A 412,310-nucleotide genomic window follows, 5' to 3' on the forward strand; every position below is an offset into this window, starting at 1 on the left:
ATGTTCCCTTAAGCACCTCTGAGGCATGACTGTGTCCTTCTCTTGGACATCAAACTGTGAAAAATCATTGTACTGTCCAATAATCTCACCAAACAAAGGCATTTCCTGCTGAATAGGTCAAGCTAGGCCTATCTAAGAACAGCATTTTGGCTAATGGGCATAATGTCATGATGGAAAAGGATTTGGGCAGAGGCTCAGAAGTGCCGTTTAGTAGATTTGCCTTGTTTACTAGGCCCAATTTATTGCTAGGGAAAGGTGCTCAAAATCAGTTGCTTAGGGAAATAGGTAGGCAAAAGAGGATATAGAGTATGATCATATTCCGGTAAAAGAATAGAAAGTGTCCATTTGAGTTATTTGTTTATAGCCACAGAAATTCACTCTGGCTCACAAGAGAAAGAATTTATTGGACAGATGTGGAAGTTCATGGAAGTATCAGCTATTGCTACATAACAAACCACCCCAAATGCAGTGGCTTAAAAAAATCAATTTATTCATCTCAGTAGTATAGACTGTTCCACACCATATATCATATATCTCAGGGCAGCCAGTTGACTGAGGCCTTGGGCTCTCCTCCAAATGTTTTATTATCCTCCAGCAGCATAGGCCCTTCTTGTCCTTATAGGGGAGTCAGGGTTCTGGGAGAGAGAGTGAAAGAGCGCACAAGGTCCCTGGAAACCTAAGCTCTGAGTTGGCACACTCGCCTCCCCTGCATTCAAGCCAAATCAAATCACAAGGCATCCCAGATCTGAGGGGTGTGGAACTAGATTCCCCCTCTTCATAGGATTCCACCTCTGGAATGGGCATGAGTAAGAAGGCCACCAATTGGGACCATCAATGCAATCAATTTACCATAAGAGAATTGAGGGCAAAGCTGAAGATTAGTTCTCAGAAGGCCCAGGACCCAGGGATGTACTATATGTTTGAGTGATGGGAACTAATGGGTGATCTCTTCACTGTTCTCCTTTCAGGAGGAAGGAAGGTGAGTATTTTCAGTCTGTGAGGCTCATTTAGTTGGAGATGGAAATATCACCCTAGCCACCTGCCTACTGCTTAGTCAGCAGAGGTCATGACATCCAGATTGGCAAGCCCACTAGAAATGATAGTCTATTGATTGAGGGGCCATCCGCGGAGCAAAATATGGTGTGTCTCCCTAAAGAAGGCAGAATGAAGGCTGGGCCATCCGTACCAATATGTTCTCTTCATACACTAAAATAGTAACAATAGTAATCCATGTGTGTGGGGTTTATAGAAGAGAGTTTTCTTTTTGTTTGCATGTATTTCTGAAATTTCTCCAAGGAATATGTATTAGTTACATAATATTTTAATTTTTTTTTAAGTTTAAGCTGCACAATGTGTTTATTTGATGTGATGACCACCATTAGCTTACACTCCAACCACTTAATTTTTCATTTATTTATTTTTTATTGGAGTTCAATTTGCCAACATCTAGCATATCACCCAGTGCTCATCCCATCAAGTGCCCCCCTCAGTGCCCATCATCCAGTCACCCCAACCCCCTGCCCAGCTCCCTTTCCACTACCCATTGTTCGTTGCTCAGACTCCAACCACTTAGTTACCATTTCTTTTTGTGTGGTGAGAACACTGAAGATCTACTCTCTTGGCAACTTTCAAGTGTATAATACAGTATTGTTAACTATAATCACAATATTGTACATTGGATCCCTAGAACTTATTCATCTTCTAACTGGAAGTTTGTACTCTTTGATGAACATCTCATCTTCTGTACCCCAAAGACCATGTAACCACCACTCTACTTCTGTGAATTTAGCTTTTTCAGATTCCACATAGGAACGATATCATATGATATTTGCCTTCCTCTAACATATTTCACTTAGCATAATGCCTTCAAGGTGTAGCCATGTTGTTACAAGTGGGAAGATTTCATTTTTTAGTTACATAGTAGTTTTAAAGTTATAGAAAAGCTATAGAAATGCACAAACTTGTAGCAGGACAGGTGCAGCAGGAAGGTATTTAGATGTCAGGTAGTTTTGCCTCAATTCTCCTCCTCTTCCTCTCCCTCCTCCTCCTTCTCTTCCCTGTTCTGCAACTCCTCCTTCTTCTCCTCTTCTCTTTCCTCCTCCTCCTCCTCTCCTGCCTTGTTCCACTACCACTCCTACCACTACACACATGCATATACACACATAGACACACACCCCTTCCATCTCATTCCAGAAAGGAATGTTCTTTGAGTCTCTGTCTTCTCATCTGTAACATGGCAGGAGAGGAGATGGCCTCCAAAATCATTTCCATTTGTGACTAATGAATACATACACAATTCTAATGTATCAGATAAATTGTTTTATATCTTGGTTGGTACTTTTTCTTTGTTCTAAAATACTGTATTTTATTTTAAAGATCCTATCTATCTATCTATCTATCTGAGAGAGAGAGATGGAGAGAGAGCGCACAAGCAGGGGAAACAGCAGAGGGAGAAGGAGAAGCAGGCTCCCGGCAGGGCAGGGAGCCTGACATGGGACTCCATCCCCTTACCCCAGGATCATGACCTGAGCTGAAGACAGATGCTTAACCTCCTGAGCCCCAGTATACTATATTTTAACTCTAAAACCTCAAACTTGCCCTAAAAGCACATGAGAGAAGATTTTTCTTCTGCTTCCCCTTCTTTGGTCCCCGTCACTAGATGCAAATATGACAGTCAGCTGAAGATAATAGAGCTCTAACAGATGCTACTTCATCCCTGGGGAATTTCAAGACTCAGGCCTCACGCATCAGGAATCAATCCCTGTGGGAAATACCTCCCCTCATCCTCTCTGCAATATCTAGACACTAATAAGGCGGGTGGCTGAAAGGGGACAAGGAAAAGTGTGTGGGAGCACTGGCGTGCTCTGTATGTGCTTACTGGGGCCACTGATGCATGGCTTTGACCTTGAGGGTTGGAATTAGGGTAGCCCCAAAACCCAAAACCGAAATAAAACCAGAGCATGCTGTTAAATCTGAGTTTCAGATGAACAAGAAGTCATGTGTCGGCACAGGTCTGTCCCGTGTTACAGATAGTACCGATCTGAATGGCACAGACATATACTAAAAATGTATTCATTTTTACCTGAGATTCAAATCCTCTTTGCTGAATCTGGCAACGGTAGGTAGTACAGATGTCTAATGTCATTTGTTCCTCTACACCGTCTCAGCCTCAGGCGCAGACAGAGTATATGACCCGAGCCAGACTTTGGCCAAAGAATGACCTAAAACTTCTGACTGTTTTTGAAGCATCTGAAAGAAATCAGGAGGGGAAGCGTTTTATGGAAGGATATTCCTCATTTCCTTGCGGTCATGACAGTCTGGAATAGGAATTAGAGTCTGGTTCTAAATTCAGAGCAAAAGGAGTGTTTTTTTTTTTTCTTGTTTTGTTTTCCTTCATAAAAATACCATATATATATATGTATATATTTAAAAGAAGCAAAATCTATAATCAGTCACAGACAGTAGTACGTGGAGGCCAAGTGAGATGTCTCCTTAGTACCTAAAAAAAGACACAAGGTCGACTCTTTAAGTGTTGAATTAATGAAATTGACTCATAATATCCTTGAAACTTCCCAGAACAGCCATATGACTAGGAAAATGTACAATATTAGCTCATGCATGAAGGGAAGGTAGGATAAGAAAGGGAGTAAATTAACTACTGGGCTTGAGAAAGCTGGCTTGAAGAGGAAGGTTGGGGCCATGCTGGCTTGTACTGCCAGGTGGTGGGGGGTCCAGCTATGGAAAGGAACAGCAAGAGAATGGGAGGAGCACTCAGACTCAGAAAAGATCCCATTCAAGAATAATTTATATATTGTTGATAAGGTCCAACATATTGAGAACTCCAGCTCTCTGAAACATCCCATCTGCCTCGTGCACAAACATTGATGATACATCACGGGAGAGAATGGCAAAGAAGTGTGTTCCCCTTGTGTGTCTCAGATAAACCTACTGACGCTTCATGTAAATGAAGCAATGTCAACAACTAGGCCTAGCTAGTGTTTCTTCCTGTGACATTGTGTCTTTGAACAGGATACAGTGTAGCAACCATTTAATTGTTTGTGTCCTCCCCGCAGTAATGAGGATGGCCTATTTTAGCCTCTATTGACATGGAGGAAATGGCAGGCAGGCAGGTGTCCAGAGCACTAATCTATAAAAGGACAATTTCCTCCATGTTTGCAATGGGTGGGAAGCTTCAGCTGATAAAACTCTATTCTTTGGTTATGTTTCCTAAACAGAGCCCAGTTGGATTCTCAAATTTCCCAAGCAGATCCACTCAGATAGTTCTTGTTTATATTCTTTTCTCTGACCATTCTAGTCTGAAATCATGTAGTGAAGGTCAAGTTATTCTATTTATCATTTGCCTAATGCTTATGTAGCACACGTTATGCATCAGGCACTGTTTTAAAATAATAACAAATCAAAACTACAATGAGCTATCACCTCACACCTGTCAGAATGGCTAAAATTAACAACACAAGAAACAGCAGGTGTTGGCGAGGATGCAGGAAAAGGGGAACCCTCTTCACGCTGTTGGTGGAACTGCAAACTGGTGCAGCTATTCTGGAAAACAGTAGGGAGGTTCCTCAAAGAGTTAAAAATAGAACTATCCTAAGATCCAGCAATTACACTGCTAGTTATTTACCCAAAGGACACAAAAATACTAATTCAGTGATACATGCCCCCTGATGTTCATAGCAGCATTATTAACGATAGCCAAATTATGGAAAGAGACCAAAAGTCCATCTAGTGATGCATAGATAAAGAAGATGTGGTATTTATACACAATGGGATATTACTCAGCCATAGAAAGGAATGAAATCATGCTGTTTGCAATGATAGGGATGGAAACAGAAAGCTAGAAAGTATTATCCTAAGCAAAATATGTCAGAGAAAGACAAATACCATATGATTTCACTCATATGTAGACTTTAAGAAACAAATGAACATAGGGGGGAAAGAAAGAAGAGAGAGGCAAACCATCAAAGACTCTCCATCAACAAACTGATGGTTACCAGAGGGGAGGTGGGGGGGGAGGAATGCATGAAATAGGTGATAGGGATTAAGGAGAGAGCACTGGTTGTGATGAACACCGGGTGTTGTAAGTAATGAATCACTAAATTCTACACCTGAAACTAATATTGTACTGCATATTAACTAGCCAGAATTTAAATAAAAACTTGAAAGACAAAAAAAACCCACCTCATTTAAACCTCCTGCCAGCTGTATGAAGTAGGACCACTGTCAACCTCATTTTACAGATGGTGAAGCTAAGGCACAGAGTAGTTAAGAAACCTGCCCGAGTTAAGTGGCCGAGTCCATGCTCTGGATCGCTCTGTTACGTGCTCTTGTCTTAGGTGTAGGCTGGCGTCACGTGCATCTCTTGGCTATACCACTGTTAATGCTCCTGATTCCAGGGGGAATACATTTTCCTGGGTGGAGAGGTGGGGATGGAGCATCAAGCAAATGCTTCTTGCTAAGTGGGCTGGGAAAGCTAACCAGGTAAAATCAGTTATCTCATGGAATCTAGTTCTTGGCTCCCCAGAATAAAGTTGGGGGGAGAGAGGGACCATTTCAAAGGTGGTTATGTAACCTCAGAGAGGAAAAGCCATGCTAGCAGCCATCTCATTTCCTGTAATTTGGCACCTATGAATCTGAAAGGTTTGCAAATGCATTGGATGTTGTTGCTGAAGCCAGGGAGAAATTTCTTCTTTAATGTTAAGAACACTTCTCTATGTGAAGGAGGTGTTATTACTATGATACGTGGTAAGTGGGGTGACCATATATCTCCTCATCCAAACCATAGGCCTTTTAAGAGTAAGGAGGACAGGGACACCTGGGTGACTCAAACGGTTGAGTGCCTGCCTTCGGCCCAGGGCATGATCCCGGGGTCCTGGGATCCAGTCCCACATCGGGCTCCCTGCAGGGAGCCTTCTTCTCCCTCTGCCTGTGTCTCTGCCTCTCTCTCTCTCTCTCTCTGTCTCATGAATAAATAAAACCTTAAAAAAAAAAAGAGTAAAGAGGACATTATCAATCATATGCAAGGATGAATCGGCATTAAGCCAGGACTCAACTGGGCAACAGAAGGCGTGGTCACTGCAATGATAAATGAACACAGAGCTAGCAGCTTCAGGCTCTGACACAGGTTTCATTCTGGATAAGTGAGACCAGGATATCATGTGACACCTCTGTTGTTCTTGTCCTGGCTTTGCATTGATAAGTCAGCCAGGTTTTATAAGTGCTGTAGGAGCTTGGGGTGGTATTGATAACAGGGGCCCGGCTTTTGTCCATCACTGATGCATCTCTCAATAGAGCACTGAGACCCCACAAAGTTAGGCCAAGTTAGTGGATGAACGCAGGGAACCACAGGCTTGCTAACTTTCAACAGATGACCAACTGCCATTTGACTTCCGAATGAATTTCTCTCTGTGCCCACTTGATCTGCTTTAGCTCAGTGGAGGGTGACAGGATGTCAGGGAGACTTGAAACCTTGTCAACTGCACAACAGCCGAAGGAAATGGGAATACACAGTTTGGAGAAGAGAAACATGAGGTCCCCAAGGGGTGGCATCACATAGCTGACTTGCTGCCATGTGCAAGAAGGAAAAGGCTTATTTTGAGTTGCCCAAAGTGTGGTACAAAAATGCAAACTCCAGGCAATCAGATTTTAGCTCAATGTAAGCGATTTCTCTTTTGTGTTGTCTTTTAAAAATTTGAGAAACGTGTTATAATGATAAAAATAGCACATGCTCCTTGTTAAAAAATATTTAAACAATAACAAAACATATAAGGTGGAAAGTAAAAGCTTTCCTTTCTCCTTTGCCCATGCCCACTCCCCTGGAATGCCCTACTTATCCTCCCCACATCTTACCTCTGCACGTGCAAACATGCTATCTGAACACATACATATGCATATGCGTATGGTATGTGTACATATAATTTTGTTTTGCCTGTGTTTTATTAAAAAATACACTCATAAAATGGACATGTCTCAGAAGGTGACGAAAAAGCACCGATACATAAATTTCTCTTATTTCTGAATGATGTTAATCAGAGATGCCTCGCTGAAGGATCTGAAATACACAGTCACCAGGACTTGAATTATTGACTATAAGTCAATTTTAGTTAACCTGTTTTGACATTTTTTTTCATTAAAAATTGTTTACTAGGTGCCTTGACAGATTGAAGTAGACATTTTGTCCTGATGCTTCTTTTTAAGACAAATGATGTTCTAGTGACTTAAGCTTTTTGAAAATGGAGGGGCTGTCTGGGGATTTCAGCCCACTGGCTATGACTGTGCTTGGTAGATCGCTTGGTTGGGATGCTGTAGAGGAGATTGAAGCCACAGATGGGCAGGAGGGAGATGGCCTGGGTGCCTTCCAAGATGCATTTCAGAGCTCTGATTCCCTAACTTCCTGCACCAGCTCACCTGAGCAGCGAGAAAGATCCAGGAAAAGACCCCACCACCCCTACCTCCATCCCACCCCCACCATCCCACCAGCTCCCAGCAGGAACAGCCGGTGCTGCACAGCCTGCCTGGTTCCAGAGCCTGCCGTGGCCACGTGACTGGTGGACACGGATGCCTGCTGGCAGCAGCACATGCTCCAGCTGCTCTTTGGACCTTGGGAGCTCTCAGTTGAGGTGCCTTGATTTAAAAGAAAACAAATTCCTCTCTAAACACTGCAGGTTCTAAATTGACAGCAAATACTGTACATTCTTAAGAGCCTGGCAGTGCAGGAAATTACTCCTTCACCTGTTTTCTATTTTGACATTTCATCAAGATGGAATTTGGTGGCTATAAAAGATAATATTATTTTGTATTTGACTTTAAAAAAAGACACACTGGTTAGATTTCTGTGTTTGGAATCCCCTCTACTTGTGTATGGGTTGGATAGATGTATTTCCTTTTTATCTTGAAAAAAAAGTAAGCCATAGAAACATTGCAAAAAGAGTACATGGAACATTATATACTCTTAATTCAACAGTTATTAATATTTTACCATTCTTGGTTTATCTCTCTATATACATTTGTTGTTGTTGTTATTATTATTATTAATATTATATGTATTTATTTGAGACAGAGCAAGAGAACACAAGGCAGGGAAGAGCAGAGGGGCAGGCAGAAGCAGACTCTGCACTGAGCAGGGAGCCCAACATGGGGCTCAATCATGGGACCCTGAGATTATGACCTGAGCCGAAGGCATAAGCTTAACCAACTGAGCCACCCAGGGGTCCCGCATATTAATATTGTCAGAGACTGCTGCATATTAATATTGTCAGAGGCTGAATATTTGTGCCCCACTCCCCAATTTATATGTTGAAATTTGAACCTCTAGTGGGATGTTCTGAGGAGGTGAGGCCTTTGTGAAGTATTAGGTGATGAAGACAGATGATGATGAGGGGTAGTTCCTTTATGAAAGAGACCCCCAGAGAACTCCCCAGCCCTTCCGCCACATAAGAATGTAAGAAGTCTGCTCCCTGGAAGAGGGACCTCACCCAACCATGTTGGCACAATGATCCTGGACTTCCACCCTCTAGAACTATGAGAAACAAATTTCTATTGTTTATAAGTCACCCCTGATCTATGGTATTTTGTTACAGTAGCCTGCATGGATTGAGACAGGAGATGTTTGAGGTAAATTGCAGACACCCTGACCCTTTCCATGTAAACTTGTGGACAAGCGTCTCCTAAGAACAAATGCACACTATAATGATCCGAGTGAGGACATTCGACATTAATGTAATACTATTACTAAACACAACCATATTCAAATTTCACCAGTCTGATATTTTCCTTTATAACATGTTTTCCCAATCTAGAAATACTTATTTACACTTTGCTGTCATGTTTCTTTAGTCTCTTTTATTCCAGAAAAGTTTCTCAACCTTTGTTTTTCATCGTACTGATATTCTTGAAGAGTATAGACTTGTGGTTTTCTAGCATGTCTGTTGAATTTGGTTTATGTGGTATTTCCTTTGGACAGGTTCAAATTATGCATCTGCCAGGTCCTTCTCAGCACATCACATTGGGAGGGACCTGTTGTCAGTTTGTCCTACTATTGATAACATTAACTTTGATCATGGGCTTAAAGTAGTATCCAGATGATTTACTTGTGAGAAATCCTTCCCTTTTTATAATTAATAAATAATCTGTGGATGGACATTGGTGGTGTCAGTAGGTTTCTTCACTCTAAAGGTAACTATTTCCTTTTGTCATAATAAATCTATATAGAGATACTTTTAGACTGTGTAGATAATTTGTTTACAAACTGGTTTTAGCATCCATTGATGACTCTTGCCTGAGTTCATTACAGTATTACAACAGTGGATGCTTTTGGAAAAAGGAATATTGAAATAGAGGTTTCCTCCTTGCACTCCTTCTCCATTATTCCTTCTCTAAGACCAAAAGGGATACCCAGGACAAATCATTTGGGCCAATAGGACTAAAAATCCTTGACAGCACCTTCTTCCCACCATTCCAGAGTTTGATCTCTGTCTGGAGGATGAGGCAGCCAAGCACAGCACAAAGAGCTTGGATCTAGAGTCAGATGAATAGGCGACCTGGCATTCCCTACCTGGCTATTCTATTGGTTCCTCTATAAGAACATGTCCTAAATTGAACTCTGAGGTGGTCCCTGCCTGAAATCTGGATCTCCCCCAGAGTTCTAATTTCATTGAATACTGCCACCATCTACCCACATGCCCAAGGCAAAAATCTGGGCAGCATTCTCTACTCCTGACTCTTTCTTACTCTCTACATATAATTAAGAGCCAAGTCTTTCATGATGCTACCTTCCAAACATCTCCAGGAATTCATCCTCTCCTCTTCAGCCCTGTTACACCACCTGGCCCAGACTATAATAATCTCAAACCCGCCCTTCTGCAATTTTTTCCCAAATGTCCTCTGGCCTCCAAGATTTTGTGCACTACTATCCATTCTTCTCACTTCAGCCAGAGCGACCTTTCTGCAGTATAAATTTGATCATGCCCCTTCCTCCTTCCCATTCATTAAACCTTTCAGTATCTCCTCATTGTCATAAGGATCATTTGATTAAAGTGTTATGTCTCAACTCCCTATCATGGTATACAAAGCCTCCACAGCCCACTTTGCCAGGGATATTTGTCATATGGTGCCACTTCTTACTTACTGGCTGCACTTCTGACCAGACAGATCAAGACAGGTACAAGGTGACATATATATGAAAGTAAAATGAATGTTGTTGAAAAACACTACTACTACTACTACTACTACTACTACTACTACTACTACTACTCATCAATGCACCCACAAGGCTATCTTCCCTTAGAAAATCATGGAAACAGATTTGACCGAGCCATTTTCAGGACTTTGACTATAGAAAGCAGCTCCCAAACTATAGATACTCCTTCTTTGTTGAAGAGAAAAGTACTCACCAGGAGGTAGTTCCTTCAAGTTTGCTCATCTGGGCGGGCAAAGCCATTGAAAAACCATTGAAAAGATGGACCACCAGAGGGCGCAACATGACCCCACAACAAGCTTGAGGAGAGCTGGGTTCCACGTTTACCTTGAAGATATTGGAAACATATCAGATATATTTATTTATGCTTTCTGACTACCACATGCATCTCAAATCCCAGGGCAGCCACATTCTTTTATTTTTATTCTGTATCCATGGTTTCAGGACAAACAGGCTAAGAAAAACCTTTCCCATCACTGAATGAAAAAGGAAATATGAAAGCTCGGGTCTTTTTTTTTTTTTCCTCCAGAAAGACAACATTTTAAATAGTCTCCCCTTAGGCAAGAACTCTAGATTCATTGAAGAAATTTCTAAATCTTCATATGGCATATTACTCATAAATATTTGAAAATTCTCAAGAATTTTGAGGATTAGGCAAAAATGATAATAAAATATGATAAATAGCTCTCACTAAGCATTTACAATGTTCCAAATGCTGTACCAAGAGTTCGATGTATTATAAGTACGTAAGTATATTTTTCTTACATTATACACTTTGAGATTAAGATTTGTTCCTATTTCTCAAACAAGAGAACCAAGACTCCAAGCATTTCAGCAATTTGATAAGACCACAGATTTAGGATTTGAATTCAGGACTATGAGATGTCGAAATCCACGGTCCTACTCAGTCTGCTATGTGTCTTGGCACCCTCTCATCTTTCTCTCAGGAGCCCAGGGGCTCTATTTCAGAACTTTCCCCCTTTCATCCCTTTGTCTCAGGAATACTTTTAGTGCTAACTGGGACGCCACCAGCCATCCTCCATACTCTCCATTCCAACTGCCCTGTCATTCTCTTGACTTTACCTTCTACTCCCCATCAAAAGGTGGGTATCCTATGTGTCATTCCTTCAGAACCACTGTTTTCTTGCTAGAGCACCTTTTAGTGCCTGGTAATTAGGCAGTCAACAAATACTGATTGGACATCTCTGTGCTAGACCAGTATGATTCCTGCACACAAGGGGTTCAATAAATTATTATTGATGAATGAATAATGAATGAATGAATATTAATACCTAGTAACAATGGAGGAAATTTCAGGTAGAGGACAAAATATGAGTCTGGAATAAGAAAGATTTTGATCCTAACTCCAACATTTGGGTGGTACCTAGTACTATTTACTAAATATTTCTGAGTATGGTCATTTCAGGCTCTCAGTAGTTCTATCTCCCACTGCTTAGTACTTCCAGATTCCTAAGAGGCATCAGTCTTTGAGATTTGGGAATAAAAAATGGGAATTCCCAGGAATTCTGAAATCATAAATTATACTGTATTTTTCATGACATTTAATTAATAATGTGCAACTATAATGGCCACCAGGTCATTCTTCTGTAATAGGAGCAAACTGCTGGAGGTTTTCACTAAAAAATAATAATAAATGCATGATTCATTATTATTATGAATAATTTTCTAATGATAAGATTATATATATTTCAATAACATGTAAAAACAGTCTTTCCTTAGATAGACATTTGACAATAGAACATATTAAAAGAAAGGAAAAGAGACATAGGATAAACGTCAAATGAAAATTGTTATAAAAATGGAATGTAGTGCAACAAATATTTCTATAAGGTATTATTATTAAAATGAAAATTTTAAACTCACAAGGCATTAACTGCCTGACCAATTTCCTTTTTTGCCTTGACATTTGGTCAACTGTTAGGAGTGCATCCAAAAGCACCTTTGAGTTGAGCTTTAGAGTACATATGGCTTCATATACATTTATTTCCTTTTTTAATGATGAATATTAAAAATATTTATTTTTCTTGTCTTCTTGCCCTGGCTTTGATTTTGCTGTTGAAAATGATACTGCTTTTACTCATTTAGATTTTTGTTCAGTTTCTAATTTCCTGTCAGAGTATTCCACAATATTTACATCATCTGCTCTTTGCATTTCTTCCATTAAATGTTTACAAAGACCTGTGGCCTGGAGGGAACATTCAAACACTGGGAAACACCAGTGAATGTTAGTGAGTTGTGTTCCAGTAACATAACATTCAGATCTCCTACCAAAGTTAACAGCACTAAATAGAAGCATGTGTTGAAATTGCCAATTTAAGGGTATATTTTGTTTCCAAAACTGATTTCTTCAAACATAACTCATAGGACTTGCATGAAGTATATTATGCATAGCTTACTGATATTCATTTTATTTCTTTTTTTTTTCTGATATTCATTTTATTTCTAAGAATGACTCACTTAACAGACAGGGCCATGAAAACACATAACACAGCCAAAGCAGCTAGTAGGACTCATGCTCTTGGCTTCTGGGGTGGGTGGCCCTGTTCTGGTTCCTGGAAAAGTCACTTTAACCTTGATTCTGTGCATTAACATTTCTTGGTCTTGCTTTCAACTTCTGAACTAGTGATTTCTCTGAACTAGTAACATCTCTATGTTGCTTCTTCCATTTTAAATCTTGCAGAAGAATCACAACTTTTTCCCATTTTTCCAATTTCTTGGCTAACTATTACTGGGACTTGGGATTTGGGGGGGAAAAAAGTGCACTTCTGGAAAAATGCCAGGAAGGAATTCTCCCATGGAAATACTTCCACTGCCTTTGAAAGTAAGGTATAGCATGTGACAGCCTTTGGCCAATGGAACATGTTACTTCTAGGCAGAAACTGTGAGAACCATTATGAGATTTGTCATTTCCCTTCCTGTAGTGCAATTGATCCTGCAAGCACATATTTAGTTAGAGCTTCTGGAGCTGGGGTCCATGAGTGACCGTGAGAAGCAGAGCCCACTGACAATCATGTAGGACACGTGATAGAGACAGAAGAAATTTCTTTGAGATTTTGCAGTTGGCACTACAGCATAGGTTACTATGATAGGCTCCATGTTTTGGGTAATTCACTTACCTTCTCTGAGTCTCAGTTACCTTATTTGAAAAGAGAAAAAGTAATTTCTATTTCAGGTTTGGTTGTTTATCTTTGGTGAGGACTGAACAAGGTTAGTGCATGTAAAGCTTCTAATAAAATGTCCAATCTCTAGTAGATGCTCAATATGTTCTTCCCCTGCAAAGGGATAAGGAGAACATCCCTAGAAATAGGTTGTATAAAAAAAATTAGAAGGCCAGGGTGGCATCAGATTTTCCCAATGTGAACCTGGGAAGACAGATGACAAAGGAGCAGTGCCTTCACGATTCTCAAGGAAAACCCTATACCCAGCCAAACTATCAACTAAGTATGAGGGTAGAATGCAGCCATTTTCACAAAAATTTTTACCTCTTATACACTGCTTCTCTGAAAGTACTCCACCAAAATGACTAAGTTATTCATCCAGGAAAAATACATGGGGTTAGGAAACAGGGGACCCCAATACAAGACAGAGGATTTTCTGTGAAGGGCAGTGCCAGCTTGATGTCTGGGCAGAGCCTAAGGAGCTCCTGGCTACCTGGGAGTAGGAAGATGGGGCTCCAGGCAAGATCCGGCCAGGAATAAGATTTAACTGGAAGGAAACATGATGTGTGTGGGAAATAGGGCTGGTGGGAAAGTGCAGAATTCACGACAGTACCAGGATAAATAAGGAAATTTTAAAATATAAGGTGCTGGGATGCCTGGATGGCTCAGTGGTTGAGCATCTGCCTTTAGCTCAAGACATGATCCAGGGGTCCTGGGATTAAGTCCCGTATCTGGCTCCTAGCATGCAGCCTGCTTCTCCCTCTGCCTCTCTCTCTGTGTCTCTCATGAATAAATAAATAAAATCTTTTAAAAAAATACATAAAGTGACAATTAGCTCTAAGAACAAGAAAAGTTGGAAATAGAAAGGAAATAAAATCATGTTACTTGACTCAGCAGGAAAAAATATTCACATGATTGTAATGATTTACTTGCTGATTCTCAGTTTAATCAGAAATTTTATTTTTTAAAAGATTTTATTTATTTATTCTTGAGAGATACAGAGAGAGAGGCAGAGACATAGACAGAGGGAGAAGCAGGCTCCCTGTGAGGAGCCTGATGCGGGACTTAATCCCAGGATCCCAGGATCACACCCTGAGCCACCCGGGCATCCCTAATCAGAAATTTAAAAATAAATGCCAAATATAGGTGGGATGGGATGAGGGGGTAGAAGTGCTAAACCTTCATCTTGCAAATTCAGAAATCAGTAGATTATGCCTTCAGTTGGTAACTCAAGAAATTTGGTGTTAGGGGTACATGGAGTGGTTCAGTCAGTTGAGCATCCAACTCTTGACTTCTGTTCAGGTCATGGTCTCAGGGCAATGGGATCAAGCCCTGCTTGGGGCTCCATGCCCAGCGGGGAGTCTGCTTGAGATTCTCTCTCTCTCCCTCTGCCCCTCCCTCTGCTCATACACTCAATCTATATAAGTAAATAACTTATTTTTTAAAAAAGAAATGTGACATTAGCAGATTATTTTTAAACATGGAGACACAAATCAGAGGAAGCAGGTGACAGGTTAGGAGGTAGCTCTTTCTGAGGAGCTGCATTCAAAGATTAGGGACCACTGTTTCCAGTTGTATATTGGGTAGTGCTACTGGGATCTTTAAAGTATGGACATGTATTATCATGAAATAAAGATTAGTTACTATTGGGGGGGGGCAGGGGAGAAGATATTTGCAAATAACATATCTAATAAAGAAATTCTTTTTCTTATGATCTAGTATAAACTAGTCAATGCACACATAAATCCATCAATATTTGCATACAACCCTGGGCTCCAGTCCTGGGTCAACCACCAGCAACTTTTGTGACCCTGGATAAACGCTTTCACCTCTGAGTCTCAGTTCCCAGGTACGTTTAAAATCACTAGCTGTATGATCTCTGAAATCTCAAATGCACTATTATCAAAATGCAAATGTGGAAAATATATTTATTTTACAAATATACTCTTTTTCTTAGATGAAATACAGAAACACAGCAAAACATTTTAGGTGAAAAAAAGGAAGGAGTCCACAGGCTCTGACTTTTGTCATGGAGTGTTTTTTGGTAGGCTGGTGAACTCTGTTGTAGGAGACCCACTTTCACTTCATGCAATGTGGGTAAATAAACATGACATTGAGAGTTCTCATCTTCACATGTCCCATGTTACCCTCCCCCCAATTCAGGACAATTTCAATGGCTATTGAACCAGAATTCATGTCCAAATAGGCAACCAAGACTACTCTACCCACAGAAGAGATCCCCTTATTTCTACTGCAGGACTGACGGGGTCTTATGTAGACTGAGTGAAGCACTTTGATAGTCCAGAAATGTTCATTGGAGAGAATTTATTCTCCACCTCACCTCAAGCTCCTATGAGCTGTTCCCTCACCCTGGGAAGAGCAAAGAATTCAATGTTTCCAAAGCTGCAGCTTCTCCTAGACAGAGGAATCCCTCCAGTGTCTGGCTCTGGTTGCTTTCTCTTTCTTCTCTTGTCCTATCTATCCCTCCCACTGCCCACAGAATCCTTCTGAATGGCAGTGCCCTTCAACTTACTTTCTTCTTTCATCCCCTGGGGCACAATTTGTCTTCCCCCAGAGCCAGAGCTCACTTCCCTGGCAGTAGATGGTCCAGCTGTGAGCAGGTGAAGTTAGCTGGGTATAATTGTCAAAGAACCTTTTTTTTTTTTTTTTTTTTTGGCAAGAGCAAGCCCTTGCAATCTGCCTCTATTAAAACCTCGATTCAGAAAAGTGACTCTGATGGCTCCAGAGCACTTAATTAATCTGGGTGCTCAGAGCCCAAGGTGAAGAGGGACCCTTCTGGTATTGTCACTCAGGAAGAGCCGACGTTTGCCCCACCTTGCATGAGCTAGCTCATTCAATGTCTTAAGTAGCCTTATCCCCATTTTACAAGTGAAGAAACAGGCACTAGGAGGTGGGAGAGCATGCCCAAAATTTCAAAGCTAGGAGTTGGCGGAGTCAATAGGTACTGAGATCTGGGTTACTCTAGAGCTGGTGGGTTTGGTTTCCATTGGAGTCACTTCTCTCATCTCCCCCAGTGTTGGGATGGATGCAGAAGGCCAGAATTGGTTGGGTTTGAGAGAGAAGCTCAGAGGTCTGGTGACTAAATGTATACTGTCAGAGTATATCTTGGCTGTTGAATGCCTTTTCTCCAGTATTGGCCAACTCTGGCCATTCTGGGTCTCCTTCATCCCTCTGAGTCCCAGGTATGGACTGAGAAGTGACCACACGTGATGCATGAGGTACAGCAGGATACAACTCCAGCCTGACATGGCCACGACATGTTATATGCTTCTGTGCCAAGTTACTACAAGGGTGCTGTGGGGGCACAGAGTGACCTTGATGCTTTTTATCTTTTTTTTCATGCCTTCCATTTCCATTCTTCCAGCCCTATCTTTTTGCTTGTGGTGTAGCCAAGGGTCCCTGGGTAACCCCTTTTCCTAGTCTGGTCTACAGTAATTCCTCTGTCTGCAAACTCTGAGAACAGGCTTAGAATCTGGTTTGTGCTGCCCTGACCTCTTTCTCTTCCCTTTGAGAAGAGAACTGATGGGTCACAGTCTTCTAAGTAGCAGGGGTAGCCTCCTCAGGTAGACCTGCTGGCATCACTGTGGGGCCCCTGGGTCCTCGTGATGCATGTGGGTGCAAGAGGCCCCAGCCTTGGAGGCTGCACCAGATTCCATCCTCACCTGAATGCCCTTGGTTTAAACTTCCATAAGAGTAAAACATTTTTGCTCTTAGTATTTACTTTTCAAAAAGCCCTGGTAAGAGCTGTAAATATTTTAAGATAACATTTCTTGAGGGTTTTTGTTCTTGTTCAAATTCATTACATATTCATCACAGAAAATTTGAGGGACAAAAGGAAAAACAGATATAAGAAAAACAAATACTCTCTGTAATTCTGCCAACTGGAGATAACATTTAAAAATGTATAGCATTTCACTCTTTCTTCTGGAGCCTATCTACATTCATTTTTATTTCTAAAAATGGAATTATATCACATTGACTGTTTGTGTTAGCTGGCGTTAGCCTAGCTAATAGCCATTTCTCTCCTTTTTGCTTTGCCAGCCAACCCTGATTTTTTATTCAGATATAGGCCAGCCTTGTGCCGGAGGGAAGGCTGGGATTTTCTCCAGCCTCAGGGAATAAAACTTAATTGGTCTAAGCCATTCCAGATAATTCCCCTGGTCTTGTCAGTGATTCGCTTGGGAATAAGCATGTGACATTATTTTGGCCAAAGAGACCTGAGGGAAGTCTGTCAGAAGCTTCTGGAAAATGTTCTTGTGTTCTTAAAAACAAAAACCAAAAACCTGACCTGCAAAAAGAAGCTTCTTCTCACGCAGGAGGTGTCGGAAACGAGGGCAGCCATTTTGCAGGCTGGCGAGGCGAAGGAGCGAGCCTGAGAGGATCAGCCAGTAAAGGAAAGATTGGCAGAACCAGCACTGCTTTTCCTTGCCAAGCTTCTGAGTGCACCAACCTCGCAACCATCCCTAAACTGGGCATCTTGTCACATGGTAAGATAAAAAGCTTTGCAATTCCTGCTGTTCAAAATCTCCTGCTACTTGTAACCAAAAGCATCCTATCTGACAGACTTTTTCTTGTCATTAGGTATTCTTCCACAGCATTATTTGAACCAGACCTACTCTATTCTGACTGGCATCCCATAACCCATGTGACTACTTCCCTCTAGACACTGAGTTCATTCAGTGTTTTGCTATTTCTAGCTCTGTGGCAATGGCACCCCTGAGCCCATTTCCTATTTCCTTAGTTTAAATTCCGAGTTGAGTGTTATCAACAGTTTTAAGGTTCTTTTTTTTTTTTTTTTTTTAATTTTTTTTTTCATTTATTTATGATAGTCACAGAGAGAGAGAGAGAGAGAGGCAGAGACATAGGCAGAGGGAGAAGCAGGCTCCATGCACCGGGAGCCTGACGTGGGATTCGATCCCGGGTCTCCAGGATCACGCCCTGGGCCAAAGGCAGGCGCTAAACCGCTGCGCCACCCAGGGATCCCAGTTTTAAGGTTCTTAATACATATTGTAAATTGCCCCGGAGTCATTATTAATGTGTTTTGTACCAATCTTTAAAAATTCTTCATGGAAGGTTGAGCTATCAGAAGAATCATTAGCAAAAAATATTATTCCTGCAAGTACAAATTTATTTTCCAGAATGAGTTCCATTTAAGCAAAGTACATCTTCTAATGAACTTTAATACTTTATATTCTTTAGCTATGTTACGCTGGACTCAAGTTATTAGGAACAAAGGATATTAGATCCCAGGGCTAACTAAGGTCATATGTTTGGGCTGACGACTCTCAACTCCTCTACCCATATTCTTGGAATCACCTAGGGACCTTAAATAAAACCCCACCTAACCTTTACTGAGGTATAATTGATGTACAATAAATTGCATATGAGAAAAATGAACAATTTGGTGAGTTTTACTATATATATACATCCATGGAGCCATCACCAAAATTAAGATAATAAATACTTTATCACCCTCCAATTGCAGGGATAACCATCCTTGGTTGCCTGATGGCCAATGACATGAAACCTATTATATCATGTATTTTGTCTGTTTTTTTAGCTGTCTTAGGTGGGAAGGAAAAACCCACTCCCCGTTACTCCATCTTGGAGAGAAGCAGATACTCCCCATGTGAAGAGCTTTTATAAAACAATCACTGTGCTCCATCATGGAACAAATGAACTGTAATATTTTGGGGAAGGACTTGTATACCATAGTTATTTTTTGAGGAAGGTATAATTTACATGCAATAAAATTCATCCTTTTCTGTGTACAATTTTGTGGGTTTGGGCCAATGAATACAATCATGAAACTATCACCATACTCATGATACAGAATAATTCCATTCCCTCTTCCAAATTTTCTTCTGCTCCACCCCTTTGTAGTCAACCCCCACCTCCACTTCTAGCAACCCCTAGCTCCTGGCAACCACTGATTCCCCCCCACTCCCCATAGTGTTAGGGTACATGGACCAGAGTAGATGTTTGAGCAAGGGAGATTGGCAGATGGAGGGTCTAGAGTCAAAAACACGCATTTGCTCCCTTGAAGAAACACAGGAGCAAGTACACTTGGCCAAAGCTGTAGTTTATCCCTTAGCCTGATGAACAGCTCTGATCTTCATCTATATTTCTTGGGCACAGAACATATAGGGCCAGAAGGACCATCATCACTGGGGTTAATTTAAGGCCTCAAGAATACTGATTCTATCATGATTAGTAGATGTCTCTTGGTCCTTGTATTTTTCTCTATGTTCAGCATTCACCTGCTCTATATACTCTATTGTGTCCCTAGGTGACCAACTTATGTAGCCATACATCCCATTTGTTTTTGTCTTCTAACACAGGATTGATTTTTCTCTAATAATATACAAATACACATTATGTTGTAGTATGCATAAATGCCATCTTTCAGGTGTAGACACAGGAAGGTGAGGAGAGACATCACTCACAGGATTTGAGAGAAAGGGATTGGATCAGTGAAGGCAAATGTACAGCAACATCATAATTGTATGAAATCATAACAGTTATTTAAAGTTCCCTTGTCTGGGTCTCATAAAAGCCCTACAAATGGGATACTCTTATTTCCATCTTCCAGATGAGGACATAAGCACGTAGAAGGTAGTCTGGAACAAAGATTTCAAAGTAACAACCTGGTTCAGACTTATGGAGTTTTCAGCCATAGACCTGCATGGGGGATTGCATAGAAGCTTCTATCCACTTTGGAGTTCAGCCTCCTTCATTCTCTTCTCCTCTGTGTGTGTGTTGCACCTGTAAGTGGAGTCATTAGTTCTCTAAGTGTGGTCCCTGGACCAGCTGTCTCACTATCACCTAGGAAATTTTAAAAATTGAGCTAAAATTCACATCACTTCCAAGTGGCCATGTTAGTGGTAAATGGTACAATTCATTCTCACTTAGTTATACTGTTGAGTGTTGTGCAACTGTCTCCTCTATCTGGCTGCTAACCATTTTCGTCACCGAAAGGAAATCCTGTACCCACTGAGCAGTCGCTCCTCATCCCCCACTCCCCCCGCCTCCCCCCTGCACCAGCCCCTGGCAACCACAGATCTTCTGTCTCTACAGAATCATACAATATGTGGCCATTTGTGTCTGGCTCCTTTCACATACCATACTGTTTTTGAGGCTCACCCAAGCTGTAACAAGTATCAGGACTTCATTCCTGCCTATTATTCTAGGAACTTTTTAGAAATGTCAATACCTTGCCTCATTTGGACCAAGTGAATCAGAAACTCTGAATGTGGGGTCCAGCCATTTGTGTCCTTCTGGTTATTCGGATGCGTGCCAGAGTCTAAGAGCCACTGATTTAGGAGATGTCAGCCTATGCTGTTTAACCCAGAACGAAGATGTTGGGTTCCTAAATTCAGAATTGTGATATTCTGCCAAAAAGCCACAGTCGGTATAGATGTTTTAAAAACTAAATGTTTTTTGCCTTTTTCTTGAGTGGTAGCAGAGGGCTGTCAGGATCTGCCAGATTCATTTCTTGTCTTAGAAAACATATTGAAAAACTAGAGCATGGTCTTTCAAAATAATCCCAGACTATTTTTAATATCTCTCTGTTAACTTCAACCTTTTCCATTTCATTTCCATTCTATTTCTAGAATGTCTAATTGCTTCTCAAACATCTCCAGATGTGCCTTCCATTACCCAGGCTTTGTAGGTGGCTGCAAACAGGACCATCCCAGCAGACTCTTTTCTTCCTTCCCCTGTGGTACAGTACAGATTTGTCCTGTACACACGCACACCTAAACTCAAGAGCCTGCTTGGAAGGCCGTCAGCTGCAATGAACCTAAAGGAATTTCTGTAATTTGACACCCCAATCCCGTATTTCTTCTCTGGTATTTCCCCCTCGCGGTGGCTTGGACAACCCACCTGACCCTCTGCTAGTAGTTTGTAGACTTAGGAAGAATTGTTTAGGATGGAATGGGAACCTGTAGTAGTCCCTATAAGCAACCAGCTGTCAAATAATTTGGGTTCAAGTGCTGACTTGATTCATGCTCGTTTGTTCAACAAATACAGTATTCATTGAAAACCATATAAACTATCTATAGGGTGAGGAGACAGCAGTGAACAAGAAAGACACTGCCCCCCCCATCCCCATTCTGGGGGGCTTAAAGTCTAGTGGGAGGTCAAAATAAGGAAAGAGGTGGTTTTAGCACTGTGTGAGGATGTCACAGGGGGAAGTTGCTATAAAATAGCAATGTATACTGGAGAGGCACATATTCCCGCAGAGATGGAGGTGGGGATGACAACTCTGAGGAGAAAGAGATGGGTAAATTTAGACATGAAGGATGAATAGAATTAGTTATCAAAATTTAGAGTTGGGTGGGGTGGGTGTGTTTTTATTGAGGAAAGCATTCCAAAAAGGAAATGGCATGGGCAGAGGTTGAGGGGAGAGAAGAGGCATGTATGATACTAGGAACGAAAAGGATCTCCAGCAATTGCACTACTAGGTATTTATCCTAAGTATATAAAAAAGTTGATTTGAAGGGTCACATGTACCCCAATGCTTATAGCAGCACTATCAACAATAGTCAAATTATGGAAAGAACGCAAATGTCTGTTGACTGATGAATGGATAAAGATGTGATACAGGGGCACCTGGTGGCTCAGTCAGTTGGGCATCTGCCTTTGGCTCAGGTCATGATCCCAGGGTCCTGGGATCAAGCCCCACATCAGGCTCCCTGCTCAGCAGGGAGTCTATTTCTCCCTCTGCCCCTGCCCCCACTCATGCTTTCTCGATCACTCTCTCAAACAAATAAAATCTTTTTTTAAAAAAGGAAGATGTGTATATACAATGGAATATTATTACTCAGTGATCAAAATCAAGAAATTCAGGAATAAAATCTTGCCATTTGCAACAATGTGGATGGAACTAAACTGCATTATATTAAGCAAAATAAGTCAGAAAAAGAAATATATGATTTTACTCATATATGGAATTTAAGAAACAAGACAAATGGACATAGGGGAAGGGAAGGAAAAATAAGAGAAAAACAGAGAGGAGGCAAACCATAAGAGACTTTAAACTATAGAGAACAGGGATCCCTGGGTGGTGCAGCGGTTTGGCGCCTGCCTTTGGCCCAGGGCGCGATCCTGGAGACCTAGGATCGAATCCCACGTCGGGCTCCCGGTGCATGGAGCCTGCTTCTCCCTCTGCCTGTGTCTCGGCCTCTCTCTCTCTCTCTGTGAGACTATCATAAATAAATAAAAATTAAAAAAAAAACTATAGAGAACAAACAGGGTTGCTGGGTGTGGGGGAAGGGGATGGGGTAACTGGGTGATGGGCATTAAGGAGGGTACTTGAGCACTGAGTGTTGTATATAAATGATGAATCACTAAATTCTACTCCTGAAACCAATAATATCCTATATGTTAACTAACTTGCATTTAAATAAATTAATTAAAATAAAATAAAAGGATCATTGAAGTTGCTGGATTGTAACATGGTGGTGGTGGTGGTGGATCCGATATGACATAGGGCTAACAAGAGAACTAAGAGCCAGGTAAGCCATGTGATCTTGTCAGGAAGCACAACTGAAATCCACCGAACGGTTTTGAGTGGAGCTGTGACTTGATCTATACTGTGTTTTAGGGGTCACTTGGACTATGTAGAGGAGTGAGTTGGAGGGATTCAGAGAGGAGATTGGGAGCCCAGTTAAGGCTTTCTTGCATTGGGACCTCTCACATGCTACTAGTGAGGCTGTGAGTCAGATAAATGCTTTGGATACCAATTTGGGAATATCTAGTAAGTGGAAGTTGTGTATGCTCTGGGATCCAGAAAGTCTGTTCACAAGAAAGAACAAGATGCTCATAACTGTATTTTTTGAAATAAAAAAACTGGACGCAATCTAAATTTCCCATCAATTGGAGATTGGGTAACAGGGACACATAGAACTTGCCTTATATATACAAGCGAATTTTATATAGCAGTTACGGTGAATGAATGGGGGATACATTTATCAGATTAAAAAATTTCAGAAACATAATGTTGAGCAAACAAGCATGGTTAGCAGAAATATAGGTGCAACGGGACACCCTGTACCTAAAGTTGATAAGATATACCATTATTTTGTGTACCGTTAAGACAAAAAATGCTGAGAATTAAACTGGAAAATGCCTTCTTGTCTCATAATTTGATAAGGTTATATCTGAGTAGAGGGTTTTTTTTAAACCATCTATTATTTTGCGTATGCAATAAAAAAGGAAAATGTAAGTGGAATAAATCAGTTAAGGAATTCCTCATTTAATTTCCACATTTAAACTCTTCTCTGGGCAGCCCGGGTGGCTCAGCAGTTTAGCGCTGCCTTCAGCCCAGGGTGTGATCCTGGAGACCGGGGATTGAGTCCCACGTCGGGTTCCCTGCGTGGAGCCTGCTTCTCCCTCTGCCTGTGTCTCTGCCTCTCTCTCTCTCTCTCTCGGTCTCTGATGAATAAATAAACAAAATCTTTAAAAAAAATAAACTCTTATCTCAGTCTTTTGACTTAATGTCACTGATACCTGTGTTTTCCCATCCTTCATCCAACCAGAGGATTGGTGATAATATTTCTGAAAAAAAAAACAAAACAAAACAAAACATAAAAGAACTAACAGTCATTGGCACTGAGTTCTTAAACTATTTTTGCAACTAGGTATAACTAATTTTTAGATTATCCTGGAACATTGCTAAACATTTCTGATTTACCACTTCGCCCACTCTCTCCTCACAACCATTTTGTTCCTAAGGGTAAACCAAGTGCCCTCCTACTGTCTCCGCAATTTTCTGCAAGCATTTTCCTGACACCTTTGATGTTAGTGGATGTGCAGGCAGTATGGCTCTGACACAGCTGCCACCTGGCTGACAGCTGTTATAAGACTTCATTAATTATAAAAGCATCCTGATTTCAGAGATACTGAAATGTGAAAAAAAAAGTGCCTTAGAAACAATAAAAAATGGTAGATACTATTTCTGAATAAAAATATATTTATAGGGGCACCTGAGTGGCTCAGTGGTTGAGCATCTGCCTTTGGGTCAGGTCGTGATCCTGGGGTCCTGGGATCGAGTCCCACATCAGACTCTCCACAGGGAGCCTGCTTCTTCTTCTGCCTATGTCTCTGCCTCTCTGTCTCTCATGAATAAATACATAAAATTTTAAGTATATACATATATATTCATAAAATGGGAGAAGTATGCACAGGAATGATAAACACCAAATTTGAGATGAACATTATTCCAGACAGACCATGGTTATGTAGAAATGAGGGGTACAGGGCTGGGCTGTGAGGCAAAGGGGGCTTAGGAGGAATGTCTGACATTCCAGTCTTCAAACTAGGTAGTAGTCACATGGGTTGGTGTTTCTATTATTCTCCATGCTTTTTGTGGGACAAATATTTCATAATAAAAAGAGGCAACAGTCCTAATAGTGCAATTCTGTTAATAACTGGTTGTGAGTCAGGAGAACCTGTATAACTGCAGCTTTCTAGTCTATGCTATGAAGATGATAATTCTTCTCCTTCTTGCGTCAGAGGAATTTTGCATTGCTGTGAACATCAAAACAGCAAATGGTCTTGAATACTTTTGTTGGACTATAAAGCACAACAGAGAGAGGTTATCGAGACTGTCATCTCACAAGTTCACCAAACCTCTTACTAGGGCTGTGAGTTCAACAGCCTACTGGCCTCCAATGGATCGGGCCTCCCTATGTCTACACTTTTTTGGCAATATGGCTGTGCCACTCCCCCTATCAAGTGGTGGGGTCTAATTCCCCACTCCTTGGATCTGGACTGGTCTTATGATCTTTAGAATATGACGAAAGTGATACTGGAAGTTGCAAAGCCTAGACCTTGAGGGTGATATAGCTTTGACTAACTCTCTTAGATACCCTGCCTGACTTAGTTGGGGGGGGGGTGCAAAGCCATGTACAGAAGAACCAAGAAGCTTAGCCAGCAGCCAGCACCAACCAATAGGCTAGAATGAGGCCATCTTGGACCTTCAAGCCTCACTGACCCTCCAACTGAATTCTGTAGACCAACAGAATTCCCCAGTCAAACCACACAACCATGAGAAATAATGAATCATTATTTTTAGGCCACCATGTATTAGGGTAGGGTTTTGTAGCAAGGTCTAACTGAAACAGGATACCTTTGAAAGTGACACACACTGACCCATAGCTCGCAGATTGGTATAATCTATTGGCAGACCACAAGACCCTGCTTTTGCCAATTTGTATTCTATGTCAAGCAGTAAGTAATTAATAACCCTCGACTGTGTGTACGTTACTGGCTGGGTGCTATGAAGACTACAAAAAGGCACAGGAGGTAGGTAGCTCAACCATAGCACCTAAAGTAATGCCAACAAGAAGACATTGACTGTAGAAAGTTAAACTAAAATATATGAAATTGAAAAATGTGTGCTATCCAGAGAAAAATGAACATTTATAAAGCTCTTAATATGTAGCAGGAACTAAGATCTAATTCATTTCATCCTTACTACCATCTGATGAGTTAGGTATGACAGGCTGTTCCCATTTTGTAGATGAAGACACTGAGGAAGCTGCTGTCAAGTCCATGACTCAGAGTCACGGAGCCTGCAGGTGGTCAAGCCACCCCCAGGACCAAGCAGCCTGGCTGTCAAGCCTGGGTGCTTACACACACGGTGTGCCAGGCAACATGAACCCTAGTGAGAGCCAATGCTGTGCCATGGATGCTCTGGCAGTGGGAATGGTCGAGAAGAGCCCTAGGGGAGGGAGATCTTAGCTGGCCTTGAAGGATGGACAGGAGTTGGAATGGTATTAAGGTAGGGGGCTCCAGGCAGGGGTCATGGCATGTAAACTGGTGGAAAGACGGGCACAGCAGGTGGAGTATTGGAGGAGGTGTGAGCAGCTAACCTCAGCTGGAGCAGAAGCTGCCTCCCTCCAACCCGGAATGTTGGGGACTGTTCTTACTGACCACTTCCATCCTAGAGAGACCCCCCCACACTGCCCGACTGAGGGGAGGCCCTAGAGAGGTAGGCTGGGATGAGCTGGGAAAATGAAGCCAGTGGTATTACTACTGGTCAGGCTGTGGGATAGAGCCAGAAAACAAGGATGGGAAGTCCCCCGGGGCCAGGGCCACTTGAACTTCTGTCGGTTGGTCTGGGGAGTCTGCAGGGACCTGGCTTCCAAATGCCCCATAGAGACCCATGTCCATGGGCCAGGACAGCAGCAGGCCAGGTGTGTGTTCCATCATGGGCCTGGAGGGTGGAGCTGCTCAATCATGGCCCTGCGTGTGACAGTGCCCAGACCATCTTGTCCCACTGTCCTACATTGGCAGCGATGACCATCTTTCCTTCTCCATAAATATACTCGTTGGCCTCCTTTAAGACGGCTGTTTATTATTTCATGTTGAAGAACGTCTTGAACCTTCTCCAATCTCCCACTGCTATTTGTATAAAACCCTTAAGTGTATCCATTCAAGCGATGTGTTCTTAGCCACATGTACAAAGAGGGCACTTGAAAAATAAATCCCAGAGTAATCATTATTGTCATTATGTTAATAACCACAGAGCCCTTTTCAATGCACACCCCAATGGAACATTCTGCAGTCTTCCAAAGGAGTCTTTAGGTGGTGCTATTAGTTGGTACACTTCCTTCAGAACATAGGTGACTCGCGGGCGAGCGTGTGGGCAATTTCTGTTCATACCTGCCCCCTCTTGGTGCCTCTATTCTGGGTTCATACAATTCCCTCAAAACGGAAATGACAAGTATCAGGTATTTTGCAGTTGTTTGTGATCAACACGAATTCCTGAACTGGGGCAAACTTTAATGGATTTAATATAGCCCGCAAATGCTCCAGACGGACGGAGCAGAAGAAAATGCCTTTTCTACCTGGGGCCTCCAGCAAAGTTACCTGCTGATATCAGACCAGGCCTGTTGAGCTGGAAATGAGGTGTCCTGATGGTTCGCAGAGCACGGTTTTCTTTGGCACCATCCACTCACGATCAAGTGTATCTCTTGGATGAAAGTGTCTTTAAAATGATGGCCTTAAAACCAACACAAATTTGAATCCCCCAGAAACATGAAGCATAAGGGCCTCCCTGCTTCCCTCTAGTGGTCACGTCCTGTCTTATCCTGTCGCCCTGGGTGCTGGTTGAGACCTGTCCTGGGAAACCCAGCGCTCTCTTGTGGAGGGCAGGAGGCAGAGATTGAGCTGTAGGGAAGAATCTAGGACAAAGGCAAAGGTGACCTGAAGGAGCGATAAAAACTGAGTCACGTCCACCAGAGTTTGTGGGATTTATCCCCCTCAGAGATTGCTTCTGTGCATCATCGAATTATTTCTCATTCTTTTGGAATGATGGAATTTTACATCCTTTTGATGTAACTTTTATTACTGTTCTATTTATCCTGTTAGGAACATCCTCTAGAAATTAGCTGGTTTAAGAAACAATGTTGCCCCATTTTTCAGACATGGTCTGTGGCTAGAGGGACCGCTCCAGAGGGCTGATGGTGTAACTCCTGAGCCACTAACCCGTTTGTGGGGCCCTGCATGCAGAGGACAGTGATCACAGGCATGGGCTATGACCAGACAGAGCTGGTTCCAGGCCTGGTTGTGCCACATGCCAACAGTGTGGCAGATGGGCACTGGACTTAGCCCCTCAAAGCCTCACTTTCCTCCTCTGTAAAATGAGGATGATCATAGTTTGGACTTCGCAGAGTTATCCCAATGGTTAAAGGAGAATATGAAAGTTACATTAGCATAGTCTCAGCCTCACACTACTTAGCAAATGTTCACTATTACTATCTAACCAGGAGGATAAACATTTTAAAAAGGTGCATTACACTCTTTACTGCCACCTTAGAGTACAATGACTTACATTAACAGTTTGCTTTGGGATTCCCATTTTTCCCTGAAAAAATCAGATCTGTGACCATAAATATGAGCAATCAAGTGCTGGGAAGCAGCCGAAATCTGAGTACAGTTCTCCTACTTTTTCTCCACGACAGAACCGGTGGTCTATGTGTGAGCTGCCTGCAGCCTGCAACCTTCCTGAGATCTTTCTATTCTCATTTCACCTGTTGGCTCACTATTTCACTGCCCATCCCTACCGCCACTGCTCCTACCCACCTTCTTTCTCATCTGCTGTGGAATCAGAAATGAGGTAACACAGCTTGTTAGAATTGGGGGGGGGGCGGTTAGAATTCTGCTTTATGCAAGCAATTAAATTCCATTCAAACTCCTGAACTATTCCCCTTTGCCAAACACCTAATCTCTCTAAACACTTGCATTCCTTTTGGTGCCTTATAATCCCTACCCAGTGGGTGGGAATGAGTTAAAAGAAAGGAAGTGTTAAAGGACTTTTCTTGGGGTGGGCAGCTGATCAAGTGAGGCTGGAGCTTTGGAAGCAGCCCTGGTTTCATTCTTGCCTTCTTGGGGTGGGGGGTGGGGTTGCTGGATTCTGCTCCCTGGGTGAGAAACACTGCTCCCTGCCAGTGGGGAGGGCAAAGTCCTGCTTATGGTGGTGGTTTCCCAGGAAAAGGCTCCCCAAAGTGAAAAAGGAGAGTACACTGGATAATACCTAGAACAACACAACTAGAGGAGAATAGGAACCGGAGACAAGGTGGGGGCACAGACCACAGAGAGGAGAGGCAAGGTAGGTCTATCATCTAGACTACAAATAACAGGGTGAGAAGTGTTCATAGGTTCAATACCAGTGATTCAGGATGAAGGCAGCAGATGCTTCTATAGCAGTCTTAGTTGATGCAGGGTTTCTTGCATCAAAGAGAATAGACCCTATGACTTCAATATCTTGGACAGAGGCAGTGGGAAGTAGGATATTTGAAACAGGGAAATTCCACAGGCAAGAAGATGCTGTGTTTCTTAAGGGATTATTTTCAAATAGCGCTCACATCTAGTGCTTCCCCAACAGCATCTACAAGCCACCAGTGTTCCATGAGTTGTCATCCGGTGATCCATAAAAATGGTTTCCTATGTTCAAATCATTCTTGACAATGACACATCATTAAGCACTGAAAAGCTTATTCATTTACAGCCAGGCCCCCTACTTGCCTCTTTTCCCTGGACTCGCTTGTATGTGGTCCCAGGGACTGGCTCTGTCTCTTGACCAATGGCCACAGTTCCCGTCAGGCAGCCTTTTGTCCCTGGAGGGAGTAATGCTAGCTGCTATTACCTGCTCTGGGACAGTGTGTTGTTCCTGGTCATATCCCTACACCCTGTCCATGCTTTATCAGCAGTCCTTTTATACAACTGTCATTAAATTACTCAAATTGGGTATATCATCTCTTTCCTTCTAGAACCCTGACTGGCACACCATTTATTTTAGTAGAGATCCAGGATGCCTAATAATATCCAAAAACCTATTTACCTTATTTGTTAATTTCTTCACTGTGGTCATTTCCATGAGAATCTAATCATAGTGTCTGGCACCAAAAAAAAAAAAAAAAAAAAAAAAGTCACACATGGGGCTTTCTTAGAAGCAGACCCTGAATCAAAAATGTAAATGCACATGATTTATTAAGGATCAGTTCCTGGAAGAAATTGCCCAGAAAGTAGGGAGTCCAGAGAAAACAAAGAAACCATGATGCCCGGAGAAAGTTTCAGTCATCCCTGGGTCCACTGGGGGAGCAAGAGAGCATAAACTGCTCAGCAGAGTTTGTTCTTGAGGGAAAGCAGTTGGTATTTTCAATCGTCCCTCCCACAGCCATCAGTCAGTCACTGGGTAGCAGAGGTCAGGGAGGGGACAGTAGGTCATCAGCTCCCAGGCGCTTCAAAGCTCTAGATGGGCAATGTAACGTCAGCGGTCACGGTCTAAGCTCAGAGAAGGAGCCACGCTGGGAATGACAGGCAGGCAGCGAAGCACACAGTCTGGGCGATGGCACACAGAGCCCAGGGCCTGTGGGGATCTGGGGAGGTTATCAGTGGTGCCCCCTGGAGTTCTCATCAAATATGTGGCAAATCCGTCCATCTGTGAATGAGTGAAGCTCCCCCTGCCCCCGCGAAGTCCCTCTGTACAGACATGCAGAGCATCATTTTTTTTATTAAATGTATTTATATTTCAATTACCTAGTGTTCTGTGGATTCGATTTTGCAAAGAAACATGGCTCAGTGAGAGAGCTGTTTTTCTTTATGCAGGACAATGGGGTTAGGGCAATAGAGCTCCTCAGGGCTGAGACAGCAGGACGGAGTCCTGTGCCGGGGTCAGCCCTTCTAAAGGACTGGAATAACCAGTACATGGCAAATGTAACTGGAGAAAAAAGTGTGACCAATGAAGTCATGAACATAGCATCAAAATAGACAGGATGGGGGATGTCTGGGTGGCTCAGTGGTTGAGCATCTGCCTTTGGCTCAGGTTGTGATCCCAGGGTCCTGGGATCGAGTCCCACATCTGGCACCCAGTGGAGGGTCTGCTTCTCCCTCTGCCTGTGTCTCTGCCTCTCTCTGTGTGTCTCTCATGAATAAATAAATAAAATCTTTAAAAAAATGGACGGGATGGAGTCTAAGATGACCCTGGGCATGTCACTAATTAGGTAGGTGACCAAAGAGAAAATGGGATGCTGGAAATCATACAAAGGGCAGCATGAGAAGGTGTTATCAGGTCATCATGGAGAGAGAGAGAGAAAGATCGATAAAAATATCCTGTGGAGGAGCAGGCACGTCAGCAGCAGTAATAAAAATAATCTTTATGGCAATAATTTTATGAAATCATTTTTAATGGCAATAAGTCTCTTGCATGATGATGAAGAGAACATATGGACATAGGAAAACCCCCAAACCCAAAATAAGATGGCGGCTCATGAACAGAGAGAGAGAGAGAGAGAGACATCGTTACCTCCTACGCCACAGGAAGGAATAAAGATTAAAGCCAGAATGATTCCACATTCTTGATCTTTATTTTTGTTGAAATGTCTAAAGTTATTTAGTAGAAATTTTATGTTTGCCTATAGTGAGGTGGTTATGTTCAAATAAAGATACTCTTCTTTCTTATGTCCCTTCAAGGACCCCCCACACCCCACCCCCCCACACCCGGCGGCAGGGTGGCAGGCGTATGTGAATTGGAGGGATGAGCACATATAGCTCCTGTGTCGTCCAGTCCAGAAGACTGGCATAAATTGCTGTAGCTCTCATCCCCCCAATAAGATCCTTGTTACTCAAGTCTTGTGTGTTTTAGGGCCTTACAACAAACAAGGAAACAGAAAATAGTACATCCTGCTTCTAGCTAAGTTCCCAGGAGCTGAGGGTACAAGATAGTGGCTCTGGAAGCATGAGGAGCTACGGTGTTTGAAGGTCCAGCAGGAAACCCAGGCCATTTGCCTTCCACCATATTTGAAGGTGTCTGTGTCACGTGCTCTTTCAATGTGGACAGGTACATACCCATTTACAGGATTAAGACAAGAGCTGGTCTCACCCTTGTAATGCCCTTGAAAGGAAGCAGAAACAGAAGGGCTGACCGCAAACCCGAGCTGGCTTTTGCAGTTTGAAAAGGGACAGCCAATCCACACAACTCTTACTTCTCAGCTTTAATTCAGAGGTAATGTGCTATCACCAAGGGAACTTTGAGATTTTGTGGCCCTACCTGTAAGTAAAAAGAACAGAACTGAAAGTGACCCAGGCCCATCAACCACTCCTTGCCGCCCCCAGCATCCCTGCTCTGCATCTGGGAGGGCGCTGCTGGAGCAGGGGTGGCGGGCTCTGCTCCCAGGTGAATTAAGGCAAGGATCTGTGGTAGAAACGCTGGGTTAAAAATGAATTAGTACCATTCTCTGTGTTGAGAGTTTATGATAAAAGGTGTTAGTAGGTTCCCAGAAAGAGATTATCTACATATTCAGAAATACTGCAGTGGGTAGGAAAACCACAAACACCGGAGTCCACCCACACCTTCTGATTTTCTGCAAGGAAGTGAAGGCCCTGCCCCTGACCTTGGGAAATAGTTCTCATTGCCAACAAAGGCTGCTGGAGGAGGCCGGAAGCAACAACATTTTTGAGATCGTTGCTCAGACCCAACTCAGCGTACCAACCAGGGTCCAAAGACAGGTTTCCTTGGGGCGAGTTCCTCCTGTCTATCGTCACCTAGCACCCTGGCCCTATGAGTGTTTTTAAAATTGATCCATCCTATGAGAACTCCTCCCCCTTGGGAATGGCCTGTCATGGAGTTGGGGCTGGAGCCCTACTCTAGTCACAAAAATGTGGCAATAAGGTAGAAACGCAGAGGAACGAGGAGTCATATTTTCAAATAGATTATCTGCACATTTCTTTTTTTTTCTTTTTTTTTTTTTTTTAATTTTTATTTATTCATGATAGGCACACAGTGAGAGAGAGAGAGGCAGAGACACAGGCAGAGGGAGAAGCAGGCTCCATGCACCGGGAGCCCGACGTGGGATTCGATCCCGGATCTCCAGGATCGCGCCCTGGGCCAAAGGCAGGCGCCAAACCGCTGCGCCACCCAGGGATCCCTATCTGCACATTTCTGATCCTCCTCTTGCCATCCTCCATCTCAAACCTCCTCACCTTTACACCCACGTCTTCACTCTCCCAACCCACCATTATTCCCACTGCTCTTCTCTATACTGGTCTCAGGAGACCAGAAGCTGCCAAACCAAATACCTACACAAGTCATACAAGCAACAAAAATCATAAAGGCCTGCTGTCAGGCCTCCTGAAAAGGCATTCAAATTTACGGCCTTTGTTTGTTTGCTTGCTTTTTGTTTTAACATTGTGTTTGCCAAGCAAAATACATCTGCAGTCCAAATTCTAACCACAGGCCACCAGGATACACCCTGGGATGCAGATTAGCCTTTTTTTTTTTTGTGGACAGCTTTTAAAGTAAATATGTACTGTTGAGGTCCTAACGGAGTGATTCTCAATCTTAGTTGTACAGTTTAATCACCTGGGGAGTTTCAAAAATGTACCCATAAATTAGTTCCCAATTTTCCCTATGGACTGATTCTTCTAGAACCTCTGGGGCTAGGGACTGGGCATCAGTATTTTTCAACAGTTTCCCTAAAGAGTCTACTGTTCAGTGGGGTGGAGGATCACCAGGCTGCTTACTGCTGCTCTTCTGAACCCAAAGAAGTAGAGGCAGCCCTGAGAAACAAGCCTATAGGAAGTTCCCTCAAATATGCTTTGTGGGAGGCCCAATTTGGAGAAGGTACATCCATGGGTGTTACTGGTAGGCCTTTAGATTTCTCCAAACCTGCCTCCTTTCCTGGGACCCGGCTGGTGCCAATCTTAGACACTGCCTTGAGAACTCCATCTAGACATTTCTTTGTAACCTTTTGCCTCATTGAACTACCCACCTTCCAACAGTTCTATCTACCACCAAACCCAAATGATAAGAATTAGACCTTGACCTCCAGCAAGGCAGGACTCCAGCCCCCTCCGGACTCCAGGAGATGTGGTGGTTAAATAGAGCAAACAAAGGATTAGAGCCAGAAGAAATGACATATAAGGAAAGAGTAGAAGGATGAGAAGCCTGGCTAAGTGGCAGCTAAGGCCCTGGCCCAGCCACAACTCCCACTCAGACCTTAAAAGTACCACATGTTCATGCCCAAACATGGTCACAATGAACTGTGTATGACTGTCAAATTATTAATGCCACTTTATCAAAATAGAACATACTATCAGCTTAAGCCTCAAGTGAGTTACTTCTTAAAATGGTATATCCAGGGATCCCTGGGTGGCGCAGTGGTTTGGCGCCTGCCTTTGGCCCAGGGCGCGATCCTGGAGACCCGAGATCGAATCCCACATCGCGCTCCCGGTGCATGGAGCCTGCTTCTCCCTCTGCCTGTGTCTCTGCCTCTCTCTCTCTCTCTGTGACTATCATGAATAAATAAATAAAAAAATCTTTTAAAAAAATGGTATATCCAGGGTCCTTTTTGTACCAGACTGTACAAGATGTAACTCAGATATGAATCTGCGATAGAAAAAAATACTCTGCATCTTATGTAGAAAAAGTACTCCCCACACTTAAAATTTGAATGTAAAGCTGAGAGGAAGAATAACCCAACTTCCGTTTTTCAAATATGAAGAAGCTGGGGTCTAGGAAGGTGAAATTACTTGTTCAAGGTCATAAAACTACCTCGTGGCAAAGCTAGAAGTGGTATCAAGGTCCACAAGCAACATGCACAGCTTATCAATCAAGACATTCATGTTTGCCAGTTCTTGACACAGCTGTGGAATCCTGCACGGTGGAGATTTCTGTAAAGCCAGCTAGTCTACAGATCAGAGTCGGTACCTGAAACCTGTTTTCATCTCTGCTCTAGGGTATACATTGATGAGAAAGGGTGACCCTAAAATATACATTCTACTATACCCCATATCTGCACACGTAGAGTCCATGAGAGCATTCCTGTCATTGCTTAGACTATGTGGGTGGCTCAGAGTACTCTCTTGGGGGAGGAGTCTGGACACTAAATATCTGGAAGACAATGGCAAATTTCACTCATCCAAAATTTTAAATGTAGACAAATAACTGTATAATTGACTTAATAGCAACAACAAAAATGATCCACAATTGAATACTCTATCCACCAACTGCTGTAATTAAAGGATAAAAACCATTCTCATCCCAGCTCATCATTAACAATCAAGATAAAAAAGTAGAAGGCATTTTAATTCCCTCCTCCTATTTCTGGACACTCAGTCCCAATCCCTAACCTGTTTATTGTCCATCTAGAGGTTTAACTCTCCACCAAATGCTTCTGTCTCTCTCTTTCTCTCTCTCTCACACACACTCTCTCAAGCTTGGACACCACATTGTTCCTTAGGCTTTGTAGTGGTTTTTTTCCTTTTGTTCTCCTATAGATTCTCTTTGGCCCAAGTGAAATAGAAAATCGAGAAGCCGTAGATAGGATCTCGGTCCCAGGAGAATATTCTCTGCTCCTTCCTGCTATTCCCAATCTTTGCTTGGCTAATCCGAGCAACACCACTGCCTTGATGAGTCCCTCACTGCTCTATCCCCTCTCGTTGGGTCAATCCCTCATTTTCTCAGAATCATCTTTTCCCCCCCTCAAATAGGTTTCTCTACCGCATATTTTAGTAATTATTTATCCATCTGTCTTACCGAGCCAAATATGTACTTCCTGAGGACAGATTCGATGCTTCTGTCATTTTGTACTTTCTGGCATCCAGTAAGTGGTGTGGTCCATGAGTCATTACACAGATGGATGAAAGAAGGAAATAAAAGCAAAAATGGGAAAAAAAAACCCAGCTTTACTATCTTTGTTTATGTGGATAATTCTTTCCCTAAGGGAACTAGATGTTTTGTCCAACTGGGTATATAAAAGCACAATTAGAAAAGAAACATTTCAAAACATGGTTTTTCCAGGGTTTCTTCTTGCTGCTTATGCTCTAAACAAGAGCCTAAAGAACCTAAAGTTAACAATGATTTTAGATAGCATTTGACTGTTGGAGGTAGAATTAATTCACTGAGACTTGGCCCTAATGAGAATAGTGGTAAAAGAAAGTGCAAAATGCCCCAAATATCTCCTCTGCTGCTTTATTGCAGAGCCCTAAAGCTGCTGGCATCAGGAGACATTCTTTAAATTTTAGAAAACATTGATAATACAACAATCATACATTAAATACCTAGGAGTCATTAGATCTGGGCATTTTCCCCAGGATGTTTCTCACTTACGGACATAGAACATGGACTGGTTGATTCAGCAGCATGGAGTTGTTTACTTCATTAAGCAAAAGGAAACCCTCATCTCTTGGCAAAGATCAGGGGTCTTGGGGAAACAGGCAGGTGAGTTTTACTGGCCAGTGTCTTTCAGTTGGAAGCATTTACTTTGACACTGTCTTTTTTAGGTGATGCCTTCTATTGTCAGAGAAGATTTGCACAAGATTTTCACTTTCTTTAAGTGAATGGTACATTTTCGTAACAGAACAAGTCAGCCTTGTCATGTGCTGCTTAGCGAGTAAATATCCTGAACCATGGTGGTTGGTATTTCTGCATGTCTGTTAGGACTCTTGGGAAGGTGATACCATCTACACATTCCTCGAGGGGCATCTCTCATAGGATATCAAATAAGCATTTGCAACTCATTAAATAACTACTTGGATTTTTAAAAAGCTTAGTACAGAGAGTACATTTTTCTCATTCTCCCTAGATAGTATATGGCTAGGCTATATAACTTCTACTTTTCCCACTATGGAATCTTTGACTTCTTCTCAAACTCCAGAAGAGCCTTATGAAAAATCCCTTACCTTCTGATTCTATTACCAGAACATTTATCCTTAAGCAAGTTACATATTTCTACCCTGCCAAGTTTCTCACTCTAAAATGATTGTGGATTCTGGCTCTACTTTCTAAACAATCTCTAAGTAATATATGTACATAAAAATACATATCCATAATCAAACTCACATCGGAAGGGGCTTTATTCTATTAATAAGTTATAAATACAGACTCAATTCTCTTTGATCTAAAATCCAAGTAGGGATCCCTGGGTGGCGCAGCGGTTTGGCGCCTGCCTTTGGCCCAGGGCGCGATCCGGGTCTCCAGGATCGAGTCCCACGTCGGGCCCCCGGGGAATGGAGCCTGCTTCTCCCTCTGCCTATGTCTCTGCCTCTCTTTCTCTCTCTCTCTCTCTCTCTGTGTGACTATCATAAATTTAAAAAAATAAAATAAAATCCAAGTAGTTTGTTTGTTTGTTTATTTATTTATTTATTTATTTATTTATTTATTTATTTAAATCCAAGTAGTTTAAATGACAGATTTGGCACTTTAAGCCCATGTAATAACAAGAAATTATTTACCTTCTCTGAAATTCATTGCTCTATCTATAAAATGGAAAGAAAACCAAAACGCCTTACACAGTCATTGTAAAGATAACATTAGATGACCCATAAAAACACACTTGGCATACGTTCTGGTACACTGAGTTTTTAAAATATTGGTTTTCTTTTTAAGTCCTGTTTATTATTTTTAAAAAATTTATATTTGTAGCTGTTGGGACATAATGTGAAAAAGGTATCATAAAACATAAAACTTACCAACATTGAATCAGGAAGATATAGGAAATATGAACAGGACAATTACTAATACAGAGATTGAATCAGACATTAAGAATTTACCACCAGGGGATCCCTGGGTGGCTCAGCAGTTTAGCGCCTGCCTTAGGCCCAGGGCATGATCCTGGAGTCCCAGGATCAGGTCCACATCGGGCTCCCTGCATGGGGCCTGCTTCTCCCTCTGCCTGTGTATCTGCCTCTCTCTCTCTCTCTCTCTCTCTCTCTCTGTCTCTCTCTCTGTCTCTCATGAATAAATAAAGAAAATCTTTAAAAAAAAAATCTACCACCAAAGAAAAGCTCTGGATGAAATGGTTTTACAGGTGAATTTTACAAAACATTTAAATAACAATTAATGTCAATAATTACCAGATTCTTACTCAAAAAATTAGAAGAGTAGGGAACACTCTCAAATTCATTTTAAGATGCTAGCACTTCCCTAATACCAAAGCCAAGTAAGGTGACTACCAGAAAAGACAACCACAGGACAATATCGCTGATGTAGATTTTTACATCTACATACTATATGTTGTCAAATTGAATTTAAATTAAAAAAATTTTTATATCTACAAACTATCAAATCAAATATAGCAGCACAATACAAGATCATTTACCATGACCTAGCGGGATTTATCCCTAGGATGCAAGGATGGTTCAATATACACAAATATATCTGCTACATCACATTCATAGAATAAAAGAAAATAATTATATAATCATCTCAATAGATGCAGAAAAAGTGTTTGACAAAATTCCACTTCTGTTCATGATAAGAACTCTTAACAAATTAGGTACAGAACAGATGTACCTCAATATAGTAAAGGCCATGTACAGTAAGCCCACAGCTAGCATCATTCTCAATGGTGAAAGTTTGAAAGCTTTTCCTCTAAGATCAAAACAAGACAAGGGCACCTACTTTCACACTCCTATGCTACATAGTTCTAGAAGTTCTAGCTAGAACAACCAGGCAAGAAATAAAAGGCATCAGAACTTAAAAAAAGAAATAAAATGGTCTCTATTAGCAGATGACATGAATATCTATCCAACCATCTATCTATATATCTACATAGACCTGAGGGCTATCAAAAAAGTGTTAGACCTAATCAAATTCAGCAAAGTTGCAGAATATAAAATTAACATGCAAAACTCGGTATCAATTCTTCACACTAACAATGAATTATTTGAAAAATAAAGAAAATTATATCACTTATGATAGCATCAAAAACAATAAAATACTTAGGAATAAATTTAACCAAGGGGGTGAAAGATATCTACACTGAAAACTGTAAGATAACAATCAAAGAAATCTAAGAAGACATAAGAAGATGGAAAGGTATTCCATATTAATGTATAGGAAGAATTAATAGTTTAAATGTCCACATTACCCAAAGCTATCTATAGCTTCAACGCAATTCCTATCAAAATTCCAGTTTCATTTATTACAGAAGTAAAAAAAGGTCCTAAGATTTATATGGAATTACCAAAGACCCCAAATAGCTAAAGCAATCCTGAGAAAGAACAACAAAGCAGGAGGTATCAACTTACAGACTTCAAGCTGTATTATCCAACTATAGTCATCAAAACAATATGGCACTGGCATAAAAATAGATACACAGACCAACAGAACAGAATCAAGAGCCCAGAAATAAACCCATGCATAGACATTCAACTAATATTTAACAAGGGAACCAAGGATACTCAGTAGGGAAAAGATGATCTCTTCAGCAAACGATGCTGGGAAAACGGGATATTCATATGCAAAAGATTGGGACTAGTCCACTCTCTCACAGGACTCACGAAAATTAACTTGAAATGGATTAAAGGTTTAAATGCAAGACAGGACTGGAAACCACAAAACTCCTAGAAGGAAGCAAAGGAAGAAAGTTCCTTGATATGGTCTTGGCAATGACTTTTTGGATAGGACACATAAAGCACACCAACAAAATAAAAAATAAACAAATAGGACCAGATCAAACTAAAAAGCTTCTGCACAGCAAAAGGAGTGATCAACAAAGTGGAAAGCAACCTATGGAATGGGAAAAAATATTTGCTAACCATATATCCAAAAAGGGGTTAACATACAAAAAATACAAAGAACATGGGACATCTGGGTGGCTCAGTGGTTGAGTGTCTGCCTTCAGCCTTGGGTGTGATCCTGGGGTCCCAGGATCTGGTCCCACATTGGGCTCCCTGTGTGGAGCCTGCTTCTCCGCCTCTCTCTCTCGGTGCCTCTCATGAATAAAAAAAAAAATCTAAAAAAAAAAATAAAGAACTCCTAGAACTCAGTAACAGAAAAACTCCAATAATCCAATCTAGAAAATGGGCAAAGGACCTGAATAGACATTTTTCCAAAGAAGATATATGAATGGCCAACAGATACATGAAAAGGTACTCTACATCACTAATTATTAGATCAAAATCACAATGAGGTATTATTCAACACTTGTTAGAATGACCATCATCAAAAAGACAAGAGATAGGGGCACTTCACTGACTCAGTCGGTTAAGCATCTGCCTTTGGCTTAGGTCATGATCCCAGGGTCCTGGGATCGAGCCCCTCACTGGGCTCCCTGCTCAGCGGGGATCCTGCTTCTCCCTCTCACTCTGCCTTTCCCCAACCGTGCTCTCTTTGTCAAAAATAAATAAATAAATAAACAAACAAACAAACAAACCTTAAAAGATGAGAGAACAATTGCTGGTGAGGATGTGGAGACAAGGGAACTGTTGTGCACTGTTGGTGGGAATGTAAACTTATATAGCTACTTGGAGAACAGTATGGAGGCTCTTCAAAATAATTAATACTATTATATGGTCTGACAATTCCACTTCTGGGAATATAACCAAAGGAAATGAAAACACTGTGTCAAAGAGATTTCTGTACCTCTATGCTCTTAGTAGCATGATCTACAAAAACCACATCAGGGAAACAACCTAAGTGTCCAACAACGATGAATGGATAAAGAAGTTGTGGTAAATGTATACAATGGATTATTATTTAGCCACAAAAAGAAGAATTCCTGCCACTTGTGACAACAAGAATGGACCTTGAGGGCATTATGGTAAGTGAAGTAAATCAGAGAAAGACAAATATTGTCTCATCACACTTATATGTGGAATCTTAAGAAAAAAAGAAATCAAATTCATAGGAAAGCGGATCAAACTTGTTCCTGGAGGCAGAGGGTGGAGCAAGGGAGTCGGAGGAAGGTAGTAAAAAGGCACCAACTTCCAGTTATAACATAAGTAAGTCCTAAGGAGATAGTATACAACATGATGACTTAGAGCTGGCATTGCTGTATAGTATATTTGAAAATTGTTAAAAGAGTGGATACTAAGAATTTTTTATCACAAAGAAAGAAAACATTTTTCTCTTTGTATCTATATGGGACAATAGATGTTAACAAAACTTATTGTATTAACCATTTCACAATACAGATGAGTCATTATATTTTCCTCCTTAGACTTATGCAGTGTTATATCTCAATTAAACCAGGGAAAAAAGTATCTTAGAAGTTGGGTGGTCAAGGGTATTTCCTAGGCCACCTACTCCAACCACCTCATTTTACAAATGAGGACAATGAGTGTTAGCATGAACCCAAGGTTACAAACTCATTAGTAGCCAAACTCAAACTCAGTTTACTGGATCCCAAGTTCAGAGCTCTTGTGATTATATTGCCATAAAAGCTATATTGATAAATTCTCATGCCTCACTTATCAGAAATGTGTCATTTCTGGGCTCCGTATCATAAAACAGGATGTGCAACAGTACTTCACATGCTGGATTTGGGACCTAAAGTTACGGAGAAAGGAGTTGCTAAATGTCAAAGTCAATTCTAAGGGGAGAGAGCTGCAGGGGTGGATAGTACAAGGAGGGGGCCTGCAAAACTTTACCTATAACTGATGGCTGGGATTGTTGGGAGGAGACGACATGGGGTCAACATTACAAGGGGAGTTTTGAGAATGGTCAGTTTCCCAAAAGATTATCTTGCCTGTAGGGGAGGAATAAAATCCCAAAATATATTAGGTTGTGTCCTTTGTTCATTTGTTGTCTCCTTTTTGCTGAGGTGTTGTGAGACAGAGATTTTTGACGTTTATGAATAAACATACATAAATACCATCTAAATTCCATAGCCTGTAAATCCCAGGAAATGATTATTAAACTTCCTTCTCCCTCCCTACACACAAATTCTAAATACAGGTCAGATTTTGTTTTAAAACACTGAGAAACTGCCCCAAATTCTGCCTTTTACAGCTCTTCCCCCCCAACCTCCTCCTCTTTTTTTTACAGACTTTTAAAAAATATATATTTTATTTATTTATTCATGAGAGACAGAGAGAGAGGCAGAGACACAGGCAGAGGGAGAAGCAGGCTTCCTGCAGGGAGCCCGATGCAGAACTCGATCCTGGATCCTGGGATCACACCCTGGGCTGAAGGTGGAAGCTCAACCGCTGAGCCACCGAGGCATCCCTCTTTACAGACTTCTGTCTGAAATAAATGGATCATCTAGGCTTTATAATTTCAGCTATTTATTATGACTTAATGTCATATTAACTAAGAAGAAACCTCCCTAAAAGGACTACTTCACAGAGATATACGCAGACTTTAATAGCCCAAAGAGATGTTTTCCAGGGTTCCTTCTATGGAAGTTTATCCCTTGCTCTATGTACATAGTCATGGGCAGCCTGTTTTACGATGGCTGGTAACTGACCCTGACTACAGAAATAATTGTTGGTAACCACGAAACCTATTGCAAGACTAAGGCTCCACTTGCAAGCAAACACACACACACATGCTTTGAAGCTGGGAATACTGCACTTTGCAGTTTGTAAACCCTGAATCACTTACTTAAAGGGAGAAATGTGAATTTTACATGGTTGATGTTTTCATCTGTCACTTCAAAGTTTAACAGTCTTATTCAACTGCTTTCTAGAAAGGGGAGATTCAACTCAAACTCTCATCCTCTCAAAATTCTAATAAACCACTTTGGTGACCATAATTTATACAATAATTAAGCTTCTCTATAATGATTTATGTGTATTTCCGTAAGATCTCTTTTATATGAGTATGAGCAGAAAAATTAGAACAGCTTCAGAGGGATTAAGTACACAGAAATGAATACATTCCAGGCAACAATTTGGAAAGTTCTATTTGAATCTTTATGAAAACACGAAGTCCTAGAACTTATGTTAGCCTATAGAGTCCCTTCATATGAACCAATTCAGTGGGCTGCTGAAAAACTCAACAATGATTTTTTTATGTCATGATCAACCCTAGAAACCCTGAGCTACACCTTCCAAGTTTTCCCAAGTTCTCTCCTTTTATGAGAAAAAGAGCAAGTACTTAAAACAATTCCCTATCAAGTGGTCTCCCACAGGACAGTGGTTCTCAAACTTGGGTGAATCCCAGAAATACCCTGGCAGGCTGTTAAGGTTGCCACCCCAGGATTTCTGGTTTAGCAATTCTGGGGTAAATTCCAGGAATTTGCATGTCTAACTAGTACTCATCAGGTGATTTTGGTTCCCGGGAACCACACTTTAAGGATAACTAACATGTGTACATGTATAATTATATATGTGTATATGTGAGATTGTAAACAGGGAATGTGTGTGAGCACATGTGGCAAAGTGTGAATAATTGTTGAATCTGATAACGAGTGGTGGGGAATTATTTACTCTCAACACAACTTTTCTCTAAGTTTGAAATTACTTCAAACTAAGAATAAAAAAAAATTATACCATGAAACTAAAATTATTTTATATCTGGGGGAAAACAAGAAACCCAGAATGAATAAAGTCTCCTTGGGAACTTGTCTCGGGTTTGCGTCACACCCACCACTTAATAGCCAACTTCCTTCCTTCTTGACTCATAATTATCAACAAATTATCAACAATTATCAATACAAGACTCAGAGTCTGAACACATGTATGAATTTCTGAAGCAGATGCTTGCATAAGCGATTAGACCATGGGCTTTGGATCCTGATAGTCCTGGTGTGATTCCTGAATCTGCCATCTACCAGCTTTGTGAGGCTGGGAGTCACCAACCACAGAAGGTAGAGTGAATGACCTTCCATGCAGCTGTGCGAACCTGGGGCTCTGATTCAACCACTGTGAATCTTAATTTCCATACCTGAAGCATGGGGGAATAATGATACCCAGAGGGATCATGGAGATTAAATGGCAGTGCTGGTAAAGAGCTTAGACCAGTTGCTGGGTCCATAGTAAGTGCTCAAGATGTGGCAGCAGCACTGAAGATGGTGAAGAAGATGATGATGACTGAAATTGGAAACCATAGATTCTCCTGAAGGAGAAATCATCTCCACGGTCTCTTCGAGTACCAATGCTATCACCTGGAGCCTGTTCCATTTAACAAAGACAACATAGGCCTTTCTCCATTATTTTTTCTCCTGGAAGATCTGATGAATTTAGTTATTTAACTTCTGTCAGAGAGAGGGTTTATGATTGACATATGATTATGTCCCATTCCATGAACAAAAAGTGCTTTCTTTGAAGTGGATCACACGGAGTACCATTTTTTGGAGATATCAAGACCTAGAACCTTGCTAGTATGCTTCTGCGGCTTTATTTGTCCCAGAAGCATACATAAGCACTGGGAATTTTCAGGAAATAAACACGATTTATCTGCCTGAAGAGCAATGAGGATATTGTTGGAAAAATCTTTACTAGGCAGCAAATGCCACTGGCCAGATGAAAATAAAATCAGAGAAGACATTAGTAGACAAAAGAATGGATTTCAGGAAGGGGACTGAGAAAATATTTCAGAACTCTAAGTGGCAGATGTGCATTAACGTATTTCCAGCCTAAAAGATCAACGAGAGAGGATTAGGTTGGGGATTCCGAGAACTGTTCTACTCTTGGCCACACCTGAGTATCTCCTGAGCTCTTAGCAAATCACTTACCTTTCTGGCTTTCTATGTCCTCAAGTCTAAAATGAGGTAGCTGGACTATATCAGGAGTTTCTTGGATTATTTGTTAAAACCAATTTTTATGAGAATCCTCAGGTAACAACCAAATAAATATAGGGGTGTTCTGGGAAAGTGGGGTAGGTGGGTCTTGGGATGATTACACTCACCTCTTCCCTCTGGCAGCTCCAGAGGGAAATCAGAGGGAATCCAGGGGTTCCTTGGAGCACAGATTGAAATGCATCAACCTGAATGAAGTACCTTCCAATGCATACACTTCAGCCTCTAGCTTTGCTCTATCTCCTCCGAGGAGTGACCATATTTGACAGTTACATAAAGTTTTATTTCTCAAAGTCTTTCATCGGCTCCTTTATCTTCTGACAGCTCTGTGTTATTAGCTAGCTTTGTTCATGGGAAATGTTACAGCAATTAGGCCGAGGCTTTTGAGGGAGAGGAGGTCAAGGCCAAGATTTAAAAGCAGCTAACCCTGACTCCAGTACACAGACTGAAATAATGTGCACATCTGTGCCAATTCTTAGTAGTGTAATTTGTGTTGATTTTCTTTCATAGTTTTTCCTGCCCTTCCAAATAACTAGGTTTCTAGAGCTAGTAGCCATATATGGTGAATCAACCATGAAAAATTTTGTACGATTTATTAGCTTCAGAGAAGTTGCTGGAAAGCCTAGAGGGGCAGCAGATGGTTTAAAAATATACATTTTCCTGGTGAATTTGGGGCTCTTTCCTATGAGAAATTACAAATTATTTTCCTTGCTATACATTTAGTCAAACAGATGGCACAAGACGGAGAACAAGGATTCTAGAGAGTTTCCATGGCAATGGCTGAAGAGTCTTGGCCAATTTGTAATGACGCGTAGCACAGTATGGGGGGTGGAGGTGAAATTGCAAGGACTTGCTCTGCGACACCCACTGATTTTAAGCTATTTAAATGGCATTTATTGAGCCCGCATTGTATAAAAAGCAACTTCTTCATTATTGGGGGCAAAGGAGAGGGATGTTAGTGACAACAAATAATTGGCTTTTCCTTCTAGAAGTTTCCAGTATTGAGGGAATATGTATGGATTCCCCTTGCACTAATGAAACCAGAGAATGTGTTATTAATATAGGGTTTCCTTAAAACATGTCCTGAAGCAGTGGCAAGAATACAACCCTTGTACACTGGGTTCATCATCAGCTCTTTTATTTGTATACCGTGTAAGAGGCATCGTAGCCCTGTGGCTAAGTGTACACAAAGCCTGGGTTCTGAGCCACAAAGCCCGGGTTCAAGTTCAAGCATCACTATTTCTTAGTGGGTTGAATTTGAATCAGTTAAGTGTGCTGCTACTCAGCTTCTTCATCTACAAAAATGGGAATAACAATGGTATTTAGCTCACAGAGGGGGTAAGAGGATGCTATGAGTTAATGCATAAAAAAAGACAAGAGACATACCTTGAGACAAGGTAGGTGTTAAATATTAGCAAGAGGTATGAGTCCTTGATGCAACATTGTACACTAATTTTCTTTTTTTTTTTTTTTTAAGATTTTGAGAGAGAGAGAGAGAGAGAGAGAGAGAGAGAGAGAATCCTCAAGCAGATCCCCCATTGATTGTGGAGCCCAGGACCCTGAGATCATGACCTGAGCTAAAACCAAGAGTTAGATGCTTAAGCCACCCAGGTGCCCCTATACACTAATTCTCAAAAGGCAAAACTCATCTGACCTGAAGTAGGACAAGAGTAGACTGGTTAAGACCCAGTTATCTGGTTCTATAACCTCTAGCAAGCAGTTTCATCTCTGAGGCTCCACATTCTCATCTGCAAAACAGAGAGTGGTATATCCACCCCTTACCCAAAATTCGGTTTGGATATTGAGACTGATGATGCCACACAGATGCCCTGAGGCTCTAAAAAGGTTTATTAGTCACAGAACTTCTGGGGCTTTCTGGAGAGTGTAAGGGCGGGGGGTGGGGGGGTGGGTAGCCAAGCAAGTATAAGAACATTTTAGGGGAACAGAGAAAGGACAGTGGTTTGAGTTTGGTGGGGGGGATTTCCCCTTGCAACTGGAGTTTACCTGATTTAAACTTCCAACCAGAGCCAAAGGAGGGAACACCCAAGGTTTTTGTTTGTTTTGTTTTTTATAAGCTTGTCAAGATAGGAGGCAGAAGGGTGGACCTTCAAAGCTGTCAGCAGCTAAGCATCATAAATGGGCTCAGATTCTTTATTATGCATCTCAGAGGGTTATTGCGAAGACTGAGATTAAACACATACAGATTTAATTCAGTGGCCAATGAACAGTAAATAATGTCACCTTTTGAAATAAACATTGTTTCACAAAAAAAAAAAAAATCACTTGATTAAAAAAAAAACCTCATCCCAAAATACAAGCAACATCTGCTTTTTCCTTGTTCTATTTGTTTATTCTAAATGCAATTTTTAAAAAACTTCAGTGTAATCTCTACATGTGAAGAAACAGTTACCAGCAGTTTTGCAGCAATGGAAAGGCTGGGATCTAAATATTCTTGAAATCCGTTGTCACTCGGAATACTTTTTCCCATAGAGATAATGTTATAAATAGAGTTAAGTTCCCAGAGGAATGCTCCAATTCTTCAACTGTAGTACAGCTGAGACAGTCCTTGATAGACCAGGGAATTCTGAGCCCTAGAAGAGCCCCTGGACCTGTTGGACCCCAGGTGAGACTGGCCTAAGAGTTTGGGAATCTTTGTTGAGAAACAGCTGGCTAAATAGCTGAAGGGTCTCCGGTCACGTGGAAAACGCTGGGACCAAGTCATGAGCCTACGTGGAAACCAACCCTAAGCCGGTATGCACCTGTGTGGGAGCGGGAAGGCCCCCTCTGTATGCTCTCTCCCTGGTCTATGCCTCTATGTGGAATGCCAGGGCTCAGCTCTCCTGGGCTACGGGTGAAGGGGGGCAGCGGGGAGATGCTCAGGGACACAAGGTGGTGGCCCTCAGCGCAGAAGAACAGTGTGAGGCTGCTGAGGGAGCAAAGGAAGCAAAGCCGGGCTGATGTGCAGGACAGAGCACAGTTAGTCCCTACACAGCACCTCCTGTGCATTAGAGACCACGCTCAGCACTTTATTAGCACACTCAAACCTCCCACCACCCTCTGATGCACTGTTACTAGGCCCCCCTCCCTTTACAGGTGGGGAAAATGAGGCATGCACAGGTAACTGGCTCAACACTAGACAGCTAGGAAGCAGCAGAGCCAGAAACTGAACCCGAGCAGCTTAGCTACGAAGCCCGGGCCCCTAACCACGACCAACCACTAGAGAACTTTGTTCTCACCCACACGCAAGCGTTTGCCAGGCACAGCCCCAGCAATACGTGGAAAGGGGAACACAGCGAGAGGCCGGATCTCCTGCTAGGAAGCAGAATGGGGGGCCAATTCTGAGTCCAAGTGCCTTTAAGTTCTTGTGTGATGAGAACATCCTGACTTCATGCACTTATTCCTTCAGTACAGGTGCATCAGAGGTTACGGTGGATGCCTGAGATAAAGAAACGGGATTTGGTCCTGCCCTCAAGACGTCCTCAGTCTTGTAAGGGAAACGATGAAGCAACCAAAAGAGCCATTAGGCAGGGTCTGCGCAGCCAGAAACCCAGGGCACATCTTTGACTCCCCGTGGACTCAAAAACATCTCTCAGTGGGCTCTGTGCCTCCCAGCCACTCTCTTCCTCTCTGCCTGGTGGACACAGAACGTCCACCATCTGGGACTCACTCAAAGCCCCCCTTCTTCTCAGAGCCATCCTGGACTCCCCTGACTCCGTGAAAGTCCGTGACAGGCTCATGAATTTCCTTCCCTCTTGTCACAACTCTGAATACTTGAGATTTACGTGTCCGGGATCGGTCTTCCCACTGGACAATTAACTGCCCTGTCTCTTGTTTGCTGCTGTGTCCCCAGCACCCGGGACAGTACAGATGCCGTATAATCATCTGCCAACTTAATGGAGAACTGAAATTAGTTTAGCATAGCAAACTCTAGATGTAGAAGGTATGAGAAACAGTAAGAACCCCTGGAGAAAGCTGAAACTTTCTCAAAAACTTGACATTTATGAGTACTGTTGTGATACAGGCACAGTTGGCTGGAATATCTATCTATATGTATATTTTTAATCTCTTTATGGAAATTTTTACAGAAGAATATGTATGTATGTTTAGCTGTAAGGTGTTCTTTGGTAATCACCATCTGGCTGGAATTTTCAACTAAACTCATGTCAATTGGGTAGTCTTGTTTTTTTTATTAAGTCATTTTTGAGAATTTATAGTATTTTCACTGTTAATATTCTCCTGACAACACACCATGAAACATCTGATGTTTCTTCTAAGATCATTTTTTTAAACTTATTTTTCATATAAACAGCACCAAAAACTATTATTCCATTAAGTACAATAGGTAGCCAGCTCTAAGTGGGGAGGTGACTTGCCTACACATTAGTAGCCATGCTGAAATGCAACATCCCAGGCCATGAGTTCTGCCTTTGCTCACTCCCAAGGCCTGTACCCTGAAAAGTCGAGGTCTTAAGAATGACCCTGGGAAAAATGAGAGCTGGTCTAAGAACAGAAGCTCACCAACTACTTCCTTGGTGAAGTCTAAGTGAGCTGATGGTGACACAGCCTGGCAGGTGGTAATCAATCATTAATTGATATCCTTTTTCTTTTACTGTATTGTTATCATCATTCTTTTTAGCAGCTTTTATGTCCAGCATGGAACTCAATGCAGGGCTTGAACTCGTGACCCTAAGGATCAAGACTGGAGCAGAGATCAAGAGCTGGACACTCAACCAAATGAGCCACCCAGACACCCCCAACTGATATTAGATCATTAAGTAGCTATTACTAATATTCCCTCTGGAGCCAGTTGCTATCTGCTCCATGTGGATAGGGATTTCTGTCTACTGTAAAATCACAAGTGTCCCCAAATAGTACCTGGCACATAATTGGAACTTAATACTTATTGAATATTAGTTTTTTTTTAAGATTTATTTATTTATGATAGAGAGAGAGAAGCAGACTCCATGCCAGGAGCCCAATGTGGGACTCGATCCCGGGACTCCAGGATCACACCCTGGGCCAAAGGCAACACTAAACCGCCGAGCCACCCGGGGATCCCCTTGAATATTAGTTAACATAACTTTAAACCACCCTAATTTGCTTATATATAATTTATGGACTCTTGGACTCTCCTTACTCATTTTCTTCCCTTTCCTTTCTTACATGATCCCATGTAAGTTCGGTTCTGCCCAACTCCTGACCCCTGACTGCCAAACTTTTTTCCACACTTACCTAGATTTCCTTGGATAAACCAAGATGCTGTACAGGGAGTGTCAGCCTCTGGCTCTTTCCCACCTCATTGTCTAAAGGGGAAACATCCTGCCCTACCTTTCACTTTTTTAATACACTCTACCACCAGCCCCACTGATACTTTCAAGTATTTATCACCTCTGAGGTAGGTAGTATTCCAGGCCTGAAGACACCATGGTGAGGAAGAAAGGCAGGCTCCCTTTCCTTTGTGGGATTAAGCTAAAATCACCATGGTATCTGTTCTCTTAATGGATTGAGACCCAGAGATGAGAAGAGACAGACTAAATTTTATCCCATGAATTTTAGATCTTTTTAGCAGAGCCATAAAGATCTAAAACCATGGCTAAGCTGAGTAGGCACCCAGCCCTGGGCTCTTTGGAACACCCTTGTGAAAGCAAGGGAACCCCCGCGACACATTTCACCCTACCCCCACCAGCAACACATAGACACTCTCTGCTTCCCTTCTAGCGTGTCCCCCCTTGCCCATGCCAGGGTCTAGCTCTGTCTAGGAGATAATCAAGGAGCACCATTTTCTGAGGTAATCCTCTTCTGTGTCAGATCCTACATCTTAAGTTGCTAAAATAACAATCACAATGTTCTTATTCTTTACTTTCTGTGAGTCAAGCCCTGGGTTCTAGAACACTGTGGTTGCCCTAGAGAATTCAGTCAGGGTGGCAAAGTTGTCCTCTTCTAGTCTAGAAGAGGATTGTATTTATTTTCTTCAGCATGCAAAGGGAAGAGGTAAGGAGGAACTACTGCTCATTCTGTGTGTACTTATGTCTACGGTCAGCATGTGGCAGATTTTCAGACAGATGTGAGGTGTAAAATGGAAACTGCCTTTCCTTTGAACTGGTGGTTCCATTGACATTAGAGTATGCATCAGAATCACTTAGAAGGCTTGTTAAAACATAAGCTGGACCTTGTGTGGGACTTTGCTGGGACCTCTCCCCTGAGGTCCTGATTCAGTTGTTCTGGGGTGGGGCCTGGCAACCTGTCTTCCTGGGGAATGTGACTATGCTGGTCAGGAGACCATGCTGTCCTAAGTAATTCTACTGTTTCCAATTATTCCCTAATAGAAACACCAAGCCAACTGACTCTGTATGCTGGTCTTTTTGGAAAGCTGATACCATAAGTACCATGGAGTATGCTCCTTTACTTTTTAGGCTGAGGATCTAACTGTTGCTCTGACTATCAAGTATTCACACCTGAGCACCCAGGTAAGCTTCATTTCATTCTCCCGCGACCATCACCCCACAGGCTTTCACCTCTGAAATTACAGGCCACTTGTTGAAATTTCTGCTGAAATTCCATGATAACACTAAAATAGGTCCCAGGAGCTCTTTTGTTTTTTTAAAAGATTTTATTTATTTATTCATGAGAGACACACACACACACACAGAGGCAGAGACACAGGCAGAGGGAAAAGCAGGCTCCATGCAGGGAACCCGATGTAGAACTCGATCCCGGGACCCCAGGATCACGCCCTGGGCTGAAGGCAGGCGCTAAACCACTGAGCCACCCAGGGATCCCCCAGGAGCTCTTTTTAAAAGGTTCACCCCTACACATAAATTCCAGTTTGTATTTCCAGATGTTTGCGTGTTCTAGAAGACACCAAAGTTTTACCACACGTCATCATGCCCCATGTGAATAAAATACGTGCCCTACAAGTCCCTGGACTTTTCTTAATAAGCTTTCTGCTTGGTAAATGATTACTGAAGCAGGCTCCAACATTTGACTGCTATTCTCAATGTCCTGTGGGTGTGTGGAGGAGGCAGCAGGGGATGCATGTTAAAAATAAAGTACTTCAAAGGCTCTAAGCTCCTTATAGTAATAAACACAATTTGAATATTAAAGAAGAAAAATTGCATGGTAATAAGCAAAACTACAGTAAAATTTCCCCCCAAACTCTGCGATTTTACAGAGCAGTGGGAAACGAGGCACAGCTTTTTCCCCCAGTAAGTGTGCATTTGAAAGTTAGATGTGCCTGGTTGTCATGACTTGCCCAGCATGCCTCTCCTCAGGAGACCCACAGGAAGCAAATGACAATCTGCTCTACATGTCATGCATCTGCATCACAAGGATGCTGTCTAAATGTTCAGAAAGGTTATCTAAGGTCATACCCTCAGGATATTTGCTACAACCAAGTACCACCTCAGTGATGAGGTACTCAAGTTTTGTTTTTGTTTTTGTTTTTTTTAAACCTGATGCAGGGTTTTGTTATTGTTGCTTTTGGTTTTAAGTAGGCTCCATGCCCAGTGTGGAGCTTGGGTGCAAGACTGAAATCAAGACCAGAGCTGAGGTCAAGAGTCAGACGCTTAAAAATGGGGCCCCTTATGCAGCTTTTAAAGTTTATTTTATAAGGAAACCATGTCTCTAACTGTAAATGGAAAATCTGTACATAGGAGGTAACTATGAAAACGTATACAGCAAAGGCAAAATGATGTCACTAATTTCCTGCATGATTCTCTTGCCTGCCAAAGTCAAAGATTTGCTCTCTCTCTGTGAAGAGGAAGTGGGGAGGGAAGAGAAGCAGGTATTATAGAGGTGTTAAAAAGTTACGTCAAAACCAGCATACAAAGACAAAACAAAGAACAAAAATAAAATATGCAATAGTGCCAGAGTGAGACTTCCTCAACATAATCCTGATGAATGAAAAGATTTTCAATATCATTTTCTTATGTGTTTTTTTTTAAGATTTTATTTAAAAAAATAAAGATTTCATTTATTTATGAGAGAGAGAGAGGCAGAGACACAGGCAGAGGGAGAAGCAGGCTCCATGCAGGGAGCCTGACGTGGGTCTCGATCCCGGGTCTCCAGGATCACACCCTGGGCTGAAGGCGGCGCTAAACCGCTGCGCCACCCAGGCTGCCCTTATGCTGTGCTTTGGATTCCAAATCCCACTTTGTCCCTTTCTTGCCCTGGGTCATCCGAGGGCCGTGAGGCTCGGTTTTGTATCTCAAAATGAGAACCAACCTCCAAGATTTAGTTAGAATGTACAGGAAGCCTGGCGCACAGTGGGTACTCAAGTCATTATGGTCAATGGTCACTTCTTGGGAGCAGAAAAAAGTCACACCTTGATATACCTTAGTTCTGTGCCTGATGTAAAGCACACATAGAGGCTCTCCCGTGTTCTTGCTTCAGCCGAGGACAGGCTGGGCGTCGGGTGACAAATCCTACGCAGCAGTGACAAGGTAAAGACACTTGGAGGGCTGATAGGAGGAAACTGCTCATCCATTAGGGGTCCTAAGTAGGTGGTAAGAAGAGAAGGAAACCTCAGATTTGAATATCTGAAGACTGTAGGAAAATAAGAGATCATAGAATCCATTGCCCCTTCGGTAGTGCCAGGTCAGAACTCTGAGCCTCGGGTGGCAGGACCCTGGCCATGGCCCACAAGCAGGGACGGGCAGCCCAACCCAGGCCCCTGCAGCCACACTGTGCTCTTCCCACCCCGTGCCCTCAGCCTCCTCCTCTACCAGCCAACCCAGGCCCTCAAGGTTGCAAGGCATGGACAACCTAGGACCCTTAGCTCCCTTCTCTGGGCTCCAGGATCTAATTTCCAAAATAAGTATTGGCTTCAGTGTTCTCTACTAATTTGTTAGGACAGTTGTGGCCTTTCTTAAAGGCCACAAAAATTTGACTTGTTTTGCCAAACCCCGATTACATCAATTCTCCCTCCCCCCATGCGCACCTCCCCCCAAATCCATATCAAGGGAAAATAGCCCCACTTAGTGCTTTGGTCTATCTCAGGGAATCAAAATTCCCTTGAGACAGCACTTGCTGGGCTGCCTGTGATGGAAAACAGCCTGACCTTCGCAGCCCCCTCCGCGTAGGAGAAAGAGGGGAACAAAACAGGAGCATGAGTGACAGGTTAGAATCCCAGGGCAGAGTGGTGCACGTAAATTCCAGAAAAATCAGGACTGGAAAACCCTCACACGTCTCTCATCAAGAGGGGCCTGGTGAGGGTGCCTGTGGACTGGGCGGGGAGACAGAGGAGAAATTTCGTTCCAGGCCAACAACACGAGGTGGTACTGGAGCCAATTAAAGTTTTCAGCATTAAATCTCATGCTCATTTCAGGATCAGTCTCAAAAAAGAAGCTAAATGAAGGAGACACTGGCCAGGTGGGGATCGGGGTCATGGAAGGCACCTGTCCTTTTTTTAAAAAGGTGGTGGAGGTGCGTCTCCTTGGTTGGTACTGTTCCCACCTGTGGATGCCATTGCCAGATGTGCCCCTTATTAAGACCTTATCTCCGCTTCTGGTGTTGCTCGGTGGTGTTGGGCGGGTCTCCTCTGTACCACCTTCCTGTTGGGTTCTGCCAGGAGGGGGCACCAGAGGGCACAGGGTGGCAGGAGGTGGGGCTCACGGCCTCCACTGGCTCCTTGGAACCACCAGCCTCACCCCAACAGACCCCTTCACCCCAGCGGCAACAGCTGACATCAAATCTCAGCTCCCCTGTCCCCTGCAGACCCAGCCTGGCTGCCCCTGCAAAAGTGCCAACAGCTCCCAGGGCCGCCTTCTCAGGGGCTCCTGCTCCACAGACCCCATCTTTGAGCCTCTGGGTTTTGATAACCAGCTCCCCCTACTAGTCCCTCATGGGGGACCATCCAGCTCGGCCTGCAGGGTTGTCCAGATCCAGGGCTCCCTGCAGGCTTGGCTGAGGCCTCTGGGTAGAGAAGAGACAAGCCCTCGTGGGTCAGCTTCTCCCCCCGCCACTGCCGCCACCTGCGCTTCCCTCCAGGATACTCCTGAGACCTGCTCTGTGCAGCTTTCCATCTGAGTCTGTTCTTAGGGACCCCAACGTAAATAAGCCAAGGCCACTCTAGTTTGATATATAGAGCCCGGCGCTCCTACAGGCAGCATGTGAAGAAATAGAAATGCTATCCCACCAAAAAATACAGGAACAAGGGAGGAGAGACAGGAGAGCCGAAGAGTAAGGACCAAATAAAGAGAGGGAGAGTAAGTGAGGAAACCATGTGAAATACTAAGTGGAGGAAAGTAAATAGCACCCAGATGCAAAGTGGTCCTTAAGAGCTAGAGGATTTCCCTGGGAAGCAGGGCAAGGATGACCCGGCAGCCGCCTCAGGCTTTTGTTTCCCCAAAACTTACATGCACAGAGCAAGGACAATACCGCTGGGCACTTGATTGGAATACAATTTGAACTTGCTTTACCAAGAGGTCCCCCCATGGCCTCATTCAGGACTGAGGCTTTATTTTGCATTTACCTCCGGCAGGAGGTGGAATAAGAGCACAAGGGCCTGTGCTCCCTCTTTTTGAGCTGGGGCTTCAGGTTCAGAGATGCTTACAGAGTCTCAGCTCATGGTGGGGGGTGGTGAGGGGATGCCGGACTTCACCCCGTTCTTACACCTTGACAAAGTCTCAGCTCATGGTGGGAATGGGGAGTGAAAGGATGCCAGACGACCTCACCCCTTCCTGACACCCTGACAGCCTAGTTAGGAAGGAACCTTCACGGGACCAAGTCCATACCAGCCCTGATTACTGCATTGGCTGGAGAAGAGACCATGGGCCCTCAGGAGGTCTGGCCTTTGTAGTTTCTACAGGATGTAGTAGGTGAACCTCCAGCACCTGTCCCAAGCATTTGGGAACACAAAACTGCTTTTTTAATTAAAGTATAACATGTCCCCTTTCCTGCTACCTCCTCCTGCAGCTGGGCCACGTTTGTCGGGTCAGTAGGCCGGTCAGCACAAGGCAGATCACGTCAAAGGGGAGATGTAGGGGGGACAGGGGTCAACCTAACTGTAATATTTAACTATATTACTTAAAAGCAACTGGAGAAAACTCATTTTAACTTTCAACTTCAAAGAAAGGCCAAGGCGGTCATTGTGGCATCCCCTGGAGACCCAGTGAGGTATTGCATGTTGGACGGCATGACTAAGTGAAGCCTCGCTTATCAGAAGTCAGGAGCCTGACTTGTGTGCAGGCTTGGCACTGATGGCAGGGGGATGGGGGGGCAGAAGGGACAGGAAAAATGACAAATGGCCATGTAAGCGAGAAAGAATCACACTACTCCAGAGGTCACTAAGTCACATCTTTGAATGAGCTCAGGCTAATAAAGATAGGTCAACTTGAGAGTGAACCATTGTAGGAATTGGATTAGCCTGGACCTTTCGGTCAGATAAGTAACAAAGACTCCCTATAAATATATATGCTTCTGTGAGATACGGGACCTTCAGTAGGGGGTGGACAGCCCCTATTCGGAACATTCAACAGGTCCAAACCTCCCAGAGCATTTCAATTGTTAACATCCCACTCTCAGGCAATCAGTTCTTTAAAAAAAATGGAACATCACAAGTGGTCCTCATGATTAATCAGAGAAGTGTCTTAAACACCTCTTTCATCTATTTGAACAACAAACTACTGTTGTATGCCAGCCCCTGGGTTTGGTGCTGTGGTTCCAGGGTAAGGAGACAAAGCAGATGCGGTCCTTGCTTGAATGAAGCTTATAGCCTCAGGGTGGAAAAGACCTTAGAACAAGTAAATAATTCTATTATGGTGTGCTTTATGCTGGAAGGACCTAACCTTACCCAGGAGCCAAGGAAGTCCTTGCTAAGGAGTTAATAGCCTTCTGAGACTTCAATAGGGGAGGTTTGATGAATTAAGAGATGAGGGGAGAAGAGAGTTCTGGAAGAACAAGGAACTCCAGGGTCCCAAATATGAGGCAATACTGTATGTATAAAAGGTTGAGGGCAGGGATCCCTGGGTGGCGCAGCGGTTTGGCGCCTGCCTTTGGCCCAGGGCGCGATCCTGAAGACCCAGGATCGAATCCCACATTGGGCTCCCGGTGCATGGAGCCTGCTTCTCCCTTTGCCTGTGTCTCTGCCTCTCTTTCTCTATCATAAATAAATAAAAATTAAAAAAAAAAAAAAAAAAAGGTTGAGGGCAGACCCAAATGGGAAGTATGAGGACCAGGCAGGAGAGATGGTTAGGGACCAGTTCTGGAGTTCCTTCCAGCCAGGCTATTGATTACTGGCTCCAACCTTCAATTTAATAGGAAAATGACATGGTTAATAGGTTCCTCTGGCTGCAGAGAATGGATTAGAAAGGGCTAAAACGAGGCACCTGGGTGGCTTAGTGGTTGAGCGTCTGCCTTTGGCTCAGGGCATAATCCCGGGATCAAGTCCCACATCAGGCTCCCCGCAGGGAGCCTGCCTATGTCTGTCTCTCTCATGAATAAGTATTTTTTTAAAAGGGCGGGGCTAAGAGAAGCTGTGGAGAGGCGGTTAGGTAGGGAGAGGACAGTGCTTTGGATCAGAACGGTAGCACTAACGGGGGAGTAGAAAAGGTACTTAAAAGATGCCTGTTTGTAAGAGACATAGGAGTGAAATAAGCTAAGTTCAAAGACAAAGTTGGGTGTGAAGGGCCAAGAATGATTCCCAAGGTTCAGTCGGCCTATGCAGGGGTGGGAGTGATAGTGCCCTTTCCCAACGCAAGAAACGAGGAGGAAGGGGCGGCTTGGAGTGGGTGGTGGGTGAGCATGGGGCAGGCTCAGAAAGCATGACGGCAAGTGTGGCTTTAATTGTGGAGTGCTGAGCTTTCAGAGTGCCCATGTTGAGTAGGCAGGGAAAGGTAGAGCTTTAAAACCGATAAAGATCTGCAGGTAGAGGTGGAGAAGTTTGAGAATCACAGAAAAAAATGAGAGTACAGAACCCTGTGGCTCTCAAACTTCACTGGTGAGGACCTACAATGAGAAATACATCTTATAGCACACATACCCCTGACCATTACTTCTGCCACGTGACATTCAGACACTCTTGCCAGCGCAGCTCACAGCCTTCTGTGTGACTTAATGACCTGACAGTGGGTTCCCGCCCACAGTTTGAAAGCCATAGTTAAGAGAATGCCTGATGAGAAAAAAAGAGGATCCCAAACAGAGCCCGCTAAGATTCTAACAGTTCAAGGCTGAACTAGAGTAGGTGATGCCTACAAAAAAGATAGGATCCTATGGAGAGGTAGGTGGAAGGGGCCAGAGAGATCCCTTGCTACGCTTAGAAGATGAATACAGCAGCTCCAAGAACCCCACCCTCACCAGGTAATCTCCCAAGCCAGGAAGGGGCAAATTTCCACCTTGGATTGCTCTACCAGAGCAGGAAAACCCCATCTGAACATTTCTTCCCCTGACCCGCAGCCTTCTCTTTTATCTCATTGACCAGGGTGGGTCACATGACTCACCCCAAGCCAATCACTCACTGGCTTAGGGAGCACAATTACCATCATGGACTTAGGGCTGATTAACGCGCTCCTGTTCAAGCCATGAGGCTGGGGAGGGGTTACTCTCCCTGAACACAGATGGGGAAACACCTGACATTTAAGGATCTACCAAGGTGAAGGCTAGGTGAAGCAGTTGCCCAGACTCCTTGCTACTTAAAGTGTGGTTCAGGGACCAGCAACATTGGCATCACCTGGGAGCCTGCAGAGCTACTGAGTTGCAAGCGCCACCCCAGACCCGATGAACCAGAATCTGCATGTTCTCGAGATTCTCAAGTGACTCGCATGGACTGGCCCTTTGAGAAGCACCGGCTGGGGCATCAGTAGGCCCTCAGCATCTACCATATTGCCTGCTGTTGTCCCGTTCTCTGTCCATTCCTTCTCTCACTCATTCTGCTGTCACGAGTCCCAGACCGCCACATATGCTTTGCAAGGTTTTGCTTCATTGACTCAACAGATCCTCTTTTTATTTTCTGCATAAGGAAGCAGAGCAGCATTTTAGCATAAACACAGAAAGCTTCCAGCTGTGACCCACTCAAGCCATTAACATTACTCCTCAGGTCACCCTGTTCTGTTCCCATGAGGTGTAAAATCCTAGCCCAGGGCTGACATGTCACTTGGCTGCTGGAGAGTTCTGTATTATTTTACAGCCTTAGGCAGGTTGAGGGTTTTGTTGCTTTTTAAATTTGGTCTGTTTCCTAGTATAGCATCTTTTACCAAATCTACAGGATTGCGGGCTTGAGATGAAAACTCCTACACACAGGCAGTGAGTGTAACCCAGCAGATCTGAAGTGCTGGGGGACGTTCTCAGTGAGTACTGTCCAGAATTGGAGGCTCTGAGAAAAGACAATTTTGGTTAAAGAACTGGAGGACTGAACCTAAAAGGAAATGTTAGAAGAATTAATGTACCATAGGCTGGAGAAAGGTAGACAGAGAAGGCATTAAAGACGTAGAAGTGAATGACACTTTACTAAGGTTTCAAGTGAGCAGCTCTCTTCAGGAACTTTTATTTCTTGGTTAAAAAAATTAGGTATCAGGATGCCTGGGTGGCTCAATTAGTTGAGCGTCTGACTCTTGATCTCAGGGTCATGAGTTCCAGAGCCCCTCACCTAGTAGAGCCTACTTAAAAAAAATCGATATGGATCCTCAAAATTTGATTATCAAAGGATTAATGTATAACACCTTTATCAAATTTGTTTCTATTCCTTCATTCCTCCATTTTTATCGATTGCCTTTTTTGTGTCAGGTACTCTGCTCTGACAGTGTTATTTTACTCTATATATATTATATATATAATATATATTTATGCTAAGTGGCATGAATTTATATATTTTATAAATATAAAGATGTATTTTATATATACATATATTTTTATACATGTGTCAAGATGGTGATTCATTTGTGACAATATTGATTTATCTGAGAGTCTCCAAGACAGTTCTGATAATATGTAGCAACCTCAATATAAAGGCAGATTTCCTTGTGTGGTGCAGACACTTCAACCATCTGCCTCCAAGTGGCTTTCCTGTCTCTGATTCCATTGCTCATCTTACCCACCTGCCTCTCCTTTCCCACCACTATACCCATGTCTGCTTGAATGTGTTAACCCCTTTCACACAGTTCCCTTAATAGGAATAGCTTTCTCCCTAAAATATTTTTCGATGCTGTGAAATTCTTTGAGCTTTTAAAGCTCATCTGTATTCTCTGCAGAGGCTTCTTGCCATTTAAAATTAACAGTGAATCAAATCAATTAAAAATTAACTCTTTCCTCTGTATTCCTCTCACATGATGCTTATATTAGTCTGGCACTTATTCTTCTTTGAATCAGTTGCTTTTTTTTCCTGTCTCAACAGTAAGCTTTCTAAGAACAAAGGCCATGTCTTTTCTTTGTATTCCTCCCAGCACCTAGCTGGATACGTGTTTATAAAGTTAGTGCTGCTCACCAAATATTTCTATTACAGTCTTCTAGGCATAGTAGGTTTGCACTTCTTGGACTCCTGTGGTTGGTTAGGGACATGTGGTCCATAATCATCAATCAGTTGTATGTAAAGTGGTGCATGACACCTTGGGCCAAAATTCTAATCAGCAACGTAAGATCCTTCAGCGTCGTCTTTTCTCTTAGCTCCTGTGACTATAAATGTTCTGGAGAGTAGCTCCTCTCTCAGCTGAGATAATGTCAACTTATAGCAGAGCCCCAGCTGACCCATGATAAACATGTTGAGTGAACAAGAAATAAACTTTTGTTATTTAAACTCCCTGATATCTAGGGTTGTTTGCAAAGCCTAGCTCATCCTGAGTGATATAAATGGTAGGTGATCAAAAAATAATAATAAAATAAAATAAAATAAAAAATAAAAAATAAATGGTAGGTGATCAATAAATACTGCAAGTCCATAATTTTAAAAAAAAATCCATTAGAGATAGCGATTAATAATTTTATCAATTGTAACCTAACAAGTAAAATTACCAGCCTTAAAGTCAGCTGTCAAGAGAGGCGTTGTAAGGTAAGATGAAGAGTGTAGGATATGCAGCCAGGTAGCTGTTGGTTTGCAGACTGGCTCTAAATGACCTTGGTTGCTGGTCCTCTGCAGAATCGGCATCCTCCAAACCCAGTTGGAGCTTAGATTTATCTTGCAATGTTGTGAGAATTAAAGAGAGTAAATGAATGGTACCTGGCCCATGGTGGGACTCAATACATTACAATGACAATTGTTTTAGATATAGATATATTTTTCATGTCCAGCCATGTGAAAAGTGAGAGATATGAGAAACTAAGCATATTTCAATTTAAGCGAAGTTATTCCCTTCCTGTAGATCAGTGGCACATTGTCTCTTCCAGCCTTCTTTCACTCATCTTTCAAAAAATAAACAAATTTGGGCCCTTATTGATTTTTTTGAAAAGTGTAGGAGGCTACTGTATGAGTTGAGATAGTAATTTGTGACTAAATCTCAGTTTCTCATTGAAAAAATAGAGCTGTTTTTAATGAATTATTCATTTTTTCCCTTCGTACTAGACACTGGTGACTCAAATAAATAGATGTATTGAAAAAAAAAAAAGAGAAAAAATAAGACCCTGGATTTGTTTTTCAGTTTTTGTGGATAGAAAATGGGAATCATTTGCTTCTGAATCTCAGTTATATTTATAAAATTTGAAAAATTATCCTGGGTTTGATGATAAATCTGCCCTGTGAATACAGTGTTGTCTTTTGCCTTTTTGTCTGGATTTCCAACACGTGCTCAAATGTACTGAACTCTTCATCCCAATACACCTAAACAAAGGCTTCTAACACTTCCTGTCATAATCCCATGAGAGCTTACAGTTACTGTCCTGGCATTTTCACAACTTGATTACACTCCCGGCTGTGAGCAGATATAACTTCAGTCCCTCAGTGTAAACAGAGAATGACTCATCCTTCTGAGGCAGTAAATAGCAACTTGGGTAGATGAACACCATCTTTAGACTTGTTAATACACCTGTAAAGTAGAAACACATCTCCTCCGAAATACTTTATACATACTTTGATATGTGCTGAAAGAAACATTGTATTCTAAAGATAGGTTCCAATTTCTAGGGCTTTAATAAGAGGAAGGAAAATCTGAATATCCTTATTTTCCAACCCAACTAAGGACTGACTTCTGTGATTGCACCAAAAAGTAGGAGAGGGAAAATCAAGCCAGAAGATAGGAATGCCTGTATTAGTCTTCTCTGCTCCCAAACTAACCTTCTTTCCTGTGACTCCCTTCATCTCCTATCCCCAGTCTCTGCCTTGGTTCTGACCTATTCAAATGAAAGAAAAAAAAATCAAATTGAGTCAGGAGCACTTACAGATCTACTACATGGCAGACATTTCAGTTAGTCTTTAGGATAACATTTTTCTCTGTCTCCAAGGACCTAATTATTCAGTGCTGAAGAAATAAAAGAAAATTAATTATACTCCAGCCTGATGAACTGTGAAGGCTCATTCAAAACATGTAATCATGATGGGGCACCTGGGTGGTTCAGTTGGTTAAGCATCCAACTCTTGATTTCGGTTCAGGTCATGATCTCAGAGTTGTGGGATCTAGCCCAGTGTCAGGCTCTGCACTCAGCGTGTAATGTGCTTGTGATTCTCTCTCTCTCTCATTCTTTCTCTGCTCCTTTCCCTGCTCAAGAACTCTTGCACTCTCTAAATAAATAAATAAAATCTTTAAAAAACAAAACAAAAACATGCAACATAAAAACACATGTTGTTCTAATGAAAAAAGTAAAATACACAGTTACATATATAGTCCGGTCCTAATTTTGTAAATAATATCCACTCACATCCTTAAACACTCAGAAAAAAATTGGGGATCAGATTGGCAGACTGAGCACACCCATCTACTTTTCCTCCCTCCCTGAATTCCGCTGAAATGCCAAACAAGAAAAGTTACAACTAAAGATCAGAAAATTTGAAAATTTCCTGAAAAATGGAACAAAGAGAATTGGATTGATAGAGCAATAAAAGTTTTCTTTTTTTTTAAAAGCCAGAAAAAGGATATTGCCAAGTAAGAGTTATTTGTACACTAACTAGAGGGACTTCAAGCTCAGGGTTAACCAGTACATTGCAGGGAGGGGCCTTGTCAATCATTATCTGGTCCATAAATTAAAAGACTGCATTATGAACTCCTGAGCTGGTCATGATCTTCCCATGCCCTTCATAGCGGAAGTTCTGGCGACAGTGGTGTTTGCTTCCATATTAAAGCCTCATAACTGTTTTAGACAGTGAACCGAGGGGCTGTTCTATCAGAAGGGCTGACTCTGGACAGAGAAGTAGAGCTAAACTTGATAACTCAAGGAATCAGGGTGTGAAGAGGTGACAAGAAAAAGAAACCAAGAGATGCTTCTGATATGAGTTTCCCAGATCTCATATGCTGGGGAGAGAAATCTCCCAAACCAAGATTATCTACCTGTACACCTGCAAGATTCTACTCAACACACCTGAAAAGTTGGCTCCTATTATCAGAACTTTCATTTGCTGGGACGATTATTGCAGCCATAAAACAGAAAAGCAGCCATCTGAAAGAAACACTCAGGCTTCTAGATTATTAAAAATATAATCACCATTCCTTAAAAATTGAGCTGAATAACAAAATGGGCAGAGATGAATATTAAATTAATGAGCTGGAACATTTGGCTAAGGGACTTTCCCAAAACACAGTGCAGAGATAAAGAAATTTCCAGAAGCTTTCACTTCCATCTAAAAAGTTGATAAAGGAGGGAACAAAGGGAATATATAGAAGGACGTTTTAAAAATTGGAGATGACTATTCTTTCGTGCTGAAGAGATATTATGCAAAAAATGAAGAGATATTATGGACTTGTGGATTTTTATGTATTTTATTTGTTTAAATTTATTTCAGTATCTGAACTTTTGGTGCTTAGGTTGTCCCATCTTGGGCTACTGCAGTGGTCCTCAACCAAGGGCAATTTTGATCCCCAGGAGACATCTAGAAATGTCAATAGACATTATTGATTTCCATGAGTAGGTAGCTAGTAGGTAGATGGAAGCCAGGGTTGCTACTCAACACTGCACAATTCACAAGACAGTCCCTATTGCACAGGATTATTTGGCTCAAAATGTGAATAGTGCTGAGGATAAGAAACCCTGGAGACCCCTTCAGGGTGGCTCCTCCACCTCTTAGGCATAGCTCCTGGAATGTTCGTTCACTTCCTTGCTTTCCAGTTCAACATTACATCTCTCAGGTCTTCTGCTTGAGCCCTAGAATCAGCCACTTCCACAAAGATATTTGGGTTTTTCAGTGGGATGGTAGATAGAGACAATAATTCTAGCACCACAGATGCTCATTGCTGCTGAGTTGTCATCGTTCTCAGAAGAAGTTCAATATTAAATAGAATTTCATGAGGTGGGACACAGAATCCATATCATATTTACAAGTCATTGACCACCATGCCAACTAGTGTAAAAGCAGGTCATCAGATTCTGCTCTGCCTTAAGCTTCTGCTCTGATCCGAAGTGGCTCTGGTCTCTTTTCAGTTTTCCAGAGATCTGCCAAGAAATGAAATCTTTTCTGGCTTATTTGTGGATTAAGTTGGAAGCAGAGCTCCAAGAATTTGTCTTCTTGCTTGGTCCACAGACATGACTCAATTTCCTCAGCAAAACTTCCCTTATAGAAACAGGTGGCCAGCCCATGAGCCATAGTTTGCCAATGTGATTTTCTAAAACATATTGTTCAAAAATATGATTTATTTTGATTACTAAGTGTTTTGGCACCCCATAAGTTTTATACTCAGAGTACCTCACAGGCCTCACCAGTCCTAGCCTTGCGTGGCTTTCTCTTTCCTAGAAACACACTACGTTCTTTCCAAGGTGAGTATGAGCCTTGTGTGCTGGTCTAATATCACTTCACCACGTCATGCCACTCCTTTCCTGAGAAGCTGTTTATTCTCTGCCAACCTTAAAATGCCTTCGTGTAAATCTTCCTGAGTGAGTGAGGGGAAAAAGAGAGGTGGGGGGAAAAGTTCAAAAGCAAAGAAAACAAGGAGAAGGAAGTGACCAGTGCTCAGTGAACCCACACGTGTGAAAGGCTAATCCAGAAATCACTCAGTAATCACCACGAGGGTGACATGGCTGGCTACGCATATGCTCACCTTCCCCACCTCCCACAAGGCCTCACTTCCTAAACCAAAGTAACCTTCTGAAATCTGACCGCTCTCCCTCAACTCTTGACCTCTCCTATGCAACTGCTTCTACACACCATTAGCTTCCTTCCAAAGTCCCCATTGACTTCTCATCCAAAGCAATACGATGTTCCTGTTTTTAAGAGAAGGGTACTGGCCCATTTGCCCAGTAAACAAAGGCTGGAGTGCAGTTAGAAGCTTCAAGGCGTATTACGCAGAAGAGTCCAAAAGGAGGGTGAGGTGTCGGGGGGCTCTGACGTGAAACCAAAACAGTGCTTGGAACTGGCTGCACTCAATGTTCAGAAGTGCTCATGGGTCAGTCATGCTCAAAGGAACAGTGTTGAAAGAATGATTATGTTTTAAAATAGTTTGGCTGTTAACCAAATAACATGCTACTACTGCTTGTTGCCAGGTCAGGCACTTTTGCTGATTGGTGAATTTTTAAGAATTATAATAATGACTAAATAAACTGGTTTAAAAGCAAGACATTTCCCAGGTGGATATCTTGATGGGGAATTGGGACAAGGACTATGGCTTGGCTTCTACTGGGTCCCAGAACATCTCTCTATTGAAGGTGGGCCTCTGTCCATACTCCTCCAGGACATTCTCTTTCCCATCAGTCCCAAGATGTTTGTATGAACTTAGGTGACTCAGAAATCCCTCTCGCAGTTAGTTACTCCACCTTTAAATGAAGTCAATATAATTGGCCCCCCTCATTCTCACACTCAGTGCTGGGAGTGGTGAGGTGGACAGGAATAGGAACATTGGCCTGGGGGTTAAGGCAAATCTAGAAGGCAGGGCAGAGCTTAAGGAAGCCCAGCCAAAGGCTCAAAGCTCACTTGAAACTAACTCTTTAAGGTGAGGTTTTGGTGTGGGACTGGCTTTTTATTGGATTCTTTTCATTTTTCCCCAAACCTGAGGAGTTGACCTGCTTTTCTCTTCTGTTGTTACAACTGCCCTCTGCTTGGGGTTCTGTTCCTTCCAGACTGATGAAGTCCAGGGTGCTTTCTCTCCATGTTTGTTCTATGTCACTATCACCATATTTGAGGCATCAAAGGGGAATAATGTTCAGGGAGGCATAATGCATGTGCTTCAGGACGGAAGCAGAGTCACAGTAAAACATACGTAATTATTTAGTAATTTAAATATTTCATAATAATAAGCACAAACAGGCAAAAATAACTTCGACATTAATTTTTCATTAGGATGTCTCAACCATCATGAAGAAGACATGTGATTCCAAGCAATATTTCATATTTCCATACTGATTCTTTTCCTTTCTCATCCACTTTCTTCATAAACTACAGATCCTCCTGTACTTTCTCCCCAATGCCAAACCCCACCCCAGATAAACATCTCCACTGTTCTGAGCCCAGGATCTTGCTCTTTATTTTATATAAAGTATTGAAATCCTTCTATCTTCCTGTTATCTCCTGGATCTTGCTCTTTCCTACCCAATGTCTCACCAAAACAAACAAAAACCCACCACCAATAACAAATACACTGCTCTGAAACAACAGGGGACTCCATAAAAGGTACTGGAGGGGGAGAACCTACCTAACAAACTGTATGGCACTAGTTACCCTTCACTGGAATTGGAGGAGGGAAAGAACAGGGATACTTACTTCCTCAAACACTTGTGTGATCACAGGAAGTAGACCTGACCTGTCATAATGCCCAGTCTAGTTCATCTTTCAGTTTTGGTTTAAAACAAAGAAGCCCAACCCTATGGGTGGGCAGTCCTCCTCAAGAGTGCTACCCTCCTTACTCTACTATGTAGGGGTCGCTCTGGGGCTCCACCACTTACCTGCTCTTGGGACTCAACTCCCAAGAGTTTCCGACCTTTCAGTTGGAAATGCTGGTCTTTCTCAGCTCTTTGGAACTACAGCATTAATGACAATAACAATAATGGTGGGCATGACTATAGCTAACCTTCATAGGGCGAGTTCTATGGGCTAGATACTAGGCAAACACCTAACCTTGATTGTCCCCTTTGGATTCCAAGTCCCAAGGAGCTGTTTTAGTTATCTCTCACTGCCTAAAAATTGCCACAAAACATAGCAACTTAGAACAACACACACCCGCCTCTCAAAGTTTTTGTGGGGCAGGAATCTGGGTATGATATAGCTAGGTCCTTGACTTTGAGGTCTCTCAAGCAAGGTGTTGCTTAGGGTATAGTCATCCCAAGGCTCAACTGAGCGAGCATTTGATTTCAGGTTCCCATGATCATTGGCAGGATGTAGTTTCTCACTGGCTGATGGACTAAGGTCCTCAGTTCTTCACGGACTGTTGGGCACAAGCCACACTCAGTTCCTTGTCATATGGGCCTCTCCAACGTGGCAGCTTCCTTCTTCAAAGGTATAAGCCATCAATAGAAAGGACAATAGAAAGAGTGCTAGCAAGACAAAGTTACAATCTTTTGCAACCTAATCACAGAAGTGACATCCCACAATATTCTATTGGTTCGAATCAAGTCACTGTGTCCAGCCTACACTATGTCCAGCTCACATTCTGGGGGATACAGATACCAGAAGGCAAAAATCATCAGGGGCATCTTAGAAATCTGAAAACCTCACGACCAGTTGGAAAAGGAGGGAGAAAGGGTTGTTTTCAGATTGCAGGGATAGTATCAAGAGGAGAAGATGAAAGTAGATCAGGGTAAGTATTGAAGCTAATAAAGGTAGAGGTTAGGAGGTGAAATAGGGAAGTACCTTATATTATTTTTGATCCAGTGTCTTTGTCTCACTCTGACCCCATAACATGAGTTGGTAGGGATAAGGCTAAAGGGTGTACATAGCACCACTGGGGCACTACACAAAGAATTCCTTTTTCCACCGGGAAAGTAAATGGAATAAAAGTAATGGAGTAGTGGGGTAGAGGAGTGGCAAAGGACTGAAGATAATCTCCCTGCACAAAAGTGACCCAGAATCCCTGTGGGCAGGAGAATTTTGGCAGGGACATGCCCAAAGATCACATAAAAAAGGAAGGAATCAGGGCATGAATCAGATCTAGAATAGGGTGTCTATAACCAAAGACAGTCAAGATGGAGGAAACAAATTCCAGACAGGAAACAGAAGGCTGGTTCTGTAAAGATTTTTTGAGGCAATGCTACAGGGAAGCAGATGGTGCAGGGGAGAGGACAGGGAACATTTTTTTTAGCAGCATCTACCAAAACAAATTTTACTTCATATGTGTTTTATGAGGGGAAAAAGACTGTAGGACTTTTCAGAGTTTTTAATATACTAGTGTGCCTAGTGAAACTCTAAGCTGTGTGTATTAGGGAGGGTGGGGATTGAACAGGCAGCACTTTGCACATGTGTTTATTTTGCTTGGAGGTGGAAACATGCTACACATTTTAGGGAACACTCTTTTATTAAATACCTGTGGCTTTTCTTGAGAGTAGGAAAGGTAAGCCAAGAATGCTTGCCAGCAGTTGAGTAACAAGCAAAAATTTTTATCAAACACCTATGTGTTAGCCAGAAATGACCCCAGGACCCCAACATTTGGGCCCAACAATGGGAAAGATATAAAACCAGTATCAGGGACACCTGGGTGGCTCAGTGGTTGAGCGTCTGCCTTTGGCTCAGGGTGTGATCCCGGGGTCCTGGGATGGAGCCCCACATCGGGCTCCCCACAGACAGCCTGCATCTCCCTCTGCCTGTGTCTCTGCCTCTCTCTCTGTGTCTTTCATGAATACATAAATAAAATCTTAAAAAAAAAAAAAACAGGATAGAGAAGTCACCAGATCATCACCTCTTCTTTTTTAAAGAAGATTTTTACCTATTTATTTGAGGTAGAGAGAGCACAGGCTGGAAGGAGGGGCAGGGAGAGAAACAGACTCCCCGCTGAGCAGGGAGCCCAATGGGAAGGAGGGGCAGGGAGAGAAACAGACTCCCCGCTGAGCAGGGAGCCCAATGGGGGACTCAATCCCAGGATCCCGAGATCATGACCTGAGCCAAAGGCAGATGCGTAACTGAGCCTTCCAGGTGCCCCCAGATCATCGCCTTTTACGACCATCCCCAGAAACTTTTCCCCCAAATTCCCAAAGTGCTATTACAACCCTTCTCTCCAGAATTCTCTTTCCTTCTCCTGTGGATGCTCATTTTCTTAACAGAGAAGGGAGTTAACACCATGGGTATTTCTCTTGGGATTTTTCCAGTAGCATAGGGTGAAGGCCATAAAGGAAGTTTCATTGAGAAAAGAAAGATGAACTTAAGAGTTTAAAAATGTCTTCTTAGTACAGAGAAAGAAGAAATCAAGAAAGGATCCCCTGCCAAAGCACAAAGAAAATAGTTCATCAAAAAACAAACGTTAATTTCTCTAGCATTAGCAGGGAATTACCCACCATGGGGATTAATCAAAAGATGAGAGACTTCCCCTCAAATACCCGAGGTTGGCTAAGGGTCCTACCCAGCTCAGAAGAGCAAGCCTGCAAAGAGAAGCCACTCCTCCCTGCCTTACACAATGCTGTGTTTTTAGGTTAATCCTCCAAGGATATTACGGTAACTTTCAGTGGTTAATGAATAGCTTCTAAGTGCCTGCTTCACTTAATTGTCCAAAGGCCAGTTGGTCCCAGAGCATATAAAGCTCCAAGCTGGCTAATGAGAGCATTGTCTCTGAGCAAGGAAGCAGGGGAGTGGAAACGTTCCAAAGGAGCTGGGATGCAAAACAGAATGGGTTTAGTTTTCTGTGCCTTTGCCCTCTTGATGGGCTTCCTGATGATCTGCCTGGGGGCCTTCTTCATTTCCTCAGGATCAATATTCAACTGTCGAGGGAACCTGATCCTGGCCTATATGCTTCTGCCACTGGGGTTTGTGATCCTCCTGAGTGGAATTTTCTGGAGCACCTACCGCCAGGCAAGTAAAAGCAAAGGAGTGTTCACCCATGTGCTCAGAAGACATCTTTCTCATGGGGCACTGCCCCTGGCCACTGTCGACAGGTATGTGCTGAGAGGCCAGAGGATGGAGGAGGGTTGCAATGGGACTGAATTCTGGAAAAGCAGAATGAACCTAACCCCACTGTGGAGCAAGATGTGGAGCAATATGTGGAGCACGTCCTGCAGGGGGCTGTAGGTCTAGAACTGAAGCTTTCCTGTCGGGAAATTACTCTGGAGTTAGTCCTTAGGAAGAATGGTGCTGGGGAAAACCATGAACTGAGAGGGGATTTCTACCTGAAAAACAACATCTCCCTCCATTGAAAACCTACCTAAGCCAATAGAAGAGGCCCAACTCAGGTTCTCTTGTTGTATCGTGGAAGCTGTCTTTAGAAGCAGGTGGTGGCAAGTTATTTCCCATAACCCGGCTACCAGGTTATATGGAAAGCAAGTTCCAGACCAGGTTCTGGCCCACAACAAATGAACAAGCAGGTATTGCATTAGTCCTGCAATCTCTCCATGAACTCAGTGAGGTCCCAGCTTACCACCTTTCTAGCTGTTCTCATCACACCTTGCCTGAGAGATTTATTTAACGCAAGACAAGTCATATTCCAGAGGTAATTCAGTTAACCTGACCACCTCATACCCATTATGATGGCTCTTACTTAAAAAAAAAACAACCCCACAGAAACAGCAAGTGTTAGCAAGAATACACAAAATCCAAAACCTTGTGCGCTGCTGGTGAGAATGGAAAATAGTGCAATCATTTTATGGAAAATGGTATGGAGGTTAAATATAGAATTGCCATTTGATCTAGCAATTCTACTCCTGGGTAAGTGGACAAAAGAATTAAAAGTAGGAACTTATACAGATCTTTGTACACCAGTGTTCATAGCAATATTCTTCATGATAGCCAAAAGGTGTAAACAACCCATGGGTCGTCCAGTGGATGAATGGATAAACAAAGTGTGGTCTACCCATATGATGAAATATTATTTGGCCATGAGAAGGAAGGACATTCTGACACATGCTACAGCATGGGTGACCCCTGAAAACATTATACTGAGCAAAAGAAGCCAGACACAAAAAGACAAATACTGCATGATTCCACTTATAGGAGATAGCTAGAGTAGTGAAATTCAGAGCCAGAAAGCAAACCAGTTATTGGGGGCAGTGGGGAGGAGAGAATGGGAACTTATTGTTTACTGAGAGTTTCAATTTGGGGTAATGGAAAAGTTTTGGAGAGGGAGAATGGTGAAGGTTGCTTATCAGTGTGGATGTACTGAATGCTACTGATCTGTACCTTTAAAATGGCTACAGCAGTAAATCTAATGTCACACATATTTCATTACAATAAAACAAAATTCAGTTCACCTTATGGTCAGTATCAGACAACTGAAACCCTCCTAATTCTTGGCTGACCCAAGACATTTAGGGATAAAACTTCAGGCATCATCTTCCAGGTACAGGCTGCAGGACTCCTAAATTCTTTTGCCCTCTTCATCTAAAATATCTTAGCTACTCCATGTATCTTGAATGTAAATAATTTTACCCATGACAGTTGATTTTTGACATTATTATGCTCATTAATAAGATACTAATTACAATAACTAAACCCCATTTCCAATACTTACTATACTAACTAGCAAGATCTTTGGGTTTGATAAAAGATTAAGATGACTAAGGTGATTATGGATGATGCTTCTTGAGTGATTATTTTTTTTTCTTAAATGTTAAGATGATTGCCTTTAGAGTGTGAATTCCTGCTAAGAGTAGCTGATTGCCTCCTATAGGAGGAAGTTATTAAATTTACTAACACATGCATAGCCTCACACCGTGCTGAATTATTTCAAAGGGATCTGTGATATGGACATCTTCCTGCTGCATCTAGTAGATGCCTGGCCTACACAGAATGACCAGGAAGTCAGTTAGGGAAGAGTTGCATTTCTCAGAAACATTTGCATTCAAGATGGGAACCCACATTGAGGTATCAGAGCCAATGAGTCTGCAATGGTGGAACTCGGGCACTGAGAATATGAACTGGCATGTGCCAATGGGACTGGGAGAGCTGGATGGGATTTAGGGGCAGGCGGCAGTCACCCTGGAGCCTCTCAAGTCGCTCCAGGGAACAGCTCACCTTTCTGTCTTTAATGTCTTTACATGTGTGTCCCATGACACTGTCTTAGCTATTCTGAGGGAAGGCTGAGATTTATGCCGTACAGTAGACGGTTCCTTCAGCTATCTGGCTTTGCGCCTGGTAATATTTGGGATGGAGCTGTGGCTACAAGTGGCAGGCTCTGTTCTGTTGTGGTTACACACCACAAACACTCCCTGCGGGCACTAAGGAATTCACTCTATAAATACACAACTCCATCAAGCTCACCCTCTTTCTTCCTCATCTCACACCACCCCTGTCCCATTCATGACGGAGAGGCCAGAAGGATTTAGCAATTAGCAACATGGGGCAAGATGACCAGTGAATACATCACCTTTGGCACGAATGGCTCCTTTCATCATTGGCCTATTGGCCTGCAAAGAGCTGCAAGTGAAATCTATGTGAAGTTGTTGGTTGAAATGGTTTGAGAAATGAGTATGTTTTTTTGGAAACCAGTTGCTGAGACTTGAAAGAGTGAGAAGAAAGAGAGAAGCAGCTGATACATTTGAGGAGATAGCCCAGAGCTGGATTTTTGAGTAAATGTTTTATCGGTGTAGCTGACGCACAACATACATTAGGCTCAGGTATACACAGTGATTTTGACAAGCTTATACATTGGTTTTCATTCATTATTTTATTGGCTTGGAGGATATGAGACAGCACAACTGAGTCGAAAATGAGGTGCGTGTGAATGGGGTCATGGATGCGAATGGACTAACTGGGTGGAAGGAGGTTGCACAGCCTAGGCGCCCCCCGTGTCTCTCCCCCTGATAACGATCTCATGCTGAAAGTCCCTGGTTCCCATGAGTGAGAGAGAGGCAAGAGCTTGGAATAACCCACTGGGAAAAATAGGACGAGAGAGGCACATATCCAATGGCTGATAAGGAAGGTTTTGCTGGAAGAGCAGCACATTTAAAAAAAAAAAAAAAACTGGTGATGCCAGGGAAGAAGTACATCTGTTTCAAAATCAATGTTTCTTAACAGTTTCACTTCACACAATGTGATTTGAGAGAGGCAGGCATATGCCTCTTTGGCATTAACCACTTAAATAACACATGTATGTTTGTGGCATTTTGATCTCCAGGCCAGATTTCTACCCTCCTGCATATGAAGAGAGTCTTGATGCTGAGAAGCAACCCTGTCCTACAGAGGGAGAAGTCTCAGATATTCCTCCACCACTGTACACAGAGCCGGGCCTGGAATTTGAGGACGCAGCTGATGCCCACCCAGAGGCTCCCCCTTCCTATGAGGAGTCTGTAGCAGGTGGGGTGCCGGCAGCCACACCATTACAGGATGCTGAGAGGCAAAGCCGAGGATGCTGAAGCAGGGGACACTTCCTTGCGCTCGTGATGCACCCTCATGGGTTAGACTTGATAATAATAAATGCAGGCACCAGACTATGGGAGGGAAAGTGTCTTCCATGACCCCCAGGAGCACTTGCCGAGGAGATGCTGTGGATGTCATGCAGTTCCACAGATGTGCTAGGCCCATGGGGACCCCAGAAGGAGCCGGCGGCAGCCAACAACATTTCAACGGATTTGCGCTAATCCCAGCCCAGGTGGGCTTCGGGGACCAATTTTGTAGCTCTGCTCCAAGAGGCCTTTGACTTTCAACCCCCTCCCATCACCTCAGCCCCCATTGGGGAGGAACAGGTGCTGCTCTTGAGGCAGCCAGCCGTGCGTCTTCAGGTACCACATCACCCAACAATCACAAACGGAGAGTGTGCTGGAAACGAAGGATCAGTGTGGTTTAATTTGCAGCTTTTGTTGGCTGGTTTCATAGTTCTCTCCAGATTTACCAGAGTGACACTGTAGTTCGCGTTGTGGGAGATGTGCTCTTGGAAGCCATGAATATTACTTGTATTACTTTTTAAGTTATGTGTATTTTATTTCTATGTGGAAAACAACTGTAATATTTCCTTTCAAAATGGCTCGAACACAAAGTTTTCAATGAATATCTTAAAAACGGGATGGTTGTACAAGCAGAGATGATGAGATTTCTTAGAGACTCAAGTTGAACAGATAGAATACTTAAAAATTCATAAAAACACAGAATTTAGGGAGGGAAACTGTACTAGCCATAGGTGGCATTAATATAGATTTTGACATAAATCTTGAAAGACATTAAAATATATATGAAATGTATATTTCAAAAAATCCCCCACTGCAGATCTTTAGAAAGGAGACTGTATTGTAGTACTTTGATCCTTAACAGAAAATTCTTTGTGTCTCAAGATACAGACCCACACATTTGTAGACTTGGGACATTTATCTTAAGACCCACTGACTCTTCAGCTTTGTTATACTTTATTACATGTTTTAACACGAGAGGACATGTCAGGTAGAAACGTGGTGGGAAGAGATGCATTAGAGCTTGGACAAAAATCTTCACCTCTCTGAGCCTCAGTTTCTTCCTCAATCAAGTGAGGAATTTGTGCTGGGATTATTATTTAATAGCTATGGAATGTCTCTTATATGATGGGTTCTGTGCCATGAACCTTTTATGCTTTTTATTTAGCCCTCATCGTACCCTTCAGAAATAAGTGCAATGGTTATTCCCCTTTTACAGATGTATAAACTGAGACTTTGAGGTGTTAAGAAGAAACTTTGCCCATAGCATATGGTTGTTGCCAGTAGGGTGAAGCAGCATCTACAGAAGGGCATGAGAGGATGTATTTACTTCAAACATTTGTGCTAGATTAACCCTGTCTTCCCTCCCTTCTCCCACGGAGCAGTTTGGTCTTCTCTCCAGCTTCAGAAAGTGGACCCTAACAGGAAGAGGAGCCCCAGCACTGTGCAATACCTTACAGCCCTTGGGGAAGCCAGAGATCTTCCTTTAAGATTCTCTTTTTATTTTTTCTTAATATAAAAAAAGGTTTTAAACTTTTTCATTAAGGTATAGTTGACATAGAATAGGGTTCTCTTTTAAAATGTAAATACTCCCTCCATGTTTTCTGCCTAGGAGCTTGGCCCTCACCTCTCTGCGGTTTCATTCTCTCTGATCATTCCATCTAAGATGAAAGGTGGCTCCTATTGGTAACAGGCAGCCCTCAGGGAAGGGGCAGAGGGGGGTTTGGACAGTGATGGCAAGGATGAAGAGCTTTCAGGGAGGAAGAAAGTTGTCGAGATGGAATGAGACCTCCATGGCCTCCTCTTCCCATTTTTGCTGAGCACACAGATTACTCATATCCTGGCAAATACACAGGAAGCCACACAAAAGGAAGTCCTGGTCCCTTTATATGAAACATACATTTGGGCACCCATGATTTGAATCCTTGACATCAAAGGTATAATTGGATATGAAGGTCACTCATGGTTGTCCAATGGGAAGGTGATCATTTATTAGCAGTGCAATATATTATTTCTCTCTTGAACTCTCTTTCTATCCCTCTACCAAGACTGTTATCCTGAGATCTCTGGGGTCTCAGCACATCCACGGGCCAGAACAAATTCTGTCATTGGGCTTTCATCCAGAGTTTGCATTTGTAATAGGTGGTTTTTCCAACTTCTGGTAGTCATATAAGACATGTTAATTTTGGTTTACATACGAAAATTGTTTTGATCTTTTTACTGCAATAAATTTTGTACATAAACTTTCTTCTCTTTCATCTCTGTTTTGTATCAGAAAAAAAAATCAATAGGGGAACATAAGTCAAGGTTTGATTCTCCATGTGGAACTAACACAGCATCCAGATGAGTTAATCTTTTTGAAAACCCAAACATTACTGAGCATCAACTATTGATTCAGAAGATAAGCCAGGTGCTTTTTGAAAAGAAGTACTACTCCCAGACAGCTATTGCTTTTTAAAAAAACAGATGTACCCTGAAGCAAGCATCAAGGACGGGAGTGTCACTCCAAACAAATCCTACTTTTGAGAGGCCTAGCAATTAAAACCCGCTGGGCAAGTCAGAACAAAAGCATTCTGCTGTGCTTAATTCATTGGTCAGCCCCAGGGGACTTACTCCAGGAGGTAGACGTTGTATCCCATCTTCCTCCTTAAATTTATGGTAAAATTAGGGGTGAGGGACAGAGAACCATGATTCCCTGAATGGCAAGGAGAACACATCAATTACAAGTGAGTGGAGAAGAGGCAAACATTCACTACAGTCCTTGCTCATTCCCTTTTCTCAAATGGGATTGGTAGGCTCACCTGTCAATGATGAAGGGAAATTCTCAGAGATGACGGCCCTCCAGGATTTTAATCTTATAACATCTCTCTGACAGGCAGCTTTAAGTACTCCTTCCAACCCCCAGAAGGTGAGCAGGACAAGGTTAGTTATAAAATACATAATGCTGCATCCTTTGCATATCCAAGATGTAGCATGTGTATTTTTTACCTCTCTGCTCCGAAACTCACAAGTATTTTTTCTGGCAACTCTACTCATCCCTCAAGATCCTACTTAAACGCACAGTCTTTGATGAGGAATCTCCCCAGCTCACCTATATTGCAGGTCACGTACTAGGTGCTAAAAGACATGAAAAGATGATAAAGACTTGAGTTTATAATGCATATCTTCACCAGGTTCTATAATTTTCCATGACAGGTCAGACTGATTCACATACCAAATGGGCTGTCAACTGCATGAGCCATTTCCACCGATAAGGACTCCAGCTGGTTGGAGTGGAACAGGCATCTGCTAAGCTCTGCTGCCTCTGATAATCTCTTGCTGTTTGTAACCGTTGAAAGGCCAAACACTGATTTACTGGCAGTTACATCATTTCAAAAGGTACACGATTTCTCAGGCCCTTCTGCACTCAAGAAAGGACATTCCTCAAGGCAGGTGTCTGGGATGTCAGTGTGCACATGTTTCAAGAGTACCCAGTGCGTGATCAAGCAATAAAATGGAGTCACCTGTTATGTCACTATCAGTTCCCATAGGTGCTTTACAAATTCCCTCACATCTGCCATGGCTAGTGGATATTACTGCCGAAGTAAATCCCATGCCTTGCAATGACCCACAGCTGACCAATCAGAAGTCACCACACCACCATCCCTATCATTGACTGTATGATCTGCAGAGAACACAGGCTCAGCACAGCCAACTGTCAGCCCAATGTGCCACCGTGGGGCTGGTCATCAATCTGAGGTTTCCTGTGTGGAAAGCCTTCGGGTCATGTCCAAGCCCTTCAGTCTGAGATGCCACACAAAAACTATTTGTTCTGTAAATACTGTGGATATAGGCTGCACCTTGGATTAGTAAGACCTGATAAATGATCTCATTTTAATAATGGCTGCCTGCCATTTTCAAGTCAGTTAATAAACCCAAGAATCATGAATGAGCAAAACAATTTTTCATTCTAAGGGACTGGCTCACCTGGTAGGATATTTAGAATCCGTGGTCCCCTCCCTTAAATGCCTCTCTGGCATGTATACACACACATTTCTGAACACCCCCTGGGTGGGTAGAGGTGCTGCGCTGGTTAGAACCACTGGCCTATACATACTGTTGCTTGTCACCATCCTGGGGGCACATGGTATAGCGAATGAACCCTTCAATACTAGTCGATCACAAAAGTGGCTCTGACGATTGCCACATTCCATCCACGGTCTCCTCTATGATTGTCTCCTGTGGTCCCCACAAAATTCTCAGATCGTTCCAGTCATTTAAGAAACTCTGGTGGCTGGAGCTTCATCTTTAAGACATAAAGACCATTACATGCAGAAGAGTGACTTCCTGTCTTTCAACTCTCTTGAGAAGGCCAGAGGACATGCATGTATAGCTCAGCAAGAGAAGCTTGGATTTTACATAAAGCAGAAATAATACCTTGGCAATGTGCATTTGAGCAGGTTCCAGAGAGAAAGGCTGGATTCTAGAGCCACAACAGGACCTTCCCCTTGGCAACCTCGCTGAGAAAAAGCTCTGTAAAAATAGGTGGCCGTGCAGCTGCTTCTTTCCATAGCTGGACCCAAACATGTGCTCTGCTTGATATTTATAACACTGTGGCTTCTCCAACCTCTCATCCATGCCACCCTCTCACTAGACCCAGTGCAAGCCTCATCTCCAGCCATCCTACCTCTCAATTCCTAGTCTTTGGTCTGGCTACATTGACCCCTGGTAAAATAATGTAAATGATTACAAGTCCCAGGAAACTCCACTTGTTGGGAAACCCATCAAGTGCCTAGTGTCCTGCCATCTCAGAGTCAATACCTCTGTGTGTTCCCATAATATGTTGTTCATGCCTCTACAGTAACATTCATGTCCTCCTGCTTCTTTGAGTATGTTATAGCCTCCTGTTCCCAAATTACAAACTCCTAGGAGCAGGAATAGTGTTTTATACATCTCCTCGCTACACCAAAAACAGGACTCTGCATAGAGTAGTTGTTAAATCAGTGTTTGTTAAATGCATGCATGCATGCATGAATGAATGAATGAATGAAGGTATACTCGGGCTGCTGGATGCACATGCTGGAAATAAAAAACAGAGTTTTTAAATGAGGATTACCTTATATTTGACCTTTGAAGTTAGAGGTGATTAAAAGTTCAGCAATTTAAGAAAAAAAATTCATATTTTCTGACTGAGAGCTAAGCCTGATAACGCATCCAGCTGTGTGGACCCACATAGAACCGAGTAGTGAAGGGATGGCTATCACAGACCACCACTTAAAGGTGTTGAGAACCAAAGCTTTAAGGAAAATTACATTCGTTGCTGATAAATTCCATGACTTTAGAATCTCTGCTCAAAGCCACCCTCTATGATTAGGAAACAAAGATACTTACGATCAAAGACCAGATGCCAATTTAGTTTCTGCTGACTCTCAAAGGCAGTTGTGAGTAATCTGCCTTTTCTGGTTCCATTTATATAATAAATTCCCAGGTCCTAACAACGAAAGCCAGCCCTTGCAAGTGTTCTGAAAGACAGACTTATCAAAATGTGACCACTAATGGCAAAACAATCAAACAAAAATCCACAGTCCATGCGTAGGGTTGAAATCAGGAATTTCTTTTTTATTGGCTACTACATATCCTAGTAAGTTTCTGACAGAAGCAGAGATAGAGAGTGGACACAGATTCCTTCCTGGGAACATCTCCCTGCTTGCGCTCATCCTGACTACAGCAGTACCACCTTGCTTCACAAAGAGCACCACGTCATCTGTGCTAACAACAGGGTAAGTGAGAGTGTCGTTCCCAAGGAAGCAAAACATACACAAACAGGTCCCACACCGAGTGTCCCGGCTGAGTGCAGATAAAGGCTGCTAGAGCTGCAGTATCCTTCTCCTGGGCAAAGAAAGCCAGTTGTGACCTTCTAGTTTCTCACAGGGGTCCCACCCTCCCTTCCCTCTTATCAAGCCCTTAACTACCACCAATAAGGTCTTCTTCCAACAAGTACTCTATTTTTCCAGCATTTCATCATCTCCTTCTACAGCCACTGCTATTAAGATCTGAACTGTGTCCAAATGATTACTTTAAACTTGGCCCTTACTGGGAGATAAGAGAGTGGAGAGAAAGTCAGAGAGACAGCAGATATGGTGGTATTTTGTCTTCGAGGGAGGAATTAATATAAACCCCTGTATCACCCTCCATGATGTCGTCAAGGGAGGGCTGCTGAAATGGGAGGCATTCATCTGCAGAGTCCTGCCAAGAAACTGCTTCCCACCTGTGCCCTGAATGGCTGAATCTGAAGGAATGCAGCCAGCTTAAGAGCTAAAATAATATTATTTACAAAATAAGAGAGGAAAACACCCTTTGATATGTTTCATTGAAAGTGTGCCATGGTGATCTGCAGAATGCTTCCAAAGATGTGAGGGAAGGTGGCACGGGGACTCCCAAGAGGTCAGAAGGTGGGGGAGTGGGCCCTCCAGTGGCTAGCAGCCATGAGGTGCGCCCTTAGGAGTTGCACAGCCTTCCCCCCCGGGACACCTGACCCAGGATGAAAAGCTAGGTCCTCCACCATGCCGAGGAGGACAGTCTTCCTTGGTCTGCCCAGCAGCACCCGTGGCTTGGGGTAAGCTTAATTCTGGTGCTGCGCTCTGTGCGTGAGTTCAGAACCTTTCTCACCTAATGCCAGCGATGCGCAGATGCCATGATGGACATGTTCCTGGCCTACTTACTCTTTCTCAAAAGGTGAGGTTCCATTGTGTGATAGAATATAGATACCAAATGATAGTGCAGCTTTAACAGGCAACTGAACACCCTGTTGCATTTGGAGGAATTGACCCAAACCTAAGAAAACAGATTTTTTTGTTCTCTTCCCTCCCCCCACCCACCACCAGCAAATTATCGTGTGTGTGTGTGTGTGTGTATGTGTGTGTGTGTGTGTGTGTGTTTCAAAGTCATAAAAGGCACAAAAAGGTAGCAAGAAGGCATGGGTGAAGTGTCTCCCGCCAAGCGCTCTCTTTTGGCCCTGGTGACTGATCTTTCCTCCATTCAAGTGATGACGGTGGGGCCCCTCCGGCCAGTTCTCTCATGAATCTGGGATATTTTCAGCGCGATGGCAATAAGAGGACTCAGCACAGCCTGGAAAAGGAAGGGAAAAGTCTGTGAACAACTCACATCAGTCACAGGAGGGCCACTGGGATTGGTTTCTGTTGCAGGCATCTGGATTCAACTCCAATTTGCAGCTGAAAGGCAGAGTTACTGCTGGTGAGACACCTGTTCCCTAGACCCTGGTTCCTCATCCATAAAAGGAGAGAGAAATGGGTAGGGTGGGGTGGGGGGTGGTTAGGGGAGGAGATGGTCTCTGGAGGTTGTCCAGCAACCCCAAAACACTGATCTCAGATAGGAATCTAGCAACCCCGGCTGCCAGAGCATCGGGGCATTTCATGAACAAAGCTTTATGAACTAAGGAAGTCCAGAGAACCCCACAGGCTTCCTCTGCTACTCTACCCCCACAGTATGTACACCCCACCCACACATGTATATGCACAAGAACTTAAGGAAACACACTCATTCTCCAGCCTAGGACCAGAGGCCTGCAGAACCTACTATCTTGACTTTCAGAGAAAACAGACCAACCCATTGGCTAATGCTCAGAAATATCTACTCATTTCTTCCCATCAAATAACATTAGTGTTCCCCAGAAGGAGGGCAGTTTAGAGGCCTAAGGAGTAGATTCTCAAAAAAGCAAAGGACATGGAAAGAATAATTTCTTGCCCTCCAGTTGCTTCTCATTTCATGAGAGTAAAGCATTGTTTTTCAAAGTGTGGAACACATACACATACAAATTAATGATACAGGAGATTATTTTAGATGGTTCATGGACCTGGCATTACCTACAAAAGAATGAGAACGTCACCCCATTTTCCATTCTTCTTTCACCCTCCTAATTTCATCAAGGAGAAACTCTGTTGGTGGCCAATCTTTAACACATGAACCGGGGATCCCTGGGTGGCGCAGCGGTTTAGCGCCTGCCTTTGGCCCAGGGCGCGATCCTGGAGACCCGGGATTGAATCCCACGTCGGGCTCCCGGTGCATGGAGCCTGCTTCTCCCTCTGCCTATGTCTCTGCCTCTCTCTCTCTCTGTGACTATCATAAATAAATAAAAATTAAAAAAAAATAAATAACACATGAACCAACACAGAGCATGCCACAGGCAAGCATCACCTAGCTAGAAGGTAATATCATTGTATATCTTATTGAATTCATTTTTTGTCGTGAGCTTTTATTTATCAAGGGATATCACGGTTTTTTTTTTCATGTACGTGCAGGCTTTCTATAATAAATAAATAGATTTAAGTGAAAACAATGTAAGTCCATTTAAAGACAAGGATACTGATGGAAGAGAAGTTTGGGAAATATAGCATAAGGGAAGAAACAAAGATATCATGTTGAGGAAAAGAAAGCCTGTTATTTTTGGAAGGGAGGGCGGGAGTGGAGTGTAGATACACGGCAGTCCTGAGTAATAAGTGAGCAAGCCTTGTCTGGAGAGATAGAAATGCCAGTGCAAAGCGTAAGGATTTAACTCATTAGGCAAGGAGAGATGCTGGAGTTTTCAGAGTTAAAAGGTGACACTGTGAGACCTGTGCTTTGGATAGATTGTTCTAGAGGCAAGCCCAGTAGTTTCACACATTAATGGCTAAATGTATGAAATCATCTTACTCTATGAAGATGACTAGATGGAGGAACTTGAATATAATCTTGGAAGCTAGAAGGGAGATGAGAATCTTGAGCCATTTCATTACAAGTGCACAAGCAAACTGTATTTCCCTCTGGTTCTGCATCCATGAACAGTATATACAGAAACAGAAAGTTTTATTTTCTTTTAATAACCCTCCTGGTGCCCAGAAAAATTTCCTATACACATTTTGCAAGGCCATATTCCATGTGATGCCTACATAGGGGCATCTGGATTCTTTAGGAGCCAAGCACTCATTGGGTGTGGAAATCAGATTATTGGCTTTCGTTCCCCATCCTCTCTTCTCTTCACCACCCCTGCCCCAGCTTTTGGGGGAGCTATATAACTCTTCATTAACATCTATAAAAGAGGTTAAATGAGGATGGAGAATGAGAATGAAGTTAAAAACCAATCACTTTAACTGAAGTTCTGGAGGGCAAATAAAAAGATGAACTTTATCCCATCTATTTAAGAAAATGCAATGAAATCGAACTTGAAACTTCAAGAACTGAAAATTAAGACACAATTTGTTTCACATCATTGTGTGTTTCAAGATCAAAGACTTTAAGTGGCGGTATCCATTGGCAAGAGGGTAAGGAAGCACAGTTTTTTTTTTTTTTTAAAGATTTTATTTATTTATTTATGAGAGAGAGAGAGAGAGAGAGAGAGGCAGAGACACAGGCAGAGGGAGAAGCAGGCTCCATGCCAGGAGCCTAATGCGGGACTCAATCCCAGGACTTCAGAATCATGCCCTGGGCCAAAGGCAGGTGCTAAACCGCTGAGCCACCCAGGGATCCCCCTGGAAGCACAGTTAGTTAGTTAGTTAGTTAATTATTTACTTACTTACTTACTTACTTACTTATTTATTTATTTATTTATATTTTTTGGAAGCACAGTTTTAAACAATGTTGTAAACCCTGCAGAAGTTCTCTTAAAGGATTTCCACTGAACTTGGTAGATAAACCTCTGCTTTTCATTTCTTCTGTAAAACATCCTGATTGATGTCCACAGCACAGGAGCTGTCTGTGAACCAGTACATCACTTTCTAATACGCTCACCTACTTTTGCCTCCAGCAGTTATGTGCTTTCCAGGAGTCAGTTAAGTTTGTGCCTAAATATGTTAACACCTGTTACACTAGTTATTCAGAATATGTAATTAAATGATACATAAACCAATGAGATGTGAGTATACATAGGAAGAGTTCTTTCTATGGAAATTAAGTCGAATGTTCTGAAAAGAATCTAGATAATGGCAATTAGCTAATCCTGTGAAATTAATGTGAGATACAGTGAAATATTGAGGAGGAATAAAAAAATGTCTAGAAAATTCTTTCTTCAGATGACTTCCCAAATGTCTTTAAATTCCCACTCACTATAAAGACATTAAAGGTGAACATGACTGATGAAATATGAGTGGGAATCTATTCAAGAAAGACAATCACAATACCAAATAGTGTGCTCATATTCAAAGAAAAGGTCTTGGGTCAACATTAAAAGACTGACAAATAAGTATACATTTATATATGTTTTGTGCTGAAAATACAATGATCAAAATAGGCACTTAGTTACCTCTTTTAACTCTTTCTGGATTCATGAATCAAGCACTTGTCCTTTGCCCTGATCATGTCAGAGAAAAAGGTTTGGGTGGGACTTACGTCCATATGAGAAAGACTGAACATGGAACTTCTACTCTGAGCACAGAGCTCCAGGCCAACACAGCACAGAAGCTGTGGTGCCATCTGCCCTCCAGGGACCATGAGGGATTGAGAAGAAGGACATCATTGATGATCACCATGGAATGAACACTAGTGAGGTCTTTTCACCATTATCCAGCAACCTAGAAAGTCTTCAGATATTTGTTTGACCCTAAGGAGTTCTGGGACAGGTCCCTAAAAATGCCCAAGATTAAAATTTTCATCAGCCTTGTGGAATGGAAACTTCGAGTTAGAATTAAGTTAAGGATCATTAATCAATGTCTTTTTTTTTTCTTGCCTGAGTATATAAAGTAAATACTAGAATATTTGCAAATGTATATAAATGCTAGAGTAAGTGGTTATGCCACCAGGGCAGGAATTTTGTTTAATTCAGGCCTTAGAAAGGTGCCTGCTACTTAGGAGGTATTCAATGGATATTGGTTGAATAAACGAATGCTATTTCAGCTTGGTAAAAAGAAGCTGAGGAGGCAGACAGAGACTTCTGTGACCATGCATGCAGGGTGTGCTGGGCAAGTGGAAGGGTCACTGGATTTTTGCTGTCCTGTTTTTCTTTAGAAATCACAGCTTTGGGGATCCCTGGGTGGCGCAGTGGTTTGGCGCCTGCCTTTGGCCCAGGGTGCGATCCTGGAGACCCGGGATCGAATCCCACGTCGGGCTCCCGGTGCATGGAGCCTGCTTCTCCCTCTGCCTGTGTGTCTCTGCCTGTCTCTCTCTCTCTCTCTGTGTGACTATCATAAATAAATAATATAAAAAAAATAAAATCTTAAAAAAAAAAAAGAAATCACAGCTTTGGGGGCACCTGGGTGGTTCAGTGGTTGAGCATCTGCCTTTGGCTCAGGTCATGATCCCAGGGTCCTGGGACTGAGTCCCACATTGGGCTCCCAGCAGGGAGCCTGCTTCTCCCTCTGCCTATGTCTCTACCTCTCTCTCTCTCTGTGTCTCTCATGAATAAATAAATAAAATCTTAAAAAAAGAAATCACAGCTTTGAGTACACGTGAATCCCAGATGCTCCTTTCCTATCATTCACTACGCACCATGGAAAAAAGTGAGAGGAGATTAATTTCCCTGAAACAACTGGAAAGGCCCTCAGAATCCGGAGTGAGATGAGGAGCTAAAAATTAGAAACCCGTGGAAGTGAGCTTTCTGAGGTGGAACCGGAAGCACAGATCTTGAGAAGCAGAGAGGAGCATGGGATGATCTAGTTTTGAGTTCTTCTTGTCACAGATGAGGAAACCGAAGCACCAAGAGTCATGATGAGCCCAGGACCACACGTCTGCTTGGCAGCTGAGCTCAGAACACACTATTACCTCCTCTACTGCTCTTTCCATCCCACAATCCTGAACTCGAGGAATGTCAGGACAAACAGAGTGGATAAAAGGAGCCAAGGAGGAGAAATGACAGAACAGTGGGATTGTCACCTGGGACACCAGGCAGGTCCCACCTCAGACAAGGGGTTAGACAGGACTGATTAAGAACAGAAGGACAGGAGGAAGGAGTGCATTCCTGGTTATGTGAATGTATTAGAAGTCCCAAGATGATTCTTCACAAATTAGGAGAATACACTAATAGAGACTTTAATCAATTAGGAATATAGCATCTTTTTTCTAGGAAGTACTTGACCTAGTTTTTCTACACTCAAGAGTAGGAAACAGTGAGCACCCCTCTTGGGGCAAACTGAGTTGGCAACGTATCCATCTGGCACTGTGCCTCTGATGTCCTTCCTCTGTCTTGGAGAGTCGGGTGGATATTTATTGTCATTTCAACTTAACAAGCCTAGCAGTCTGAATGAAGAGGGAATTGGAGAGCAAGATGGCGGAAGAGTAGGGTCCCCAAATCACCTGTCTCCACCAAACTACCTAGAAAACCTTCAAATTATCCTGAAAATCTATGAATTCGGCCTGAGATTTAAAGAGAGACCAGCTGGAATGCAACAGTGAGAAGAGTTCGCGCTTCTATCAAGGTAGGAAGACGGGGAAAAAGAAGTAAAGAAACAAAGGCCTCCAAGGGGGAGGGGCCCCGCGAGGAGCCGGGCTGAGGCCGGGGCGAGTGTCCCCAGGACAGGAGAGCCCCGTCCCGGAGGAGCAGGAGCTGCACCGACCTTCCCGGGCGGAAAGGGGCTCGCGGGGAGTTGGAGCAGGACCCAGGAGGGCGGGGATGCCCTCGGGCTCCCTGGGACAGTAACAGAGCAACTGCGCGCCCAGGAGAGTGCGCCGAGCTCCCTGAGGGCTGCAGCGCGCACGGCGGGACCCGGCGGGACCGGAGCAGCCAGGAGGGGCTCGGGCGGCGGCTCCGCGGAGGGGGCTGCGCGGCCCCGGGAGCAGCTCGGAGGGGCTCGGGCAGAGGAAGAGGCTCCGTGCGGAGGGGGCTGCGCGGTTCCAGGAGCAGCTCGGAGAGACTTGGGCGGCGGCTCCGCGGAGGGGGCTGCGCGGCCCGGGAGCGCGAATCCAACAGCGCAGGCTCCGGAGCACAGGGCGCCGGGACACAGCCCAGGATCCCGCCTCCCCCGGGACAGGCAGAGGCCGGGAGGGCCCAGGACAGCAAGGACGCTCCTGCCCCAGCTGAGCAGATCAGCGGCCCCGCCCCGGAGCCTCCAGGCCCTGCAGACGGAGAGCTCCGGAGCTGAATCCAGGTTTCCAGAGCTGCCCCGCCACTGGGGCTGTTCCTCCTGCGGCCTCACGGGGTAAACAACCCCCACTGAGCCCTGCACCAGGCAGGGGCACAGCAGCTCCCCCAACTGCTAACACCTGAAAATCAGCACAACAGGCCCCTCCCCCAGAAGATCAGCTAGACTGACAACTTCCAGGAGAAGCCAAGGGACCTAAAGAACACAGAATCAGAAGATACTCCCCTGTGGTTCTTTTTTTTTTTTTTTTTTGTTTTTGTTTTTGTTGTGTTTGGCTTTTTGATTTGTTTCCTTCCCCCACCCCCTTTTTTTCTCCTTTCTTTTTCTTTCTCTTTTTCTTCTTTTTTTTTTTTCTCGTTTTTTTTTCTTTTCTTCCCTTTTTTTTTCTCTTTCACTTTTCTTTCCTTCTTTCTCTCCTCTCTTTTTCTCTTTTTCCCAATACAATTTGCTTTTGGCCACTCTGCACTGAGCAAAATGACTAGAAGGAAAACCTCACCTCAAAAGAAAGAATCAGAAACAGTCCTCTCTCCCACAGAGTTACAAAATCTGGATTACAATTCAATGTCAGAAAGCCAATTCAGAAGCACTATTATACAGCTACTGGTGGCTCTAGAAAAAAGTATAAAGGACTCAAGAGACTTCATGACTGCAGAATTTAGAGCTAATCAGGCAGAAATTAAAAATCAATTGAATGAGATGCAATCCAAACTAGAAGTCCTAACGACGAGGGTTAACGAGGTGGAAGAACGAGTGAGTGACATAGAAGACAAGTTGATAGCAAAGAGGGAAACTGAGGAAAAAAGAGACAAACAATTAAAAGACCATGAAGATAGATTAAGGGAAATAAACGACAGCCTGAGGAAGAAAAACCTACGTTTAATTGGGGTTCCCGAGGGCGCCGAAAGGGACAGAGGGCCAGAATATGTATTTGAACAAATTCTAGCTGAAAACTTTCCTAATCTGGGAAGGGAAACAGGCATTCAGATCCAGGAAATAGAGAGATCCCCCCCTAAAATCAATAAAAACCGTTCAACACCTCGACATTTAATTGTGAAGCTTGCAAATTCCAAAGATAAGGAGAAGATCCTTAAAGCAGCAAGAGACAAGAAATCCCTGACTTTTATGGGGAGGAGTATTAGGGTAACAGCAGACCTCTCCACAGAGACCTGGCAGGCCAGAAAGGGCTGGCAGGATATATTCAGGGTCCTAAATGAGAAGAACATGCAACCAAGAATACTTTATCCAGCAAGGCTCTCATTCAAAATGGAAGGAGAGATAAAGAGCTTCCAAGACAGGCAGCAACTAAAGGAATATGTGACCTCCAAACCAGCTCTGCAAGAAATTTTAAGGGGGACTCTTAAAATTCCCCTTTAAGAAGAAGTTCAGTGGAACAGTCCACAAAAACAAAGACTAATAGATATCATGATGACACTAAACTCATATCTCTCAATAGTAACTCTGAATGTGAACGGGCTTAATGACCCCATCAAAAGGCGCAGGGTTTCAGACTGGATAAAAAAGCAGGACCCATCTATTTGCTGTCTACAAGAGACTCATTTTAGACAGAAGGACACCTACAGCCTGAAAATAAAAGGGTGGAGAACCATTTACCATTCGAATGGTCCTCAAAAGAAAGCAGGGGTAGCCATCCTTATATCAGATAAACTAAAATTTACCCCAAAGACTGTAGTGAGAGATGAAGAGGGACACTATATCATACTTAAAGGATCTATTCAACAAGAGGACTTAACAATCCTCAATATATATGCTCCGAATGTGGGAGCTGCCAAATATATAAATCAATTATTAACCAAAGTGAAGAAATACTTAGATAATAATACACTTATACTTGGTGACTTCAATCTAGCTCTTTCTATACTCGATAGGTCTTCTAAGCAAAACATCTCCAAAGAAACGAGAGCTTTAAATGATACACTGGACCAGATGGATTTCACAGATATCTACAGAACTTTACATCCAAACTCAACCGAATACACATTCTTCTCAAGCGCACATGGAACTTTCTCCAGAATAGACCACATATTGGGTCACAAATCGGGTCTGAACCGATACCAAAAGATTGGGATTGTCCCCTGCATATTCTCGGACCATAATGCCTTGAAATTAGAACTAAATCACAACAAGAAGTTTGGAAGGACCTCAAACACATGGAGGTTAAGGACCATCCTGCTAAAAGATAAAAGGGTCAACCAGGAAATTAAGGAAGAATTAAAAAGATTCATGGAAACTAATGAGAATGAAGATACAACCGTTCAAAATCTTTGGGATGCAGCAAAAGCAGTCCTAAGGGGGAAATACATCGCAATACAAGCATCCATTCAAAAACTGGAAAGAACTCAAATACAAAAGCTAACCTTACACATAAAGGAGCTAGAGAAAAAACAGCAAATAGATCCTACACCCAAGAGAAGAAGGGAGTTAATAAAGATTCGAGCAGAACTCAACGAAATCGAGACCAGAAGAACTGTGGAACAGATCAACAGAACCAGGAGTTGGTTCTTTGAAAGAATTAATAAGATAGATAAACCATTAGCCAGCCTTATTAAAAAGAAGAGAGAGAAGACTCAAATTAATAAAATCATGAATGAGAAAGGAGAGATCACTACCAACACCAAGGAAATACAAACGATTTTAAAAACATATTATGAACAGCTATACGCCAATAAATTAAGCAATCTAGAAGAAATGGACGCATTCCTGGAAAGCCACAAACTACCAAAACTGGAACAGGAAGAAATAGAAAACCTGAACAGGCCAATAACCAGGGAGGAAATTGAAGCAGTCATCAAAAACCTCCCAAGACACAAGAGTCCAGGGCCAGATGGCTTCCCAGGAGAATTTTATCAAACGTTTAAAGAAGAAATCATACCTATTCTCCTAAAGCTGTTTGGAAAGATAGAAAGAGATGGAGTACTTCCAAATTCGTTCTATGAAGCCAGCATCACCTTAATTCCAAAGCCAGGCAAAGACCCCACCAAAAAGGAGAATTACAGACCAATATCCCTGATGAACATGGATGCAAAAATTCTCAACAAGATACTGGCCAATAGGATCCAACAGTACATTAAGAAAATTATTCACCATGACCAAGTAGGATTTATCCCTGGGACACAAGGCTGGTTCAACACCCGTAAAACAATCAATGTGATTCATCATATCAGCAAGAGAAAAACCAAGAACCATATGATCCTCTCATTGGATGCAGAGAAAGCATTTGACAAAATACAGCATCCATTCCTGATCAAAACTCTTCAGAGTGTAGGGATAGAGGGAACATTCCTCGACATCTTAAAAGCCATCTATGAAAAGCCCACAGCAAATATCATTCTCAATGGGGAAGCACTGGGAGCCTTTCCCCTAAGATCAGGAACAAGACAGGGATGTCCACTCTCACCACTGCTATTCAACATAGTACTGGAAGTCCTAGCCTCAGCAATCAGACAACAAAAAGACATTAAAGGCATTCAAATTGGCAAAGAAGAAGTCAAACTCTCCCTCTTCGCCGATGACATGATACTGTACATAGAAAACCCAAAAGTCTCCACCCCAAGATTGCTAGAACTCATACAGCAATTCGGTAGCGTGGCAGGATACAAAATCAATGCCCAGAAGTCAGTGGCATTTCTATACACTAACAATGAGACTGAAGAAAGAGAAATTAAGGAATCAATCCCATTTACAATTGCACCCAAAAGCATAAGATACCTAGGAATAAACCTCACCAAAGATGTAAAGGATCTATACCCTCAAAACTATAGAACACTTCTGAAAGAAATTGAGGAAGACACAAAGAGATGGAAAAATATTCCATGCTCATGGATTGGCAGAATTAATATTGTGAAAATGTCAATGTTACCCAGGGCAATATACACGTTTAATGCAATCCCTATCAAAATACCATGGACTTTCTTCAGAGAGTTAGAACAAATTATTTTAAGATTTGTGTGGAATCAGAAAAGACCCCGAATAGCCAGGGGAATTTTAAAAAAGAAAACCATATCTGGGGGCATCACAATGCCAGATTTCAGGTTGTACTACAAAGCTGTGGTCATCAAGACAGTGTGGTACTGGCACAAAAACAGACACATAGATCAGTGGAACAGAATAGAGAATCCAGAAGTGGACCCTGAACTTTATGGGCAACTAATATTCGATAAAGGAGGAAAGACTATCCATTGGAAGAAAGACAGTCTCTTCAATAAATGGTGCTGGGAAAATTGGACATCCACATGCAGAAGAATGAAACTAGACCACTCTCTTTCACCATACACAAAGATAAACTCAAAATGGATGAAAGATCTAAATGTGAGACAAGATTCCATCAAAATCCTAGAGAAGAACACAGGCAACACCCTTTTTGAACTCGGCCATAGTAACTTCTTGCAAGATACATCCATGAAGGCAAAAGAAACAAAAGCAAAAATGAACTATTGGGACTTCATCAAGATAAGAAGCTTTTGCACAGCAAAGGATACAGTCAACAAAACTCAAAGACAACCTACAGAATGGGAGAAGATATTTGCAAATGACATATCAGATAAAGGGCTAGTTTCCAAGATCTATAAAGAACTTATTAAACTCAACACCAAAGAAACAAACAATCCAATCATGAAATGGGCAAAAGACATGAACAGAAATCTCACAGAGGAAGACATAGACATGGCCAACATGCATATGAGAAAATGCTCTGCATCACTTGCCATCAGGGAAATACAAATGAAAACTACAATGAGATACCACCTCACACCAGTGAGAATGGGGAAAATTAACAAGGCAGGAAACAACAAATGTTGGAGAGGATGCGGAGAAAAGGGAACCCTCTTACACTGTTGGTGGGAATGTGAACTGGTGCAGCCACTCTGGAAAACTGTGTGGAGGTTCCTCAAACAGTTAAAAATAGACCTGCCCTACGACCCAGCAATTGCACTGTTGGGGATTTACCCCAAAGATACAAATGCAATGAAACGCCGGGACACCTGCACCCCGATGTTTCTAGCAGCAATGGCCACGATAGCCAAACTGTGGAAGGAGCCTCGGTGTCCAACGAAAGATGAATGGATAAAGAAGATGTGGTTTATGTATACAATGGAATATTACTCAGCTATTAGAAATGACAAATACCCACCATTTGCTTCAACGTGGATGGAACTGGAGGGTATTATGCTGAGTGAAGTAAGTCAGTCAGAGAAGGACAAACATTATATGTTCTCATTCATTTGGGGAATATAAATAATAGTGAAAGGGAAAATAAGGGACGGGAGAAGAAATGTGTGGGAAATATCAGAAAGGGAGACAGAACATAAAGACTGCTAACTCTGGGAAACGAACTAGGGGTGGTAGAAGGGGAGGAGGGTGGGGGGTGGGAGTGAATGGGTGACGGGCACTGGGTGTTATTCTGTATGTTAGTAAATTGAACACCAATAAAAAAATAAATTAAAAAAAAAATTGAAACCAAAAAAAAAAAAAAAAAAAAAAAAAAAGAAGAGGGAATTGGAGCCTGCCTCTGTTTAAAATTTGGATACTTTGTTTATCATAGCTTTTAATTGTATGGATTTTGATTTTGATTTTATTTTAGTTTTTAAAGATTCTATTCATTCGAGAGAGAGAGAGAGAGAGAGAGAGAGAGAGAGAGGCAGAGACACAGGCAGAGGGAGAAGCAGGCTCCATGCAGGGAGCCCGATGTGGGACTCGATCCCGGGACTCCAGGATCACGCCCTGGGCCGAAGGCGACACTAAACCGCTGAACCACCCAGGCATCCCTGGATTTTGATTTTTTAATGGCAATACTTGTTTTGATTGCTGAGATTTTTTTTGGTGCCTCATTAAATTTTGTACCTAGCTGACCTCACCCTAAGCTCTGTCCTGTATTAGGTTTTAACCTGTTCCTGCTCCCTGGAAGGACAGAAAGAGTTCTTCCTTTCACTTTTTCTCCCATCTCCTCATACTTTATGTTGCTGTGGTGGTGGTTTTGATGCATGTGCATGTAAATTAGGGCCATAAAAACAAACTCCTAACCAACTGAACTTCTTCCCCTAATGGGCAATAGACAAGAGAGGTGTAAATGATCTGAATGTCACAAGACTCAAAGTCAATAGTTAACTGATTTTTTTTTTTTTTTGAGAAAAACAAAACCCTAACTGGAAACACAAAACACAATCACTTATTAAGCCAGATTTGTCAGAATTCGTGGAGGGAGCCCAGGGCTGGGCTGGTCTTGAGGAAGGATGACCATTTGGACAATCAAGGAAGTAAGGGTGTGGGGAGGCGGGCATGGGGATAACAGCACTTATCCCAGTTCCTTGTTTGGGGTAGGTAATACAAGCGAAGAGAATGCAGATCATTCACCAATAGAAGACATGAATCTCCTAGTATCAATAAAATAGGAATTTATAACAAATGCCACTTTCTTTAGATTCTTAGGGGCAGCTGGCATCAACACCCTTACAGAATGGGCTGACCTCCTCTAATGATTTCACTCCAACATTTGGTTTTAGTCCCTGTGCTATTTGCTTAGTTTAAGGCAATGGTTCTTGAACTTGAATGTGCATCAGAATCACTAGGAGGGTCTGTGAAAACCCAGACTGCTGGTCCCCTCCTCAAGTTCCTGATCCAAGAGGTCTGAGGTCGGGGCCCCAAAATGTGCATTTCTAACAAGTTGCAGGTGATGCTGTGTTGGGGGTATTGGGAACACACTTCGCAAACCCTGCTCTAAGGTGTGCTGATTCTTGTACCTGTCAAGCCCTTTGCTCCAGCTCAAGGCTTGGTTTTCTTGCTTGCATCACACACCCCCTTGCCCCTGCTGACTGGACCAGAAGTGGGTTCCTGACCTTCAGGCAGCCATCAAAGTCTGGCCAGCAACCTGCCAGACAGCCTGGGACAAAACCTGAACCAGCTGATCAGATTCTTTCCCTCAGGGATTAAACTGATAGGTAATGAAAGAACGAGCCAGTTAGCAGTGGGAAATTAACCACAAGGTTATAATTAATTAACCATGAGGGTATAAGGGGCCACGGTAATCCAGGGGTTGTAAGAAAGATCACAAAAAGTTACAAGAAACTATGAAAAATAAAAAATAAAGAGACCAGAGGGAAATAATAAAGAGTTGGTAGAGAGAAAAGAATGATGTGAATCCCAATAATCTCTCAAGTAACTATTCACTCACTCCTGCCAGGGGGGCCTGAATCTATAACTCTGCTCAAGGTCTGGTCTCTAGGACCTGGCCCTAAGACAGGACCCTCCCTTGGATTTCTTGAGCTAACCCCAGTCTCTTTGTGCTCTAAAATAAATCAAAATTTTAAAACAAATCAAGACAAAATTACATTAATCCAATAAACTTAGCCCAAATGATGTTTTTCTTGGACCATTTTGAGGGACTATGGCTCAGCTTTTACCACCAGTGAGAAAAAGCATCTTTCCTTATAAAACAAAACTTCTTGTGAACTAAAATTAATTTCCTCACCAACTCAGCTCACAGCTGCACCAGCACATCCTACTAATCTCTCCAATGGCTGGGCCAGAAGTGCTCTTCGGTGAGTCTTTCTGTCTCTCCCCCACATTCAAGCAGTGGCCAAACCCATCGGTCATATTTCCACAGTGGCTCCCCATCCATTCACTGCTCCTCTTCTCGTTGCTCCCTCCTTAACACAGTCACCTGCCATCTCTGACTAGCAGGAGACTCCTACCTGTTCCCAGTCTCACTACACTAAGCTTTTCAGACCAGACTCATTCATCTGGTGCCCTGATGTAAAAGTCTCAGAAGATTGTGATGCCTGGGTTGCTTGGTGGTTGAGTGTCTGCCTTTGGCTCAGCGCATGATCCTGGGGTCCGGATATCGAGTCCCACATCGGGCTCCCTGCATGGAACCTGCTTCTCCCTCTGCCTGTGTCTCTGCCTTTCTCTGTGTGTCTCTCATGAATAAATAAAATCTTAAAAAAAAAAAAAGTCCCAGAAGATCCCTCCAAGGCTATTCTCAGGCCCTCTTGGCATGGCTGTCAGACTCTTGATGGTTGGGTCTCCCTCTCTGTGGTGGGCAAAATAACAGCCCCCCAAGATGTCAGGCCTTAGTTCCTGGAGTCTATACATGTGACCTTTGAGGGAAAAGAAAAGGTTCTTTGCAGATGTGATTAAGTTAAAGATCTTGAGATGAGATTTTCCTGGATTCTCCAGCTGGACCCTAAGTGCAATCACAGCTGTCCTCTTAAGAGAGTGCAAGATCACATACCCACACACAAGAGGATCAGAGAGAAGAGGAGCCAGAGGTGGGAGTAACACAACCACAAACCAGACAGTGTCAGCAGCTGCCAGAAAATGGAAGAGGCAAGAAGGTGTTCTCTCCTAGGGCCTTCAGAGGGAGTGTGGGTTGCCAGCACCGGGATTTCAGAACGCTAGCCCCCCAAACCAAGAGAGAGCCGTTGCTACTGTTGGAAGCCACCTGGTGTGTGGGACTGTTAGAGAAGCCACAGGAAATGATGACACCCTTCCCTCCCTCCTGAATCTGCTCTCTGCTCCTGTCTCACACTGCTGCACCCCTGAAACTGTGACGCCTTGGCCTGAGGCAGCCCACCTACCTCTCTTCTCCACTTGCACATGTGTTGTTCTATCAGTTTAGAACCATGTTGCAATCTCACCCATCTCTTGAGGCTTCCTTCCTGAGATCTTCTGACCATCCCACCTGCCCAGGTAGGCTCTTTCCAGTCTCCAGACACTCACTTGCTTCTTTGATGATTCCTTTTATCTTGATTTACAGGAATTTGTAGACTTTGTTTCCCCCTCTCTCTTTCTCTCCACACTTCCACTAAACTCTAAGCTCTTTACAAGAAGGCAAAGCTTTTCTTACATATGTCTGTTTCCTCCACAATATGTATTTTGCTCATAAGAGTTGCTGAAGAAAATAGCAGGTTTGGGAAATTAGGTAGTCAGGTGAGTTGTCCAGTGTTTAATGCAGTGAGTGATTACTGAGAAACCACCTCATGCTTTGTGTCCCCTTCATTAGGAAGATTCACCAGGAAAAAATGAGACTGTCCATCTATCCCCCCACCTGCCTCCTCCTCAACCCAAAGAAGAGTCCAGGCTTCATGTTTCTTAGGCTGGGAACCCCTCCCCATTTGGGAAGGGTTACTAGGTTCTTGGGGGATTCTAATTAGCACTAAGTACTAATGTAGAGCAAGGGCTGGGGTGACGGCATCATCATCCAGAGTTGAAAGGAAAGGAAAGCTGTCCAATCCAGGGAATGGCCTCTGTATTCTGAAAATGGTGGGAACCTAAATCTTGGATGCAGCAATGCTGAGGAGGGAGGGAGGCCTGTGGGCAGTGGCAAGGACCATCAAGGAAAAGAACCTGTGCCCCTGACCAGAGCAGTGCCCCAGATAGATGGCAGGAACAACACACAGACATGGTGCACAGAGCAGCAGAGGTACGGCCAACCACACAAATCTGCATTCCCCCCAGGATAGCATGCACCTCTCCATGCCTCTGTCCCTCCTGTGTGGTCTTTGATGCTCAGGAAAAGGGAGGGAGCTCCAAATAGGCACTATGGAGCTTTCTGGCAACTCAGGCTGAGATGACCAACTTAAAGATAGCCTGATCCATGCAATACAGAAATGCAACATTTCTTATGCATCCCAGGAGTCATAGAGCAACCCATACCTGTCAGGATTATAAACTCAGAGTCATCCTCTGACTTTGTTTCCAATATGTCTGGGCATTGGAGACAGTATCTGATTACAGTGCCCTTCAAATCCTGAACATGCACACAATGAACAGAGAGAGTTAAGTCAAGGACAAGGACCTGTCGCCCTCAAGTCCACTTTATAAGGGCTCCTGCCCAAAGCGGTGAGGGGAGTGGAAACCCATTCCAAGCCCATCTCAGAAGATGGCAAGGGGTGGCATCTTCCTAGAAGAAGGGGTGCCTGGTCTTCCCACAAAGATGCTGTCCACCAGCCTCATCATCCTGCCCATTCCCCAGACACTTTTTCCAGTTCTCACAAGGGTGCCCTATAGGCTAGATGCCACTCTGGTTACCATAAGCCACATTTTAGGTAAGAAGGATGACTGACTATTTTAAACGCATTTGGGAAGCATCTAGAATAGGAATTATTACTGAAAACAAAGTCAAATACTTTTTTGCTAATAAAAATTAAGTGAAAATGCTAAACGCTGCAGGATTCTACTCTTTATTACAATCCATACAACCACAGCCTTGACTTTTAAGTCCCTTTTCATGTGACACATATACCTGTCTTGACCTACAATATAACTAAAATTAGACAAAATGGAGACTATGAAAAATGACCACATAAATCTGAATTTTGAGCCCGCACTGAGGGAACCATCCATCTTGTCACTATCAGAAGCCCGGCCTCCAGAAAAGCTCTCTTCTGAGGGGTGGAGAGCCATCCCAATATATAAGCTGATGAAACGCTTCCAAAGAAGCTCAATCAAAACAAAAACTACTCCCAAAAACTTTGGGATGACAGCGACAAGCCTATTAAAAACCACACTGACCAGACAGGCCAGGCCCAGTTCTCCACCACCCTCCCCACTCCTGCCATTGACCAGGGACTTTAGGAGGTGAAAGGTAGTCCCTAGATTGCAAGTGCAAGATAGAACAGAAGTGTCATGAAGCCAATTTTCCTATTTGTTCAAATGTGAGCTCCTTTTGGGTCCACACTCAAAAATATCCTGGAAAGATGGGGAAGGGGACAGAGCAACTCCACTGGCCAGCACCTGCGGGCACCACTGATGGGCATCGGGCAGAGTCCCAGTGCCCTGTCATTGTCCTGTGGTGCAAACACAGACCAACCTGCAAGATGTGACAGCTTACTTTCATAGAACTGCCCCCTGGTCACTCTTTCCCTCCTCCTCTTCCCTCTCCTGTTCCTTTCTGGCCTTCCTTCTGTTGTCAAAAACATTGTAACAGGATGGGCAATGACTAGCTGGGTTCAGATCACCATAATTTCCGCCCACCCTCCTCAAATGTCCCTACTGTGTCTTCCACATTTCTCTTCATGGGTAGATTCACAGCAAACTTCAGAAGTTTCCTTGATGTGGAACACATCTGCCAATTCAGAGGGAAAGTATGGTCACCCACCCCGCTACCACCACTCGCAGAATTGTTAGCAGAAATACAACTGCACAATTGAAAGCAGAGGCTACAAAAAAGGACCACTGTCCAGGTGGTGTGGCTCAAAGGACTCTCCTTGAAAACATTGACCTCCTGTCTTTTTCCCTCTGTTCCAACCACTTCCAAAAGCCATGGTCTAGGGAATCAGTTACTTTTTAAAAACATGTTTCCTAGAGTTGGAACAATAATGAGATTCAGTTTGGCTTTCTGCATGTGGATCCCAGGAAACCTTGCTTCTTAAAAACAGGTTAAAAGCTTCAAAAGAACAATAGCCAAAACTGTGGAAGGAGCTTTGGTGTCCATCGAAAGATGAATGGATAAAGAAGATGTGGTTTATGTATACAATGGAATATTACTCAGCCATTAGAAACGACAAATACCCACCATTTGCTTCAACGTGGATGGAACTGGAGGGTATTATGCTGAGTGAAGTAAGTCAATTGGAGAAGGACAAACATTATATGTTCTCATTCATTTGGGGAATATAAATAATAGTGAAAGGGAATATAAGGGAAGGGGGAAGAAATGTGTGGGAAATATCAGAAAGGGAGACAGAACGTAAAGACTCCTAACTCTGGGAAACGAACTAGGGGTGGTGGAAGGGGAGGAGGGCGGGGGGTGGGGGTGAATGGGTGACGGGCACTGAGGGGGGCACTTGACGGGATGAGCACTGGGTGGTATTCTGTATGTTGGCAAATTGAACACCAATAAAAAATAAATTTATTATTAAAAAAATAATAAGATTTGAAAAAAAAAAAAAAGCTCCAAAAGAAATTTCCGAAAGGGTGGTCAGAAGACTGCTACCCTAAGGTTGAGGGAAGAATCGAAGGATGTGACTGCAGGCTCCTGTCATGGTGATGCCGTTTCGGTGAATCTGGGGGAGCAGTCAGGGAGGGGATAGCCCTGACAAGCTCCCAGAGTGATTCTGATCCAGTTCAGGTCTGAGAATCACACTTGCAAAGTACCATGCTACTTATTCTAGAAGCAGTGGTTCTAGAAGAGTAGTTACAAGCTTGGACTCTGAAGCTAAACTGCCAGGCCCTGTCCCTTGTGAGCTGTGTAAGCTTGGGTAAGCCACCTACCCTCCATGAGCCTTAATGCTCCCTACACAAAATAGGGGGACCTGACCTCATAGAGCCCCTGTGAGGATGAAATGAACTAACGAACAGGAAACATTCACAACATGCATGGCACACAGTGGGGGTGGGGGTGTGCAAGCACAGCTGTCATCCTACAAACCAGGAACTGAATGGAATTAACACTGAAGCACCTTCAATGCCTCTCACAAGGCTATATTGGGGTATGCAAAGTGGAGATCCATGGCCACCCAATCTACTCTGTCATCGCCTATTTTTGCTGGCACAGAATTTATTTATGTATTTTAAGGATTTTATGTATTTATTCATGAGAGACACAGAGAGAGAGAGAGGCACAGACATAGGTAGAGGGAGAAGCAGGTTCCATGCAGGGAGCCCGACATGGGACTTGATCCAGGGTCTCCAGGATCACACCCTGGGCTGAAGGCGGAGCTAAACCACTGAGCCACTGGGGCTGCCCACTGGCACAGAATTTAGATAGATAGATAGATAGATAGATAGATAGATAGATAGATAGATAGATAGAAAGAATAGATAATTTTATTAAAAAAATATGAATTGAATGCCTTTAGATGGCACATCAGTTCTAATCAACAACTTCTGTTTTTGTTTTTATTTTTTAAGATTTTATTTGAGAGAGAGACAGAGACAGAGAAAGCACAAGCAGGGGGAGGGACAGAGGGAGATAGAGAAGGAGACTTCCTGCTGAGCAGGGAGTCTGATGTGGGGTTCAATCCCAAGACCCTGAGATCATGACCTGAACTGAAGGCAGACACTTTGAGCTATCCAGGTGCCCCAACTTCCCTCTGTTTTATGACTGGCTGTCCATTCACCTTGGTGAATGATTTGCCTGTCATTTGAATTTCTGACTCCAGGGTTCTTCTTTGCCATGGGGTGCATGCTCTGCAGTCATCTATGTTTTGTCACAGGAAGCTGGCTGCTATAAGTGATGTGGTGGGTGGTTGGTAGGTGTGTAGGTGTGAGGGTGAGGCACACCCACAAGGCTGCTTCTGAGCCTGGCTTTTGTTCCAGAGTGTGTCTTTACATGGAGAAGAGACCTATGGGTGCAAAAAAATTTACTTTTTTTGCAGAAAGCTTCCAACTGTGCTTCAAGGTACACTCCACCCAGATCTTATACCCTCTCCACCCTGCGTTTTATGGCTATACAACCTAAGGCCCAATATGGAACCTCTACCAGGACTATGAGAGTCTCCCTGAAAACCAGTGATTTCCTAGGGAAAGGCAGTCATGGGTTTTTCCTCAAGGTGCACTTTAGGATCATGAAAACCCAGCCAGCTGGGAACCCCACCTGGCCTCCCCACATCTCTTCAAATGTGTGGTGTTCGGTGGACTTTCAAATTTGGTTTATATAATAGAATCTGAACACATTCACATACTGGTTCATATTCATCCAAACTAGCTCACATTTATATGCTTCAAAAAGATTAGTTAACAAATATTTGGTTTCAAAGTCTTCACAGGTCTAGGCTCAGAAAAATTATTCAAAATAACAAATGTAAGCTCTTTTTCTTTCATGGCATTAATCAGACTTTGGTAGCCATTAATGCCACACACTAGTTCCTAGCATTCTTCTCCTCCCTGACCAGAAGGCTGAGCTTCCAGGTCCTTCTATGGCCAGGTGGGGCCTTTTGACAATTTCCAGTCATTGGGTTAAAAGTGGAGAAGATGTGGTCACTTTCAGCCAAAGCTCTTCTGATTGGAGTAACCAGCAATGTTCCAGATGCCTGGACACTAGAGGACAAGCAACATGGAGGAGAGCACCCAGCCAAGGTGTGGCACATATATAATGTGAATAAGAAATGAACCTTAGGGTTTTAAGACACTGAGATTTTCAAGTTACTGGTTATCATGACATTATCTAGCCCATTCTGACTGATAAAAACACTAGTCACTAATACGAAGTGGGGAACGCATTTCAAAAACAATTTCCAAATTAGAAGGTAGGAAGAAGCTGAGTGAAGTAAGTCAATCGGAGAAGGACAAACATTATATGTTCTCATTCATTTGGGGAATATAAATAATAGTGAAAGGGAATAGAAGGGAAGGGAGAAGAAATGTGTGGGAAATATCAGAAAGGGAGACAGAACGTAAAGACTGCTAACTCTGGGAAACGAACTAGGGGTGGTAGAAGGGGAGGAGGGCGGGGGGTGGGAGTGAATGGGTGACGGGCACTGGGGGTTATTCTGTATGTTGGTAAATTGAATACCAATAAAAATAAATTAAAAAAAAAGAGTGAGTGCTGAAGAATAAAAAAAAAAAAAAGAAGGTAGGAAGAAAAATAATATGCCTTGGAAACTCTATGCTGCTGAACCATCTTTAGCTTTTAGGTGTGAGGCCATCTTCATTATATCTGATATCCTGAAGCCAATTAGGGTAAGAATGAGGTAGTGGTTTTAAACTATGACTGCAAATCCTTTGAAATTCTCTCCATTAATAGGTGGCAGGGTGGGGGCAGGGGGTCTAGTCCCTCTTCCCTTGAAACTTTGGCAGCCTTGTTCAGCCAATAGAATTTGCAGAAGGGCTAGTATGTGACTTCTGTGCGTGGATCACAGAAAGCCCTGCAGCTTTCCCGTACTGCCAGGAGTAACCCTATGTACAAGAAGTCTGACTCTTGTGGCCAAAAGGTGAAGAGGCCTCTAAAAGATTCCAGATCCCAGATATCTGTGTTCCTCTCAATCCTTCTAGCCTTCCCACGGAAGACCCCAGACATCACGGAGCAGGGGTAAGCATCCCACTATGCCATGTCCAAATTGCTGACCTATAGGGACTGTGAATGGGCTGAAATCAGTGTTGTAGGGTGCTGCTAAGTTTGGAGGTCATTTGTTTTTTTTTGTTTTTTTAATTTTTATTTACTTATGATAGTCACACACAGAGAGAGAGAGGCAGAGACACAGGCAGAGGGAGAAGCAGGCTCCATGCACCGGGAGCCCGATGTGGGATTTGATCCCAGGTCTCCAGGATCGCGCCCTGGGCCAAAGGCAGGCGCTAAACCGCTGCGCCACCCAGGGATCCCTGGAGGTCATTTGTTAAGCAATAACAGGTGACCAGAGCAAAAAGGGAACAGCCTAAACAGTGCTTCAGGCTGATTCGTTGCTTGACTATTCATTAAGTGGGGAAAGAAGCTCAGGTGTAAGTGAAAGGAGGCCCCACACAGCATGCGGGTTGGATGCATGAATATCAGGCTTGGGTTTAGTCCATTTCTGGCACTTACTAGACAAGGTTCTTTGTCTCTCTGTGCCTCCTGTTGGACATTGAGATGCTAATACCAATTCCTGATCCACAGGGTTGTAAGTAACCATGGAAGAGGATACCACACGGCCCTCGGCAGCATCCTCAGCCCTGCCTTCACAGCTCTGTCACCAAGGGTGGCCATGAGACCTCGCCTGCAAAGTACGCAGCTTGTACATGGGAACATCAAATCCATGCCTGCTCTTGCTTCAGCAGTCTTGGAAGCCAGAAAATCTTATGTTTCCCAGCTGGGTTTAGGTCACAGGCAATAGAATTGGCTGGACAGCCAGATGGAGAATTGAGTCAGTGGCTTTGCCTAAATCTTGGGAAGAGGAAATGTCTCCTTTTGCCTGCATCTATCTATAGTTTGTGTCTTGGGTTCTAAAGTTTTGATTCTTCTTCAGCAATTTTTTTTTTTTTTTTTTTTTTTTTGGTAAGTAGGCTTCATGCCCAGCCTGGAGCCCCACACGGGGCTGAGGACCCTGAGATCATGACCTGAGCTGAGATCAAGAGTTGGACATTTAGCCAACTGAGCCATCAAGGCACCCCTAAGAGATTTTTCATAGCTGGCACTGAGTACCCACTACGTGCCGACCACGACTCCAATTCATGTTTTGAGTTAATTTTCTTTAAAGTCTATGAGGTAAGTGGTATGATCCCCATTTTACAGATGAGGAAACAGAGGCTCAGAGGCATTACATAATGTGCTCGAAGTCACAGAGCAGACAAGGGGCAGAGCTGAGATCTGAACCAAGTCAGTGCCTTGATTTTAACTGCAAAGGTGTGCTGTATCTCACTACCCTAGACTGAGCTTCTCATTTTCAAAACAATTTGTCTTTATGCCTTTAAAGTTTTCTCTTTACAGGTACACTATCTGAAAACTGCCTTTCTAAATCTTTGTTTTTTTTTTTTTTAAGATTTTATTTATTTATTCATGAGAGACACACACAGAGAGAGGCAGAGACACAGGCAGAGGGAGAAGCAGGCTCCATGCAGGGAGCCTGATGTAGGATTCAATCCTGATCCCGACCTAAGCCAAAGGCAGATGCTCAACCACTGAGCCACCTTGGTGTCCCTGGAAACGGCCTTTTTAAAGAACAATGAAACATAACAGTCACAGGGAAGCACACACACAAATTATATGTAAAGCTAATGCTTGTATTTCTGGTGCCACAGCCTCTCTGAGCTCTAAGTGAATTCATCAAATTCACCATGCTTAGCGCACCTCCAAGATTTTTCTTTAGTTAAAGGACTCTCTCTGGATTCCTCTCTGCAAAATTTTTATCATGAATAGATGATTTAAAAGTGCATACTGGGATCCCTGGGTGGCGCAGCGGTTTGGCGCCTGCCTTTGGCCCAGGGCGCGATCCTGGAGACCCGGGATCGAGTCCCACATCAGACTCCCGGTGCATGGAGCCTGCTTCTCCCTCTGCCTGTGTCTCTGCCTCTCTCTCTCTCTCTCTCTCTCTCTCTCTCTGTGACTATCATAAATAAATAAAAATTTAAAAAAAAAAAAAAAAAATAAAAGTGCATACTACCAAATGCCTTCTGCTATTTGAATTTTTTCCTGCTTTCTCATTTTAATTGCCCTTGTGATAGCACTCTGTATTATTTCATTCCTAGGCATATAGCTAATTTTTAGATGTGTTCTGCGGCATGCAAAAAATGTATGTGGTGATGCTGTTTGGTGTAGTATCTACATATGCCCATTAAGTTTGTAAACTATGCTGTCCAAATAGTCTATAGTTTTACCAATTTTTTTTAACCTACTTGTTCAGTAATGGCTAAGAGGAGTGTTAAAAATATTCCAGAGTGATTGTAGATTTCTCTATTTCTTCTTATGGTTTTGTTAATTTTTTGCTTTGGATTTTAAGATTGTAAGGTCTAACTGGGAGAATTAAATCTGGGTCATTATAACGAGTCCTTCTTTATCTTTATTTATTTATTTTTTTACGTTCTTTATCTTTAGCAATACTTTTGACCTTTATCAGGAACAAACAAAGCTAAGTTTTTGGTTATCATGCGTATATGCCTTATATTAAAGCACGGGGACAGGACCCATGGGCAGAAAGAGCTGCCCATTTGTATGTATCTTTTAACATGTTTTTGAACTTTCAAATTTTCTATTTTTTTAAGATGCATCTCTTATAATGAGCTTTTAGTTGTCTTTTTAAAAAATCCACACCCCATTTTTTTCCCTTGGGCATTTATTTCCTCTACATTTAAAGAAATAATTAATATAAAATCATTTAAATCTACCATCTTACATGCCTTTTGGGCCACCTGGTTTTCTTTCTTCTCTTGGACTGATTTTTTTTTACTGTTTTTTTTTTTGTGATTTCCTCTCTTAGGTTGGAAGTTAAGCCCTTCTCTTTTTATATTTTATGGATGGTTACCTAGAAATTGCAAGATGAATCCTTGACTTATCAAAGTCTAATGATCATCTGTGCCTTCACTTCCTCCCAGATAAGCAAATCCTCAACCAGGATTACTTCCATGATGCTTATAGCTATTCTGGTTCTATATTTTACTTCTCTATAATAGAACATGATAAATATTTTCAGCACCAGAAGGCATTATTATTAATGTTTTCTACAGCCAATGTTTATACAAATCAACCCGTCTATACAAATCAATTCAATCTTTTAAGATTGAATATTTGGACAACCCTATATGAACCCTTCTTTTGTATAAATCCTGTTTATACAATCAGCCTCTCTTTGCTTTTCACTCTTCCAACTGAAGGGTGTCCTTGAGAACTTGCTTTTGTGTGGGCCCGCTGGCAATTTTCTCAATTTTTCTTTGTCTGAGTGTCTTTATTTTGCTCTCACGTTAGAAAGACCATTTCTAATTGTCAGCTCTATCTTCTGATTTTCAGTGTTGCTGTTGAAAAATTAGTTGTCATACAACTGTGTCTTTGATTTTTCTACAGTTTTAGTCTGACATGTCTAGATGTGAATTGACATCTATTCATCCAGCTTGGGCTTCTAGAACCAGTGGGTTGATTTCTTTAACTGGTTCTGGAAATCTTTAGCCATGATCTTTTCCAGTTTTACCAACATCCCAGTCTCTCCTCTCTTTTTGAGCTTCCTTACCACATCCTTCAGGTGGCTTACCCTCTCTTCTGAATTTTCTATTGATTCTAGCACACATCACTTTGTCTCTTCAAGTGCCTAGTTGTCTGGCCATTTTGTTCAAACAATTACTTCTAGAAATAACGTGAAACTTAGAATAGCTTCCTTCATCTTCTGAGGGAGGTAGTAGTTCAGAGTTGTGGATTTATAACCCTCTGGACTGTGGTCTGCACGCTATGTACGGTTTTGGAATGATTCCTTTTGAGTTTGCAATGTAAAACAGGGCTTGGTGTGCTGGGATCTCTGCCATTGGTGAGTTTTTAACACTAACCATTTTTCCTTTAGCCACATGAATCTGCCACACGGGTGTGCCTCTTAGCTGGTTAAGTCCTTTGTGCAGAAGAGGCAGGTGGCAATAGACCAGGTTTTCCACCCGAACCTGAGGCCTGTCACCCACACCTTATCTAATTTGCCAAAAGCAGCTGTTCTTAGCACTTCTCCTAGATAGACAAATACCTTAGCATAGAAAGTGCTCTGGCTCATTTCCCAGAGCTCCAACCTCTTCTCTGTTCGTCTTACTAATTTATTAGGTCATTGGTCACTGATGCTTTTCACAAAATGCTTTTATCTATTTCTTTCAGCATCTTTTTTTTCTACCCCAGAGGGAGGGTAAGATTGAATCACCTAGCTCACAAGTACTAGGAGCCCTTCACACAGGGTTTTTTGTTTTGTAATCATTTTCCTGCCAGTACTTAAAAGTCAAATTTCATCTGAAAACCCAGACTTCTAAAAATCCAGAAAATCTGGCCACCCCAGACTTATATATTAATAAGGCAATACCCAGAGAGAGCAGAGCATCATCAAAGTTCCTACTGTGCTCTGAGGTCTTAAACTAGCCCTAAACTAAGATTTGCTGCCTATTCTGGTAGCATCTGAATTTGCTACCCCTGAACAAGCAATAATGGAGCAGAAGCAGTGAAACTATTTTGATATCCATGAGTATACGTTTTACCTGGATAGTTACATATCCAGGAATCTAGAACATTCTAATTTAAATTTTCTCTTTTTCTGAAATAGAGATTCTCATGGTGAGGAGCTTGAAGATGGTGAGGGAAGGCTGGCAGATTTGCACGAGAAGCCCAGGAAACTTATGGGGAGTGAAGGGGCTGAGGTCCCCTCACCACCACTCCTCCTTACTCCTTGAGACTAGGTTATTCAAATTCTCAGCATGGACTGTACTGATCAGGGCTAAGATGAAGGAACTGTCTATAATCTAGGAACTGTCTCCTCTCAAGCCAGTCCTCACAGGCTACCCCAGGGCCTGGCAAAGCAGCCGTGTGAAGGAAGCTACAGAGCAGAGCCGCTGAGACGCCAGGCTGATTTGGGCAGGAAGAACTCCCAGATGAGGGAGCCTGGAAAGGATGAGTTCTTGTCCTCTCCCTGCTGGGGAGCCGCCATGGCCTAGGAAGCTAGATGGTGGAGCCCAGTGCCACCCCAACTTCCAGGCCCACCCATGCCCACAGTGAGGCCCACCCTGAGGTGATGATACTGTTTCTCCTGGGAAAAGTGAAAGTCTCTCTGCACTTTCCATAGCTGCCACTGCACACCCCACTGGATGAAACTGGTTCCAGGTATTCCTTAGCTTCTAGAAGGTAAGCCTTCTAAGAGAGGACTAGCCCCTTGGAAAGGATTTGGGGACATTATACGGGATAGGAAGTCGGAAAGAGAGACCAGACTTCCCACTACTCTGGAGCTGTGAGACTCAAGGATTGCATTTGAGAACTCTCAGAGGACACACTGGGCCGGGGGGTGGGGTGGGGTGGGCAGGGACATTGAGGGTATGCCAGACCAAGGATGGGTGCCCTGGTTACTCTATTTTACATAGATTGGTGTGCATCCCCAAAGTTTTGGACAGCACATAGTATAGCACCCCAGTGAAGACTGTGGTCTCGGGGGACAGAGTCTAGGTTCAAATACCAGCCATACTCCTTAGAAATAGTAGGTTATTCAAATTCTCGGGGCTAAAGTCTTCTCATTTGTAAGACATGGATGAATGAGTACCCATCACATTGGATTATGGTGAGAATAAGACATCAGATACACCAATACATACCTTTCTACCTAACCTTTGTATGTGATACACGGGATACATATAATGAGTGCTATTATTATTTCTGAAGCAGGAAGCCTGGCTTGCTAGAACAAGATGGAAGTGAGTGAGTGGACCAGCATCTAGCCCCAACAGGTTGACCTCTGGTAGGAAGACAATCATCTCTCTGACTTCTGCTTCCTTGCCCATAAAATGAAATTCATATTATCTTTCCTGATGGAAGATCAGATTAAAAACAAAGGATTAAGAATATCAGAAGTGTCCTCAGCTCTTTGAAAGAAAGGCACCCAAAGTCACTCCAGTCAGAAGTAATATTTCTCTGCCTTAGGGAGCCAGCCCAGCCCCAGGAAAGCTTGCCTTGCCTGTGTTTGTGTCCTCCATGGCCCCATCTATGCAGCCAGGGGGAAGGCAATCAGCCTGCAGTTGGACAAGATGATGCTGAAAGCAGAAGGAACAGACGTCACTGTGCTTGGAACATACTCCTCAAGGGTGTATTGGTTTCCAAAGCAGCTAGTTTGCAAGGACTGCCACACTGAGCGTGAACAGCAGAAGTAAAGTGGAAAGAAAATTTCTATGAGGCTGCCTGAGTCATATAGTAGAGGCAGTATAGAAGAAAAACCAATGCCAAGCACTAAAAAACTAGGAATGACCCTCTAGAGACACCTGGGTGGCTCAGTGGGTTAAGCGTCTGTCTTTAGCTCAGGTCATGATCACAAGGTCCTGGTATCGAGCCCCACATCAGGCTCCCTGCTCAGCAGGGAACCTACTTCTCTCTCTGCCCCTCCCCCTGTTCATGCTCTCTCTCTTGCTCTCAAATAACTAAATAAAATCATTAAAAAAAAAGACCCACTAACTTAAGATTCTTTTTCGTGTTATAAAGACTTCTCAGTGGAATTTATGGACAGCTAATATACATTTTATGAGCTCAGTGACTGAGCATTTCTTCTACTTTTGACAAAAGAACATGTTCTTTTGGACTTTGCCTGCAAGACATAGCTGCCATATAACCCTTAAGTATTTTAAGTACATTATTGACCTTTACCTAGTAATTGAAATGGTGCTAGACTGTCTACCCACACTTTTAGCAAGTCTCCCTATCTTGGTAAAATCAAATTAGAACTTTCTTTAGTTCAGCCCTGGGTTATTTTGAATCGTTCAGTTCCACTGGTATAACTGTGTGAAGAAAACATAGTCTAACACTGTGGAGTTGATACTGAGGCAGTGTTTCTATGGAGATGCAAAGCGAAACTGATTTTCTTAGTTCTCTTTTTTGTTAATTATCTGAGGAGCAGAAACAGGTCTTCAAAGGTCTTGGGATATTTATCTGAGTTCTATTCTGTACTTTTTGTAACTTTCTAGAAGGAGGAGAGAAAAGCAGAGGTGAGTCACTCTGCTTCCTAGTAGTTCGGCATGAGGGATCTTTCTGCTCTAGCAGAGGTGGAAATAAGCATCATGAAGGTCTTCCTAGCAGGACTTCTAAAACTTGACTGTGCACCGGATTACCTGGGAAGCTTGTTAAAATGCAGAACCAGATTCAGCAGGTGTGGCGGAGGGTAGAGGGTGGGCAGTGAGTCTGCATTTTAAGAAGCAACCAAGTGATACTGATGCGGCTGGTCCTTTGGGTAGCAAGAGTTTGAAATGCTGATAGAAACAGTCTACATTATAGCTGCTTTTAAGCTTTTTATCAAATCTTGTCCATTAAAAGGATGATGACTGCAAATTCTGAGCAATATCGGAATGAAACATACCATGTGACTGTAAGTCGAAATTGGGGGTTTGGATTCACCAATATCAAAATGCCCACATGGCTAAACATAGTATAAAATATACAGTTGGAAAATCGTAGTAAATCATCCAAGCATCTTAAGTTTTGTTGAACACCCATACCTGCCATCCTAAATGTAATTTCTAGAGATGTAACTAACAGCAAACAAAGAATAAAAAGTAACAATAGACTGGTTGCTTCCTATGGGATGTGGGACTTCTTTGGAGAGTGGATTGGAGGATCACTGATAAAGCACCTCAAGTGCAAGAGCACCTCTGACCAACTCCTGGAAGCCCGTTCAGCCCCAGGATACAAAGTCCAAGCTCTCCTGGCTTTGTGCACCTGTGGAAATGCTTCTCGTATGTTCCAGCTATTCACCAGGGCTCTCTCTTGTGCTTTTCTTTTTTATCCCATTTCTCCACAAGTTCTTCCTTTATATTTTTCCTTTTTCTTCCAAAATATAATGCTGCTCATCTGAAAATCATTTGTAAGCAACTGCTTTTAATAGGAAAAAGAAACTTCCTTCAAAAAAATCAAAATCCTAAAAAAAAGGAATTTAATTTCATGAACACAAACATGTTCTAAGTAAGACATTTTCCTCTCATGTTTCACTGCAACCAAAAGCCAGGGAGTTCAATCTCAGTACGTCAAATTGGGGGATTTCCAGAGATACTTGATACTTTTTCTGAAAACTTGAAAATTCATCTCCACATATGAGCAAACACACACAGGAATATAAATGTAACTTTACTTTTTACAACATGTATTGTTTAGCCAAACTCATTTTGATGTATGCTTCACTGAATGTAATCAGAAATCATGCGTAATGTTTTAAAACCTCTAAGGCAAGGGTCAGCAAACTATCGTCCTTGTCTGGCCCATGACCTGTTTTTTTTCAGCCTGTGAACATGAATGGTTTTTGTGTTTTTAAACAGTTGGAAAATATCAGAATATTTTGTGACATGTGAAAGTTACATGAAATTCAAATTTCAGTTTATGAATAAATTTACTAAATGATTTACACATTGTCTAGGCTGCTTTTGTGCTACAATGGCAGTTGAGAAATTGCAACACCGACTAATATATTATGACTAATGTTATGAGTTTGTGACCCCCTCTCAAAATTCATATGTTGGAGTCCTGAATCCCCCAGTCCCTCAGTAAGTGATCTTCTTTGGAGATAGGGTCTTTACAAAGGCAATCAGGTTAAAATAAGGTCATCGGTGTGCACCCTAATCCAATATGACTGGTGTCCTTCTAAGAAGGAATAGTTCGGACACAGACATGTATGGAGGGAAGATGATGTGAAGAGATAGAGTAGATGGCCATCCACAAACCAAGAAGCAAAGTCACAGATCTTTCTCTCTCAGCTCGCAGAAGGAATCAACTCTGCTCACACCTGGTTCTTGGACTTCTAGCCTCCAGAACTGGAAGAGAGTCACTTTCTATTGATTAAGCCACCCAGTCTTTGATACTTTGTAATGTCAGCCCTAGCAAACACATAAAACGGGGAAACTTAAAAGTACTTACTACCTAGCCTCTGATAGAAAAAAGCTTGTTAACACCTCTTCCATAGGACTAATGTTTCTCATTTAATACCTTGAAGCCAATAAGCACCTCATAACCAGCAACAGAGATTCCAGAATCTTCTCTCCAATAAGCCTACACTTTGTCTCACACTTGTTCTTGTCTTTAAATCATTTCTCTCTGGAAAATGAGCTGGGAACAGCCAGCCAGTTGTATACCATCTTGGATAAAATAGGATTAATAAATAACTCCAACTCAGTATCTTGTTTCAAACCAGGAGGACAGCAAATTTTTTCCATGAGCCCCATCAGGGTAGGGATTCTAAAGAATGGGAGGAGTAAGAGGAGGGATTAGAAAGACAGGTAGAGAATCTCAACTTCATTTTTTAACCTTTCTAGAAAGTATGGCATATCTAAAATACCATGTCATAAGGGCCTGGGAACCCTCTTATAAGACCAAGTCTTTAGAAGCTGACATTTCTCTTAAGACATCATCTCCCAGCAATACAGGTGGCCTTCAGAGAATTTAATGGGAAAAGATAGGACAAGACAGGTTAATTCCATTATAAAACAAGTTACTAATTAGTCTGAGACTTTTTGATCCTCAGGTGATTAGAAAATTGGTCTACACTGCGAGTAATAAAAATAATGACAAGAACAATGGTATTAATAACAACTAACATTGAGCACTTTGTATGTGCCAGGCGTTGTCCAAAACACTTTGTATGAATGATCTCATTTAATCATCACAACGATTCTATGAAATAAAAAGTATTTTGATCTCCATATAATTGGAGAGTAACTGAAACTTACAGAAGTTGTCCAAGATCACAGAATACCTAGGGCCCAAGACCAAGGATGTAGGATACCAAAGCCTAACCTTTGAACAATTGGACATCGTGCCAAAATCTTGGAGCAATTTTATCCACCTGAGAAAGTGACTACAGTTTTCTTTTTTCCTCTCCATATTATGCATGTCTTTTATTGTGATGCTTTGACATCTTAGGGCCTTGCTGATACTGCAAGGAACTGCCCTGTCCAGAGTTAGCTAATTTCTAGAGATAGCAAATAAGTACCCTAGGAACATGCCTTTCATGTGCAGACCAACCAATCCAAAGTCCAATCTCCAACCATCTCCCCATGGGGCCCTCACATTCTAGGCCACTCTCCACCATCCCTAATCACTCATGGGCCAGGTATCAGATAACCAGGGACAGCCTCTCTGCCCCAGAGCCTGCTGAAATTATTCAAACTAATTAATCCTAAACCTAATTACACTGTCTCATGTGTTCCTCTCTATATAAACCACAATAAAATCTCTTGCCCACATTTCCCCCCACTCTTCCAGCCTCAAAACTAATCACAGTGTTTCCCATGTGGCCCTGCATAGAGTGGCATGCCTCTCCTCTTGGGAACAGTGACTAACAAGCTATCCTTTCAAGCCCAATCGTCTCCTGTTCTGTTGGCCTCACCATACCTGAATAATAACAAAACCTACGTATTAAAATACTCCCATGGCCTCCTTACGTCCCATACCGCTATGATTAAGTCTAGAAACACAGGCCCCAACCAACAAATATCTCACATGATGATTTCTTTCTTTTTTCATTTTAAGATTTTATTTATTTGAGACAGAGAGACAAAACAGGAGAAGAGAGAACACAGAGGGAGAGGCAGACTCCCTGCTGAGCCGGGAGTCAGACATGCGGCTCAATCCCAGGATCCTGGAATCATGACCTGAGCCAAAGGCAGACAGACACCTAATAAACTTAGCCACCCAGGTGCCCCTCAATATGATGATTTATATGAACCAAAATGTTTGGAAATAAAACCCAAGGCAAAAACAAACAAACAAAAACCCATAAAGCAATTTCATAAAATCTTTCACTGTTTTTTCTCCTGCCTAAGATCTAAGCATTCTGTACTGAAATGCTGCCCTTCTGGAGGTTGCCATACCTCCTAGCTTTCCTGGAAGGCAAAAAACAAAGGAACGGGGAACTCCCTCACCTGCGTCTGAAACAGGGTTTCTCTTCCTGGGGTCAGGAAGTCAAACTTAGGGACACCTGGGTGGCTCAGCAGTTGAGTGTCTGTCTTTAGCTCAGGGCATGGTCTAAGAGTCCTGGGATCGAGTCCCACATGGGACTCCCCTTGAGGAGCCTGCTTCTCCCTCTGCCTGTGTCTCTGCCTCTCTCTCCATGTCTCTCAAGAATAAATAAAATCTTTTTTTTAAAAAAGGGATGTCAAAATTATCCAAGAACAGACAGGAAAGCTAAAACAGCCACATTCCTTCCCTCAACCACCCAGATCGTATGTTCCCCAGGAAAAATGCATGAACCATGGTGGCCAGCCTAGGCAGTGTCTCCTCCTGATGCTGCTTGAGTGCATGGTCTAGTCTAGAGCCTTCTCCTGAAGGTCACAGCCAGTCTCCATCTTCACCATCAGTATTCATTTACCAAGATACACTCTTATTTATGAGCAAAGGAAATGATTTACTCTCCACCAGAGAAGGGCACTGCTTCAAAGGAAGCCTGAATCACCGCCAGCTGATGAGCTTTGAGGAGCTTTCTGCTGAAGGGCATGGAAACGTGGTCGGGCTGTGTTTCTGGGGTGGAACAAAGAGGATGCTGGGAAAGCCAGACTGTGCTTGCCACAGTTGTCAAACCCATTCATCTGGTGAGAGGAGTTATGGCCAGTGACCCTCTGTACTTGTGTGACCAAGGCAAATTCATTCATGCTCCCTTTTCAGGCTGAGTAAACAAGATCCAGCAAGACTCTGTGATTTGTGGACATAAACAGTGCCAGGTTAACCAGTAGCTGGTTAGGCATGTGCTTTGGGCACAGCAAAATAAACAGCATCATAAGGAAAAAAACAAGAATTGTGTTGGATTTCTTTACCTTTATTAACAAAGTTAATTTTGTTTTTTTGGGGGGCACCTGGGTGGCTCAGTCGGTTGAGCTGTCTGCCTTCAGCTGGGGTCATGATCCCTGGTCCTGGGATTGAGTCCCATGAGGCTCCCTGCTCAGTGGGGAGCCTGCTTCTCTGTCTCCCTCTGCTGTTCCCCAGCTTGTGTTCTCTGTGTGTGTTGTGTGTGTGAAATAAATAAAATCTTTTTTAAGTTTTTGTTTATATTTTTAATTATGTATAGGGAAGTAGGGAGGGGAAATATACATTTTTTCAGAGTTTGGGGTCTCTAAACCTTAATTTAAAATTTACTCAAAGCCAGGATCAAGGCACAACTTTTAGTTCTTCTGCTTCTTAGGGCCACCAGCTTCTTGGGATAAATTGGTAATGTCAGATAGCCTTAAAATATTTGGAGTAAGGGTCTCTTTTGTGCTTACTGCCAAAAAGAGGGATTTGAACTAAACTCTATGGGTTCAACATGAGTGGTTTATAGCAGCAGTCAGATCTCATCAGGCACACACTTTCCCACAAATGCTAGAACACCCACTCAGGACCGTGAAGGGAGTTCTGATCCCAGCAGAGGCAGGGAAAGGCCCATTGTCATCAAAACCCTAATCATCCCTGTACCATGACAGACACTAGCCCCTGCGAAACACCTGCCAAACTTCCAGTCCAAGGGAGTTTTTTCACACACCAACAGATGATCATCCCCAGTTCTCAGTTCCAAGGAAAACAATCCATAGTAATAGACCGTGAGTCCAGATTGCAATAGCTAAGGGAGAAAAAGAAGAATTGTTCTGCTCACCCTTTTTAGGAGGCTAGTCACCTAGGTGAGCAGAAATAAAGAAAATCCCTACATCTTTGCTTCTTTCTCAAGTTTCATCCCGCTCCAAGTGACACTGATTTGTGAACACACAGCTGTACTAAATTCCTTTCTACGCCACTAGAGGGAAATCTAACCCACCTGACCAGACCTGTTCTGTTTGCACAGAACCCAATTTTAAGATTCTAGAAAATGTTGAGACATTACCTTGTTCCATTCTTTCCATGCCTGCCTATATTTAAAAATTATTTGAATCTATGTGATCATAGAGACTTGTAGAAAAGCACAGACCAGCCATCTTAATTGGGCAGGCGCCCTCACAGTTGAGAAATTGTCCTAACAGTCAATCTGAATCCCTTCCAGTTCAGCTTGAGTTTATTTCATCAAATTACATATTCATTAGTTATGGAGAACAGCTGGTCATCTTTCTCAGCATATTATTCTTTAAATTCCTCAAGACCTCCAGGTCATGCCTCTCTTACAAGCAAAATGAGCCAGCTCTTTAACTTGTCCAGAGAGTGTACATCCCAACCTTTTAACCACGTGTTTCTTTTCTAAATTCTCTCTACATCACTCCACCCTCCGCCATGTTTTAAAATTACAGCAAATACAGACTAAACTCTGAGGCGAAAAAAAATGAACTATTTCCTCATCTTTTTGTGTATGGCTATTAATAAAATCTCTGTGCAGATTTTCTTTTTAAATAACAGCATAATGTTTTATATATATATTTAGTATGAATCCAAAATCATGTGTGTATATACATATGTGTGTATATACAGACACATGTACATATGTAAGTATATGTAAGTATATATATATACATATATACATTTTCATCTGGTCATGAGAATTGAATACCTGAGTATCCAGTTATGTGTCATTTTTGAATTCCATTATTTCTAGCTCTTCTCCATTACATATATGATTTCAATTTCTAATTTTATTCTCCTAGTTAACTACTAACTTTAGAATCCCTGTTGAGTATAAATCCTAATAAGTATGTATTTAGAAAATTGTTTTTAAAATAACTTTTAAAACCCATTCACTGTTAAGGGAGAGAGAAATAGTTATTTTCAAAGCACTCACATGTATCTACATCCGTAAGTGTGCTCTAAAAAAACCTATATATTTTTGGTCTTTCTGTCTGGTTCCAGGCACAGAGCTCCCCAAATCCTTTGAACTTCCTAAGTGATAGGAGTGGATTCATTCATCATAAGTCCCTTTCAACCACACCTGATTTTATGCTGATGAGGTGACTCTTGTGAACCTCTAGTGGCTTCAAAATGAGGGCTGTAGCCTGAGGAACCAATCAGGGGATTGGAGGGCTGGAAATCCCCACTTCCCAGGAAGGGAGAAGGTCTGGAGGTTGGGTTCAATCACCAATGCCCAGTGATTGAATCAATCATAGCTATGCGCTGAAACCTCAAAAGAAAACTCCTAAATGGGGTTCAGAGAGCTTCTGAGTTGGTGAAGACTTTAACATGCTGGAAGGGTGGCTGGCATGCCAGGAGAAGCCATGGGAGCCCTGAGCGCTCTTCCCTCTATACTTTGTGCTATGAATCTCTTCCATTTGGCCATTCTTGAATAGTATCTTTTATAATAAACTACCAATAATAAGGAAAGTACTTTCCTGGGTTCTTTAAGTCATTCCAGCTAATTACCAAACCTGAGGAGATCATGGGAACCCCTAAATTTGTATTCTAATGGGTAGAAATGTGGGGAGCCTGGACGCTCCATCTTCCACTGGTATCTTCTTTATTTTTTTTTTTAAGATTTTTAAAAATTTATTTATTCATGAGACACACACAGAGAGAGAGAGAGAGAGAGAGAGAGAGGCAGAGACACAGGTGGAGGGAGAAGCAGGCTCCTGCAGGGAGCCCGACATGGGACTCGATCCTGGGTCTCCAGGATCAGTGCCTGGGCTGAAGGCAGCGCTAAACCACTGAGCCACCCGGGCTGCCCCTTTTTTTATTTTCTTTATTTTTAATTCCACTAGTATCTTAGGTGGGAGTAGTCTTGTGGGACTGAGCCCTTCATCTGTGGGGCCTGTGCTAACGCCAGGTAGTTAGTGTCAGAACCGAATTTAACTGTTTGTTATCCAGTGGTATATAGAATGAGGAAGTTGGTTGATGTGAGAAAATATATATCTCAATAAGTAAACACTGAACTAAGGCTCCAGGGTTCAAGCACAGGTAAGAGGAAATCCTCTCTCCTTGGACCTCAAGGATTAGCAGGTTTTATTAAGACCTAATTTGACTCTCCAATCTAGAAATTACCTGCTCTCTGAGTATTAATGGCTCCCCAAATCAGTTTACTCACCTGCCAAAGCAGGATGGTAAACCTACTGGATGGGGGGTGGTATTAGAATGATAAGCACAATAATGATGCATCAAAAAGAATCTAGAATGGTGCCTGGCACAGAACCTTACAAATGACAACAGATTTTATTCAAACTCTCAAGCATAGGAGAAAACCCAATAGTAACCAAGGTTCATACTGAGTACAGAATATTTCAGTCTCCCATGTGATATAATCAGTCTGAGATATTCCAAAGTAATTAACACTGAATATTTTACTCATTTGGCAAAATTATATTGGGCATTTACCATCTGCCAGGTAGTACTGTATGTACTAGGGATACAGTGAAAAATACTAAGAAAGTCCTAGCCTCCTGGTGTTTACATTCTACTGGGAGAGACACAATAAAACAAGTAAATATATGTGTGAGGCAGGGATAAGCACTATGGGGAAAGTAAACCTGGGTGAGAAAGATAAGTGCTACTTGAGTGTCAGGGTTATTTTATGCAGGGTGAAAAGGGGAGTCCTCACTGAGAAGTGGGAGGGCAAGCCATGCAGATATTGCAGGGAAAGGCATTCCGGGCAGGGGAAATAGACATTGTAAGTGTCCTGAGGCAGAGTGTTCTTGGCACATACACAGAACAATGGCTGAAGCACAGAAATAGGACAAGAGATAGGAGATGTGGTCAGAAAGAGAAGGGGGCCATTTCCAGTTGGGGGCTTGATACCACGGTAAGAGTTCTGGCTCTTCTCTGAGTGAGCTGGGGAGCCACTAAAGGATTTTAGCAGAGCAATGAAGGGAATCTATCTTTTTTTAAAAAAAAGAATCATTCCGGTTGCTGTGCTAAGACTAGGGTATGGGCAGGGAGTGGGCAAGGGTGGAAGGAGAGAAACCAGGTAGGACACCAAGGCAATAATCTGGAGGCCAGAACACTAGCTTGGCCCTGGATAAAAACAGTAGGGGTGGCAAGGTGGGGCCAGGCTCTGGTCGTGCTTTGAAGGTCATGTTGGTAGGCTTTGCGGTTGGGGGTGGGATGTGAGATAAGGGAAAAAAAAAAAAAAGAATAATGATGATTCTTAGCTTTTCAGCCACTTACTGAGTTGAGGATGCTGAAAGAGGCAGGGGTCTTCTGGAGGGAGTAGGAACAAGGGGGAGGCTGACAGGTGATCACTTTTACACAAGTCAAGTTGGGTGAGCTACCAGAGAGAGATCCAGAGGATAGAGGCCCATGCACGCAAGGGCTCTAAATACAGGTGTTGCTTTTACAATTTTAGATTAATTCAATGACGTGTCATTAGGGGTTAGCAATTCATCTAACTCTTTGCTATTCCAAGTATGGCTCCAAGGAGTCTATTAGAAATGCAGACTCCTCTGGCCTTCCCCAGTCAGAATCTGCATTTTTTAGCAAGATCCCCAGGCAAAGTAAATAAACACTAAAGTTTATGAGCACTCACCTAATTAGAATCATCTGGGAAGCTGTTCAAAAATGCAGTCCCTACCCCAGAATAATTAAGGTAGACTCTGGGAGTGAGGCCCAGGCCCAGATATCTTTACCAAAGCCCCCAAGTGGTCCTGGTATGTAGCCTGGGTTAGAACCACAGATCCAACTCTTCATTCCTGGCATTCCCTCTGTACTACTAGACTTATACTACTAGTGCTCTCGGAAGCCCATCTCTAAAGAAATGGGAAGATCTAGCATAGCATGAGGTATGTAAGTAGAATAACCCAATGTTCTGGTTTACTGGGGACAGTCTCAACATAATTATTATTGGTGCCCCCCTTTCACTCTCAGATGTATCCTGGTTTAGGTGAGAAATTATGTTCTCCCAGCATAACACAAAATGGCTCTGTACTTAACATTTCTGGATTATAAAGTCATAATAAGAACAAGTAGAGCAAGATGGCCACCAGCCCTTGGTTGGATAGATGAATTCCATATATGACTCTCGGTGCTGAGATATTGGTCCTTAAAGTATTCTATATACAGCTTATCAGAAATACATAAATTCCCTCAACTGTAAGGAGGGTTGGGGAAAACTGGTCTCCTTCCAAAGCTTGGGGTGAGATAGGGTGTGGCTTTATTCTGCAATTAAAGTACCAAAGCCAACTGTTGATTAGCCATGAGCTGATTATCAGGCTGTGATTATCCAGCCCTTAACAAAACTTCTCCTTCCTTTTCCTTTTGGATCTTTTATTGTTCATTAGCTACTCCACCCTCAGGTTCAAAAGGAAAAGGAGACAAGGTAAATAAAAAGTTAATTGAGCAGTCCTGCTAATAAGCTTGGTGGGAAAGAAAGTTGAAAACAAATAGACTATTTCTGGTCACCGGTGAACTTAAATCCTTTGGCTCATCCCTTTTTCCAAATTATTACCAGCTGGTTTGAGGGCTGTTGAAGGAAGGCCTACTGATTGCCAGTAAAATTAAAGTAATCTTGTATTTTCAAAACTATGTGATCCTCCTGAAACAGGCCTTGAAGGCTTTCCTTCCTGATTAACCAAGGACCAGAGCAAGGGCAAGGCAAGTACCTTCTCCCCTGTCTAGGGCCCCCATCTTCTTCCTCCCCTCACCACCCAGTCCTAGGTCTAGATGGATAGAATTCTTAAAAAACATTTTTGATGTAATTAAGAAATTATTTTACATCATTTAAAACAAATAGCATAGTAAATATTGTAAAAATGGACTCAAATCCACAGGCAGGAGCAGGGATTTTTATGGATATGGATTATACTACAGGTTTTCCTAGGTACATCCCTAGGATGGTTACAAATGCTTTTACAAAGCTACCACAGTATTAATGCTTAAAATATGTTCACATATCTTTAAAATGTCTGGACAAGGGATGCCTGGGTAGCTAAGCGGTTGAGCGGCTGCCTTTGGCTCAGGTTGTGATCTCAGGTCTGGGGGATCAAGTCCCACATCGGGCTTCCTGCATGGAGCCTGCTTCTCCCTCTGCCTACGTCTCTGCCTCCCTCTTCCTGTGTATCTCATGAATAAATAAATAAAACATTTTTAAAATGTTAGGACAAAAGTGTCCATCAATTGATGAATGGATAAAGAAGATGTGGTGTATATATAGACACACCGAACACTACTCAGCCATCAAAAATAATGAAATCTTGCCATTTGCAATGACTGGATGGAGCTAGTGAGTATCATGCTAAGTGAAATAAGTCAGGGAAAGACAAATACCGTATGATTTCACTCATATGAATTTAAGAAATAAAGCAGCAAAGGGATAAAAGAAAGAGAGAGGAGAGGCGAACCAAGAAACAGGCTCTTAACTATAAATAACAAATTGATGATCACCAGAAGAGAGAGAGGGGGGAGGGGGGGAGGGGGGAATAGGTGATGGGGATTAAGGGGAGGACTTGGATGAACCCCAGGTGATGTATGGATTTGTTGAATCACTATATTGCTTAATCACTATATATTTGTTGAATCACTAATATAACACTCCATGTTAACTAACTAGAACTTAAATAAAAACTTTTAAAAAGATATATAGACAAGGAACTACCCATCCAAAGTAAAATAGCCAGATGCTGAGAAGCCAGTTGAAGAGAACTCTCTACTCCTCTTGCTATTAACTGGAATGCAGTGGGTCTCAAGTTAAGGCAAGTTAAACATTAATATCTGTTGAATTGGATAAATTTATCAATGGAATCTCTAGACATTCGAGAAGTACTTGACTGGGTGTCTGAGTGTGTGGGGTCGGGGGAGATGGGTATTTGTTCTGCTTTCTGGGCTGCAAATCAGAACAAGCTAGAATGGAGGAAGAGGTCTCTGCAGCTGAGGAAGCAACATAGCTGGTCTTTTGCCATCAGGCCCCGGATTATTAATACCCTGAGGAGCAAGCATGCCTTATCTTTGATCTCTGTTAACAGTTGGCCAAAGGCTTTTTCTTCCAGAGCTCTTCAAAGGCAGAAGCTGGGGTCCTGGGAAGCAAGGCAATAAGGAGGCCCCAACAGTCAAACTTAAGTTCCTAGGAATGATTCAGCAGTATTGAGACAGGTGAGCCTGCTGAGCATCTTCTTCTTCCTTAGGGGTATAGATGTCTTTTATTTTTATTTATTTATTTTTTTTTAATTTTTATTTATTTATGATAGTCACAGAGAGAGAGAGAGAGAGAGGCAGAGACACAGGCAGAGGGAGAAGCAGGCTCCATGCACCGGGAGCCCGACGTGGGATTCGATCCCGGGTCTCCAGGATCGCGCCCTGGGCCAAAGGCAGGCGCCAAACCGCTGCGCCACCCAGGGATCCCTTTTTTTTTTTTTTTTTTTTTTTTGGGGTATAGATGTCTTTTAAAACCTCATTCTAAATGATACCTTGACTTAAATGTATTATGCAATAGGCTGTCAGTTGGTGAGTCAATGATACAAGCTATTTCAATGAAGAGTTCTATTTTAATGTAACATTATGAGCTGGATCATGAGCTAAATATGGCAAGGCCCACCCAGCCAGGTTTGGGAAGACCCTCGCTCATGATTAAAAATGGAGGGCCAATTACTGATCAGAAGAACAAGATCAATGAAAGGATTCCCCAACCATTCAAAATGGCAAATTCTTTAAGCCAACAGGATGGAAAATACCCCGTATGGGCCGCTGAAACAAGCATTACTTATGTTTTCTTCACCCACAGATTGAAGTATATACTTAACACACAATCCTCTAGCAGGAGGCCTATGGAGGTTTTCAGCTTCAAAGGAAGCTTTGGGGGAAAAAAAAAGTGGCACCACTTGGCTTTTGCGGAACATAGATCGTTTTCATACGTGTCTAAAGGCCTGGACATCATATGCCTGCAGTCAGTGTGGAAGGTAAATAAAAATAAGCAAATAATCATAACCACTTACCCTGTGCAAATAGGGAAAAGAATGTTGAGAAAAAATAGCCTCAAGTCAGAGTGAGTCAGAGTTGGTGAGGCCAGGAATATCATTCCTCACCCTGTATGTAGCTCTGGACTTTTAGGCTCTTGCTTCAATCTGGTTTCCCAACATGAGAAGTAGAAGGGTTTTTATATGGAAAGAGAGGGTAAGCCTCCAATTCTTACATGATTTGGTACTATCTTGGGTGAAATGTACTCACTGACAAATTATGTTGGCAGAGCATGGCCCGTCCTTGCATGGAAAGCCTGTGATTCTGATGGGGAAGGGCTGAGGACTTTATACTAGCCTCATGCTCTGCTGCTTCATGCTCTTGGTGACACTGACAATAGCTCTCAGCCTCCCAGGCCTCTCCTTCTGCATCTAAGATGATGTGACTTCAAATGGATCTTCTGGTTACAGCATCAGCTGTAAGGATCAATGGCACCCTATCTGTCAAGTTCTTTGCGATGCTCCCAAGAAAGATACCATTTTAAGAAAAACACACTAAACCACTGACAAAGAAAACCCTTACTTATATCATTCTAGGGCACAAGGATGGCAGATTATTATTGGAACTCTAAAATGAGCAGCAGCGAGTTTTTCTTTGCTTCTCTACTTCTCCACAAAAGAAGCATTGCATATAGAACTACTGGTTTCACCTCAAGAAATCACTTCATCAAGGACTGTGCTTCAAACCCCAGGGTGAAGTAGAGACCAGGGGGCCAGGGTCAGCCAGCAGTGTAGTTTGGTGGGTCCTTTCTGCTATTAATTAACGTTGCCTGCAGCTTTAATGAATGTGAGAGTGGGGATGCTTACGGTTGAGCTATTTATAATTTTTTTCTGAGTTCTTAATTAGCTCTATTGTTGACAACATAAGGGGCTTTGCCAAACACAAGGCAGCCCGGCCTTGGCTGGTCTACCTCAGCCTCCCTTAAATTTAAATACAGACCAGCCGTCGCCCCTCAAGAGAAGCTGGGCTCTGCAGTGATCTCAGACAGGAGGCCCATCCACGTTCACACCTCAAGGTCATGATCCAACTCAGAGTCTGCCAAACACCTGGAGATTCATTATCTACAAGCGCAGAGTCAAGGCTCTGAGGAATTGGACCAGCTTGGCTCTCACCAGAAATTTCTTTATCTGTACAAGGTGCTTTTTCTTGATGTCACCCCGATTAACAAACTGCAAAACCATCAAGAAGGGAAAGTCATTTGGGAAATGCTGGTCTACACTCATCAAAGAATCCAGAGCCGAACTTTTCTGTTCCAAACACTGTAATGAATGAATGAATACAATCTGCCTGGAGTTACTGCAAGCTTGTCCTTCAGCTGGATCTATCAGTACAGAACTTACTTTCCAGAACTTAACTACGAGCTCACAAGAGCTCCCTAAATTTTCCAGAAGTGATAGGACACACAGGGCTGAAGATACCTGGGGCTCCTGGTCATGACCGCTGGGGTCCCTCTCATAGCTCTCTGCATACAGTCTGATGGTGGCCCGCATGCCGCTGGAGGAGCTGAGCCGGAAGATGAGCCGTGATGCGTCCGAGAAAATGATCCTCAGGCCCTGGAACACCCAGAATGGATCAGTGAGCCAATGAACACATAGGGAGTCACAATGAATACCTACTTGTGGTTAATGCTGGGGGAGACCTAGGGGCCAAACTATGAGCAGGTGCTCAAGTTTCTTTGGTCTGGAGATGTGGGAGCCAGAAAGAGGTGGAGGGACAAGGAGGAGATGATATTTAATAAATGTCCCTTAGAAGCCTACTGGATGCAATGGGAGTAGGCAGTTTCTCTATTACAGTAAAGCAAATTACCTGTGATAAGCTTACCCCCATGTGACCTTAGGCTTAGCAAAGTTAAGTTCATCTGTTCTGATTCACCTGACGCCCACATTCAACTGAAGCCTACAATGAAAGGCTCAGGTCTGGAGCCTCAGCTGGGTTCTGGGGTTCCTGGGTACAACCTCATCCCCTTGGCTCTGTCCTTCCTTCTTGCTCTATGACCTGGCCACCAGGGTGGCATGGGGGCAGAGCTGTGGCAGCATTAATTTGCTTTTGGCTCACAGTATCTCCATTCTCTACGGATCTGTTTTCATCAGTGGTGGGGATATTTGAAAAATAAAACGACCATAAGATCATATTGTAACATTTGTTGAAGGAAATGTGTTTTCTTAAGTCAACTGATAAAGCCCTTGTTATAGATAAGCATACTGGCAGGGGCCAGAGGAAAGAAGAGGAGGAAACAAAATAATTAAGCCTGGCCACTTATTTCTGAAAAAGGAGAAGTCTCAGGCAGCTCTGACATCAGACATTTTCCCTAAGAAATTTGCCCTTGAAACTTGTCTGGCCTTAAATCTTGGTTGTTAAGAATAAGCCATGATTAAAAATATACCTGCCATATAAATCTGACTGCCAGTCCCTTACCCTACTCCCATATCTGCTGGGGTGGGGTGGGGGCCACTGTGATTCTATCTGAATGGTTTTCTGCTTTTTACATCTTGTAGACATATTTTGTTCCAATCCCAAAACAATAGCCTTAGTCTCTTTTGGAGTGATTCAATGTCTGCCATGATTTGTGTAACAAAAAAAGGAGCCAGCTCCCTTCCTGGCAGCTCCTCTCTCTAGGATACTAGCTTTGCAAACAGGATGATACTGACCAGGATTCATTCACTGGGCAAACATTTTAGAGCAGCCCCTGGGGATTGGGTCCTGGGTTAAGCCCTGGGGATAGGGAGATAAAGACACAGTCCTTGCTCTCCATAAGCCTGGACTAGTCATTGCAATATATTACAAGCAGCAACCATTTTCCTAACCACTTCCTGCTGCTGGAGGAGTGAACAGTTAGGAAATTCCAAATGGAGTAAATGCCCCAATTCCCTACTACTCAGGAAGGGTTCTAGACCAAATTATGTTCAGACGACGAGGTCCCAAAGGTTCCACAACTATACCCACAGTCATGTTTTTGCAAACTCTTTCGAAGCTGTGTCTTCTTAATAAGCTTCCACTCACCTTGTCACCATATATGGGACACATGAGTAGGTAATTGGTCGCTCAGGACTATGGTTTATGCATAAGTTGGTTAAAGCAATATTGAAGGCTAAAGTCCTGAGCCACCTGTTCTTGTAGATTCCAAACCACTTGAGGCCCCCTTTTTCTGATGACCTCTCAAACTCAACCCTTTCCTGTAGCTCCCATGACACTATTAATGTAATTAACCAAGAATTAATTAATAATCCCAGATTTGTATACACCCAGTGGGAGGTATTCCAGAATTCAGGCCATAACAAACTGTCAACATGTATTATTAGGGACACCTGGGTGGCTCAGTCATTAAAGGGTCTGCCTTTGGCTCAGGTCATGATCCCAGGGTCCTGGGATTGAGCCCCACATTGGGCTCCCTGTTCTACTTTTCCCTCTTCCTCTGTTACTCCCTCTGCTTGTGCTCTCCCTCTGGTGTGCACTCTCTCTCAAATAAATAAACAATATGTATTATAAGCTCACAACTAAGCTTTTTTATACAGCAAAATCATGTTATTTTTTTCCCTTGTGGGTCACCATATCTTTGGCTGTACTTCTAGAAGACTAGTTGGAATCTACATGTAGTAGCCTGGAACAGATTTTGCGCTTGAACAGCCGATAAAGGCACACACGAGGTGCTGCTGATAATTCCACCTCTCCCCTTCTTAAGAAACCACCCCTAAGATCTTACCAGAGAAATCCTGTTGCTTTGTGAGACCTCCACGTGAGAACCACCCCATGTCTCCTCCACATGAGAGGACAAAAGTTCTAGACTCAGTTCTGTGCTGCAGAACTGTGCCCCAGATCCATGCCTGTTGAGTGTCACTCTGATGTATGAAGTTGTATTGGATTGCTTTGGCATCTGCATGTTTCTTCAATGAATTTAATGAACTTCAATGAACTACAATTAATACGTACCCTGAAAGGGAGCCATATTCTTGCCAGCGTGCATAATCACCTACTTTCAATTAAATTACGAGGTCAGAGTCACCACTGGCCAAGACCTGCCAAGTTTCTCAATGTTCTGTGATTCCAACAAAAGCATCCCAAGAATCCATTTTGCTTTTTTTTAGTTTTCAGGTTAAATCAGGGGTTGGCAATATAGTTTGTCAGCCAAATTTGACCTGCCACCTATTTTTATAAATCAGGTGTTACCAGAACCCAGCCAGCCCTGTTCACTTATGTTTTCTCCACGTCTGCTTTTGTGTTATAACCGAAGAGCTGAATCATTAGGACAAAGACAGTCTGGCTCATAGGGGCTAAAATATTTACTATTTATTATCTTTTATGGGAAATGTTAGCTAACCCCTGTAATAAACCATTACATTATCCACAACACAAAATACTTACCCTTCAACTCTACCCCAGGAAAATATTTTATCTATGTGACTTACCAAAATCCCAATTAGAGAAAAATAATGAAGAGTATCCAATCCATGCACTTCTCTGGGTATTTTAGCCATAGATTCATCTGGACCTATATGTGACCTGATTCAACTTACTTCTGACCAACCACTCATGACAAAAAATAGATTTATTAAATTGCATTTTCATTTCACATCCTCCCTTTCCTTGTAGGGCCTACAAGGTACTGCCTTATAAAACCTGTTTTTGCAGTCACTGTAGGAATATTATTGGAGATTGTATAAAATTCCACATGAGACATTTCCTTAAGAGCCAAGTGTTAGGAAAGCCTTTCCTTCCCTGAGGAGCTGGCATTTTTTGTCTTTCTGACAATAATAATTAACCATAGTTCCCCTTCCAATATGGCTGCCAGAACACTTAATGCCAAATTTGAGGTTCAGCCCAAGCGGATCCTTATGATTTGCATAACTATGAATTTTTCTTCTGTTCTTGACTTTCTACTCTTATTTATATTTTCTCTAGTCTTGATTTCTGTTTCTTATTTACATCCTAACAACTTCATTATGTGTGTTTTTGCTGCCACAAATCCTCCTCAAGAAACAAGGCCCAGTTAAAAATGAATAAAATAAGTTCCCATCTCAGCCTTAACCCTAAAGTGTTGGAATTGCTGAAATATGTCTTTGGGTCCTTCATTAGCTGATAAGCTCTGGTAGGGCAAAGCCTTCTGTTCCTTGTTCACCATTTATCCCCACAGCCCAGGAAAATGCCTGGCACACAATAGGCCCCCTGCAAACACTTGAGTGAATGTCACTGTGTGTTTACAACTGGAGTGAGCATTCACTGGAATGAATGCCTCCTTCCACATTTAAGGAGGGGCCACAGGCCAAATGAAAACATACTTATGTTCTCTGTCTGTGAACTGGGGTAAACATATTACCCTGAAGTGTAGTCATGAATGATGCTGTATCTACTCATCCTTCATTTTTAAGGCAAGGGTTAGTTTTGGCTAAAAACAATGGAGTTTAACCATTGTAGGTTCCTGTCCCCACTTGTGTGATGTTAGATAAATCATAAGCCCATTAGTTGCAAAAGGTGCAATGCACTGGAATCAGCTGGGGTCTTTAAAAAATATTGCTATCTGACTCTTAGCCCCAACACTGTAATTTAATTTGAATAGGTTATGACTTGGGCACTGGGATCGTAAAAGCTCTCCAGGTGATTCTACTGTGTAGCCATATGTGGACACCCTAGTAGTAGCCACTTTTGTCTGGGTCATCTGCCTCATGTATCAAGTGACTGACTATAGTACATGTCAGTCTTAAGGAAGATCCCTTTGAGATTTAAGGTTTCACCCATATACTCCCAATGGACTGGAACCTCAGGAGAGCCATAACACAGTGAGGGGGTGCCAATAAAACACCTTGCTGCTGTGTCCTGAAAGCCTCCTCCTACCACCTTGCCAATAGCAGAACTATTACAAGAATCTCCTCTTGAACCATTTGACACTAAGAACCTTTAGCACAGTCTCCTAGGGAATTCCTAAAGCAACTGTAAAGGAATCCATGGCACCTCTGTAGTCACTGCAGCAAGAGTGGCCTGAATGTCCAGGATGACACAACAGCCACAAACCCAAAGAAGGGCTTCGAAGAGATGCCCTCTTCTGTGCTAAGATAATGTTAATCACAGAGTAGGGTATCAAAGGGGCACTTTCAGTTCCAGCCTAGCATTTTCTTCCCATTGGGTGCCTGTTGTTGTATGCCTCAAAGATAAGAGCTCTGTTTTGCTCACCCTAGCCTTGTCCCAGTGCTGTTAAAAGGCCACATTTTTTGCAGGTATCTCCACCCCAAAATCCACCAATGTGCTTCCATTTATCACTAGATCTTTTCTTTTTATCCCCACATTTGCCCCTCTTTGCTTTGGACATGATAAAAGGATAACAACTGGAGAACCCCGGGCTGGCGTTCTGGCTCAACTAATCAGGAGGGGTCTTGAGCAAGTCACTTTGAGCTCTATAAGTCTTAGTTTCCTAAAAAGGGATGAAAAACAATGCAGCCTGGCTTACTTGGTTGTTGTGAGCATCAGATCAGAGAATATATGTGAAAAGTGCTTTGAAAATAATAAATCAGGGCAGCCCCCGTGGCGCAGCGGTTTAGCACCACCTGCAGCGCAGGGTGTGATCCTGGAGACCCTGGATCAAGTCCCACATCAGGCTCTCTGTATGATGTCTGCTTCTCCCTCTGCCTGTGTCTCTGCCTCTCTCTCTCTGTCTCTATGAATAAATAAATAAAATCTTAAAAAAAAAGAAAATCATAAATCAGTCTATAAATACTATTCGTATGTTAAGCTTTTAATGAAAATGGTACTATGCTCTAAGGCATCCAGCCTTCCAGATTTTTCAGAAGACTGCCAAAGAAAGCCTAAATGGTGATGGTTTATGGCATATTTATTTTTAAATTAGGTGGAATTAAGATTAACTTTATTTTAAGGACTATGCCACGTTCTCTGAAATCACTACTAAACTCACAGATCTGTTACCATTTATCTTCTCCACGACTCCCACTGAACTGGCTTCTTTGACCATGAAATGTCCCTTCTAATTTGGTCTATTTAGACCATTAGGTCCTGAATGAAGGACCTCAGAGTCATCCTGGCCACTTTCTCCCTTTGCTGGAAAGAAAGGGAAGAGTTAAAAACCACTTAAGGTAATAGCTGGTCACAAGAGGAGCCAGAACTTTAGGTCTTCTGACCCCAGGTTTGTAATTTTAGGTTCAACCATATGAGACTGCTGATTGTCACACACTGCTTCTCATGAACTCTTTAAACAATATCTCATATGCCTTGTATGGTGCCCCAAATGGGTACAGGGCCTTTTGTACAGCAGGTATTTGATAAATGTTGGATAAATACATGTTGGGTTATTTTTTTAAGCCCTTGTGTAAATCGATGCAGGGAAATCTGCAAGTTGCTAAATACACACAGAGCTGCCAGATGTTCATTTGGAGATTATAGGACATGTTGCAGCCAGGCGGGGAAGGAGGAACTGTACATTACCAACAGTTATTTGGCAGCACCCAATCCAGTCAAATAAGAACTTAGGATGAATTCCAGGGGGAAAACGGCATGTGGCCCCAAAATCTAGTAGAATGTCACATATACAGTCAGTTGGCCACACCAGGTATGTGAACCTAGAGACAAGATAGGCACGGAAGAGAGAGACTCGAAGCCTAACTCACAACTTATCTCCCATAGGAGATCCCAATGATTTATGGAAAGCTTCAAGGTGAAAATACTGCTGTGTAACATCTGAACCATATTTTGTGGAAGAAAGCATGCAGCATATAAAGCAGAGGATTTGGATTGGACAGACATCTCTCTCCATAAAAAAAAATTAACTAGAATTACCCATTTTTCTTTGTTTAAGTCATAGAGTTAGCTGCAAGCATGAGTTCAAAAGAGGTTGAGCAGGGCAGCAGCTAACTAGTCCATACTGTGCCCTTATAGAGATTACGAGCAGGAAGACAAATTAGAGAAAAGTATCTTTTCTCTTGGCTAGCCTGGACTTGAGTTTCTCCTCCCCCATTAGGCCGGGTGCCTTTGTGCAGTGCACTGACTGCACAGCCACGACTGCCTTACTTTGGGGAGCAAATTCTCGTCTAGTCTTTTTCACAACCAACCCAGCTCGCTTGGAGACCAATAACTGCAAATAATTATTTGGGGGGAATCAAGATCCAATGGCTTCCTAAGTGCTCTTTTAAAAACACATATCCAGCAAAAGCCACATTAGGTGTTGAGAGCGCTGCTTAGAGAGTGAAGGCTTAAAAATTATCCGGATTCCAACTATCAAATTTGGAACAATGGAACTAGGTCACACATGTTCCATTTTCCCTCATCTTTGGCCAAAATGGCTGTTGATCCCCATTCACTCAACACCAGCCCCAGTTCTGGGATATTTTGGAATCAGACACACTTTACCCAGACAACAGGGGTGGCTTCCTCCCTCAGTTCCTGTGATAGTCCACAGTTTTTTCCTTTAATATTTATTTTTCCTGGTGACGGTCACCCTCCTGACTATACACAGACATTAGTAGTTCAGTAGGAAGTACCTGTGATGTCATTCATTCCAGAATGCTTAGATTCTTATCACACATCTTAGCAGGATTCAACTACCAGCATTTTAGAAAATAGTCCCAAAGCCTTCATATGATGCCTCCAGAAACAAGGGCTAAGGATACTTCTATCTGTTGACCAGGAGTTAGTAGCACTGCAGTATATATTAAAGCATTAATTTCAAGATTGCCAATTTACTTGCTTCATTATTTCTGAATACTGAAATTAAAAAGGTCAGACACCTTCCTATATATTAAAACAACAACTCCAAAAGCTAATTGACTTTGCAATCAGTCTTCAAAGTGTGCTTTTTCTCTGAACTAATTTCAAATGGTTCTTTTTTCCAGGTTGAGGACAACATCAAAATGTTTCCACACAGCCTGCATAACTTGAAGAGGTATTAATAAGCTCAGAGTTAGCCTGACATAATCAAATTGGATTTGGTTTTCCACATCAGCTAACTGGTATGCTTTTATTTACATCAGGTTTTTTAATATCAGCTGAACTGTTACTGGCAAATGACTTCAGCACTGGTGGAATTTCACGATTTTTTATCCTGTTAAATAGAAATACAGGCATGGGACGAATCATGAGGAGAGACTCAGTTCCTTAAATTTTGCTCCTGGTGTCAAGATTTCATTCATTTGAGAAATATAAAAAATAGTGAAAGGGAATAAAGGGGAAAGGAGAAAAAATGAGTGGGAAATATCAGAAAGGGAGACAGAATGTGAGAGACTCCTAACTCTGGGAAACAAACAAGTGGTGGTAGAAAGGGAGGTGGGTGGGGCATGGGGGTGACTGGGCGATGGGCACTGAGGGGGGCACTTGGTGGGATGAGCACTGGGTGTTATTCTATATGTTGGCAAATTGAACACCAATAAAAAATAAATTTAAAAAAAAGAAAGCTAATTTTCAAAATACAAGTCATGGTTCTGGATCGATGCCCATCCTAGTGGCAATATGCCATCCCTTGATGCTGGTACCATCTGTCATATCATCCTTCTTTCACACCACCAGGATTGGAGTATTCCTTCTATCAGAGCTGGGAGAGTCTCATAATCAAGGTGTACTGACTCCAGGAGATTTGGGCTACAAGGAGATGGGGACGATAATGCTAAGGGGTAATCTGGTGCTGATGATGTTCCTTGGGATGCTAATGGTTAAGGAAGAGACAGAGCACCTAGCACCATGGAAAATCTTCATGTTTGTACAAGGAACTCGTCCTTGAGAAAGAGTGGTCCACCAAGTGAAGCCTTAAGGAACTGCCTACCTTTCCCTCATCTTTCCCATATCCTTGCAAGGCATAAAGTGAGAACATCTTAAATTAGTCAGCAACTGGATCAAACTGCTTCCTACTCTCAGAGGAGCTACTGGCTTATTTTTCCCACTCATATTTGAAGAAGCCATCATCATTCATTCATGTGACTAGACTTTTACCTGAAAATAACAGTGACATACCCTCATGGGACAAGGATGAGAGGATGAACTGCAATTGTTGAACTGTGCCTCACTAAATTGGTATTTCTAAATCAGAGTTTCTCTTAGGTCCTGTTTAACAGAAGACACACATCAACTTTTCTCTTGGTACCTGACACCACAAAAGTATCAGCCACTTGGAGGCAGCCACAGTAAATTCCATGAGACCTGGACAGGCATGGGAAGGCCAGTGAGGTCCTTGGGAATTCACGTCAGGGACTGAATACTTCAGGGTCCTTAAATGACCTTCACAGGGTCTCACAGGCAGGACCGACTTTGCTGAACACTTCCACAGCCGTGAAGGGGATGGGGGTGGGGTTTATCACCAGAATAGGATTTTAATTTCATTTTGGATGGACGAGCATTTCTTCTTTATCTCTAGAGATATATGTGAAACTGCTTTTTTTTTTTTTTTCCTGTCTGTTTCCTGACTCTGACCCCAAATCAAGGACAAAAAAGGAGATGGAGTTGCCTTAAAAAACCTTTTCCTTTCTGAAGCAAAGTGGGATGGAAGAGATGGGGGAGGAGGAGACTTAGGGAAGGCAGAGAAATGTGACTTTGAATCAACTCAGGAACTGAAGAGGCCTTCCTGTGTCTCCACATGACACCCTGCAAAGTTGTATGCCATTCAGCATTGTGTTCCTTGCTTTTCTCATCATATAGAGTTCGTTAAATGTCAAAATCCTTCTTTCCAAAGGATGCTCTTTTAACATAACTTCTTTTAGCTAACCATTTATTAGTGGTTATTACATGTCAGGATTTTATGTGTAAGTGAATTCTCCCAATAGCTGTATGAGGTTGCCACAATGATTATTCCTATTTTCACAGATAAGGAAAGCCACAGGGAAGTTGAGTAACTTCCTAAGATCACCCATCAATGAGAGAGTAATGCTGATTCAAACTCAAGACTTTCTGGTCTCAAGCCTGTACACTTGAACACCACTCACACCGTTTCCTCAAACTGATATGCAGTCAGGTTGAGGATTCTGGTAAGGGAGAAACAACTGATATTTCTTGAATATCAGATGGATACCAGCCATTGTGCCTGACACTTTATAGGACTTTCTCCTCAAACCTCTGTAACCCTACATGATGATTATTACCAACATGCCACCTGCCTGACCCAACAAGTTGAGAAAAGAGGAGTTAAGTAATATGCCCAAAGTCACAAATCTAGGCAGTGACAAAGCCAGCCTTCAAATCTATGTCTGCTTGACTCCAACATAATACAACACTTAAGAGGCCATAGCAATCTGCTTCCCACAGCAAACAGAGACGTTGCCTTGTTATGTTTCCTTTGGGTTTTGCTAGGCAAGGCGTACTTTGTTTGTCCTTATAGATCAAATCTCTTCCATCTTAATTTTAAAATGACACATAATTTAGTAGATTATTTTAAATTACAGTGTTCTCTAACCAAAAAGACAGATAATAACAAAGGTTGGCAAAAGTGTGCAGAAATTGGAACCCTCCTACACTGCCGGTGGGAATGCAAAACAGTGCAATTGCTTTTGAAGACCATGTGGCCATTTCTTTAAAGATTAAACCTAGAGTTACCATTTGACCTAGCAACCCCTCGCCTAGCTATACACCCAAGATAACTGGAAATCTATGTCTGTAAAAAAAAACTTTATGTGAATATGCACAGCAGCGCTGTTCATAATAATCAAAGACTGGAAACAGCATGAGGCTCCTGGGTGGCTCAGTTGGCCAGAGGCTCCTCAGTTGGTTAATTGGCCAACTCTTGATTTCTGCTCAGGTCATGATCTCAGGGTCCTGTGATGGAGCCCTGCATCAGGCTCCCTGCTCAGTGGAGAGGTCTACTTTAGGATTCTCTCTCTCCCTTTCCCTCTGCCCTTCCCTCTACTCATGCACACTCTCTTTCTCTAAAGATATATATATATCTTTTTTTTTTTTAAGTAGAAACAGTGCAAATGTCCACCAACTGAAGAATGGATAAACAAAATGTGGTCTAGCCACTGATGAGACATTATTCATCAGTAAGAAAGAAAGAAATATCGATATGTGGTATCACATGGATGAACTCTAAAAACACTCTGCTTAGTGAAAGAAGCCAGTCACAAAAGACAACATAGTGTATGGTTCCATTTATGTGAAATACCCAGAATAGGCAAATCCTGTGAAATACCCAGAATAGGCAAATCCAGAGACACAGAAAGTAGGTCAGGGATTGCTGGGAAATGGAGATTATAGCTAACAAGTACAAGTTGCTTTTGGGGGGTGACAAAAATGTTTTGCAATTGATTGTGGTAATGATGGCACAACTTTATAAATATACTACAAACCATTGAATTGTACACTTGACATGGTGAATTATATGGTGTGTGAATGATATCTTGGTAAAGCTGTTATACATTTATATTTGAAAACTGTTCCAGGGCACCTGGGTGGCTCAATCAGTTAATTTCAGCTCAGGTTGTGATCTCAGGGTCATGAGATCGAGCCCCATGTCGGGCCCATGCTGGGAATGGAGACTGCTTAAGATTCTCTCCCTCAGCCCCTGACCCCCCTTCTCCCTCTCAAAAAACAAACAAAACTTCATGACAAAAACCAATTACACATTTGGCATGCTCTTCAGAAATATCTGTTGAGGGACACCTGGGTGGCTCAGTGGTTGAGCTTCTGCCTTTGGCTCAGGTTGTGATCCCGGGATCCTGGGATTGAGTACTGTACCAGGCTCCTCACAGGGAGCCCACTTCTCCTTCTGCCTATGTCTCTGTCTCTCTCTGTGTGTCTTTCATGAATAAATAAGTAAAAATCTTTAAAAAAGAAATATCTATTGAATGAAGTGCCAAAGTACTTTATGGCTATTTAAAAATAATACATGTTCATTTAAATTCAAATATATCTTTCAGGAGTAGATGGTGCTTGCTTTGCAACAGTATCACATGAAATGTGCCCAGACTCAACCATCCCTGGAACAGAATGCTGATGACTACTGACTTCATAGGAGTGCTGAGATGTGGGCCTCGGTGGTGGAAGTTTACCAGCAGCCCCACGATGCAGGAACTCCCTACTCTGCACTGACAGGGCCAATGGTAGTACAAAAACCATCCATGACTCGCTGACAATGTGGATGCCACTGAATGTCAACTGTCTCCCCAAACCCTCAGTGAGCCAAACCGAGTGTATGGAAAAGTTCTGGGGTGACTCAGGACCACCAGCTAATAAACTGTCACTTGGGTCCTGGGATCTGGGAAGATGAATGACAACCTTCCTTTCTTTCTAGAGAAGCTCCCCAGAACAGCTTCTGGCAGCATTTACTATTTATGGCCACATTGGAGCTAATATGAAAGAATATGGAAAGAAAAAAATAATAAGTTCCAGAGTAAAAATGGAAACCAATATTCAGGGTTGCAGGGGAGTGGACATGGAATAAATAGATGTCTGAACTTGAGATCTAGCTGAGGAATTAGCCTGATGTGAACTATTAAAAGAGCCAAGAAAAAGGGATACAAATGGTGAATGCTTTGGGGAAGAAACAAGGTAAGGTATTAGTGGATTTAACAGCAAAACAAATTAGCTCAACAGACAAGCTTCTTTTGAGCAAATAAAGTCCAGAACCTAGCATCGACTAGATAATCTTTTCAGGGAATGGTTTTCAAGCCTTCCCCACCAGGGAACAAAAACCTCCCAAGAATAATTTAGAAAGCACATATTTTATAAACCTTGGATTTGCAAAATGTTTGTTCTGCGGTTCCTTTGCAAAATGGAAGTAGGAATATGGGACACAATTGGAAAAGATTCATCTAAGGCCCTGAGGCTCTAAGATGCCATGTGCTGAGCTACCGACTTCATATCTCCGGAGATCACTAGTGTAATTTTGGAAAGGATTCAATCTCATCTACCAAAAAAAAAAAAAAAAAAAAAAAAAAAAAAAAATCCTCATGTGAAACAAAACACAACTACCAAAAACGTAGTGTATACTCTCTGTGTAAAGGATAGCTGGGCTTCTGTATCTTTTATTTCATTGCCTTTCTAAAACAGTTCTGTGAAAAAAATTAAAAATAAAAATAAATAAAACAGTTCTGTGAGATTTTTACAAACAAGGAAGAAATCAGGCAACTTTCCTGAAGTCATATAACTGGCAAGTGGGACAGGGAGAGGATTTGATTCTGGGTCTTCAAAATTATTTTTAACTTTTAAAAAAAATATTTATTTGAGAGAGAGAAAGCATGAGCAGGGGGAAGGGGAGAGGCAGAGGGAGAAGAAGAATCTCTGCTGAGCAGGGAGCCCAACATGGGCCTCGATCCCAGGACCCCAAGATCATGACCTGAGCTGAAGGCAGACCCTTCACTGACTGAGCTACCCAGACACCCTTGCATCTTTATTTATTTTTTTTTAATTTTTTTTTTACCCTTGCATCTTTAAACTTCTTAACCACTCTTATCTCCAGTACCCCACATCTTCCCAAAGTAAAACAGTAATCAATTTGTCCAGCCATAGAAGGCGTTCTATAATGAAAGAATAATGACATTTTGACAGAGATTCCAGATCACCATGAAACTCAGCAGACAAGGAGAATACTAAGAAAATAATAGGGCTTCAGGCTTTGGAACATCTGCAAGTCAGGGACCCTAGGATAAGGACAGTGTGTGAAATATTAGTCAAAATAAAAATATCAGTAACTACCACTATATCTAGTCTACCAAACCCTATAGCTTATGATTTATTTTGTTGTCTGTTCTTGGTGAAGAATGTGTATGAAGGGGGATCCCTGGGTGGCGCGGCAGTTTGGCGCCTGCCTTTGGCCCAGGGCGCAATCCTGGAGACCCGGGATCGAATCCCACGTTGGGCTCCCGGTGCATGGAGCCTGTTTCTCCCTCTGCCTATGTCTCTGCCTCTCTCTCTCTCTGTGACTATCATAAACAAATAAAAAATTTTTAAAAATGTGTATGAAGATAAGAATTTGGGTATTTTAGAATGGAACTTTTCTTAATATTACTCAGTGTCTTATTTGAACTATAAATGTTGAATTGTGCTCCTAGAGTGGTCAATTTTTGCCATAGTCAATAAATATACAAAATCAAAAAGATAAATGAATGTAATAGGTTCCAACCTCTCTTGCACAATTCACAAAGATGAGACTGTGATAGAAATTGTTAAACTTGTCACTTACCTTTTGTAATAATTCTCAACCATAAATCTTCCTTTTGGGTTTTGTGGGACATATTTTCTAACTGTTTTTTCCCCCATAACCCATCTGGTTAAGCTCCTATCATTCTCAATTACATAAGGTAAGAAAAGGTGAAACATGCCTGCACCTGAGGGGGGTGCCAAGGAAAAGGGATATTTTGCCCTTGGAACCTTTTCTGAATCTGTAATGACCACCATGCAGAGGGCCTGCAGGTTGCAAACATTTCAGAAGGAAATACTGGTTTATATGTAGTATTGGCCTGTCAGTTACAAGTATAAAGAATGCTGGACAGACAGTCAGGGCCCTGTGTTCAAATGCATCCTCTACCATTAGTTAACTAGGTAGGCAACCTTCACCAAGGGCTTTCTTCTCTCCTGGCTGCAAGGCTCTCATCTGTATGATGAAGCCCTCAGAGTAGATCATCCCTAAAGACCTCTCCAACTGCTGGATACTTCAGCCCCTGGCTTTGCCTGTTCTGGTGATTTCCTAGCCAAGTACCTGTTTCTTGGTCACTGTGCCATCCACAGGGTCCACATACTCAAAGCAGTCTGTCTTTGCCACACTGTAGACATGGTTTCCCACGGCGAACTGCTGGCCGATGAAGGACTTGTCTGTAACCAGGGCCTCCAGGTCCCTCATGATGTAATATGTTGTCTTGGGCTCTAGTCCTTCGTAGTCAAACCTGGGGAGGGAAGGCAGGACACAGGGTGAAGACAAACCTAATCAGAGAGCCAGTAACTGGGTGCCCCCTCAAGATCATCGAATCATCGGTTTGGTTTTCATGGAAGAACTGCACAGAAAAGCACTGGTCCCTACTCTCTCCTACCTGGCCCATATAAGCCAGGTCCTGCACAGGAGCCAGATTGAACTTGTAAAAATCGTATCAAATCATATACTTTCTTTTAAATCCCTCCCCAAGGGCCCATCACATTGAGAACAAGACTCTAGACCCAGGCCATAAGGCACCATGGGATCCGGCCCCACCCACCCCCTCAACTTTGTCCCTCTCTCACCCTTATTCCCTATGCTCCAGCCACATGGGCCTCCTGTCCAGTCCTCAAAGACAGTTTGCCCTGTCCTGCCTCTGAGCCTTTGCCATTGCTGTCTCTACCCTCAACCTGGGATACTCTTCCCTCTGACTACTCAATACCTGGCACAGTCTCTTCCATCACCTTTCAAACTTAGTGTCACCTCCAGAAAGTGCTCTTCTCTGACCATCCATTCAAGATACTTCCCTCTGTCTGCCCCTCTCTCACACCACTCTTAATATTTTGTTTGTGTATTTGTTTACTTATTTCTTATCTGCCTTTGTCCACAAGAACCATGAGCTCCAGGAGGGCAGAGACCTTATCTGTTTTGTTCTCTGCTGCTTCTAGTAAGTGATTTCTAAGCAGAGGGATGAAAGATGGGAGGAAGGAAGGAGAGAGAGGAATCAAGGGAGGTGAAGAGAGAAGGAGGAAGGGAACTCAGTGTATCATAAATCTCTCTTGGAAACTTGGAAGAAATACCACCATTGTTCCATTTTAAAAAGGTCCTTCCAGCCAAGATCATCAAATGTAACAATGGGGCTGGGAGGTGATTAGAAAAAAAAAGACTAAAAATAACACCTATCTCATTTGTTGTTGTAGGGTTAAAACACCATAATGCATATCAAGTAGTCAGTCCAGTTCCAGACACCGTTGCTTAAACCTATTAATTGATTTTATTCTTAGTCACAACCACAAAGAAATTGTAGAGTCTTTCCCAATGTCAGAGAGTCTTGACCAAGACCTAATAGCACACTTGGGCAGGGTGGGGTGCTCCTCGAGAAGGAAGATACCCTCAAGGGGTATCTGTGCCCAAATGGCTACAGTGGGATCTCACACTGGGCTCCATGTAACCCAAGGACAAGATGTGGGTTCCCAGCAAACTGGAAGAAGGAAGACTTGCATCATTGTTACTACTTTCTCTTCACCCAAGATCTCTTAAGACTTTTAGTAAACATCAGGGTGTTAGCCAAAATGGGAAACATGGAATGATGCCATTTCTAGCAGTGGGTCCCCTGTCTCTGTATCGTTTAACCTCTCCCTCCTACCCAGATGTGCCCTCTTCAGCCTCAGGAACAAAATAACCAAGAATTCTCTCAGAACATTCTCCACAGTGGATGTGTTCTGAGCCTAAATTCTCTTTAACACTAGTCTTTTGGGGGAAGATAAAGACCCAACCAAGCCAAGAGGGGGAGGAGGCTAGGATAAGAGGATTTATTAGGATACAGAGAGATCCTGAAAGAGAATAAGAAGTTGAGGAAATCCACTAACGTGACAGATCACATTTGGTCTCTGGCTGATGGTCATCAGACCAGCCTGCCCAAATGCTCATCTTCATATACAAGCAGACTCGGGCATTTCTACCCCTTTCCTACCATGAACCACATCCCCTGACCCACCACCACAATACACTTTCAAGAAATCTTTCAATGGAGCGTTCCTTCTGGGGTCCACTCATACAAGGAAAATCATCTGGGTTCCCAGCTATGACTTTAGGCTCAGAAATAGTTAAACCAAAACTGTTTTATTATCTCTTCCTCCCCACTCCCAAAAAAACTGGATAGGAGGCATTTTATTTCACAAGGATCTCTCAACTTGTATCTGCTGGAGACTGAAAAAAAGTATTTACCTTTCATTCTACCTATTCCCTCCTCCCTTTTTATCTCTGTGATCTTTTTGGACAGAAATCTGAAACATTAGTCAATGTTCTACAAGAATTTAAATCTCCATTGCATTATATTCTCTAATATGGTATTTGTTATGAACAAAGTAATTATCATGTAAGCTCTTGGCCACAAAAAAAATGAACTATATTATAAATACACTTATCATAACACCATGTCTTCAAAACACTGGCAGAAAGCTAGATAATCATTGCACACATTATGAGGAACACATCCCTAACTCAAAGTGATCTCACTAAGCCAGAGATTGGCAATCATAACATATTTTATCAGGTTGGACTTTTTTGGAACTGCTTTGTGCAATAGAAAGGTTTGTTGTGCCAATTAGTTCCCTGGTATGCCAAAAAGGCCCACAAGAATCAGGATTTTTTTGGCACTTGTTAGAAATACTAGTACGTAAAACAAATTCCCACCTGCCTTGAGAGTATTTTATGATACAAGGAATAAGTTGAGGTGGTTTTCAGGCTATTACAACCTTTGTCTTCTTGACAAATGAGGAACAAAGAACATGATGGCACTGTCAGCATTTCCTAGAGTACTGCAAACTGTTTTGAGCCCTATCACAGGCTTTCTTATTCTCTGATATTTATCTAAGTAAATGAGTTTTTTTAAGAGAAGAAACAATCACCTTATAAGGGAAGTCTAAAACATTCTTTCTGTGTCTTAAGCTCTTGAAATATAACCAAACATCCAAAGTAGTTAGCTGTTCATAAACAAAAGGAGGCACAATTTCTGTTTTCAATATGTAGAGAGTCTCTGAGAATACTCAAGAATTCCTTTGTCCCATAGCTATTTTCTCTACAGTTGACATCCTTTCCTACTATTGCTTCCCTCACAATCGTGGCTTGGTACTAGGAACACAAACCTAGCATATCTAGGTATATGTTTCTAGCAGGCAACCATGCCCCCCTCCCTTACTTCAAAAACAGGAAAGTGATATAAACCCCCAACGTTGAGCTCTTAGCCAATAAGCTTTTCCCTTCCTCCCTCCCAGGATAACAATTCCTTTTTCTAGTCTCCTTTCACAGGGACAAATCTTTAGCAAAATCTGGGGCTCTTGAACCATGTGGCCCCTTCAGAGGGCACCTTAGACATTGCTGGGCCATTAGTGGGAAAGTAAAACAGAGGTAAGGAGAGGATGACAAAAGCAGACCGACCTGTCACAGCTTTGTCTCTGCCTCTCTTCCTTGATAATTATGGGTGCAGAACTAATAAGCAAAGCCTCTGGTTGGACTATACAACTCTCAGGGGCACCAAAGGGCTTTTAAGGTTCTTCAGTTCAGATTCCCTCTTGGAATGGCTGCCCACCTTACAGTCACTGATGAAAATATTACAGAGGAATGTCGCTAGGGGAGGGGAAATTGATGCCTTCTGGTTTGGACGTCCTTCACAGGACCCCCAACCACATCTCAGGGGTTCCAGCCTCTCTGTTCCTCAGATCGTTCTGAATGATGCCTCCTTCTGAAGGTTCTAGTCTGCCAGTTTTCTCTAAGAGCAGTTCCCCAGGGTCCTCACCCTTCTCACCTGCAATAATAGTGGCGGCCAAATTTGGCCCAGTGATCTCGGACGATTTCCTCCACACTCTGCTTCCGGGCAGCCAGAATGGAAAGCCAGACCAAGACAGCCCAGAGGCCATCTTTTTCACGAAGGTGATCAGAGCCTAAGAAAGAAAAAAAGTATTCTTGTATTCTTCTGAGGATCTGTTTTCTGGGTGAAAAGTAAAAGCTAAATGAACTATGAAGATCAGTTAGCAATTGAATGTTGAAATGGTTGGATATATTTATCCGTTGTGATAAATATATGTCCCATAATATGCTTGCATTTCCAAAAATTTCCAACTAAAATTCAAATAACATAAAATTACATCAAAAAATAAAATCCTGGAGGTTGTTGAAAGTACCAAAGAGCCAAGCTGACATCACATTTGCCCAGTGGTATCATTCATTCAGTCAGTATTTGGGGATCCTTAAAATATTCCAAGTGTTGGTCTAGGTGCTAGGAATACAGCACAGTGAACAAGATAGCTCTTTATTTGTAAAGCTTGAATGCAAGTAGGTAGGGATAGGCAACAGAAAAGTACACAAGAGGAAAAGATGCATTAAATAATAACAAAGGCTGTGAAAAAAAATAAACTAGGTGATAGTGTCACAGAGTATGACAGCAGCAAAAACTATTACCTAGAGTAGTGTAGTTTATCTACAGCAGGGCTGGTGGTGGCTTTCCCAAAAGACATGTTCACCCACAACCTGTGAATGTGACCTTTTTTGGAGAAATAGTCTTGTAGATATAATTAAGGATCTTGAGATGAGATCATCCTGGATTATCAAGGTGGACCTTAAATCCAATGACAAGTGTTCCCCAAAGGATAAGAGAAGACACAGAGAAGAGAAATACAAAGGATTGGCTTATGTAAAGACAGAGATGAAGATTGGAATTATGCTGCCACTAGCCAGGGAACGTATGCAGCCACCAGAAGTTGAAAGAGGCAAGTAGGTCTTCTCCCCTAGAGTTTTTAGAGGAAGAATGACCCCACCAACACCTTACTTTTGGATTTCTAGCCTCTAGAACTATGGGAGAATAAATTTCTGTTGTTTTAAGCCACCCAGTTTATGGTAATTTGCTATGGTAGCCTTAGGAAATGAATACAGGTAGTCGTGGTCAGCTCCACTGTGATGATGACATCTGAGCTGACAAGTGAGAGTCAGCCATGCTGAGATGTAGGGACAAAGCATTCCAAGCCAAGGAACAGCAACTGCAAAGTCCTTGATGCAGGTAAAATTGGGAAACTTAATCCTACAGCTACTCTATAGAAAGAGAGGCAGTTTATATTGTGACATTCAAACGAATGATGAGTGCCAGCTGGACAGGTAGGTTTCTGTGCAAAAAGAACCAGAAGAAAGTATGGGAGGCCCACTTAAGCACCTGTCTGTTGGCCAACTCTAAGCTCTCTTAGAAGTGAAGAAGGCCCTGAATACAAGGCACTTGCAGCAGTGTGGGGAATATGGTGCAATGGGAAAGCATGGGAAGGCTTTGGAACGAGGGTTTGAAACCAAGCTCTGCTACTTCCCACCTGTGTGAGAAGTTGTTGCAAAGTTATTAACCTTTCTGAGCCTCGACTTCTCATCTGTAAAATGAGGATATGATCAACATCTTGTGGAGTTGTCCTACCAATTTAACCCAGTTCAGAGGGCAGGCTCGTGAGTCAGTTTGCTTATGTTCAAGTTCTAGCTCAACTACTTCCCTTTGTGTGACTTTTGCCATTCTCATTAGCAACACAGAGACGATGATGGCTCCTACCCCACAGAGTCACTGTCTGGATGAAGAGATAAAACATGATTATGTATTTAGAACACTGACTGGGTTGTCACGAGTGGTTGTTGTTGCTGTTAATCTTCTCTTTGGTAATTCACACAATAGGCCAACATGGTGCTGATTCCTTAATGCACACTGTAAAGCAGATTATTCTCCGTTATTCATATAATTTTATCCTGTGACACTAGCAATAACCATTAACATGAGAAAGGGGACTGGGACCAGGCGGTGGACCATCTCTTCTTGCAATAGAGCAATGAGAATGGACAAGAGCACTCTTCAGCTTCGGGGCTATGAAACACATATAGAAAATCAAAACGGGAGATGTGATGTCACAAAGCTGTTTAAACCTTGGAAATGGGATGAAATAACACATTCGTTAAGTTAAACATTTTTGACAACCACTCAGTGAAGCTATGAACCACTTACTCCTCTTGTAACATTGACAGTATTAAATGTTAAATGTTTTTCCTTGAAAACGAAAACACATACAACCTTGACAGGGCAGTGAAGATATTTAAAAGGAAAAATGATCAGTTTTTTGGTTCTTCCTATATGCTGATCAATGGTCTGCTGACGACACTTTTAGATGTCTGGTTGCAGCTGCCTCTAGGTTGAGAGGACCCTAGGCATTAATCATCACACCATGGGGTGACTCTCATCTTATCCAGCGAACTTTTCACACTGCTACAAAAATGGAAGAAGTTTGGAAGATGCTAGGTTGGCTCCATGGCTAAGTGCCAAAAAAACAAGTCTAGGAAACCCTGCCCAGTGGGATAATTTCAAAACCTTTTGTCCTTTTATAGCTAAAAAATCACTTTTATTTACTGGCTAGAGAAAAATACTCTTTTGTTTCAAAACATGGGCTTCACATACCTTGCATTTCCAGCTGGATTACATTACCTGGAGATAGAACCATTAGGTGCTATTAACTCTGTGAGATAAGATGTCATAATTCAGTGGTAGAAGAGACATAAAGTTCTTTTAGCAGGATTTAAAAAAATCTCAACCATTTGTAGCCAACTTCATAGTAGATTTGTGAGTTGGCTTGGATATACTTGCCTACAAGTTAAACATTTGCCAAAATTCATAAGGACCAATGGTCTAATAAAATGAATTGTGAAAAAGAAAAAGAAAAATAAATAAAATGAATTGTGCTCTTCACAGCTCTTGGAGGTAAGGATAGAAACACTGAGGATATAGCATTTAGATACATTTCCATCAGATGCTTATAGTATGTTGTAGAGAGAGTTTGGAGGATACAACCTTCCTTTCAATAATTCTTTAAAGCAAATGAACTATAATGCTATATCAGTGACAGGTAAATTAAATAAGAAATGCAGAAAACACAAAGGTATCAAATGAATAAACCTCACCATAAACAGAGTAAAAACAGAGGGGAGAGATGTTCACATTATATATTACAGGCTAATATATTTCATATTTACAAATATTTTATGAGCCAATAAGAAAAAGAGACACCCCCATAGAAAATCGTGGAAGGGCACAAATGGATAATTTTCAAGAGAAAAATATTAATAATTAAAAACATGAACAAATCTTCAGTCTGTGGTCAAAATTCATAAAATGGGGTAATATTTAGAGACTGCCAAATTAGCAAAGATCAGTTAGGAGAAGGGGAATACCTAGTACCAGTAAAGTATTAGTATAATTGTGTAGAATTTGATAACATAATTTGGCAGTAATAATCAATAGTCTTTAAAATGCCACTCAGCTTTGGTCCGAGCTCTTCTATTTTTTTAACCTTTTAGCCATAAAGACTGAAGTAGCTAAGGGAAGAGAGGAAAATTGGAAAAATAAAGGCTAATCGTTAAACATCAGGATAATTGTGGAAAATCCATCCAAAATCTTGTTTAGATGCTCATCCAATTTTCACAAATGGAATAAATCAGTTTTCCAAGGAGGAATTTTCAGTATGTTTTTGTAGCAAAATATATGTAGGTATGTCTATCTGTATGTGCACAGGTGAACAAGAGGAGGACCACCTAACCACTACCAATAGTTATCTCTGAAATGATAGAATCACAGGAGTTTTCTTCTTCTTCTGATCTATTTCCAGAAGACACATGTATTTTTTCACTATAAGACAAAAAGTTGGAGATCCTTGGGTGGCTCAGCGGTTTAGTACCTGCCTTCAGCCCAGAGCGTGATCCTGGAGACCTGGGATCGAGTCCTGCATCGGGCTCCCTGCATGGAGCCTGCTTCTCCCTCTGCCTGTGTCTCTGCCTCTCTCTCTCTCTCTCTCTCTTTGTCTCTCTCTCTCTCTCTGTCTCTCATGAATAAATAAATAAAATCTTTAAAAAAAAGACAAAAAGTTTTCAGTGGTGGGTAGAAGTTCCCATTTGAGGCCATTCAATTCCATTTATCAAAGAGCTAGTTGGGATATTAAAAGGATCGCTACCACTTATAAACAGGTGATGAACTTTGAATCTATCAATCATCTCATTTCTTCCACTGAGTAATAGCTTTTTAGAGCATAGAGACTGAATATGACCCCCATCCTTGTGGGTCTCACAGGACTTGCGATTAGGATCAGGAATGTCCTGTAAGGTTTTAGTAACTAACAAAAGGTGAGAAAAGGAAGAAGATGTGCAGCTGAACTGTCAACTTTGGCCTTGGGGGAAGCTTATTTTGTAGCCTACCTTTAGCTTCACAGAAAAATGGAATGAAAAGTATGGGGAGTCCCTGATACTCCGTGTCGTCACACAAATACAACTTCCCCCACCATCAACATTCCCCACTGGAGTGGGACATTTGTTATAACTGCTGAACCTACACTGACGCATGATTAATTCCTGAAGTCCATAGTTTATGCTAGGGTTCGCTCTTGGTGTACATGCAATGATTTTGACAAACATGACAAACTACTCTACTTTTTCCATCTTCATAGTTATGCCTTTTCCAAATTATTATATAGTTGGACTCACACAGTATGGAGCCTTTGCAGTCTGGCATCTTTCACTTAGTAATACGCATTCGAGTTTCTTCCATGAATTTTCATGGCTTGATAGCTTATTTATTTTTAGCACTGAGTAATACCAGTACAATTTTTGAAGCTTGTTCCTCTGGAAACCTGGCCACCTGGTTGAGGACCTCACCAGGAGCTTTTAGCCATATTCCCAAAGCTCAGAAGTACCACTCTCCTTGCCTTCCTCCATCCAGGCCAGCCCAGCCCAAAGATTGGAGAAGTTGCCATCCCCACCCAGATACTAGAAAGAGGGCACTCAGGTCTATTTTTTTCTCATCAGAAATATCCCTATCCTCTCCTCCACTCCACTCAAATTCAACTTTGAATTTTCTCATTTTAAAACCATACTACTACTTTCAGGTAGGCAGACACCAGTAAGACTAGTGGCTTCATGAAAGACAAGGGGGAACTAAAGAGCATACTCAGTCTTAAAGGGATTGTCTTTGAATGGAAATCCCAGCATAGGCAAATCAACTCAATAAAACGTCACACAAGTTCCTAACAGATTAAGTCATCTCAGCTGAGACTCAGATCAGGAACGTCCAAACTTGTCAATTAGGAAAATAGATATCATTTGCAATTTGCTGCAGGCCCCAAGCTAAAACGGCTGTTATGATTCTTAATCCAGGCTGCAAATTAGAATCACCTAACGAACTTAAAAAAAAAAAAAAAAAACCAAGTACCAATGCACAGGCGTCGTTCCTGACCACTAAAATGAGAATTTTTGGCAATGGGACCCAGGCATCAGTATTTTTTTTAAAGTTCCTCAAGTGATTCTCATGGGTGGCTGGGATTGAGAGCCACTATTTTAGGAGAAGAATAGTCAAAATAGGACCATGTTAGGGGCAGATTGCTTAGGGGTAGTGGATTAGGCCTCTTCCTCTATTTGTTCAAATTTGGTCCTAAATGAAAGTGACCACTGGTCTGTAGTTTGGCGGGTACCACAGGCCTTGCTCGGGTGGGTGGCTCTTGCTGAAGCATGTCAGGGATTTTCGTTTCTCCCTGCCCTTTTTGTCTGGAAAACATGTGAGGGTTTTGCCAATTTTGGGGTAACCAACTCGTCCCAGTTTGCCCAAGATCTTTTATAGCAGTAAATGTCCCACTCCCCAGAAAACCTCTCAGTCCCAGGCACGCCAGGATGGGTGGTCATCTCCTAAGAAGGGCCACTCACTTAAATAGGTCCCTGATGGTTTTTAGGATTTGTGCAGGTTCAGTACATGCACCGTTCCCGGAATCATAAATGACAGGAGGTATATGCCCTTGCTCTTGAAGGAGGATTATGAAGCACGATAAATTCCAAAATGGAATAGCAGCAAGGCACCAGACACTACTAAGTATCTCACACATCTATCATCCAATTTTCACAACTGCATAACTCCTTTTATACAAATAAGAGATGGTAGTTAGACCATTTGTATGAGGTCACACAGCAACTAGTGGCCAACCCTGTGCAGTTTGACTCTGACACTGATGGACTTCGCTACAATCAGCAAGCCCAGGTACGATGGTGGTTCTCAGGGCTGCAGTACGCCAGAGAAAACACCCCATGTGGCCAAACTCAGGCAACCATCCTGAGGATGTGGGTCATGAATGTGCACTTCCTCCTTCTCACACAGTCAGGAAAAGTTGCCAATTTCCCTTTGCTTCTTTTCTCAGATCAATTCATCCTTCCCATTTACAAACAAAGTTTCCACTAGTTTGCCATGAAATTCTTCCCATCCTCTTTTCAGCCACTCAAGACAAGGATTTGTCTTTTTTTTTTTTTTTAAATAGTGGAGTTATAAGGGAAAATTGGGAGACACTGCCTAAAGGTGAATCTGAGATTTGAAAACCTGCTGTTGAATTGTGATGGGTTGGTTTTGGGGTTTTGCTTTTCTTCATGTCTCAAATCGCTTACTTTCAGCTTTTTAAATCTTGCCCAAAAGCAAGTCTCATGGAAAAATATCACTTTCCAATGCTTAAAAAATAAATGCTTTCAAAAAACAAATGCTCTAAAATTTTCACCAGGTGGAGAACAAAATAATTCTGTATATAAGCAGGCCAGGATATGTATATCCAGTAACAGGCCAGCTGTCCGCTCAAAAATGTAGGATGGCAGTAACTGACCAGTATAGCTCATCTTGTGCTGTGGCCAACATAGATCCCAATGACTAATACTATGTGGCAATAAATTGGATGATGATGATGATGGTGGTGGTGGTGGTGGTGATGACAACAATGACAGTCTTTGACACAAATATACTGCAGGGCATTTGACTAATACCCTAACCATGGCAATACTCAATAAGCTCCATGAGGGAAAAGACTGTGTCTGAAATTATTCATCATTCTCTCCTTGCCCTGGCTCATAGAAGGCATCCGATAAATATCCGCTGAATGAACAAATCAATGACTGAGTGAAACTCTAGTATGTAGCTAGATCTAATTCATCAGATTCACTTCTCACTAAAAGTAGCTAGCTAACTAGAAGCAACCTGGAAGGTTATATTGGGAAAAAAAAGTGACAGATCATCTGACTGAACACTCATGTTATAAATGAGGAAACTGAGGTCCAGAAAAGTTAAACAATCTAAGGTGGCTCAACCACATATAGAGGAGGTCAAGGTTGGAGCTAGGCTTGTCAAGTCCTAGGATTGTGCTGTTCACATGACACCATTCTCCCAAGTTCCTCGGTATTCATCCCATTCCCATCTAAAAGAATAACCTCAGGGGAGTAAATGATCCCTCTGCCTGTCTTCAAACAGGGGTAGCAGGGTCTGTGGAGCCAGTGAGATTGGGCTTGAATCCTGACTTTGTTACCTTGATCATTGGCTTGATCTTCTTCCCTAAGCCTCAGTAAGCTTTTCTGGAAAATGAAAGACCATAATGGTCCTTACTTCACTGTTGAGAAGTCTCCATGGAATAATATATAGGAGGGGTATCTATCACTTGGGAGGTGCTCAATAAATCATACATACCAGCAATATTTCATTAACATGTGCCCCCAGGGCAATCAAGCCATTCATCCGGACAAGGTGAAAGTGTAAACAATATGGTGGCCAGCCAGCTGACACAACTCCCTCACATGAGCACACCAGCACTGGAAGGTAAGGGACAATGGGACCTCCTAACTCATACATCCCACCTGTTTTTTTGTCACCGGCGCTGATGAAAACAACATGACTCCCTGAGAACTGCTCCTTGACAGGTCATAAGTTGAACCAGAAATCTCTCCAGTGGATTTAAGGTTGGCACCATATCACTCCAGGTGAGTGAGGACCTGTCACTCCAGAGTCATTACACTTTGTTTCCGTGGGGTTACCTAGTAACTAGGAGATAGCAGTTGGGGAAGCCTCCAAACACAAGTCTAAGAATTGCATCTTAAATGCCAACGGATGGGCCCCCTTGTAAGAAGTCCTTTGTAGACCTTGTGGACAAAGAAACTTGGAGTCTGTCTGTGATCCTTCATCTGTGGCTAAGTACCAGGATTTCCCAGGATTCTCGGTCTCAAAGTGCCCTCGTTTAAGCATGGACACAGCCTCCGAGGCCCACTCTGCAGACTCAGGCATCACACGCACCCTCTCTCACCACTTTTCAACAGCTTGGAGGATGAATTGAAGGGTCAGTGCAACTAAAACTGAGGAGGCCCCAAGAAAAGGATTTTATGTGCTGGAGACATTCTTCCCACTCTAGGTGGAGCTCTGTTTTTCCAGCACAGGGATAAGATAGTTTGTGGAGGGCCCAGAAGGGAATCTCAGTTTTCAGACTTTATGAGGAGGCTCTTGGGGATGCCAATCATGGCACCTCTGCACTCTGGCCTAGCCTAGATTGAATTGCACATGTGCACATAGCCTGTCTCAACTAGCTGGGCAGAGAAACTGCTCTCCCAGCACTGATAATGCTGTCACCACAGCCTTCTCACATCACATCTGCTACCCAGACAAATTTACACAAATTGGCCATGAATAGGAGAAAGAAATGTGATAGAACCTCAATAATCTGCAATTCACATGTCCATGGGCCTCTTTCTCTGCCCTAGAGAACAAATGTAGAGTTAGTGATCATCTAGATAGGGAATTGGCTAAAGTTTTCCTTTATTTCATCTTTTTAAAAATATACAATATTTAGTGAAATCATTATATAAAAAAGGGACAGTTAAATCTATTCAATATTTGCTCAACAGCAGTCCTGTGAACCCAATCTTGAGTTAGGAGGTACGTGGGTCACATGTAAAATATAAACAAAGGAAAAAGCATGGCTGTGAAAAATGTTATAAATTATATAACTATTAGGGGAAATAAAATGTCCTTTCATAAAGCAACTGGAGAATAAGTCAATAATATAAAACATAAGACTATACAGCAGAGAATGCCTATGTTGAAGGCTGTACGAATTTAGTACACACAAAAGATCCCTAAAGCTAGAACCTGGCCCACTATTGAACATGTGGCTCTTTACAGGTAATTGTCAGAAACTACACACACAGGAAATGAACAGGTAAATAAAACAAATTACAAATCCTTAACAGTACTTAAAATTTAAAATCTGCTCATTAACACAGACTTTGGGAAGGAATCTTCCTAGAAGCACTTTGTTAGCTATTTTTTTAATATTTTATCTATTTATTCATGAGAGATACACAGAGAGACAGGCAGAGACATAGGCAGAGGGAGAAGCAGGCCTCCTGTGGGGAGCCTGATGCGGGACTGGATCCCAGGACCCCAGGATTGTGACCTGAGCCAAAGTCAGATGCTCAACCACTGAACCACTCAGGTGCCCCAACTTTGTCAGCTATTAATTTTTTTTTGTTAGCTATTAGTTTGAGCTAGTAACTGCATGATGACTGAAAATATTAAAACTTTAGTTTAAATTTTATGTAACTCTGATTTTACTATAATTCATAACATCCCTCCTCACTCCCTTCCAATTGGTCTATATTTGTGTGGGTGGGTTTGTCTTTATAAATCCTCCCAAATCCTGGGATAGAAATATCCAGATCTCCAGAAATATATCGACTCAAAAATGCCAAAAATATAACTACTAATAATGCAAAGAAGAAATAGCAAAATGGAAATTCTTTGTTTCTTCCTTACTTTCCTTCTATCCATCCACTTTCCATCTTTCCAGCCTTCCTTCATTTCCTCTTCTACCTTAACTTACCTCCATTCTACCATCCCTCCCTCTCTCCTTCCATCTATCCAGCAAATAGTTACTCAAGACCTGCCATATATCAAAGAAACAAAGCTGAACAAAATAGTCATGGCTCTTGTCCTCAGGGCATTGATGATTTCTGCACAGCAAGCAGAAAGATCTAACCAATCTCAAAAATTTGAAATTTCTTGTGACATGGAATGCATGCATACACTTGGTCTCTCCCTTTTGTACTAGAGACTGGGCAGATGTAAAAATAGCCAGCTTCAAGAGTACCAGGCTGTGCTCCAAAGTTGACAGTGGAAAAAGTTGGTGTGACAATGATGGACAAGTCATGTTGGTGCCAGGAGACGTGGATTCAATTCCAAATCTTCAGAGAGAGATGGACATATACAGAAGGTTTAGCAATGCCCTGGCACATACTAAGTACTCATTCAAAGAGATTATTATTGTGAAAAACTCAGCAGGGAGTACTTTCTTGTCATGTTGCTTGATTTTATTCAACACATTTGTATGGCTATTAACATGAGCTTTTTAAGAATACGTGATAAAAGTAATAGTAATACTCAAGGTGATGGTCAAGCTTAGAGTTCATCCAGGCTTTCACAAACACACCAATTCTTCAGTGTTGCCTGTAAAGGAAGACTCTTTGGGCTGTGACAATTCATACAGTCCCAAAATGGTATGACTTAGAAAACTGATGTCAATAATGGAAACCAGAAGAGCGTCATCCACCAATGTCAAACTGCCTCCCCCCCACCCCCCCCAAAAAAGGAACTTCAACATTTTTGGTTTATAGATCTAAGGTTTAGCTGTTTCATATATCCTCTTTTGTGTATGGGAACAAGTCCAGATCCCTTCAAATTTGGAACCTTAGAAAAGTAGCCAGAATGCCATTTAGATGACCAGTTTTCTTCTTTTTATATCTGAGAATTTATAAAACCTTCTTCTTTCTCTCTGTAAGGTAGTTTTCCAAGGCTCTTCCCAGGAAGTAGGTGAATACCTGGTCCTAGCACAAAAGATGATCTGGCTTCTTAAGTGATTTTGGTTCTTTGACAGAACCATAAATACAGGTTTCCTATTGTTCAGGATCTGAACCTTTCCTAGGAGAGAAGTCTGAACTCTGATCCTATAACTGGCTTATTACCTTGGAAAGTTCTAGGAGCTCAAGAAGCTGGCAAGGGAAACTTCCACTCAGGATATATCTTGCCTGTCTTGGAAAAAAAGCTTGACATTTTTAGGCCTGAGTCAGATCCATATTTTCAAGCTTTCTTGGCACTCAACAATGCATTCCTAGTTGGTACACAGCTTCATGCCCTAGGGATGCGGGAAAAGGCCTCCACTCAAGAAGCTTGGGTACATTTTAGGAGCACTTCCCCAGTTTCAGATCTAAAACCTTCCTATCTGTCCTTTCCACTTTCTCTTCCCTTAGTGAGCTCACTTGCCTCTGAAAATCATATTTCAAGATAGATAGGGAGCTCCTATAATCAGCTGACTTTTACAGATTGGAACTGGGGGTCACAGAGGTCATGAGGCTTGACCTTGAAGCTGGCAGTTAAGAATTTTGTACATACTCATCAGCCTCACGTTTCTAGGCCTCTGGACTTCCCATACCATATCCCATGGCACCTCAAGGATACTCTCTTTACCACTTTCTTTTTTTTTTTTTTATTTCTTAAAGATTTTATCTATTTATTCATGAGAGACACACAGAGAGAGGCAGAGACACGGACAGATGGAGAAGAAGGCTCCCTGCAGGGAGCCCAATGTGGGACTTGATCCCAGGACCCCAGGATCACACCCTGAGCCAAAGGCAGACACTCAACCACTGAGCCCAGGTGCCCCTCTCTACCACTCTCAATGAAAAAAAATTAGAAATGACAAATACCCACCATTTGCTTCAACGTGGATGGAACTGGAGGGTATTATGCTGAGTGAAGTAAGTCAGTCGGAGAAGGACAAACATTATATGTTCTCATTCATTTGGGGAATATAAATAATAGTGAAAGGGAAAATAAGGGAAGGGAGAAGAAATGTGTGGGAAATATCAGAAAGGGAGACAGAACGTAAAGACTGCTAACTCTGGGAAACGAACTAGGGGTGGTAGAAGGGGAGGAGGGCGGGGGGTGGGAGTGAATGGGTGACGGGCACTGGGTGTTATACTGTATGTTAGTAAATTGAACACCAATAAAAAAAAATGAATATAAAAAAAAAAATACCTGGTTTTCACCAGAGCAATATTTCCTACTTCTGAATGCACATCAAAATCACACAGGGGGACCCTGGGTAGCACAATCGGTTGAGTGTCTGAATCTTGGTTTTGGCTTGGGTTGTGATCTGAGTCATGAGATCAAGCCCTGCATGGGGCTCCAAGCTCAGTGAGGAGTCTGCTAAAGTTTCTCTCTCCCTCTCCCTCTGCCCCTTTTTGTGCTTGCTCACACTTTCTCTCAAATAAATAAATAAATAAATAAATAAATAAATAAATAAATAAATAAATAAATAAATTTTTTTTTAAAAAAATCACACAATCCTTATATAAAATGCAGATTTTTCAGGCTGGGCCCTTCCAGAGATTCCAAGTAAGGATAGGATAGAAAACATGTATATTTTTAGCAAGTTTCCCAGGCGATTCTGACACACCAGCTCAGCACTACTCAGGAACTGGCACTAAAGCCCAGAATAAGAGCAGGATGAAGCTACTTTTCTCTTTGCAAGACTGAGTGGTCCAGCTTTGCTGGCCTTCTAACAGTCCCTTACTATTGAATGTCTGAAAGATGGAGTTAATCACTTCTTTCATTGGAAAAGACTGATGATCAGCATGGTGGAAAAACAGCACACAGTGTAAGGCAGGAGACCAGTCTTTAAGTTCAATGGTAAGGTAATTCAAGTGGGGACCTTTGCTAAGCCGTGAGGCCCTGCGTGAGTCACTCAACTACTTCTTGGGCTCAGGAGCTTCATCTGTCAAATCAGGCTAATAAAGCAAATGTTACCTGAACCAGAAGAACAGTGAAAGACATTACCTGGTACTCCTTTAAAGGAAAATGATAAACAAGTAAAAATGGTGAGACTTAAAATTTCCACCTAGGCCAACCTACAAGTTGCCATTAGCATCACTGTCTGAGAGCAAAGTTTGCTGAAAGGTGTTTGCGAGCAGACCTCCCTCCAGTGCAGACTATGGTCCCCTAGGTCCCCGTGAATCATATACCCATGTCAAAGCTAGACAGGTGAAGGGCTTCACAAACTGTCCCCTGCTCACTTATATCTCTGGCACTGCTTCTTGATAATCCCTCCTCTAACTTACCCTATATGTTAGTAAACTTTGGCCCATGGACCAAATTTGGACTTAGGTTTATTTTTGTAAATAAATTTTTATTGAGGGACTCCTGGGTGGCTCCGTGGTTAAGCATCTGCCTTTGGCTCAGGTCATAATCCCAGGGTCCTGGGATTGAGTCCCACATCAGGCTCCCATCTGGGAGCCTGCTCCTCCCTATGCCCATGTCTCTGCCTCTCTCTGTGTGTGTCTCTCATATATCAATTAAACAATCAATATTTTTAAAAATAAAAATAAATTTTTATTCAAACACTGCCATTCTCATTCACTGACATATTATCTATGGCTGCATTTGTGCTACAGTGGCAGAGCTGAGTGTGAAGGAGACAGTACATATTCTCTTGGTCTGCAAAACCCAAAGTATTTATTATCCAACCCTTTACAGAAAAAGTTTGCTGACCTCTGTCTGCTTTTTCAGACATTTTTGGCCATCACCCACAATAAACACACTTGACAATGAGACCTAGTACACACATAGATACTTGTGTGCACATTTATATGTACATATTTCTCAGAAACATTACCTTTACTAAACACAATGCATTCTAAGAGGTTTCCGGTCTAATCAATTTGTTTTTCAAAAGTTGCTCATGACATTTAATTAATCTCATGACTCCAGAGGAGTCTTGATTTAGAAAATACTGCTTTAGACAAACTGAACAACTGGCTACTTGCAACACATGTCCCCTGCTCTCCAACCTCTATTTCTTTCTTGGCATTGTTCCCTCCATCTGGCATGGTCCAGTCCTTTCATCTCTTATGAGATGTTTTATGTTTATGTGTCATAAAACACATAAACATTTTTTTCTTTTCTTTTCTTTATGTTTCTGTGTCATAAAACAGTCATCTATGCATCTTTCTAATGATGTATCCAGAGATCTTGAGTTCCTTAAGAGTACATCATAGCATTTTGTATTCTAAGTATCATGCAGTATAATATCCTGTACTCTGTAAATACTGAATAAGTGTTTATTAAATTGAAGTAAGCAAATATTTGTTACTAATGGTATAATATGGTTTATGCATGTAATATTTTATCCTGCAATGTTAAAGCCTATAAATATATGACATATTGTAATGCTCAATAAATGCTTCTAAAGACAAAGAGAGAGGGAGGGATAACCTGAGCTCACCACTTTCCATTCCACTTGTTAGATCTGTGTTATTTTAATAACCAGAAGAATTACTATAAATTAAATATAATCCCTGATTTTTTGAGTCACAGTCACTGGTTTAGACATGTAGAATACCAAAAAGGCAAGAGCCTGTTGTATGTGTTAGGGCCTCAACAGGAAGAAGGTATCACACTGGACTGACTCTGGACTGACCTTAGCACAACTACCAGCCATACATTCTGAGTCTAAACAGTAGCACTTGAGAGAGCTTGATATGGTCTCTCCTTTCCCAAGGAAACAAAAATACACACCATCTACCCACTAGAGGGAGTAAGGAAGAAAATTCTCCAGAATGAAATTTCTTCAGGAATCCTGAAATATCTCGAAATGCTATCTTATAACCAGTTAAAGTGGTTTTACTATATTCTGTTTAAGCATAGCCAAACAGGACTCATTTTCAGGAATTCAAGGATGGTTTGATATCAGCAAATCAATCATATTTCATTACATTCATAATAAAAGAGAAAAAAAGACTACCATATCACCTGATTCTGAAAGGACACCTGATAAATCCAGCAATGGTTTCTAACAAGGTTCTGAGTAAAATGAAAATAGGAAAAAAATACATAGACCTGATAAAGATTTCACCAACAGTAAAAAGCAATCACCGGGGCGCCTGGTTAGCTCAGTGGGTTGAGTGTCTGTCTGACTCTTTCTCAATTTCTCTCAGGTCATGATCGCAGTGTCATGAGATCAAGCCCAGGATAGGGCTCCTTATTCAGCATGGAATCTGCTTGAAATTCCCTCTCCTTTTACCCCTCTCCCTCCCAAATGAATAAAATATTTTTAAAATTTTTTGAAAAGCAATCACCAAAACAGACAGTAAAATATTAAGTCCATTTCCATTAAAATCATGAATTATAACAATTATTGTTATACCTAATGCAATAAGAATATGACATAAAGGGTGTAAATATTAGAAAAGGAAACATAAAAAATCTTTTAGTCACAAATCATATGACCATTTACCTTTTAAAAATCACAAGAGATTATAATTTTTAAAAAAGAAAATGCTGTAATTAATACTAGAATGTGCTAAGGTGGTTGCAAAGAAGAGAAAAGGCATATTAATCAATAGCTTCACCTGATGTAAGCACCAAATATTTTAGAAAGAAAAATGGAAATATCAACATTAAAATCAAAGCTTTATAGGACATATGACCCAATTTCCTTAGTTAATAAATTAGAAAAAGAACATGTAAAAGGGAGATTTGCAGGTAAAAAGATACTTAGGAGACATCAACCAGTTATAAAGTAAAATCTTTTGGATCCCAAATGGAAAAAAACTATCAAGGATGGAGTGAGAATAGGAGAAATTATTTAAAAATTACTCTTGGAATTCTACTTCTGCATTTCTCTTTAGGGTATGGAAATCTATAAGAGAATACCATTCCTTTCCCAGTAATAAGCAAAGGCCAGGAAACTTACAAAATCATAGCTTTTCTTGAACTCATTAGAAATATGAAGTCATAAGGCAATAAAGTAAGTAAATTCCAAAAAGTGACAGGCCTCTTCAAGGAGAAACAGGACACAAAACCATCTCCCCTTTGGTAGATCAGAGAAAAAGAGGATGCTTCCATACAAGTAAAAAATAAGTTGCTTAAAAGTTTCAAAAATTGTTAAAGGCCAAGTATAGCTTATCATATTAGTCTAAAATTGCTTAGAGTCCTGAATATAAGGAACACATTTCCAAGTTATTTCCCACAAACCTTCACTGGGTGCTTATAGAAAAGATCGGAAAACAGAGAAGGAGACTTTCTGGTGCTGGCATGCAGGCAATGATCAGTTGCTGAAAGACAAGCATGAAGCCCTTCCAGCTCCCCAAATCCTTCTTTGATAGAAAACAAAAGGCTTAAACTTTTGGATGTATGACTTGCAAACTTTCTCATCCTAAGAGCCCATGCAAAAATCCATTGCTAATGAAATAGGGATTGAAGTAAAAACCCTCTGCCCTTGGAAATAGCATAGGTAGCAAACACCAATACTAAGCAGATGTCTGCTGCCATTGGAGAAGGGTCAAGCACCTGACCATAGAGGTCTATCTTGTATCACAGACATGCAGTAACTTTGAAAGCTGCAGATGAAACAGACACACTGAAAAATCTCTTCTAGCACCCTTTGCTTTTGGCACACAGTAAAAATATACCACTTCTGGAAGAATTTGAACCCTATGCAACACTAAAAATTATAATAGAAACAATAAAATCCAAGCCCAGTTCAACTTCTAACTACATTAATTTAACCTTGCACAGTAGTGGCCTGATAAAAGAGGTGTGCCCATTTCTGTGTATAAATATTGCTTACCTGAGTCTCTACTATTCTTATATACATACTGTCCAGCATTCAATGAAAAATCGTGAGATGCACAAAAAGCAAGAAAGAGTAAGCCACTGCTTTATCAAGAAATAAAACAATCAAGAGAACCAGAATCAGAGATAAACCAGATTTTAGAAATAACAGGGAGGGAGTTTGGAATAACTATGTTTGAATGTTAAAATGATCCAATAGAAAAGATAAGCAACATATATAAACATATGGAGAATTTTTTCACCAAGATAAAAATTATAGGAAGAGTTAAAGAGAAATGCTAGAAATAAAAAAGAATATCAGAGATGAAGAATTCCTTCATTAGGCTCACCAGAAGATTGAACATAGCTAAGGAAAGAATGATTTAAAGACAATGACAATAGACACTATCTAAACTGAAACACAAAAGAAAAAGGAAAACAAAACAAACAGAACGTGTAAAGAGCTCTGAGACAGCCTATGGTCACAAATCAACTAACGTGTATAATCAAAACCCCAGAAGAAGAGAGAGACAATGGGGAAGGAGAAATATTTAAAAAGGTAATGGTTGAGAATTTTCTAAAATTAATGAAAGACAATAAGCAATATATCCAAGAATCCCTAAAACCCCAAGCAAGGTTAAAAAAAAAAAAAAAAAAACTAGATATATTATCATTAAACTGTTGAAAACAAAACATAAAAAGAAAATATTGAAGGCAGCTGGAGGTAGAGGTTGGGAAGAGTTTAAACATAGAGGAACAAGGACATGAACTGAAGCATCCTTCTTGGAAAATATGCAAGCCAGAAGACAATGAAATAACATCTTTAAAATACTGAAAAAAGAATAATTCTTAACATCTTAGGTGTGACAATGGTAATGTGGTATTATATATTTTTTTCTCAATAGCTTGTATACTTAATGATTCACACTAGGGCTTGTTTCACACACTAGAGAGGGGCACTCACCTTGCAGATGAAGGTAAAGATAAAGTAAGACTGATCATGAGTTGATGAAGATTGAAACTAGGTGATAGGCCCATGGGAATTCAATATGATATAGTCTCTACTATCATAACATTTTTTTAAGGGGCACCTGTGTGGTTCAGTGGTTGAGCGTCTGTCTTCAACTCAGGGCATTATCCTGGGGTCCTGGGATCGAGTCCTGCATTGGGCTCCCTGCACAGAGCCTTCTTCTCCCTCTGCCTATGCCTCTGCCTCTCTCGTTGTATCTCTCATAAATAAATACCTCTCTCGTTGTATCTCTCATAAATAAATAAATAAAATCTTAGAAGAAAAAAATTTTTAATTGCCATAATAGATAAAGAAATGGAAACTTTAAAATATTTTTTATTTGAGTACAGTTGACACACAATGTTACATTAGTTGCAGGTATACAACATAGTGATTCAACTTCTCTATACATAATGTAATGCTCACCACAAGTGTAGCTACTATCTGTCACCATATAACACTAGCACAATACCATTGACTACATTCCCTGTGCTATGCCTTTCATTCCCATGACTTATTCATTCCATAACTAGAAACTTGGATCTCCTACTCCTCTTCACTTATTTTGCCTATCTCTCCCCCGACCCCCATTGGCAACCATCAGTTTTTTTCTTTGTATTTAAGAGCCGATTTTTGTTTGTCTCTTTTTTCTTTGTTCATTTTGTTGTTGTTGTTCCTTAAATTCCACATATGAGTGAAATCATATATTACCTGTTCTTCTCTACTGATCTATTTGACTTAATGCTCTACCCTCTGGGTCCATCCATATTGCTGCAAATGGCGAGATCTCATTCTTATTATGGCTGAGTAATATTCCACTGTGTATATATACCACATTTTAATTTTAAAAAAATTTTTTATTGGAGTTCAATTTGCCAACATATAGCATAACACCCAGTGCTCATCCCGCCAAGTGCTCCCCTCAGTGCCAATCACCCAGTGACCCCCATCCCCCACCCACCTCCCTTTCCACTACCTCTTGTTCGTTTCCCAGAGTTAGGTATCTCTCGTGTTTTGTCACCTTCACTGATATTTTCACTCATTTTCTCTCATTTCCCCTTTATTCCCTTTCACTAATTCTTATATTCCCCAAATGAATGAGACCATATAATGTTTGTCCTTCTCCGATTGACTTATTTCACTCAGCATAATACCCTCCAGTTCCATCCACGTCGAAGCAAATGGTGGGTATTTGTCGTTTCTAATGGCTGAGTAATATTCCATTGTATACATAGACCACATCTTCTTTATCCATTCATCTTTCGATGGACACCGAGGCTCCTTCCACAGTTTGGCTATTGTGGACATTGCTGCTATAAACATCGGGGTGCAGGTATCCCGGTGTTTCACTGCATCTGTATCTTTGGGGTAAATCCCCAGCAGTGCAATTGCTGGGTCATAGAGAAGTTCTATTTTTAACTCTTTGAGGAACCTCCACACCGTTTTCCAGAGTGGCTGCACCAGTTCACATTCCCACCACCAACAGCGCAAGAGGGTTCCCCTTTCTCCACACCCTCCACACCTTTATTGAAGAGACTGTGGATAGTCTTTCCTGCTTTGTCTAATATTAGTTGACCATAAAGTTGAGGGTTCACTTCTGGATTCTCTATTCTGTTCCAGTGGATAGGCTTTCCTGCTTTGTCTAATATTAGTTGACCATAAAGTTGAGGGTCCATTTCTGGATTCTCTATTCTGTTCCATTGATCTATGTGTCTGTTTTTGTGCCAGTACCACACTGTCTTGATGACCACAACTTTGTAGTACAACCTGAAATCTGGCATTGTGATGCCCCCGGCTCTGGTTTTCTTCTTTATTTTATTTTATTTTTTTTAATATTTTTTTTTCAATTTTTATTTATTTATGATAGTCACAGAGAGAGAGAGAGAGAGGCAGAGACACAGGCAGAGTGAGAAGCAGGCTCCATGCACCGGGAGCCCGATGTGGGATTCGATCCTGGGTCTCCAGGATCGCGCCCTGGGCCAAAGGCAGGCACCAAACCGCTGCGCCACCCAGGGATCCCTGGTTTTCTTCTTTAATATTCCCTTGGCTATTTGGGGTCTTTTCTGATTCCACACAAATCTTAAGATGATTTGTTCCAACTCTCTGAAGAAAATCCATGGTATTTTGATAGGGATTGCATGAAATGTGTAAATTGCCCTGGGTAGCATTGATATTTCACAATATTAATTCTTTCAGTCCATAAGCATGGAGTATTTTTCCATCTCTTTGTGTCTTCCTCTATTTCTTTCAGAAGTGTTCTGTAGTTTTTAGAGTATAGGTCCTTTACCTCTTTGGTTAGGTTTATTCCTAGGTATCTTATGCTTTTGGGTGCAATTGTAAATGGGATTAACTCCTTAATTTCTCTTTCTTCAGTCTCATTGTTAGTGTATAGAAATGTCACTGATTTCTGGGCATTGATTTTGTATCCTGCCACACTGCCGAATTGCTGTGTGAGTTCTAGCAATCTTGGGGTGGAGTTTTTTGGGTTTTCTATGTACAGTATCATGTCATCTGGGAAGAGGGAGAGTTTGACTTCTTCTTCGCCAGTTTGAATGCCTTTTATTTCTTTTTGTTGCCTGATTGCTAAGGCTAGGACTCTAAGGACCTCTAGTACTATGTTGAATAGCAGTGTATACCACATTTTCTTTATCCATTCATCTATGGATAGATGTTTGGGTGATTTTGCTTTTTGTCTATTCATTTGTTTTTTATATTCTACATATGAATTAAATCATATTTATTTATGTTTCTCAGTCTGACATTTCACTTAGCATAATGCTCTTTAATTCTGTCCATGTTGTTGCACATAGAATAATTTCATCCTTTTTATGGCTGTGTAATATTCCAACACACACACACACACACACACACACACACACACACACACACCTGATATCTTCCTTATCCATTCATCTGTCAATGGTCACTTAGTTGCTTCCATATCTTAGCTATTGTAAATAATGCTGCAATGAACATAGAGGTGCATATATCTTTTCAAATTAGCATTTTCATCTTCTTAGGGTAAATACCCACCATGGACAAAAATAAACTTCAAATGGATTAAAGAACTGAAACCATAAAAATGTGACATTGGCTACAGCAACATTTTTCTAGATATGTCTCCTAATGCAAGGGAAACAAACACAAAAATAAGCTATTGAGGCTACATAAAAATAAAAAGTGTTTGCACAGGAAAGGAAACCATGAACAAAATGAAAAAGGCAACCTACTGAATGGGAGAAGATATTTGCAAATAATATGTCTAATAAGGGGTTAATATCCAAAATATATAAAGAACTTACGCAACTCAACACCAAAAAACCCCCAAACAATCTGATTTTAAAATGGGCAGAGGACCTAAATAGACATTTTCCAAAGAAGTACAGATGGCCAACAGACACATGAAAGAATACTCAACATCACCAATCATCAGGGAAATGCAAATCAAAACCACAATGAGATACCACCTCACACCAGTCAGAATGACTAAAATCAACAACATTCAAAAAAACAGGTGTTGGTGAAGATGTGGAGAAAGGGGAACCCTTGTGCAATGTTGGTAGAAATGTAAACTGGTAGAGTCATTATGGAAAATAGTGTAGAGGTTCAACAAAAAATTCAAAACAGAATTACCATATGATCCAAAACTGGAATTTTTTTTAAAAAAAGAAAAAAATGGACATAAGAGATAAATGTATGATAGCACATATCCCACCAGGTTTCTCTGATTTTTCCTCTAATTATCTCTTCCTGTAGCCTTTGATTCACGGTGGGGTCATAGGCCTCCAAACTGGGGCCACTCAGTGCTGCAGCCACAGCCACCCTCTCCAGTGACATCACCCCAGCAAAACCTACCAGTGCCAAAACTCTCTTCTCCACACAGAGAGCATCGTCCCGAGTCCATCAGATTTGAGAAAAATCTCCATCCCGCTGGGGTCTCATATACAGGGACCTTCATTGATTTGGCCACTCTGAAAAATTAAATTCAAAGCAACAGTCAACTCATGTATCTCTTTTCCTTTCTTTTATCAGCACAGAAGGAAATCTTTAGAACTTAATAACTCCATAACTAGATTTCAGAACATTCTGGACAGTGTTGACATTTTTCAGGATGTTAAGCCATAGGCAGAAAATGGTATATAGTCTATTCCAGTGGTTCTTAATTTTGCTCTCCCCATAATATAGAAAATATTAAGTTAATATATAGGATATTCTCACATATCTGTTTCCCTTCTATTAATGTTCCTTTATCTTCATGGTAAGATCCTACTTGGGGATCTCAGAATCTTTTTTTTTTTAAGATTTTATTTATTTATTCATGAGAGACACACAGAGAGTGAGAGAGAGAGAGAGAGAGAGAGAGAGAGAGGCAGAGACACAGGCAGAGGGAGAAGCAGGCCCCATGCAGGGAGCCTGACGCAGGACTTGATCCTGGGACTCCAGGATCACTCCCTGGGCCGAGAGCAGGTGCTAAACCACTGAGCCACCCAGAGATCCCCTCTCAGAATCTAAATTAAGAGGGAGTTTGGGTACAAACGCTTTGGAATATTGTTTGACAATATCTATTAAAGATGAATATGCACATATCTCATGAATCAGCAATTCACCTCCTAGAAATTACTATTAACATGTAGTAGACACTGAGGTGCACATCTCTGCTTCACTGTCAACACGCACACACACAGTAGGACTTTTAGGATTGGAATACTCATTCTACCAGTTCCTAGAAATGTTGATGGCTAACAGTTCACAGATGTGGCCTGCACTCTCTGCCAAAGAGAGATGTCATACTCAAAATCATGCTTTCTTTCCTGGGTCAATCCACATCCAATGACTGGTAAATGAAGGGTGTATAAAGGTCTAGCTTCCTTGCCCCTATTTGGCACAACTCTGTGGGACCATTTCAGCTCTAAAGCTCCCTACAGGTTGGCTGAGTCCTTTGCTGTGACTGGACTGCAGTTCAATTTCTCTCTGTGTGTCCAATTCCTCCTTTGCGTCCATATAGGTGCTGCTCTTGAGGACAACTTCGGCCTTGATGGCAAAAAAGGAACAAATTTCTTGCAAACAAAATCTCTCTGACGGCTGATACCTGGGAACCCAGTGTGTGACATTACTCAACAGAGAATGTACACAAGATTTTACAAAAATGATCATAGCATCACAATTCATAAGAACTGAACAAAGCAAACATCCACTGAGTAGAAAAGACAGATGATTTGTGACATACAATGCACTCTCATAAATTTTATTGAACAAACTATTGCTACATGCAACAACTTGGATGAATCTCACAAACATTATAGCAAGTAAAAGAAAGTGGGAACAAGAAAATATACACTGTAGGGGCACCTGGATGGTTCAGCTGGTTAAACATCTGCCTTTGGCAGGTCATGATCCCAGAGTCCTGGGACAGAGCCCCACATCAGGCTCCCTGCTCAGTGGGGAGTCTGCTTCTCCCTCTCCATCTGCCTCTTCCCCACTCATGCTTTCTCTTTCTCTCTCTCTGTCTCTCTCAAATAAATAAATAAATAAAATCTTAAAGAAAATAAATACTGCATTGTGCCACTGAGATAAACTTCAGGAACAGCTAAAACTAATCAGTGCTGTCTCCTTTCAGGCTCAGAGGATCAGAGAGGTCAAGTGTTCCGTTTACGGTTTCACAGAGGTAAGAGGCAAAGCTAGAATTTGGACACAAATCTGCTTAATTGCTGCTCATGTTCCACTCCACTATACCATGTTGTCTCCCCAAACGTTGTAAGAGGTATGTAGATCTCAGGGAGTATGTTGGGGAACAATCTAGTACTGTACCATTGACCTAAAGAGCTTCCTCTTCTCCACATGCAAGCAGCCAAAACGCAAAACACCAAATGCCTGCCACCAGCAAAATTTAGTTTTTCCAAGGCTGTAAGTGCAGCTGATGGCCAGGGAGAGGAACCAATGAGGGTATCTTGGTGAAGAAGAGGAAAAAAAGTATACAGAGGACAAAGGACACAATGAAATAATGATTTCTTTAGGTTTGCTTTGTGGCCAGCTAGAGAAAAAAAAAATACCAAGAAACTCTTGCCACAGGAAAGCGAACACCTTCCTTTCCATAATATCCAAATATAGCCAATGTGTTCAGGACTTTGAAAAATTATATACTAAATCTCTTTCAAGTTTGCTTTGAAAAGAAGCACTTTTTAGATATTCGGATATTATATCAAAGGCTTTGTTGTTGTTGTTGTTTAATGGTCTAAGAAATATATGCAATCATACTTATATCCTGGTAGGAACAATGAAAGAAATCCTTCCCAAATTTTAGATCAAAGGTGCATTTTCATAGCCATCAATTTCATAGTCAGAAGCTGAGGGAAAGAGGATTAATTCACACAGAAACTTCCAGAGTCAGCAGATAGTGAAGCCTAGGTCAAAACTAATTTAGCAAATATGAATGCATATTATTAGAATGTGCAACATGGAGCAGATGTAAGGGTAAGAAAAAGGGTAGAGAGTGTGGGGACACATATTTTCTGGCTAAAACATTCTTGTAGGTTCAAAGCCAAGTTGGCAGATCTGAAGGGAGGGGAAAGGATTTCCCTCGCTCCCACCCTTCTCCATTAATCACTGTCAGGAGGTCACTGGGCTGAGGGTTGAGGCTGGATTTTAAAGGACCGGATACTTCTATAACTATAAGCCACAGTTGCAGCTATGCAAGCTAAGAAAACAATGTGGGTAATTAAGTTCAGGGATCCTGAGCATGAGTCGATTGTGCCCTAGAGTCAGAAAGGAATTCCCCTCCCTCCTCCCTCTACTGAACTTGGGATCCATCCCAAACACAGCACTCAGCAGATACCATGCTCTAGACTGGTTTTTGGCAGGAGATCCCCTGGAGAGTTTCTGAAAGCTTAAAATGAAGCTGCTCATGCTGAGGGTCTTCACCTCTCTTAACCACTGCCACCATGTGCTGGAGACAAACAGAAACTCACTTTCTAGGGAAGACTAGAGTATAAAGAAAAAGAAAGAAAACAAGTCTCAACAACCATTTTCCAGCAAGTGGGGGGTTGAGATCTGGAGTTAAAAAAAGAAAAAAGAACAGGGATGCCTGGACAGTACCCTCATTAAGTCTCCAAATTTTGGTTTCAGCTTAGGTGTCAGGGTCTGCACACAGCATGGAGTCTGCTTAAGACTCTCCCTTGGCAGGATCCCTGGGTGGTGCAGCGGTGTGGCGCCTGCCTTTGGCCCAGGGTGCGATCCTGGAGACCCGGGATCGAATCCCACATCGGGCTCCCGGTGCATGGAGCCTGCTTCTCCCTCTGCCTATGTCTCTGCCTCTCTCTCTCTGTGACTATCATAAATAAATAAAAATTTGAAAAAAAAAAAAAAGACTCTCCCTTGGCCCCTCTCCTTATGTGCACATGCACATGCACACTCTCTCTCACACATAAACAAATCTTTAAAAAAGAAACAAAAAAACCCCATAGTGGATGTAAGCTTCTCAGTTTGATTTTTAAAACCTCTAAAAATGTGCTTCAGGTTGGAAACAGCCTCAACCTATCTTTCCAACAATTTCTCTCATGAAAGTCACTATAAGTTCCTAATATCTGGACCATCTCTTATTTTCCAAATTTGCTCTTTCATTTTTGCTGTTGTTGACTGCTCCTGAGTCCTTCTTCATGCTTTTCATTTTACCTGGATTAATCCTTTCCAATCTCTGTCAAAATACTTCATGTTGTTTCAAGACCTTTCTTTCTTTCTTCTTTCTTTCTTTCTTTTTTCTTTTGTTTTCTTTTGTTTTCTTTTCTTTCCTTCCTTCCTTCCTTCCTTCCTTCCTTTCTTTCTTTTAGATTTTATTTATTTATTTGAGAGAGAGAGACTGTGTGTGTGTGTGTGTGTGTATGTGTGTGTGTGTGTATGAGAGAGAGAGAGAGAAAGAGAGCACAAGCACGGGGAGGGGCAGAGGAAGAGGGAGAAGCAGGCTCCCTGGGGAGCATGGAGCCTGACATGGGGCTCAATCCCAGGACCCTGGGATCATGACCTGAGCCAAAGACAGATGCTTAACTGACTGAGCTGCCCAGGAGCCCTGTTTAGACCTATCTCAAATGCCCTGCCACCATGAAGCCTGTGGCAAAGGCTGCTAGGTGACCAACAAATCCATCTCTTCTCCTGGACACACGGTGGACTACACTTCCCACCCTCCCTCCCAGTCAGCTATGGCCACATGGTGGAGTTCCAGCCAGTGGAACTTGAGTGGAAATGACATATACCCTTTTTAGATCTGGCTATGAAAACTTCCCATCCCCCATGTTCTTTCTTCTTCTGCCAGCTTCAAGTGGACAAGCCCAGCAAACCTGGAAGCTATACACTGAAGACAGCAGACTCACAATGTGGAAGAATCTAGGTCTCTAAATTGCCAGTTGGAGCAGAATCAACCATCAATCAGGAACACCTATTTTTAACTTTTGATGACTGAGAATATTGTATTGTAGTAGCAGCTCTATTTTCTTAATCAATATGACCCTTCCTCATTATTACAATCAAACCAAAGTAACCCTTCCTGCTATTATGTTTCCTTTCACTTAGCATAGGTCTTTATGTTCATGTTGTCATTGATGTTGTCACATCCTTAACACTTTTCTTCTACACACAGATGCACACTACCATCACTACCAATGTATTAGACGTTCTTTGATGCAGAAACTAAATCTTACATACTTTTATAGCTCTTCAGTGTTTAAAATAATATAACAGCTTATCAGATCTGCCCTTAATAAATTCTGTATGATTTCAGTTGACTAATTCCTATTATTTAATGGCTGTTATTGGATAGCAGGGAATAAAGTATCTCTATTTTATGGTCTTTTTATCTTGTAGTTTCCTAAAAATAAAAATATAAAAAAATGTCATTTCTGCATGTTTCATTTATTTTAAAAGATTATTTATTTATTTATTTATTTATTTATTTATTTATTTATTTTTCAGAGAGAGTGTGAGAAGGGGAAGGGGCAGAGAGAGAGGGAGAGAGAATTCCAAGCAGACTCTGTGCTGAGTGCAGAGCCCCACGTGAGGCTCAATCTCATAACCCTGAGATCATGACCTGAACCAAAATCAAGAGTCAGAGACTCACCAACTGAGCCACTCTAGGTGCCCCATTGCATGTTTTATTTAAAGTAATCATTTTAAGAAAGAGAATTTCACAAGATATTAATTAGTAGGGTTATCAAGATGAGACAAAGGCATTTCTTAGAAATAAAGATCTCATATAATTAAGGCAGTGACTGACTGAAAACCAAAGGTTTGAGGATCAGGAGAATATCTTTTTCTATTTCATCTGGTCATCACCCTACCCACATATGATCAAACAAGATAACAGATACAAAAGCATCCTAACAGTGCCCTACAAGCTCACCAAATTAAGTGGTGCTGACATATCCATCTTTGTGTCTCCAACACAGTGCATGGCCAGAGTAGTTATTCAAATATCTATTAACTCAATTATACAGTATTACATCATTATGTGTGATATACTCTACTGGAATATCAATGATTAATGACTCCCTTTTAGCACGTGAGAGAACAGCCAAATAAACAATGATTGATTATATCAAGCATATGAAGCATATTCAGCTGCTCTTAGAATTCTACTTCAAGAAAGCTACAGTAGACTTAAAGAGAACAAGATCCAGATTCCTCTTCCTTCGATTTCCCTTCAAATGTTCACTTTCTTGAGAGCCTAGTAGGGCTCATGATCCTATTTTCTACACTCTGAATTCTCAGCTCCCTTTTTAAAAGCCCCCAACAGCATGGAGTAGAAGATATTTGCCTTCCATATATCCAACAAAAGGCTTACATGCAGTTTACATTTTATTTTATTATTTTTATTTTTTAAATATTTTATTTATTTATCCACAAGAGACACAGAGAGAGGCAGAGACATAGACAGAGGGAGGAGAAGCAGGCTTCATGCAGGGAGCCCAATGTGGGACTTGATCCCTTGACTCCAGGATCAGGCGATGTTCAGTCACTCTGCCACCTAGGCATCCCTGCAGTTTACATTTTAAAACTCTAAACCAAAATGAGATACCACCTCACACCAGTGAGAATGGGGGAAAATTAACAAGGCAGGAAACCACAATTGTTGGAGAGGATGCGGAGAAAAGGGAACCCTCTTACACTGTTGGTGGGAATGTGAACTGGTGCAGCCACTCTGGAAAACTGTGTGGAGGTTCCTCAAAGAGTTAAAAATAGAACTGCCTTACAACCCAGCAGTTGCACTGCTGGGGATTTACCCCAAAGATACAGATGCAATGAAACGCCGGGACACCTGCACCCCAATGTTTCTAGCAGCAATGTCCACAATAGCCAAACTGTGGAAGGAGCCTCGGTGTCCATCGAAAGATGAATGGATAAAGAAGCTGTGGTCTATGTATACAATGGAATATTACTCAGCCATTAGAAACGACAAATACCCACCATTTGCTTCAACATGGATGGAACTGGAGGGTATTATGCTGAGTGAAATAAGTCAATCGGAGAAGGACAAACATTATATGGTCTCATTCATTTAGGGAATATAAAAATTAGTGAAAGGGAATAAAGGGGAAAGGAGAAAAAAATAAGTGGGAAATATCAGAAAGGGAGACAGAACATGAAAGACTCCTAACTCTGGGAAACGAACTAGGGGTGGTGGAAGGGGAGGTGGGCAGGGGTGGGGGGGTGACTGGGTGGCGGGCACTGAGGTGGGCACTTGATGGGATGAGCACTGGGTGTTATTCTACATGTTGACAAATTGAACACCAATAAAAAATAAATTTATTTAAAAAAAACTCATACAAAAAAAAAAACTCATACATCAGTTAAAAAGGCAGATAACCTTTTTAAAAGTCTTGAGCAAAAATTTTGAACAAGCACTTTATAAAAAAGGATATCCAATTGACCAATTAGCATATGAAAGGATGTTCAGGATCAGTAGAGATGTTTAACTGCAAATTAAAAACACAATGAGATAATACTACACACCCATAAGATTAGCTGAAAAGAGTGGTATTGCCAAGTGCTGGTGAAGATAGGGAATTCATGTATTGCTAAAGGAATGCAAATCAGTACTGACAATGGTATATTTATTTATGTGACATATTTCCACAAAACAGAAGCATAGAAAAGAGAAAATGAACAAACTATCACTACACAGAAAAATATGAATGCATCACATAAATATAACATTGAGTTAAAAAAGTCAGCATAGATGAATATATACTGTATGATTCAATTTTACATGTAGTTCAAAATAGACAAAACTAACCATTGATATTGGTCTAGGCAATTTTTTTAATATAACACTAAAAGTACAGGCAACAAAACCCAAAATAAACAAGTGGGACTACATAAACCAAAGAGTTACTGCACAGCAAAGGAAACTACCAACAAAATGAAAAGACAACCTCAGAACAGGAGAAAATATTCACACACCCTATATCCAATGAAGGATTAATATTCAAAATACATAAGGAACTCTTACAACTCAACAACTAGAAAACAAACAATCCAATAAAAAAAAATATGTGAAGGATCTAAATAGACATTTTTCTGAAGAACACATACAAATGGCCAACAGATATACTGAAAGATACTCAATATTACTAATTATCTGGGAAATGCAAATGAAAACCACAATGAGATATCACCTCACATCTGTTAGAATGGCTATTATTAAAAAAGACAATAGACACTGGGGGTTATTCTGTATGTTAGTAAATTGAACACCAATAAAAAATAAATTAAAAAAAAAAAGACAATAGATAAGAGCTGGCAAGGAGGTAGAGAGAAGGGAATCCTTGTGCACTGTTGATGGGAATGTAAATTGGTACAGCCCCCATGGAAAATAGTATGAAAGTTCCTCAAAAAATTAAAAAATAGTTAACTACCATATGATCTATCAATCTGACTTCTGGGTATATACCCAAAAGCAATGAAAATAGGATCTCAAAAAGATATCTGCATGTCCATGTTCATTACACGATTGTTTACAACAGTCAAAATATGGAAACAACCTACATGTCTGTCAATGGATAAACGGATAAAGAAGATGCAGTATATATGAATATGTATATATACAATGAATATTATTCGGCCACAAATAAAAGGAAATCCTGCCATTTGTGACAACATACATGAACCTAGAGGGCATTCTGCTAAGTGAAATAAGCCAGGCAGAAAACAAAAACTCCCTTATACATGGAGTCTAAAAAAAAAGCAGACTGATAGAGAATAGATTAGTGGTTGCCAGGGCCTAGGGGATGGGGATAATGGGAAGACATTGGCCAAAGGGCACAAATTTTCAGTCAAGATGAGTAAGTTCTGAGGATCTAAGGTACAGCACGGTGATTATAGTTAGGAATACATACGGTATACTGGAAATCTGCTGACAGTAGCATTCTCATAAAAATAAAAAGCAATTATGTGCTGTGGTGAATGAGTTAATTAACTATGGTAATGTTTGTGATCATCATGGGTGACAGAAGTCAGGATAGCAGTTGTCTCTGGGGAGGGAGGGAGGAAGTAGTACTTGACACAGAAAACAGGCTTCAGGAGGGCTGCTCGGCTACTTGATCTAGATATGAGTTACGTGGGAATGTTCCCTTTGTGAAAAGTCCTTGGGTGACTTAAAAGCTGTCCTTTTCTTTATATACATTTATACTTCAACAAACATTTATTTAAAAGAAAAAGCCCGCTGTAGTAGTTATGACTAAATACATGTTTGAGTCAGCCATGTTTACACAATCCCAAGAAATAAACTACTGAAGATGGAGTTTAATAGCATTCTGGATACCTTGGGTAACGTCTAGCAGACATTTAACAAAACTGCCCTAGAATTAGCCCTTTAGTATTTTCACATCGATGAGTTCACTCCCAGATCCCTTCTTTGATGTCTGGCACTGCTGGCTGGAGCTGCTCTGAGGTAAAAAGCTTATGTGAATTTGCATTTTAAAAGCATTTCTATTTCATGATTGGACAAACAATCCAATCATGAAATGGGCAAAAGACATGAACAGAAATCTCACAGAGAAAGACATAGACATGGCCAACATGCACATGAGAAAATGCTCCACATCATTTGCCTTCAGGGAAATACACATCAAAACCACAATGAGATATCACCTCACACCAGTGAGAATGGGGAAAATTAACAAGGCAGGAAACAACAAATGCTGGAGAGGATGTGGAGAAAGGGGAACCCTCTTGCACTGTTGGTGGGAATGTGAACTGGTGCAGCCACTCTGGAAAACTGTGTGGAGGTTCCTCAAAGAGTTAAAAATAGATCTGCCCTATGACCCAGCAATTGCACTGCTGAGGATTTACCCCAAAGATACAGATGCAATGAAATGCCGAGACACCTGCACCCCAATGTTTCTAGCAGCAATGTCCACAATAGCCAAACTGTGGAAGGAGCCTCGGTGTCCATCGAAAGATGAATGGATAAAGAAGATGTGGTTTATGTATACGATGGAATATTACTCAGCCATTAGAAACGACAAATACCCACCATTTGCTTCAACATGGATGGAACTGGAGGGTATTATGCTGAGTGAAATAAGTCAATCGGAGAAGGACAAACATTATATGGTCTCATTCATTTAGGGAATATAAAAATTAGTGAAAGGGAATAAAGGGGAGAGGAGGAAAAAAATGAGTGGGAAATATCAGAAAGGGAGACAGAACATGAAAGACTCCTAACTCTGGGAAACGAACAAGAGGTGGTGGAAAGGGAGGTGGGCGGGGGGTGGGGGTGACTGGGTGATGGGCACTGAGGGGGGCACTTGATGGGATGAGCAATGGGTGTTATGCTATATGTTGGCAAATTGAACTCCAATTAAAAAAATATGTTTAAAAAAAAGGCATTTCTAAGGCAGCCTACTCAACTCACAAATACGAATTAGTCAGAATTCAGCTAGGCCTGGTTTTCTAATAACCATCTTAAAGTCTACACTTTTTTTTTGTTGTCTGTTTAGTAAATCTTGATTGATTGTTCTTAAGCTACTATGCCAAGCCCTAGGGACAGAGTGATAAGTCAAACACGCGTGGCCCCTGCCTTATGTGGCTTATGGTCAAAGACTAACCAATGTATATAAAGTTGTTATTGGAATGTTCTATGAAGGAAAGGCTCTCACCAAGTGAAATGGAAGGAGAACTTTCCATAGTTAGGAATTCCTAAGAAGTGACATTTGACCTGAGATCTAGAGAATGAGGACTAGCAGTCTAGGTGTCTTAGATGGGAATTCCTTAGAGGCGGCTCTGAGACACAGATTCCTCTACTAGAGATTTAACAAGGAGAGATGGGTAAGGGCTAGGAGGGTAGCATGGAGAAGGGGAGGAAGCCAAGCCATGGTGTGATCTCAGGCTCCACTGTGCAGACAGTAGTTGCAGCCAGACCCTTCCCTGGGACTTTGGATTATAATCCTTGCCTCAGAGTTGTCCTGATCTATGACAAGTTTGCTGGTCTTTCAAATTCTCACTTAGAGCTATTGGTTAAAAGCCCCTGTGGGAGAAGAGCTGAAACTCATGGGCATTAAAGTCTACTCTTAAACTCATCTTTTGGATGGAGCAACTCACACTTTCAGGTAAAATAAATATTAAGTGGGAGGCTGTCATAGTAAGAGGACCATAAAAAGGTTTCCGACTATATATAAACTTGAGCAAAATGCTGCTTGTCCCTGAGCCCTGCAATTTCTCAGCCTGGTCTAAACCCCAAAACTCACTTATTAAATAACACCTTTCTTGCTTATCCTATGAGGGAGGTTGTAAAGATCAAATAAGATGGTCAATGATGAAAAGAAGGGGCTCTAACAACCAAAAAATGCCCTACAGAGCTACCACATGATCACTGTTCTTCATATGGGATCTTTCATTTAATTCAAAGGGAAATGGACGTTTCATTTAAAGAATATTTATAGGGAAAAAAACCCAAAAGATATCTACATGTCTCATGTTCCCTTTAAACTTCTAGATTTTGGCCAACTATAAAACAAACAAAGGTGGAACCCAAACCCAAGGGCCTTTGCTGCTTTATCTAGAAGCTTCTGCACTTTGATTTTAGGTTAAATGTTACAGTGGAAGAATAGACTCTTAATTAGATTTTAAATTTTGTTAAGAAACATAAGGCAGGCATATTTCTGAGGATCTTGACATCGTTTAAAAGAAAAAATTTTGGCTTTGAGAAATTGACCAAAGATCCAAGAGAAAAATATGTAAAACTGAAAAAATCATAGGTTCACTCTCCTAAGCTAGGAAATTATCTGGAACCCTATGTCTGGGAATTAACAAGTGTCTGTTTACAATCTTGATGCTTGAGCACTTTGATGTAAACTGCTTCTGGTTCTAATTATTTTCAAAGAAGAAAAATTGTTGAAAGGCAAGGGCTGGTGAATTTTAAGCCCCAAGAGTTCCAGCTAAGCTGAGGGATAAAGAGACAATTGTCAGCAGTCCTTCAGATTCCCATGAGATTGTTCCCCGAACACCAAAAAGTGAATTATCTCGTCTTTTTGTTTTGCTTTGAATTTTTGGTTATGTAGACACCTTCCTGAAGCGTTTTAAAATGTCTATATAATACACTTGGAAGATTTAGAATCAATCCACTCACTCCTATAGATAAACAGTAATAAGAAATGATGTGACAGCTCAAACGCAGGAGATAACATATCTCAGTAAACAAAACTTGTTCTCTTTCTCAAAGCCTTTTCTTTCTTTTCTCTTCTGGATTCAACTAGTATCTTTTCCTGGAGGATATTATACAAATCTTATCGATCCCATGTCATAAAACAGGAGAGAAGAGATATCTGGATTTTGGACATTAAATAAATACACAGTGACTGTAAATGGATAGTCATTCCAATGGGAGACCAAAACCTAGAGTAAACTAGTATTTGTACAATGCTGCATCACCATTCTGTGGATAATGCCATGAGCACAGGTAAACACTGAAATAGGAAGGCATTATCAGTTTTCTCAAAGCAAACAACCTATTCCTTGCTCTGGTATTTCATGCTGGATTCACTTTCAGCAACACCACTGGGACCTCAGTGCTTGTCCCCAGTGTCCTATGAGCCTATTTTGACCCTAAGATGGTTAATTTAAACCTTTTCAGTCTAACTTTGACAGAAGAGTTTTGGCAATCTATCCCCATAGGTAATATCCCCATTCTTCATAAGAATGAGCAGAATATTCCATGTGTTGGGGCTAAATACAAGGAAAAGATTAATAAACTTAATTGCATTAAAATCCATAAAAATTTCTATTAGTCAAGGACACCAAAAAAAGGAGGCAAGCCTTAGACTGAGATAAGATATTCGCAATACATAACACTGAAAGATCAGTAGCCAACCTAAATAAAGAAGTCGTGTAAACCAATATGAAAAACTCAACTGACCTAAGCCATTCACAGAAAAGGAAGATTAATTGGCCAGTATGAAAATATACAGTAGGTACGCCTGGGTGGCTCCACGGTTGAGCATCTGCCTTTGGCTTAGGGTGTGATCCCGGGGTCCTAAGATCGAGTCTCGCATCAGGTTCCCTGCAGAGGATCCTGCTTCTCCCTCTGCCTATGTCTCTGCCTCTCTCTTTCTGTGTTTCTAACGAATGAATAAATAAAACCTTTTAAAAGAAAGAAAATACACAGCAGGGAAATGAAAATTTTAAAACAGCCAGACATAAAATCAAGCTCATTGTGTAAAAAAAGAAAAAGATCTTATAATACCAAGTGTTGGTGGGAATGTTACAGGAAAATGGAAACCTACACATTGATGGCAGAATTATAAATTAGTACACTCACTTTATAGGGGAATTGAGATATCCTAGTGGGAGTTAATCATACTCCAAGACCCAGCAAGCCCATCTCTTGGTATCTATTTTAGAGAAACTGGTATAAGTACGCACAAGGAGACATGGTTCAAGGATGTCTATCACAGCACTGTTGGTGAGAGAGAAAAAGAGCAAAACCGGAAGCTACTCAGTGGTCCATCAGTAGGGGACTTGACAAGCTGTGGCTTGTTTATACAGCAGCAAATAAACAGCTGTGATTCAAGGGTCCCAATGCATAGGTTGCAAAAACATCACAAAGTAGGAATTAAATGTGTATTTCTGCCTTGCAATATTATCTTGGATCCCTAGTATTCCAATTACTATTTCTCCCTCACTAGTTCTAATTGAAAACCTAATGGGATAGCATTCCTACTTCTAATAATAGGTTTCAGATATTTGTAACCAGGAAGAATGAATGGAACTGAATTACTAAATGAAGAGCCCCTACATCATCGGGTTCAGAGAATCATCCAGAACCTGCCAATGCTACCAGAGCACGGCATAACTAGGAAGATCTTCCTTGACCCATAACTATGCCTCTGAAGGCAGAGAGCAAGTCCACATACACCAGCAGCAGCCTGCCATAATTAAGTGGCTTGCACATTTCCCAAGATTCTTATTCAGAGCTTTCCACTTGCGTGGATAGAACACAGAACCAAGCCAACTTCCTTTCTCCCTCCTTTTTTTTCTTCCTTTTTAATTAAGAGATGGGGCTTATATTCTGTGTAGTATAAGCATTTCCCCCTCCCTTTTCGCTTGCTAACCCATCCATCAACATCACAGAGAAGATTCTACTGGTTCTGCATGTGTTTCTTAATAGAGATTGCCATTTTCAGCTCCCTGTAGGGACTTAGTTCTTGGTTCTTTGACAGAAGGAAGACAAAGAACCTTCTGGACCACAGCACTCAAAGTTCCAAGAGGCAATGCCTGCTCTGAAACACAAAGACCTTTAGATTTGGTGGGTTTCCCTTTGGGAATGTGAGCTGCAGCTGCCCATGCTGGTTTTAAAATATAATAGACCACACAAGACATTCCTCTGGTGTGTTAGCCCATGGGGAACTCTGACCTGTGGATAATGGATGACCCAGGTTGAAGTTTCCTGGGAAGCCAGAACAAGTCATGGGACAGCCCTCTCTAAATGGGCTCTGAGAAAATAAGCACTCATCAAAGGACACATAGGCAGCCACCCACCTAACGAGTACCCCGTATTGGAGACTGTGCTTATCCTTCCAGCATTTCCATCCTTTCCTCAGGACTGAGTTTAATTTTGCCAATAAGTATAAGGCAAGTCCATGCCATGTTCATTCTGCTCTAACACTAATTTGTCCTTAAAAATGTTTTTGGCTTAATGAGAAATGGTCATGAGGAAAGAAATGACTGAAAAAGTTCCTTTTGTGGGAAATAAGTTTCATGGCATGGGGTAAAACTGAGTAGACATGAAAGGTAGGCAAACACGTGCTGCCTATGTGATCAAGTCCAAACACCTTCCCAGGGATGAGAGGTGGGCTCTGAGTTGTGACTGCCTGGGTCCCCACCCAGCTCCATCCTTCTTGGCCCTGTGACCATGGCCAACTTACCATAATTCCACAAGCCCAGCTCTTTCACCTATGAAATGGAGTAACAGTAAAACTCCTTACTTAGAGAGGCCTGAATGGGGTGATGTTTGGGAAGCCCCAAACATCCAAAGGAGTGCATGGACATCAGCAACAGCTTCTAGCCTTGTAAGCTCTACAGCTGCTGCTTCTCCCTCCCCCCTCATCTTCCTGCCATACCAAACTAGTATTCTGCTAGTGCCTCCCAAAAATACCTTGCAGCTTTGGATCCTTGCATACATCCCTCACTTGGGTGCAGATACTCTTTGTATCAGTCAGAGTCCCAACAGGAACAGATGACCCACTCACGTGGCATACAGGAACTATTTACACAGGTGTGGGAAGTGGAGAGGGGGAACATAATGAACAGTACAGCACCCCCAGGGCAAGTAACACAGCATTGCCCCACCCTCAGATCCATTCCTGGAATCCAGACCCAGAGACAGAGCTGGATGGACAGGACTGCTTGACAGGAGCCATGACCTTCAGAAGAGGCACGTTGCCAGCACACAGACTCCTTGTGCACTCTCTTACTCTCTCTCTCTCTCTCTCTCTGTCAAACAAATAATAAATTTTTAAGAAGGTTCGGGATAAGATTAAGTCATAGTGGATGAATTTCCAAAGGGAATTGCATATGGAGGGTTGGCTGAAAAGACTGATTATCTTACTTCTAATCAAATGTCTGTTAGTTTAGCAAGTCCAAAGCTTTAAGTGTACTGTGAACAGGTAGGAGATTATAGTAAAAGTGGCCAGTCTTTCCTTTTGTGGGATTTCTCAGAACTAAAGCCTTATTTTACTGTGACACTTCAAAGAGGGAGTAGGATACCCATTTCTCATGTTTACAAGGAGCACCTCATGGGGCTGATGTCTCATTTAGCATCTGTTGGAAAACACTAGTTGAGATGAACCAAGAAATATATTCCTTACATGACGGTCACAGGGCTGTCTTTCAAAAGCATATACTCCCACTGAACACTTTTGAAGAGCAAAGGAGAAGGAACATGTCAAACGGCCTTGAGTCATGTCAAGGATCCGCAGCAAGATGCCTTTCCCAAAGAAGCCTGAGAGATGAGAAGTTGGAGAGGCATCCAGGGAAGCAGAGACACTGGTTCTCTAGGTCTTGGATTACAAAAAGCTTGGAGCTGGGCAGAGAGAGGTAGCCCAGGGGCATGGCTAGTGCATGTGGTTGACAGCAGGGATCATGGGGATCTCAGGGAGTCCTGGGCTCATCCCCTGAGCAGTCAGTCCCAGGGAGCCAGTGGGGGAAGAGGAAGGAGGAAGGAAAAGCAGCTGTTAGCATTCAGGGTGTCCCATGCAGTGCCGGCTGTAGCTGAGATGAACTCTCCCCTCAGAGAGTTGTCTCTAGGGGGCAGAGACCAAAATAGGTTGGCGAGAACACACAGTTCCTGAAATTAATTGGAAAAGCAGAGACTACCCCAGGGAAACAAGGAGGCCACTCAACTTCTCCCGAAGGGGGGCCTTGTCCCCGCCACTTCTCTGAGTTCAAGTCGCGGGCATATTTACTGTTTATGTGTGTGGATCCGTTCTGTATGAAGGCCCCTGCTGGGCCTACCTGGGGGCTTCGAAACTTCATCACAGAGGAAGGGCAGGGTCAAGAGAAGACAGGATGGCTTCTGGGCACTGAAACCACTGCAGGGGCACAATCTTGTGGGAGAGGAACAGTTCTCTTCGGGTCAAGATCCCACAACCTACGGCAAAGGGATGACAAAGATGAATGGAGCAGTAGGAGCACCACTCTCTGTGTCAGCCCAGAGCCATAGCCCAAGAAGTGCCCTTGTGCTAAAAACACACCCCCTTAAAAATACAATCATTTCCAGCTGTCAAAAGTGTTGTAGTACACTGCTTTTCTTAGAAAAGAGCACTTTAGGGATCCCTGGGTGGCGCAGCGGTTTGGCGCCTGCCTTTGGCCCAGGGCGTGATCCTGGAGACCCGGGATCGAATCCCACGTCGGGCTCCCGGTGCGTGGAGCCTGCTTCTCCCTCTGCCTGTGTCTCTGCCTCTCTCTCTCTCTCTCTCTCTGTGCAAATATCATAAATAAAAATTAAAAAAAAAGAGCACTTTAATGCCATCTGCTGAAACACTGTCATAACATATATTCAAAAGGAGGTATCCTCAATATGAACACTGCTGCCTCGGACTGTGGAGTCCTTACACAGTGCACATCTTGTGCAACTGTATGCAGCAGCTGTCCATCAACCTCACCTGAATTTAGGCAGAGTAGAAGCAACTGTTATTAAGTCCCTTAAACCACGTTCCTGGTGTAGCAGGAGGGCGAGGAGTACATCATACCCTGATCAATGGTCATATGACTGGGAGTAGACCTAAAAGCCTTTCACAGTCTTGGCATAGTTGAAGACACAGCTTTGAATGGCACATTTTATTTGTCTCCAACCATATGGCCTGCCCAATAGCATTTGATGTGAGGAACTCTGGGAATGTATATGTGTGTATGAGGCCTCACTCCATATAATACCAAACATATTAACATACACCCACATCTCATATAAAAATCTTTTTGCTCCGAAAGAATCTTGAAAGGATTTTTCTAATTCTGTTTTTGAAATGATGAGGCAACAAGTCACTCATTTAATTAGCTATTGACAATCCTTTCTCATTGATCATGCACATTCAGGAATCCTTTCAAAAGGAGAAGATACACTCTACAAATGATTCTTCAAGCATTAGGATGATTTCTTGGATACTGAGTTTGATGACAAAGTGACAATATGTCGCATTTTCTACACGTTACACTAGGCAGTTAATCATGTTGATGCAGCAGTTTTCTTGATTTTGGAGCTAATAATTGCTTTCAGGTCTGTAACTTTAGGCTCACAAAGGCTGAAGGCCTGAGGACTGGGACTGGGACTGAGAATGCTGGGACTGAGAATGCTGAAGAGGGATGACATGACCCTGGGGTACGTGGGCATGTGTGTGTATGTGAGCGTGTATAGGCATGTATACTGTGTGTATGTGTGCAAGTGTGTATGAGTGTGTGTATGCATACATGTGCGTATGTGTGTATGCATGTGTGTGTGTGTGTATGTGTGTGTGTTAGGAGTAAGGGATCTGGAAAACTGTGTGGAGGTTCCTCAAAGAGTTAAAAATAGATCTGCCCTATGACCCAGCAGTTGCACTGCTGGGGATTTACCCCAAAGATACAGATGCAGTGAAACACCGGGACACCTGCACCCCGATGTTTCTAGCAGCAATGTCCACAATAGCCAAACTGTGGAAGGAGCCTCGGTGTCCATCAAAAGATGAATGGATAAAGAAGATGTGGTTTATGTATACAATGGAATATTACTCAGCCATTAGAAACGACAAATACCCACCATCTGCTTTGACGTGGATGGAACTGGAGGGTATTATGCTGAGTGAAATAAGTCAATCAGACTTATTACAATTATATGGTCTCATTCATTTGGGGAATATAAAAAGTAGTGAAAGGGAATAAAGGGGAAAAGATAAAAAATGAGTGGGAAATATCAGAGAGGGAGACAGAACATGAGAGACTTCTAACTCTGGGAAATGAACTAGGGGTGGTGGAAGGGGAGGTGGGTGGGGGGTTGGGTGACTGGGTGATGGGCACTGAGGGGGGCACTTGATGAGATGAGCACTGGGTGTTATTCTATATGTTGGAAAATTGAACACCAATAAAAAATAAATGTATAAAAAAAAGAATAAAAAAATAGGAGTAAGGGAGGGCACTGTAACTTATCAGAACCATAGGTAGTTTCCTGCATAATAAGGTTTCAAGAACAATCCTTCATCTTGTCTTCCACTCAACCCCTACAACAGTCTGTAACCCCAAGGGTCCCAGCCAGTTGCCTCCTAATTGTCCTTCAAGTCTCAGCTCCTGGGAAACACCTGCATGGCCCCTGGAGGAGGAAAGTCCCCTCCTGAGGCTCCTTAAGGGCAGCATGAGCACCCACCATGGAAGTCCTCTTGTGCTCTCCCATCCTGCCAGGTAACCCCTCCCTCACAGCCCTCTCCACAAAGTGGTCTGTGTCTGTTTCCTCCATGGACAAGGGCTGTGTCTTTCTCTGAATTTCGACTCCTAGCATAAGACCACATATGATTATCAGAAACTCAGGGGAACCTGGGTGGCTCAGTGGTTGAGTATCTGCCTTTGCCTCAGGTCGTGATCCTGGGGTCCTGGGATGGAGTTCCACATCAGACTCCCCAGAGGAAACCTGCTTCTCCCTCTGCCTATGACTCTGCCTCTCTCTCTCTGTGTCTCTCATGAATAAATAAATAAAATCTTTTTTTAAAAAAGGAAACTCCGAAGTGGGGAGATTCTAATATGCAGACCCCCACCTGCTTTGAGAATCCCTGCAGGTAGCAGCAGATGTTCCTCATGGAGAGGGCTATGCCTATGAACAGGAAAACACTTTGAGAACCCATGACCTTACCAAGACAAAGAGGGAAGTCCCAACCGACACAGGTGTCTTAATGAAATCACTGGGAGGCTCCTGGGTGCCAGGTGGAAACCGTGAGTGAGACCAGGGCTCTACCTGAAGGTGTGGGGACCTGGAGGAAGGTCACATACAAACTTCCCTAAGGGTCTCCCCCAAGTCTTCTTGGCCTAGAGGATTCAGCAGCACGGCTGCTGCTGGACCTGCCAGAACAGAAGGACAGGACTCATTCTGACCTGTCGTGCAGGACTTTTGTCTTGTTCACTGGGAAATAAAGCTCAAGAAGGTGGAATTCAAAGAAGGGAGTGAGTATAGGATAAGAAGTCACTAGAGGAGACAACCTCCGTACCTATAGGGAGAAGCCCCTTCACCCTTCGAAGCCTTTCCTTTTCCCTCTTCCCCAGCTCAGCTGTCCCTCTCCCTTTGGATTTTAACCCAGAATTGACAACAATGCTCTCTTTCTGCTCCCCCTTTCTGGTGCTATAGCTCTAGGAGGGGATATTCACTCTCAAGGAAGGGAGAAGAGAAGGAACATGACTCAGGTTTGGTGAGCATCTACCTAGTGCCAGGCACGGGCTGGGTGTGTTCCCACATTGATGCATGCATGGACACGTCCCGGCCAGGCCCCCAGGTCAGCTTTACTATAATCCTCCTGGGGCTCTATTCCTGTTGCCCAGCCCAGGGAAGTACCCCTGCCCAGAGGCCCCACGACAGGGAAGGATCTGAAGGCTAGATGGGGGTGTCCTCCAGGGAAACTGAGCCATACCAGACCTGAGAGAGCACAAGGGCTGCTATGTCACTCATGGATGGCACTGAGCAGCCTTAGAACCACAGGTCATGTCCATGGACCCTCTACAGGTTTGCAATAAACCCTTTGTTTGCCTTTGCTCTAACGTGATTCATTTCCACCCCTGGCAACCAAAATGCCTGGTTTTACTTTATTTTGTTAATATTTAATTTATTTGAGAGAGAGAGAGAGCACAAGTAGGCAGAATGGCAGACAGAGGAAGAGGGAGAAGCAGACTCCCCACTGAGCAGGGAGCCTGACATAGGGCTCGATTCCAGGATCCTGAGATCATGACCTAAGCCGAAGGCAGACGCTGAACGAACTGAGCCACCCAAAATGCCTGGTTTTAAACAGCCATTATCACCAGACTACAGACTACAAAACTGAGGTACCAACAGATTAAGCAGTTCATCCAAAATGCCGTAAACTGATAAATGGCCAGTCAGGGATTCAGGCCCCGACTTGCCTGATTCCAGAACCCATTCTCTATACAATGAATTGTGCCAAGACATTCTTCGGGGCCTTCTGGATGTGTTTTGCCTATTGAAGAAAATCTGTTCATAAAGCCTACTGGATTCAGAGCAGCGGGAATCATTGAAATGCCGCAAAGAGCAAAAGTATAGCGCTCTTCTGACAGTAACAGTAATGATCGCAACAGCTAACATTTAGTAAGTGTTTACTATGTGCCAAGTACTGTGCTAAACACTTTAAGGTGGATTTGATCCCACTGATGTTGCCTGTTTTTGGATGAAGACATTGGGGCTCTGAGAGGCTATGTCACTTGTCCAAGATCTCAAAGCTAGGAAGAGAAAGCCCTGTGGTTCCAAGCCAGCTCTCTCCAGACTCGAGACCTCCCACAGTACCAAGCCAAATGCTACAGCCAGACAAGACTCATCTGAAAACTTCAGGAGGCCGTGGTCACCTCGCTGCAGCCATCGTAAGTATTTATAACCAGGAGGGGGGCTAGGCAGGTGAACACCAAGGTGCTTTAGTGGTGAAGTTCTCATTATAAGTCTGCAGGCCAAGCTGTGAGATGGGCTTTTAGGGAAAACAAAGATGCCAACAGCTCTAGGCAGCAAGCATGGTCGTCTGAGGCTTCCTCCCTCAAGCTCGGTGCCAGCAACCCCCTGTGATTTATGCTTCCCAGTGACACGCAGCTTGCAGGCACCGAGTCTGCAGTAGCAGAGAAAATGGATGGGCTGCCTGGGGATGTTTTCACTGCACGCACCATGTTCCCTTAAAAGGCCTGGAGTGTATATACAGTTCTGATATGCGGGCAAAACCACATAACGGCGGGGCCTCTCTTCCCCTTATATGGTCAAGTATTACAATGGCACCCTCCCTGCTAATTTATGAAGCACAAGAGTGGAGGAATGTCGATCAGGAGATGTGGGGATGTTTCAGCAGGGAGTAAAATCTAAAGCTCATCTCACTGGCAAAAGACTTACAAGAGCAAGTGGAATAGAATGCATACTTGCTGAGGGTTTTTTGTTTTTTGTTTTTTAACTCTGAAGAATAAACATTTTTGTTCCTCTCTCAAATATCAACACGTTTTGAAGCCAAGAGTATGCAGAGCCCTACCGCCCCCCCTCCAAGTATTGGAGAAAGAGAAAAAGAAAGCAAGAATAAAAACATGTAGAATTTATCCTTCATACATTTGCCCTCTCTCCTGGCCTAGGCTTTGTTTCCCCAGTACACACACACACACACACACACATACACCCATACTGCATATACACAACCAGTTGAGCATCTGAGAAGAAAGGACAATTTCGTTTGAAATATAATGTAGAAATAGGACAGAGGACCAGTCAGCTATGATGAGTTCCTATCTCCTATCTATAAAAGGACTTAGCCATGTTGTTAGAAGCCACAGATCAGTTTTTCCCATCAGGCCTCTGTCCTGAGCCTGGAACCAGCAAGGACAAGAGGGTGTATCAGATTAGAATGTACAGGAAAATGCTTTGTACATTATAAATCATACGTTTACAGTTAAACACTATGGTAATGTCCTCTTAGACTGGTTGTTTTTAAGTTACATTTTTTAATTTATTTATTACACGGGTAAGTTTCTTGGATATATCCAAGTATAAGTTATATCACTACTTAAACTATGTTCACCCTTGCTATAATTCACTTCATTGGGTCAGGACTGTGAATTTATCCAAAGTGCATGCTGGTCCAAATGACCGAATTCCTCTATCCAGCCTCAGAATGCCAAGGAATGCTTGAGTGGCCACTATGGTTTTTATTTTTTTTTTATTTTTAAAGATTTATTTATTTATGATAGACAGAGAGAGAGAGAGAAGCAGAGACACAGGAGGAGGGAGAAGCAGGCTCCATGTCGGGAGCCTGACGTGGGACTCGATCCCGGGACTCCAGGATCACGCCCTGGGCCAAAGGCAGGCGCCAAACCGCCAAGCCACCCAGAGATCCCCACCACTATGGTTTTTAATGGCACATTATACAAGCTAGTAGAGAAAGATTCAGGCTCATCATGCAAGCACGTAGACCTTCACGATTTACAAAATGCACATGTGCATGGAGATCCCTGAGTGAAACGAAATACTTTAAAAAAGCAGTAAGATGAATCAGGAAGGGAAACAAACCATAGGAGACTCTTAACTCCAGAAAACACTGAGGGTTGCTAGAGGGGACAGGGGTGGGGAAATGGGGTAACTGAGTGATGGGCATTAAGGAGGGACATGATGTGATGAGCACTGGGTGTTGTATGCAACTGATGAATCACTGAACTCTACTTCTGAAACTAATAATACACTGTATGTTAATAAATTGAATTTAAGCTTTGCGCAGTGGCAGTATCGTAGCCAATGAGGTTTATCCGAGGCACGATTATTGCTAATAAATTCAATTTAAATTAAAAAAAGAAAAACACTTGGAGATCCCAGACAGAAAGTGCAGTACAAATAACACTCCAGAAAACAGTGGACCACACTTCCTTCAACATAACTCCCCAGATGAGATGTATTTAATGTGAAAGTGTAGCCCAGAGGTTCAACTTCTTGAAACCAGAAATTTAGAAACCACACCCTACTGATACCAAGTATGTGTACTCACCTGAAAAGGTTCTATTTAAGATCCTCATGTAGCTCACATAATAAAGGAAAGCTGTCAAGGTACACATGGCAGTCTCTCTACCCCACAGCTTTGTCACATGGCCACATTTGAGGCAGAAAGAGTAAGCAGAGATGAGGAGAAAATGCAAGAGTCCTGGGGTGTTGTGTCTTTGTGTGTGTGTGTGTGTGTGTCTTAATACATGGGCAAACAAGCACCTGGCTACCATAGCGTCCAGTGTCTCCCTAGCATCTCCACATTGCCTATGGGGCTGAAGCGGGAGCTTTTAGAAGCATGCGGATTACCCAACTTTACACATTTCTAAGTACCTGTGGCTTCCACTGAAGAAGTTCCCTTCAGAGATTGAGAACCAAACAGGTAAGCAAGTCTGTAGGCTTGACCACCTGCAGCAGAATTACCTGGCCATTTTGTTTGAAATGCAGATTCTTGGGCTCCCTTTAGCCTAACTAAATCCAAATCTGGGGATGATGCCATGGAATCTGCATTTTAACAAGGACCTCTCTACCCACCCAACCCCCATAAGATTCCTATGCACATTTGAGAACCAATGCTATAAAAACTCAAAAAATAAAATAAAATAAAATCCTGATGTCCTGAACACTACCTTATACCCAAGTAAAAAATATAATCCCAAAGTATACTTCTCCTAACGTTTGTAACAAAAGGGGATCTTAGGCAACAGTTAGTACAACTTCATTCTTTAAAAAAAGCAAGCAGAGCTCCTGGAAGAGTAACTGACTTGCCCTGGGGTCTCAATACCAGCTGATGGCAGGGCCCTCAGGGACCTCCTGTCCAGGCTCTGCCGTCACACCCAACATCTTTCTCCACCTCTCCCTGCATCACACCCATACCCACCCACACATTCTCCAGGGGTGATCTGGAAACTGCTGTTTCTACCCGTCCAATATCCAGCCCCTTTTCAAGGAAACAGAACTTTGCTTTTGCAGAACCACCCCCTTCTCCACTGCATGGTCACTCAAGGTGATAGATCCCCACTTCCCTGGCCAAAGAGCAAGCATGTGACTGAACAAAGAATGAGCACAGGCTGAATCTTACTAATGTGAAAATGGGGACAATGGATTGAGTTTCTTCCTTAATCCAGAGAGAAATTCTCTGAAAGAGATTGCCCATACATAATTCCCACCACCCAGGTTCCTATTATTTTTAAGACTAGTTCTTCCTCGGATTCTGATAATTACCCCTTATCCTTCCAGGGCATTCTTTTTCAGTAACCTAAAATTGGTTTTTTTACTTATATGCCAAGAACCCTTCTTGACCTCTGCTTCCTTAACCCCAAACCTTGCATGTGTAAGCATTTGATTCAATTTGATAGAAAGGGAAGCTGGGGTTAAGTATCTCCTTTTCGGGAGCAGAGAATTTGTTTGACTTTGCAGTTGGATGCGTGGGGATACGTTTCCAAAAACCCGGTCTCCATCAATACCCACCACTCTACTCGTTCCAAAAAGCCAAGTATTTTGCTTTTGATCCCCAAACACCTCATCCCCAAACTAAAAGGCTTAAGATACTATCTGTGCAGCTGAAAACAGAAATAGTCATGAACCCACAACAGCAAAGTAATCCAAACGACGCTTCTAAGTAGTGTACGCAATCTCAAGATCCAGTGCCAAGAAGTTATTGGGCTCACCCCCTCTGCACAAGTAGACAGATTCGCCTCCTTGTCAGTCTGGGTTTTATCTTTAATGTCCTCTCCCCTAGGCAGCACTGTGGTCCCTGACATGCAGTACATCTGTGTGCAATTTCCACATAATAGAAGCAAGGCTCAGTTATTTTAAAGCCACAAGTGCCATTAAGAGGTCTTTCTGCCAAAACACATATGGCTCTTTTGTTACAAAGCTATACAAATATTTGTGTTTTCTATTTGACTTGGCAGCCATGCAACATTTAAGACCCTTTACTTCTCTTGCTTTGAAACCATTGCCTATCTCCTGCTGCAAGTTATTTACTCCTTATTGTGATTCTTCAAAATAAGTTCTTTTTGGAGGGGTGTTCCAGAACTCTGTTCCTTAAGAGGCCTACCATTGGGTAGTTGCTGCAGAGATGTGGTATGCAGCCCAGACAGCACCTTAATGGTAAGGGTGAAATTTTAAAATGTGTTTTAATGTTCTAAAAACTTACAGTAAAATGGGACGTTTTTGGTATGTTCTGTTCTATGAATTTTAATTTATGTATAAATTCATGTAAACTAGCTTCACAATCAGGAGACAAACATTTCCATCACTCTCAAGAAACTCACACAGACACACTTAATACACGGGCAAATCAGCACCTGGCCACCGAGGCATCCACGTAGTCCCCCACTCCCAGCCCTGAGTAGCCACTGCTCTGGTTTCATCTCTAGACTTTTGTCTTTTTGAGTACCGTATAAATGGAGTCACACAGTTATATGACATTTTGAGGCAGGCACCTTTCACTCAGAATAATCCCTTGAGATTCATGCAAGTTGTGTATAGTAGGGGTTCCATTTTATTGTCAAGTAGTATTTCATTGTAGAGGTATATCACACTTTGTTTATCCATTCACCTGTTGAAGGACTTTGGGGTGTTTCCTGTTTGGTCAATATTATGAATAGAGCTGCTATAAATATCTGTGTCCAGGTTTTTGTGTGAACCTAAGGTTTCATTCTCTAGGGTAAATACATAGCAGTGGGATTATAGAATCATATGCTAATAATCTCTTTAATAAGCAACTTACAAACTGTTTTCCAGAGTGGCAGTACGTCCCATTTTGCATTCCCACCAGCAGTATATGAGATGCTGCTCCAAATGATGTACATCTTCATCAGCACTTGGTATTTGCAGTATGTTTTATTTTAGCCATTCATTCAAATTATTATGTAGTTATAGCTCATTCTGGTTTCAGTTGGCAGCTCCGAAAAGCTAATGATGTTGAATATCATTTCATGTCCTTATCTGACATCCATATATCCTCTTTGGATCCAATTTTTAATTGTATTCACAGTTCCGACTCTTCTAATACATTGAAAATATTATTGTTTCTCCTAGGAGTTACTCAGCACTTTGGTCAAAAATCAACTGGTCATATTTATTCAGTTCTATTTCTGGACTCTCTATTCTGTTTCATTCATCTATATGTCTATCCCTTTGCCAATACCTACTGCTTTCTGCTAATCAAAAAATGTGACTCCTCCTGCTTTATCTTCTTTTTCAAAATTGTTTTACTTGCTCTAGTTCCTTTGCCTTTCCATATAAATTCTAGACTTCATCTGTCTGCATCTACCAAAATCTTATGGGAATGTTTATTGGAATTGCATTACATCTGTGGATCAACCATAATCAGAAGATGACACTTTTGCTACATTGAGTCTTCCAAACCATGGACATGGTATATCCCTTCATTTTGGTGTTTTGTTTTGTTTTTTTAACAATGTTTAGTAGTTTTCAGAATATAGATCCTATGTTTAGTTAGGTTTATAGCCAAGCTTTTCACTTTCTTTGAGCAATTGTAAATAGTATTGCTTTTTCTCATTTCAGGTCTCATTTCAACTAAATATTGATAGCATACAGAAATACAATTGGTGGGGTGCTTAGGTAGCTCAGTCAGTTATATGTCTGCCTTCAGCTCAGGTCATGATCTGAGTCCTGGGATCGAGCCCTGCATAAGGCTCCCTGCTTAGCGGGGTGTCATCTTCACTCCTCAACCCCTATCCCCATTCTGTGTTCTCTCTCTCAAATAACAACAAAAAAAAAACCTTATCCTTAAAAAAATAAAAAAAGAAGTATAATTGGCTTTTGAGTGTTCACTTTGTATCTTCTGATTTTCCTTTACTAGTTTTAGGACTTTTGGGGGGATTCCTCAGGATTTTCTATGTAGACAATCATATCAACTGTGAATAAAAATTGCCTTATTTCTTCCTTTCCACTCTGTATATGCCTTTTAACTCCTTTTCATGCCTTGTCATATTGGCTGTTACTTCCAGTATAATGTTAGATAGTAGTGATGAGAGTGGACAAACTTCTTTTGTTCCTGATCATAAGGGGGAAGCATTGAGTGTTTCACCATGAAAAATAATTTTAGCTGTACGGTTTTTTTGTAAATGCCCTTTAGTAGATTGAAGAACTAGTTGAAATGATTTTGTCTCAATTCATATATGAGTGTGTGGTTTTTCTTCTTTAAATTGCTAAGATAGTGGATTGCCTTGGTTGGTTTGTGAATATTAAACCAGTCTCATATTCTTAGATAAACCCCAGATTTTTTATTTTATATATTGCTGGATTTGTTAATATTTTGTTAAGGATTTTTACACATGTTTATAAAGGATATTGATCTATATATTTCTCTTCTTATACCATATTTGTCTGCTTTTAGTGTCAGAATAATGCTGGCTTCATGAAAGAAGTTTGGAGTATTTCACCCTTTTCTGTTTTCTGGAAGAGATTGTGTAGAATTTATTTTAATATTTGGAAAATTCACCAGTGTATCTGTCTGCACTTACAAGTTTATTTTGGGGGAGGTTTTAAATTATAGATTCAATTTATTTAGTGGCCATAAAAATGTCCAAATTATCTACTTCATTTTGGATATTGACAATGTGTATTTTTTGAGAAATCAGTCATTTCATCTAAGTTGTTGAATTTATTTACGAAGAGTAATTTGTAGCACTTCCTTTTCATCCTTTAATGTCTAAAATCTCTGTAGTGATTTTTCTTCCTGATACTCATAATTTGTATATTCTCTTTTTCTCTTTGTCAATCTTGCTGTATTATCAATTTTATTCATCTTTTCATATAACTAACTTTGGGGTTATTTAATTTTTCTTATTGTTTTACTGTTTTCAATATCATTGATTTCTGCTGTGATCTTTTTACCCCTTACCTTTGTATTTATTTTGCTGTCTTTTTTCTAGTGGAAAAATGTGGAAGTATAGATTACCGATTTAAAAATTGTCTTCTTGAAATGGGTAGGAAGTATCAGAAAGGGAGACAGAACATGAAGACTCCTAACTCTGGGAAACAAACTAGGGGTGGTGGAAGGGGAGGAGGGCGGGGGGTGGGGGTGAATGGGTGACGGGCACTGAGGGGGGCACTTGGGATGAGCACTGGGTGTTATTCTGTATGTTGGCAAATTGAACACCAGTAAAAAATAAATTTATTATTAAAAAATAATAATAATAAATAAATAAATGCAAATAAAATAAAATAAAAATTGTCTTCTTTTTCAATGTAAACATTTGTTGCTATAATTTCCCCCCCTCAGTACTGCTATATCTGCATCCCACAAATTTTTATGAGTTGTATTTTCACTCTCATTTAGTCCAAAATATTTTCTAATTTTCCTTGAAAGTTTCTTTTTGACTCACAGATTGCTGAGAAGCATGTTGTTTAATTTCCACATGTTTAGAGATTTTTGTTATTTTTCTCATCAATATTTAGTCTAATTCCTTTACAGTATGGGAACATATTTTGCATGACTTCAGTTCTTTTACATTTTGTTATTTTTGTTTGTTTTAATGACCAACTCGGGATATGATTTACCTTGGTAAATGTTCCATGCACTTGAAAAGAATACATATTCTGCTGATGATTAGAGTGTTCTATAAATGTCGATTAGATCCAGTTGATAATGTTGTTCAGTATTTCCATACCCTTGCTGATTTTCTATCTAACATATCTGTCTTTGTCTGTTTTATAGGTTTCTGAGAGATCACTAATATCTCCAACTATAATTCTAGATTCTCTATTTCTTCCTCCTGTTCTCTCCATTGTTGCTTCATGTACTTTGAAGTTCTGTTATTAGGAGCATATACATTTAGGAATGTTATATCTTCTTAGTAAATTAACCCAATATAATTTTGGTTTTCAAAGACTTTACAGTAGAGTTCTCAAAGTCTATATATACAATTTAGGGTCAGATCCATGCATGCTCAGCTAAGGAATAAGCCCAGTAGTTCATAAATAACTTTCATAATTTCCCCTGATTCCACCCTCTCTTTTGATACTTTCCAGCTTCCCTGGGGTTCTTTTTGGTTCTCTGACATGAAAGTTGGGGCTTTATTTGCTCTATTCTGTCATACACTTCCCATACCTGCCCCTTTCTGTGAGGATGGAGAGTCAAGTAGTGGGAAGACGGGGGAGGGTGGGGGGAAGCAATGATGTTTTTCCCGACTGTCTCACAGCCACTTCAAGTTTGGGGTTCCTGCCAGCCATCTTACCCCTACTGCTACTACTACCCCAGGACTGCTTGAGATCTATGGCACAACAGATGGAAAAAAAGAAAGGGGAAAAAATGGGAAATCTCCTGACATATTCTCTCTAGGAACTACAGAACTTCTCCTGGAGTTCTATCCATGCTGGTGTTGACTTTTAGGTTTCAGATCACACTGACGTCAAGCTGGAAGATGGCAGACACACATATAAGGTGAACTCACCACTAGTTTGATGGTACTTTAAGTCCTGGATTTCTTCCCCTATCTGCTACTATTTGTTCTTCAAAATCTCAAAATCCTCAAACAGCTACTCCATGTGTCCTGTCCAGGTTTTATAGCTGCATTCAGCAGAAAGCAGAGGGGATGAGGTGGGCTTTTTCCATCTTACTCAAAACCAAGGGGAACCAAGAGGGTTGTTTTTTAAACATTCAGATTCCCTGGCTCCACACCAGACTTACTGGATCTACCCCCAGTTGGGGAGCTGGGAAGTAGGAGACCAAATGTAGATTTGGGGGAAGCACCCCAGGAGATATTAGATGCACATCTGCAGTTGGGAGAAATTTCTCAGAATAAAATCAAGCAGCTGAAGATTACCCGCAGCTGCTCAGATTCTATCCTAGATCACTCTGATAATGGCCAACACTGAAGAACTCTGGGTTCTTATAAATCAAAACCACAACGAGATAACACCTCATCCCAGTGAGAATGGTGAAAATTAACAAGACAGGAAACAAATGTTGCAGAGGATGTGGAGAAAGGGGAGCCCTCTTACACTGTTGGTGGGAACGCAAACTGGTGCAGCCACTCTGGAAAACTGTGTGGAGGTTCCTCAGGAAGTTAAAAATAGACCTACTCTACAACCCAGCAATTGCACTACTGGGTATTTTACCCCAAAGATACTGATGTAGTGAAACACCACGATACCTGCACCCCAATGTTCGTAGCAGCAATGTCCACAATAGCTAAACTGTGAAAGGAGCCATGATGTCCTTTGATAGATTAATGGATAAGGAAGATGGGGTATGTAGATACTATGGAATATTATTCAACCATCACAAGAGATGAATACCCACCATTTGCTTCAACGTGGATGGAACTGGAGGGTATTATGCTGAGTGAAATAAGTCAATCGAAGGACAATCATCATATAGTTTCACTCATACATGGAATATAAGAAATAGTGAAAGGGGTTATAAGGGAGAGGAGGGGAACTGACTAGGAAATATTAGAGAGGAAGACAAACCATGAGAGACTCTTAACTCTGGGAAACAAACTGAGGGTTGCTGAAGGGGAGGGAGGGGATAAGCAACTGGGAGTGTTACACTATATGATGGCAAATTGAATTTAAATTTTAAAAATGTAAAAAAGAAAAAAAAGAAGTCTGGGTTCTTAATCAGAGATTACAAACTCAAATGCCTCCACTGGCCACATATGTAATGTATATGTTAAGCATCAGTTGGACCTATGACACCAGGAAATGATGGGGACAGTGGTGAGCTAGAGAGTCTATGTTTGTTGGAGGCAGCCTCCACTATGCTCCAAACAACTATTCCTATAGGAGAATACAAGCCCAGTAGCGCCAGATGGCAATTTTTCAATAAAACATTAACAATATCTTTTTTAATATAAAGTCTCTCAATTTCTAAATGTCAGAAAAATAATTCAAAAATAAAACTGCAGGACACCATTTTGCTATTTTTGGTCTGGAGAAAAACTGGTAGCCCTTCTAGAATTTGGTTGTGCACATATAGTATACACATTCATGTGTAGAAAAGCCTCTTCTTTCAACAAGAACCAGAGTAAATGAAACAAGAGAAGGAAATTAGTAAAAGAGAGATAAATCTCAAAATTTATGATTAATTTCTGTTGCCAAGAATTTTTAACTTGCAAGTTACTGAAGAGTATGTGACATGTCTCATTTGATTTTAATTTCAAAGTGATCTGACCTCATGGGGATAATGAAATGAATGCTGTAAACATTTCATATACAAACCAGTTCTTAATTATTATCAATAATAGGAAATCATAAGTTAGTTATGCATATATACAATACCATATTTTAATTTTAGTGAAGAAATTCATTAATACAGATGGAATATCATTTAATTTACACTTAGTTCCAAAGTAGTTCACTTAACTGGTGAGAGCGTATTGCTGTCAAAGTTAAACACCTGAATGTGTCTGAAAATATATCATGTATGCCACAGAGTTAAAAAGTTTGGGCCTTTGAGTCATATAAACACAGACTTGAATTCCAGCCCCTTAAGCAACTAGAATATGACCTTAAGCCTTGGTTTCTTCACAGTTAATAATGTAAGTTTTTAACTTAGCTTTTCCAGTTGCAAGGAACAAAGTCTTGACTCAAGTTACCTCAAATAATAAGGTAGGATTTTGCAGGATGAAGTAGCTTGTAAGAATACACTTGAGAATGAGAACACAGAAATTTCAACCATGAGGCCAAGGCCTAACAGAAATCTAGGGAAATACTGACCACCTAGACTTCAGGAACTTGTGTTGTTCAGAATCCAAGGAGGGTATACAGCTAGTCATGACTCGTCACCACCCTAACCCAGCCTCTCCTTCTCACTGACTTCCTCATCTTCTATTCTATATGCATATTTAAATTTTACCTTTGTAGGTTCTGTTTTCTCATTATTCTGGCTTACTTGCAACTTCCACTCACTTATGACCATCATTACTCCACTAGATTCCTTCTATCTCAGAACCTACAAACTGTTCCTGCTCAAGGAAGATTCTTATCTGGTTCTCACATATTGAAATGACGAAACTCAAGATCATTAAAAAAAAATCTGATAGTGTTGGTAATTCCCTGCTTGCGAAGAGCTTTTTGCTCTATTTCGAAGGATAATGACTAGTCTGTGAATAGGCCACATTGAACTGGTTGTCCATCCTTTAGCTAATCTATTAGGCCTCAAGTTCATTTATAAAAATCAAATTACTACCACTCTTTGGCACAGAAGTAGTAATAACTTATTTGTGATGCGTACTCACCCTGATTAGGATGTGATATCACAGAGGGATCAAAATATAACACCAGGTTTTGTACATTGGCTAATAGCACAAATTATTTATATAATCTTTTGTATAGTTGACCTAAAAGTAATCTGCCAATGCATATTCTAAACCATTCTTGTATTGGTTTGAATAGATTTCAGATTTGCACTTTGATATTTACTGTATTGAACCAGGATTGTTTTCTTAAGAGACTCTTAAGAGCTGGTAAATACTATATTTTACAGAGAATGGTTCCAGACATCTACAGACCTGTTCAGCTACGCAAGTAAATAGTAAAATCCCTATTGCTCTATGTTTCTCCTTTTGAGTAAGCAGAGGTTGAAAGAAACCAAAACAAGTTCTTTCCCAATCTCTTCATTTTATTTATATATTTGATTTTCCCAAGGTTCAGTAAGGAAAACGTAGACTTTAAATGAAAGAGCACTATCACATGAATGCTATATCTTACTTGGAACCTGATTAAACCAAATCTGTTAATTGGCCAACAGGTCAAATGTACCCTATCCAAATACTGGGGAATGTTTAAGTGCACACGTAAACATGCAGCCATCAAATTGATGTGAACTGGACACATAAACAAAATCTGGTCAAATTGAAGTTTGTTCAGTAGTGTCTTTCAGCTTTCAAAAAATCCTACAAGAAAATTTTATAGGGGGTGTCTATGTGGCTCCATTGGTTAAGTGGCTGCCTTTGGCTCAGGTCATGATCTTGGGGTCTTGAGATTGAGCCCCACCTCTGGCTCTCTGCTCCGTGGGGAGTCTGCTTCTGCCTCCCTCTCTGTCTCCCCCCGCCCCTCCCCCTGCTCAAATGTGCATGTGCTCTCTCCCTCTCTCTCAAATAAATAAATACAATCGTTAAAAAAAGGAAAAAAAAGAAAAGAAATTACAGCTTAAATGTCTCAAAAGAATCTTCCATGGGTCAATGGATTGTCCATTAATCAAACTCAATCAGGACAACTTAAATCAGTTTGTTGCTAGTAATCTTTTGAAGAGCAGATTTTTATATTGGTTTGGAACAGCCCTAAATCTCTGAAACTGGGCAACATCAATTTGTCAATGTAAGATTCATGGTCCATTGGAACTCAGAAATCATCATCTGTTCCACTTTCCTCACTTCACAGGGTATTCACTGCACCATTATTTGTAAAATGAAAAGTTGGAAGTAACCTACATATCCAACAATAGGGGAATTATTGAGTACAAGATTCTACAATCATGCAATGAAATAAACAGTTGTTAAAAGGAATTCAGTATACTTAAATATTCTGACATGGATATTCACGACAACTATAAAATGAAAGCAAAGAAATTTTCAAGTCTAAGAGTGGGTATGATCTCATTTTTTGTTTGTTTAAAACACAAATTAAACCTCTGTGTATGTTTGAAAGGCCACAGACCACTCTTAATAGTGCTTATATAGAGAGAAAGGGATTTTTAAAAACAAAAGCATCACAACAAAAAGACTCCCTCAAGGATAATAAAATAACCCATGCAGTATGCCAATAACCTGAGGCACAATGCATGCAAGAAAGGTTCTTGGGCTGCAAACAGCTCATACATGAGCAATGGGAGTTCCCAGGGGTGCACTAGATGGGGAGGCTCTGGCGTTCTGTGGACCTCCAGCAGCCACCACCACCCCTCTACTCTTTGATGTGGAAAATGTTTTTCTCTCCATCTTCCATAAAGTGCTGTTCAAACCCAATTTTCATTCTCCCTAGCACTTCCTTTCCAACCAGCTGCCTCTTTTAGCTATTCCTAGAGGGAAATTCTGGAAAACCACAGCAACATCCTGGAAAATCCACTCTCCTCATGAAGTAGAATAGACTCAGACTCTTCATTGTGCATTTTGTCCCTATATCTGTTATAATTGTAGAAGAATATTCTAAGTGTATTATCTGAGTTTTCTCCAAGCTCACATTCCAATGCCATGGGCTTGAGAACTATGGACAGGTTGCCTCCTTTGAAAAGCTTACACTAAGTTAAATAAAGCAAAAAAGAACTTTAACAACTGCATTAAACTGTCATGTTCTTTTTTAAAATGCTTTTGAGATACATGCAAAATGTATTATTATTTGAGTATTTTTAGTCTCACTTGAACACTTGAGGTCTCTGCTCCCCAATAAAAATAATATTGGCCCTGCCTGCTTGGTGTCTCCTCTTTGCCCCCCCTCCAAGGGATCTTTTTTCTCTTGCCAAATTAATTGCTGGGTTCCTATGATGCAGAATCAAGACTAGAAGGACTGAACCCAACAGGTGAAAAAGGAATGGAGAACAGTGGGAAGTAGTGGAAGAGAGAAAGTGGAGAAGAAAAGCTCCTTATTCCCCAGCAATAAGGAAGTAGTAGGGCAATAAGAATCTTACGCAAGATGGCTACGATCTGTTTACTGATCCCTTTTAATGTGTTCTGAGAACTGCAAGCAAAATTTAGAACCCCCACTTTTCATTTGCTTTTTGTTATTTCTTTGAATGTCACACTGCCCTAACACTTGGTCATATAAGGACAAAATTTATTCAGGCTCTAATACATTCTAGGAGAATAGGCAGGTATGATACTCACAAAACTGTCTTTAAAAGAGCCAAGGTAAGGATCAGTATGAAAACAGCACATTTGAACACAACTGTAGACCAAATGGACCTCACAGATATATATAGAACATCTGATCTAACAGCAGTAGAATACATAGTCTTTTAAAGCACACACAGAACACTTTCTAGGACAGATCGTGTTAGGCCACAAAACAAGTCACAATAAATTTAAGAAGATAGAAATCATATCAAGTATATTTTCCACAGTCACATGGAATTCTAATGAATAAAATAAGGAAAGCTGGAAAATCCATAAATACAAGGAAATTAAACATACTTTTGAACAACCACTAGATCAAAGAATAAATCAAAAGAAAAACTTAAAAATGTCTTGAGACAAACAAAAATAGAAACAACACATAACAAAATTTATGGGAAGCAAAAAGAGCATTTCTAAGAGGTAAGTTTATAGTTATAAATGTACACAACTAAGGAAGAAGAAAGCTCTCAAATAAAAAACTTAACATTATGCCTCAAGGAACTAGAAAAAGAAGAGCAAAGAAGCCCAAAGTTAGCAGAAGGAAGGAAATAATAAAAATTAAAGCAGAAATACCTGAAATAGAGAATAGGAAAACAATGGAGAAGATGAACAAAACTAAGAGTTGCTTCTTTGAAAAGATAAACAAAATTGACAAACCTTTAGCTAGACTCACTAAGAAAACAAGAAAGAGGACTCAAAGTCCGAAATGAAAGAAGTGTGGGAAATTGAGTGGGAAATATCAGAGAGGGTGACAGAACACGAGAGACTCCTAACTCTGGGAAATGAACAAGGGGTAGTGGAAAGGGAGGTAGGTGGGGGGATTCGGTAACTGGGTGACGGGCACTGAGGGGGGCACTTGACGGGATGAGCACTGGGTGTTATACTATATGTTGGCAAATCAAACTCCAATAAAAAAAAATTTTAATACCAAAAAAATGAAATGAAAAGAGAGACATAACACCTGATACCATAGAAATACAAAGGATCCTAAAAGACTACTGTGAATAATTTTTTTTAAGATTTTGTTTATTTATTCATTAGAGGCACACACAGAGAGAGAGGCAGAGACACAGGCAGAGACACAGGCAGAGAGAGAAGCAGGCCCCATGCAGGGAGCCTGATGTGGGACTCGATCCTGGGTCTCCAGGATCAGGTCCTGGGCTGAAGGCAGGTGTTTAACCGCTGAGCCACCCAGGCTGCCCTACTGTGAATAATTTTATGCCAGCAAATTGGACCACTTAGAAGAAACTCCTAGAAACATACAACCTACTGAGACTGATCCATGAAGTCATAAAAAAATGTGAACAGACCAACAAGTAAGGAGATTGACTCAGTAATCAAAAGCCTTCCAACAAAGAAAGCCTAGGATCAGATGATTTCACTGGTGAATTCCATCAAACATTTAAAGAAGAATTAATACTAATCCTTCTTAAAGTCTTCCAAAAAACTAAAGAAATGGGAATACTTCCAAATTCATTTTATGACGCAAGCAGTGCCCTGATGCCAAAGATGGAAAAGGACACTACGAGAAATAAAACCTCAAAGAGCCCCTATTAAAACAGATATAAAAATTTTCAACAAAATGTTAGCAACCCAAAATCAACAGCACATTGAAAGGATCTACACCTTGATCAACTGGGATTCATCCCTGGGATGCAAATGCAAATCAATCAATATGATACATCACACTTAAATAACGAAAGATAAAAAATAATGTGAACGTCTCAATAGATACAGAAAAAGCATTTGGCAAAATTCAACATCCTTTCATGATAAAAAAAACTCTTAACAAGTTGAGTATAGAAGAAATATAGTTCAACATAATACAAATAAAAAAGGAAGAAATAACATTGTCTCTACAAATAACATGATCTTATATATCTAGGAAACTCTGAAGAGTCAAAAAACTATTAATCAAAAAAACTACTAGAACTAATCAATGAGTTCCGTAGAACTGCAAGATACAAGATTAACATGCAAAACTCAGTTGTGTTTCTACATATTAACAACAAATTATCTGAAAAATAAAGAAAACAATTTGTTTATAATAGCATCAAAAGGAATAAAATTCTTAGAAACAAAATTTTAACCCGGCAAGTAAAAACTATAAACGAGTACACTGAAAACTATTAAACAATGATGAAAAAATTGAAGAAGATACAAAAAGAAAGATATTCCATGATCATAGATCTGGAGAATTAGTATTGTTAAAATATCCATACAACCCAAAGCCATCTGTCGACTCAGTGAAATCCCTGTCAAAATTCCAATAGAATTTTTCAAAGGAATAGAAAAAACAATCATAAAATTCTTTAAAAAAAAAAAAAAAACACACACAAAATACCCTGAGGAGCCAAATAATCTTGAGGGGGGAAAAAATCCACAAAGATGGATGCAGCACACTTTTTGATTTCAAACTATATTACAAAGCTATAGTAATCAAAACAGTATGGTCCTGGCATAAAAACAGACACATTAGATCAAAGGAACAGAAGCAAGAGCCTAGAAGCCCAGAAATAAACCCATGCATATATGGCCAACTAATATTGGACAAGAGAGCCAAAAATACTCAATGTGAAAAAGACAATCCCTTCAATAAAAGTACTGGGAAAATTAGAAATTTACATGCAAAAGAATGAAACTGGACACCTATTGTAAAACACTCACAAAAATACACTTGAAATAGAAGACATGAAACCAAAAGGGAGACAGAACATGGAAGACTCCTAACTCTGGGAACGAACTAGGGGTGGTGGGAGGGGCGGGGGGTGGGGGTGACTGGGTGGCACGCACTGAGGTGGGCACTTGACGGGATGAGCACTGGGTGTTATTCTGTATGTTGGCAAATTGAACACCAATAAAAAATAAATTTATTAAAAAAAAGAATAAAAAAGAAGACATGAAACCATAAAATTCCTAGAATAAAACACAAGGAAAATGTTCCTTTACATTGGTCTTGGCAATGATTTTTTTTTTTAACTATGACACCAAGAGCATAAACAACACAAGCAAAAATAAACAAATGAGAATACAGCAAATCAAACCATTTCTGCACAGCAAAAAACAAACAAAAAACCCATGAACAAACTGGAAAGGGAACCTATGGAATAAAAGAAAATGCTTGCAAACTATGTATCTGATACTGTGTTAATATCCAAAATATGTAAGGCTCTCATAAACTTTGATAGCAAGAGAGAAAATAGCCCCATTAAAAACTGGGTAGAGGCGCTGAATAGACATTTTTCCCAAGAAGATATACAAATGCCAACAGGTACATGAAAAGTTGCTTGACAGATACCACTAATCATCAAGAAAATGCAAATCAAAACTACAGTGAGATATTACCTCATACTTGGTAGAACTGCTGTTATCAAAAAGACCATAGATAACAGGTGCTGGGAAGAATGTGGAGAAAAGGGAACCCCTGTACTCTACTGGTGGGAAGGTTAACTGGTATGTCTACTATGGAAAACAGAATGGAGTTTCCTCAAAAAAATAAAAATAGAAATACCATCTGATCTAGCAATTCCACTTCTGGGTATTAATTGGAAGGAAATGGAATCACTATCTTGAAGAGATATCTGCACTCCTATGTTCATGGCAGCACAACACATGGGAACAATCTAAGGGTCTAATGACAGATACATGGATCGAGAAAATACACACACATGCAATGGAATATTATTCAATCATAAAAAAGTAGGAAACCCTGCCAGTTGCAGTAAGATGTATAAAACTTGAGGATGTTATGCTGAGTGAAGTAAGTCAGAGAAAGATAAATATTGTATGATCTGACTTATACGTGGAATCTAAAAAAACTGATCTCATAGAAACAGAGATAGATTGGTAATTGCCAGGGGTGGGAGGGGTGAGGAGGTGGGATGGGTGAAGGTGGTCAAAGGGTACAAACATTCCAGTTATAAGATGCATAAGAGGGATCCCTGGGTGGCGCAGCGGTTTGGCGCCTGCCTTTGGCCCAGGGCGCGATCCTGGAGACCCGGGATCGAATCCCACATCGGGCTCCCTGCATGGAGCCTGCTTCTCCCTCTGCCTGTGTCTCTGCCTCTCTCTCTCTGTGTGTGTGACTATCATGAATAAATAAATAAAATCTTTAAAAAAAAAAAAGATGCATAAGATCTGAGGATATAATGTACAGCGTGGTGACAATGGTTACCAATACTCTGTTATATATTTGAAAGTTGCTAAGTGAACAGATCTTAAAAGTTCTCACCACATACACAAAAAGTGGAAAGTATGTGAGGTCATAGATGTGTTAACCTTATTGTGGTCATCATTTCTCTATATATATGGATATCAAATCATCACTCTGTATACCTTAAGCTTACACAATATTACATGTCAATTATATCCCTATAAAACTGGAGGAAAAAAAGAGCCACTGTATAAAATTTATTGCAAAAAAACAATATAATGAGCAGGTTTAAATTTTTGATGCATACATGCAAATTAAGGTTGACTACTCTAATTTCAATTAGCAATAATCATGCCTCAAATAAACCTCATTGGGGCAGCCCAGGTGGCTCAGCGGTTTAGCGCTGCCTTCAGCCCAGGGCCTAATCCTGGAGACCCGGGATCAAGTCCCACGGCAGGCTTCCTGCATGGAGTCTGCTTCTCCCTCTGCCTGTGTCTCTGTCTCTCTTTCTCTCTCTGTGTCTTTCATGAATAAATAAATAAAAATGTTCTTTAAAAAATAAAAATAAACCTCATTGGTTATGATGCTACCTCTGTGCCAAGCTGAATACTCTTAAGTTCAAAAGACAAATTCAAAGAAAAAATTAAGTGAGAAAGTAATCTTCTGATTAGAAATTGCCTAAAAGTTTTCAAACTTTCTGGCTGTCTTTGCTTCTGATCATAAAGAAGAACCCAAGTACATACACTTCTAGATATAGGAAAGGAAATCTGAGAATTCCTTTATAAAAAGAAAATTGGGGCACCAAACTGGGTGGCTCAGTTGGTTAAGCATCTGACTCTTGATTTTGGCTCAGGTCATGATCTCAGGATAATGAGATGGAACCATATCAGGCTCTGCACTGGGCATGAAGCCTGTTTAAGATTCTCTCTCTCTCCCTCTCCCTCTGCTTCTCCTCCCTTTCTCTCTCTTTCTCTCTCTCTCTCTCTCTCCCCCTAACTAAAAAAAAGAGAGAGAGAGATAATAACAGAAGTTTTTCAGTTGGGTTTTGTCTTTCAAGTAAAGCCCAAAGGTATTAGGAGAATAAAACCAACAATAACCAACCCAGATACTGTTCATCCTCCCAGCAACACAAATACTGAGTGGCAGTCTAGATCACTGGCATTCTTTGTGTGACAGGATTATGAGGTTCACGTCCATACTGGGCTCTTATCCATAGGATGAGTGGAAAATAGGATAAAAGGAAACTGTCTTAAATTGCAACAACACAGATTATCTGTAAGAAAGATTTTAAGCAGGGACAGCTATTAAACTCTGGGAGAAAAAAATAAAAAAATAAACTCTGGGAGAGAGGCCTGAAAAAAACTGTGGCCTGTTCTTCTCCAGATGTAGGGACAACCAGAATGAGTGCTCTTTAATATAAGACAGTGTAACTCATAGGAACCAATGAAAATTGTACATGGAGGCCATTTTTCACCACATTGTATATTATTCATTCCAAGATACACTTGTTTCTTTTAACTTTAAAAAATACTATCAAAAACCGTTGTCAGGGATCCCTGGGTGGCGCAGCGGTTTGGCGCCTGCCTTTGGCCCAGGGCGCGATCCTGGGGACCCGGGATCGAATCCCACGTCGGGCTCCCTGCATGGAGCCTGCTTCTCCCTCTGCCTGTGTCTCTGCCTCTCTCTCTCTCTCTCTCTGTGTGTGACTATCATAAATAATAAATAAAAATTTAAAAAAAAAACCGTTGTCAGGCACTGAGTTTTGCCTTTTGTGGGATATAAGAGCAACAGATACTTCTTCAAGAGAGAATATTAACTGGAAGTTTGGATCAACTCCCTGAAATAAGTTTGTGTTTTATGAATTTTGTGTTTGCTTTAGAACCTGAATTGATATTTTGGTTGGTTGATTGGTTATTTGATTGGTTGGCTGTTTTTGACATGCAATTGTATTTACTGCTCTAGAAATGAAAACAAAACAAAACTTCACACAGTGGGCATGCATTTAGCTTAATTAGAGCTCAGTCTCCTATCAGAGGCAGAGAATTAATATTTTCTTGAGATTCTTAAGGTAATAATGGTAAATAATGCACATTAGAAGCTTGCTATGTGCAAGGAACTGTTCAAAAAGCTTTAGAGTATTAACTTCACAAAAAACTTATAACAAGGCTGCTATAATCCTTATAATAGTACAATTACTAGAGCAGACACTGAAATATTGCACCCATATGCCCTTGGATCACTGGAAGAACTGAAACCAAGACAATTTTCATCCTCATTTTACATATGAGGAAAGCAAAAGACAGAAAGGTTAGATTTGCCCAAGATCACCCAACCAGTATTTAACAGAGTTGGCATCTGAACCCAGCCCTGTACCATGGACGCCACCTTCCCAGTAATGCAGCAATGATTTTATGGGGAGCACTCCCCAAAACACAAAGACTCATAGAAATTCCATAAGTTTCAATGGATGCATGTGCATATGAGATTGTAGAAGGTGAAAAGATAGAGAAAGCAACTTCCAGAGGAACCTGGGTCTCTTGCAGTTGATTTGAATGAACATTAAGAGCCAACATTTAAACATGAGAAGCATGGAGCAGAGTTTCCTCTCTCAGGCGCTCTTAGAAATCCTGATTCTGTGCAGAATCACAAACTCCAGATATATATTTCCATACTCCTGACAGGTTATTAGCTTGCAGCTGAAACAGAAGACATGATCTTGGCTCAGGGGAAATGGGAATTAGCGTGCCTGCCTAAAAGCCAGTCGACAGAGGCAAAGTAAAAATTACACCCAGGCACTTTTTAAAGAGGAGCTGAAATGGAAAAATTTGAAAGAATTTGGTCTTCAATATAAATTTGGGATAATGAAACCAGCTATGGGTGGCCAAAAATAAATCAAACACTTACCAAAACTCTAACTATATGTGCGCATGTGGAATTATGACCAATAACCCATGCAACACAACTGTGCTAGATCCATCTCCTGGTTGACATTTAAAACTTGTGGATCATTCACACTGTGTCTGAAATAGAAAAATTCCTTAGTCCCCGAGATGATTCACTGGTCAAGTGGCCATGGTGGGCAGATAATATTTTTATGATCAAATAAGAACAATTAGGGCAGCCCGGGTGGCTCAGCGGCTTAGCGCCGCCTTCAGCCCGGAGTGGGGGTGGGGGTTGTGATCCTGGAGACCTGGGATCTAGTCCCACATCAGGCTCCCTGCATGGAAGCCTGCTTCTCCCTCTGCCTGTGTCTGTACCTCTCTCTGTGTCTTTCATGAATACATAAATAAAATCTTTAAAAAAAATAAGAACAATTAATAAATGCTAACAAATTGAGTTTCATCTCTTGGTAGGTTCAAGTGCATTTATTTTTACTAAACTATGCAGATAGGTTCAAGTCCATTTATTTTTACTGCAATGCACACCAAAAAGTGTGTAGATTTTTAGCCAAATGTGGGGAACTCTTTAACAAACCATTGTAAAAGGAAAGCCACAGCGTTCTAACTCATAGAGCAAACTCCAAGTCATTGCTCAATAGCGCAATGGCCAACATAAAACAATCTGGGATCTGAAAAACTTGTCAGGGTTCTCTGAGAATTTCTACAGAAAACAACAGTAATTAGAATTTTGGATCAGAGCTGCCCTATTTGACAATCTCTTCTCTCAGACTTCAAGCTTAGCCAACACTACAAGAGGCTTCATAGTAGAACCAAGATTGGCTTTCAGTCAACCTTCAATAAATTACATAGACTCCCAAGGAATCAGTTGCAAAACAACCCAGAGTTTGAGGCCAAGGAAAACTTTTCAGAACTATTTGCTCAGTTTCTGTTCCCCTTATCAAAGTTGTGCAGCAAGAGGCAAGGAGGATACATAGAGTGTTTAGACATGGATTCATTCATATGCAAGTCAAAACCTCAGAACTCAGATCTTTCCTGAATTGGCCAGTGGCCCCTAGCATCCATGCCCACAGCAGGTGGCCTCATGATGCTCAATAGGATCAAACAGGGATTTTCTGCTCCAGAGGGGATTTGGAAACCCTCCCTACCCCTGTTGTGTCAAGGAACTCTGTTTTCACATCCTGGCTCTTACAACACAGTCTGGAGTTTTTTGACATGGGATATAGTTATCCAACAACATAGCAGAGACCCCTTCTGTCATCCCAGCCTCTGTTACATGATCTTGGTTACAGAATGACAGATATTCCAGGGTGGATGATAAAAATATTTGACCAAAGGGAGAGCCTTCCCTGAAATCACATTACATGAGTCAAGCCAGCTCCACCCTTTAACTCCAGATTGAAGACCAAATTGAAGAGCAAAGTCTTGTACTCCCACTGGGGACTCAGCTCTTAGGGCAATGAGACCACCTATGCTCCATCTGCCTCTTTGTCTCCAGTTTCTAAGACCAGGGCCTAGCATGTTTAATAACTCTTTGATGAATGAAGGTTTCAGTGAGTCAGGTGACTATAAGGAGACTATCCTGTACTAGCCATCTGTTCAGATTATCTGCACTGAACAACCACTCATTGAGATCTTATGACAGGCCAGACCACAGGAAGATGCAAAGGTGACTGGTAGTCTTGACCCAGAGGACCATGCAGTCTAAAGGGAGGCCTCGTGGTTTGTTAGAGCTTGAAGATGGAAATATGGCCACCAAATGCAGATGCTGAATCTTGCTGGATGCCTTCAAGAAGGCATTTAAGCATTCTGTGACAGTCTAGGAAAGTTACCAAAGGGAAGGGTTTTTGGATGAAGGGGAAAGCTCAAAAACCAGGATAGATAAAAAATGTTCATTCACTTTGACTGCATAATCTCTCTTCTGGAACTCGTCCCAGAGAAATTGGTCCAAAAAAAAAACAAAGGCCTAAATGTACAAAGACATTTTTCAATGTATTATTATAATAGGGAACAACTGTAAACCATTTAAATGTCCATCAATAGGGGGAAGGCTGGTAAATTATAGCATAGCCATAATGTCAGATGGAAAAAGTAGAACACAAATTTGAATGAGGTACTGTGATTGGAACCATATATATGTGAACAAAGATCAGAAAGGAGCGAAAAATAATTGCATGTATGTGTAAGGAATCTGAAGGTTATGAGTTTCTTTCACATATTTTCTTACTGGATACTTATAACCACCCTGGGAAATAAGTATGATAGTATGACAGTGAAGGCACATTTTTTTTTATACATGAGGAATGGAGATTCAGGAGAATAAGTGACTTGTTCAAGGGCAGTAGAAAATGTAAACCCAAGAAAGACATTTGATCTCAAATTCTTTCTTTCCATCATACTACTCTGCTTCTGGAGAATGAAAATAGTTTGGGGCTAGTGCAGATGAAACTTTTCCTGTTTTTTGAGTTTTTAAAAAATATTTTATGTATTTATTTGACAGAGAGAAAGAGCACAAGCAAGGGCAACAGAAAGCAGAGGGAGAGGAAGAAGCAGGCTCCCCACCAACAAAGGAGACCGACTTGGGGCTCAATTCCAGAACCCTGGGATTATGACCTGAGCCAAAGGTAAACACTTAATCGACTGAGCCACCCAGGTGCCCCACGTTTCCTAGTTTTTAAACATCAATATGCTTCTTTAAATATTTTAAAATGCTTTCACCAATTTTTTTAAAATATAGCTTGAGTAGGACAGAGAGGTTTACACAGCAAACATAAAAATAACCTTTGCTGCGAACCAAGTGTTATTTTTTGTTTGTGTGTATGTTTATCTAAAACAGAAAATCAAGAAAATGTGAATCTTAGTCTGTTTGCAATGCAAATTCATTTTGATCTCAGCTATAGAAAGCCTATTAGACATCCCTTGTCACTTTTTGTGAACTAATTTTACTCACAGAAGTCAAAACTTTTAGTTTATTAATCAAAAAGGTGTTATCGTACTGCTTGACCTTTGAACACAATTGCTTCAAGATGGTTTGCCTCGTACATGCCAAGCAAACAAGCATTTAATCAGAATGTTCAGCACTGAGCTGTTCCAGATTAAAGATACTGCTAAAATTTAGGTATCATAACTCCAAAATAGGACCATGCTTAGGACAGTATTTGATCCAACCCCAACATTCCCTGAGAGTTCTCTCTTGATTTGCTTTCTCTCCACGATGCATATTAAGAAATACAATAGCAAACGTATATTTGCAAAATGCCAAGGTTACTTCCTCCAAGATAGCTAAACAACAGAAAGCCGCCACAACTCTCCATTTATCAGTAATAAAACCCTGAAATCTCCATTACTCTAAAATGTACCCCTCTCTCCCCTTTTCATAGTGGATTGGACTGTTACATTCTCACCAACCAGATGGGACACTTTGGCCATGAGCCTTGCTGGCCATTATTTGAAAACAATTCTGCTACTTGGGTGTCAGCAGGCAGGGGTTGGGGGGAGTGCCTCCTTTGCCTTCTTCTTGTTCTCTTTTTTTCCCACTACTATGGAAGTTTTGATAATTCCTGCTTGTTACTGAACCTGTCGTTTTGCCTGCCAAAGGACAGAAAACAAGGCTGAGGTTACTTACACTAGAAGGCGCATAAAGAAAAATTCTCAGGAAAGATCCATTATAATTCTTAAATTATTTCTTTTGAATAAGAAACTTCACTTTTTTAATGAACAGCAAATGAATAGCTAGAGACTTATATAAAATTGGCCTTGCTAGAAATGTATTTAATCACATAATTATATTAATTTCAGATAAGAGGGAAGAAAGTCAATTTTGAACATCATAAGACAGGTCTGAGCAGGGATTGTAACTCGAAATAGTATCAGATTTGGAAGAGATCTTTAAAATCAAATAACTTCAACCTCCTTCCTAATATAAAATCCCTTCTGTAAAATCTATAACAATGGAGCTGACTGGCTTCTCTGGGCTTCTGAGCTTCCTTTTCAAGGATGCCCATTTAATCCCTTTGCAGAGCAGCATTAATAGTTAAAGTTTCTCTTATATTGAATCAAATTTTCTCTCTCTGTCTCTGTCTCTCTCTCTCTCTCAAACTTCTACCAGCATGCACCCTCTAATTAAATACAGAATAAACCCATTGTTTTTCTGTTTGATGGCTTAGGTTAAGATTTGGTTCCCAAGGAACCCTAGTGCTCTAGGAGATGTTAGGAGGTGCACCTGGGTTGGGGTTCTTTGTTCATGCAAGTATGAGAAAGACTTCATTCAATAGCCCTCAACTGGAGAATCACAGTTCAAGGTTGTGAAAAGTTTTAAAGGAAAACGATCTTTATTTCATCCCTCTTCAAATGTATTTTGTCTATGGGACCCCTGTGCCTTGTTTTAGAACATATTAACATTTCTTTTTTAAAAGATTTTTATTTATTTGTTTGTTTATTTATTTATTCATGAGAGACACAGAGAGAGAGGCAGAGACACAGGCAGAGGGAGAAGCAGGCTTCCAATAGGGAGGACTTGATCCCAGGACCCCAGGATCATGCTCTGAGTCCAAGGTAGATGCTCAACCACTAAGCCACCCAGGTGTCCCATCCATTAACAGTTCTCAACAACAGCATTCTGAGAAACACTTTGTGGGAAATGCAACACTGATTTTTTTTTTCTAGCCTCAACCTCTCAGGTATTGTCAACAGCTCTGCACAGGAAAAATTTTCAGGCACTTCCCCATCCCTGTTCATCATGAGGTCAGGAGTGGCTGAAGGGTGAGCCTGGGAGAGCAGACAGGAGAAGAAGAGCTCTGAAATGAAGTGAGAAGAAAATGGCCACAGATTGTGTCTGCTTCTTATTTTGTCAAGGGACATGACATCTGCATGGGTTCGAAAGGAAAGCTCAGCTCCTGAAATTCAGCCAAGGCTTCTCCTTCGAGGCTAATTCTGGGTCCCTAAGGCTATCCTGTTTCCCTACTGGGTCCCTGTTTCTCCCATGCCCGGGGAGAAGAAGGAGAAGAAGGAGTGATGTATATGCACCTGCACTCCTCCCACTCAGACTGTGAGGTGGTATTGCAGGCTGTCTCTTCGTTTTCATGGAATGCTCAGGAGTCTTTAAGGACCTCAGCCTCCAAAGAGCAGAGAGAGAGAAGTGGCCCGCCTGAAACTGCTGTCATTTCCCTGACTGTCCCCACTACAAACAGAGACTGTGCAGAGCTTCTGGATCCTGTGCCTTCCAGCTGTCTCCCTTCACGGCGGCTCCTCCAGCCTAGGACGTTTACTCTTTGAAATTCAGATTACTGTGTGCTCTTCTATATTTTTGCCTTTGCAAAATGCTTTTATCCTGCTATTTATTTTCCTGTGAGTGTGCCAATTTATTTTATTTCCCTTCATTATCTCATCTACATGTTTGCTTTTCTCTTCTTTTCTAAATGGGACAGAGGGAGCATGGGGAGAACCTTGAGGATCAGTGGTGTAACCAAGAGGAAGGAGGTGGAGGCCTGTAGCCCCACTCATCACCGGCTTCAATCTCTCCCCACAAACTGAACCAAACATAGAAACTGAGTCCCTGCTACACAAACACGGTTTCAAGACAATTCCTCTAGACCACCTCCAAAAAGATTATGATGCCTAAAACCCCCCTAACAAAAACACTTTGGAACCAATTAATGTTATTAAATATCTCATCAAATCCTCAAATCATTATTTTATTGTTGTTGGGGATTTTTCCTCTTACTTGCTCTGTCAAAAGTTAGGAGAATTGCAGTAAGTTCTTTCAATACTATAGAGTTTCTTTTAAAAAAATGAATTATTTCTTTATATATTTTGATACTGTTATTTGATACAGAAATATCCATGAGTTATAAGAATTAATTAAGATTATCTTCCTGGATTTATCTGACATTTTCTCACCTTGATTTTGCTTTTTTATTTTTGCTCGTAAGTTTTCTGTTTCCTTGCCTGATTTTTTTTTATATTTATTTATTTATGATAGACATAGAGAGAGAAAGAGGCAGAGATACAGGAGGAGGAAGAAGCAGGTTCCATGCCAGGAGCCCAACGTGGGACTCGATCCCAGGACTCCAGGATCGTGCCCTGGGCCAAAGGCAGACGCTAAACTGCTGAGCCACCCAGGGATCCCCTCCCCCTTTTTTTTTTTACTTTTAATCATTTAAACTCCATTCTGAGAGCCTTTGCTTTTACTGAAATATTTTAATTCATTTATGTTTTTAATATATGAACACAAATCAGGGACTTTTTTCTGTCATTTTACTCTGTACTTCCTGTACTTTATACTTCCTTGCTAATTCTGCCTCTTGCTATAGTGTCTTAGTTTTATTGTTTTTATTTTCTTCGGTGACTTAGAACAAATGCATACAATTCTTATTCTACTTATGGTTCATTCATTCAGTACATATTTGTTTAGTGCTTAGCAAATGCAGGTATTGGACAACTCACTTTGAACTCCAAACAAATTATCAGAGTGTGATGTTTTATATACCGCTAAGAATAATTTTGCTTACACACTAACATTTTAAAAGGTTGGTGTTTTGCTCACTTAATCAACGGCCTTTTATTGTTTGTTTCCATCCTTAATATAGATAGTGCAAACTAAGTTAAAGCTCATCACTTGACTCTCATACTCATTCTGAACCTCAATACAGATGTTTCTAAGTCTTTCCACAGATGTAACGGAAATGTTAAGATCTGATGGACAAATAGGCAAATGGAACTTTGACATCTCCAATCCTTTGACTAACTTTCTAAGATCCAAAGAATTCTTAACATGAAATTACAACTGCCTTTTGGAACTGGAAAGCCCTTTGTTTACCTAATACAATGCAGTCATTTAAAATCACCCCTGACCTTCCATGATTGAGAATTTAGGAAATTATATCCTACCCTTAATTTTATCAAGACAAACAATGACTCAAATAAGATAACACACATAGGAGAACTCAGAATTAATCACATGGAAATGTAATAGCAATGAACCCAGATTTAGATTCCAGCCTCTCTCCATATGCTTTCTGTAAAAGCAAGCTTGCGTTTCTTTCATTCATGTTTATTGCATGATGATAATGATCTTATCCCATTTTATATGCCAGGACCTGGCAAACTCAGACACTATAAAACATCTGGTTGGTTACTCTAAGATTTAAAAAAGGATTTTAGGAAGAAAAAGCTTTTGTTAAACAAACTTTTTAAAAATTTTCCTTCAGAATATTAGATCTCAAACTTTACTGAACTGCTTATTTTTTTTTAAGATTTATTTATTTAAAAAAAGATTTATTTATTTATCCGAGAGAGAGAGAGAGAGAGAGAGACCAAGCATATGTGAACAGGGTGAGGGGGTGGGGGCGAGGGGAAGGGCAGAGAGAGAGGAAGAGAAGCAGACTCCCTACTGAGACCAGAACCTCACATGGGACTCAATCTGATGAATCTGAGATCATGCCCTGAGCTGAAATTAAGAGTCAGATGCTTAAATGACTGAGCCACCCTTGCACTGCTCATTTTAAGTGCTCAAGTAGATTCAGTGTACACTCAAAATATAGCTACTTTGTTTTAAAATAAAGTAACCAAATTTACAGGCCTTTAAGTTTGCTCAACATTTGTTTAAAATTCTCTATCATCTGGCAGCCCAGGTGGCTCAGCAGTTTAGCGCCACCTTCAGCTCAGGGCCTGATCCTGGAGACCGGGGATCAAGTCCCACGTCAGGCTCCCTGAATAGAGCCTGCTCTCCCTCTGCCTATGTCTCTGCGTCTCTCTGTCTCTGTCTCTCTCTCTCTCTCATGAATAAATAAAAATCTTTTTAAAAAAATTCTCTATCATCTTTTATCTCTATAAATTGCTGGTAGCCATGTCTCCATCTAATACCTACCTATGAAGTAAACATCTTGTATCAGCCTGGGTCCAGTGAAGAAAGCAGGATCAATTCTAGGTATTTCAAACAGAAGGAATTTAATGCAGAATTTAACGTAGAATCAGTTCTCCAGGAGACAGAAGAGTAAGCAGCCAAACAGAAGAGGTGAGACCACAAAGAGATTTGCAAAGTCAGGAAATGGTCAGAACCTCCAGAGCTGCAGGGACAAGAGAAGCCCAGATGCCTGTACCATCTGATGGAAAGTAGTTCCACATCTCTGGGGTAAGTGACAAAGCTGGCAGGAGACAGGGACGTGGGAGGGGGTGATGCTCTCTGAGACAAAGGGCAGGGAAAAAGTAAGGCAGAGACAATCTAAATGCAAAAGAAAATGACCATAACACATCTAACATCACACATGTCACACTATGCACCCCAACGTGGGCACTGGTGCTCCCACCTGAGCACATTGTTCATTCAGCTACCTTTCCTTACCCTCGCCTTCCAGAGAAGAAGCTACCTGTGACCAAAGCATGGATCCCAAGTTCATATTACTTCTTTCAGAATGTTTATGTCATCATCATACCTTATGCTTTTATAACAGTGTACTGTTTCACAGCACATTCAAAACCATTCATGCATTTTTATGTTAGTGTCACAACCACCACACAGAGGGAATCCATGTATGAGTGTCCTCGTTTTACAAATAAGGACATTCAGAGAGATTGAGGCACCCAATGCATGTATCACAGAGTCAGGTCCAAAGTTTCAAAGACTCTTCAGGCACCAAGACCAGACCTGTTCTGTCCTGCCTACTGGCGAATGCCTGAAGGTCACAGCTGTGCAGACTAATCCCTCAAGGCTTTAAGTCGCCACATCTGGCCATAGACTAATAAATGAGGCAACACTAAATTAATCACGGGCAATAGTCTCTCAATCAGCTTTGTGGCTTCAAGTTACCCATTTAAAAAACAATTCATCACAGCAATAATGCGTATAGTGCATGATGGCTTACAAAGTGCCTCCCTTCCCCCCATTTGATCTAATTATATTCCTGAAATACATCATAATAACAACCAGGTATCCAACTTAACCGCACTGTGAGTGACTAAGCTCAAGGTCAGTGGGGTCCCTTTTTCATTCCTCATCGATAATATGAACCTGGAGGCCCGTGGCATGAGTTCAAAGGAGTCTGTTACCCTCATTTGTGTTCAGGATCACAACTGGAGGACTCTTCTCCAAATGTGACCTATTTCTCTTTGCCCAACCACAAAATCACAGACAGCAAAGTAGCTCTGACTCTACATTTGGAGCATGGCACACTTCAGAGGTTTGCTGCTGAGAATCACACAGTTCCAGGGCTCCTAGAGTTCTGAGCTATGCCTGCCCCCAGTACAGAGGGAACAGCCAATTCCTATTAAATAGCTGGGATTCCTCTAGGGGTACTTTTGCATAAAGAGCTTGATGGTCACTTGATTTGGCCTGCAAGTAGTGACAGCTCCAAACGCTGGGGTCAAGGCACTTTCCCCACATTTGGCAACTGTCTTTAACTGGGACTACAGATCAAAGACAGCCAGGCCCTTCAGGATGGAGCATCACAGCCTAACTGGAATTTGACTGCAACCATCATCCAGCAGAGATGGTGCTCAGAAGAATGAATAGGATTTCTCAACAATGACAGGCGTTCACAGAATTCTCACGAGGGGGGAAAGGCATCTCCAAAGAGACATAAAGCCTGCCCTAGGAGTGACACTAAAAATGCTCTCCTTTCTACCACGAGAATGTTTCTGTTTTGGCTCAGAGAATATGCATATGGGTGATGACCTCTCTAGACTGGGAACATTTAAATGGGAATTTCGAAAACCAATAGAGACTAGTTCCCATGAAATGCTTCTAAGGAAAGCTAAGTGTGCAGGAGAAGGATGTGCAGAAGAGCTTAGGGACATTGTCTCTGGTCCCACCCTCATCCCCTCACATACAGCTTTTCTTCCCCCACAGCTTCAAAATGCCCAGCTGCATCCGAAGCAACAGCCCCCTCTGGCCACGGCCAGGTCTCCCCAGGAGCATCTGTGCCTACCACCTGCTCTTCCCAAACAGGATCCCCTTCTCTTTCTAGACATCTGGCTGGTGGTGGAAAGGGAGAAAAAGGAGCAAACAGGTCTTGGAGCTAATCATTAAGCCTATTTGTATTTGCTGTTTTGTCTATAAAATGTCCAGTAATGGGCACTCTATGAATTTACTGAAAATTACCAGCAACCACATAAATTTAAAACTTAGAAAAAAAAACCTCACAGGGGCACCTGTGAGTCTGCCTTCAGCTCAGGGTATGATCCCAGAGTCCTGGGATGGAGTCCTGCATCACGTTCCCCGCAGGGAGCCTGCTTCTCCCTCTGCCTATGTCTCTGCCTCTCTCTGTGTGTCTCTCAGGAATAAATAAAAATAAAATCTTAAAAAAAAAAACTTAAAAAAACACAAAACTCAAAACATATTACCTTCTATTTACCTTCTCCCTCAGACAACTGAATGTTCATGCCCCAGCATCTGTATCTCCCACTTAATGCAATAATAATAATAAGCTATGGGATTGAGATCCATGGTGTTTTATTAAATCAAATTGATTTCATAAGACTTCTTTAATCTGACTTTTCCATCAAAATTCCAAAGTGCAAGGTCATTCCTACACATACATAGGGGTGGAGGAGGAACTTGGAAAAGTATTAAAAGCAGAAGTTACAACCATATAAAAGAGGCCACCTGTTCCTTACCATGTTCTCTTTTTTTCGATTGACCCTAAAGCTCCCATAAGCCTGGTTCCCCACACAGTATTGATTTCCCCCCTGAACTTTATCCCAACACCTCCTTCCTCCCTTCCATGCTGACACCCAAGCACAGATGCTCTGGGGCCGTAGGAGGAGTTCAGATGGGTGCCAGCAGGAGGGTGCTGGGGGAGCAGCGGGGGACCTGCCAGGGTGCAGGGTCATATCAGAGGCCCAGGCTCATATCAACTCCCAGGGCTCAGCAGGGGTTAGTGAGGTGCCAGCAAAGGCGCAGGCCCTCACGGGCTAGGTGAGGCATCTGGACAGAGTGGAGGCAAGGTGAGAACACAGAAGCCTGCCACAAGAACCCAGGGCCTGAGTTTTCTTCTTTCCTGGATACAAAGCATCCTTTCTCCTCTTGTCCTTTTGGTCTAGGATGAGCTATCAGTGACGGGGTCTGATTTCCAAAGAGCTTCTCTCTCACACCCTCAATGCGGCAGGATGTGAGCGGAAAGGTCTGCAAGCTAAAAATAACAGCGCTTGTGTGTACTTGGGCAGAGTCAGGTGCAGGATGCCTCTGCGTGAGCCCCAGCACAGAGGGAGGCGACAGAGAGCCCCCCCTGACCTCGGGCAAATTCTCAGGGGACTCCTTCCTGCCAGTTCACAGAGGTAAATACAAAAGCATTCCAATTCTTTGGCCCAGGGAAATAGGGGCACTTGGACTGAGCAGACGCCTTTGGTCAAACCCAATAAACGAAATACAGGATCCTACAAGCAGGAGAGTGTGAGAAAACTGTAACATGGGGATATAAGGGGAAAAGGACAACGTGGACAGAAAGGCCCTCGGTGACCCCCTAGAAGAGCTCTGGCTCTTGTCAGGATACAAACAGCAAAAAGGAGACTGAAGGCAGGAAAATGAAGTTGCCTGCTCCCTGGTGGTACCAGATGGGGCTGTGGCAACCGTGTGTCCCAAGTGACGTGTGAGCCAGGCAGGGACAGCTACTGCCAGAGGCTTCCAAAACACAAACATGAAACTGAAGTATCCCAAGAGGCCAGCAACAGGGAAGAGACCTGGTCCAACTGAGGCAGAGCTAAGAGGCTTTTCTTGGCTTCCTCCCAGGTCTGGAGCGGGCCACTGAGCCAGGGAAGATGTGGGCGGCCACACAGTAGAAAAGTCTTTCCTGACAGCCAGGAAAGGTAAAGAGTCTGAGGTGAATAGGTTTTGAAGACAGGTGTTGGCCCAAAATCTGGCAGCCTTTACATGCTGTCTGGCTTCTTCCTGCTTGACCAGGTGTAAAATGTTCTTCTTTCCAGCATTAATTTCTCTTCCTCATACAATTGTGTGCTCAAAGAGGTCTGTCGTATAGTTTGGATATTGTCATGAATGATGGAACTGAGAGGACGTGTCTCTCAGTGTCCCATGAAATGGATCACGCAGGGCACGTGAGCCAACGTTTTCACAAGTGGAGACACAGCACAAGCATTTCACTCTGTCCTCAGGGCTCCCTGTTCTCTGACTCTCAATACTGCTCTCTGAAGGTCCCTTGGGTTTGGCAAGGGTCTAGGGGAGAGAGAAGAGGAGTTTCATGGGGCCTTACCACTTGTGCTTCTCAGCATGATTCGTCTAAAAGCTGAAAGCACAAACCACTTTCAATCAAGGAACCGCCAAATAGAATCCTGTCACTATCTCTCACTTTTTATTTTGGCCAAGAAAACTGTATTGCATGGGACCTTCTGCTAGCCCTAATTTAATGAAGCTGAACCTCCATCAGCCAGCTTTGCTGCAGACACTCTAAAGATACCCAGCAGACCCGTATCCATCAAGAGGGTGGCTGCCTTATCAGGCTGAAGAACTTAGCAAAGGAATGGTGTCCTCATTGGATCTGAGCTTGCCTGGTCTTCACACTTCCTGCTGGTATTTGCTCTTGGCTTTCCAGCCAATCTGCTAAACCCCACGAGGACAGAAAGAATCTGTCAACATTCAGAGCTGAGGAGGAAACAGCATTTTTGAGATAAAATTCCCTTTGTGGCAGATGTTTACTTAGCCTTATCAAGTGTCTTGCCCCAACAGGGTTGCACTGCAGATTTCATAAAATAACAAAATCACACATAATCGTGAAAGCTAGAAACACCTCCTTTCAGATTTCCTGCTTAGAGGGGCCCAAGATAATGCCGTAAAGCTGGACACATTTTTGGACACGCATGTAAAGTTTCTCTGCGTGCCTTAATTTTCTTATTACCTACTTTTCATAAGCCAGGCACAAATAATTGGATCTGCATGTTACGGGGAAATTGTTGGGGCCTTAAAATATATCCACACCAAATGAGAAGAAAGAGAATAAATGTACTGGATGGCTTAGTTTGGTTTCCCTAAAAACAGACAGAATCTGCTTGACAAGGAGTCAGGTGCACATGGTTGGGTCTGTGGGGAAAAGAAGGAAGAGGAAGGAGCCTAAGTAGGGGAGAAAGAAAGGAAGACAAGGTAGGGGAGAAAGCTAATAAAGGCCAAGCTCTCAAGCCAGTTACCACTGTAGGTGACTGAAACTTAATCCTGCACAGATACTGGGAGACTGTGAAAACACATGCCCTCAGGATCCTACGGAGATGCAAGGGAGCTGGGGTACTTATGCAACACTTCTCCTCAGGCACTCACGTAGGAATCCCAATAGAGTTATCCATAACTCCTTGGGACTCAAAGCATTTCACCTAATATTTCATTTTCTTTTATTATTTCAGGGTTTTTTTGCATGTGTGATAGGAGGGCATCACTGGTTAGCCAGTAATCAGATAGGCAGAGCATTTGTGAAAGGAATTCTCCAGATCCTGCATCTCCCCATAAGCATGGACAATTTACTTCTGCTCTGATAGCAGTTCCACTCACTTTGGGTGTGGACACCATTCAATGCACACCAGCCCACATCTGCATCTGCCAATGCTATGACCTGAATGTTTGTGTCTACTCCAAACTTATATACTGAAATCTCAATGCCCAATGTGATGGTATTAGGAATTGGGGCCTTTGAGAGGTGCATCAGTCATGAGGGTGGAACCTTCATGAATGGGATTATTGCTCTTATAAGAGACCCAGTGAGCTCCTTAGCCCTTTTCCCCAGGCGAGGACACAGTGAGAAGTCCACACTCTGGAAGGGGGCCCTCACCTGACCATGCTAGCACCCTGCTCTCAGACTTCCAGCCTCCAGAACTGTGAGAAATAAATTTCTGTTGCTCAGGGTGCCTGGATGGCTCAGTTAGTTAATTGTTCGCCTTCAGCTCAGGTCATGATCCTGGGGTCCAGGGATCGAGTCCCGCATCATCGGGCTCCCTGCTCAGCGAGGAGTCTGCTTCTCCCTATCCCTCTGCCTGCAGCTCCCCCTGCTTGTGCTCTCTCTGTGTCAAATAAATAAATAAATAAATAAATAAATAAATAAATAAATAAATAAATAAATAAAATCTTTAAAACAAATTTTGTTGTTCATAAGCCACCCAGTGTGTATATTTTGTTATAGCAGACTGAATGGAATAAGGCAATCAGTCATTTTAAGGTCTTAGCAACAATACTGACTTCTTCTGTAATCACTTCTAGGTACCAGAAAACACAATTTCTATTCAGAAAGATGAGGGGGCAACAAAAGTGTATCTATGTATTTATGTATTCTCTGTCCAAAATACTATTTAAAGCATAATAGAAATAAAGTTGAAAAAAACATATTCCCTGACTTAACAAATTTATAATCAAGAGTTGACTCAGAAATGTACAGAAATACTGTGAAACAAGGCATGACAAAATTACTTCAACGCATAAATAGAGGGGCACCTTGGTGGCTCAGTTAAGAATCTGCCTTCAGCTTAGGTCGTGATCTCAGGGTTCTCGGACTGAGCCCCATATTGGGCTTCCTGCTTAGTGGGAAGCCTGTTTCTCTCTCTTTCCCTCTGCCCCTCCTCCCTGCTTGTTCTCTCTCTCAAATAAATAAATAATGTCTTTAAAAAAAAAAAAAAAGCACAAATAGAATGTTCTATACCACCAAGGAGGAAGCAATAAATTCCAACTGGGTGGAAATGAAGGAAATGTTCTGGAAAAATTAATATGAGTCATGTGTAAGCCAAGTTGTTTCCTGCATCTAACAACGACCTCTCTGCCTGTGGTCTAGGGCATGGCCTCAGAGGCCCACATTCATGTGGCTCAGAGGATTCCTCCAGGTTCTAGACTGTGCTCTGAATGCCCCAACTCTGGCCAAGTGAGTCTAGTTCCAATCCTAAAGCTCTTACCTGAATTCCCTTGAAGGACTTTATCCAGTTGGATACCTACCTGCTAGTCTTTGGGTTCAGTGTCTCGCTTACCACTACCTCTTGGAACAAGCACCTCAGTTGCTCTCCCTGAGGGCTGTCACACATCCCACACTTCCCAGAGGTCAGCCTGGGTCCCTAGGTCTTCACATTTGATTTGGCCCATGGTTTTCCATTCAGGCCCCAGGTTTTGCATGTGAGGAGTAACTGGATACTAGACAGTGGTAGGTCTTGAATAACCAGCAAATAAGTGGACAAGAAGCCAGACAGACTTCATAAGGAACATAAGAAGGTCCAGAGAACTGTTTCTCCACTACAGAATGAGGCCCCAGCACACAAGATAGTGGCCTTTCCTTATCCAGACCTTTGGCTACATTTCCAGCATTATTCTTTACCATTGGTTTATTTCTGCATACCTCCCTGAGTCCTGCAACAAATGCTCCAGAAACATCGTGCTTATCAGTCTCCTCATGTGTCTTGATTATTTATGCCTCACACCCTTTTACTGATTGCTGTCCACTGTCTGGAATGTCCTTCCAATTCTCCTTCCTTCCTGTCCACCAGACAAACTCCTGTTCTCCAAACCTTCTATTCAACCTTCAAAACACTCTCCAAGCACCTCTGCCTCTCTGAAGACCTCTTCCCAGCATCCTCCAGTCTCAAGCAAAGTTGATTCATCACTTCTTTGTGTCATCAATGTGCCTTGTACCGCTCATTTCCATGATTATTAGTTTAGTCATCTGTATCTCCTCTCAGGCTTTGCGATTCTTTAAGGCAGAGAATGTGTCTTATCATTTCCTTGGGGACTTCCCCTCCATGCTATACACAGTACCTGACACAGAGCAGTGCAGACACCGGCCTGGCCAGGGAATAAGATGCTGGAAAGAGAAAGGAAGTGAATCCGTCCACATGGGATGGGACCAACATCTGGAATACATATACCATCAGATCATCAGGTAGAAAATAGGAGAGAGATAGAAGAGAAAGTAACCAACCACAGATCTTTTCATTGACCTTCATTTGGGCCCACTGCCAGAGTCAACAAAAAAGAACTTGGAAGCTCCTGGATTTATTACAACTGGTGGTGTGAGTGGGCTCTAGCAATATCTTTGATTAATCAACACCAGAATGGGTATAAAAGGACCTTGATTATATCTGAATGTAACTGAGGCTTTGTTGTTATTGTTGTTGTCGTTGTTGTTGTTGTTACAAAGATTATCAACACTAATGTTCCTTTATTAGTTGTTCACAATGCCTAGGACTTTATGGCAGTAGAATTTTAAAAATAATCATGGAGAAAATGTGGGCTCAGCTCTATGAATCCACACTCCACATCTTATTACCAGTGCAATAATTTTTTGAGTATTAGTATTACAGCTGCACTGATACAAGAAGTGTACTTTGAATTCCCTGAATTCTCCAGAGGCAAATTTTAGGTGTCAGGTACCACCTTTACTCTTTCAAAAAATGAAAAATGAGGGGCACCTAGGTGGTCCAGTCAGTTAAGCATCTGACTCTTGATTTCAGCTCAGGTCATGATCTTGGGGTCATGGGGTTGAGCCCCGAGCTCTGGAGTCAGAGTCAGGCTCCATGCTCAGCAGGGAGTCTGCTAGAGATTCTCTCTCCCTCTGCCCCTCCCCACACGTGCATGCACTCTCTCAAATAAGTAAAATAAATCTAAAAAATGAAAGAAAGAAAAGAAAAATGAGGCAGGTTTCTCTACAAACCAATTCTATAATGCTAATGTAACAGAATCTTTCATTAATTCTAGGTAGTGACTCTGGAGGTAGGGAGAGGAGGAAGATAGGCCTTCAGGATTAGATGACAATCTCTAAGGTTTTGTGAGTGTGAGTGTGTGAGAATCTGCATGTTTGCACACTTGTTTCCCAGATATTCTGATACCCGTGGGGAGAATCATCCTCCACAGGAAGCTATTCTCACTCATGGGAGAGGATGCAGTGATAGAGTTAAGGTTGAGAAGTGTTCACTCATAATTGAAATCCAGAATGGAAATGTGCCAAGAGAGAGAAAACATAAAGGAAAAGAGATAGAGAGACAGGTTTGGAAGGAAAATAATTCCCTCTATATAGAGAAATAGCCCCAGGATACTCTCAAATAATGCTGCCTGTTATGTCCATATTTTGACAAATGGGACCATATTGTGTTGCCTGTCCAAACAGCCCTGATCTCAGGCACAGCTCTGGCTGGAGAAATGGAACCCACACAGTAACAACAGGCTTCCTACCACATCGATCGTGTTGATGTTGGAGCAAATTAAAGCAGATGTTTCCTGTCTGAATCTCTCCCCAAAGAACACATCAGCATCCTCAATCTCTTCAAGCCACACATAAGACCAGGGGCCTCCATGAGACTGGATTTCTCCCTAACCTCACAGTTCCATTTGTTAGGTCAGTTATCCCAAAATAACTTCACGTGCTCTGGAATATTGTGTTCTTCTCATAAATGGAACATGGCATATAGTTTTATAAAAGGAAGAAACTATTAAGAAAATGGTCCCTCAAGCCAATTAGAGGAAATATCACCTCTGACATGCGGCTGCTATGACTGTCAGGATACCTCACATCACTTGTTGAAGGGAGACTCCAGAATGCGAGCCCTGAGAAGACCTAGAAGTTCCCATGTATGCGGGTCCCATCAACACAGGGTGACTCATCAATTAAGGAAAACCCAGCCAGCCACTTGTAAAGAAAATTTGGCAACGCTTCAACAGTGCACCCTTTCCTATTTTAGGAAGTAGAGAACACAGAGTAAACGGAATGTAGGAAATACTAACATGTGAGATTCGTCAGAATCAGACTATAAATGTCTGTTAACTCTAAGATTCTCAACCAAGACACCATGAAGTATCATCTGTGTGAGGTTCACTTTGAGTTGCCAGAGACTCTGTGACTTAGAGAAAGCACTTTCTTCAACAAACAACTTCATAAAATTGAAGTTTAGGGGCGCCTGGGTGGCTCAGTCTGTTAAGTGTCCAACTTTTGGTTTTGGCTTAGGTCACCCTTTCAGGGTCCTGGGATCAAACCCTGCACTGGGCTCCATACTCAGTGAGAAGCCTGCTTGTGCCTCTCCCTCTGCTCCACCCCCCCCCCCCAGCTCTCTCTCTCTCTCAAATAAAATATTTTTTAAAATTTGAAGATTGAGAAAAGGGAGGGGAAAATTAGGTAGACTATAAAATAGCTAATATCCATTGAATGCTTATTCTGTGCTGATCGCTTGACCAGTTGCATGACAACCTGATGAGGTTAAGAACTCTAATTTTCATTTAACAGATGAGAAAACAGACACAGAGAGGTTAGATAACTTCCCTACATTTGCACAGCTACATAACAGCAGATCTCACACTTGAACTCAGGTCTTTGTGAATCCAAAACTCACGGTCTTTTCCACCACACTGGAGCACTTTCTTGCACACAATGGGTAGTTTTTCCAGAATGTTTTCTCTTTTCCTGACCTGACTCATCCTCCTTACCACACTGAACCACTGTGATTAAGCATTATATTCAGTTTAAAACAACAGAGGTATGGGCAGCCTGGGTGGCTCAGTGGTTTAGCACCGCCTTTGGCCCAGGGCCTGATCCTGGAGACCTGGGATAGAGTCCCACGTTGGGCTCCCTGCATGGAGCCTGCTTCTCCCTCTTCCTGTGTCTCTGCCTCTCTCTCTCTATGTGTCTCTCATGAATAAATAAATAAAATCTTTTTAAAAAAAATAACAACAACAGAGGTAAAGAATAAAAGGTGCCCCTGTTCTCAAGGAGCTCATTCAAAGGCTTCCCATGAGCAACACTTATAACCCAAAAGAATAAAAATTCTATTAAAGCCACAAGTCCTGATCCCAATCCAGATCAATGTAAATGCTTCCCTCTCAGCACCTTCATGGCCCCTATTACTGCATTCCTCACACTGTATCATAAGTGTAGCTCAGGATATTGGTCTTTCTCACTAAACCATAAAATTTTTTTGAGGGTAAGCATGAACTGTATTCCATAAATGTTTGTTGATGAGTAAGAGAAAAACTCACTGACGTCAAAGACAATGGCATCTTCAGGGAAACATCCATAATTCTAGAATGTTCTTTAATGGTGGGCAATAATTTAGGGAACCCTGGGTGGCGCAGCGGTTTGGCGCCTGCCTTTGGCCCAGGGCACGATCCTGGAGACCCGGGATCGAGTCCCACATCGGGCTCCCTGCATGGAGCCTGCTTCTCCCTCTGCCTGTGTCTCTGCCTCTCTCTCTCTCTCTCTCTCTGTGTGTGACTATCATGAATAAATAAAAATTTTTTAAAAATGGTGGGCAATAATTTAAATGAATTAGCAGGTACTGACAGTTGCCCACTCGAAGTCATTCACACTGATTTCCTCATTAACAGAACCATGACTTCATTACTCATCATCAGTGAAGGTGAACTTGAGTATTGTACTGGACAGCTTCACAGAAAAGATTTTTTTTTACCTCAAAAAGGCACATAAATAAAAGACTCCCTTTTTTGCAGTTTTGTCTTGCAGTTAGGCATATAATTTAAGTTCTGGCCAGTAGGATATAAGCAAAAGTATCAGGTGTCTGCTTCATGAACCTCTTTCAAAGATAGAGGGTATATCTATCTTTGCTCTTCTCTTTACCCTTCTTCTATATCCTTTGCTCCAGTAGCTGCCTAACATGTAAACACGGTGGCTGGAGCTCTTACTATCCTAAAACATGAAGGCAAGGGCTATCCCCAAAGGAGGCACAACAATGACCTAGGAGGAATGTGGGCCCCTGAAAGCTCTGTGGGGATGAGCCACTATCCCAGCCCTGACCATTTCCTTTCTAGATGGGGCAAGCCAGGCTTTGAAAAGTAACAAGACTCATGGGTAAAGTCAGATGTACCAGACCCTCAGACATTTACATTTCCTTTTTTGTTCTTTTTCTTCCATGAGCTATCTCTCTCTAGTCAGCCACACCCTGGCTCAATGTCAAGCTGACCCAGAGCCACAACCCAGTCTGCCTCTGAAAGTGGTCCTCAGATGGAAGTTTCCTCTACAAATCCAATGACCTTGTCCAAATCAACTCTCATTCTAAAATTTCTCCTGGCAGCTATCAGCTTTGGTAAAATTCATGTAAACAAACCTCATTTGGGGAAGAATATCTGCCCTTCCTCCTCCTAAGTCTCTCCCTAGATACCAGAGAAATTAGTGGCTTTGCAAATAAAGGGACTACAGAGGAGTTAATGATTTTTTAAAAATGATTTTACCTATTTATTTGCAAGAGAAAGAGTGAAAGCATGCATTGGAGAGAGAGCATGAGCCAGGGAGAGGAGAGGGCAGAGAGAGAGGGAGAAGCAGCCTCCCCACTGAGCAGGGAGCCCAAGTCGGGGCTCAGGACTTGACCCCAAACTCTGGGATCATTACCTGAACTGAAGTCAGATGCTTAACCAACTGAGCCACCCAGAAGTCCTAGAGCTTATGACTTTTTAAAAAGTCACTATAAAAGCTTGAAAAGACCATGACAACAGTAAATCAGGATTGAATACTATTTGAAAAGGAAATGGCTGATGTTACATTAATTTTAAAATAGCCATTTTTTGTGAATCTCTCTTCTGTCCTCTCATCCCCATGCATGGGTATATCACAGGACAATTCATTTGGTAATGGTGGCTTTTTTTATTTTACCTTTTTAGCTTTTGGCTGAACTACTGAATAGATTATGGAATGGACAAGCACTTACAATATGCACAGAAATCACATTATATGCTTTAATGGGATGTGTATACAATGCAAAGTCAAAATCCTATCATCAGAATTAGTGGCAGAGAAAAAAACTTGAGCTGTGTATGGGGATTTAATGGTTTGGGCCAGGATACAGAGTCACAGGTGTGTTTTCAAAGAAGAAAAAGAAACTCTATGTTTTCCCAAAAGGACAATTTTTCTAAAGAAATAAGGCTTCTGGGGGATCCCTGGGTGGCTTAGCGGTTTAGCACCTGCCTTCAGCCCAGGGCATGATCCTGGAGTCCCAGGATCGAGTCCCACATCGGGCTCCCTGCATGGAGCCTGCTTCTCTCTGCCTGTGTCTCTGCCTCTCTCTCTCTCTCTCTTCCTCTCTCTCTGTCTCTGATGAATAAATAAATAAAATCTTAAAAAAAAAAAAAAAAGAAAGAAGGCTTCTAGGGTCCAATATGTATTCTAGAGAAGCACTTGAGAGCGTGAACAAAGATCTTCCAATTTTTAACAGCTTTAAAGGATCTTAATAAGCTGCCTATAAGAGACTCACTTTAGACCTGAAAACACACACAAACTGAAAGTGAAAGGATGGAAAAAGGATATTCCATGCCAAAAGAAGTGGACAAAGGCCACAGCTGCAATATTTACATCAGACAATATTGACTTTAAAATAAAGACTGGGGGGCAGCCCTGGTGGCGCAGCGGTTTGGCGCCGCCTGCGGCCTGGGGTGTGATCCTGGAGACCTGGGATCAAGTCCCACATCAGGCTCCCTATGTGGAGCCTGCTTCTCCCTCTGCCTGTGTCTCTGCCTCTCTCTCTCTGTGTCTATGAATAAATAAATAAAATATTTTTAAAATAAAATAAAATAAAATAAAATAAAATAAAAAATAAAATAAAATAAAATAAAATAAAATAAAATAAAATAAAATAAAATAAAATAAAATAAAGACTGGGGCAGCCTGGGTGGCTCAGCAGTTTAATGCCGCCTTCAGCCCAGGGCATGATCCTGGCGACCTGGGATCGAGTCCCAAGTCAGGCTCCCTGCATGGAGCCTGCTTCCCTCTGCCTGTGTCTCTGCCTCTCTTTCTCTCTGTGTCTCTCATTAATAAATAAATAAAATCTTTAAAAAATAAAATAAAATAAAATAAAATAAAGACTGTCAGAAGAGACAAAGAAGGGCACTGCATTATGATAAAAGAGTCAATCCAACAAGAGTATATAACAATTGTAAATACCTATGCACTCAACATTAGGCCACCTAAATAAATACATAAAGCAAATATCAACAGACACAGAGGGAGAAATTGAGAGTAAGACAATAATATTAGGAGACCTTAACACCTTATTTACAACAATAGATAGATCTATGCAGAAAATCAATAACAAAACCATATCTTTGAATAACACATTAGACCAGATGGACTTAACTAATATATATATATATATATATACACATATATATATATATATATGCAGAATATTCCATCCAAAAACAACAGAACACACACATTTTTTTCAAGTGCACATGGAAAATTCTCCAGGATAGATCACATGATAAGCCACAAAACAAATTTCAATAAGTTTAAGAAAACTGAAATCATAATGGTATTTCATCTTTTAAGACCACAATGTTGGGCAGCCCCGGTGGCTCAGCAGTTTAGCGCCTGCCTTTGGCCCAGGGCCTGATCCTGGAGACCCAGGATCGAGTCCCGCATCGGGCTCCCTGCGTGGAGCCTGCTTCTCTCTCTGCCTGTGTCTCTGCCTCTCTCTCTCTCTCTCTCTCTCTGTCTCTCATGAATAAATAAATAAATAAATAAATCTTTAAAGAAAATAAGACCACAATGATATGAAACTAGAAATCAATCATAAGAAAAAACTGGAAAAATACAAACAAATGGAGGCTAAACAACATGCTACTAAACAGCCAGTGGGTCAGTGAAGAAATCAAAGAGGAAATAAAGGATGCTAATACAAAGGCAAAAAATCAAAAGCAATGGGTCTAATCCTGGATACCTACTTAAAAGTTTCCATATACACATAAGAAAGACCTAAAGAAAGTTAACAATCATTAGGGGCACCTGCTGGCTCAGTTGGTGGAGCATGAGACTGTTGATTTCAGGATTATAAATTCAAGCCCCATGTTGGGTGCAGAGATTACTTAAAATCTTTCTTAGAAAAAGAAAATTAACAACCATTACTTAGAAAATATTCTGAAAAACACCAAATACACATACTTAAAGCTCATAGAGCAGTCTTCTAAAAGCTTTGTTGTACTGGGAAATGTGAGGTACCCACAACAAGGAGCACCACCTAATCACTGTTACTTGATGAGTCAGATAGGATCTAAGTGTAGCCACTGATTAAGTCCTACCCTCTTAGTAGAAGAACTGGAGACTGATCATTAGAATCCACTGTTCATTCTTGAGTTTGTTATCTATAAAACTCCACCATTGTGTTAATAATAGCTAACATTCATTGAGCTCCTACTGTAGACTGGCACTGCTCTAAGCACTACCCATATATTATCTCATTTAATCCTTAATAAGAGAGATGTTCTTATATTCTCATTTAGTGATGAGACCCTGATCAGGGAACCAGCCCAAGGTCACAGCCAGAGTAAAGGAGTCAGAATTCAAAGTTGGATAAGTCTGAACATAGAGGCCAATCAAAGTCAGAAAGTACCATGTTCCATTTTGTGCATGAGCTCATTTAAGTATGCTGGCAGGCATACATGTTTGCACTCCTTAACTTATGTTCTCTCTCTCCTTCCTACTCCAAAATATAGGTAGTAGAATCTATGTAAGGCAATCTGCAGGATATGTCATCATCAATTATTTAAAGACTCTCCAAATCTACCATAACATCAGATTAAAGTCATGAATTTCTCTAAATCCAGCAGAATACTTTACACGGAGAATTTTTATAAATTTTGTTGACAATGAAGTTTGACAGAAAAAGAATGGAGGCAGAAGAGAAGGTGAACTCCATTAGTTATATCCAGAACCCAGCAGTGTGCCTGGCATACAGCCGGTACTAAAAAATGTTGTTTGAAAAATGGCAAAATAGAAGGCAGGTGAAGAGAAAGGGAGGGGCAGTCAGAAATAAAAGAAAGAGGGAGAGGTCAAAAGAAATGGAGAAAAGAAGGGAGGAAGAGGGAGAGAAGAAGAGGAGAAAGAAGGAAGGAAGGAAGGAAGGAAAGAAGGAAGGAAGGAGGAAGGGAGGGAGGGAGGGAGGATGGATGGGAGAGAAGGGCAGATGAATCCATGAGTATATTATACAAGGATCATAGGCAAGCACTGCCGTTCTAATTCCAATACCATTGTCAGTTACTGGCAGGGGATTGGCAGGGGCATGAGGGATAACAAGAAGGGCACCTTGAGTTCTTAGCTGGGTCCTGAGTTCTCCTTCCAGAACTGTACCCCAATGCCCTCACCTAGCTTCCATCATTCTGTATCATGAATGGGGTCCCAAATGGCTGCATTTACTACCCCCTTTTGGAAGGAGAAAAGAAACATCCTGCTTTTGAGAACAACTACATCCATTCTTGGTCATTTGGTTTGGGAAAGAATGACGGTCCTCCCAGCTCCACCTGATAAGGAGGAAGGGGCTTAAGACCGTCAGCCTATCCTACCAGTCATGGGCTGGTGAGTCAATGGGTCAGAGGTAGTACAAATCCCAAACAAAGTCAAGACTCCAGGAGATGTTTTTGGTTGTTTCTTTCTCAAAAAGCTTTGTCTCCTGGACAGGAAAGAAAAGAAACAAAGAAAGAAAAAGAAATAGAGAGAGAGAGTGGGAGAGAGAGGAGGGGAGAGGAAAGAAGGAAATCCTTCTCCTCATAGACAAGATTGTATAAGAGTGAGAAGTCTAGAATCCTGCAGGTATTTGCTCCCCAATAGGGAAAGCCTGGAGAGCCAGAGGCAGGGAGCCTGAGGATGAGAGTGATACCTTCTCTCTCTGACAGTTAACAGCGATATCCAGGTCAAGTGGAGGTATCATTTGAGCTGCTGGAGAGAGGTTCACCTGTGGCCACCTCTACTTATGTGGGCCAACACATTCCCTTTATTATTTAGGCCCTACTTCAGCTAGTTTTCTCTCATTTGCAGCACAAAGATCCTGACTGATAGAATTTCTCTGTGAGTCCTGGATAGAGATCTTGCATTCTTAAACACAAGCAACAGCTCACCAAAGAGTTTTCCTGCATGCTAGAATATAAAACCACTGATGCAACTGAGAACTCTAAGAGAATTTCGAATTCCAAATGACAACTTTAAACCTCATGCAGAAACCTGATCAGAGGCAAGATGAACAGATACTCAGATCTAGATTCCACCCTCACCTGTATAGGGCACACAGGGGCTGACAAGATTTCTTGTCTTGTTTTTTCTTCTAAGCACTGACATCATATACCCAACCCCTGACACATTATTTACTAAAAGAACCCATTTTACCTAGTTGGTATATTTTATGTCTCTGGTCATCGGTGTTTTCTGTCTGAGATCAAAAACTCTTAGAGAATTGTTATCTGCTTAACCCACTTTATCGAGAATGTGATAGAGGAAAGCTGTTGAAACCTGATAAATGTTTTTTCATGTAGCCACTGCTGATCTTACTACTTCAAGCAGATCCTGAGGCTATAAAATTCAAACCTTACTTTGAATGCCAGTCAACATTTTCCTGGAAGTCTTAAGTTAAAGCCAGGGACTGCTTCTTCCAGAGCTTTCCTAAACAGTAGTGATGTTCAAGGTTAAAATCAAGAGACAACTTGGGGTTGACATTAATTATGCTTATCTGATGTCATCTACCACTTTTTGAGCAACAAAGATTCTCTCACACACACCCCAACCTGCACAAATGATTTTCACTCAAGATACAATCAGAATGGGGCACCTGGGTGACTCAGCAGTTGAGCATCTGCCTTCAGCTCAGATTGTGATCCTGGGGTCCTGGGATCGAGTCCCGCACTGGGCTCCCTGCAGGGAGCCTGCTTCTCCCTCTGCTTATGTCTCTGCCTCTCTATGTGGGTCTCTCATGAATAAATAAATAAAATCTATTTTTTTTAAAGATACAATCAGAACACCTTCCTGTTCTCAACAATTAGGATTAGTAAAAAATGATTAGATTTAGAATTAGACAATCTGGTACCAGTATTCACTGCTTCTTTCTTGATGGGTGACCTTGGGCAAATTGCTTAACCTTTCAATGTGATACCTCCCTCAAAAATAAAATGTCAATAATAGCACCTGACAAATACTTCTGAGGATTTGGCAAAAATTGAACAAGATATTTTAATAAATTACATTGTAAATAAAAATGCATTTATCCTTTTACTCTATGCTGAGCTGGCAAAACTTTTGAGTAGCTTCTTGATTCACCCTGTGCATCTTTCTTAGATACTATTGTTCCTTTAGCTCAATGGGTAAAGTAAAATTGGTGATATTTAACAATCCATGTAAGCAGTATTCCAACAGGGCCAGCTTAACACTACCCTATGAGGTTGGGGTTTAAAATCCATTTTAAAACTTTTTGGCTTTTTTGGTTAGAGCTCAAAATCTATTTCAAAATATAAAGCACATAAAAAAGTACACAGCTTTTTCCTTCAACAGAATCTTCAGGTCTAGGACAATTGATCATTATGCCCCTTCATTTAAAATCATTGTTAAGTGCCAAACCTCTCTGACAGCTTGGCAAAGCATATGGCTCAGAATTATGGTGGGCTATCCTATCTTTCTTATACCTTTTATGTCAATAAATTTGACCAATGACCTTGAAATCTAAGAACCTCCAACTCCAAATATAAGTTGAGTCTTTTCCAAAGCAGACAACAATTGCGGGTAGTATATTGACATTCTGGCTTGCCAGAGAAAAGAGCAATGGGCAGAGATTCCAAAGGCCACTTGAGTCACCTGAATCTGGCCAATCTATGAAATGCCAGCCTCAATGCTGAGAGCAAGAGTTGATTTCTGACCCCAATGGTAAGTAAAGACCCAAGAGAGGTGCTTTGTTTTGTTTTTTTAAATAAATAGGGTTTGATTATTTTTATCAATTTTATCAGGTATAATTTACATAAAATAAAATTTATCAATTGTACAGATCCAAGAGTCTCGACATATACATAGTGTTTAATGATGTATGTATAACTACCACCATAATTAAGATATAGAGTCACCTCATGCCTCTCTGTAGAAATGAATGGGACAAGGGGCACTTGGGTGTCTCAGTCGTTAAGCATTTGACTCCTGATTTCGGCTCAGGTCATGATCGCAGGATTCTGGGACTGAGCTCTGTGTTAGACTCCACACTCAGCAGGGAGTCTGCTTGAGTCTTCTCTCTCCTTCTTCCTTTGCCCCTCCCCCGGCTCATGCTTTATTTCAAAATAAATAAATAAATATTTTTTTAAAAAAGAAATGAATGGGACTGATTTTAAAATCATATTAATATTTTAAGTCACAAAGGAGAAAAATGGAAGGAGGTTATTTAACCACACAAGCCCTCCAAAACCAAAACTGAGATTATAAATAAAGGCAGGCCATGAAGTCAATGTTCCCATTGCAAAGCAACTGCATGCCACTTAGTTACATGCTCCAGACCAGATGGAATTGAAATCCCTGCTTAAAATGGTCTTTAATCCCCAAATACCCAGGGTGGTGTTAAGGGGCTTCTTTCAGTACTGGATGGGTCCACCAGTGGTCAAAGTGACTAGCCAAAGGCCAAAGAGGGCCAAGAAGTGGAAGGGCTGAGGATAAGATGCTGGACACCCTTGGCAATGACCATGCCTTTCTAGAGATGATGCCAAAGAATGGCAAAGAGTCCTTGCAAATGTAGCAGGCAAGAGAGAGCCGACTTCTAAATATGGCTTGTCTTCCAGTTCACAAGGGAGGGTAATGATGACTATATATTTTGGAACTCAGGTCACTTAATGCTTATCCAAAATTGTTTTTCTGACCAACTCTAACAGCAAAAACTAAAGATGGCTCTGAACAACTGAACAAAAGATAGTTTATCCAACATCTCCAAAGCTCTTGCAGCTTCTAGTCTTAAAATGTTAACAATTTATTCCTTTCTCCTTAGCCAATTAATTCATAAATGCCCTTTACTAAATGTACATGTTATTGTGTGTTTATCAGGCATTAACACTTAGAAACACAAAAATGGGCTTGAATCATTGTCTGCCTCCTTTCCAGTAAGTGAACACAAAAACCATACAGGGGGGTAATACTAGGCATCTTCTAAATTCCTAGGGGAAAAAAAATCCATTCCTCATCCTACTCACTAGGGCAAGAAATAAATAAATAATACTGAGCTTTTGTTCAGGCTGTAGTGAGTTTTTAATTATTGAGTAGGAAATAACTACTACGTGATTGCTTCCTTTTTTTTTTTTTAATTTTTATTTATTTATGATAGTCACAGAGAGAGAGAGGCAGAGACACAGGCAGAGGGAGAAGCAGGCTCCATGCACCGGGAGCCCGACGTGGGATTCGATCCCGGGTCTCCAGGATCGCGCCCTGGGCCAAAGGCAGGCGCTAAACCGCTGCGCCACCCAGGGATCCCTGATTGCTTCCTTTTATCTCACCTTGATGAAGTTGTAATCAATACCTCTGTATCATTATTAAAAATCTGACTCACTACAAATTTACCTAGATGCAAATGAAAACCATAAATCAGGCACAGTTTTATTATACTCAAAGACCTCTGTGTAATTATACATCATTTATTTGCTCCTTATCATTCAGATACACTTCCTCATGCCACCAGGTGATAGCATCAACAAGCTTACGTTGTACAAAAGTCAAAAGAAATGTGTTGGTAGTTCAGTCCTTAACTTTGAGAACTCTGTGATTAGATCTGTGGAGTTCTAGTTATTTTTTTTTCTTTCAAACAAAAGGTATCAAGGGAAAAAAATCCCATTCATTTAAGAAGTGTTTATTAAGAACTATTCTGTGCCAGGCACTGGATAAAAACGTTGCCCCTCAGGGGGCTCATTGGACATTAGGAAACAGACAAGTATATGTTTTCAATGCCTGTGACATTTGTGATAAAGCGATCTATGAAGAACAAGTTCCATACGCTGCTTCGGGGTGGCAAGAACACAACACCAAAGGAGGACTTATCAAGGAGGTGATACTTGACTTAAGCCTTAAAAAATAAGGAAGGATGGGGTGGAACAAAGGGAACATGTAAAAACATGGATTCAAGGAAAGACAGTAGCATGTGCAAAGATCCAGCAGTGTAAGAGGCCACTGAATTTGGGGGATTGTAAGCAACAGGACATACCTAGGAGGCAGAGTAAAAAATGGAGGCAGGAGCAAAATATTCATAATCAGGAAATTATGCACACTTTAGAATCCAGAAATGAGATATCATTGGGCAGGCATTTGATGCTAACAACAGATTTTAAGCAAGGCAGGGAGAAGCATGGCTTTCTTCATGGGGTGGTCCAGAATATGAATGTAGAAGAAGAGGTCTGGAGGCAGGGAGACCAGTTCATCTACTGAACTATTGCAATAGTTCAAGCAAAAGATTATGGGAACCTGAACTAGGAAAGTAAAAGCAAGTATGGAGAAGAAAGAATAGTTCAGGAGACATTTAAGTACCTTTTCTGACAGAACTCTGTTCTGACAGAACTCAGTGACTAATGGTACCTTGGGAATAAGGAGGAAGTAGAAGTCTAGGATTATTCCAAGATGTATAATTTGGGTGATAGATGATTCACACAGATAGTATCCATAAAAAAAAACAAGAGCAATTTTCAGGGAAAATCAGAAAAGTTGCTATTGATACATATGAAATTTGAGTTGTCCACATAGAGCTGTTTATTAACAGCAAATCTGGGTATAGAGCTCAGTAGTATAATTTTCTGTGAAGGAAAAAAAGTGAAAATTAGAAGTGCTTAAAGTTGACAAGGGTCTAATATCTCAATATGTAATGATCTCCTATAAATCCATAAAAAAAGAGGAACCCAAAATATAAAGATGAGCAAAGGACAGGAATGGGCAATTAATAAAAATACCCCCCAAATCTCTTAAGCATTTGAAGAAATGCTCAAATTCATTGCTAATATGAGATATGAAAAATTAAAACACCAGTAGGATATTTGACTATACAGTGGAAGGGGCAAACCAACAATAACCAGCATAACCAGTACACTGGCCAGTCATTTTAGTAATCTCTACTTGCTTAAATACCAGTCTCATCCTCTCCCCTCTTTCTATGCCTCAACTGAGGCATAGAGTTGAATTAATCATATTCACCCTCGAAATATCTTTTAAAAATTTGTCCACTGGAAGACCCATTTCATTCCATGGCGATCTTTGCCCTACTCTCTTCCTGTGGAGGCTAAACATCACAGATTTGCACTCCTGCTTCCAGTTGGGTTTCATCAAGAGGAATCATCAGCAGGAGATAGGAGGGAGAAAAAAGAGAGAAGTTGGGGTATTATACCTACGTGACAGGTTCAGTTCCTGTCCAACAGCCCACCTTCCACAACTCCAGATCTCATAAGAGGCTTATGGTTACTTAATCCCTCCCCCTTTGACACTTCAGTCCTGGAGGAACTAACAACTTTCTATTATTCTGAGTCATGGGTACTTCTCCATCTCTTCATTGTTTTGCTTTCCTTAACTTTGTCCATAATTTTGTATTAAGTTACTATTATTAAGTTCTCTTTAGTAAATCTCTTTTGAGGGTGCCATCCCTTTTCTGCCTTAACTCTGACTAAATCAGCTATGGAGAGTTTCAGGGAATAACTCCTATGATAAAGAGCTTGCCCCCCCTCCCCATTTTTTCCTTTAATTTTAATACAGGATGCACTTGAATATATTTATCTGCTGAAGCAAAATAATTCCCATTATTCTGTAGCAGAAACAATGTATGGGAGACTGAGTAATTAGACACTAGCTCAGATCACTATCTCTCCCACTACTCTGATCCATCATGACTGATCTTAGAGATAAAAGAGCACAGATCCAAAGGATGCAGTAAAAACCAATGTCATTGTAGATCAGTAGATACTTGCATACTTATAGGATTAACACTGTCTGGATTCCAACAAGCAGCTGAATATGTTCAAGATAAAGCTACAGTCCATATTTCAGATTGGGGATTGGCAACAAATAGCTATGGACTACATTCTGAAAAATAAGCATTTTCACATGTATCATGGGTCATTTCTAATCCTAGCATCATAGCCAGGTCCAGCTGAATGTTTCTGATCTTTGGTCCTACCCATAACCTCCTCGGGGAGTCCTTGCCTGGCTATACCATCTAAGCAGCATGCTCCATACCCACCAATTATTACTGAGCCAAGTTCATTTCCCATGAGCATGTGCTACAATTTGTATTTCTATTTTTCCCTTTACTTCCTGTTGTTTGTTTTCTCCATGAGATTGAAGTTCCCTCAGGGCAAGGGACCCTGTCTAGGACACAAAAGGCCCTTAATAAATATTCTTGAGTAAGTAAATAGTGAACAACAGGGGTGGCACAAATAGCCCATAGAAGGTAGAAAAGGATTGATTCCCTTCCCTACCACATTTATGGGTGGTGCGCCTCACATGGCCTCCCTTGTAGTCAAAACATACTTTTCAGATCTGGATCCCTTGCAGTGCACTCAAGGATGCTGCTAGCATTGGGTGAGGCTGTAAATATCTCTAACGAGAAGGGCTCAAGTCTGCGTGTGTTTGCCTTCTTTTGCACAGCACTCGGCACACTCCCAAGTGCAGATGGGCTCTTCATAAATATTATTAAAGGATGATGACACAGAGGATTATTTAATACTTCTGCATGGGGTGGAGACAGACCTCGGGCCACAAATCTACTTTGAATGTGCTTTACTTCTCAAATCATTTGAACTAAAATGATTTCAGCAACACCGACTTCTCTGCAACTACAAATCAGGCACATTCAGAGTGACAAAGCTTAAAAAGAATGCCATTTTCAAGGCTGAAACTGTATTATTCTGAAGTAAATGGAATCCTTGTTTCAGTGACACTGTAAGAGTAGAAATTAAAGAAACTGAAAGTCTTCCCTCAGGGAGCAATGATTATCTGCAAACAATGAAATTTTGCCTGAATAATTCATCAGTTTCAAGGGTGCAGGCCCCTCACACCCACCTCTGATTCGGAATCCCAAGAGTTTACGCAAGTGCACCATTTAATGCATCTCAACTACTGAGTTGTCATTCTTCTGGGTCCTGGCACTAAAGGGCACATTCCAATAATTTTTTTCATAAAAAAAATAAAACTTATATGGCAAACCATGGTTAAGATAAAAGTTTGAAGCTGTATTTATTTTACCAAAGAAAAAAGAAGCTCATAAAGTGTCCATCATGAGAATCCACCTGGGAACTACACAACAGATCAAATACCCAAAACAAATCACCACGTCAGAGCCCCACAGGATTCTGGATCCCAACCAGCAAGCATGAATAATCCTTTTAAATGGTCACTTACATATCAGAACAAGCTCTTTGTGAAATTTCTAAGCAAGGACTCCGGTTTCCGACTGAAACAGAGTTTTATTGGGAGGGAGGGGACAAAGTGAAATCAAGAACCACCAGGAAATGTCCGGGAGAAAAGAGGACAAATGGTTTTTGTTGTCAGAATGAAACCTGCCTCTCCTGGCCAGCGTTTGGAAAGTTGCTGGCTATCCCCCAGGAGAGTTGGGCAATATTCTCCACTAGTTTCTCAGGGATCATCTTGATCTAGTGGTAGTTACTGGGCAGATGCAATTGTAAACTAGAAGACCTAGTTTCAAATCCTGGGTCACTTTCTGATTAGCTGTATAACTTTGTACAAGTCACTTAGCCTCTCTGATACTTGATTCAATATCTTTAAGATGGTGAGAATAAAAAATTAAAAAAAAAGATGATGAGAATAATGCCTCCCCAATTACCCACTAAATTCGTGCAAAGATCAAGTGAAATCAGATGTACCCAACTTCTTTCTACATTTTAATATCCTGTGTAAGTAAGGGAAAAGTATTATTAAATACATTCCCATAATATTAAGTAGCCTACATAGTAATCAGGTTTCTGTATGACCCTGAGTCCTCAATGTCTAAAGATGGCTCAATTTTGCACTGTTCACAGTTTTACTGAATCCTTTTTTTTTCTTTTTTTTTAAGGAAGGTTATGAGCAAAGGCAAATGGAAAAAAATTTCATTTTTTCAATGTGGGATTGAGTCCCATGTTGGGCTCCCTGCATGGAGCCTGTTTCTCCCTCCGCCTGTGTCTCTGCCTCTCTGTGTGTGTGTGTGTGTGTGTGTGTGTGTGTGTGTGTGTGTGTGTGTCTCATGAATAAATAAATAAAATCTTAAAAAAAGAAAAGAAAATTCTTTTCAATGAACAAGGTTGGAACAATTAGATTTAGGAAGAGGTAAACCTTTCTCCCTGCTTTCACCATATACAAAAATTAATTGCAATAATATACCCTACTCTTTGGTGCTGCCCTGCACTGAGGTTGGATCATCACCATAAGCCTAAGGGAGAGAAGTAAAGTGGGGTCATCCAAAAGACTCTTCCTGGTCGAAGAATCCAAGGTCAAGTTACAGAAACCAGTTGTATTTTCAACTGTTAGCAGCACACAACTGGAAATTAAACTTATAAAACTATTCCATTTATCATAGCATCAGAAACATAAAAAATACTCAGAAATAAATTCAATAAAAAATGTGTGCGACCTCTACAGCAAACCACAAAATATACATAAGAGAAATTATACTACAAAGTATGTAAGGGAAACTGAAGAAAACTAAAATGAAGAGATAAACCACATTCATGAACTGGAGAGCTCAGTATTATTGAAATGCAATTCTTCTCAAATTATTCTATAATTCCACCCAATTCCAATCAAAACTGTAACAACTGGTAGATATTGACAAGCTGATTTGAAATGTGTATAGAAATACAAAAGACCAAGGATGTATCATCTTTTTAAATTTGGCCAAGAAGAAAAAAACACTTGGGGGATCTGATTTCAGTACGACTTTAAAAGTTTAATAATCAAGTCAGTGTAATATTGGCATAAGGATAGGAAAAAAGATCAATGAAAGAAAATAGAGAATCCTGAAATAGACCCAAACACATACGGCCAACTTATTTTTAACAAAGGTACCAAGGGGAAAGAAAAGTCTTCTCATGGGCAGCCCGGGTGGCTCAGCAGTTTAGCACCGCCTTCAGCCCAGGGCATGATCCTGGGGACCTAGGATCGAGTCCCACATCAGACTCCCTGCATGGAGCCTGCTTCTCCCTCTGCCTGTGTCTCTGCCTCTCTCTGTGTGTGTGTGTGTGTGTGTGTGTGTGTGTGTGTCTCATGAATAAATAAATAAAATCTTAAAAAAAAAAAAGAAAAGAAAATTCTTTTCAATGAACAAGGTTGGAACAATTGGATTTAGGAAGAAGTAAACCTTTCTCTCTGCCTTTCACCATACACAAAAATTAATTCAAAATCATCATAGACTGAAATGTGAAAATTAAAATTATAACAATTCTAGGGAACACATGTTTCTGACTTTTGGGTAAGCAGAGACTTCTTGCAGAGAACAAAAAGTACACACTAACTATACAAGAAAATATTAATAAACTAAACTTCATCAAAATGTAAAACATCTGGTCATCAAAAGGCACCACTAACAATATGAAAAGACAAGCAAGAAGCCAGGAGAAAATATTCGCAATACATATATCAGACAAAAGACATTATCCAGAATATATAAAGAACTTCTATAAGTCAATAACAAAAGACAACCTAATTTTTTAATTGAGCAAATGCATTATGAATAGCTATATAACAAAAAAAGTTACACAAATGGAGAATAAGCATATGAAAATGAGTTCAACATCACTAGCTATTACAATGATGCAAATCTCAGCCAAAAGAAAAGAGAAAATTTCAACACAAGTTTCGCTTGGCAGGAGCCTCCCAAGATATGTGTGCATTTGGGGTGTTTGTTTTAAGGACTACAGTATCTTTTTTACTTTTGAGGCCTGTGCAAAGCGCTTTTCCCCTTACCTTCATCAAAATGGAACCACAAACAGCCAGCCACTGCTTAGAGTGGATATCAAAGACTCAAGGAATCTCAGAGTGAGGTTCAAGAGATGCCTCTCCAGCCCATCCCATCAGATTTTGCATTATTTCCCTCTTCCGAAAGGTCTCCTTCTCAACAAGCTGCTGACACCCAGGGTCTTAACACACTGGCTGCATTCAGAGTCAAAGTGTACAAAGATTGCCAGGATATAAGCAATACGGGACTGGTTTCTCTAGATGATCCTGAACCACAGAGTGATTAGACTGTGTCCACAATGCCCCTTCAACTCAGCTAGTGTCAACACCCAAATGCCACTTGCATTATAGAGAGAGGCCAGCAAAAGCATGTAAATGTCAAATTGATACCAAGGGAATTTGAGTATAAGCATGCCAAAGGATGGGCTCTACTTGTTAAAAATGGGTAAGAAGCTTGAAGTGGAGCTCCAGTTTCAGCCTTAATCCCTGAGAATCTTTAGGAGAAAGATGAAGTTCCACTAAAAAAAAAAAAAAAAAAAAATCAAGATCGATTAAATCTATATGAGGTGGCGAGAGAAACCTGTACATCACAACACCTCCTAGGAGGAGCAGCACCCCTAGTCACAGAAGCCAAAGGTTGAGGAGCAGGCCTGGGAAGCCCTGGAGAGCTCCTGAGGACTCCTGAGGTGTTGGCTGAGAACAGAGGTTCTCAGAGGGCAACAGACAAGTGCACACCCTTTATTCAACTGCCTGAAGCATCTGCCCCAACTTCTCTGGCTCCTCCTGTCTGGACAACCTCATGCTCCTCTTTTGTCTTCTCTCCTGAGGCCTGGAGCAGAATGGCCTAGAGCCCATGCCCTGCTCCACTGCCTGAGAAGCTTCATTTGCACTCCACCCCCAGGGGAAGGCTTGGCCAGTGGTCAGCCCACTAGCCCACAGGCAGGCAAAAAGAGGAATGGATCCCTTGTCCTGCCTTCTCATTCTTCCCATGAAGGCTCCACTTCCTGGTGTGGAGACTGTGCTGTGGGCCCCTCTACTCATCCTTGTCCAGTCTCATCTCCTCCCTCCTGAAGATGGGACCAAGGACAACATGAAACAAGAGGGAGGACTTGAGGTTTGAGGGCTTGGCCAGCATAGGCTCCCCCAGCCTATGCAGGAGCTGTCACCTGGAGACCTGGGCAGCTGGGGTGCCACAGCTGAGAGAAAAAGGAACCCTCACACACTGCTGATAGGAATGGAGATCGATGCAGCCACTGTGGAAAACAGTATGGAGGTTCCTCAAAAAAATTGAAAATGCAATTGCCATATGATCCAGTAATTCCACTATTGTGTGTTTACTCCAAGAAAATGAAAACACTAATTTGAAAAGATACATGCACCTATTTATTTATTTAGAAGATTTTATTTATTTATTCATGAGAGACACACACAGAGAGAGAGGCAGAGACACAGGCAGAGGGATAAGCAGGCTCCATGCAGGGAGCCCGACATGGAACTTGATTCTGGGTCCCCAGGATCATGCCCTAGGCTGAAGGTAGCACCAAACCGCTGAACTACCAGGGCTGCCCAACACCTCTATATTTATTGTAGCATTATTTATAAGAGCCAAGATATGGAAGCAACCCAAGTGTCCATCCACAAATGAGTGGATAAAGAAGAAGTGGTATACATATAAATGGAGTGTTACTCAGCTATTAAATATAATACGATATAATGCCAAGTGAAGTAAGTCGATCAAAGAAAATCAAGTGCCATATGATTTCACTCATATGTGGAATTTAAGAAATAAAACAAGAAAATCATCACTTTTGCCCTTACTTATATTACTATAATAAATTATAATAATGGGTTTCTTAATATTGAATTATTTTTGTATTACTAGAGTAAATCTCATTTGAGCACATGTTTTGGATTCTGTTTGCTTTTATTAAGGATTTTTGCATTAAAATTCCTAAGTAAGAAAAAAAAAGAAATACTGGAAATATATATAGCAAAATTGATTACCACTGCATATTATAACTTGTTTTCTACTTTTTGTTTATCTGTGATTTCTAATTTTAATAATGCATATATATTTTTACCATTTAATGAAAAATGTTAAGAAACTACTGATATGCTTCGATTGAATTAAATAATCATTTTAGATTGTTTTTAGAAAGAAAGAAAGAAAGAAAGAAAGAAAGAAAGAAAGAAAGAAAGAAAGAAAAAGAAAACAAACAAGAGACAAACAGAAAGCCGACTCTTAAAAGCAGAGAACAAAGTGATGGTTACCAGAGGGAAGGTTGGTGGGGTGATGGGTGGGAAAGGTGAAGGGGGCAGCCCAGGTGGCTCAGTGGTTTAGCACTGCCTTCACCCCAGGGTGTGACCCTGAAGACCCAGGATTGAGTCCCAAGTCAGGCTCCCTGCATGGATCCTGCTTCTCCCTCTGCCTGTGTCTCTGCTTCTCTCTGTCTCTGCGTAGCTTGTGACATAAAATGAAAGAAAGAAAGAAGAAAGAAAGAAAGAAAGAAAGAAAGAAAGAAAGAAAGAAAGAAAGAAAGAAAGAAAGAAAGAAAGAAAGAAAGAGAGAGAAAGAAAGAGAGAAAGAAAGAAAGGGTGAAGGGAATCAAAAAGCACACTCATCATGATGAGCACCGAGTAATGTACAGATGTTGAAATCACATTGTACACCTGACACTAACAGAACACTATATGTTAATGACACTTCCATTTTTTAAAAAGGAAATAATATTTTGCACACACTAGCATTGCTAAAATTAAAAAGACTGGCAAAAAAAGAATGAGGCTCAGAGATCAAATAAGTCTCTCGAGTTCCCACAGCTAAGAGGCAGAACCAAGAATGGAGTTCAGGCCGCCAGATTCTCCATGCTCCATACCAAGTGCACTATACATGCCTCTAAGTTCTCATACTTCCAACCATTCCCACCGGAGGAGGGGAGAATGAGCTACAGCTAATGACAAAGGAGACACTGATGTCAGAAACCTACCACACAGTTTTTCACGGTGATATCATTGCTTACCTGTCCAGGGCCATGCTGGTGGGCATACTCCTCCCAAACCCTCGGACCCCCATCTGACGGAAATATGGAATGCAAGGGAGGTTGGCAGCAATGATGGCCAGGGAGTCGGAAGGGCTCACAAAGAAGCCATTTCGGCCTAGGATCATATAACGGTCCTGTCAGAAGGAAAGCGTGAAAATGATCGGACAGAGGCATGTGCTGCTGGCAATGCCATTCCCATAATCATCACAAGCTACTTTACTGCCATTCTGTATTTCAACAATCTAAAACAACTTGAATGAAGCCAAAGAGGACATGGGAAGCCTTATTTTAAATTCCTGAGTATAGTGGTGCTCAGCAGTTGTTGGCTCAGTTGGTTAAGCGTCTGCTTTCGGCTCAGGTCATGATCCCAGTCCTAGGATCGAGTCCTACATCGGGCTCTCTGCTCAGTAGGGAGCCTGCTTCTCCCTCTCCCCCAGCCTGCCACTCCACCTACTTGTATTTGCTCTCTCTTTCTCTCAATCAAATAAACAAAATCTTTTTTTTAACTAACTAAATAAATAAGTTCATTCCTGAGTACTGTAGGGCCCAGGACCTTGACACTGTTAAGAATGTATCCCACCTGTTGAAAGGTGGATGACTACCTCAGGCTTCAGTAGTCTCCATATACTTATCTCATACTTTCCCCAAAATATAATAGAGAACAAGAATTATTGTTGAACTACCTACCTAACCTAGCTCCTTAATGCAGTTTTAACAAAACCAACTATAAATAAAGATTTATTGCATGAGTATTTTTTAAAAGAAATAACCTTTTAATAACATAATGCACTCTGGAACTAAGAAACATAAAGGCTGTTTAATTGCAGTACAGGAGAGCCAGTAAAAAGAAGAGCAGATGCGGAGCCAATTAGGGTTCAAATGCTGCATACATGTCAGCCAGCCCCATGAATTCTCTGGCTTCCAATGCTTGGCTTATGATATGGTAAAAGGGTTAGAAGGCAGGAAACATTCCTACTTACCCCATCAGCATCAAATGCAGCTCCAAATCCATATTCTCCTCCTTTCATTGCTTCCAGAAGGGTTGTTGCATATGTCAGGTTTGGGTCAGGATGCTGCCCTCCAAAATCTTCCAGGGGGACACAGTTTATTGCAGAATTGGCTGGAGCTCCCAGCTCATCACACAAGACTTTTCTCACGTAGGGTCCCATAACTGAAAAGAAATATGCAGCAATATGAAATCTTTGCAGAAACCCACAAGTGTGTTCTGTTCTGGTTAGAACAAGAAAGGCCATTTAATAGCAGAGAGAAAAAAAATTCTACAAGCCCTTTCAAGACACAACACAGAGTAACACTTACTTCAACTACTATCCATTGAGTATCTAGCATGCCTGACAGGCAAAATCAAAAGATGTTCACTGTTTGAGGGTTGTGTTGTATCAGTGAAAATTAAATGGAAAGCGATGCTTTACATATATTTCAGCCAACAGGATTACATAGTGGTCCCTAAATGTGCTGTAAGTTCTACCTCAGGCTCCATTCCCTTGTCTATAATGTCCTTTCCATTTGGGTGGCATCTCTACTCCCCATCTCTATCTAATTTATATTCTTTCTAAGAAATGCAGATCCTCCAGAAATGCTACCTCCTTCTTGAAACTTTACCTGTGGTAGTTTCTTCTTGTAAGCCATTGGACCTAATTATTTCATAAATATACATTACATAGCACCAGTCTTACCATCACTCACTCACTCACTCACCTATAGATTTGACTCATGCTGCTATTGTATTAAGAGCCCAATAATGCAGAAACTATGTGCTTTGCATCCCTTGATTATGATGTTTTTGTTCCTAACATATGATGATTCTGTTCCTAACACAGGAATTTATTTAGGCGCTCCATAAATGTGTGTTGAACTGGAAAATACCACTCCTTAGCACTTATTTTGTAAAACATGCTTAGTTTTATATACTTCAGTGGTTTACAGCATCTAATTATATAGTTGGTAGAGTTAAAATGATTGCAGACACAAAGAACATTGCTGTCCAGCACTTATTTCCCCTTCCTCTAGTAGCAATACTTTGGGTTTCCTCTAGAGAATAAATTCCTTCCCCATCTTAGTTCTTATCAGGTGGATATGGCTAAATCCCACTTGCCCCAAGGCTGAGAAGGTGACCTAAGTCTGCCCAATCAACATCTTCCATCCCTCAGCCAGAGTGATTGATTGGAGGATGGATATACAGTACAAACAAGGCAGTGAGGCTCAAAACCAGATATACTGCTCAAACTGTTAAAAAAGAGAAGCTGTCTTCCCTCTAGGCCAGATAATGCTAGGGCAAGAACCTGAAAGATCCTTTTCTGGGGAATATGATTGGGGCAATAAGAAAGAACAAAACTGCCCAACCAGATGACCTTAGAGTAAAGCCATGGAGGATGAGTGCTACACATGGGCTCAGACCTCCTAACAAAATTTTCAGTGCCCCATTCTCAAACATGCCAGACAGCCAAGGATTGCCAAACTTTTGAAAAATTCAGTCAATGTGAGACCAAAACAAAAAGAATAAAGAGCAACCTGGAAGAAACAGAAACTATACAGGGAGGGGACACCTGGGTGGCTCAGCGGTTGAACATCTGCCTTTGGCTCAGGGCATGATCCCGGGATCTGGGATCGAGTCCCGCATCAGGGTCCCCATACAGAGCCCGCTTTTCCCTCTGCCTGTGTCTCTGCCTCTCTCTGTGTGTCTCTTATGAATAAATACATAAATCTTAAAAAAAAAAAAACCATATAGGGTGAAGAAAACTTTTAAAATATACATTAATAGGGGCACCTCGGTGGCTCAGTCAGTTAAGCATCTCCTTCAGCTCAGGTCAGGATCCCAGGGTCCCCGGATCGAGTCCCTCATTGAGCTCCCTGCTCAGTGGAGAGCCTGCTTCTCCCTCTCTCTCTGCTCCTTCCCCAACTTGTGCATGCTCTCTCTCTCAAATAAATAAAATCTTTAAAAAAATAAAATATACATCGGTAATATTTTAATAGAAATCAACAAGATATGGTAGAATGGCTAAAATTAAAAAGACTGACAATGCCAAGTGTTGGTGAGGACATGGAAAAACTGAAGCCCTCATACACTATTAGCAGTGCAAATGGTACAGCCAATTTGGACAAGAGCTTGGCAGTTTCTTTTAAAGTGAAATGTGGACTTGACCTATGGTTCAGCAATCCCAGTCCTAGGTATTTATCTAAGACAAACAAAATCATGTAGCCTATAAAGACTTATTCACAAATGTTTATGACAACTTTGTTTGTAGTAGTCAAACCCTAGAAATAACCATAATTATTTCAACTGATGAATAGATAAACAACTGTAGTACATCCATTCCATGAAATACTCAGTGGTAACAAGAAATCACTATTGATATGGTCAACACCATGAACCCATCTCTAAAACTTTATGTGAGTGAAAGTAGCCTGAAGAAGAGGGCTACATATTTATGCTTTGATTTAGGTAGTTTTACAGAAAATGGCAAAATTATGCAGGCAAAAGCAGAAGAGTGATTGCCAGGAGCTAGGGGTTAAGATGTGGGGTATGATTACAAAGGGCCACAAGGAACTTGAAAGAGAGCAATATTCTATATCTACATTGTCAATAGTCATTACATGTATATATATGCTTATCAAACCTCATCAAACTGCATGCCTAAAAGATGTCAGTTTTACTGCATATAAATTATATCTCAGTAAACCTGACTTATTTTTTAAAATATGGCATTCATGAAACATGAATATTTTAAAAAGTGATTATTTGGGGGTGCCTAGGTAGTTCAATCAGTTAAACATCCAACTTTTTATTTCAGCTCAGGTTATGATCTCAGGATCCTGTGATTGATTTCCATGTCAGGCTCCAGCTGGCCATGGAGCCTGCTTAAGATTCTCTCTCTCCCTCTCCCACCACCCCTCTCCCCAACTCCCATGCATGCTTGTATAACCTCTAAAAAAGAGAGAGAGAGATTATTTGGAAAAGAAAAAAGTTTTAGGAAATTAGAAATATGATATGGAACTGAAAAACATAATGGAAGGACCTGGAGATAAAGTTGAGGAAATCTCAGAACACAGCACAAAACAAAGAAAAGGAAAATGGGTGGTGAGGGCAGAGGAGAGAATAGGGATAACTAAGGAATTAATCCAGTACGTTCAATACTTAAGCAATAACCATTCTGGAAAGAAAAAGAGACAATAAAAAAAAAAAAAGGAAAAGAGACAATAATAGAGGAAATAACTCAAGAAGTAATACAAGAAAATTTCCCAGGATTTAAGGATGCAAGTTTCCAGATTAAGAGGATCCCCCAAGTTCCCAGCATAATAGAGGAAAATAGCCCCACAGTAAGACTCATCTTTCCAAAAGGAAGAAACACTGATAATAAACCAAAGGCCCTAAAGTCTCCAGAGAAGAAAAAAGAAAGATTTCATACCATGGACTAAAATCAGAATAGCATCAGACTTCTCAAGTTCAATATGATGGCTATAAGGCAATGTGGCAATGCCCTCAAACTTCTAAAGAAAAATAATATTCATCTTAGATTTCTGTATCCAGATAAATATCAGTTAAGAGCAAGGAGAAAAAAAAGGCATTTTCAGATATGCAATAACTAAACACATTTACTTCCCATCAATTTTCTCTCAGAGCTCCTGGAGAATGGGTTCCTCCAAAACACAGGAGTAAATCACAAAAATGGAAGACAAAGGATCCAGAAATAAGGATAGCCAACACCAGAAATTGTACAGAGAATATCTAGAATGATGATAAGAGCAACTCAGAGAACAACCAGTGCAGAGCAGAACAGAGCAGATCAGAGATTTCCAGGAACACAAGGCAGGAGGACTTAGACCCCTAGAGAGTATGGGGGCTAATACTGGTAAATCCATCTAATGAAAACTAAGCAATGAGAAAACAAGATGAAGAAAATTAAAATTTTCTGTGAGAAAATATAACTATAGTATGTTGCACGGCTTAGCAGGGATCTGATAATATAGACACTGCATACTGATCTCACCAAAATCAGAATATAATTAGTTGAGAGAAGTGTGCTTGGATTTAGTGAATGGAGAGGGTGAAAAAAAGCTATGACCTCATCTTCCATCGTCAAGTCAGTAAGACCCAAACTGAAACTCAGTACATTCATAGTATTTAGTAATAGGGAGATATATACTTCCCCCCAAAAAAGTTAAAACTGTTATTTAAAAAAAAGTTCCCTTTGTAGAAAATTGGGGGGAACAGAGGGGTAGACTTTTTTATAATGAACTTTTAACTACTTGACTATTTAAATTATATGCATGTACACTGATCAAAATATACTTTTTTATCAAAATAGATTTTTTTAGTTTTCTTTTTATTTTAATTTTTTTTTAACTTACTTATGATAGTCACAGAGAGAGAGAGAGAGAGGCAGAGACATAGGCAGAGGGAGAAGCAGGCTCCATGTACCGGGAGCCTGACGTGGTATTCGATCCCGGGTCTCCAGGATCGCGCCCTAGGCCAAAGGCAGGCGCCAAACCGCTGCGCCACCCAGGGATCCCAAAATAGATTTTTTTAAATGATTACAGTTAACTATCCTTCCCAAATAGGCTCCAACTCATTTGTTCACCACTATTTTCATTTGCATCAAGAGAGAAAGTGCCAGAGGGAGAGGGATCAAGGGGATGGGCAAAATGGAGGAAGGAGAGTGGGAGATCCAGGATTCCAGTTACAGATGAACAAGTAATGGGGACGAAAGATACAGGATAGGAAATAGAGTCAATAGTATTATAATAGCATTGTATGGTGACAGATGGTAGCTACTAGACTCATGGTGCACAGAGCATAACATGTAGAGCTGTCAAATCACTATGTTGCACACCTTAAATTATTATAACATTGCATGTCAACTACACTTCAATTAAAAAATGATATACATTTTTTTAAAAAACTAAGTAAGAAAAAAAGAGAGAAGAACTCTGAAATTTTCCAGAACATTCCAAATATCTGAACATCCACACATTGTGTGAATATCTATGAATCCAATCTTCCTCATAATCCAGAAACCCACCATGGGTAGAGCTCTCCTTAATATTTCTTTTTTTTTTTAAGATTTTATTTATTTATTCATGAAAGACCAGATTAAGAGAGAGGCAGAAACACAGGCAGAGGGAGAAGCAGGCTCTATGCAGAGAGTCTGACATGGGACTTGATCCCAGATCTCCAGGATCATGCCCTGGGCTGAAGGCAGTGCTAAATCGCTGAGCCACCCAGGCTGCCCTCCTTAACATTTCCTGTCCACCAACTGGGAGAAGACCACAAACTTACCTCCGTGCATCGCGTCAACCCGGATCTTCAGTTGGCCAGGCCCTGTCAGCAAACTCTTGATGGCATTAAAGTCAAAGATGGTCCGAAGAAGGTTGAGATAGATATCTACTGGGTCCACTATCTCCACTAAGGATATGAAAGCAAAAGGAAACATCATTGACCATATCCATGAAGTCTATCTGGAAGTATAAAATGAATCACCACCCTCATAGGGTGACGTTCTGTTCACAATCCCATCATAACCCTACACATCATGCAGGAAGCCAAGTATCCATTTGTAGGCTAAGTCACAAATTAAGGCACAATCAAGATCCCACAGACTTTTCCAGTCATCTGTAGGTGTACTTAATACAAGTTATACATTCCTCTTAGCAAATGAAGAATCAACCACAGAATAAAGGTGTTAAAACTGTACCCTTTTATCCCACCTTTCTTCCACCACCTCTCTCCCAAAAAATGCACACACCTCAATGTCAAGAGGCATCTTGACACACTCATTCACTGTGGGGGTTAGACAAAGAACCACTCAGTGAGCTTGAAACAAATCAAGGAGTGACCTCAGTAGTGACCCTTATTTTCTAAACACCATTGGGGTCCACCAAATCTAGGGTTAGAATTGGTGATGAAGAATATAATCCTGAGTTTGTATGAAGTCTCTGGTGTGCCCAATCCAGTACAGATTTCAGGGTGAATGCCAGATATTTACAAATCTTCATTAAACACAAATGTTCTTCAGTGTCTGGCACCACCCAGTGACCAGGAATCCAAAACTAGTCTGTCTTTTCCAGTTATCTGACATACACAAAACCCAAAAGACATTACATTTTTTAAACTTCACCATCAGCATATAATACTAAGAAAGTATTTTCCTAGAATAGTAAATATTTGACTCTTTAGACACTAAAATTTGTTCATAAGCCCTGCTTTTAAATTCATAGTTAAGTTTCGAAGCATATGTATGTTGTTTTTCAAATTTTTCAAATACCTACTACTTGGGAATTCTGAAATACTTAAACCTGCACTAAAGATATTACCAATCCACCTTTAATAATTTTCAGTAAATCCAGGTATAATAGTTAACAGATGGAATTTTAATATGTTATATGAAACTATCCCTTTGGTCAAATACACATCTAAAAATATTCTTCTTTACACCTAAATCAGTGTAGTATGTGTACTCATTCAAATATAATGCAACTATTTTTTGATGAACACAAATCATTTTTAATCCTTTGGCTTAAAAAAAAATCCTTTGGCCTGAGGGAGATATTGATTTATACAATAAATTAGGAATTAATCTACATGAAATGTATACCTAAAAATGGTTAAAATGTTCAATTTTATGTTATATACATTATACCACAGTAAAAAATAACCTATAAAATAAAAGATTATATCCTGAATATGTTAGAAGACTTACTCACTCTACAATATAGGATAATTTTGGCAATTTCATTCTGGTTCTTCAGCCCTTGAACCATTTGCCTAAATGTACTTAGTATTCATAGAAGATAATACATAGTAAACAGAAATGTAAAAAACAAGGAAGCAAGTAGAATTCAGTGAAAATTGAAAGTTCACATCAAATAGTTCATGGTCTTGACCCTGTAAAGTGAAATGCCAAGGAATGATGTGTGTCCAGTTAACTCAAACCTTGCTCAACATTTAAAACAGCAAGAACATAGAATATAAACTATCCCCAGTGATTATTTCCAAATTCTTCTTAGGAACCAGGGAATTCTTCTAGCCGCTTCCTGGTATCCATAGCATTTTAGAAAACTCATCAAACTAGCAATGTGCCTGCAGAAAGAGCCTTAATCTGAACTCACCAAAGATGTGGGTCTCTTAGACAAGTATAAAAATTGTGAAAATGACCAAAAGTAAATAAGGCACTCATAACTTCTTCCTCATAGTAATGCCTAATTTTTCCCAGTCATCTTATTGTCCAATTTTTCCAAAATATGTAAATAAGCATATTTAAATACATTTGTTTCGTATAATATATCCCTTGTTTATAGTTGTCAAACCACTGTGTGTACATGTGTGCGCATGCTTGCAACTAGATTAATAAAAGGAGGCACCATCGTTTCCAGTATCACATGGCTTTCAATTAGTTTCTGCTGATTAAACAAGCAATTGACTCAAAATTCTTCAAGAAAATGGTAGTAGTGTTGGCTTCATAGTGTGACCCCTCAACAATCCATTTCAGGCTCTTCCCTGTCCCTCAAATAGCATGTGGCTGTGAGCCTGGTACTTAATCTTTTTAGCTAAATTCATTGTCAAATAAGGATAACATCTTAACACCAATTGTATTTAAGCTAATAGGGAACTAACAGAGTAAAAAGTTGGTTTATGGCTAATTGTATACATTCTAGGAAAAAGCAATAAGACAAAAGAGAGGGGGAAATAACATGCATGATATTAATGATGTTATATGGTTCAATATTAATCTGTAAAGTTAAAGGTTATAATCTGAGTACTTTAAAGTTTCAGTCACTCTATAGTAAAGGCTAGTTGGGGGCAATTTCATTCTGTTCTTTGCCTAAATCCATTTGGTATGTACTGGAATCCTAGGAAAATCTCCTAACATAGTGCTTGGTATAGAAGAGGTGATCATTGGCACACTGAATCAAGTTGAACAGCGCTTTAGTGGCTTGGGAAAAAAAATGCCTACATTCCATGGGAAATTTTAATGATTCCATTATCTTGTTGGTTCTCTTCTTAATTGTATAAGATATTCCAGCTTTTTCACCTTAGTTAATTAAAAAAGTGAAGACATATCCTGGCGATTCACAATCTATTCTTGGAATGGAGTCAGCTATGACATTTTTCCTATGTTGAAAATGATCCTGGGCTTGGGAAGTCATTTTTGAAAGTTGCCAGTTCTGAGTATCTTGGCTTCTCTCACCTTCCTTTGCACTACAGTCATACTACATCTGTTTATGAAGTCACTCCCAAAATAGATAATCCAATCACTTTAATGTGCGCTCTCCCCTGCGGAAAGCAGTCGCTCCCACCCACGGAGTTATTCCAACTTCTTCAAAATATAATCTATTACCTCTAAATGGTTTGAATTTGTTCTCCAGGTCAAATTCTTGTCTTCCAAGCCGAGATAGGTCGATTCGAAGATCAGGGCATATGGCGTATTCCTCGATTGTTTTGCTGATCTGATAGATTTTGTCTGAGACCACATCTGGTGCAGGACCTGCATTTGGAAGTAGCATACCACCAAAAATAAGTTTTTTAAAAAGTGCCTGCAACTTCAATCAAGGGAATGTTACCTCCTTCACCACCAAGCAAAAGAATGATTCATTCGTCTTCCAAACAATGGACAACAGTTGACAGTTCAATTAGCTTCCATTTTCCTTGTGCTGTATTCATCCAGTATGGAAGAAATTTGGTCAGCCTCACCTGTTTTATGTAGGCTAATAACCCACATGTTTGTTTGTCTGAATCCACTTCTGAGCAATGATACATCTTCCCTAAAAATAGTTTCACACCTGCTGGGGAGACCCGATTATGTAATCAGCTTTATTCAGGATATGAGACACCAACAGGATATGCACTTGACAGAAGTAAGGGATTCCAGATTTAAACTGCAGCCTCCCAAGTGCACCTAGAGAAAGAAAATACAACTTCTACTCCCTGATCGGCTGCCTTGTGGAGGCAGGAGCTTACCAGGGTAAACTATTTTCCCCAACTCACTCTCTCGAGTGACTTCCAAGGTTTTAAAATGAGGTTTAGCCAAAAATATTTGATGTGTTCCCTCACAAGGTCAAGAGGATAATTGTGCTGAGAGAGACTTTAAATGAACATAAAATCAACAGTTGTCCTCCTTTCACTTTCTTTTTAATTTTTATATCTTACTGCAAATCACTTTTGATTTTTTGCAACAAGTTTGGGAATCAAATGAATACACTGAAAGATCTGAAATATAAATGTTAGCCAATAGGTGGGTTTTGTATGAATTATACTCACCAACTCTATTGTAACTTTCAACTAAAAAGAAATCAAGAAATAATTTCTTTTCTATCCCAATCCTTCAAGTTCCCTATAGCCAGTACAGTAGTCATTGGCTATATGCAGCTATTGAGCACTTGATATTGGCTAGTGAAATTGAGAAGTATTGTAATTGCAAAATATACATCAAATTTTGAACAGTTCCTAGAAAAAAAAACATAATAGATTGTACTTAATTTTTACAGTAACATGCGGAAATGATAGTATTTTCAGTATACTAGGTTCAAAATGGCATTGTTCATTTCATCTTTTTTTTTTTTTTACTTTTTCATGTAGCTACTAGAAAGTTGAAAATCATCTCCAACTCACAATATATTTCTATTAGACCTGTGCCTTGAAGCACAGCATGGTTTTTGTATCCCAATAAATGCTCATGGAATGTATAAAAAAAGGAACAGCACCCAAACACATTAAACTGCACATATTAAATATGTGCAGATCTTTTGTATATAAATTAAACCTCAAGAAAGCTATTTTAAAAATAAAGGAATAGCAATAGCCCCACTCTAGTGCATAAGAAAGAAGCCTAGTAGATTTTACCCATATTTCCTTGTCCTATAGGAAAACCAAAGACCGAAAAAAAAAATGACCCTCCTCCTCCACTCCTTAACATTTTTTGAACTTTTGCAAAACTTAAAGCAGTAAGTAGTCTTGTTCATGTCCGATTAGAGAATGCATGACTATCTCCCTGCTCCCTTACGGGCCACCCTACGTTCTTTGGCTGTGTCCCTCACTTTTAAAAAGTCTGATTTCATGACCACATACACTGATTTCTAAATGTTAAACAACTTTAGCATGGTAGTTTTCTAGGATGCCACTCAACCACTCATGTTGTTAACTTCACAGTTCATCAACAGCCTCTGCATCCATTGACAACTTCTAAGTTCTTTGACATCTTCCACTCCCATGACTTTCCTCTCCATTTTAGTCAGGGGCTGGTAGAGTCATATCTTAAGTATTACTGTCTCTTGCAATCCTTTCAAAAATGTCAAATTTGAGTGCCTTCAACCCACAAATTCCTTACCTGCCAGCTACCCTCTTTCATACCTCTGCTGAACCTGCTCATTCCTAGACTGATGCTCATCATCACTTGATTAATCCCAGGCTATCAGCCTATTCTAGTTTCACTGGTCTCCTATCCCAGGCAGGACGCTATGGTCCACCATTTGAGCCATTCCCTTGTTAGCATCATCACATGAGCCTATAATTATTGAAATTTACATATACCACATTTCACACTTTACTTGGTGTTCAACACTCACAAAAAGCAGATGAAGTAGGAATTAATATTACCCTCATTTTCCAAATGGGGAAACTGAAATTTGAGGAGGTGGAGATCCTTAACCAAAGTCCCCTCACTGGTGACAGACAGAGGCTGGATTCTGAATCCTAACTGTCTGAAGTCAGTCCAGACACCCAAAAAAAGCACAAGCCTCCTTGAGGCTGTGCCATGCCCACCCTGGGACATTGCCATCATCAGCCCCCATTGCTGCCATTTCTAGACTCCATCATATTGCTGGAGATAGTCACAAAATTACACCCCTTGGCTCCCCCTAAGAATGAATCTGCTTATTAGCTTTACAATGTGTTAGGCATGAATCCTCAACACATTTCCCAGTGTACCTCTTACAAAACATGTCCCAAGTCCCTCCTCTATCCTTGTCAAATTATCTCAGCAGACAACCTATCTTTTTACTTTCTTTTTGAACAGACACAGCAACTATTTCCCCAAACTTTCAATCCGCACCCCTTAGAGTTTCTTCTTTCCCCATCTTCACCTTCTTATTCAGAAGTTCTGCCCTCTTGCCAGAATCTGGGCTCTAATTTAGCTTCCACAGCTTACTCATTCTGCAACACTGGTCAAATTTTCTAAACCAAAAAAAAAAAAAAAAAAAAAAAAAAAACCAAATTTTCTAAACCATTTTATTCCTCAGTGACTTCATCAGATTGGGATAAGGATTAAATGAGATAATACATGTAAAGTTCTGAGTATAGTGCAAGCACATTGTAAGATTCTGGAAAATCCAGTATTTTTATTATGAATTCCATGTCCCCTCTAGCATCTTCCCCTCTACTTAAAAAACATGCTCAGAATGGTCCTGTCCTCTAAATCCCTTTTAAAAACAACATAGTTCCAGATATGTTCCATATCCCTGAATGTGCCTACTAATTCTGTAGACACTTAGCCTTTTGCTTTTTTTTTTAAAGATTTATTTATTTGAGAGAGAAAGCATGAGTGGGGTGAGGGGCAGAGGAAGAGAGAGAGAGAGAGAAAGAGGTAAAACCCTCTGCTGAGTGCAGAGCCTGATGTGGGGTTGACGTGGGGCTCAATCCCATGACCCCAAGATCACAAGCTGAGCTGAAATCAAGAGTTTGATGCCCAAACGACTGAGTCACCCAGGCACCCCAAGATACTTGGCCTTTTAATTCATTACAAAATGTATCTATATGACACACAATAAAAGAGAGGAATACCTCTTCAGGAAAAGAAATTATGATAAAGATTTATTCTACTTTCAGTAGGAAGAAACCAAGTGAATCTTTCTAGGCTATTAAGAATGTTAGCTTCATGAAGAATGCTGAGACATGCAAATATGAAGAATTAAGCACAAGAAAGGGACTTTCAAAACAGTTAAAGGCCAAATGATAAATTCAATGCCCCACTCTATGGCTGAATAGGTCTCATTTCCTCCTTTAATTTGGTCTACAAAATGGGTATTTAAATAATATCTTCTCTCCTTATGCTTCACAGGATATCATAGAGATGACTGAGATGTTCTCATAAGATATGAAATCAAATATAAATTCCAAATGCTTACTTGAAATCCATTGTTTAACTTGGCAACTTTTATATCCCATTTCTCTACAAATTCCCATTTTCTGAGCCCATTCGGTTTCTTGTGTTAACAGCATATAGAATACCTGAATATTGCCAATTTTTTCCTAAAATCCTCAGTAGCAAGACTAGACATGGGTCCTAAGTGTGCTTTTTAATGAAGCAGAACATCTCTAAGTATGGGACACTTCATAAGGTGTTTTTCTTTTTTAAACAGTTGACATGAGTGAAGTTCATTTGTTTGGATAGTGTCCAAAATGACTGCAAGGAGAAGGAAATAATGAATATTCTGGCCCAGGCCAGAAATAATTCATAAAGGTAACTGTTAATGGTTAAAATTTGCTCCTACCCACATATAAATGCAGACTCAGTGTTCTAGATTAAGATTAAGATTAAGAGAATTAACAACCAAATGTAATGCATAGTTCTGGGATGAATCCTGGTTTAAATAAAACATTTATAAATAACATGTTGGAGGCAACTGGAAAAATCTGAGTATGGATTAGGTTTTAGATGATATTAGAGAATTAGGTGTGATAATGTAGTTATGTTGGAATATGTCTTCCTTTTTAAGAGATGTATTCAGAAAGATTTGTGTAAAATGTCTTCATGCTGTAATTTATCTTAAAATCCTTTAGGAAAATAAAGTGCAAAATGGAAAACCAAGATGATGGACACAGGCTACCCATTTATTTTCCCCCTTAACTTTATGTAGGTTTAAAAATTTGTTCATTTCACCCCTATACACATCTCCCACCCCACAAAGACCTCCAAACTATACATTTCTGTAACTGTAAGGAAAAGTGAAATAATTCTAAGCATGTCAGTGAGAGAAAGTCAACACTATAGGAAAGAGGGATGTCTACAAGTTATGCTAAAAAATCATCTGTCTGGCCTTGGGCAGCCATGTGAACTTGAGCAAATAACAGCCTCTTGGGGATTTGATTTCTTCATCTATACAATGACAGGAAGGGTCTAAATATTTTAGGGGGCATGTTCCAACTTTAAAATCCAAAGTCTTTCCAGGTCAGAGAAGCATCAATTATTCAACTATTTCACTGTGCTAAGGAGGGAAGAGGACCAAGAGACCAAATGGTTTCAAGATCCCATCAGGCCACTCCTTTGTCATGTCACCTCAAGGGTTGTGATGGTTAATTTTATATGTCAACCTGACCGGGCCACGGGGTGCCCAGACATTTGGTGAAACCTTATTCCCATGTGTCTGTAGGGCTGTTTCTGGATAAGATTAGCATTTGAATCAGTAGACTGAGTGAAGGAGAGTGTTCTCTCCAGTGTGATAGCCTCATCCAACCCACTGAAAGCCTGGACAGAATAAGGGGCTGAATAAAGGAGAATTCACACTCTCTGCATGGCTTCAAACTAAGACACTGGTCCTCTCCTGCCTTCAAAGCTGGACTCACAGTGGAACTTACACCACCAGCTCTGCTGTTTCTCAGGCCTTGGGACTCAGAACAGAAATCTGCCATCAACTTTCCTGGGTCTATAGGTCTCAGGACTTTTCAGCCTCCATCATCACCCAAGCCAACTCCCTCTCTGGGCCCCAGTGCAGACAAGGAGGCTGTGTGTGGGCCCTTTAAAAGCCATCCCTCAGATCACCACAGCCCTGTGGGTCAAGGGTATGAACCAGTTGGTCTTCAAAGCAAATGTTTTGGGGGCTCACATCTCAGATGCCAGTCTTAAAAGCTGGAGTACTCAATGTAGAAGACGAACCCTCTCTTCCTCGGAGAGTAGCTCAGGGTTTTTACATTCTCTCCAAATAGTGAATTATTTCACCAGCAGTGAGGTTTATGGTAAGGTTGTATCCCAGCCTCTCCTACCCACTTGGACATTTTCCTCTCATGTGCCCTTTCTCTGTGTAAAGGGGCTGCTCTGCTAGTTTCTAGAGTTTTTTCAGAGGAAATTAATCCATATATCTGTAGATTCGGTGTGCCCATGAGGAGGTGAGTTCTGATATTCCTACATCACCATCTGGAACCAGAACCCAGCCAATTCCTTATTTTTTTTTTTCAGCCAATTCCTTATTTTAAAAATCTCTTTGTAAGCCTACTGGCTCTGTTCCTCTGAAGAAACCTGTCTAATACAGCACCTCACTGGAACTTTCTGAGCCATTTCCCCTCCACTTTGCTTGTCTATATATCGGAGGATCATTGTAAGACTATAATAATAGGGCCACATGGGTGGCACAGTCAGTTAAGTGTCAGACTCTTGGTTTCGGCTCAGATCGTGATCTCAGGGTCATGAGATGGAGCCCCACATCAGGCTCCATGCTCAACCCAAGTCTGTTCAAGATTCTCCCTCTCCTCCCTCTGCCCCTTCTCTTGCTCTTGTGTTCTTGCTTCTCTCTCTCTCTCTCTCTCTAAATATTTTTTAAAAAAAAAGACTATGATAACATAAGAGAACAGAAATTATTATGATTAAGGTATATTCTAAGCTACATACCTCCATTGGCAACATTGAACTTCACTCCAAATTCTCCCCCTGGTCCTCCAGGGCAGTGGCTGGCTGTTAGGATGATCCCACCAGCTGCCTTGATCTTCCTGATAATGCAGGAAACAGCAGGTGTTGACAAGATGCCATTCTGTCCAATTATCAGGCGTCCAATCTAGATTGGCCAAGGGAAAAAAAAATCAATCCAGTCACATGGGATCGAAGCCTCTGTTAATACAAGTAAATCACTTGGCAAAAGGAACTGAGTGGGCTTTGGCTTAGGGGGTAAAGGAGAGCTCTGGCATTGTCTCTCCTGTCCTGTATCTCCAACACCATTGGGGCACCCACATCTAGCAGTCAATTATCAAGTTGTAAATTGGATCTGCTTCACTGATTTTTAGTCATTTGAAACATCCATGTTTGATGACCAAAGGGGTAGCTTGAACTACACAAGAAGTTCTTAATTTGTTACTGGCTTAGAAACTCTACACTCGAACATGCTAGAAATTATAAGAAAAAAGAAATGGAGGCTTCTTTGTTTCACCCACTTCTCTCTTCCTCAGCACGAGCTCATACAGGAGGGACATGGCTTACTGAGCCTCAGCAGCAGCAGGTGTATTTAACCACACTCGGAATGACCACTCTTAAAAGGCAAGAATTTTATTTCTGCCACTGGTAACATGTGTTGGGGATACAGGGAAAACCATCCAGCCATGGTAAGCAGAGACCTGGAAGTCATCCATGGGTGTGGCCAGAGTCTTTCTATAGCTACAAAACTGACTTTTAAAAAAGAAAGCCACATAGCCCTGCAGAGTATTACCCAGGATGCTTTATCTTAAAATAGAGACCAATGTCATCCAGTCCAATGGTTCTCGAATGTTACTACAATTCAGAATCCTAATGAAGCCTTAAAATTACCAATATTCAGACTAATTATACTGGAATATCTCGGGGTAAAATCAAGGCTTTGTGGTCTTTAAAGCCCTATGGGTGATTTCAAATTTGGTGATCAAATCTCCTTGTTTCACAAAGAATTACAGCAGCATGGGCATCACTAAAGAGCATGGCAGAAATGCAGAACCTCAAGGTCCACTCAGGACCCACTGAGGAAGAATCAGTAAGTACCTTAACAAGACCCTCTCCCCCCCTTCCAGCTAATTCATTTATCCATTAAAATTTGAGAAGTACTGCTGTAGCCCATAAGCCAAGGCGAGCTCTAGCATCCAGCCCAAACAAAAATTACCCTGGCACCAACTAGAGCATTGCTAGAAGTAGGTAACTGACCAAACATGACAATGAGGGAACATACAGGAAAAAATGTACAAAAAGCAAACACAAGAGCTCCAAGAATAAAGCCGTCCTGGGATGATTTAGTATGGAAAGACCCAGAACATCCCCAGAGTATACATTTTCAAGTGATGGAGGCAGACTATAAACAAATAAGCCTAATAATAATATTTACTAGTTAGATACATATTAGGAAGGAGATGAGCAGGGTTCTGTGAAATAGAATAATGAAGTGTCAATTTTAATAATAAAACAAACAATAATAATAATAACAAAGCAAGCTTGGATTTTATCCTAAACACAATGGGAATTCATGGAAGAGCTTGAAGTAGTGGAAATGACCGGAGAGCATTTACATTCTAAAAGATCACAGAATGAGCAGTCCAAATGATCTGTTCAGAAAGCAAGTCATATCACATCAGCAAAATATATGTCAACAACAAAGCCAAAGTAAAGCCAAAGTCATCATTGTCCTAATCTACAAGGCCCCAACATGACCTAACCCCATGACCTGACATCTTCCACATCCCTCCTTCCTCTGCTCCAGCTGCACTGGTTGGTTTACTGTTCCTCAAACCTGTCAAGCATGATGAGGGACCTTTGCATTTTCTCTTTCCTCTGCTTCAGATACATTTACCCAGATATTTATATGCCTGCCTCCTCCTATCCTTTGGGTTTCTGTCCCAAAGTCAACTAATCAGAGAGAGCACCACTGACTGACCTGTATAACACAGCACCCACACATCCCTAGGAATAGGAAGTTTCCTATTTCCTGTTTTAATCATCCCTACTATACATATTACCATCTAACATTTTCCATATTTGTTTATTTCCCAACTATGTAGAAGCTCTAACGGCTTTGTTTTATCAACCACTATATTTCAAGAACCTAGAACAAACCTGGTACATGGTAAGACCACAGTATTGAACTGATTCATTGAGAAAAATGAATCAGTGGTTAGTTTGTGAGAAATGTGTTAGAGAGACAAGAGCCAAAAGAGGAAGATCAGATGGAAGGCTAGCAGAGCTGAGTGTGGACGGTGTCTTGGATGAGGCTAGAGACAAGAGAAATGAAGAGAAGGGATTCTATTTGGGGTGGTTTTTTTTTTTTTTTTTTTGAAGGAGAATGAAAAGAATACATAGTTAGAATGAAATGTGGAAGAAAGAAACTCTGGTAGCCTGCCTTCAAGATGGCCCCCGATGATCCTTGCCTTCTGGCATTTGTGCATTCCCGCCGTTCCCACCCACACTGAACAAGGCAGGACGAGGTGATTAGTAGAACACTGTACAACAGAGAGGGTGTCACTTCCAAGGTGAAGCCATAAGTGACACTGTTGCTTCTGCATTGCTGTCCTGGATGGTTGACTCTGAAGGAGACCAAGCCACTCTGTCAGGAAAACACACAAGGAGCCCTACGTAGGTACCCAAAGGGAGAGGAACTGAGGCCTCCAACAGCCCACAGCAACTTTTTAGCTGTGTGAGTGGGCCATCTCCTGATGGATCCTCCAGCCCCCACCAAACCTTCATATGACAAAGCCCCCACCAACCCGCGACTGTGACCTCATGAGAGTCTCCAGGTCAGAACAACCTATCCCCTTGAGTAAAACAAATTTTTGTTGTCATGTTTGGCCATAAGTTTTGTCTTAATTTCCTGCACAGTAATGAACAACTAATACAAGGGCAGTGAGGAAAAGAATCTACTCCCAGATTTCCACCTTTAATATCTTAATGGATGATGGTGTCATTTATCAAGATGGGAAAGGCATAGGACAATAATTACACTCATATTGTTTTCCATAGCCATAATAAATTATGTTTCACATGCTCTTGTTAAAATTTATTTACTCATTCAACTCATTTTATTGAGTATTACCATGAAACAGGTATGTCAAAGACCCTGCAGATATAGTAATGAAGATGGTTTAGTCAATGCCCTCAGAGAATAGGTTTGTAGGTTCATGAATCTGAAAAAAATATTTGTAACTTTCAGTGATATTTTTCTGTATTTCCCATTTTTTACAATTGCTTGTAGAGAAACAGGCACCTAGGTGGCTCATCCACCTAGGCATCCAGCTCTTGGTTTTGGCTCAGGTCATGATCCCAGTGTCCCGGGATCAAACCTCACATCGGGCTTGTCCCTCTCCCTCTGCTCCTTCCCTCTCTTTCTCTCTCTCTGGAATAAATAAATAAAACCTTTAAAAAAAATAAAGGGGGAAGAGGTATGTGTGTGTAGATCATTCCTACAGCAGTATTCATTAAAAGTGAAAAATCCAAAGCAATCTTTATAAATAAGGAACAATAATAGAAAGACCTGTTACATGGAGTGTGATGTACCAACTTATAGAATACTCCTCAGCCATTTTATTTTTTAAAAAATGTTATTTGTTTATTCATGATAGAGAGAGAGAGAGGCAGAGACACAGGCAGAGGGAGAAGCAGGCTCCATGCTGGGAGCCTGACATGGGACTCGATCCCGGGACTCCAGGATCATGCCCTGGGCCGAAGGCAGGCACTGAGCCGCTGAGCCACCCAGGGATCCCTCCTCAGTCATTTTAAAGGATACTTAAGAAAATGATTTGGGGACCTGGATCCAGTCCCACATCGGGCTCCCTGCATGGAGCTTGCTTCTCCCTCTGCCTGTGTCTCTGCTTCTCTCTGTGTCTCTCATGAATAAATAAATAAATAAAATCTCTAAAAAAAAAAAAAAGAAAAAGAAAAGAATGCACCTGTGGCACACTTGGTTCAAAGTCCACAAAGAGCACTGATCCCCCCCCCCTTCCAAGTGCAGACTTCTCATTGAGGAGCAACCTCTAGCCCCCAACCAGAGGCCACATTTCCCAGCCCACCCTTGCATCTAGTGGGGCCGCATGACTAATTTCACAACAGATGATGAACGTGAGAATGCGGACAGAAATACTGCATGTAAGAAGCAGATGTGCCTCCTCTACACTGTGTATTTCCTCTTCCACAAACTCAGTACAGGGCAAATCACTTCACTTTTCTGAGACTTTGTGTCTTCATTGGCAAAGCCAAGAATCTTAAGACGAGATCCCATAAATAAAAACCCTTTGTGAAATTAAGCATGACATAAGTTATGTTACTGCTCCCCAAATTCCATCACTCTCCTCAAACATTTGAAATTCATTTTTTAAAAAGATTTATTTCTCTATTTTGAGAAAGATAGAGCAAGCATCTGGGGGGTGAGCAGGAGGAGGGGTGGGGGAGAGGGAGAGAGAATCTCAAGCAGACTCCCCACTAAATGCAGATCCTGGAGTGGTGCTCCATCTGATGACCCTGAGATCACAACCTGAGCCAAAATCAAGAGTCAAACGCTTAACTGCGTCACCCAGATTCCCCTAAATTCCCTTTTTAGACAATAGTTTATCCCTTAAACTACCATTTCACTCTCCGAAAAAGTCTCAGAAGTACTACCCCTTGCCTATGTAGCAGACTGCTACCTTGCAAGGAGAAGATGGTCTACTTGCACAATCAGTGTGGGTCTTGGTTAGGGCATTGCAGCAGGCAGCCTCTGCCTTTCATTCCTGAGTGAACCCCAGGCTGAGACCCAGGGGGGCCCAGGGCAAGGCACCCTGTGACCTCCTCCCTGACCCTCCCACGGGGCCACCAGAGGAATTGCCGTTCCTTTCCCATTCAGTCCGGCTTTGGCTGTTGGAAGGGGAAACAGGGTGGCCTTCACCACCACTGAGGAACATTGTCATTCCGTTCCCACTCGTGGAGAGGGGTTAGGTGGCCCCTAGTGCCCTGTTACTACACACACAGTAGGTGGTATACAAGTACGGATCCACAGGTAGCCACATAAAAACTATCACACAGGCACCTGCAGACACCCGCAAGGCCGACACTTTCCCAGACCCACAGATACGCCGACAGACCCAGCTTGAGCTTGTTCTTCCCTGGTCAGCACTTGTACACACTTGGGAAAGAGTGGACATAGCAGGGGCCAGTGTGCAATTAGGCACATTTTGCAGGGTGCCATCACTTAATCGATCCTCTGTGTCTGGTCTAATTTGATGTTGGTACCTCCCATCGACTCTTAAACCTCACCTGGATTGCATCATTACTGCTTGACCCCTAAATGGGCATAGCAGGTGCGAGGGAATCAGTGTGCCCCTCCACATGCCACACACCAGTGTCCTGAGAAGAGAACATTTTATTTCGTAAAGCTTTCTCCCAGCCCTGCCATTTCTTTACATTGCGTACCAATAAAGCTAATTTTTAAAATGATTTTCTTTCTCAGGGCACGGGGGTGGCTCAGTCTGACTCTTGATTTTGGCTGACTCTTGATTTTGCATCTGACTCTTGATTTTGGCTCAGGTCATGATCTCAGGATCTTGAGATTGAGCCCCACATTGGGCTTTGTGTTCAGTGGAGAATCTTCTTGAGATTCTCTCTCTCTTTCTCCCTCTGCTCCCCCCTCAAAATAAATAAATAAAATTTTTAAAAAGTAATAATTTGGGCAGCTTGGGTGGCTCAGTGGTTTAGTGCCACCTTCAGCCCAGGGCCTGGTCCTGGAGTTCAGGGATCAAGTCCCACGTCGGGCTCCATGCATGGGGCCTGCTTCTCCCTCTGCCTGTGTCTCTGCCTCTCTCTCTCTCTCTGTCTCTCATGAATAAATAAAATCTTTTTTTTAAAGTAATAATTTTCTTTTTCATGGCTCCCTCTCTTCAGAACACTAACAACTATTCTTCTAAATTAGATTTAGCAGTGAGTTCGGTTTCTAACTAGCTCAAAGCCCTACAGACCAGTGACGTGCAGTTTAAACCCCCAGGCTAGGGTCTCAGAGGAGAGGCAGATATTTTACTCCAACTGAGTTCTTCCCAGTAACATAACACTAATGAACCAGGATTGTTTTCATCTGTGAACTCCCTTAAATATGACTCCCCCTCCCCCACCCCCACCGATGATTTCCTTTTGGCTTTAAATAAGTCTTTTTTTTTTTTTTTAAAGAGTCCCAAAGAGCTAGAAAAAGTAAGCCTGGCATTCCCCAATATCCTCCACTCACTGTATCCTATCCCTGTAATTCCCAAAGTGGATCAGAAAGAAAAGAGAGCAATAAACAGAAGCTTCCTTGATCGTTCCCAGAAAGAGTGTTCTGCAGGACCACACAGCCACCACCATGGCCATCTCCAAAGTGCACAGAAAGCCATATACACAAAGATGCCTGTTTCCTGTCTTCTCAATTAAACAAAAACCCAAACCCACAAGGAAATCCCAAAGCCAAGCTGCCATGATGGGAGGGACTCAATCTCTCAGCCCCCACTGTCAGGGAGACATCCCAGGCTTTGCACATTGCGGCTCATGAGTAAGCAGGAGATGGCTAAGTGGAATTTTGAGAAATCACAAACTCAAGTCATGGATGTGGTTATCCAAACATCAAGGGACTTCTCCATTTGCACATAGATAATGATGAGATTGGTTATAGGCTTTGTTATGTGGAGACCAGATGGGAGCAAGTGAGCCCATCCTCAGCTTCATGTCCCCCTGGAAGTCTCTGTGCACACATTTCGGGGCTGGAAGGAGAGATGGGAGTGCACTAGAATCCAACCAGGATGGATTTCACATTCAGTCCCTGATGTCTGAGCAGGTGCAGAAACGTCACAGGCATGCAGAAGTTTGGCCTAAGTTCTATTCCTCAACCAGCTCACCAATTCTCAAGATCTCATTGAGAATCAGGCAGTCTAGCTCTCCTCGAGTACAAAATGGGAGTGGTGATATTAGAACCGTGTCCCTCCTGGTAATTAGGTAATTCAGCACTTGGAAAATCCTGAAATCTTTGAGGTTCAGAACTTGGCACACTGAAACAAGAAAGGGCCTGTCTGCTGCTATTTTATGAGGTGCTCAACCCAACTGAAGACGCTAATAGGAAACACTGGATCTACCTGGGTCAAGAAAGCAGTTGAGTGCCCTGAGATAAAAGCTGAAATTCCAGGGATGGCTGGGTGGCTCAGTGGTTGAGTGTTTGCCCTTGGCTCAGGTTGAGATCTTGGGGTCCTGAGATTGAGTCCCACATCAGTCTCCCCACAGGGAGCCTGCTTCTCCCTCTGCCTATGTCTCTGCCTCTCTCTCTGTGTCTCTCATGAGTAAATAAATAAAATCTTAATTTAAAAAAAAAGCTGATATTCTGGTATCTAATGGGCAAGGATATAGAAACTGACTTTGCCACCTACTGGCTATGTGACTTCAGGCAAGATCCCTCTGTGTCTCAGTTTTGTTATCTAAAAGATGGAAGGTAAGAGGAGGTAATGTAAGCAAGCTGTAGTTCAGTGTCTGGCACCAAATAAATACTCAAGGAGCTTCCTTTGCCTTTCTTCCTCTTCCCCCAGGCCATTTCTTAATTCTTAAATATGAGTTCCATAATTCATAGTAATTGAATGAATCTTTTGTTGTTTGCTAACCTACAGTGGTTTTTCTATCTACAAATATATATATGTGTGTGTGTGTGTTCCTCTTTTGAATATTTAGGGAGTACACATAAACAAGAAGAAAATAAGAGTCATCTCTAAAACTGAAAATGAGCACTGTTCACATTACTGTGTGTAAACTTTGTGTCTTGGTATCTCTGTTTCTCTGTCTCTGTCACTCATTTACATACGTCCATATTTTTACAAAAGGGATTGTTGTGTCACCTATGTCTTTCACTTAATATATCCAGGCCTTCCCTGGTGTCTACATTTCTATGTCACTGAATATCCTTCCACAACATGATTCTAGTATGTGTATAGTCTTCCCTTATTTAAATGTACCATCATTCACTGATCAATATAAAAGAGTTCTTTTGGGGAACTTGGGTGGTACAGTCAATTGAGTGTCAGACTCTTAATTTTGGCTCAGGTCATGATCTCAGGGTCATGAGATTGAGCCTGCATCTGGCTCTGTGCTTACCACAGAGTCTGCTTGCGAGTCTCTCTCTCTCTCCTCCCTGCCTGCCCCCATTTGCATACATACATTCATGCTCTCTTTCTCTCACTCTCTCTCTTTAAAATAAATAAATTTTTTTAAAGTGTCCTTTTACTCAAAGTGAAACTAAAAACTGAGGACTAAACACAAGCTATCAAATAAATTAAACTGAATATAGTTTGGCAGCAATGAAATAGCAAATTGGTTTTAACATGCCTACATAAAAACAATGTCTTCTTCCTTCTTTAACCAAGCCTGTTCACTGAGAACCACTGAAGTCCATGGTAAGGAGTGACAGGATCACATCTGTACCCTCGTCTTGACCTGGATCATTTCATTTTCATATCCATGCCTCTGATCTGTACTATCTGTTGGTATGTGCTATGCCGACCTGCTGACTTACCCATGTTGTTGAGCTCACTGCAGAGAGCTGTCCTTGCAAGACAGACTCCTGCCTAGAACAGTATGATTTCTTCTACTTATATTTCTTAATATCAGCCCATCCAACTCCAACACAATTCTATTTATTACCATAGAAACATAGGTCACTGGGGAACATTTAGCCACCTCCTTTGGTTCTACGTAGCCTTCAAACATTTCTGACATCTGGTCTACTCTTCTTTTGACTATGTCCAGGAAGAAGATATATATTTGGGGGAGGGAGTATCCTGTGCATATGTGTGCATAAATATGTTACTTGATAAACTCTCTAAATGCTTAAAAACACTTTCCATCTGGCACCTTTATAGGTAGACAGAAAAAAAAAGTTATATATAAAAATATATACACACACACATAAACAAAGCTATATATATATATAAACTCAGTATCTTTGGAATCTTTATAGATAGAATATATATATATAGCAGCCCGGTTTAGTGCCGCCTTCGGCCCAGGGCCTGATCCTGGAGATCTGGGATTGAGTCCCGCGTCAGGCTCCCTGCATGGAGCCTGCTTCTCCCTCTGCCTGTGTCTCTGCCTCTCTGTGTCTCTCATGAGTCAATAAATAAAATCTTAAAAAAAAAAAAAAAAAAACAGGGCAGGCCCAGTGGCTCAGCGGTTTAGCACTGCCTTCAGCCCAGGGCGTGATCCTGGAGATCTGGGATCGAGTCCCACGTCAGGCTCCCTGCATGGAGCCTGCTTCTCCCTCTGCCTGCCTGTCTCTCTCTCTCTCTAATAAATAAATAAAATCTTAAAAAATATATATATACTTATACACACGTATTTATGTGTATGCCTATATATTCCCCCCAAAAAAAACTCAGTCTCTACAGCCATGTGTTTTTTCCTGAGTAGTTGTCGCAATCAATTAAAATGCATTTACGTGGCTTTTTAAATAAATTCCATTAGGCCCATTCCTGTCTGGTGGGGAAATAATCACTGCCCATTTGCAAAGTGCCCCCACTCCTTAGACTGTGTTCCACTGAACTAAAGACCTCTGGCAATAATAGATTTACAACTCAGCAAGATTAAACAATTTACCATTATTTATGACAGTAAGGCTGGGTCTTCTGTATTATATTCCACATTAGCATCTGTCACTTTACATTTGGGAGATCCTGTCCAAAAAAAGATTATGCCTCCGAACCAAACATTCAGCAAGGCTGCAGGAACAGGCACCCTGACAAACATCCTGACAAAATACTTTAATGCATTTCCAGTGCTTGCAGCTGTGCATTTTCAGACGACTCAGCAGATTAGTGTGGAGTCTCTTAGCCTCTGCTGGTCTGTTCCTCCCAGTAATCTCTCACATGGCCCAGTCCATTAGGCTTGAAAATCCTCGTGAAATGAGCAGATTAAGATCTGGCTTCAGAAGGTGGGGGGGAGCTGCTTAGACAGCCGGAGCTGCAGAAAGGTTTAAGGTGGAAAAGCATGGCATTGACTCAGCTCATTCGTACCAGGGAATAATGCATAGACCGTGCAGAAAAGTCCTTTGAGTTAAAGTGTATGTCAGAACAGCTGTTGCCCCTCAAGTACCATGGCAGGGTGTGTGCGCATGAGTGAGAGTGTGTGTGCGTGTGTGTGTGCCTGTGGAAATGACAAGACAAACCTCAGAAAGCCAGGTGACGACTCCATGCTCACACATGTTGCAAATGGTAGAATCATAATTCACATCCAGAGCTTGGATCCTGGTGTGCTTAATCATCAAAGCAATGTGTATGTGTGTATGAATATTTAATAAAGAGAAGTATATGAAGTAGAAAGGGAAAGGATTCTCCTTCCCCACCATACATACAACAGACGTATTCACTGTTGACTAGAGTATGTTCTTCCAACACTATGGCTACATTATAGATTTGTTTAATGTGTCCAGAGGCCCAGAGGACATTTTTAACTAAGCTGCTTTATTAAATCTTGTGATACAGCACAACAATGTTTACAGAAAAGACAGACACACATCAGCAACATTATGTGTGAAACCTGCCCTAAGAATTTTCTATAAAACATCTGTTCCCTTTGAGCCCTTCATGAACTCTGGAAGTTTGATCGTTTCTCTTCAGACTTGAGGGATAGAAATTGGAACCATATTCTTATTCTATTAATTGCTTTGTTTCACTGAACAACCTATCATTCACATCTTTTTCATGTACCATATAGATCCACCTCCTCTGTTTATGGGTTTTGATGCATCGGCGGTATGGTTGTGTCATAAGTTAGGTACCCGTTCACCACTGAACATATACACTATTTCAACATTTTTCTTTTGCAAATGCTGTGGCAAGTATTCTTGTACACAGACGTTTCCACATTTGTCTTAGGAAATTTACAAGACAGATTCTTGGATTAAGGGATTCCTGGATTATTGGACAGGTACTTCATTAACTTCAATACACACTGCCGAACTGCCTGGACAAAAGGTTATATCAATTTAACTTCCAATAACATGACAATTTTCAAACATTCACACCAACTCTGAGTACTTTAGAGTTTTTTCAAACTGATGGATTTTGTTTATATTTCTTCAGTTATTACTGAGGATGATCTCCAGTTCATGTGTTTGTTATTGTAATTGACAATATTTCTTTTTAATTTTTTACTAATTTGGAAAAGGTTTTCATATATTGCAGATATTAACTATTCGTTATAAAACTCTTCCCTGTATTCCATGGCATCTTTTGTCAAATAGAATAAACTCTGGTCTTCTGGTTTCAACTTCTTTTCTCTTTCTGTTAGAAAGCCCTGAATACGAAACTAGATACCCCTAGCTACAAAAGAGGACTCTTATCAGAGGAAAACAAAACAAAACAAAAGGCAATAGTTAAATGTAACATTAAAAACACCTAGAAGTAGCAACTTGGAAAGGGAAAGAAAAATTTCTGTGACTTGGTGTCAAGAAGAATTTCTTTGAATCTCCTGAACATTTTCTCTTCATACAAATACAATGCAACCCTCCAAAATATGACGTCACTAAAAATATAGGAGATGAAAGATAAAGATTCAGAAAATGTGGATTTTAACAAGTCTTGTGTATATGCTAGATATCCTCTTATTCATAACTAATGAGAGTCAAGTCAGATGAAAGGACCTAAAATTTCTCTCTTGGCTCCCCCAGTATAAACATTAAGGGCATACTGGCCAAATCTCAAGTGTTTGCAAGTAACTGTCAAAGCTGTAGGCTAACAAGAGACATTGAGTTTTCTACCTTCAACTTAAAAATCGTGGGAAATTCAGACCTTCCTCTCTACCCCACCTATTATTTTTAAATAATCCCATCCAAAACCTATCACAGTATTTGTTTACATTACTCTTGTCTAACATAAGAGTGGTTAGAGCCCAAAACATGAAGGTTAAGGTCAGCGAAGCCATTACCTATGCTTAGATTCCTCAAAAATAGGTTCCAACTTCTACCCCTCAAGTCTGTACAGAAACGATCAAACTTCCAGAGTTCACAAAGGACTCAAAGGGAACAGATGTTTTATAGAAAATTCTTAGGGCAAGTTTCACATATAACGTTGCTGATGTGTGTCTGTCTTTTCCATAAACATCGTTATGCTTTATCACAAGATTTAATAAAGCAGCTTAGTTAAAAATGTCATCTGGGTCTCTGGACACATTAAACAAAGCTTAAAATAACCCACCCCAGCAACTGGGAGGGCCCAGCTGTTCCTAAAACCTCTCCCATTCCTTTTCCTTCCCCATAAAAACAGTGAATGACAACGTGAGGCTAAAAGTTTCAAGAATGAACTGACCGGACAGAGAGACAGAACCACGGGGAACCTAAACTTTGCTGTTGCTCATGTAATGGATTTCCCATTTCCACAGTTCAGGGATGGGGATTTGTGAAGGGAAGCAAGACAAAGTTATGGCAGGCTCTCTAGGGCTTTTTTGTGTATTACAAACGTGCCCTTCCTAATGTCTGGGCCATAGAACTCATTCCATTCACCTATTCTGTAGTGAACACCAGTAGAAAATACAGAACAATCACCACCCAGTTCTTTTTCCCTTTTAGAGATGAGACCTGAAGTCAGCCAATCCCAGACTTCCAGATCCATCCCAGAAAAGAAGCCTTATGTGTTCAAACACAGGCTAGCCTCCTTCTTCTTCCCTATGTTCCACACCCCACCATATCCCACTCTGCCTCCCTTCCAAACCTGTTCCTTCTCTTTGGGATCACATCAAAATTTGATCCCCAGATAGCTCTAGTAAATGTCAAGCCAAGTGCACTCCCATTCTTTGGAACAACCACCTCTGCATGGCCCATTGGAATCAGACAAAACTGGTACAAGCATCCGTCTGGAAGGCGCACCCAAGTCCCTTGCTGACTCAGCCTTCTTCATACCATTGCCCTTTGACCTCTATCTCCAGAAGACTTCATAAGGCATTGAGGAGTTCTTGTAAGCTGAACTGATTCTGTAAGCTGAACTGTATGTTAATAATATTATTACCACTGCTGATCATCATATGGCCAGTAGAGTGTGTGGCTCATCAGCAAATGGATTTTCTCTTGGCTAAAACTTGCAACAGAGTTATAAGTTGTTTTATTCAATACATGCAGCCAAATAATTATTTTATGATACATAATCAGTTGACCATAATAATATTCCTTTACATTTCTTAATGGTATGGATGTTACATAATGCTTTCATCTGATTGCCAGGATAATTCAGCCATGCTGTCATACCCAATTTATAGGTGAGGAAACAAGTGGTTTTTAGGTATTTCAAGAGGCGAAGCATTTGCTCTGTGGCTTATGTGGCAGAGCTAGGAAAAGAAAGCAAGCCTTCCAGCTGCTGAGAGATGCAGTGCTTTTTCTACCATACCTCACTGTCTCTTGGGCTGAAGTCAAAAGAGAGTGTGGTTATCACATGAAGAAATCTGGTTTGCCTTTGCCAAATATGCATTTGTAGTGTTTGGTGATTTACTTTTATTTAACTTATAATTGCTTTTGGTTGAACAATCTGGCCCCATAAAAAAAAAAATTCTACTTTTTAAATGCTAAATTATAGAGCTGTGTTATCCAGTATGGTAGCTATTAATCACTTGTAACTATTTAAATGTAAATTTTAATTAATTAAAATTAAATAAAATATAGGATTCAGTTCTTCAGTCACATTTTGTACATTTCAAGAACGTTTCAGGAGTTTGATAATCACATGTGGCTAGTGGCCAGGGTAGATTACAGAACCTTTCCATCATCTCAAAAAGTTCTATTGGACACTGATAGTATATAGTGTCATCTCCAGAGATAAAAAAGACTTTGGAAAAAGTCAACTTCAGGCAGACACAGTGCTGCCATCTGCCCAATATTAAAGGTATTTTAGGAAAAAATAAAAACAAAAAAGACTAGAACAAAGAGGAGTAAGAGAGAGATACCCTTAGTCACAGATAGATCCACCCAGAAGAAAGCAAAGGCATTTTTTCATAATGTAGCCATTATTTGCATTGAGACCCTGAAATCTTTAAGAGATTAAAATAAATGTATACGTAGAGAATCTAAACCTCTGGAAAGGATCTGAAGCAGATGTGGAAAAAACAGGATAAAAAATCACTTAGTTACAAACTAAGTTTAAATTAGTAACAAATCACATTTCACAATTCATTTAAACCATGCTATTTACTCTCCTACTTAGTAGTTTTCTTTTGCTCTATATGGGATGATACAGTTTGTATCTTTAAAGAAGCATTAAAATACTTCTGGGGACTTTTTAGATAAGTTCACACAGCTATATAAACATCACAAAAACAGGTAAAAATATCTTCTCATTTATTTATGAATCCACTCAAACTTATTATATAAATATTCAAGATTCCACAGTGATACACAAAAGAGCATAAGCAAAGCAAAACAAAACTCATGTGTCAGCGGTGGACGTGGCTATTTCACCAAATCCTTACTTTGAAAATTGATAATTTAAAAAGAGAGAAATAAACATATTTTCTTCTATATTCTGCTAATATAGAAGAAACTATACTCCAAGATAGCCCAATAGTGAGGGAAATGCCCAATCTTTAGAAAAATGCTAGCTGAAGCATGTAGATGGAACTAAAGAATCCAAAAATCATCTGAAACCCCTAACGAAATAATCCATTCAAGCCAGGATCACTAATGGATGCTAAAACAACTGAAGAAAGGTTGACAGGAACTGAATATTCACATGGTACAAAGCTCACCCCACAGGCTACTGACCAGTTCCAAGGGAGAAAATACTGGAAGACAGAGGCAATCACCACAACAGCCCTATAATCCTCTCAGCATCACGAACAATGGATCACCCAGAGATTGTTCTCTAACATGATACAACATGAATATACACCATCACCTGTGAAATAGTCTTGCAAAAATAAAAAATAAATAAATAAGTTGAGCCTGAATCTGATTAAGCCTCTAGAACTAATTCCTAGTACATACATATATACACAGAAAATTTAGCGAAAAGTTAAATGACACCATAAAAAGAAAATCAGAAAATTTCAGAAAGGCAAGTAGAGGGGGAGCATTCATTCTATAGGACAGCCAATCAACCTAGTCTCTTCAACGAGTCGATTTCATTAACAAAAAATAAAAATAAAGAGGAAGAGATTTTCTAGGTTAAAGGAGACTTAAGACAACCAAATCCAATGTGTGCTCCTTGATCAGAAGAAACTGGTTTGAAAAAACAGCTATAAAAGACATTTCAGAATAACTGAGGAAATCTGAATGTGGACTGGGTAATAGATGTATGAAGAAATCCTTTTTTATTTTGTTTGGGATGATAATGATATAACTATCAAGAAAGTTGTTCTTAGTTTTTAGAGATCCATACTGAATTTAGGGATAAAATGTCACTTTTAATATATTTCAAAATACTTTAGAACTCAAAGAGGAAACAAATACAGAAAAAAATGTTAAGTCTAAAGTACGGGCACATGGATGCCATTTATCTATTCTCTCCACTTTTTTGGAAGTTTGAAATTTTCATAATTTTACAATAAAAAAATTTTTTGCCCAAATTGTACAGGTATATATCTGAGAATCTATTTCAAACTCTATGACATATTAGAACATAAGTAGCGCAGTTCATCATTTTGGAAATTCCAAACTTCTGTTCTCCTCCAGCAATTATATAATCAAAGAGCAGCTACAGTTTTCTTTTATATTAAACTGCTTAGTAAAATCAACTTTTTCTATCACAACACAACCAAGATTTTTCAGATATAGAGATGCAGCCCACCCAGATTCAAGTCAGTTTGAAGAGCATAATTCTATTTTTCTCCCATTTTTCTAGCCTGTTTATGAATATCCAGTGGGAAGTCAAAAGAGGCAAAGTTTTTGGAATAAAGCAGTTTCTCACTCCTGAGTATAACTCCACAGGTTAAGTGAGAAGAAAAGTGCATTCCTATCAATTTACCATCATTCAAGACCAATTTTGCTCATGGTAAAACCACCTGTCTCCTGAAGCCAGCCTTCTGATTATCCATGTGCTTTAGCAAAAGCCCTCAAGAAGACAAATGAAATGAGGAAAATATTGGTTAAAATTGGCTGCCTGAAACTTTGGTAGATGTTGACCATTCCCTTCACCCATACCCACCCATTTTAGAAATAATACTTTCAGATTATTTAAGAGATGGTGCCTCCCTGTGGATTGTAACTTGTCATTCTGTCTCTTGCAACAACTGTGAGGTTAAGCGTGATTCTACTTTAACCATTTGTTAACATATGCTATTTCCCAAAATAAAGTCCACCCTTAAAGTTAATAAAATGTGTTTATCAAAGAAGATCCACTGAAGTAAGAAGTTGATGGTAACGGGTGCCAAGAAATAAGTAAACATAATAATACCTTGACCATGCAAATCGACAACTGGAGCTTCAAAAATATCCTCACCCACAAAAAAATAAGTGGATGTTTCTCTCACTCCCTGGAAAAACTGGCCCAGGAAGGAGTACGAGAGCTGCCATAGCCTCCCAAGGCCCATTATTCTCCATCAGTCCATGGGAACAGCTTTGTCAGACAAGAGTAAAAGACCATTTGTCAACCTCTCTCCAACTCTCCAATTCAAGCCAGTTTTTATCAATCTCAAATAAGGAGCCAGAGAGAAACACAAGTCTTGTATCTCCAGCAGCATTGTCTGCAGGGGTTGGAAATCACAGCTCCACCACCACCAAAGTCAGCCCTCGGCTCTTTTTTCCCAATTGCTTTTGGGTTATTTTATTTGGGGGGAAAAAAAAAACAAAAAACAAAAAAAAAATATCCACTTTCCCCATCCCTAAAACACTGAGAGAGGGGAATCAGAATACACAATTATAGAGCATGGACAACTCTAAAGATTAAAAAAAAAAAAAAAAAAAGGAAGGAAGGGAGAAAATTAAAAGAAGGGGATTGGGAAGGAGAAAGGGAATCCGTATGCCAGACAGTTGATCAGTTTCACTTTTTTTAAATGTTCACACTTATTTACACATATGCAGAGATTTTGCTTAAATGTGCTACATGTGTGAATCTGACTGTCCGCACAAGGCTGAAATGACTCTTTTAGACGCTTCCCACCAAGACCACTGAGGTGAGGTGTCCTGCTTGCAGAAGTCCTTGAGAGGCTGGGGGATTTGGGAAGGAGGGCCCTGGGGTACAGGGTGATGCCAGAAGGGGTTTCTAGTTGTAGGACAGAAACAAAAGAGGTAGAAAGAGGAAAAACCCAAAGTCTGGGTAGAAAGAGGAAAAACCCAAAGTCTGAGGAAATGAGGATGAAAAGTGAAAGGGAGAAGAGGCACAAAATGCTGTCAACCACCAGCCTCCTGCAGAGAAGTTAGGAATTGCTTTAAGAAAGGCATGGCAAGGGGGATCCCTGGGTGGCTCAGCGATTTAGCACCTGCCTTTGGCCCAGGGCGCCATCCTGGGGTCCTGGGATCGAGTCCCACATCAGGCTGGAGCCTGCTTCTCCCTCTGCCTGTGTCTCTGCCCACCCCCCTCTCTCTATGTCTAACATGAATAAATAAAATCTTAAAAAAAAAAAAAAAAAGAGGAAAGGCATGGCAAGTCTCATTCCAGATCATGGAGGGATAACCCCTCCAGGGCCCCCCACAAGGAGACCCCAGGCTGTGTGGCATCAGATTGATCTCCACCCCACCCCTACCTGAATCAAATTAATAGTAAAGTAATTCCACTGGGTTAAGGAATCACCTTATATTAAAAATCTTTAGGGGCCACTTTGCCAAACGTGCCAAGGATCAACAGCGGAGCCTCGTGAGTGTGTGTGTGTGTGTGTGTGTGTGTACAGGGTGGGATGCACGCCCGTGCTGGAGACAACACTACCGTTAAGTCTGGCCAAGCCCAAATCTAGGGGGGGAAGAAGAGGAGTACAAGTAGGACACGGGAGAAAAGGGGGGGGCCCCACGATGTTGGTAGCCTAGGAAAGAAGGGTGGGGGGCAGTGAACGGGGTCAGGACAGACGGTTCTGAGGGCTGGGGAGGAGAAGGCCCGGAAGGAAGGCGGGCAGGTGCGGCCGGGGAGCTGGGGAGCGCTCGGGGCGCCGGGGCGGGCTCCCGGGAGGGGGCGGCCCCCGGGGGGGGGGCGGGGACGGGGGTGGGGGCGGCCCCCGGGGGCGGCAGGCCCGAGGCGCCCGGGCGGGGGCGGCGGGGGCGGCGGGGGCGGCGGGCACTCACCCCGTTGGCCGCGGCCATCTGCACCACGATCTCGGTGGCCGTCCTGCTGAAGTACCTGCCGTCGCTGCCCACCACCATGGTGCAGCCCTGGCGGTCGCGCAGGTCGATGGACGACAGCACGCTCTGGATGAAGTTGGGCAGGTAGTTGCGCTGGCCCTCGAAGAGCCCGGTGGGCCGCCGCAGCCCCCCGCCGCCGGCCGGCCGCTGGTCCTCGTAGGGCACCGTGGGCACCGTCAGCACCGGGATGGGGCTCCCCTCCATGGCGCCTGCTGGCCGGTCCTGCGCGGCTCCCGCGAGCCCAGGGGATCCGCGGCCGCCGGGCCCCCTCCCCGCCCCCCGGCCGGCCCCGCCCCGGCCCCCGGCGCCCTGCGCCCGCCCCGCCCCGCCCCGCCCCGCGCCGCCGCCGCCCGCCCGAGCCCGGCCTCTACCTTCCCAGAAACTTAGCTCCGCCCGACTCCCTCCGCCGCGCGACCGCCCGAGGCGCCGGCAGTCCCGCGCCCCAGCTGGGCTCCCTCGGGGTGAGCCCCGAACCCCGCTCCCGCGGCCGGGAGCCCGACCCCGGCCACCCCGGCGCCCCCCGCGCGCGCCCGCCCGAGCCTCCCCCGCGCCCGCGGCGCCCCGGAGCGCACCCTCGGCTCCGAATCAGACCCCCGAGTCCCCGGCCCTCCCGCCGCAGCCCCGCGCCCCGCGCCCCGCGCCCCGCAAGTGAGCGCTTTAGGAGCCCGAGTTTTCTTCTGGAGGAGGAGGAGGAGGAGGAGGAGGAGGAGGAGGAGGAGGAGGAGGAGGAGGAGGAGGAGGGAGGGGGGACGGGGCTGAACCCTTGGCCGCCGGCGAACAGCCCCGGCCAAAAATAACCCTGGAGCGGCGAACTGCGAATCGTCCCCCCCGCGGGGCCGCCACTGGAGGCCGAGCGTCGCCTGCGCCCGCCCGCGCCCCCGCCCCCACCCCCACCCCCACCCCCACCGCTTGCTGCCCCGAGTCACGCGCCGCCCGGCCCTCCCGCGGCCGCCCCCGCCCCCGCCCCCGACCCCGCCCCCGCCCGGCCCCGCGCAGCGCCGAGAGGTCCTTTCCCCTGGTCTTGCAACAACAGCAACGTAGACGACGCGTGTTTCTTTATCCTTCCTCCTCCTCTCCTCCCCCAAGCCCAGTCCATGCTTCCGACGGGCTGGTCCCACACGGTGTTTGTCCACACTGCTGAGCTCCTACTCGGGTTGATCACTTTCAGAGGAGAAGGGCAGAGCCCTCTCCAATATCCCACCAGGAATGAATGAATGAATGAATGAACGAACGAACGAACCCAAACAAGAGCAGGGTACCAGGACCCGTTCTGGGTCCTTTCCCTGCAACTTCTCGTTCTGCCCTGTGTCTCGATAAAGCCCATCTAAAATCCCAAACCAAGAAATCCCCCCCCCCCCATAGAAAACAGAACTGAAGAGACAATGGACCAAAAGGATAAAACCCAAAGAAAGAAGGGACTATTTTTTTTTTTCATCTATCACCTTTCACCTTCCAAGCATTTTTTAACACCCTCTAAGGCTCCTGGCCTGAAATCTCCTCCTCCGTCTTCTCCTCCCCCAAATACTGTCCACTTGCTGGGACTGAGTTTGACCTCCTGCAGGGTTTTAAAGTGTTTGATCCCAGTAAGAGGACTGTGAAACTTGCATGCTGTTCTGCAGTTGACAAAAGGCTTTGCATCTGTTTTCTCTGTGGAGGCTCAAAACGAAAGAAGGAGGAACGACATTCATATCATTCTGATTTTACAGATGAGGAAAGGGAAGCTTTCTGTGAGATTCAAGAATGGCTAAGGTGGCATTTGCAGTAGGTCTGAATTCTTGTATGGCCCCTCCTGTTTTTATTAATATCACTGAAGTGTGATGGGGAAACCACTGAAGCCATCAACTGAATCCTGTTGGACATTTTAGTTATTCTCTTAAACACCAAAGTTAGGTTATTGTTGTATCTTTTTAAAAATAGTTCTGTCTTTGTTTCTCCTTGGGCCCCCAAGAGCCCATTCCCCTGTAGCACCCAACAGACAGAACCTCAACACATCTAAGGATCTGTGTATATCCCTATAGTGTAGGTTTTTTAAATCACTGTCTAGGCTTCCTTTCCAACTAGGGTCCAGCAGAATGGCTCCCGCAAAGAAGGGTGGCGAGAAGAAGAAGGGCCGTTCTGCCATCAACGAGGTAGTGACCAGAGAATACACCATCAACATTCACAAATGTATCCATGGAGTGGGTTTCCAGAAGCGTGCCCCTCGGGCACTCAAAGAGATCCGGAAATTTGCCATGAAGGAGATGGGAACTCCAGATGTGCGCATGGACACCAGGCTCAACAAAGCTGTCTGGGCCAAAGGAATAAGGAATGTTCCATACCGTATCCGTGTGCGGTTGTCCAGAAAACACAACGAGGATGAAGATTCACCAAACAAGCTCTACATGCTGGTTACCTACGTACCTGTCACCACTTTCAAAAATCTACAGACTGTTAATGTGGATGAGAACTAATCGCTGATTGTCAAATAAAGATATAAAACTGGAAAAAAAAAAATCACTGTCTAGTAACTTTTCTTTTTTTTTTTTTTTGCAAGGAAGAACAGTGTCATTCCCAGAAGAAGAGAGGGTAGTAAATTCTCTGCCCCAATAAAGAGGAGGACTCAGCCTCCAAGCCTCAGAGTTAACCAGAAGATCTACTACTCCATCTCTCCACCTCCAACACCGATTCTCCTACCAAAGCCTAGCTCTTCCGCAGGGCTGCGGAAAAGGCATGAACATCTCAGAAAAGCTTCTACAGTTTTACCAGCCAAGGGGAAAAACCTCTTCCCTTGCTTCTTCTTCTTTTTTTTTTTTTTAAGATTTTATCTATTTATTCATGAGAGACAGAGACAGACAGAGACACGGGCAGAGGGAGAAGCAGGCTCCATGCAGGGAGCCCGACGTGGGACTCGATCCCAGGTCTCCAGGATCAGGCCCTGGGCCGAAGGCGGCACTAAACCGCTGAGCCACCCGGTGGCCCTCTTCCCTTGCTTCTAATCGCCAAATTCCCAAAGACTCCAACTGGTCCAGCTTAACGCAATGTGCCCACCCACGGAGCCAGACCCCACAGTGAAACGCAAAAGAGTTCCTCCAAAGGAAGGGGGTGTTGTTCCCCAGAGGGAAGAGAGACCGGTGACCAACCATAATTGTCCACCACATAATTGATCAAGTCTTTCAAAACTTATTTTTCTTTTCACTAAATTCATACAGCACTTTGCATCACTCATAAGGAATGCTTCATGTGCTGCTACAACTTTCTATGTACATCTTCTCTCCTCCAGCTGTGTATGACCTTGGAATAATTCCTTAACCTCTCCTCACCTGGTTATCCTCAGCGCAAAATAAGAATTATTATAATCCTCACCTCATCAATTGTTGGGAGGATTAAAATACCTGGTATAGTGCCTGACAAACAGAAAGGCCTTCGATAAATGTTAGGTGTTCATGGTATCACCATCAATATCGTATTTATCATGATTATCGATGTCCTCTTTGGCAAGAACTATTTTATATCTTTGTAGACCACCACTCTACATAAAGGGTCTTTGGACATAGGTGATATTCCATATATGTTGTTGGTTGAATTCATCTGCGTTTTTTGACAATGGAAATTCAAGATATATATAGAGAGATTTCCCCTTGAACAAAAAAAGCAAAAAAAAAAAAGTTTATGAACTAAAGAAATCTCTCCAAAGCTGCCCTCAAAGTTGGTCAAGTTAGTTCCAATAAATGTGTTACAGTGATGGAGAAAGAAACCCGAGAGGGCCCCACAAGAAATGCCTTGTCCTTAGCTGCTCACTGGTAAAATGAGAAGGTTGGATTAGATCAGTGTTTCCCAAAGGGCTTTCCTCAGAACATGAGTGCCTCCCACATGCCACACAAAGCAAGAGCTGCATGGTCAAGCAACTTTAAAAATCCTGCACACGCTACCTCATTCTTGGAGCTTTATGGTGCACATTTTCGTATGAAAAGCTCTGAGAGCTTTCAAACTGGTGCTTCTCAACCTAAACTCAGGTGCCCAGTTTGTCTAGGGAAAGACTCAGATCAGCTTTGTGACTGTAGCCTGGAGACAGCCCCCTTCCACCTTTATATGTCCCCCGTGGGCTGGGTCAGAGATAAAGACGCTCTCCTGATTTTAAGAGGCTGGTCACCCCTTTGTGCTGGGTTCACACTTCTCTGCGGTGTGGCTCACAGTGAAGGGGAGGAGCCCCATTTGCCGGGGTGTCTTTCAGCTTTCACTGAGAATTCCTGCCCTGTAACAGGAACACCCCATCTATCCTTCCTTTACCTTGGGACTTCCTTGCCCTCAAAAAGGTGTCCACTACCATCTTCATAGATTGCAAGAGCTGCCTCAGCTAGACCTGCATTTCCCACAAAAGGAATTTGGGGTGGGGGGGGTCAAATGAGTGTTGAAACACTTTACACTCTATCTTGTAGATTCACAAAGCACGTTACCATATTAAAGACCATAGAGGTCCACAGGAAAGAAACCTATTTAACTTTAAATTTCCAAATTTTGCCTGACCACGGTAAAGTAAGGTCTTTTGCAAGGACATGAAGAGCCCACGAAGCACTTTAGATCTCTGGGGTCCCTTCCAGCTACATCATTCTATAATTTGCATTTTTGCTTGTGAGGCATTAAAAGATTAATTTCTATCAGGCTTCTATGTTTGGACTTATCAGAATATGCAAAGGGGAACAGGTAAAATTGCCCAATTAAAAAAACATACCCTTGAGTGATTTTGAGACTTAAAATGAATTAAATATACTCATAGATAATTTTATTTTATATGTCCTATTCCTCTATATGCCCCCCCCCACACACACACATCCACATACCACCACCCCTGCCCCTGACCCCTGCTGGCAGGAAAAACTGGCACACATCTTTGACCCCTGGTAATTACACACTCCTGTTCAGTCAGAGGACTTCTGGCACATAGGGAGTGCTAAAAACATGCCGTTGGCTCACTAACGCTAAGAGTAGAAGAAATACCAATAGTACAAGACAAGAGGCAGAAAAGCAGGTAGAAAATCTCATGAGTGGACATCTCAGAAGCATGAATACTCTTTTTCATCTGACCAAAAAGCTCTGGTCATGGGGAAGTCAATTATATATTTCTCCTAAAACACACCACCTTCCACTGAGCCTTCTGTCCCCCAGCAAATGAAATCACACAGAATAATTCCAACAGAACTTGCTGCTTCTCCACATCTTTCACTAGAAGGCCACTAAGTGAGTGTTCAAGTGATGGAAAGGTGAAAGGTACTTGTAGCACGTGTGTCTTGCAAATGTTTGTGCGCAGCAGATCTCTATGTACTTGTATCTCAGGTTTCAAAACTGTTTCCTACCTTCATGGATGACTGCCTGTATGGCCTTGGACAAGTTGCTTACCCTCTTTAAAGCTCAGTTTCTGCATCTATAAAATGGGCATAATGCTACCACCTACCTCCCAGGGTTGATGATCATATTCAGAGAGCAAATATGTACAAATTGCTTAGCATGGCAATTTTTTCGTGTTATGTAATTATTATTATTAAATTATTATAAGTAATTATTACTAATTATTAAAATGGTATTAACATAATTCCTATTACTATAATAATAATGATTCTGAATCTTCAGCCAGTATTATCCTTGATGGCAGCAATTATGTCTAATTAACCTTTTCAGCACAATATCCAGCATGACATCACTTGCAAATTAGTGAACTCGTATTAAGGGTGAAAAAAAATTAATTTTTTGTCCTAAATTTTTATCTTATTTTAAGTTCATTTAATTCACATATAGTGTATCATTAGTTTCCAATGAAGAGTTCAGTTATTATTCATCAATTGCATATAACGCCTAGTGCTCATAACATCAAGTGCCCTCCTTATTGTCCATCACAATCTACCCCATACGCTACCTACCTGCCCTCCAGCAACCCTCCCTTTCCTAGAGTTAAGAGTCTCTTATCCTTTGCCTCCCTCTCTGATTATGTCTTATTGTAACCCTTAAATACTTTGTAAACAATTGTGCAAAAAGAGCCATCAGCCTAATACATGAAAGCTCCAGTTCCACTGGAGTTTGTTTGTTGTTTTGGGTTTTTTTTCAAAGACTTTATTTATTTATTCATGAGAAACACAGAGAGAGGCAGAGACATAGGCAGAGGGAAAAGCAGACTCCCTGATATGGGACTTGATCCCAGGACCCCAGATCATGACCTCAGCCAAAGGCAGGCCTTCAACCACTGAGCCACTCAGGTGCCCCTGGGGTTTGCTTTTGGTGGTAGCCACGGGAAGCTTCGAAGCTATTAGGAATACTGAAGTGCTATTAGGAATCCCCTGAGGCCAGCAGGAGAAGTTGATGGAAAACTCTTGCAGGTGTGGTTTCCTGACTACTGCAGTGCTCTGGCCCCAACTCTGAGAAGTATTTAATGTTAATTGACTAACTTGTAAAAATTGTGGTTCTGGGAAAGCAAAAGGTTTCATCTTAATTCAGTTTTATGTAAAAATAATAGGCCACTGATCTGCCAAAAATGAATATTCCATTTCCAGGAGTCCCCCACAGCATCTAGAAGCATCAATGATACACCAATAACAGAATATTGACAGGCTTATAAGCAATCTTATAAAAGTCCTTTATTTCATAAAATGCAAAAGGTTGTAAAGCTATCTCTACACTTTTTTAATAGTTGAAATTTGTTTTTAAGGCTTCAAAAAGAAACACAATCTAAGTCTTTATTATAAAGGAAATGTATTTTCCATATTTCATTAAACTTACATTTGCAATCATAGCCTACATGGAATTTTTCTTGGGTGGTTTTTATGTCTTGGGTTTTAGGATCCCCTTCCCCCAATATATGGCCAATCTCTGAATAAATATTTAGCATTTCTATGTAATGTCATTTTTTTAAAGCTATTTATATCCATCTACATCATGGAGCTAAATACCAAGTATGTCATACTAGCAAGTATTCCTGCCTTATGAGTGGATTTTTTTAGCCATAAAGGCTGGGTCAATTTGCATGACTCATAGTGAAATACTGTCTTACAATAGCCAAGATATGGAAACAATGAAATGTCCATCACTGGATGAATGGACAAAGAAGATGTGATATATATGGATATATCCATATATATATATATCACCTATATATTGCAATACACACACACACACACACACACACACACGAGAATATTATTCAGCCATAAAAATGACATCTCACTATTTGTGACAACATGGATGATCTAAACAGTATAATGCTAAGTGAAATAAGTCAGCCAGATATATATGATTTCAACCATATGTGGAATAAATAAAACAAAGAAAAAAAGAGACAAACAAACAAAAAACAGACTCTTAAAAAGAGAGAACAAACCAGTGGTTACTAGAAGGGGGATGGTTGAGATAAAGAGGATTAAAAGTACACTGAGCAATGAACAGAATTGTTGAAACATTAGATCCTACACCTGAAACTAATATAACACTCTATGTTAATTATACTTAAATTAAAAAAAAATGCTAAGGCCCCAGGGTGTCTCAGTCAGTTGAGGGGCCAACTCTTGATTTCAGCTCACATCTTAGGATCCTGGGATCAAGCCCGAATCCAGCTCCACACTCAGCAGGGAGTCTGCTTGCAGATTCTCCCTCTCCCTCTGTCCCTTCCCCTGCTCATTCTCTCTCTCTCTCAATAAATGAGTAAACCTTTAAAAAAAAAAAAAAAAAGGAAGAATAAATACTATGTCATCAGGACCAATCCCTTCTAGGTCTGGGAGCCGATGACATTGTCAGCCCCTCTAGGCCAGCCCAGGCCCAGCTCAGCTCTTACTTGTACATGTGTCAGGAACCACTGTCCCCAACAATTCTACATGCCTTGCCCATGCAGATGAGTTTCTCCCCAAGATTCCCTCTCGATTATTCCCTGGGAGCACGCCTACAAAGGGCGCACTGATTTGAAAATTAACTCAAGCAAATAGAGAAACAATACACACAACTGCCTTCTAACCTGGGGTTTTCTGAACACAATGTTTTAACCCCAAAGTGATGCTGATGATCAGGGTTTCTCGGTTAATTAAAATATAGCCATCAACTTCAACAGGAAGCCTATGGGCACCTTCATTGGTTAGCATTTTTCTCCTTCTTTGTTTCTAATGTTTCCTTGGAAGCCAGAAAAAGGTCATCTCATTTCTCATGGAATTGATTTTTCCAAGTTTCAGCAGGAGCTGAAATCAACCAGGTTTTTACCCAGTAGCAGTTGTCTCCATGTATCTTAGTGCCCCAAGGAGTGGGGACATCATTAGTGAGAGCAGCTCAGAGATAAATAACCTGCCACCATTAACCCTGCCAGGTATCCAATATAGGATGCTAGTCCCTTACGCTGCATCCAAACTTTTGATGGATATTAATAATAGTACTCAAGAATGAGGAAATGGAATTTCTGAGAATTCTCAGGGATTCCAGAATTCATGTTATTCCACAGGTTTCATAACACTTTATTTAGATGCTTTTGAAAAATAAGTAGTCACAGAGCGCCTGAGTGGCTCGGTCAGTTAAGGAGCTGACTCTTGATTTTGGCTCAGGTCATGATCTCAGGGTCGTGAGATCAAGCCCTGCATCTGGCTCCATGCTCAGCCAGGAGTCTGCTTGGGATTCTCTTTCTCTCTCTCCCTCTGCCCCTGCCCCCACTTGTATGTATGCAGTCTCTCTCAAATAAATAAATCTTAAAAAGAATAATAATAATAATAAGCAGAGAACTATTTTTTCTATAGTAGGATTATATGAAAAGTTTCTGTGGTCCTCTTTTTATTTTTTTTTTTTAAGATTTATTTATTTATTCATTCAGAGAGAATGAATAGCGCTGCAGGCGGCGCTAAACTGCTACACCACCAGGGCTGCCCTCTGTGGTCCTCTTTTTAAAAAAAGATATAATAGCAAATGCATGGCTTATTATTATGAACCTATATGTTATGACAAGATTATAAAATCCAGTAATATAAAAATGGTCTCTACCTAATACAGGTGCAGGATAATAGAAAACATTCAAAAGAAATGAACATTCACACAAAATAAATGCTAAATAAAAACTGTTTAAAAATTGGAAAGTAGGGATACCTGGGTGGCTCAGTGGTTGAGCATCTGCCTTCGGCTCAGGGTGTGATCCCAGGGTCCTGGGATCAAGTCCCACATTGGGCTCCCCGCAGGGAGCCTGCTTCTCCCTCTGCCTATGTCTCTGCCTCTCTCTGTCTCTCATGAATAAATAAATAACATCTTTTTTAAAAATTGGAAAGTGATACCAAAATAGTTCAATGTTATCCTTTTCTTTAAATGAAATTTTTAGCACCACAAAGCATCAACTGTTCTCTCCAGTAGAATTCAAATAATTTAATATTCTGGATCTACTGGTAAGGTTAGAGCACTTCAGAGAGGCAAATGTCAGAATAGTTGACTTAAGGACATATTCTGCTTCCAAAAGCTGGTGTTTCTTAGCACAACATGCATGTAAAAAGTACTAGCCCATGAACTTATTAATGTTTATCTCTAAGACTGACTCACTATCAGCAAAGCCCTGAATGTCCACTTAGAGCAACAGATACAAGAAAGTCCCACTGATGCTTCTCTTCTACGGCTCCTGTCCTCAGCCCCAGAAATGTCAACCTTGACCTTTGATTCCATGCATCAATGTTTTCTGCTTTTGCTTTCAACTTGAGGTCAGTGGATTTCTTCAAACCAGTAAGGTCTCTATATGGACTATTAAGCTTTCATTCTCTCAGGAGAATTATAACACTTCTTCCAATTTTCCTGACTTCTCAATTGACTTTTCTCAGAATCCAGAATTCGAGAGTCCATGTAAATTTCCCAAGGAGTTCCAGGAAGGAATTCCCAAATGGAAACCCTTTCTTTGTTCTTTTTCAGAAGAAATCATCAACACAGAGCTTTCCTTCTCATCTCCACATTTTCTCTGCTCACTTATGATTATCACCTCTCTAGGTGCCCAGCTCACAATTTCCCCTCTGCAGGGAATAGCCCCAGCACTGTGGGATGGGTTCTCTGTGGTTATGGACTTACTACATAATCCTGCATTCCTGACCAAATATAGGGGGTTGGCCCAGGGAGGGCTATCTAGCCCAACTGGATTCTCTCACTGTCTCTGGAATTTGACTCCTGGAATCCAGACAGAGAGAGATTGGGGGTCACTGTGACTTGGCCATGTTGATAATGTGTGAGGGAAGGATTGAACCCATTGCTACCTGGTGCTCATGTCCCAAAGAGCTGCCCTGAACCTCCTGTTTTCCAGTCATGGATAGATAATTAAGATGCCTCAATATTCATCATTAAATCCTCCTCTGGTTTAAGCCAGCTAGAAGTAGTTTCTGTTGCTTTCCATCAAAAGAACCTTAGCTAATACATCATCATTCCCTGGTCGAGTTCCTTCAATTTTCCAGGAACAAGAGGGGAAAAAAATGCCTTACTGATTTAGGGATTTCATTTAAGTAACATTTAGAAACACATAATGGAATACTCTGTACAGTTTATGACATACACCCATGGAGTCCACGCACAGATCATGAACAGGTGTACATTTACATCAAGATGGTGGCTCCCTTGAGGGGCACGGGTAACATGGACCAGGAAGAAAGGCCCAAGTGGGGACTTCAACAGTCATGGTAACACTTAATTTCCAACTGACCCTCCAACCTAGTTTACCTGGGGCTGTTGAGTTTACATTTGCTACTCCAGCGTGATCCTCACCAGTATCTCAGTTTGGATAATAAATTCTATAGCCACCCCTAAGAGCATTTTATTTTATTTTTTTTTCCTAAGAGCATTTTAAATAATTATAGACAAAGACTTTTATTTTCCCATATGTTTGAAATGCTGTGTAACAAAAACGCTTTTAAAAGTTACTACATAGGAAAAAAAATTAAAAATAAAAAATTAAGTTATTACATAGGGATGCCTGGGTGGCTCAATGGTTGAATGTCTGCCTTTGGCTCAGGGTGTGATTCTGGAGTCCTGGGATTGAGTCCCCCAACGGACTCCCCGCAGGGAGCCTGCTTCTCTCTCTGCCTATATCATTGCCTCTCTCTGTGTGTCTCTTATGAATAAATAAGATCTTAAAAAATAATAAAAACAAAGTTATTACATATATATAAGATAGCTGCCAAACCATCACAGTCTGATATCCCAACTATGAATCCCTCCAGAGCATCTTCTTCACATTAATACTCATCAGGATCAAGTGAAGTAAGTTCTAAAAAGCACTCATCAGTGGCCTGCACTGAGTAAGAGAGCTGCTAGCAAAGTGACATGTCTTTATGTGAACCAAATTCCTAGTAAGTTATTTAGGAATGTTTTAATTTTAATATTTTATGTGCCTTACACATTTGTGTGGTCCAAAATTCCAAAAATAGGGAAGAGAATAACAATGAAAAGTTTTCCATCCCTATGCCTGCTTAACTCCCTGGAGGCAATCAAATGTTTCCAGATTTTTTTATTATCTTTAAAGAATATCCTATGTACATAAGAACAAGGGGATTGTGTGTGTGTGTGTGTGTGTGTGTGTGTGTTACCCATTTGAAGCTCACAAAAACTCTTTCAAAAGACTCTGAAAAGGGGCACCTGGGTGATTCAGTCAGCTAGGAGCAAGCTCTGATTTTGGCTCAGGTCATGATCTCAGGGTCCTGGGATGGAGTCCCCCATTGGCTCCAAGCTCAGCAGGGAGTCTGTTAGAGGATTCTCTCTCTCTCCTTCTGCCCCACCCCTTCCACTCGCACACATGTGTATGCTCTCTCTCTAAAAAACTAAATCTTAAAAAAAAGACTCTTTGAAAAGATATCATTATTACTTCTATTTTACAGAATGAAATTGAGGTTTGGAGAGATTAAATGACTTGCCCAAGGTCACACAGCTAGTAAACAGCAAAACTCTGATTCCATTCTAACCACTACATATCTTGTTCCAGATACTGGAGAAAGTGGGAGAAGAATTAATCCAGTAAACTGAAAGCATATTTGAAGCACTGAAGAAGTGGTCATTCACATGTCAGGCTCACTTGGAAAGCTAAGTTGCCCAAAACTATCTCTCCCTGTCATATGAAATTCCACCGTTTCAAATTTTTGACTTAGGATCTTAGAATGGTCTGCTCTTACTGAAGAACTCCCTAATTAAAATAAAAACAGAACTCTTGGAAGGTTAAGCATATGCCAACAACTAAGAAACTTGCCAGCCACCCCTCTTCCTAAAGGCAAGGCACTGAAATAGAGGGTCAGAGTGAGCAGGGCCACCCTTGAACCATGGGGACAAGAAACCGAAAGGCCAGACAGGATGTGACAAAGAAAACCTACCTGGTGCCTTTCCCTTGAACCTCCCTAACTTTGTTCCACTAGGTTCAGCCACTGATTGGCCATCAGAAGACCAGTCCATCGAACTTCAATTAAAAAATAAATAAATAAATAAATAAATAAATAAATAAATAAATAAAAATAAAATAAGAAGATCAACCCATCTGTTTTTAATATGATGATGACTATTGATTTGGTTTCTTCATCCAACATGCGTCTAGCCCTTCTTTGGACACACATTGCCAGTCAGATGGTGGGTGGTTTTTTTCTCCCACGTGGGAACCTGAAAGTTCTGAGTTTCCCAGGATCAACCCACATTAACACCTGCCAGCTTGTATCCCAAGTCCTGGGCAGTCCTGCCCTGCCCCCCATGCCTCCAGCTCTTGGTATAACCTAGCCCTTAATACAACAACATCCAAGAAAGTCCCCAGTATCAGTATCCACAGGCAAGAAAACCCATGTGTGAACCCAGAAACAATGAGCCAAACTGTGTTTCCTGTCTAAAAAGGGTGTGAAGAACCTTGTTCAGGTTATATCAGAGCCAATCCACAGAACCAACAGGAAGTGGATTCCAACAAACAGAAATTACAAATGAATGGAGGGAAAAGAAAGGTCAGGCCTTACTTTGGAAAGGGCTGGTGATTGGCTCAATATGGTATAAAATATTTGTTTCAGAGACAAATATTTGCCTGATAATTTGGATATTGCCTGGACAACCAGAAAAATCAGTTATCAGTCAGGCGGGGAGAAATGCATTGCTGTGTGAGACTCAGCACGAAGCCATCTATAATTGCAAGGGAAGGCAACATTTTCATCCAGAGCGAGTGCCTTTGTCTTGGCTGGTTATAATAAAACAAACAGCTTTTAATAAAGTGGTGAGGTCCATAACCACCTCTTTCTGCATCTTTCCCATCCTCCCATAGGGTTTCCACTGCACAAAATCCACCATTAACAACCCTTTCTGCTAAAACCTGCCTCCCTGATGGAGAATATCCAGAAAGAGAAGACCCAGCTCAGGGAGGCTTTTCCTACTAAAAGTGCTTTAACTTGAAAAAGCTCACAACCAGCTCCTAATGAAAAACATCTGAACCCCCAGGTCTTCCCACAAGCAAGACAATGCTTACGCTCCCTGCTCGCTCCATTCTGCATGCAACCCACAGCTCACTTGCAAGAAACAGAGCCCGCCAGGAGAGCAACATTCCACCAGACCCCCAATTTAGCAAGACATTTCCATATCATACCCCCAGCCAGCTGGAAATCCTCCACTGCTTTTGTGCAAAGATCTAACTCATCTCGCTCAAGTTCCTGATTTAAAAGTCTAATTCATTTCACCAAAAGTGCGACAGAAGGAAACCAAGTGTACCAGCCCTCTCCTGCCAGACTGCCCCAGATCAAAACTCCTGCATTTTCATTCCGTTTTAAAAAAAAGGTACCGATGATACATTATGCAGGAGGTGCCAGTCCAGTGGTCACCCCCTTCCTAGGCCCACAGAACGTCTACTGATGGCACAAAGGAAAAACAACCTTATCAGTTACATCCACCACTGAGCTCCCTCCTCTTCGGAAAAAATAAAATAACAAGTCTAATGTCTCATGGTCTCATGAAATAAGTGCCACAGAATACTAAGTTTAAAAACGTGACACACACACACAAAAAAAAAAATTTAAAAAAAAAAAACCGTGACACACTTTCTCTAAGAGGCGAGCTACTTAGAGATCCAATGTTTACATGGCATAACCCTCCCTGAGCCAGGGTCATGAAGCTCAGCTGTCCTCTGGCATTCTGGAAAGAGGGAGAAGGTAACTAGGGCTGCCAGGGGTCAGTGACTTGGGGAAGGAGCCGCTGAGAGAGAAGGAAGTAAATCCATTTGCTGATTATAAAAGTAATACATACCTGCAGCTATTCTAAAATACGTGCATACCTACAAATGTTTTTTAAGTAAAAAAGCTTTAAAAATTGGACACATGGACTCAGCCCATAATGGTCTCTCTGGCTCATCATCAAAGCAAATCTTTTTTCCTTTTCGTGCACTTTTCTGGGCTCCATCCCTTTATCCCCCCTCTTTTTCTTCTTTTTTTTTTACATTTTTTATTCAAATTCAATTTGCCAACATATAATATCCAGAGCTCATCCCATCAAGTGCCCTCCTCATTGCCCGTCACCCTCTTACTTCTTTTATATAAAAATGATCATTCACTTTTTGCCATGTGTGATCCCCTCCCACACTTCTACACTGTCTGGTTACATCACCGGCTGCCGCTGCTGCCAGGGAAGCCTCAAAACCTTCCACTACCCTCTCAGTTTCCACTAGACAGGCATGTCCAGAAGGCACCACTACATCACCCAACCTGCTTTATTTAATTTTTTTAATCACAACAGGGTTGCAAGCTAAGAGGAGTCAGAGCTGCCTCCACGTAGGCTCAAAGTATCATAGGAAGAAAGTTCCTTTTAGTCATGAAGACTAGGCCTTTTGATAGCAAATCAGACTCTGAAGGCGGTGAGGGTACCGATGGCAAGTGCACACGAGGAAGGTGGTCCAACAGCTCCACTTACAGTGGAGAGATGTTAAGTGCAACGGAGCCCGTCTGCGTTAGCAGAGAAATGCAAGCTGGGGACCCGGCTCATTGGAAAGACTGACTCCTCCCTTCCCCCTGTCACCCTCCACCCCATCTCTGCAGGAAGATTGTGCTGGTGACAGGAAGCCAGTGCAATTAGTTTGTCATCACTTGAAGGGAACGCACGGATGCCAGCAAATCCTGGGGAGGAAATGGTAATATCAGGTTCTGCCCAACACGGAAAGACTCCTAATTGAGACGACTGATTCTCATCAAGAGGTTCCTGGTGCCTGGAAAGACGGAGCAGGGACCCCTGCATTCCATCTGGCATATATAAATAAAGCATTTCTTCTTTTCTAATCAAGGCCCTCCCCAAAACGCAAACAAATCCAGACCTGAGGAACTGCCTCTTCCAGCTTGTGACTGAACTGCTTTCAGGGTTTCCAGGTCAGAAAGAAATATAGCACAAAGACACTTTCCCCTTCGGGATCAGACACAAATTCACCCCGTCTGTTTCTCCTCCACACGGAGCAACAGAGCCAGCAGACTTCCAGCCTCCCTTTGGCTCCTCCTTGGTGCAAGTGAGATAAATCTCAGACCCCTGTCTCCAGATGGCAGGTTAGAGACGCGGGAGGCTTGGCAAGGGAGGCTGGCCTGACAGGGTCCTCTCCCTGCCTCTGGGTCTGAGCAAGCCACAATCGAGGGGCGAGAGGCGAGAGGCGCAAGCAAGGATGGCTGCATTCCAGTTCCCCAATCCCTACAATTAAAAATGGAGAATTTTTCTCCGTCCCTTTCTACACATATGTTGATAAAAGGGAGGGGGCTTATGTCACTCTTTTTATTGGCTACTTATTTAAACTCATCAGGTGGGGATCCCTGGGTGGCTGAGCGGTTTAGCGCCTGCCTTCAACCCAGGGTATGATCCTGGAGACCCGGGATCAAGTCCCACCTCAGCTCCCTGCATGGAGCCTGCTCCTCCCTCTGCCTGTGTCTCTGCCTCTCTCTCTCTCTCTCTCTCTCTCTCTCTCATAAATAAATAAAATCTTAAGAAAAAAAAACTCATCAGGCATTGACTCCACCTTCACTTTCCCTAGATAGACCCAATTCAGGGCATGTTTTCAAAGCTTTCACACCCTCAGATTAAAGAGAAAAATCAGCATTATGAAGAAGTTCAAATAAAGTTGAGTTTTACCTCATTTTTATTTATTTTTGTAATCAATGGTTTTAGGAGATTAGCTTTTTAAAAAAATGTTATTTATTTATTCATGAGAGACACACAGAGAGAGGCAGAGACACAGGCAGAGGGAGAAGCAGGCTCCCTGCGGGGAGGGAGGGAGCCTGATCAGGGAGCCTGATGTGGGGCTCTATCCCAGGGCCCTGGAATCACAACCTGAGCCAAAGGAAGACGCTCAACCCTGAGTCACCCAGGTGCCCCCTCATTTTTATTTTTAACACACTCATTCCTCCAGGCACTATAATCAGGTAGGATCAGAAACCAGGGATCCCTGGGTGGCTCAGCGGTTTGGTGCCTGCCTTTGGCCCGGGCGCAATCCTGGAGTCTCAGGATCGAGTCCTGCATCGGGCTCCCTGCATGGGGCCTGCTTCTCCTTCTGCCTGTGTCTTTGCCTCTGTCTCTCTCTATGTCTATCATGAATAAATAAATAAATAAATAAATAAATAAATAAATAAATAAATCTTAAAAAAAAAAAGAAACCTCGATTGGACAAAGACATTATTAGAAAATGCTATTCTTACAATTCATCGTCTAACTAAACCTTTCATAAGCCCTTGACTCCTCCCCTGTGTATTCTCCATTAGATATCCCTCCTCAAATGTAAAATCATAGATACCAAAATGTTATGTCTAAAGAGAACCTGGTGACTGTCCAATCCTGTCATTTCATGGGTGAGGACATTGAAACCCAGAGGAGGTTAAGTCATTTGTTCCCAAAGTGTTAAACAAATAAAACAGGAAATGACCTGTGGAAAATCCCCACACATGCTCAGGGGCAGAGGCCAAGGACCACAGGTATGGGTCAAATCATACTAGATTCCTTCCTGCCTCCTTATTTAGGAATCTTAGAAATTCTTATTTTGAGTCAGAGCCAGTGACTAGATTCATGGAGCTCTGTCCTCATGGGCTGTCACAAGGCATCCTTATAACATAACTACACAAAGACCATTGAGTTAGTTCAAGAAATCAGCCTGGCTCCTTTCCCTACATCTGGTAAACATGGCCAATCCATTAGAATTTGTCAGAATTAAAAAAAAAAAAAGAATTTGTCAGAATTGAGACTTTTGACTTTTCCTGATTTTGATTTGTACATGAATGAATTATTATGTTAGGGCAACTTTCCTAGCTGTTAGTGAGCAAGACTTTTTTTTTTCATATGAAATATTAAATTAAAAAGAACATATTGGTTTATTTCATGACCTCTTATCCTCCTATAATTTCCTTGTAGACAGAGATGATTTGTTGTCTCTCTCCCCAGTGACCAAAAGAGTGAGTATCCAGTGCAAAGCAAGCACTCAATAAATATTTTTTGAATAATGAGTCCATCACCCCTGAGTGCAACATGAGTGTTGCAGAATGCCTATTCCATAAATGATCTAACATATAATCAAAATCAAGAGTTTTTTTGTTTTTTAGCTCTCATAGTTCTATATCTGCTTTCTCAGCATTTCCCAAACTTGACTCATTCCCATCCTGTCTTTATTTTGCTCTGTCAATGACCTCTACTATTATTTATTTAAATGGCCACACTTTCTAAGGGCAGATACATGTCTTTTAAAAGGTAGTTTTAGGGCCACTATATACTGAAGGCCATTATCACTGGTAAAGTGATAAGTAAAGTACTCTAAGTACTAATACTTTAGTACTCTAAGTACTCATAACAATAAACTCACAACTATTAAAAAATATTAAATGTTTCTCCACACACTCTCTAAATTCATGGGGTACGTGCACACACTTGGGAAACAATTCTGTGTTAGTCATTCAGTGTTCTCAACATCCCTATGAGATAGATAAGGAAGACAAACGTTGGCCCAGAGAACTGAAGTGGCAGTCCAAGCTGGATGACAGCCAGATAAAAGTAAACATGACCAGGAAGCCAGGTATAGGAGTGTCGACAGTATCAACCCCATCTTTGGCCTGCCGTCTTGGTTATGTGCTCTCTCGGAGCTACTTGTTCTGGGCCCCTTAGTGATAAATATATGTATCTTAGAAATGCCCACCAAGGGCAGCCCGGGTGGCTCAGGGTTTAGCACCGCCTTCAGCCCAGGGCCTGATCCTGGAGACCAGGGATCGAGTCCCACATCAGGCTCCCTGTATGGAGCCTGCCTCTCTCTCTGCCTATGTCTCTGCCTCTCTGCCTCTCTCTTTCTCTCTCTCTCTGTCTCTCATGAATAAATAAACAAAACCTTTAAAAAGAAAGAAAGAAAGAAAGAAATGCCCACCAAGGCTGGGATTGGGGGAGTCTCGCTTTGGCCTGCTATAAATTTGTTTAAAATGACATGGTGTTTCTTCTTCTTGACACAGAGACTGTGCCACAAGATCTAATGAAAGATTAACTGTCAATTAGGTGCACATGAACCCTTTGATCTCACTACAACACCCTTCTGCATGTCCCATTGCTCTATAACATCTGTGGACTAAGGTTCAGACTTTTTGAGAATAGCTGCATAGCTCTGGGTTGTCGCCCACATGATTCCCTCATCAGTAACTTACTCATTCAGTAAGTTATCCTGAATAAAACTACTCTACATATCCTGTAGGGAGTCGTCAGCTTTGTTTTCTGGTCTCAAAGTGCCTTCTCATTGAGAAGACTATCCCTCCTCTCCCACCTCCTAACACCAGATCTACTAACCCTCAGTTAATGCTCTTTCCTCTGCACACCAGATCCTTGTTTCTCCAAATGTGGTTGGCAATCCAGAAGTGGTGGTGTGCCCTGGAGACTTGTAAAAAATGCAGTAGCTCAGACCCCATCCCAGGCCTACCCACTCACAACTTGTAACATGACTTCCGTTGATTCAAATGGACAGTAAGGTTTGAGAAGGCCTGGTCCAGATCATTGGTTCTCTAACTTGGCAGCACATTAGAACCATCTGGAGAAATAAAAAATACTGATGTCTGGGCCCTACCTCCTAGATTCCAATGTAGTCCAATGCGGGACTTGATCCCAGGACCCCGGGATCACACCTGAACCACTGAAAAGGCAGATGCTCAACTGCTGAGCCATCCAGGCATCCTGGCCTGGGAGTTTTTAAAAACCCCTCAAGCTTATAAAAAGCTGGCAGGTTACTATGAGGAAAGTCTATACAGCCAAGTTTAAGACTTAGGGATCTAGATCAATGGTTCTAATGCTTTAACTGCCTCAGAACCACCTGGAGGGCTAGTGAAACCACAGGTGGTCTGGCCCCATCCCCAGAGTCTGTGGTTCAAGACATCCCCAAGGGGCCTTGGAATTTGCATTTCTAACAAGTTCCATGCTGGTGCTCCGAGGTCCAGGGACTGCATATTGAGAATCCCTGCTAGCAAGATGGACCATACAAGATCACACTTGATCTTAGCCAAAAGGCCGAGAAGCGATGACCATACAAGATCAAAGCTCAAACTCATTCCAAGAACTCTTCTAGGCCAATATACATGCTGAAGCTGAAGCAAGCAGACTAAGAGTGGGGGGAAAAAAGTCATAAAATATTTAAGGTATTCCATCTGTGCTCTCCTATATTCCTATTTCTCTCAATGTAAAAATGCCACGACGTAGTTCCCAGCTTGCTTGTTTTCATCCTTATCATTTCCACCAGAGCAGGGTCTAAGGGAAAGTTGTAAAGATATCCTGGGAGACAGCCCCCGAAAAAGCAGTAGGACCCAGGATTGCAGCCCAGGTGGGCCGGGGGCAGCCGTGTCCGCCCGTGTGAGGAGCGCCCCCTGAAGGCCAGACGCAGGTGGTGCCCTGCTTCTGACACTAGGCTGAAACCGAAGTTCTTTGGTTTTACCCTCTGGAAGCCAACCCAACACGATCTCAGGAATCCCTTGAACCCCTTGAACCCCGTCACCCTTAGGACAGCATGTTTGCCTGAAATTTCTTTGCCTTTGCATCAGACTGACTATACAGCCAGAAGGAGAAGACCAATGGCTACAAGATTTCCATTTTTTTTTTTTTTTTAATCACAGTTAAGGGGCACCTGGGGATTCAGTTGGTTAAGCATCTGCCTTTCGGCTCAGGTGATGATCCCAGCGTCCTGGCATCAAGCCCCAGGTCAGGCTCTCTGCTCAGTGGGGGGTCTGCTTCTCCTTTTCCCCCTGCTTGTGCTCTCTGTCAAATAAAATCTTCAAAAAACTAAAATCATAGTTAGTTCATGGCTCTTTATAATTATCAATCTGTGCAAAGCCCTTCTCTTATTTTTTTCTTCCCCTCTTAACTCTGATCCTCACATACCTCTCCCCTACCTGTTAGGCAACCTCTCCAATATGTCAGATACATGTCCTTAAATGCATGCATCTCTGTAGAAGTTGGTAGGGCTATTGTCTATGCACATGTGGCTTTAAATTACATAATAGCATTAAATCAAGTCTTTTTTTTAATACCATTGCACTCACCATCATGTTTTTAAGACCTACTGATGTGCTTTATGTCCACCTAAGATGCACCCAACACACTTTGCTTATTGAGAAGTCATCTTCACACATCCATTTCTAACGCTGAAATCAGCGTGCTTTTGAGTTGGAGCATTTGGGACGAAGCAAGTCTGTTTGCTAGAGTTAATCTGACACCAGATGCATTTATCCCTCTTTTAGGGCTGTAACTAATCCCTTTCCGCCCCATGTGGCCGTGCTCACTGGCTGGCGTCACAGGTGTCTTCTTTAAAAAGAAAAAGATTTTGTCCCTTGGTTTCCTGACCATACCCCCACCCCACCTCCATTTTTTAGCTCTTTTTTTTTAAATGAAGTTTGCTCAAAAAAGCATAGCAATGGAGTACTTCAAGAGAAAAGTCTATCATCTGTGATTTACCCTTGCTTAAACATCATTCCAGCCTACCAAAAGAGTTTTCTTTTAATAAATAAAAATAGTTACCCCAATCTTGAATTACAGATCAAAATGAAAAACAAAACAAAACAAAACAAAAAACACCAAGCAGGGAATCCCTGGGTGACTCAGCAGTTTAGCACCTGCCTTTGGCCCAGGGTGTGATCCTGGAGACCCGGGATCGAGTCCCGCGTCGGGCTCCCTGCATGGAGCCTGCTTCTTCCTCTGCCTGTGTCTCTGCCTCTCTCTCTCTGTCTCTGTCTCTTGTGAATAAATAAATAAAATATTAAAAAAAAAACACCAAGCAGCCAAATTGCTTATCAGAGTGTCCTGTTCTTGCTCTTCCTTACTCCTTTTGCAGATGTAAGTAATAAGTCCAAAACCAAATTCTCCCTCCCGAAAGGGAAACTCCCACCAACACCCATGAGGATGGAAGTTGGCTCATATAATAGCACTTAATTAAAATGTATAATTTCCACATGTACATGAGAGATTAAAAAAAATAATGCTTCTCTGGGCCTGTTTCCAGACCAATCTTTCAAAATATGTGAAATCTTATTTATTTATTTATCAACTTTACCCCCATAAAGTATTAACTATAAGATACCAAGATTTAAAATGTAAGCAATATTTTCCTCAAAATTCTGGAATGAGTCCTTCACAAATCTGTAGCGATAAAATATTTAAAATAACTACCACGTGTTATGTGTTTATAATGTTCCAGGCATCGTACTAAGCATTATTTGTGCATTTTACCCATTTAATCCTCATAAACCTATGACAAATTCTTTCTAATCCCTGCTTTAAAGATGATAAGAAGGAAGCCTCAGAGATGAAAGCAAAAGAAAACTTTAATCCCATTATGCAAGATTAGCTCATTCCCCCAAACCAAACAAGACTCCCTCCTAAAGACATACTCTGACTTGTCTCCCCTTCCAGGGTCCAGCCTCCCTCTCCTCCCAGACTCTGGCCAACATCTGGAATTATCCTCTGTGCCCTCTGGCTCCACGTTGTCTCCTCCCCTTCTTGTCCCTGCTCTGCAGCCGTGACCATCACCAACTCAAACTCTGGGGGGATCCCTGGGTGGCTCAGCGGTAAAGTGCCTGCCTTTGGCCCAGGGCTAGTCCTAGGATCAAGTCCCACGTTGGGCTCCCTGCATGGAGCCTGCTTCTCTGCCTGTGTCTCTGCCTCTCTCTCTCTCTCTCTGTCTCTCATGAATAAATAAATAAAATAAAATCTTTAAAAAAAAAAAAACTCTGAAACTCCTTGAGCCCCCCTTTAAATCCTCTCCTGCCTTGGCTTCTCTGGCACCAGATGCTCTCACCCTCTACTGTCTCTTTTCTCACCTTCCTGGCTGCTCTGCTAATTCCTCTTCCTTTGTCACCTTCACACATCCAGGCAGAGCACAGCTCCTGCCTCAGTTTCTTTCCTTCATTCCAGTGGGTATCCCATGAGCTCCCTGGCCCCCAGACTGGAGCCTGTGTCCGGGGTAGTTCCCTTCCCCATCCATAGATCCCTAGCTCCTGCCACCAGTGGTTATCACAGGTGCCTGCCCGGTCCTCAGATCTGTCCCTCACATGATTTCCCAACATTGGCCATTTGTTACCTGTGTGAACCTGAGCTTCAGTTTCCTCCTGTATAAAGCCAGGAGCATGAACCAGATTTCTCTCTAGGGTCGCCTCCAGGTGTGCCATGCTTGTGCTTAGAAACCTTTCCCCTCCCATTGCACGTGAGTGCTCTATCACAGCACTTGTGATGGTCTTCGGAGTGGCAGGGTCTGGTGGGTGTGTGCGTGCCCAGGCCACTTACCTGGGACACACTGAAGGCACTCACCTTTCAGAACATGTCATCTTTCAGCCACTGTAGCCTGGTCCAGATGTTCCTGAAGTCAAGAACACAATCCCATGCAAGCCTGTGACACTGGCATATCTGCTGAGAGAGAAACACACAAATAATTAGAGTCAGAGCAGGACCAGGAGAGACTCCTAAGGCCTATGGAAAACCGTAGAAGATTGAACACAGCTCTTTGTGTCAACTTTGTTCCAAAACCATGAAGGGGAGATTTGATTTGATTTTTGTATTGTTTTATTTTATTTTATTTTATTTTATTAAGATTTTATTTGGGCAGCCCAGGTGGCTCAGCGGTTTAGCATCGCCTTCAGCCCAGGGCCTGATCCTGGAGACCCTGGATCGAGTCCCAGGTAGGGCTCCCTGCATGGAGCCTGCTTCTCCCTCTGCCTGTGTCTCTGTCTCTGTCTCTCTCTCTCTCTCTCTGTGTTCTACCGAATGTCTTGAGGTCATCAAGACATCTGACTGTCGTCTTCTGATTCCGTATCTCACAGTGGTGGTATTCCAGGATGTCTGAGGTACTCTAGACCCTCATAACCTCCAGGGACCTGCTCCCAAAGTCACCCCAAATAAATACATGAAGGGGGTGAAAATGGTGCACCTGCTACACAGACACAGCTCTGAGACTACTCCCCAACCCTCCAGCCCTCCACACGAAATCACAGCTGTAAGCCCCTCTCCCTCCTGCATAAAGTCTGAAGTGACCACTGGGGTCACAGCTACTGATTCTTACTCCTTATTATTCTGCCTCAAGTTAGAATGAGAGCATCCTTCCCTTCTTTGAAAATCATTCTCATGCCCACTCTGAGGAATCATGCCCCTCGACGTTGTTAAAAGCTATCCCTCAGGCCCCCTGTCTCAGCCCTTCGTGGTACTTGCCATGGGAAGAGTACCTGGTGATACCATTTAAGGCCTCCTCTCGATTCAAGTGGAGGGCATCATTGTTAACATTTATTCTTGGGAAGGCTTTTCTAGAGTTGTATCTGACGTAACTTCATCAGAGATATGCCTTCTGAGGCTGTTGCAGCCTAGTCGGGGCTTAGGGAAACTGGAAGCCTAGAAGGTTAATACATCTATCAGACTGTCTCTCTCAGAAGTGTGGTGGCCGAGGGCTTGATTGCCGTCAGAGGGCCCCAAATGCTCCCGGAAGTGCTGCTGAGTAAATAGGAAGCCATGAACATTGTGCTAGGAAATGCAAACCTCAGAACTTAGATTTTGGTGGGAAAGTTTTGACTCCAAATTGTGCTAAGTTGCAGTGAGCTTATGCTGCATGATATGATAAAAAGAGCAAGAATTTTTTAAAATTTCTGGATAGGTCTTTGAAGCCCAAGTCTGCAAATTACAACCTGTGTGATTTGCTTAGCCTTCCCGGATTATAGTTTCCTTGGCTGCAAAGCCACAGGCAATAAAAGTACCAGCCTTGCAAGCTTGTGCCAAGAGTCAAGAGTTAAGGGGCGCCTGGGTGGCCCAGTCAATTGGGGGGCCAACACTTGGTTTCCGCTCAGGTCATGATCTCAGGGTCATTAGATCAAGCCCCACATTGGGCTCCATGCTTAGCAGGGAGGCTGCTTGAGATTCTCACTCCTTCTCCTTCTGCCCCTCCTAATATTAGTGCGCACACACTCATGCTCTCTTTCTCTCTAAATAAGTTCTTTTAAAAAAGAATCAATGGGGTGCCTGGGTGGCTCAGTCGGTTAGGTGTCTGCCTTCAGCTCAGGTCATGATCCCAGAGTCCTGGGATTGGGCCCCATGTCGGCCTCTTTGCTCAGCAGAGAGTCTGCTTCTTCCTCTCCCTCTGCTGTTCCCTCTCCTTGTGCTCTCTCTCACTCTCTCTCTCTCTCTGTCAAATAAATACATAAAATCTTTTAAAAAAAGAATCAAAAGTTATCATCATAAGAAAAAAATGCTAACTATGTATGGTGGTGGCTGTTAACAGGACATATTGTGGTGATCATCTCACAGTATATACAAATTGAATCATTACACTGTATACCTGAAACTAATGCAATGCTATTGTATTACCTTGACATGACATTTTTAATAAGTTAAAAATAGAAAATATATATGGGTCTTAGGAAAATAAATTTCCAGATTTAATAGCAAGGTAAAAACAAAACAAAACAAAAAAAAACCAAAAAAAACAAAAAAACAAAAACAAAAACAAAAACCTTTCTCCTACTTTATATAAACTTCCAAATGAATTATCACACTGATAATGGATGAAGACTGGATTGAAAAAAAAAAAAAAAAAAGAATGTTAGGTACGCCTAGGTGGCTCAGTGGTTTAGCACCTGCTTTCAGCCCAGGGCGTGATCCTAAGGTCCTGGGATTGAGTCCCATACCAGGCTCCCTGCATGGAGCCTGCTTCTCCCTCTGCCTGTGTCTCTGCCTCTCTCTGTGTGTGTCTCTCATGAAAAAAATAAATAAATAAAATCTTTAAAAAATAAATAAAGTTTTAAAAAAGAATGTTAAATATTATATGCAAAAGTGTTCAGTCCAATATGCATTGCACAGTAACTGCTCAGTGATGGTTTTTGTTTGTTTGTTTGTTTAGGGAACAGGGAGAGAGAATGTCAATCAGGCTCCATACCCAGCCCAGAGCCCAATGCGGGGCTCCATCTCACTACCCTGAGATCATGACCTGAGCCAAAAATTAAGAATCAGATGCTTAATCGACTGAGCCATCCAGGTACCCCACTACTGTTTTTATGCTCACTTGGCAAGTAAGCTTCAAGAGCACTTCCAGCAAAGTCAAAATTTTCACCAAAAAAATAGCTTAAAATCTTCTCATGCAGTTGAATGAATTTTGTTTCTACTGAGGTCCCTATAGTTCTAGTTCGTAGCACAGAGAAAGGCAAAAAGTTAAAGGATCGGGAGTAGTCATCACTTGCCTTATCAAAACAGAGTCTCTGATTTCTTTCTTTCTTTTTTTTTTTTAAGATTTTATTTATTCATGAGAGACAGAGAGGGAGAAGCAGACTCCCTTCAGGGAGCCTGATGCGGGACTCAATCCCAGGACTCCAGGATCACGCCCTAGGTCGAAGGCAGGTGCTGAACCACTGAGCCACCCAGGGATCTCCGAGTCTCCAATTTCTAAGGAGACTGATACCAACCAGGATGAGTTCTGTGCAAATGACTTTCAATCTTGGCTGCACCTAGAAAATACAAACAATTAATTTAGTATCGCTTGAAATGGAACCCAGCATCAGAGTACTTTTAAGAGCTCTTCTGTGACTCTAGTGCAGCCAGGATAGAATCCCACCAATCTTTTATTTTTTTTTTAAAGATTTTGTTTATTTATTCATGAGAGAGAGAGAGAGAGGCAGAGAAGCAGGCTCCATGCCAGGAGCCTGACACGGGACCTGATCCCAGGACTCCAGGATCACGCCCTGGGCCAAAGGCAGGCGCTGAACCGCTGAGCCACCCAGGGATCCCCCCCACCAATCTTTAAAAAAAAAAATGACCTACGATGAAAACTAAGAATTTACTCCTCTAGGGGCACCTGGATGGCTCAGCTGGTTAAGTGTCTGCCTTTGGCTCAGGTCATGGTCCCAGGGTCCTGGGATGGAGTTCCACATCAGGCTCCCTGCAGAGTCTGCTTCTCCCTCTCCTTCTGCCCCTCCCTCCTGCTCATTCTCTCTCTTTCTCTCTCTCTCTCTCTCTCTCCAATAAATAAATAAAATCTTTAAAAAAAAGAATTTACTCCTTTAAATATTTGAAATTTCCTCCAAATCACCTGAGTCTCAGAGTATTTGCCGTTAAATCACTTTCTGAAAAGTGGCCAACAACCTGGAACCAACAAACTCGTCCTTCAGTTGGGTGAGTGGATAAACTTCAGTCCATCCAGGCAATGGAATATGATTCAGCACTATAAAGAAACAAGCTGCCAAGCCATGAAAAGACAAGGAAGCACTCTAGATGCATATTACTGTGCTCACTTTGGCCCCACATATTCTAGATGCATATTACTAAGTGGAAGAAGCCCACATGAAAAGGCTGTATACTGGATGATTCCAATGTTCCAATGTCATACTATATGACATTCTTTAAAAAGGCAAAACTATGGAAGCAATACAAAGACCAGTTGTCGCCAGGGGCCGGGGCAGGGAGAGGTAAATAGAGCACAGAGGATTTTCAGGGCAGTGAAACTATTCTCTGTGATACTATAAAGGTGGATACATATCCTTACATATTTGCCAAAACAATCTATAACACCAAGAGTGGACCCTCCTGTAATCTATGAACTTTGGGTGATGATGATGTGTCAGGGGAGGTTCACTGGAACAGAGGTCGACAGAAAAATCTGGAAGTAGAGCAGAGGCCAGTCTGACAGCAAGGCCTGAAGAGGGGGAGTAAGGAGGCCCAGCTGATGCCCCTGCTGCTCAGCATCAGCGGCCCGAGCACTGCGGCCCGAGCACTGCCGCGGAGCAGACGACACCATGAACTTTAGTTTTAACTGCTAAGTGGTGGTTGTCTCTCTCCCAGGCACACAACAAACATGCACTTCCTTGCTTCCTCTGAAATGAGGCATGGGCGTGTGATTTGATTGGGCCGATAAACCATGGATGAGAGTGATGTGGCCACTTTCAGCAGAAGCTTTCAAAGCCATCACATGCTTCACCACCCTGGGCCGCCAATGATGCCCCATGTTGAGAGCAAAAACTAAACTTGTTGTGACATCACAGGTCTCCAGATGCTTTATTACTGTGGCACAACTGGTATCTGCTGACTAATATGCTACTCTATTGAGACTAGACCTCTTTGGTCTCAGGGTTTCCCAAGCTCAGGACGAGTGACACCTGGGGTTGGGTGACACTGTGTGGTGGGAGTTGTTCTGTGCGTTGTAGGAGGTTGAGGGGCACCCTTGGCCCGCATGCCCTGGGGGCCCGCAGCACCCCCTCCCCAGCTGTGACTGTCATCACACAGTGTGTTCACTTGTGTGAGGGGCCTAGAGAAGTCCAATTCACAGAGGCACAGAAAGAAGAATGCGGGTTCCCAGAGGCTGGAGGGAGGAAAGAACGGAGAGTTACCTCTGATCATGTAGAGTTTCAGTTTTATGAAGATGTAAAGGGGTCTGGAGATGGACAGCGGTGATGGATGCACCACAGTGTGAATGCTCTTAGGCCACAGAGCCAACCACCAAAATGCGGTCAGAACGCTAAATTTTATATTATCTGTCGTCTGCCATGATTTTCAAAAATAGAAGGGGTGAAATATTCTCTGGACATTGCCAAATGTCCCTTGGGGGGACAGCATTTGCCCCTGATTGGGAATCATGGTTCTAGCTGTAGAGGCAGCTTGTTGAAATCCATGTGTGAAAACACAGGGCCAGGGCTCAGCTGCTTTACACCACCAAGGATTAGGACTTCAACTCCCCTAAAATGGTTTTCATCTGCTCAGATTTAAGGCCAGAGTTTCCACAACAATTAAAGAGCATGATCCAGAAAAGGCTCCTTCCTATGGACCCAAAACTTGATGCAGTGGGAATAAGCTCTGTGAAAACCCTTACCCTGTTTCCAATTTTTCCCTGCACTTGATAAACACAACACATTTGGGATTTCCTTCGGAATAATTATTCCTCAAGCCTCCTGGCTCCTCTCACAGACTCTGAGATGAAGGAGCCAAGGGAGGTGGGGGTTGAAGCAAAAGAGAGATTGCAGGGCTCCCAGGTGTGGGATCCTGGCCTGTGACAGGTGTTCGTGAATTTCACGTCCGGAGCTGGTCCTGGGGACTGTCCCCTAAGGCTGCTGGTGGCTCTGCTCTCCGGGAACTGAAGGCCAGGCTGTCCTGGGGGCTGCACACAGCCTGTCCCACCGCTGCCAGCCCCTCCCGACCTGAGCTGTCTCACATCCCAGCCCTGGGGCTCCGTCCCGCCCCCCCCCCCCATTCTTTGCCATAAGGACACCTCCAGATCGCCAAACCCGGGAGGGACCTTTAGGACGGGGAAGGCAGCAAGAGCAGGGGGTGGAGACTTGTCTTCGAGCCCCGGGCTGGCACCTCGATGGCAGGGCCTCTCCCCTCCCGCGTCCACGCACATTTTCCCAGTTGACGCCAAAGCTGTTCCCCTAAACCTGTGTAATAGGCACGAACAGACTCCCCTCCTCTTCTGGGTTCCCATGGCCAGAATCCTTAACTAATCCTCTCCCCACAGAGTAGGCCCAGTTTCTCAAGCTGTTGTTTCAGCTGCTCGCTTCAACATCTGCTCTTGATTTGCTGAACGAAGCCACCCCAACAGGCCGCGTGGTCACGCTGCACCCGCCCCGCTGGGTCCTCTCGGCCCCAAACGTGTCCCCATCTGGCTGCGGCACCTCGCCCCCCTCCTGCCCCTGCCTGCCCACCCTGGACTTACCTCCTGGGCTCCAGCCCCAGCCCCAGGGCCTTGCATCACCCATGACTTGCTCTCAGCTGCGAATCCTTGACCTCCCATCCTCAGGCTCCTTCGGTTATTCAACACAGTAGCATGTTGAAGACTCTCCTTTTGGGGAAAGAAAAGAATAATCTTCCCCTTATTCCTGTCTTTCTCCAACTTTTTTTTTTTAAGATCTTATTTATATATTAATGAGAGACACGCAGAGAGAGGCAGAGACACAGGCAGAGGGAGAAGCAGGCTCATGCAGGGAGCCCGAGGTGGGACTCGATCCCGGGTCTCCAGGATCACGCCCTGGGCTGAAGGCGGCGCTAAACCGCTGAGCCACCCGGGCTGCCCTCTCTCCAACTTCTTGAAGCAAAGTCCACACTCTTTTCCTTGATACTTGAAGATCAAGGAACTGCTCCAACTCCCCCAACACACAATTTATGTTTTTCCCGGGAACCTCAGAGCGTGACCTTATTTGAAAATAGGGTTTTGCAGATATAATTAGTTAAGTTAGTAAATTAATGAAGACACTGGTCCAACATGACCAGTGTCTTTTTTTTTTTTTAAGATTTGATTTATTTATTCATGAGAGACACAGAGAGAGGCAGAGACCTAGGCAGAGAAGCAGGCTCCCCGTGGGAAGCCCGGTGCGGGACTCCATCTCACCACCCCGGGATCAGGCTCTGAGGTGAAGGCAGACGCTCCACCACTGAGCCACCCAGGCATCCCAGACCAGTGTCTGTCTTTCTTTCTTTCTTTCTCTTTCTTCCTTCCTTCCTTCCTTCCTTCCTTCCTTCCTTCCTTTCTTTCTTTCTTTTTCTTTCTTTCTTTCTCTTTCTTTCTTTCTTTCTTTCTTTCTTTCTTTCTTTCTTTCTTTCTTTCTTTCTTTCTCTTTCTTTCTTTCTTTCTTTCTTTCTTTCTTTCTTTCTTTCTTTCTTTCTCTCTTACATTTTTTAAAATTTAAATTCAATTTGCCAACATATAGTATAACACCCAGTGCTCATCCTGTCAAGTGCCCTCCTCAGTGCCTGTCACCCAGTCACCCTATCCCCCCACCCCCCTCCCCTTCCACAACCCTTTGTTTCCCAGAGTTCGGGATCTCTGCTGGTTTGTCTCCCTCTCTAATTGTTCCCCAGTCAGACCAGTGTCTTTCTAAGAAGAGGCCAGGAGTCGCACACAGCACTCAGGGAGAATGTCTCATGACGATGAAGGCATAGATTGGGACATGGTGTCCACAAACCAAGGAACCCCAAGGATTGCTGGCAGCACCAGAAACTAAAACAAAGGCATGGAAGAGACCTTTCTTAGAGCATTAAGAGGCCCTTTGGGCACCTTGACTTCAGACTTCTAGCCTCCGGGACTCAGAGAGAGGAAATGGCTTTGGTTTTAAGCCACCTGGCTTGAGGTGCTTTGTGGTGGCAGCCCCAAGAAACTGAGACACCCTATATGTCACGCTTATCTTCCTCTGGCTCCGAGAGTCTTCTGCATGTGACCTGCTAGTGCCAAATCCAGTGAACAGACTTCAAGACTTGGCTCCTGGGGATGCCTGGGTGGCTCCATGGTTGGGCATCTGCCTTTGGCTCAAGTTGTGATCCCGGGGTCCTGGGATCCAGTCCCATATCGGGCTCCCCGCACGTAGCCTGCTTCTCCCTCTGCCTGTGTCTCTGCCTCTCTCTGTGTGCCTCTCATGAATAAATAAATAAAATCTTAAAAAATAATAATAATAAACCTGTAAACCACCATGGAAGTGACAGCCACAGATGCAGACCATGGCAGGAGGTGTTACACCATGAATTTTGATTCAAATACCATATGTGGTTTTTTTTCTGGGGTGGGACTGTCTGGTATATTTCGGGATGTTCACTAACCCTAAATATCACCCAGGGGCACCTGGATGGATCAGTCATTTAAGCATCTGACTCCTGATTTTGGCTCAGGTGAGGATCTCAGTGTTGTGAGATGGAGCCCTGCATTAGGCTTGGTGCTGGATGTGAAGCCTGCTTGAGATTCTCTCTCTCCCCCCTCTCTGCCCCTCCCCACTCATGCTCTCTCTCTCTCTCAAAAAAAAAAAAAAAGAAGACCTAAATATCACCTCCCAAAATTTTAGTAATGCCTCCCAATCACTGTGCCCAAAAAACAAAAATCACTCCATGAGTGAGGTTCCACTTCTTTGATAACCATTGGTCTGGAAAAGACCAGGGGCAGCAAACTCTATGGTCTGCCATGGGTTGCCTTGGTATGGCCTATGAGCCAAGAATGGCTTCCCCTTTTAAAAGGGTTGTGAAGAGGTGGAGAAGAAAGAGGAGGGAGAGGAAGAGGAGAGGAGAGGAGAGGAGAGGGGAGGGGAGGGGAGGGGAGGGGAGGGGAGGGGAGGAGAGGAGAGGAGAGGAGAGGAGAGGAGAGGAGAGGAGAGGAGAGGAGAGGAGAGGAAAGAGGAGAGAAGAAAAGGAAAAGTGGCAGATTACACATGACCCACGATGCTGGAGACAGGATTTTGCTGACCCCTGGTCTAGGCTCCAGAGGAGAAATGATGCCATATGGTCCATTTCCACCAGCAGTTTATAACCTAACGGGGAGTGCATCGCCTGGATTCAGAGAAGCAGAACCCCTGTAAGGGATTTATGATAGTGGCCAGGCCTTATACAATTATGAGAGCTGGTGACGAAGTCCACAGTAGGCAGATGCCTTAGCGTCTGGTGGTGGCTGGAAGTTCCTGCAGGGTGACGAGCCATCAGTCAGGGAGCAAAGCTGCACTTGAAGCGTGGGGTGGGGGGGTGCAGAATGAATCCACCAGAACCAACTGGACCTGATGAAGATAAACCAGAACCCATGTCTCTCACCACCTCCAATCTCAGCGGGGAGAGTGACCTGCGCCCTCTGCCACAGGGCTGCACACATGCCCTCAACCCGTCTCCGTGTTCTCACAATACCCAGCATAGCATGGTCACCTGTGTCCTGGTCTGTGACCTCGGCCGGACACAGAGGCCCGAGGCTTCATCTGTCTTGCTCATCCCCGCATCCCGTGCTCCAAGCAAAACACTTCACACAGTCACTGCTCAATCAATATTTGAGGAATTATTGGGGAAAAAAATCCAGGAAAATATTGGGAAAAAAATCTTCCTATGCAGTGCCAGTGAGTCTGGGCAGAAATGAGGCAGATGATTCACTCAAGAGAAGGATGCCTCTGTCACTTCACGTGTGCTAATTCTAATTCTAGAGGTTGTGTACTTCACGTGACCATGCCAGGCTTGAGTGGTAGACAGGAGCAACTCCCTAGGCCAACAGGGACAGCCCGCCCAAGGGGTGTCCTGGACTCTGCTCTCCTCGGGAAGTGGTGGCACACATGCTGGGTCCTCACACAGGAAGGCTGACCTCACCTGGCAGGAGCCTTGCGCTGGGCACCTTCTGGAAGGGAAGTAACAGGTGCACCACCCCTGTACGGCTGCAAATAAAGGATGCCCGCCCGTGTGAAGAGTGACCGGCACACAAAGAAAACGTCAGGCAAAATTCCACCAGGACTTTGGGACACATCATAGTTATTATCATCACTAAAGAACAGCTGACTTTTCTAGAGCATTTTATGCACCACTCTGCTAAGTGCTCCAGGTGCATTATTTCAGGTAAGCCTCGCAATGAAATCTACAATTATCACCACTGTACAGATGGGGACATTGAGGCTTTGAGAGGTTAGGTTGTTTGCCCAAGATCATAGAGCTAGAAGGAGGTAGAGCTGGAATGCAAACCAACGTATGCTTCGTCCAGAGACTGCAGACCTGGCTGCCACCTAGCCTCAGTCGCTGAGAAAACAGGAGCCTGGTGTTTTGGGGTTTTGTTTTTTGTTTTTAAGAAATAAAAACTGTTTTCTTGCAGTGGGTATGTAAACAGTTTTAGTAAACATTGGAAATCTATTCCAGGATTAAAGTTCCAAAGCTACTAAATATACACATCTAATATACACAAATATACACATCTAATAAACACATACACGTATATAATATACATATATTATATCATATCATATTAAGTGACAAATGCAGTGAATCAGGAAATTCAAGCAAACAAAAAATACCCAACCACATCATATAGAGCATCAACTGCTTACCAAACAGATATTGAATGGTCTGGAAATGTGACTTATTAGTTAAGGTCTTATACAGATCCAGCCTTATCTAAAATCCCTATGTGGGGATCCCTGGGTGGCGCAGCGGTTTGGCGCCTGCCTTTGGCCCAGGGCGCGATCCTGGGGACCCGGGATCGAGTCCCACGTCGGGCCCCCCGGGCATGGAGCCTGCTTCTCCCTCTGCCTATGTCTCTGCCTCTCTCTCTTTCTGTGACTATCATAAATAAAAATAAAATAAATTTAAAAAAATAAATAAAATCCCTATCTGTTCTGGATGAATAATAATTTTCAAACACTGTTGGTAATTTGAATATTTAGATCCACCTAAGCTCAAATCAGAGCCCAATACTTCTGAACACTTATCAATATTATAGATACAACTGATTTAGATTAATTTAACATGTGTTTTTGACAATGTGCTGGGAATTGTTTGAAATATAAAGATCAATAAGACTCATAGGGATTTCAGAGAATGTATAACATAGAAACATCTGCAAAGAACTGCAGAATGAGACAAATGGGTAATAGAAGTCCAATACCCAATATCTTCTTCTTTTCCAGAAGAATGGAAATGGAAATTTTATTTAGTGTGTATACCTGTGAAAGTAAAAGAAACTCCCAAAAAGTTGGTTAGGTTCCTTTTTTTATGGATTTATTTACTTACTTGTAAGAGAGAGTGGGGGAGGGGCAGAGGGAAAGAGAGAGAGAGAGGATCTCAAGCAGACTCCCCACTGAGTGCAGGGGTGGGGGTTCGAACCAAGGACCCTGAGATCATGACCTGAGCCCAAACCAAGAGTCAGAAATTCAACCAACTATGCCTTTCAGGCGCCCAGTTATTTTCCATTTTTATTAAACTTTTTATTCATTTTTTCCTGTCCAATCTAATTTCTTTCACACCCTGAGTCCCTTCAATTTAGAATTATCCTAAAATGAATTTTCTTCTCGTGAGCACAAAATTTATGTTCCATAGTATCCTACCTGGGGCCTCATTGATTGTTACTACTTCTCATTCTAAAATACAAAACAATATAAAACAAAGTTTTGACACAAAGTGTCTTTGGGACTTGAAGGCATAAAGAGATTCATTCATGCCAGAAGAAGACCTGATTCTAACTTATTAGGTTAAAATTTTAGATTTAGAAATATTTGATTGGTAATTTTATATTTCTGTAAGTACATGGGAAATAATCTCTCTTATTTAACATTTTTAAAAGATTTTATTTATGAAAGAGACAGCACACACACGCATGTGTATGTGTGCACACGTGCACAGGTGAGTGGGGGCAGAAGGAGAGGAAGGACAAGTAGATCCCCACTGAGCCATTGAGCTTGGAATCCAACCCATGGCTGGATCCCAGGACACTTAGATCATGACCTGAGCCACCCAGGTGCCCCTGGGTTTTACTTATTTTTTATTTTTTATTTTTTATTTATTTTTATTTTTTAGTGATCTCCAAGACTTTATTTTTATTTATTTTTAAGTAATCTCTAAGATTTTATTTTTTAAGTAATCTCTATATCCAACGTGGGATTTGAACTCACAGCCCCAAGATCAAGAATCCTATGATCTATCGACCCAGCCAGCTAGACATCCTGGAATATAATCTCTTTTTAAAAATTATACATTTGGGAAAATTTAATATAAGCCGCCCCAGACCCATGCTTCCCCTAACAAAAATGTATTCTCTCAACAGCTGACTCTTCGAGGTATCTTGACGACTCCCTGCCCCTCTACAAACAGTACTATTATCTGCAAATATTCAAAAGTCTAAATAAATAACCTTGTACTTGAGAATATCTTACCAGAAACACGTTGCCTGTAACCACAAGATCCAGAATGTCAAATTCTTTAGGAGAAACAGTCCGGTTTCTGCAACAATGAAAATGCAGCACAATATAGGGGATGGAAGCCTCCTCACCGACACAGAAGAGATGGTATCAACCATGTATATGCAGCCCTTGTGTGTGTCCTAATCCAAACCAACCAACTATACAAAAAGTTTTGAGATTATTCAGAATATGTAAATACTGCCTGGAGAAGTCGACACCATTAGTGAGTTACTCAGGTGTGCTAATGGTATCCCGGTTACATGCCACCATATGGAATTCTTATCTTTTTGAGAAATGTTCAAAAATATTTATGGGTGAAATGACAGGATATCCAGGATTTGATTTAAAATAATCCAGTGGGGCAGAGAACTGTCAGAGGGTAAAGATGAAACCTGGTTAGCCTTGGGGAGGGGCGCGTGCAGGTTAATTATACTAATCTCCCTAACTTTGTGGATGTTTGAAAGTTTCCATTATATATATTTCAAAAAGACTTGAAATTTAAGGGAAAAATAGTCAGTGCTTGAAATATGGCACAATATCTTATAAAAGATGTTTCAGATCACACAGTACTAGTCATGCTAATTTTAAAAACTGTTGGTCAGGGGATCCCCGGGTTGCTCAGCGGTTTAGTGCCGCTTTCAGCCCAGGGCGTGATCCTGGAGACTCGGGATCCAGTCCCACATCGGGCTCCCTGCATGGAGCCTGCTTCTCCCTCTGCCTGTGTCTCTGCCTCTCTCTGTCTTTCATGAGTAAATAAATAAAATTTAAAAAATAAATAAAAACTGTTGGTCATAAATTTGACTTTAAATATAGACATAGCTATTCATAGCAAAATTATCTGGGAAAAAAAAGGATATCTCTTATGCTTAATTTAATCTCATTATTCTCTTTGCCTGTATTTTGGGAATAGAAACCCCTTCACTGGCTAAATAAGGTATAACTATCCCAAAATGTTCTTGACTACTGGTTTCAATAAACATACTCCTGCATCCCAAGAACAGATAATAAAATGAGGTCTATCTCCAGATACTTCTTTTATAAGCACCCATTTTGACATATAAACCTTGATTATGTTAAAGTAGTTGAGCAACAGGGAACTGATGTTGAACCGAATTTCAGGCAGGATTCTCAAACCCTTTTGCTTCTCCTACACCTATTTCTACGTGGTGGTTTTTTTTTGGGGTGGTGGTGGTGGTGGCAGATTTGGACATTACTAACTATCATCTATTGAAGTTCTTCGAATGGTGCATATGGAATCAATGGATCCATGAAACACACTTAAATTATTTCAGTGCTGATAATCAGGACAAAACAGCCATCAAGCCTAACCCATTTTTGTAGGAATTACAGGTAGTCTGGGTAAGATTACATACAGTTCGGGCTCGAGTCAGAGGTTCCTGGGGAAGACGTTCTGCTTTCTTCCTAAACGCTGGGGGGAAGGAGAGCCGAGGCCCCCCACCCCCCACCCCAGGCTTTCAGTGAAATGTGGAGGATCGGGGCAAAATCTCAAAGGATGAAATTCGCGTCGTCTCGTTCCCAGTCGTGTTCTTTTTTTTTTTTTTTCGTGTTAGTTCTTATTCCCGTTTTGCCCATATTCGCTTTCTCTCTTACTCGTTTCTGCTGTTTCTCTAGATTTTCTGTGCTCGTGGCTTCCACGGCCCAGGGACGGAGCAGGGGCGTCTGGTTCAGGCGACTGGAGACGACAGGCTCCTGACTCGCCATCCGTTCCCCCCGACGTTTCTGCGACCTTGGGCGCCCCAAGCATGCGGGAGCAGGACGCGAGCACCGGCACCCCGCCCCCAGCACCTGCCCGGGGTCCCCCGACGCCCCGCTCCGGGCCCGCGGGGGCTCCCACCCCACCGCCGCGCCGGCGCCCGCGCCTTCCGACCGCAGGGCGGGTTGAGCGCCCGCAGTCCCAGCGCGGCCTCGCAGCCCTCCCGGCTCCCCACCGCGGGCGCCCGGCTCCCCCGACCCGCCGCGAACCCAGAGCCCCGCGCGGGTCCAGATTCCCGGGGCTGCGGCCCAGGGCGCTGCAGGCACCGGGCGGCGCGCGCAGGTGCACCGGGCTGCCTGGGTGCTCGGGCTCACCCGAGAGGGAGGACGGGGACCCCAGTGCCGAGCGGAACGCACTCTCCGACTGCTCTGCGTCCCCGCTGCCCGAGGACGGACCCTCGGGCGTAGCCGGGTGAGGCCCCAGCGCACACGCGGGGGGCGCACGGCCCGGCGCACACGCGGGGGGCGCACGGCCCCGGCACACGCGCGGGGGGCGCACGGCCCCGGCACACACACGGGGGGAGGCGCACGGCCCGGCACACACACGGGGGCGCACGGCCCCGGCACACACGCGGGGAGCGCACGGCCCAGCACACACGCGGGGGGCGCACGGCCCCAGCACACGCACCGGGGGCGCACGGCCCCAGCACACACGCGGGGGGCTCACGGCCCCGGCACACACGCGGGGGGCGCACGGCCCGGCACACGCACCGGGGGCGCACGGCGCGGGGACAGATGCGCTTTCCCGCACGCCCGGCCTGGGGCAGGGGGCAGGGGGCCGGGGGCCGGGGCCGGGGCTTGGGGAACCCGCTCGGTCTCCGCCACCCACCCGGGGCCCAGGCAGGAGAAGGTCGCGGGCATCCTTAGGGTTAGTGGAAACCAAATGGGGCCCCGAGGCCACAGCCTAAGAGTCTCGGGGCGAGCGTCTCGCTTTCCCTAAGTCGCAAACTCCTAATCTGTGCGACGGGGATTCCAGGGTGTCTTCCCCCTGGGTGCTGGAGGGTGCTAAACCTGGCACACAGGGGGCAGTGGAGGACGGGGAGCCACTGTGGTTACTGTCATGGGACCCGACGGTGGAGTCGCTTTCCCCGGCCTCCGTCGCCCCAGCCGCCCTGCAAGCGTCCAGGGGGCCCGGCCTCAGAGGACGAGCGGGAGGAGGAGGCGACCCCGTCTCTCCGTGGCTCTGCCCACCTGGCAAGCGCTGTGCCCTGCGCGCCGGTGTGGCCCTGTCGGCAGCGGGGACCCGGGGGGGGGGGGCGCAGGACCCCCGATCCCCCTGACGCCCCCGTCACCACCACCGCCCACCCCTACCCCGCGCGCCCCACCGCGGGCTGGGAGGGCCTGGCCAGGGCCAGTCCTGGGCCGGGAGGGGCACCCCGCGAGCCCCATGTGAGGCCAGACCTGTCCCGCTGCGGCCAAGTTCGACTGGAGCCCAAGGTTTAATGTACCCTTCCACCCAATGGAGGCCTTTCTTGAAAATTCACGTTCGTATGGTTTCACTCATACGTGAAATATAAGAAACAGTGAAAGGGACTATAAGGGAAAGGAGGGGAACTGAGTAGGAACAATTAGGGAGACAAACCATGAGAGACCCTAACTCTGGGAAACAAACCAAGGGTTGTGGAAGGGGAGGTGGGGGGGGGGGGTCGGGGTTGGGGTAACTGGGTGATGGGCACGGAGGTTGAAGGGTTGAGCACTTGAGGTTATACTATATGTTGGCAAATTGAATTGAAATAAAAAATGAATTAAGAAGAAGAAAAAATTCATGTTGGGTATGGTTTCATCAGTAGGAGCAGGGCGGGTGGCTTGGGCCAGTTTCTGCCCCTCAGACACCCGAACGGGGGAGCTGGGGGTTCTGGACCCTAAAAGGGATTGTACTTGGCAGGAAACAAGCTCTCTTTATTAAGGCTTGTAGCCAAACAAAGGTAGCCCCAGATCTGCAGAACATGCTACATGGATCTGGATCTTAAAGCTGGGTGCGGAGGGTCTGGCAAAGTGAGAAGGGAAGGTGGCTGGATGGGGGGGGGCGGGTGGGAGGGTAGAGGGGCTTTTGGGTCTCCCACAGTCAGAGCACAGGGGCCCTTGCAGGAAACTGGAGGAGGGAGAATGTAAGTTCAGTCTAGGTGGCCGTCGAGGGTTGGGCTTGAAAACTTTCCAGAAGGTCCTCAGAACTGCACTACTGCAAGCCTGGAGAAGGTGAGGATTGCAGCCAGGACTTGGGAAGAAGTTGCTTTTTTTTTTTTTTTTTTTTTTAAGATTTTACTTATTTATTCATGAGAGACACACAGAGAGAGGCAGAGACACAGGCAGAGGGAGAGGCAGGCTCCCTGTGGGGAGCCCAATGCGGAACTCGATCTCAGGACCTACAGTGGGATGATGCCCTGAGCCAAAGGCAGACGCTCAACAGCTGAGCCACCCAGGTGCCCTTGGGAAGCTCTAAGTGATGGGGAGGAGGGGAGACACGGGGGTAAAGGTGGACCAAATAAACAGCTATAAAAATGTGTTTGTCTTCTGTCCCGCCTGTAACTAGAAATGCACAGCTGGAACAGCTGTGGATGAAGGGGAAGGACCTTCTCACACTTACCAAGTGACTTTTCCTAAAGTGGCAGGGATGCAATTCTTTTGAAACACAATCCAGAGTATGGCAGAGTCTCTAGAAACTTGCTTTCTCTTGGGAGTATTTCCTGTTGGGCATCTTCCTCTGGTTTCCTTCCCATCTGGTCACCTGAAGCCCAATGACAGTGAAACTTTTCTGATTGCAAAGTTCTTTCAGAAATTCTTTTTGAGGGATCCCTGGGTGGCGCAGCGGTTTGGCGCCTGCCTTTGGCCCAGGGCGCGATCCTGGAGACCCGGGATCGAATCCCACGTCGGGCTCCCGGTGCATGGGGCCTGCTTCTCCCTCTGCCTATGTCTCTGCCTCTCTCTCTTTCTCTCTCTGTGACTATCATAAATAAATAAAAATTTAAAAAAAATTAAAAAAAAAAGAAATTCTTTTTGAAATAACAACAGCGAAGTTCTTTCTGTTCTAAACAAAGGGACAATAAGCCCTTAGATGGCAACCATCTGGGGATAAAACTGATTTAATTGTAAATGTCCAGAACACAAATGCTTCATTTGATGCTTCCTTTTTAACCTGGCTTTTAAAATTCTAATGCTTTTTAAAAATTGCCTTTTATTTTCTCCTAGTAAATGTTGCCCACTACATTCTAAATTGATCTCAAATGATGCTCCACTTTATTCATATGAAAAACCAACGTATTTAGAAAAGTGAAGAACAGGGGATCCCTGGGTGGCTCAGTAGTTTAGCGCCTGCCTCCGGCCCAGGAGTCCTGGAGTCCCTGGATGGAGTCCTGCATAGGGCTCCCGGCATGGAGCCTGCTTCTCCTGCCTGTGTCTCTGCCTCTGTCTCTCTATGTCTATCATGAATAAATAAATAAAAGCTTTAAAAAAAATGAAGAACAAATGGAGAATATATTTATGTTCCCCGCCAATTCTTTTTCTTCTGTAGGTTTCATTAAATACTGAATCTCATGTTTTAAAACCCAGGACTTTTTCAACTTCAACTATTTGGAAGGGTCCCCCCCCCCCCAACTATCTGGAAGTTTTGAAAGCCATTTTGAACAGTTTCTGATACCTTTAAAGAACATGAACTGTAAAACTACATTATTTAACTGGGAGGAAAGAACTATGTTTTAAAAGAAGTTCCATTTTGACACCTGGGTGGCTCAGTGGTTGAGCATCTGCCTTCAGCTCAAGGGTGTGAGTATTGAGTCCCATATTGGGCTCCCTGGAGGAGCCTGCTTCTCCCTCTGCCTAGGTCTCTGCCTCTCTCTCTCTCTCTCTCTTTTACATTTATATACAGACTTTATTAGAGATCTAATGCATCACTGAGGCATTGCATCGACACCAGATTCATATTAAGCCGGATATAGAAAATAAGTTAATGCCAGATTAAGACCACCTAGCAGGGCAACTTGCAATTGCCATAAATGTTACAGCAAGTTTATAGCACTCTAGTCAATTAGTATTTAGTCCAAAATACAGGCTTTGCATTCTGTTTGCAAAGCCAGGTTATATTCAGTAATAAATAAGCTTTCTTAAAACTCTAGAAATTGAACAAGTTACAAAAGAATGTCCTCATAATGTTGTAGTTCATAGATCTGGGGGAACCAGAGGGGAGAGGGTGGGGTGTGGGGAGGGGACCGGCAAGGAGGAGAAGGAATAAAGAAATAAATCTTTAAAAATAAATAAAAGAAGTTCTATTTAGAGAGAAATCGAGAAGTGATATGAAACAATGTTACCGTAGTGATCTAGCATTTTATTTAGTCTATATAGCTAGCTTTAATTTTAACATCTTTCCACGGAAGATGGCACATCAAACACACAGATGGGAAACAAATGTCTTGCAATTAAAGTTCTATATTACACGCCGATTTCAGGAAAACATAAAGAACGTGAGTATTTTGCACTTGACTTGGGACCAGTATTTACGATTGCTAGGGAGCCAACAAGGGGAAACAAGTTGTGCATCATCGGACATTGTCTATGTATTTTTGACCAGAACGAAATGCCCCACTCACGTTCCTCAGCCTCTGGACCCGTGTCCCGGGAAAGGTGCTGGAAGCCACACCCGGAGGCTGGCAAAGAAAGGGCGAGAGTGGGCGCGATCCGGGGTGCACGTTCCGGTGGTCCGAGCCCGCTCCAGCTGCAGCCTTGTAGATACTTCGCGGCGACCCAAACGGCGGTTGGGGTAGTGGCGGTTCCGAGGGTTCCGCGTCGCCGCGTCCGCGCAGGGCCCCTGGGGACTCCCCGCCCGTCTGCGCTGCGGCTTGGCCGGTCACGCCCGGCGCAGGTGCGCTCCTCAGGATGAGGCTGGCAAGGTGCGGTCCCCGCCGGCAAGGCTGGCCGCGGCGGGGGCTCCGGGCTGGCACCCCAGCAGCGCCGCGGGGCCGGGCAGGTGTTGGCCCAGCACAGCGCGGGTGCCGTCCCGGGGCGGCGGGGGCGGCTGCTCTAACCGCGTCCGGGCGGCGGCGGCGGCGGCGGCGGACACCTGCAGCAGGTGGCAGTAGCCCCACGGGGGCGGGGGCGGGGGCGGGGGCGGGGGCGGGGGCGGGCTCTGCGCGGCCCCGGGGGCCCCTCCGCGGACGCCGTGCATGATGCTGTCGATGCTGAAGGGGCTGCGTGGGTCTCCCGGCCCCCGGCCCTCCTGGCGAGGCCGGGCGCGCAGAGGGGGCTGCAGCTGGACGGCCGGCGCTGTCCGGGGCGCCTCGGCGGCGGCCGGGGCCGACAGCAGCAGGTAGCGCAGCGGGAGCGGGTGCAGCAGCGGCCCCGGGACGGGCTGCGGCGGGGCCGGGGGCCCGAGCAGCAGGCCGGGGAGCGCGCCGTGCAGGGCGGCGGGCGCGGCGGGCGCGGCGGGCGGCGGGAGCGCGGCGTGCAGGGGCGCCCCCGGGGGCGGCGGGGGGCGCTTGAAGCGCTTCCTGCGCCGGAGGAAGCTGCCGTTGTCAAACATGTCCTGGGAGGCGGGGTCCAGGCTCCAGTAGTTGCCCTTGCCCGGGTGGCCCGGCTCGCGGGGGATCTTGACGAAGCAGTCGTTGAGCGACAGGTTGTGGCGGATGCTGTTCTGCCAGGCGGGGAACTTGCGGCGGTAGTAGGGGAAGCGGCCGCGGATGAAGGCGCAGATGCCGCTGAGCGTGAGGCGCTTGTGCGGGCTCTGCAGGATGGCCATGGTGATGAGCGCGATGTACGAGTAGGGCGGCTTGGCGGGCGGCGGGGCCCCCGAGGCCGGCGCGGCCCCGAGCCTGGGGAGCCGCGGGCCCCCCTCCTCCCCCGGGGCGTCGGCCCGGCCGCCTCCGGGGTCCGCGCGCCCGAGGCCGTCGGGCTGGGGCAAGTTCATGGAGGCCCCGCTGCTCCTCTCTGCCGGCGCCTCGGTGTCCAACAGTGTCCAGCGAAGATGCGCGTCGCCTGTTACCGCGGCTTCCTCGCGCCCTCCTCCCCTTTATACCCCTTCTCCCCTACCTCCAGACTCCCACTTCCCCCCGACGCAGTCCAATGAAGAGGGTCCTCGGCGCGTTCCCGACAGGGCCAGAACCTTCCGCCGCCTCCTCCTCCTCCTCCTCCTCCTCCTCACGCCCACCCGCCCCCAGGGAAGATGCGCCCCTAAAGCGCTTCGAAAACGTGCGAAGGAAGAAGAGGTAGGAAGATACGGGACCCAACCACCTGCGGCCACCTTGACACCCAGGCCTCCCCCCTGGAGGATAGAAATGGGGGAGGGGGGTCCTATAATCTACGGTGTTTGACTCTGAAAGAATGTTTAAATGTTTTAGTGTGTCATAGCTGGTGATTCACTCATTTTCACTGGTGGATTCCATCCTCATCCGGAATGAATGAAATATTCTTAATGTTCTTGGGGGTGGGGGGTGGGAGCGAGGCTGGCATGGTCCCATCTACTCCCTACCTTAGCTCCCCCAAATGTTCTCCTGCTCAGCTTTTCAGAAAAGGACGAAATGTCCTTGGCGTGAAGTTATGGAAGTTCAGGGTGAAAGGAAAGCAGGAGAGCTAAGGAGAAGTCCCCTTGCATCACTGATTCTCCAACTTCTTTGAACATTTGACATTAAATGTAGGATGTATATTTTACATCACTATTTTAGATAGACTTTGGTAACTAAAATAGATTTCATAAAACAAGTGACCACTGTTTTGCTTTTTTATTTTTAATATCCACAACCAACTACACTGATTTTTCCACATCCTAACCAGTACAGAGCCAGTGTGAAAAATCCTGTTTTCAGAAAAATAGCCTCACAACACCAAGGGATGCACCAGTCTGACGGTCAATCTCTCACACATGTATTCTCTCCCTCCTCCTCCCTCCCTTTTCAAAATCCAACATTAAGCACTTTTACTATAATAATAAATACTAAAGTTGAAACCTTAAATAAGGCAAAGGGGAGGTGCGGTTCTGGAGGAGTGACAGGGCAGACAAAGCTGTTTAACTCATCTGATGTCCTTGAAAGTCAAGGATTTTTAAATGGGGTTCATTTAAATCTGCTCAGAGACTAGAGTGGTGGGACATAGTATGTGTTATCTAAGGGGATCTTATGGTGAAATGCTGAGCAACAGCGCATATTCATAATTTAATATCCACCCACTAGTGAAAAGAATTTGAGAAGGCATCTAATAAAAACACAGTGTGAGGTGGAAGGGGAGAAGGGCGGGGGGTGGGAGTGAATGGGTGACGGGCACTGGGGGTTATTCTGTATGTTAGTAAATTGAACACCAATAAAAAATAAATTAAAAAAAAAACACAGTGTGAAAATATTGTATCATGCCACTGATTGTCACTGAGTGAATCTTTCATTTGTGCTTGTAAATGATAATGAATTTTCAGCAAGAAATCAGAGGTCAGCTAAAAGGGCAAAATATGACAAAAAAAAAAAAAAAGTAGCTCGAAGTAGCTAGTCCTTTCAGGATAAAATTTTGAAAACCGCTTCCTCTCGTGTCTTTTAAAAGCTTATCCTGTACTCCTGAGGTTCTCACCCTCAGGCCTCTCAGTCAAATGTAGCCTAACCTGGGACAAATGACCCAAGCTTCTGAGCCTAACAGATTTGTGTTTGAATCCCAGATTCACCAATTACTACTAGTGTGATCTACTAAACTAAGCTCCAGGAGGGCTGACAGGTGTTGCATTCAAATTCAGACTCCCAGCTGCCTCCCCGTCAACCCCCTGCAGGTAAGGCACAGTTTGGCCAGCAGCAGAGGAATCTGAAGACCTGGAAAGGGAGTATTGTTAGTTTTCCTAGAGTCAACTTCTGTGGGGATTTGCGTTATTTAAAAATGAAAGGAGGAAAGGAAAGACAGGCAAAAACAAAACAACTGAAACCACCCCCATTGGTGGAGGTGTGTCAAAGGGGGCACAGGAGACAAAGAGCCCGTCCCCCACCCCAACCTCCGTGGCCCCAGCTTGGACAATTTGAGGAAGGAGTATTAGATTATAACTCAAAGTATAAGGTAAATATTCATGTGTCCATACTGATAAAAATGAAATGATCAAGTAAATTAATAAATGGGGGAAAGAGGGATACCTGGGTGGCTCAGCCAGTAGAGCATGTGACTCTTGATCTCAGGGTCCTGAGTTCAAGACCCACACTGGGCACTGGGCATAGAGCTCATTTAAACAAAACAACCCCCCCCCAAAAAAAAAATAAATTAACAAAACAAAACCCAAAAAAATAAGCAGAGGAAAAGAAGCAAATCGCCCATGAAGAAGAATTCCAAATAATGTAGATACTCCTCAGGGAGGAAGAGCATATTTCCTTACTCCTTTACTGTGGTGGGCAGTGCTGAGTGGCTTCCTTCCAAAGAGTACAGTCTGGGGCAGGGGAGGGAAGGGGAATAATCTTACAAGTGGAGAAACTGGACAAACACTTCAGCCAGGTCATCAGGTGACCACTGTTAACATTAATAGTCATAAACCATGTTAATAGCATCTTGAGATGTGATAAAAATAGCACCCTGTGATCTCGCTCCCCAAAACCCATCTAAATCAGGAGAAAAACAGACAAATTCCAATAGAGGAGCATCTTATGTACCTAAGCAAAACCATTCTCAAACTATCAAGGTAACCAAAACAAGGGAAGTCTAAGAAACTGTCATAGCCAAGAAGAGTCTACAAAGACATGACAACTAACTTGTCTATCCAATTATCTTGCATGGCATTCTGGAAAAGATAAAGGAAACTATGTAAAAATTAAGGATATCTGAATAAACTATGGACTTTGGTTAATAATGTATCAATATTGGTTCACTAATTTTAACAAATGTGCCATACTATTTAACACCTTAAGTGTGTGTGTGTTGTGGGGGGGTGGTAGGTGATATGGGAACTTGTACCATCTGTACTTGTATCTTGTACGATCTGCTCAATTTTCCTGTAAATCTAAAACTGTTCTGAAAATTACATTCTATTAGTTTAAAAAATTAAACATGGGAAAAAAGGCCCGATAGCCAAAAAGTAGAAACTCAAAATGTCCATCGGCTGATGAACGAACAAAATGTGGTATATAGATTTTTGTTCAGGAACAAAAAGATACGAAGGGTTGATACATACATACTACACCACAAGGATGAATCTTGAAAACATTATGGTGGTGAAAGAGTCCGAGTAGACCAGTTATAGAAACAGAAAGTAGATCAGCAGTTGCTGGGGGCTAGGAGCAGGGACTAACTGCTGATCTGATGGATGGATAGTTTCTTTGCGGAGTGAGGAAAATGTTCTGGAATGAGATAGCAGTGCTAGTACTTGCTGCTACTTGTGGATATACTAAAGCCATGAATTGTACACTTTAAGAAGGTTAAGTTTAGGGATGCTTGGGTGTCTGCCTTTGGCTCAGGTCCTGATCCCAGGGTCACAAGGATAGAGCTCCGCATTGGGCTCCCTGCTCACGGGGAGGAGGGGTCAGCTTCTCCCTCTCCCTCTGCCATTCCCACCCTTCACTTGTGCTCTCTCAAATAATTAAAATCTAAAAAAATAAAAATAAAAATAACATAAAATATAGTACAAAATATAAATTAAAACAGTGAGATGCCATTCCACCCAGACCGGCAAAGATGAAGTGTGTTAACTAGGTTTGGAAAAATGGGTACTTTCATACCCTGCTGTATAAACGCAAAAAGTTGCAGCCATTTGGAAGAGCAGTTTATCAGTTCTATTAAGCATTTCACATGTGCACATGCCGGATGCTAGTGATTCCGCCTGAACCTTTTTTTTTTTTTTTAAGATTTTTATTTATTTATTCATGAGAGTCACACACAGAGAGAGGCAGAGACACAGGCAGAGGGAGAAGCAGGTTCCATGCAGGGAGCCCGATGAGGGACTCGATCCCCAGACTCCAGGATCATGGCCTGGGCCAAAGGCAGGCGCTAAACCACTGAGCCACCCAGGGATCCCTGAATCTCTGTATTCTAGAGAAACATTACATTCTCACCTGACAACAGAGAGACACACTAGACAATGATGTTCACTGCAGCACTGTTTGTAGTTTTGAAGGCAGGAAAGGACTGGTTCATCTGCCACAAGATCACAAACCACAGGACTTCTCCAGCTACAACCCTTCAGCCACTTCCCAGGGCATTCAGAATAAAGCACATGTTGGCTGCTCCACAGGGAGCAATGAGGCTGGCCCTAGCTCACAAGTCCAATTGCACCTCATACCCTGGCTTTCCACCCTCTATGGCCCTGGCCTCCCGCCTGGTCTTGCGTGGCGCTCCGTGGACTCCCACCTCAGAGGCCGTTCTACTGCTTGCTCTCTCTGTGTGGAACGTTCTTCCCTTCCAATGTACATCTCCTTTCAGCTCCATTCTCAACTCAGAAACCATCTCTTCTCTGGGAAGCTTTTCAACCACGCCCAGTCCTTTTATCAGCCTACTTATTTTCCTCATATTTTCTAATTTATTTATATCCTTCCACCAAAATGTAAACAGTGTAAGAACCTGGCCCTCATCTGTCCTGTGCAGCATCAGTCTAGCACTCACATGTGGGTGACTGGAAGCCTCAATAAATGATTTTTTAAATGAATGTATTCTATGCTATACAATTAATTTCTGTGCAGCAATTACAGAATAAGACATATTATATGCACTGCCATAGAAAAATCTAACACTAATAATTGAGTTTAGAAAAAGAAAAAAAAAAAGAAAAGCCAAGCTGCAGGGGTGCTTGGTGGCTCAGCTGGTTGAGTGGCTGGCTCTTGATTTCAGCTCAGGTCATGACATCATGGTCCAGGGATCAAACCCTGCGTAAGGCTCTGCCCTGAGTTTGGAGTCTGCTTCTCCCTCTCCCTCTGTTCCTCCCCTCTCTCCCAGGTGCACATGCACTCACACTCTCACTCTCTCCGTAAAATAAATAAAAATTTTAAAAGCAAACTGCATTATAATATATAAAGAATGATATTTTATCTAAAACACACACATTATAAAAATAAGACCCTTCCTTGAGGATATATTTATGGCAAGCTCCTCAATCTCCTGAAGCAGCAGCTTAAATTATGACTCTAATCACTGAAAATAATTCACTTTGGACGATAGTATAAGCCATGTGTGTGTAAGTGAAAAGAAACACCTAAAAGGGCAGACATGAAGCTGACAACATTGCTTACCCCCAAGGAGTGACAGTGACAGAAGGAGAAAGGTCAGGGGAGACTTCATCTGCAACATTTGCATTTTTACAACACAAATGTATTCAGTCAATACTTACATAATAAAAAATATTTAAAGATTAATACATTTTAAAGAAAAGACAAGTATTTGTGAGTTTGATAAAGACAGACAGTTTGATAAAGAGTATAGATTAATATTACTTCAGGCTTTTCTCCCACAACAAGACAAATAAAGTAAGCTTTTTTCATGGCCTAGAACAGATGAATCTAGATTCTTATTATTTGCCAAAGAACATTATGGAGTATTAGTGTAGCAACATTAACTATAAACAAATCAATTTAAATTGTTAGAAATAAGAAAAAATTTATTCAGGCTCTGCTGTGTGCCAGGGGCTGAGCTGGGTGTGTTAGAAACCTATTCAATCCTCACAACAACCTTGAATGATTGATATTATCACCGCCCACCTTATAAATACAGAAACCAATCTCAAGAAAACACTTTGCCCAAGATTACTCAGCCAAGAAGCAAAAGAACTGCAATTAAAAGCCCAGATCAGACTCAAAAATCAGCTGAGTTTCTATTGGGCAATCTGCTGCCACCTTAAGTAAGCTTATTCTCTCAACCATGAATTTAAGAGAATGGATTCAGGAGGCAAATGGATAAATATAGAGAACTTTTATAAAAAAGGGACAGAGTGCAGGGAAAGAGACAGATAATCTTTTTATTTTTAAAGATTATATTTATTCATTGAGAGAGAGAGAGGGAGAGAGCATGAGTGGGAGGAGCAGAGGGGGAGAGAGAAGCAGACTCCCCACTGAGCATAGAGCCCAACATGGGCCTCCATCCCAGGACCCTGGGGTCATGACCTGAGCCAAAGGCAGAGGCTAAACCACTGAGCCACCCAGGTGCCCTGAAAGACAAATAATCTAATCAGTCGGCCTGTCTCCAAACAATGGAACCATTCAAGGTACAGAGATAGAACTCTTAAAATTCTGGGGAAAAAATATTCCAAAACATTTCGATAGCCTGATATTTAATGATCATTAGTTTGGGAAAGTTCTTCTTTAAATCCCATCTCATGCTTTTCTCTTACAATCTGAATACAGTTACAGTGACCTGAGCTTTAGCAGGAATAGGAAGTAAGTAAGCCACACTTATACACCAACGACTGATACAAAGATGGTTAAATATTCCTAAATTATTTGCAGTTATATCTGAAATTTTGCACCTCATCTTTTTGCTTATGTTGAAAATTAAAAGTTCAAAGAAATCAAGATGAATATGTTATCAACAGCAAATTCTACTTAACGTTAAAAGCTCTCAAATTGGAATCATCTAAATATATTACCAAGTAAATGGCTGATGTTCCATTAATCTACCAGCTTAGAATTGACTAAGAATAAGAGATAGCTTTAATTTTTTAACTCAGATTTCTTTCACTTTTAAGTCTCTAGCCACAAGACTTCAAATTCATTTAACAAAAAGAGTGATGGTATTTGTTTTTAAATAGTTTTTGTTGGGCAGCCCTGGTGACTCAGCGGTTTAGCGCCTGCCTTCAGCCCAGGGTGTGATCCTGGAGACCCGGGATCGAGTCCCACATCGGGCTCCCTGCATGGAGCCTGCTTCTCCCTCTGCCTGTGTTTCTGCCTCTCTGTCTCTCTCTGTGTCTCTAATAGATAAATAAGTAAAATCTTAAAAAAAAAAAGTTTTTGTTAATAACAGTAAAAAAATCATACCTATATCATCAGTGTAAGTGTTGTTCTAAGGGAAAAAGTTACAGTGTGAAAGTAAGTTTTATCATCAAGATTATAGGGATGCCTGGGTGGCTCAGTGGTTGAGCATCTGCCTTTAGCTCAGGGCCTAATCCTGGAGTCCCAGGATTGAGTCCCACATCAGGCTCTCTGCATAGAGCCTGCTTCTCCTCTGCCTACGTCTCTGTCTCTCTCTTTCTGTGTCTCTCATGAATAAATAAATAAAAATGTTAAAAAAAAAAAAAGATTATAAATAACTTCCATGGGTGAAAAGTTTAGCATATGGAAGTCCCAAAGTAATTCTGACAAATATTTTGTGAAATATCTATTAAAAAAAACAAAAACAAAAACAAAACTCTGGGTGTCTGGGGTGGCTCAGTGGGTTGAGTGTCTGTCTCTTGATTCTGGCTCAGGTCATGATCTCAGGGTTGTGGGATCAAGCCCTAGGTCAGGCTCTGTGTGAAGCATGGAGCCTGCTTAGGATTCTCTCCTTCCCCCACATGCACACCTCCCACATACTCTCAAACAAACAAACAAACAAACAACAACAACAACAAAAAACAAAATAAAAAGCAATTCAGAAGACATTAATTTTATTGTATGAATGTCAAATGTTTGAAGTACTTACTACATCTTATGTGTTCCATAAAATAAACACTATTTTAAAGTACACTGGAATCCACAGCAGAAGAAATACATAGAAGAAATGCTTGAAATACACTCAGTAGGAAACTTACTCCTGATTTATCACCTAATTTCTGTGATGCTTCTAATGTTATAGGCAAACTTGATCTTCTTTGAAATGTGTTGTCCACCGCTTCTCTGCTTCAGTCACAGTAGCTACAAACAGTTGCCTTAGGATCTCCTTATCTAAATTCCTGCCTGCAAACAGAATAAAACATGGTGTGATTATATTATGCTTATTAAAGATGACAGTTTGCCTATCAATTCCAAATCATTAACGGCTTGATAATCTTCAGAAATTTACACAAGCTAAATAATTAGTGATTCTTTCCCTTAACTTCCTACTTCTAGGTAAGTCCCTAGAACCAAATTGGCATTTTAATTACTTTCCTAAATTTGAAGAAGAACAAAACCTCTAACAAGTTCTTATGAATATTATCACATCATGAAGACAAATACATTCACCACAGGCTTAGTTAGGTTGACAAAGGGGTTGAGATTGGTTAATACTGGTTAAGTAGCATATTATATCACTTTCAAATATACATTTTACTTTCCTTTAGAAATTTAACTGTCACTTACCAATAAGAACCAATCGATTTGTTCTCTCGGTGTCATCTTTCCAGCTCAGTGGAGTCTCCTCCAGATCATAGAGCTCATGGACACCCTGGACAATCACCTGCTTTGCTTTGTCTTTGATCGACACCAGCCCCTGCTCAGAGGAGAGGGATCAATCAGCCTCAGTTCAAATTTAAAGCAGAAACTGAGCATCAGTGTTATGGATTATTCCTATTCCATTTTAAAGACAAACCCATGAAGATGCTGTTAAAATTACTTGAATCCAGTTATTTGTGCATTATAGAAAGAGTTTCTTAAAGCTTCTTTTATTTTTTATTGATTTATCTGAGAAAGTGAGAGGGAGTGAGAGAAAGAGCATGAGCAGGGGGAGCAGCAGAGGGAGGGGGAGAAGCAGACTCCCCACCAACCAGGGAGCCCAATGCAGGGCTCCATCCCAGGACCCTGAGATCATGACCTGAGCTGGAGGCAGCCGCTTAACAAACTCAGCCACCCAGGTGCTCCTAAAACCTCCAATTTTGTAAAAAAAAAAAAAAAAAAAAAAGTGTGCAAAAGTCCCTTTTTCTAATGATAAAATTAATATGTTAGGCTGTCCTTTCAGCATTACAATAAAAAAACTGAAACAACCAAATGATAAAATATGCATTTAATTCCTTTTTTTTTTTAAAGATTTTATTTATTTATTCATGAGAGACATAGAGAGAGAGAAAGAGAGAGAGGCAGAGACACAGGCAGAGGGAGAAGCAGGCTCCTTATAGGGAGCACCACATGGGACTCGATCCCAGGTCTCCAGGATCACGCCCTGGGCTGAAAGCAGCGCTAAACCGCTGAGCCACCAGGGGTGCCCAAATATGAATCTAATTCTATTGATGTTTCTAAGGATTTTATCCTTGTTTCACAGTTTTAGTGGGAAAATTTGAGGTATTAAAGAAAGGACTCCGGTGATAATTTTGACTGGGTTGCAATGAGCAGTGCAGGGAATGACGGTATAAAGGAAAGGAAACAATCTGGATAAAGTTCATTTTTTTAATTGATATGCCAAAATGAGAAATGAATTATCTCATAAACTGGTCCCTCAGAGGAGAAAATTTCTCTAAAATAATGTTTATCATATTTGTTATAACAAATATAATATAATATATATAGAGGGAATATAATATATATAGACGGAATATAATATATATAGAGGGAATAATATAGAGGGAATCCCTGGGTGGCTCAGCGGTTTGGCGCCTGCCTTCAGCCCACGGTGTGATCCTAGAGTCCCAGGATTGAGTCACGCATCGGGCTCCCTGCTTCTTCCACTGCCTGTGTCTCTGCCTCTCTCCCTGTGTCTGTCCTGAATAAATAAATAAATAAAATTAAAAAAAATTAATATAGACATTGCAAAAACAATAAGAGACAAATGACTCATAGTCACGCCTGCACATAACCATGTATTTTAGGTATATGTTCTTCCTGTTTTCCTTTGCCCACTTCTGTTTTCTTTTTTTTTTTCTAGTTTTACTGATAAAATTGACATACAGCATTGTATTAGAGTGTACAGTATGATTTGATTTCTGCTTTTAAAATCTGAATATGTAATAACTCCTCAGAAAGAATGATCTAAACATCAATTTTCTATTACTTGTATAAAGACTTGGAAGTGTTAGCTATTACCTGAGTGAACATTTTAAACATGTTTATCATTAGCACACTAACATTTTGTAGCCAGAAAAGAAGGAAGTCTATGAAGGTGAAGGCTGTGTTGCCCCAGATCTCCCAGTGTTGTTGTGATAGAGGAAGGCCAAGGGAAGAACCAAGGAGGACAGACGACTGCAGACAAACTGTCACGCTGGGATGGTGCAGGAGGAACCACTGAACTCTGTGTGGAGGACTTCGTTGTAGCATTCATATAAATGCCCAATGGGCTGCTTTTGTACTGAGTACCCCATTCAATAGCAGGAGATAAAAGCAGTTACAGAATGAAATACAATCTCTCAGTTTAGGATCATGGGATATGGATGGTGCTCCAGTCATTAAAGCAGCAGTAGGATCACGCTTAGTTCCTCTGGGTGGGAATGACCTGTGAACAGACTGAGTGTCACCCACGTTGCTCTGAACAGGATCCCAGGCAGAGCCAGCACAGGAAGTAAAGAAATCTAAACCTGGATGGCTTCTCGACAGTCACTTTGTCATTCTATGACCCCCGTGAGTTAGCTAACTGGAAAATCCCGTTACTAATAGTAATAACAACAAATAGTAAGAATAAAAACTTCATGCATACTTCTGGAAACGAGAGTAGACAAATGACTACTGATCGGTTAAGCACACAACTAGAACCATTGCCCCCTCAGAAAAACTTTCCGTGACATAAATACCCAAACACCAAGTAACACGAGTGGGTTTCCAAACACAGAGCAAGAATTCCAGTCTTCTCTAACTCTTTATAGTATGATAACTGTTTAGTGTCTGCTAAATGCACCAAGCAACACAGATTTAGCTGCAGCAAGATTTCTGATGTTATTTCTCTGTTAATGAAGCTCTCTTGGAAAATTAAATGAAAAAAATATTCAAAGGGCGCCTGGGTGGCTCAGTTGGTTAAGTGTCTGACTCTTGATTTCAGCTCAGGTCATGATCTCAGGGTCGTGAGACTGAGCCCCACATGGGGCTCACACTGGGGACAGAACCTGCTTAAAATTCTGTCTCCTTCCCAATCTCTCCCTCCCCACTGTTCCCTAACAACAACAACAAAGATGTTCATTCAGTTTTCTCTAACTGACCATGCTACGTGCCAAGGAAAGGAGTTCCAGCAAGTCAAGCTCATCAGCCACATAGCTGCTCAGAACACTTGGGAGGAGAAAACAGGAGGTGATGTTTCAAAGCACACAGGTTGTTTTAGCTGCAACACTAAATGAAGCTATGCAAATAAACCACGCTTTACACAGTGATTTTCAAAGCTTCTTTTCAGCAATGGAAATAAGAAAAATGAAAACAAACAAAAGTTATTTGTTCTAAAACCAGTGCTTGTGTTTAAATACAGTTTAACAGTCAGGAAAGGAAAGGGCCTTTGTCCAAAAGTATAAAGGTAGAGACTGAACACTGTACCTTTAGCCGTATGACCTCCATGCAGTCATCATCCTTGTTTCTTATATTCTTCTCCCACAGAAGATTCTGCATCAAGTGACATATTTTAATAAGACTAACCATTGCTGCCAGCAACCACCATGTAACACAACAGGTGGCAAATCATTATCAGTTAAATACTGCATTCACCTGAATAAATACATTCAGACTTTCTTCCTTTGCATTTCCTGGTACTTCAAATGTCACCGTAATAATGCTCTAGAAATCAAGAGATAATCAATCATGTTTTTTTTTAATAGTAATGTTGACATATTTTATAGCAATGTTGGTACATTTTTAAGACAAAAGTAAGGAATACATTCATGAACATGTATGCTGCCTAACAACTATAGTGGGTCTATCTTTTTCACTATCTCGCTGAGTTCTAGTGGCAGTAATTCCATTTTTAGTATTCTGCAGAGGTGATCAGTGGGTTCATATTTAAACAGAAACTTTTATGAAAGGATATTCATGGTTTAATTCATTCCTTCCAGGACTCTCAGCACTAAGTGGGAAGGTAGTATCTACAGTGTACTTGACTATCTACCAAGCCAGGTACTATTGCCTGGGTCACTTCATCTTTTCATTTACTCTGTGACAACAATCCTATGGAATAAAGAGAATTACTTTCCTTTTATAAATTGGGGGGGAATAAGGCTCAGAAAAATTAAACTACTTAGAGCTGGGAAACTCAAAAACAAAAGTATAATTCTGTTCTCTGGAAAAAATACAAAGGAAAAATTCAGCTTATCTCTGACCAAGCATGTGCCAAAGGGAAAAAGAGTATCTGGAGATGAGAATAAGAGTAGAATGTCACCTTTGGTTTGAGAAGGTTGACATCATTTAGAATGTTAACGCTGAGATTTATTTTTCCTCCTGCTCCTGATAAATATCTCACTGTCCACTCTAAGGAACCAGAAGCTCAAAATTTTCTGTAGCTGGTCACATAACTAAAATCCAAAGCTCCATTTGTTCCTGTAACCAAAATTTCAACTTAATGATGAAAATACACAAGGGCTAAACATAAGATGATGATAACAGAACCCCCCCCCCTTGAATAATTAGGATAAGATGCTCAAGCCAAGCTTTAGAACAGGAAGGAGAAACATAGTAAAGCAGTAAAGCACGGCTTTCAATAATTTCCTAAAACTTCATATATTAACGGCAATTTTATTCACAAACAGAAAAGCACAAGGCTTTTTTTTTTTTTTTTTTTTTAAGATTTCATTTATTTATTCATGAGAGACACACAGAGAGAGGCAGAGACATAGGCAGAGGGAGAAGCAGGCTCCCTGCAGGGAGCCTGATGCAGGACTCAATCCCAGGACCCTGGGCTCATGCCCTGAGCCAAAGGCAGATGCTCAACTGCTGAGCCACTCAGGTGCCCCAGCAGACAGGCTTATAGCAGAGAATATGAAAAGACCAAGTTGTTTTTTATCCAAACATATAGGACTGCAAAAGGTCAGTACTAAAGACCAATCTAAGGACAAAATATACTGACATTTAGTCTCCACTGTTGCTAGCAACAGGAAAAGCAGAAAGCACTTTCTTGTGAGACATGAAAGCCAACTAAAATCGACTTTAAAATGTCAGCTTTTTTTTTGGGATCCCTGGGTGGCGCAGCGGTTTGGCACCTGCCTTTGGCCCAGGGCGCGATCCTGGAGACCCGGGATCGAATCCCACGTCGGGCTCCCGGTGCATGGAGCCTGCTTCTCCCTCTGCCTATGTCTCTGCCTCTCTCTCTCTCTGTGACTATCATAAATAAATAAAAATTAAAAAAAATAAATAAATAAATAAAATGTCAGCTTTTTAAAAGTACTTATTTTGTCACCATAGCCAAGAGATGGAAACAGTATAACACTAACAGACGGATAAAGACAATGTAGTATAATAGTTTGGTACTAACATGTGGCATATTAGTGAACCATTATTCATCTTAAAGAAAAGGAAATTCTGCCCATGTGCTACAAACATGGATGAGCCTTGAGGACACCATGCTAAGTGATGTAAGCCAGTCACAGAAGGACAAATACTGCATGATTCCACTTAAGCGAGGTATCTACATGGTCAAACTTACAGAAGTAAAAAGTAGAAGGGTGGTTGCCAGGGTTAGGTGGTGAGGGAAATGGGGAGCTGCTGTCCAATGAACACAGTTTCAGTCATGCAAGATGAAAAAGTCCTAGAGATCTGCTGTACAAGACTACGCAGAGAGTATCAGCTAATGATACCGTACTTAAACATTTATCAAGAGCAGGGATCCCGGGCAGCCCAGGTGGCTCAGCGGTTTAGCGCTGCCTTCAGTCCAGGGCATGATCCTGGAGACCCGGGATCGAGTCCCACGTCGGGCTCCCTGCATGGAGCCTACTTCTCCCTCTGCCTGTGTCTCTGCTTCTCTCTCTCTCTATATATATGTGTCTCTCATGAATAAATAAAATCTTAAAAAAAAAATTTATCAAGAGGGTAGGTCACATGTGTTTGCCATAATCTTTTTTTTTTTTTTTGCCATAATCTTTTTTTAAAAGATTTATTTATTAGAGACAGAGAGAGAGAGAGAGAGGCAGAGACACAGGCAGAGGGAGAAGCAGGCTCCGTGCAGGAAGCCCGACGTGGGACTCGATCCCAGGTCTCCAGGATCACGCCCTGGGCTGAAGGTGGCACTAAACCACTAAGCCACGGGGGCTGGCCGCCATAATTTTTTTAAAGCACTTATTTTTAAATCTAAATAAACACACTCTGCTTTTAAACTATTTGTTTTATAAGTTTAATAGTATGCATTTAAATAGTTTTCTTTCCCTCTTAAAACAATCACTACAAATACCTAAAAGTCCACATCAAAATGTACAGCAATTATATAACATATCAAAATATATAGTAAAACACCCATAATTTGTCATTTTCAAAAGACCGTAGCAATTCAACCTTTCAAACTGCTTAAAATGGGCAACCTAGGTGGCTTAGTGGTTTAGCGACACCTTCGGCCTGGGGCGTGATCCTGGGGACCTGGGATCGAGTCCCATGTCAGGCTCCCTGCATGGGGCCTGCTTCTCCCTCTGCCTGTGTCTGTGCCTCTCTCTGTGTGTCTCTCATGAATAAAAAAATAAAACCTTAAAAAAAAACTGCTTAAAATGTATTTTATTCAGTTGGATAACTTGGGTTTTAATATTGGAAAGGTCTCAACATGGAACTCAATACTGCTTTATCCTAGCTTAAAGAATTCTTACTGGGAATGACATTGCTTTTGGCAGGTTAGAGATATGACAATATTTCTAAGGGGTACAATTAACTCCAGTATGAGATTAAATGGGTTTTAAAAATTATGACAATGTATCAGGGGGCTCAAGGAGTGAGATACACATTTTAGAACTAGATGTTTTTCTGCACCAATACACTCTTCACACAGTAGACAAACCTTAAAGATGAAATCTGCAAACTCCCAGTGCAGAAGATGAGGGTCACAACTCATAATTCTTAATTTAATAAACTATGCACAGACTGCCATTTGAGTTTTTTCACCTTCTCACCCTACAACCCTGGGTCCTCCTTATAGGGAGGAAAACAAGGAGTCCATGAAAGCTAGAGAGCTGCATTACAGAGGATTCAGGAATAAAACCTTAATAACATACGTACTATATCTTAGGTATTACCCATATCAGACTTTTTCCCAGTTGTTTTTTTTTTTCTTTTTTTCCCAGTTGTTTTGAATCTAAAATTAACTCTCCTTTCCCCAGACACAGGAAGAAGCAAAATACCAAAGCAATCAGTCAGAAAAAAATAAAAATAAAATAAGGTACTACCCCTAAAATAAAATTTAGGAATAACTCCAAACTTTTAGTTTTCTTGTCTGTTTTTTTTTTTTTTTTAATCTCCCAGGATATTTCCCTTGGTGTCCTACTCTTTGGCAAACAATATCTAACATGCAACAACTTCTGCCTATTTTCTTTCTCTGGAAGTAACATGTTCAACCCCAAATGTGAAACTCTACATGGGTCATTTCTACTGTGATACTCTGCCACCAAGTATGAAGCTGAAAGTCTGGTATCCTTCTCCAAATCAATGTGCCTTCCAGGTTTCTCTAGGCCTCAGCCTCTCCAGCCAAGCAGGCTTGTTTCCCAGCACTTCTCCCATCTTTCTGCCCCAGCATCAGTCAGTAAGGCTATTCAGGCAAGTCTACCTGTGAATCAGCCCTCGATTTATCCCATTTCTATTCCCCCTGTGACCCACACAGTGCAGGCTCTTGTCACAGGGCATCCTCCTGCTTGGTCTCCTGATGTCAGCTCCAATCCTGCTTACCTGACGCTGTGGGACAGCACAGCATGAATTCTGCTTGCCCCGCACATCAGCACATCAAAGACCAACACCTGAGTTCAGGATTCAAATACTAAACATCCACCAAGATTTCTACACAAGGGTCCTCTTCTAGAGTATTCTCACTTTTCCAATTTCAAAAATTTGGATTTCTCTTTCCTTTCTTCCAAACAAAAACCTCCTGGTCTAAGGCTATGTTTTGATGTTTTACTCAGAATAGCAGTTGCATCTTTGCAAAGAGTGCTGCTAATTGGAAAGAGACACAAGAGAACTCCCTTAACAATTGTGGAAATCTGTATCTCCATCTAAGAGGGAATTACAGAGATAGGTGTTCATGTGTGCAGATGGACCGATACACAGGCACAAATATATGTAAAGACACGCTGACTTGTATGCTAAAAACTTGTAAGCTTTACTGTACTTTAAAAATAAATAAATAAAACCAACTATCTTTCATAAAGTCTCAGACCCACTAAACCAAAGAAGACCATCATTCCCCTGAAACCCACAGTCCTTTGTCTGCAGTATTATATTCCACACTTTCTTATTGATCTAAAGCAGGTGAGTGCATCGGAATCTCCTGCAGAGTCTTTAAAAAAAAAAAAAAAAAAAAAGGCCTTCCCTACTTACTGGTGAAATAACACACTGTCTGGGGTTTGTTTTAATACACTCCAGCAAGGGCAAGGGCACTTGCAGTTTTATTATACTATTCTACTTTTATGTATATTTGAAATTTTCTGTTTAAAAAATACTCCACCAGAAGAAATGTGGAGCAGAGGAAATAAAATCAGCAAAAAGCCGACAGCCACCGCAACTAGGTTCCTTTTGCTATTCTCTGTACTTTTGTATATCTTTGGAAATTTCTGTAATAAAATGTTAAAAATGTACATACATTTTAATTTGCACATACCCAGGCCCCACTCCAGCATATATGACAGGTGGGGACTACTGAGAGCATCCAATATATATTTTTTTAAAGTTCCACAAGTGACTCTGATGTTCCCCATTTGAGAATCACAGCTTTTCATTCTTAGAACAAATATTCACTGAGCAGCACCACACACCATGCCCTGTGCTAAGCACTGAGGAATCCACATTTAAGGAGTACACAGATTACTACAAGGAAAAAAGCATTTCAACCCAAACTACAAGGCATTATCAATGCCATGACAGGGTATGTGCAAGATACCACAGATATGGACACTAGCAGTTATAAAGATTCTTGAAAGAGACTACTACATTCTTCATCTTTTACACCTATGACTCCTAGTGTGATGTCCCTCACCTGGAAAGTCCATAAGAATACGTTTCTGGTTCATCTTTAGGACTACTGCTGAGTAAACAGTTGGTTTTTCCCAAAAATTCTATCACCAGAGAATTGTATTTCTCTCATTCACTCATTTTAAGAATTCCAAAGATGAATATTTTATTAAGTTTCTGAGAGGAAGAGTGGCACAAACACGGTAGTATAGGTCCTTATAAATACGAGCCAGAATGAAGACAAACAAAAAAGTGGCCCCATCATAAAAAGTAATCCTTCAAAGACTGAGTGGTGGTTTCCAGAGGAGGGAAGACCAGACACCACTCACTCACAGGCCCCCTTGCTCTCACCATGTTTAAATAGAACAAAGAAAGTACCTGAAACCTCCACCGTCTATGACTTGCTTAAAAGAAAGATGAGTACAGTGAAAACATGGTTTTTTTTGTTTGTTCCTAGTAGCTTCAATATTTACCTCAGGGAGTACAGTTTGAGAGCTCCTAAATAAAGGACACCTGAGGGAGTCAGGTTTTCAGCGCTAGCTGCAGGTGAAACTCAAAGTCAATTTTTATTTAAGCAGTAGATGCTTTTACCAGACTTTCCCTTAATCTGTTAGTTCAACATAGTTAAAAATAGGCTGCATATAGAACTCCCAGACTGCTTTTAAGTGGTGATTTCTCACAAGAACTGATAAACTCTGCTGAATGACCTGTTGAATGGAGAAGCTAGCAAGGATGATTTCTTAAGATTCTAAAAAACTCTGGTTTGATGAATTCCTGTTAGACTTTAAGAAGCTAAATGAGATTACCTCAAAAGCACTCATATTCTAAAAATTAGCAACACAGTTCAAAAATATTTTTTAGCAAGTCTCAAATAAAACAATGCTAAAAGAACCAATTTATTTTTTTAAATGCTTAAAATTCTTTAAAGATGTTTTTTACCTGATCAAGGTGAGGCTGTGTTGCTGGCACATGCTGAAGTTTTTTCTGCAAACTAAAAACAACTGATTATAAATTCAGAGATCAATATACTTCCGATTTAACCTTCTACGTTACTTAGAATACAGAACTACATAAAAGAAGAGAGTTTCCACAACTCAATTATACAGTTCCAATTTTACATACTGTTTAACGTATTCTATAGCAAAAAACTAGCAGATTGTTTAAAGATTTTTCCTGATGATGTGTACACATTTAACAAACACGCAAGAATATTGGTGGTTGCCAGAGGGGAGGGGGATGGGGCATGGGAGAAGTGAAGGGGACTAAGATGTACAAACTTCCAGTTACAAAATAAATAATTCAAAGGTGAAAAGCAGAAAATATAGTCAATAATAGTGTAGTAACATTGTATGGTGACCACATTTACGAAAGTGAGCACTAAGTAAGATACAGAATTCTCAATTCACTATTTTGTACATCTGAAAATAAAACATTGTTTGTTACACTTCAATAAAAAATGTACATATGTTCACATGCATAATATACGCACAATACAGAAAAAACTAATCTTCAGCAACATGATTTTGTGTGGTTAAATATGTCAGCACATTTCTTTTCAATTCCAACAGATCTATTACTGGTCTAGAAAAATACACATACAAATTTCCTCAACATGCCCCATGCTTCCTAATGTGAAAATAATGCTAGTACCCAAAGAAAGTTAGAAGAGTGTATTTTTTCCTTTATCGATGTTTTCCCTTAAACATATCTACTTATTAGGAAATAAGTAGTATCCACAAATATAAGTTTCGGGTCAGGTGCCAGTGAGCGAAAACAAAAAGAATCTTAAAAATGTACTGTTTTGATATGAAAAAGAACAAGAAGATCAATATGGCACAAGTTATACCCTTAACAACTGTAGCACACATTTGGACACTGATGGTGGTAAAGGCTGAGAGGAGGAAAAGGACTTAAAACCTTGCAGATGTTTTGCTTTGCAGAACAGTGAGGGGTAAATTAGTAACAGGGAGTTTAGAAAAGAGAAGAGGATTGTAGGAACTGCTGGAGGGAAATGAGCCTCACTGGAGGGGGTCTTAGTAGAGAAAGTGTCAAATTAAATCCTTCCCAGCTGGTTGCTCAGGAAAGGATTCTCCATTTTAGCAACTGAGCACAATGAAAAGTTATGCACAGGCCTGAGCCAGAGAGGGCATCACATAAGTAGATACTTCTTTAAGTGTCACCAATGCATTATCACTGTTTTTAAGCAAGTGTGGGATGAGATTATCTTAGAAAATGTTTGAAAAATCACACTCTCTCATGTTCAATATTTAATGTTGTTAAAAATAACTGCCAACAACTTGTGCAAGGAAGGAAAAGTTTTCTTCAACCCTCTTAGATGGCTGGCTGGGTGTGAAAATTAGAACGATTAACAGGAGAAAAGTGTACAAGTTTATTAATTTAAGTTTTTTAAAAAATATATTATTTTAGAGAGAGAAAGAGAGAACGTGCAGGGGAGAGGAGCAAAGGGAGAGGGAGAGAGAATCCCAAGTGGACTCTCGGCTGAGTGCCAAGCATGGAGCCCAACACAGGGCTGAATCCCAGGACCCTGAGGTCATGATCTGGGCCAAAACAAGAGTCAGACACTTAACCGACTGAGGCAGTCAGATACCCCTATTAATGTAAATTTTATGTCACAAAGAAGCCTTCATAAAGAAATGAAAAACCAAAGAAATGGTTAAACCTGAGTGTTTTTATGCTACATTTGATGAAGAGTGGAAGGCTGAGGAAAGATGCAAGGGGGCAGAGTATGAAACAAGTGTTAAACTGGGGGATATTCAGAGAGACCAGTATTTTCAGATTCCTCCGTGAGTACTTTAGTCTTTAGAGGTAAGGATGTTCCTTTCCTCTGGGCATAGTGAGGGTACTCTCACGTGAGGCTTTTGTGTCAACTACTTCAGAAGAAATGGGAGAAAATATTTCCAAATCACATATCTGGTAAGGTGTAATACCTAGAATATATATATATATAAAACTCCTCCAGCTCGGCCCAAAACAACAAACCACCTGATTAAAAAATGGATACAGTATTTGCATAGACATTTCTCCAAAGATGATGATCTACAAATGGCCACTAAGCATATGAAAAGATGTTCGTGATCTCTAACCATTAGAAAAATGCAAAGCATAACCACAATGAGCTGCCACCTCACACTCAGGAGGATGGCTACTACCAAAACCAACTGGAGTGTTGGCCAGGCCGTGGAAAAACTGGAATCCTGTACGCTGCTGGTGGCAAGTTCAAATGGTGCAGCTGTTGTGAATAATAGTATGGCATGCTTCAAATATTAAAAATACATGAAAGCAGAAATCTCAAAGAGACATTTGCACACCCACGTCACAGCAACATTGTTCACAACAGCCAAGAGGTGGAAGCAACCCAAATGTTCACCAACGGATGGATGGATAAAGAAAATGTGGTACGTACATACGATGGGATATTATTTAGCATTAAAGGAAAGAAATCCTGTCACATGCTCCAACATGAACCTTGAGGATTAAGTGAAATAAGCCAGTTACAATATAACAAATGCCATAACTTTCACTGGTATAAGGAATCTAGATTCTTTTTTTTTTTTTTAATTCTTTATTTGACAAAGAGAGCAAGAGAGAACACAAGTGGTGGGGAGGGGCAGAGGGAGAAGGAGAAGCAGACTCCCTGCTGAAAGGGGAGCCCAACACAGGGTTTGATCCCAGAACCCCAAGTTCATGACCTGAGTTGAAGGCAGCTGCTTGACTGAGCCACCCAGACACCCCTAAAGTAGTCAAATTCTTAAAAACAGATAATAGAGGGCAGCCCGGGTGGCTCAGCGGTTTAGCGCCACCTTCAGCCCAGGGCCTGATCCTGGAGGCCTGGGATTGAGTCCCACTTCAGGCTCCCTGCATGGGGCCTGGTTCTCCCTCTGCCTGTGTCTCTGCCTCTCTCTCTCTCTCTCTCTCTGTGTCTCTCATGAATAAGTAAAATCTTTAAAAAAAAGAAAAAAAAACAGATAATAGATTGGTGGTTGCCAGGTGCTGAACATGGAGAGCTGTCATTCAACAGTTACAGAGTTTCACGTCGGCAAGATGAGAAGTTCTGTAGAACTATTGCACAACAATGTGAACTACTTACACTACTACTACTATTGCACAACTAATGTGAACTACTTACACTACTGAGTTGTACACTTAAAAATAAGATGATTATTAAAAACAACAACAACAACAAAAAGATACTGATGTCCAGGGAAGAAACACATTCCTGTCCCTTATCAAAAAGATTTCCTCCAGGGAAAGAAACAGGAAAGTGATACATCACTTAGGAGAAAAAAGAAGTCTGTAGGAATACCTCAAGCCAAAAATTTTTTATGTATTTCATGCATTTTCTTATAAAGTATTACACACAGTGGTTGGTGTAGACATATTAATTAATCCTTAACATTAACTACCATTTATACTACGATTTCTATAGGAAAATGTATTATGATTTCTAAACATCAAATTAATAAGTTTCAAGAACATAATCATTAGGAATGATCTACAGGAATGATAAGACATTTAAATAAAATGTGTAACTGTATAAACCATTCCTGTAACTTCTATAACTATGGAATAAAAAGTACATTACAATAAAAGTGAGCAAAATACAGAAAACATACCTTATTCCAGAAAGGCTGTCAAAGGCATGAAGATCTAATACATTAGAGAGGTCAACTCTAAAAGGAAGAAATCCAGTGTTAACAATGGGAAATTCTGTGAAAAATATTCAATTAATCAAGGAAAAAAATCTAAGACTTTTGCCAAAAATGTAGACCTAAAGTTTAATCAATATATCATATTGCGAAACACATAAAAATGACAAGCAAGGAACAAAAAGCTTTTTGTCAAACTTTGTAATAGAATTTCTTCATAAAATTAAAAAAAAACAGTAAACAGTATAAAGTCAAGGCAGAAAATTACTTGATCATTGCTTTAGTAAGCTATTTATATTTATATTTTTACTTTATTTTTTTAAATTAATTAATTTATTTATGATAGTCACACAGAGAGAGAGAGAGAGAGGCAGAGACACAGGCAGAGGGAGAAGCAGGCTCCATGCACCGGGAGCCTGATGTGGGATTCGATCCCGGGTCTCCAGGATCGCGCCCTGGGCCAAAGGCAGGCGCCAAACCGCTGCGCCACCCAGGGATCCCATATATTTTTACTTTAAATTCTCTTTTCAATCCTCTAAATTTATAAGCTTGATTTCAAATACATTTTTACACCTCCCCCCAAAAAAATCAGTTATAGAAATGGAATTTTGCAAAGCAGCAGCTTATTGCTCAAAAGATGAAATGGAGGAAGTAAAGCAAATTGAACTAGTGTGGCAATACAGTACCACCTTTCTTTGGGAATGTCTGTATTTCTTTTACTTCACCTCCCCCCTTCCATGATATAACAGGTAATATTTTAAGAATATGAGGAGTCAGGGAACTAATGTATAAATGTTCACTCTATGACTCTAATCTACATCCTAAGAATGTGGTTTATTTCCTTCAGGCCAGAGTTGCAGAGACTGCAACATCCCAGTTAGTTCTCTATCTGAATAAATATTATTTCCATGGGAATTATTTAGAGGTAATTATGGCTTTATTAGGAAAGCAGTGATTCAAATCAGAGGAGAATATCCTATCACAGACAGAACTTTACTTTTGATTTAAGTACAAAGACTAGTAAGTTCCAATATTTACATGAGCCTGTAAAACAGCAGAGGACAGTGATCCTTAGCCTTTATAATCAAAGTTTACGACGAAGGAATATTTCAAGAAAGTGAGAGCAGTATGAATCTCCAAAGTAGACTCCGAGAATTTGCCATTTTTCTGTCACAAGGAAAATAAAACTTAATCAAATTCAAGATTTTTAAAAATATGCCAACATGTAAGCCAAACCACCTCCTGTAACTTAGGAGTGACCAGCTCTGCCTGTTTTGCTGATTCTCAGCAGTCTGCCATATATTCATGCCTGCAGCAACAATACTGTTTGATCATGAATACTTATCCTGGCATGAGGCAGACATATTCCCATCTTACTAAAAGAGTAACACTCCAAAGTTATATGTTAATAAACTATAACACCACTTCAAATTCAGGACATTCTAGATGAAAAGAATCAGGAAAATCATCAAAGAAGTAAATGTTCCATGAAGACATTTTTAAATACCAACTTACATAAGAGATCAAAGCCTTAACATGAAACATATTTCCATTTTCACCATGACAGTTGAGTAAATGTTTATACTGATACATGCAAATGAATGAACTTCTCCCCCAAGTTTATCACCTTTACCTTAGGAAATAGCTAGTTTAAAATGTACACCTGCCAATCATCTGGATATCGAAATTCAGGCCAACTGTATGAATACTGAAAGTCAGTTTTGAAACACACATTTCTTAAATAAACAGTTTCACTCTGACAGTGTTCTTAAGAATCTATGTCTCAAGTTTAGAAATAATTCTGCTTGATACTCAGAATCTTTTGATATTTCCAAAACACACAGGATCAACACTAGATCTGTATCTGTTAAAATTTAGAGAATAAGCCTCCACTGAAGCTGCCTCAAAGTAGCCACTGCCCTTGCTCCTGTGGCAGAGCTGGGATGCTAGGGGTGCCAGGGTCCATGCCTCTCTTTTCTGTACACATGGGGAAAGAGCTGGAATAGGGCTGGGGGAGCTCTGCTCCCACCTGGACCAGACTGGAGCTCTCCACTGTGAGGACCACTGGGGGATGGGGAGTGCTAGAGCAGTGTTGGAGGGGAGGGGCAAAAAAATCTACAGAGAATATATGTGCTGCCAAAGCGAGCACATACAGAGAATAAAATAATACCAATCTCTCACTGTATCTCACCAGATTGAAATGGAGAGGAAAACAGGAAAAGCCTAAAGTTCCAGATTAGAGTTAACATGGACCTGCCCAAAATCTAGTACCATGAAAAGTAAATTCCTTCATTCATCCAATTAAAAACTAATTCCTATGGCATGAAATATATTTAATTTCCTTCATTAGAGATAAAAATATCAGATATTTCCAGAACAGTAATACAAAAAAATAAAAACGAAAAGATGATTACCATCAGTTTTTATGTGGTGCAGAGGGGAGGTCAGCTGCTACTCTGAGATTAGTTTTCCAAAGTTCAATGAGTCTCCTAAACAGGGGCCACCAGCCAATCCCAGATTTACAAATTGTCATACCCATCCAATAGCTAACTCCTGAACTCCAGAACCAGATTTCCGAAGACCTTCCCCAGTGGCACCTCAAACTCACTATCTACAAAACTCAACTAACCACCTTTTACCAAATCCTTGCTATCACTACCTCATGGAAGCTGCTCCTGCTTTAGGTGGAGAATTGTATCATATTCAATCCTTCTCCAGGACTCATTCTGCTTTTAAAATCTTTCACTAAACTCCTTGTTGCCCACAGGAAAAAAAAATCCAAAGTATATATTATGGCGTTCAAGATCTTTTGTGGAAAGTTCTCCATCTCTTCAGTCTTTTTCTCTCTGCCACATACCATGTGCTATAGTCATTCTAAAATACTTACAGGTCCCTGGAATACAAAATCTTCCTTATGCCTAAAAAGCATCACTACTCTTATTCATTGGGAAAATCCTATTCATTCTTCAAGACTCAGGTCAATAATCACCTTCTCAAAATGTCCTGAATCTTTATCAAGAAGACCTGGGTAGTTGTTGCTTTATCTCCCGGTTCTTATAGGACCCTACACAATTAATACTGATGTTATATTAATTATATTTAATATATTGAGTTTATTTACTTCTGTCTCCCCCAAATGACTCATCACCTACTCCAAAGGCAGTTTTTGCTTTACCCATTGCTTAAATCCTCAACAAGCCAAGAAATGCCTAACAACTAAGAGAAAGCCCAGTAAGTAGTTTGTTGAATTAATATTACTGAACAACTGGATTTTGGTTTTCCTCTGTTCAGTCCTCTGAAATATCTAAGATTAAAAAAGAGTCAGGAAGAGGTAAGAATGGCCCTTCTTGGGACCCCTGGGTGGCTCAGTGGTTGAGCATCTGGCTTCGGCTCAGCGCATGATCCCAGGATTCGGGATCCAGTCCCACATTTGGCGGGCTCCTTGCAAGAAGCCTGCTTCTCCCTCTGCCTGAGTCTCCGCCTCTCTCTGTCTCTCAAGAATAATAAATAAATGTTAAAAAAAAAAAAAAAAAGAATGGCCCTTCTTCTGATCTTCCAGCTGCCACTGTTACTGCCTTCCCCTTCTTAAGTCTATGTGGTCCATTAGAACTTCCATTTGCTTCAAAGTCAACTTAAGTCTTACCAATAAGACTCTTATTCCTCAACTTAAATATTCAAGGTAAGCCTTTTCTATATATGCTTACAGCAGTCTTATTATTGTCAGTTTCACTATCAGTGTTTGTCAACCACAAAATGCTTGAGGCATTAAAATTTAAAAACAAAAAACCAAACACAATAAAACAAAACTTCCATCATTGACCTCAAACATTATTGTTAAAAACAAGATCTCTAGTTTCTAAACTGGGAAGCTCAAGTTGCTCTGCCTCAAGGAACTGAGGGAAATATTTAATGTAAGATTCATGACCAGGGTAAGAATTCTACCATGGAGGTCTGCTCTTCACTGAAAAAGATCTTAATTCAACTTCAGTTCTCACAGCAAGGAAGCACTATTTCAGAAAGTTCCTAGATTCTCAGATACAATGGCAAACACAAGACACTGAAGATAAGAGAGGATCCCTGGGTGGCTCAGCGGTTTAGCGCCATCTTCAGCCCAGGGCGTAATCTGGAGACCGGGATCGAGTCCCATGTCGGGTTCCCTGCGTGGAGCCTGCTTCTCCCTCTGCCTGTGTCTCTGCCTCTCTCTCTCTCTCTCTCATGAATAAATAAATCTTAAAAAATTTATTTTTTTAATTTCGTCTATGTGTCCCTTTGTAATGAAGATAAAGTTTAAGGAGAAAGAAAATGGTAAAATGCAATAGAAAAAGACCAATAACTGAGGAATGGCTCTGGTAGGAGTTAGAGATTTTCTACAATTGGAATCTGAAATGCAGGGAGCACATTTGGTGTATGCTTGTAGAAGACTTACACTAAGGGCATTCTTCTGCTACCTCTGCCAGCAGATGAGTGGCTTCTGAGAATGCATACCAAATTAATTCCCCAGCTGTTCACATGCACACAAGCAGCTGCCACTGTTACTGCCTAACACTTAGGGTAGTCTGTCAGCACCTCTCATCTCTGCCATAGCAGACAAGCCTCTCGGCTAAGACCTCTGCTGCACTTCCAAGGAAAGAATCTCTGAATTAAGGACTGGGTTGGCACTAGACTGCCAGCTGTGAGCCTTAGAGATGCGACTGCATGTTGCTGGGTCTATCAGCTGCTGAACCATTCTTATTAAAAAATGAGCTTAACGACAAATTCCCTTAAGAAAGTTTCTGAAATCATAATAGCATTCGTTGGAAAACAGAATTCACAGAAATACACTTCACAGATGTTTCAAGAATATGTCTATTTTGCAAAGTAATGCACATCTGTATGAACAGAATAAAAAGATAGAAGAACCTACAGGAAATGGAAATCAAAATGTAAAAGGATGTGTTAGGAACTTAAAGGTTGCATCTATTTTTACATAACAGATTTTTCCAACTATAGAAAAAACTAAGATTTTTTTTTTAAATATTAGAAAGCCATTTAAGTACTTCAAGCTAAGATAAGATTCCTAATAATATACTTTTAGAGATTTCTATACTAGTTACTTTTTTGAGTGGATGAAAAGTCCTAGGTCATCTTCCTCATGAAGCAAAAGCGCAGTTACCCAGTCTTACCATGGCTCTGTAGTCTTAGCTACAAGAAGAAGCAAAAGTTTATTTGGTTTATTTATTGACCAAATAAACCAAACTTATTTATTTATTTATTTATTTATTTAAGATTGGAATTTTTTTTTTTAGATTTATTTATTCATGAGAGAGAGAGAAAGAGAGAAAGAGAGAGAGAGAGAGAGACAGAGGCAGAGGCAGAGGGAGAAGCAGGCTCCATGCAGGGAGTCTAACGTGGGACTCAATCCCGGGTCTCCAGGATCAGACTCTGGACTGAAGGCAGCGCTAAACGGCTGAGCCATCTGGGCTGCCCAACCAAACTAATTTATAAAGAACATTTAAAACATTTTGGGGGCCCCATTTTTTAAAAATGCACATGTATTTTTCTTATAGTAGAATCAAGTATATTTATCAATTACTTAATAATTATTATTAACTAAAATTATTTGTAAATATTCATAACGGCTTTTAAAAGTACCTTGATCTTTGTGTTTCTAAAATTTTTCCCAGTCCATTTATTGATCTGAAATAAAGATAAAAATGAGGAAGAAAGGATAAAAATTGTTAAATTTTTAAAAAATCATAAGGCATGTTATTCTAAAACAGGAAATAAGCATATACAAATATATCTGGATAAAAAATTAAAACAAATTTATATTTTTTATAATATATATTTTTAAATAAAACTTATATTTTTTATAATTTTTTTTTTCTAATCATAAATCAGGTATATTCTACTTCAGACATGATAGGCAAAAATCCACTGCACAACTGACAAACTAGGGGCTACTCTGAATTATAGAGATCCTTCACTTAAGGAAAAATGATTCATGAACAGCTGGTAATTCTAATGTTTTCAAAATGAGTAGATAAATCAAGATTCTTACTGAGACTCATTTTCCACAAGCACACATTGTGGACATGGCCATACACAGCCTAGAAGTAAAAACCTAGTTGTGAGTGGCTTTGACCCCAGATGGTCCTGAGTATTCACAGTAACACTAAGTCAAGCATCCAAGTTCTTTCACATAATTACCTTTTGGTTCCCTAACGAGAGTTTTTGCCAGTCCTTCCCTTTCTGATACTATTAATATAATGAAACAGGACTCCCTCTGTATGGCACCAAAAATACTAGCTACATTCTTTGCCACATACTATATACCACAACTATTTATCTTTATACCAGCAATCCCACTGCCTTCAGTGCTACATGCTTCTATATGTGCCTTTCATTGAAGCTTGGGTTCTGTGGCAAGTCTCTCTACCATTTCAAAAGTTCTTAATTTTCTCAACTGAATATACTGTATGGCCTGATGGCCACTTCTCTCAGATATGTTCATCTTCTTCCAATTCCTCAAATCAAACACCCAGTCAGTTACAAGTCTGATGTACAATGGAGGACCCAAAACCAAAGGGTCTGTCGTTTATCAAAGTGCTTTGTCCAAATTCTTTACTGGGATTGCTGTACAGAGTAGCCTGGCAACAAGGTGGATAACAGTCAATATTACTGATGTTACAGACCCAGCTTAAACAGTCAATATGGCAATGGATAAGTCCAGTAGCAATAATCCTTTCTTTCATGCCAAAAATGTTTGCTACATGGATTTATGTCCTCCTTTCCAGCAATCACAATGATGTAGAGGATTTTGGAAAGAGAAACAAAATTTAGGAGACCAGTGTCAAAAGGGGTAAAAGAAGTAATCTCCATTCACTGCTTTCATCTTTCTAGACTTTTCAAATATATCAAACATTTTTCTATTTCTTTCCTGTTTTTATTCATTGCAGCTTGAAAATACTATGTAAACCATGATAAAAAAAATCTATACTCTAATAATTTTAACAGTAGCTAACAGAGCACTTACTATGTCTCAGGCACTGTGCAAAGTTTGCCAACACTGTCTCATGAACACTTAAATCGAACTTAACGAAGTACATATTATTTCCCATTTTAGAGAGGAGAATTAAAAAGAACACAGCATCACCTTAATTCCAAAACCAGACAAAGACGCCACCAAAAAGGAGAATTATAGACCAATATCCCTGATGAACACAGATGCAAAAATTCTCAACAAGATACTAGCCAATAGTATCCAACAGTACATTAAGAAGATTAGGGCAGCCTAGGTGGCTCAGCAGTTTAGCACCGCCTTGGGCCCAGGGCGTGATCCTGGAGACCCAGGATCGAGTCCCATGTCGGGCTCCCTGCATGGAGCCTGCTTCTCCCTCTGCCTGTGTCTCTGCCTCTCTATCTCTCTGTGTCTCTCATTAATAAATAAATAAAATCTTTTTTTTAAAAAAAGAATTTTTTTGTTTTATTCTTTAAAAAGATTCACCATGACCAAGTGGGATTTATCCCCGGGATGCAAGGCTGGTTCAACACTCGTAAAAGCCATCAATGTGATAAACCATATCAAGAAGAGAAAAAACAAGAACCATATGATCCTCTCAATAGATACAGAGAAAGCATTTGACAAAATACAGCATCCATTCCTGATCAAAACTCTTCAGAGTGTAGGGATAGAGGGAACATTCCTCATCATCTTAAAAGCTATCTACGAAAAGTCCACAGCAAATATCATTCTCAATGGGGAAACACTGGGAGCCTTTCCTCTAAGATCAGGACCACAACAGGGACGGCCACTTTCACCACTGCTATTCAACATAGTACTAGAAGTCCTAGCCTCAGCAATCAGGCAACTAAAAGAAATAAAAGGCACTCAAATTGGCAAAGAAGTCAAACTCTCCCTCTTTGCAGATGACATGATACTGTACATAGAAAACCCAAAAGACTCCACTCCAAGATTGCTGGAACTCCTACAGCAATTCCACAGTGTGGCAGGATACAAAATCAGTGCCCAGAAATCAGTGGCATTTCGATACACTAACAATGAGACTGAAGAAAGAGAAATTAAGGAGTCAATCCCATTTATAATTGCACCCAAAAGCATAAGATACCTAGGAATAAACCTAACCAAAGAGATAAAGGATCTATACCCTAAAAAACTACAGAACACTTCTGAAAGAAATTGAGGAAGACACAAAGAGATGGAAAAATATTCCATGCTCATGGATTGCAAGAATTAATATTGTGAAAATGTCAATGCTACCCAGGGCAATTTACACATTTAATGCAATCCCTATCAAAATACCATGGACTTTCTTCAGAGAGTTGGAACAAATCATCTTAAGATTTGTGTGGAATCAGAAAAGACCCCGAATAGCCAGGGGAATATTATAAAAGAAAACCAGAGTCGGGGGTACCACAATGCCGGATTTCAAGCTGTACAACAAACTGTGATCATCAAGACAGTATGGTACTGGCACAAAAACAGACACATAAATCAATGGAACAGAATAGAGAATCCAGAAATGGACCCTCAACTCTATGGTCAACTAATATTCGACAAAGCAGGAAAGGCTATCCACTGGAAAAAGGACAGTCACTTCAATAAATGGTGCTGGGAAAACTGGACAGCCATGTGGAAAAGAATGAACCATTCTCTTACACCATACACAAAGATAAACTCAAAATGGATGAAAGATCTAAATGTGAGACAAGATTCCATCAAAATCCTAGAGGAAAACAAGGCAACACCCTTTTTGAACTTGGCCACAGCAACTTCTTGCAAGATACATCTATGAAGGCAAGGGAAACAAAAGCAAAAATGAATTATTGGGATTTAATCAAGATAAAAAGCTTCTGCACAGCAAAGGATACAGTCAACAAAACTAAAAGACAACCTACAGAATGGGAGAAGATATTTGCAAATGACATATCACATAAAGGGCTAGTATCCAAGGTGTATAAAGAACTTATTAAACTCAACAGCAAAGAAACAAACAATCCAATCATGAAATGGGCAAAAGACATGAACAGAAATTTCACAAAGGAAGACATAGACATGGCTAACAAGCACATGAGAAAATGCTCCGCATCCCTTGCCATCAGGGAGATACAAATCAAAACCACAATGAGATACCACCTCACACCAGTGAGAATGGGGAAAATTAACAAGACAGGAAACAACATGGGTATCCCTGGGTGGCTCAGCGGTTTAGCGCCTGCCTTTGGCCCAGGGCGTGATCCTGGAGTCCCGGGATTGAGTCCCACGTCGGGCTCCCTGCATGGAGCCTGCTACTCCCTCTGCCTGTGTCTCTTGCCTCTCTCTCTCTCTCTCTCTCATAAATAAATAAATATTAAAAAAAAAAAAAGACAGGAAACAACAAATGTTGGACAGGATGTGGAGAAAGGGGAACCCTCTTGCACTGTTGGTGGGAATGTGAACTGGTACAGCCACTCTGGAAAACGGTGTGAAGGTTCCTCACAGAGTTAAAAATAGAACTACCCTACAAACCAGCAATTGCACTGCTGGGGATTTACCCCAAAAATACAGATGCAGTGAAACGCCGGGACACCTGCACTCCAATGTTTATAGCAGCAATGTCCACAATAGCCACACTGCAGAAGGAGCCTCGGTGTCCATCGAAAGATGAATGGATAAAGAAGCTGTGGTCTATGTATACAATGGAATATTACTCAGCCATTAGAAACGACAAATATCCACCATTTGCTTCACCGTGGATGGAACTGGAGGGTATTATGCTAAGTGAAATAAGTCAATCAGAAAAGGACAAACTTTATACAGTCTCATTCATTTGGGGAATATAAAAAATAGTATAAGGGAATAAAGGGGAAAGGAGAGAAAATGAGTGGGAAATATCAGTGAGGGTGACAGAACATGAGAGACACCTAACTCTGGGAAACGAACAATGGATAGCGTAAAGGGAGGTGGGCGGGGGATTGGGGTGACTGGGTGACAGGCACTGAGGGGGGCACTTGATGGGATGAGCACTAGGTGATATGCTGTATGTTGGCAAATTGAACTCCAATAAAAAAATAATTAAAAAAAAAAAGAACACAGCAAAAAAACAGACAAAAAGTAGAACCCAACCAAATTCCAAAGTTCATCTTCTTAAACACTATGCAGTGGGCAGCCTGGGTGGCTCAGCGGTTTAGTGCCACCTTTAGCCCAGGGCATGATCCTGGAGACCCAGGATCAAGTCCCGTGTTGGGCTCCCTGCATGGAGCCTGCTTCTCCCTCTGCCTGTGTCTCTCATGAATAAAATAAGATCTTCCAGAAACAAAAAAACAAAAAAACAAAAAACAAAACCCACTATGCAGCACTACCTGCCCTCCACATGGAGACAGTATTACAGTTTTTCATAGTAAAGACTCAAAGGATATTATTATTAAGATAAAACAAATATACAGACAAATAGGAAATTTACTTCTTCAATCATCAATCACTGTAGGCAATCTTCTTATAAGCCTTATCTTTACTGATTCAATTTATAACACGCTATATAAACAGAATCAAAATCTGATGTCAGCAGATAACACCCATTAGAAATGATTAATAATAAAAGCTACTGACTGTCTCTTTGAAGATGACATTTATTAACTTAGGTCTTAAAAAATAATTCAAAGTCCTGGAACTCAAATGCCATTTGAAAAATCCAAATGACTGTTGGGTCATTTAGCACATCTGAGTGAGTACCATTCATCTTGTCCTACATTGACCAATCTTGGCCACAGACACTGAAGACATCAAACCAAAGCTGAAAGACAGGCATGTTTAGTTGACAGTCAGGGAAGACAAATCAGTGAGGGCTCAGGGAAAGGAGACCACCTGAGTCAGGGGAGACTTCACAGAGGAGTGAGGGAGGGGGCATTGGGAGGACTCTAGAGAATGCATAAAATTGCTTATGAAAAACAAAAAAAGAAAGCAAAGAAAAACAGAGACAATGAAGGAATTCAAGGATTGGCAGAGTGAGAGCACGTAAGAGTAAATAAAGGATCTGGCAAGACACATCCATGGGAAAGTAAGTCACCCTGAGTAAAGTTAGAGAGCTTCCTGTAGGGAGAGAGTCAAAGAGAAGACCAGAAAAGGAGGATGGAGTCAGAAGATCCTGAATATTAGTCTATGTTCTAACTCCATTTTGTGAGAAATGGGGAATAATTCTATATATTGCCATTTACATAATAGCCAATCAGACATCAACAATAAATGATTCCCAAATGATACTTGATGCAGGTCAACCTTGAACTTAAGTTTCTACAGGATAATATACTAGTATTTTGTATAGTACACTTCGGATCTGTAGGTAATTAACACTTAAAATTTCATACCTAATGGCTGCTCTTAATTTGCTTAAATCCTCTTCTGAAACCAAGTCTGTTTTATTAATGATGATGATATCTGCCAAAGCGACTTGCCTAAATTAGCAAAGAACAGATGTCAAGAGAGAGTTAAGAAATTAAAAATAGCAACACCTCCTTCAGATCAAATAGCATTAAGAACTATATAGTACTCTATACAGTAAGTGAATTTACTATTTATTATGCTTCAAACAGTAAGAATAAATTGCATCCATCACTATTAAATTCAGATTTCACATGTATTCGTTCAAAAGATATTTCCAAAGTGCTCTCACTTGTTACTCTGAAACTACAACATATTCCCAAATGTTTACAATCAAGGATTATTTTCAACTCATAATTTTGTAAAGAAATGCAAAAAAGTCAGATATTCAATATGGTCAAACATGGATAGTCTACTGATTAAAATATTCCATGTTATTACCTAGAATTTTCAAGGAAATAAAACAAATTAACATGAACACCAAACCATTTTTTTTAAACTACACTTCAAAAGATACATTGAGATCTTGGACAAATGTCTTTTTCATCACTATAAATATGTATTTTCTCTGTAAAATAGATACACAGACATTCAAGTTAAAGAATCCCATTGACAGAATGCTAGATAACAAAATAGCTTACTATAAATAGAAGTTCTTTTTCTATTAACAGAAGTAGAGAACTGAGATTCTTTAAATGTTCCTGAATTCCTCAGGAAATTTTAATCACTAGGCTATTTATCCCTAATTCTAGTTTTATGCTACTTGAAGATATCGTCATTTGTTTCAAAGAACATAGCCAAATTCTCAAAAATAAATGAACTTTAATTCATTGAAAAACCAAGTATTGAAATATATACCAAGTATTAAAGTATATACATCGCAATCCCGTTTTTGTTTAAGTGTTCTATGAATAAAGATTTAATGTGGACATCTCAAAATATAAACAGTTGCTATATTTAAACTGGAAGCCTTCTATGTTTTACTTTATTTTGGCTTTTTAAAAAGGTTTATTTAGTTGAAAGAGAGAGCACAAGTGGAGGGAAGGGGCAGAGGGAAAAGGAGAGAAACAGACTCCCTGCTGAGCACAGAGCCCAACACAGGCTAGATCTCTCATACCCTAAGACCTTGACCTGAGCTGAAATCAAGTCACTTAAACTGAATGAGCCACCCAGGTGCCTCATCTTCATTGTGGCTTTTATGACACTTCACTATTTTCTATTTGGCTTATTTATTTATATTACATTTTCTATAATGAATATATTTTAATAAATAAGCTTACAAAAATGTTTAAGTTCAGTTTAATCTGAATTATACCTATATACCCAATGCAGTGTTCAGGCAGGATTACAGCACCACAGAGCACCACACTCCAAAATGAGAGGGAGCCAACTGCTTGCTGGCAATCTATTATTAATGTCTGGATCATCCTTAGCAAACGTCAGAGAGCCTCCCCCCTTCACCCCAGCAGCAGACTTAGCAACTGTGCTGTGTGGCAAAGCTTTTTCCTCCATTAGCAAGAATGCTTAGGGTAGGCACACTAAGTTAAATATTTCTAAGTCTAAAGACAACCCAATTAGGAACATAAAGGTATCTAAACAAAAAAATGTTCTAAATGCAAATTAAAACTATTTCCATATTTGTCCCTCTGTTGTTCTAAATAACAGTGAATATGTGAATTAAATGAATTACTGTTGAAGAAGGCAGTAAATGAACCAATTCTTTTCTTTATAATCCTCTTCAATCCCAATGAAATTACATAAGAACAAAAAATTAGTTTTAAATATTCCACTGTTCCCAAGCTCCTCTCAGAGAACTGCTGCACCCAACACTTATTTTATGCTATATAGTAAAAGTTTTAAATAAAATTCAGTCATCAGACCATTATAAACAGCAATAATTCAATTACCGGGGAAAAAAGATAACAAATTTTCCTTGACTATGTTTTTGTATTTCTCACTTTGGCTTGGGATTTCATAATAATTTCTTCTTTCCAATTCGCTAGTAATCAATATATACTTTATTTTTTTTTTAACACTTTATTTATGTGACAAAGAGAGAATGAGAGGAGTACAAGCAGGGGGCAGAGGGAGAAGGAGAAGCAAGTAGCCCAACATGGTGATTGATCCAGGACCCTGGGAGCATGATATGCTGAACCACCCACACAGGTGCCCCCAGTAATCAGTATGTACTTTAAATATGAATACCTGGAAGCTTCATTGATAAGGCCATCAGGTTTTTCTTCTTCTAAATGCTAAACAAAAAACAAAGTTTGGAAAAAAAAAAAAAAAAGTTTGAAAAAAGTTACTGTGGGAAAACATAAATGCTAATATCAACACAATGAATTTTACTTTGGAGACTCCTTTCTTGCTTCTTTTTTTTTTATTTTTTATTTATTTATGATAGTCACAGAGAGAGAGAGAGAGAGAGAGAGAGAGAGAGGCAGAGACAGAGAAACAGGCAGAGGGAGAAGCAGGCTCCATGCACTGGGAGCCCGACGTGGGATTCGATCCCAGGTCTCCAGGATCGTGCCCTGGGCCAAAGGCAGGCGCCAAACCGCTGCGCCACCCAGGGATCCCCCTTTCTTGCTTCTAATATAGATTTCAACAAGTTCTATCACTGAACATGCAAATGCAGAACTAATTTTTCTAACTTAAAGCATTTTAATCCCCATTTGTAATTGTTTTCCTATAGTGAACCTGTTGGGTTTTTGAGAGGAGAGGGCAGGACTGAAATTGTTCCCCTGCTATCTCCTTTTTGTTAAAAGGAAAACCCTCTAGGTTTAAATAATGTCAATAAAAACAAAAAGCAATAGGCTTTTGTCAAAGTATAGGCCTTTTTCTTTTCTTAAAACTGTTTTTCTTCTAAATATTCATTATTTTATTTTTTGAAAAAAGAGATAACCACTAAAATTAGACTTCCTTAAAATCTAATACACTTCTGTCCATTCCAGTCCCACATCCCACTTCCCATCCTAGCATTACATACAATATGGATTCAGTGCTGAGCCCTTCATATGCCCTCGAAACAAGGGAAGGCCACAGCCCCAATTCTAGCCTAAAAGCAGTTTATCACTTAGAGAAATCCACACTTTAGTGACATGGCCTCTCAGGGCAACTGTTGACTTTGCTGACCCTCTCCAGAGGTCAAAAAAATACTACTAGCTCCAAAAAAATACTATGACACTAATTTAGGGGCCTACAAGGAAGCTTTTATCTCTCCAGAAGCAGTTATTATTTGTCCACAATCCTATTTAAATCCCTAAAGGCATCAATGCCATAAGGCTCATCTCTGCAAAACGTTTCACCTTCATTACTCCAACCCTCACAATAAAAAGCTGTTTACTGAGGTTAAAGGCAATTTGATTATATTAACATTCTTTGTATTTGAAATCAAACTTCATAAATTCTTAAATCCATTTACAGACATTAACTCATTTAGCCTTCATAAGAATTCAAGGAAATAGCTATTCTCATTTTACAAAAGAAGAAACTAAATCTAATACTGTCACTGTCACAGGATACCCTATGATAGGGGAATTTTTCAAAAACTGAAAACAAGCTCAATTGAAGTAAAATGACCATTATTTTAAAAACTTATGAATGAAAGCTTTTTATGTCATATAAAATCAGTCTTGTATACAGATGTTACATAAATGTTAACAATCATGTAAGAGTATACTCATAGAGATTACCTAAAAATTACAAATTATATTTTTATTATTAGAGTATTATATCAAAAACTGTTGATATAATAACTGTTATAATAACTGATATAAAACTGTTCCTTGCCAAAAGACAAAGTTTACTATTTTTACTAGTTATTCTTGATCTGAGGCTACTGTAAACCCTATTATTAATGTCCTATAGAGTATAAGGGCTCTCACCATTCTGGAAATAATAACTGGCACAGGCTAAAAAAATATTTGTTGAATGAACTGTAGTTAACACCCCTATTTGTTGACAAAGATAAGTGGATGTTATTTGAAATATTCTATTTGATGTGTAGCAACAAATCCCTTTCTATTCGGTGGTGTATATTTAACAAAGATGTCTTTTTCATAAGGTATCTGTTCCTGAAAGATCCTGGAATATACTAGTTCTTTCAAAAATTTGGAATATTTTTCAAAGTACTACATTGTTGACCTTTTGGAAGCTTTATTTACATATGAATTTGGGGCTCTCTGGCTGAGTTAGTGGGTTATAAAAAAAGATATGGCAAGAAAATAAGAGATTTTGGTTTTTCATTTCCATACCTAAATAGAACTAATAGTTTCACAAGTAATCCATGTTTTTAATGCATTTACTTCTCCAGAAGATTAGAAATCTACAGTCAAAAGTTAACTTGGAAAAACCAATATTTTACTACCTTCAGGAAGTCAAGAAGCATCAAAAATAAAAACAAGTTAAAATCCCCAAAATAAAAATAGGCCAATATGTACAATCTATTACAGATAAGACATGTTATAATCATACATAATTATAGAAAAACAGATAAAAAGCCCTGTTCTATGCATATATGGTTATAGAAACATAAATAATAAATGCACATTAACATTTATTTTATCATATAAATATTTACCAACATTTATTTCCCTTATGTAACTTCCTACTTCCCCAAGTCAAACTGCAAAAAGACTAAAACCACTCTGTTTTTCAAGAGGACATTCTCCATATCAATGATTCAGTTGGGTAACTTCCATTTACAATGTTAAAAAATGGGAATTCTGGTATTCTATTCTACTTGTACAGGCAAGGAAGGAAAATATTTGCAATCCCCCCCCCCCAAATTTTAGAGTGCATATGTGTGAATACACACACACACACACACACACACACACACGCCCAAAGGATTCCTTATCTCTGCTGAGAAACTATGGCTTTTGCTTATATATTAGGAAAGAGAAAAAAGATTTTGGTACTAATTAATCCAACACATCCAAAGAGTCAAGATTCAACCCTCCAAGTCAGCACACAGTAAGAGTGTAAGATTTCTTTCTCTTACTGTGAAAGAAACCCTTTGAAATAACACCAAGGTAGACATGACTTTAAGAATGGCTACTGGGTGTCCTTTTCTGCAGAAACAGAAACAAGGTGGATGGGAAAGAAGAGAGAAAGATGGGGGAAACATTGTTGTTGACCAAACTGGAAAGAAATCTAGTGTCAAAGATGTCAGACTACATTTTTAAAAAGCAGCAGTAAGCAGCTCTCTCTTTCTAAAGGATTGGATATAGATCTGATGCTATTTCAGCTGCTAGAAAATGATTATTGCATAATGTCAGTCTATTTATTTTTCTAGTCTTTTCCAAGCCAAACTGTTTTCTGACTGAATTGTTTCAACAGCTAGTGCAATATAACAGAAGAGCCAAAAAGAAACCTCTCGCTTGACCTTTCCTGTGTAACTTCATCCATTGATTCTATTGCATTAAATGCTGTCACGTTTGTAGAACTGAAAAGAACAATGTTGGTAGCCTGGGTGTCAAGTCCTGAGAATAGAGAGCTGTCATTTGAAGTTGTCCAATTCTTTGCCCGTGATTAAAAAATGAATATTTCAGATCAATGGGTGACAATCCCATTAGAGTGATAGCCCATGATATCAATTACCATTTCAGTTTCAATTTGGCTGCCTGGCCACAGGGTACCATTTCTCAGCTTTACTTGTGATGGGCTGGCTCTGTGAAGCATGACACCCTTAAATTGCTGCCCATTATCCAAGTGTCATTACTTGTACTGCCTCAGAATTCTCTGAATCACAAGCAGCTACTGAGGTCAAGCTTTGCATCCAGAGGAATTGGACAAGTGGGCAAATTCTTTATATAAAAGAAAAGTTATTTATCTGGCATCTGACTTAGAAAATCTAAAGTTTCCATTATCCTGACAGTATGTCAGTTTTGTGTAGGTATATTGATTTAATAATTTAAGAGGTTTTATCAAGGTGGCAGAAGGTTAAACGTTTACTGTGTTTGCATTATTCAGAATGTTGCTTTGTTTATATGGCCTCAATTACACTGACAATAGATTCTATTTAACTCCTCTGCACATCTAAATATACATATAAAATTATTCCTGTAATCATAAATACATAAAGAGTTTAACTCTCAATAACTCTCAATACTTTAAGTCTATCAAAAGAACAAAATAACTTATCTCCTGTAGGCATCTCAAATTTGATAATAAATATACATAAGAGATTAATTCAAATATGCCTATAATAAACATTCAGAGTGAAGAATTTGATGTATTTTGTTTCCCCCATAAACATTTTGTTAGAAATAAAACGATTTTAGAACTGTCGGAATTTTTCTGAGTAAAACTATAATATTTGGAATCTTTCTTTGATTCCTAAGATGATTAATAAATTTGGACTTAAAATCTACAAAGAAATTATTTCCCAAACATCTCAAATTAGCCTGCTCTATTCCTGAAGGAGCCAAAGGGCCAGTGAAGGGATACTGGTAACCATTTAACAAGCCTGTCATATAACCCCGAGAGAATAATTTTATTGAAGGTTTGGAAGAAAAACTTTTTTTCTAAGATTTTATTTTTTTAGGCAATCTCTATACCCAAGGCTTGAACTCACAACCCTGTGATCAAAAGTCACACAACTCCATGGACTGAACCAGCCAGGTGCCCCAGAAGGAAAACTTTTTCAAATTAACAAATTCAGATATATTGTGGAACCGAATATAAAATGGACATGAAATTTTAAATATTAAATTTAAATTTCCTAGAAATGATTACTTAGGGTGCTATCCACATTCCAGACTGGGACCAGGAGATGGAAGATAATTTCATTCTCTTTTCCCTAGTAATATTTCACTTGGAAAGTTGAGAATTACTGTTTTATTTTATGCACTAATATGTTTTAAAAAATCTTACTAGGGCAGCCTGGGTGGCTCAGTGGTTTAGCGCCACCTTCAGCCCAGGGCATGATCCTGGAGACCCAGGATCGAGTCCCACATCAGGCTCCCTGCATGGAGCCTGCTTCTCCCTCTCCCTCTGCCTGTGTCACTGCCTCTCTTTCCCTCTGTGTCTCTCATGAATAAATAAATAAATCTTAAAAAAAAATAAATAAAAATCTTACTAGGTGCATTTTATGAACTGAAGTCTCTTTAAATGCATTTGAGGAGCTTGATAGTTATGAAAACATTCACAGGAGGATGGCTTTTTTTTTTTTTTTTTTGAGGGAGGATGACTTTTAAAGGAGAGTTTCTCCTCATTACACCTATGTATAAATCTTGATTTCTTCAAAATAAGGTAAAGCAATTATATTTTTAAATGCAATTATTTCTGATAGCAGTTTAACAAGAAAAAAAAAGTTCTGTTTTATCAAGCTCACTTTTTTCTATCAACTAGAAAAACCCATCAACATTGGGGTTGAATCCCAGTGAGGAGTTACACATACCCAAACTGTATCCTTTAATACAGTCATTATAAAATATTACACTTCCAATTTCTATCATATCAAACCAGGGTAACAGAAAATAACTTAATTTTAAAATGCAATAATTAAGACACACAAATTTCATCTACTGTTCAGGATATTTAAAAAAAAGTTTTTTGTTAAATACCCAAACAAAAATGTAGAAAAAATAAGATAATCGATCCACATTCCCAGCTTTAACCAATAATTAGCAATGCACAGCAATCTTTCAACTTACTTTTAATCCATATTTTGAATCCACAACAGTTATGATACCTACAAAGGAATACATCTTTTAATCACCTTTATACTTGAGAATGAAAATCACAACTAACCTATTTCAGTTGCCAAATGTTACTCAATAAAGTATTGACAAAGATGCAATTTAATTCAATTCCAATAAGTAAACACATTTCAAATGTGTACTGAGTGCTTAGCACCATGTTAAGGCATTATAGAGATTATAAAATATTTTTTAAATTAAATAAAGAAGAAAATAAGATTTCTTTGGCCTTTAAAAAGCTCACATTCCAAAATATGATGAGACCAATTCCATAATATAAAGTGGAATGTGATAAATTACACAAGATAGGTTATTTTTCCAGTTTTTATTCACATAATCAAAATCAAGACTTTTCTTAACATTTAAATTATTGCTTTTCAAATCTGAGATGTCTTTAGAGATCTTATTCTCAGTACTTTGCATTGAATCTCACACTAATATTTTCCATAACATGTACCTAAGTTTCCAAAAGGTCAATTTGTTTGGCAATCTCTGAATGTATAAGCTAAATAATTTTTTCAAATGGTAACAGCAGAATGAGTTTGACGATATCTAGGGAATTCAACCAACTACATGCTACACATATTAGCGCCAAATGACTGGGCACAGTCTTAAATTTCACTCTTTAGTCTAAGGAAGACCTGGTTTAAAGAAGGGAAAGGATGAGAGGGGCATAGTTACTTCATTCACAAAGTTTCTAATATGTCTTAAATGAAGTCTATGAATAAAATTGTCCAAAAGTTACAGCAAATAAAGTAAGGGGTGAGGGCTTTGCTTAATTCTTGAAATTGAAATGTAGAAATATGATTCTCATACTGTACATTTGCTAATATACTAAGTACATAAATCAAACAGAGGATAAAAGAAACCCACATCAGGGACACCTGGGTGGCTCAGTGGTTGAGCATCTGCCTTTGGCTCAGGGCTTGATCCTGGGATCCAGGATCCAGTTCCACCATCAGGCTCCCTGCAGGGAGACAGCTTCTCCTTCTCCCTCTGCTTATGTCTCTGTTTCTCTCTGTGTGTCTCTCATGAATAAATAAATAAATCTCAAAAAAACAAAACAAAACAAAACCCTACATCGTATTTTAAAAGGAAAATCCTAGTGAAAGCACTAATTGGGAGGTGACATTAAGATCCAGCATCTAGTTCTACCATTGTCTGAGGCTTTGTAATCTGTTATAAACAAAGGCTCACTTCATTATCAAACTAAACAAATTTAAAAGGAGTAACAATGCGAGGATTAAAATGTGAATGAAAAAAAAAAATCTTAACTATAACACTGTACTTGAAAACAAAAATATTTGCTTTTTCACTTACCATCAAGATAAATATCAACCCCTAATTCAGCATCAACCCAAAACATAGAAGCTACAGCACCTGAAAAATATATATAATATTCATCAAATAAAAATATTTCTTTAAACTGAGGAAAAAAAACAAAACTGAGAAACATTATTCTGTCCATGCTGTTTTAATTTGTCCTAACAGAATTAGCAGGCGAACACATATACGAATTAAGTATGGCTTTCCAAACTTCTTTATGGAAATTACAATGATAGAATCCTTTACTCTTTATACTTTTCTTCCTTTCTCCCTTTTCCTCCAAAAAAAAAAAAAAAAAAAAAAAAGAAGGAGGAAGGAAGGAAGGAAGGAAGGAAGGAAGGAAAACAGATCAACTCTTATCACAAACCCAATACCAAGCTTCTATCAGTGCCATAATAATCTACCAACAGATATTACCAAATAATCTGGGTATTATATGTGCATATAGGACTTATTTTTATTTTTTCTCTCTCAAATTTAATAATCATACAGCTCACAAATAATGAATTATCTCTCTAAAGGAAAGCAAACCACAACATAGATAATTCTGAAGTCATTAGACAAAAAAAAAGAGAAAAGCTTTTAAGTTTTATAGAAGAAAAAAAGAAGAGAAAGAGGAGGTAAAATTATATAATCTACAGCATTACTAATAAAACCTCACACTATTCAATACTGATATAAAATTTGTGTCTGAGGAAAAATAATTTCTAAGTAAGAAATTAAACCTTGTTTTTGACAGAAATTGGTTTGGTGGCAAACCAGAAGCCCTGATCAGTATGCCCTATACAAGAGAAAGAAAACTGGCAGTAAAGAAAGTATTTGATTTTTCAAAGCATCACAGGTCCAGTTAGTGACAGGGCTGTCTAAAAGAATGAGGAGTAGGGAAAAACAAGGATAACTGAACTCATTCCAGTGTCTGAAGCTGTCCACCTACCCTGAAGAGATGTGGTCCCCCAAGCATCACTCTGTGTCAACAGTGAGAAATACCTGTCAGCTGTTTACAGTGATTACTCATGCAAGATATAGCAAGGGCCACAAGATCTAATGGTTTCCTGATACCTATTGATTTTTTCCCAAAAACTTAATAGTTTTCCAATTTGACTGAAATAGGATTTGTGAGTAACAGGGGCGAATCAATGCCTGTTCTTTTCAAGGAAATTACTTTACCATGACAATTATTTAGCTTAGAACTGGAGAGTGTCAGTCTCCTAAACGGGAAACAACTGAATTGCCAATAAGAATTTTCTTCACTTACTTGGCTAACAACATGATTTTAATTAATGGGGGAGAAAAACATAAATCTACACTGAGTATCATTACTCCAAACAAGAAGTCATTAAAAAAAAGGTCTTAATTTTTTTCACGCAGTAAAATTCCACATTGTTCATAAACATTTTTTTTTAACTCATGGATTACTATTCAGATAGCTTGTAAGTCCTACACAGTTAACATTCGTGTAGTATAAAGTTGAACTGCAAGAGTATATGAGGGTTTTTTTTTTTTCTTTTGTGGTGCATCTTTGGTAATACTTACCAAGCTACCCAAGAAAGAACTGTTTAAGATTTAGATGCAGGTGTTTAGCAAGAGGAGTAAAGATGAGAGAATAAGTTAATCAGTAGTTCCAAACCCAGGGTGATTTTTCTCCCCAGGGAATATCTGGCAATGCCTGAAGATATTTTTTTTTTTAAAGATTCCATTCATCCATTCATGAAAGACAGAGAGAGACAGAGAGAGAGAGAGGCAGAGACACAGGCAGAGGGAGAAGCAGGCTCCACGCAGGTGGGACTCGATCCTGGGTCTCCAGGATCATGCCCCAGGCCGAAGGCAGGCGCTAAACCGCTGAGCCACCTGGACTGCCCATGAAGATATTTTTAACTGTCTCAACTAGGGGAATGCTACTGGCATTTGTGGGTAGAAGCCAGGGATGCTGTTAAACATCCCACAATGCAAACAACAACAATAACCACAAAAACAAACAAAAACATCTACAATCCACAAGCCAATCCTCTATGAAAAAGAACTATCCAACCCAAAATGTCATTTGTGTCAAGGTTAAGAAACCTTGAGCTAGATTATAAAATCTCCCTATTCAAAACTGATTACAATAAAAATTTAAATAAAAATTTAAAAGCCAAATGTTATCAGCAACAACCAAATATACAACCTCTTGTAACAAATTTTGAAGAGTGATAGTCTCAATAAGAAACAGAAAGTCTCATGTGACTTCTGATAATTCTTAATTCTACCTCCACAAAGAAGTGGCTGTGGGGAAAGAGTTAATAAAATCCAAATACTTATCAGAAACAGCTTTCAAAAGAAGAGGAACTAAGCAAGGAATAAGTAATATGGGAAAAAGTCAAGCAAGGGTAAAAGTTTCTAACCATTTCCACATTTTTGGAGGAGGGGTCACTTCCTAGGGCTCAGAGCAAAATGAACTCAAGGGTTTGAAGCTTGAGGATGTATCCACACAAGATATGGAATTCATGAGTAGTTAGAGGAAAATCAGGAGGGGAACAGTTGGTACTTTAAGGGAGCAGAGCCTAAAAGTCAGATAGCCCATCTGGCTTCTCAGTTACCCTGCTTCTTTGTGTCCCTTCCCCTGCTCCCTGCAATATTCAGCATTCAAATTGAGGCCCAAGAGAAAAATAAGTTTAGGTAAGATGGGTACGATATTAAAAATAATTCTTCAACACCATATATAAGTAAGCCGATGTTCTCTGAGCCTCCTACATCAAGCACCAACATGCTGAAAAAACAATGAACCTATATGACAACTTAGAAGAAACAAAAAAGATAAAAGGAAAAAGTTGAAGAAATGAATAAGGCATATAAATGGCAAAGAACTCATTCTGGAAGGAAACAACCCAGGAAGCCAAAGAAAATTCTCAAAGGCCAATTCATAATAAAGAACTTAAAAACAAAACAATCAATTAAAAACAAACTCTAAGGGGCAAGATAAAGTAGAATAATATGAAATGGTAGTTTGTGCTAAAGAAATAAACATACAGCCAACAAACATATCATTACTTAACAAATTCTTTTAAAACATCAAGGAACAGAACAGAAACTGGTAAAAACAATATTACTGACAAAGAGGACCAATCTGAGATGATTAAAGTAAATGCAGAAGCAAAAGACAAAACAAGTAGAAGATAGAAGGTATGGAGAACAAGATAATATTCAGTAGGAAAACTGGTACCATAAAATATAGGACCCAATAATTGGACAAAAAAATCTTCATGGTAATAAATAAGTCCCTCAATGAAGAATGGTCCCTCAATGAAGAAACCTACAGATTAAAGAGCACAGTGTAAAGAAAAAAATAATTATGAGTGACACATAGATGTACCTTGGTTATATTACTGACCTCCAAATATAAAGGAAAAAACTGTCAGGCATTTTGGATGACAAAGCAGGTCACTTTTAAGAAGGCAGAAAAAAAAAATCAGACTTTTCTACAGTAGCATTCCTTGCCCCAATATAATAATGACCACAAAATTCTAATACAAGTGCTCCCTAAGGATATCACCTCCTGCCGAGTTGTTTTTCAACAATGAAAACATCAGGCAGACATACTCAAAGCATTAGAGGAAACAACAGCATTAAAGCTCAAAAAATATATCACTCACATATCCTTCCTAATGAATAAAAAAGGAAATCCTGCCAATCAAAAAATACAAAATCAAGGAGCAATATTTGCCATGTTCTTAGAGAAGGAACCTGTGATCTGGAAATTTTATACCTAGTCATCCTTCAAGTATAAAAACAAAAGACAAGCATTCTCAAGCAAGTATGCAAGAACTCAAGCAAGAGGGGTGCCTGGTTGGTGCCTGGGTGCTTATCTGCCCAACTCTGGGCTTCAGCTCAGGTTGTGATCATGACACCGAGCCCCATGTCAGGCTCTGTGCTCAGCAAGGAGTCTGCTTGGAATCTTCTCTCCCTCTCCCTCTGGCCCTGCTCCTGACTCTGTCTCTCTCTCAAATGAATAAACTTTTAAAAAATATTTATTTATGAGAAAGACACAGAGAGAGGCAGAGACACAGGCAGAGGGAGAAGCAGGCTCCCAATGCGGGACTCAATCCTGTGACTCCAGGATCATACCCTGAGCCAAAGGCAGATGCTCAACCACTGAACCACCCAGGCGTCCCTCAAATGAATAAATCTTTTAAAAAATTAAAAAGAACTCAAGGAACATGCCATCTATAGCTTGAAGCAATTACCTAACCCTGAAATACACTCAATCAAGAGATTCATCAACTCAGGAATGGAGAAGCCACAGTACTGAGGTGATGAGGACTAAAACGGTTTAAAACAGAACTAAACGAAGTGTGAGAGAATATAGATGTTAGAAATCTTGAAAACAGGGGTGCCTGGGTAGATCAGTTGGTTAAGCATTTGCATTCAGCTCAGGTCATGATCCTGGGGTCCTGGGACTGAGCCCTACATCCAGCACCCCGCTCAGTGGGGGTGTCTGCTTTTCCCTCTCCTCCCCACTCATGTTATCTCTTGCTACCTCTCTCTCAAATAAAAAAATAAAGTCCTTTAAAAAAAAAATCTTAACAACACAGCATAGAATAAATCCACCAAAACCAGGAGATGGGAATAAGCACAAGTATTCACTCCTTACTCCTTTATATCAGGGAGTCAAAAAATACTCTGAACTGACACATAGAATTTAAAAAACAGGGATCCCTGGGTGGCGCAGCGGTTTGGCGCCTGCCTTTGGCCCAGGGCGCGATCCTGGAGACCCGGGATCGAATCCCACATCGGGCTCCCGGTGCATGGAGCCTGCTTCTCCCTCTGCCTGTGTCTCTGCCTCTCTCTCTCTGTGACTATCATAAATAAATAAAAATTTAAAAAAAATTTAAGAATTCAAAAAACAACTTGTCCCATTTGTTTATGTTCTTTATAAACCTTTTTTCCCCTTAACTCATATCCCTTCCAGTGAAAAACATTTTTCTGATATTCAGGGTTCCTTCATTTCTCTCAAGTTCTCTTTTTTCAATTACATATTTTTTTTTTTTTTGCTTTTGCCTACCTTTTATTGAGCAATTTATTAGATAGTTCATTCTAGTGATACTAACAGTTGATTTGTGAAGTACCTAATATGTGTTGGCTAACATTAGGTGGTTCACATATACAAAAGACATTTCTTTAAAGGACTTTATTTTATTAAATCATAAGAGAGAGAGAGAGAGAGAGAGAGAGAGAGAGGCACAGGCATAGGCAGAGGGAGAAGCAGGCTCCATGCAGAGAACCCAATGTGGGATTCGATCCTGGGTCTCCAGGATCAGACCCTGGACTGAAGGCGGCGCTAAACTGCTGAGCCACCTGGGCTCCCCTCAAGACATTTTTAATTAAGGTAAAATGGTAGAATTTAGTTTCAGGTGGATGGCATAATGACTCAGTATTTGTATGCAGTTCAGTATTTGTATGCATTACAAAGTGATCACCACAGTAAATCTAGTTACCATCCAACACCATATAACTGACTCCCTTCATCCGCTTCAGCCCTCTAACCCCTTTCCCTCTGATAACCATCAATTTGTTCCCTGTATCTGAGTTTTGTTTCTTAGGTTCCACAGATAAGTGAAATCGAATGTATTTCCCATAGCATAATACCCTCAAAGTCCATCCCTGTTGTTGCAAATGGCAAGGCCGTTGTCTATATATCTATATCTATATCTATCTATATCTGTCTATATCTATCTATCTATCTATCTAATCACATCATCTTTATTCATCCATTGACAGACACATTGTTTCCACATCTTGGCTATTGTAAATAATGCTGCAATGAACATAAGAGTGCAAATACCTTTTCAAATTAGTGTTTTCATTTTCTTAAAAAGAAAAAAAAAAAACACCGACAAGTGAAACAGCTGATCACATGATAGTTCTATTTTTAATGTTCTGAGGAATCACCATACTGTTTTTCTATACCGGTTGCACCAATTTGCATTCCCACCAATAGTGTAGAAGGGTTCCCTTTTCTTTTTTTAAAAAAATTTTATTTATGTATTTATGTATTTATTTATTTATTTAGAGAGAGAGAGAGAGAGGACACAGGCAGAGGGAGAAGCAGGCTCCATGAAGGGAGCCCGACGTGGGACTCGATCCCAGGTCTCCAGGATCACACCCTGGGCTGCAGGCGGCGCTAAACCGCTGCACCACCGGGGCTGCCCAGGGTTCCCTCTTCTATGCATCCTCGCCAACACTTATTTCTTGTTGATTTGATTCTAATAGGTATGCAGTTGTATCATATTGTGGTTTTGACTTGCATTTCCCTGAAAATTAGTTGAGCATCTTCTCATGTGCTTGTTGCCCATTTGTATACATTCTTTGGAAAAATGTTTGTTTAGATCCTCTGCCTTCTTTTCAATCTGTTTGTTTTTGTTTTTGTTTTTTTTGCTATTGAGTTTATACATTTCGGATATTAACCTCTTATCAGATATAGGATTTGTACATATTTTCTCCCGTCAGTAGATTGCCTTTTCATTTTATTGATGGTTTCCTTTGCTGTGCAGATGCCTTTTAGTTTGATATAGTCCCACTTACTGATTTTGCTTTTGTTGCCTTTGCTTTTGGAGATAGATCCAAAAATTCAATGCCAAGACTGATGTCAAGGAGCTAACCACCTGTTCTCTTCTAGGAATTTTATGGTTTCAGGCTTTACATTCAAATATTTTACCGATTACAAGTTAATTTTTGTATATATAGTTTCATTCTTTTCATTTAGGTGTAGTTTTCCCATTACCATTTATTGAAGGGACAGTCTTTTCTTCCTTGTATATTCTTGCCTCCTTTGTCATAGATTAATTGGCCAGAAAAGTGTGGGTTTATATATGGGTTCTCTATTCTGTTTCATTGATCTGTGTCTGTTTTTATGCCATTACCATACCGTTTTCATACTACAGCTTTGCAGTATAGTTTGAAGTCTGGACTATGATATCTTCCATTTGGTCTTCTTTCTAAAGACTGCTTGGGCTATTCAGAATCTTCTGATTCTACACAAACCTTAGAATTATTTGCTCTAGGAGTGCCTGGGTTGTCTCAGTTGGTAGACAATGTGACTCTTGATCTCAGGGTTGTACATTCAAGTCCCCTGTTGGGTATAGATTACTTTTTAAAAATCTTTGAAGAAATTATTTGTTCTAGTTTTGTGAAAAATAGCATTGAAATTCTGATAGAGGGACACCTGGATGGCTCAGTGGTTGACCATCTGCCTTTGGCTCAGGCCATGATCCTGGGGTCTGGGATTGAGTCTCATATCGGGCTCTTTGCAGGGAACCTGCTTCTCTCTATGTATGTCTCTGCCTCTTTGTCTCTCATGGATAAATAAAATCTTAAAAAAAATAAAATAAAAAATTAAATATAATTCTGAGTTTACACTGAACATGTATATTGCATTGGGTACTATGGACATTTTAACAGTATTAGTTCTCCCAGACAAGAGCATAGAATAACTTCCCATTTATTTGTGACTTAACTTCTTTCATCAGTATCCTACAGTTTTCAATGTACAGGTCTTTCACCTCCTTGGTTAAATGTATTTCTAGGTATTTTATCCTATTTGATACACATTGCTTTGTTAGGCTTATGACAAGGATTTCCTAATTTCTGACAGTTTCATTATTTGTGCATAGAAACACAACACATAAGTGTATACCAATTTTGTATACAGCAATATGAATGAGTTTATTTATTATTTATTTATTTATTTATTTATTTATTTATTTATTTATTTTTGGTGGGGTTTTTCAGGTCTTCCATATATAGTATTATGTCATCTGCAAGTAGCAATAGTTTTATTTCTTCAAATTTGGATGCTTTTATCTTTTTCTTGTGTTACTGCTGTGGGTAGGACTTCCAACACTATATTGAATAGAACAGGCAAGAGTGGGCATTCTTATTTTGTTCATGATCTTAGAGGGAAAGCTTCCCGCTTGACACCATTGAGTATGAGTCTGTTATATATAGCCCTTATTATATTGAAGTACATTCCCTCTATACCCACTGTTTTTATCATAAATGGACACCAAATTTTATCAAAGGCTTCTCCCCACTTGAGATGATCACATGACTGTTACTCATTTTGTTATAGGGTGTATCACACTGATCTGCAGATGTTAAACCATCCTTGCATTCCAGGAATAAATCCCACTGATCATGGGGTGTGATCCTTTTAAGGCATTGTCCAATTCAGTTTGCTAATATTTTGTTGAGAATTTTTACATCTGTGTTCATCAAGGATACAAGCCTGTAATTTTTTTGTGTGGTGTCCTTCTCAGAGTAATGCTGGCCTCATGAGTTTGGAAGCTTTCCCTTCTCTTCAATATTTTGGAATAGTTTGAGAATAGGTATTACTCCTTTTTTATATATGTGGTAGAATTCCCCCATGAAGACATCTGGTCCTGGACTTGTTTGCTGGGAGGTTTTTGATTAGAGATTACATCTCCTTACTAGTAATGCATCTATTCAGATTTTCTACTTCTTCATGGAAGACTGGAAGTCTTTTTTTTTTTTTTTTAAAGACTTTATCCATTTATGACACACACACACACACACACACACACACACACACACACACACAGAGGCAGAGGGAGAAGCGGGCTCCATGCAAGGAGCCCAATGCGGGACTTAATCCCAGGACTCCAGGACCACACACCAGGCCGAAGATGGCACTAAACTGCCGAGCCACCCAGGCTGCCCGAAGATTGGAAGTCTTGAAAGACTGTATATTACTAGGAATTAACCCACTTCATTAGCATAATAGTCTATTTGATCCTTGATTTCTGTGGTATGTTAACTTCTTTCATTTCTGAAAATAATCAGCTCTTACTTTCATTGATCTTTTCTATAGTTTTTTAGTCTCATTTATTTCTGCTCTGAATCTTTTATTATTTCTTTCCTTCTAACTGTGGCATTTATCTGTTGTTTTTCTAATTCCTTTAGGTAGAGTTATCTTTTTGTGCACCTCACTCTTAGAACTGCTTTTGCTGCATCCTATAGATTTTGGAATGCTATATTTCCATTTATGTCAAGGCATTTTTAATTTCCTGTCTGATTTCTTCACTGACCCATTGATTATAACAGTTGTATGTTATTTAATTTTCACATATTTATGATTTTTCCAGTTTTCTTTGTGTAATTGGTTTGTTTCATACCACTATCGTTATAGAAGATACTTGATATGATTTCAATCTTCTTAAGTTTACTGAGACTTGTTTTGTGATCTAACGTGTGACCTATCCTGAAGGCCTACCTATATGCAGAGAAGAATGTGTATTCTGTGGCTTTTAGATAATATACTTTGTATACAATTCACCCCTGAAAAATCTAAGAGTTAGGGCACTGACCTCCTGTGCAGTCAAAAATCCATATATCACCTTTGTGTTCCTAAAAACTTAACTATTAAGAGCCTATCACTGACTAGAAGCCATACTGATACTATAGTTGATTAATACATATTTTGTAGGTTATACTATATATCATATTCTTATAAAAAACTAGAGAAAATGTTATTAAGAAAATCATAAGGAACAGAAAATACATGTACAGTATTATATTGTAAAAAATCTGTATATAAGTGGACCCATTCACACAGGTCAAACTCACTGTTCAAGAGTTACCTGTATACCTAATGAGTCCACCTGGCCTCATATGTTGTTTTAAAGCTGATATGTTATCGGTTTTCTATCTGGATAACCTATTCATTGATATAAGTGGAGTATTAAAGTCTTCTATTATTGTACTGCTGTCCATTTTTCCCTTTAAGTCTGTCAATATCTGATTTATTTAGGAATTCCTATGCATATTTTAGTCTCTGTGCCATTAGATCTGAAGTGAATCTCTTATGGGCAAATATATAAATGAGCCTTTTTAAAAAAAAATCTATTCAATTACTGTAGGTCTTTTTAATTCAATTAGCCAACATATAATAGTATATCGTTACATCTTTTGATTGGAGATTGTGCCCATTTACATTTAAGCAATTATTGATAGGTACGTACTTCTTGCCATTCTGTTCATTGTTTTCTGGTTGTTTTTGTAGTTCCTCTGTTCTTTTTTTCTTTTCTTTTCCCTTGTGGTTTGGTGCCTTTCTTTAGTTTAATGTTTAGAATCTTTTCTCATTATCTTTTCTACGTCTACCATAAGTTTTTGCTTTGTAGTTACCATGAGGTTCACAGCTAACAACCTACTTACACACACACCCACACACATTTATATTTATATACTTATATTTATACTTATATATTTAGGTATATATTTACACATATATACTTACATATTAAATACAAGCCTATTTCAAGTTGATAGCAACTTAAATCTGAATGTATTATAGAAACTCTACATTTCTGTTCCCCACCACATTTTGTTTTTATGACATATTTTACATCATCTTACTTTGTGCATACCAAATTGTTGTAGACAAGTTTGCCACTTGTCTTTTAACCTTCATTGTAGGGTTGGTTTTTTTTTGAGATTTTATTTATGAGAGACACAAAGAGAAAGGGAGAAACAGAGGGAGAAGCAGGTTCTCTATGGGGAGCCCAATGTGGGACTCAATCCCAGGACCCCGGTATCATGACCTGAGCCAAAGGCAGATGCTCAACCAACTAAGCCACCCACACGTTCCCCTATAGTAGGTTTATAATTGGTTAATCCACTACCTTTGTTATATATTTGCCCTTACGAGTGAGATTTTTACTTTCCCACGTTTTGTTATTAGTATCTTTCCTTTTCAGCTTAACCAAGTCCCTTTAACATTTCTTGTAAGGCTAGGGTAGTGGTGAACTCCTTTAGCTTTTGCTTGTCTAGTAAACTCTTCTCCAATACTGGCAGGTAGAATATTCTTAGTTGGAAGTTTTTTTTCCTTTCAGCACCTCAAATCTATCATGCCACTCCCTTCCAGCCTGTAAAGCTTCATCTGAAGTATCAGTTGATAGTGACTTGGGTATTCCCCTGTACTTTACAAGTTGTTTTTCTCTTATTGCTTTTAAGATCCCCTCTTTAATTCTGACATTGTAATTATTATGTCTCTTGATGTGGATGTCTTTAAGTTCATCTTATTTGGAATTCTGTGCTTCTAAGACCTAGATGTCAGTTTTCTTCCCTGGATTAGGGAAGTCTTCTGCCTCTCATCTTCTTTTCCGCTGGGATCCCTGTAATGTGAATGTTATTTCATTTGACATTGTCCCATAGGTTCCTTAAGCTGTCTTCATCAATATTGTTGTTGCTGTTTTATTTGGCTGAGTTCCATTGCCCTGCCCCCAGGTCACTGATCTATTCTTCTGCTTCATTTATTCTGATGCTGAACATTTCTAGTTCAGTTACTGTATTTTTCAGCTCTGTGACTTGTATTTGGTACTTCCTTATATTTACTAACCCTTTGTTGAAGTCTCACTGTGTTCAACTATTCTTCTGACTCTGGTAAACATCTTTATAACCATTACCTTGAACCTTTTATCAGGTAGATTAATTATCTCTACTTCATTAAGGTCTTCTTTCTGAGGTTTTGTCTCCTTTGTTTGGAAAATATTCCTGTGTCATTTTCCTTGACTCTCTGTTTCTATGTATTAAGCAAAGGTTATCTCTCCCACTTTTGAAGAAGTAGGCTTATATAGGTGAATAAATCTTATTATTCATCTTGCCTTAACTCTTGGTTGTCTGAAACTTTGGGATTACCTAATTAGCCTGAATTATTCTTGATAGATCCCATTTGGTGAGAGTGTGTCAAGCCCTGCCAGTGTTCCAAAGGGAGATCTTAGCACCTAGTTTCAGGCTGACTGAAAGTTCCACAGGAAGGAGCTCTTGGAGTAGGCAAATATATGGCCCTGGGGCACCATAACTGTAAACCCTGCTGATCTCCAGCCCAAGAGATCTAGAGGGGTCTCCTGAGCTCCAGCTGCAAAAATCAGGGCTTCAGACAAGTGTATAAACTTTTTGGAAGTATTAGCAAGCTGTGTTGAGGCCAAAGGAGAGATCAAAGATGGTGTTGTCTCCTTGCCTACCTTGCAAGAGCACCTCTGAAGCCTATCCCTTAGGCTGGAGCTCCAGGACAAGGAGATGGGCCTTTATCACAGGTAGGCTAGTGGTGTATTTCAGCCTGCTGTCTCTGTAGTGCCTTGGGTATGGTAGCCTTCCCCAAACTACCTTCCTATTACAGCTCCATGGGGCACAGAAATTCAAGCCAGTCTGGCCACCAGGGACAGTTGGTTAACGGGCATTCCCTCTGTGGACTGCACTCAAAGGCGGGCTTTAGCAAAGCTGAAAGAGTACTGGGGGTGGGGCACATCCATGGCTTTAGGGACGCAGGAGAACAATTTGGTCAGGATACTCTCAAAGCTTTAGTGAGGCAGGGGGATGGCTGGGGATGGGGCACACACTCATGGCTTTAGGGAGACTGTGTCCACCATGACTGACTACAATAGCAAAGTGGAAGGAGAGCACAAAAATGGTTCTCACAAGTACCTCTGTCCCAACTGGTCCCAACTATTCCGGCAAACACTTCAGAATTAGCAAATGAATCTTCACATATAAATCACTTCACACTAGTCACTTTTCAAACCACTGCCTTTGCACTGGATTCCAAGGTGAGTGTGCTTACATGTGAACCCCTCAAAAGGAGTATCTCAGATTCCCCAGAGCCCCCAAGGTCTACTGTACACAAGCCCCTTTGGTTTCCAAATCCATCTAGGGGGCCTTGTCTCTCCAGTGTAGACTCCAAGGACTGGCATACCCAAAGTGGGGTATAAACCTGTCCCTCCTCATGTCAAGAAAGACTCCAGACCTGTAAGTTCCCTACTGTGAGTTGCTGCATGAGGGGTGAAGTTTTGGCAAGATCACGCCTCCATCTCCAACTCTCCTATCCATTTCAATGTGGACCTTCCATTCCTTGTTGTAGAAGGAGCTGTTCAGCTAGTTTTCAGATCTTTCTGAATAGAAATTATTTCTTAAGTAGCTGCAGATCTGGTGTGTCTATGAAAAGAGGTAAGTTCAGGGTGTTCCTAAGCTGCCATCTTGAACTGCCTCCAAGTGCTCTTTAAGATTGAAGTAAAACTAAATTAATAATTATTAAGAGTAGCACAAACAACACAATCACATTTTTATAAAATTATTTCTGTATGTTTATACAGCTTTCAGAAGCACACAGAGCAGGGCTTCCCAAATTTATGAATGTATAAGAATCCCCTGAAGGGCTTATTAAAATAGATTGCTGGGCCCCACTCTTACAGATTCTGATTCATAGATTTGGGATTGGGGCCCAAGAATCTGCATTTTCCCAAGCTTCCAGCAGAGACTGATGCTGTCATTCAACAAGTAGCACTGGAATAAAATCCCTGGAATAAAATCAACCTACTTTGTATTTCATGATAGTGAGATTGATTTTTAACTTTCATCTCTGCATTTTCTTAGATATTGGGCAAATCTTTTTTATAATGAATGTCCATTTTTACCCAAACAATAAAATCATCACTCTAAAGAAAGTTAAAAGCAAGAAACATTAACCTGTTCATACCTACAATTTGTATAAAAGCTTTCACTGAGATCTTTAACTTTTCTTTCTCTCTCTGAAGAGCTGAACCATGTTTTATCAAACTCACCTACAAAAGAAAAGTTAGAAGAGTTTTTCTGTATAAAGTGGCTACCATGAATGAAACTGATTATTTGCTATTTCAAAAAGGAGACATACAGTATATTTCCCCATCTTACCAGATTAATGTTCAACATCAATGTTAAATAGGTCAAGTCCTATTATTAGATCTATTGGAAATGTATGAAAATGTATGTAATATGGTCTAGTTCGGGACCAAAACAGCCCAAATCAATACTAATTTGAAAACACAGGGACAGGGACACCTGGGTGGCTCAGCAGTTCGGCGTCTGTCTGCCTTTGGTTCAGGGCATGATCCCAGTAGCCTGGGATCATCAAGTCCTGTGTCGTGCTCCCTGCAGAGCCTGCTTCTCCCTCTGCCTATGTCTCTCTCTCTCATGAATAAATAAAATCTTTTAAAAAAAAAAAAAAGAAAACATAAGGACAATGTTACTATTTTAAGTACAATAACCACTGATTACATTTGGACCTTTCAGGTACTTTAGTATGTTTTAAGCAGTTATGACCCCTAAAAAATTATTCATAAACACTACTTTTAAAATAGTTTTATGGCCCAATGCCATTAACTAAAAAAAAAAAAAAAAAAAAAAAAAAGGTACGCTTAGGACTTACAAAATGAACACATGAACACTAAGCAAACTAGGAATAATCTGTCAACTAAAAGACATTTGGGTAAGAAGGAAACAAATCAATTGTTAAAACAGTAAAACAGTCAGCTTTGGGGGCATCTGAAGTACCTGCATTCAACTTGGTTCATGATCCCAGATTCCTGGGATCAAGTCCCAACCAGGCACCCTGCTTGATGGGGAGCCTGCTTCTCCCTTTACTCCTCACTCCTGCTTGTGTGCTCTTTCTCTCTCTCTCTCTCTCTCTCCTCAAATAAATATCTTTAAAAAACAAACACGGTTTAACTTTGTGTAGCTTTCAATAGAGAAGTTTACATGAAATTCTATTCAGAGATAAAAACTCATGGATAATCATTAATTCCACACTCAGGACAAAGGCCCAATAGGCTTAATTTAATTGTGTACCTAATGACAGTATTTACAAATAAAATTATTTCAACTTTAGTAATAGAAAAACAAGATGCTAGCAATTGATTGAAAAAGTAAGCAATGCTGGGATTAAAGTCCAAAAGCCCTTAAATATCTTTAAATGACCCTCTGAGAAAGCTGGATTAGAAAGTAATCAGAAATAAGATCTCTGTAGAGTACATAACCAATCAAATATAGAAGTAAACTTAGAAGTAGACTGTCTTGGGACGCCTGGGTGGTTCAGTGGTTGAGCATCTGCCTTTGGCTCAGGGCATGATCCCGGAGTTCCGGGATGGAGTCCAACATTAGGCTCTTTGCATGGAGCCTGCTTCTCTTCCCTGTGCTGTGTCTCTGCCTCTGTGTCTCTCATGAATAAATAAATAAACTCTTAAAAAAAAAAAAAAAAGAAAGAATGTCCTTATTTTTCCTAAATCTCCATACTTTTAACAATTTGTGTTCCTACCATTGATCTTAAATCAATCAATTGAACTTCAATCCTATAATCAAGTTAAAAGTACCAACTACTCTAATCATGATTTACCTGCAAAACAAAAACAAAAACAAAAAAACCCACAATCCGGTATTTTCCCTGTTTTAAACAACAACAAAAAGTGTTTAGTCTGGAGTACAGGTTTAATGCTTAATTTACATATTTCTCTAATACATTTAAAAATGTTTTAAAACTATATTCTGGTTATTAATAATGTCATTTCTTACCAGGATCTGCTAACCCAGTGGTCTCTAATAGTATGTAATCAAATTTCCCCTTCTTCTGCATCAAATTCTCAATAGCTCTAAGGCCATTGTCCCTGGAGAATACCAAAATATAAAATACAGCTGATTACCTGAATATTTTTAAATGATCATTATAAACATTTTAAAGTGTATATATAGCAACCTGAGACGAAAATATCTTTAGCCGTGTAAAAATTTAACTTATTCCCAAACTTCTAACACCATGTCCATCAATATTTACCAATGGTGGAGAAAAACAGAGACATATATACTGACAAGTAAAATAAATCAGATACATGAGGAGTTAATACTTTAATTTTATTAAAACTAAAAGCAGAAGAAACTTTAATAACCCTGACTAAAATAAAAATCTATTTTCATAGCATTACGTAAGAAAACACTGAACATCCAAAACAATGATAAAATTTATGAATTACAGTGGTTTAATATAACCTCTAAAGGGACATGATCATTACTCTTCAATTTGGTTCTGAATAAGGGTACCAGACTTTAATTTCCCTTTTTTCTTAGAATATCAACAGTGCAAGAAAATACTTACTGGATTTCATTTTGGTTGTTCAAGAAAATCTGTCATGATTTTAGCTTTGTTAATATATTTGACTCAAATACCTAAGTTAAATACTTAAATACTTAAGTCAAATACCTAAGTTGTAAACGACATAGAAAAAATGTAATTCACTAAAATATACAAAATTAACTGCACAGGTATTAATTTTCCTAATTTACTCAACAAATATTTGAGTAAATATGTATGTCAAGTCCTTTTCTAAGATCTATGGTATGTTAGTGAAAAAAACAGACACTGTCCTTGGAAACAACTATCACTGGTAGAACACGGCATAAGCCTTTGGACTTTTTGGATGGTCATTTATTTTTATTTTTAGAAGTTGAATCCTTGGAAATTAGACCAATGACTCATTCAATGTAGAATAATAATTTTTGTATACATGAAATGTGACTAGAAACTAGAAACTCAATAAAAGGACCAAAGCATTAGAGCAGACAAGAAAATAAGTAAGATAGCAAGAAACACTTTAATACATCCTAATGTTATTTTCTATGTGAAAATACAAAGAAGCAAACTGTGAAATTCAGTTACAAGAGAAAATAAGAGCTGTAAATATAATCAATATAATCAATAAACACTTATAACAAACCAATAAGCACACAGTAAACCCATTCCTCACTTTACTGAACAGCAGAGGCAACCGTTTCTAAGTTCCAGCCATTCTTCATAGAGCTCTCCGCCTTGGCTGACAGCTAAGGATTTCTCCACTGCACTTCCTGTAATTAACAAGAAACACTCTTTATTTTATTTTTTTAGATTTTATTTATTTATTCATGAGAGACACAGAGAGAGAGAGGCAGAGACACAGGCAGAGGGAGAAGCAGGCTCCATGCAGGGAGCCCGACGTGGGACCCAAGCCTGGGACTCCAGGACCACGCCCTGGGCCGAAGGCAGGCAGTAAACCGCTGAGCCATCCAGGGATCCCAAGAAACACTCTTTAGATTTTTTGTTGGCTAGTGAACTCTTTAGATTATGTTCACTAGCCAACAAAAACAAAGATGAGACTATCAATAGCACAGATTTCAAATCATTTTATACATTTATAACAATACATTCTGTTTGCGCAGCCTCAATATTTTAAACTATACTATTCTAGATTACTTTAGCTTTTACGTTTTTAAGAGGATTTAAGTCCCTAAAAAGGCAAATCCAAAATCAATGACTCAAACTTACTTCTTCAGGCCTCTCGCTTGCTCACTCCTATATCCTAATACAGTAGCTATTTCAAAAGCACTCCTTTTTGTCCATGGCCAACATTTAGTACATTTAATATATTGATTTTTGTATGCCCTTAATGCTCTTAGAAGATTGCCTTATCTATTTTTTACTTTCCATCTTCCTCTAAATTGTTTTTGTTTGTATTAGAGTACTCAATATTCCCAGTATGAGTAAAAACTCTAGTTCATTTTGAGAAAGTTTGTCTGGCCAGGGTATCAATGTGCTCATTTAAAAACTAAATTTTTAAACTGAAGTTTTCTTAGCAATGTTTACTTAAGAAATAATATATACTTGAAATTCTGAGATACTTGCTATCATACAAGAATAATTTTAAGTATCTTACTTTTCCTCCAATAAAGAAAGGAAGAATTCTAAATCCAGTAAAGCAAATGGCCAAAAAAGAAAACTGAATAATTTTTCATTTATATAGTTTCTGTTTATAGTTCAGTTAGGCAAGGATAAAGAGCTTTGAAAGGGACTGCTACAGAATTCAGGGTATAAAAGATATGAATAAAATGCAAAGGAAAGTATTTCAAATGCTGTAAAGGACAAAATTACATAAATGATCAGGAAAAAATGAAGAAAAGAGTAACAAAAAATGTGATCAGTGTCCAACAGATGTTAATAAGAAGCTAGAGTAAAAGACAGATTTAAAAAAATCTTAGCATTTTTATTTTAACAGGGCTTTTCACTTTAGTTTATTAAAATGAGAAATCAAGTTTAACAGGTCTCCCTTCTTCATAAAACCTAGCTCCATTATTCATTTAATACTGAGAAAATAGCATACTATAAAAAATAGTTCAACATATTTTTTGGTTAAAAGCAAGCTTTAAAGTTCACTTGTAAGAAGAAAGACTTCTAAAAGTAATCTAAGAATTGTGTCTAACACTGCTGTGTAGATATTAAAGCACAGTTCAATATTAAAAACAAAACAAAAAAATGATGGGACGTCTGGGTGGCCAGTGGTTGAGCATCCGCCTTCGGCTCAGGGCATGATCCCTGGGTCCTGGGATCGAGTCCCACATCGGGCTCCTGGCACGGAGCCTGCTTCTCCCTCTGCCTCTGTGTCTCTCATGAATAAATGAATAAAATCTTTAAAAAATAAAACAAAACAAAAAACCCCCCAAAAATGGAATTTTAAATGCATATATTTCCACAGACAACTGCCGGGGCTTAAGGATGGAAACCATATATTTAACTTATTTTTAAAATCTTCAGTTTTAGGGCAGCCCAGGTGGCTCAGCAGTTTAGTATCTCCTTCGGCCCAGAACATGATCCTGGAGACCCGGAATCGAGTCCCACGTCAGGCTCCCTGCATGGGGCCTGCTTCTCCCTCTGCCTGTGTCTCTGCCTCTTTTTCTGTGTCTCTCATGAATAAATAAAATCTTTAAAAAATCTTCAGTTTTAAATGCTTTGCAAATAATAAACATCCAACAAGGTAAACTTATAAAAACCGAAGCATTTTTAAATATTTTTCAGAAGTTACAAGTGAACAATATATAATCAGTACAAAAGTACACAGAAAGTGCCTGAAAGAACTTTCTTTCATATGTTTCCATTTTTACTTCTGGAGTTCTTTCATGTAAAAATCTAATTTATTCTGTTGCTATGAATTCCAAAGTTACATAAAATTTTATAAAAACTATCTGGGGGATCGGATCCCTGGGTGGCTCAGCAGTTTAGCATGAGCCCCTGGCCCAGGGCGTGATCCTCGGAGTCCTTGGGATTGAGTCCCACGTCAGGCTCCTTGCATGGAGCCTGCTTCTTCCTCTGCCTGTGTCTCTGCCTCTGTGTCTCTCATGAATAAATCAATAAAATCTTAAAAAAAAAAAAAAAAACAACTACTTGATTTCAGTACCTCCAATCTCTACAAAATAAGGCTTGACAGAAACTAATCTAATTTTCCCAAAACCATCTGCATCAATGTGTTCACATTATAATACTTTGTATTTTCATCAATTCAATTAGGGGGATAAGCTACCCTACAAATTCTTACAGCACGGCATTCATTGAATTTTACTTACCTTCCCCAAATTCATTTAGAATAACCGCCACTCTCTTACTATGTTGCTCTGTCAAGATATAGTTCAGAAGTGTTGTCTTTCCAGCACCTATAAAATGTATTTAAATAACATTCAAAGGCTAATTTTAAAGGCACATACACAAAAAAGTCCTAATATTTTTATAATTTTGTTTTTAAAAATTTCTGTGCTATTTTTAAAATATTTAACTATGGTATAGAAGATTCCAGAGGAAAAGATTAAAGTATCTTTTGCAAACTACTAAAAAAGCTTTATACTGATTAAATCTTATATTTACGAATATTCCTACAACTTGGATCACAGCTTTCTTCAACCTCATATAACAAAAATTTGCCTTCTACACAATTTATGATATATTTAACACTAAGGCATCTAAACTTTCTATTGAGTGAGGAATTATTGAAATAATGGCTTCTTGGTAATAAAGTACTGAGGTACTTTATTTATTGTAAAGTAAACTTACTTTATTTAAATTATTCATATACTTTATTTAAAATATTTAGGCACTTTTACATGATGACAATGTTTCTTAACTAAATATATACGGTTTATTTCCCTAACATTTACATATAAAGCCCTATTTTTTATTTCAGTATCTGTCATTAAACAGACACAAATTCAAACTGACCACAGGGCTACTTTCAGTATGCTAACAGTAACCTGTAAGAAAATATGATATATACAGCTGACCCTCGAACAATTAACTGTGTGGGTCATGGGTCCACTTACATTTGGATTTTTCTTTTCTGTAAATATGGTACAGTACTTTATTTTCTCCCCCTTATGATTTTTCTTCATAACATTTTTTCTCTAGCTTACTTTATTATACAAATACAGTATGTAATACATGTACAAAATATGTGTTAATTGGCTTTATATTATCACTAAAGCTTCTGATCAACAGTAGGTTATTGGTAGTTTTTTGGGGTTTATATGCAGGTTTTCAACTGTGCAAGATGTTGGCACTCCTAACCCCACACTGTTCAAGGGTCAACTGTATCTGTCTACCTATCCATAAAACACACGCAAAATAGGAGAATGAATGTAGAAAACGTTAATGTACAGAATATTCAGTACTTAGGAAAATAAATTCATAAAGCTACACTAACTTTATCCAGTAGGTGGCATGTTAAACCTAGTATGTTCAGCTCAAGTAGAAGAAAAACATTTATCTTGAGAACAACTATACACAGCAAAGTTCAAAGACGGGGAAAAAAATTGCACCGTAGTGTAGTTCAATTGTATGAATACATCATTTATTTACTTTTCTGCTGGTGGGCATTTGTGTTCTCTCCAGCATTTTATTCTCCTCAACAGTACTGCTAAGAACTTTTCCATGTAAGCTCATAGGTCTCTCCTGAAGGACATACAAGATTTCTACCATACAACTAGGAGGGATTTAATGATCATTAGGGTATTTTTTTTTTAAGATTTTATTTATTTATTCATGAGAGACACAGAGAGAGAGAGAGAGAGAGGGGCAGAGACACAGGCAGAGGGAGAAGCAGGCTCCATGCGGGGAGCCTGACATGGGACTCGATCCCAGGTCTCCAGGATCACACCCCAGGCTGCAGGCAGCACTAAACCACGGCAGCACTAAACCACTGCGCCACCAGGGCTGCCTGATCATTAGGGTATTAATATCTTCTACATTTCTAGGCCATATTCCTTAAAAGGCTGTTAAAGGGATGAAAGGCTTGTGTTTAGAGCGCTTCTAAAAGCTCAACATCACAAAAGTGTGAAGTATATAGTGAAAGGGACAGAGCTTGAGGAGACAGGGCACTGAGGAAATTCTTAGAAACCAGATGGAGCGTGAGACAGAGACCCTGAACATGATTGACGCCATGAAAATGGAGAGGAAGAGGTGGAGTTAAGAGATTGTCTAATAGAATTACTAAGACTTAAAACAGAAGACTTTAAGGCACAGTTGGTGCATTCAAAAGTCTACTCTGGGCCAGATTTTATGCTAGGCTTTGGTGAAAAATGCACAAAACAGAGACAAACTGTCTCCACTTTCTTTCTTTCTCTCTTTCTTTCTTTCTTTTTTTTTTTCTGTCTCTACTTTCATGATGCTTACAAAAGACTGAGTGCATGATGGAAGTTAATTCAGATCAATCAAGAGGCAATTATGCCACAGAATTATAGAGTGGATAGGAGATGTACAAGATGTCATGGAGCACCTAGGAGGGAGGTCTACACAGAGGAGTAACAAAATAGAAAAGTATTCCAGGGCCTAACATACTTGGCACCTTTTATGACTAAGTTGTTTAATGTGTCTGGATCACAGTTTTGAAGCCTAGAAAGGCTGTCAAGAGCCAGATCATAAAGGACCTTCTGATTCGTGTTTAGGAATTTGAACTGTAGCCCAAATGGAAACCACTGAATGGTGTGACACAATCAGTTGACATTTACAAAGATCATTAAGGCTAAAATACAAAGAATGTATTAAAGGGAAGCATTACACAAGGGTAATTAGAACATTTTTAGAATATTCCAGGTGGTTGGAATCGCAGGAGCAGAAGGACTGGAGGGTTAGGTAACATTTCAAGTTCTGGACCCGCTGAGTTTGAGATGTCTGTGGGACACCAGAATAGAAACTACCTGTGTGTAAAGTTAAAAGGATGAAGTTAAAAACAGGTGGGAGAAATTTTTTAAAAGAAAAGCCAGAGAAATGGGTGGAAATTTCAGAAGAAAAATGTGATGGAAGCCGATAGAACAATGTTTCAAAAGAGAGAAAAAGATCAGGAATAAGTAGAGAAACTATATTCCCCCATATTCAGCAACAAGGTTGTTGGCAAAAGCTCTCATTCCTAACCTTCAGGCCATTACCTCCAATGCTCTACCGACCTAGGAATTAGAAAAATGGGAAAAGCCAAACTGAACCACACGGTCTTGGACTTAACAGAGCAGCTTCTGAATAATAGTGGGGAAACATCAAAAATAAATTCCTTTAAAAATTAGTCCGGGGGCATCTGGGTGGCTCAGTGGTTGAGCATCTGCCTTCTGCTCAGGGCGTGATCCCACGGTCCTGGGATCGAGTCCCGCACCCGGTTCCCCACAGAGAGCCTGCTTCTCCCTCTGCCTATGGCTCTGCCTCTCTCTTTCTCATGAATAAATAAATAAAATCTTTACTTAAAAAATAAAGAGTCCTCTCCCCGAAGAGCTGGAAGAGACCGGCCCATGGGGAGGGAAGGGGAATCTACCAGAGGAAGCCCGTTGTGGGTGGCGCACTGTGCAGACAGGGCACCCTGTAAAGATAACAGACTTGTAGGGGAGGTGTTTCCCGCTCTCTCATTTAGGAGAGGAGAAAACCAACTCAAACAGGTGACGGAGAGGACTTCCACTTTCCAAGGAGGCTCCCGAGCTTCCGGAAGGTAACTAAGATAGCCAGGGAGAGGTCAGGCGGGAGAGGGGCGGGTCCAGGCCTCTAAGCGCAGAGCCACAACTAGGGTCACGATGCGAAGTTAGCTTTCCACCTCCCTTGACAAAGGTGCATCTAACGCAAAGGGGGCAGGGGGCTTGGGCATCCGTAAGCCCCGAGATGAAACGCCACCCAAACCGGGGAGCGAGCGACCCAGCCCCTACCTCAGAGACATCTGCTGTGGGCCAGAAGGCCCAGATGCCTAAGGTGAAGAGGCACCGGCAGCCCCCAAACGCCCAGGATACCAGCGTTCACGGCATTTTCTGACCGGGATGGTTAGTTACCTAAATACCCGGTGATGATTGTGACTGGGATCTTAGCGCCGGGGCCAGACTTTTCCTCCTCCTCTCTTAGCTTCGTCTCAATGGGGACCAATTCCGGGCAGTCCTCCTCCGCCGGCTCCTCTTCCTCATCCACAGCACCCACAGCCGGGAACATCCCCGCCAAGCGCACAGCACGCCCCTCCGCGACCAGGACGCCGACAACGCGGCTGCGCACGCCGGAAGCGCCACGCCGGGCGCGCTTGACGTCATCACGCTGCGACGCGCGGCGCCTCGCGATCCCGCCCCGATTACCTGGGGCCCGCCGAGGCCCGCCTCCTCGCCTCTTAGCCACGCCCCCCGGAGGCGCTGGACACACCCCCTGGGCGTGTCCTCCGAACCTGAGCGCAGCGGGCGGAGCTGTTAGGACTCCAGTCCTGATGCTGTCGCGGTGCGCAGTCCCGCTGCTACCTGCTGCGTGGGCAGCCTGACCTAAACAATCCCCGTAGAGAACAGACTTTATTAATGTGATTTTTTTTTTTTTAGTGTCATTAAAAAACTTTTTTTAGGGACGCCTGGGTGGCTCAGCGGTTGAGCATCTGCTTTTGGCTCAAGTCCTGGTCCTGGGGTCATGGGATCGAGTCCCGCATCAGGCTTCCCCTCTGCCTATGTCTCTGTCTCTTTGTGTCTCTCATAAAAAAATAAATAAAATATTTTTAAAAAGTAAATAAAATTAAAGACTTTTTTTAATCCATAGGGAAAAGAATGGGAAACTATAACACTATTAATTGTAATTTTTCTACCTCCTCAAGGAATAAGCAGCAAAACTTTTTTTCTTTATTATAACTACATATTTTACATGGATATCCAAATTTTTACAATGTACGTGTATTACTTTTATTTATTTTTCTTTCTCATTTTTTTAATTTGGGCTCAGGTAACCTATGTTCATTTATCATATTCATTGGTTCATGACATTCTCATCATTAACCTGTAGGTAGCCCTCTTTTATATTTATAAGTTTATAGTGAACTCCTTTGACCTCATCCCTAGCCCAAGAACATTACCAGTAAGGTTTGTTTGTTTGTTTTTTTAAGATTTCAAAAAAAAAAAAAGATTTTATTTATTCATGAGAGACACAGAGAGAGAGAGGGTCAGACACATAGGCAGAGGGAGAAGCAGGCTCCATGCAGGGAGCCCGATGTGAGACTTGATCCCAGACCCCAGAATCACACCCTGAGCCACCCTAGGCATACCACATTACCAAAGAGTTATAAGTACCAATGGGGGCCAGTATCCTATTCCAACTGTCTGCCTCTCCCCTAAGATAATAACCATTATCCTGAATTGTTTTGGGGTGACTGATCATTCCCTCCTTTCATTTTAGTTTTATTAAACATTTATATATATATGACAATATGTTTTTTAATTTTGCTTGTCTTTGAACTTCATTAAAAGAGTGTCATATAATATGTAATCTCCTGAGTTTACCTATATTTTCAACTTCTTTGTTGTATTATATTCTGTTTTGCAATTTCTTCACTCATTTCCTGTCAATTATTTCCAGGTTTTGCTGGAAATAATTCAGTGACCTTTCTGCACTGCATTACTGCCTGAACAGAAGCTGTTAACAGCTCTAACCACTTTCCCTTACACATTTCTCAGACACATGCTTGAAGATTCCCTTATGTAGCTCTGAAAGAATGTTATATCAACATCTCTTATCTCACCGAGAGCAAACTGTGCCCAACAAGGCCCAGCGAAGTCAAGGTGAGTAACGCTATATAGTCTTGGTCTGAGCAAAAAGAGTTTTACATGGTCCAATGGTCAAAAGTTAAAGGCACTCCACGTGTTCATCACCCGATGAATGAATAAACAAAATGTGATACATCCATACAATGAAAAATTATCTCACAACAAACAAGAATGAAGTACCTGCTATAAGATGAATGAACCTCAAAAGTATTATGCTAAGTAAAAAGGCATTCACGAAATATCACATAGTGTGTGGTTCTATTTACCTGAAATGTGCAGAGGAGGCAAATCTGTGGAAACAGAAAGTAGATTCGTTGTAATCAGGACTGGGGGCTGAGGGGAGTGACTGTGAATATGTACATTTTTGGGGTGATGAAAATGTTCTAAAATTAATTATGGTGGTGATAACACAATCCTGTGAAAATACAAAAAAAAAAACCCCAATACTGAATAGTATGCTTTTTTTTTTTTTTTAAGATTTGTTTATTTATTTGAGAGAGAAAATGAGCATGAGGGTAGAGGGCAGAGGGAGAGAATCTTCCAGCAGACTCCCCTGCTGAGTGCAGAGCTCCACACAGGGATCCTTCCCATGACCCATGAGACTGTGACCTGAGCTGAAACTAAGAATCAGGCATTCAACCAACTGAGCCACCCAGGTGCCCCCGTATACTTTAAATAGCTGTATAATAGGGTATATGAATTTTATTCCAATATAGCTGCTGTTTTTAAAAATATTGACGTTTCCACTGTGCATCAAAACGTGGCGGTACCAGCGTGAGTTTGCTGAGAAGCAATGGCTTCAAGTTCTGCGTCCAGCGATTTCAAGTCCTGGCTTTCTGCAGTTAAGTCTGGACCTATTTGTAGTGATTCCTCAACTGAGCCATACATGGGCATGAGTATAAAGATCACAGCTCAATACATTTTTTTCTTCTATTTCCATAATACTCTTCAACAATATATCACCTATGAATTCTGTGGAGTTCAGCCATTTTCTTTCCTGACTTTATCAACTTTTCAAAATTCAGCATGTATGTGTCTGAAGAGGTGAGGGATTTGATACAGTCAGATACATGGCTTGCAATCTCAGCTCTCCCTACATGTGTGACTGTTTTTATATCTTAACATAGGACTTAGCACTTTTATCCATTCAGAGTGAGGCATTGTTGTTGTTTAATCCCAAATGCCTTTTAAAATAAGTTTTTAAAAATCCTAAGTATAATATTGTAGACTGTCTTGCATGTTCTAAGGTAACTTTAAAATTTCCTCAGTTTTGCCTTTTGTTTAGTTTCAGTAGCTTTGTGGCAAAACAACAATGACAGCAATAATAGTAATGTGTGGATCCCTTATCATCTGATACGCATTGTGTTAAGCATGTCAAAAGCATTATCTTATTTAACCTGGCAAGATGAATAGTATTCGTATGCCCATTTTCTAGACAAAGAAACTAAGCCTTGAAATGTTAAGTATCTTCTTCAAGGTCATCCAGGCAGCCCTGGATTTACCAGGTTTACCTGACACTCTATCCCATACTCTTCTAAACCAGGAATCTAAAAAAAAAAAATAAATAAATAAATAAACCAGGAATCTTCAAACATTTTCTTTTTCTTTTTTTTCTTTTTTAAATTGGAGTTCAATTTGGCAACATATAGCATAACACCCAGTGCTCATCCTGCCAAGTGCTCCCCTCAGTGCCCATCACCCAGTCACCCCAATCCCCCGCCCACCTCCCCTTCCACTACCCCTTGTTCATTTCCCAGAGTTAGGTGTCTCTCATGTTTTGTCACCCTCACTGATATTTTCACTCATTTTCAAACATTTTCTGTAAAGGACCAGGTAGTAAATATTTTGTCTTACAGGTTAACAGGCAAAGTCAATGATATTATGTAGGTACTTGCATAATAAGAGAGAACAGGGCAGCCCTGGTGGCTTAGCAGTTTAGCGCTGCCTTTAGCCCAGGGTGTGATCCTGGAGACTTGGGATCTAATCCCACCTCAGGCTCCCTGCGTGGAGCCTGCTTCTCCCTCTGCCTTGTCTCTGCCTCTCTCTCTCCCCACCATCTCTAATAAATAAATAAAATCTTTAAACAGAGAGAGAACAAATTTTGAAATTTTAATTTGACATAATTTTCATACATCACAATATACTGTTCATTCTCAGCTTGCAGGTAGTACAAAATGAGACAATGAGCCATAGTCCACCAACTACATATCTAAGCTAACATGTGCTGCCTTGTTAAGTTGTATTAAACAAAATTTTGCAAAAATAGATCATCTTTGCTATTTTATTTATTTACTACTGATATATTTTTGTAAATAGCATCCTTGCTATTTTTAAGCTTAGTTTGTAAATCCTTCATTGCAACAACCCCTTGCTCTCCAAGGGTTAGACACCATAGTTACCACCATATTAATATTCAGAGGAAGGTCTGAAGCTGAGAAGCTTAAACTATTTCTCCAAGGAAACTGGAGATACCTGGTCTCAGAGGGATCCAATTTAGGCAGCACCTGTGTCTGCCTGATGGGACAAGCCCTCCTGCGTCGGATTAGAGCAAATAAGCTCTCTGGTTGTCTGGATTCCTGCAACTCAGCATCGTGACAATAACCCTGCCTTAAGTCCTTTGGCACAATTCCCTCTTTCTCCCCTTTGGCTCATTTTTGCTTCTTTGAATGGTTATGAGAGTCGGCACGAGAAAAAGTAAGGACCATAGCTTTGTCCAAATCAAAGGGAAGCTAAAAATAATGCCTGCTTGGTTTTGTTTTGTTTTGTTTTTTCTTCTCTCGATTTGCAACTTCCTACAAAGGAAAGAACACATTAGTGGCCTGCAATAGCTATTGGGTTAGAGGAAAGGAAACTGAGGGTTTCAGAATTAACCCAGTTCCTCTTACCTTACCTAGCTGTGGTTGGTAAACAAACAACAAATAAAACATCTCTTAAACACTTAATATTTATCAATTTATTTGCTGTTTTTCACTTACTGCACGAGAACTTAGTGGGAACATTTCTGAAAGGCCAGAAGCCAAAGGCTTTTATTATTGGAACCACTTCAGTTAGAATAGAATATCAATATTCAAATATTGTCTAGTCCTCTGTTAAGATATAAAACCATTGTAAGGACATGAAATAATATTCTTTCCCCCAGAATGCTGATGGTGGCTGGTAGGTGAAATAGGTACATTTCAGTGTTTTTGGAGAGTGTGACTTTCATTTCAAAGACTATCAGTAATATTACTCTAATTCATGGTCTCTGGCTGTTAAAACAGAATGTTAATATGGCTTAACTCACAGCCTAGTCACTTACAGATCAGTTTCACTGACACACAGACAAAAGGAAACATTATTCAAAGCCTACAAGCTGGCCTGTTGAGTGGTGCACCGTTGTCTCCAAAATACACTATTGGGCAAAGGAATGGACATTGAATAGAACTAAAAAAAAAAAAAAAAAAAAAAGACTGTTTTGCAACAGTTTAGGAGACTGTCTAAATAATTTCCTCTTCTTTTGTCAATGGACATTTAAAAGTGACATTTGTAGCTTTGGTTTTGCTTTCTGGGCACCCGGGTGGCTCAATGATTGAGCGCCTGCCTTTGGTCATGATCCCCGGGATCGGGATCGAGTCCCACACCAGGCTCCCTGCAGGCAGCCTGCTTCTCTCTCTACCTGTGTCTCTGCATCTCTCTGTGTCTCTCATGAATAAATAAGAAAAATCTTTAAAAAAAAATAAATGTTTTGCTTTTTAACTTTTATAGTTTTAGAGAAGTGGCAAAATTCACGGACACCTACACATGATTTCTTCAATGTAGGTAAAAGACACAGAAACAAAAATAAATTACCTCCACTCTTCCTTCTTCTTCCTTTTCCTTCAAATTCCCTCAAAGAGGATTCAGTTGCACTTAACCGAAATATTGTGCTATCAGCAAAACCAGGTCTTCCGAGTTTTAAGCCAGTGTCTTTTGAGTCCCATAGCTCTGTCTCTCAGTGAAGCACCATGATTTCACTTACGGAGGAAGATTCATGAATCCTTTTCAGTTTGATTTACTTTCCTCTTATTATTTTAATGTTTCTGTTCTGGCCTGGAGTCCCAGTGTGGACTACTCCAATTACACGACAGCACCTCTTCTCAAGCCACTGAGCCACTTTCATGCCTACATCTCGACCACATAGTCTTTCTGTAGGAAACTTTCTTCATGTCAACATCCTTCTGTATACTTACCCCTTCTACAGGCTACCTTGATTTTAGTGATCCCTCCAAACTTATATGTTTAATAAGTGATCCCTCCAAACTTAGATATATAATAATCTGAAATTCCTGAATTAGATATGTGTATTACTCAGTACCCTCCCTACCCTGTAGTTTAATAATAGCAGAATCCTGATTTTTAAGCTAGGTACAAGGCCTCCAGGATCAAGACTACACTTTCTAGGCTACCTGGCAGCTGAGAATGGCCATGTTATGGAGTTTTGGTTAATGGAATGCAGAAATGCCATCGGGCAGTTTTCCGGGATGTAGTGTCCTATACTCCTTTCTTTATCTCCCTGCCTGGAGTGCCACAGTGATGGCTAAAGCACTTTTTTTTTTTTTAAGATTTGTTTATTCATGGGAGACACAGAGACAGAGGCAGAGACATAGGCAGAGGGAGAAGCAGGCTCCCTCTGGGGAGCCCGATGCAGGACTCAATCCCAGGACCCTGGGATCACGACCTGAGTCAAAGGCAGATGCTCAACCACTGAGCCACCCAGGTGTTCCTGCTGAAGCACTTCTTATGTAAAAGCACTTCTTAATATAAATAACAGCCGAATGCTCTGTAATTAGAAAAAATTCAAACGGTGCAGATGCATCTAAGGTTAACAGTGGAAATCTGCCACTACCCAAAGCCTCACCGCCCACCTCCCCTCGCTGATGATATACACTCTCTGTGAGCAATTTAGTGACATTGGTCTGGAATTTTTTTTGGTCTAATACTGTCTCTGCCACTGTCATAGTGGTCAGACCTTTTTCAATGCATCTGTACACAAATGCGGCTTTCGCTTTTAGTATAACTAGGAGCATACAAATAGGCTTTGTTTTGGAACTTGCTCTTTTAATCTGTGCTGATCCTTTTCCTTCTCACTAGAGTTAGAACTACATCATTCATTTTTAATCACTCATGGTATTTCTTAAGAGAGGCATCTTATAATAAAAGACAGAGAAGGAGATTATAACTCTTTCACCCTATCTTTGTAAGGGTCCTGCAGATTGATTAGACACCTCTAGAACATGCTCCACAGTAAACTCAACAGATTAGCGAAAGTATTCTGGTAAACTAAAGCTTATATGACAATAAATTTTATTTCAATTCCAGTTTGGTATTTGAGAGTTGTTAGCTTCTCTTATTAAATTAGTTCAGTCCACTTATGAAATATTAAGTGTTTAAATTTATAACTTCTTGTCAATAGTTCTGGGTTAGTTACAATTAATGTGATTCTATGCATATACTGTATTTATTTTATAACATGTCATGGTTTTGATTGTGTGTTTACTGTATGTAACTTTACATGTATACTTCTATAATTTAATTGTAGTTTGTGAGTTTTGGGCAACAGTGTAAATACATGGCTTAAATTCATTTCTGAATTGCTGTCTGTAGAAAAATTGAGTTTACATGTTGGGTTTTGATTATTGTGCTACTTTGTGCTCGTTTTACAACTTACCTCTTTTTTTAAAAAAAGATTTTATTTATTTATTCATGAGACACACACACACACACAGAGGCAGAGACTCAGGCAGAGGGAGAAGCAGGCTCCATGAGGGGAGCCCAATGTGGGACTCGATCTCAAGACTCCAGGATCACACCCTGGGCCAAAGGCAGGCGCTAAACCACACTGAGCCACCCAGGTGTCCCTAACTTACCTCTTCAAAGCCGAGAGTAACACTACTGGAAAGTATTAGTAGACAGATTATTATACTATATAATTTTCTATCTTGATGGCTCTTTTAACTTCATCTATTTTTTTTCAGATTTTTAAAAAAATATTTATTTATTTATTTATGATAGAGAGAGAAAGAGAGAGAGAGAGGCAGAGACACAGGAGGAGGGAGAAGCAGGCTCCATGCTGGGAGTCTGACACGGGACTCGATCCCGGGACCCCAGGATGGCGACCCGGGCCAAAGGCAGGCGCTAAACCACTGAGCCACCGAGGGATCCCCTTTTTTCAGATTTTATTTATTCATGAGAGACAGAGAGAGAGAAAGAGAGAGAGACAGAGACAGAGACAGAGATATAAACAGAGGGAGAAGCAGGCTCCACATAGAGAGCCTGATGTGGGACTCGACCCAGCCCCCCGGGATCACTACCTGAGCCAAAGGCAGATGCTCAACCACTGGGCCACCCAGGCATTCCTAACTTCATCTATTTTTGTTTATGAAATGTTCTGAGGCACCTGGGTGACTCAGTCTTTTAAGCATCCAACTCTTGGTTTCAGCTCAGGTCATGATCTCAGGGTTCTGAGATAGAATCCAGAACTAGGCTCCGTGCTCAGGGCAGAGTCTGCTGGTCCCTCTCCCTCCGCTCCTCCTCCATATTCTCTCTCTTTCTCTTCCTAGAATAAATAAAATAAAAATCTTTAAGAAAAAAATAAAATATTCTACCACATAAGCTAGTGATGATGTTGGCAAGAGACAATTAAGCTTTGGCACACTTCTTTTTGCACTGATAACTACAAAAAATATAAATAGAAGTGATATTTATATACCTATGTATAATTATTAGAGCATAATCAAGTTGTTAGTAGGGTTTGCCTTTGAGGGAGAAGAAATAAGGAAGGTGATATGGGTGGCAGACGCAAAGAGGAAGAAGAAGCAAGCCCTCTGTCCCAAAAAAGAAAAAAAAATCCTTTAGAAATAGCATGTATAAAATACAAAACATCTTAAAAATGTATTTGTAATATAATCCTGTTTAGATACAATTGAATATAAATGGATATACACTGGACCCTTGAAAAACATGGGGTTTGGGGCACTGGCTCCTCATGCAGTCGAAAATCTACATAAGAATTCTGGGGCACTTGGGTGGCTCAGCAGCTGGGCGGCTGCCTTTGGCTCAGGGAGTGATCCTGGAGTCCCCGGATTGAGTCCCACATCAGGCTCCCCACAGGAAGCCTGCTTCTCCCTCTGCCTATGTCTCTGCCTCTCTCTCTATGTCTCTCATTAATAAATAAATAAAATCTTAAAAAAAAAAAAAGAAAATCTACATAAGAATTTTGACTCCCTAAAAACTGAACTACTGGTAGCCTGCTGTTGACCAGAAGCCTTACCAATAACATGAAAAGTCAATTAACACATATTTTTATTATATACTTTATTCTTACAATAAAGTAAGCTAGAGAAAAGAAAAATTGAGAAAATAATAAGGGAAAATACAGTTATAGCATAAACTCGTGTTGTTTAAGGACCAAGTTATATATGTATGTGCATGCTGACATATTTATGTGGGAGTTCTATGTTTGGAAGGGTACACATCATTGTAATGGCATGGTCCCCCTCAGGGAAGTAGGATAGGTGGCAAAGGCAGTGAGAAAAAGGAGAAATGATACCTTTTATTTTTAAAATACATCTTAGTATCAAATTACTGGTTACAAAAGGCATCTACAATTTTTTAATCTGAAAATTAAGCTTTATAAAAAGATTTTATTTATTTATTTATTTTAAAGATTTTATTTATTTGAGAGAACCTGCGTGTGTGCACAAGCAGGGTGAGTGGCAGGGGGAGAGGGAGAAGCAGACTCCCCACTGAGCAGGGAGCCTGATGCCAGGGCTGGATCCCAGGACCCTAAGATCATGACCTGAGCTAAAGTCAGACACTTAACTAACTGAGCCACCCAGGAGCCCCTGAAAGTTAAACTTTTTGAAATAAATAAGATAGATATCAACAACCTTTTTATGAAAGACAGGTTATAAAGTAGCTATCCACATATTAATTGCATATGCCTTTTGACCTAGAAATTCTACTAAAACACATTGCTCTAAGGCTAAGACATTGGAAACATCCTAACTATCCACCCATAAGGGGTATAGCTACATAAATTTGGCTCATTCATACACTGGAATAGTATAGTCGGGTAAAGCTTTGCACTGTATCTACATATGAAACTGCTAGAAGTACTTTTTTTGAATATCCTCCAAGAGAAGGTTGGACAAAAAAAGAGCGAATGAAGCATTCTGACTAATAAGAGACTCTACACTAAAAGATAGTGGATGTTTTATTAGTCTCAAGTGTGGTAAATTCATATACAGCTTATTCGAAAGCATTTCATTTCCTGTAACATCTATACCCCAAGAGATTAAGGAAACAATTAGGATTTCCTTCAATAAACATGTTGATAAGGTCACAACAGGCATTCAAGTTAAAGGTTATATTCCAGGAGATTAAGTAACTTTGAAGTTAACAATCGACTCACCTGGATAGCTACTTGCTCTTTTTCAGTAAATATTGATGAGAAAAAGTAATAGAACAGAACAGAGCACACATATGATAAATATATCATAACAGCAACAAAACACACAGAACTTTGCCCTACCTGGCCGGGGCTCTTTGTGTATTGTGTCTCTGTGGTCACCAGAATGTAAACATTCACTCTATTATCTTTACTGAGCAACACAATAACCAGAGCAGTACTTTGAATTCTAAAAACCCTGGAGTCAATAAAATTTTGCCTTGCCAAGTTTTGCATAAAATATCATTGTGACCCATAACCTGTGTTTTTTTTTTAATTTATTTATGATAGACATAGAGAGAGAGAGAGAGAGAGAGAGAGAGAGGCGCAGAGACACAGGAGGAGAGAGAAGCAGGCTCCATGCCAGGAGCTCGACGTGGGTCTCGATCCCGGAACTCCAGGATCGTGCCCTGGGCCAAAGGCATGTGCTAAACCGCTGAGCCACCCAGGAATCCCCTAACCTATCTTTTAAATTAAGTAAAGCAGAATCAAAATTTTGGGTTTAAAATACTTTATTTGACTAATATAAGAGTCATTAAAAGGATGTGTTGTTAAATAGAAAAAAGAAATACAGAATACTACATAAAGTATGATTCTACTGGGAAAGGAGGGACAAGAAGGAGAGAATGGTTAATATAATAATATTTCTTTTTAGTACTTAATTTAAATACATCTCTACATCAACTTATTTTCTTACTTACTGCTTTCTTAGCAATGGATAGAATTTGGGTCATCACTTCACTAATTTTTATCAATCCACAGCCATTTTCCAAGCCAAAAGGTAAAAACTTCATTTTAACTTTTAAACATTTCATTTAAAACTATTTTTAAATAGAGACACCTGGGTGGCTCAGTGGTTGAGCATCTGCCTTTGGAGGGTTGTGATCCCAGGGTCCTGGGATCGAGACCCACATCGGGCTCCCTGCTCAGTGGGGAGTCTGCTACTCCCTCTACCTATGTCTCTGCCTCTCTCTGTGTGCATCTCTCTCATGGATGAATAGATGGAATCTTTAAAAAAAAACAAAACTATTTCTAAATAACTTACACAAATTACAAAAATAGGGGCACCTCAGTGGCTTAGTCAGATAAGCATCTACCTTTGGCTCAGGTCCTGATCCCAAACTCCTGGGATGGAGCCCCGAGTTGGGCTCCCTGCTCAGTACAAGTCTGCTTCTCCTTCTGCCTCTGCCCCTTTCTCCTCCCCCCTGCTCGCTGTCTCTCTCTCTCTCTCTTTCTCTCAATTAAATAAATAAAATCTTTTTTTAAGTTACAGAAATAATACAGAGATTCTCACACAACTCTTCAGTTTCCCCTAATTTTAGTATTTCACACAATCACAGCACAATCATCAAAAGCAGGACATTAACATGAACAAGTTTTGCAAATTTTTCAGGATGTCCCACTAACATCCACATTCTGGACCAGGATCCAATTTAGTCTCACGTTACATACACTTAGTTGTCACATCTCTTTAATCTACTTATTCTGGAGCATTGCTCAATCTTTTTCCCTGCTTCTACACTTTGAAATAGTACTTGGTCAGTTATTCTGTAGAATGTCCCTCAGTCCAGGTTTGGTTTATGCTAACTCAGGATTAAATTCAGGTTATGCATTTGGGGCTGGAATATCACAAGTTGATATTATCTCCTCCGTGCTGTCCCTTCAGAAGATACTGATATGTGATATGTGTGTGGCTTCAGAAGATACATGATATCCATACCTCCCTTTGGGGTGATGTTACCTTTGATCACTTGGTTAAAACAGCCTCTGCCAAGTTTCTCCACCATAAAGTTACTATTTTCCCCTTTGTAGTTAATAAGTATCTAGTGGGGAGATACTTTGAGACTATGTAAATATCTTATTTCTCATTATAGTTTAGTCCATGAATTTTATCATCCATTATTCTTTTTTTAAAGTCACAGCTTTGTTAAGGTGTAATTGACCTAGCATAACATTCACCCATGTTAAGTGTACAATTCAAGAATTTTAATTCATTTATACAGTTGAGCAACAATCATTACAATCTAGTTTTAGAACACTTCCATCATCCCCCAAGATTGTCTGTGGACAATCTCTCTACCTTGGGCCCCAGGCAACCATTGATCTATTTGCTGTCTTTATTTACACAATACTGTAATTTTTCTCATTTATTTGCTTGACCTTTTACCCCTGTTCATCTGCATTCTAACAGACATAGACACTGTAGGAACGAGAAGACTAAAATCTACATGTTGTTTGGTATTTGACACAGGACACTGATTAGCTTCGAAGTTAAGAGAAATGTGAGACATTCATCGACATCAGAATAAAAATGGACTTTAAATATTTTACATATAAGCTGGATCTGAGGCATCCAGTTGTTTTAGATCGTCGGTTAATTTGCAGAAGTCATCCCAATTAAATTGTTTCTCTGAACTTGTGAAGTCAAAGGCATAATCTTTGATATTTTATAAGCACTAGGTAATTCTGATTTTATCGCATCAACGTGCCTTGGGAAAATGTTAAGGTCCAGAGGTTTTCGTTTCTTTGTTTTGTTTTGCTCTGGCTTGTTAGTTTCATAGGTCTTTGTTTCTTGGTTCGCTGTTTAAAATTATTTTCATCCAGAGCCAACTTGACTAACCCAATGTAACATAATTTCAGAGATATTAGGTCTCTCCCACACCCTCTTCCGTTTAACTGGCAGCATATAGGCCAAATATAGCCCACAGCTATGTTTTTTCATAAAGCAGTGTTTTAAAAATCAGGACATTTTCATTTGTAAAAACTTACATATCCGGCTTAACTCAAAAATCCTTAAATTTTGCAATATATATTTTTATAACTGGAGCCAAGTAGGGGTAGCCTACTTGAAGAACAGAGCATGTGTTCTTTGGTTTACTATGTCCCCACCAATACACTATCCCATCTTACCAAGACGACTTCACTTAGTTAAGCTCTTTGTCCAACCCCAGTGGGCATTTGTGTTTGTGATCTTAGGTTGAAATCTGAGCAAAAATTGTTGATCTTTTAAAAATGATTTTGTTTATTTATTTGACCCAAAGAAAGAGAGCACAAGCAGAGGGAGAGGAAGAAGCAGGCTCCCTACTGAGAAGAGAGCCTGATGCGGAACACCATCCCAGGACCCTGGGATCATGACCTGACCCAAAGGCAGATGCTTAACCTACTGAGCCACCCATGTGTCCTGGCGTTTTGGTTTTTTAAGTTGAGCCATAACCAATATTTAAAGCTTACTAATCATAAATGTTCAGATTAATGATTTTTTTTTATATATCCACAGATTGTACATAGGAAAATTTAGCAACCTCTCATACCTCACCTACACATACAGCCAACATGCACCACTATTTCAATCTCCCCAACTTCCAACATGCGTGCTTTGTCTCGGTTAGATTATAATTTATTTCAACGTTATTGGAACTGTGTAAATGATATTCACAATTGAATCATGGTGTCCTGCATTTTCTTTTCCTACTCAACTTTTCATATTCCCTGAAATTAATATTTTTCTTGTTTTTGTGTTTGTTATTTTGCTTGCTTACTATCGTTTACTTATTAATTCATCTCAAACTCTTTTAAAAAAATTTTATTTACTTATTTGACAAAGAGAGCACGAGAGAGCACATGGGGGAACAGCAGAGGGAGAGGGAGAAGCAGGCTCTCCACTGAGCAGGGAGCCTGATGCAGGACTCAATCCCAGGACCCTGGGATCATGACCTGAGCCCAAGGCAGATGCTTAACCACCGAGCCACCCAGGCACCCCTAATTCATCTCAAACTCTTATAAATTCTCTAACTGTCCTTTACATATGTTCAGATCAGGTATTTCTTTAGTTTCACATATTTTAAAAATATATATATTCTGGGGTCTATACCACCATGATCATGAACTTTCAGCCTCTTGAACTGAGATGACGAGTTTCTGTTATTTAAACCACATGCTCTGTGGTGTTTTGAATGGCAGCTCTAGCAAACAAATGCATAGTGTTTGGAAATTGCACAGTAACGGGTCTTGGAATGGGTCTAACTTCATGTATTATCTGAACACCCAGCTCTTACAATCTGCAAACTCATGTCCTCTCCTTGAATTTTCTGGAATCATTTTGTTGATGATTTCTGTCCTCTGGTTTTATCTGTCTCTTTTCGTGGAACTCCTCTTGTGTAGCTATTAAACTTCTTATTCTGGTACTCTAATTTTCTTTTCTTTTTTTCAACTCTTATTTTCCATCTTTCTTTTTCTCTACTTTCTGGAGATTTGCTCAACTTGATCATACACACTTTCTTGGAATTTTTTATCCTGCTACCATGTATCTTTTTAACTTCCCAAAGCCCTCCTTAATTCCATGAATAGTCCTTTTAAAATTACATAATACTCGTTTCACAGGTGCAATGTCACTCTTATCCTCTGTGTGAATTGAAAATAGTTTCCTGGAGCACCTGGGTGGCTCAGTGGTTGAGCATCTGCCTTTGGCTCAGGTTGTGATCCCAGGGTCCTGGGATCGAGTCCTGCATCGGGCTCCCCAGAGGGAGCCTGCTTCTCCTTCTGCTTGTGTCTCTGCCTCTGTCTCTGTGTCTCTCATGAACAAATAAATAAAATAAAATAAAATAAAATAAAATAAAATAAAATAAAGAAAACCATCTATTCCCTAAGACATCAATCAATACTCCCTGCATTCCTTGACATTAAAACTTGTGATTCCTAAAAACAAACAAAACAAAACAAAACAAAACTTGTGATTCCTGCCTATTTATTAATCTATAATCTTTTGAGTGTTTACAAAATGTAAAAATGTATCTAACCCTGTAAAACTGCTCATTCTCTGGAGCACTTTCTTCCCTGGGAAGAGTGTGCTTCCCGGGCAGCTGTCCTAACTTGGGTTCAAATAAAACTCTGTTTCTTTTTCGACATTCTGAAAGACTTATTCATATTGAGTCAACACTTTTGTATTGGTGGTTTTCCTTTAATGTCTGATAATTTTTGGTTATCTTGAGTTTAAGAGTGAGGTACTAAAAAAGCTTCCAGGAAATTCTGGTCCCATGGTGGAGGGGTGGGGGGTGGTGGGAGCCTCTTCGGTGGCTTCAGTTTCTAGTACTCTGGATCATTTAATTGGGGCATTCTTTTTAATTTTTAAATTTTATTTAAATTCAATTGATTAACATATAATAATTATTAGTTTCAGAAGTATAGGACAGTGATTCATCAGTTGCATACAATACCCAGTGCTCACTACACCAAGTGCCCTCCTTTAAGCCCATCACCCAGTCATTGCATCCCCCACCCGCCTCCCCTCCAGCGACTCTCAGGTGTGTTTCCTATGGTTAAGAGTTTCTTGTGGTTTGTCTCCTGCTCTGACTTCATCTTACTGTATTTCCCCCTCCCTTCCCCTGAGAAATAATTGGGCCCTTTGATGTCAGTATCTTTAGGTCTTTCCTCTCTGCTTAGTCGGATACCCCAGACATTCCAATCTCCAGCCTTCTGGAATCAGAATGGAGGTAAAAGACTCTGGCTTTTATTTGGTTACAAATGTTTCCATAAATGTTTGCAGAAACCACCTCCCTTCTGTTCACCTTATTGAATATCACCCCCAAATGTGCCAAGTGTTCCTCAGAACATGATTCTCTCTATTCACCTTCTCCAGCCTCTCCCAGGCTGGGAGAGGCCAGTGACCTGGCTCTCCAACATTGGCTAGGGCATCTAACAGACTTACAAACCATTCCTCTTGTTTTTAACCCCACTTGATCCCCATTTCCAGTGGTACTGATATTCCCATGCCTTTTGGGGTTTCTGCGATGCAATCAGGCAATCCCCAAGCTTCCTTGAGGCACATTTAGGGATCACCTTTCTCATACCTACTAAATTTCCTAAAGTTTGTTTTATCTTCCCTCCTCATCTCACTTGTGCTGTGGGTTTCTGCCTTAAAATAACAGTTCCTCTACTGTCATTGTACTAGGTTTCCAAAGACCAAGGTAAATGCAAATACCCAACTGATCACCGACCCAGAAGTCCATTTCCCATTTTCACCAGGAAACTGAAAGCTGGCTTGGGAGGGTTTGAAAACGGATCTGCTTTATAATTTTGCTGCTGGCCATCCCTACCTTCAGTGTGTCTGGTAAACAACTGTGTCCACGGAAAGTAAATTACAGCTCTGATGGGTTCCTTTATCTGACCAACCACAAGTTCATTCACTTTTATGGTTCACTTGTCAATTGAAAAGGAAACTAATTGCTGGTAGCTTTAACTCTAGCCAAAGGGATCCTGTGAAACTCTTTATCTTCCTGACTTTGGTCTTTGAATACTGACTCTGCCCCCAGCTCCTGATTTTGTTCCAAGATAACAAAGCTTCCAATTTCTAAGTGCTCAGTATGTGCCAGGACCTGGGCTAGGCACTTTCACATGCATCATCCCACTGAATCCTCCCTACCACCCCAGAATGTTTACATTTCGTCCCCATTTTACACAGTGGGGAAGCTGAGACTCTGAAAGTTAAAGGGTTTGTTCAATCTCACACATCTGTCAGGTGGTGAAGCTAGGATGTGAAGTTGGCCTGACTCTAGACCCATGTTAGTCTCCTATGCTGTCTTAAAGATTATTGTTCTTTGGGATTTTGAATGTGTATTTTCAGGTTTCCAGCTCATTTAATTATGTTACTCTTCCTTTCCCCTACCCCCCCTTTTAAAAGATTTTATTAATTTATTTGACAGAGAGAGAGAGAGAGCACAAATAGAGGGAGCAGCAGAAGGAGAGGAAGAAGCAGACTCTGCTAAGCAGGGAGCCCGATGCGGGGCTGGATCCCAGGACCCTGAGATCATGACCTGAGCCAAAGGCAGATGTTTAACTGACTGAGCCACCCAGGTGCCCCTCTCTTTCCTTTTCCCATCAAATTTTTGTACTATATGCCCTATGTCAGTTAATGGCATCCAGTTGCTTCAGCCTTTGTGAATGTCTACACCACTCTCCCGTCTACCCTGTATCTGATTACCCACTTTAAGTATCATTTACTTGGGGAAAGATTCCGTGACCATCCAAGGGTTGATTTAGTGCCTTTTGGGTGCTTCTGTAACTACATATAGAAGCAGTAGTTACTCTGTCTAGAAACTATCTTCCAACTACACTGAACTATAGGTTCCTGAGGACAGTGGCAATATTGACCATACCCACATGACACGTCTATAGCCTAGTGCAATGCCTAATGCACAGCAGATGCTCCTTAAATATTTTGTTGAATGGATGAATAAATGAACTAAGTTATATATACACCCCTGTTTGAATGAAAAGATTTTCCAACTTAAAATGATGTTCTATTTATATTCTAACATTTGTTAAACAGAATTTCATTAAAACACAAGTCTTTTGGGATGCCTAGGTGGCTCAGTCAGTCAAGTGTCTGCCTTCGGCTCAGGTCATAATCCCGGGGTCCTGAGATTGAGCCCCATGTGAGGCTCCCTGCTCAGCAAGGATTCTGCTTCTCCTTCTGTCCCTCCTTCTGCCCACATGCATGCATGTGCGCGCTCTCTCTCTCTCAAATAAATAAATAAATCTTAAAAAAACACACAAGTCTCTAGAGCTTTTCATTTTTTATTTGGAGCACAGACACTATTTTAACTTCAACATTTTAAACTGGTATCAATATTAATCCATGAAGCTAACTCTGATAAGTTTTCAAAACACTTACTGAATTTCACCGTGAAATTTTAAAATACAAATTTTTATTGAAATAGACTAAAAAGTCACCCTACTCTTTTTAAAAATTTTTTTTAAAATTTATTTATGATAGTCACACAGAGAGAGAGAGAGAGAGGCAGAGACATAGGCAGAGGGAGAAGCAGGCTCCATGCATTGGGAGCCCGATGTGGGATTCGATCCTGAGTCTCCAGAATCGCGCCCTGGGCCAAAGGCAGGCGCCAAACCACTGCACCACCCAGGGATCCCCACCCTACTCTTGATAAAAATCTATCATGCTCTGAAGCCTTTCATTTTAATTGAAAAAAAATTCTGCTACATAATTATAAAGTACATCGCAAGAAATACTCAGGGAAGTATTTTTGGCTTCCACTTGCTATTGTGAATGGACTTGTTTCAGTTTTTCTTGGGGCCGTGTGATAAAACTTCTTATCATAATTCCTGAGGAAATAGAAACTCATACAACTGTTATCAGAATTTATGCAAAATGTTTCCCAAGAGATGTGTTTTTTCTTCTGGCTCAAATGTTCTATGATTCTAAATCAGCCAAATTAAAAGAGCAGATTGATGGGATAAAATATAAAGAATAGGAAGAAATAATAAACCTTTTTCTGTAAGATTCTAACCTTGTACGTAGTTTTTAAAAATTGCAAGAGCTTAAATGCTTTATACTGACACCCAAGGCAAGTCGTTAGAGTGACTTGAGAGTCCTTCTGTGGATTCCAGCTGGAATCAGAGAAGATCTGGGGAGGCCACAGACAAGTGTCAGCTCCCCTGAATGAAGAGATTTACTGATCAAACATTAACTGTCTAGATATAGTCATACCAGGGCCACACAAAAATGAGATGAATGATCTCCAACTAAGGGTAACAATATGAATAAATCTCTCAAACATCACATTGACCAGAAGGAAAAGAGTCTACTTATTATAAACTTCAAAAGCAGGAAAAAATGGACCTATAGTGCTAATAGTCAGGATATTAATTATCCTGGGAGAATTCAACAGAGAAAGGATATGATGGGGCTTCTGGAAGTTGGTAACATTCTCTGTCTTGGTCTGAATGCTTGTTACATGGGTGTGTTTACTTTGTTAAGTTCATTGAGCTGCACATTCATGCATCTGATGAGATTGTATACTCATCTCCATGTATATTACACATGGAAAAATAATTTCTACTAAAGTAAAGCATCAGCTGTGCCATTTTCCAATAAGCTGTTCCTGTCTCCAAGAGCTCCTAACCTTGGAAAAGAAATACCCTGACCTGTGGCCTCCCTAAATGTGGCCTAATGGCAGGGTATCTAAAACTATAACAATGTAAAGTTGAAATATGAGTTTCACTGGGATACTTAAGTACTACAAATATGATATTTCAACATTAGATCACCATCTGCAGAATTTACCAAAGAAACTCTGAAAACTATTTCTGTGACTCTTCAATCCTACAGGAATTTTTAAGAGATTTCTTTTTGGAGAGGATTTTCCCAATGAGAGCTTCCATTTCCGGTAGAGAAGTTGGGGGGTAAAGGAGGAAGGGTTACCGCTTCCTTCCATGGCTTGTAAGACACCTTTTAGAGAGTTTGAAATGACAGTTCTCCTGCAGCTGGGAGATGCAAAGATGTAGCCTTATTCCTCACCAACAATGTTAAAGCAGCCTGGGCACCAAGGTAGAGGTTGTGTTGGAATCAGCCAGGATTGTTTACAAGTGTTTTCAATGGATCAGATGTGGGCCACAGGGAAGAGATCCAGCTAAGGGGCCTCTGGGGTCCTGTCCAGTAGGATCACTTAGAGAGCAGAGGACCCTAGCCTTGGGGAACTGGAAGTAGCGGTAAATGAGTCACAAATGAACACTATAAATACAAGTATATGAGGCCAGTGAAATGACCTATAGGAAAGAAATCCCCAAGAAAACAGTCTTCCAAAAGACCTAAGAACCTCAAGGAAAGACTCAACTTATTCAAATTAGCTTTGAATATCTCTCAGGCACAGAAAAATGCAAAGCTAGCTCATTACAGTATTAGTTCTACAGTTTTTTTTAAAGATTTTATTTATTTATTCATGATAGACATAGAGAGAGAGAGAGAGAGAGAGAGAGAGAGAGGCAGACAGAGAAGCAGACTCCATGATAGGAGCCCGATGTGGGACTGGATCCTGGGACTCCAGAACCACGCCCTGGGCCAAAGGCAGGCACTAAGCCTCTGAGTCACCGAGGGATCCCCTCTATAGTTTTATAAGAGCTTTCTTTCCAAAAAAATTTTAGGCATAGTTGACATACAATGTTGTATTAGTTTTAGGTGTACAGCATATTGATTTGGCAATTCCATACATTATTCAATGCTCACTGCCATCAGTGTAATCACCATTTGTCACCATACAACATTATGACACTATTATTGATGATATTCCCTATGTTGCACTTTTCATCTCTGTGACTTAGTCATTTTATAACTGGAAGTTTATACTAAATCTCCTTTATCTATTTAAGCCATCCCTTATCCACCTTCCCTCTGGCTGCCATCAGTTTGTTTGTTAGTTTAACAGTCTGTTTCTTTATTCATTTGTTTTATTTTTTTTACATTCCACATAAAAATGAAATCATGATATTTGTCTTTCCCTGTCTGACTTATTTCACTTGGAATTACTGGAGCTTTCTTATAACTTACCATTCATTCAACCTTAGGAGGTCAGAAACTGGCTAGCCAGCAGAAGTGGAAAAAAAAAAAAAAAGAGAAGTGGCTTAAAGTGAAGGGAAGAGCCAACCATGCATCCTTCCCCATTTTTGCTGCTGTAGGCTGCTGGTCTGAAGCAAACGCCAGCTGGGGGAAAATGTGTCATAAAAGATAAGGTGGAGTTTTTTCTGGTCTCAGACTTCAAACTATGCTTGCAGCTAAGGACTTGTACCTTAGAGTAAAAGAAAAGTCATGGGACCTGCCCACATTCCTGTATAGGATTGTCAAGGATTATCCCCACTGAATGCAGTGGGAAACCATTAAAAAAAATGTGTTTTGATTCCATCCATCAGTTATACACTTACTGTATGGTTTACATGGACATTTACATTAATACACTCAGTTTTTGAAGAAGCTGATTGCTGAACTATGACTTAGTCCTAGAAAGAGAGCCATTTCCAGATCCTAAATTTCAAGTGTGCCTGCCAATATAGATTATCTATTTTATCTGCCTTTGCTGCCAGCTATCCCTCTTAACTCTTAACCTAAGCTAAACCTCCAGTGGATAAAAGTTTTTCATTTTATACTTTTAGGATGATTTTGATTTTATTTTATGGCTCTCAAATGATGGTTCTTAAACTTAGGCATGTAGCAGAATTACCTGGAGCACTTGGCAGACTTATAAAGGTCTATGCTTCATCCTACTTCAATGAGTCTGGGACTCTGTTTATGATTAGCTCTGTAAGTAATTACCCACTCCCAAAGTATGAGAACTTCTGTCTTAAAAGACACAGATTGCTTCTAAATGGGGCATAGATTTGGGGACACAGCAATCATGTGCCTTGGATCTAACATCCATATTCTATGTCTTAGCACCATGTAGTGATGCCGTTATAAGAATCGCAAGGATCACACAGTCATATTGTGCCATGATACAATCTCCTGTCTGTGGCTCGGCCCAGTCAGTAGGGTGTAGGGATCATGGGACACTGAGCCAGGCAGGTTTGTCCAAAGAACCACCATGCAGCTTGCTCTTCCCTCTTCTGAAATTGTCCCAGTGCTTGTCGTAGTACCTAAATTGCTATGGTGATATGGGGTTTGACGGTTGGGGGTGGGGGGGTGGCACAGGATGGAATGAAATGAACTGGGAGGATATTGGAGAATACTGAAATGGGAAAAAAAGCATTTCAAAAATTCATGTAAACTTTGGTCTGATACTGACATTCAGCAGGGCCCCACAAATTTTCTAAAGATTATATAAACCTGTTTGGTTTCCATCCTTCCCCAAATGGCTCAGATATTTAGAGAAATCAGGGAAGCCCATGTGGCTCAGCGGTTTAGTGCCACCTTCAGCCCAGGGCGTGATCCTGGAGACCTGGGATCAAATCCCACATTGGGCTCCCTGCATGAAGCCTGTGTCTCTGCCTCTCTCTCTCTTTCTCTCTCTCTCTCTGTGCCTCTCATGAATAAATAAACAAAAAATCTTAAAAAAAAGATATTTAGGGAAATCATAGTTACTTGAAGAGAAACACTCCACATTGTTAACATATTAAAAGGTGAACACAATCAATAAGAAAAATGCTAAGATCTTAATACAGAAATGGGACAAGATATAAATAGACACAGCCCCACAAAAATACAACCATGTAGTGAAATAACATGGAAAAATATTCAGCTCATCTAATAAGCGCATAATTAAAACATTTTAAAATGTATTTTTATGATAGTAAGCTTGCAAAAGTACGAATAAATGCTAGCGTAAATGAGGGTAAAAGGTAAAGCCTTTTTTAAAAAAAGATTTTATGTATTTATTTATTTATTTATTTATTTGACAGATAGAGCACAAATGGGGGTTAGTGGCAGGCTCCCCACTGAGCAGGGAGCCCAGTGTGGGTTTTGATCCCAGGACCCTATCATGACTTGAGCGAAAGCTAGCTGCTTCACCAACTGAGCCACCCAGGTGCCCCCAAAATGAAAGTCTTTTAAACATTACTTGAAGTTGGCAGGAGCTAACAAAAGTCAAAATAATGCTTGCCATTTTTATTTTTTATCTTTAACCTTTTCTTTAGAAAAACTTTCACATTTACAAAGCAGGAAACTTTATGTAATCTATCTAGACTGGTCAACTGTTCTATTTTTATTGTTATTTATAATCTTATTTTAATGCTATTAATATCATCATTATCATCATTACCACAGATGAGCATCTGAAAGTAAGTTGCAAACATCATACCATTCTGTTGCTTTACCCTAAAAAATTTGATTGTGTATCCCCTGAGAATAAGGATATTCTGTTAGGCAACCACAGCCTAAGTATCAAATTTAAAAAATAAAGTTATATATTTTTACTGTTAGCAAATACATAGTCAAAATGCAGATTTTGCCAATTGCCCCAGTGATATTCTTTATAGTATTTATTTTCTTTTGATTGGAGGTCCACTCCAGCATCCCTCATTGCCTTTACTTGCTCTGTCTCTAGTCTCTCTCTCTCTCTTTCTTTTTTTAAAGTTTGATTGATTTGAGAGAGAGCACATGGGAGCAGGGGGAGGGGCAGAGGGAGAGGAAGGGAGAATCTCAGGCAGACGCCCCGCTGAGCACAGGGCCCAATGTGGGGCTCTGTCTCAGGACCCTGAGATCATGGAGCTGAAATCGAGAGTCAGACGCACAACTGACTGAGTCACCCAGGTACCCCTCATTAGTTTCTTTTGATCTGAACCGGTTCCTCAGCCTCTCCTTCTCTTTCATGACACTGACTTTTTTTAGAGACAGCCTAGTTAGTATACTGTCCCTCAATTCAAGTTTGTCTACCATCTCCTTGTGATTAGATTTATGCCTTTTTGGGCAGGAATCTATAACTTTCAACCCAATAAATTCCACTTCTGGGAATCTGTTAGGAGAAAATAATAGTAAACATGTAAAAGATAGTTTATATGGCTTTCAAGCAGCACAACTGTTGAATAATAATAAAATCACAACCCACATGCTCCGAGAGGATACTGGCTATCCAGCAGTACGTTCTGTCCTTTATGTGCTTTATCTTACTTAACCTTCTCAGTAACATGAGAATGGCAGACTCTCTTCACAGCCTACTGAATGACTACCCTCTCCTGTGTCCTTCTCCTGTTTTGGCAGCTCAGGAGAATGAATCAGAGAGATTCTAAGCCAACCATGATTGTCCACTCCTGCTTCCAGGTATTCTTTTCTCAGCCTCCCTTGCCACTGAGGAGAAGCATCAGACCCATTTCTGTCCAGTGAGTTCTAAAGGCAGGTTTCCTGGACAACTTCTGGAAAAGACAGTCTTGCATAGAGAAAGTGCTGTGGCTGCTCCAAGTCATGGGAGCCACCTTGTCATTACGAGGTCATAAGGTGATCAGTGTTGGTGGCATTGTTTAGTTGCCCAACCTAGTTCTAGACTACCTTCCTCAGCTTTCCTTGGGAAATGAATTTAGAGATTAAGCTACTTTTCTTTGGATCTTTAGGATCTTGTTGCTGTAGAGATTTTAGATGACAGTAGTAACAGGAATAATTATCATTTACTATTAGGGTTTTACATTATTTAATCTTTATAACAATCCCAGAAAGAGGTACCACTATTAACCGCACTTTACATGTTGAAGAATGCTGGCTGCAGCTGGAATAGAAGCCTGCCACTGACTCTACTCAGGCATGGGTCAGAGTCCAGCTTACCCTCTGCAGAGGCAGCAGAAAGCAGGGAAAGGAGAAAGCACAACATTTCAGCAGCTGCCTGGAGAATTGTCCAGACATAAGAACAAAACAAGGAATGGGTAACTGATTTTTTTCTTCAGAGAGAAGAAAGTAGTCTTCTGGGGAAGTGGGTCAATGGGGGTGGCCTAAGGGAAGTCAGTGAGACAGCGGAGGTCAGGAATGAGGCAGTGACAATAGCCATGTGAGGCACTCCCACGAGATGCCAAAGGAACCAGAACAGAGGACCAGGCCTGACTTTCCATCCACCATAAATCCTTCCTCTCGATATGCAAGTGACTTTGGGAAATCTGCCTAAATCCTTCCATAAAGAACTATGTAGATCTTCATTCATGAAATATGTGTGTGCTCAAGAAGACAGGGATGGCCGTGTCAGATCTAGGAGGCATAGTCCTCACCACGCTGGACCCATACTCTACTGGACAGTCCCCATCATGGACCTCCAGGCAGCAAGAGGTGTCCTCCAAGGGACAATGACCTACAGAGAAACAACAACCACCGGTCTGGTAAGATAAAGTCTGAATTCGTTGATAGGATGGTCGTATTCAGGCCCTGAACAGCTCCAAAGCTTCATTTCTCACCACTTCACTCTGCACCCTCTTCCCCCCTCCCCCCATGTATTGTTAATTCCTGGAATGGACAGTGGCGTGCCTGGGCTCCCTGCTTTGGCACACAGTGGTCCTTGCACCTGGGACATCCTGAATGCCCTGCTCTGCTTGGCGAATGTTTCTTTGTTGTTTAAGACCCAATCGCCATGTCACTGCATCAGTAAAGTCATTCTTCCTCAGCGTCCATCTTTCTGTCAACGCCTTCTCCGAGAGAATAAATCACTTCCTCTCTCTGTTTCCTCACTCACTGAGTTTTGTGAAACAAAACGTCCCTTCATTGTCACCTCACCCAGAACTCAAGCTTCTTCTTTCCCTTGGAATGCATCTCGTTCCTAGACAATGAGTTCTGCGAAGTCCGAAGTCCAGGAGTAAGTATTGTTCATTGTTTGGCCCTCAGTATCACTTTAGTACAGAGCCTGACATATGGTTACCACCCAGCAAATGTTTGGGGAATGAATAAAAAGCACACACATGATAATGAAAGAATTAATTAATTAGTTAATTAATCCAAAGTCCTTCTAGTTATAAAAAGGCTATGGTATGAATATTCCTATTGAAAATGAAATAGCATTGCACATTGGAATATGGCCTAAATCCTAAATTTAAAATGCATATATATGTATATATAGATATACATATAAGTGTACATACAAAAATATATACAGTATGCTTGTAAGATATATGTTTTGTCACCGTGATTATTAAGGGAAAGTTTCTTATTCTTTATTCTTTTCATATGTTGAGCTTTCTTCTGATAATATAAGGAATAAAGTGGAGAAAAATAGAAACTCCAATTCTAATGTCTGAGTGTGGCTTTATTTATATTTATTTATTTATTTATTTATTTATTCATGAGAGACACAGACAGAAGCAGAGACGTGGACAGAGGGAGAAGCAGGCTCCCTCAGGGGAGTACGATGCAGAACTTGATCCCAGGACCCTGGGATCACAACCAGAGGCAAAGGCAGATGCTCAACCACTGAGGTGCCCAGGTGCCCCTCTGACTGGTTTTAAGGACCACACACAAATCTTTCTGTATCTGTCTGTAATTATAAGACAAAAATACATATGTCTACTTGTTAGTAATAATCTTTGTGCTGGTTTCATTTCTCGAAACGCCCAAGAGACAAATGTAAAACAGAGCTAGAAGATGCTCATACAAAGGCCTAAGTAAGAGAATAAATGCTCAGGAGAATAAAAAAGAGTCTTACTTTCTTTTTTTTTTTCTTTTAAGATATTTATTTATTCATTCATTCATTCATTCATTCGAGACACAGAAAGGGAGAGAGAATGGCAGAGACATAGGCAGAGGGAGAAGCAGGCTCCATGCAGGAGCCCGATGTGGGACTCTATCCCGGGTCTCCAGGATCAGGCCCTGGGCTGAAGGCGGCACTAAACCACTGAGCCACCCAGGCTGCCCGAGTCTTACTTTCTTTGAAAGACACATGAAACTTGATCACTCCCATTCAAGTTCACTTTAAGAAATACTTATCGAGGGATCCCTGGGTGGCGCAGCGGTTTGGCGCCTGCCTTTGGCCTAGGGCGCGATCCCGGAGACCCGGGATCGAGTCCCACATCGGGCTCCCGGTGCATGGAGCCTGCTTCTCCCTCTGCCTGTGTCTCTGCCTCTCTCTCTCTCTCTCTCTCTCTCTCTCTCTCTCTGTGACTATCATAAATAAAAAAAAAAAAATTAAAAAAAAAAAAGAAATACTTATCGAGTGTCTGCTCCATGTTCCATATTGAGTCAGCTATTCTTTCATTCATTGAAGGAGTACTTGTCGGACACTTACTATGTGCCAACCATTGTTGTAGGCCATAGAGGTAGAGCAGTGAATAAAACAAAAATCTCTGCACTTATGGAATTATATTCTAGAAACATGAAGGTTAACAGACAAAAATAAACTGCATAGTATGTCAGATAGTGATTAAGTATTATAGAGAAAAAGCTGGAGACAGAGTTCAAAGTGTCAGACTAGGGAAGGGGGCATCTGAGTGTTAAATAGATGCTCACAGAAGGTGACATATGAACAAAATCTTAAATGGAGAATAAAGAAGGAAATGTACAAAGGATCCCACTATACTGTGTGGTCCTGTGGACCTTGCATTCCACTAGGTTGTGTTTATTGGTGATGACCTACACTTTCAGCTCTTTCAATGTGCTGTTATCCTGGAAGGTGTACTCTTAAGGTAGAGGTGGGAGGTGTAAGCTCCATTTAAACTTGGAAGAATTTGGAGAGACTGGCTAGATTTCAGGTTATGATGGGAGGAAGCATGACATCAGCAAAGAAGGCCCCAGGCAAGAAGATCTCCCTTGCTTGACAGAGAGGGAAGGATTAGAATTAGTTATGTGAAATGGGCCTATAAACCAACTGGAAAGGTCACACTTGGTTGTAGGGATATGGGAAATCACCAAAGGTAACTGAGCTGGGAATGAACACAATGAAACAAGTATCTTAGTAAAATTAATACAGTGTTAGAGTCAGATTCAATTGGAATATAAAGAAGCTACTGGCAGGTAGGCCATTAAAAACTTTTCCTGGGTTGTTATCCAGATATTAATTAATGAGAGCTGGGCCAGAAAGGAAGCAGTGAGGACAATGACACTTATAGGGGTGAGATTTATGAAGCATAAATAACAGGACTTGGTGGACAATTAGATCCAAAGGGTAAAGAAGAGGAAGAAGTTAGAGCTGACACATTCAGAGTTCAGAGAGAGGCAAGCAGATGGTGTCATCCTGAGACTGAGGGGTCTGTCAGCCAAATGGGGGGAGTGACTGGCCCTGGGTCATGCAGTTAGTGGAAACCTGGAGCCGGCACACAGATTTCCTGCTTTTCCCACACTGGATAACTGCGAAGTTCTAAAACTGGTAAATGGGCCAATAGTGCTACCAAGAGAAATGAGGGATGGTAGAGGGATAGCCAGTTTACAGTTGGGTAGAGGAGACAGAGAGTTTTAGTTCTATAATCGTGGAGTTTGAGGATGTTCAAGTGGAAGTATTTGAGAGATAAGCATCAATTTAGGATTGGGAATGACTCTGTCCCTTACTAGCTTCTGATCTTGGGCAAATCGCTTAACCTCTCTGAGCCTCAGTTTTTCTGGTCACAACATAGGCATAATGTTGTTACTTAATGTTTGTAACTAACTAATTAATTAATATTTGTAAAGGGCTCAGAACAGGCCCTAGTACAAGGTGTCATTGTTTGTTAAATAAAATACACACGATGCAATATAAAGAAAGAGTTTGGCTTTTTGGAGAGGTAAAAAGACACAGGGAAAGCCAGAGGAGAATTTGCCATGATGATATTACATCTGTTATAGAAATCAAGCAAGGTGGGACGCCTAGGTGGCTCACTGGTTCAGCCGGTTAAGAATCCGACTCTTGATTTCAGCGTAGGTCATGATCTCAGGGTCATGAGATCAAGCCCCACATTGTCTCTGTGCTGGGTGGGGAGCCTGCTTAAGATTCTCTCTCTCCTTCTCCTTCCACTCCTCACTCCACTTCCCCCACCCCAAACTCTCTACAGAAAAAAAAAAAAGTCAATGGAGGAATTTTATGAAAGTGAAAAAAAAAATTGAGTGACAAAGAGATGCAGAAAAAGAGGAAGGCCAAGAGAGGTCATAGGTGTGGAAAGAAGGAAGCTTTTTAGAGTGCCTTTTAGTCAGAAGGGGAGAGTTGGGGAGAGACATCCAACTACATGGAATTAAAGTAGCGAGAAGCCAGGCATTCATCTAGTGATCTGTGATCTGTGAATGCATCTCAGAGCAGATACATTTTAAAAATTGGCATCTGACTAAATTAGTGAATAACATATTCACAGTGAATTGTTAAAAGGCTGTTGAGGAAATTTGGAGTCATTTCTAACCATCTGAGAATGGATGGCATGGGGCATAATGCTGGCCTAACCTTTATAATTAGATACCAAATACTAAGTTAAATGCAGCATGACCTGCTGTAAGGTGGGAGGTTTTATGATTCCATTCCCCCCAACCCCCCAAGAAGGTTTCCTTGATTGCAATTCTGAAAATTTGATATACTCTCATTATATTTCATTTGCGTTTATGTGAAAATCAGAATATTTTTGCTCTAAAGGAAAGTGTGTGTCACAGACATTTAGAACTCAGAGGATCCAAATGAAAGGCTGGTACGCAGCAGACTCAAGATTCTGGTGTTAAAAAATTGTCTACAAATCACCCATTTACTCCCAGTTTGAAAGGAGTCACAGAATTGTTCTCTTAGCACTTCTTGATCTAAATGTTTGCTTATGGATCCCAGTGCAGTAAATAAACTTAGAATTTTGAAAGTCAAAAACCTCATATTACAAAAAACTTTCTTCTCTTTGGATCTTTTTTCATAGCCTATATAATAACGTCGCACTGAAGAACTTCATCTTATATGCTTAAAGGCATTGATATTTTCAGGGAAAAGTCACCTAACCAGCTCTGAAAAATCACTAAGCTAACAGAGGCAGCCAAAACCAGAAAAAGGAAAACTATCAGGAAGAGACTGAATTCAGTCCTTAGATGTTTTACTATTAAGTTGCAAACTGCAAACCAGCAGTGTTCCATAGGAATATATGTGACCCTCACATGTGAGCCATATGTGTAATTTAAATTTTCTTTAACGCAAGGCACATTGTAAGGAGGGAAAACTAAACAGGTGAAATTAATTGTAATATATCTTTGCCTAATATCAAAACTATCATTTTACCATGTAATATAACAATCACTAACAGGATATTTTGCATTATTTTTCTCCACACTGTCTACACCCGATGTGCATTT

At 41.3% G+C, this 412,310-nt stretch overlaps 5 protein-coding genes, 3 long non-coding RNA genes and 1 pseudogene across 24 annotated transcripts; 4 read left to right on the forward strand and 5 right to left on the reverse strand.

Moving 5' to 3' along the window:
• Positions 1–471: 471 nt before the first annotated feature.
• Positions 472–69,798, reverse strand: LOC140640194 (uncharacterized). The gene is made up of 5 exons (XR_012036870.1): positions 69,725–69,798; positions 52,721–52,880; positions 10,410–10,540; positions 3,083–3,249; positions 472–635 (listed from the first exon to the last, which is right to left on the reverse strand). It is a non-coding gene; the product is annotated as an uncharacterized lncRNA (long non-coding RNA).
• LOC140640188 (uncharacterized) lies at positions 22,335–28,551 on the reverse strand. 2 transcript variants are annotated; one of them, XR_012036867.1, is made up of 4 exons: positions 28,507–28,551; positions 27,292–27,424; positions 23,926–23,973; positions 22,335–22,619 (listed from the first exon to the last, which is right to left on the reverse strand). It is a non-coding gene; the product is annotated as an uncharacterized lncRNA (long non-coding RNA). The 2 variants fall into 2 exon arrangements; XR_012036866.1 differs by lacking the exon at positions 28,507–28,551 and adding an exon at positions 28,256–28,500.
• TMEM252 (transmembrane protein 252) lies at positions 69,112–75,139 on the forward strand. The gene is made up of 2 exons (XM_072838998.1): positions 69,112–69,458; positions 72,632–75,139. The coding sequence occupies exons 1-2, from the start codon at positions 69,121–69,123 to the stop codon at positions 72,867–72,869; spliced, it is 576 nt and encodes a 191-aa protein (XP_072695099.1). The 5' UTR covers positions 69,112–69,120; the 3' UTR covers positions 72,870–75,139.
• A 3,329-nt stretch (positions 75,140–78,468) lies between these two features.
• Positions 78,469–275,283, reverse strand: PGM5 (phosphoglucomutase 5). The gene is made up of 11 exons (XM_072838929.1): positions 274,951–275,283; positions 256,683–256,845; positions 250,425–250,571; positions 247,367–247,492; positions 242,052–242,242; positions 241,051–241,205; positions 161,715–161,830; positions 140,150–140,285; positions 136,414–136,597; positions 122,222–122,356; positions 78,469–80,003 (listed from the first exon to the last, which is right to left on the reverse strand). The coding sequence occupies exons 1-11, from the start codon at positions 275,209–275,211 to the stop codon at positions 79,914–79,916; spliced, it is 1,704 nt and encodes a 567-aa protein (XP_072695030.1). The 5' UTR covers positions 275,212–275,283; the 3' UTR covers positions 78,469–79,913.
• LOC140640155 (uncharacterized) lies at positions 129,294–135,417 on the forward strand. Of its 2 annotated transcripts, XR_012036830.1 has the most exons (4): positions 129,294–129,517; positions 129,632–129,748; positions 131,589–131,749; positions 133,634–135,417. It is a non-coding gene; the product is annotated as an uncharacterized lncRNA (long non-coding RNA). The 2 variants fall into 2 exon arrangements; XR_012036828.1 differs by lacking the exon at positions 131,589–131,749 and having other exon boundaries at positions 129,300–129,517.
• On the forward strand, positions 184,307–184,385 carry LOC140609081 (U4 spliceosomal RNA; annotated as a pseudogene).
• A 1,775-nt stretch (positions 275,284–277,058) lies between the features above and the next one.
• On the forward strand, positions 277,059–277,519 carry LOC140621493 (large ribosomal subunit protein eL31-like). The gene has a single exon (XM_072806617.1). It carries the CDS (start codon positions 277,080–277,082, stop codon positions 277,455–277,457), a length of 378 nt encoding a protein of 125 aa, XP_072662718.1. The 5' UTR covers positions 277,059–277,079; the 3' UTR covers positions 277,458–277,519.
• A 39,167-nt stretch (positions 277,520–316,686) lies between these two features.
• Positions 316,687–317,783, reverse strand: LOC140606298 (forkhead box protein D4-like 1). Its single transcript, XM_072779529.1, has one exon. The coding sequence runs from the start codon at positions 317,716–317,718 to the stop codon at positions 316,687–316,689; it is 1,032 nt and encodes a 343-aa protein (XP_072635630.1). The 5' UTR covers positions 317,719–317,783.
• A 7,523-nt stretch (positions 317,784–325,306) lies between these two features.
• LOC140640197 (zinc-regulated GTPase metalloprotein activator 1B) lies at positions 325,307–382,909 on the reverse strand. Of its 15 annotated transcripts, none has more exons than XM_072839149.1 (16): positions 382,654–382,909; positions 378,931–379,017; positions 376,308–376,404; positions 375,082–375,173; positions 373,239–373,319; positions 359,707–359,766; positions 358,342–358,379; positions 352,889–352,935; positions 350,671–350,757; positions 344,959–345,003; positions 339,295–339,351; positions 335,600–335,651; positions 329,246–329,314; positions 329,078–329,143; positions 325,997–326,126; positions 325,307–325,612 (listed from the first exon to the last, which is right to left on the reverse strand). In XM_072839149.1, the coding sequence occupies exons 1-16, from the start codon at positions 382,805–382,807 to the stop codon at positions 325,506–325,508; spliced, it is 1,269 nt and encodes a 422-aa protein (XP_072695250.1). In that variant the 5' UTR covers positions 382,808–382,909; the 3' UTR covers positions 325,307–325,505. The 15 variants fall into 15 exon arrangements, with proteins under 15 accessions (XP_072695250.1, XP_072695334.1, XP_072695275.1 ...); XM_072839233.1 differs by having other exon boundaries at positions 382,534–382,844; XM_072839174.1 differs by lacking the exon at positions 373,239–373,319.
• Between the last annotated feature and the right edge of the window lie 29,401 nt (positions 382,910–412,310).

Source organism: Canis lupus, chromosome 1, assembly GCF_048164855.1.
Source record: "Canis lupus baileyi chromosome 1, mCanLup2.hap1, whole genome shotgun sequence".
NCBI classification, from domain to species: domain Eukaryota; kingdom Metazoa; phylum Chordata; class Mammalia; order Carnivora; family Canidae; genus Canis; species Canis lupus.

Excerpts from the sequence above, each read along its gene's own strand:
- LOC140640197 (XM_072839149.1), bottom strand. The coding sequence starts at position 382,807 with ATGTTCCCGGCTGTGGGTGCTGTGGATGAGGAAGAGGAGCCGGCGGAG. Across the intron at positions 376,405-378,930 it reads TCTAAATGAATTTGGGGAAG|GAAGTGCAGTGGAGAAATCC; the intron begins GTAAGTAAAATT and ends TGTTAATTACAG. Across the intron at positions 329,315-335,599 it reads CACAGCCTCACCTTGATCAG|AGCATTATTACGGTGACATT; the intron begins GTAAAAAACATC and ends CTTGATTTCTAG.
- LOC140606298 (XM_072779529.1), bottom strand. The coding sequence starts at position 317,718 with ATGAACTTGCCCCAGCCCGACGGCCTCGGGCGCGCGGACCCCGGAGGC.
- TMEM252 (XM_072838998.1), top strand. The coding sequence starts at position 69,121 with ATGAGAGCATTGTCTCTGAGCAAGGAAGCAGGGGAGTGGAAACGTTCC. Across the intron at positions 69,459-72,631 it reads CCCCTGGCCACTGTCGACAG|GCCAGATTTCTACCCTCCTG; the intron begins GTATGTGCTGAG and ends TTTGATCTCCAG.
- PGM5 (XM_072838929.1), bottom strand. The coding sequence starts at position 275,211 with ATGGAGGGGAGCCCCATCCCGGTGCTGACGGTGCCCACGGTGCCCTAC. Across the intron at positions 136,598-140,149 it reads GGCCGCCACTATTATTGCAG|GTTTGACTACGAAGGACTAG; the intron begins GTGAGAAGGGTG and ends TTCCCTCCCCAG. Across the intron at positions 80,004-122,221 it reads GTCATGACCAGGAGCCCCAG|GCTGTGCTGAGTCCTCTTAT; the intron begins GTATCTTCAGCC and ends TTCCTTTTCCAG.
- LOC140621493 (XM_072806617.1), top strand. The coding sequence starts at position 277,080 with ATGGCTCCCGCAAAGAAGGGTGGCGAGAAGAAGAAGGGCCGTTCTGCC.